At 36.4% G+C, this 576,716-nt stretch overlaps 1 long non-coding RNA gene across 1 annotated transcript; it reads right to left on the bottom strand.

Moving 5' to 3' along the window:
- Positions 1-266,908: 266,908 nt before the first annotated feature.
- On the bottom strand, positions 266,909-557,848 carry LOC118152231 (uncharacterized). The gene is made up of 7 exons (XR_004740753.3): positions 557,739-557,848; positions 554,040-554,101; positions 553,849-553,953; positions 513,084-513,148; positions 340,430-340,595; positions 267,640-267,797; positions 266,909-267,190 (listed from the first exon to the last, which is right to left on the bottom strand). It is a non-coding gene; the product is annotated as an uncharacterized LOC118152231 (long non-coding RNA).
- Between the last annotated feature and the right edge of the window lie 18,868 nt (positions 557,849-576,716).

Below are 576,716 nucleotides of genomic sequence, written 5' to 3'. Positions count from 1 at the left end.
TTTTTTCATATCCTTCACCCACTTTTTGATGGGGTTGTTTGTTTTATTCTTATAAATTTGTTTAAGTTCTTTGAAGATTCTTCATATTAGCTCTTTGTCAGATGGATAGATTGCAAATATTTTCTCCCATTTTGTAGGTTGCCTTTTCACTCTGATGATAATTAGTTTTGCTGTGTAGAAGCTCTTTAGTTTAATTAGATCCTATTTGTCAATTTTGGCTTTTGTTCCCATTGGTTTTGGTGTTTTAGTCACGAAGTCTTTGCCCATGCCTATGTCCTGAATAGTATTGCCTAGATTTTCTTCTAAGGTTTTAATGGTTATAGGTCATATGTTTAAGTCTTTATACATCTTTAGTTAATTTTTGTATAAGGTGTAGGGAAGGGGTCTGGTTTCAGTTTTCTGCATATGGCTAGCCAGTTTTTTCAACTCCATTTATTAAATAGGAAATTCTTTTTCTGTTGCTTGTTTTTGACAGGTTTGTCAAAGATCAGATGGTTGTAGATATAGATATATGGCATTATTTCTGAGGCCTCTGTTCTGTTCCATTGGTCTATATATCTGTTTGGTACCAGTACCCTGCTGTTTTGGTCACTGGAGCTTTGTAGTATAGTTTGAAGTAGCATGATGCTTCCAGCTTTGCTTTTTTGCTTAGAATTGTCTTGGCTATATAGGCTTTTTTGTTATTGTTGTTCCCTATGAAATTTAAAGTAGTTTTTTCTAATTATGTGAAAAAAAGTCAATGGTAGCTTGATGGGGATAGCACTTGATGGGGATAGCACTGAATCTGTAAATTACTTTGTGCCGTATGGCCATTTTTACAATATTGTTCTTCCTATCCATGAGCATGGAATGGTTTTCCATTTGTTTGTGTTCTCTCTTATTTCCTTGAGCAGTGATTTGCAGTTCTCCTTGAAGAGGTCCTTCACATACCTTGTAAGTTGTATTCCTAGTTATTTTATTTTATTTGTGGCAATTGTGAATGGGAGTTCACTCATGATTTGGCTCTCTGTTAGTAGGAATGCTTGTGATGTTTGCACACTGATTTTTGTATCCTGAGACTTTGTTGAAGTTGCTTATCAGCTTACGGAGTTTTTGGGCTAAAATGATGGGCTTTCTACATACAGAATCATGTCTTCTACAAACAGAAACAATTTGACTTTCTCTCTTCCTATTTGAATACCATTTATTTCTTTCTCTTGCCTGATTGCCCTGGCTAGAACTTTCAATACTGTGTTGAATAGGAGTGGTGAGAGAGGGTATCCTTGTCTTGTGCCAGTTTTCAAAGGAAATGCTTCCAGCTTTTGCCCATTCAGTACGATGCTGGTTGTGGGTTTGTCATAAATAGCTCTAAGTATTTTTTAATATGTTCCATCAATGCCCAGTTCATTGAGTATTTTTAGCATGAGGGGCTGTAGAATTTTATCAAAGGCCTTTCCTGCATCTATTAAGATAAGTATGTGGTTTTTGTCATTGGTTCTGTTTATATGATGGATTTTTTTTAATTTGCATGTGTTGAACCAGCCTTGCATCCCAGGGATGAAGCTGACTTGATTACGGTGGATAAGCTTTTTGATGTGGAGCTGGATTCGGTTTTCCAGCACAAAAAGGCTGACAATTCCCAAAACCAGAATGCCTCTTCTCCAAAGGATCACAATTCCTTGCCAGCAGGGGCACAAAACTGGATGGAGAATGAGTTTGATGAATTGACATATGTAGGCTTCAGAAGGTGGCTAATAACAAACTTTGTTCTAACCCAATGAAAGGAAGCTAAGAAACTTGATAAAAGGTCACAGGAACTGCTAACTAGAATAACCAGTTTAGAGAAGAACAAAAATGACCTGATGGAGCTGAAAAACACAGCACAAGAATTTCATGAAGCACACACAAGTATCAATAGCTGAATCAATCAAACAGAAAAATGGATATCAGAGATTGAAGATCAACTTAATGAAATAAAGTGTGAAGACAAGATTAGAGAAAAAAGACTGAAAAGGAATGAACAAAGCCTCCAGGAAATATCGGAATATGTGAAAAGACTAAACCTACATTTGACTGGTGTACCTGAAAGTGACAGAGATAATGGAACCAAGCTGTAAAACACTCTTTAGGATATTCAGGAGAAATTCCCCAACCTAGCAGGACAGGCCAACATTCAAATTCAGGAAATACAGAGAACACCACAAAGATACTCTTTGAGAAGAACAACCCGAGACACATAATCATCAGATTACCAAGAAAAAAATGTCAAGGAAAGCTAGAGAGAAATGTTGGGTTTCCCACAAAGGGAAGCCCATTGGATTAACAGCAGAACTCTCTGCAGAAACCCTACAAGCCAGAAGAGAGTGGGAGCCAATATTCAACACTCTTAAAGAAAATAATTTTCAACACCAGAATTTCATATCCATTCGAACTAAGCTGCATAAGTGAAGGGAAATAAAATCCTTTACAGACAAGTCAATGCTGAGAGATTTTGTCACCACCAGACCTGCCTTAAAAGAGTTCCTGAGGAAGCACTAAATATGGAAAGGAAAAACCAGTGCAAGTCACTGCAAAATAGAACAAATTGTAAAGACCATGGACACTATGAAGAAACTGCATCAACTAATGGGCAAAATAAACAGCTAGAATTATAATGACAGGATCAAATTCACACATAATAATATTAACCTTAAATGCAAATGGGCTAAATGTCCCAATTAAAAGACAGACTGGCAAATTAGATAAAGTCAAGATCCCATTGGTGTGCTATATTCAGGAGACCCATTTCACATGCAAAGACACACAAAGACTCAAAATAAAGGGATGGAGAATGTTTACCAAAAAAAAAAAAAAAAAAAAAAGCAAGGGTTTGCTATTCTAGTCTCTGATAGAAGGGACTTTAAACCAACAAAGATAAAAAAAGATGAAGAAGGGCATTACATAATGGTAAAGGAATCAATTCAATAAGAAGAGTGCATATATCCTAAATATATATGCACTCGATTGTTATCTTTTAACATTACTGCTAAAATTATACCTCTTCAACATCCAGCCAAAGAAAGGATTCAAAATTCTATTTGTTGTGAAATAGATATTTATTTATAGAAATTTACATATTTTTATAAAAAATTTTTCAATATCTGGGTAATGTGATCCCAGGTTTTTTAAATCACTTGATACTTTGAAACGTCTCACACTGTGTTTAATTAAGGTATATAATTTATATTTTGTTATAATCATATTCTTTAATCCTTGGACCTTTTATAAGAGATATTTCTTTTTTGTCATGTACATTTCAATGTATAGATTTTTTTTTTAGAATTAGGAATTTGATCAATTGTTTGTTCACTTAAGTCAGAATATGATTTTCACAGTAGAATGTCAACCCAACTCCACTTACCCAACCAACTGGTAATCAAGATTCCATTCCTCCAAAACACATTAAATAATGCTGTCACACATCCAATATTCTCAGCTGGCTGGGCACCCTGCTATAATTTTGAGCATGCCTGCACTCACTGGTTAAATTATAGGTTTACCAAGAAAGAGTTGGATTTGCCCTCAAAGTTGTTTTATTCACTTTCACTTGTCATTTTTAATTTAAGTAAATATTTTGTAAATTATTTAAGTGTGTATGAAAGAAACAAAAAAAATACAATTTGTTTTTAAGAAAATTGAATTGAATGCCTTGAAAAGTCTTGATAAAATTAAATCATAAATTGAAGTTGAATTTGGTGCAGGAAAAAAAGCTGTAAAAATTTAAGAGAGGTTTTTGTCTTCTAAGGGCTTTAAATATTAACTTCACTTTTACAGAATTCACTACAGAAAATTGTAATTGGTGTACTGTGAATGTAATGTATTAAAAATGATAGCAAATAACTAAGCAAAAGTCTTTGCCTATGTAATTTTGATGAATAAATGTGACTTTATATGCTTTCAGTTAAAATAACCTTTAAAAATAGGTTATACTTTATGATTCCCCTTTACATTTATATTTTAGATTAACAGATTAGCAAAAGTTTGTAGTATTGGATAGAATGGCATTGCTGTATGTTGAAAGGCTTATTCATCTGACTCCAAACCTTTGCTTTTTACCACTATGGTAACGTTATTCAATTCTTGCCTAATTTTTCATATCTTAAAACAAAGAAAGAAAGAACAACAAAAACCTTTAGTTTTATATTAGCCTCTAGCCAAACTCTAATTTTTCTTCTTTTCAAAGTTAACCTCTTCAAAATAATGTATTATGATTTCTTCCTTCATGCAGTCTTGAATTTGCAGCAGCCAAAGTTCTGACAAATAAGTAACTCTGGCCAAGGCCTGGAACTGCTGCTGAAAAGTCCACCCGTGAGCCTTCCAGTTAGACTTTTCTAATGGGTTCTATTCATCCCCATCTTGTGTGATTTCAGTAGTGTTGTAGATGCTTGGCTGTTTTCTTCCTCTTCAAAATGTCTCCTTTCTTGGTAATTCCCTCTATAGCACTATGCTTTTTTTGTGTGTTTTTGTTTTCCTCAGTCTCTTGCAGGTCTTCCTTTCTTATTTATTTTTCTCAGGATTTGTCAATGGCTCTTTTATGTCCCTTTATTTCATTCATTTTCTTAGTTATAAAAGTACAATATGGCCATTGTAGAATATTAGAAATTAAAAATTATTTTGAAATCAACACAAAACTTAAAGTTATGTATAACCATGCCACCTCTCAATTACTACTGTCAACATACTGATTATTTTCTCTGCCTTTTTATGCCTACCAGTGCTTAACAGAAATGAAATGGTATTCATATTTAGTTTTGTTTTCTAAGTATTATTTTATAAAATTTCCAATATTATTAAATATTCCTTGAAAATGTGATTTTTATAGCTGGATAACATTTTATAGATTTGTGATGATTTGTTTAAGCATTCTGCTTTCCTTACTGACATTTAGCTTGCTTCCATATATGTTTTTAACTGAAAATAAAAATTTTACTTTTTTAACAGTAGAGTTTAATTCACATTTATTGTCATAACCAATGTAACTTCCTTCTCTTTTCAACAAAGGTAAGAGAGTGTTTTTTTTTTCCCAAGCACACATTAGAGAATTTATTTCTGTTTTTCTTCTCACGAATAGTTAACATGGGTTGGCACAGAATTCTTAAGTCATATTTTTGTCCTATAAAAACTTAATGTTTCTGGTTATGTTCTGAAATTTAGTATTGTGAGGGAGAAATATCTAGTCACCATGTTTTTATTTTTACAGGAATATTTTTTTCTTCCCACCTGTTTGCACATAAAAACTTTTATTCATCTATGAGCTTGACAGTATTTACCAGGCCATGTCTGGATTGACTAACCAAAATTAATCCTGGAAGAGTAATTTCATCAAGAATCAACAGTGAAGAGTCATCAGCATTGACATCTTCTCATAAAGTCATAAAATCAGGATTTTCTTAATGCAGAACTGGCTGACTACCCAATAACAGTATTAAATATACAGATTCTGACAAGCATTCTTTAGACTTACATAGTAATCCATACTTACAGATACCTTGACAAATATAAAGACACATACATAATTCAATTCTGACATAAGAATTATTTGCTCATTTTTTATTTTTCCTAGTTTAAATATGTTTGTATATAACTTAATGATTCACAGGTACCTGTACGCACATCATTTAATTTGATTCTCATCACAACTATGAGAGGGAAGTTTAGTTATTGCTTCCCTATTTTATGGATAAGGAAAATGATCCTCAAAGCAATTCAGATACTTTCCCAACTTTGTCCAACTACTAAGTCTTGGAGTAAGATTTGCAGCCAGGTATTTTCTTTCCAAACAGTTTGTTATTTCCATTATTTTGAAATTTTTATATAATTTTGAGCCTAAAAGACAGAAAAGGAGCCCTTGTTATCTGTAGCAATAATGAGTGTGATTCTCAGTATGTGCTGATAGGTTTCATGCTACCCACCTGGAATTTCACCATTCTGGCTTGATTATACAGGCCCTTAAATAATTTATTTTTCCTCAGAAAATCCATGTAAAACACCGGTTTTCAAAAAAGATTACACTTTGTTTTTTTAAGACAACATGTGTTAGCAGAAGAAAAGAATAACAACTAGTGCAAAAAGGATGTTGACCAAAACAATAAAAATAAATTAAGAAGATAAGGAGGTAATTAGGCCTACATATTTTTCTATTTCATTAGATAACAATTGTATCACTTCTACTTGAAGATTCTGAATACTCTAAATATCTTATAATTTATATGTTTTGAATTGTCACATGATATATAGTTTCTTCATAATTTAAATATAAAATATTTTAAATTTGATAGGTACTACACTATAAATCCCCCAAACATATATATATGCAGATTTTCATATTAAATACTTTATAAAATGGCTAAAAATTAGAACATTTTCTATATAGAGTGTACTCATGTTTTAAGGTATTAAAAATTAGGACACATTATATTGTAACAAATGTGTAAGTTTTGTACCTGAAAGTTGATACACTTGCTATTTGATTACTGCAATACACCCATTATGATTAAATAGTATCACAGTAAAAGCTTTCCATACTTTCAGGATATCTTACTTGCAGTTTTTGCATTTACTTCTGCTGTTTTTTAAGCCCCGTTTTCCACAGATTCATGGTAAAGGGGACAGGTGACAACTTCACACTCAATGAATTACACTGCAGAAGAACTATGTGATGCCTGCCCTTTGCTCTGGAGGTAAATACTACTATCTCTGTCTCCCAGGGATGTTTGCTATACAATAATCTTTAAAAGATGGCTCAGAACAAAAGACAGTTAGTACTTCACTCTTAAGATTTGCAGAAGTACAAGGCACCCATGAAGAACTGTCTCCCCCAAACCATTTGAAACAGTTAGAACTTAGTGATAATTTCTGACTATATAAAATAAATACTGAACTACAAATTCATATTAGCGTTATTGACATATATGTCTTTTCCTTTTCTTTCCAGCTTTATGTCTGGTAACAATGTGTGGTTCAAGATGAGGAATCTATTCTTCAGTTTCTCAAATATACAAAGTAAATAGCTATATGATACATGGATTAGTTTTGACCATTTTTAAAGCTAATTTATGTCTTTTTTTATCCTGCCACTGATTGTCATTTATCTCAATAAAAATGAAAAAAAAAAAAAAGAAGACAGAAGAAAACGTTGCTTGGGAAAATTAGTAAGTATTATGTTCACTAAATGTATATTTAAACATTTATTGAAATTCACTTATTTTTATTATATGAAAACTTACACAACATTATGATATAATAACATGAAAATCATGGAGAATATTGTTTGTTAAGCAAAATACAAATTCACATGTATTAAAATATTTTATATGTATATATGTGCAACTGACATGCACATATATACATATATCTATATACTAGATATTATTATTGAGAATATTTACATCTTCCAAAAAGAGAAATCACTCCAGTGTTCCACTAAAACTAATGTGGCTCATCAATATATTTTTATAGAGAGTATATATTAGAAAATATTTATTATATATGTACATGTATAGTGTACACATGTATACTATGCACATACATGCATAGTATATATGTACATATGTATAATATATACAGTATATATTACATGTGTACATTGGACCTGCATATATGTACATGCATACACATGTAATATATACTTTATGTAATAAGTACTTTTGAATATATGCCATATATATTATACATATACACTATGTTTACATATATAATATATAGAGTATATGATCATATATTAATATATACACTACTTAGAAAATACAGATTTTATATATATATTTTAATATGGATAACTTATTTTTAATATTATCTTAGAGTCTCATATTTTGGTAATACATATGATTATCTACCATATTGTTAATTAAATTCCTGCTTCTTATTCTAGTTTTAGAAATTCTTAAATATGTTCCTGCTCCTTTAAAATGAAAACAATTGGGAAGGGTTGGGGAAAAATAGAAGTGAAAGAGGCTGGAAAATACTTCTTCAAAAATAAATAAATCTATCCACTATTCAAGAATGAGTCAAACATTCATTATCACTCAAATAACTGCCAAGCAATTGAAGTCCTCCTAAACGTACTTTATTGCCTTTCTTTCTATTTTCCTGACTTCTCTGGGTCGTTTCATTCACACTTCTCTTTTAAGCCATCTGGGATCCTCTGTACAGCCGAGCTTTAGTGCCGGACACCTGGCCTGACAGTGTTTGCTTCTCTCTTTCACCTGCCAGCCCTTTGTTCCTCCCCACGATTGAATGAGCACTACGAGTCCTGTCAAGCATGCACACATAGCAGCTTTTCTTGCATTCCATCTTAGACTAGTCCTTAAGTCTGGTAAATCCTTTCATTATTTTGCCTTACCCTTTTAGCTCTTCCATCTACTTTGTGATCTCTAGAATCTTACAATCCACATGAGAGTTATATCTAGATAAATGTGATACTTCTAGAACACCAGAATGGAAGGAGGAAAAGGCATAAATGAAAATAAAAATCATGTAAAAATTCCCTGCTCTTGCTAGAAAATAGTTATAAATCATTGGGGTTTGTGCTCAAATTTAAAAATGCAAAAGATACAGAATTTGATATGTGTAATCAGTACTTAGGGAAATATCAGAGAGCTCTTTCACAAAGCAGGTAAGCCCTATTTACCACTCAAGATATAACTTTTCATTCTTTGTCTAGTACCTCCCAGGATTTGTATCCCAGCTCTTTAGCTCCTCCTACACACAAAGCTCCTTTTACACTTCCAAAAATAATTTCTGATCTGACATCCCAGTGATATTGAGTCTATACCTCAACTTCCATCTGTTTCCCACTCTCAATTTCTATAGAGTGTACAAGTAAGAATATGGTACTTGGCTTAGCATTCATTCCTCTTAATTATTCAGAAGTCTTTCCAAACTTTAGCCTTTTTCAAGTTCCTTCTTTCAGTCAATACAGACAACTTTCCTAGTTTAACTCAAACACAATTATACTTCTCAGAGGCTTCTGTTAAAATGATGTCACTCCAGTGTTCAATAAAACAAATCCAGAAAAGTATTTGTCATTCTAATTGAATAAAAAAGGAAAATAAAAGATAATTATAACAAAAATTCTGGAAGCATTACTTAGCTAAAAATAGAAGCAAATAAACTGGTAGGTCAAGGAATATTGTGGCAATTCTTCAGTCAAATTAGATATTTCAATAGAAAACTATGAAGAAGCCAGCTTTGGGAATGAGATAAGTGGAGTAATTGTAAACTTTATTGAAATAATGAGGATAAGAGTCCTGTTATTGATGGCCCCAGAACTGATAAGTTTCGGCTAGGTTTTGATAACGTGCACTTGATAAGCCAGTTCCAGAGAAATATTTTCTCAGTGACTACAGGGCCCAAGAGAACACAGACTTAATCAGGTAACCATGGTGAAATTTTAAGCACTGATTCTCTCCTACCTCCTCCTGCTCTGTAGAACTGATCCCAGGTTCTTGCCTGCGGTTCTTCCTACTGTTCCATGTCCCATTGCCTGTGAGAAATATCACCAATTTTCACAATTCAGTAAATCAGAATATAATATATTAATGATACAGTGTGAGAAGTAAAGTAATATTTTAAAAAGTCATGAGAGAGAAGAGAAAAATTCTAATCTGAGAAAAAAAGAGAGAGAAAATTCCAAATATACTATCTACATATACTGTCATTTGCTGCGGCAAAGAGTAAGGACTATCCGTAGTGAAGGTGAATTCTAATTTACAGGAAAATATACTGGGAATGATATGGCAAGCAAAACTTGCAGCCTCATCTATAACTGTCTGGTTTATCAAGTAAACTTAGTTAACTTGAGATTTTAAACTAAGAAACTAAATGAGCCCTCCCAACAGAACTGAACTTTTGTGAGGCCATATGTGAAAAGTGGAAGTAAAATGATTCTTGGTTTAAAAGATAAAGATAGGGGGGGAAAAAAAAGCATAGTAGCACAGAATGCCATGGAGCTCCATAACTGTGGAGAAGCCCACGGGGAGGGGGAATTTAAATGAAGGACAAAGGAGACATAGATATAAATGTACTATAGGTCACCCAGTTAGACTGAGAAAATTTCAGAGAGCAAAAAAAAAAAAAAAAAAGTGTCGAAATAAGACATGCAAAGATGTTTAACTAGTGATAGGGAACCTCTGGGAAGAGGATTTCAGTGGCATGTTTCAAGAATCCTTTTATTGTCATTATTTTGAAGGACATTTTTACCAGTGACTTGGATGAGGTCATAGATACAAGTTGATATAGCTGCACTAAGAACAAGTTAGACAGGAAACCTAATAACTGGTTTAGAATTTCCAGTTCTTCAACTGGTCCCTCATTTTTCTTTCACTATTGCCCTTGATCTTTCCTACACTGAGTCTTCCTTTCCCTTCCCATACAATCATTCCTAACAACGTTGCTATATCCATGACTATATTTCCAAAATCATATTCACATTTTGGACCTCTTAAAATTGGGGGCCCACCCCCACCATCCAACCAGGACTATCATTGCTAATGTCCCTAGTTAGCAAGGTGTCCTAGCTGTCAAATTTGATGGACTTCTTGTCTCATACCTCATCCTATTAGCCTCTCCGGTATTTGCCCCCTTTGATAAATTCATCCTTATTACATTCTCTATGATCTCCTTTGTGTCCTTTCTCTTTGATTCCTTTAAGTCACTGGAATTCCTTATAGTGCCTTCTGTCTTCTTACTCTTCTGCCTTTTAGAGCAATCTCACATGCTTCCATGACTAAAACAAACATCTGATACAGTCCTCTATTCCTGCATCCCAGACCAAATACCTCCTCTGTATGACCTTAAGCAAAATGAATTTGACAAAACTACCATTCCTTTCTACCCCTAATCTAACCTTGTCCTTCAGAAGTCATGAGCTAAAAAAATAAAAACAGAAAACATGTAGTCATCTATGCTAGATTATAAATTCCTTTTCAACTTCGTGCTCTATGTTCAGTGATGTGTTGGGAATCAGTTGAGTATAGTTAACCAGCTATAGTGTTTGTAGCAACAAGGAATGCAGTTTGATTGCAGGTTACTTGTATTCTTATAAAATCTTCATTAAAATACCATCTTTAAAAAAATTAAGAGGCCATTTCAAATTCTGTGTTCATTTTTTTACTGAATTACTATCTTTATATTGCATCAGTATGTTCATATGTCAAAACATTTACATACTTAATTTTCTTTCTTGTATCATTCATATATTAAGTATAGAAACTTTGTAGTCTGTAAAGGCCAACTTCTTACGTTAGGAAATTACTGATTATTTCTATGTATAAAATTTCAGGTTCAACCTTTCAAGGAAAACAATGCTTCTTAATTTTAAATAGATGCTCTTTAAAAGGATATATTTTATTTTTGTACTGATATTTGAATGATAGAAACATTCACATATTCTTATTTGATAATTATTTGAGGGGTACCATAAAGGATTCATCTACAACTATACAAAACTTCCTTCTCCCTCTTATGTGCAACCTTTCTAAAGTAGGAAGAGAAAAGCTGGGTTGCCAGATTCCAAACACACATGAAAACCATTGCACCTAAATTTAGAATTTTAAAAAATCTTTTCCATATTCCAATTTGGCTTTGATAAAATTTGAATTCTGAGCTACACTTTAAAAGTTATTCTTTTTTTTCTCTCTATCTAGGCTTAGGAGTAGGGTAATGCTGTTCTTGAAGCACTTTTTGTCATTATGTGTGTTAAGTCTAATTCTACAGAGGAAGTGAGCTGTTATAAAATCAAAATATGTTCGTTGGATTTGATATAAGAATTAGAATGGTAGAGAGAGAAGGAGAATGATTATTTTATTCCATTCATGAATGACAGAGAAAATAGTTTCTCCTGCATGTCCTCTTGGCCTATATACCATGAGCTTAGAAGCATCGATATGAGAAAATTGAAAACAACTGGTTGACCACAAGTAAACAATGATTCTTATATCCAACATTCCAACCATAGCTTTTTTCACTCAAAATATGCATAAATTCCATTACCTGGAAGATCTTTCTCCCCTTGTATCATTCAGCTATTGTTATGTTAATCCTCCCCATCCAGTCCCCTTCCCCCAAGAAAAATCTCAGTGGTTTAAAACAGTAAGCATTTATTATTTTTCATGAGTCTGTATCTGAGCATTTTTTTGTGGAGGGGGGTTCTTAATCATACACCTGTGGTCAGCTGTAGTTCAAGAAGGCACCTCCGGTAACCCAGGCAGATCCCTTTCACATGATTAATTAGCTGTAAGCATGTCTAGGTCAATAATTCTCCATCAGCCTAGCCTAAGCTCAAGGAGGAGGCAACAGCAGAAGTGTGCAAGTCCTCTTCAGGCCTAGGCTCAGAACAGGCACACCTTCACTTCTGTCTCATTCTTGGCCTATATTTAAGAGATGCAAGATGGATTCCACTTATTTTTAGAAGGAGCTGAAAAATATATTACAAGGAGATTTGTTCCAGTTGCTATTATGAATAATAATGTATTCCAAAACATAACGGCTAAAAACAATGTATGTGTCTCACAGATTTTGGGGGTCAGAAATTTAGACAAGGATGCAGTGACTGTCTTTTACTGTTTTCAGGAAGACTTAAAGCTTAGGAGTAGCTTGGTGGCTGGAGGCTAGAATTATCTGAAGGCTCATTTATTCACATGTCTGGGACCTGAGCTGTGGAGATTCAAAGATGAGTAGTGCAGAACGGATAGCCTCTGTGTGGCCTCTCCATGTAGTTTGGCTCCCACATAGTATAGTGGCCACAAGGCACTCAGACTTCTTATCTGGTAGTTCAGCGTTCCAAGCCCAAGACTCCAAGACAGAAGCTGGATTGCCTTTTATAACATATTTTTAGAAGTCAAACAGCATCAATTCCATCAAACTTAATTAATCAAGGCAATACAAGTCCCCCTAGATTGAAAAGGAGAAGAACCAGCCTCGTTTCAACAGAATGCCAAAACCATGTTGAAGAAAATTATGTAGGGCAGGAGATATTGTTGCCATCATCTTAAGAAAATACAATCTACTGTAATCCACATTTTAGCCTCACCAATTTACATTCCTTCTGCATGGAAAATACACTCACTCCTCCCCTCAAAACCTCTATTATGACATCGGCTTAAAGACCAACAGTTCATTATTTAAATCAGGTGCAGGTGTGGATGACGCTCCTTACATATGATTCATTGAGTTAGACTCCTAAAGTTTCTCTGGTTTTCTCTAATTCTGAGGATCTGTGAACTAAAAGGGTCCCCTGACAGGCTGCTATGGAACAACACCCTCAAGAGTCTGAGGAGGCCTAATATTTAACAGAAAAGTTTTGGGAAGCATGACTTTGAGTACTTAGAAAGACCTTCATCTGTGTGAAAAGGGTTATGAAGTGCCATTGTTAATCTTTCTGAGGTGTTAACAAAGGGTTATATTGTCCAGTCATTGGTTTTTATCTTGACCCTATTAGCTGAAATAGTTATGAGCCCACTCTACCTCTTGATGGGGAAGTCACAAGATTATTTGTAAAAGGACAAGTGATTCAGGAGGTACTGTTGCTATCATCTTTGGAAAACATAACCTGCCATAGAGTGAAACCATGAGGTTAACTGAGTGGGATATAAACCTGATTAATCTACCATATCCTCTTAAAAAGTTATTGACTCACTTTTGGACAAATATTTATAGTGTTTCCTATGTTCCAGGTACAGATCTAGGTACCAGATTTAAAAGTAAAAAACAATGAATAAGACATTCTACTCTCATAGTGATTTATATTCTCATCATGGGGTCAGAATAAGAAATAAGCAAAATCTATAGTGTATTCGATAGGGGTATGTGAAAAGAAGGGTAAAAAAGCATAAGGAAGAAGATAGAAAGTGTATATGGTGGATTACAAGTTCAGATACCATTACTAGGAAGGTCTCACTGAGAAGATATTTTAATAAAGACCCAAACAAAGTGAGCGAGTGAGCCATATAGATTTTAGGGGAAGAGAACTCCAGGTGGAAGATACCTAGACAACTTTACAGCAGGTACAAAGTTGTATTGAAAGTATAGGAATGGAGTGAGCAATGGTAAGAAATAAAGTTGCAGTGGTAATGAGCGGCAGGTCATGTAGAAATCCATTGGTCATTGTAAGTAATTAGACATTCACTATGAATGAAATAGGAAGCAATTAATGGGTTTTTAGTTTATGAATGAAATGAACTAATTTCCCTTTAGACAACATGACTTTGGCTCCTTTGTTGAGAATAGAATAGAGAGGAAAGGACAGAGCAGGGAAAGTGGTTAAGAAATGATTGATTTAATACAGATTAAATCGGCTAAAGTGGGAGCAGCAGTGGTGACAAGAAGTAGTCCTATCCTGCATACATTTTGAAGGTAGGGACAGTAGGACCCATTGAGGTGCTGGATGTAGACTATAAGAAAAAAAAATCAAGAATAATGCCAACATTTATGGCTTGAACTAATTGACAGATTTACTGGAAAGACGAATTTGAGAAGGTATGAATACAGGAAGAACACTTGGTGCCTAAATATTTGCTGTGTTTTAAGAGGAGCATCTGGTATACAAATTGATTCTTCTTTGCAAAACCAAAACCAACCGTGGGTTGTTTGTTTATATTTTTGTGGCATTGACAAATGAATTATACCCAGTGAGAAGTGAGGGAACCCAGGGAAAGCATTTAAGAACTCCCAGATCTTTGTTTAATAAACTAACTTTTGTTTTGCAAGGATCACAGTCTAAAATCAGTCAGGCAAACAATCTTTAACACTTTGTGTCCAAAAATATCAGAATAATGGTCCTGGAAGTTCTTAAAGCTAAAGATAAAAGCACATTTTCTTGCTTTTTTGGGGGGCTGGGGTGATGGTTTCATAGTCCATCTAATGGATAACTTACAGGTTTTCCAAATGGCAGCCCTAGGTACACCCACATTTGCTCTTGATGAACCTTCAGGGTGAGCGTCATTCCCTTTGCACTTTACTTAAATTCTCTCTATGCATGAAGACTCATCTCAAGATCTTTCTCTTCCATAAAGAGTTATCTTACCACTCTAGATAACATTTACTTTTTATTCTCTCATTTTTTATGTGTTAGGTTTCCCTTTCTGTTTCAATTATAAACCCATTTTTGGGAGGCAACATATCCCATGCTGAGAAAGAATCCATCACATGCACTGATGCATTTGTGATTTGATAACAATAGAACAGGACTTTTGGTCAAAAATCATGATTTAAAATAAGTCTTCACTTAAACACTACTGGCTATTGATCAAGTAATGTGAAGCAATTGTACTCAAGTTTTCCAAGTCTTAGTTTGCTCCTTTATACTAAGGGGAAAATTTGTTTAATTTCCCAGCATCATGGGGAGGATTGGATGAAGTGCTATGTCAACATTAGGCATATTCTACTGCACATGTATTTATGTTATATGCTAGACCAGAGTCTCCATTATGGCAGCACTGTTCACCCAGCACCATATCAAGCTGGGCTGGTCAGGAGATATTCAGGCTGCTTTACTCTTTTCTACACTTCAGCAGTTCTCTCCTTAATGGCTTCCACACAGCTAAAATTTTCATGTAGCTTCGCATTCATTTTACCTTGAATATTTTAATATGTCAAAAAGCTCTCTGGCTGCGTTTAGCATTGCCATAAATGGGGCACTTTGAAATATAAATGATGAGGGGGACAGCTTCCCTTTAATTCCATTGATTACTATCAGCTGCCAACCAGGCAGTACTTACCCTACCTGCTAACTAATCCAAAAGCACACTTAGCCTAGACAAAAGCAAAGGTAATATGCAAAAAAAAAAAAAAAGACAGTTTCAGCTGTTAACAATATCACTAACTAACCATTTTGCAGACATTTTTAATTATTCATTAACATTTTATTGTTATTAACAATACATTTATTGAGCATCTATCAAGTTCTAAGATTGCAAAAACAGTATAAAACACAGAAACTTGCTCTTGCATCATTTGAAATTATAAAATGCATACTTTTTTTAGGTGTGTACATGTGCTCAATGTTCTGGTGCACACTTAACTGTACTAAGAAGAGATTGAGAAATCCAAAGGCAGGAGAGGATAAACATAAAAAATGTCTGTTCCCTAGGTTTATCTGAAGAATGTGTTTACCTAAAGGCTTCTAAGTGGCATTTTGATAAAAACAGTTTATGAGATCCTCTTCTACCAATGAGAACTTTCTTTCCTCAAAATCTGCTGCTGCTTACATCTCTCTAAAAGGACTACCTTTTATATGCAGAAGTACATTAATCCATTTTCTAATAACAGAAGCAGAAACTTAGGGTGACATAAGAAAACAGCAGAAGGAAGTAGAATTAAAGTACCATGAAGATACAGTACAGACTATGACTATTTTGCAAATTCCCAGGACTCAGGAGGGAGACTTAAACACAGCAGGTACTCTACAATAAATATTTTTCATAGGAGTGGATGGACGGATGAATGGATGGAGATGTGAATTAACTGAACGAAGCCCTTCAAATTGCAATTGTTAAATCTAGGACAAAAATCTGCATTTCAGATATGGGAATGGGAACTTTATTAGTGACAAAATTCTGACTCTTGCTTTCTGGTTCACAATTTCCTCAAGTCTTAAAGAAAATAATTGGATATTTAAGGTATTTCTAAGTCTAAAATAAAATACTTTGATAATATGATGACAATGTTTTCAGTCTTATGTTCAGCTATGATTCATCTCTGAACCAGTAATTTGGAATATATTTTTAATAATAACAGTATTAATTATTGACTTCATGCATTAGTTAGCTAAATAATCAAAATAACATTTCTGCATGGTAAGAATGATTATGTGCCTCTTTATCCAAATGAGGAAACTGAGGTTTATTCAGGTAAGTAACTTGCCCAAGGGCACAGAGGTGGGCATGATAGAGTTGAGGCTCTGGATCAGGTCTGGCTCACTCTGATTCCCATGCCTGGAACTGTTATCTGTTATTTAACACAGCTTCTTTTATAAGACTTTTTGTGTGTAACAGGTCCATAATTTGAGAAGAGGTACGATGTTGTTTCCTTACAGCTATGCCAGTCACCAGTGTTACTGTGCTGGAAATAGGCTTAGGATTAGGAAATTCCATCAAGCATGAAACAAGACAAAGATGAGTATCTTCTGTCAATATGTTTGGGAGACAGCCACAAAGCAAGAGAGCAGACAAGAGGGCAGAAGGAACTAAAAGTACGGGGCAGTTTGGAGGGACTGAGGGTAAAAGCAGTATGAAATTTTGGACGGTAGTCAGAAATCAGGGAATGTGGAAGAACAAAAAAGATCAGAACAATAGCAAGCAAGAGAGCAGAGCACATGATAGTGTCCATTGACCTTAATCACTGGAGCAGATCCCTTTTGGTGGGACTTATTCATCATTAAATATAGCAGAAGCCAATTTTCCATTGCAGGTCTGGGCACAGCATGAAGAAGCAGAATTGGCGGCTCCAAGCTAACGGGGGCAGGGGATCAGTGGCAGCTCCTGGTGAGCAACTCCTGACGCCTTAGCATGCCTTCTTAGTGCTTGCGAGTTTCACTATCTGTTCAGTCCGTTTTGCAAGGGAAAATTGGTTCTGCAGCATATATTGTAGCTTCCCAGCCTGAAGAGTGCAATTATGGATTGTTGGAGTCCACCATGGCTGATGTGTTCTTTCTTTTTCCCCTGTCAGGAAAAAGTGGCTCATGACAATCATATATTGGTGTCACATATATAACTCTTCCTCCCTGCCCTTCTGCACCACCCCTCAACATACTAACTCACCATTGGCATGAATTTACTTTTGTAATTCTGTGTTGCAAGTTGCTAGTATTCCCAAGACACTGTTCTAGGTGGAAGAAATGTAAAGATGAATGAGATATGATTCCTGCCTTTGAGGAGTTCACGGTCTAGATGAGAGAGAAAGATACATAAACCAATAATCATGGCTAACAGATATGGAGCACTTAGAGCAAGGCAGGTACTATTATACTCATTATAGATCCTAGCTTAAAGAATCCTCAAAGCTACCCTATAAGATATGAGTCTTACCCTCATTTTATAGATGAAGAAACTCATGCACAGAGGGGCAAAATAAATCACTCAGGATCACTCAACTAATAGGAGTTGGAACCCAGAATTCCAAACCAAACAATATGACCCCAGAGCCTGGCTTGTGAAGATGACATACTGCCTTCTCATAAATAAAAAATATTGAGTATAACCATCAGGGCAAGAATTGAGACATACAGAAAAGGAAAATGACCACATGAAAAGAGTAAAGATTCGCAGTGAGTAGAGTAAGTGGAATTATGTCTAGTGTCATATGACTTTCAACAAACTTTTCAAGTTTTCTGGGTCTCAAGTTATTCATGGGGAGAACAGTACATATGTTCAGGCGTTATTGTAAAGATAAGACTGTATAGAAAATACCTGCCACAGTGCCTCACTTATTAACTATTTAATAAATGATGCTTCTAACTGAAGTAGTGGTAGTTGTTGTTGCTGGTGTTATCATTGTCATGTTGAACATGAGTACTGTAGAGACACAAAGGAATAGTGACTGATTCTGTCTGAAGAGGGAAAGTAGGTGAGGAAACATCCTGTGATTCTTGGCATAAGAGGTGGCATTTGAACTGCACCTTGAAGGATCATCATTTTCTAGACAGATGAAGGAAAGAGATGCATTCTAAATACCGAAAACATGTGGTTAACATATTCGGAAAATATTAAGTTTTTGTTGGTTTGGATAAACCATGGTGTGTGTGTCTGCATGTGTGTGTTTGTGTGTATGTTAAGAGTGGCTAGAGATGACACTATAAAGATGTGAAGGGCACAAATCATGAAAGCCTTATAAGTCATTGAATTTAGCCCTAAACACATAAAATATGAAAGGTTATATGGTAACTAACTTGGCAGTTTTTTGGATCCCTCTAAACTAGTTTTTCTTAATGGAATGTTTCCTTTTCTTCCTTCTAAATATTTTAAACACAGTAATGCTGCTTTGTAACACAAGTATATGGCGTTCCACAGCTGGCCAACTTTCAGTTTCATTTCGCTCTTGAGTTACTGTGTGCATTTCTCTATCTATCTACAGTTCATGAGCAAATCAGCTAGTGTTAAGAAAAAATGATGAAGAATAAATGTGGCAGAAATATTCCATTTAATGACTTATTGGAACTGTTGACTTTACTGGTCACCCAACTTTTGACCCAGACATAAAATGCCAAAGCCCCATTGCTCAACATTTAGATAAGAACCCATTTTTTAAAATTTCAACTATTGATTTAGGCACAGGGGATACACGTGCAGATTTGTTACCCGGGAATATTGCATAATGTTGAGGTTTGGAGTATGGATCCTGTCACCCTAGTAGTGAGCATGGTAACTGATAGGTAGCATTTTAACCCAACCACTTCCACCCCCAGGTAGGCCTCAGCGTCTGCTGTTCTCATATGTATGCCCATGTGTGCTCAGTGCTTAGTTCCCGCTTATTAGTGAGAACATGTAGTATTTGATTTTCTATTCCTATGTTAATCTTCTTAGGATTATGGCCTGCAGCCATATATATGTTGCTGTAAGACATTATTTCATTTATTTTTAGGCTGCACAATATTTCATGGTGTATATGTCCACATTTGCTTTATCCAATCTACTGTTGATCATCACCTGGGATGATTTCATGTCTTTGCTAATATAAATAGTGTGGCTATGAGCATGCACATGCATGTGTCTTTTTGGTAGAATTATATATCTATATACACACATATATAATATATATAATATATACATATAGATATATATACACACATATATAATATATATGTATATAGATAAATATAGATATATAATGTGTATATATTATATATATACACATGTGTATATTAATATATGTAATTCTATATATAATTATATGCACATATATATATGCACATATATTATATATACACATATGTGTATATATTATATACATTATATATTATATATATTAGATATTTTTTCAAAATAAAATGACATTTTTAGACTTACTCCTAATTTATAGTTATATCGATTTTGTTTTCTAATAGTATGAGAATGTTCAATGCAACTTAATTTTAATTTTTAAAAGTCCATCTCAGATTACTAAAATCAAATATGTTCTGCCTTCTGTATTTTTCATATTAATTAAAGCTAACTCTGTAAAAATTGTGGACAACCAAATTGACCTGTAAAATTAATTTATAAATTTATCTCTGAAACATGATGCAATTATATTGGGGAGATTTAAATGTCTACAGAGTTTTTCTAGGGCTTTATAATATTACTGGTCTCCTGCTGAGAAATTCCATTTATATTTCATTTGCAATTGTTAATTTCTATACAACTAAGTGTTTTTTTTTAATAGAGTGAATATGAACATACCTCATTAGACTTCAGTTGGGTATTATTTACTCCATTCTAATTTTACTTGCCTTCTAATGTAAGTGATTATATGAAGTATTTCCTCCGGTTGATGTGTATGGAAAAGGCAAAATGTGTATTAGTTACTTACAGAACTTTTGTTTTAAGTTGGCCTTTATTTTTATTGGTTACCTATAAATAGGCAATTGATAAATACCTTTTTCTATCTCCTCTACAATCCAGAGATTAAAATAATCTAATCACAGGTCACATCCAAATGATAATTTAAATGGGACTGTCTCCTACATAGCTGCCAAGAAGTTTTCAGCACATAACTTGAATCACATAATTATGAAGTAATCCCCATGACAACAAAATATATTTTATGTAACAAAGACTCTAGTTTCCTGAGAAGTTTTTACCATTACAAATGAAGAAGTTTGGCACTGCATATTTTTCTGTGTCTCATTCCTTCTCCCCAGACAGATTTGGCTGACGAATTATGTTACTGTCTTCCCTTGTTAGGGATGAGGAAGTTTGAGACAATGTGAGCCAATGAGAGAGCAGGAGAGATTTGCTGGGCATTCTGTAAAAGGAGCTGCTTTTCAAGAATCCCATATCATTTTCCTCTTTTCTCTTTGACCTCTTCTCACCACCTTCTGACATGGCCTACCAATGCCACATGCATAACCACAAAGCCCAGAGTACCACTGGCAGCAAACCTGCCACCAAGAGGGGAACTGCCTAAGAATGAAGCCTGAGTGTGGGCAGCTAAGTAGATGCAAAATGCCTGTCTTCAAGACCTCACTGAGCCATCAGAAAAACCTGGGACCCACCCTGTATCTCTGTGCCTGCTCATTAACAAACACACAAATGCCCTTCTCTATAAGTGGATCCAAAGAGGATTTGTTCCATGGAGCCGAAAGCATCCTAACTCGTCATTGAGCATACACTTTGTAAGCTAAAGTTAATCAAATATGAACATGAACATGTTTGTATTGTTTTAATAATTATACAGATTCTTGTTCAAATTAGATATCAAAATTAAACTTTTAAAACTTAATGTATATTCTGTATCACAATGTCTATTAAAAGAAGATTTTGAAAACCGCCAAAGGTCACAGAGCTAGTCAGTTGAAGTGTCAGAATTTATATTTAGGCAGTCTGGCTCCAGAGCCTGTGATTTTAACCAGCAAATGAGAGAGAACACTGCAGGGATTTTGACAAGCATGCTCAAGATGGAGCAGAACCAAAACCTGGTAGTGTCCAAAAGAAACAGAGAGAGAGAGAGAGACAGACAGACAGAGACAGAGAGGACAGAGTGTCACAAAGGAAACAGAGTGGTCAGCAATGTGAAACACAGCAGAAAATTCAAACATGAGAAGATCTTAAATTAAGGCTTCTTATGGATTGAATTTTGCTGCTGGACTTTGAAAAGCCTGGTACTCTAGTACTTGCTGGGCTGCCAATCAGGGGGTAGTGATTTAAATAATAAATAAAGAGAGAAGAAAGATAAGTGCATCACATATTTAATTTTTGAGGTTACTAAAACTGGTATTACTATTATTATTATTATTTTATCTATACCACAAACCCAATATGGAGTCTTTTCATCCCTAAATCTTCTCCATGTGTCTCTGAAAATATGCGTTCCCTTGAAACCTTTTTGCATCTTTTAGTATCTATTATGTTAGTGCAAAAGTAATTGCAGTTTTTGCCATTAAAAGTAATGGCATTTTAAAGGCAAAAACTGCAATTACTTTTGCACCAACTTAAATCATTTAATCTATCTATCTATCTGTTATCTACCTATCTATCTATATAGTTATCTATCTATCTATTTATTTGGTAAGAATACACATGTTGGAAGGAATCTCTTGATAGGTCTTGTACTGGAAGCCACATTTTTTAAAACAAAATGTTCCAGCCAAACTTTTCGTACATACAGGTGTGTGTAGCCTTATTAGAGAAGATTCCTAGCCCAAACCATTTATTTATTATTCCACATACAGCCAAGAAGTTGTGTTGTGAAATCATTTCACTCTGACATCTAAACAATAAGGCAGATGGTTTTCAAGCACTTAGGACAAGAATACCTAGAATGCCACAGGGAAAAATAAAATAAAATTACAGTGAGAGACAGAATGAATAATGGAAATAATTAAACAGTGTCTGAAGTAGTCTAGCTGGCCTGGGTTGGAATTCTGTTCTGCCATTTGTCAGCCATGCAACCTTGGAAATTTCCTTAACCTACCTTGGATTCTAGTTTCTCTTTAGTAAATTGAGGAGTAACACTGACTTCAAAGAATTATTGTTATAATCTCCACACAATGCAGGACCTGACACATAGGGGGTGTTCAGAGAACAACAGCCATTATCATATGTCTTATTGAGTTCGCCCTGATGTAACTCCTAAGGTTAGGCAAAGTATTTTCATGATATATAAAAAGGCAGCTTAAAACAAGAAACCAAATAAAGTAGTTTCTCAATCCTAGTGCATTTAAATAAGAAAGTAAAAGAAGTGAGATAGTTGCTACTCCTCTGAAAAGAAACTTTATAGGACTTCTTGCCCTATGACAAACTGAAATATTGACAGGGATCAAGCAGACAATACAAATGGTAAAGCAGCTAAGTATTCAGATTCTAGGCTTGTTTGCCTTATATCTATCCCCTCCTTGCCTTGCTTTGTTCTGTATTGTAGGACTTACCCATGCAAGATGCATTCCTCAGGCTTCTGAGTCAGCTGCCTCCAGCAGGGTGAAGACAATGGCAAGCAGTGGCAGGAGACTTGAGGGTAGGGGACTAGTAGGAGACTTTACCAAGTTAGTTCTGTTCTCCCATCCCTTCTCATTCACTGTGTCCGACTCCAGCAATGGCTACATCTCTATGTCCAGTGTACCTTCAAGTAACCGTGGCCCTGGGCTCCTACAACACCAGTTCCTCCTTTTTCTCTCCAGCCACGTGTGTTCAGAGTATCTTCTTGCTGTGTCAATCTCTGGTTTATATTATTGTGAATGTGAGAATCCCTTGTGATTCTTATATTTCCTGTCTCACTTGTATAAATAGTTATCTATGTTACAGTATTGGTTTCTGTATTCCTGATTAGAACCTGACTGATAGAAATTGTAAACGTAGATACAAATAACATTGACAGGATTTTACAAAATGATGGTCATCTGGTACTCACCTGAGACTAACTGATGCATTTTAGGAATATGGGCACCGTATGGTCAAATCTTCCAAATTTTCAAGAATGCTGAACTATGAAGTCAACTGCAACCAGCAATTATCACAATTTTCTAGGAAGATATGCAGAGAGCTGTGACTGACTTAGTGGTTTAGTGCTTTTGAACATGCTGATTTGTACTGTAGAATTAGTCAACATTGAGAATGAAACACTACCAACTTTATGAATTTATATAATTATTATTTCAAGAAACATTTTCAAGTGTCTACCTTGTATTACTCACCAAGGTAAATGCTAAGAATACAAGAAAGATTAGCTAATAGATAACTACTATTAGTTATCTAGCTTGATACAAGTACTTTTTTTTTTGAGATGGAATCTTGCTCTGTCACCAGGCTGGAGTGCAATGGTGCAATCTTGGCTCACTGCAACCTACACCTCCTGGGTTCAAGTGATTCTCCTGCCTCAGCCTCCCAGGTAGCTAGGATTACAGGCGCAAATCACCATGCCCAGCTAATTTTTGTATTTTTAGTAGAGATGGGGTTTCACCATGTTGACCAGGATGGTCTCAATCTCTTGACCTCATGATCCTCCCACTTCAGCCTCCCAAAGTGCTGAGATTAAGGCGTGAGCCACCATGCCCAGCCGATACAAGTACTTTTAAGTGCATAATAAAACATCATCTTTACCATGACACTTCATGGTCCTTACCCACAGGTTTTGTTTTATTTTCACTTTTTGAAAGCTGAGACTCAGAGATACCAACGAAGTTTCCAAGTTCACATAGCTGGTTTGAAGGAGAGAGCTCACTGAAATCTATAGTTGGACTCAAAATTATGCTCCTTCTGCAGTGACATGCATAGTCTTCCTGGATTACACAAAACATAAAATGCTCATGTTCCAGTAAATTACATGTTAGCAGGGAGGAGGGATAAGTAAGTAGCTGTTAAGCAATGAACGGAATGTTATGTTGATGGGTATATTTTAATGCTCCATTCATTATATTGACACAGGAGGTCATTCTGTCGTTCACAACTTTACACACAGTTTTCTTTCTTGGTCATATCTCAAGCCACTTTCTATGTCATTCACAACTTTACACACAGTTTTCTTTCTTGGTCATATCTCAAGCCACTTTCTATGATTTGTAGAAAGCATGTGTTCAGAAAAGCTGTTTAACAAAGTAGTTGTGTACCATAGGTGAAGGAAGGATAAGGAGATCATTCTTGATACTTGCAGCTAATGTAAATTTGAAGGAGATATAAGCATTTATAACTCTCTTTAAATGTGCGGCAATAGTTAGCATATAGTTATTTGGAACAAAGAACCCACGATTAATTGAATACTATAGTTTATATTTCAGGTATTAACTTTGTAATAATTGGAAATAAAAATATTTGTGTTTTAGTAAAGCATTTTATGCTATCTTATCATTCAGTTTCTGTTTTCATTTTAAATGTTCAATTGTTCCACTGTGAAAAATTACAAAATTTAGTATCAGTAACTAACACTTATGTAGTTCTTACTACATAGGATCTTATTTAATACAACAGCCCTAGGAGGAGGCTAATATTATTATACCCATTTTACAGAGTGTATTAGTCAGGGTTTCTCTAGAGGGACAGAACTATTAATAATAGGATATATGTATCTATAAAAGGAAGTTTTCTAAGGAGAATTGACTCACAGGATCGGAAGGTGAAGTCTCATGATAGGCCATCTGCAAGCTGAGGAGCAAGGAAACTAGTAGTGGATCAATCTGAGTCCCCAAACCTCAAAAGTAGGGAAGCTGGCAGTGCAGCCTTCAGTCTGTGGCCAAAGGCTGGAGAGCCCCTATCCAACCAGTGGTATAAGTCCGGGAGTCCGAAAACTGAAGAACCTGGAGTCTGATGTTGGAGGGCAGGAAGCATCCAGCATGGGAGAAACATGAAGGTCAGAAGACTTCGAAAGTTCACTCCTTCCACCTTCTTCTGCTTTATTCTAGCCATGCTGGAAGCTGATTGGATGGTGCCCACCCAGATGAAGGGTGGGTCTGCCTCTCCCAGTCCACTGACTCAAGTGTTAAACTCCTTTGACAACACCCTTGCAGACACACCAAGGAACAATATTTTGCATCCCTTAATCCAATCAAGTAGATAGTCAGTATTAACCATCATACAGAAGTAACTGAGGAAGAAAGAGGCTAAATAATTTGTGTGAGGCCACACAGATTCTAAGTTGCAGAGCTGTGATTCAAACTAAGGTATTGGGCACCATGTCTCAGCAATTAACCCTGATACCCTACTGCTTCTTCACAAAGCAATAGAAGTGCTTACTGTATGCTAAGCATTGTAGGGGCTATGCTATCTCTCCTGAGTGGCTTGGAATCTAATTGGAGAGTTGTAACATACCACTACTTAAGTTTATATTGGTATTAAATAAATTTTAAGAAATAACTATACAAGAGGTACTGAATTATTATTGTTGATTGAATAAGTAAGAAAGATCAGAGAATGGGAAAGTGAACCAATGAATTTTTATTGCAGTATATACCAAGTATAGAATATATTTCAATCCTTATAAATTGCATGACAGTCCAGTGAAATAGATACTGCAAGCCTTCCTACTTTACAGATAGATACTAAATAACATGCCCAAACCCATGTAGCTAGAAAGTTGTACTCAAAGTGGGCTCCATGGACAGGCAGCATGAAAATCACCTGAGAGTTTGTCAGAAACGCAAATTTAAGGTCCAACCCAGACCTGTTGAATTAGATCTCTGGGACTGATGCACAGAAATTTGTGCTCCAATCAGTTTTCTGTGTGACTGTTGTGCAAATTGAAGTTTGAGATGTACCTGTTTAAGGTATGAATTTGTACTAATTGTGAGATCTGTGTAATGTCAAACCTCATATTCTTGCAACTGCACCATGCTGTGACCTGGGCTAGCTGGAGACATTTGGAAGGAATTAAATATAAGAGCTGTTCTTTGAAGGGTTGGTTAAGTATAGGTCAGAAGAAAAAATAATGGAAACGTAATAGGAGAGGCCACTTACTGAACATGTCACGCATGATGGTTGCCGTGTTCATCTTCCCATTCTAGCTGTAATCATTTCACCCAATACCCTTGATTAGGTTTACTTATCAGACTAAGGCTGGGCACTTGATAAAAAGGTAGGCCATCTGCAGTCTATCGAGCAATTCAAAGAGAGGCTTTGTATGAAGCGTCTGTCAATGATTAATACTGGTAATGAAGCCAATTCTTTAGATTCGCACAATGAACTATGGAGGAAAAATTATCAGTGAGTATCAGCAAAAGGATAATGGATCAGACATATAGGAAAAGGCAAATACAATATAAGGAAAACAAAAAGAAAAGCTTTTTTCTATACCCCTTATTCATATTTTTTGGCTAGTTCTTATTTCTGAGTATCCTTCTCTAGGAGTCCAGAGTAAGACTTTAATCTAAGACTAACCAGAATCCTTTTGTAACATAACAAAGAGACTTAAAGTACAAGTAATTTAGAGGGGTCAGCTACGGGGCTCAATCTAAATGGTCAGGGGTCTTTTTTGTCAAGAGGTAACAGAGACAGGGCTGGTGATAAGAAAGTTCGGAAGAGTAGAAACAAGTTCTTAATCTGAAAGTTACTTTGCTACTTTCTCACCCTAACTCCCATTTCTCTTTCCGTAATTTGTAACTCCTACTATGTACCAGAGCAACAAACTATAAACATTAAAACCTTACAGTGCCACCTTCTTTCTGGTAGATTTAATTGTCCCTGGTAGCAAAGGTACTTGTCCTCTGAAGGGGCCAACTTGTCCTAAGAAATGCAAGCACTTGCTTCCCTTGAGTTTCCAAGATGCCAAGAAGTTGGCTCCTCTGTCCACACAGACCAGCCCTGCCTTAGACCTCAGGCTAGTTTGCAAAGCTTGTCTTTGCCTTCTTCTTATCTCGGTCACATTCCTTTTGCACTTTCTTCCCTAAATCCAGCATTATTAAACATGGCAATAATTATATTCATAGTAAATATCACCTTTCTACAAGATTGTTTAGAGATGATATTAAGACTGTGTATATAAATACAATTCATAAGCTGTTAAGTAGACCTAAATTTTAGTTATTGTAATGATATTATTTTTACGCATGTTTCTATTAAAGTTGTACTGAATTTGAATGCTTAGTAAAAATGACTGGGTTTTACTTTTTAACATCGTTAAACATTTAGAGCAAGGTAGTGAAAGTTTGAAAGATAGGGTTTATTAATAATTAATCTAATAATAATGTAGGGAATGGAGACTGGAAATACTAGGATTACGATTAATTTAGAAGTTTATTTCCAACTACCCAGGCACTTGCCAAAAGGTTGAGTAGTGGTCATTTCATGGTCACATCCATGGACACGGAAAGGAAGGGACATTTCAATGATACATTTAAGGAGCTAAAAACGTTAGTTCTCGATGACTGACTGAATATGGCAACAAAGAGTCAGAGGTAACTCTAGGGCTTGGAATCTGTGTTGACTCTTGGGAAAACTAAATTATTCTGAATTACACCCTCATGTCTAAGCTAAACTGGTAGGTTTACTTGGCCAAAGGGCAAGCTTTTGCATGATCTTTAAAACATTCCTTTGTCATCTTTAATGCATACTTTAGGCTCTTGGGGTACTTTTTATTATAGCATGGGCCTTACTTTCAATGATCTGAATCTAAATCTCTTTTCCAGGATAAAGATGTGATCCCGAGATATAAGAACCTGATTTTGCCCAATATGAGGTCTGGTTGGAGTAGTGTCCTCTCTAAGTCAGACTCTGTGAGAGAGTAGAGGAAAGGAAATAAAAACCTGTCCTGTACTTTCCAGTGTTTCATTGCTACCATTCCCATCTGTCTTAGCTTCCTGGAATTAGTGTCTTACTTGCCCCCAGACATATGATGCCCAGTTGTAGAGCTAGAACTCTTGTCCAGGCCTCTTAAATAAATTTAACCAAATATTTCTATGAGAAAAACAGAATAATTTATGTCTTGTGAAGCTATAACTACCATGCTTTAATGTGTGTATGTGTCTATCGGTGTGTGTGTGTGAGACTATAGTTTATTCAACAACAACAACAAAAATTGGCTTCTTCCCTACCCCCCCAAAAAGTATAAAAGTTTGTCTAATGCTTAAGGGCAGCTATCATCAATTGATCTTAAAAGAACATCATATTCTCTATAAGTATTTCTTTCTAAAGTTGTCAGTTTGGTTTCATCCAGCTTTATCTTTTTGTTAGGAAAGGATAGTGTTAAAGTGCCATCAAGTAAAATATGGGATTTTATGCTGAGCTCTCTACATCAGTGAATTTACATTTTGTAAGAATGCCCTAAGGAGATTTCAACTTCCTCCCTTAAAAAGTTAGGTGGATCCATTTCAGCTGTGTGCATCCAGCTTCATGCTCTAACATGGCCAGATTGCCATGGCTTCAATTTAAGTCACAGGTTTCTGGTGATAACGTATATCTACATTTTTCTAGTATTGCCTGAGAATGGGACTCTATAAAGAATCTGACTTGAATTATTAATATTTAAAACTTAAATGTTTGACCCCACACGGGGGATAAATTCTGCTAATGTTTTAATGCATTCACTACTTCCTAAACTTATATACATTTCCAAGATAATATGACTAATTTTATATATAAAAAAAATTTAGTTCTTTGATAAAAAGAAAAATTCCTTTTGAAGGTCAAAAGTCAAAGCATACTATCATATATAAAAATATTGGTTCTCTAAAATATGTAACTTGGTATCTTTTGTATGGTTTAAAATGTGTGTTGAAAATTAAATATGCCTGATTTTTTATAAAACTGTCATTAATATTAGAGTATACTGGAGTTTTATATATCATAAATTAGAAGTTGAGACAGTGAATATATCTAATTAATAGTTATGTCCTGTCAGTATGTATGTAAATGCCGAGTAGTCACAATTTGTAAAAATGTGTTTTCTTTATATATCATTTTCTGATTATTTCAGACTGAATAGCCATCATTTATATTCTGTGGCTCTGGTTATTTGAGTCTCCAACAAGATTCCAAAGTAATAAATTGGGATGACTGTAAAGGAAAAGATGTAGGAACATCACAATTGAAAGGGTGGTCCCCTGAGGCTAATAGTGGAGATTTTACAACCCAGGACCTGAGAAGAGGTGGCCCTTACCTTAACCCAGCAAAAAAAAAAAAAAAATGGTTCTGTAAAGCATGTTATCTAGAGAGAAGCAGTGATTCATTTAGGGAAATAACTGTCCTATGGTGACCTGAAAGGGAAGAATCCAGGAGATGCAGGAGAATAAATACCATGACATCAGTTTTTTATCCATCTCTGATCCATTTCTGATCTCTTGCCAGAGATCTTTATTGGCAGAGCACCAACAGCTGCCAGAGTTAGGAATCCCATAGGCCAGTTCTTACGAGTCAGCCTCCTGGGGACAGAGAGCAAGGTGGGAAAGGATGGAGAGTAGAGCTGGATGGCCAAACAAAAGATATATTCACAGTGTGGCCAAAATAAATAAATTCTACCTACTTAATGCCTCATTTTAAAATAATTTTCAAATAGCAATTAAGAAAATCTGTCATTGCCATTCAATGAGAATACTTTCTGGAAGATAAGCAGTGTCTTCTTATCTGGGAGACATTGTTGGTCTGCCTTATCCTAGACCTCTGTAGCACCTAACACTGCTAACTACAGTCATCTGAATATGAAAAAGGATTTAGCAGGGTTAGAATGATCTAGATCAAGGGTCAGTATCTAAAATGGGCAGTCTACTTGGCCAAGTGGGTGGCTGAACCGGCAGATCTATTCTTTACTGCTGATGTTACCCTTTGCTTCTTCTCCTTTGTGAGTATTGATACATTACCTATTAGTTACATATTGCCACAATAACTCTGTTTAACAAACCAAACCACTCCAAAACTGAGTGGCTTAAAACAACAGTAGTCTGGGGCCAGGTGCTGTGGCTCATGACTGTCTCGTGTCTATAATCCCAGTATTTTGGGAGGCTGAGGAGAATGGATCACCTGAGGTCAGGAGTTCGAGACCAGCCTGGCCAACATTGCAAAACCCCATCTCTGTTAAAAATACAAAAATTAGCAAGATGTGGTAGTGTGCACCTATAATCCCAGCTACCCAGGAGGCTGAGACAGGAGAATCCCTGGAACCCGGTGGCAGAGGCTGCAGTGAGCCTAGATTGCATCACTGTACTCTAGCCTGGGTGACAGAGTCAGACTCTGTCTCAAAAAAAAAAGAAAAAAAAAAAAGGCAAACCAAACAAACAAACAAACAAAAAAAAACAAATTAAAAAAAGTTCTCATAGATCTGCAGATCAGCTAGGGGTTAATTAATCTAGATTGGACTTAAATCGGTGGCTCTGCTTCAAGCTCTGGGTCTGGTTGGACATGATTCATTCAGTCCATTTTGGCTGTACAGTCAGCAGGGAAGCTTTCCTTATGGAGATGGTACAGATATAAAAAGGGCAAGTAGAAAAATAATAATGCCACTTAAGGTCTAGGCTAAGAACTGGCACACTACACTTTGGTCTACATGCAATAGGGCAATGCAAGACACAGGGGTAAGGTCAAAATCAAGACATAGGAATAAATGTTATGCTCTGGGTGAGATCATGACAAGGATATAGATGCAGAAAGGAATGAAAACTGGGGACAAGATTTCAGTCAACTCTGATCCATACTCTTGGCCACAGTCACTCATTTGCAAGATCACCCCATGTAAAACCAAACCAAAACAAACACCCTCAACCCAGAGTCTTTAAGTCTCATGTCACATGACATTAAGCTCAAGGTTCAGGATTGAGTAATCAGTGTTAGTCCCGATGAGGCTCTTTTTGATCTGATAACCTATAAACTAAAATGGCAAGTGATTTTGCTCAAGCACAATACACTGCTGGAACAGAGACAGAAAAATAGCAACAAGCTCTTCCATTTGGAAAGCCAAAGAGAGTAGAATGGGATTCAGGCATACAGCAAGCCTTGGTAGACAGTAATTTTGAAGACCCATTTGGAAACTGTTACTAAGTCTCCCTTCTCTAGGGTAAGAGAGTGGTTCTTGGTAAAATCCCCAATTCTGCTTCCAGGGAGTGTTCCCCAGGTTTTTATTCTCCTGCATTATCTACTCATTTGGATGTTCCTTTCCCCAGTCATCTTTCTTGGCCATTTTTGCAGATGACTTTGTCTAAAATGTTCTTTCCAGAGGCTGAGCAACGCCCTTAGACTGCTTTCTATTTGGAGAAAGTTGGAAAGCCTTATATTTTCAGCAGGCCCAGTCCATCTTACTCCTGGCTTTCATTGCTTTGTGCCAATTGAATCTTTCAAAATATTGTGGAACTTCTATATATTTTTTTGTAGAACATTTCATGTGCGAAAAACCATACCTACAATTTTCTCTGCTGCATGGCTTCTCTTTCTATACTTAATCTTAATACATATTAGGCTTCTGTGAGATTATGCCAATAAACCTTCCTAATATGATTACAGTGTTATATAGGAAATACTTTATTTTCAAAATAAAAGTTGCTCCTGAGAGCCAGAAAACAAAATATTCTACCAAAATAAAATGTTAACTTCCTAAAATATATAATATGGGTTTTTTTTTTTTTTGAGACGAAGTTTCGCTGTTATTACCCAGGCTGGAGTGCAATGGCGTGATCTTGGCTCACGGCAACCTCCGCCTCCTGGGTTCAGGCAATTCTCCTGCCTCAGTCTCCTGAGTAGCTGGGATTACAGGCACGTGCCACTATGCCCAGCTAATTTTTTTTTTTTTTTTCTGTATTTTAGTAGAGACGGGGTTTCACCATGTTGACCAGGATGGTCTCGATCTCTTGACCACGTAATCCACCCGCCTCAGCCTCCCAAAGTGCTGGGATTACAGGCGAGAGCCACAGCGCCCGGCATAATCTGGTTGTTTTATATAATTCAAGATGAATATGTTTAAAATTAAACTTGCCTGGTTTGTATAAAACTGTTACAATGTTAGAATTTTCTATATCACATACAGTTAAATCAAAACTATAGGTTATTTTATTTTGAAAGCCCTTCTTTAGATCTCTCTTTTTTTTTTTTAACGGAGTTTCGCTCTTGTTACCCAGGCTGGAGTGCAAAGGAATCTACTGGAAACTACCTTAATTCTTTCAGAGATCATAATAAATGGTGTGAGGGCTGAACCCTGATTTGTTCTATGCCCCAATGCTGTATACTAATATTGATTTCATCTTTGTTCTCAGCTTGTATCTTAATCTGAGAATCTTTTTCTGGATATAGAAGCTAAAGATGAGGAATAATTTAATTTCCCAAGCCAGCAATTTCTGGATTCATAACATTCTGCTTACAAACTTAAAAATTATTTTCTGATCTAATTTCTTTCTGTATATCTCTTTCTGTATATTATTGTTGAAATACATTATATGTTTTTCATAAAAAGTGTCTAAAAGAGAGCAGCTTACACTCTTTTCATATGGCCTAGAAACCACCCTGTCCAAGTCTACAAGTTTGTGAGATGCAACTTTTATTTTTCTAGCTAAAGCAGACAAAAGTTTTACTAAATATTTTGCTTCTATACAATACGTTATTATTTTTCTAGATGTATTAGCTTTCTTCCCAATTTCTCAATCTTCATCCATTGCTCGGTCTCAAATCTAATTGCATATATTTTATGTGTTTCCCACTTCCAGTACCAAGTTCGGTATCAGCTAATTATTGTCACAATGAGGCTGACTGATAAACAACCCCAAAATTAATCATTTGTTTTCAGAGATCTGAGGTTGATGGTGAAGGTGAGGCTTGGCTGGGTTGCTCTGTGTTAAGCTGTAGGTTCAGCTATCCCTGGTTCATCACATAGTTTGGCTTCACAGTTTTTCTTATAAGCATGGCAGAGCTACAAAGCGATTTACTAGAAATGCTTGAGGTCCTTCACACATAGGTTTGGAATTGGCTCTTTGATTCTTCTTCCCCTAAATGTTTTTTATCAGGCAAATTCCATAACTAAGCTCAAATTCCCCAGTTGGAGAAAAGTATACACCACCATTGATGGGGTCATAGCAAATATCTATGCAGAGAAGGAGAACCAACAATTTAATCTACCACCTTTTTAGAGTCCCAGATAACTTTGGCTGCCACCTGGTAGATAGTTTTAAGAATTTATAAATGAGGTCAATGCTTTTTTTTTTTGTTAAATCCTGAATACTAGAATCATAATCAGCCAATGCATTCACTCATCATTCTTCTATATTTTATAGTGTGGCTCTAGTGAACAATTATATGTTACTGCCTATATGCTCATAAAAATACCTTCAATTTTCATGTAGAAATTATAATTTTAATAAACAGAAAATTAAGGCTCATGGTGAAAGTTCCCGCTTACTTTGTTCTCATCGTCTTAAGATTGGAACTGCACCTAGATTATCAAAATGCTCATCTTGTCTGCAATTACTTCAATAGAAGCTTGTAAGTATCAGGTCATCCATAAATCCCCCAAATTTTGAGAATAAAAAGCACTGTATCTTCCTATTGTCACAGAACTTCCTCCAGCCTTGATCTGAGAACCCCAGTTAGGCCATTCAGTAGGTTGGTTATATTGGCAATTTTAGGGAAAGACAATTGAAATCATAAGAATAAAATATTCAAGAACAAATTTGTTAAAAGTGGTTACAAGCTTCTGTACTTAAAATAACACAAATTTGTTGAAAGAAAGAAAGACAATTGAAACAAATGGAGAAATACACCAGATTTATGGGCTGAAAGGCAATATTTTTAAGATGTCAATTCTCAAGTGTATCAATATATTCGATACAATTCCAACCAAAATTCCAGAAGATTTACATGATATGACAAGGTGATACAAACAGTACAGTGCTAAAATGTGATGTAGTGTAGAGTATTGGGTAATATTCAGATTCTAGACTCAGTTGCTTGACTCCACCATTTTCTGTCTCTATATGTGACCTTAATCCAAATAAGGTTTTACTAGACACTGATCTTCCTAACTACTGACATTTGCTTCTTCTGTATTTCGATGCCTCCATACTTTGTAAATAACACATTTGGCTCTCCAGTAACTGATGTGTTGCTAGTTTTTCAAATGGGCCACCAACTGTAATCCAATATCATAGAGCCAATATCAAAACTTGGCCATCTCTGAAATTTTCTTTTCCCATTTCTAAAGAGTATACCAGTAGCCTACTCATCAAGGTTAAAAGAGATGATACAAGCTACTTCACATAGTCCTTGGCACATACTATGGACTCAACAAATAAAACTTTCTAAAGGAAAAAAGAGGGATGACAGATGTGAATATGATGCAAACAGTGTTTTTGTAGCTAACACAATTTCATACCATCCGAAATAATTAAACATGATCAGTTACTGGATCTCAGATATAGAAAAGGTCATCTATGCAAATACATAAAAATGACTATATTTGGAGAAAATAAGCTACTTAACCTATAACATATAAGATATGATTCAATCAGGCTAAAGGAATCACTATAACAAATAAGAAACAAGGGATTTCTTATAGAAGTAATGCATTTGTGGGAGCTGATAATGACATCTCTAAAAAGCTGTTTTCTCTGTGTCTGGTGGCGGATCTCAATTTATGAAATGTAAGCAGGGCATACATTAGAGATAAAAAAAAAGTGGGCATGAAATGAGTGAAAGCAAAGGCAAATTGTAATCCACAAAAATAAACAGAAACCCACAAAGACAAACTGGAAACTGCTGGCAGTTATCTCTCAGTCCATCTAAACCTGACAACATGGGTGACCTGCATTTAAAGCTGGTGCATTTGACCTAAAAGCTGTATTTGTGCCTGGCCCATGACTCAGAGAAGCTGAAGGAGAACATACAACAAGAGTTCTGGAGCTTCAGACACAGCTGTTGCCCACTGTCAATAAAGTGAGTCTGTAAACCAGCAACAATGCAGAAAAATCAATAGAGTTCTTTTCAATATTTTTCCGTAAGACCAATCTGAACACCTGTGTTAATTTATCATCTTATTTATACTTTTAACATTAAATCTTGTGGTAAATATATAAGAATAAATGCTTTGCATGAGTTTGAGACATTAAGCACTATGTTAATAAATAAATGCACAAAAGAAATTTATTAAATGCTTATTAGAGATCGGAGATATTTCTTGACACATTCACCTTATTATAATAATTCTCCCAACTGCATTGTAATTTTTTCTCTAATTTGATAGTATTTTTATTTAAAAATTAGGTTCAGAGTTTAAATTATCTCCAAAGGATCCAGAATACATTGCAAAGCTTAGATCTAAATATTGGGGTTTCTGACTGAGTACTTACTTTCTACGGTAGTACATGAGAAACAAGAAACATCATTGTTCAAAATATTTAAAAATACATAGACTGAAAACTTTCTACAAGCTTGAACATATTAGTGGCTAATATGCAGGAGCATTGATAATTAGATGGCTTGAAAATAACTTATTTTTAAAAGGCATTCCATCCAAAGAAGGGAAAGTTGAAAGGTAGAATGGTTTTCTCATATCCAAAAGTTTCTTACTTGTAGAATTGCATGGTTGTCGAAAAGATGTTGATTATGTGATTGAAAGAAAGATACCAATATGCACAGACAAATGATACATTTTCCCTTAGTGCAGTAAAAGATGCATAATTTACCACTCACAGACAGCTATACAAGCCAGGAAACACCTCAGTATACCCAGTCAGAGAGGCAAGCCAAGTCCCTTAAACCCTTCAAGTCCTCATGAAACCCCCTTGATGCTACCTAATCTGAGGATTGTGTCACATCCTTCAAACAACCTTGGTTTGTTACTCTCAAATATTTTGTAACCTCTGGCTATTTCTAGCTCTTCTTGAAACTTAGGCTAAGTGTTTGACTCCTTAGTAGGTTCAAGACATTTGTAAAAAAACACAGCACATGGCTGACTTGAATTTTTCCAGGCTCATCATATTCCTAGCTTACCCAGACTTTAGGTTTGCCCATAATCCATTCTACAAAGAGAGCTTCCATTTCATAAAATGGATGGGTAAAAAAGAGAAAATATTCATAAACTCTGAAACAGAAGGTTTAATTTATATATAACAAGACATATGATAGTGAGACTTTTAAGAGACAGAATGAGAGATATAGAATCTATATGACATAAGTCTTTTTAAACAGAATAGGTCTTTTCAGGTTTACTTTAATCATGATTTTAGACTCCAAAATTTTATTCATTTACTTATTTAATCATTCATTTAGAAGATGTTTATTGAATATCCATCATATACTAAACTGGGCTAGATGTAAAAAAAAAAAATGGGAAATTTAACCACCTAGATTTCAGGAAGAAAGTGTAACAACCTTTCCTGATTTACATTAGTAAACTTATCATACATCTACAACTGATTTTTTTCTATCAGAACAATTCTGTAAAATCTGTAATCTGATACTTTCACATTGTGACACCTGGTTTCTAGATATAATTTTCATAAATTCATGCCTAAGTTCTTCGTATATTGGCTGCAAATATGGATTCCATTTGGATCAAGTTTTGTCCCGCATAATACTGAGTTAGCAGCAAATCATTCACAGAAAGAACACTTTCAGAATTATAGAAAAATTCCCATAATTTTTGTTAATAATAGCTCAAACATTCTGATTTGCCATCAACTACTAATAATTTTTTAATTGTTTTATTTTCTGGTTGAGCAAAATGTAGCAATGAGATTTTGTGAAATAATTATGATGCTTGTGCAGCCATAAAGGCATTTGTGAGTACTTTATATCATTTTTTACCTCTTTAATCATTTTGTTTCACTTTACAGTGTAGGTATAACTATTAAACTAAGTACCTGCCATATGCTGCCCACTTTATAGATGCTGATGAACATTGCTCTCCTTTTTTAATAGCTTTCTAGGAATTTTCCTAAGTCTATATTAAGGGTTAACCAGACCTACATGTATCCATCATTCATATGATTTCCTCTCTTCATTCTAGTAGTATGTAAATTTCCTGCTTCCATTTTTTTCCCATCAAACTATAAAGACAAAAAGACAAATCGTTGCACAAGGTTTATAACAACAAAAACAACAACAAAAAAAGCACTCTCCCAGTTCCCTAAGGGCAACTGATTTCAATTATTTTAACACTTTTGTTATAACATTTTCTTCCATATGCCTAAATATACATTCAGAGACCTCTTGAGTTTACAGTTTTAGCTATTACCAGTTGACTTGTCACTTTGGACGAAGAAAATGTATGTCTTTTATATTTCCTCCAACTCCTTTCTGTGTGTGTCTGACACACACACACACACACACCCATGTTGCTTCATATCAACCTAACAATAGCCATATAATAATTTTTGGTAAGGTTAATATTCACTTTTAACATTATAAAAACTGTAAATAGCATCATAGTTTAGTTGTATAATATTCTATAATCACATTTACTGTCTCATCGGTTTTAGTTGTTGTTGTTTTTCACATTTCTCTCTATTTACCACTCTCCTGTTAAGGATTTCTGGTTTCCTGGACCCCAGATCTGCCTTCTCCTCAGTTAACACCCTCCTTTTGGTAAACACAGACCAAGGATACCTTTTAGACTAAAAGGCACTATCAATAGAATAGTGCCTTTCAATCTGAAAACAAACTCCTTAAATTCTGAAAAAATGTTTGTAAATAATTTATTTAATCACTTTCTGTGCTTCAATTTTTTCTATGATCTCATCAAAATCTCTGATTTTTAAAAATGTTAACCTCCTATAGTAACTTAATATTATTAACTTTCTTCCTATTTTCTGTATCTTTGCCTACTGTGAGGTAAATTTCCTCAAGCTTGCAATTTAATCTTTCGGATAAATTCCTCATCCCTCCTTTATTTCTGAAAGCACTTATAAGTTCTTCTTTCTTTTTTATGGTCTTCTTTTTTGAAGGTTTTAATAGCTTCCCTATTTTTATAAAGATATGAACTATAAAAGCTTTTTTTAAAAAAATATTCTGCTCTCTGAATTTTTAAGACACTTCTGCAAAGGTCTGTTATGCTTTGTTGATTTGTGCTCTACTTTCCATGTACTGATTTTTTTTGTCTTCTTCATATATCTGGGGTCCTTGGTTGTCCATTCATCTTTAAATTGGGTGCTAAGATGCTGCTTGGATGCTCTGTGATCATGGGCTGTTTCTTTGCAGTCTGAGGTTATCAGGCTGAACAATTTTGAGAGAATCCCAAAAGCTCAATACTTCTGGGACATTTTCTACCAAACTAACTTTCTACTCTCCTACCTGGGAGATGTAGTCCTGGCTGATGCTGTTCTTAAATTCGAGTAGGGAAGGGGGCCAGCAGTCTCATCATTCAGAATGTAGATTTTTTTACTGAATCTCAGTTTTTGGCAAAGCACTCTCCACCATCAGCTGTGTGTTTCTTTTGTACAAATTCATGAGCGATTAAACCTTTGGTTTTCAACCAGTCTAGGGAATATTATGTGGTTTGGCTTCTAGAGATGAGAACGTAAAGTGTGTTATAACCCTTGTAAGAGAAATACTGTCCACATAGGAGCAAGGTATTTTCAAGCAGAATTACAATTGACTCAATCTACCAACTATGAAGATAATTTTCATGAAGAGTTCAGCATTGTTTACTTTCAAGTATTTATATAACAACATGCTAGAAAAGTTGATAAATTAACATAAAATAATATCAGGAAATTTGGGGGACTATAAATTGCAGTGAAGATCAAGTCACAAAAATGTCAGATTCTTGAAAAATCATCCTACATAATTAGGATTATGCCCTCCTAATTCTGTTTTTATGATCTCTGTGTATCTGCTTCATCTAGGTATCAATTCCTATAACTTCAATGGCTTTAGAGGTTCACACTTGGTTCCTTGATGCTAAATCCTTTTATATCCCTTCCAGATATTGCTTTTTCTTAATCTCCCAGGCAATATCAACTCTTCTTCTCTCTCATTACTTCCATCTTAATGAGGAAACATTTCTGTGCTCTCTTTTGGTATTAGATATACTAATATGCTTAAAGCAGAAAAATCCACCAGTACTCAGAACCAGACAACAAAAATCTCTCTCATCTTCGAGAGAGGACAATACTTAGCCCAGGCCCATCGCAGTGTCCTTTCCTGGTGAGGTGAGGTATGTTTTATTATCATCTAAATTTTATTTCTTGGAAGGTCTTCAAACAGTGGGTGGGCAAATCTTAGCTCATCTTTCTTCCTGAAGTCTCTCCTCTAGGATTAGGTTTCTGATGCAGTTAAACAATATATATTATGGCTTCCTTTATTCTTTCAGGCAATTTAAAGTGTTCTTTAAGTAAGGAATTCAAATGCTGCACGGAGATAAACAACTCATGAATATATTAAAGGAAACTGACTGGGAAATAAAATAAGAAGAGTGCCCTCTCTCTCTCTCTCTTTCACACACACACACACACACACACCTGTCTTTAGCAGTTAAATTATGACAAAATGTACTTTAGTAGCTCCCAGTTGCTATGAGAGTGTAAAAGAAGACAAATGATCTCTAAGGTAAAAGGGTCCAAGTCAAATAAAATCTTACAGATTAAAGTCAACACATTTACATTCAAATGAAACAGTATCCAGGACTGGCTCTGAAAGTACAGGTGTTCCATACTCTCTATGACCAGCCTTAACCAAACAAACTGTCTTCAGAGCATCACAGTCCAATACCTCAGGCCAAACTCTCATTTGGTTCTGCCAGCAAAAGCTTTTGCTTGCAATTGGGTAAGTAAATGTTTGAAATATCAAAGAAATTCAAATAGAAAAGACAAAGAGTCTTTGAGAAAGGGACTTCTGTTTGTATCTAGGCTGGTGGGTGAGGACCAGGAGTCAGAATTTATGCCTTTCCATGGAGTGTCTTGAAAGAGAACTGAGGCCCTGGTGCTAGATGCTTCATCATAGACGTTAGAGTCTATGGTGGTTTCCATCAGCAGCACAAATAAAAATAACTTATTATTCTGCATACTTATTCTCTTCTCTCTATCTCACCTCTCATTCATTGTTCCCATCTTTTCCATCTATCTCCACTCAGTGACCCACCCCCTTGGTAGAAACACAAGCACATAGTGAGAAAAGAACGATTTTAAATCAGAAGACAAATGAATCCTCAGCTCCACCACTTAATAGGTAGGAAAATCAGAAGAAGTATTTAACCCCAGTGAGTCTAATTTCTACTGCATAAAATGAGGATAACCACCATATTATTTTAAGGTCTAGGTTGAGGATGAAATGTGATTATATTCACTGACTCATCTTGTACTAAACAGATGTTAGTTATTAATATTCTTTTGAGACTCTGAAAGAAACAAGGATTCACAGACATATGAATTGCAGTTACCAACCTGACCTCATTAAGGAACATAGATGTCTACATGTAAACACATTTTTTTAGAATAATTTTAAGTTAGATTCACGTCTAATTTATTAATAGAATTTGGCAAGTGTTTGAGCCAATAATATTAAATATTAACCAAATTTTGTTGGTGATAGTAACATGATAGGAAATAGCATGAAGATGAATTTTAATTACCAATTCTTTCCTTTAATTCATTAAAAAGATATTAATTATAACAGCTACCATTTCTCAAGTGCTTACTATGTTCCAAACTATGTTCTGATTTAAAAGTATTATCTCGTTAAATCATTATAATAGCTCTATGAGGTATCATCTCCACTTTACTGATAAACTGAAGAAAAGCAACAGAGAGCCAGGGTTAGAACAAAGCATCAGATCTTAGAGTCTGGATTCATGATAAATAGACTATAAGACCTCTCCATTTGACTGTGCATGATACACTGAGGTCATTGTTAATCAGAGAAAGTTGAAGTAAAAGGACTTTAAGAGAGGACATGGATGAACCTGGAAACCATCATTCTCAGCAAACTGACACAAGAACAGAAAATCAACCACCACATGTTCTCACTCATAAGTGGGTGTTGAACAAAGAACACGTGGACACAGGGAGGGGAGCCTCACACAATGGGGTCTGTTGGGGGGAAATAGGAGAGGGACAGCTGGGGGTGGGGAGTTGGGGAGAGATAACATGGGGAGAAATGCCAGATATAGGTGATGGGGAGGAAGGCAGCAAATCACACTGCCATGTGTGTACCTATGCAACAATCTTCCATGTTCTTCACATGTACCCCCAAACCTAACATGCAATAAAAAAAGAGAGGAGCTAGTCTATCTTCTCCTCAAGTGGAGAAATTAAGGCCTTCTAAAATGTCCCTACATACTGTCACTCAGCCTTTGCTGGGATGACAGGTTGGAAATTCAGCTGCTATTCTACTTGGTCAGCCTGAGCCAGCTCTGGGTGGTAACAGAACAAAATATAAGAGGTTTCCTGGCAACCGAAACAGTAACCTTGGTCTAACAACCCCAGTCCCCAAATTTTATTTCTTTCAATACCCGTATACATATCTTTCCTTCCTTTTGCAAATACCTTCCTCTTGTCTTTTACAAGATAAAAGAAAAATTAAAGCTGTTTCCTAACGCCAAAAATAAATTAGCTTTAGAATTTGATATTCTTTTATCATTTTTATTTTCTTAAATTTTGACCTCCTCCATTTCTTAAACAGATGAAGGTTGCATGTGTTTTTAGAACGTAAATGAAAATCATGGTCCTTTCTGTTTATCTTTTTGGAAAATGTGAGCATCCTCTTTGAGAAAGACTATTTATGAAGCCAGGGTCAAAGGTATCTACTCTAAGTTCAACTCTCAGCTGGAGAACTGCGATCCCACCTCTCTGGGCTTTGCCAAGGCAGCAGAAGGTGAGTGGCAATGAAGTCAAGCATCAAGGACAAGAGAGGCACCTTATTCCACATGCTGTTTTTCTCACAGGTAAAGTGAGAAATCAAATCCTCTTCTCTCCCTGCAGCACTGTCCTCTCTGAACATGACATTAACTTCCACAAAAGAGCCTTGTGGTAAAGGGGGTGATTAGCTAGATAGGCCTTAACAGCTGGGCTCCAGGAGATTGAAGCGAGGTGGAGGAGGGGCACTCTGAGGCACCGGGTCTTGTAGTTCTATCAACAGCAGCAGCAGCAGCAGATGAAAAGCTCCTAGAGGTGGGGGCAGGGGAGAGCCCAGATTGTAAACATCTCTTGCCTGTTGCCTAGAAGCAGTGGCAGCAAACAATCCAAAGACTGCTCCTAGATTTTCAAAATTTCCTTTATATGCAGGGTCTGCTTCTTTTTAAAATATGCGGCCATTTTATAAGGTCATCAGCACACATGCGACATATGCATATATCATAATAATTTTCTAGCCACCATGTGTAATTTCATATATAAAGTGGTCAATTATTGCTTAACAAAACCTTGTTAATGTCAGTACATTAATTCTGAGGCTTTTATAAACCTTTTAATGACTACCTTGTATTTGGTACTCATATTTGTGAGAATCGACAAAAACAAAAATAGATGCTTCTTCGTTTATGGGGAAAACTTGATAATTCCTGAGGGATAGGTTTCTGAAATAAGCTATGATGAAGGACAGGAGTTATGTATTATAAATTGTTTGAAAATGTGATAAGAGTAATGTTATAGGCTGTCTTGGCATAAATGAACTACAAAATATCACACACACACACACACACACACACACACGGAGCAAGAAAAGGGCAGGGTGGTAATAGTGGAAGAGTTTAATTATCCAGCCATAGGACAGGATTACATCAAGTGGAGGAAGTGAGGCTGGTTCTGGTGCAAAGCTGATTTCTAATTTAATGTGTACATCACCCGAAAAGGGAGGAAAGAATGCCAGCTTAGAATTAAATAATATTTAGGATTCAAAGGAGAGTATAGGAAGCCATGATTAAATCTCATTAAGCATATGATTTAATCCCAAATAGAAGCTAGAGGTGTTTAGAGACAGCAAAGAAGTATAGGATGACAGAAAATAAAATACAGCATATAATCATTAATTCAGAGAAAGACAAGCCACTGAATTAAGGTCAGGGTAAATAGCAGGGAAGTGGTTTTTAAAAACACAGCGTCACCCAAAATGCCAGTTCCACTAATAAGTGATAAATTTGTTTAGCATTTTACAAGACCAAAGTAGAAAAATAAAGCTTCTAGAAAGATGCAGCACAGAAAAGGCTCCCCATTCCTTTATCGGGATCCACAATTTTTAAAGGAATAGAAAATCAAATCCTCAATACTTGAAAGGGAACTCTAAAAAGGACCCAGGGGAGAAAAAGAGGTACGGAAATTACCAAATCAGAGGGGAAACTTCTTTTATGATTGTAAAAGCATACAACCTAGCCAGGCATCCATAGGGCCATTAAGGCGATGAGTGGGAAGTCAGTGACGGATGAGGCTGCAGTAGTTGAGAGCCTGAAAAAATTCTCTGCCCACGTATTTACCAAAGAAGCTGAAGGTCACATCCCGGAAACTGGATATATTTTCTTGAGGGGAAAAGTGGAATGTTAAAAGGATTTTATGATCACACAAGAGCAGATAGTTGAGCAATTAGAACTGCTAAAAGTTGACAGGGCACAAGACCCAGATTAAGTATGTCATAGAAATCTGAAAGAAGCACAAAGGAAACAGGAAATGCCTTCAGCAGCATTTCTTGATAGCAAGCTCAGAAGGAGACTGAAGAATCAGGGCTGGCAGCTGTCCTAGGACTGGTTGTTTAAAAGAAATCTTTAAGATCTTTAGAAATCTAGCCACCAATAATCTGAGTCATGGTTGAAAAGCAGAGAGTGCCGACCATCAGACCATTATTATGCTTTTATAGAAATATATAATTTGGTGAACAGTTAACATAAGCTTGATAATTCGAAAATAATTGACGTTTTCATAGAAATAGAGCATTTATGAGCTACTCCACACAGGTGAAAATAGAATCCACTTACTGCTTCTAAATTTATTAAGTTATTTATCAGAGACAGTTCCTCTGTAATTTATCTGCATTAAGTAAAATAGTGAAAGAGTAAACAAAAATAAAGTGAAACTGCCCCTAAACTCAAGGGAATGTGTATTGTGAAATGGAAAGGAAAGATTTTTGGAAATTATCATCCTGATGATTACTTTTATTATCACGGCCATCATCAAGCTGCAATTATTAAACATATACTGCATCCAACATGCTAGCAAGATGGTAGGATGATAGAAAAGTCACTCTCTCCTGTCTCGAGGTCTGGATTTCACACTGATTCAACCCATGCCTTTTCAACACTGTCTTACCAGCTGTTGTGTCACAGTATCATTTTTAAAAACAAAAATTAAAAACACTCCACTTTCTGAGATGTGCTTAGAATAAGCAACTGCTCCTTTCACCAACGTCCAGTTACGTTTCTGTGAACTGATAAAAATAATGTACAAAATTGTGGAGTTAAAATCTAAGGGGCCAACATTATTACTTAATGTCTTTTAACCACTTAAAAAACGACATTTTCTTTTCCTTTTGCAATTCCTCTCTCTCTCTGCCTTCCTTCTTTGCTTCCTATATTTATTGAATTTCCTAGATTAGAGTATAATATTTAACAATAAAAACATGCAAACATATTTTTACTGCCCTGAAGTAACCCCCGATCTAATGGCAATTACAACAGTGTGATCAAGGCTAAAATAGCATGAAGCCCAAGGTGTCCAGAACTACTGAAAGAAGTACATAACACAGCCATGGTCAAGTCAAGGAGTGATTGCGGCATAGAAGAAAACAGATGTTAATCAACTGAAGAGGTGAGGACAGATATTTCAAATATAAGGAGTATACTTACAAGAGTTTAGAGGTAGAAAAATAAAGTGAACTTCAAAATGACTTGACCAGATTATTTCTCTAATTTTTAATTTTTATAATTCTTTTCTACCGAACCCTACTACACTAACTGAACTACGTTTAATTTCTTATTTTTTCTTGAAAACAAACAAAAGCAGGAAATGAAACAGTCAATAAGAGCTAGGTGATTTAGAAAAAAGATATAGTAAAAGTGTTTATAAATTTCAGAAATATATGCCTTTTTGTTTAACCTTTTAATTAATGACCTGGGATTGGGGGGAGTCATATAATGCAAAAGTGAAATTTCTGTTGCTTACAAAAATAAAAATAAAATAAATAAGGGTGGTGAAGAAAGGTGGCAGAACTACATGACTGAATATATTAGGCTCTGCAGACCTGGAAAAACATGTGTAGCTCATGCAGGAAAGTGAGAAATCATATTGCTAAGGGCTAGCCATAATCATATTTGATAAAGAGCACAGTATATAATTTGAACCAGAGTGCAAACATGGAGATAATTACATGAAGATTCTCATAAAAATAATATTAATTTTTTTCTTATCAAGCCATGTCATTAGAAACCAGTGAAATTATTCTTGCAGATGTTCTAAAAATCAGTCAAATCACCTCTTTTTCTAAGGCTATACTGCAATTCAAGACTTGAATATGCATCCTTTGTTCCTCTTCCTATACCTACTACAGAGCCCTATCTGGGAAGCTGGCTCTGCATTGATTAGCTTTCACTTTCTTCTTTACTTACCTTCTTCACCTGAATCCACGAGCCACTGTACTAACTCAGGTTCCTCAGTCTCAGTGAACATCACCAAGCAGTACCCTCAGAAAATGGAAAACATATCTTTAATATCCCCAGGTCTTCTTTTTTCACCTCTTCCACATTTTTGCTTATTATTTCTCTGTTTTCCCTCCTACAGTGCATCAAACCCTGCTATTTGAGGAAAATACCTCTAACAGTCATTTATTCATAGTACGTGATGTGGCAGCTTTACCTGGGTTGTTTTCTATTATGCTGTCACTAATCATAGGAGAAAAATCTTTAATCCTCAGAGAGAGGAATTTTAGAAACACCTGGTCAGAGGAGACACATTTGCCTAAAGAAAAGATGGAAAGAAGGAAGGGGATGCTGTGAAGTCTATAGGGACTCTGAAAATACATAAGAAATACTGAACATCTGGTACCTGATTGGCCACAGTGCTAGATTACACGCTGCAGCATGTTGGCCAGTGTTTACATTTTAGTTGCTGGATCACAGGATGTCCATATTTGTAAATAATAATACATAAACGTGACTTACTTCATCCACCTGACTCTGCAAGTAGGCTCTCTACTACAAGGAGAAGTTCTTTTTGTATCCCACCTACAATTATTTCTATACTTACCTGTGTAATTGCACAACCAGAAGTTGGTTATACCAAAGTACTAAATTTTATTAAATAATATTTATTGAATGATTAATTGGCGATTCACAAGTAAAACAAAGTCTAAGTGTTGCTTAAATTCTCAGAGGTAAAAGAAGAATTAAATTATCAGTTGATCAATACATATATGTAATTAATAACAGCTGATTTCAGCAAATTAGAGTTCTGGGCCAAGAACTGCCTTTGACTTGCTTTCAGACCTTTGGCAAATCAATTAAGGTCATCTCTATTCACTTTCCACACCTCTAAAAATAGAAATAAAAATTTCTCCTTCTCCAAACAGTTGCTTAAATGTAAGAGATAAACATTAAAAACAACTTTGAGATAAGTACCATATAAGTAATTTCATTTTAAATTAGTGATATATACCAGAGCCCTATAAATTCTTGTGAGACACATGAAAATTTGTGGAAACAATATGGTAGTCTCTCCTTACCCACAGTTTCACTCTCTACAGTTTCAGTTACCTGTGGTCAACCTTGGTCTGAAAAGAGTACAACATATTTTGAGAGAGACCATATTCACATAACTTTTATTACCCTATGTCGTTATAATTGTTCTAGCTTATTAGTTATTATTGTTAATCTCTTACTGTGCCTAATTTATAAATTAAACTTTATCACAGGTATGTATGCATAGGAAAAACATACAGTTAGATACTGTCTTCAGTTTTAGGGGTCACCTGGGGGACTGGAAACATGTCCCCTGGAGATGGGGAAGGGTACTACTGTACTTTAATAAATTAATTTTAAAAGAGGTTTTTTTTGGAATGAATAAAGTCTAAATTCAAACTACTAAAGTAAAAATATTTGAGATATTGATACAAATTTTGGCATGGTTTCTGAAAGAAAAGATCCTATTTTGAGAGAAAAGTTTTCACTTACTGTTAGCATCTCTTATATCTCTCCCTCATTGGGAACCCCGGTTTACTGCTACTGCTAAGGCCAAATCCAGAGTGATGACTCACTAAATGTGTGTTGATTTCTTCAAAATATGGTTTTCCACCAAGCATATAATCATTCCATGATCTCATGTACACTTTTTCATGTACATTCCCAATTTCATGTACACTTTCTTTCTATATAGAGATACTGGATATTTAACTATAATTTTATTAAGCAACAATAATTTATTTTTAGAAATTGAACAGTATTTGTACATCACAAAAAGAAGTGATTTGTTCAAAAGTTAAATCTAAGTAGATAAAAATGTTTTATATATAGTTCAAAAATATTTTTTTTAATTTTCAAAATATTGTTTTGAAACAATTTTTTAAATTATTAATTGTTCATAATTTTACATCTGGCTATATACACACACACACACACACACACACACACACACACATATATATATGGAGAGAGAGAGAGAGAGATAGGTAGGTAGGTAGGTAGGTAGATAGATAGAGTCCATCTTCAACTTACAGTTCCAAATGTCAGTTGTTTATGAAAATTCTGAGATTGAGGAAGAATAAGCTCTAAGTGTTGCTTTAATTTCTAGTAGAAAAATAAATAACTCATATTCTAAAAAAATTGCTAGGACTAGTCTAGGAGAGATGAAAAAAATGGTCTAGAGTTGAGATTAAGCCCTTTACTGTAAAAGAAAATTGATTTTAAGTCCATTCACACACACACACATACAGAGATAATTTGAGTTATGTGTTATACTATGTTAAACCTGATTTTAATTTGTATGCAATATTGTTGTTAGAAGAGCTTTGGAATTAAATACATGCTACTAATATAGTACAGTTAAATATGTACAGAATATATACTTAGTCAACTGCATTTAGATATAGTATCTATGAGTACTTTGAGCAAGACTCCATAGGACTCATTTTGTAAATTCTAAATCTAAAAAGTTACATCACATTTTTCAGACTATGTATCACTTTTGTCTTTTTAGATGTCCCAAGTCTTTAAAAATATACCTCCACATGAGAAGTTTAATTTTTACATATATCCAGTCTCAGAAAGACCCTAGATTAAGGAAGTTGACAGAAGGGGCTAAGAGGTAATGTTTTAGTCCCTTCAGCTGCTGTAACAAAATACCTTATGGGAGGCCTAGGCAGGAGTATTGCTTGACACTAGGAGTTTGAGATCAGCCTGGGCAACATAAGGAGATCCTGTCTTTACAAAAAAAAAAAAAAATTTTTTTAATTAAAACAATTAGCCAGGTGTGTTGGTGCATGCCTGTAGTCCTAACTACTCAGGAGGCTGAGGTAGGAGGACTACTTGAGCCCTGGAGTTTCAGATTATGGTGAGTTTATCCCATTAATTTTACAGACTAAAATGCTGAAGCTTAAGGAGGCTAATAAATTACCCAAGGCCATTCATTTAGTCCCTAGCACTCAGTATTATGACAAAGTCCATTTAAGGTCATAGTTTACGCAAAAGAGCCACATAATGTTTACTTCTTCTTCTGAAATTCTTTGCTTTACATCATTTGAAATTTTAAAGGTAACTTTAATTTTAAAGGACTTGATTTATTCCTTTAAAACTTAAAGAAAAATATGATAAATGTAGTTTCCTTTAAAGTAATTTAAGACACTTTTGGTTGTAAAAATATATATTATATATAAAGCTTTGTCTGTAAAAAGGTTTTGATCTTGTGGACTCATTCCATTTTGTTGATTTGTTGAATTTTCAGGGACAATTTAAGATTTCATGCCTTAGCATGCCTGTGTGTAAATTCATATGTCTGACAATTATATGTATAAATGGTTCAAAAATATCTTAGTTTTACACATAGACATACACATACAGTTATAATGGTACATTTAGCTTGTTTTGTTAAGAAATGACATTATGATAATCTACTTTAGTTTATGTTTTATATGAGCAATAATTTAAAACATTTATTATATTTAGGAAGCAATGTTACAAAGTAAGAGGAAAGAACTTTGGAGTCTTAAACACATGGAGAATCAATCCCCCATCAGCATCTGACTGACAAATTGTTCAGCCTTCCTGAGCCTCAATTTTCTCATCTGAAAGTAGAATTTAAACCTACCTAGAATTTTTTTTAATGGTTAGAAATCTTATGTAAAGCACCCATATTATTGAAGGTGAAGCTTATTTTTTAATACAAAGCTTATTTTTAAATTTAAAATATTTTACTGACAAATGAAAATTGTATATATTCAAGGTATATAACATTATGATTTTATACAGATATATATAATGTAATGATTACCACAGTCGAATGAACACATCCATCACTACCCATCATTATTTGGTGATAAGGTTTGGCTCTGTGTCCCCACTCAAACCTCATCTTGCATGGTAATCCCCATGTGTTGAGAGAGGGACCCGTAATCCCTGTGTCAAGGGAGGTAGGCGTAGTATCCCTCATGCTGTTCTCTTGATAGTGAGTGAGTCTCAGGAGAGCTGACGGATTTATAAGTGTTTAACTATTCCTCCTTCACACACTTACAATCTCTTCTGCTGCCTAGTGAAGATAGTGTCTGCTTCCCCTTCTGCCATGATTGCAAGTTTCCTGAGGCCTCCCAGCCGTGTAGAACTGTGAGTAAATTAAACCTTCTTTGTTTATAAGTTCTGAACTCTTGGGTACTATCTTTATAATAGTGTCAGAAGAGACTAAAATATTTGGTTGTGTGTGTGTGTGTGTGCGTGCGTGTAGTAAGGATACCTAAAATCTGCTTTTTTCTAAAATTTCAAGTCAACATATTACAGTATTACTAACTCTGGTTACCATTCTGTACATTAGATCCCCAGAACTTACACATATTATAACTGAAAGGTTGTAGTATTTGACCAGCATCTCCCCATTACCCCACTTCTGACTCCGGGCGCTGGAAACCACCACTTTACTTTCTGTCTCTATGAGTTTGACTTTTTAAGATTCTACATATGAGTGATATAATAACAGCATTTGTCTTTCTGCATCTAGATTATTTCACTTAGGGTAGTGTCTTACAGTTTCATCAGTTTTGTTGCAAATAGCAAGCTTTCCTTCTTTTTATGATTGAATAATATTTCAAGACATGTGTATACCACTTTTTCTTTACACATCCATCCATTGTTAGACACTTAGGTTGTTTCTATATCTTGGCTACTGTGAATAGTGCTGCAATAAATATGGGGGTGAAGATAACTTTCCAGATATCAATTTCATATCCTATGGTTATACAGTATACACAGAAGTGGGAATGATGAATCATACTATAGTTCTATGTTGAGTTTTTTTAAGGAAACTCTATACTGTTTTACACCAATTTGCATTCCCACCAACAGTATACTAGAATTTTCCTTTCTCTACATCCTCACCAGTACTGATCTCTTATCTTTTTGGTAATGGCTATCTTAACAGATAAGAGATGATACTTGACTGTTGTTTCAATGTGCGTGTCCTGATTATCAGTGATGTTGAGTTCCTTTCCATATAGCCACTGCCATTTTTATGTCTTTCAAGAAATATCTATTCAGATCCTTTGCCCATTTTGTTTGTTTTTCCAGATGCGTCTTGCTCTGTCACCCAGGGTGAAATTCAGTGGTGCTATCTTGGCTCACTCTAACCTCCACCTCCCAAGGTCATGCAATTCTCCTGCCTCAGGAGAATTAACCTGGCTAATTTATGTATTTTTAGTAGAGACGAGGTTTCACCATGTTTGCCAGGCTGGTATTGAACTCCTGACCTTAAGCAATCCACCACCTCGCCCTCCGGAAGTGCTAGGATTACAGGTGTGAGCCACTGTACCAGCCCCTAGACCATTTTTAAGTTGGGTTATTATTATTTGCTATTGTGTTGTGTAGTTCTTTAAATAGTTTGGATATTAACCTTTACCTATATACAGTTCGTAAATATTTTCTTCCATTCTGTAAGTTGTCTCTTTACTCTGTTGATTATTTCCGTTGGTGAGCAGTAGCTTTTTAGTTTGATGTAGTCACACTTGTCTCTTTTCTTTTTGCTTTTGTTGCCAGTGCTTTTGGGATGATAGCCAAAAAGAAAAAAATGCCAAAACTAATATCAAAATGCTTTAACTCTATGTCTTCTTTTAGAATTTTTATGATTTCAAATTTTCCACTTAATCATTTAACTTATTTTGAGTAAATTTTTCTGTATGGTACAAGACAGATATTTTATTCTTTTGCATATTCAGTAGCAATGAATATTCAGTTTTCCCAGTACCATTTATTAAAGACAAAGTCACTTCTCCATTTTGTATTCTTGGAACTCTTGTCAAAGATTAGTTGACCATATATACATGGATTTATTTATGGGATCTCTTTTCTGTTTCATTGGTCTATGTGTCAGTTTTTATGCCATTATCATACTGTTTTGATTACTACTATTGTATAATATAATTTAATATCAGGGAGTGTGAGGTTTTAAGTGTTCTTTTTTCTCAAGATTATTTTGGCTATTTGGGATCTTTTGTGATATTATATAAATTTAGAATTTACTTTGGTATTTATATCAAAATTTTGATAAGAATTGCACTTAATCAGTAGATCACTTTTGGTGGCATAAACTGTTTAATAATAGCAATGATTTTAGTTCATGAACACAGATTTATTTCCATTTGTTTATAGCTTCTTCACTTTGTTTCATCAATACTCTATAGATTTTAACGTGCAGATCTTTAACTTCTTTGGTTAGCTTAATTCCTAAGTAATTTATTTTTTGATGCTATTATAAACATGATGGTTTTCTTACTTCTTTTTTGGATAGTTCATTGTTAGTATGTAGAAATGCTGCAGATTTTTGTATCTTGATTTAAGATTCTGTAACGTTACTGAATTTGTTCATTAGTTTTAACCATTTCAGTCTTTAGGGTTCTCTGCATATAAGATTATGTCATCTGCAAACAGAAATAATTTAATCTCTTCCTTTACTATTTGATACCTTTGATTTTTTTTCCCCCTTAACGAATTGCTCTGGGTAGGACTTCCTGTACTATGTTGAAAAGAAATGTCAATAGTTGGTACTCTTTTCCTTCTTTCTTTTTTCCTTTCCTTTCTTTCTTTCTTCTTCCTTTCTTTTTCTTTCTTTCCTTTTTTTCGTTCTCTCTTTCTCCTCTCTTCCTCCCTCCCTCCATCCATCCCTTCCCTCCTTTCTCCTTTCCCTCCCTCCCTCCCTCCTTCCCTTCCTTCCCTCCATTTTTTATAGGCAGGGTCTCACCCAGGCTGGAGTGCAGTGACACAATCATAGCTCTCTACCACCTTAACCTTCTGGGCGTATGTGACCTTCCTACCTCAGCATTCCAAGTAACTGAGACTATGGGCATGTGCCACCACACCCAGCTAATTTTTTTTATTTTTTTATTTTTGTAGAGATATGTCTCACTGTGTTGCCCAGACTGGGCTCAAACTGCCAGCCTCAAGCAATCCTTTTGCCCTGGCTTCCCAGAGTTCTGGGATTACAGGCAGGAGCCAATGTGCACTGCCAAAAATGGACACTTTTGTCTTTTTCCCAATCTTAGAGGAAAAGCTTTCAACTATTCACTGTTGAGTATTTTAGCTGTCGGCCTGTGTTATAGGGACTTTATTGTGCTGAGATACACTCCCTCTATACCTAATTTGTTGAGAAGCTTTTTTTTAATCTTGAAAAGATATTGAATTTTGCCAAACACTTTTTCTTTTACTGAGATAATCATAAGGACTTGGCCTTTCATTCTGTTAATGTGATGAACGGCATTTTTAGATTTGCATATGTTGAACCATGCTTGCATCTCAGGAATAAATTCCACTTGATTATGGGGCATATAATCCTTTTAATCTGTGACTGGATTAGATTTGCTAGTATTTTGTTGAGGATTTTTGCATCAGTGTTCATCAGGAATATTGGTCTGCAATTTTTTTTTCTTCTTGTGCTGTCCTTATCTGTCTTTGGTGTAAGGGTAATGCTGGTCTCATGAAAGCAGTTTGAAAGTGTTACCTCCTCTTCAAATTTTTGAAAGAGTTTGAAAAGAATTGACACATTCATTCTTAAATCTTTAGTAGAATTCTCCCATAAAACCTTCTGGTTCTGAGGTTTTCATTGATGAAAGCCTTTTTATTATTGATTCAACTTCCTGATTAATCTGTTATTTATATTCTCATATTTTCTATTTCATTGTGATTCAACCTAGGTAAATTGCATGTTTCTGGGAATTTATCTCTTTTATCTAGGTTATTCACTTTTTCAGCATAGAATTCTTCATAGTAATCTCATTATCATTTTTATTTCTTTGATATCAGTTGTAATGTCTGCTTTAGTTTATAATTTTATTTATTTGAGTCCCCTCTCTATTTTTAGTTAGTATAGTTAAAGATTTGTCTATTTTGATAATTTTTCCAAAAACTAAACTTCAATTTATTGATCTTTCTACTGCCTTTTTATTCTCTGTAAAATGTATTACTACTAAAATTTTTATTTTCTTCCTCCTGCTGACTTTGGGCTTAGTTTGTTCTTCTTTTTCTAATTCCTTGAAGTGTGAAGTTAGATTATTTGAGATGTTTTTCTTTCTTTTTTTCTTTCTTTCTTTTTGTTTTTTGTGTCCAAGTTGATCATTTAATATGTATTTTTTTAATTTTAAATTTTTTAGGGGGGAACAGGTGGTATTTGGTAGGATCTATCTTTTTCTTAATGAAAGCATTTATTACCATAAACTGATTCTTTAGAACTATTTTTTGCTGTATCCCATAAGTTTTGGTATGTTGCATTTTCATTTTGATTTGCCTCAACATACTGGTTAAATTTTCCTTTTGATATCTTGTTTGACTCATTGATTGTTTATAAGTGTGTTTGTACCTTTCCATTTATTTGTGAATTTTCCAAAATTCCTCCTGGTATTGATTTCTGGTTTTATACCAAGGTGTTCAGAAAAGACACTTGATATGACTTTTGTCTTATGACATTTGTTAGGACTTGTTTTGTGGCATGATATATAATCTATCCTGGAGAATGTTCTATGTGCACTTGAGAGGAATGTGTATTCTGCTACTGTGGAATGAAATTTTTCATGTGTCTGTTAGGTCAAATTGGTCTATATTATTTGTTAACAACACTGCTTCTTTATTGATTTTCTTTCTGGATGATCTATCCATTGTTGAAAGTAACATATTAAAGTCCCCTATTGTTACTGTATTATGGTCTATTTCTCCCTTCAAGGCTATTAATATTTGCTTTATATATTTAAGGTGTTCCAATGTTGGGTGCATTTACACACACACACACACACACACACACACACACATATAGTAGCATATCTTGTAAGTTAGGTCTCATCAAAATAAATTCCTCAGCTTTTATTTGTCTGAGAATGTGTTTATTTCTTCTTCATTTCTGAAGGACATTTTTGCCAAGTATAGTATTCTTGGTTGGTAGAGTTTTTTCTGTTAGCCTTTTGAATATGTCATCCCACTATACTCTCAGCTTGCTGTTTCTTTTGGGAATTCCGCTAATGCCTTATGGGAGTTTCATTATATGTGATTAATCTATTTTTTCCTTAATTCTTTCAAGAGTCTCTCTTTGTCTTTTTTTGACAATTTGATTATAATGTGTCTGTGATTATTTTTCTTTGGGTTGATCTTGCTTGGGGAAATTAATGAATCTGGATTTCTATATACCTTTAGAAGGTTTTAAATTTTTTCATCCAGGATTTAATTTTTTACCATTTTTTCTCTCTTTTTCCTGGAACTTCCATAATCTATATGTTAATGTGCTTTATATTGTCCCATAGGATCCTTATGCTCTCTTCACTCTTTTAATTATATATTTTTATTCCTTTACCCTATCTTCAACTTTGTTAATTTTTTTTTTCTTCTGCATGACCAAGTCTGCTATTGGAGCTCTCTATTGAATTTTTCAATTTTACCATTGTATTCTTCTGTTTTAAGACTTCTATTTGGTTTTTAATGGTTTTCCTTTTTTTTTTATTAAACTTCTCATTTTCCTCATTTGCTATTTTCCCAATTTTGTTTAGCTATTTATGTTGTTGTTGTGCCCCATTAAGCTTCTTTAAGATAATAATTTTGAGTTACAGGCAATTAGTAAATAATCATTTCTTTGGGGCCACTAACTTAAGCTTTATTCATTTCCTTTATTAGTGTCATGTTTGCCTAATTCTTCATTATACACGTATACTGTTTGTTGTCTATGCATTGAAATGAGCAAACATCTCTTGTGGACTTTACAGACTAGTTTCAGTATGTAACACCTTCTTCTTCTGGGTCCCTGGGCTTAGGATTGCCTCTAGAATTGTGGTCACATGGTGTTTGAGCCAGGTCATCTGGCTGCTGTTCTATCTGTGATGAAGACTACAGTTTGCAAGCCTGTTAACAAGGGCTCACGAAGACATGGATCCTACCTGGTTGGTGCCCAGGTAGACTGGACTGACTCCAGAACCTTGGTCAGTAGCACGACCACTAGGAGGAGTATTCATTTCATGGTCCAAAGATGGCATGCCTGTTACCAGGTTCAGATAGATAGATGTGGATTCCTCTAGGTCCATGGGAAGGCTCCCACTAGGTCAATGGTGGGTCCTAGGTCAGGCAGCACTGACCCTGGACCATGGCTGAGACAGGCTAGAACTGAGTCACAGAGCTGCTTCAAGGTTCACAGCCAATATGTATGTTGGCTTGCCTTCTTGTGAGGGCATGGATGGGCATGTCTCCTGGTGGGTCCCTGGACAGGCAAAACTGCTCTCAGATAACAGATACAAAGGGCTGGAGCAAAGTTGCAGAGAAATTTTAGGGTTGGTAGCAGAAACTAAGTTTTCTGGGTCTGTCATCTGAGGCACATGTTGGCATGTCTCATCATACATAATTTGACAGCAAGACAAAGGCCAAATGGGATGGTAACTGAACCCAAAGGAGTCGATTCCATTTATAGGTATGGAACTGAGGCCCGGTTCAGCAAGCCTGCCACATGGGCATAAGCCTGTTCTCTCAAACAACCCTCCTAGGACTTGGGCCCTACCAGGGTTTTATAACCTCCTATGTGAATCCCAAAGCTCCCACAAGGAAACTTTTGCCTGTAAATGGCTATGATAATACTGTTACTGTGAAGGAAAAGGAGTGAGGGAGTCTCTTATTCTGCCATCTTGTTCTGAGATAATTTATTGTAGCAAATTTTAAATTAAAATTTATATAGAGAATTTATAAGCAATGTTTTTTCTTAATTTCAGAGAACTCCAATTAGCCTATAATTTTCCATTCTTACTCCCCTAATTGCTAACTGTTAGGGTAATACTCTTTGTATCATCTTATTCATAGCTCCATACTCCATGAAAGAATAATTCTCAGTGAAACTGCTGTCCTTTGAGAAAAGTAGGAACTTTCAGAAAGAGGATACACTATGTCTTAGTCTATTTTGTGCTGATATAACAATATAATACAGACTGTGTAACTTAGAAGAACAGAAATTTATTTCTTACAGTTCTAGAGGCTGGGAAGTCCAAGATCAATGCCTTGGCAGGTTTTGTGGCTGGTAAGGGGCTAGTCTTTGTTTCCAAGATAGTGCCTTGTACACTGCATCCTTCAGAGAACACTGTGCCTCACATGGCATAAGTGTAGAAGAGACTGAACTTACTCCCTCAGGTTTTTCTATAGTAGCATTAATTTATTCATTAGGATACGGCATTCATGAATTAAACCCTCATGAATTAATCATAGTAGGTCCCAACTCTCAACACTGTTGCATTGGGGATTAACTTTCAACATGTATTTTGGAGGAGAAAAAACATTCAAACCATAGCATAGTATATATTCTATATTTAAAGTTAATCAACTCCTTTCATGTGCACACACAACCAGATTGCAAATAATTCCCAAACTCTCAAATTTATAGTTTCTTAAAAATATAGTCATTCAAACTTTAATGTCAATGCAAACAGTACATGTTACTGAGAATACAGGTATTAACTATTTAAATTTCTGGAAAAGAGTGAATGATTGACTAAGGAAGACACTGTAGCTATCTCCAACTATCTGAATAGTCTTCATGCTGCATCAGCCAAGGTTGCTACTTGAAAGCAATAGAAATTGACTTTGAATAATTTAAACAGAAAAGCAAATTATGAAAAAGGTTTTGGATAGCTCACAAAAATCACTGGTAAGGATGCAGAATCAGGCTTGGAAAGATTTAGTAGTAGCCAGGATTGTATCCCAAATCATCCCACAAAACCAGTCCAATGAGCACACACTATACCACCCCAGTGGACATCTGAGCTTTCAGCTCCTGCTGTCCTTACACTGAATACTATCACTGCTCTATTGCACTGCTATCTCTAGAAACACAACCCTACAACCTTTCTCCACTGTTTCTTGATACAGTGCATAGTCTGTGGTGTGTCTTTTCCTGGGTGACCAGCACTAGATTTAAAGTTCAGAGCCACTGCATCTGTTTGGTTGATCTATGAAAGACAGAATAAATATTTCTGTCTGTGCCTCTCCCCAACCCCCTGAAAGACTCACAGTTCAGGGAATTCTCTAAACACAGGAAGAGTTCAAATATTGAACAGCCAAAAAATTATACAAAATATCCACTACAAAAGTGGAAGAGAAAGCAGAGTTTATCTGAGTTGTTATAATAGAAAAAAACTAAAAATTTAAATGTAGGAGGGTTGCAGATTTGAAAATAAGAAGTCTTTCACAGAATACACTTATTAAATAATAAAATGTTGCTCTAGAAAGTTGCAAACTCCCAGCTCCCACTTAACTTTAAGTCAATGCTCTATGACCATTAGAAGAGTACTATAGAAAAAAAAGCTGCAGTTTAACTCAAAATTTCTATTATTTTGTCTTTGTGTTAAGATAATGATTTTGCCTCAGATTATGTTTTCTGTGGGTCTGCACCATACTCTAGATTATGGTCAGGTTGCAAACATATCTGGGTGCCCAGAATAGCCAGAACTCCTTGCCTTCTTGTGCATACTCAATCAGCTTAGCAAAATGCCCAGCTGATCCCAGACAGCTGAACAAATCAGTCTCTTAATTCTGCTATGATAAAGGAATGATTAGGAAGCTGATTCTATGGATGTGAAGGTCATTATTTTTGCAAACATCATATATATTTATGTGGTATATATACATATGTCTCCATCTCTATATATAATACACATACATAAAACGACATATGTATGACATGTGAGATATATATGTACATATAATATTTCCTAGTTAATAGCTAAAGTGATTGTAAGGTAGATCTACAAGGTGGTAATATACATTAAAAATAAGACTAAAAAAGGAAGTTGAAACATTGAATAGACCAATAACAAGGGCTGAAGTTGAGGCAGCAATTAATAGCCTACCAAACAAAAAAAATCCCAGGTCCAGATGGGTTCACAGCCGAATTCTATCAGACATACAAAGAGGAGCTGGTACCACTCCTTCTGAAACTATTCCAAACAATCCAAAAAGAGGGAATCCTTCTCAAATCATTTTATGAGACCAACATCATCCTGATACCAAAACCTGGCAGAGACTCAACAAAAAAGAAAACTTCAGAACAATATTCATGATGACATAGATGCAAAATCTTCAATAAAATACTGGCAAATCAATTGCAACAGCTTATCCATCATGATCAAGTAGGCTTCATCCTGGGGATGCAAGGCTGGTTCAACATAGGCAAGTCTATAAATGTAATGCACCATATAAACAGAACCAAAGACAAAAACCATATGATTATCTCAATAGATTCAGAGAAGGCCTTTGACAAAATTCAACAGACCTTTATGCTAAAAACTCTAATAAACTAGATATTGATGGAACAGATTTCAAAATAATAAAAGCTATTTATGTATCTAAAATAATAAAAGCTATTTACAACAAACTTGCAGCCAAAGTCATACTGAACGGGCAAAAACTGGAAGCATTCCCTTTAAAATCTGGCACTAGACGAGGATGCCCTCTCTCACCACTCCTATTCAATATGGTATTGGAAGTTCTAGCCAGAGCAATCGGACAAGAAAAGGAAATAAAGGGTATTCAATTAGGAAAAGAGGAAGTTAAATTGTCTCTATTTGCAGACAACGTGATTGTATATTTATATGACCCCACAGCTTCAGCCCAAAATCTCATGAAACTGGTAAGCAGCTTCAGCAAAGTCTCAGCATACAAAGTCAATGTGCAAAAATCACAAGCATTCCTATACACCAATAACAGACTAACAGAGAGCCAAATCAAGAGTGAACTCCCATTTACAATTGCTACAAAGAGAATAAAATACCTAGGAATAAAACTAACAAAGGATGCAAAGGACCTCTTCAAGGAGAACTACAGACCACTGCTCAAGGAAATAAGAGAGGACACAAACAGATAGAGAAACATTCCATGCTCATGCTTAGGAAGAATCAATATTGTGAAAATGGCCATACTGCCCAAAGTAATTTATAGATTCAATGCTATCCCCATCAAGCTACCAATGACCCTCTTCACAGAACTGGAAAGAAGCCACTGTAAAGATCATATGGAACCAAAAGAGAGCCCGCATAGCCAAGTCAATCCTAAGCAAAAATAACAAAGCTGGAGGCATCATGCTGCCTGACTTCAAACTATAATACAAGGCTACAGTAATCAAAACAGCATGGTACTGGTACCAAAACAGAAATGTAGACCAACGGAACAGAACAGAGGCATCAGAGGCAGTACAACATATCTACAACCATACAATCTTTGATAAACCTGACAAAAACAATTAATGGGGAAAGGATTCCCTGTTTAATAAACGGTGTTGGGAAAACTGGCTAGCCATGTGCAGAAAGCAGAAACTGGACCCCTTCCTGACAACTTACACTAAAATTAACTCCAGATGGATTAAAGACATAAGACCTAACACCATAAAAACTTTAGAAGAAAGCCTAGGCAAAACTCTTCAGGATGTAGGCATAGGCAAGGACTTCATGACTAAAACACCAAACGCATTGGCAACAAAAGCCAAAATAGACAAATGGGATCTAATCAAACTCCAGTGCTTCTGTACAGTAAAAGAAACAATCATTAGAGTGAACCAGCAACCAATAGAATGGGAAAATTTTTTTGCAGTCTACTATATGACAAAGGGCTAATATCCAGAATCTACAAAGAACTAAAACAGATTTACAAGAAAAAACAAACATCCCCATTCAAAAGTGGACGACAGATATAAACAAACACTTTTCAAAATAAGACAAATATGAGGCCAACAAACATATGAAAAATGCTTAACCTCATTGGTCATTAGAGAAACACAAATCAAAACCACATTGAGATACCATCTCACGCCAGTTAGAATGGCGATCATTAAAAAATCTGGAGACAACAGATGCTGGAGAGGATGTGGAGAAATAGGAACACTTTTACACTATTAGGAGTGTAAATTAGTTCAATCATTGTGGAAGACAGTGTGGTGATTCCTCAAGGACCTAGAAATAGAAATTCCATTTGACCCAGCAATCCCATTACTGGGTATATATCCAAAGGATTATAAATCATTCTATTATAAAGACACAGGCTCACATATATTCATAGTGGCACTGTTTACAATAGCAAAGACCTGGAACCAACCCAAATGTCCATCGATGATAGATAGGACAAAAAAAATGTGACACATATAGACCACGGCATACTATGCAGCCATAAAAAATGATGAGTTTGTGTCTTTTGTAGGGACATGGATGAATCTGGAAACCATCATTCTCAGCAAACTGACACAAGAACAGAAAATCAAATACCACATGTTCTCACTCAAAGGTGGATGTTGAACAATGAGAATACATGGACACTGGAGTCTGTTGGAGGGGATTATGAGAGGGACAGCCAGGGGGTTGGGAGGTTGGGGAGGGATAACATGGGGAGAAATGGCAGATATACGTGATTGGGGGATGGAGGCACCAAACCACATTGCCATGTATATACCTATGCAATAATCCTGCATGATCTGCAAATGTATCCCAGAACCTAAACTGCAATAATATATATATATATGTAAATAATAACAATGCAACAGATAGATCCCCTATTGACATATATACCAAAAAATGCAATCAGATCCCTGACTGCAATCAGGATCCCTGACAGATCCCTGTAAGATGTCACTGACATTTGCTAGCATTTGCAATTACTTACACTTCTGAAATTTATTAACAATAATAATGGCACTTTTGTTGTTAATAATATAGTTCTACTATTGTCTGGTATTCTGTCAAGTGCTTAAATACATACATACTTTGAGGATATTGTGATTTAGTTCCACACTCTCACAATAAAGTTAATATTGCAAGAAAATGAATTGCATGAATATTTTGGTTACCTAATGCATATAAAAGTTTTGTTTATACTATATTAGTATAATAAATATGCAATAGCTTATATCTTAAATAATATTGCATATACCTTAATTTTAAAACACTATTTCTTTAAAAATCTTACGACCATCTGAGCCTTCACCGTGTCATAATATTTTTGCTGTTGGAACATCTTGCCACCCTGTTGATGGCTGCAGACTGATCAGAGTGGTGGTTGCTTAAGACTGGGGTGGCTGTGGCAATTTTATAAAATAAGACCACACTGAAATTTGTTGCATTGATTACTTCTTCCTTTCATGAAAGATTTTGCTGTAGCTTGCAAAGCTGTTTGATAGTATTTTACCCACAGTAGATCTGCTTTCCAATTTAGAGTCAGTCCTTTCAAACACTGCATTGCTTTCCTAGCTAACTTTATGTAATATTCTAAATCCTTTTCTGTAATTTCAATAATGTTCACAGCATCTTAACCATGAGAATATTCCTTCCCAATAAACCATTTCTTTTTTGTTCAAAACAGGCAACCCCTCATCCATTGAAGTTTTATAAGCTTGTAGAGATCCAGTCACAGATTTAGGCTCTACGTATAATTTTAGTTATCCTGCTATTTTCGTCCCATCTGCAGTTACTTCTTCCACTAAAGTCTTGAACCCCTAAAGTTAATCCATGAGAATAGAAATTGCTTCTTCCAAAATCTTGTTAATGTTGATAATTTCAATTCATAAAATCAATCACAAATGTTCTTTATTTACATTTAAAATTTTTTTTGAAGGTATATACTAGGTATACATATTCATGAGCACATGAGATATTTTAATACAGCCCTACAATGTGTAATAATGACATCAGCGTAAATGGGGCATCAATCACCTCAAACATTTATCCTTTGTGTTACAAACAATTAAATTATACTTTCTATTTTTGAAATGTACAATTAAATTGTTAATGGCTACAGTTGCCCTATTGTACTATCAAATAGATCTTATCCATACATTATAACTATTTTTTGTACTCATTAATAATCCCGACTTCCTCCCTATAACCCCCACCGTTTCTAGTTTGGATGATTTTCTCTCTTCTTATCTCATTACTTCAGCTAAGACGTCAAGTTCTATGTTGAATAACAGTAGTGAGAGTGGGCATCCTCGTCATGTTCCTTATCTAAGAGGAAAACCTTTCTTTGTTCCCCTCCCATTCAGTACGATTCTAGCTATGGGCCTGTAATATAGGTTTAAGTAGGTTCTTTCTATACCACGTATTTACAGAGGTTTTATCATAAAGGGATGTTGAATTTTATCAAATGCTTTTAAGCATCAAGTAAAATGATTAAACAGTTTGTGTCTTTTGTTCTGTTGCTATAATGTATCATATTAATTGGTTTGTTTATGTTGAATCTTCTTGCACTACTGGGATAAATCCCACTTGATGAATAAAGTTTTTAATGTGTTGTCGAACTTGGTTTTCTAGTGTTTTGTTGACAATTTCTATATTGATATTTATCAAGGATATTGGCCAATAGCTTTTTTTATTTGATGTATATTTTTCTGGTTTTTGTATCTGGCTAATACTGACCTCAGAAAAAGTTTGGAAGTATTCCTCCTTCCTCTATTCTCTGGAATAGTTTGAGTAGGACTGGTATTAGTTCCTCCTCCATTTTTGGTAGAAATTAGCAATGAAGCCATCAGGTCCTGAGCTTTTCATTGCTGGGAGACTTTTTGTTATGGCTTTGATCTGGTTCCTTGTTTGTATGTTTGGGTTATGAATTTCTTCACAATTCAGTCGTAGTAAGTTAATTGTGTCTAGAAATTTGTCTATTTTCTCTAGATTTTCCAACATATTGGCATATAGTTGCTCATAGTAGCCAGTAATGATCCTTGGATTTTATGTGGTATTAGCTTTAATGTCTCCTTTTTTATCTCTGATTTTATTTATTGAGTCTTCTCTCTTTTTTCATTATTCTGGCTAAATGTTTGTCAATTTATTTATCTTAAAAAAACAACTTTTTGTTTCACTGATCTTTTGCATTGTTTTCTTCATTTCAATTTTATTTATTTCTGCTCTCATCTTTTTTTTATCATCTATTAATTTTGAGTTTGTGTATGCCTCCACTTTTCTAGTTTTTTTAAGATGTATTATTAGTTTATTTGAAGCTTTTTTTTTTAATGTAGGCACTCATAGCTATAAAGTTTTCCATTATTACTGTCTTGCTGTGACCCATAAGTTTTGGCATTTTTTTTCATTATCATTTGTTTCAAGAAATATTTCAATTTCCTTCTTAATTTCTTCACTTACCACTGTTCATTCAGGAGCATATTGCTTAATTTTCATGTGTTTGTATGGTTTCCAAAATTTCTTTTGTTCTTGATTTCTAGTTTTATTCTTTTGTGGTTGGAGAAGACGCTTGATAGTATTTCAGGTTTTTAAAAATATTTTAAGACTTGTTTTGAGACCAAAAATATGATCTATCCTTGAGTATAATCCATATGCTGAGAAAAAGAATTTGTATTCTGCAGCTGTTGTATGAAATGTTCTGTAAATATCTATTAGGTCTATTACGTCTATCTACAGTGCAGATTAAGTACAATTTTAATTGATTTTCTGTCTACAAGACCTGTCTAGTTCTGGAAATGGGGTGTTGAAATCTTCAGCTATAATTATATTGTTGTCTGTTTCTCTCTTTGGCACTAATAATATTTGATTTATATATCTGGGTGCTCCAGGGTTGGGTGCATATATATTTACAAGTGTTCCATCTTGTTGCTGAATTGATTCTTTATCATTACATAATGACCTTTTTGTCTCTTCTTATAGTTTTGGACTTGAAATCTATTTTGTCTATTCTTTTTTGGTCTCCATTGGCATAGAATATCTTTTTTCATCTCTTTAATTCCATGTGTGCTTCATTGGTGGAGCATGCTTCTTGTATCCAACAGATCATTTTGTCTTGCTTTTTTATTCAATCAGCCACTCTATGTCTTTTTATTGAGGATTTTAGCTCCTTTACATTCAATGTTATTATTGATTAATATGAACTTACTTCTGCCAATTTGCAACTTGTTTTCTGGTTATTTTGTGGCCTTCTCTTCCTTCTTTTCTTCCTGCCTATTATCCTTTTTGTGAAAGTAATTTTCTCTACTGGTATGATTTAATTTCTTGGTTTTTCTTTTTTGTGTATTGGTCAAATGTTTTTGATTTGAGAATACAATGTGTTTTGCAAATATAATTCATTATTTTAAGGTTGTAACAAATTTACACTGCCTGCATAAACAGACTAACAAACAAAAAGGAAACTAATAAAAATTCTACACTTCCACTTTGTCACCCTGATTTTTAACTTTTTGTTTGTATTTATATATCATCATACTGTCTATGTCTTGAAAAGTTGGCATAGTTCTTATTTTTGGTTGGTTTATCTTTTAATCTTTCTACTTAAAATATGAGTAGTTTATATACCACAATTACAGCATTATAATAGTCTGCTTTCCTGTGTATCTGCTATTTATTATGAATTAATTTTGTACCTTCAAATAATTTCTTTTTTTCTGATTAAAGTACTCCCTTCAGCATTTCTTGTATGACACATATAGTGTGGATGAAATTCCTCAGCTTTTGTTTGTCTGGGAAATTCTTCATTTCTCTTTTCTCATGTTTGAAGGATATTTTCATCAGATATATTATTCTAGAATAAAAGATTTTTTTTTCATCATTTTAAGTATGTCATGCCACTCTTTTCTGGCCTGTAAGGTTTCCACTGAATAGTCTGCTACCAGACACATTGGAGCTCCATTGTGTTATTTGTTTCTTTTCTCTTGCTGCTTTTATAATCCTTTATGCTTGATCTTTGGGAGTTTGAGTACTAAATGCCTTGTGGTAAACTTCTTTATGTTAAGTTTGTTTGGTGTTCTATAATATACTTGTTTTTGAATTTTCATATTTTTCTCTAGGGTTGGGAAGCTCTGTGATATTATCTTTTTGAATAAACTTTATAACCCTATCTCTTTCTCCTTTAAGGTCAATAACTCTTACATTTGCCCTTTTGAAGCTATATTCTAGATCTTGTGTGCCTCACTGTTTTTTATTCTTTCTAATTTTATCTCCTCTAAGTTTGTATTTTCAAATAGTCTCTCTTCAAACTCACTAATTATTTCTTCAGCTTGATCAATTCTGCTATTAAGAGATTCCAATGCATTTTATAGTATGTCAACTGCATATTTCAGCTCCAGAATTTTTGTTTGATTCTTTTTAATTATTTCAATATCTATATTAAATGTATTTGATAGAATTCTGATTTTCTTCTCTGTGTTATCTTGAATTTCTTTACATTTTCTCAAAACAGCTATTTTTGATTCTCTGTCTGAAAGGTCACATATTTCTCTTTCTCCAGGATTGGTTCCTTGTGTCTTATTTAGTTTGATTGGTGAGGTGATGGTTTCCTGGATGGTCTTGATGCTTACTCACCAATGTCTGGGAATTGAAGAGTTAGGTATTTATTTCAGTCTTTGCCATCAGGGCATGTTTGTACCAGTCCTTCTTGGGAAGGCTTTCTCAGTATTCTAAAGAACCTGGGCATTGTGATGCAAGCTGTATCTACATTAGGGACACCCCAAGCCCAGAAACACTGTGATTCTTGCATACTTGTAGAAGTACTACCTTGGTGGTCCTGGATAAAATCTGGATGAATCCTGTGAATTACCAGAGTCTTGTTCTCCTTTTTTCTCCCAAACAAATGAAGTCTCTCTCTGTGTGCTGAGCCATGCAGAGCTGGGGAGGGGTGACATGAACATCCTATGGCCATCACCACTGGGGCTGTGCTGGATCACATCTGAAGCCCAGCCCCAGTGGTCACCAAAGGCCCACTGTAACCACTATCTGGCTATTGTTTATGGTCACGTAAGGCCCTAGGGCTTCACAATCAGCAGGTGGCAAAGCCAACCAAGTTTGTGTCCTGCCCTTCAGGGTGGCAAGTTCCTTCAGGCCCTGGGCAGGTCCAGAGTTACTGTCCAGGAGCCAGGGACTGGAGTCAAAATACTTAGTAATCTACCTGATATTCTATTTTACTGTAGCTGAGCTGGCACTCAAGCCACATGACACAGCTCTGGCCACTCTTCTCTTCTTTTTCCAGAGGCAGAGGAGCTTCTCCCCATGGCCACCATCACCAGTGGTCCATAAGGAGTACTGCCACTCTTGTGCCAAATTTCTCTTTACTTTTCCCTCTTCTCTCCTCAAGCAGGAGCAAAGAGTCAGTTTTGTCGATGTGACCTGTGCTGCCTGAAGTTGGGGAAGAGGTGGTGCAACCACTTCCTCAACCTCTATGGCTGGTATCTCACCATGTCACATGCCCGCCAAGTATACTGGCTCTGAGCCCAGAACAACCTTTGGACTTGCCTAGGAATTGCAGTCATACAGCCTACACTGCCTTTCAAGTTTGTGTGTACTCCAGCCCATTGTAACAAGGCTTGCTGAAACTCAGGTTTTGACTGCTACGATTTGCTAGGATTGGCAATTCCCCTCTGGTAAGGGCTGGTCTAAATACTCCCTCTGTGGGCAGGCATTGGTTGAATTCAGCCCAGTTTTGCTTTCCACTCTGACAGGGCAGTGGTGAGTTGAATGCAAGGTCTCAAATTCACTACACTCTCTCTCACCACAAGCACACAAATCCTTTTCCTGTGCTATGCAGTTGCTGCCAGAGAATGGGGATTAGGAGGTGTTAGACATTTAAGACTGTTTTTTTCTACTGTTGTCAGTGCAACGACATGAAGTTAAAATCAGATACTGTGAGCGCTCACCTGATTTCTGGTTTTAATGAAGGTGCTTTTCCTGTATAGATAGTTGTGAAATTTGTTGTTCCTGTGCTGGGTAGTGTTGGGGATGATTGGTGGAGGCTTCTATTTGACCATCCTGCTTTGTCTCACTCCCACAAACGGCATTTAGAATGGTGAATCTTGTCCATAAGGTTTCCAATTTACCCACATTCATCACAAGAATCATTATGGCAGCTATCACCTTATAAAGTATATTTCTTAAATAAAATATATGAAAGTCTAAAGTGTTCCTTGAATCCATGGGCTACAAAATGGATATTGTGTTAGAAGCCATGAAAACAACATTAATCTACTCTGATATCTCAATCACAGCTCTTGGGTGACTAGGCATATTAACAATCACTAGTAAATATTGTGAATCTTTGTTTTCTGAGCAGTAGGTCTCAATAGTTAGCTTAAATATTTAGTAAACTCTGCTGTAATCAGATGTGCTATTATTCAGGCTTTGTTGTTCTATTTATAGAGTACAAGGAGAGTAGATTTAGCATAATTTTTAAGAGTCCTAGAAGTTTTCAGAGTGATAAACACTGGCTTCAACATAGTTACCAACTGCATGAACGCCTAACTAGAGAGTCAGCCTGTCCTTGAAGCTCTGAAGCCAGCCTTGACTTTTCCTCTCTAGCTATGAAAGTTCTAGATTGGCATTTTCCTCCACTAAAACAGTATTTTGTCTACATAAAAAATTCTGCTGTTTAGCATGTCCACCTTCATCGATGATCTTAGCTGGATCTTCTGGATAACTTGCTGCAGCTTCTACAGCAGCACTTGCTGCTCCACTTTGTACTTTTATGCAGATGGCTTCTTTCCTTAATCTTCATGAACCAACTTTTTTTAGCCTCAAACTTTTCTTCTACAGCTTTCTTACCTCTCTCTGCCTTCACAGAATTGAAGAGAGTTAGGGCCTTGCTTTGGATAAGGCTTTGGTTTAAGGGAATGTTTTGGATGGTTTGATTGTCTATCCAGATCACTCAAACTTTCTTTATATCAGCAATAAGGCTGTTTCACTTTCTTGCCATTTATGTGTTCCCTGAGTATCACTTTTAATTTCTTTCAAGAACTTTTACTTTTAATGCACAATTGGGCCATTTGGTGCAAGAGGCCTAGCTTTAAGCCTATCCTGACTTTTTACAAGCCTTCTTCACTAAACTTAATCATGTATAGCTTTTGATTTAAGAAGGAACAGATGTGTTACTCTTCCTTTCACTTGAACACTTAGAAACCATTGCAGGATTATTAATAGGCCTAACTTCAATATTGTTGTGTCTTAGGGAATAGGAAGCCCAAGTAGAGGGAGAGATATGGAGAAACAGCTACTTGGTGAAGAGGCAGAACACATAAAACATCTGTCAACTAAATTTGCAATCTTATGTGAGCATAGTCCATGCTGCTCCAAATAATTACAATAGTCACATCAACTATCAGTGATCGCAGATTACCATATCAGACATAACAATAATGAAAAGTTTTGAAATGTTACAAGAATTACCGAAATGTGACAGAGACGTGCTTTTGAAAAAACTGATACCAATAGATTTGCCTAATGCAGCGTTGCCACAAACTTTCAATTTGTAATATATACAGGATCTATGAAGTATAATAAAGTGAGGCACAGTAAGATGAGGCATGCCTCTATCGTCTAATTTAGTTATCGCCAGAACAAAACGAGTGTGTTGTCCTCACTAACATGAAGATACTGAGCTTTGAAGGTGTTACATATGTTGACCAACCCTGCAGTGCTGGCTGTGCTAGAACCAGGGATGGAACCAAGGTCTATCTAACTCTAACGTCTCTGCTTTTATAAAGTGACTTTCTCCCTGCTTACTGACATTTTTGCACCTTCCCCAAAAACTATGTCCTAACGTTTCTGCTATTGTTCCTGGGCAACCATTAGCTGCTCTATTTCTTGGTGTCTAATTTTAATGTATTGAAAGCATTCACACTGTCCACCTGCTTATACCCACATAGTAAGTAAAGATTCAATCTTAGAGCTATCATTTACCTTTTTGCACAAATTTCTTCCAATGGAAAACAGCAGAGCACACCTCCCTATCATGCTGGGAAGGCAGAGGGGCTCCAGACACTCATAGTCAGATGTAGATACAATGTAGATGCAACATTTAGGAGGCTTCTGGAGTCAAAGTTGAGCCTTAGGAATTCCTCAGAGAAGGCTTCAGATTTGGAATGTTTGGCAACAGAAGACAGAACATTTAGAAGTAGTGCACAATTTTGGAAATACTACTTCTGATTATGGTTAAAATTAATCCTGTCAGATGCCATAGGCTTCACAGTGTACAGCAAACACTATTCATAAGGCCTCATCTCCTTCCACCCAGTGTAAAAGGTCCTATCACACCCTTGAAATACAGATTTGCACCTTGTTTGAACACTTTACAGAGTAAAGAGCTCAGTTTGGTCTCAATTCAATACAGTAGCTTTTGGTTGCTGTTGCCCTAGGTTTTTTAGGACCAGACATCTGAATTTATCCTCTATAACTATTGGACTTCAAAACAGAAAGTGACATATTTGTATTCTGGGCAATATTTTTCATATTCAGATTTCAGAAAGCTGAATGAATAATCAGAAGGATAATTTCTAAACTTAGAATAATAGAAAACAAAATTATAGATTATTATAAAATGTTTTCCCTCAAGTCATGGAAAACGCCTCATGAATTATCCCTGTCCAATTACAGAGAGAACATTTTTAATAATTGAAATGGACAGAGTCTTTCTCTTCTTTTCTATGAAAATGCTGAATAAATTCAATCCAGTTTCTCAAATAACCAGTATTTATCAGCCACCAAAACCATCACCTCATGCCAGACAAAATTTTACCAAGGTGACAAAGAATGTGTTAGTGAGGAGGGGTATTATTAACACACTGGAAACTCAGTAATGGTTGTCTTTTGCAGACTGGGACTAATAGAGGGAAATACTGCGAAAAAATTGGGCAGTCTATTAGTAATAGGCATGATAGGACCTAAAGTATCAGAGACTAGGCAGCAGCATGCAGCTTCAGAAGTAAAGGAAATGGAATTACTTTAAATAGCTGTAAGTTCAAAAGAGCAGAACTGAGGGTGGGAGCAGGGGGTTGGTGTATGGTGCTGCCCCTTAAGAATCTACTGAGGTGCATCTAAAACATGATGTTTCTAGAACAAGATGAACCACCAACAAGAGTACTGCTTAATATATATTCAAAAGAGATTAAGAATGAATGAGAAGAAGCTCCTATCAGCTGTTCTAATGGAAAATCATCACCTCTCACTTAGTTTCCAGCCTTATACTAGCTCTAAGACCCTGACTATATCAACTAAAGGAGAAACAAGATCTTCATGAAGAAGGATCCTGAAACGCTAAATGTATTAGTCTTATTTTATTTTCAAGGTGGAGGGGAAAATCGTCTGTTTCCTAAATCCTGTGCAGGATCTGATAGTCTATGCCTTTGTCTCCGAGTACTGCAGAACTGACATTTTGTCTACGAGTGGTGGCTGGTATTGGTCAGGCGCACCTGTGTGCACTGGGGGAGGGATGGTTTGGGCAGGTGCAGATCCAAGGGCTGTGGTAAATGGGAGAGCTTGTGTTTTTGAAGTGGGAAAAACCAAGAGTTTGTACAGACATCCTGTCTTCCAGAGAAGGAGGACGCTCTTGGGCTCATTTCAACTGCTGATGAAAACATACCAGGACTGGGAAGAAAAAGAGGTTTTAATGGATTCACAGTTCCACATGGCTGGGGAGGCTTCACAATCATGGTAGAAGGTGAAAGACATGTCTCACATGGTGGCAGACAAGAGAAATTCCCCTTTACAAAGCCATCAGATCTCATGAGACTTAACCACCATCATGAGACCAGCAGCGGAAAAACCTGCCCCTGTGATTCAATTACCTCCCGCTAGGTCCTCTCACAACATATGAAAATTCAAGATGAGAGTGGGGACACAGCCAAACCATATCATTCCACCCCTGGTCCCTCACAAATCTCATGTTTCAAAACCAATCATGCCTTCCCAACAGTCCCTCAGTCTTAACTCATTTCCACATTCACTCAATGTCCACAGTGCAAAGTCTCATCTGAGACAAGGCAAGTACCTTCTGCCTATGAGCCTGAAAAATCAAAAGTAGTTACTTCTTAGATTCAGTGGGCGTACATGTATTGGGTAAATAAAGCCATTCCAAATGGGAGAAACTGGCTGAAACAAAGGCACTACAATCCCCATGCAAGTCCAAAATCCAGCAGGGCAGTCACATGTTAAAGCTCAAAAATGATCTCCTTTGATTCCATGTCTCACACCAAGGTCACACTGATGCAAGAGGTGGGCTCCCATGGTCTTGAGCAGTTCCACCTCTGTGGCTTTGCAGGGCATTGCCCCCCTCCCGGCTGCTTTCACAGGCTGGTATTGTCTATGGCTTTTCCAGGTGCATAATACAAGCTGTCAGCGGCTCACCATTCTGGGGTCTGGAGGACAGGGGCCCTGTTCTCACAGCTCCACTAGGCAGTGCCCTAATAGGAACTCTGTATGGGGGCTCTGACCCCACATTTTCCTTCTGTGCTGCCCTAGTAGAGGTTCTCCATTAGAGTCCTGCCCCTGAGCAAGTTCAGCCTGGGCATCCAGGTGGTTCCATATATCCTCTGAAATTTAGGTGGAGGTTCACAAACCTCAATTCTTAACTTCCATACACCCACAGGCTCAACATCACATAGAAGCTGCCAAGGCCTGGGGATTTTATTCTCTGAAACCATGGCTGGAGCGGTATCTTGGCCCCTTTTAGACATAATTGGAGCAGCTGGGATGCAGGGCACCAAGTCCCTATGCTGCACACAGCAGAGGGGCCCTGGCAGTGTGCACATGGCTATACGTTTATGGCTTCTATCATATCCCACATCACCTAGAACAGGAGTGTCCAATCTTTTGGCTTCCCTAGGCCACATTGGAAGAGGAAGAATTGTCTTTGGCCACCCAAAAAATATACTAACATTAATGATAGCAGATGGGCTTAAAAAAAAAATTACACAGAACTGGAAAAATCCACCTTAAACTTCATATGGAACCAAAAGAGAGCCCACATAGCCAAGTCAATTCTAAGCAAAAAGAACACAGTGGGAGGCATCACACTACAGAACTTCAAACTATACTACAAGGCTACAATAATGAAAACAGCATGATACTGGTACCAAAACAGAGATATAGACCAATGGAACAAAACAGAGGCCTCAGAGGCAACACAACATATCTACAACCATACAATCTTTGATAAACCCAACAAAAACAAGCAATGGGGAAAGGATTCCCTGTTTAATAAATGGTGTTGAGAAAAATGGCTAGCTATGTGCAGAAAGCAGAAACTGGACCCCTTCCTGACACCTTACACTAAAATTAACTCCAGATGGATTAAAGACTTAAACATAAGACCTAACACCATAAAAACCCTAGAAGAAAATCTAGGCAAAACCATTCAGGACATAGGAGTAGGCAAGGACTTCATGACCAAAACACCAAAAGCATTGGCAACAAAAGCCAAAATAGACAAATGGGACCTAATCAAACTCCACAGCTTCTGCACAGCAAAAGAAACAGTCATTGGAGTGAATCGACAACCAACAGAATGGGAAAAAATTTTTTCAGTTTACCCATCTGACAAAGGGCTGATATCCAGAATCTACAAAGAACTAAAACAGATTTACAAGAAAAAACCAAACAAGCCCATTCAAAAGTGGGCAAAAGATATGAACAGACACTTTACAAAAGAAGACATACATGAGGCCAACAAACATATGAGAAAATGCTCATCATCACTCATCATTAGAGAAATGCAAATCAAAACTACATTGAGATACCATCTCACACCAGTTAGAATGGCAATCATTAAAAAATCTGGAGACAACAGATGCTGGAGAGGATGTGGAGAAATAGGAACACTTTTACACTGCTGGTGGGAGTGTAAATTAGTTCAATCATTGTAGAAGACAGTGTGATGATTCCTCAAGGTCTTTGAAATAGAAATTCCATTTGACCAAGCAATCCCATTACTGTGTATATATCCAAAGGATTTTAAATTGTTCTACTATAGGGACACATGCACACAAATGTTCATTGCAGTACTGTTTACAATAGCAAAGACCTGGAACCAACCCAAATGCCCATCAATGATAGACTGGACTGGGAAAATGTGGCACATATACACCATGGAATATTATATAGCAATCAAAAACGATGAGTTCGTGTCCTTTGTAGGGACATGGATGAACCTGGAGACCATCATTCTCAGCAAACTGATGCAAGAACAGAAAATGAAATACCGCATGTTCTCACTCATAGGTGGGTGTTGAATGATAAGCACACATGGACACAGGGAGGGCAGCAGTACACACTGGGGTCTGTTGGGGGGAATAGGGGAGGGACAGCAGGGGGTGGGGAGTTGGGGAGAGAAAGCAGGGGGAGAAATGCCACATATAGGTGAAGGGGAGGAAGGCAGCAAATCACACTGCCACATGTGTACCTATGCAACTATCTTGCATGTTATTCACATGTACCCCAAAACCTAAAATGCAATTTAAAAAATTACAAAATTCTCTAATGTTTTAAGAAAGTTGATGAATTTGTGTTGGGCCACATTCAAAGCCATCCTAGGCCACATGCAGCCCATGGGCTGCAGGTCAGACAAGCTTGATCTAGAAGCTGCCAACCTGATAGTGTTTAGAATGGTCTCCTGAAGGCCTAGCAGAGGCACAGGGTGGGGTAGTACTCTTTGAGCTGTGGTATATACCTTGAACCAAGCCATTATATTGTGTCATTTACCCAATACGTAGAATGTGTGGGTCCAGGAAACAAGGAGCTGAAGTAGAAGGGGTCCTGCTTACTATCCATTGCACTTACTCACTTGGGGGAAGTTGTGCTTCCTTTCTCTTCAGCTTTGGGCTCTGTAGCTCTAGAGTTCTTGTGTCCAAGAGGGGAAATGCTTCCACTAAAGGACTCTTACTGAGCATCACTGAACTTTAACTGTAGTTACCATCTTAATAATTTGGGCTTCTCCTGCCAGTAAACTTTTTTTTTTTTTAAAGAAAAAATTAATACCTCTGCTAGAAAGAATTGATCCTGATCATCATGAGGAAATAGGCCTGATATTACATAATAATAACAGGAAGGAATATATTTGATGCTCAGGTCACCCACTGCAACTGGTTTTAGTAAACTTAATTAAGAAGCAAGTGGATCTGAGTGTTTCAAGCGGTAGGTTATGTAAATGTTCTTGGTGACCCACTTCAGTAGCCACTGCTCGCATTCCATAGCTGCTGTGAGTGTTGGCTAATAACAACTCACAGCTCTCAGGGAATACTCTATTCAGGGAAGAGTATTTGGTAAAACAGGAGCTAAGACATCCTAGATGTATGTTCCACATGGGTGAGGGCAGATCTTGGCTGATGATTGACTGACAATGATTTAATAAATTAGCTTTGCCAATTTGTACAAGTCAGGCCAAGGTCTTGCATAGCAATATCATTCATCAGGACTATGGTCCATAAAACCTGCAGGAGCCTTGTAGTTTGCTTCTGTTAGTGCTGTTCTCCTCAAGTTCATCTTGTATACTATGTAAAATAGATCTCGCTAAGCTGCATTTTTACCAAGTCACTTTTCTCTTTAAAAGTCTATAATAGTGTTTTTGGTTATCTGAATTATGCACACCCAAACTTTATATGTTGAAGTCCTAACCTCACAGTATCTCCGAATGTAACTGTATTTGGAGATATGGGCATTAAAGAGATAATGAAGGTTAAACAAGGCCATATGAGTGGGCCCTGATCCAATATGACTAGTGCCCTTTTATGGGATGAGCCTGTACAGAAGGAAGCCATCTGAAAGCCATAGAAAGGAAAAACCAAACCTGCCAACACCTTCATCTTCGGCTTTTGGCTTTTATAACTGTGAGAATAAATTACTATTGCTTAAGCCACTCATACTGTGGTATTTTATTATGGCAGCCCAAGCAAAATAATGCAATTTTTTTTTTTTGAGATGGAGTCTTATTGTATTGCCAGGCTGGAATACAGTGGCATGATCTCGGCTCACTGCAACCTCTACCTCCCAGGTTCAAGTGATTGTCCTGCCTCAGCCTCCTGAGCAGCTGGGACTACAGGAACACACCACCATGTCCAGCTAATTTTTTTGTATGTTTAGTAGAGATGGGGTTTCACCATGTCGGCCAGGATGGTCTCAATCTCTTGATCTTTTGATCCTCCTGCCTAGGCCTCCCGAAGTGCTGCTATTACAGGCATGACCACTGCACCCAGCCAATAATGCAGTTATTTAAGGCCCACCACATTAAGACTGCTTATTAGTTTATTACAGGTCAGTTTAATAAATATTAATTGAGTATAACCACTGTGTCAAAGGCTGAAGACACAGAAATCAATAAGAAATGGTACTTACCTTCAAATTTTCAGTTTGCTAGGTGAACAAATGAACTGATTATGTCTTAGAAGAGAACCACACTTTGCCAATATTTATATTACCTCAGCTCACAGGAGACCTGAATACCTGAAGAAATTAGGAAGGGCTTCAAAAGAAAGATGACAATTGAACCTGGTGTGAAATAATTTAAGAATAAAAATTTATCCTAAGTAGTGGATAGTATTCAGAGATCTTTTCGTAAAAGAATTATTGTGAACCTGGGTACAAATGAAAGGGGATGCATGGAGTTTCCTGAATGACTGGAGCAATCGTGTGTTCTTTTTTTATATAGGCAACCTGATTATGATGGATGAACATTATTCGTGAGGTGTGATATGAGTAATTCTTACTAATAATATTAGCATGCTGAGGTTTGTGAATGATTCACTCATTGAAATAAAAAGGATTCAAAGTGCTCTCTCTAATAATGTCAGTGCCTAACAGAGTTCTGATAATGTGCAGTAGATTTTGGTCTTGCCAACATGAAGTCGAGCCTTTGTCCCTGGTTCTTAAAGGATAACCTCCAAACCCTTGGAATTTCCTGAGTAACAGGAATACCTTTTTTTTTTTTTTTTTTTGAGACGGAGTTTCGCTCTTGTTACCCAGGCTGGAGTGCAATTGCACAATCTTGGCTCACCGCAACCTCCGCTTCCTGGTTCAGGCAATTCTCCTGCCTCAGCCTCTGGAGTAGCTGGGATTACAGGCACACGCCACCATGTCCAGATAATTTTTTGTATCTTTAGTAGAGACGGGGTTTCACCATGTTGACTTGGATGGTCTCAATCTCTTAACCTCGTGATCCACCCACCTCGGCCTCCCAAAGTGCTGGGATTACAGGCTTGAGCCACCACGCCCGGCCCAGGAATATCTTTATTATTCATGATGGGCCCCTTAGACACACTTGGTAGATTATGCTAATGAGGTAACTCATAGTAGTCTCCTTGGATCACATGGTATCAGTCCAACCCCAGAGAAGGAAGAGTGAAGACTGAGTTCAACCATGTGGCAGCTTATTCAATCACTCATTCCTAAATTATGAAACCCCAATAAAATTTCTGAACATAGAATCAGGTGTTTTCCAGGTTGGTAATGCTCTCTGTATATTATCACAGACTAATGCTGGGAGAGTAGCACATTCTGTACAATAAAGACTGCATTTGAAATCCTCCTAGACTCTGCCCTATTTGTCTTTTCCTTTGGCAGGCTCTAGTTTGTATCCTGTCCTTATAATAAGCCATAACTGTGAATGTAATAAGTTCAAATGAATTCTGTGAGTCTTTAAGGCAAATTTTCAAATTTGAGTGTGTTTTGAGGAAACCCCTGAACATCCGTTGGTGTCAGAATTAAGGGTGTTCTTGTGTGGAATATTGCCTCTAATTTTGTAACTGAACTCTAATTCTTGCAGTTGGTGTCAGAAGTTGTGGGCAGACTCGGCCATCTGGAGGCTTGTACCTTTCACTTCACAGTATGGCTAACTGTGTGCACTTTCTTTTTGGGAATAGAAAAGAGTAAATCAGGGTGTGTTAACTGATAATCTTGTGTAACTCTGGGTCACGCATGAAAATGTCATCCATCCTGATTGTCCTGCTGAAGTAGGATGTGTCTGGGTAAATATGGTAGAAGATGGGGTTACCAAATGAGGCATTGTCTAAATCAGTAATTTTTTTATATATATTATAGTATCCAAAAGGGACAGTCACATACTCTAGTTACAATCTATAATCTAGAAAAACTTTTGATTTACTGCAAATACAGTATTTGAAAGAGTCCTATGGTTCTTTCTAGCTATTAGATTTTAGCTTATTATTTAGTAACTGACTTTTTTTTTAAATGTATGGAATCAGAATAAAATAAAGCATAATTCAGACAATTATGAAGTTTACCTGAAAGATGCACAACATAGGAAAGTGATTTGTGAATCTTAAAATATTACTGATGTTAGGAAATAAGAGAGGTTTTATTCTTTTTTCCCTATCAAACAGTTATCAGTCAGGGTTCTCCAGAGAAACAGAACCAATAGCATATATACAGATATATGGAAAGACATTTGTTATGACAGATTGGCTTGCACAATTTTGGAGACTGAGAAGTCCCACGAAGTTCCATCTGCAAGCTGAAGGCCCACGAAAGCCAAGGGTATATTTGCAAGTCCAAGCCTGAAGGCTTGAAAGCCAGAGAGCCAATGGTGTAAGTCTTCGTCTGAGTCCGAAGGCCCAGGAATGCCTATGACTAAGGGTTGGAAAAAATATCTGTTCCAACTCAAGCACAGAGCAGATTCACCCTGCCTCCACTCTTTTGTTCAATTCAGGTCCTCAATGGATTGAATGATGACCACCTGTACTGGTGAAGGCAGAACTTCCTTGCTCAGTCAACTGGTTCAAATGCTAAAGTCTCTCTGGAAACCATCACAGACAGAGTCAGAAATAGTGAATTATTATCTTAGCCCAGTCAAGCTGACGTAAAATTAACCATCACAAATCATCTGACTCAAAAAGCTATTTAACCTCTTATACTTAGTTTTCTTGTCTGTAAAACTATGAGACTACTTTCACAGCTCAGAGTTCATCTTAAAAGAGATACTTTCATTATAATCTTTCACTTAGATTTTAAAATTCTGATTTAAAAAAAGATAACTTTTTTCAAAGACCAATATTCCTAATAGAAAGGAACAATGATGACACAAGAATTGATCATGAGGTTTATAGCTGTCTTATTTGTCAAAACAAGCCTAATTCTGGCCAAAAGTATGCTCAATAGAGGGAGATATATGTTGCCTAAAGGAAGGAAAAGTAATATTAAACATTTGACAAGCAAGAACGTTCCAATTGACTATTAGTGAAAACATTAATTAACAAATTATATTTATATAATTTCACACATCATTGGTTGTATTTTAAGCAAATAGAAGTTATGACATTAATACAACTGCAGTTCTGTTTCCTTAGTTTCTTCATGGGAGCCAAATGGTTGCATTTTCAGGGGAATACATGCTGTGTGTAGAGTCTGCAACTGATGATCAGTGATTCTTAGAACAAGATAAATTCATATTTTCACTTAACAATTCTTACATTTATTGTAGCTGATTCTTTTTTTGAGAGTCTTTTGCTAGCCTCTACCAAGATACCTATTCTCTATGCATGGTTCAGAGCAGCTGAAGTTGGAACTCAATGGACTACGTCAGTGTGATAAACTCTAAGAACAGATACCACATTGGAAGGCTGCCTCTCCAAACCTCCAAACCTTGTCACTGCATATGATTCTGGAAGTTTGATAAAAACATAATGAAGCCCCAGTTTTACTCTACTAAGGATTAAGTACCCCACCAGACCAGAAGGATTGGGATTTTATGAAATACCTGAAAAAGCAGGAGATGCGGTATTTCTAGTGTCCAACTTTAATAATTTCAGAACTAAATGACTGAAATATATGTCTACATTATAGCTATTACAGGAAAGATTATGAAACTGTGGATATCGTATATTAATCAGTGAATTTAAAACCCTCAATATTTGTCCAGACTAAATTCATTTTTTAAAAACCTCATTGACTACTTTCAATAATTTCTGGTTTTTTTCTTTCTAGTATTATTTATCTTCTGATATATACTAAATTGTAAAACTTTCAAAATGTGGGCAGCAGAAGGAGAAAGGTGAGAAAGTCAAAGACCCAGAGAATGATCTAGATTGCTCCTGAGCAAATGAAGATTATATTATTTTTGTGCTTTCATTTTTTATATGTAGATAAACATTGATATATATCTTACAAATTTATATTTTTATCATTCACTTAATTTAAAAAATTATATTTTTATGACTTTTCTTAATGTTTTTACAAATACATACTTGCCAGCTATTTTCGAGAAAACATCAGGCAGTTACAGCCAGTCTGCCAATCCTATGACCTAGAAAATTTCTGCTTTTTTAGCTTCAAGTTTCAAAGAAAAAGAGATTAAAATAGAAAGTGAATTTTCAAACTGGTATGAATACTAATTTGAGATGACCTGTCTCTCCTGATTTTCTTTCTAGACTATTAATGCCTCACCAAAAAAAAAAAAAAAAACAAAAAACTTTTAGTCCCTTGTTTTGTATTAAATCTCAGCTAGCTTCCAGACACTATACTATGCTCCAGGAATAAAAAGTCGAAATAAACAGCATGTCATACCTCAAAGAACTCAAGTCTAGGGAGTAAGCAAAACCATATAAACATCTGATTGTAGGGACCTAGAACAATCTGGTAAGTGATAAAGTAGAAACATGTTCAAAGTGCTGGGGGATCCCAGAAGAGGGCAAATTTGGGTGGCAAGGAGGCATCGGGAATTGATTCACAAAGAGGTTGTTGTCAGGATTGGTCCTTGGAGAACATATTGTGAACATTCAGTTGTGGGTGGGAGGGAAAGACATTCCAGGTGTAAGAACTTGCATAAGCAAAAGGTAAAGACATGGATATAAAGACATGTATGTCTCGGGATGTTGAGGAAACAGGACGTTTATGTGGGACAGGGAAAGCAGGTGGAAAGAGGCAAGATGAGTCTGGGAAGTCAAGAGATTGGTTACACAATTAGCTTAATTTTTAATATTATTTCTTACCACATGTCTCCACATTTTGGAGCAGCTGAAAAATTCTAAGAGGAATACCTAGTTTAAAATTGTTTAAACTAACCCTCACTTGTTTAATGGTATTTTAAGAAGTATAGAAAGGCAGATGCTAAATTTTCCTTAGATCTTTAGTATTGATGTGGAAAAGCATCATATAATTGAAGCCTGGCTACTGCTAAACACGACTTAGTCATTTATAAACTCTTATTAATGTTTGTTTTGATATGGCTTCTCTATTTCCAATGTAACCTAACACGCATTTCCATCTTCATAATCAAAGCCATTTTTGCTTCAAATGCTGTAACTAAAATCGCTTTGTAAAGAATTTCCAGATACATAAATCTCTTCCATTTCTAACTACAGATACTATAATGGTTAAAAAAAAAAAACATACAACAAATTTCCTCATGTGTATCTTATATCAGAAACTTGCTTACACACACACACACACACACACACACTGAGTTGCAAGCTTTGGGAAGACTTGGGTCACTTCTTACACTGAAGTCTGCTCCATGGTACCTAGAACACTACTGAACAGACATGGCATTCAGAATGTACACTGACTGACTCTTGCATCCTTACTCACTTCTCCTGGCCTTTCTTTTTTCCTTCTTTTAACAAATAAATACAGATAAAGATAAGTAGATATAATATAAAACTTTGTTCAGGGACCTTTGCTTTTTGCTTTGTTGTTGTTGTTTTTTGTTTCATCTATGAGTAAACATACTTAAAAATAGAGGCTGGAAGAGATGTGCAGTTACGAGCATAAAAACTGTAAAATTCTGAGTTTCTATTCCACTGTCTGGATAAAGACAAATAACATTACTTTACTTATTTATGTACATACTAACTTGAAGTTCACATAAAGGAGCCAAGTACCAGTTTTTCACAGTCTCACAAGGGCTTGAAAACTCAAAGGAATTCCCAAGAACACTCAGCAAATTCGTCGTGCTTGGCCTGGTTTGGAATGTTATTAAGTGCTTTACCCTTTCCAAGTGCTTTGTAATAATTTATAAATCACTTTTCAAAAAATCCTGAGGGGGAGGGAAGAAGGATTATGGTTATTTTTTTAAAACAATAGCAAAATATAAAAGAAAAAAGAGAGGCAGGAAGAAAGAGAAGGAAACTCATATTCTGAGTGCTCACTACCTTCTTTCATTTTTGCTTCTCTGCCTTTATTTTCCCCACTTGGTTCATGATTTTCCAGAATACCAGGGTATATTGACATATGAACCATGAACAAGGAAGAAAAAATTACAAACTTGGCTTTCATTGCTCAGAGTAGCACAAGCTTTAAAGTGGCACACCCATCATAGGCTTCTCTCGTATGTTTCTTCCTCCTAAATCACAAGAGCTTAGAGCCCTGGGTACCCAGAACTATGGAGTCTGGTAATCTGGTCTCTTTCTACTCTCCAAATCAAGACCTCTCACCTCTTTTTTATTTTCTGAAAAATAGCACTGTTCTGTTGTGTTTGTTTTGCTATAACAAAATACTTGAGACTGAACAATTTAGTAAGAGCAAAAATTTATTTCTTAAAGTCTGGAGGCTAAATTCAAGACAAAGGAGTTGGCAGTTGCTATCTGACGAGGGCCTTCTTGCTTCTTCCTTTCATGGTGGAAGGCAGAAGAGAGTGAACCCACTTTTTCAAACTCATTTATAAAGGCCTTCATCCCACCCATGAGGGCTCTGCCCTCAGGAATTAATCACTTCCTAAAATCCCCATCTTTTAATACTACCACATTGGCAATTGTTTCAACATGTAAATTTTGGGGGACACATTCAGTTTATAGCAGTTTTCTTTCCTAGGTGAACCTCCTTTGGCTTCTGGCTGAAGCTGTGGGTGCTGTCACCTGCTTCCCCACACTAACTTGGGAGAATGGTGGGGAACACTTCATGCAGTTTTGTATTCTCCCCTAGTATCACTCTTCTGCCTTCTATTTAGATTGGTAGCTGATTTCCTAGCCTGCTTTCTCCTGATGAACTCTTCAAGGATTCTCACATCTGTTTGCTTCTCTGCTCTTGTTCTTATGGAACACTGGTTTTCTGAAAAGCTCACATAGGACTTCACTCCAGGCCTCACATATCCATGAAATGAATTTTTGTGTGGGAGGTTCTTATGGTCTATGAACATATAAAATATAAAAACCCTATATGGCCATTTTTTTTATTAACTTGTTTGTCTTTATCTGAGGTTATCTCTCCATCTCAACTCATGGTTTACTTACTGACCCAATGTCTTTACTCTCATTTTAGCATGAAAATAATTATAGGTTTAAGACAGGTATCAGGTTTTTCTTGAATAAAGAGAAGAATCACTTCTTGCTAACTAATCCCAATGAGAATTTGAGGGGAGAGGAAAGAAAAGCTTCTCAGGAAACTAAAGAGCCTAGTGAAATTAGAAAGGAATCACTTCCTACCCTTAGTGTCAGGGATTTAACAGGAATTATCTTTTCTTTCCTTTTCTTCCTTATAGACAATTGCTGTGAGGATATAAAAAAAGGCTGCTTTTATGCATGAGCTTAAGTCTGGATTAAGGAATGAATCACAACAGACATTGCTATTTTCTAGAGCCTCTTGTCACTGGGCATGGCGGGTCATACCATTTGGCTTCTATTTTATTAATCAATGAACAGCTTCAGAAAGTAGCATGACTTGCAGCTCAGATGAGCACTTGGTCTTGATTTTTTCCCCACTTATTAGACAATATATGTTGAATCACCTGTAATTTTAGAATTTACTCATGTATATGTACTCATTCAACAACATTCAACAGCAAACATGTTGTCGAGTACTATGGTGATGGAATCCATGAATTAGTGGTCTTAATTCTTCACTCCCCTGTAGTATAATATACATTCTCATTCTTTTCATGGCTTCATGGCCAGATGAATGTACTTTTATGCCCCTTGTCTTTAGACATGTCCATGTATCTTTTTTTGAATGATGGAATATAGTGTACGTCTCTCAAGTAAGAGCTTGAATTGTCCTTGTCCTTTTGTCATTGTCATGACAAGAATAGCTGCTATACCATTATCCAGTGGGCCTCAGTATATGGTACATAGTACAGAGATGTCCCAGCCAATTCGCACGCCTGCAGACCAAAGCAGTGCTCTCCCAGCTGATCCACAGATGTGTGAATAAAAACTACTTATTATTAAAACCTTTGAGTTGGGTTTTTTTATTATGCACTGTAGACAGCATTTTTACAAAGCTGAGTAATATGGGCACTTAGATAAGGGCATGAGATCTAAAACCAAATACAGAGTTTTTAACTTTTCAAATAGACTGACTATTTAGACTCACAGTTTATTAATAAAATATATATATAAACAAATAAATTATTGTAATAAAATAAATTTTACAAAGAAATATGAAGAAGCTTATGAGAGTATATAGTTGAAAATGCCTCATTCTGTTTTGAGAGGTCAAGAGAAAGATGTCCATAGAAGTAACAAGGTTGAAACATTTGGATTTGGGGGAGTGGGACAGTGAGACCATTTCAGGCAGGAGAATACAAACAGGAAACAGCAAAGCTGGTTAAATCAGACATTAACATTATATCATGAAAATGATAGAGAATCAAAGGGGCCATATCACAGATAGAGTAAGGAGCACTTTTGAGCACTTATCTGTACAGGGTGCTGAAACATGGCAGGAGTTCAGAAGAAACAGAGTTAATAACAGTTAACACAAGGAAGAGAGTCTTTGCATGACTAGCAAAATATGAACTGATCTCATTGCTGCTAATGTGGTTGGGGATCAATGTTGGGGGGGGTGGGCGGATCCTTGAAGAATTGACCTTATTGACCTTGGCTGTATTAAATACATGGCGAACAACTGTTTGAAGATTATCAGTTTGAAGGACTGCCAAATTGTTTGACAACCAGGAACTCCAAGTCTTGCCCCTTAGAGATTACCTAATGGAAACTTTTCATCTTGTGAATGAGAAAACTAAGATTCTGAAGACCAAACTATACTTCAATTCAAAAACCTAAAACCCAGGTCTAATTTATCACTTCTGACCTCTATTATACAATACTTCTTCCTGCCTTAAATTTACCAAAGCCTACAGAGAATGAGAAGATCTGCACAGGTAAAAGAGTCAGAATGGAAGCTTAAGAATATAGATCACTATAATAATAAAGAATTAAGAGAGGAAAACAGAAGTTCTCTATGTATAGAAACATCCATGATATCATGTCATCTTCCACAAGAATGTGAACATTCAGAGTTTTCTAGAATGCCATCACACAAGGTAAGCTTTAGTTTTGGAAAAGACGTTTATGTTAAAGGTAGAAATGGATGGGGTAGAAATTAATAAGAGCAGCTCCTCAAAAACACACCTAGAAGAAGCTACAAGTGGCCTAACATCTTGCTTAGTACCAACAGAGCAGTTGGCAGTAAAATACCTTCTAGCCAGCAAACAATGAAGAAAACTGAACAAAATAAACTGACACAATTCAGCAATATTATCCTCTGGGAAAATCAGGAAGATGTAAAGGCACTACTCTATGTTTTTCTCCTCTTAAAAACATCTAATATCTTCTATAAGATTAAATATTTTGGTGAAAGAACCAGAATCCTTTTTTACAGCTTGATAGAATTGTATCTATTCTTACAGAGGATTTCAGATCCCTTCAAAGATCCCTTGGAAGTACAGAAAATTTTTTCTAAGCCATAAAATTCCCAGTAGTATATATTATAGCAAGGTACACTGAATGAGCAACCAATTAGCATTAACTTAGTACAAGTGTGCCCAAGATGGAGCACATGCTCTTCACTTTACATTGTCCTGAGGCAGATCTATGTCTTTCTCACACCTCTTCAGTGGGACTGGTGCAGATTCTGAGCTCTCATCTCTAATGGAAGTTGAACCATCAATAAGTGCAGGCTTGACAAAAAACGGGGCTAGTTCAGTCTAAAGGAAAGGACCTGAGCTTTGAGTGAATTTAATGAAAATGTAAAATTACGAAGAATTATTATTTAGAATACTGAAAAAAAAGTGGCCTCTTAAGAGAAGATAAGGGTTGAATGAAACCATTTATTGATGAAAAAATAAAGTGGAGAAGAGCAGGAGCACTTAAATAACATATATTGATCCACTGATCCAGGAATATCTCTGAGACTAAACACCTGCCATGGTGAGACAGGTGAACTGTAGCTGGCACAGTGGTCCGCACCTATAATCTCAGCACATTGGGAGGCCACAGCAGCAGCATCATTTGAGCCCAGGAGTTTGAGAACAGCCTGGGCAACATAGTGAGACCTAGTCTCAACAACAACAAAAAGCCATTAAAATTAGTTGCACATGATGGTGAACACCTGTAGTCCCAGCTACTTGGTAACTGAGGCAGGATGATCGCTTGAGCCCAAGAGTTCAAGGTTACAATGAGCTTTGATTGCACCACTGCACTCCAGCCTGGGTGATATAGACCAAGTACTTCTCTCAAAAACAAAACAAAACTAGTGAATATCAATAGGCAGTTTTTTCTCCATATTTCTAATTATCTGCTAAATACGACTACTTGGCTATATCCAAGCTGCTGAATAAATCTATTTTCCCGGAAACAACCACAGAATAGATGTACTCATATTCTTCCTTTTGTCCTTAAGTTCAGGCCTCACTGTTCTGCTTTAATTAGTTTAACTCCCCTCAACTCCCTGTTTCCTCCAGCTTTGGCCAATCCTTCTGGTAACAAGACTCACGTTTACCTCTACAGTGCCAACTCTGTTTTGATGCTGTGCGTCACTCTCTAATCATTCCACTCTCAAGTAAAGCTCAGTTTATTCTACAAATACCAAAATCGGTGAACTCTCCTGTCCCCACAGCAGCCCCCAAATCATTTTCTTAGAAAGTGCTAATGTTTCTTCTCCATGTACACAGCACTACTTCTTTTGGCTTTCCTTCTACTTTCCTATTTCTTTTCTGCCTCCTTGACCTCATTTTTCTCCTTCAAGATTTATTATTCTCCACCTCTGTTCTTAAATTTATTTTTCTTCTTTATATATTTTCTTCCTTAACAGTCTAATTAATTCAATTTTATGCAATTGATACTTAGGTTAATATTTTCAGATTTGACCTCTCTTTTAAGTTTTTACTCTATATTTCTAATTGTTTTCTAAATACAACTATGTGGCTATTCCACTTATACCTAAAACCCAAGAAGCCAAAATGGAAACTATTGTTTTTTCATGCACATCTGGTCACCACTGTTTCTGTCCAAGGCGTGAACATTTTTTCTGGATTTGAAACTTTAGCACTCTCAATGATTGTATTATTTCTCTTGCTCCATGTCCTCCACATGCTGATCCAGCCACTTTCTTAGTATTTTTGAATCTACATTTCTTTTATTTATTTTTTTAATTTTTTAATTTTTCTTTTATTGCATTTTAGGTTTTGGGGTACATGTGAAGAACATGCAAGATAGTTGCATAGGTACACACGTGGCAGTCTGATTTGCTGCCTTCCTCCCCCTCAGCTATATATGGCATTTCTCCCCATGCTATCTCTCCTCAACTCCCCACCCCCTACTGTCCCTTCCCTATTCCCCCCAACAGACCCCAGTGTGTAGTGCTACCCTCCCTGTGTCCCTGTGTTATTGTTCAACACCTGCCTCTGAGTGATAACATGTGGTATTTCATTTTCTGTACTTGTGTCAGTTTGCTGAGAATGATGTACTCCAGTTTCATCCATGTCCCTACAAAGGACACGAACACATCGTTTTTGATTGCTGCATAATATTCCATGGTGTATATGTGCCACATTTTCCCAGTCCAGTCTATCATTGGCGGGCATTTGGGTTGATTCCAAGTCTTTGCTATTGTAAACAGTGCTGCAATGAACATTCATGTGCATGTGTTCTTATAGTAGAACGATTTATAGTCCTTTGGATATATACCCAGTAATGGGATTGCTGGGTCAAATGGAATTTCTATTTCTAGGTCCTTGAGGAATCACCACACTGTCTTCCACAATGGTTGAACTAATTTACACTCCCACCAGCAGTGTAAAAGTGTTCCTATTTCTCCACATCCTCTCCAGTATCTGTTGTCTCCAGATTTTTTAATGATCGCATTCTAACTGGCATGAGATGGTATCTTAATGTAGTTTTCATTTGCATTTCTCTAATGACCAATGATGATGAGCATTTTTTTCATATGTTTGTTGGCCTCATGTATGTCTTCTTTTGTGAAGTGTCTCTTCACATCCTTTGCCCATTTTTGAATGGGCTTGTTTATTTTTTTCTTGTAAATCTGTTTGAGTTCTTTGTAAATTCTGGATATCAGCCCTTTGTCAGATGGGTAAACTGCAAACATTTTTTCCCATTCTGTTGGTTGCCAATTTACTCTAATGACTGTTTCTTTTGCTATGCAGAAGCTGTGGAGTTTGATTAGGTCCTGTTTGTCTATTTTGGCTTTTGTTGCCAATGCTTTTTGTGTTTTGGTCATGAAGTCCTTGCCTATTCCTATGCCTGAATGGTTTTGCCTAGATTTTCTTCTAGGGTTTTTATGGTGTTAGGTCTTATGTTTAAGTCTTTAATCTATCTGGAGTTAATTTTAGTGTGAGGTGTCAGGAAGGGGTCCAGTTTTTGCTTTCTGCACATAGGTAGCCAGTTTTCCCAACACTATTTATTAAACAGGCAATCCTTTCCCGATTGCTTGTTTTTGTCAGGTTTATCAAAGATTGTATGGTTGTAGATATGTTGTGTTGCCGCCAATGCCTGTATTCTGTTCCATTGGTTTATGCCTCTGTTTTGGTACCAGTACCAATCTACTTTTCTAACATTTCCTTCATTCACCTTCTTATCTACAATCTCATTGCCTATGCCCCAGTTCAGGTTGTCATTACTTTTCTCTTGAGTTATTATGAGAGCATCTTAACGGAAGTCTTTATTTGCACCAATTCATTTAAGATATGGTAAAAATATTTAGAAACGAAGAACTGCTCTGCTAATTTCATTCATTCCTCCTCTTCCCTCATATATGTCAATGTGGCTGTTTTACATTCCTCAGCCTAATATTTAAAGCATCCCAAGCTCTGTGACCTCACTCCCAAGCTTATTTCAAATGAATTCTTTTTATAGAACCATAAATTAAGCTAAACTTAACTACTGGATTATTATTTTCTAGGATAGAAGTTAGAAGTTAGATCCTATTATGTTGTTTCTGTTATTATTACATGGATCCTTCTGGTAAATATATTTATATTTATCATCTTTATATATTCAAATTTAGTAATTTGGCATGCTCCAGCTCATTTTCTTTCTTCTTTATGAATGCCTCCCACAACTGGAAATAATTCCCACCCCAAAATTCAATAGTGTCTTTCTATGCCTCTGTGCCTTGTATATTTTGACTAAGAACATCTCTCCTAGTAGATCGTAAACTCCTAAGGGTAAACCTATTTCTAATTAACATTGCATACATATGAGAAAATACTCCAGTGCCAATAACATACAATTATGCAAATTTGTATACTTAATGTACAAATTAATAATCATAGCTAACTTTTTGGAAGGGTATATTCTCTGTGTCACATGGAAGTATGTGCTATTTCATTCTTTGTGTTTTTAATTAGGGAAAAAACACTGGAATTCAAAGTGGTTAAGTAAGTTGTCTAAAGTTAGAGTAAATGTCAAGACCAGACTCTCAAATTTATACTTCTAACATAGACCACTCCCTGAGTTTCACTTCTATATATCCAATTGCTTTCTGTACATTTCCATTTGAGTGTTTCATACTCTTCATTTGTGACAGCTTTCACACCTATCCCTTATACTCCATTATCTTTAATTTGGGTCTAGATTACCATGCCTTCATGTTATATCAAGACTATTGAATTTGTTTAATGATTTGTTCCTTTAACCTATACACTTTTAAGAATTCAATTTGTCCGACATTTATCTTTCTAAATCACTTTCTCTAATTCTGTCACTATCCTGCTCTAAAATTTTAAATGGCTTCCTACTGACTATAAAAATAAGCCCATCTTCTTTGTCTGGCAACCAATAAAATCCACTAATTGGCCTCAATATATGTCTTCATTAAATTGCTGTTGTTACTTCCTGACATGTAGCCTCTACACCCAAACAAATTAATCTCTTCATTGCATTTGAATATTACCAAGTGTAACTGTTCCTTTTTTCAGAAATTATATTTAATGTTTGGCTTCAATGGAACACATTCCTTATTCTTATCCACTTATTAAAGTCTAAAGTATCAATACCATTTATCTTTCAAACTAGTACTCTTTTTGAGGGGGAGAAAGATGAGGGGAAGGATGATTACTCAGAGACTTCCCATAGTAAACTGGCATGTATAATTAACCTACTTAATACCCATCTATTTTCAACATCTATATCAAATCTCATCTCTCCTAAAAAGTTTTCCGACTCATGACCTTTAGTTTTAGTAATCCTTTTTTCTTTTAGAGTATCATTGTGTCATAGCAAATCATACAAAAGTCAACATCCTAAGACGAAGAGCTGAATCCTGTCCCCTCTACTTAAAAACTATGTGATCATGCAAAGGCTTCTTAAATTCTTGGGAATTTTTGTTTTTATTCATAAGGGGAATTATTTCTCTAATTTCCTTTTATTCCTCTAGTAAGAGGATACATCTACATCCTTTTCCTTGTAACTTTGCAGTACCTGCCACTGTGGATGAAATATAATTTCACTTCTTATAAATGTTGGCCTCAGCTATGTGACTTGGTTTAGTTCATAAGAGGTTAAGAAACATGACATGATCAGAGGCTTTAAATGTGCATCCATAATTTAGTTTCCCTTTTTGTGCTTCTTTAAGTCACTCTGAGGATGACAAACCTGAGGAAGCCACTGCTTCTTTATCCTGTGCCTCAGAATAAAGACATATGGACTAAAACCACATCCAACGCTAAGCCTGGAGTCAAGTACGATCCATTCAAAGTCAGTCAGACAGACAAGATTAAAAAACCAAAGCAAAACTACAGGCCAAAAACTAGAAGAAAAAAGGTTAGCAGTAGTTACAAGCCACTAATATTTGAGGTTCTTACATAGCCCTTTTCCATAACAAGGCGACTCACATATTTTTGTAAGACAAATGATATATGTAAGTGAAGATGATTTCAGAAATTGCAAAATGCAATACAAATATTTGATTATTGCTACTCAGCATTATGAATTTGTACCCATTTCTTGTTTCCTTATCTAAATTGTAAATATTAAAGAGATAAACTACAGGAGGAATAGAATAATTAGATAATTATATAAGAAATAATTATGTTTCTTACATTTGCCAAAGTGCCCTGCATGGCGTCTTATCCAAAGTGGGTACTGAAGAAGTATTAGTGTTACTACTGTTAACACACTGCCCAAGTATATTTTGTTTATGTCTTTGTTTTTGTTCTTTTAATCTTCAGTTTTTGATTTTTCATGAGATTGTATAAGATACTATTAAGAGAGTGGATTATCAAATTAAAGTGCTGGTTTCAGAAACTGCCTCAAACTCCTAAATCTATTGAGTCTTGGGCAAACTTGCTTAAATCCTCAAAGCAGTTAACTTATTTATTTATAAGCATAATTGTATTGCTAATAATACATCCATCAATTAAAACTGATTACAATAATCATTTAGCAGTGACTGTCACATCATAAAATACCCAGTAAATAGCAGCGTTTATTTTATATTTTATATTTTAGATGCTCCTTTCTTCTCTCCAGAAATTTCTAAACAAGCCATTCAAACCATCTTATCCTTCTCTAGACAAATATAATTCTTCTGGACAGACAGAAACAGGCACAGATGTGTGCACATACACACACACTGCACAAACACACATTGCAGGGCTTTCCATAATTAGGTGGGAATGAGGTAGCAGGAAAAAGTGATTTTAAAATTTTTAAAAATTCTGTGTTTTCCATTCTATTATAAAAACACATGCACATGTATGTTTATTTCAGCATTGTTTACAATACCAAAGACTTGGAACCAACCTAGAGGCCCATCAATGATAGACTGGATAAAGAAAATGTGGCACATATACACCATGGAATATTATGCAGCCATAAAAAAGGATGAGTTTATTTCCTTTGCAGGGACATGGATGAAGCTGGAAAACATTATTTTCAGCAAACTAACACAAGAACAAAAAACCAAACACTGCATGCTCTCACTCATAAGTAGGTGTTGAACAATGAGAATACATGGACACAAGGAGGGGAACATCACACACTGGGCCTTGTGGGGGTTGGGGGGGCTAGGGGAGGGATAGCAGGGGGTGGGGGGATTGGGGAGAGATAACATTAGGAGAAATACCTAATGGAGATTACAGGGGAAATGGACGCAGCAAACCACCATGGCAATGACACGTGTAAATCTATGTAACAAACCTGCCCAATCTGCACATGTACCCCAGAACATAAAGTTTAAAAAAAAAATCTGTGTTTTCAAGAGCAGAAACCAAACACCACATGTTCTCACTCATAAATGGGAGTTGAACAATGAGAACACTTGGACACAGGGAGGGGAACATCACACAGTGGGGCCTATTGGGGATGGGGGACTAGGGGAGGGATAGTATTAGGAGAAACTCCTAATGTAGGTGACAGGTTGATGGGTGCAGCCAACCACCATGGCACATGTATACCTATGTAACAAATCTGCATGTTCTGCACATGTACCCCAGAACTTAAAGTATAATTTTAAAATACAATTCTATGTTTTCTCTCTCCTTTGTGGTCATCTTCTTGATGTTTACAATGCCACCCAAATGACCTCTATTCCTATTTACCTAACTAATGCTGAACCAATCTTCAAATGTCTACTTAGAGGACACTCACCCAGGAGAAGCTTTACCAGATTCCCCAAGACTAAGCTGAACATCCCTCTTATAAACAGCTTTCATAAATTCATGATTGTGGGCACTTAAAACTGCTTTTCAACTTGTCCATTTTTTCAACTATACCATAAGCTATTTGCAGGCATAGGCTGTGTTCATCACTTTCACCAGAACCTGGCATTGTCATGGCACATATTAAACATTTAAAGGTATAAGATAAAAGAATAAAAAAGAAGAAAGGAAGGAAGAGAATAAGGGGAGAGAGAGAATGAGAGCATAGACGGTGTTCATCACTTTCACCACCACCCAGCCAAGCCTTGGCAGATATTAAGCACTTAGAGATATAAGATAAAAGAATAAAGCATAAGAAAAAAAAGGGGATAAGGGGAAAAAGAGTGAGAGAGAAGGAAAGAAAGAAAAAGGTTCCTTTTGGTTCTTTTGCTTTTCAGAAGAGAATGTTAAAAGAACAAGAGAATGACTATAACATCATCAAAACTCATTTTCCATCTAAATCTACATTTTGTTTGAAATAACATGTCAGAGTGTTCTCTTCCACTCATCAGAGTAATAGGCTATTTAAAAATACCAACTCATCATAAAACCTATTTGAGGCAAAATGGAATGAACAGAGTAAGGTGAATTTCTATTCTTTTCCTCCTTATTCTTCTTCTTGTTGCTCATTTTAGGAAAAGCTCTGATTCACTAAAAACCCTTTAGCAAGAAACAAGTATAAAATTTTTATCTTATCTACTTTTGAAAATTAAAAACAAGAAATTTAAATGATCATCTATTTAAAATATTTGTGCTTTATATTTCTGGATAGAAATTAGAGATAACAAGTCTAGATAGGGTTAATAATGGGAAAAAAGAAGATAAAAATGGAGAAATTGATTAAAAGGTGGACAATACAAAGGAAAGAAGGAATAGAAGAAGCCGTAGAGTAAAGTGTCTGAACAGCACTTTTGTTTTCATCCTAAATTATAAATATCCCCCTAAGGGCATGAGGAGAAGAAAGGTCTACCTGATTCTGAAGTATTCATTAATACTGAGGAACAGGACTGGAACGATATCCCTCTGGAGTTTGACAAAATCTAACTAAAATTAAAATATGGTTATTAAACCAGCAATTCACCATCTTTGGCTAAAGGAATAATAAATCAAGTGTTAATAACAAAAAGTAACAGTTTCCATTGTTCTTAAGTAGACAAGTATTAGATACAGCTTTTCTGTGCTACCTTTTATTTTTAAATAACTACCTTCAAAAATTAGTCAAAGAGTTCAAAGAAGAAAAAGTGGCAAAAAGCATTGGATAAATAGACCAAAAAGAAAAAAAACAGAGAAGAACCAGTCAACTCATCAATTTTAATTATCCATGTGGATTATAACAGTGGACTTGTTTAAGTTAGAACTACCCAGTTCACTGGCTATAAAATACACAGGAAATTACTAGGGTTGTTATGTTTTTGTATATTAATTTCTGCTATATAAATAGACTCAGTTCTCTTCCCATACTCCTCTGGTATATGCCTGACAAACAGAAGTCTCTCAAGAAATGTTAGTAAATGAATAAAAACAAGTTTGTATGAATAATCTCCTTATTTGTCATTAGGGCCAGGGCTATTGCTGAGTCCCCAATTTATACCCAAAGTTGATTCCTCTGAAACAATGACACTTAATGTAGATAGCCTCCCAGAGAAGGGGAGACCGTTCTTGTCTGTTATGTGACTGTAAGCCGCTTGTCCAAACCAATTCTGCAGCAACAAGTGCCAAGTAGATAGGGAAGATGTACAGATGGCTGCCTGCATGCACCATGGGATTGGGGCTGCCACTACAGCCCATTGTTATATTTAATGCTGACAAAGTAATTAACTGGCAGACTCCTTTTTATATTGGTCATCCTCAATGGACAGCTGCACTGGGGGGTTGTACTAATCATGCCTTTGACAGGAGTGAGCTCCACAGCCCCATAGCAGTGAGAGCCTTTGTGAGGTCACTCTTTTGCTGCTGTACAGAAACTCACGCTTCACTCTCCCCAGCGTCTTTTAATAGGCTTCCTTGCTCCCAGAAAATATATAGCATTTTTTTGAGTGCTGCTTTTTCTGAAGTATAATACAATGGAAAAAAGTCATTTTTTGGTTTGTTTTCCAAGTGATAATTTCTTTTTGTTTTTCAAGTGATAACTTCTTAAATACAAACAGAAAAATTGCCTTTAATAATAATTATAGAAGAAGATTGCAATAATGTCTGTAGATATTACCAAATTATAAGGAAGCTAGAGGTCATGTGAAGGCATCAAAAGCTTTTTCAACTCATTTCTCTGTCCAGCAATGAAGTATTTATTTTTATTTCTATACCATAAAGAATGACCTTTATTTTTTCTACAGTATAATGAGTATTAGATGCTTGCAGAATATTTTACATTACAGAATGCTAAAGATATTTTTATAGTGAGAATGTCGAGTATATGAAGCACAGGCTCATCAGTTAGTAATACAATACCAGATTCCCGGCATAGACAATGTTCTTCCCAGGGGTGTCATGCTCGTCTTTTCCTTCCTGTGAAATGAAAGTCATTGTTCTTTCCTGCCCATACTTCTACTTGACCTAAGTAACTTCAACTCTATTCTTTAGGATTTAATGTATACATAGTAGATTAAATGAACATAGAGGATCTCTAACAATCTGTGACTATCTGGATATTGAGGCAAATAAAAATTATAATGTATTACTCAAATTAATAAAAAATGTGAATATACAATGTAAGAGGCATGCATTAACTACAAATACAAGTAAATCTTGACTTGTTTTTATTATCACAAATAGTGTCCGTGATTTGACAGTTTACTTATTTAAAAAGTCCCTTGCATATTCCTTTCTGCGCTTTGCTAATTTTCCATTCTGTATTCCAAGGCAAGCCAACAGATTGCAACAAAATCGGGTTAAACATTGATCTTCCGCCCTGACATTGCATTAACTTTTGTAATAAACATCTTCACTGTGTCAACCAGCACTGTGTTTACATATCGAACCCAGCAGCCAATTGTCTTGCTTCTTTTAGATGCTTTTGAATTCCAGAAGGAATCTTATCTGGAAGACTAGAATCATGCATCTGTCATGCCTTTCAATTTTGTATTTCAGATTAACTGCTCCTTTTCCTCCACATTCTTAAGGCCTTCTCGGAAATTTCCTTCCCAATTCACTTGGTAAGTGCCTGCTCAGGCTGTTATTATATAATGAATTCATGCCTTCTCTCCTATTTTTCCCGTGCCGCCCTTGTTATCTGGAGTCAGGATTCTGAGCTTTGACCTCCTTCCTTGTCCTATTGCCTGAGGAGAATTGAGGACAGACCCTCAGACCTTAAATATTCTAGATTTTTAAGGTCCAGCTTTGGTTGAAATGAGGCCAACACTGGAGTAGAAGTAAGCACACTCGTGCGCGCGTGCGCGCGCGCGCACACACACACACACATATTTTCAACCTACAGTCTCTGAAAATTAACTGCTTCTGTTCAGGGTCAGGGACTGACTGAAAGTATGAGCCAGTAGGTGTGCCTATACATTATTGATCAGATATTCTCTATATTTGAATGTTATGAAAAATACACATTTAGAAATTAGTTTTCATATCTGCAGATAGGGTCCATGCTGCTTGCTTCACTGAAGCTACAGAAACTGCTCCATGAGATAAGGCAAGAGATTTATCCTATCCCTGAATGATTCTCTCTGAAAGCACAGAGTCATGTCAGAAAGTGTGGGACTAGGGTCTCTAAAGGACATGTAATACCTCATTCCTGGAGATATGGTCTAAAATGAAAGGGTCATAATTAATGATCAGGTCACAAAATTTATTCCCCAAATCTTATTTTAGTAAATAAGGAGAGATCTGCAAAAATTGTATGCCTGGGGAAAAATCCCATTCAGACCAACTGACCCAGATCAATCAATGAAAATTCACAGCAGTAATATTAAAAAATTCATTTGATGAACTCCCATAATTTGCTAAGAAGGTATTTACACAAGGCACTGTACTAAGTATATAACACAGTATCTCATTGTGTAATCCTTATAATAGCTCTGAGGTACATGTCATTATTCCTATTTTGTAGATAGAAAAGAAAAGTCTCTGACAGAGTAAAAAAGTTGTCCAAAGTCAGGCATTTACCACATTTACCAGAGTTATAACCCAAATTGGTCTGACTCTAAAAGCTCTTACCCATTCAGTCCCACTGCAGAATAAGGACACCAGCTGAGAGCAACAGAGAATGAGAATGCAGTCACAAGGGGAACCTATCATTGGATCTCATGTATGCAGAGGTTCCTCCTTCCAGGAGAGCTTTGCCCTTGTCCTCATAAACTTTTATGTCAACACATTCAATGCATTGTATTGGGTTTATAGATTGGGAGCTAAAAAAGAATAGATTTCTAAATATCAGCTATTTTATTTTACCAGCTTGTCTTAAACTAGTTACAGAATCTCTCTCCTTATAACTTTTTACTTAAAAATAGGAATAAAACTACTCTTCAATAAGTGAATTTTAAAATGGATAATAAAATCAAAGGAATTTAGAATCATTCTTGCACATAGTGGGCACTTAGAAAATGCTGCTTCCTTATTGACTCCTTTCTCCTTACATTTCCATCTTGTTCCATGTCTCATGGCCTCTCCAGAGCAGAGGCTGTGTAGTATTCATATCTTCAGACAAAATGCTTAGCACACAGTTGGTGGTCAATTACCAGAAATGATTTAAAGACATTGAGAATTACTTCATTTGCAATTTTAAGAGGTATGGTAAAGCTTTGGCTTCAGAATATATATTTGTGGATTTTTAAAAATATGTATTTTTCTTATATATTATGGTCAAACTCTTGGACTCTTTAGAAAAAAAAAAAACATTTTCCAGTTTTCTTTGAATCTCAGGCCAAGAGAATTAGAACATTCCGTAAAATTACATAGGTATATCTGATAAAGGCCATACTTTCTCTTTCCATAAAAGTATAACATTTTTTGTGAAAAATTATCTTGTAGCCAAGCGTGGTGGCTCCTACCTGTAATTGCAGCACTTCGGGAGGCAAGGGCAGGCAGATTACTTGAGGGCAGGAATTCAAGACTAGCCTGGCCAACATGGTGAAACCCCAAGTCTACTAAAAACACAAAAATTAGCCGGGCCTGGTGGCACGCGCCTGTAATCCCAGCTATTCAGGAGGTTGAGGTAGGAGAATTGCTTGAACCCAGGAGGCAGAGTTTGCAGTGAGCTGAGATCATGTCACTGCACTTCAGCCTAGGCAAGAGAGCAGGACTCTGTCTCAAATAAATAAATAAATCACCTTGTAAAATGTTATTCTCTTCACTCAAATATATAAAGTAAAAGATGTCTAATATTTAACTAGCAAAAATATGTTAGTCAGTTATTTATCTTAAATTTTCTTTTTCCTCCTCAGCCTAACAGTTTATTTTTATACTGGACTTTGGTCTATCAGTTTCACATATGGACCAACTATTTCCTACATATATAGTTCAGTTATCTGTTGCTGCATAACAACCTAATCCCAAAATGGTATTTTAATATTTCCTTGCCATCTCTGAGTTGTTTGAGCTCAGCCCAATAGTTTTTCTGCTTCCTATGATGTCAGCTAGGGCTATAGTCATCTGAGGTCACTGGTGATCTACAACATCCAAGATGGCTGCCTCTCATAACTCGCTACTGATGTAAGCTGTTGTTTTAGAAATGCTAGTAAGCAGGTCTCCTAAGTTTTCCTCCACATGACCTCTCCATGTGGCTGGTTTCTGAGAGGAAGTACCCAAAGGGTGAACGTTTCAAGGGAAAGAAGCAGAAGCTGAAGGTCTCTTAAGGCCTCCTTTCTGCTACATTCAGTTGCCAGCCCAGATTCAAAGGAGGGGATATAAACACTCCTGTTAATCTGATATGTGTTTTATATAAAGAAGAAATTGGTCAGTCATTTTTGAAGACTGATTATTAAGTATAAATAGTTAACCTATAATATTTTTTATAAATGGTTTCCCTCTCCATTCTACCCCTATAAAGTTTTCTTCTATCCCTCCAAGTTTTCTTCTATATGTGAGAATTTAAACTGTGATTTCTGTCAATGAACTAATCTGCACATAGTTAGTTGTGTTTATCATTTGTCTTTGATGAATATATTATGATACTGAAAACCTGATATCCTATTAAACATTTAAATAAATATTTGACATTTTAGAATTCTAACTCCTTCTTTATCCTCTGCATTAGAATTAGAAAAAAGCACTCAGACTTAAAACACACCAAATGAAGCAATGGGGATGTAGGTGGTAAAGTTTTTTTGTTAGTCTTGTTTTTCTCTTTTTGTTCATATATTTTGAGCTCTCAAAAATAGCTGTAAAAAGTTTTACATTGCTAATACATGCATCATTAAAGAAAATCAAAACTCTAATTTAGCTAAATGAAAAAATTATATGCAATATTGGTGTGTAAGGGGTAGGCGAAGGAGCACATTATAAGCTTCTTTGCTCCTTTCTAAATTTGTCTGTGAGACAGCACTAATTGAGAGTCTGAATTTCTAACACTAGTGTGGACTTCAATGGAGTAACTATTAAACAAGATACATAACAAGTGTTACCATGATAATCAGGTGAAGTTATTAAATAGAAAAGAACACACGTCTGTCTTTTATAAGATGAAAGGCATCATTTCCACAGAGAAATAAAGAAGCTCTCTGAAGCCTGGAAACCTCTGGGAAGGGAGCACATGTATTATTTCAGATCAGAACTCAAGATTCCAGCATGGAGGATGACGTCATGTGTCCTCCCTGTCGAAAGGTATGTAAAAACAAATGTTACAACTATGAATTTGACATTAACCATGGGAAAACTTAAGACAAGTGAAAGTTACACATTATTGATGAATCTCTTTGGAAAACTTGTTGATGTTATATGGCATTTTTTTTCATTCATTAATCAGACGGCAAGTTTATTAAGCCATGAATGGTAGGTATACTTAGCAAATAATATTCCTATTGTGTAAGTTCTTTTGTGCCCTTTCTTATCAGGAAAATTATACCTGGATATTATTTAAATGGGAAATTAACTGTTCTTGTAATTGAAGCAATATTACATCTCTTAATAGAGAGTAGAAGGTATAATCAGAATTTTTTATAAATGAAAAAGGGGAAATTAATATTCTTTTTGTTTTTAGACATGCAACCTATGTAATAAGTAAGACATTGTTGATGGTAAGTACATACTGCTCGGCATTGATTTCTTACTTGCTGCAAGAAGGAGGACCCAAGGGGAACTCATAGATGGAACCCAGGAAGTAAGAAGTCAATATAGTGAAAGGCAAGAACTTGATTTGATGAAGCTCATCATTAAATGATGAGATTGATCACTCAACCTAAGCCATTACTAGAACATTTTTGTAGAAATATGATGCTATTGGCATAAGCCAATATAAAATAACATTGAAATAAAGAGCACTGGATCTGAAATGAGATTGGCAAATTACTTACTATATCAATGTTTCTTTGAATATTTATAAGATGGGGTAAAAATGAAGATTATGCAAAGTACATGAGAAAAAATTGTCATGATATTCAGAAGTTTTAGTAACAATTATATAAACATTAATATCTCTGGGTAAATAAGTTTCACAAAAAAGAAAATCTGGTAAGAAGCTAGAAGAGGTAAGAAAACCTTTCCTATAAAGGAACAAGGATTAGAACTATAGCAAAATCTCATAAGAAATCATGCAGGCTGGGCACAATGGCTCACGCCTGTAGTCCCAGCACTTTGGGAGGCCGAAGTGGGTGAATCATGAGGTCAAGAGATCAAGACCATCCTGGTCAACATGGTGAAACCCCGTCTCTACTAAAAATACAAAAAATTAGCTGGGCACGGTGGCACATGCCTGTAATCCCAGCTACTCAGGAGGCTGAGGCAGGAGAATTGCCTGAACCCAGGAGGTGGAGGTTGCGGTGAGCTGAGATCACGCCATTGCACTCCAGCCTGGGTAACAGAAGCAAAACTCCATCTCAAAAAAAAAAGAAAAAAAAAAAAAAAAGAAATTATGCAAGCAAGAAGAAAGTTAAATATTTGAAGTGTTGAAAAAAAGTCACCAACCTAAATTTCTATATCCAGTAAAATTACCTTCCCAAAGTGAAAAAGAAATAACTTTCTCAGACAAACAAAAACTGAGGGAATCCATCTTAGTAGACTTGCACTACAAGGTGTTAAAAGATGTTCTTTAGAAACAGTCATTAGAGTGAATTGGCAACCAACAGAATGGGAAAATATTTTGCAGTTTACCCATCTGACAAAGGGCTGATATCCAGAATTTACAAAGAACTCAAACAGATTTACAAGAAAAAAACAAACAAGCCCATTCAAAAATGGGCAAAGGATATGAACAGATGCTTTACAAAAGAAGACATACACGAGGACAACAAACATATGAAAAAATGCTCATCATCACTGGTCATCAGAGAAATGCAAATCAAAACTACATTGAGATACCATCTCACGCCAGTTAGAATGGTGATCATTAAAAAATCTGGAGACAGCAGATGCTGGAGAGGATGTGGAGAAATAGGAACACTTTCACACTGCTGGTGGGAGTGTAAATTAGTTCAACCATTGTGGAAGACAATGTGGCAATTCCTCAAGGACCTAGAAATAGAAATTTTATTTGACCCAGCAATCCCATTACTGGGTATATATCCAAAGGACTATAAGTCGTTCTACTATAAGGACACATGCACACGAATGTTCATTGCAGCACTGTTTACAATAGCAAAGACTTGGAATCAACCCAAATGCCCATTGATGATAGACTGGACTGGGAAAATGTGGCACATATACACCATGGAATATTATGCAGCAGTCAAAAACGATGAGTTCGTGTCCTTTGTAGGGACATGGATGAATCTGGAGAACATCATTCTCAGCTAACTGACACAAGGACAAAAAATGAAATACTGCATGTTCTCACTCATAGGCGGGTGATGAACAATGAGAACACATGGACACAGGGAAGGGAGCAGTACACACTGGGGTCTATTGGGGAGAATAGGGAAGGGACAGCTGGGGGGGGAGTTGGGGAGAGATAGCCTGGGGAGAAATGCCAGATATGGGTGAAGGGGAGGAAGGCAGAACATCACACTGCCACGTATGTACCTATGCAACTATCTTGCATGTTCTGCACATGTACCCCAAAACGTAAAATGCAATTAAAAAAAAAAAGATGTTCTTTAGGAGAAAGAAAATGATATAACATAGAATCTCAAATTTCCATAAAGAAAGTAAAAAAAATTGATCGATCCAAGATGGCCGACCACCAACAGCTCAGGATTGTAGCTCCCAGTGAAAGCTCAGAGAACAAGACGATGCCACATCATTAGACGAATTTTCGTCACTCACCGATTAGCCGATTCCCAGTGGAGGAGCCCCACAGGTCGCCAGCGCGACTCTTGTGGCCGCTGCAGCGGTTTTGCCGGTCTTGGCACAGCAGCTCTTCATGCAGAGCCAACGGGACTGCTTCCCCTACTGACCGGAGTTTGGAGCTCCGGGAAGTCAGAGCCGCTTGTTGCAGACTCAAGAGGGAAACCAGACCAGAGATTCCCAGGCAGAAGAGCACCATCAGTCTTATCGCTGCTATTTAGGCTGCCACAGTAGGTTGCTTGGATCCCAGCACTGGGAATCAATAAGTTGGACGTCGACTCAGAAAACTAATTAGAAAGGCGGTTCATCTACAATGAAGGGAAAAAGACAGCCTAAGAAGGCCGAGTATACTCAAAATCAGAACCCATCAGCAACAGAACAAGCCCTGATGGAAAAGGACTCATCAGCAACCGAACAAGCCCTGATGGAAGAGGACTCATCAGTAACGGAACAAGCCCTGATGGAAAAGGACTGTGTTCCATTATCTGAAGTAGGCTTTAAAAGGTGGATGATAAGAAACTTCTGCGAGTTAAAGGAACTTGTTCTAACCCAATGTAAAGAAACTAAGAACTTGGAAAAAAGGTTAGATGAAATGTTGAAAAGAATAGACAATATAGAGAGGAATACAAATGAACTTATGGAGTTGAAAAATACAACACGAGAACTTAGTGAAATATGTACAAGCTTAAACAGCCGAATGGATCAAGCAGAAGAAAGGGTATCAGAGGTAGAAGACCAACTTAATGAAACAAAACGACAAGACAAGAATAGAGAAAAAAGGATAAAAAGGAATGAGCAAAGTCTCCAAGCAATATGGGACTATGTGAAAAGACCTAATATATGCTTCATTGGTGTACCTGAATGTGACGGAGAGAATGAAGTCAAGCTGGAAAATACTCTCCAGGACATTATCCAGGAAAATTTTCCTAATTTAGCAAAGCAGGACACTATTCAACCCCAGGCAATACAGAGAACACCACAAAGATATTCCTCAAGAAGACCAACCCCAAGGCACATAATCATTAGATTCACCAAGATTGAAACGAAGGAGAAAATATTAAGGGCAGCCAGAGAGAAAGATCAAGTCACCCATAAAGGTAAGCCTATTAGGCTTACAGCAGATCTCTCAACAGAAACCCTACAAGCTAGAAGAGAGTGGGGGCCAATATTCAATATACTTAATCAACAGAACTTTCAGCCCAGAATTTCATATCCTGCCAATTTAAGCTTTACATTTGAAGGAAAAATAAAATCTTTTAGGAACAAGCAAGTACTCAGAGATTTTATTACCACCAGGCCTGCTTTACAAGAACTTCTAAAAGAAGCATTATACACAGAAAGGAACAACCAGTATGACCCTTTCTAAAAATACACCAAAAAGTAAAGAGCATTAACATAAAGAAGAATTTTTATCAACGAAAGAACAAAATAGCCAGTTAATAACAAATGGCAGCAACCCTAAATTTAAATCGACCAAATCTCCCAATCAAAAGATACAGACAAAATCTAACGGTATATCCAAAGATATACATACACTCAAAATAAAGGGTTGGAAAAAAAAAAAAAAAAAAAAACGTACCAACCAAATGGAGAGCAAAAATAAATAAATAAGAAGCAGGAGTTGCAATTTTCACATTTGACAAAATAGATTTCAAAGCTACAAGGATACAAGGGTAAAAGGATTAATGTAATAATAAGAGATCTTAACACCCAGATACATAAGACCCATAATGAGATTTAGATTCAACGAGACAACAAATTGATAACGATATCCAGGACTTGAACTCAGAGCCAGAACAAATAAACACAATAGAGGTCTCCATTTTAAACATACAAAATATACATTATCCACAAAATCTAACGATATATCTGAAGATATACAAAGACTCAAAACAAGGGGATGGAAAACAACTCACTAACCAAATGGAGAGCAAAAATAAATAAATAAAAAGCAGGAGTTGCAATTCTCACACTTAATAAAATAGATTTCAAAGCTACAAGGATGCAAGGGTAAAAGGATTAATGTAACAATAAGAGATCTTAACACCCAGATACATAAGACACATAATGAGATTTAGATTCAACAAGACAACAAATTGATAACGATATCCAGGACTTGAACTCAGAGCCAGAACAAATAAACACAATAGAGGTCTCCATTTTAAACATACAAAATATACATTATCCACAAAATCTAACGATATATCTGAAGATATACAAAGACTCAAAACAAGGGGATGGAAAACAACTCACCAACCAAATGGAGAGCAAAAATAAATAAATAAAAAGCAGGAGTTGCAATTCTCACACTTAATAAAATAGATTTCAAAGCTACAAGGATGCAAGGGTAAAAGGATTAATGTAACAATAAGAGATCTTAACACCCAGATACATAAGACACATAATGAGATTTAGATTCAACGAGACAACAAATTGATAACGATATCCAGGACTTGAACTCAGAGCCAGAACAAATAAACACAATAGAGGTCTCCATTTTAAACACATAAAATAAAAAAAAATTATGTTAGGCCATAAAACAAGTCTTAACAAGTTTAAGGCAATAGGGATTATATCAAGTATGTTTTCTGAGCAAAATGCTATAAAACTAGAAATTAACAACCAAAAAAAAAAACCTCAGAAACTTTACAAATACATGATAATTAAACAACATGGTTCTACACAATCAATTGGTCAATAAAATTGTTAAAAGCAAAATTAAAATTTTTCTTGAGACAAAGAAGAATGGAAGCACATCATACCAAAACCTACGGGACACAGCAAAAGCAGTTCTAAAATAGAAGTTTATAGCAAAAAAAAAACCAACATCAGAAAACAATAAAGACTTCTAATACACAACTTAACAATGCACCTCAAGGAATTAGAAAAATGAGAACAAACAAAACCCCAAGTTCAAAGAAGGAGGGAAAGAATAAAACTCAGAGCACAAATAAATGAAATAGAGTCTTAAAAGATGAATGAAATAAAGAGTAGGTGTTTTAAAAAGATAAAATGGACAAACCTTTAGTTATATTAACTTAGAAAAAAAGAAAGGAGACTCAAATAAAAGAATTAAAACAAAGACATTACAACTGATACCACAGAAAAACAAGAATTATGAAATTATTATGAATGACAATATGTCAACAAATATGATAACATATAAGAAATGGATAAAATCCTGTACACATACAAACTACTGAGATTAAATTATAAAGTAGAATGTCTGAATGATTAATAATCAATGAGGAAACTGAATGAGTAATAAAAAATCTCCATTAAAGAAAACCCTAGGACATGGTGGCTTCACTGCCAAATTCTATCAAACTTTTAAAGAACTAATACTAATTCTTCCCAAACTATTCCAAGAGACAGAAAGGAGAGAGAGAATACTTCAAAACTCAATTTATGAGCTCAACATTATGCTTATTCCAAAATTGAGGTAGGATACAACAGAAAAAGAATACCACAGACTAATACTCCTAATGAACAAAGGTACAAAAATTTCCATTAAAAAGATCATTTACTATGATGGAGTGGGATTCATCCCAGGGATGCAAGTCAGTAAGTGTAATCCACCACATTCACAGAAAAAAACACAAAGAACATATAATAATTACAAAAGAAAAAACATTTGACAAAATTCAATATCCCTTCATATTAAAAACTCTCAACAAATTAGGTATAGAAAGCATGTATTAAATACCTCAACAAAATAAAGGCTATATGCGACAAAGTTCATATAATACTGAATGAGGAAGAGCTGAAAAAGTTTTCCTCTATAATCAGACGTATATTTTTTTGTGTATGATAAGCTAAAATTTCTAACATTTAGTTAGTTCTTCTCATGCATTTTACTCAGTCCAGTCCAGTGATGAGAATGCTCATTCTACATGGCTTGAAACATCTGGATAGCTACATACATGAATTAAAGTCACAGAGCGCCAGGCGCAGTGGCTCACGCCTATAATTCCAGCACTTTGGGAGGCTGAAGCGGGTGGATCACAAGGTCAAGAGATCGAGACCATCCTGGTCAACATGATGAAACCCTGTCTCTACTAAAAATACAAAAATTAGCTGGGCATGGTGGCGCGCACCTGTAGTCCCAGCTACTCGGGAGGCTGAGGCAGGAGAATTGCTTGAACCCAGGAGGCGGAGGTTGCGGTGAGCTGAGATCATGCCATTGCACTCCAGCCTGGGTAACAAGAGCAAAAAAAACTCTGTCTCAAAAAAAAATTAATAAATAAAAATAAAGTCACAGAGCACTTAATAAAAATTTTCTACAAAAATAAGACATTTCATTTATCAAAATTTTACAGAGAGGCATACAAGACTACAACAAATCACTGAAGTAAAGGTCTATAGTTTTTAAGAAGTCAGATTGGCTGGGCACATTGGCTCATGCCTATAATCCCAGCACTTCAGAAGGCTGAGGTGAGTGGATCCCTTGAGCTCAGAAGTTTGAGACGAGCATGAGTAAATAGTGAAACCCTGTCTTTACCAAAAATACAAAAACAATTAGTTGGGCTTGGTGGTATGCCTGTGGTCCCAGCTTCTCAGGATGCTGAGGTCCTGGGATAGCTGGGGACGCTGGGTCCCCCTCCCTGGGATCATTTGAGCCCAGGGAGGCAGAGGTTGCAATAAGCCAAGATCATGCCACAGCACTCAAGCCCAGGTGACAGAGTGAGACCACATCTCAAAAAAAAAAAAAAAAAGTCAAATGGTTGTCTAACTCCAGACTTTGCATATTCTGGTCCAGGGGGTATGGAGGAACACAGCCAATGTGAGAAACAACAGCAACAGTAAGTCCTTGGCAACACACTGAGAACAGGATTCTCCTTAAGACTGAGTCCATGGAAATAGAAGCTGGAGCCAGCATACTTCATTTCTGTTACAATCATACTCTATGTAATTGACCTGGAATCTATTGGCAGGTAGGATAATTGTGGAGGAATTTTAATGAACTGGATTTATGTACTGATAGGAAAAAGGTTAGCCTTATCCTCACAAGTATGCCCACACACACTGGTACTGCCAGTTAACTGAGGAGAATCTTGTCTCTATGCCAAGTATCCCCTGCTGAGTAATTCCTTCCACTCAACCAGCATCTGAAATAAGGATGTGGATATTCAGCTGAGCAGGGCAAGGATGCCCACTTTGACTACTGGTATTCAGCATAATACTGTAAGTCTTAGCCAGAGCAACTAGATAATAGAAACAAAAAGAAGGCATCCAAATTACAAAGGAGGGTTCAAATTGTTCTTGTAAAGTTCATATGTAATCACAAAGACCCTGAAAACCAAAACAGTCCTAAGCAAAAAGAACAAAGCTGAGTGCATTATACTACCTGATTTCAAAATACATTACAAAGCTATAGTAAACAAAAAAGCATGGTACTGTCATAAAAACAGACACATAGACTAGACTAATGGAACCAAATAGCCTGCCCAGAAATAAATTAACACACCCACAGCCAACTAATTTTCAACAAATGTACCAATAACATACATTGGGGAAAGACGGTCTCTTCAATAAATGGTGCTGGGAAAATTGAATATCTACATGCAGAAGACTATGACTAGACTACTATCTCTCAACATATACAAAATTAACTAAATATGAATTAGACTTAAATGTAAAACTCAAAACTATGAAACAACTAGAAGAAAACATAGAGGAGAAGTTTTATGAAATTGGGATGGGAAAAAGTTTTTTTTTTAATAAGGCTGCAAAGTCACCGGCAACAAAATAAAAATAGGCAAATGGAATTAAATCAAACTCAAAAGCTTTTGTACAGCAATGAAAATATAAACATAGTAAAGAAACAACCTACAGAATGAAATAAAATAGACAAAAACTTTACGTCTGACAAGAGGTTAATATACAGAATGTATGAGACTTAAATAACTCAACAGATAAAGAAAAAATAACCCAATTTAAAAAATGGGCAAAGAACTTTAATAGATATTTTTCAAAAGATGACATGCAAATAGCCAACAGGTTTACAAAAAAATGATCAGTACCACTTACCAGCAGCAAAATGCAAAGCAAAACCACAATGAGATACCACCTTACTCCAGTTGGAATGGCTATTACCAAAAATATGAAAGAAATCAAGTACTGGCTAAAATATGGGGAAAATGGGACACTTACACACTGTTGGTGGGATTGGAAACGAGTACAGCCATAATGGAAAACAGTATGTAGGTTCCTCAATAAATTAAACATTGAAATACCATATGATTCAGGAATGCCACTACTGCATATATATCTAAAGGAAAGGAAATCAGTATGTCAAAAATATATCTGCACTCTCATGTTTATTGAAGCACTATTTACAACAGCCAACATATGGAATCAACCCAAATATTTAAAAACAGATGAATGGATAAGGGAATTGTGATACACACACACACACATTCATTACATTGTGTGTGTGTGTGTGTGTGTGAATAGTAAAATTCTGTCATTTATGACAACAGGGATGAACCTGGAGGATATCATGTTGAATGAAATAAGCCAGAGACTAAATGACAGATACTATACAATCCCACTCACATGTGGAATCTTTTTTAAAAAGTTGATATGAAAGCAGAGAGTAGAACAGTGGTTACTAGAGACTGGGAAGAGGAGAAGGAATAATAGAATAGCAAGAAGTTGATCAATTAGTACAAAGTTTTAAATAAATAGGAAAAATGAATTGGGTTGTTCTATTGTAAAATAGGATAGGATGACTATGGTTAACCTTAAAATATTCTATATTACAAAATACTTAGAAAAGAGGCTTTTAAATGTTCTCATCACAAAAAATGCATGAGATGATGGTTAAACTAATTTCCCTGATTAAATCATTATACAACGTAGATATATATCAAAAACTCAAGTTGTATCCTGTAAATATATACAATTACAATGTCAAAATAAAAAATAAACAAATTTTTAAAACATTTAAAAAGTAAATAATAGAAACACTGTATAATTATATCATGAACAAGTGAAAGTCATGACAGCAATATTGTTATAAGAAATAGATTTTAAACATAAGCATTCAAATAAATTAAAAGTAAAAGGAAGAGGAATTATTTATCATGCTAATGCTAAAAGAAAGTTGGAGTAGCTATACTAATTTCAGACAAAAGCAGATTTTAAAAAAGGGAAAATTATCCGGGATAAACAGGAGCAGTAAATACTGATAGAAAGGTCAATACTCTATGAAGACATAACAATCTTTAACGTGTATGCACCTAACAACGGAGCATCAAAATACGAGATAAAAACTGTTAAAACTGTAACAAGAAATGGACAAGTCCACTATTATAGCTGGAGCCTTCAAAAGCCCTCTTTCAGGAGTTGATACATTCAGCAGGCAGAAAATCAATAAGGATATAGTTTTTCTGAACAGCACTATCAATCAGTTTTAACTAATTGATATTTATAGAACACTTCCTCAAACAAAAGCAGAACACACATTCCCTTCAAACACATGGAACATTCATTAAGATAGACCACGTTCTTGGCCATGAAATATATCTTAAATTTAAAGGGATATGAATCATACAAAGTATGTCCTCAGATGACAATGAAATTAAAATATAAATGAATAACAAGCAAGTTATCAAATATCTGAAGATTAAGGTATCACACTTCTAAATAACACGAGTCAGAGATGTCTCAAAATGAATAAAATACTTTTTGAACTAAGTGAAATTAAAAATACAAATCACAATTTGTGGGATGCAATGAGAATACTTAGAGAAAAGTATTTAGTTACAGCACTAAATACATATATCAGAAAAGAAAAACTATCTAAAATCAATAATATAAGCCTCCATTACAAAAAGCTACAAAAAGAATAGAAATTTAGCTTAAGGCAAGCAGAACAAAAGAAACCAATAAAAATTAAAACAGAAATGATTAAAATTTAAAATTAGAAACAATAATTCAACACATTTAACAGTTGATTCTTTAAAAATATTAATAAAATTATAAAATTCTAGCCATATTAATTAAGAGAAAATGAAAGAACATTCAATTTATTAGAAATAAAAGAGAAGGCATCCTTGGTCATCACATGGACAATAATAGGATGACAAAGGAATACTATGAACAATGCTATGCCCATGAATTTCCTTGAAAGACACAAACTATCAAAACTCACACAAAGGAAAACAATGTAAATATTTCTGTATTTTTTTAAAAAATTAAATAAATAATAACCTTTCAAAAAAAGGAAACACCAGTTCCAGTTCACTGGTAAATTTTACTAAACATTTAAGAAAGAAATAATGCCAATTTGTTACAATATTTTCAATAAAATAGAGAAAAGCACTAACATTTTCTAAATTATGCTATGAAGTCAACACTATCATATTTCCAAAACCAGATAAAGACATTACAAGAAAAGAAAACCATAGATCAATATCTGTCATGAACTTAGGTGCAAAAATTTTCAACAAAGCAAATTAAATCCAGCAATGTATAAAAAGAAATATACACCATAGCTGTTCCAGTCTATTTTGTGCTGCTACAATAGAATACAAAAGACTCTATAATTTATAATAAATAGATATTTGTTGGCACACAGTCTAGAAAATTTAATACCAAGCTGCTGGCTTTTGGTAAGGACCTTCTTGCTGCATTATTACATGCCAAAAGACAAGATTGTGTGAGAGAGAGCTCACTCCTGAAGACTTTTTATTTAAGGCACCCTATGAGGGTGGATCTGTTGCCTAATAACATTTTAAAGACTCTACCTCCCAATACCATTACATTGGCAATTAAATATCAACATGAGTTTTAGAAGAGACAAATATTCAAACCATAGGAACAGCTAAGTGGGATTTACTCAAGGTATGCAAGGCCTGTTCAACATTTAAGAACAATCAGTACAACCCACCACATCAACAGGTTGAAGAAGAAATATTATATGATCCTGTTAATTGTTTCAGAGAAAGCATTTGACAAAATCTGTCACCCAATCAGGATAAAAACTCTCAGGAAACTGGAAATAGAGGGAACTTGCTCAACTTTATAGAGAATAGCTACAGAAAAACTAACGTCATACTTACTGGTAAGAAACTGAATGCCTTTATCCTGAGATCAGGAACAAGACAAGATGTCCTTTATTGCCACTTCTATTCAAAATTGTAGTAAAAGTCATAGCTAGTGCGATAAGACAAGAAAATGAAATACATGTAAGTTCAGAAGAAAAATATAAAACTGTCTTTATTCATAGATGACATGATTGCCTGTGGAAAAGCATTCTAAAGATTCCTGAAATTAATATGTGAGCATTGAAATTTTACAAGATACAAGTTCAATATACAAAAGTCAACTGAAACCCTACATATCAAAAATAAGCAATTGAAATTATATATGAAAGAAGGTACTAATTACTAACATTAGGAACAAACATGTAGATTTATTTTATAGATTTTATTATGAAATATAAAAATACTATAAACAGCTTTGTGTCAATAAATGAAAATATTTAGAAAAAATTAACTAGAAAACTTAATTTCCAAAACAGAAATAGAAAATCTGAATAGCCCTGCATCTATACAACAAATTGAAACTGGATGTAAACATTTCCAACAATATCTAATAAATATAAGAACCAAACAATGGAACATTTATTTCTCAAAGCAGTTTAAGAAAATATCATCCATACAAGCTCATCTAAAAAACATAAGTAAAAGTCCTGTAATTCTTTTTAAGGATAATGAAAGCTCAATACTAAAACTCAACTAGTTGATTATAAGAAAGGAAAATTACAAGTCAACATATTTTATAAATATAATGCAATGTTTGTAAAACTATGCACAAAATTCAAATGTATATACTTTTAAAACTATATTACAACAAACTTGAATTTATTCCTGAAAGCAAAGTTGCTTTAATATTACAAAATTAAAGTAATTCATTGTATTAACAAAATAAAAAGGAAAATTCTATGATGACCTCAAAAGATGAGGGAAAAACATTGGAAATGATTAAGGGCCATAATTAAATTATCTTAGAAAATTGTAATTAGAAGAAAAGTTTCTTATCTGATTAAAGGTATGTATAAAATAATATCTACAACAAGCATTATATTTAATACTATAGTATTAAAAGTTTTCATCAGGGGATTGGGAATAAGATAAGAATGCTCTCTACTACCACTTTATTCATTAACATTTTGAAGGTTCCTACCAGTACAATATGGCAAAAAAAAAAAAAAAAAAATTGAAAAAGAAGGAAGAGACCAGGAGAGAGATACAGCGAGAGAATAAAAGAGAGCAATAGAAGAGAAAGAACAAGGAGGAGATGGAAACGTGACAGGAGGAGGAGAAGAACGAAGGAAGGCAAAAGGAAGGAAGAAAGTACAATAATAAATAAAGAAATAAAACTCTTCTTTATGGTTTACATGTTTATACATTAAAAAGCCAAAAATAAATACAGATAAATTATTCAGAGCAATACAACTTAAGTAATGTCTTTGTACAGATGAACAATATTTAAAAAGCAAAGGTATTTATATGTGCCACCAATTAGAAATAAAACTAAAAACTCACATTTAAAAAGCATAATAAATCAAATATGTAAGAAATGACAAAATATGTAAAACTTACTTCTAAATATTCAAGTCAATAAATTATTGTGAGAAGCATTAAAGAGACCTAAAAAATGTACACCAATATACCGAGTTTTTAGATGGAAAGACTCAGTATTCAATAGATTTCAATTTTCTGCAAATTTACTTAACTGTTTAATGCAATTCCTGTAAAAATTATAGCATGTATTTTATTTTGTTTATATTTTTGGAAAAATGGGTAATCAAATTTTAAGACTAATGAACCGCAGAGTTACAATTAGCCAAGCTATTCTAAAAAGAACAAAATTTGAAGACATTACATAAATTAAGAGAGTATGGCATTTGCACTTGGATAGACAATTAAAACAAAATAGAGTCCAGCAACAGATTGTCACTAGTACTAACAGAGGACTTAGAACTTTCTCCACAATGCTGTGGGGAAAGAAGGGATTTTCGGAAAAATGATAGGCCAGCGCAGCGGCTCATGTCTGTAATCCCAACACTTTTGGAGGCTGAGGCCGACGAATCACGAGGTCACAAGTTCCGGATCAGGCTGGCCAACATGGTGAAACCCTGTCACTACTAAAAATACTCATCCCAGCTACTCATGAGGCTGAGGCAGGAGAATTGCTTGAACCTGGGAGGCGGAGGTTGCAACCAGCTGAGACTGCGCCACTGCCCTCCAGCCAGGGGACAGAGTGAGACTCCAGCTCAAAAAAAAGAAAAGATAATGAGTTAATTGCATATTCAGAAGAAAAAAAATGATTCTTAACACACTATTCACTCCACACACAGAAATCACTTCCAGATGGATTATAGATCAAAATTTACATGAGATAAAACATAGATTCCGGAAGATAACATAAGAGAATACCTTCATAATTTTCTAGCAGTCAAAGATTGCTTCAATAGACCGCAAAATGCACGAAAAAAATTGATAAATTGGATTACATTAAAATTTTGTGGGTTATAGAAAACTTTAAAAAAACATAAAATTATGTAAAATTATATTAAAATTTTAAAAATCCTATTTTCATCAAAGACAATACTCTTCAAAGGCAAACAGATAAGGGAAGGAAACTGTTTGTGATACATATAACATATATATGTTATATGTGTGTATTTATTTATCACCCTTACAAGTTAATAAATAAAAGACAGGCAATGCAATTTTTAAAATGGGCAAGACTTGAAAAGACAGCTTACTAAATAAAATATTCAAATAACTATTAAATATCCGAAGTGTTGCACCTTATTAGTCACCACGAAAATGCAATTTAAATTCACAACGTGTTGATAATGTTCTCTTTGTTGATGTCAGTGGTGATTATAAATGTATTCATTTTGTAAACTGAATTCATTTATGATTTGTACACTTTGTATTATATTTCAAAAGAAATCTTTATTTATATAAGGGATAAGTGAGTTTGGGAGTTAGAGGAATTTGGCTGGTAGAGGTGGAAGAAAATGCTGATGGTATTTACCCTCATATTTTCCACCTGATTTCCTTTTCTCATCTATCTCTTTTCTTTACATCACATAATCACACTGGAAGTGTTTCAGTGGAAGTGTTGGTGATGGTGTTAGATTAGGAAAGAAAAAAGTAAAATGAAGGTTGTTCCCTTCTCCATTGTAGTAGTCTGTTCTCCCACTGCTATGAAGAAATATCCGAGACTGGGTAATTAATAAAGAAAAGAGGTTTAATTGACTCACAGTTCCACATGGCTGAGGAGGCCACAGGAAACTCACAATCATGGTGGAAGGCATCTCTTCACAGGGTGGCAGGAGAGAGAATGAGTGCTGAGTGAAGGGGGAAGCCCCTTATAAAACTGCCAGATCTTGTGAGAACTCCCTCACTATCACAAGAACAGCATGGGGGAATCCTCCTCCATGATTCAATTATCTCCACCTTGCCCTGCCTTTGACATGTGGAGATGATTACAATTCAAGGTGAGATATGGGTGGGAACACAGAACCAAGGCATATCACCTACCCATTTCCTCCTGTTTCAATTCTGTGTTCCATTCTGCATAATGAATACTTTAGCAGAAGGAAATGGAGGATTGAGAGTAGGAGTTTAAAGTGAGAAGATCAAACTTTCCTCTTATTCTCCCCAGTTTTGATAAATTAGTCCTTCTGCTAGATTAACAATGGGAGAGGATGCCTGAGGAGTCAGTCAGTTGTAGAATCCAATGTTGTGAAGGCGAAGAGTCAGAAAATGACTGGTGGTGGCAATAAGTAGGGAAATGAAACACTGATGAATACATCTAGCCAATGTATTAATCACCAATTAATATATCTAACAGAAACAGAATAGCTGAACAGTGAAGATCATGGGCATTAGAGACAGACCAGCATTTGAATTCTATTACTCACTGTGACTTTGAGCAACTTACTTATTTCCCCTAATCTGCAGGTTTCTCATCTGCAGTAAGTATGAAATACCAATGCCTATTTCAATTAAGTCATAATGATTAAATAAAAATAATGTATATAAAATGCTTATAGATACCTGATATGGCTTGGCTCTGTGTCCCCACCCCAATTTCATGTCCAATTGTAATCCCCATGTGTCAGGGGAGCGACTGGGTAGGAGGTGATTAGATCATGGGGGCACATTTATCCCTTACTGTTTAATAAATAGTGAGTTCTCATAAGATCTGATGGTTTTAAATTGTGTGGCATTTTCCCTTTACTCTCTCTCTCTTTTCACCATGTGAAGAAGGTCCTTACTTACGTTTCACCTTCAGCCATGATTGTAAATTACCTAAGGCCTCCCCAGCCTGTGGAACTGTGAGTCAATTAAACCGCTCTTCTTCATAAATTACCCAGTCTCAAGCAGTTCTTTATAGCAATGTGTAAATGGACTAATACAATACCTAATGCAGTATAGGCACTAAATATATGATAGCGATAGAGTGTTTCAGAATCTTACAATAACGGTCTTTTATTTTATGACCTTTTTAGATTGACTTAGCCTTCAGACCAACAATGTCATTGATTGGTTGAAGAGGGCTGTCCATCTCATCTGATAGAGGGCTCTTTTAGGAGACTTATACACTCATTAGATTCATAAAAATATGAACTGTTCCAGATGACTAGTAATAAGACATTTTCACTGATGGCAATTGACATTTCTCCTTCCTAATATATCAGTCTATCAAAAACTGAATCCCTTCCATTCTGACATCACTGTATATGCTGCAAAATTTCTTCTACTAACTTTAATTTTTTTACACACCTAGTATTGAGCACCTATTATCTACCTGGCACTGCTTACACTGATAAAGTTAAAATATTTTCGTATTCTCTGTTAAAGCAGAAAAACAAAGAGATGAACACAATATTGGAGGATAAGTTTTATGGCAGACAAACGCCTAGAAGGCTATGGAAACACAGAAAAATAATATCCAAATCAGAATAAATGACATGGGCAGAAGGATGATAAGAAAGGATGCCTGGAGAATGTGATAGCTGAGCTGAGTTTGAATAGACCAGCAGGAATTAGCCAAATTAGGAAGAGGGAAGAGGTCATTCTAGGGAACTTGCATAGAGGTAAAGTGGTAATGAAAGAATATGCTGGATTTAGGAAAATACAAATGGTTCAACGAGGCCACCTACTTGCATTTTAAATGACTCATGCTTATGTTTGTTAAGTTTAATATTTTACATGCAAAATGTTATCCGTCCAATTGTGGAGTTAAAACTGAATATACTTGTATTGACCCATTATCAATAAGAAAGAGAATTGATAGCAGATACATGATTTATCAGACCAACTAAATTACACTGTGAACAGGAGGTGGAACATTTTTAAAACTTACTTTTGCATTTGCTGACAACCATAATCTGATCACCTAAGATATCCTAAAAGGCTTGATAAGAAATATTTATATTGCTAGGAAACTTAACAATTAGTTCTCAATCTCTGTCTTCTCAAGTGATAATATATACAACTTTTAATTTTATCCTCCAAAAAAATAATAAACAGTAGGAAGGGCCAATGAGCAGACCTGTGAACACCTTCTTTCTTTTATTTATTTATTAATTTACTTATTTTTGAGATGGAGTCTCACTCTGTCACTAAGGCTGGAGAGAACTGGCTCCATCTCAGCTCACTGCAACCTCTGCCTCCCGGGTTCAAGCAATTCTGCCTCAGCCTCCCAAGTAGCTGGGACTTCAGGCACGTGCCACCATGCCCAGCTAATTTTTTGTATTTTTAGTATATCCTGGGTTTTGCCATGTTAGCCAGGATGGTTTTGGTCTCCTGACCTCATGATTGACTCACCTCGGTCTCCCAAAGTGCTGGAATTACAGGAATAACCCACCGCGCCTGGACTCTTCTTTCTGATATTATCTTGTTCTGTGACTCTGTATTTAATGCATGTTCATCAAGAATGAAAAAGCAACTTCATTATGCTAAAGTTTGAATGATTTTAGGTGCAAAAACTGTAGGCTACAGCCTATCTTATCATGTGCATTGCAGGATTAGGTAAAACCCACCAGAAAATCACAAGCCTTAGTCTATTTAAACACCATTCAGCTGGAGTAATTTTTGCCTGATTTTCAAATCTGAGCACTCGAATCTTCACTAAAATTTTAGGGAGTTCACCAATCAAATAACTCTCTTTATAAATACATGCTTTTTGAGATCCTTTTCTTCAGGACTTTTTTTTTTTTTATTAAACTCAAAAGTATGTGAGAGGAATAATTCCACAATATGAAATAAGAACTATGCACAATTTATTAGGAGTGGTAATATGTCTGGCTAGATTTTCAAAACCACAAATAATATCCAGAGTAATTCTGGTATTAACTTTCAGGCCATTCACATTAGATAACTGGTATCTCAAAACTAGCCTTGTCTGAATGTTCATATTCTGAGTCTGTAGTCTGTATGTGTCTGCGATGCCGATTTGTACTAAATGGTGCCTAATTTCAGTCTCTCTACCAGAAAGGCTCAAACTTTAGATTTCACCAACAGTCTTTCTATGGTTCTATAGTTTTATGCTAATATTCATGTGATACTGGAATTTAAGGTGTACTTTTTTCAATATGCTCTGCAAAATGCCAACGATGGTTGCTTATTTCCTGGGGATGACATTCCTTGCACATTCTCCGATCTGTACTTCGGTGTTGTGTATGTGTTCACATAAGCACCTAAATTTTGGCAGAGAGAAGGCACCAGATTGGCAATATAGCACCTGAAAATAGCTTTTCACTATGAAAAATGTTGGACTCTATGATGCTTCTTATGTAACACTATTAAAGATACTCATTCACTACCATTTTCTCTTAGTCCAAACCCTACCATATAATAGTTCAAGATTTTAATGTTTCAATTTTTTTTGCCCCCTATAAACAGAATTCATTACACGTTTATGAGTTCTGTACTTAGTAACTGAAGATAAAGTAGTTAAATACCGTGTCTTACAAGAAAAGTATACAAATCAATACCAATTTATAATTTGCATTGCAGCTCAGTGAATCTAATATGTGATTTTGGACACTTTTACTTGGGCAACTTTGAGAACAATAAGTATGCCTGGAATGTTCATTGAAGACTTTGCTTTTTAAAAATTCCATTAGTAAAATCTATGAACCATATGTTTCTTGCCCCAGCTGATATTTTGACTATCAAAATCTCTTTCCTATCTGATCATATGTATTTCTGTAAGTCTCTAGACAGAGAAAGGAAGGATTTCTTTGTTTTAATGAAAAGAAAGGAAGAGATACGTTTTAACATTTCAAATCCCATCATCAGCTTGGTCAAAGATAATTTAAATTGTTTATTTTTATTGCCCCCATCAATAGATCCAATTGTATTTCTGTTCAGCCCCATTTTTTGAATTCGCTTTTACCTTTCTGACCTCATCTTTACTTACTTCATTCAGGTTTTTAAGAATTACTTTACCACTCTGTGCTTATAAAACTTCTAAGGACTTCTACCTGACAATTGCATAATATCAAAGCCAATCGTCTTTAGACAATTTAAAATATGTATAATGATAGCTGTTATCCATAACAAAAATTTAAGATTAATTATATTAAGGTCTGTTAAAAAATCCAAATATACTAATAATTTAGTTATATGCTCTCTTTTTTTCTATGATTCTTTTTTTGGGGGTACATATTTTATATAGCTTAAATTTCTTACTTATGAGCATAAACCAGAATAAAATAAGGGAGTGTATATAAGTCTAGATAGCTTATCTTTTAGTTCAGGGTAAAAGGCTGCTTTCATGTCTCCTCAGGCAGGGAGCAATAGCTACTCCATGAAAATTGATCCACAGCCATCCTTCTACCCTGGACATTAACACTAAGCTGGATTCAGGGAAGGATCAGAACATGTCTATATTTTGCTTTCAAGTCACAAACTTTGCCATTTTATAGCTACAGAGGCAATCGGTACAACTGCGCAGAACTTCTGGAAGATGGGCACAAAGTATTTTAAAAATCACTTTCTAGTCTATATTAAATTCTTTGAGAATACTTATGAAGAAACAGGAAGTAACTTTCTTTATCTTCCCAAGAATTGGTTCATGAGAAAAGGTAAAATATAAAACTCGTAGTGTTTTAAAAATGTTCATAGTCTACCAAAAAAAACCTTAATAAATAAATTTTCCTGGTAATATAATTTTTACTTTAAAGCCTTTTTTTTAACCCTTAAGAGCTTCTTTATTAACAGCATATTTCCTTCATTGTTTTCTTACCTTAATTTTCTATGATTAGTCTTCTTTCTTATTCCAACTCCAAGCTTGTAGAACAACTCAGCAAATGTCTTGGGATGAATGCCTGAGGTCAAGACCTCTTTATTCTTGGGGCCAAGTCTGTCTGACAGATTCTGAAAATACTGATTGTCAGGCTGATTTATCTTCCCAACTCTACACTTGATCTGTTCTGCCTTGCACAGAGGCATGTAGACACCCTAATCTCCTTGTCCAGACTCTGCTCACACTTACGGTAATAGCTACTCCTCAAGCCAATGAGTGTGGTACATACTGGACCCAGTCTTGTAAAAAGAGGTCCTGTGGGATCTAGAAGCAGACTTAGTGCGATTCTAGAGTTCTGTGTGTCATGGCATGTGGTCATAAAATGAGTGAGCAGGTCCTGGGCGAGTGCATCCTCTTGGCCCCATGGACTCCTGACCTCATTGAAGAGGTGAGGTCCTGGAGAGTCAGGGTAGGCCCTCTAAGTTCAGGACTCAAAGCTGGGTCTCAGTTTTCTAGGCTAAAAGTCATTATTATGGAGAAGCCTGCTAGATACATGTGTGAAAATAATAAATATTATATGAACAGGATTATTCCCAGCCATGAACAACACTGGCAGCCCATGTTTAGTTAAAAATGTAGAACTGAAAGGTAAATATGTGTTTTATAATCAACCTCAAGCTAAAGAAAACAAAACTATAATAATGAGAGATGGTTATATTAGTTAGCTCAGGATGCCATAATATAAAACCATAGATTGGGTGGTTTAACCAGAAATCTGTTTTATCATATTCGGAAAGCTTGGAATTCTGAGATCAGGGTGTCAACATGATCAGATTCTGATGAGGAGGACTCTCTCCCAGGCTTCAGATGGCCATCCCTTCACTCTCAGTGTTTTTGCTTGGCAGATATGAGACAAAGAAAGAGAGAGCACAAGATTGCTTTGGTGTGTTTTCTTATAAAAATACTAATATCATCATGAAGGCTCTACCTTTATGACTTCATTTAATTATAATTAGCTCCCAAAGTCTCCATCTCCAAATACCATCCTACTGGGAATGAGGGCTTCAACGTATGAATGGGGAGACATACACATTCAGTCCATACCGATCACTGGTTGCTGTATGAAGAGAGGTAGCAGTGGAAGGAAGGAGACCAGAGAGAAGGCTGCTGTGTTCCAAGAGTAATGACAGTAATGAATGTTATCACACAGCACAACAATTTACTCAACAGTCTGACTAAAACAACATAAAATGCTTTTGGATATTTCCATTTGATAGCCATATTTTAAAAATCACCTTGAGCATTTTGCAATGCTTAAGCATTATGTTTATGTACTATTTGTACAGGTAAAAAGTGGATGTGGGAGGAAAAGGCCAAGAGCAGGTCAGTCTTCCTTTTCAGTCCCTGCCAGTATTACTTGTCAGGAAGCATGACAATATAAAATGGGTGGGAATAAAAGAGAGGAGTGGATTTAAATCCAGGCTCTATAGAAAGATTTTTGGGGATTCTAATCTCAACCCCACCTAAAATGTTTGCTTCAGGACACAGAGTTCAGCCAAATAAACAGATCAAGCTAGGATGAAAAAAATAGGACATTAAGTCAAATGTGCAAGTTGTTGCAGGTCTGATGGATCCTAATGTTCCTTACTCTTTTGCTGCCACCCACCTATGTTTGCTATCTTTTTTCTCCACCTTCCTGTATTTGCCCTGAATCTGTGTTGTTGCCCTCTTCTTGCTCAGCTAACTGATTTAACTTCACTGGATCCCAGCTATTTGCAAAGCACTATTGCCTTTCCATGAAATTCTTCCTAGGTTCTCAGACACTTGTTTAAATTGTTAAATTGGGTATTAATTCAACTGGGGATAAGGAGGAGGGGAAAAGACCACAAGCTGCCTCGTTTCAGCAGTCTCCTGATAGCTTTCCCAACTCTAAAAAGTTGTCAGCTTCAACCAAGAGTGCAACTCCATATGCAAAAATGCAATGCTACAGCAGCTATCTGAGAGAATGACAGTGAAAAAATATATACTATTTCCAGTCACTGAGTAAAATCATTATTAATGTGTACAACATCGCTGCTGTGGACAGTTATATACTATGGGGAATGCAACAATAAATGAACTGGTGTCTGCATTTATGCCCCTATGCCCTGACAACGCGGCCTCATTAATTCCAGGAGGCCATATTAAAAGGGTGGCAAGTGGTCTGCAACCTTGTTTTCTCACCCATTAACCACAGCGCCTGACCACAAGATGGCCTTTTTTATGTGTTATTACATAATGCCAGTCTGATTTTCCCAAACATAGCTCACAGAGTATAACAAGAAACCACTTGGTTTTGGCCAAAAAAGGCTCAGCTCCCTGCAGCCCAAGTGATACTCCCTCCCATCACTAGCGAGTTTACAATCTAGTTGAGGAACAAAAAATAAAATAACCACTTAGCAATTCCAGACAATGTAAAAAATAATCTCTATCTATTGAATTCAACTGTGAAAAGGACATTGGAAGTGAACTCTCTTATTCATACTAGCTTAGGCCTACTCTGCTACTCAAGTTTCAACATTTCGGACTGATTCATTCCTCAGGCCAAGTCTCCATTCTTTCTCCCTAGTAAAGTCAATAAAGATGCTGGAAGTAAAGCCTGCAGGACAGCTGTGGAGCTGAATTTCATTCCTCCCTTGGCTGCTCTTCCAAAAGCAGCCTTCATTAACCATGGATAAATAACATGGATGCAATGGGCTTAGAAAGCAAACCTTTGAAATTAGACATGATCATTGCCAATAAATCTATTTGGCAATTTAACTCCTAATAAAACCCACACTAAAAGACAGATGATATAGATGTAAATAGAGATATAGATATATATGCATTAGTATAGTGACTACTACATGTAAAGTTCTGACGCTTTATCAGAGAATAGGTGGGGGGAAAATAGTCATTCAATAAATATACAATTAATTATATGATCACTATTATGATATGTGCTCTGAAGAAGAAATTGGGTGCTTTGAAAACTTATAATAAGGTTTTGACCTATTCTTGGGGACCTGAATTAGCTGTTAGGATTCCGCTTCAGCACTAATAAATAAACTTTTCCCCTTTTACTTGGAAGTATTGTGGCCTCCCTGCTAGGTAATGACTTCTCTAGATTCCACACAGGCCTCAGAAAAAGTTTGTTTATCTTTTGCAAATCTTCCACAGTCCATCTTCTGAAAAACTACATGACACTAGTCTCAGGAAAAAGGATAATCAGGATCAAGATCCTCATACCTCATCTCTAGTTTACCTGACTCAACAGGACCAACACTGCCCTCCCAGTTATTCATTAGGATGAGGACATTTATCTCTACATAGTTCTATATATGACTTTAAGTCTTACCCAGTTCTCCTCCACACCACTCTAAGTTCTTGTTTTGTGACTTCTGAAACTCATAGTCTTCTTGCAGCTAACTTTTATATCTTTGTCCTTTCTCTGGTCATTCTTGTTACCTTTGGGCTCTCACTGAAACTTGGCCCTCCCCAATGTTACAGCTTCCCTTGAAGCCTTCTCAAGTGGTGGCTCTTTTCTCACCCACACCTTATGTCTTGCTGGTTCTTGCTCTGTATTGCTAATTTCTACATTCTCCCTGATAAATACATACTCATGCACACACATACACACATTGAAAATATCCCCTGTCCGATTACACTACCAGTTGACAGTAACTAACATTTACATAGGTCGAATATCTCTTTTTTTTTTTTTTTTTTTTTTTTTTTTGAGAAGGAGTTTTGCTCTTGTTACCCAGGCTGGAGTGCAATGGCACGATCTCGGTTCACCGCAACCTCCGCCTCCTGGGTTTGGGCAATTCTCCTGCCTCAGCCTCCCAAGTAGCTGGGATTACAGGCACACGCCACCATGCCCAGCTAATTTTTTGTATTTTTAGTAGAGATGGGGTTTCACCACGTTGACCAGGATGGTCTCAATCTTTTGACCTTGTGATCATCCTCGACCTTCCAAAGTGCTGGGATTACAGTGAATATCTCCTATCTGAAATGCTAGGGACCAGAAGTGTTTCCTATTTCAGAATCTTTTGGATTTTTGAATGTTTGTATATACATACCTGTTGTTTATTCTTAATCTGAATACTCAACCATGTTAGGGCTCAAAATGATTACCCCGTTCCAGGCACTGATCTGACTTAATCTTCACAAAAACACTCCAAGTTACATATGTTACTTTCCTTATTCTACTGATGCACTTGAGGTACTGAGATGTTGGGTGCAATGTTCACAGTCAAACAGGTAAGAGGTGTTAGAGTGGGGATTTATACCCTGGAAGTATGGACTCCAGAGTTCATCCTTTTAAAGACTATGTCATATTGCTTCCCATCACTTGCTGGCTTGTCATGCAGTGATGATCTTAGCTCTGCCTGTTAGTTTGTTTTTATGCTGCTGATAAAGACATACCCAAGACATGGAAATTTACAAAAGAAAAAGGTTTACTGGACTTACAGTTCCATGTGGCTCAAGAGGCCTCACAATCATGGTGGAAGGTGAAAGGCACATTTCATATGGTGAAAGACAAGAGAAAAGAGCTTGTGCATGGAAACTCCCCTTTTCAAAAACCATCAGATCTCATAATACTCCCTCACCATCATGAGAACAGCACAAGAAAGACCTGCCTTTATTATTCAGTTACCTTTCACCAGGTCCCTCCCACAACATGTGGAAATTCAAGATGAGATCTGGGTAGGGACACAGCCAAACCATATTATTCTACTCCTGGTCCCTCCCAAATCTCATATCTTCACATTTCAAAACTAGCCATGCCTTCCCAAAAGTCTGTAGTCTTAACTCATTTCATCATTAACTCAAAAGTCTACAGTCCAAAGTATCATCTAAGATAAGGCAAGTTCCATCCACCTACGAGCCTGTAAAATCAAAAGCAAGTTAGTTACTTCCTAGATACAATAGGAGTACAGGCATTGAGTAAATATAGCCATTTCAAACAGAATAAATTGGAACTGTCCAAAACAAAAGGGCTACAGGCTCCAGGAATATCCAAAATCCAGCAGGACAGTCAAATCTTCAGTTCCAAAATGATTCCTTTGGTTGCATGTCTCACATCCAGGTCCCACAGATGCAAGAGGTGGGATCCCATAGTCTTGGGCAGCTCCACCCCTGTGGTTTTTCAGGGTACAGCCTCCTTCCTGGCTTCTTTCACAGGCTGGCATTGAGTGTTTGCAGCTTTTCTGGGCACACAATCCAAACTGTCAGTGGATCTACAATTCTGGGTTCTGGAGGACAATGGCCCTCTTCTCACAGCCTACTACGCAGTACCCCACTAGGGACTCTGTGTGGGGGATCCAACTCCACATTTCCCTTTCACACTGTTCTAGCAGAGGTTCTCTGAGAACCCTGCCCCTGTAGCAAACTTCTGCCTAGACATCCAGGCATTTCCATACATCCTCTGAAATCTAGGCAGAGGTTCCAAAACCCCAATTTTTCACTTCTGTGTACTGGCAGGCTCAACACCATATGGAAGCTGCCAAGGCTTGAAGCTTGGACCCTCTGAAGCCACACCCTGAACCCTACATTGGCCCCTTTTAGCTATGGCTGGAGTGGCTGGCTCACAGGGCACAAAGTCCTTAGGCTTCACAAGGCACAAGGACCCTGGGCCCAGCCCATGAAACCACTTTTACCTCCTAGGCCCCCAGGCTTGTGATGGGAGGGGCTATCTTGAAGACCTCTGACATGCCCTGGAGACATTTTCCCCACTGTTTTGGGGATTAACATTCAGCTCCTCATTACTTATGAAAATTTCTGCAGCCAGCATAGATTTCTCTTCAGAAAATATGATTTTCTTTTCTATTGAATTGTCAGGCTGCAAATTTTCCAAACTTTCATGCTCGGTTTCCCAAGCAAAAAACTGAATGCCTTTAACAGCATCCAAGTTACCTCTTGAATGCTTTGCTGTTTAGAAATTTCTTCTGCCAGATATACTAAATCATCTCTCTCAAGTTCAAAGTTCCACAAATCTCTAGGGCAGGGGAAAAATGCTGCCAGTCTCTTTGCTGAAACATAACAAAAGTCACCTTTACTTCAATTCCCAACCATTCCCTCATTTCCATCTGAGACCACCTCAGCCTGGATTTCATTGTCCATGTCATTGGCATTTTGGTCAAAGTCATTCAACAAGTCTCTAAGGAGTTCCACACTTTCCTACATTTTCCTGTCTTCTTCTGAGACCTCCAACTGTTCCAAACTCTGTCTGTTACCCAGTTCCAAGGTTGTTTCCATGGATGTCTTTTCAGTGGTGCCTCACTTTACTGGTACCAGTTTATCACTTTAGTCTGTTTTCATGCTGCTGATAAAGACATACCTAAGACTGGGCAATTTATACAAGAAGAAAAGAAGTTTGCTGGAGTTCCACATGGCTGGGGAGTTCTCACAATCATGGTGGAAGGTGAAAAGCACAACTCACATGGTGGCAGACAAGAGAAAAGATCTTGTGCAGGGAAATTCCTCTTTTAAAAACCATCCAATCTCATGATGCTTATGCACTATCACAAGAACACTGCACAAAATACCTTCTCCGATGATTCATTTACCTCTCACCAGGTCCCTCCCACAACACGTGGAAATTCAAGATATTTGGGTAGGAACACAGCCAAATCATATCACTCTGAGATCACTGTTTTTCCCTCTGTTACTAGTCCTGTAATCATCTTTGCTGACTTCAATAGATGGGGAGAAAATTAACACTTAGGCCTCATGGTTCCTTAATGCCATTCCCTTCATCATGCACTTTCCTGGGTGTCCTCTAGATCTTGTCATTGCCAACAACTATTCCATATCCCAAATATCACTCTCAAATATCTCAAATAACACCTCTCATCTTCCCATTTATAGGCTCTAGCACCTCCACTCCTACGACTGTTCTATCACACCATGATTTGCTTCCTCCACATTTACTTGCATTCCATGCCTGATTACAATCATGTCCTTGCACACTCTCTTTCCTTGCCCTTTTCTTTCTCAATCCTTCTTTCTTGACATGATTCTAATCCAGGTTGAATTTAGCTCTTCACCTACACTCATAATTCTGTGCAGCTGAACCTGAAATAAAAATAAAGTCATAATAATTTTAAATTTATGAAAGCAAACTTCAGCACCACCTAGAAATTCTACATTTTACTAATCAATTCTTTCCCAGCCTACAAGAAAACTAAATTTTACTTACTCTTCTTTCTCCACAAACCTGAAACATCACATATTTAATCTTGTACAAGTGATAATTTTGCCTCTTATTTGTCTGAGCAAATACGAATCATAAAGATACCATCCTCCTCCTTCCACCCTCAAACTTCCAACCTACCTGCATTCATGCACTTGTACTGTCTCTCCTCCCTTCAAAGGGAATAGTACTCCTAACCCATTTCCAAAAACCTTTTTTTTGTACTTCACATTATATTTAACTTTACTATTTAGAAATCAAGTAATATATTATGAAAATGTAAACAAAAGAAAACCAAAAAAAAAATGAACCTGTATGCAATGTTTTTGAGGCTTTTTTCTAGCTTCAGTACTGTTTTTCTCTCAGTACATATCCCTATAGTTTTACTTTACTTTTCCTCAAAGTAATTGCATACCTATCAACACGACTGATTGTGGAAATAAGTAATAGATGTAGCATCATCACTTTCTTATTGGATTTTCATAATGAATTCAGCATTTCTCAGCAAATTGAGCTTTTAAATTATTAATCTTATACATAGTCCAAAAACACATTAATAACATAGAACATATAGAGAGAGCAAACTATACTCTGGTGTCCAGTGTTTCTTGCGACAACACCAGCCAGAGAGGAAAACTGTTTGCATCTCACCAAGGTAAAAAGATAAAAAATCATTTAAAAAGCAACTTAACTTTATCTGCTTACCTTCTAGATAGCTTGATATAAACAACATCAAATAATTTACTTCAATTTCCTCTCTAATTCTTCTTTTCTGTTTATTTTACATTTGGTTTTATTTATTATTTCAATAGGTTTTTGTGGCCAGGTGGTGTTTGGTTACATGAATAAGGTTTTTAGTGGTGATTTAGTGTACACCACACGCAGTGTACAGTCTTTTATCCCCCACACCTTTCCCACTTTTTTCCCCAAGCCTCCAAAGTCCATTGTATGATTCTTATATATTTGCATCCTCATAGCTTAGCTCCCATTTATGAGAATATATGATGTTTGTTATTTATTTTTTTTATTACATTTTAGGTTTTGGGGTACATGTGCAGAACATGCAAGACAGTGTCATAGGTACACACATGGCAGTGTGTTTTGCTGCCTTCCTCCCCTTCACCCACATTTGGCATTTCTCCCCAGGCTATTCCTCCCTAGCTCACCCCCACCATTGTCCCTCCCCTATTCCCCCTAATAGACCCCAGTGTTTAGTACTCCCTTCCCTGTGTTCATGTGTTCTCATTTTTCATCATCCGCCTATGAGTGAGAATATGCAGTATTTCATTTTCTGTTCTTGTGTCAGTTTGCTGAGAATGATGTTCTCCAGATTCATTCATGTCCCTACAAAAGACACAAACTCATCATTTTTTATTGCTGCATAATATTCCATGGTGTATATGTGCCACTTTTTCCCAATCCAGTCTATCATCGATGGGCATTTGGGTTGGTTCCAGGTCTTTGCTATTGTAAACAGTGCTGCAATGAACATTCATGTGCATGTGTCCTTATAGTAGAACAATTTATAGTCCTTTGGATATATACCCAGTAATGGGATTGCTGGGTCAAATGGAATTTCTATTTCTAAGGCCTTGAAGAATCGCCACACTGTCTTCCACAATGGTTGAACTAATTTACACTCCCACCAACAGTGTAAAAGTGTTTCTATTTCCCCGCATCCTCTCCAGCATCTGTTGTCTCCAGATTTTTTAATGATCACCATTCTAACTGCCGTGAGATGGTATCTCAATGAGGTTTTGATTTGCATCTCTCTGATGACCAGTGATGATGAGCATTTTTTCATATGATTGTTGGCCTCATATATGTCTTCTTTCATAAAGTGTCTGTTCATATCCTTTGCCCATTTTTGAATGGGCTTATTTGTTTTTTTCCTGTAAATCTGTTTGAGTTCTTTGTAAATTCTGGATTTCAGCCCTTTGTCAGATGGGGAAACTGCAAAAATGTTTTCCCATTCTGTTGGTTACCGATTCACTCTAGTGACTGTTTCATTTGCTGTGCAGAAGCTGTGGAGTTTCATTAGGTCCCATTTGTCTATTTTGGCTTTTGTTGCCAATGCTTTTGGTGTTTTGGTCATGAAATCCTTGCCTACTCCTAAGTCCTGAATGGTTTTGCCTAGATTTTCTTCTAGGGTTTTTATGGTGCCAGGTCTTATGTTTAAGTCTTTAATCCATCTGGAGTTAACTTTAGTGTAAGGTGTCAGGAAGGGGTCCAGTTTCTGCTTTCTGCACATGGCTAGCCAGTTTTCCCAACACCATTTATTAAACAGGGAATCCTTTCCCCATTGCTGGTTTTCGTCAGGTTTATCAAAGATTGTATGGTTGTAGATAGGTTGTGTTGCCTCTGATGCCTCTGTTTTGTTCCATTGGTCTCTATCTCTGTTTTGATACTAGTGCCATGCTGTTTTGATTACTGTAGCCTTGTAGTATAGTTTGAAATCCGGTACTGTGATGACCCACGCTGTATTCTTTTTGCTTAGAATTGACTTGGCTATGTGGGCTCTCTTTTGGTTCCATATGAAGTTCATGGTGGTTTTTTCCAGTTCTGTGAAGAAAGTCAATGATAGCTTAATGGGGATAGCATTGATTCTGTAAATTACTCTGAACAGTATAGCCATTTTTATGATATTAACTCTTCCTAACCATGAACATGGAATGTTTCTCCATCTGTTTATGTCCTCTCTTAATTCATTGAGCAGTGGTTTGTAGTTTTCCTTGAAGAGGTCCCTTGCGTTCCTTGTGAGTTGTATTCCTAGGTATTTTATTCTTTTTGTAGCAATTGTGAATGGCAGTTCGTTCTTGATTTGGCTTTCTTTAAGTCTGTTATTGGTGCAGAGGAATGCTTGTGATTTATGCACATTGATTTTATATCCTGAGACTTTGGTCAAGTTGCTTATCAGTTTCAGAAGTTTTTGGGCTGAGGCGATGTGGTCTTCTGGATATACTGTCATGTCGTCTGCAAATAGAGATAATTTGGCTCCCACCTTTCCTATTTGAATATCCTTTATTTTTTTTTCTTGTCTGATTGTTCTGGGTAGAACTTCCAGTATGATATTGAATAGGAGTGGTGAAAGAGGGCATCCTTGTCTAGTGCTGGATTTCAAAGGGAATGCTTCCAGTTTTTGCCCATTCAGTATGATATTGGCTGTTGGTTTGTTGTAAACAGCTTTTTTACTTTGATATACGTTCCATTTATACCGAGTTTATTGAGGGTTTCTAGCATAAAGGGCTGTTGAATTTTGTCGAATGCCTTCTCTGCATCAATTGAGATAATCATGTGGGGGTTTTTTTGTTCTGTTTTTGTGGTGAATTACATTTATATACTTGCGTATGTTGAACCAGCCTTGCATCCCCAGGATGAATCCTACTTGATCATCATGGATAAGTTTTTTGATGTGCTGTTGCAGTCGGCTTGCCGTATTTTATTGGAGAATTTTGCATCTATGTTCATCATGGATATTGGCCTGAAGTTTTCTTTTCTTGTTGGGTCTCTGCTGCGTTTTGGTAACAGGATGATGTTGGTCTCATAAAATGACTTGGGAAGGATTCCCTCTTTTTGGATTATTTGGAGTAGTTTCAGAAGGAATGGTACCAGCTGCTCTTTGTGTGTCTGGTAGAATTTGGCTGTAAACCCATCTGGACCAGGGCTTTTTTTGTGTGGTAGCCTCTTAATTGCTGCCTCGACTTCAGACCTTGTTATTGGTCTATTCATAGTTACAGTTTCCTCCTGGTTTAGGCTTGGGAGGACACAGGTGTCCAGGAATTTATCCATTTCTTCCAGGTTTACTAGTTTATGTGTTTAGAGTTGTTTGAAATATTCTCTGATGATGGTTTGAATTTCTGTGGAATCTGTGGTGATTTCCCCTTTATCATTTTTTATTGCATCTATTTGGTTGTTCTCTCTTTTCTTTTTTATCAGTCTGGCTAGTGGTCTGTCTATTTTGTTGATCTTTTCAAAAAACCAGCTCTTGGACCTATTGATTTTTTGAAGGGTTTTTCGTGTCTCTATCTTCTTCAGTTCTGCTCTGATCTTAGTTATTTCTTGTCTTCTGCTAGGTTTTGAGTTTTTTGATCTTGCTTTTCTAGCTCTTTCAATTTTGATGATAGGGTGTCAATTCTGGATCTCCCCACTCTTCTCATATGGGCACTTATTGCTATGTAATTTCCTCTGGAGACTGTTTTAAATGTGTCCCAAAGATTCTGTTATGTGGTGTCTTCGTTCTCATTGGTTTTGAAGAACTTCTTTATTTCTGCCTTCATTTCATTGTTTATCCGGTCAACATTCAAGAGCCAGTTGTTCACTTTCCATGAAGCTGTGTGGTTCTGGGTGAGTTTCTGAATTCTGAGTTCTAACTTGATTGCACTATGGTCTGAGAGACTGTTGTTATGATTTCAGTTGTTTTGCATTTGCTGAGGAGTGCTTTACTTCCAATTATGTGGTCAATTTTAGAGTAGGTGTGATGTGGTGCTGAGAAGAATGTATATTCAGTTGATTTGGGATGGAGAGTTCTGTAAATGTCTATCAGGTTTGCTTGTTCCAGGTCTGAGTTCAAGCCCTGGATATCCTTGTTAATTTTCTGTCTGGTTGATCTGTCTCATATTGACAGTGGAGTGTTAAAGTCTCCCACTATTACTGTGTGAGAGTCTAAGTCTCTTTGTAAGTCATTAAGAACTTGCTTTATATGTCTGGGTGCTCCTGTATTGGGTCCATATATATTTAGGATCATTAGCTCTTCTTCTTGTATCGATCCTTTTACCATTATGTAATGACCTTCTTTGTCTCTTTTGATCTTTGTTGCTTTAAAGTCTATTTTATCAGAGATGAGAATTGCAACTCCTGCTTTTTTTGCTCTCCATTAGCTTGGTAAATCTTCCTCCATCCCTTTATTTTGAGCCTTTGTGTGTCCTTGCATGTGAGATGGGTTTCCCGGATACAGCATACTGATGGGTTTTGGTTTTTTATCCAATTTGCCAGTCTGTGTCTTTTGATTGGTGCATTTAGCCCATTTACATTTAGGGTTAATATTGTTATGTGTGAATTAGATACTGCCATTTTGATGCTAGCTGGCTGTTTTCCTCGTTAGTTGATGTAGATTCTTCATTTTGTTGATGCTCTTTAGCTTTTAGTGTGTTTTTGGAATGGCTGGTACTGGTTGTTCCTTTCTATGTGTAGTGCCTCTTTCAGGAACTCCTGTAAAGCAGGACTGGTGGTGACAAAATCTCTGAATACTTGCTTGTTTGCGAAGGATTTAATTTTTCCTTCACTTATGAAGCTCTGTTTGGCTGGATATGTGATTTTGGGTTGAAAGTTCTTTTCTTTAAGGATGTTGAATATTGGCCCCCGCTCTCTTCTGGCTTGTAGAGTTTCTGCTGAGAGATCTGCTGTTAGTCTGATGGGCTTCCCTTTGTGGGTGACCCAACCTTTCTCTCTGGCTGCCCTTAGTATTTTCTCCTTCATTGTAACCCTGGTGAATCTGACGATTATGTGCCTTGGGGTTGCTCTTCTTGCGGAGTATCTTTGTGGTGTTCTCTGTATTTCTTGGATTTGAGTGTTGGCCTGCCTAGCTAGGTTGGGGAAATTTTCCTGGATAACATCCTGAAGAGTATTTTCCAGCTTGGATTCATTCTCTTCATCACCTTCTGGTACACCTATATGTTAGGTCTCTTCACATAGTCCCACATTTCTTGGAGACTTTGTTCATTCCTTTTTGCATTTTTTTTCTCTAATCTTGGTTTCTTGTTTTATTTCATTGAGTTGATCTTTGACTTCTGATATTCTTTCTTCTGCTTGGTCAATTTGGCTGTTGAAACTTGTGCATCTTCGCGAAGTTCTCATGTTGTGTTTTTCAGCTCCTTCAATTCATTCATATTCCTCTCTAAGTTATCCATTCTTGTTATCATTTCCTTGAATCTTTTTTCAAATCTTTTTTCAGGGTTCTTAGTTTTTTTGCATTGATTTAGAACATGTTCTTTTAGCTCACAAAAGTTTCTCATTACCCACCTTCTGAAGTCTAATTCCGTCATTTCATCACAGTCATTCTCTGTCCAGCTTTGCTCCCTTGCTGGTGAGGAGTTTTGGTTCTTTGTAGGAGGCGAGGTGTTCTGGTTTCAGGTTTTTTCCTCCTTTTTGTGCTGGTTTCTTCCCATCTTTGTGGATTTATCCACCTGTCATCTGAGTAGTTGCTGACTTTTCGATTGGGTCTTTGAGTGGATGCCCAGATTGTTGATGATGAGGTATTTCTGTTACTTGGGGCTAGACTTCTACCAGTCTAGCCCCTTTGCTGTACAACTGCTGAGAGTCACTCCAGGCCCTGCTTGTCTGGGGTACACCTGTAGCAGCTGTGGAACAGTGAGGGATGCTACCAGTTTCTTCTTCTGCTATCTTTGTCCCAGAATGGTGCCCACCAAATGTCAATCTGTTCAGTCCTTTTTGAGGTGACTCTTTGGATATACAGTTGTTAGGGAGCTGCTTGAGGAGACAGTCTGTACTTTATAGGAGCTTAAGTGCTGAGCTGTGACCTCTGTTGTTCATTCAAGGCTGTTAGGCTGCTGCGTTTAAGTCTGCTGCAGCAGAATTCATAAAACCCCTTTTTTCCTCTGATGATCTGTCTCAGGAAGTTGGGGCTTTCTTTGTGAGTGCCCGTTGCACTATCCTGCCCAGCTAGGAGGCAGTCTAGTCACTATTTGCCTGCCAAGGCTCCGCCCTGCTTCCATGGGGTCCACCCTGTTGGTGCCGGCTCTGCCTTGCAGCTGTGGTCTCCACCTTGCTGCCACATGCTCCGCCCTGTGGTGGAGTCTCTCTGTTATGGCGGGTTGCCTCAGCAACAACAGGCTGCATCAGCAATGGGAGTGTACCTCAGTAGAGGTGGATTGCCTTAGTAATCCCGGATGCCCTCTCCCACTGAGCTGCACCATCCTGGGTTCAGCTGTGCCCACAGTGAAACTCTCCACCTGAATCGTCGTTTTGTTTGTCCCTGTAAGGGTGAAACCCACCAAGCCTGCTCACCTGTCTCCCTGCCTCAGAGCACCTTTTATTTTTTTAAGTTGAACGGTTGGCTCTCTCCCAGGTGTTTCAGTCATTGCTGTTAGGGCACTAGAATCTGTGTGATTTTCCATGCAGGGACCCACTGTGCTGGCTCAAATGCCACTTCCCAGGAAACTCCTGGTCTGGCTCACTGTCCAAGTCCCATTTAATCAGATGGATATGCTAGTCTGCCCTCCCAAATCTCATATTGCTGGTTTAACAGGGCACCCGGGCCAGTGTGTTTTGTGCGGAGTGTTACAGAGTGCCGCTGTGCTGCGGCACCAGCTGAAGCGTCTGCACCAGCCAAAACAGCTGCGCTGGCATCCTGTGTCTGTCCTACACCTGGGAATTTCCCCGTTCTGTGGGCAACAAAGATCCTTCTGGAAATGCGGCTTTGACTCACCTTCTGTGCATTTACTGAGAGCTGCAATCCTGAGTTGTTCTTACCATGCCATCTTGTTGTCTCTTGATGTTTGTTATTTTATTCCAAAAACCAAATATCATATATTCTCACTCACAAGTGAAGTTAATTCACTTAGAATAATGGTCTCCAGCTCCATCCAGGTTGCTGTGAATGCCATTGTTTTGTTCCTTTTTACAGCTAAGTAGTATTCCATGGTGTGTGTGTGTGTGTATATATATATACTCAGCTATATATATCTATATATACCTATATAGATATATACCACATTTTCTTTAGCCACTCACCAATGAAGGGGCATTTGGGCTTGTTCCACATTTTTGCACTTGCAAATTGTGCTGCTATAAAACTGTGTATGCAAGTGTGTTTTTTATATAATGACTTATTTTATTCTGGGTAGATACCCAGGAGTGGGATTGCTAGATCAAATGGTAGACCTACTATTAGTTCTTTAAGAATCACCATACTCTTTTCCACAGTGGTTGTACTAGTTTATGTTCCCACCAGCAGTGTAATAGTTTACATACATACCACATCTGTTAATTTTTTATTTTTTGATTATTGACATTTTGGCAGGTGTGAGGTGGTATCACATTGTTGTTCGGATTTGCATTTCCCTGATAATTAGTGATGTTGAGCATTTTTCATATGTTTGTTGGTCGTTTGTATATCTTCTTTTGAGTTTTGAGAATTGTCTATTCATGTCCTTAGTCCACTTTTTGATAGGATTTTTTTTCTTGATGATTTGTTTGACTTCCTTGTAGATTCTGGACATTAGTCATTTGTCAGATGAATAGTTTGCTAAGATTTTCTCCCACTCTTGAGTTGTTTGTCGTTTACTCTCCTGATTATTTCTTTTGTTGTGCAGCAGCCTTTTAGTTTAATCAAGTGCCATCTATTTATCTTTGCTTTGGGTACTTGGTAATGATGTCTTTGCCTAAACCAATGTCTAGAAGGGTTTTACTGATGTTATCTTCTAGAATTTTTAGGCTTTCAGATCTTGGATTTAACTTTTTCATCCATCTTGAGTTGATTTGTATAAGGTGGAAGATGAGGATCCAGTTTAATTCTTCTTCATGTGACTTACCAATTATCCCAGTACCATTTGTTGATAGGGTGTCCATTCTTCACTTTATGTTTTTGTTTGCTTTCTCAAAGATTAGTTGACTGTTAAGTATTTGGGTTTATTTCTGTGTTCTTTATTCTGTTCCATTGGTCTATGTGCCTATTTTTATACAAATACCATGCTGTTTCAGTGACTGTAGCCTTATAGTATAGTTTGAAATCAGGTAATGTGATGTATCCAGATCTGTTCTTTTTGCTTAGTCTTGCTTTGGCTATGTAGGCTCCTTTTTAGTTCTACATGAATTTTAGAATAGTTTTTTCTAGTTCTGTGAAGAATGATTGTGGTATTTTGATGGGAATTGCATTGAATTTGTAGGTTGCTTTTGGCAATATGGTCATTTTCACAATATTGATTCTACCCATCCACTATGTGTTTTCATTTGTTTGTGTTATCTATGATTTATTTCAACAGTGTTTTGTAGTATTTCTTGTAGAGTTCTATCACCACCTTGGTGGGTATATTTCTAAGTACTGTATTTGTATTTTTTACACCTATTGTAAAGGGACTGAGTTCTTGATTTGATTCTCAGCTTAGTCACTATTGGTATATAGCATTGCTACTGATTTTTCTACATGAATTTTGTATCCTGAAACTTTACTGAATTCATTTATTAGTTATAGGAGCTTTATGGATGAGCCTTTAGGGTTTTCTAGGTATACAGTCATATCACTGGCAAACAGTGACAGTTTGGCTTCCTTGTTACTTATTTGGATGCCCTTTCTTTCTTTCTCTTGTCTGATTGCTCTGCCTATAATTTCCAGTACTATGTTGACTAGAAGTGGTGAAAGTGAGCATCCTTTCCAGTGTTCCAGCTCTCAGGAGGAATGCTTTCAACTTTTCCCATCCAGTATCATGTTGGCTGTGGGTTTTTTATAAATGGCTTTCATTACCTTAAAGTATGCTTAAAGTACATCCCTTCTGTGCCAATTTTGCTGAGGGTCTGAATCATAAAGAGATGCTGGACTTTGTCAAATGCTATGTTATGAACTTTCCTTGTAGCACCACTTTTGCTGTATCCAAGAGGTTTTGATAGGTTATATCACTATTATTATTCAGTTCAAAAAATTTTCCAATTTCCATCGGATTTTATTTTTGACCAAATGATCACTCTGGAGCAGGTTATTTAATTTCCATGTATTTGCATAATTTTGTGGATTCCTTTTAAAGTCGATTTTCACTGTGGTCTGGGAGAGTATTTAATATAATTTTTGTTCTCTTAAATTTATGGAGACTTATTTTGTGGCCTATCATATGGTCTATTTTGGAGAATGTTCCATGTGTTAATAAAAAGAATGTATATTCTGCAGTTGTTAGGCAGAATGTTCTGTAAATACCTGCTAAGTCCATTTGTTGTAGAGTAGAGTGTAAGTTCATGGTTTCTTTGTTGACTTTCTGTATTCATGACCTATCTAGTGCTGTTAGTGGAATAGTCCCTCGTGTCTATTTTCCCCATCCTTATATCTATAGGTACTCCATGTTTAGCTTCCACTTATAAGTTAGAACATGTTGTATTTGATGTTCTGTTGCTGCATTAATCTGGTTAGGATAATGCCCTCCAACTGCATCCACATTGCTGCAAAGAACACAGTTTCATTCTTTTTTTGACTGTCTAGTATTCCATGGTGTATATGTACCACATTTTCTTTATCCAATCCACCATTGATAGGCACCTTGGTTGTTGTTATGTCTTTGCTATTGTGAATAATGCTGCAACGAACATACAAATATATGGGTTTCAATGGTAGAATGATTTATTTTCCTTTGGGTATATGCCTAGTAATGGAATTGCTGGGTAAAATGGTAGTTCTATTTAAAATTCTTGAGAAATCTTCAAACTTCTTTCCACAGTGCCTGAACGAATTTATTTTTCCACCAATAGTGTAAGTGCATTTCCTTTTCTTTGTAGCTTTACCAACATCTGTCATGTTTTGACCTTTCAATAATGGTGATTCTGACTGTTGTGAGGTGGTATACCATCATGGTTTTGATTTGCATTTCTCTGATGATTAGTGATGCTGAACATTTTTAAATGTTTATTGGCTGTTTTTATGTCTTCTTTTGGAAACTGTCTGTTCATGTTCTTTGCTCTCCTTTTAAAGGGGATATCAGTTTTTGCTTGTTGCTTTGTTTAAGTTCTGTATAGATTCTGGTTATTAGACGTTTGTTGAACTCATAGTTTGTGAATATTTTCTCCCATTCTGTAGGTTGTCTGTTCACTCTGTTGATGAGAGCTTCTTTTGCTGTGTAGAAACACTTTGGTTTAATTAAGTCCCATATGTCAATTTTTCTTTTTGTTGTGATTGCTCTTTTTAAAATAACTTCAACTTTTATTTTAGGTTCTGGGGTACATATGCTGGTTTGTTACATGGAACTACCCATGTCTCGACATCATCACTCACACAGGGATTACTTTAATCACTTCTTAGCAAGCCTCTTTATCCTCCAAATTATGCTTTAGTTACTGCCAATATACATTTTCCTAAACATTGCTTATGTTAGCCTCTGCTCAAAAACAATCTAGATCTCCCTACTTAAAACTTCGTACAATGTAAATTTCTTTGCTTGATTTTTAAGACATGTCAGAATGCCTATCCATATTTCCCACAAAGCCCTAACTCCTTTGTCTAATAAGGTCAGTATCCTCATGGCTATATAAAAATCTTTGCTTCTGAACACTTACAACTATTTTTCCTCACCTAAGCAGCAGTCTTCATCTCTGCTGCCATTTAAGTTTCAGCCTATCCTTCAAGGCTAAGACCTACTCTCCCCCTAGTAACTTCCCAGTCTGCATTTTTTATTCTCTCCTCTGTGCTCCTGTAGCACTCATGGCATGTACCGCACTGTATTTTATACAGACTCCACAGCATCTGCACAGTAGTGAACACATAATGGGAATTTATCAGATAGACACTCAGGTTTATGAATCCTCTTTTGAGGGATTTATATTTTCTAAAAAATAAATATACAATTAATATAAAATATTTATCTTTTATTTATTTAAATATTACATGCATGTATATGTATAGTATAAAATGAGTTTATAACCTCTTTAACAGATCTTTCTGGAACTCTCAAAACAATCTGATAAGCGCTTAAAATGATACTTTTATTTCTTCTCACTTTCTCTTCTTTTCTATACAGAGAACTTTGCTTATAATATCATGAATTTACTACTAAAAGCAAAGAGTAAGGAAGGTGATATGTGGCCGTTGTATAACAGAGAATGTTCTGTACTGAAAACTTATGATACACTTTCCATTTTAGACAAAGCCAGACAGGTAAGATTTTCTCTATCACAGTGTCTAGCACAAGTCTGGGAATATAACTCAATAAATTCTTGTTAAGTAATTGAATTTTTGGTAGTTCACTCAATGGAAGCTTCCATTTCTGAAATTTGCACATGATACCTTCAGGAATTATATCTGAGTAGCATTCCCCAATGGAAAACCTTATTCCAGTTTTGAGAAGGAATGTGATTAATTTGAAGCTGCTATTCTAATTTTTCATTTTTAGTTTTTTACTATTATCTTGAGAAATAGCAGGTCAAGAGCTTTGTTTCCTTACTACCAGCAATTTCTTTTGGGTGGCAAATCAATTTGGAGCTATTGAAACAGTATTAGAAACCATGTATTTCAACCGATTCACTCTTCAGATGAGCAAAACACCCCAGGTTAGATGGAGAAGCCAAGATAGAAATCAAGCTCTTTTAAACAAGTAACTACCTTACCTACATTTAAATAATGAAGGATAGCAAAATGCCATGAAATCCTGGGCCTGAAGAGAACTTACAGATGGTTCATTATTCTTTGTTTTAGCACTTCCAGTAATTGGCTAACAGCTCCTTCTACAATGGAATGCCTCTAAAAATTAGAAATGTTCTCAAAAGACTATTTCTCAGTGACTTATGTTGAATCAAAATTTGTCTTCCCAGAACTTTGTAGCAACAGCCCTAGTTTTGAATTCTCAAACAATAATAAGAATCCACTCCCTCTTCCACCGGACTAAACTAAACAATTTATATAACCTTTAAGATTTTCTCTTCCCAAGTTCCTCTAAACTTCTTTTTCATTGACATGGCTTCCCTCTGTTTTGACAATAATGTTATTAGAATTTTGTTCTTGAATCTTAGAATGCTTTCAATTAATGGTAACAAAAAAAAATCAAACTCAAGTTGGCTTAAAGAATAACTAAAAACTCCAGGGTAATTAGGCATAGTTCCATCAGAGCTCTGGGTCCATTTTCTTGTGGTTTGCTCTTCTCCACTTTTATCCATGTTAACTTCCCCCTAGACTGACTTCCCTCCTAGTTGTTGGATGCCTGCCAGCAATAATTAGGCTGCATGATGTCTCATTCAGCAAGAAAGTCAGGTTGCTTCCCATTAACTACTGAAAAAAAGAAAACACTGTGATTTACATCAATTGGCCACCCAGAACCAATCCGTAAAACCAGGGGAATGCCATACACTGATAAGCTTAGGCCTGGATTAATTAAACCAATTACAGTGCAAAGGAAGATGGAATCTTCCTGATTGGCCTTAGCTGAGCATAGCTTACTGTTGAAGCTGAGGTGAGCTCAAGTTCACTCTAACCTTATTGCTAGTATCAACAGAGCAGGTGGAATGGACGTTGAGGAAATAACCGTATCTTCTGTTCACCATGCGTTTATACTTGTATGTAATAGGATGAATCTAACAAATGTCCATGTTCAGTGAAATGTTAGAAATCAGCCTTATGGCTATTTCTCTTATTTTGGAAATGTTCTTCTATTAACATAGTTTCACCTTGAATTCACTTTTTTTTAATCAGGTATAATTGTCGAGTTTGTTGTTATTGAAGTACGTAAAGTGGCTTTTTAAATTTCATTTTATACTGAGTTTGAGATGAACTTTAAAAACCTCCCCACAAGTACATTCTTATGTAACTGATTGCAAAAACCAAAACAATACATTAATTTGGTTCCTAAATCTCAGTGTTCTGGTTTGTATGCATTGTTCTATCTACTAAAACACTTCAAATTATATTTCTGTAAGTCAGTACATTAGCTTATTACCCTTTGCAGATGTCTCTTCACCCAGATTGGGTTTTTTAATGTGACCAAGACAAAGCCAAAGAGAAAGTCACGAGACATACTATGAAAAACCTTTCTGCAAGCCAATACAAAGTGAATAATTACATACAGTTGTTCAACCAGCTTTACACATCTGCTTACACCTGCTATTATTAGTCATATTTCTACCCCGTTCACAAGGACATATGAGTGATTTCATCAAAATCCCTACCTAAACACAAATTACTGCAACCTCCCACCCTCTAAAATCTCTCCAGGCTGCTCAACCTACATAAAATTAAATCAGACTAATTTGGCAGAAATGCTTTTAGGGCACTCGGACTGGATCTTAGACGTTGTGTCATTATTTTCTAAGTGATTTCAATTCCTTGTTAAAGTAATCCATTCTAAAATGCTATTAAAGATCAACATTGCTGATCTAATAGTTTCCAGAATCTACCTTTTAACCCTTTGAGAGAATTGGGGTGATAGTTGCTTAGATCTCATCTTCTAGCAGCACTCCCTTTCTCTGTGATTTCCGTGGATTACTGCCAATCATTCTGTGATTACATCTGTAAATCCTTTCAACACCTTGGAATGTAATTTGTCTGTGACTGCAAACTTGAATTCATTTAGAATGTCTGGGTGGCTTCCTATAATCTCATCTTTTTACTTTTTCTGGGGCTTCAATTCATTGTTAATGGTGTTTTTCTAGCTGTTCTATTTTGATGATAACTTCTTCATAGTGGCAAGGACAGATTCAAAATAGAAACGGAGTAATTCTGCCTCCTGCCTGTATTTGTTTGCCTCTCATCATCTTTTCTAAACAGTGGGCTGATGCACTATAGTCTCATAATTATGATTCCTAGCTTTCGCAGAAGTACTTTTCTCTTTTGGGAACAGTCTTCCTGTTCTGAAACTTTTTGTAATCTAACTTTTATTCATCCTCCAAGTCTTAGTAATAATCTCTCTGACGAGCCTTCATTGATCTTGCAAAGCTAAATTAGACACCCCTCTTATATCTTATGATATCTTATGATAGACCTTTGGTGAAATTTAGTAGACTATATTGTAAATGCCTGTTAGCATGTCTGCTTTCCCCATTTGGCTGTAAGTAGTTAGAAGACAGGGATCTTTCCTTATTCTTTTCTGCAGAGATTTTCACAGTTCTTGGCAACAAATTGGTGCTTAATATTAATAATTGTTCAATGAATTAAACCTGTAAAAGTCCTTTTGGTTAACTTTGAGCATTGTTTTTTTTTTATTTCTTATATTTTCTTCCAAGATTTATTTTACTACCACATCAAGTTTCCTTAATGGTTGAAAGTAAATCTAGAATAACAATTTCTCGTAAGTTTTTTTTTCAATAAAAAGCTTTGTTGCCAAATCTCTGAGGTATTAATTTTTAGGAAAATTTAAAATAATGTTTCTTATAAAGAAAGGGAAAAAAAATTCTAATATACATGAATACTCGATTAGAAAACATGCTCATCATAAATTTTTGAAGCACATGGAGTATATACCACAAATGGGAACATGAAAATAAAAGTGAGATGGCTATTTTTGTAGAAAAAAAAAATGAAACAAATTTCCTGGTTTAGGATTTTTAAAAAACAGATTTCAATCATTAAGACTACTTTAATATTTCAAAAGCTTGAAAAATATACTTTTTATCCAATGCATTCAGTAAATTTTACAATCTTTAGTTTTTCTGTTTACCAATGATATTTCCTACTGATACACTTTTCTTACAACAATAAATCTCTTTAACTTACTCAATTTGTCACGTGTTCAGTAGTTTATAAAATTTTAAAGCTAATGGTATAACAAACTCAAATGATGAGATTTCATATTTATAAGTGCATCCTGGGATGAATAAGTAATGAAGACACAGTCTGCTCCTACAAAAAGTGAGGGACTTAAGAAGTTTAGCTACATAGAGATGGAACGCACTTGATTTCATCTGATTTTAAAATTTAAGTAGATTTGATCCAGGCTGGTTCTTAAGGACGTCATCAGCAGAAAATATCCTATTTCGGTACTTTATTTTTTCTTCTCTTCAGCACTAGATATGCAGCAATTTTCCTGATCTATTTCCACAGATTGAATTCATTGTTGATTTTTTTCAAATTATCTTGTGTTATATAACATGCTTGGTGACAGACTTGGCCGATGAGTTTTCAATTAAACTTATCAGTCAAATGTCATTTATAAGCCACTGCAGTTAACTGAGACACAGAAGTATTAGTTTCATTGATTGGGGTTTAAAGAGAAAAATTGTTGCCAATTGGTACAATTGAAAGTTATAGTACAAATAATCTGTAGCTACTTTTTAGCCAAGTGTAATGCCAGATTCCAAGAGAGAGGACTTAAAAATGTCATCTTTAATTTTTTTTACAGAAAAATATTATTAATATAGTTATAATTCATTTGTATGCAGCCACCAAAAGAGAGAATATTTACAATATAATGCAACAATATCATGCCGAAAACAATGTAACACTAACATGTAATGTTTTATACCTCATGTGAATTGTCATAGTAAATATGAACTGTCATGTTTATAATAGATTATATTTATGTAATAAATATGAGTCATATTTATTATCTACTTTCAGTAGAATTAAGAAGATCTGCCTTCTAGTGCTGAGACAACCATTAATTATATACACAATCTAGGACAAATCATTTAAACTCTCTAGGTCTCAATTTTTTTTATACATAAGTATTAACCCCTCAAAAAATTATAATCTACAACGTTTGTAGTAGGGGGCTCTTGAGTTACTTTTAATATTTCATAAAGCTCTTGGGAACTTTGTACTTAACCACAATAAAACTCATAAGCCCCATATAGTTTCTGATACATAAAAACTAGTTAACATTTAATAAATTATGAAGTGAATAGAATAAATGAAAAAGTGAATGAATGAATGAATAAATAAATAAAAATTAGAAAACTAGGCTGAGCTGTACTTTATATCAACCTTATTGTCTACTGGTTATTTCTTGTTGATCTGATTTCCAATTATATATGCTTGTGACTATTTAAAACTGAATTAACAGTTACTTTTTCAATGCAATTTGAGGAGTAAAATATTTTTTAATACCCAGAGTAAGTGATGGGTATTAATGATAAAGGGCTAATATCCAGACTCTACAAAAAATTCAAACAGATTTACAAGAGAAAAACAAACAAGCCCATTCAAAAGTGGGCAAAGAATATGAACAGACACTTTTCAAAAGAAGATATACATGAAGCCAACAAACACATGAAAAAATGCTCATCATCACTGGTCATTAGAGAAATGCAAATCAAAACCACATTGAGATACCATCTCACACCAGTTAGAATGGTGATCATTAAAAAATCTGGAGACAACAGATGCTGGAGAGGATGTGGAGAAATAGGAACACTTTTACACGGTTGTTGGGAGTGTAAATTAGTTCAACCATTGTGGAAGACAGTGTGGTGATTCCTCAAGGACCTAGTAATAGAAATTCCATTTGACCCAGCAATCCCATTACTGGGTATATATCCAAAGGATTATAAATCGTTCTACTATAAGGACAAACACACATGAATATTCACTGCAGCACTGTTTACAATAGCAAAGACCTGGAATCAACCCAAATGCCCATCAATGATAGACTGGACAGGGAAAATGTGGCACATATACACCAGGGAATATTATGAAGCCATCAAAAACAATGAGTTTGTGTCCTTTGTAGGGACATGGATGAACTTGGAAACCATTATTCTCAGCAAACTGACACAAGAACAGAAAATCAAACACCACATATTCTCACTCATAGGCGGGTGTTGAACAATGAGAGCACACGGACACAGGGAGGGGAGCATCACACACTGGGGTCTGTGGGTGGGGGGAACTAGAGGAGGGACAGTGGGGAGTGGGGAGTTGGGGAGGGATAACATGGGGAGAAATGCCAGATATAGGTGATGGGGAGGAAGGCAGCAAATCACACTGCCATGTATGTACCTATGCAACAATCTTGCATGTTCTTCACATGTACCCTACAACCTAAAACACAATAAAATATATATTAAAAAATAAAGTATTAAGTTATAGATGGCCACCATGGTCCCTGGGAGGAGAGCTCTGTCCTGACAATAGACAATTAAAGCTGATAAATTTAAAAAAAAAAAAAAAAAAAAAAGAAAAAAATGAAGCTTGGTAGCAATAATATTAGAAAATATTAGGAAAATGGAAATGCTTCCACCTTTACAAGTACCATAAATCCTTTTCCAGTGACTCTATTGCAGCTATGAGGAATTCTCAGGCTTTTTCACAGGGATTGTTGTCTATTACTTTAAGCATTTTATGTGATATGATCCCATCTGTGACAATCCCTTAGCCTAAAATCTCAACTAACACTTGAGGAAATCAATAAAAATTTTCTTACTTATATACCAGTTATTACTAATTTCATATAAGCTTAATTTTATTTCATTTAAAGCAACTTTGCCTCAACAACTCATCCATTCACAATGATTGATTCCAAGGGTGAGGTGTATTTATTCCCTCTAGAACAAGAGGCCCTAATCAGAGAAAAAAAGACAGGATTTTCCCCCTTATACTTAGGGAAAATTGTTAGTCTTTCTAACTAACTAAAAAAGTGAAATGCTCTATTTTTTTCATACATTAACTTTATTTTTGAAGCTATTTCCTCTAACTTTTTCATATGTTCTTTATTCCATAACAACTGTACTCATTCTTTATTTTTCTTATAGCTGAGTTGATAGTAGACTCCAATATTATTGTTATTATTGGTATTCACTGGCATTCTGTTTTACAGCCTTCACTAAAGAGTCATTAATATAATTTATTGTTGTAAACTATACAAATACTTGTTCACAAAGCAAGAGTATCAACTGACATATGTCTTTCCTCTTCTGTTAAATCTGTTCATTGATGTTGATGATCAATTAATTATTGTTTAATAAATATAACTTTTATCAGATTTAAATGCACTAGACTGAATTATGCTGCTTTATGGCTAATAGAATTGTAAGTCAGCAGCATGTTTAATATGCATAGATAACCCCACATAAAAAACAAATGAATGTGTGGCATAACAGCAAACACTGGCCTTTACTTGACTCTGGCAGAAACACACATGTGTTTTCCCAATGTCATGTGTTAAATATATTTAACTATGTGTTAATACATTTAACGTATGTGTTAATACACATATTTAAATAAATATAAAATAAATTAAATACATATAAAATATATTTAACAAATATATTTTAACTTATAAATATAATAAAATATTTAACTCATAAATATATTTAAATTATAAATATAATAAAAATATATTCTAACTTAAATATATTTCATATTAAGTAAAAATATATTTTTTAAATCTAATAATTATATCCTTGTTCTTTCAAAAAAGAAAGAGCTTTTCAAGGTCAAAAATTAAATTAACAGTATTATTTAGAAAGTTAAGAAAACATGAAATCATTTTGACCTTAGCCTACATAGTTAATCTTATCAAATCTTAGTTTCCATTATTTTTCTGCCTCACAAGACAGAAGGCACAGAAGACAAAGCCTATGGCTCACCGAAGTGATAAATCTAGTAGGGCATACCTTCATAATGCTGGGACCCTAAATGGCTATACCCTGTGTATGGGGTGTACCAGAAATAAATCTATCCCATAGCACAAGACAAAGAAAAAAATCTTTGCTGTGATTTTTGTGCTAAATTCAGAAAGAATACCTCACTTGAGCATTCACAGCCAAAAAAACACTCCTCATGCTGATTTGTACACTGAATCCACATTGACTTAGTGACCTAACAAATCTAAATACAAAAATCTATTTAAAGTGGTCCCAAATAGTAGTTTCTCAAGGGATCTCAGATAAGCCTAGGCAAATTATCTTTGAGGGAATTCTCATTCTATCCAGGGTTCAAAAGATTTCTACAGATAAAGTTCCAAGAAATATGAATTTACAGTCAAAATTTATAAAATAATAACCACAATAAATCACTTGATAGAGTCCAACAGAATCAATAGATGACGGAAAGACTTTAGATGTAGAATATAAAATTATTTTTCATTTTGTCTAAATAAAAGGTTATAGATATATAGCATTAAAAAACAGTAAAACTATATAAATGCAAATCATATTGCAAAAGAGCCTAATGGAACTTCTGGAAATAAGTTATGTGGAACTGAAGTAAAAAATTGCAATGGATGGGTAAAGACCAAATTAGATACAGTTAATGGGAAATTTAATGACTGGACTCCAGAGCTGAAAAAATTGTCTATAATGTAACACGTAAATACAAGTAGCTGGAAAACATTAAAGAGAAGTTAAAAGACATGGAGAATAACAAAATTTTTTTTTAAATTTTTTATTGGATTATAGGTTTTGGGGTACATGAGCAGAGCATGCAAGACAGTTGCGTAGGTACACACATGGCAGTGTGCTTTGCTTTTCTTCTCCCCTTCACCCACATTTGGCATTTCTCCCCAGGCTATCCCTCCCCACCTCCCCCTCCCACTGGCCCTCCCCTTTTCCCCCCAATAGACCCCAGTGTTTAGTACTCCCCTTTCTGTGTCCATGTGTTCTCATTTTTAATACACATGTAATTGGAGTAATAATTTTTTTTTAATAAAAACTAGAAAGAATAAGGAAGGTACAATATTAGAGATGGTATCTCAGGTTAGTTTTCCCAGAAGCAGACCCTAGGCTAGGATTCATGAACAGGTAATTTAGAAAGGCAATACTCTCTGTAGAGATCAGCAAGGTAGCATGGAAAGTAGAAGGGGGAAGAGAAGAAAGCCAAGCTTGGGTGCAGTCTCAGATAAAGTCCTGCAAATATAGCTTTGGCCTGATCTTGCAGGAGAATGCTGGAGTAAGCTACACCTCAGAGTTTCCAAGGCAAAGAGCTAACTTGCTATACTCCTACCTCTGTGAGCCATCACAGTCAAGGGCTGTGTGGAAGAAGCCCAGCCCACGGTCAAGGGCTGTGTGGAAGAAGTATATTTTTAGGGACTTGTAGATTTCTGTATATGGATAAAAGACCTCTAGAGAAAATGGACAGTTCTCAAAGAAGAAGCATAGTTCCAATTTGCCATATAGTAATTAAAATTGCTCTTATATTTGTTTATTTTTCTTGCTTCCCTTTAATTTTGGCCTGATCTCAACTCTTCCATGTACATAAAAATAATGTTAAAATTTTGCCCTTATAGTTGTCCTCAGTGAGACACTTGTAGTAAACTAATCCAACATTATCTATAGCTGTTTTACCTTTATTCTCAACTTTATCATCTTTTGTTTGAAGCTTTATTTTGTATTTTATATTTTGTTTGATGTTTCTTCTAAACCATTCTGAAGGTCTCTGTCTTTTGTCAGTAAGCTTAATACATTTATATTTATTGCAATTGTTACTAAGCCTCGTTTCTTTTTTTTTTTTTCGCTTGGTTTTTTTTTTGTAATTTAAGTTCTGGTGTACGTGCAGATCTTGCAGGATTGTTACACAGGTATACACATGCCATGATGGTTTGCTACCTCCATCTCCCAGTCACCTAAATTAGATATTTATTCTAATGTTATCCCTCCCCAATCTCCCCACCCCCTGCTATCCCTCCCCTAAACCCCACCCCCCAACAGACCCCAGTGTGTGATGTTCCCCTCCCTGTATCCATGTGTTCTCATTGTTTAACATCCACTTATGAGTGAGAACATGAGGTGTTTGGTTTTCTGTTGTTGTGTCGGGTTGCTGAGAATGGTGAATCTGGAAACGACCATTTCTTTCTTTATATTTAATTGATTTTTTTTCTACTGCATATTTTCTGTGTATTACTTTAATTTGCCTTTCATGCTTTCCATTCAACTTAATACAACAAGGTTTCTTCTTCTTGCATGAAAGTTAATATTGTGTTTTATTTATTGTATAGTTATCAGTAAAACGATGACGAATATCTACATTACTTTTTTCTTCTATACATTTCTTATGCTTATACATATCCATATCATCTCTCTCTCTCATCTCTCATTTTCTTCTGCCCTGACACCACATTTGTATTTTCCACATTTTAAGCTCTGAGCTTTATGAATCTTTTACCAATTTTAGGTTTGTTTTATCAACAAGAAAATTTACTGAGCTGTTTCCTTACCAGTACCTTATATATATTTCATGGATTTTTCTAGGTTTGACAATTTTCTGTTGTACTTCCTGAAAGTATTTTCAAAAGACTCATTTACTCGATAAAACTTTTGAGTTCTTGTTTGTCTAAGAATATATAAGTATATTTCCTTTGCATGTAAATTATTGTTAGTTGCATATAATATTTCAGATTTAAAGTACTTTTACATCACATTAACAAGAATTTTGTTAGTGATTTATTTCATGGTTTTTAAGGATTTTTTGTAAATACTCGGTTTTTTTGTTAGAAAACTTTAATAATATCTTCTTTGTCTTTGATTTTTAAAAAATTTTTTATTGCATTTTAGGTTTTGGGGTACATGTGCAGAACATGCAAGACAGTTGCATAGGTACACACATGGCAGTGTGTTTTGCTTCCTTTCTCCCCTTCACCCACATTTGGCATTTCTCCCAAGGCCATCCCTCCCCAGCTCCCCCTCCCGCTGACCCTCCCCTTTTCCATGCAATAGACCCCAGGGTTTAGAACTCCCCTCCCAGTGTCCATGTGTTCTCATTTTTCATCACCCACCTATGAGTGAGAATATGCGGTATTTCATTTTCTGTTCGTGTGTCAGTTTGCTAAGAATGATGTTCTCCAGATTCATCCATGTCCCTACAAATGACACAAACTCATCATTTCTGATTGCTGCATAATATTCCATGGTGTATATGTGCCACTTTTTCCCAATCCAGTCTATCATCAATGGGCATTTGGGTTGATTCCAGTCTTTGCTATTGTTAATAGTGCTACAGTGAACATTCATGTGCATGTGTCCTTATAGTAGAACAATTTATAGTCCTTTGGATATATACCTAGTAATGGGATTGCTGGGTCAAATGGAATTTCTGTTTCTAAGGCCTTGAGGAATCGCCACACTGTCTTCCACAACGGTTGAACTAATTTACACTCCCACCAACAGTGTAAAAGTGTTCCTTTTTCTCCACATCCTCTCCAGCATCTGTTGTCTCCAGATTTTTTAATGATCATCATTCTAATTGCCGTGAGATGGTATCTCAATGTGGTTTTGATTTGCATCTCTCTGATGACCAGTGATGATGAGCATTTTTTCATATGATTGTAGGCCTGCTATATGTCTTCTTTCATAAAGTGTCTGTTCATATCCTTTGCCCAAGATTGAATGGGCTTATTTGTTTTTTTCCTGTAAATCTGTTTGAGTTCTTTGTAAATTCTGGATATCAGCCCTTTGTCAGATGGGTAAACTGCAAAAATTTTTTCCCATTCTGTTGGTTGCCGATTCACTCTATTGACTGTTTCTTTTGCCGTGCAGAAGCTGTGGAGTTTCATTAGGTCCCATTTGTCTATTTTGGCTTTTGTTGCCAATGTTTTTGGTGTTTTGGTCATGAAGTCCTTGCCTACTCCTATGTCCTGAATGGTTTTGCCTAGATTTCCTTCTAGGGTTTTTATGGTGCCAGGTCTTATGTTTAAGTCTTTAATCTGGAGTTAATTTTAGTGTAAGGTGTCAGGAAGGGGTCCAGTTTCTGCTTTCTGCACATGGCTAGCCAGTTTTCCCAACACCATTTGTTAAAAAGGGAATCCTTTCCCCATTGCTTGTTTTTGTCAGGTTTATCAAAGATTTTATGGTTGTAGATATGTTGCATTGCCTCTGATGCCTCTGTTGTGTTCCATTGGTCTATATCTCTGTTTTGGTACCAGTACCATGCTGTTTTGATTACTGTAGCCTTGTAGTATAGTTTGAAATCCGGTAGTGTGATGCCCCCCGCTGTGTTCTTTTTGCTTAGAATTGACTTGGCTATGCGGGCTCTCTTTTGGTTCCATATGAAGTTCATGGTGGTTTTTTCCAGTTCTGTGAAGAAAGTCAATGGTAGCTTGATGGGGATAGCGTTGATTCTGTAAATTACTTTGGGCACTATAGCCATTTTCATGATATTAATTCTTCCTAACCATGAACATGGAATGTTTCTCCTTCTGTTTGTGTCCTCTCTGATTTCGTGAGCAGTGGTTTGTAGTTTTCCTTGAAGAGGTCCCTTACGTTCCCTGTGAGTTGTATTCCTAGGTATTTTATTCCTTTTGTAGCAATTGTGAATGGCAGTTTGTTCTTGATTTGGCTTTCTTTAAGTCTGTTATTGGTGTAGAGGGATGCTTCTGATTTTTGCACATTGATTTTATATCCTGAGACTTTGCTGAAGTTGCTTATCAGTTTCAGAAGTTTTTGGGCTGAGGTGATGGGGTCTTCTAGGTATACTGTCATGTCGTCTGCAAATAGAGACAATTTGGCTTCCACCTTTCCTATTTGAATACCCTTTATTTCTTTTTCTTGCCTGATTGCTCTGGCTAGAACTTCCAGTACTATATTGAATAGGAGTGGTGAAAGAGGGCATCCTTGTCTAGTGCCGGATTTCAAAGGGAATGCTTCCTGTTTAGCCCATGCAGTATAATATTGGCTGTTGGTTTGTCATAAATAGCTTTTATTGCTTTGAGATACGTTCCATCGATACTGAGTTTATTGAGGGTTTTTAGCATAAAGGGCTGTTGAATTTTGTCAAATGCCTTCTCTGCATCAATTGAGATAATCATGTGGTTTTTGTTTTTGGTTCTGTTTATGTGGTGAATTACGTTTATAGACTTGCGCATGTTGAACCAGCCTTGCATCCCCGGGATGAATCCTACTTGATCATGATGGATAAGTTTTTTGATTTGCTGTTGCAATCAGCTTGCCAATATTTTATTGAATATTTTTGCATCTATGTTCATCATGGATATTGGCCTGAAGTTTTCTTTTCTTGTTGGGTCTCTGCCGGGTTTTGGTATCAGGATAATATTGGTCTCATAAAATGATTTGTGAAGGATTCCCTCTTTTTGAATTATTTGGAATAGTTTCAGAAGGAATGGTACCAGCTCCTCTTTCTGTGTCTGGTAGAATACGCTGTGAACCCATCTGGACCTGGACTTTTTTTGTGCGACCTGCCTCGACTTCTGACCTTATTATTGGTCTATTCATAGTTTCAGCTTCCTCCTGGTTTAGGCTTGGACACAGAAGTCCAGGAATTTATCTATTTCTTCCAGGTTTACTAGTTTATGTGCATAGAGTTGTTTGTAATATTCTCTGATGATGGTTTGAATTTCTGTGGAATCTGTGGTGTTTTTTTCTTTATCATTTTTTATTGCATCTCTTTGATTGTTCCCTCTTTTCTTTTTAATCAATGTGGCTAGTGGTCTATTTTGTTGATCTTTTCAAAAAACCACCTCTTGGATTTATTGATTTTTTGAAGTGTTTTTGGTGTCTCTATCTCCTTCAGTTCAGCTCTGAACTTAGCTATTTCTTGTCTTCTGCTGGGTTTTGAGTTTTTTTTATCTTCCTCCTCTAGCTCTTTCAATTTTGATGATAGGGTGTCAAATTTGGATCTCTCCATTTTCCTCATATGGGCACTTATTGCTATATATTTTCCTCTAGAGACTGCTTTAAATGTGTCCCAGAGATTCTGGCATGTTGTGTCTTCGTTCTCATTGGTTTCGAAGAACTTCTTTATTTCTGCCCTCATTTCGTTGTTTATCCAGTCAACATTCAAGAGCCAGTTGTTCAGTTTCCATGAAGCTGTGCGGTTCTGGGTCGGTTTGTGAATTCTGAGTTCTAACTTGATTGCACTAGGGTTGAGAGGCTGTTTGTTATGATTTCAGTTGTTTTGCATTTGTTGAGCAGTGCTTTACTTCCAATTATGTGGTCAATTTTAGAGTAGGTGTGATGTGGTGCTGAGAAGAATGTATATTCTGTGGATTTGGGATGGAGAGTTCTGTAAATGTCTATCAGGTTTGCTTGCTCTATGTCTGAGTTCAAGCCCTGAATATCCTTGTTGATTTTCTGTCTGGTTTATCTGTCTAATATTGACAGTGGAGTGTTAAAGTTTCCCACTATTATTGTGTGGGAGTCTAAGTCTCTTTGTAAGTCATTAAGAACTTGCCTTATGTATCTGGGTGCTCCTGTATTGGGTACATATATGTTTCAGATCGTTAGCTCTTCTTGTTGTATTGATACTTTTACCATTATGTAATGGCCTTCTTTGTCTCTTTTGATCTTTGTTGCTTTAAAGTCTATTTCATCAGAGACGAGAATTGCAACTCCTGCTTTTTTTTTGCTCTCCATTTGCTTGGTAAATCTTCCTCCATCCCTTTATTTTGAGCCTTTTTGTATACCTGCATGTTAGATGGGTTTCCTGGATACAGCACACTGATGGGTTTTGGATTTTTATCCAATTTGCCAGTCTGTGACTTTTGATTGGTGCATTTAGTCCATTTACATTTAGGGTTAATATTGTTATGTTTGAATTTGATACTGCCATTTTGATGCTAGATGGCTGTTTTGCTCGATAGTTGTAGATTCTTCATTATGTTGATGCTCTTTAGCATTTAGTGTGATTTTGGAATGGCTGGTACTGGTTGTTCCTTTCTATGTGTAGTGCCTCTTTCAGGAGCTCTTGTAAAGCAGGCCTGGCGGTGAAAAAATCTCTGAGTACTTGCTTGTTCACAAAGGATTTTATTTTTCCTTCACTTATGAAGCTCAGTTTGGCTAGATATGAAATTCTGGGTTGAAAGTTCTTTTGTTTAAGGATGTTGAATATTGGCCCCCCTTTCTTCTGGCTTGTAGTGTTTCTGCCGAGAGATCTGCTTTGAATCTGATGGGCTTCCCTTTGTGGGTGACCCGATCTTTCTCTCTGGCTGCCCTTAGTATTTTCTCCTTTATTTCAACCTTGTTGAATCTGACAATTGTGTGCCTTGGGGTTGCTCTTCTTGCAGAATATCTTTGTGGTGTTCTCTGTATTTCCTGCATTTGAGTGTTGGCCTGTCTTGCTAGGTGGAGGAAATTTTTCTGAATAACATCCTAAAGAGTATTTTTCTGCTTGGATTCATTCTCTTCATCACATTCTTGTACACCTATCAAATGTAGGTTAGGTCTCTTCACATAGTCCCACATTTCTTGGAGACTTTGTTCATTCCTTTTTGCACTTTTTTCTCTGATCTTGCTTTCTCATTTCATTTCATTGAGTTGGTCTTCGACTTCTGACATTCTTTCTTCTGCTTGGTCAATTTGGCTGTTGAAACTTGTGCATGCTTCACGAAGTTCTCTTATTGTGTTTTTCAGCTCCTTTAATTCATTCATATTCCTCTCTAAGGTATCCAGTTTTGTTATCATTTCCTCGAATCTTTTTTCAAATCTTTTTTTAAGGTTCTTAGTTTTTTTGCATTGATTTAAAACATGTTCTTTTAGTTCACAAAAAGTCTCTCATTATCCACCTTCTGAAGTCTAATTCCGTCATTTTGTCACAGTTATTCTTTGTCCAGCTTTGCTCCCTTGCTGGTGAGGAGTTTTGGTTCTTTGTAGGAGGCAAGGTGTTCTGGTTTCAGGTGTTTTCCTCCTTTTTGCACTGGTTTCTTCCCATCTTTGTGGATTTATTCACCTGTCGTCTATGTAGTTGCTGACTTTTTGATTGGGTCTCTGAATGGATGCCCAGATTGTTGATGATGAAGTATTTCTGTTATTTGGTTTTCCTTCTACCAGTCTTGCCCCTCCACTGTACAACTGCTGAGGTCCACTCCAGGCCCTGCTTGTCTGGTGTGCACCTATAGCAGCTGCGGAACAGTAAGGGATGCTACCAGTATCTTTTTCTGCTTTCTTTGTCCCAGAATGATGCCTGCCAAATGTCAGTCTTCTGGATATAGAGGGGTCAGGGAGCTGCTTGAGGAGATAGTCTGTTTTTTATAGGCGCTCAAGTGCTGAGCTGTGAGCTCTGTTTTTCATTCAGGGCTGTTAGGCTGCTATGTTTAATTCTGCTGCAACAGAACTCACAACAAAACCCTTTTTCCTCAGATGCTCTGTCTCAGGGGGGTTCAGGCTTTCTTTGTGAGTGTCTGTTTGCTGTCCTGCCCAGCTAGGAGGCAGTCTAGTCATTATTTGCCTGCCAAAGCTCCGCCTTGCTGGTGTGAGGTTCGCCCTGTTGCTGCAGGCTCTGCCCTGCTGCTGTGGTCTCCGCCCTGCTGCCTCGAGCTACACCCTGCAGCGGAGTCTCTCTGTTGTAGCGGGTTGCCTCGGCAATGGTAGGCTGCGTCAGCAATGGGCATGTACCTCAGTAGGGGTGGATTGCCTCGGTAATGGTGGATGACCCTCCCCCATGGAGCTGCACCGTACTGGGTTCAGCTGTGCCCTAAGGGAACCTCTCCACTGGGAGTGTTTGGAATCTCCGTTTTTTTTTGTCCCTCTGTGCTACCCCAAACACTGTTTTCCTGGAATCTCCTGGGCTGCCTCACTGTCCAAGTCCCATTCAGTCTCACGTTCAGCCCTCTCAAGTCTCAGATTGCCAGTTCAACAGGGCACCCAGACCAGTGTGCTTTGTGCGGAGTGCTGTGTAGCGCCACTGTGCTACAGCGCCAGCTGCCGGCCGCACCGGCTGTTAGCTGCACCAGCCAAAACCTCTGTCTGGCATCTCACATCTCTTTTATACCTTGGAATTTCCCTGTTCTGTGGGCAACAAAGATCCGTGTGGAAATGCAGCCCTGACTCACCCTCTCCGTGCGTTCACTGAGAGCTTCAATCCTGGGTTGTTCTCACTGTGCCATCTTGAGTCCTCCCCCTGTCTTCGATGTTTTAAAATTTACTTTAATATGTTTGTATTGTCTTTTTAAATATCTATAAGGTTTGGCACTGTGAAATTTTGCAATTTTTTTCTTCTTTAAATCTTACAACTGGTAGGCCACTATTTCTCCAAATATTTCCTCTCTTTCACTTTTTAAAAATATAATTTGATGGAAAACCTTCCATGTAAAGGTTAACAATTACATACCCATCTGCCCTATCTCCAAATTTTGAGGTTTTTCTTCTCTTTTTCTGTATCTCTTTCCAATGACATTTTAAAAAATTTTCTCTACCTCCAAACTCATTAGTGGGTAACCCAATTGTATTTATTCTATTTTCATTTAATCTATTGAATTCTTTCTACGTTTTTCAAAATATATTATTTTGCCATCTTTTCCATTATTCTTCCTTATATCTTTGAGAATATTTAATTCTTATATTTATTTTTTGAGTTTCTGTTCCATAATTCTCTTTTATCCAGTATAAGGTGAAGGAATTCACCTCAAGTCTGAGATTTTCTAACTTTGCAATTGTGCAGAATCACTCTCCGTGTTCATCTTCTTACAGTAAGCAGTTAGATATTTTGAGGACTCTCCTTTTCTCCTACCTGGTTCTAGTAGGGAGAACAAAGAAGAGAAAATCATCAGGATCCAGCCAAAATGTCTGGGAAAGGCATAACGTACAACTTAAAAGTTCTTCTCCAAGCTTCTGCTGTTTTTGCACCCAGTTCTTTTTGTATCTAAATTGTTTTTTCCTCCATTTATATGTTGAATCAGCTTATGTCTTTCTAAGAGTTCTCAGTATTTGTTTTTTTTTTTTTGTTTCTCAGAATCAACCTGACTAGCATTTATGTCAGATCTACAGAATTATACTAAGAGGAAGAAGCCAGCTATAGTCATTCATTTGCCAAAAACAAGAGAGGTTTTTCCAGTGATTTTATTTTACCCTTATAACTAAGATAAACACTATTGCTGCATCTCCTTCAACACTCCGTTTTTGGCTATTACAAACTAATTCATTTCCACAGGATTCTATGTACCTAGCTCAGTGCCTTGGGCAAAAGAGTTTGCAATAATTCCTACCTTCAATTTTGCTGGGGAGGTCAATTTATTTTCAAAAATCTATTACTAAATTTGCACACATTTACTACTCTGGGGAATAATTTACTTGTCAAAGTTGCAAATAAAAAAATCTTAAATTTAATAATAAAATTCTTTAATATGAATTATATAGGCAGTAAGTAGATAAGAAATAATTAAGGAGCCCAACTAATAATGCATTCTATGAATAAATAGGGGTAGATAAGTAAGACAGAGCATCATGAGACTTTCAGTGCCTTTATTTCACACAAATGCTGTGAAGTAGTTCACAGTTTGACAGTGTCTTCTTTGAGAATGAAGGACAACCCTAACACTTACCTTGAACTGCTTCCTAGTTTTCCATAGTCCATTTATAAAATATACTTAAATAGATTTAATATTACTTTTCTCTCTCAGGTAGGTTTTTAATTCCAGATGAAGTATTCCTATGGAAAAAATAAAAATTTATGTCAGGTTTATTTTTATATGTTTACAAATACCCATTTTTAAATTTATCCTGAAACTTTTATCTTGATCTTTCCAATATGACAGCACAGTTGTAACTATCAACAGGTATTAAACTGAAGAACTGCATAAATTACCTCTCCATTCAGATCTGTATGTCTAAAATGCAATTTTTCTCCTCGAACATGCAACATTATTTCTTTTAGCTCCTCAATATTTTGAAACCATCTATTTGTCCATGAAAAAAAATTCTTCAAGGATTAATTGAAAAATTTGGTGAAGATTTCTGCGAAATTACCACCACAGATAGATCATAATAGGTGGTTGTAACAAGCAGAAAAGCTCCTAAGAAAAGGCTTTCAGGGGACTCTCAGGGTCAGAATCTCCCATGGGCTTTGCAAATAGTGGCAGTTCAAATCAAGGACCTCGCTTTAGGTACACAAAGCTCAACTCAGATTGCCACTGGCACAAAGGTCACCTCTAAATGTAATTCTAAGTAAGTGAATTCCATTGGTAATTCCAGTGCACACAGTGGTATTTTTCTCCTTTACCTCTCTCCCCTTGAATTCTCCCTTAGACATTCAGGGTTTAAAGCTTCCCCCTTCACTGCCAACACAAACTCATTTTATCACATATTCATTCAATGAACAATTTTAAGACCAAATGCCAGTTGCAACAGTTATCAGGACACATAAGGCAGAAGATATATCCGTAATAACTCACAGTCTAATGGCAAGAAAGGTACAAAATAAATGTAACTTAATGTGATGAACACAATAATTAGGGTTAAATACTCTGCATTAACACAATCAAAGAAGTAAGTTATCAACTTCATTTAGATAGCTCAGGGAAGGTTTTGAATTGAAAAAGACATTTGAACCTGGTCTAGAAACATTAAGTGCAGGAGACAGGAGTAAGGGGTAGGGCGCTTCATGAGAATTAACTGGATGTGCAACAGCAGAAAAATATGACAGCAAATTGACTTACAGTGAGGTGTGAAATTGCTAGGATAAAAGACAGAATATTAGGTCTGAGGAATAAATCCCTAAAACATAAATTTTTAGAACCTGAAAAATTAGGAATATCATTTGATTTTGCAGGAAGAGCCTCTTGCAAACCCAGAGAAATGATAGTTATTCTGTTTACTATTAAAAATCAAAAATCTTTTTAACTTAAAAATATTTAATGGTTATGGATATGTAATAGTTATACATATTTATGGGGCACAGGTAGTACTTCAATATAAGCATACAATGTGTAATGATCAAATCAGGGTAATTGATATAACCATCACTTCAAGCATTTATCATTTCTTTGTGTTAAAAACATTCCAAGTCCACTAGTCTAGTTATCCTAAAATATGTAATACATTATTGTTGAATATAGTTGCCCTCTTGGGCTACTGAACACTAGATCACCAGAGGGTTCCCTGACTTGCCAGCATTCATTATGTTCTGTCTTCTAATAAAAGCCATTTTAACCAGTATGAGATAATATTTCATTATGGTTTTGATTTTTATTACTCTGATGACTAATGATATTGAACATTTTTTCATAAACTAGTTGACCACTTTCAGAAGTGTTTAACATGAAAAAATGTTCAACTAGAAAAAGGAGACCATTTGTGTTTCTTTTTGAGAAATGTCTTTTCAGATCTTTTGCTCATTTTTTAGTTATATTATTCATTTCTCCCTATTGATTTGTTTGAGTTCCTTATATATTCTAGTTATTAATTTCTTGTCAGATGGGCAGTTTGTAAATATTTTCTCCCACTTTACAAGTTGTCTCTTTGCTTATTGATCATTTCCTTTGCTGTGCAGAAGCTTTTTAGCTTGATGTGGTCCCATTTGTCCATTTTTGCCTGAATTGCCTGTACTTTTGAGGTCTAACTCAAGAAATCTTTGCCCAGACCAATGTCCTGGAGTGCTTCCTCAATGTTTTCAACTTTACAGCCTGATTTTTAAATTTATTTATCTATTGATCTATTTATTCATCTAACTATACATCAATCTACATAATCTTACAATATACATACACACTTAGGTACACATAGTAAGCATCACCTAAAATGGACAATATAGAATATATCAATTGTACAATGCTAAAAAGAATGTTTGGTAAGAACATTTCTTTGCTGTCATACTGATAGCAAAATGTCTAATCAGATTGCTTCTCTATGTTGATCCTGAGCCAAATGTTTGAAAGTTAGATAAAGGCAAGAAGAAGTTAAAGGATGCTAAGAATTTGGGTCTGCAAATTCTTCTAATCTGGGGATCTATTATGTAACCACACACTCTGCACACCTAATTATTCATAAATGTTTTCTCATACCAGGTCTGTGCTACTAATAAATGTTTACCAACTACCATTATATGTTCCAGTTTATTTTTTGTAGTAACTTTTTTCTTTGCTTTTTTTCTGCAGGAAACACAGGGCTTTAGGTGTGTAATTTGGGAAGTCTTTTTCTTTCTACTTGCAACCATATATTACTATCCCTTCTGAAGACTATAACCTCTATAAAGTTCATATTGAAACACCATTATTGGCTGGTTCACTGTAGGCCTTAAAAAACATAGAGGAAAAATTCCAATTACAAAGAGTTTAGTTCAAAAGCAAGTGAGTCACTTCTTACTCACACTGCAACACTTAAAATTTATATTGATCCTCATATACTTTGACAGAAATTTTATCAACTTGTATATTAGGCAGAAAATCTAAAAGACCACCCATTTTTATTGGGAAATTAAATTGATTATGCATCTACATGAAAAGGGTAAATTCAGGTCATATCACCGGGAGAAACAACAAAATATTGTAAAAGTGTTTCCATATCAAAACAATTAAAATTTTTTAAATTACCAGGTAAATAAAATCCATTTTATTGAATCACTGAATGTAAAAATCATAGATGTCATAGCCTTGTCTTTGGGTAAGCTAGCATCCCAGGTGTATGAGCTAATATTCTTTTCAAGTCAGCCATTTAAAAATCTTGAATCACTTTAATTGATGTTGTCATTGCCATATTTAAAACCTTCACCATAGAAGGCATGCAGAAGTCTATTTTTAGGCAGGAACAGAAGTTTCTAGTTCCTCAGGAAAGATTCAAAATTACAATTTTACACAAATCCTTACCCTCTGGATAGTGAATTAGAATAATAGGGGATGAGTTTATATATTCCCTTTTATTCATTGAAAACTAATTTTGTTTTTAAAACTTAGAAATTCCAAGTTAATATTCTACTATTGCACCAAAAGAATACAATTGACAGTCCTTCATTCATATTCCCAGCCTTCCAGTGGCCATGAAGGAAGGAACCTTCATCTGTTCTACATCACCACAAAGAGATAACAGTGACAGCTAACCCTGCTCCAGCCTCTACCACCTTCTCGACATGGCACAGCCATAGAACACAGGAAGTCCTCTTCACTTCTAATACAATTGGAAACATGGGAATATGTTCTATAATGTTCTAACATGTTCTAACAATGTTCTATAATAAGCAGTCTATATCCAAGAGGATACACTATATTAAAGGGTAAGAGAAATTCAACATTTATAAACTATAATCTTCCATCATTTAAAACAAGTGTTTGAAATAGTACCAGTTCCCAGCCTCATTTTCTTCTTCAAGTATTATTTTTATGAAACAGAAAAATGGGTTTTCTATTAGTCTAATCATTTTTTAAACTCTTGAATTGAGTATTTTTTTTAGCTCTAATAGTTTTCAGATGCTTCTTTGATGTCATTTACAGAGAGTTGAGGTTTTTTATGTGTATTATGACCTTTCAGGCTTTCTGGTTTCATAAGAACCTGGCATCTGGAATACCAACCAAAATAATCTGTCCTTCTTTGAACTGCCTTAACACTTTAGCTACAAATCAACAGCCTTCTTGAGGGTAGGGATAATGCATCCCTAGCACTTAACCTAAAGTCTCTGAAACAGTATACTTTAATAGATCTGTAGCTGTTTAAAAGTATTATACTTATTTATATTTATACCATCTCTGTGACTAGGTATGTTTTCCAACTACATTTATCATTTTCTGTAATTATAAACGTGAAATGCTTAAAACAGAAATAATGAAAATACAGTAAACCACAAAGAAATAATTACCTATAATTACTGCCTATATTATAGATATACATTATATATTTCCCACATTAGGGAGCCAATTTACCAATTATTATTTATAATTGTAGCATTCCATCATATGGCTGTCCATACTTATTTATACACACTATTCATAACAATATGGTAGTGATATGTGGATTACTGCTTGTGATCTTATAGGCAAGATAAACCATGCTTCATATTAGTAGCTGTTCATTTAGCATAGGTCCTTTGTAAAAATCTTTACATTACTGATTTTAAATTAGAGGATAAGCCAGTGGATTTATTTATTGGTATCAGAAAACTTTGTCATTGTTATACAGATATTCTCTTTCACCAAAAGTTCCATTTAAATCTGAGAGTGGTGGCTCATGCCTGTAATCTCTTTGGGAGGCTGAAGCACTTTGGGAGGCTGAAGCAGGCAGATCACCTGAGATCAGGAGTTCAAGGACAGCCTGGCCAAAATGGCGAAACCCCATGTGTACTAAAAATACAAAAAAGTTAGCTGGGCATGGTGGCATGTATCTGTAGTCCCAGCTACTCGGGAAGCTGAGGCAGGAAAATCACTTGAACCCAGGCAGCAGAGGTTGGCAGTAAGCTGAGATCTTGCCATTGCACTCCAGCCTGAGTGACAGAGCTAGACTCCATCTAAAAAAAAAAAAAATCAATTCAAAATTATCCAGAATTGTACAACTCATACTGAAATAAAAATTTTATGATATTTTTCCCAAATAGAGTCTTAATAGGGTTAAAGGTTGATAATATCACAATAATACACCACTCCACAATGAAGGGCACTTAGCAGTATCCATAACAACCATTATTATTTTAAAAATATTTTAATTGTAACATTCTTTGAAATTACTGATGATTTATTGTGACACAAAGAAGAGAACTTAAGCAAGACTATTTATCAATAAATGAATTTCTAACCATGCTGACGGAAAAGCAGCTTCATATTTTACTTTGAAACATGGAGATGGTTGTATCTGAAAGAAAAAAGAGATAAAAGATACTATTTCTAGGCTATCCAGTTAAAGAAAAAGTCTATGTCAAGCATTTGAAGTAAAAAGAATGTTGCCTTCAAAACGCAAACAGCTGTATCTCAGAAAACAAAGGAATTTCAGTACATATAGTGGTCTATCAGTCCAAAACCACAACACTGTAAACAAGCAAAATCATTTCAAATTAGTAGAATTTTAGTCATCCTTTTTGTTGTTGGTGGTTAACATGGAAGAACATGACATAACGGAGCATGTTTAGAATGTACTCTTGTATACAAGCAACAATATTTTCTGTGCATGAAAGAATGTGTATAGGTCATCTAGTTAACACTAATTAAAGTTCTAGTTTTTTATATACTCTGAATTATTGGGTACGTATAACTGATAGTAAAGTCGCAACAGTACTAGGAACAGAGATATCACTGAAGGAAAGGATGTTACTGAGTTTACTTAAAGTCTTTCAAAAAACCACAAAGGCAGAAGAGGAAAACAGAAACAAGGAAGAATAGTTTATATTGCAGAGTGAATAGAAGATTAGTGTAAAGAGAAGAAAGGGGGTAAATCAGTCACAATTCATTTAGTGTCGTCCTTTCAATGAAGCTAGAAGATGAAAAGAAATTGTTTATTGTTAGGTTTATTATGTGAAACTGAGAAAAAATCTTTGAAAATGTGATTGACATCTGTGTCCAAAAGTAATAGTATGTAAAAATCTTTAGTGTTCTACTGAGCCATTTGTTACCTTAATTTGCCTGAAAACTAAAATTCAGTTGTAAAGAATGTCTAAAAAAATTTACTTTGGGAAAAATAACACCAAAACCTGCTGCTAAATGTAATTATTTGGTCCAAATTTTATTGACTTTTTATGATTAATAAGACTTACTCAAAACTATTTTTTTTCTTTCTGTATGAAAGTCTGTTGAATGAGAAAATAAAGAAGGAAGATATTTAGGATAGTATTATTCAAAATAATGCACTGTTAGAAAAAATCCTATGACTGTTAAATAAATTATAGTAGGCAAATATAATTGGATATAATATATAAGCATTAAAAATATATTGTGAGACTTTTAATGATGTGAGAACTTGTTTAAAAGTAAAGCGTAGTCAAAAAAGTAGGATATAGCCCTCTATGTATAATAGGCTCTTGACTATAATAAAATGTGCTAAAATATTCATGAGGACTAAAAGAGATATACTAATACATATATATTGATAAAAGTTGGTTAAATATTTTATACAAATTGATTACTCCTAATCCAAAATTTGAAATCCAAAATGCTCCAATATTCAAAACTTTGAGTGCTGACCTGATGCCACAAGTGAAAATTCCACACCTAACATCATATAATTATTCACAGTCAAAAACACATGTGCTACACCACACAGTTGACTCAGTGTCCAAAAGGACAAAATCCCCTTCCAGTCCTTATCAGCTGTGATATATCCTTTCAGCATACACTCATATTTGTCCATGCAAGCATGCCCACAGAGGGTTCTTACACCATTAAAAGTCTCAAAACATAATTTTAATGCTTATATATTATATCCAATTATATTTGTCCACTATAATTTATTTAACAGTCATAGGATTTTTTTCTAACACTGCATTATTTTGAATAATATTATCCTAAATATCTTCCTTCTTTTATTTTCTCATTCAACAGACTTTCATATGGAAATAAAAAAATTAGAATAGTTTTGGGTAAGTCTTATTAATCATAAAAAAGTCAGTAAAGTTTGCACCAAATAATTACATTTAGCAGCAGGTTTTGGTGTTAATTTTCCAAAAATAGATCATTTTTTTACATATTCTTTACAACTGAATTTTAGGTTTCAGGCAAATGAAGGTAACAAATGGCTCAGTAGAGCACTAAGGATTTTTACATGATATTACTTTTGTATACAGATGTCAGTCACAATTTCAAAGATTTTTTTCTTAGTTTCACATAACAAACTGAATGATAAACTATTTCGTTTAATCTTCTAGCTTCACTGAAAGGACCACACCATGTGTGCAAGCTGGACATACTGAGGGCAGGTTCCCCACAATGTCCCCATGGGACCAAGACCTATGTGCATTACTCAGTATAATTTTTTAATATATTTTTTTGCTTATTCTCTGCTCTGTGATGTAAAGATGCTGGAAATGTCAAAAATCTGCAGGTATCTCTATGATAATAATGATAAGAAAAAAAGCAGCATTTATGTTTATTGCAGAGCAAGTCAAACTGTTGGAGAAACTGGATAGTAGTGTAAGTATGAAAAGTCTTACAGAAGAGTATGGAGTTGGAACTACCTCCACATTATACCTGAAGAAACAGAGGATAAACTGTTAAGTTCTATACTGAAAGTGATGAACAGAATTTAATAAGAAATTGATAAAAACACTACATAACGCCAAACATAAAGATAACGATCATGTATTGAAAGGGTGCATTTGTCAACCTTGTAGTGAACACTGGCCACTTGATAGTATACTGATCATAAATTTTTCAATAGACAATTATAATCTCTATTTGGATAGGCTACGTTATGAAGAAAATAAGTCTTATTTCTTTACAATGCATTAGAGGAATAGGAAATCTTGATTAATGACTCAGATGTCCCAAATATCCAACATATCAGTGGTATCTGATCACATCTCTGTCTATTTACCTGATTTAAAGCATGTACCTGGGACCAGATATATTGTTTCATAGTTCTAAGTTGCATTGCATCTCCTATCTGAAATTTAGAGCATAGCTAGGGATGATGGGCAAATGAACAGACCCATACCACTGCAAACCATTTCCCAAAGGGAAAGAAGGTATTGGAACTAGCAGATACAAGGGTAAATCTGGGAAATGTGCTGAATCAGTCCCATAAGTTGTGAAAGGTAATTCAAGGGTGGATTTTTCTGCTACAGTAGTAAATGACAATTTTTTAAATCAATATCGTAAACAAAATCAAATAGTTCAATATTATTCATCCTGGTGACATTGTCATCATGCCATCTCTACTTATTCCCATGTTTACCTGCCTGTCCCCATGAATTTGACTGTTCATGTTGGTGCTTGAATATCTTTGCATTGTTCTGTATACTAATATCTTTCCCACAAAATTTCAGCCATAAATTTGCATTCTTGGTTAATAGTAAACGTTATTATTTATTTATTTATTTATTTGAGATGGAGTTTCACTCTTGTTACAATCACTGCAATGGCAGCGATCTCGGCTCACCACAACCTCTGCCTCCTGGGTTCAAGCAATTCTGCCTCAGCCTCCCGAGTAGCTGGGACTACAGGCAAATGCCACCATGCCCAGTTAATTTTTGTATTTTTAGTAGAAACAGGGTTTCACCATGTTTACCAGGATAGTATTGATCTCTTGACCTCGTGATCCACCCATCTCGGCCTCCCAAAGTGCTGGAATTATAGGCATGATCCACCATGCCAGCCAAAAATTATTATTTTAAATTATAATAAAAGACTAAAAGTCTCTTGTCAAGGTTTTACATCCACCATAGCTTATATCCTTTTATTTCTCTTTCTGGGTTTACTCCATTGTCTTCCATTCCCATATCTCCTGTTACCTAGCTGGAGTAGAAATTAAACTGATGTCACTAAGAAACTAGGGTTAGAAGAAATGCCAGTGCCTTGTTGCATACATCCATATTAGTATGAGAGACCAGGATATGTATGCTCCTGTGGGCCCTCCTCTCCAACTCGCAGTACATCTTAATTCTTTATCCCTAATCCTACAACCACAGTTGATCATGTCCCAAATGCTTGCCACTGTTAAAAATAAAGGTACCCTGAAGGGAGATAACAGCCAATGATACAATGCCCATGCAGCCAGGAAGAAGGGAGGGGACACTGTTCTTGCAACTATATGATCCAAAGTTGCCTGTCTATCAAGTACTAGGTGTCATTGTAGAAAGCCTCATATACCTAAGAAACTTCCAGATGTGGTTGGATCAGCATAAATGTAACATCTCCTGCTAGAAAATAATTCCCTGGCAGGGTACCAGTGGGATAGGTTAGTAGTGTTGTTTTGTGTGTAACTCATGGTTCATGAGTATCTTCAGCATAAAACTCTTACTTATTTGAAGCTTAAATAACCCATGCATAGGCATATTCTGCTCCCTTGGCAGCATTTCTCAGGTATTGTTACAACTCCTCAAGTATGAGAAGAATTGATTCCCTTAGGTTGAGTTCTGGAGGGTTAAGTACCTATCCAGTGATTTGTTATGGGTTTTATCAGAAAATAGGACTTTCAGTAGATAATATTCAAATAGTGACTGACTGCTGAAAATTTAACAGCCAAGCAATTGAATTGTCTGTGGTCAAGGCCTTAGAAAAGTGAGTGGTGGCCTTGTAGTGATGCAAGCCACTTAACCAACAAATAAAGCTTTAGAAAACCAAACAAGACAACTGGCACCATGACACTCTGTTTTGATGGGGATTTCATTAAATTTTGAAAAATGCATACTTAAACTTTAGTTTCTGAGAGTTCAATGAAAGAGGCTGACACTATATTTGTTCAGTGCTAAATAAGTATGTTTGACGAAACACCTGATTTCTGTAACAATAACCACTATATATACCATAAACATGAGTAGCTACATTTATAGATTAATTAATGATAAATATGCCCAGAGAAGTTAGGAGCTTAGCTAGACACTCGGCCTTCAAATAACTTTTATTTAACTAACAGGGCACTTGTTGAAATTCCTACAAGCACATTTCCTTGAGCTTTCATTGAAATAATTTGGTTCATTTTTCAATTTACTTTTCTCACAAGTCAGAGATTTGCCATGCTAAGAAAATCAGACTTATTATGCCAAAGACATACAACATTTAGGGTAGACTGTTTGAGTAATCACGTATTCTTTTTTTTTTTGATATATATACTTTATTGCACTTTAGGTTTGGGGGTACATATGAAGAACATACAGGATTGTTGCATAGGTACATATGTGGCAATGTGGTTTGCTGCTTTCCTCCTCATCACCTATATCTGGCATTTCTCCCCATGTTATCCCTCCCCAACTCCCCACCCCCTGCTGTCCCTCCCCTAGTTCCCCTCTACAGATCCCAGTATGTGATGTTACCCTCCCTGTGTCCATGTGTTCTCATTGCTCAGCACCAACCTATGAGTGAGAACATGTGGTGTCAGATTTTCTGTTCTTGTATCAGTTTGCTGAGAATGATGGTTTCCAGGTTCATCCATGTCCCTACAAAGGACATAAACTCGTTTTTTATGGCTGCGTATTCTTAAAAGAAGAAATCTTTTCTAAATAAAAATCAGACCAATGAATCTAACAACAAAGGATTGCATAGATAATTACTAAGATTATAAATATGCATGAAAACTAGAAGTACCAAAGATTGTCCACAGCTACTTATATGTTTTGACAGGACTACAATTATGCTATATTTCAACAAGAGTTAAGGCTAGTCATGAAGTACAAACTGCAGGTTTGCCTGTTTTCTATGTGGCACAAAGAAAAATAGAAAAAGAATTTCATTGAATGAGGATCAAAAGCATATATCAAGGACATTTAGTCCTTAGAAATAAGCTGGTTCTCAAAAATACTTTTAAAAACTTAAATAAAGCAAATTTTAATTATTCATATGAATGAAGAATTAATACTTAAGGTGAATTTTAATGTTCAGTAGATATGTATAATTATGAATCTATTGTATTGACTTTATATACCCTTATGTAAACAGATAAGAGCATGTAAAGTTTGTTTCTTCTGCCAAGTAATGTTCATTACATTATTACTGGTATTTTAAAAATAAGCATTTCACTTGATATTGAACATCAATGTAATTTTTTTCCTTTTTCTATCTCCAAAACAATACATACAAGTAAAACAACTTAGAATATATATAATATGGGTACAGTTGTTTGCCATCACTGTGAATTCTAATTATTAGATTAGGATCTTTTAGAATAAGAAAATTCCTGAGTTATATAAGGGTTCAAAGATAAAAATGCACTTTTATTGAATCCATGTTCTTTTCCCCTCTCTTTCTCTGAAGTTATTAGAAAACCTATCACTTGTCAGTAAAAACACATAAGGTTAGGAGAAATCGCATGAAAATGGTATACATTTATTTTTCTAGGCTAAACAACATTAAAGATGTATGTAAATTTTTGGCCATTACTTAGTTCACCTTGCTATTGACTTATTTTCATGTAACACTACTGGCTTGACAGTTGCACAATTGTGTAAAAACATAAAATACTACTACTATTACTATTAGCTAACATTTGAGGATTTAGCATATGCCAGGCACTGTATTAAGTACTATACATATCTCTTCTGATTTTCTCAGCCAAACACACTATAGGAAAGGGGCAATGCTAATATCCACAACTTGCACATAAAAGTATTTTAAAATACTAAGTGCAAAGAGTCTGTATAACCACCATGTTATGCAACAGAACCTGGTTAGAAATCCACACAATCTGAGGGACTTCAGAACCATACTTTAAACTACTATGCTATCATGTGGTAGATAAAATATGCTGTTGATACAATATTTAAATGCAAATAAGCATTCACTTAAAAAATAACCCACACTGCAATTGTTTATGGACATGATGAATTAAAGAATGATGAGACCTACAATTATAAAATCTTAGAATATTATGTGTTATAGACTCATCCAAGTATAACGCATTTTTACTGACTCTTATCATAGAGCCAACATCGTCCTTGGCATTGTAGATACAACAGTTAAACAAAGTTCTGCTTTTATGAATCAAACATTGCAATTAGAAAGCAGACAAGAAGAATGGATGTTTTTAAAGAATGATAAGGACCATGGGGTCCTTATATAATTTTGTTTTAAAATTAAAACAAAAAGCTTTAACAATAAAAAGAAAGAATTCCTTCAGCACAATTAGCTGGATAAGGCCTTTATAAGGAGGAAGCCTTTGAGTAAATGCTGAATGACAAGAAGAAGTCAGCAGTGGAGGACTGTGTGGGCCAAGTATTCCATCAGAGGCAACAGCACATGCACAGATCTGAATTTGACAAGGAGTTTAGTTTTCTTTCTGAAAAAGAACGATGGACAGTATGGCTAGAACATATGGAGCAAGAAAGAAAAGAACAGAAACAAAGAAGGCAGAGTGGATCATTTAGGACCTTATAGGCAATGCAAAGGAATTTAGATTTTATACTTTTCTATCAAGTGAGAGAATGCTAGAATGGATTTAGATGCAGAAAGCGCATACTCATTTAGGTTTTAAAAATCTCGGTCCCAGGCAAGATGGCTGAATAGGAGCAGCTCCAGACTGCAGAAAACGAATGACTTCTGCATTTCCAACTGAGGTAGCCAGCTCATCTCATTGGAACTGGTTAGACAGTAGGTGCAGCCCACGGAGGACAAGCCAAAGCAGGGTGGGGCATGGCCTCACCCAGAAGCACAAGGGGTCAGGAAACTTGCTCCCCTAGCCAAGGGAAGCCATGAGTGAGGGAGAGTGCTGTCCTGCCCAGATACCATGTTTTTCCGACCGTCTTCACAACCCATAGACTTTCTCGGGTGCCTATACCACCAGATTCCTGGGTTTCAAGCACAAAACTGGGTTGCCATTTGGGCACACACTAAGCTAGCTGTAGGAGTGTTTTTTCTGTAACCCAGTAGAGTCTGAAACACAAGTGAAACAGAATTGTTCACTCCCCTGGAAAGGGAGCCCAAGCCAGAAAGTCAAGTGGTCTTGCTCAGTGGATCCCATCCCCATGGAGCCCAGCAAATTAAGATCCACTGGCTTGAAATTCTCACTGACAGCACAACATCCGGAAGTCAGCCTGAGACTCTCGAGCTTGGTTGGGGGAGGGGCATCTGCCACTACTGAGGCTTGAGTAGGTGATTTTTTTTTCCTCAAAGTGTAAACAAATCCACCAAGATGTTAGAACTGAACAGAGCCCAATGCAGCACCATAAAGCTGCTGTAGCCAGACTGCCCCTCTAGATTCCTCCACCCTGGGCAGGACATCTCTGAAAGAAAGGCAGCAGCCCCAGTCAGGAGCTTATAGATAAAACTCTCATCTCCCTGGGACAGAGCACCTGGGGAAAGGGGCAGCCGTGCTAACAACTTCAGCAGACTTAAACAGAATATACATTCTTCTCAGTAGCACATAGCACTTATTCTAAAATAGACCACAGAATTGGAAGTAAAACCCTCCTCAGCAAATCCAAAAGAGCAAAAATCACAACAAACAGTCTCTCAGGCCATAGTGCAATCAAATTAGAATTCAGGATTAAGAAACTCACTCCAAACTGCACAACTGTGTGGAAACTGAACAACCTGCTCTTGAATGACTACTGGGTAAATAATGAAATTAAGGCAAAAATAAATAAATTCTTTGAAACCAATGAGAACTAATACACAACATACCAGAATCTCTGGGACACAGCTAAAGGGGTATTTAGAGGGAAATTTATAGACCTAATGCCCACAGGAGTCAGTGGGAAATATCTAAAATCAACAACATAACATAACAATTAAAACAACTAGAGAAGCAAAAGCAAACAAATTCAAAAGCGAGCAGAAGAAAAGAAATAAATAAGATGAGATTGGAACTGAAGGAGATAGAGACACAAAAAAGCCTTTAAAAAAAATCAATGAATCCAGGAGCTGATTTTTTGAAAACATCAACAAAATACATAGGCCACTAGCCAGACTAATAAAGAAGAGAGAAGAATCAAATAGACACAATAAAAAATGATAAAGGGATATCACCACTGATCCTACAGAAATACAAACTACCATCAGAGAATACTATGAACATCTCTATGTAAATATACTGGAAAATCTAGAAGAAATGGATAAATTTGGCTGGGCGTGGTGGCTTACGCCTGTAATCCCAGCACTTTGGGAGGTCGAGGCAGGTGGATCATGAGGTCAAGAGATCGAGATCATCCTGGTCAACATGGTGAAACCCTGTCTTTACTAAAAATACAAAAAATTGGCTGGGCATGGTGGCGCATGCCTGTAATCCCAGCTACTCAGGAGGCTGAGGCAGGAGAATTGCCTGAACCCAGGAGGCAGAGGTTGCAGTGAGCCAAGATCGAGCCATTGCACTCCAGCCTGGGTAAGAAGAGCGAAACTCCGTCTCAAAAAAAAAAAAAAAAGAAAAAGAAATGAATAAATTCCTGGACACATACACCCTCCTAAGACTAAACCAGGAAGAAGTCAAATCTCTGAATAGACCAATAACAAGTTCTGAAATTGAGGCAGTAATTAATAGCCTATCAAACAAGAAGATCCCACGACTAGGCAAATTCACAGCCAAATTCTACCAGAAGTACAAAGAGATGTTGGTACCATTCCTTCTGAATCTATTCCAAACAATAGGAAAAGAAGGACTCCTCCCTAACTCATTTTATGAGGCCAGCATCATCCTGATACCAAAAACCTGGCAGAGACCTAACAAAAAAAGAAAATTTCAGGCCAATATCCCTGATGAACATAGGTGTGAAAATTCTCAATAAAATACTGGAAAACGGAAAGCAGTAGCACATCAAAAAGCTTATCCACCATGATCAAGTCTGCTTCATCCCTGGAATGCAAGGCTGGTTCAACATACACAAATCCATAAACCTAACACATCACATAAACAGAGCCAATGAGAAAAATCACATGATTATCTCAATAGATTCAGAAAGGCCATTGATAAAATTCAACACCCCTGCATGCTAAAAACACTCAGTAAACCAGGTATTGATAAAAGCTATCTAAAATAATAAGAGATATTTTTGACAAACCCACAGCCAATATCATACTGAATTGGCAAAAGCTGGAAGCATTCCCTTTGAAAACTGACACAAGACAAGGATGCCCTCTCTCACTACTTTTATTCAACATAGTATTGGAAGTTCTAACCAGGGCAATCAGGTAAGAGAGAGAAATAAAGTATATTCAAATAGGAAGAGAGGAAATAAAATTATCTACATTTGCAGATGACATGACTGTATATTTAGAAAACCCCATTGTCTCAGCCCCAAATCTCCTTAAGCTGTTAATCAATTTCAGCAAAGTCTCAGGATACAAAATTAATGTGCAAAAATCACAAGCATTCCTGTACACCAATAACAGACTAAAAGAGAGAGCCAAATCATGAGTGAACTCCCACTCACAATTCCTAAAAAGAGAATACAGTACCTAGAAATACAACTTACAATGGATGTGAAGGACTGTTTCAAGGAGAACTGCAAATCACTGCTTAAGGAAATAAGAGAAGACACAAACAAATGGAAACTCATTCCATGCTTATCGATAGGAAGAATCAATATCATGAAAATGGCCATATAGCCCAAAGTAATTTACAGATTCAATGCTATCCCTAACAAGCTACTTTATTTACAGAATTAGAAAAAAAGCTAAAATAAAAACTTTATTTACAGACTTAGAAAAAACTACTTTAAATTTCATATGGACCCAAAAAAGAGTCCGTATAGCCAAGACAATCCTAAGCAAAAAGAAGAAAGCTGAAGGCATTACACTATCTGACTTTAAACCATACTACAAGGCTATAGTAGCCAAAACAGCATGTAACTGTTTATATATATAAAACAGATATATAGACCAATGGAACAGAACAGAGGCCTCAGAAAAAAACACCACACATCTACAACCATCTGATCTTTGACAAACCTGACAACAACAAGCAATGGGATAAGAATTCTCTGTTTAATAAATGGTGTTGGGAAAACTGGCTCTCTATGTGCGGAAAAGTAAAACTGGACCTCTTCCTTATATCTTATACAAAAATTAACTCAAGATGGATTAAATGTTTAAATGTAAGACCTAAAACCATAATAACCATAGAAGAAAACTGAGGCAAAACCATGTAGGACATAGGCATGGACAAAGACTTTATGACTAAAAGAGCAAAAGCAACTGCAACAAAAGCCAAAATTAACAAATGGGATCTAATTAAACTAAAGAGCTTCTGCACGCAAAAGAAATTATCATGAGTGAACAGGCAATCTACAGAATGGGAAAAAAGTTTGCAATCTATCCATCTGATGAAGGACCAATATCCAGAATCTACAAGGGACTTAACTAAATTTACAAGAAAAAAGAACATCATCAAAAAGTGGGCAAAGGATAAGAATAGACAGTTTTCAAAAGAAGATAATTATGTGGCCAACAAACATATGAAAAAAAAGCTCCTGACTGGTCATTAAAGAAATGCAAATCAAAACAACAATGAGATACCATCTCACGTCAGTTAGAATGGCAATCATTAACAATTCAGGAAATAACAGATGTTGGAGAGGGTGTAAAGAAATAACACTTATGCACTGTTGATGAGAGTGTAAATTAGTTCAACCATTGTGCAAGACAGTATGGCAATTCCTCAAGGATCTAGAACCAGAAATACCATTTGACCCAGCAATCCTATTACTGGGTATATACCCAAAAGAGTATAAATCACTCTACTATAAAGACACTTGCACACGTATTTTTATTATTATTTTTACTACAGCATTATTCACAATAACAAAGACTTGGAACTAACCCAAATACCCATCAATGACAGACTGAATAAAGAAAATGTGGCACATATGCACCATGGAATACTATGCAACCATAAAAAGAATGAGTTCATGTCCTTTGCAGGGACATGGATGAATTTGGAAATCATCATTCTCAGCAAACTCACACATGAATAGAAAACCAAACACCACATGTCCTCACTCATAAGTGGAAGTTAAGCAATAAGAACATATAGGCACAGGGATGGAAACATCACACACTGGGGAATGGGGGGCAAGGGGAAGGATAGCATTAGGAGAAATACCTAATGTAGATGATGGGTTGATGGGTGCAGTAAACCACCATGGCACATGTATACCAATGTAACAAACCTATACATTCTGCACATGTATTCCAGAACTTAAAGGATAATAATAATTTTTTAAAAGTACTCTCTGGCTTTCTCTTTGAAGGATGCATTGAGAAGCAAAAAGAGTGGGAATAGTAAGACCAGATCAAAAGTTATCAATGCAGTTGACATAAGTGATGATTGTATCTTGGACTGGAGTTTACATGAAGGGAAATGGAAAGATAACATACATCATAGAAGTGAAGTCAACAGGGTTTGCTTCCTTATATTGACCTACAATGTTCTCCTCATAATCTTTACCCACTGACCTCATTTGGTTCTTGGAGGAAATACAGAACAGATTTAATTCCTTCAGATTTTAAAGAGCAGGACACATGACCTCTCTTCAATATCCCTATTTCCAGACTAACTAGCTCTACTTCCCTCAACTATCTTTTGATATCTTTTTAATATTGCTGAACATCCTGGATACCTCCCATTGATTATCTTCTTTTTTGCAATGTCTCTTTCAAAATGTAGTGTCCAGAACTGAATGAAGCACTTCAGGCATTCCCTGACAATGACAGAGTACAGTGGGGCAATTTCCTCCCAAAGTGTACTGCATTTCTTTTAATGCAGCCTAGTGTACATGCATTGCAGGCTTAGCAAAGGAAGGTAGTGGTAGGACAATATAATTTGAAGGGTCATAACCAGGATTACCACCTATTACTGGATAACATTTATGAAAATAGGTATTATTATTATTTTTATTTTTTTTTATTTTTTTGGGTAAAGGGAAGTAGAGCTATGGAGGGGATAGTTTTCTTGGCAGATGACAATCTTAAGAGAAAGTGCTAAATTAATAATTAAATAAAGGTGCTGCTAAAAAGATCTGCTGGGGTTGGAGTTGAGGTAAGGAAAGCAGATGGGGAAGCAGGACAGGAGAGAGAGCAAGCAAAGCAAGGTTAATAATGAGAGATGTTTCTGAGGAATGAGGTGAGTGAAGTGGAAAATTCAGGTGAACATACAACAATTAATTCAAGTTGAAAACAACGGTAGACATGATTTTTGCAGCCAAGTTCTCTGGGTTCTTTAAGGACCTTAATTGGTTTGACTCCGTGTTTTGCATCAGTCACAAATAATACTTGGTGAACCAAATTTTAATCAATCACTACAAATGAGATGTCTTAACTATAGTTTTAGCTTATTTGTTTCCTTATCAGTTATTTCTATTCCATGGGTCCACAGGACATACAATAAGTCTATTAATTCTGCAGCAGTCTAAGGATGTGAGAATTTGTAGCATATTAAAACTGCCTCCTAAATGCCAGATCTGATTTTTATCTTTGTTATATTTTGTTTTTATTACTCCATGCAGAATATTGCCTTATTGTGTGAATGAGCATCTGAAATTAGGGGAAGACCATGAGATGGTGAAGAGGGACATTTTGAGAGGAAATTAACTCAATCCCTAAGAGGAAATGTGCCATATTCAATGAAAGAAAATATATCATTCCATTTATCCTCTTCATTCAGGAAAGGGGGCATTATACACACAGTACTTTTCTCAATAAAGAAATGAAATAATAAAAGTTAATATTTAACTCTTCACCTTTCCTAAAATTTGTGCTGAAAATATTGAGTTGGGGTGACATAAATAGGAAGGTCCCAAATAAAGATTACAAAACAATGTTTTTGAGACAAAATAATTCTTCAACATTCATAATGTAGAATACAGTAGCATACAATCCAGAAACCAAAAGAAGTATACCATTTAATAAGAACCAAAACAGCCACAATATCTCATTTCTAGTTTTCTAGAACTTGTGAGAATTTTATAGAAATAAATGCACTCATCTTTACAGCTTTCTGAAAAGTTGAAATAAAAAGGAAGAATTTACGAAAACTGGCATCTACTAAAATTTACTATGTGCTAGCCTTTATTCTTAGTGAATTATCCTGATGCTTTAGAAAACACCTATATCTATCCTTACCAACTGAGATAGACAGTATTTCAAAACATTGATATAACAAAATCATTATCTAAATTCCTTAATGAGGTACCCAAGTACTACACTTCATTGTACTTTCTGAGTAAACTATAACATCTGTATGTTAAAATCTGGAGCTTCATCATGCTATGTCAACTCAATGTCTATAAGAAGATTTTAGTTTTGACTAATATCACAAATATGTTTGAGAAAAAATTATTATTAATATATAAAAAAGAAACATTAGATTCAGTATAGTTAAATATTAAAACTACTTTTGGCAAAACTTTACCCCAAGGTTAAGGCCACCGCTTTGTAAATTGGAAACCAGGTGAGATTTACAAAACAAAGGATAAGAGTCAATTTATTAAGAACTATTATTTTTTATCCTGGACTGGTACAATTTTTACTGAACCTTTTATAAACTAACTGGAGGTGGTTTATAAGTTGTAGACAACATTAAGCTCTTCCAGTTAGTGAAGAAGCAAACTTATGAGAGTACAACATAGCAAGATAACCTAAGACTATGAGTTGGCATAAAAGTGGTAGCCAGGCTCCTCAGGGAGAAAGTGCAAAGCAATGCATTTACCTATCAGTTACATTCCTTAAAAAGACTAGACCTGGGTATCTTTGGGGAGTATTTATTCAAGACATTGGAGCAATTGTTTCCATAGCCAAGAAGAATAAAAACACAAAGTCAAAGTGCAAACATTACCTATTTATAAGTAAGACCTGCCCTTTGCTGACAGAGTATATAAAAGGGCAATACCTGATTAATATTCTACCAAAAACAGAGTCAGTGTGTTACTGAGAAACAGAATGTGTTGTTTCTACTCCTGGCTCAAGTGCTTATTATTTTATTCAATAAATCATTCATTTAGTCATTCATTCAAAACAAGATGTATTAAGTATTTATTATGTATCAGACACTTTGCTGGGTATAGCTAAGTATGTGTAGATGATAAAATTACATTCTCTATCTTGAAAATGCTAATGTCCTAATAGGGGAGATATACAAAATAGCAAAAATGACAATATAATATATTGTCATTAAATACAAGTCGACGGAACAAACATAATACATAAGAGACAAAACTATTTCAGATGAGGTTAGAAGATGTTTTGCAAGTAGTTCATTCAGTGTGGCCACAGTGTGATGTACAAGAAGAATGGAAGAATGGCAATAAACTGAGACATAAAAGGAAGGAGCTGTTTTATCAACAATCTACTATGCTAGGCTAAGGTGCTTGTTCTAATATAGCCAAGGCAATGGAAACTCATAGTAAACTTTAAGGAGAGATGGGCAATGGCAACTATTAAATGCATATTTCCAAAAGGATAGTTCAATATGGTTGTGAAAACTAAATTGGATTGTATTCAAGTTTGGAGACAAAGGAAAAATTAGAATATACTACTAAAGAAGTTTGGCTAAGAAATAAGAAGGACTTTTTAGGAAGATAAAGAGAAAAATATCAGGACGTGATGACCTATTCAAATGGGAGATATGTAAGGGAGGAATTAGGGATAATCCCTAGGTTTTTGGTTTGGGACACTGGGTATATTACAAAAATAATACTGACCAAGGTAGGAAGAGTAGCTTTGTGTTAAAATTTGAGATCCATTGATTTTGCAGAAACTTAATGTCCTCCAAGAAAGGAAAAGTGCACAAAATATTTGCACAAAACAAAATCTTAGACATAAAAGTAGATATTTATGTTTCAGACGATGATTTAGAAATTGTCAAATTAAATAGTTGAAGCCAAAAGTTTGAGTGACATTAAGAAATGTTGTCTAGTTATGGAACCTTGAGAGTCTTCAACACCATACCAGCAATAGCACTATATTATATACACAAATGTGTGTATATATTTATATTTTAAAATTAATATTTAATAAATATAAATTTATTTTATATTTAATAAAAATAAATTTTAATAAATTTATATTTTAAATTCCACATTGAACATTTATTCAAAATATGTCCTTGGATTATAATGAAATTAAAGAAGTAATAACAAAAAAAATCTAGAAATTATCAAGTATTTGGAATTTAAACGATACACTTCTAGCAACCATAGTTCAAAGATAAAATCTCAAGGGAAATTAGGAGATATTTTGAAAATAAAAATACAACATAGCAAAATTTGCAGGAGGCAGCTAAAGAAATACAGGAAAACATACAGTATGAAACACTATATTAGAAAAGTATAAAAGTCTCAAATCAATAATCTGTTTCCATATTAAGAAACTAGAAAAAGAAGAACATACTGAACACAAATGAAGCAGAAAAAATTAGTAATAAAGGTCATAAATCAATAAGTCAAAAATAGAAAAAAATCAATGGAAACAAAAAACAGTGTTTTGAAAAAATCAACAAAATTGATAAATTCTAACCAGTCTGACAAAGAAAAAAGGAGCAGATAAATGTAAATTACAAACATCAGGAATAAAATGGATGATATCACTACATACCCCAGAAACTATGAAATAAAATTATATACTAGAAATAACTGTATATCTTAAATTCAAAAGATAGATTACATGGGCCAAATTCTTGAGACACAAACTATCAGAACTGACTCAAGAAGAAATAATCTATACCTATTAAACTGAGTGTGTGGTTTAAAAGCTTTCAAAAAAATGAAGACCCAGAGGATGGTTTTACTGAAGCATTCTACTATATATTTAAGAAGGAAAAAAGTATTCTGCATAATGTCTTTCAGAAAATATAAAGTAACGACTCACAAGCATTCTATGAAGCCAGTATTACCCTACTTTCAAAACCATAGAGAGACTTGCAGGCAAAGAAAACTATAGTCTGACCAACATCTCTCATGAACATAGACTCAAAAATTATCAACAAAATATCAGCAAATTTAATCTAGCAATATATAAAAAGAATAACATATCACAATAAAGTGGGCTCTTCTTTTCCAGGGATGCAAGCCTGGTTCAATATTGAAAAATTAAACAACATAATTCTCCACATTAAGAGACTAAACAGGGAAAACTATACAATCACCTTAATACATTCAGAAAAATCTTTTGATAAATCTCAATATACATACATGATTTTAAAAATCCTCAGCAATCTAGGAATAGAGAGAACTTTCTTAATCTGTAAAAGGCCATCTTTAAAAAACAAAAACAAAAAACAATTAACATCATACACAATTATGAAAAACTTAATGTATTCGCCTAAAGATCTGGGACAAGTCCTTTCTCATAATTTCTTTTCTATATCCTACTAGAAGTCAAGGATATCCTACTATCCAATAAGTCAAGGATAATAAACAAAAGACATACAGCTGAGAGTAGATAAAATAAAATTTTCTCTATTTATAGATAACTTTTTTTTATTTTTTTGAGATGGAGTCTTACTCTGTTGCTCAAGCTGGAGTGCAGTGGAGGGGTCTTGACTCACTGCAACCTCTGCCTCACATGTTCACGTGATTCTCTTACCTTCGACTCCCAGGTTGCTTGGACTACAGGCATGTGCCACCACACATGGGCTAATTTTTGTATTTTTAGTAGAGAGAGGGTTTCACTATGCTGACCAGGCTGGTCTAAAACTTCTGTCCTGAAGTGATCTGCCTAACTCAGCCCCTGCTAAGTGCTGGAATTACAGGTGTTAGCCAGCACTCATTATTTTCTATATGCTTGCAATTAATTCAAAAATTGTCAAAACATCATTAACAATAGTACCTGAAATGAAATATTTTGATATAAAAGCATAATATCAAGGTCTATGTGCTAAAAATTACAAAACACTGATGAAAGAAATGGCAAATCTATATAAATGGGGAGATATACTGTGTTCATGTGTTAGAAGAGTGACTACTAACATGTTAATTTTTTCAAATGTAATCCATAGATTAACATAAAGCAACTGAACATTCCCATAAACCTTTTGTAGATACCAACAAATTGATTCTAAAGAAACTAGAATAGCCAAACAATTCTGAACAATAAGAACAAAACTGGAGAAATCATACTACATGATTTTAGGACTTACTACAAAACTACATTAATCAAGACAGTGTGGTATTGATGAAAGATAGATATTTAGATGGATGAAACAAAGTAGAACCTAGAAATAAGCCCTCATAAACAGTCAATTGATTTGTAACAAAAATATAAAAACAATTTAATGGGAAAGGTTAGTCTTTTCAACAATGGTGTTAAAATAATTGGATATATGTAGGCAATCTAATGTGAAATGCACCTAATGCAAAAATTAACACAGAATACATCATTGACCTCAAAACTATAACATTTCTAGAAGAAAATATAGGAGAAAGTCTTCATGACCCTGTGTTTGGTGAGATTTTAGAGATGTCACCAAAAACACAATATGTAAAAGAAAATTTAAATAAATTGAACTCTATCAAAATTAAAATATTCTGCTAAATACACTGATCCAAGAATAAAAAGACTGGAGGTAAATATTTGAAAATCACATTTCTGACAAAAATCTCGTATCTAGATTATAAAAAAATTCTCTAAACACAACAGAAATAAAAGAAACAACTGAATAAAACAAATTGCCAAAAGATTTGAAAAGGCACTTTACCAAACAGGGTATATAAATGGCTTATAAATACATGAAGAGATAGTTAATAAATGTACTAAATTAAAACTATGTGCTACCATCCACATCTATTAGAAGGACTAGGGTTGGAGGAAAATGGCACTATCAAGGCATGACAAAGATGCAGAATAACTGAAACTCTGATACATTGCTGGTGGGAATTGAAAACGGTACAATCACTTTGAAAGACAGTTTAGATATTTTATAAAGTGAAACATACATATATACAATATGAGTCAGCAATCTCACTTCTGTTTATTGACAAAAAGAATTGGAAATTCATGTATAAATCTCTACATAGATATTTACAGCAGCTTTCTCATAATCATATACATGCCCTTTAAATTATGAGTTAATACGCAAAATGTGGTACAGACACACAATTTAAAAAGAAACAAGGTTGAGCACAGTGGCTCATCCCTGTAATGCCAGCACTTTGGGAGGCTGAACTGGGCAGATCACCTGAGGTCAGGAGATAGATACTGGCTTGGTCAACCTGGTGAAACCCTATCTCTACTAAAAATACAAAATTAGCCAGTTGTGGTGGCACGCACCTATAGTCCCAGCTACTCAGGAAGCTGAGGCAGGAGAATTGCTTGAACCCAGGGGGCAGAGGTTGCAGTGAGCTGAGATTGTACCACTGCACTCCAAGCCTGGGCGGCAAAGCAAGACTCCATCAAATAAATAAACAAACAAACAAATAAATAAATACAACATTCAACATGGATGAATCTTAAATGTATTTTACTAAGTGAAAGAAACCAGACCTCAAAGGCTACACATAGCTTGAGTACATTTATATAGTACTCTGGAGAAAGCAACAATAGGCACATAGAAAATAGATAAATTGGAAAGATCAGTATTGCATTTTGATTATAAAGGGACAGCACAAGAAAATTTTGGGGGTGATGGAACTATTCTATAAGAAAATGTGGTGACAGATATCTGAGTCTTTGCCAAAAACTTGTAAAACTATACACCAAAAAGAGTGAGATTTGCCATATGTAAATATAAGAAATGAACAAAAATGTTGAAGAAACTCAAGAAGGAATACAAACTATAAGGATGAATATAAGTTACAGAATCACAGTGAAGGAAGTCAGGAAGAAAGTAGTTGACCTCAGTAACCTTGGGCAAAATACTTTTATTAATACTCTAAGGCTGAAAAGGAAAGATCTGTACAAAAACTAAACTGTGGTTGATAGCTATATCTTTCATAGGCATCTGGTTTAGCATTTATAAAATTACATGTATATTGGACTTGAATACATGAGCAAATATATTATAGATTATGAGAACTAAATTGCTCATTGTCAAAAAATAAGTCACAAAGAAAGAAAGAAGGCTAGTATGAACCCTGGGGTTGCTAGAGTCAAAGTTATCAGCATGGTCTCATGGATTTTATTTTAGATAGATTAGATAGATAGATATTACAGAGATGATAGATAGAAAACAGAGACTTGTGTTCATGCCTGGGTATATATACACATATATTTTCCCTAGGTCGATTCACCAAAAGGAATTCAACATAGGGATATCTCTACACAATGAGCAAAATTGATGTCTAATATCTCTTGGCTTCTAAATATCATTATCCAGTGAAAGCAATCAGTGTTCTTTGAAGAAGTAGTTGATTTCAAGGTGGGAAAAATACAGGAACAACCTGAAGCATCTTGTGGTACTAGAAAGTAAAGAGGCATGCAATAAAACAAGTTGTTTAAGAATGAGGGACAAGAGAACACTGCTTCAGATCCAGCAATCACTTATGAACTTGCCCATAGGGGCGGTAGAAAAAAAATGGCATATTGGAGAACTTTTAAATCTGCTTCATGAGAGACTTTTATTTTCCTATTGAGTTCTTATCACTAAGAACTAAAATCAGAAAAACTTGAGCAACAAAATAAATGATAGTATTACACTATAACTGAGAAAATAAATATCCATGAGTTGATACCACTATAAAAATAAGTGAATAAATAAAGAGGTAAAAGGAATGATACCTCCTTATCAAAAAATTTCAATTAATAAAAGAAAGGAATGAGGAAAATAGAAAATCACAATTGGGACAGCATGATAACAATTGATACAAGCAAGATCCTCCTATGGATGTTAAAATTAAAAGTGAAAATTTAAACAAAGGTAGGATGCAGATTCTCAAAGTCTCTTCCTACAAATATTTATTAATTTCAAAGGGTAAAACAATTAGTTTACAATGTAGAAAAGGGCATATAACACTTTAGCCAACTGATCAAAATGATCATAATATGTATCCATATAATATCATTTACTCCCTTATTTGACACCCTTAGAAGGCATGTAGCTACAGTAACATTCTTCCCCAAAATGCATAACCTTGGTCTAAGTATGAAAACACATCAGACCTTGGATCCAACTCAAATGCCCATCAATGATAGACTGGATAAAGAAAATGTGGCATATATACACCATGGAATACTATGCAGCAATAAAAGGGATAGTTTATATCCTTTGCAGGGACATGGATGAAGCTGGAAATAATCACACTTAGCAAACTACCACAGGAACAGAACGCCAAACACGTTCCCACTCATAAGTGGGAGTTGAACAATGGGAACACATGGACATAGGACGGGGAACATCACACAATGGGGCTTGTTGTGGGGGTGGGGGAAAGGGGAGGGAGAGCATTAGGACAAATACCTAATGCACGTGGGGCTTAAAATCTAGATGACGTGTTGATAGGTGCAGCAAACCATCATGGCACATGTATACTTATGTAGCAAACCTACAAGTTCAGCACGTGCACCCCAGAACTTAAAGTAAGATTTAAAAAAAGAAAAGAAAATATATCAGACAAATACAAATAAGAACATGCTGCACAGAATCCTACAGGTGCCTTTTAAATATGACTAGATTATGAATGACAATGTCACCAAATAGAAGAGACTCAGGAGACGTAATAGCAAAGTGCCAAATGGAATCCTGAATTGGATTCTGGAACAAAAGAAGCACAGTGAAATCACAATAAAATCTTTAGTTCAGTTTATAGTATGGTACTAATGTTTATGTCTTAGTTTTGATGTATACTGTGATACTGTAAGATGTTAACTAAAGGGTAATCTAGGTGATTGAATATAGAAATTCTCTGTCATGCTTTCACAACTCTTGTGCAAGTCTAAAATTAAGATTAAAAGTTGAAAAGGAAGTATGGTTCAGGCTATGGAGCAACAGGTCCTCATGCACTGATGTCCATCATCAGTATAAATTGCAAATAGTTAAACCATTTTGGAAAATCATTTAGCCTCTTGTTATAGTGATACTAAATATTCCCTATTATGTATTAGTAACAATTAGACTTGTAGGAATATAACACAGATTTTCATACTCAGGTGCTTCCAAAGATATGTACAAGAATGTGTATGGCAGCATTATTTAAAACAACAAAAAGCTAGAAAAAAGCCCAATATCCATCAATAGAAGAATGATACATTTTGGCACTTTCATACAGTGAAATTCCATGCTGCAATAGAAATGAATCAACTACTGCTATATAAAACAACATGCATGGTTTCCATAAGTGTTACATTGACTGCAAGAAGCTAAACGCAAAAGAATATGCAGTGGGAAATGTAATTTACATGAAATTCAAAATAGGCAAACTAATGTTGGGTTTAGAGGTCAGACAAGAGTGGCCATCATAGCAGAGGAGGAAGGATTTCATAAAAGATGCTCTGGGATACTGGTAAGCTTCCAGTTCTTGAGCTGTTAGTTGTATGAATGTATTCACTTTTCTGAAAATTCATCAAGCTGTACACATTAAGATCTGTGTCTTTCTGTATGCATATTATAAATTTTAATAAAAGTAAAGTTTGTTTTTATGTGTGAAGACAAAGGATTCTTTGGTTGCTTTGTTGAGACTATACCTTAGAGATACCAAATGGAAGCAGAATGATCAGTTACAAGACAATTTCACATTACAAAAATTTAAACTATTTTATTTATGAGGTTTTAGGATAGGGGAAAGATAGAATACTGGATTGCAATAGCATGTAATTGATAAGAGATGATTGAAAATTGTTCTGAAGTCCTAATATTCCTCAGGAGTATTGATTAACATTTGTTAATCATGAATGTTAAAATGTCAGAAATGACCACTAAAGGCATAAAAATAGATTTTAAAACAGATTTTCTTCCTCTAAAGAAATAGAGAGAAAAATAGAATAATGAGAAAACAACCAAAAAAAAGGCAAGCAGAAAAATCTTAGAAAAGTGAGAATTAGAAACCACAAAGTAAGATGGTAGAAACAAGTTTAAATATCAGCAATAAAAATGAATAAATGAACTGATTTTCTTTCAAAGAAGAGAATAATTCTCAGCTCAGGGAATAAATCCAGTCTTATGCTGCTTTCAAAGTGGCAAACCTAAAAGACGAGCTGTTAAAGGGCTAAAAGTAAAAAGATGCAGAGTTATACTGAGCACTATTAATCAAAATAAAGCTAGGGTATCTGTTTAGCTTTATGCCAAAGAACTCATGGAAATAAAAAGGGAGTGGGGATCATAACTTAATGATAAAGTTTCGGCACCAAAGATCTACATAATCAAAACTTGTAGCAACTTGTAAAGTAGCTTAAAATAAAAAAAAAATAATAATAAAGCCACAGTAGAGCTACAGAGAGAAATAGACACCCCACCATTGTCTCAACACATGTTTTTGAATTATTCTTACATAAACCAGACCAAAAAGAAAAGGATGATAATTTTTTAAAAAGTGGTGAGATACTCGCTTAATTTAGAGGAAATACATAGACCCTTGGATCTGACAAATAGAAAATTCCCATTCTTTTCAGGCACACCTGACCCATCTTCAAAATAGGTGAGGGGCAAATACTAGGTAATTCTCTACTAATTTCAAAGAATAGGTATCATCCAGATTATATACTCTGACCACAATGAAATTTCTACAAAATAAAATATATATTTTAAGTCATATAAATTTTTTTTAAAAAAAGCATTACTCAAAACTCATACTGAAATAAAAATTTTGAGCTAAACAATAATAAAGTTCCTTCCTATTAAAACTTTGCAACCCGGTACAAGTAAATTTTTGAGGGAAATTTTTGTCTTAAATGTTTTACATGCAAGAAGCTGAGGGAAATTTTTGTCTTAAATGTTTTACATGCAAGAAGCTATAAACAAATTGCAAACCAAAAAAAAAAAAAAACTATTTTTAAAAATAAGTAAGAACAACAGACTACATCCAGATCAGTGATGAGGAGACACAGGTAACAAGAGAGAAAAAAGAAGTCTCAAAAACAAGATTTGGCCATTATTTTAATTTTTTGAAAAAAAAATGTTGAGTATAGAATTGTAGAAGCAGAGATTTGTAAACAAAAGCTGCAGACAGCTCAATTGTGGAGATGGGGACTTCTGAGAGAGGGGAGACCTCACTTGTAGCTCTTCAGGACAGAAAATTACTGCCACCATGGAAGGGTACAAGAGAAAGGTACATGGTCTTAAGGGAGATTCAGGCCTCAGCTTGGTAAGAAGGTGAAAGGACCTTTCTGTGAAGACACTGAAGTGTGGGAAGTTTTGTTTATTGTAACACAGAGGTCCCAGAGAAAAGAAAGAAAAGAGTTGGAAGGGGTAAAGAAGTGGGAAAGTGAGTCTGGGAAAAACTGCATAATATTAGTAGTATTAATAGAACCATAATGAGCGCACATGAGAGGAACAGATCTGAGGATTTCTTATGAACTTTGGTTAAGAAAAAAGAAAATCTGAGGCACAAGGTGTTTTATGACCCTAAGGCTTTAAAGGAAACTCAGGAGGAATGGTGTATTAATGCTCCCGCAGCTTAAAGCTCCTGACATGCTGTAAGTTTGTTGATTCTGGCAAAATGTAGCCCTTGGCCAAGGTTCCAACAGAACACCATTACAAAATAATTAAGAACTTTCTGAAGTCTTCTGGCAAAAAGCAGCTAATCACAGGACTCCAGTGACTCTTAGAATCAACTAAGAACTGATTTGGTCACATGTCAGTGGAAACCCACCCCTGCCCAGGTGGTAGTTTTACTGGTTTCCAGGACATCTTCTGCGTGTGAATCTCTAGCAAGAGTGGATTTTGGCCTCAACTGATGGAAGCAACTCAACTTGTTTCAAAACTTAACAGTGTGACCTAGTTTGAAATATTTAAAATTTCTTAGATTTTTCCCCCCTTTGTATTTAAAATTATAAAAATTGATACAGAGTCCTTAATCTGACTGCTGATAACACAAAATAGTGCCTAGCCTTGTAGGCACCTGCCACATAAGAAGTAGTTAATAAATTGTTAACTCATCATTATTAACACTTGTTGCAGATTATCACTTATCTAAAGTTACAAGCACACTTAAGTGCTTTAAAGATCACCAGTCCTTTAGCACACAAGCATATGACAATCACTATCCCTTAGCCAGAGTCTACCACATCAATGATTTTACTTGTTTTACTACATTCTGTTGACCAGGTCCGGCTTCCACTTCAAAGTTGCCTCACGTCCACAATGATACTGCCACCATCTCCCCCAGGGGATGTGGGGAGGGACAGTGGAACAGTCAGTAGTAGCCTCTTATGTTGCCCTTTCTATGCTTGCTTTAATTTTTTTATGCCACGCTCTGCTTGCCTCTCTTTAATCCCACTCTTGATTCACTCATTAATTGATGGCCCAGGTACTAGGTTGTACACTAGGGATACAAAGTTGACAAAGGCATAGTTATGACCTTAAGAATATTGCAGTCCAGTAGGAGAAGGAGATGTGAGCAGATAACTGCAGTGCAATTAGGTAAGTGCTAATGGAAGGTTTCCATGGTACTTTTGGGAGCAACTAATACTTCCGGGGAAGACAGAGAAAGTTTAACAGACGTATCTAAACAACTTTTAAAAAGGTAGGTAAGGGGATTACCAGTCCTGGAGATGGAGGTGAGGATGGGGAAGGAAAAGAGAATTTCCAGAGACTGAAGCATCGAGCAGAGAGAGGGTGCATGGGCATTTAGCTTAGCTGCAGGATTTTAGGGGGAGGCTTAAGAAAAAAGAAAATGAAATTCAGGAAAAAAATGAAACAATATTTCCCAAGCCTATTTTGCTTGAATTGGTAGGAAAAAAATCCACAAGATTGCCCAAGACAAGAACATACGTGTTTATTATAATTCCCACTGGAAAATTGAAATCTTTTAGATTCATGCCATACTTTATACAAATGCAGTAGTGAACAAAAATTAGGCATCTTTAGGCATCATCTGGGAAAGGCTTAGTTCAGCTTGCATAAAACGTACTTTCATTCTTTTCCTGCCTTCTCTGGTGCAATATGTAGACCTAACTGGACTCTCTTATCAGTGTCATTGTAATGTAAAGAAAAAAGATGTCCATGGCAACCCAATGTCTCCATTTACATCTCAAATGCCTTTAAATTTCTTTTACCTTCTGAAAAAATAAAATAAAATAAAAGTTTTAAAGGCTTTTACCACCTCTTTTGCCCCTATCAAAAAGAAGCATTTAGCAAAGTAGGTCCAACCTAATGAGATCCAGCAAAAATACAACTTTTTCACTTTCACTTTCACTTACAAGGCCAGTGGGTTACACAGGAGTTGCTGAGAAAAGCTTCTCTCAAGAGTTCTTGAGCAGAAACTCTAGGCCCTGAAATGTAACCATACTATAGAATAAAACAGAGGGAAAATGTCCTCGGACAGATACCGGGCAGAAGGAATATGTTAACTGTAATAAAAAAATGACCTAAAGCCTAATTTTTGACTACTTTGTCAGTTTTCTTCCTTGTACCTAGGTCCTCTCCCCAGCTCTTACAACAAATACCTAGTTCCTGTGGGTTTGTCTCATCTCAATATTCCCGAAGAAACAGATCTGGAAGAAGGCAGACTTCCATAAACCCAAAAATTCTTCACGGTTCCTGGTCGGTTGATATTATATTCCAGACCACAGAAATAAGAGAAGAAAGGGAGGATAAATTTTGTGTTATTTTCTCACAGATATTTACAGGTCAAACACCCTAATCCTTAGCTACTGCTTAGGGCTGTCATGTGTCAGCAGGGTTAGCTTGGATTTGTTTCATTTTGGTTAGATACCTGGTGTCAGCAATTCTACTGAATATTAGAAATGTGTTTGTTTCCTAGACATATAGACCATGCACACATCACATCTGTTTTTCCTGTGGAGTTTTATTCTAACATTTATGTTGAGACAAAGATGGCCCTACTTAGATTCTAAAACATTAGTACAAGAAGACATTTTAGAGATCATCTAATGAATGAAACCACTCATTTTTATGTGGAAATCGAAACACCTTAACTTGGTATCTAATATTGCAGAATAGCAAACAGTTTAATTTTAATGTTGTGTGAGCTACAAGAGTTTCAGTACCTTTAAGAAGAGGAGGGGATATTTTAATTACTGTAAAGCAACTCATGATCATAAAACAAATATTTTCATACTATTTTGTAAATGACACTAAATTCTTTTTATCTCCATCAGCCTCAACCATGTGGTACCATTTTGCATGCAGACCACTCAGGCTGAGGAGCATTAAATTTAATTTGTGCTAAAGTTGAAGGTGGAAAAGCGTGAAATTAACTTGATGCATTTTTATGGCATTTTCTGTCTTCTAGCTTCTCTGAGCCTTTCCAATCCAGAATGATTTGATTGGCTGTGTCAGAATGCCCATCCCTGGAACTTCTCTCCTGTTCAGTGAAACTTTGAGTTCTGTGTATGTATAGCCCATTCTTCCTTAGCCCACTGGCTACCCAGCTGAAGAAAATGCCGATTTATTTGGCTGTTATTTACTTTGGCTGAGCTTCAGTCTGTACTCAAGTTTCGCTCTTCTTGGTGATTCATCCCTTTCAGAAATATGTGTGTATGAACAGCAAAAGATGAGTCAACTCATTCAAGAAATCATTCAGCATGGTCCAGATAGCTTGCAAAGATTTCTTGAGAAAGCTAAACCTTTTATAAGGCTGTCCAGCAAACATTAACATTCCAGCAATCAGTTGCTAGTAAAACACCTATAAACTTTCAAGGTTATTACAGACATGCCTCAATCTCTGAGGATAAAGCTGAGATATTCCATATTGTATTCATCAAGGAAGCACTCTACACAATTTAAAAAACTCATAGAGCAAGAGCTGATTGAAAGCAATTATGTTTAGAAAGAAAGAGACAGATGGAAATGAGACTGTGGGTTGCCTACTATAGATTTCATTTAGTGACCATTTGTTGAGTGTTATAAAAAAAGGCCTAAAGCAGGAAATATAAGCACTCTTATCTTATTATTAAAAGTCTACAAAGACATTGCTATTAATTCTGTTCATCTTCTGGTATGATCATTCAAATAGTATTATTCAAATAGCATGGTTGTACAGAGATTTTGGAGTTTTGTGAAGATAGTTTTGCAATGGGTTATATTTCCAACATTGAAGAAGATAATAAAAACAAAAATGAAATGTATAAATACCCCAAATTGAGTATTTTTACATTATTACATTTGTATTTAAAAGATAATGGTGAATGAATATTTTGTGCGTGTTTACAGAAATAATCATCTAGTAATTTTGTAAAGATGCCTATTTAAAATTTCTTGTGCTCATGACCATGTGTCTGTTCAAGTACGGGCCAGTTTTCCTTTAAAGAAACTCTTTTACTACACTAAATAATTTATTCTTTTTTCAAGAGAACATGTTTCTTACCCTAAATAGGACTTATACTCCAATTGCCAATACCTAATACAAACCAAATCTTCTGCATTAATTGATTCTGTCTGCTATACAGGGACATCTCTGCAGGTGGTGGGCTCTAGTGGTGCAGATGTTATGCGACATCATGCATTCAGATCTGTTACATATAAACAAATAAGCTTACATTGGCTCATGCCTGGATTCTACCAAACTTATAAATAAAGACCTTCCTGTTTCCAAAAGGAATGTAGAGAAAAACCAGTCTCATGGCAAGGCCTTTCAAAGAAAGATTAAAGGGCTTCATAATAAACCTATAATTTGGGGAAATAAGACTGGTGCCTTTCCATTAATATTGAAAATATTAACAACACCAACAAGATGGAGATAAAAATTAGAAATAAGAGAATATTTATGTGTTGAGAAAGAAGTAGATTTATTTTTCCTTTAAAAAATAGTTTAATAAGAAACTCATATGACAGGGAATTTTTTTTATCCTCATTGGACAAATGAGAAAACTGAGGATCCACTGAAGTGTTCCTTGCCAATAGTAATACAAACAGAATATAGCGAAACTAAGATGGAACCCAGTTCTAACAATCTTCAGAACTTAATCCTTGTAAACTTAAGGGAAGTGTCTCAGAGAAGGTCATGTCTATGCAAAAGTTTGAAGAAAGAATTAAAACCTGACTTATGATCACCTAGTTAAACACTGGAGAAAGAGTATTCTAGACAGAAGGTAAGTAATTACATTATAGCTATGGTTTATAGCATCTGAGTGTGTTATCACCTAATATGCAAGGTGCATAACTATTAAATAAACATACATTGAACCTCCTAACAATCGAACAAAGTAGGTAACATTAAATTCCTCTTAAATAAGACAAAATGAAGGCCAGGTAAGGTTTGAGCAATCCATTATAGTTATAATATGTCACAGCCTGACTTGAAGCCAAGTCTGAAGGATCTCCGAAGTCTGTGCCCTTTCTAAATTGTTAGGCTCACTAGCATAATTGGATCAGAGGTGATGGGAGGAAAAATGATAGGATTGAGACTGTTGAGTAGAACAGAAGCCAGGTCACAAAAAGCTGTGATGACAAAGTTAAGAGTATTTACAACTTATTACTGGCTAATGAGAGGTCTTTGAAAGATATTAAATGAAGATATGACTTGATCATATTTGTGTTTTAAGGTCATTCTGGATAAGGGATAAATTGGAGAGGCTCACTCAAACTACAAGGCAAAGAGGCCTGTTAGTAGACTATTTAACCCAAAGCAATAATGCTATTTAGTTAAGTAGCCATGGAATTGGCATAGAGAAGCAGGCTTCTAAATATATCGAAGAGGTAAAATGACAAGGTATAGAGACCAACAGATTTTCTTGGCAAGAAAGGACTCTACAGTGATTCTAGGTCTCTGTTTGGTTAATGGAAATATCAAAAAATGTAACAGAGATTAAAGATATACAGTAGTCACTAGGAAGTAAATTAATAGCATCTAACAAAGATTCAATTATCAGCCTAGGTTCAAAATTTATGGAAAAGTTTTGGTGTAGTGAAGGTTGGTTAGAAAATGATGTTATTAGGATAAATTTGGAGAACACATGAGAAAGCAATTGCATTAAAATTACAATATAGGGCTGGGAATGATGGCTGATGGCTGTAATCCCAGCACTTTGGAAGGCTGAGGCAGGCAGATCACTGGAGGTCAGGAGTTCAAGACCAGCCTGGCCAACACAGAGAAATACTGTCTCTACTAAAAACACAAAAATTAGCCAGGCATGGTGGCAGGCACCTGTAATCCCAGCTACTTAGGAGGCTGAGAGGGAGGATTGCTTGAACCTGGGAGGTGGAGGTCGTAGTGAGCCAAGATCGTGCCACTGCATTTCAGCCTGGGTGACAGAGCAAGACTACATCTTAAAAAAGAAAGGAAAAGGAAAGGTGATTAATGTATTTACAAACATTTTCATTGTTTTTATGTTAAATTTTGTCTACTTCACATCTCTAAAGCATACATTTCTTGATGGAAAGGATTTTATATTCTTGTTACCACTCAAAACTCAGCATACAGAATAGTCCCCAGCATAGACTAAGAACTCAGTAAATATGTGTGGGATGGATGACTGTGCATTGCATATGCTTGAGATCCTGACTAGAGGAATCCTCATAGTTTATGCAGCATCTTCAGCCAAGTGTTAATGTGCTGTTTATTTCCTGTCCTGATGAATGAAATTGGGGTTATTTTTGGCATTCTGAGGAGACACAAATAAGAAATGTGATGACAAAACTCTCTGAACTCTGGCGCTACCTTTTTCCTCCAAATAATGAATACCAAATAAATTTTCACATTAGACTCTCTTCAGGCTCCTTAGAAAAATCAATAATACAAAGTGATGAGACTAAGGTTAGATTATTGATTGGTCAATTAATATTCTTTTAACTTTTCTGACCAGAGATGGTCTCTTCAAGGCCACTAATAGCCACCTAATCTCTGCCTCATTTTCCTAATCTTTATTCTCCTTGTTTCATTGAAGACCACCCAACACTGCCAGAGAAAGGTCTCAAACCCTCCAGTTCAATCTGCTCTAATGGAGTCAAGCTGCAGGTAAAGACAAGATCAGAAACAGCGAGTCTAATCTGCCTATGTGGGAGCAAAGTCAGCAAACAGGAACCAGCTCAGAGACCCAGAAAGCCAAACAAGGCTATTAACTCACATCAGAACACCAGAGGGAGAACAAGACGTTGACTGCAAGATGAGAAAAACAAGAGAGAAGCGGATTGTGGAAGGCAAGAGAGAGGATGTTCCATGTTCATATTCACCTGATTGTACTTAGAGCCTCAATCTTCCATTTACTCAGTTCCATCACAGCAGGGACCTTCTGGAAAAGCTTTTCTTTCTGTGCACTTTCCCTCTCTGGCTTTCTTTGTCTCTGGATTTCCTTTGTTCTGTGCCTGATCTGTCATAATCCTCTGAGGTTTTATTTTCATTCCTCTGCCTTCTCCCCTGAAAAAAAAAAAATCTTATTTTCTTACAATTTCAGATATCCCCATAATACTAATTATGGCTAAGTGCCTCTTTGTTCCTATGTGGATCTTTTCTTGAATCATCGTTTCATATCTATAACTGCATACAAAATATCTCTACTTAGAAACAGTAATGCAATTTCAAACTCAACTGTATGAAAGTATTTTTATTGGTATTTTTAAAAATACATTTCCATTGATACTACCAATATTTGAGTATTCCTCACCTTGTGTTCAGATTACTGCAATGCATTCCCATCAGGTAGTACTTTCTTCAATCTTTTGCACCTCAAATCCAACTTATTAATAACTTCAAATTTAAAATAATTAAAATTCAATTTTTAGCATATTATTCCTCTAATTGAAAGGAAAAAAATTCACCACAGCACATTTGTACCTATGTAACAAACCTGCATGATATGCACATACTACAGAACTTAAAGTATAATGAATTTTTTTAAAAAGGAAAAAATTTAATTTTTTTTTACAATAAAATTTCTTAACCTAAACTCAGTTGAGAACTCTTGCTGTGTTTAAGGTTATAAAAGTTCTTAACTAGAGACTGTAACAACACTGTTCAGCCAACAATGTGGGGTTATTTTTAGAATCCTACTTATCATAAGAATTCTAAATTTGAGCCTGGACTTGAAGGTTACTATGAGGACATATTTGTCAATGTTGGAGGATGCAACATCTTATATTTAACAGTTTGCTTTCCCAGTTTGTTATTTCAAGTATGTAGGTATAATACGCAATTGTGTTCCTGCTTCACCACTGAAAATCTAGCGGATGAGCCTATAAAGAAAGGTGAGGAATCTGATAAAACTTGAATAGAGACAGAAGCTTCAGCAACTGTAAGCAATTGTGGTGGCAACAGCCACAATAGAGTCTATGAAGTAAAGTCTGAAGATCTACTAATACATTAAAGTCAGAAGTTTGAGGAACAAAGTCTATATTCCTTAACCTTAATCATTATTAAGCCTGCATACAGTTCATCAAACATTCTTTGCTCATCCTTTTAAGATGGAATTCCTGTAATCCCAGCACTTTGGGAGGCCAAGGCGGGTGGATCATGAGGTCAACAGATCAAGACCATCCTGGTCAACATGGTGAAACCCTGTCTCTACTAAAAATACAAAAAAATTACCTGGGCATGGTGGTGCATGCCTGTAATCCCAGCCACTCAGGAGGTTGAGGCAGGAGAATTGCCTGAACCCAGGAGGCAGAGGTTGCGGTGAGCCAAGATCGCCCCATTGCACTCCAGCCTGGGTAACAAGAGCGAAACTCCATCTCAAAAAAAAAAAAAAGATGGTATTCCATGCTCTGCCTTCCCCTTTCCCACTTCACTTCACCTGCACCTCACATACCATGACTGCTTTGAATCTTTCTGCATATCTCGAGTATTCAACCCTCTCTATAAACTCCTAGTCCTTATACTACATTTTTCTCTTAACTCCTAAGGCACATTTTTGTCTGTCTTGGTCATTTGGAAATTAGCATTCCCAATTTTATTCAGCCTTTTAAACTTCTTAATGTTATAAACACCATAAAACATCTCTTGTAGATTGTGATCTTTTTGAGTTAAAGTACATGGCTTACCAATCTCTCTTAGAAAAGAAGGAATGTACCCAATATGTTAAATACAGAGATGACGTGCATTAAGGTTATTTCTGTGTTGTTTTTTTATGGATGCTACCTGAAAAAGGATTTCATGTTAAAATAGGTTTGGGCAGTTTTTACAAAGCTAAGCATGTTACTTTACTTGAAGACTTATCAGAGCTTTTAATATACTATTAAATATGGTTAATATCTAAAACTGAATAATATTAAAAAGTTGACCATATTTATTGAGCTTTTATTTCAAGAATGTCTTGTACAGCTAATGTTACATAATAGATACTTTTGGAAAAGCCAGGCTTAAAAGCTGGTCCTCAATCAACTATCTACTTGTATATTATTTATATACAGTATATAATTCCAAATATTCATATGTATTTAAAAGGCTAGTTTTACCTTGACATCCCCACTCCAACTCAGGTAAATTGTTCAGATACTATAAAACTCCTCTCTAATACGTACATTGCCAGCTCACTCCATCTTTAGAGAGAAAAATTCAGGTCTCTCATATAAAGTATGGTGATAGACTGATCTCCACGTCCATTGAGAAAAGATCCAGAGTGAACAGTTTTATGTCTCAATGTAAAATACTAAGATTCCAGTTCTTAACTGGAATGTGTGAAGGAGGAAGCTGAGAGATAGAATCCCTGGCTCTGAAGAGCATCTGATTTTTCACTGTTAAAAATGGTTTTGACATCTGTGAGATTGAACTTATCAGGCTTTCTTAGGTTGTAAGCATCCTGTGGACAGACACAACAGCTTTCTTAGTTTTATGAAGTATCTTAAGAGAACATCATCTAAAAATATTGATAGTAACAATGAACAGAATGTTTTTGCTCTGTCCGTCAAAGAGATGCTATGAAAGTTAATGACAAGCAGCCTGATAAGCTTCTTGAGCTCTTTTGGGTAAAATCATATAAAATATAAAGTACTTTCATATAATAATGTTTTCATCTAAGTCTGTAAGCATTTGTAAATTATAAGATATTAAAATACATAGTGAAGCATTAACTTCTTTGAGAGGCAGACAAAGTTTATGACTGGAATGTGTCTCTGAACATTAAGAAGCTACTTATACTGGGTATAGTGGGTCGTTGACTTAGTAGTTCTGCTTTTCATTGTTTTCAGATATCAAATTAATCTAAATTTCAGGTTATCACCTTCAGGGTCAGCAACAAGGAGGACGGATGGCCAGTCCGAGAAACACTCCCACTATTATTTTAGCTGACCTGCAAGCAACTATGCTGAGAAAAAGTATATCTAATTTGTGATAATACCATGGAGTTAAGGTTTCCATTAGTACTCTCAGACATTGTGGAGTATTTTACGCAAATACTGTCACCTTCATTTTTTCTAATTGAATTTCTCACTTTTGAAGCCAGAGTTTCTTTTATCAATACTGTTATTAGCATTTGCATTTCTATTTTTAACTCCCATTTCAAGGCATGCCTTGAAAACATTTTGTTGAAAGCAGTTATTTGCCATGTTTAGTGTGTTGCAGTTCGTCAAAATTGAAAAAAATGCCTCTACTGCATTAGTAACATAAGAACAAAAATGTATTTTATCACTTTGAGTATGTAAACACTCAGAGAACAGAAAATCAAATAATAGAAAGAAGAGGAGACATAGTCTAATGGACTCAGCAGAGAATTAGGAGCCAAAAATATCTCCGTTCTAACCTTGGCTCCGATACAGGGTTCTATGTCCTTGGGTCTGTTCTTTTCTCTTCATGGAAAAGAGCTGAAAAGAAAGGGTACTTCATTGTGATAGAAATGGGGAACAGTAGATGGAAAAATCACAGACATTTCAGCATGATTTAAAGCAAGATTTTCACCATAGCTGTAACGCTGTTATATTTCTATCAATTTCTGTCACAAATTTGACACTGTCTCTGTTCATGCTGCCATAATTCTAATTGTTTTGTCTCTATATCCTTTGAACTTGAATGCTTTCCAGGTACAAATAAGTTACTTGAAAGACCTAAGTTAAACAGCTTTAACCTTTATTCTTGTTATGACAATGGTATGCAGTTATATATTCCTTAAGGAGAGACAACCAGTTCAGGAAATGGAGTATGCATGCCTTGTGGTATCAAGTTTCTCTTAGGGTTTGACCAGGTTGACTATATTCTATTACACACAATCACCATCTGTGATGTTTGGACAGAAAATAGAACACATGGTACCTCACCAGCATCTTGTATAAACTTGTCATTTTAATTAGTTAGAGACCATTTGTGTGAGGGCTTACACATCACCTCATGAAAAGAAATTATCTCCTCACATCAGCAAAACATTCCAAAACACAACTTGAACACAGGAACCATGTGCTGCTCCTCTGTATTTCCAGCATCTAACAAAGTGTTAATAGAAAGAGTGGGCCAAATAAGTGTTTATTAAATTAGCCTGAATAAGATTAAGTTTCTCTGCCTAACTGTAGAAATAATAACACTTATCAGAGCACCAGTAAAGGGAAAACTAATGGGTAAAGACAAGAATGAAGCTCCTTTGCTGTTCACTTTCACAGAAGCACCTGCTGCTACCTTAGCCACCACCCCCTCCTCCCTCTCATCACATGCAGGCACAGAGTGGACCGCAGTTAGTACCCTGCTCTGGACCCTGCTCTAAGGGAACCCTCCTCCAGATGCAGCATCTTGGTGTTCTTGAAAAAGTGCAGGGCAGTGCATGTCGCCTCCTCTTCTGTCTCCACTCCTCCTATGGGCCTAACTAACATAGGAAGTATCTCCTCTTCCCACAGCAATGGGCTTCTCAGAATTTCTCTGTGCAGTAGTGGAAAATGTCCCTCAACTACTTCAATCTTTCTCTACCTTGGAAGTTCACACTAACAACCCTCTACTGTCCCCCAAGCTAAATGGACAGATTGCCACCTCCCCCAGAGTCTTCCTGTAACCAGCTAGACCCTTTCTGTTGGAAGCCTTCCTCTGCAATGGAAAAGATACAATTTGAGTAAAATACAGCTACTGCCCTAAAAGTATCCTTTTATTTGGGTTTTTGCATAAAGACACCACCATATCTTTGGAAGATAAAATATGTACATACTTCCAAATTAAATTCCTTTTAAAATTCATGAGGTTCTTGGGGTTCTATATATAAACTGGAACTATTAGGGAATAGACTTTCTTCCCAGAATATTCCTTTGTTGGACCTCTTTCTTTCTCTGTCTCACTCAAATGAGACAAAGGCAAAATGTTACTGTCTCCCAAGGAGTTTGGTTTTACCAAATGTGCAAGTGGAAAGCCCCACATAAAGCTTCCTTTCCCAGACAGAAGACGAAGTACAACATTATTAATACTTTTAACAGGAAGTAAATCTGTTTGGGGACTTAACTGCTGTATATCAGCAATGAAAATATGGGGGTTCTAGAACAGGCCAGGGCAATTTCTTAGTCTTTTGCCAAGTCAAAAGTCTCTCAATGTGCAGTAAGTTTAGTGGGACATGGGAATAAAATAAATCAGAGACCCTTAACTATGCCAGATGGTAATAGATGGTAGATGGTAATCTGGTGAAGCTAGAGGTTTTCCCCAACTAGTTATGCAGCTTGGTGTTGACTTTAGTGTTAGTAAATTGAGGGTGCAAGAAACAAGAATAGACAAGAGCTCTAAGCTTACTGGGTAAAGGGGAACAGATTAAAAGAGACAGCATTTCCCTTTGAAAACTCTTGATATAATGGAATCCAACCATATATTCTTTGGAAGAGCTTTGACATTTCCCCTTTCTCCTCATACTTTGACAAGAGAATTCTTTTATTTTCTGCCTGAGATCTTAGAGAGATGGTTATATACGAAAGCGGCAAATGGAATAGATATGGCATACACTTTTCACTTAGCCTGGGACAAGTGACTGATGAAGCGTTCTAAAATGAGAATATGGGTGCTTTAGGTATGATTCCAGCCTACTAATAGAGATAGAGAAGTAAATATATATAATAGCAACAGAGAGTAGAACCTAAAATGCTCACACACCATTAAGCATATGTGGACCAAAAGAGAGAGAGATCAAGAGCCCAAAGGAAGCAGAAATTTGAAACCATTGTTTTTGTGTCATCTACAATATTCAAAATAGAAGTTTACATAAGACTAGAGATATGACAAAAATTAGCAAAGGACACTAATCACAGCATGATAGGCCACTGAAATGATGTGAAAAGTTTCAAGCATCTTATTACAGGAAAAATATCAAAGAGTTGAAAGGTACAGAAATGACAAAATGATAAATGTTATCAATGTTTATAACTGTGAAAAAACATAGAAAAAATAGTTTGTTTTTTTTCATTAGAAAGAAAGGGATTAGAAGAGATAATTATGGAGGTGTCTAAAACTCTGATGACTATTGAGAACGGAGAGACAGGAAATGGCTCAAAAGCAAAAGAGAACATGAGCAGAAAGGAACAAAAGACTGCATTAAAGGGAATTCAGAAGCAATGTATTTGCAGAGTAATTACTATGGTCTACAGAAAAGGCTACTGCTATCAGATGGGCAAAATCCAAACCATGAGTGTGTTTTTACAAAAAGTCAGATGAGGATTTTGTTTGTTTTTGTTTTTTTGTTTTTTGTTTTGTTTTTGACTGTGAGAGGTGGGTGTAAGAGGGACTCGGTGGGGAGGGTAGTGGGTCAGAGTCGGGAGAGAGGATCCTCTATAAGGCACAGAACCTGCATACAGGGATTGATTCATCAGGACGACGTGGCTGCTTTCCTTCCTGAAATGCGAGCTGCTCTCGCTCATTAAGTTAACACACTGTTCTGGCAGAGCCACATCCTGGAATCCTAAAAACATCAGCTTCCATCTAAACTTTTCATTTCTTATATGCTTAATTTGGCTTAGTCAGCTTGATGGCAAGTTTGCAATATTATAAATATACATATGGCCTGGTATCTGCCACCCATCTGATCCTGACTTAGTTGCCTATAGGAAAAAGCATAAGCCAGATAGGATGTGCAGCTGGGCAAAGCTCCAGGTTTGGAGTTCAGGTTCAGTCTTGAGAAATATCAGATAATACTGACTGCTTATCTCAACTGGTCTGTTTCATAAAGCCTGTGACCTTTCTTCAATATCCTGACTAGCCCTTGTTTGCTCAGGATAGAGTAGAAATTTTAAACACAAGCCACGTCAGCCACCGTTTTATAACAATTTTGCCTACTACTGTTATAAAATATTTTGACATGCAAATGTCTCATAGTTCGGGGCAAACCAATACTTATTATTTTCTATGAAGATGTATGCCCCTATGTTACATTCTCCCCAGACATTAACGGTGTAAGAATTCAGAAAATAGCCTTACTACAGTGGGTGCTTGTGTCACATCAGTGCCTCCGTAGGTTGGTAGTAGTGCAACAAAGTCTTCTTTCTCCCTTCAAATTAATTCAGCCCTCCTGCATCCACAAGGCATTGCTTTGCTAATTTTCTTCTAAAATGTTAATCTCATTTTTCCTTCAACCAGTAAATGTCCTAAAATACCTCCCCAAAAAAACCTCCTCCTGTAGTAACAACTATATTCCATTCCTCTAAAATAAAAAAAAAAAAGAAATCTGCTTGTGGCAAAATAAATAAATAAATCAAAAAATAAATAAAAGGAACGAACTCACAGACTCTGCTTCTTCAAAGCCCCAGCGCTCATTTAATCTCCAGCCTCTACTTCAAGATTTAGTTTGAACATCTTTTGTGGCGCACCTTCTTAAGCCAGTCCTTTCCATCCAACACCAGTCATGGGTAAGCGTATTTTGGAATACATGCCCAAAGCATCTTGTAAATGTTTCCATTATAGTTTATATCACATGTGATTTCTGCATGGTTTGTGAGACTGTCTTCCCATTTCAATTCTGAACTCCATAAGGTCAGAAATGATGTCTTACCATTTTGGCCTCCCCTAATAGAATTATTGGTACATAATAGGTATTCAATAAATGTTTATCAAAATCAATAAAGTTTTGTTAACTGTTTCCAATAAGGGTGACTGCTGATAGTTGGGAAAGAGAGTCTGCTATTGCTAAGGTCTCAATATTTGTATTCCCCTAAATTCATACGTGGAACAGTTTCAATGTGAAGATACTTGGATGTGGGGCCTTTGGAAGATGTTCATGTCATGAGAGCAGAGTCCTCATGAATAGGATTACTGATTGGGTAAGAGGTCCCAAGAAGTTCTTTCCCCTTCTACCACACGAGGACATAGCAAGGTGCTGTCTGTGAAACCAGAAGAGAGTCCTCACCAGACACCAAATCTGCTGGCAGCTTCAGCTTGGACTTCCCCACCTCCAGAACTGTGAAAAATATATCTCTGTTGTTTATAAGCTACCCAGTCTACAGCATCTTGTTATAGCATCCTGAAAGGACTAAGAGACCAGGCGATTACTTTTACCATGAAAATCAAGAAGAAAGTGAGATTGGACAACTTTCTCTAAGGTAGTTAGGAAAATTACCATGAATTTAAGCCACTAGAAAAAAGTTTTAATCCTTACTCACCCTCCCCCACCAAAAAAAGTGCAAAAATTCAAGTTTTTGAGCAAATGCTTACTAACCAACCCCAGAAGGTATTTTAGAGGTGTCTAGATCTGAATTTTCTTAGAGAAGTTTAATAGTAGCAACACATGTGGTATATGGAGCATTTTTTCCTAAGTGTTTCCATCTTTATCTTGGCATATATTTTCACAAATCTAGCCAGCAGATATGAGAATATACTGAGATTTCATTTAGCAGATGAAGAAACCAAAGACTCAAGATGTTAGGCAATTTTCTCAGAATTATACAATGTGTCAACAACTGATTGGTATCCAGTCTCCTAAATCCACGCTGCACGTTCTAGCAACCTAAACTTGTCTTCTTTCTAAAGGATTCTCCTTTCTCGTTTAATTTTTTCTTTTATTAATGCATACTTTCATTCATTATACAAATATTTTATTAAGAGCTATGATAAAATAAAAAGAATCATCAATTTAGAGCTCAGAGGTTTGACCCTGAGTTCTTCTAAAACGTATATAAACATTCAAATGCAGTGGAATATAATGAAAAGAATAGTAGGAATATCTGGGTTCAATTCCACTCCAGTGTTTTCTAGCTAAGTGATTCTGAGCAAGTCATTTCACTTCTCTGAATGTCAATCCCCTTGTCTACAAAATAGAAATAGTATTTATGTGACTTACTTCATAAGAAGCTTTTGAGATGGAAAACCTGAAACAATGTCATCTAAACGTAAAAGCTATATAGTGACATTGATAACATTTATTGAATGTTTACTATGTGCACAGTAATGCCGTAGATATTGTATAGACATAGACTAATTTGAATCCTCACAATGATTCTGTGAGGTAGACACTATTATTATTCACATTTACAGATGAGAAATTCAAGGAATGAAGGAGTTAGGTAACTTTTAGAAAATCAAACAAGTAAGAAATTGAGCAAGGATTGAATCCGGGCATGGAAATGGTTAAGACCACCTCATAACCACTTAATTATGTTGGCCTCCAAACAAAGTCACTGAGCATTTTTATGTTCTAGGGTCTTAGGATGTATTAACTCATGCAATAACTCTGTGAGTATTATCTCACTCAGTCCCCTCTGCAGCGCTCTAGGTGTGTCCAGAGGCAGTTAATAAAGATAACTAAGTTCTATGCTTCCTCCTCTGTTCTGTCTGAACACAGCAGCCGAAGTGAGCCTTTGCTCAAAACCCACTAATGCTTCTCATTTTATTCAAAGTAGAATACACTGTCTTTGCCATGGCTTTGCTAAGGTCCTGTACAGTCTAACCCCTTGTTGCTTGCCCTACCAGTCACCTTATTTCTCTTTTCAAGTCATACTGACCTTCTTGCTGTTTCTGAAAAATGTCAGAAACATGTTTCTTCTCAAATAATAACCTATCAGAGTTTCCTTCTTCTACTATTCAATATAAAATAGAAACTACCCACCCCAACCCCAGCCAATTTCTAGATCCTTCTGGTTTGGTTTTCTTATGAAACTCATCAGTATTGGCATTTATTTTTGCCACCTTATATATTTTATATGTGTCTTTTTATTACCTGTGTCCCTCCTGCCACGCAAACATAAACACTCTCACCACGTGTGTGCACATGCACACATGTGCGCGTGCGTGCGTGCACACACACACACACACACGAATATAAGCTACTTAAACCAAAATCTGTTTTTTCTTCTTGCACTCAATACCTAGAACAGTGCCTGACATGCAATAAAAGCCTCAAAACTTGCAAGTTGTGTGAAAAATAGATTCTGTGCCCTCGTAGAGTTTAAAATCTGATAAAAAGGCAAGGGAAGCTTCCTAAAGTTTCCTGAGAAACAGCTTACAGAGAAAACTCAGGGGTTGGTATGTTTTTACTCCATTTCTTTAGACCCTTTCAGGAGCCCCCAATACAGTCTTCTATTGTGAAATAAGGTAAAGTAAATCCGACTAAATCAATATCCACCTACACCTCCCTCCTACAGGAGTCCCTACCTTTGCTTCCACCCAGATAGTAGCTAACTTTGTTTTCAGTGGCAAATAAAGGATTAAAATTTATCTGACTCAGGCCAGGTGTAGAAAAAGGATTAGAGCTGGGGCATGTGTAGAATGTGATTCTTTTTATCTCTGATCTACTTCATAGGAAAGTTTGTTTCACTAGAAGTTGCAATGAACTTGTATCACAAAAATATCTCACACATCATTTTTAATCCAAAAGGAGGTAGGTCCTAACTAACTTACTATTTTTCTCTTGCTTTTTCTCTAAAAACATTTATTTGTCTCTCTGTTTCATAGCACTATGCAGCAAATGAGGTGAAGAGGCCAGTGTCTCAGTAAGAAAATGCTAACACGGAGCAAAGCATGGTGGAGCTCTCCTGAGAGGAAGTGTTCACAGAGGTTTCAGGAGGATGTGAGCAGAAAGGAGGAGGAGGTGCTAAGTTGTGTATTGATCTCATGTATTCGGCAACCCTGAAATGTAATGTGGTATTATCATCATTTCCTGGAAAAATTGCTCAGAAACCAGGGAACTGGAATATAAATGTCACTGTTCCCTGTCTAGGTCAAGTACTTCAATCTCTCCTTTCTATGAGGCATTAGTAGCCAATGGAAAAAGCATGAACTTTAGAATCAGACGAAATTGATTTTAAATTTCGGATCTACTATTTATTAGCTGTGTGATTTGAATATATCACCTAACCTTCCTGATTCTGTTTCTGCCCATCTAAAATTGCATTTATAATATCTGCTCCCTAGGCTTTTGTGAGGATGCAATTAAGTTATGTGGTAAAGCACCTTCTTTATTGCCTTCTTCTCCCCTAATAAAAATGAAAACAAAAACATAAACGTACTTTCAGCTAACTCTAGGTAAAGGCTGCAACTATTAAAATTACGTTCTGTCATTTGTTTTTGAAGTAAAGATTTCAAATGATTCTCCATAAATGTCTAAGGATTTGGGAATTCAGGAACTCTAATAAAAAGGCCTAGGTGTCAAGTAATATGGTTAGGGATTAATGAAAACTTCTGCATTACTTTCTATACATTGAGTAAAGTATTGAAGATCCAATGGTCCATACATGTCCTTGCAGCATTCATCCCTTAAATTTGGTAAGAAAAGAACTGCTCAAATCTTAGCTTGTAGAAGGAGACATAAGATAAAATGCAAGAAAAACTTTGGTATAAAGAGGAACCGAAAACGCGATTTGCCCCTGGGGAACGTCAGCTCTCCTCTGTCTGACTCTCTTTTCACTCACACACAAAAAAATACTGAGAAATTTCAAAGTCACTTGGTTAAAAGAAAACTTTAAAACAGCCAGAGTGTCTACAAAGCAATCCCTATTCTGCCCTGAGTTATGTAGAGAGCAGCTTGGATCTTCACATATCTAATACAGTGTCAGAGCCAAGCCAGTCCCAGGATTATCATGAATCTTGTATGAAGGCTAAGTGTGGCTTCAGCCTGCCACCATTTGAGGGGTAGGAATTGGAACCCCAAATTTAGCCCTGCGTCCTGTTCATGTCTCAAGGGGCGGGAGCCTTGAATAAGCTTATTTGATTGCCCAGTTTGATATTCCCAGTGTTTAGTAGTAAAATCTGTACCACAAGCTAGCAAAAATAGAAACTCTGATTCTAAGAGGAAAAAATAAAATGGATGCAATTATACAAGGAAGGAGAACAACAACAACTCTGAAGCTGCATGAAATAAATATTTTCTTAAAATCATACTATGGCCCTTTTGTAAGGGAAGGAGAGCTAAATATTAATAAGCCATATAGCTTTGACTGAATTTATTTCATTTAAAATATGTCTAAAGGCATCAAAATAACTTTAGGCTCTAATTTTCAGGAAATTTATTTTAAATTCTCTATTTTGAAAATGTATTTATGCACATGCTTATCTGTTGAAATTTAAAGGTTTGATTTGTGATAATCACTTACTCTATAAGCACCCAAAAGTGTTAATGACATCGTGGAGGTGTCCTAAAAATGAATCTAGCAGGATGAATAGTAATGCATTCTGAAAGATTTCTCAAAAGCTTAGTATATTTCTATATTTCAAATGTATCTGTGCAATTTTTATATTCCTAAAAAACAAAGGATTAGAAGTCACATTGGGAAAGAATGAGAAATGAACAATAATTATAATATTTTACTGTTGTATAGTATCTGATAGTTCATTCAAATATTTTTTCACAGTATAGTTTCCTATTTTTACAAAACAACACACCTATTTAAAAAATTTCCTTTTTTAACAGATGATCAAATTGAGGCCCATAGACCTGAAGGTTCTTTACCAAGTAAAAAACAAGGCTAGAAGATAGTAAAGCCAGGGCCAGGTGCAATTCCTCTGGCCCTTTGAGTTATGGTCTAGGCCAGCAGGCCATGAGGATGAGCCACGTACCTAAGCTAAATGATTTTTTTAAAGTTATTTGTGTCCCACACCTATTATCCTCCAATAGCAGTATTTTCCTTTTTTGCTTTATTCAGTAAGAATAACATACTTTTCAAATTTCTGATTTTATGATTCAGGGACAAAAGTGAAAAGCTTTACTGGAAGGGAATTCGATAAGGTTGTTTTCAAATCATTATGTAAACATCTTACAGTTTGCAATTTGTTTAGTTTTATTAGGCTTTTATATTTGAAATGACAACTGATTTAGATAGTATTTTAAAATATACGTTAGGTATATTTCTTCACAAAAGGTGGTTTCTGTTTTTCTGAAAGTTACATCTATATTTAGAATGGAAAACTCTATATATTTTTTCCCAAAGACATTTACTATGCTAAAAAGGATCCAGATTTTTAAATTTAATTGGACTAAGCAGAGTAATAAAATATAGGAAACTCCATTGTTCGGTTTGTTTCAATTGGAGAAGAGCCTCTGCTTGTAAAAAGTAGTCTTGTCCTTTAGAAATAGAAATTATATATCTGAAGTTTTTTTCAGAATTTATACATTTATTTTATGTTTATCAAAAGCCTACTTATATACAGAAAAACAAAATCAGATATTGTATAGCTGGAAAACCAGTATTTTATAAAGGATTTAGAAAATATACAAAGCAAAGGATCCAGGCCTGCCATTATGTTTTCCTTTTTAAATTTTTGTTAACTAGGACATAGAGGTTGAAGAAATGGCATTTTTTTTTTTCTGCTATTTAATTTGGCAAGGGATGGAGGGGGACCTACAGCTGGCCCCGATCACCTGCACCCAAAATTCACACTAGGTGATTTGTATAAATGTTAACCTCCCTTTCCCTAGCCTCTCCTTCCCAGGAATTAGATATGATCAGGAGTTCCAAGTCAGAGTTCTGGGGCTGTTAACCATAAGAAAACCCTGAGAAATTAAGATACCGAAAAATCTCCAGAGAACTATATAAGGACCTATTTCAAAATATTGTACATGATAATATTCAAAATTCAAAATATGAAAGAGGTATTCCCAATATAGCCACTCCAGAAATTTCTAATAAATATTATGTTGGCCCTCTCGATAACTGGTGAACTCCCCGGGTTTCTACCCCACTGTTCACGTGCCTACTAGGAGTCAAGCACTATGCCGGGTGCTGATCACACAAACATAAAGATGCTTCCTTGTCTTTCTTCAAGAAGCTTACAGCCCGTAATGCAATATTGTGAGATAAGTGCTGTGCTAGAGATTGGCAAGAGGAAGAGCTCTTAATCCAACCTCAGGGGAGAGGGAAGATTTATAACTGGATTACTTGCTCCATATAAACAAAGCCCATGTCTCCATAACGTTTACAATCTCAGCACCAGGCACTATACCTGTTTCTTAATAGTCTCAACGAAGTTGATAACAACTGAACTGAGTCTTACAGAATAAGCAGAATTTATACAGGTGATGAGCGGAGGGAATGGTTTTTCAGGTATGCCCAGGAGTAGAAACGGTAGAGAAGTTGAGTTTTTGAAAAGGTAAGGCAGGTTTTAGACATAGCTAAAATGCTGAGTGTCAGTGGAAAACACTGAGCAATAAGGCTAGAAATATATGTGGGAGTATATCTTGAAGATTTTTTAGACCAGGCTGAGAAATATAAATATTTTATAGAAAAATATCAAAGTTCTTACTTTCCGAGATTGAATAAATGAATAATTACAGTATAGTATACACACAGGTTACTGCTACAAGAGTACAGAAGAGACACAATACAATCAAACTGGCCAAGAGGCCTTACCAAAAAAGTGACCCTTGAGCTCCACTAAGTTTGTTGAACTTCACCCTGAAAGAAATGGGGAAACATGGAAAGACTTTAAGCAGAGGAATCATGTGGACATACTTCCATTTTAGAAAGGTCTGAATATGATGCAGCAAAGAAAATCAGTGAAGGTGGTTTTCTAAAGGGCAATAAATACCACACCAGGAAGCATTTTGAAAAACTTTTGTTGTCACAATGAAAAGAAGGCATTGTGAGAATTTAAGATGCAGGTGTCTGGGAATGCTGGAGCTCTTGCATTTCCTGCAGTCCCCAGAACAAAGAAGAGATTATTCTTGCATCCAATGTTGCTTTCTAATGTTCCATTGCACATTCAAGTATAGAAAAACCTCTTTTTAATGATCTGGATTAGAATTTAATAATGTTTTACTTATTAAAACAAAGTATTTTCCACTGTTTTAATATATACTGAATTTTACACAACTGCAGGTACCCTAAGATTTAAGATAAAATCTTTATTTGTTTTTTTTCAAACTATGTCAACAATTGTACTCTATTTCAGAAAAAAAGAAATGCATCAAGGAAACACTGTTTATTAGCAATACAGCACACCTGTATCAGCTCTTGTAGCTATTGTATTCACAGTGCTTCCATAAGCACAGGCTTCCAGAATTGGTTTAGATATCTTTTCTTCCCCAACAGCCTTTCCTATGACCCAGCCCCAGTTCCAGCCACAAGACCAGCTAAGGGCATCTCAGCAGGCCTCAATCTGGCTCTCTGTGATGAGGGGTCTTAAATAGAGATCTAGAGTTCATGAGAGACAACATAGTAGGCAATTTGAATTGGGAAGAAAAGTGGATGTAAACGGTGGCTTTCAAACTGGAGTGTGCATTGGGATCAGAATTATTCAGGTTGAATTACAAAGACAGGTTCTCAAGTTCTACTCTCTGAGAATCTGGGTCAGCTAGTCTGGGGTGAGGCCAGAGAGTTTAAATTTGTAACAAGTTCCCCAGGGAACTCTGTTGCAAGATGTTTAAATCTTGGAATACTTGGGAGAACCACAACACTATCTAAGGTCTCCTTGAACCTAACATTCTATGATTCCTTGAAGACTATGGCAGTGGGAGTGAGAGGTTTCCCTCTGTTCCCTGATTCGGCCCACCCAAACTCTGAGCACCAGCATCCTGACCTGGACTCCAGATATGTGACCAGATGAGTCACATATGTGTTAGTGATCACACAGCCATGCTCTAAGCAACTCATGAAACAACTACATTTTTCTATTTGTTGTTAGGTACACAAAGTGCCACCCTTAGCATTCATAGACATTTATGAAAGAGTAAATGGTCAAAAATGACTCAAAATATATAATGTACATCATAGCAGGTGTATAAGAAAAAGTTTGCCAAACTGTACTGAAATTTACTCCATGACAAGAGCAGTGCATTTTCTCCATGGCTGTCATAGATTTCATGGATCCTGAGAAATCCAGCCATTTTTAGAAATCCCATGAAATTTACCTTTTCACTCGAATCCACATGAAATCAAAATTTTTCCCTATGAGTCCCCATAAAATTGTCACATTTCCTCAGAAGACCCCATGAAATTATAAAGAATATTGCAGATTCTTTGCTTCTAGCCCTTGTTGCACATCTTAAAGAGACAGGTTAGAGATTGCAGAATTATTTCATTTTTCTGATGATATTTTCCTAAAATCACTATGAAAAGCAACAAGGCACCTTAACTGCTGTTAAATAGATAATTTCCAGGTGAAATAGAACTTGAACCTACTCTGCATAAACTGAAAAGATAAGGAATAATTTTTTCAGATGAAAACAATAGTAATATTCCAGACATGTAATAAAAATTTTTCTTAAATAAAAGGGTTATTATTACTCATTTGCTAATTGCTCTTAAATTTATCTACACTTTGATATCATAAAAATTTCTGGGAAGCCAACTGAAGTTGGGATGTTAGGAATAAAGAGAATATTCCAGCTTTCACATTAGCAAACTATGTGATAATCAAATCAAAATAAAATATTCCCCAAAGCAAAAAGTCATATTCTCATATATGGGTTTGCAATGGCAAACAATGTCTTTCTTAAGTTCTACTTTACAGGATGTTGTAAGAATAAAATGAGATAATGAATGTGCAAATGCAGATTGTAAAGTGCTTTAAAAATATACAATAGTAATTTGGTGCAGTTTTCAGATTTAATGAGAAAAAAATTGATTATCATAATAAATGAAAAATATAGATATTTCTGCTAAAAGTAGCATATATATTCCAAGTAATATGAAATGAATACTCAGCCTTTTCTCTTCTCAAAGAAAAATTGAATAAGAAAAAAATTTTTAAAAGGCATCACTGCAAAACAAAACAAAATTGCAATACATCAATGGTTTTAAACTATTACTATTTATTCATTAGGAAAATAAAAGGAACACACATATTTCATATTCCTATAGTAATAAAATTTCATCCTCCCGGTTTTACCTATATCTTGATTCCCTCAGGATTGTTAAGCAAAACAAGCTCTCAGTTCAAGTCAGTAAGGCCACACCTCAATGTCATTTCCTGAGTGTGAACCGATATTCCACTAGAAGGAGGAAGTTTTGTTGCAGATGGAGAGCCCTTGAATGGTGATTGACCTACAGAAATTCTAAGCTCCCTTCACGTTTGCCTTAGCACTTTCATTTTGAATCATGGGAATACTGAACCCTTTATAAGATTCATCACATCCAATCACAAATCCAAAAAGGTGCTAAGGATGACCACATAAATCAGTATAATGAGAAGAGTTACTCCACGTGCACAGCCAGAAATTTTAGGAGAATATTTACTACTATTTAACTGTAAATAAACAGATGCAACTACAGAAAGGAAAGGATTTAGCTTGTTCTGATATTTGGAATTCCGATTCTGATCCAGATCGGAGATACTGTTCTCTCCTGGTAAAAACATCACGCTAGAAGGAGAAGTGCTTCTCCCAGCTCTCTACCCACATTGATTGGATTCCCCTTTAGGTTAATCAATCTGCAGCTGAATTAACTTTCTTTCTGTTGTGATACCCTTTCAGGGTGTTCAACAACACCCAGCAGATAGAACATACCACTGAAAATCAGGAGAATGGAGTTCTATCCTAACTTTGCTGTGAAATACTCACGTGACCTTGCGCACCTCGGTTAACCTCTTTGAGCTTCATTTTCCTTATCTGTAAAATGGGGACAATAATCCCTTGTGCGACAACTTCTCCGTTTTAATAAAGCTCATATAACATGTTTTCAACTGAAATGTACTGGACACCTTTCCAGGCTTTCCTCAGAAGGAAACCGAGTAAACAGGAGACCCCTAGGAGTATATGCTTCTGAAGCCAGAACCAGTGGGTGACCCTCAAGTACTTTCCAGGGTCCCAATCCTTCGACTTTGCAGAAGGATCATATATATCTATAAGCAAACCATTCTTTATGCTTCAGATTTCTAAAAAAATTAAGCAGTTGAAATGCAGCGTGGACTGAGGAAGTGGCTGCCCATAAAAGTGGTACTTAGCCCATCACCAGAGACAATCTGTATTTTTCCCAAGCTACAGAACTACTCATATCTGACTTGAGACATTTAAATGAAGTGATGGTGTGATTGAGGTATCCCAAAGTCTGTTTGTGACACTGATTTCAGTACTCACAACCTGACCCAAATTGTGATAAGTGTTTTAAAAGAGCATAAATAATGCCTAATTCATCTGAGGTGTCATAGGATTTCATATTTGGAATTTAAAAAGTATTAAATAACAAAAAGTAGTTGGTTAATATACAACTAAACGAATGTATTTCATATATTTTCTTTACAACATCATGTATATCCTGGCATTTTTCTTCATTGTAAAAGGGCATTTGTTAATTTATCTACTTACTAATTTGACAACTATTTAATGAACTGGTACTCTGTACCAGGCACTAATCTAGGTTATGGAAATTCAGACATGACCACACTCTCTTTTGTCCTTTAGGTCTGTTCAAGTGGTTCAAGGTAGTAAGGTGTATATAACTTACCAAAGAGGTTCATTAATTAGAGGCAAGGACTAAGCCATTTCATTGACAGGTAAGAAGCTATGGATTATTGACATTTTACCAAAGGTGTTCGTTGGTTTGGTTTAGGCACTTGGTGTTCAAAACCTTTTATAAGCTGTTCAAAATAGTAAGGTGGAAATCAGCCATCAGGCAATTGAAATGGATGCATAATTAGAATGGTGCGTGGTGCTACACTAGCTTCCTCAGGATTGGATTAACAAGGATTAGTACCTTTCCTATGTTCTGAACAGTAGCAGGGCTCTAATCAGCAGGCTCATGCTTGTTGGCCTTATAAGAAGGCTAGCAGCTAAGCATAGATACCCAAGCAGCTAGAGGCAGTGGGTGGGGATTCATCAAGAAGGAGCTGAGAAAAGGCCACAGAAAGTTGATCCAGAGCAGATCCCTGTAACAGGAAACTGTGTGTGAGGAGACTCTTGATGGATCCACACACACACACCCCAAAAGAGCTCAAACATTTGAATGGTTTGCCACACAGTGTCTATGGCCAACTGAAGATTTCCAGGGACAGACAATGACTATCAACAGTCTACAGAGGTATCAATTAAAGAAACAGGACTAGTAACCTATTTGTATGATCCTTCATGCCTGTGTCAACACAAAACCAAATGATGAGAAAATAGGAGTTAAGTAGCAGGAAAGCTCCTTAACCCCTGCCCCCAATCTGAGCTGGAGAGAAGAGAATGTTACACTGCATAGAAAGCTGTAATTTTAAATCTGACTGATCTTTTTTTTTTCAATACCTGAACATGATCATGCAGTCATGGGATTCACCTGAGATGCTAATGAATGAGAAAACCATGTTTAAAGATGGTCCTTTAAGACATAATAAAACTCTGTCTCCTTTGTAGTCCCTGTGGAGTTTGGCCTGTTCAAAACCTTAGCTATAAGCATTATAAATAAGGTCTAGGAGTCACCAAGACTGTCGTGAGGACACTTAGCAGAGAGGACGAACATACTGTTGAGGTATCAAAGAAGTCTCAGAAATGTTTATAGCTATGAGAAACCCATTACCTCAGTTAACCTCACTAAGCCTCTAGTTTACTTCTGTAAAGCTACTTGCTAAAGTCATTGACCCATGTTTATTTTGGTCTTGACTCTAGATTGCTGACTTTAAAAATAGCAAATGCCTTGCTTTACATAATGCATAGTCTAGTCCATTATTATTAAACTTTTACATAAGTGAGTTTCACTTTGGACAAAGGCAATTTCATTCCTTTTAGTCTGACTTGCCTTAAAGTATTTTGAGGATTGAGAGGTTTGTTCCTGAGTTGTAAAAAGAAACATGAGGTCTAGGGCAAGTACAGACTTCAAAAACTGTATCATTTGGGTTACTCATATTTCTCAAGGAGGCAAAGGATAGTGAGCTGAACAAAAGAACAAATGCAAGACATTCTGAGGAACACCAGAGCAGGACTCCAACGGATTTATTGTGGTTTTATCCACATTAGGATGGAAGCTGCCACTGAGGAGAGAGAGGCTCATCCTAGCCTCGTTGTTCACGACCAGGTATGTGACCTAGCAGCTCACACCTCCAATCTTACCTCTCCTCTGGCTATTGTGGGTGTGCTTTAAGGTCCAGCAGCAGAATCAAGTTTTTTTTTTCCTCTTTCCTTTTTTCTTAAAGTTTCTTATGTCTGATTTTTATATTCCGTCCCTTTTGTCTCCTTCCTTGTGAACTCTGCCTACCAGAAATGAAATAAACCCTCTGTAATGAGAGTGACTCAAGAGAATAAATTCACAAATCAAAAGTAGCCACTTTATTCAGAACAATTTTAACATATCTTGGTCTGGCAATGCTTTTACTTTCATTTCATTAAGAGATTTCAAAACCTGGAAAATATTAATGGTTTCTGCTCATATTTTGCCCATATATACCCACATATATGCAGTGTTCTCAACAAATTATGAATTATTTTGTTCTGCTAATCAAACAGTATTCCTTTGCAGTGTTGGGGTTTTTTGTTATAATTTTTTATTTTTAATTTTTGTGGGTACATAATAGGTGTATATATTCATGGAATACATGAGATGTTTTGATACAGGCATGCAATGGGAAATAATGACATCATGAAAAATGGAGTGTCCATCTTCTTAATCATTTTTCCTTTGTGTTACAAATAATCCAATTACCCTCTTTTAGTTATTGTAAAAGGTACAATTAAATTATTATTGACTCTAGTCATCCTATTATAATATCAAATACTAGGCCTTATTCATTCATTCAATTTTCTGTACCCATTAACCATCCCCAACTACCCCCACTCTACTCCATTACCCTTCCCAGCCTCTGGTAATCAACTTTCTACTCACTATCTGCATGGGTTCAATTGTTTTGATTTTTAAATCCCACAAATAATTGAAAACATGAAATATTATTCTTTCTGTGCCTGGCTTATTTCACTGATCGTAATAGTCTTCAGTTCCATCCATGTTGTTGCAAATGACTGAATCCCATTCTTTTCACAGCTGAATGGTACTCCACTGTGTATATGTACCACATTTTCTTTATCCATTCACCTGTTGATGGATACTTAGATTGCTTCCAAGTCCTGGCTATTGTGAACAGTGCTGCAACAAACATGAGTGCAGAAATTACTGTTCTAATTTCTTTTCTTTTGGGTATATACCTAGCAGAGGGATTGCTGATTGGATGGTAGCTCTATTTTTAGTTTTTTGAGGAACTTCCAAACTGTTCTCCATAATGGTTGTATCCTTTATAGATTAGGATTGATGGTTTTCATCAATGAATCCTAAAGAGAGACTCTTTGAATGAAATGACAAAATCCTCTAGTTTCAGAAACAGGAATTTTTTATCAATAAAATTCTGTTGTACTTTTTTTCACCTTTTATTTATAGTAGTATAAATTACTACTTGTAACTTGTGAAGCTGTATCCTTTAGCATTAACCAAATGCTATGGTTATATGGACCAGTAGTAATAATTTTCTTCATAACAGATGATTAAACTTTAATGTAAGTTAGGTGATATCATGATTTGGCTCCTTTATCTAAAATTAGTTTAAATACAAATATGAGTTATGGAAAAATATTTTAAATGCAATTTTTAAAAAGTATACACAAAGTACAAAGTGCATTTTCATATCATAAGACAGTTTTCAGATTTATTCAATGAAAATAGACTCCGGTTTTACAGTTTGCACACTTATAGCTATATAAACCTTTTTACACTTTTGCACTGTATTTTCTTTTTAGTGTGCTTTCTTTGATTAGGGAAAAAGAACTCAATCTCTAACTCTCAAACCTCTATTTGCAAGTTTTTTTCTAAAAAGCGATTGTATTGATTCTAGTTGTTAAGTTTAATTACTTAGCCAATACATATTAAGATAAGATAGCGTTAATATGGTTCTTCTAATAATAATAATGATCAACTATCCTCAACTGCCTGTTCCTATATCAGTTTTGGGGGAAAAATTCCATAAACCTCACTTTACATGTAGTTTTGCAATTTGGAAAGCAGTTTTGAGTTTCCTAAAAAGTATCTGTTTCCCCCCGACTCCAAATAAAATGGAAATATATGTCTACACAAAGGCCTATACCCAAAAATTCACAGAAGCATTATTGACAATTAATAAACACTGGAAACAATACAAATGACTATCAAAAGGTGAATTGTAAAACCTAATGTGGTATATCTATGTGTTAGAATACTAGTCAACAACAAAAATGAAATGAGTCACTGATAACATGCAACAATATGAAACCTCAGAAACATTAAAGTAAGTGAAAGAAGCTATACACAAAAGGCTACATATGGTATGATTATATGAAATTTCTATAAAAGGTACCACTACAGAGGCAGAGAACAAACAGATAGGTGTTTGCCTGGGACTTGTGATAGGAGTGAGGATTGGCTGAAATGGGCATGAGGTAACTTTTTGAAGTGATAAAAATGTTCTCAAACTAGATTGTGTTCCTGATTGAACAACTCTAAATTTAATAAAACTCTATTGAAATGTGCTCTCAAAAGTGGTAAGTTTTATGGCAAGTTACATATACATAAACCTTTGAAAAAATCTAGGCTTATTCTATTCTCCTTTTCTAATATTTCATATATTTCTCTGCCTTTTATTCATGATCAGAGTAGAACATTTTTCATTCTGTAATCTTCTTCTACTGAAAACTTACCCAAATATAGCAGCTCTTTATATCTCCCTCCTTCTGTCTGCCTGGCTTGTTCATTCACTCAGTCATTCAATTATTCAACAAAACTATATTGAGCATCTACCGAGTATCAAGTCCTGTTCTAGGTGCTGAAAATGCAAGATGAATAAGTCATCTCCTAAAGCTCCTCTCTTCCTTTTATTATGAACTTTGTCTTCATTTTACAGGCACAATTACCCATCTTTCCTACTTCTACTAACTACTCTATTTGGGTCAGCAATTATCCATTTGGTTCAGTGCTTTGCAAAGAGTACTACCTTGAAGTGTCAATCTTTTATACTATAATTAATATATCTTTAAAATACTTAACCAACTCAAAATTAAGTAATCAGTTAAATGTTTTATTTATTGGGTTTTTTTCCCCTCAAAAGAAACACCAGACAACACCAATGGTTTGGGGAAAAGGACTTTTGCTTTACTCAACAACACCAACTTTACTGTCCCTATCAGTAACATCTGAGGCAGATCTGGATTTGTGTAAAAGTTTCTCTCTACTCTGATTTAGAGACTTCCTTCTCTGGAGATGTCCCTAAAACCAAAACTGATCTTTGGATTGGGACCTATTTTCTAGATTAAATGTGATATACTTAATTATTTCCAGAAATTACTTTTGACTTAATTACATTTTCTGGATTCGTTTATGTACTCTTCCTGCAAAAATGTTCATCTTGTAACTCTTGTGCACCAGACATCAAGCTAAACAAGAAGTCTACAAGATGAGGCCTCGGGTTTGCCCTGTGCATACAGTGTGAGAAACAGGCAAGCAAAATGACAAGACAGAAAAGGGAAAAACAACAAAAGCCTATACAGAGAACAGAAACTATATATACAGTATTATATAAATCTAACTTTTTCTGAAGGTAATATTGAGCTAATTTTCAAAAATTAATTAAGGGTGTCATAGGTATACAAAGAGTAAAATGGTAAGGTATCCAAGCTAAGGTAACAACACATCAAAAGTCGTAGTCTGGGGAATTATATACAACACAGACAGTTGTACTGTGTGGTACAAATGGGGAAGTGTCTGGATAAAACTGAACATTTATTTCCTCAAGGGGTGAATAATGAAATACTATATAAACTAATCAAGAACTTGTATTTTATATTATAGATAATGGCCACCCATTGAAGGGTCTTAAGTAGGCAAGTAACATGAAAAAGACCTGTTTGATGCTAGTATAGGGGATATATAATGGCTGGATTGAAATTGTTTAGATGATGAAAGAGATCAAGAGATCTGGGCTGATTTCTCCTTTTCACGGGCTTTTCTACAACTGATCATGACTTGGGTAAACAGTAAACCTCTTCTTTACTAAAAATACAAAAACTAGCCAGGCATGGTGGCAGGTGCCTCTAATCACAGCTACTTGGGAGGCTGAGGCAGGAGAATCGCTTGAACTTGGGAGGTGGAGGTTGCAGTGAGCGAAGATCACACCACTGCACTCCAGCCTGGGTGACAGAGTGAGACTCTGTCTCAAAAGAAAAAAAGAAAAAAAAAAGTAAACCTCTTAACCTTAGAAAGTAGGTTTCCCTCAGATTTTTCCTTAGATAATACCAGAAAATCCTGTTAAATTATTGGTATGTTAGCCTTCAGGGGCTAGATCAGCAATTAAAGTCTGTTTCTTCTATGCATATATATTTTTATGTGTCTGATTTTACTCATATTTAACAAAGCCATTACTGTCTTTGGTCTTCTTTCATGATTTTCTTTGCTGGAGAAATCATTTTAGTGGCCAATCCTGCTAAAAGTAAAACCATAAGGATTATATGAATGCTACTATTAAAAACTGGTCTCTCCCCAATGTTTAATCAATTTTTAATGATCCTTTTTCATAAAATAGACATTTTTAATGCAATACAAAGTCTTTAAAATACACCTTTTAACATTTTGTTTATGCATATACTTTGTGGACTCTTCTTTCTCTTCATCAACCCCAACATTCTGAAGAATGAGAAAGAATTCTATGAAAAAAAATGTGCATTCCAAGAAATGACACATGAACAGGTGCCTTAAGAAAAAGCTGAGTATCCCAGAGAATTTCTAGAGAAGGGCAACTCAAACTTTGTAGCTCTATAGGTAAGAGATGCCCCCAATGATCACCATGAGTTGTCCCAGGGGAAGAGCAATGTTAGGTAAAGGGTTGTCTCAAATGATCAGGATCTATGGAACCAAGCATACATGTGGCCCAAAGGAAGAAGCCACTGACCCTCGGCACTCTAGCTGTTGGGAGGTCCATAAAGCAAGAGGTGGCATTAAACTTGTGTAAAAGAGCCAGAGGAGAAATAAAAGTCACCCAGTGGACCCCAGCATTCCCTTCATGATTGCCTCCTTGGCCCCTAATGTGTTTGGGGAACTAAAAGGAGTTCCTCCTTCTTTGAAACCTCAAGGTATGGACAAGTTTGTATCAGTCCCTTTTAAAGAATTGAGGCTTCCTGGCCGGGCTCGGTGGCTCAAGCCTGTAAACCCAGCACTTTGAAAGGCCGAGGCGGGTGGATCATGAGGTCAAGAGATCGAGACCATCCTGGTCAACAAGGTGAAACCCCGTCTCTACTGAAAATACAAAAAATTAGCTGGGCATGGTGGCGCGTGCCTGTAATCCCAGCTACTCAGGAGGCTGAGGAGGGAGAATTGCCTGAACCCAGGAGGCAGAGGTTGTGGTGAGCCAAGATCATGCCATTGCACTCCAGCCTGGGTAAAAAAAGTGAAACTCCGTCTCAAAAAAAAAAAAAAGAATTGAGGCTTCCTAAACTCTGAGTTTCTCAGCTATGATACAAACTTTGTAGCTCTATGGGTAAGAACTACATCCACCTGAGACTCTCTGAATCTACCTAAGCCTCAACATCTACCTGAGCCTCTCTGCATGGCCACTAGTAGTGCTTTGGTGGGGTCAGAAGAACCAACAACAGAAAGCTTATGTTGCCTGTTGTGCCATGAGTAAAAAGGTCATTTGTCTCTTACCAAGGAGACTTGTATCTTTGCAGCATCCAGAAATTATGATAGGCTAACTTGTTACCTTGTAATTATGCAATAGGAACATCTTAGATTCTTCACAGTTCTTGAGCGTAACCACAAAAGAGGTTTTTGTTTGTTTGTTTGTTTAATAGGACAGAAAAAGCAGAAGTTCCTGATGTATCACCTTTTCTTCCATTTAAACATTACAGTTTATCTGTCCAGGTTTCACACTTGCCTTTAATCCGTTACTCATTTATAAAAATGGAAATTATGTTGACATGAGAAATAGTACGGCATCCCAAAGAATTATCTTGGAGTTACTTATAATAAATCTTTTACCCATTTATTTTCCGAGCCTTTGTTTTTCCCTCGAAACAGCTCCCATCTCATCTCATAATGTTATTCCTTTGTCGTGGGCAGACTGGCTTCTGATAGAGCACACACATTGTAAAACTATCATCTGCATATACTGATGTTTTCATTTCACACAGTGACCCTTGACCCTATCTTCAAACCTGGTCAGAAGCAAGGATGTCAAGTGCTAGAAGGATTCTTATTCACAGTCATGAATCAAAATAGAACCCTTATATAAATCAATCACATTCAAGTTTAAAAAAAAAGAAAAAGAAAGAAAAGAAACAAAACTGTAAAATTTGGTGTCATCTGTGAAAATTGTCTGTTTGGTTTGATTTCGTATGGAAATGTTTTAAATTCAGGTTCTACAATGATGTTTTGCTTCTATCAGTTTTAAGGCATCTGAAGGTGTGGGCCCTAGGAAAGATTTACATTAATAGAAAGACTTCAGTATTCATTACTGTGACCAAACATTTCATTTAAAAACAGTTTTGACATGTTATGTTCAAAATATGTCTAAATGTAAGAAGAAAAAGTTTATTCTTCCAAAGAACTCAGATTTAAAACTAGTAGTTGGGTGAATCAAACCAGACTCCCAAAAAGCACACAGAAAATGTAATAATTGGAATTGTATTTTCTAAGAAATGCAAATTACTAGTCATTCGCAAGGAAAAAAAATAAGTGAGAGGAGTAGTATAAAAAAGAAGATTAATACTAGGAAAACTTCTCCTCATCAGCAATAATGCTGTGAAGGTAGCCATCTTTTACATGGAGGTAAGTTATCATGGGGTCTTTGCTAACTGGGAGACACATAACTGAAAGATGGTACTTTGTGTGTACATTTCTATTCTGAGATAGAAAAGAAAAAGATAAGAATATAAGGTGATTTAGAAACACAGCAGGTATACCAAAGCCTTGAGATGGGTTGCCCTTTCACAAGTACTAAGTAGATAAGGAGACCTAGGTAAGAGGTCAGGGTCTTTTTTCTTTTCAGTAAGAAGCTGAAAAGAATAACAAGGTGATGTCTGAAGCCAAAGCTGCAGGAACCAGGCTCTGTATTTCACAGAAATATTAGCATGTGTGAGCAGAGCTGCAAATAGGTTCAATACAATGCAAAGAAGAACAGTACATCAACGTTTCAAATTTGACTAAAACAGAAATTCAAAATAGATTACAAACACACTATATACAGATATTAGTATTTTCTTCAGTCTTGCCTCCCAAATCTAAGAAATAATCTTTTAAATGTAATTTGTGAAGTTTAAATTATATTCTTATCTTCTAAATCAAAATTAACATAGTGAGAGTAACATCAAAATACACATTTCCTGTGTGTGTGTGTATTAATTTTAAAGAATTCATATTCCAGTATGGAAGTATAATTTTTTTTCATTTATCTCAAGTAACCCTACTAGAAAAAAATAATTCATTCAGTCTGAGTTCCACAATCTGTGGCTAATCCTATCTGCTTAGGATTGGCTACCTACATTGCAAGAATTATGCCTGAAAGGAAATGATCAGCCTGCACTGAAAATTCACTCTATTTTTGTGATGGCATTTACAAAATTACTGTCATTTTTGAAACTTGGTTTTGAAATTTTTAACATTTGTACACAGAGATTTAAAAAGAGAGAACATATTATGATGAGTTGGTGGGGAGCACCTCTTTAACAAGGAAAAGCAGCCATTCAGATGTTTTTAACATTAGTTGTCAGTTTGGAAGTGACCTTCAGCCATGCAATATTCAGTCAGAGGCATTCGAGCCCACATCATCCCAGTGTCCTATGCTAACTAAATCTGTTCAGGGGATTGCATTCCCTCCAGTCTGTCTTAATCTACAACTGCACTGCAGGGACTAAATCTGACCTAGAAACATTTGAAACACATATGGTTAGTAAATTAATATACCATTCACTGTACGTGCTCCTTCCTGTCCATAATAGCTTTCAGCATGACAAAATTTTGGCTAAAAAAATCATTTCTAAAACTCCTCAGGCTACTTCCTTTTTCTCAGAAGATTCTCTTTTCCATATGCATTGGGCTATACCATGTTCCCTATTCTCTTTCTGAAATCAAGATATATAGTATGGCTGCATTATGCATGTGCTGGCAACACAACCTGGAAGGTTGGGGGAGTTAATACCCTATGGGGCACAACTCAAGCAGTAAACAGAAGAATCCAGAAGATAAATTCCTCTTCCTCTCTTCCCTTTGCAGAATGTACAACGAACCATGATGCCTTATGATTCTCCAGAGCTGTCCCCAAAGACTGAGTAAACATCTATTTTTTTGAAGCTGTGGCCATCTCAATAACATATCACATTACATTTGCTTTCCCTTTAGTCCTTCCTCACTTCTCATTTGCCTTCATTCCTGCTGATCCTGAATTGCATTCTACAATAAAGCACTAGTGCATAAATTTCACTTCATGTTCTGTTTCCTATTGCTGAAAAGGGATGCCAATGAGTTTAATTAATTTGATCATTAATTTGATCTAATGCTATAATAAGCAGAAATTATCAACTAATAATTTCTAAAGTCGTTAACCGATTTAGAAAACTATGGAGCAAGTTTATCCCTATTCTTTTATAGAAATATAAAGAAAAAGAAGCATGAACAAAATATTTTACATGGGGAATTTACAGATGTTACACTGACTATCTTTTAAAAGGAACACAAAAACTGGCACATCTTGATTTAGAAAAATAGTCATTGTTAATTAATCCCATATGTTTATATAAAATGGAAAAAAAGTATTGTGTCCCAAAACTATTAGGCCCCATAAGAGATTTTCCTGAATGTCTCCTTTAGGCTCCTACACATAAGTTCTAGGTATACCAAAGTTCTCCAGACCTAACAATGTAATGTTCTCAGACTTCCATATATTGGCACAGGCTATTTGCTGTACCTGAATGTCCTCCCTTCCCCTGCTCTCCCCAAAACACTTTCTGCCTCGAATACTCATGATTCAGATAAAAGATTTTCTTTTTCAGAGCTTCCTCAACCATCACTCCTCCCCATCACAGACTTAAGTGTTCCTGCCTCCACTTTCACAAACTCCTGTTTATACTTCTATTCTAGTACCTACCTCATAGACATTGCCTGTCTACACGTCTTTTCTAACTGTATGGGGCCTCTCTGAATACTCAGATGGTGTTGCTATTTATCTTTCTATCCCCCTGAAGTCTTATGTCTCCTGAGACATGATATGAATTTAATTAAAAGAAACAAATGGAAAGAAACAAAGAAGAAACAGGAGAAAATGAGTATGTGCCTGATAAAGTTTCCTTCCATTCTTCCTTTATCTCCAAAATTTGGGGCTTGAGGCAGAGAATCTAAAGCTAAATAATGCTACATATTTTTGAAAGTTTTAGAAAATATCCCAGACTTCAATGCCCTCCATGATAAAATATCCTAAGTCAATCCTCTAGAGATTTTTTTTCCTATTTGAGATACGATTTCAACAGTAGAGTATGAATTAGTTTAAAAAATATATATTTTCTTTCCATATTTGTATCCTGAAGTTTGAGAGCAGTATGGGGCATTATAAATTATAATGGATCATCTTATAACTGATAATAAGACTTATGCCAAAGAAGGGAGGAAAACTTGTAAATATAGGAATTCAGCTACAAATTTGATTGTGCACTAACAGACAAACCCCCTCCTGATCTTGAACCTTTAGAGAGATAAGCCTAGATGCATGGAAATCCTTCTGAAACAAAATAGCCAGTGGTGCCGTGTCCATGCTCTGAAACATCGTAAGATACAGTATTTCCAGAATGAGATTTGGTACCCTAACATAGTTTAAAGACTGAGGAGGCAACTGCTATTTCTGATTGTGCTAACCTGTGCATAACTATGTAATTACCTACTAAAATTTAGTCAAAGTGTTGCATATCTAAATCATTAACTTTAACAATTGACAAGCTGCTTTGATTAGTATTTTCATAGTGTAGGATAACATACTTTTGTCAGCTTTCTTATGATTAGTCATGACTGGGAATTTGTTTATGCAAAATGTTTTCATTGCCTGTTGGAAGAAAAAGAGAGGGGGTGGGGAGGGCAGGGGAGTCCTTTGCCTCACTTGGCAGACTCCCTCATGGTTTGATTCAGGAAATGTCAATGATGAGAAAATATGTAAGAGGTACACATTATCAATCCCCACACGGCAGAGAGTTACTTCAGTGTCAAGGAAGAAGAGAATCTAAAGAATTCAACTTGGAAGATTAGGCTCTCATTTGCAAATTAGAATAACAGGACATCAGGGTTGGTGACATCAATTCAGACTGTCACATGCAACCCCCAGCTTGGCCAGACAGCCCTTCTAACAGCATCGATCAGTACAGCTGCTCTTCTAAGGAAAAGGCATGTCAATATATTTGTTATTTATTTTCTAGCAGAAACACAGCAGCTGTGGCAATTTTTGAGAAAATTCTCTGACATATCTGATTTGCTACCAGTCCTAGGTGCTATTGACTGTAGACACACATTCCTAACAGGCTAACATCTCTGAATGCAGCTAGCTATTGAAATAGAAAATCCTTTAATTTCTTGGCTATGAAGGGGCTGTGTGATGCCAAATATCAACTCTCTGTGGAAGACAGAAAGTCCTCAGGACATGAAGCGTCTCTTGTCTCCTAGGGCAAATTGGCTGGGCTCATTTGTTTGAAGTAAGCAATTACAAAAAGTGGCTTAGATAAATTTTAAAGTATAATTAAAACAAAAATACTCCACTGGCTACTATGCATGTATTTCCTTTTCCTTTCAAGGGAATGTTTTTGGAGTGAATACAGGAGTAATCAGAACGGGTTAATATAGATAATACATTCTAACTTGGAATGAAAAATATGTGCGTGATCTGTCCCTGAGATCAGAAGGTGAGACCATCCTTCCAAAAGAATTTTTAGAGCAAAATGAACCCTCAGCTCTCATTCTTCTTTTCTTTCTTTCGGCATATTTAGGATCTTATATTCTAGTGAAAATGCCTAGAAAAGGATTGTTTCATAATATGATAGTCATTGTTGTCTCCCTACCTAAAAGAGAAATAATACTGAAATGCTGTCTTTCAAAAGGAGCCAAGAATGCTGTATCACATGGATGGGAGATTTTTTTTTGGTCATATTAGGAATGTCAAACTTCACAATCATAAAGTATTGATCTCTCAGAATCAGACATCTCTGTCTCCATGTCTCGCAGGCATGAACATCTGCTTCATCTCTCACAATGACTCTTCCCCATAATCAGACACACTACTGTCTTTGAGACCGCAAGCTTAATTATACTGTTTTTAAACCTTCGTGATTGAGCACACATGCAGAAACACGACTCCCTCACTGTGGCTTTAATCTTGTCTTTCCATGTCTCTAAGTATAATTTAAATGTAAAAGTCCTTCTTTACAATTTCAAATCACCATCCAGTCTTACAATTTTTCTTCTACTTTGTATTACTTCAACCCTTTGACCATAAGTCAATGAAAGATTCTAAAAATCATAAAAGTTTCTGTTATTTCCTAAACAGCATAAGTCTCTAATAGTTCTTGCCAATTTAAGACATAGTTGCCTTTCTGAAAATTGGGAGAAAAAAATTCTATTCTACTTCTCTTCTTTGATGACATTTTATTATCTATTCTGTTTTGCAAAATGTACTGTTATTTGATGATCTGCCATATTCTTTTGCATTTTAAGTAATCACTCATTTTTATGATTAATTACATTGGTATCTCCTTCTAATGCCCTACATATTACATCAATATTTGCAGCAAATTTGGTGCTGCAATAGGCATTTCCTCTGTCAGAAGATTGACTACCCCATAATGCCAAATTCTATGGTAAAAAAAGGAGTACAAGTCACTTGAGTATTATGGGTAAAATGCATTAATTCCTGCTCCTGCTTGGACATAACATCGCCTGGGTATATCATACTCTATGAAACCATCTATCATACAGTGGAAACTCAGATATGAGATGATGCTTAGGAAGGGGTCAGAAATGGGCTACCATTGGGGTGTGAAAAGGAGAGAGATGCAAGATGAGGTTAATCAAAGGAGAGAATTGAGTAAAATCTAAAATGATATAAAAAAGGAGTGTCTCTATACACATTACAATAAGCTATATATAGATTTATATATATTTTAACGTGGCTGTTTGGGGCATCAAACAAAAATAGCAAAGACAGAAGAAAAGAAAAGAAAACTCTAAACCAAGATTTCTTTGTTGTGGAGGGCTGCCCCGTCCATGTAGCCACACCTGTAGCTTCTCCCTACCAGATGCCAGTTTCCCCCTTTATGCAGTTGTAACAACTTAAGGCACTTTCAAATGTCCCTGAAAAATCAAAACTGCTTCCAGTTATGACCACTGTTTTAAAAATTGTCGTAAAATGTCTCACTTTACTCTTGACCTCATAAACATCCTTAATACCACCTGCCATATGATTTTTCAGGGCAAAGGCAAGGGTCCTAATAATGGTTCCCTAGAGTGTAGCCACATGATCAGCAAGGGAGGCTGATGACCCAGGCCTATAATAGATTTATGAAGATCTAGTCACAGCTCTGATCCCCACAAGAGAATCCCGACTGTAAGCAAGCAAACCATGGCTGAGTGTCCCTCCTTTCCCATTTGGATCACTCTTGCTACAGGCATGGATACTTTTTGTCTACAGGACCATTCTTTCCGAACTCAGTACTCTGTTAACAAAAATATTAGGAATGATTCAGGCTGGACCCCGGAAGAGGGAAATTGGTTTATTGAAATATTCTCATAGAGCCTGCTAGTTTTTCTCACTGAACAAGAGTCTCGTCTCTGGATAAAAATAATAGTATTTCCATATTAGCAAATTCAAAGGTCCATAATAAGGTTTTCTTTCATTTAAAAATCCCCACCATGATCGCCTTTATATTTCAATAAATCCTAAAAATATGTCCTTTGTTTAAAGGATCCAGACAGAATTGCATATAGTATGTACCTATCTAATAGAATTTTTATTTAGAGCTTTATTGGCAGTAGATTTGTTTTCAAATGGGAAAAATATATTACTACTTAGCTTATAGAAATAATGATTACACGTTTTACATAATTTAACATTTCGGCCTTTCTCTTTCTGATCTCATAAGCTTTTCTAAATTTCTTAGGAAATGAAAGATTCTAAAAATCATAAAAGTTTCTGTTATTTCCTAAACAGCATGCAAAGCTGTTGCATAATCTCAGAAAAAGATAGACAGGACAGACCTTACAAATATATTTAAATCTCTGAAATGTAGACAAGAATATGTAAATTGAAAGTAAATTTATTTTAGTGAACTGGCAAGAAGGGAAAAAATATAGGGCCATATGTTACCATCAGTTTTGCTATGCATATTTGCGGGGGGAGCTTCTTAAGCCAGACATTTTCAGGCCATAAAATGTCTTCCATAGGTAACCACAAGCTGGCAAAAGTAGTAGGCAAGTGTTGGAAGTTAGAAATGAGGACGATGCTTTTATTGGTGGCTGAGCAGAGTGGGGAACTTGGTGTAAGAGGAATGGAGATAAGGGTGTGATTTTACTTATGTGAAAATGGTAAGGAAACTCGGTGCTTGAAGCAGAAGTTCTTTGTTTCACCTGCTTTCCTCTTGTTGGTCTCCTTCCATCATGATGAGCAATTTTGAAAATAACCTACAATGCACAGAATGTGTACACGTTTACCGACCTGCTCTAGGCACCAAAGTCATTTCTTCTTTCATAGCTTGTCTCAGTGAAAAATATCACAGCACACAGGATGTCAGTTTGAGTTCTAGTCATGGATGAAAATAATAAATTGCATGAATTTTTAATATTAATTATGAGGTGCATGAAAGCAAGACTTTGTTCTGACTTTTGTCTACAGTGTTATGAATGATGCCAGGCATTCAATAAATACTCAACAATTTTTTAAATAAACGAAAAATTTGATATAATAAACAACAATTATGCTACAAATGGTGCTAGGAGCTTTACATATTTTAAATTATTATTATTTTTTGTGTGTATATGCATGTGTGTATGATTATATCTGGACACCACACATTTCATGAAAGATTAAAGATTTCTCAACAATGACGTAATTTTATATGTGTGTGCTCCTTTAGCATTTATAAAGCAGCTTCCCATAGCTTATAACAAATGAATTCACAAGACAGAATTTCAACTATTTCAGAAGAAAGAATTATATTTGCTAACTGAGATCATGAGCAGATAATGGACTCTCTAAACTTCTATTTCCTATGCTATGAAGTGACAATAGCACAACTCTCATAAGGTTCCTGTGGATTAAATGGACTGAAGTATAGACATTGCTTGACAAAATGTAAAGTACTGAATAAACATAAGTAGCATTACTGCAGCTATTCTCAAAGAAAAAAGACCACAAGTAAAGGTATAGATCATTTGCATATTAACAGTTACATGACTTCCTGAACTCTAAGATGTTGGAAGTCTCAAGGAACAAATGCAGGTAGCCAAGAATCCTGGGTTCCAAGTCTAATTTTAGCACTGATATGCTGTGGTATTTTTCAGAATTCATAAGCTTTTTTGTACCTCAGTATCATCATCTGTATAAAAGGGTCATTATAATTTCTTGGAGGTTCCTTTTGCTCCAATGTTTTATGATTCTATGACCAAAAAAACCATTAATGAGGCACCTGAAGCAGAATCTAAAAATGAATAACTCAACTTGGGGAAAGTTTTAATTTTAAAAAGGGAGTATAATTGCTCACTTCTTGTGCCCAGTTTACAGCCTTTTACCCATCTCACACCCCAGTCATGCTGCAGCAGTGTCCCTCTGTCATAATCCTGTTCCACAATGTGAGACTCCTTGAAGAACACATCAGACACACATGTGCAAACTAGAAGTACAAGGAAATTAAAGCCCAATGGGGAAAATCCATCTATGGAAGATAGGATCCAATGGACAAAACTCCCCTCTTTTTTCCACAGGTGAACAATTCTGAGGCAATTCTGTAAGGCTCCTCACAGGGTCCTGGTGGAATCAAGCCCATTTCCCAAAGTAGTGACCAACTTAATAAGGCACTTTTACTGCCTTTTATTCTTCCCTATTTCACGCTTCCTAATCCACCACTTTGGTTCTTTGGGGTCAATTCCCAAAATAAATTACATGAACAGAAGCCCTTGCCTTGAGCTATATCTCATTGGTTGATCATATGCTAAGAAACAAGTGGCCCTGGAAAGCAGACCATCAGGATGAGATTTTGGACCTGGATCGTTCACCAAACACGCAGAGATACAGATACCAACACTGTGGTAGTAACGGAGCTGCTGATAACACCTGGCATGCTATCCCACCACATGCTATGCTGCCAATACTAAGGTTGTCACCAGGGTTTAGTTGGAACATTATAACAGCCATAAGAATGTAAGGAAATATTTAGAGAGGACTTTGTCACCTGCAACCACAAAGCAAAGTGTGCTGAAAATTAGGCCCTGAGTTCAATTGTTAAGAGTGGAGTTTCAAAACAGACAGAATGTACGGGTTAAATAACTTTTATATGCCATGTCAAAGTCCTGATTAAAAAAAAATCAATGGCATTTCAAGATCTGAGATGGGAGCATTTTGTATCATGATTTTTAAATTACTAGGCTGCATGAGAAAGAATGTATTGACATCAAAGCATTCATCTTTTAGGACTTAATATTTTAGCAAAGAAGCCTAGAACCAGTCTCAATATGCTTCCAGGATGACACCTTGAAGCTTGGTCTCCAAAAATAATATAGACGTGTCAGAGGTGCCTTGGCAGAGGATTGAGGAAGAAGTCAGAAGCCTCATAAAGTAGAAATAAAGGGATGGATTTTTTAAAAAATATGTGAGACCAGACAATCTATCACTTATGAGTCTGCTATCTCAATGAAATTTTAGAAGTCAAAAGGTCTAGATCAAACCAGGACATCCTCAAGCCTTAAGCTAACCCTCGAAGATAAATATACACCATGGAATATTATGCAGCAATCAGAAATAATGAGTTTGTGTCGTTTGTAGGGACATGGATGAATCTGGAGAACATCATCCTCAGCAAACTGACACAAGAACAGAAAATGAAACACCGCATATTCTCACTCATAGGCGGGTGATGAAAAATGAGAACACATGGACACAGAAAGGGGAGTACTAAACACTGGGGTCTATTGGGGGGAAAAGGGGAGGGCCAGTGGAAGGGGGAGGTGGGGAGGGATAGCCTGGGGAGAAATGCCAAACGTGGGTGAAGGGGAAAAGGAAAGCAAAGCACACTGCCATGTGTGTACCTACGCAACTGTCTTACATGCTCTGCTCATGTACCCCAAAACCTAAAATCCAATAAAAAAAATAAAAAAAAAGAAAGAAAAGAAGTTGTTGCACCTTGTATTTTTACTACCAAATAGTGGCACAGTATATAGTAAGCCTCTGAATTTCAGAGACAGTGCACACTGCACTTTGGAATACTTCTAAAATACTTGCAGATGACTACAGAAGGTTGCCACTTTTGAGCAGGTTTCAGAGCAAGAGAAGGCCTTATAGAAGTTCCCCCTCCAGTACAAGCTGCCTTGGCACATGGGTCATAGGACACAGCCAATCCAATGGTATCTGTATTGGATTCTGATTCTGAAAGAGGGTCTCACAAGTTCCAATAAGAGAGTCAAGATTCAAACCACTATTTTCACTTTGAAAATCAGTTCCTGGTTTGCTACTAACCCTTAGTGAGGAAAACACCTTAACTATGCGACATAGGAGAAAACACCACCAACGCAGCCTTTTCTGAACTGAATATTATCCCAACCATGGAGTTATAAGTTTGGGTGAATAAGGCAGTGATCCATTTTATAACGGGTTGTGTGCAAGCAGATCCAGAGGGTGCAAGGGAACTTTAACTTGTGGCCCAGAATCCCATTTTTCCTACCTCTGCTGCACCAAAGATGTTCCTCAGTTATTACATAAGGCCTCATGGAGTGTTGCCTTACCCAAGTGGCAGAAAATGTACAAATGTGGACTTGATTCACCAACAGAATGTCTTAATATGTTGATACTCGTCAAATATGTACCACTGAGACAGTGGCAAAGCAAAAGTCTCCAAAGTTCTTTTCTGCTCTGATATTCTATGGTTCTGTAACAGAACAGGTGTACTGGAGCACACGTGGCAGCATCCAAAATAAGGCTATATTTACGAATAGCTAGAAAGAAAGATATATTGGGCTTCACTTGTACCCCTCCCTTGGCCTGTCTTTTACTCTAATTGTCACTGCAGTTAACAGCAACACAAGGAGGAACCCTGATAGCACCTTGTCTCAGCTACTCCAAATATTACTTGCTTTATGCTCTGGGGCTTTCCTACTCCACAGCATGAAACACTTTTAGGATCCACCAGGCTCTCACACAAGAGCAACCTGAAAGTCAAAGAGAGATAATGTCCTATTAGTAATCCTTTGCTAACTTCTTAAGAACTTTGAAAAAAGAAAAAGCAACCGTATAATTGATAAGGCCAATTCAAGCATGCTGTGAAGGTCAGAGGGCCTCTAAGGTAGTGTTTAAAGAAAGGGACCCTCTAGGTATTAATGCAAGCACAATTTGGAAGGGCAAGAAAGTTAATGCCCCATGAAATCACTTTCCAAAACAAACTACCTGCATGTAATCCCCTGTCTCAAGTTCTTTTACTAAAGAGAAAGCTAGAATAGGCCAGAGAGGTAAGAATAGAAAGTGTAGTTCCTTAATTGGAGATGTGGCTCTGGTATTCAGTAATTCATAAATGTATGGAATCAACATAAGAAATGGCATTAAACCCAAAAGATCATCCCTGCTTGCTGATCTCTTGCACCTTAACCAAGAGATTTTGTATAGGAGAAGAAACTTGCCCACAGATTTAAAGGACAGACTTTACTTAAAAATGAAGTTTCCATGTAGGGCTGTACTTTGCTGTTTGCTCAATTATGATTCACTCATTAGTAAAGTCATTTAACAAGATATAATTGTTGATAATAGCCAACATTCATAGAGTGTGCCTTCCATGCCAGGAACTATACCAAGCAGAGAGAGAGAGACTCTGTGTGTGTGTTTGTGTGTGTGTGTGTGTGTGTGTGTGTGTGTGTGTGTTTAATCACTCCTAAATTTTACAGCCACCCTCTGAGGCAAGTGTCGTTACCCCTTTTCTGCAGATGGGAAAAGTGAGCATCAGAATATTCAACCTGACAAAACACACATAGTAGGTGACAGAGCTAGGATATGAAACTAAATAAATCATTAAACCATACAGCTTCCTTGGGAGACATTTCTGTGAAATTAGACATTGAACCAAAGCATGAGAAGCACAAAGACAAGAATGGAAGAAAGATAATAACTACTCAGTTTTTTACTGAAGGATCTAACTCTACTGGGTCCACCAAAAATTGTATTTTAGTAGGAGGCCAGGGTGTCATTAATCATGTATTCATTCAATCAGTAATATTTATTTAATATTCAACTGTGTGTAAAGTACTTCTTTAGATATTGGAGATAAAACATACATTCATGAATCTTAGAGCATTTTCTCTAACTAAAATGTAAATGCCACAAGAGGGGAACTTTATCCCCAGCACACAGAATTTGCCAGGCCTATAGTAGGTGCTAAGTACATATTTGCTGAAAAGGTTCATCTTTCAGGAGCAGTGTGCTCCCAAGCAAAAATTTAGCCTTCTCCTATATTTTATTGTATTTTGACATGAGCATTTGATTTTTAAGTACACTCCACATTTTGTGGAAAGAGGATATGATCTCATGAAGCAGTTAAGTGATTCACAGAGACTCTGTTTCATAGCATCATGTCTTGCTCTTATAATTCATGCAGAATTTCCCTCTGTGAGTTTTTACTTTTCAATTGGTGTTCCTGTCATCCTTCTGTTGACATTTATTGCATATTTTAGATATTAATCTTTTGCGGAATTTTTATACATTGTAAATATTTTCTTCCATTTGTCACTCTCAAGTTAACTTTATCCTTTCTTGAGCAGAAATCTTCAGTTGTGATGTAGTTAAATCTCTCAATTTACTGATTAATGTTGAGCCCTTGTTTTTGAAGCCCTTGTTATCTTCAGTGGTATAGTCATGTCTCATTATTTTTTCTTTTGGCTTTCAAGTTTACTCTTCACATTTAGGCCTAGCTAATCTTCATTTATTTGAGGCATTGCTCCAGTTATAAACCAAATTCCAGTATACACAGATCTGTTCCTGACCTTTGATTTGGGTCTCCACTGGGCTTTTATACCAGAACTCTGTAGTATATGTGAGAACTGGGGAGAATGAAGCCTTTCTTTATTTAAAAAAAAAAAAATTCCAGAATTTTTGAAATCCTATTTTTTCAAACACATAAAAATCACTTTTTCAATATCTTATTTAAAAATGTTTGTACTTTTAATTGCAGTTGCACTGAATTTATACGCCACTTTAGTAAAATCAACACACTTACATTATTAATCATTCTATCCATGAACATGGCTCGGTATTTTGACCATTTACTTGGGCATTCCTTAATATCATTTAATAGGCTTTTTTTTCCTTCATAAATATGTTGTACATCCTTTATTAGATTAAGTCCTACAATTCTATAGTTTCAATTTTACTGTGATTGGTCTCTTACTTTCTATTTTATATTCTAGTTAGTCATAATACAGATGAATAAACTTCATTTCTGTAAAGGGATCTTATATCCAGCAACTTTGTTTTCTATGTTTAGGAGTCTTTGTAATAAATCTGAGTTGATCTTTACTAAACAGTTTTTCTTTCTTTATTCTGATAATCAAAAATTATTTCTCCTTTGGTTCATAAATGTAGTAAATTGTACTGCTAGATTTTTCTGATGTTCACCTCTCCTTACTTTTTTGAGATGGACCCACCTTGATCATTTTTTAAAATACACATTTGAATCCAGTTAGTTAATGAATGGCTTATTTGTACTTTTGCATCAATGTAAAGGATTGATCAACTTCCTCTAGAATTTTCTCTTTCTCTTACTTATCCAATTTGTTAATCAAATTTATACTAACCTCATAACATGAGTTAATAAGATTTGTCCTTTTTTCTGTTTTATGTAAAACTTTAAAAACAATGAATAATTTTTTTTTAAAGTTTGGTACAGTCCACCTATAGAATCCTTTGTGGATGGGAGGAGGGGCTTGACTGAATTTGAATTTAATTATTAGTTTTAATGGTATTCAATTTTTTTCCTTTTTGCACCTGCAAAAGCCTGCAGGACAGGCTTTAGCTTTTCTAGAAATTTATTCAAGTCATCTAGATTTTCAAATATAATTGGATATAGATTTCTCTTTATTATTTCATGTTAAAATTATGATGTTTTTACTTTTTTATTTGTTTTCATTTGCATCTTTTCTTTCTTTTTTGAGATCAGTGTTTTCAGAGGATGGTCATTCATTAATTTTTTCAAAGAACAAATTTTACCATTATCAATCTTCTCTTTTTCTTATCATGATTTATTCTCATATTTATTATTATTTTCCATATATACCATCAGCATACTATGCTGCCCTTTTCCTAAGTTATTTGTTGGTCTCTGCTCTTTCAAGCATCTTTTGGACGTGTTTGGTAATCTTTGCTTTCCACAAAGCCTCATTTGAAATCATCGTTTTTACCCTATTGCTGCATATGTGATGTTATCTGTTTGACATGTGAACCAAATTTATTTTCGGTCTTCATTATAAGTATATTTAATGCTATTATTGTTCCTCAAAACATACCTACTTTAGTTCAATACTTTGGATAGTTTGTATTGTCAAGGGCTTTAGGTCTAAGTGTTTTCCCTTTATAATACTGTTCAACCTAAAGATTTTTAGTAGTATGTTTATTAACTTTCATAGAGAAAGTTTTAAGTTATTCCTTTACTCTTGATTTCTAATTTTATTAAATCATAACACGTCAATATAATCTGAATAATGTGGATTTTTTTTTTTTTTTTTTTTTTTTTTTTTGAGACGGAGTTTCGCTCTTGTTACCCAGGCTGGAGTGCAATGGCGCAATCTCGACTCACCACCACCTCCGCCTCCTGGGTTCAGGCAATTCTTCTGCCTCAGCCTCCTGAGTAGCTGGGACTACAGGCATGCACCACCATGCCCAGCTAATTTTTAGTAGAGACAGGGTTTCACCATGTTGACCAGGATGGTCTCTATCTCTTGACCTCATGATCCACCCACCTCAGCCTCCCAAAGTGCTGGGATTACAGGCTTGAGATGTGGATTCTTTTTAAACATACAGACTTTCTTTGAGACCATGTTTGTGGTTAATTTCTGTAAATATTATATGTTTGTTTGAAAAGAATGTGATTTTTTCTTGATTATAAAATTTTCTTCATTACTGTGAGGACCTTCCACCCCATACATATACCACAAATTTAGTTCAGATGTTAAACTAATGACATCACACATGTACCAATGGGTATAAAAGGTTTATCACATAATGAGGTTTTGTGTCGAGGACAGATTCCTAAGCAGGTCCAAAATTGGCTTGAGAAAGCAGAGAAAGGAGACAGGTATGACTTTTACTATGGTGAGGGGGTGGGGCTGAATTGAGAGTTTCCATACATACTGCCCAAGGCTTATGTGGTTTAACTTTAGTGGCTGGCACTAAAGAAGGGGACATCTGAACTTTCTCATCAGCTTGACTAGATGTGGAGCAGAAAAGGAAAGGAAAAGTGTGGTTATAAAAAGCTGTCAGCAATCAAACATCAAAAATGGAGTCAAACACTTCATTACAGTCTCCTTCTCTCCATCTTTCTCTCTTTCTACATATATGTATTTTAGCTTATTAGTTTATTTTTGAATCTTCTAAATATTAAATATTTTTGGTTTGTATGATCTATCAATTCCTCTGAACCTAATATAAAATCTCTAGTTAAAATGTCTAATATGTATATTTCTGCCAGGTATGTTATAGTTATATTAGGATTTTGCAAATTTCAAGTGCTTTTCTATACTAAAGTTCATGGTCTGCAGTTCTTAATTTTATGTTATTTTCTTTGTACTTTTTAAAATTTGTATCTTTTCTTTTTTTCCAAAATAACTTCTTCTAGAAGTTATAATAATTCTTCTAGAATTATATAATAATTCTTATTAATTTCATCTCTCTGAGCTTCAATTTCACTATATAACAGTTCTATTCTGCCCAAATTACTAGCCTATTAACTAACTTTACTTTTCATTCAAATGTATGCTTCATTCTTTATTGATAAATTTCAGTCATCAGTTCTCAAGTCAAAGTTTGACCAGAAGGGCAGGCAAGCTCTAGGTTCAGCTCACCTCTTTTGACACTTTACAGTCCTCACCTGGATGCTAACATATATTCTCCTGGTGAAATGTTGTTTGTTCATGCACCAATACCATACTGTGATTTTTAAAACAATTACCATGGCCTTGTAAATATGTATTTATATCTGCTAGGGTAAGAATTTCTCTTTAAAATGATCCTCAAAATTGACTTAGCAATTAGATCTTCATTTTTTCATAGACATTTTAGAATGAATTTGTCTAGATCTCCCCAAAAATGTTTTTAAATTAATATTTTATTAATATGTAATAATCACATATATTTCTGGGATAAATGTGATATTTTGATACATGCATATAATGTGTAAAATCAGGGTATTTCAGATATCCGTCATCTCAAATATTTATCATTTCTTTGTATTGAGAACATTTCAAATTTTTTCTTGTAGTTATTTTTACATATACAATACATTTTGTTAATTATTGTCACCCTACTGTTCTGTTGAAAACTAGAGCTTTTTTCTTCCATCTAACTGTATGTTTGTACTAATTGAACAACTTCCCATCCACCCTGTCGTCCACACTTTTACCCTCTGGTAATCATCACTGAACTCTCTGCTTCCACGAGATCAGCTTTTTTAGCTTCCACACATAAGTGAGAATATGTATTTGTTTTTCTGTGCCTGGGTTACTTCCCTTAACATAATGATCTTCAGTTCCCTCTCTGTTGCTGCAAATGACAACATTTTGGGGTTTTGTGTGTGTGTGTGTGGCTGAAAAGCATTCAATTTTGTATATATACCACATACACTTTATCTATCCCTCTGCTGATGGTTACTTAGGTTGATTCCATATCTTGGCTATTGTGAGTAGTGCTGAAGTAGACAAGAAAGTTCAGGTATCACTACCCAGTAGTGAGACTGCTAAATCATATGGTGGTGTTATTTTTAGTTTTTTGAGAAACCTCCATAATGTTTTCCATAATAGCTATAATAATGTACATTCCCACCAACAGTGTGTAACAGTTTTCCTTTCTCTACATCTTACCAGCAGTTGTTATTTTTTGTCTTTAATAATAGCCATTTTAACTGGAGTGAGATGGTATCTCATGGTACTTTTCATTTGCATTTCACTGATAGTGATGTTTAGCATTTCTTCATATATCTGTTAGTGATTTGTCTTCTTTTGAAAAATGGCTATTCAGATTATTTGTCTACATTTTAATGAGATTATTTGTGGTGTTTGGTAGGGGGTTGTTTGTTCATTTGTTCATTTTTCTGTTGTTTGTGTTCTAGGTACAAGAGCTTCTTGGTGAAGTGGGTAGATTTATACCCACGCACTCGCACATGCGCGCGTGCACACACACACACACACACACACACACGTATGTATGTAAGATTATGTTGTCTGCCAAGAGGGATCATTTGACTTACTGTTTGCTAATTTGGATTCCTTTTTTTTTTATTTATTTCCCTTCCTGACTGTTGTAGCTAAGACTTCTAGTCCTTGTAATATTCCAATTCTTAGAGGTAAAACTTTCTGCTTTTGCCCATTCAGTATAATATTATCAGTGGATTTGTCACATACGAACTTTATTGTGAATAATTAGTTTTTTCCTTCACTTATTGAGATGATCATATGGTTTTTGTCCTTCATTTCTTTGATGTGATGTATCACATTAAATGATTTATGCATGTTGAAAACATCTTTGTATCCTGGGAAAAATCCCACTTTATCATAGTGTATTATCTTTTTGATGTGTTGTTAGATTTAGTTTGTTGGTATTTTTTAAGGATTTTTCCAACTATTTTCATCAGAAATATTGACCTGTAGTTTTATTTCTTTGTTGTGTTCTCGTCTGGTTATAGTATTAGTGTAATCCTGTTCTTGAAAAATGAATTAAAAAGTGTTTGCTCCTTTTTAATTTTTTGGAAGGGGTGAAAAGAATTGGTGTTAGTTACTTCATTTTTTTAAGATTGCTAAGAATTCAGCAGTAAAGCCATTCAATTCTGGAATTCTTAGTCCTGGTTAGAAGACTTTTGATTACTGATTCAATCATATTACTTGTTATCGGTCTGTTCATAGTTTTTGTTTCTTCCTGGTTCAATCTTGGTAGATAGTATGTGCCAGGGAATATATCCATTTCCTCTAGGTTTTCCAATTTATTAGAGTATAGTTGTTCCCAAATAATCTGTAATGACACTTTATATTTTTTGTGGAATTTCCTCTAATGCCTCTTTTCAATTCTGATTTTATATGGGTCTTCTCTCTTTTTGTTCTTATTAGACTAGCTGCTAGTTGATTAATTTCACCTTTTTAAAAAAGAAATGTTTCATTATATTGATTTTTCATAATTTTTACATCATGATTTCATTTAGTTTTGCTCTGATCTTTATTATTCCTTTACTAATGGGGGTTTTGTTTCTTCTTGCATTTCTAGTTCCTTGAGGTGCATTATTAGGTTGTTTACTTTAAATCTTTCTACTTTTTTGATGTAGACATGTTTTAATATTACATTCTCTCTTAACCCTGCTTTGTCTTTATCTCATAGGTGTTGGTATGGCATGTTTCCATTTTCAATCATTTCAATAAATGTTTTTATTTCTTTCTTCACTTCTTCTTTGAACCAATAGTTATTTAGAATCATGTTGTTTAATTTGCCTATATTTGTACAGTGTCCAAAGTTCCTGTTAACTGGTTTTGTTCCATTGTGGTCTGAGAATATACTTGGTAAGATTTCAAATTTTTAAATTTGTTGAAACCCGTTTTGTGGCCCAGCATATGGTCTATCCCTGTGAATGGTCCATATGCTGGTGAGAAGAACAGGTATTCTGTAGCTGTTGGATGAAATGTTTAAATGTCTGTTAGGTCCATTTGGCCTAAAGTGCAGTTTAAATCCAGTATTTCTGTATTCATGTTATTTCTACACAATCTGTATAATGCTGAGAGTGGGGTGTTGAAGTCTTCAACTATTATCATACTGGAGGCTATCTTTCCCTTTAGATCTATTATTAGCTTTATATAACTGGGTGCTTCCATAGCAGGCACAAAAATATTTAAAATTGTTATATCCTCTTTCAAACTGACTTATCATTATATGATGACATTCTTTGTGCATTTTATTGATTTTGACTTTAAGTCTGTTTTACTTATGTAACTATAGCTAGATACTCCTGATTTTTGGTTCCCATTTCTATGGAATATCTTTTTTTATCCCTTCACTTTTGGTCTACATGTGTCTTTATAGGTAAAATAAGTTTCTTGTAGGAAGCAGATAATTGAGTTATAGCTGTTTTTATTCATTCAGCTGGTTTATATTTTTAAGTAGGAAATTTAAACAGGATTATCATTACAGGTGAGGACTTACTCCTGTCATTTTGTTATATATATTTTTCTGGTTGATTTTCATATCCTTTCTCCCATTTTTTTCCTCTTTTATTTTTCATTATTGTAGGCTGTCATATTTTAGGAGTGGTAATGTTTGACTCCTTTCTTTCTCGTTTGTCTGCTCTCCCAGTGAGTATTATGCTTCCATCTGTTTTCATGATTGTTGTGATGATCCTTTCACTTGTAGATATATGACTCCCTTAAGCATTTTTGATAGGAATGCTTTTCACCACTAGACCACCAAAGGTCTACTGGAAATAAGTTTCGCCAGTTTTTGCTTGTTTGGGAAAGACTTGATTTTTGTCTCATTTTTTGAAGGATTTCTTTGTTGTGTATCAAAATCTTGCCTTACAATTTGAAATTTGTTGTTATTTGTACTTTGTTCATTTGTTTTTCTTTTCAGCACTTTTATTATCTCACCCCATTCTCTTCCTGCCTACAAGGTTTCTGTTAAGAAATTAGCTGTTAGTCTGAAGGTGATGCCCTTATATATGACTTGATGCTTTTCTCTGGCTGTTTTCAGGATTTCTCTGTCTTTGACTTCTAATATTTTGACTATAATGTGGTTTGAGAAGACCATTTTGAGTTGAATCTACTAGGGAGATGAAGCTTTCTGTATTTGGTTATCTATATCTTTTATCAGAATTGGGTAATTTTAAGCTATTATTTCATTAAATAGCTTTCACATATCTTTAATTTTCTCTTTGCCTTATGGGACATCACAAATTCAAATATTTGGTTGCTATATAATATCTCATATGTCATATAGGCTTTTCTATTTTTATTGCCTGACTGGGTTATTTCAGAAGACCTATCTTCAAGTACAAAAGATATTTCTTCTGCTTGATCTAGCCTATTGCTAAATTTATTTGTTTTATTTTTATTTCATTCATTGAGTGTTCAGTTCTAGAATTTGTTTAGTTATATTTTATTATATCTGTTAAATGTCTCATTCATATCCTGAAATGTTTCCTGATATATTTTTATTTTTATCTGAATTCCTTTGTATCTCATTGAGTTTTTTTAATATTGTTCCTTTCAATACTTTTCACACATTTAACAGATTTTATTTTCATTGGGGTGTGTTACTGAATAATTATTGTGTTCCTTTGGAGGTACCATGTTTTCTTGCTTTTTCATGTTTCTTGTGTCCTTACATTGATACCTGTGTATCTGTGGAACAGATACTTCTTCCAAACTTATAATTTGGCTCTTGTAGGAAAAGCCTTTCCCTATAGATACATCTATAGCATTGGTCGGAGAGAGTACTTTTGTTCTGCTGCTCGGTGGATACAGTAGTGTAGTCTTTATATAGTTTCTTTGGCTATAATCAGTATCAGTGGTATCTGTGAGTTCCTCAGTGGCTTAAACTGTGGTTGTTAATGGAGACCATGGTGAGGCTTTGGTGGATAAAGAGACAAGAGGCCGGTCAGTCTTCAGGCACCAGTGATAGTGGCAGCAAGCTAGTCATGCTTGTTACCAGGATCCTGGGTGATGTACAAAAATGTCAATGGGATGGGGGTTTGGGTAGACCAGTCCCTGGGTCCCCCAGCAACTTGCTTAGGTGCCAGCAATGGTATTGGTGAGCCTAGCAGGCAAATGAGTCCTCTGTTCCCTGGGGAGCATGCAAGACATCAGTAGCAGCAGTAGCAGTGACAGGCCAACCCACAGGCACCCAGGCAGTGCATGCAGGTACTTCTTAAAAAACAAACGAACATATTTTAGCTTCATGTTTTTAAATTTTTCTTTCCTTTTATTATAATTTATCCTTATAGTTATTATTTTTGTAAGTCCTATGGACTTTTATTGGTCTTTTCCTAGATTTATTTTTTTTATCACAATGTAACTTTTTATTGTTATGTTTGCCTTGAATTATCTTTGGCCTAATATTAAATTTTCTGTATTTTTCCTAATCTCTTCACAATTTTCTACTTCAAGAATATTTATTTGTATTATAACTTTTTAAAAATTTTATCTGAGTATTTATCTTTTGATTTTAATAAAATACATTTAAATAAATGTAAATAAAATAAAATACATTTAAAATTTATTGCAATTACTGTTAAATTAAAATTATACTATATTATTTAATAATTTCTATTTGTCATAATTTATTTTTCTTCTCATATTGGTAAGGTATTTTTATTGATTATAAATTTATATGATCAAATTTTATTCTTCTACTGGTTATTCCAAATTGTTTAACTCATTTTTATGTTTATTTGACATTTATTTTTCTTTTTATTTCAATTTATTAAGCTAATTATAGATTATTTATAATTTCTTCCAATCCTTAGCTGTATTGCTTCAAACACTTTTTCCATTATTTCTTTTTCCTCCTTCTTGTATTTCTACATGTTTTGGTATTTCCTCCCTTTAACCTTATTTTAACTTCTACATAAATTTTATCTTTATTTTATACTTTTTTCCCACTTTTCCTATTTTCTTCTCTAATAGCTGCTTGACTTCCATTTTACAATTCCTTTCTCAGTTATACCCACTTCTTCCATCATTAAGCCCATTTATAGAGTTATTTCAGCAATTATATTTTTAAATTACAGTATCTACGCTTAATTTCTTCTCTAATTACTTGTTCTTGCTTAGTATTTTTAGAAATCTCTTTTATATATTTAAGAATATATATTGAGCTTAGTTGAAATTCATATTCTCTCTGGCCCATTGATTGTTTTATTTTATTTTATTTTTTTTAATTTTTTATTGGATTTTAGGTTTTGGGGTACATGAGCAGAGCATGCAAGACAGTTGTGTAGGTACACACATGGCAGTGTGCTTTGCTTTTCTTCTCCCCTTCACCCACATTTGGCATTTCTCCCCAGGCTATCCCTCCCCACCTCCCCCTCCTGCTGGCCCTCCCCTTTTCCCCTCAATAGACCCCAGTGTTTAGTACTCCCCTTTCTGTGTCCATGTGTTCTCATTTTTCATCACCCACCTATGAGTGAGGATATGCGGTGTTTCATTTTCTGTTCTTGTGTCAGTTTGCTGAGGATGATGTTCTCCAGATTCATCCATGTCCCTACAAACGACACAAACTCATCATTTCTGATTGCTGCATAATATTCCATGGTGTATATGTGCCACATTTTTCCAATCCAGTCTATTATCAATGGGCATTTGGGTTGATTCCAGGTCTTTGCTATTGTAAACAGTGCTGCAATGAACATTCGTGTACATGTGTCCTTATAGTAGAATGATTTATAGTCTTTTGGATATATACCCAGTAATGGGATTGCTGGGTCAAATGGAATTTCTATTTCTAAGGCCTTGAGGAATCGCCACACTGTCTTCCACAATGATTGAACTAATTTACACTCCCACCAACAGTGTAAAAGTGTTCCTTTTTCTCCACATCCTCTCCAGCATCTGTTGTCTCCAGATTTTTTAATGATCGCCATTCTAACTGGCGTGAGATGGTATCTCAATGTGGTTTTGATTTGCATCTCTCTGATGACCAGTGACGATGAGCATTTTTTCATATGATTGTTGGCCTCATATATGTCTTCTTTCGTAAAGTATCTGTTCATATCCTTTGCCCACTTTTGAATGGGCTTGTTTGTTTTTTTCCTATAAATCTGTTTGAGTTCTTTGTAAATTCTGCATATCAGCCCTTTGTCAGATGGGTAGAGTGCGAAAATTTTTTCCCATTCTGTTGGTTGCCGATCCACTCTAGTGACTGTTTCTTTAGCCGTGCAGAAGCTGTGAAGTTTGATTAGGTCCATTTGTCTATTTTGGCTTTTGTTGCCAATGCTTTTGGTGTTTTGTTCATGAAGTCCTTGCCTACTCCTATGTCCTGGATGGTTTTGCCTAGATTTCCTTCTAGGGTTTTTATGGTGCCAGGTCTTATGTTTAAGTCTTTAATCCATCTGGAGTTAATTTTAGTGTAAGGTGTCAGGAAGGGTTCCAGTTTCTGCTTTCTGCACATGGCTAGCCAGTTTTCCCAACACCATTTGTTAAACATGGAATCCTTTCCCCATTGCTTGTTTTTGTCAGGTTTATCAAAGATTGTATAGTTGTATGTGTGTTGTGTTGCCTCCGGTGCCTCTGTTTTGTTCCATTGGTCTATATCTCTGTTTTGGTACCAGTACCATGCTGTTTTGATTACTGTAGCCTTGTAGTATAGTTTGAAATTCGGTAGTGTGATGCCCCCCGCTGTGTTCCTTTTGCTTAGAATTGACTTGGCTATGCGGGCTCTCTTTTGGTTCCATATGAAGTTCATGGTGGTTTTTTCCAGTTCTGTGAAGAAAGTCAATGGTAGCTTGATGGGGATAGCGTTGATTCTGTAAATTACTTTGGGCAGTATAGCCATTTTCACGATATTAATTCTTCCTAACCATGAACATGGAATGTTTCTCCATCTGTTTGTGTCCTCTCTGATTTCGTTGAGCAGTGATTTGTAGTTCTCCTTGAAGAGGTCTCTTACGTTCCTTGTGAGTTGTATTCCAAGGTATTTTATTCTTTTTGTAGCAATTGCGAATGGCAGTTCGCTCTTGATTTGGCTTTCTTTAAGTCTGTTATTGGTGTAGACGAATGCTTGTGATTTTTGTGCATTGATTTTATATCCTGAGACTTTGCTGAAGTTGTTTATCAGTTTCAGGAGTTTTTGGGCTGAGGCGATGGGGTCTTCTAGGAATACTATCATGTCGTCTGCAAATAGAGACAATTTGGCTTCCACCTTTCCTATTTGAATACCCTTTATTTCTTTTTCTTGCCTGATTGCTCTGGCTAGAACTTCCAGTACTATATTGAATAGGAGTGGTGAGAGAGGGCATCCTTGTCTAGTGCCAGATTTCAAAGGGAATGCTTCCAGTTTTTGCCCATTCAGTATGATATTGGCTGTTGGTTTGTCATAAATAGCTTTTATTACTTTGAGATACGTTCCATCGATACCGAGTTTATTGAGGGTTTTTAGCATAAAGGGCTGTTGAATTTTGTCAAATGCCTTCTCTGCGTCAATTGAGATAATCATGTGGCTTTTGTTTTTGGTTCTGTTTATGTGGTGAATTACGTTGATAGACTTGCGTATGTTGAACCAGCCTTGCATCCCTGGAATGAATCCTACTTGATCATGATGAATAAGTTTTTTGATTTGCTGTTGCAATCTGCTTGCCAATATTTTATTGAAGATTTTTGCATCTATGTTCATCATGGATATTGGCCTGAAGTTTTCTTTTCTCGTTGGGTCTCTGCCGAGTTTTGGTATCAGGATGATTTTGGTCTCATAAAATGATTTGGGAAGGATTCCCTCTTTTTGGATTGTTTGAAATAGTTTTAGAAGGAATGGTACCAGCTCCTCCTTGTGTGTCTGGTAGAATTCAGCTGTGAACCCGTCTGGACCTGGGCTTTTTTTGTGTGGTAGGCTCTTAATTGCTGCCTCAACTTCAGACCTTGTTATTGGTTTATTCATAGTTTCAGCTTCCTCCTGGTTTAGGCTTGGGAGGACACAGGAGTCCAGGAATTTATCCATTTCTTCCAGGTTTACTAGTTTATGCGCATAGAGTTGTTTGTAATATTCTCTGATGATGGTTTGAATTTCTGTGGAATCTGTGGTGATTTCCCCTTTATCATTTTTTATTGAATCTATTTGGTTGTTCTCTCTTTTATTTTTAATCAATCTGGCTAGTGGTCTGTCTATTTTGTTGATCTTTTCAAAAAACCAGCTCTTGGATTTATTGATTTTTTGAAGGGTTTTTCGTGTCTCAATCTCCTTCAGCTCAGCTCTGATCTTAGTTATTTCTTGTCTTCTGCTGGGTTTTGAGTTTTTTGATCTTGCTCCTCTAGCTCCTTCAATTTTGATGATAGGGTGTCAATTTTGGATCTCTCCATTCTCCTCATATGGGCACTTACTGCTATATACTTTCCTCTAGAGACTGCTTTAAATGTGTCCCAGAGGTTCTGGCACGTTGTGTCTTCGTTCTCATTGGTTTTGAAGAACTTCTTTATTTCTGCCTTCATTTCGTTGTTTACCCAGTCAACATTCAAGAGCCAGTTGTTCAGTTTCCATGAAGCTGTGCGGTTCTGGGTCGGTTTCTGAATTCTGAGTTCTAACTTGATTGCACTATGGTCTGAGAGGCTTGTTATGATTTCAGTTGTTTTGCATTTGTTGAGCAGTGCTTTACTTCCAATTATGTGGTCAATTTTAGAGTAGGTGTGATGTGGTGCTGAGAAGAATGTGTATTCTGTGGATTTGGGGAGGAGAGTTCTTTAAATGTCTATCAGGTTTGCTTGCTCCAGGTCTGAGTTCAAGCCCTGGATATTCTTGTTGATTTTCTGTCTGGTTGATCTGTCTAATATTGACAGTGGAGTGTTAAAGTCTCCCACTATTATTGTGTGGGAGTCTAAGTCCTTTTGTAAGTCATTAAGAACTTGCCTTATGTATCTGGGTGCTCCTGCATTGGGTCCATATATGTTTAGGATCGTTAGCTCTTCTTGTTGTATCGATCCTTTTACCATTATGTAATGGCCTTCTTTGTCTCTTTTGATCTTTGTTGCTTTAAAGTCTATTTTATCAGAGATGAGAATTGCAACTCCTGCTTTTTTTTGCTTTCCATTAGCTTGGTAAATCTTCCTCCATCCCTTTATTTTGAGCCTTTGTGTATCCTTGCATGTGAGATGGGTTTCCTGGATACAGCACACTGATGGGTTTTGGATTTTTATCCAATTTGCCAGTCTGTGTCTTTTGATTGGTGCATTTAGTCCATTTACATTTAGGGTTAATATTTTTATGTGTGAATTTGATACTGCCATTTTGATGCTAAGTGGCTGTTTTGCCTGTTAGTTGTTGTAGATTCTTCATTATGTTGAAGCTCTTTAGCATTCAGTGTGATTTTGGAATGGCTGGTACTGGTTGTTCCTTTCTATGTGTAGTGCCTCTTTTAGGAGCTCTTGTAAAGCAGGCCTCGTGGTGACAAAATCTCTGAGTACTTGCTTGTTCACAAAGGATTTTATTTTTCCTTCACTTCTGAAGCTCAGTTTGGCTGGATATGAAATTCTGGGTTGAAAGTTCTTTTCTTTAAGAATGTTGAATATTGGCCCCCACTCTCTTCTGGCTTGTAGTGTTTCTGCCGAGAGATCTGCTGTGAGTCTGATTGGCTTCCCTTTGTGGGTGACCCGACCTTTCTCTCTGGCTGCCCTTAGTATTCTCTCCTTTATTTCAACCCTGTTGAATCTGACGATTATGTGCCTTGGGGTTGCTCTTCTTGCGGAATATCTTTGTGGTGTTCTCTGTATTTCCTGCAATTGAGTGTTGGCCTGTCTTGCTAGGTGGGGGAAATTTTCCTGGATGATGTCCTGAAGAGTATTTTCCAGCTTGGATTCATTCTCTTCGTCCCCTTCTGGTACACCTATCAAACGTAGGTTAGGTCTTTTCACATAATCCCACATTTCTTGGAGACTTTGTTCATTCCTTTTTGCGTTTTTTTCTCTGATCTTGGTTTCTCGTTTTATTTCATTGAGTTGGTCTTCAACTTCAGATATTCTTTCCTCTGCTTGGTCAATTCGGCTATTGAAACTTGTGTTTGCTTCGCGAAGTTCTCGTATTGTGTTTTTCAGCTCCTTTAATTCATTCATATTCCTCTCTAAGTTATCCATTCTTGTTATCATTTCCTCGAATCTTATTTCAAATCTTTTTTCAAGGTTCTTAGTTTCTTTGCATTGATTTAATACATGATCTTTTAGCTCACAAAGTTTCTCATTATCCATCTTCTGAAGTCTAATTCCGTCATTTCGTTACAGTCATTCTCCGTCCAGCTTTGTTCCCTTGCTGGTGAGGAGTTTTGGTCCTTTCTAGGAGGCGAGGTGTTCTAGTTTCGGGTGTTTCCTCCTTTTTGCGCTGGTTTCTTCCCATCTTTGTGGATTTGTCCGCTGGTCGTCTGCGTAGTTGCTGACTTTTCGATTGGGTCTCTGAGTGGACACCCAGAATGTTGATAATGAAGTATTTCTGTTGCTTGATTTTCCTTCTACCAGTCTAGCCCCTTTGCTGTATGACTGCTGAGGTCCGCTCCAGACCCTGCTTGTCTGGGGTGCACCTCTAGCAGCTGTGGCACAGTGAGGGATACTACCAGTTTCTTTTTCTGCTATCTTTGTCCCAGGATGATGCCTGCCTAATGTCAGTCTTTTGGATATAGAGGGGTCAGGGAGCTGCTTGAGGAGACAGTTTGTACTTTATAGGGGTTTAATTGCTGAGCTGTGTGCTCTGTTGTTCCTTCAGGGCTGTTAGGCTGCTATGTTTGATTCTGCTGCAACAGAGCTCATTAAAAAAACCCCTTTTTTTTCCCTCAAATGCTCTGTGTTGAGGGGTTTGGGCTTTATTTTTGGATGTTCGATGAGGTGTCCTGCTCAGCTAGAAGGCAGACTAGCCACTGTTTGGCTGCCGAGGCTCCGCCCTGCTGTTGTGTGATTCGCCCTGTTCCTACAGGCTCTGCTGTGGTCTCCGCCACGCCCTGCGGCGGAGTCTCTTCGTTGTAGCGTGTTGCCTCAGCAATGGCTGGCTGCATCAGCAGTGGGCGTGTATCTCAGTTGGGGTGGGTTGCCTCGGCAATGGCTGGCTGCGTCAGCTGTGGGCGTGTATCTCAGTTGGGGCGGGTTGCCTCGGTAGTGGTGGATGCCCCTCCCCCACAGAGCATCTAGGGCCGTCTACTCGGGATAGTTTGAAAATGCGGTTTTGTTCGTCCCACTGGGTATCCCAAATGATCTGTCCCTACAATCCCCTGGGCTGGGCTTCTGTCCAAGTCTCGTTCAGTCTCAAGTCCAGCCCTTTCAAGTCTCAGGTTGCCGGTTCAACAAGGCACCCGGACAAGCGCGCCTTGTGGGGATTGCTGGGTAGGGCCGGCCGCCGCCGCCCCAGCTGCCGGCTTCGCCAGGCAGACCTACTGCCTGGCATCCTGTGTCTTTTTTATACTTGGGAGTTTCCCCATTCTGTGGGCAACAAAGATCAGTCTGGAAATGCAGCTCAGACTCACCGTTTGTGGATTCAATGCGAACTCCAATCCTGGGTTGTTCTCACAGCGCCATCTTGAGTCCTCCCTGATTGTTTTATTAGGTCATTGCATTTTTAAAATATCTTCACATTTCTCTCTCATGAATTAAAATTTATTTGGAGGTACCAGCAATTTTGGCTTATTTATTATTTATTTATAGGGATTCTTTGAAGGCCCAAGCCACAGGTTTTGCCCTGTTAGTGAGGTTAACAGTGGATAAACTTACATCAAAAGAAATGTGCCTCAGGGTAGAGAACCTCTAGTGTTCTAATCTGGATTCTAATGTTTCTATTTCTGCACCATCACATCCGTGATCCTGCTTCTCCATATACATCTTTGTACCTCTTCCCCAAGTGCTACTTTTCAACATGTGTTTTGCAGTCCTCTAATCTACTGAGTGTGTGTGGTGGGGCTCCTTGTGAGGAAGGGAAAACCAGGGAATAATGGTATCCACCTCCGGTTTTGTTTTTCTTCCAACTTCAGCTGAACTCCAATGCTAGCCCAATGCAATTCATCTCTCCTAGCTGACATTGCACTTGTCTGCCTTGTCTGCTTTGCAGTGATGATAGGAAGGGGAAATTCCTCAAAGAAATACAGGGGAGAGAATAAAACACCTATCTAGAAAGCACTCCTTTAGTCTATCTTAATCTATGATACCTGACCTTCTTCCATTCTAGACTGCTTTTAAATCCCTCAGTTGTGTGAAACCACACTCCATCTTCTCCAGATTTCCTGATGGTTTTTCTGTTAGTATTAAGAATTCCAAACTCCTCTTATCATCTTAGTCTCTCCTAAACTAGGCTTAAAGAGAAAGCCAGCAGCCTGGATTACTTAGCCTTCTTATCCAAAAGACACTTTAGTTTTCAAGTCAAAAACAAAATTCAACAACATACTCTATAATTAGGGGTGACTTACTCACTTCAGTGTCCTCATCTGTAAAATAAAGGGTTGTATAAGGATTACATGATACATGTTAAGTACCTAGAGCTGTATCTGATACAGTCATGCATAATAATAAATAATAGTTTTTATTTTTAATATATTCAAGTTAAAATCATTAGATGACAAATAAATTCAGTTGATCTATAAGAGATAAAAATACTTCCTGGTTTCTGGATCTACCCCAAAATTGAAAACCTCCCATGACAGTCCTACCATTGACTCTACAAGATGTAGAAACTTGAAGAGAACAGTGGCACATCAAATGCTTTAAGAATTGCTTCAATAGAATACACATTCCCTAGAGATTTCTCCATACAGTGTAAAATAAAGTTAAATATATCACATAACTTGTAAAAGGAGTAGGAAGGTAAACAAGTCCAATAAATACCTTTGAAGTTTTAGAATTAATTTATCGTATAATTAGAAACTAGGACTTTAGAAACATCAGTAATTTTTACTTTCGTATTTTCTGGAATTTTTCTTGCATTTACTGGTTGAAAGTTTTGTCTGTTTTGTGAAACTTTGAAGAAAAGTGTGCCATCATTTGAGCTGAAGCATAAACAAGAAAGTAACGTATCCCCAAGAGCCAGTCATGGTGGAAGCAGCTTATCAAGGTAAAGAACCTCCAAAAAGAAAGGTTGGTTTCAGGGTAGACAGTGAAGATGTATGGTTCAGCAAAATGTCTCTTGTAAGGTCACACAGAGAACACTCCCAGAGAAATCTAAATCCCAGGATGTTTCTGTGAGAGTTTATATAAAGAAGACCAACCTCTTGAAATGGCATCATAAAGAGACATCTATCTTGACTTCCATTTTTACAACCAACACCAAATTCGAGTCAATATTTCCAATGTACACCCAGAAATGCAAGGCTCTGTGGCAATACTATATTATTTCAAAATAGCACAATATGTTGTATAAAGGTCATTTCTAATACTCGCCTGTTCACTCATTTGTGTTTGACTACTGGACTTAGTGTTAGCCTATGTCAGGGATGCTGATAAACAACAAAGAAAAATTTAAAAATTAAGTCAGCCTTAGATTTTCCTCTGCAATTATCACCAGTTTTTTCATGCAGTTGCTTGCTCTACATATGTTGATTAACTTCATAGGAGGCTTCTGCCTCAGGATCTCTTTACTTCTTCCTTAGTACCCCCCTCACTTCCTTACCTCATTTTCTATTCATTTAACTTTGTAGTTCATCATTGACACCCCTCTATTTATCAATTTCTTCAAGTCTCTCTTATCCATTTTGCTTCCAAGACAGTAGCAGCTAACAAAACACTGGACTCAGACAAATCCAGCTATCCATTTTTTCCAGTTCTATAGCAGGACTGCTAAATGCCATAGGTGTGTCACACATTTGTGCAAGCATCTGTTATTACACACCTGACATTTCAACCTCTGTTGAATCTTGAACACTGACTGACTACCATTTATAATCAGGGGTTCTCAACCGTGGTTTACACATCAGAATCCTGGGATGCTTTTTAATATTCCTAATAACTGAGCCTCATACAAAAGCAATCAAATCAGATCATCTCATGATAGGATCCAGGCATCACTAACTTTAAAAGCTCTCCCAGATGATTCTAATGAGCAGCCAGGGTTTAAGGTGGTGTTTGCAGCCCTTATAGCATGTAATTATGACCTGGGAATTACTAAAAGTACTTATGTCTGTGTCCTACCCTCAGAGATTTTGATTATTTTGTCTGAAGTACAAAAATATTTTTGAACCTGATATTTTTGACAGCTCTCCAGGTGATTCCAAAATGCAGACAAAGGTAAGACCCACTGGTTAGAGCCACTTTTCCTCAGGCCTCCCACCTTTTCCTTTCCAGTTCACAGCAGACAACATTGCTTTCTTCACAGAGAAAATAAAATCTATCCAAAAGGATTCTCTTATCCACCCTTTCTGCCACCAAAGTTATAAACAGTCCTCCTCCTGTCATTACTCTCTCCATTTCTTTTCTGTTTTTTTTTTCTTTGTATTAAAACAACACGAATTTATTTTCCTACAGTTCTGGAGGTTAAAAGTCCAAAATGAGTTTATGAGGATAAAACGAAGGTATCAATTGTCAAGGTGGATGGAAGGCAGGACTAGACTGCATCTCCGACTTGGAAAGACAGAGCAGGGTGCAGAGGCTCGCAATGTGAATTTTAGCCCCAGAATGACTTCAGGAATACAGTAGGAATCCCAAAAGGACCCACAGACCCTCTGAAGGAAGCAGACTGCTCCTGCAGGACCCAGGAGACACCGAGTGCGCAAACCATGGAATTGGGAAAGGAACTTTCTCCACCCTCAAACACACACCCCGCACTGGGGAAACTGAAGGTCTAGTTTGCCCAAGAAGATTCTGATCTTACCTGGAGCTGAGTCAATTTAGAGAGCTGAGTGGAACCCAGCAAGCTCCCAGGGCCTTTCCCGCTGCTTCTTCTACCCCTGTATTTCACTCAGCTTTCTTTTCTAGTTCTGTCTCTTCCCACAGTCTCTGTGCTTTCATTCCATTAATTATTCCCATCCTTTCCCTGAATCCGCCTCACTTCGGTGGGTATTTACCATGCTCTGCTGTCACTCATTCTAAGGGAAACCCTTCCTCCAACATTTGTTTCTAATTATCATCCAATTTTTGTTTCCTGTTCAGAACCAAACACCTTGAAACTATTGTGCACCCTAGCTATCTCCTCTTCCTCATTTAGTTGTCAGGGATTTTTTTACATATTATCATCCATTTATTCCCAACAACAAAGAAACCAGTGGTGTGACCTCACTATCACAAAGTTTAGCATGTACTTCTCAACCTTTAAGTTCACTAAACTCTCAGCAATATTCGACCCTGCTAACTGTACCCAATCGTCTTGAAGTCTTTCATCTCCCTGTGGCATTTATAAATTCCTATTCTTCAGTTTCGTTTTGCTTTTTCCTTAACTCCATGGTTGTTTTTTCTGCTGCAGTTGCAGGTTGTGCTTCCTCTGTTCTTCTGCATGCTGGTGTCCCTCAGGCTTCTGTCACTGGAACTGTCTACCTCTGATGTTACATGTTCATTTTTTTCTGTGGCTTCAATTTCATATTTTATGATAATATATACTCCTCTATGTATATAAAACTCACAGACACAAATAAGAATTATGACTCACTTTAACTTCTGTCTCAGAAATGTTATTCTGTGGGCTGATAGAAGAAAACTTTAGTCCTTCTAAAGGTAGCTCGAAGTAATGCTAAAGTTCTGGGGTTGTTGACATTGGGCTTGGGTATGGGGAGCTAAGTAGAACACCCCATACCGAGAACCTCAAAGGTTGAAACTATTTCCCCCAGCTTAGCCTGCATTATGGATTCAGGGTCCACGGATTTACCTGTTGTTTCAGTATTAAACCCAGGATTCCAGTAACCTATTGTCTTCCTACTTGCAGGGTATAACTTTCCCTTATAACCACCCCCCAACACCCCACACACCCCACAGCCTCACCTGTTCCTCTGCCAACTTCAATTGCATTTCTTGCCCAGCTGACTTCCCATCATATTCCCCTAAAAACTTTCCTGACCACCCCCTCTAAGTTTTTCTGCAAATTAAATTCTTATATTACAAATCGTAATACAATTAGGGAAATGTTCTCCCCAAGAATAAACTTTGACTCTAAATTTACTAAAACCACAGATCAAATTAGTTGATAATATATAGAGAACATAGGCAACACAACACATGATAGCTATGCATAGTTCATTGAAAAATAATTCAAACAAATATTAAAATATAAATGCCAAGTAATGGGTATTGTTATTTAATGCTTCTAATAAGGATCATGCCTAATGACCGCTTAAATGGACAAAAGAAAAAGCCAAACAGAAGACTCGTTCAGTTTCTATCATTGTTTTGTAATAGAAAAAAACACTAGCAAGAGACTTGGATGATTTTGTGTGACCATATGTAAAAAATTTAGAAATTCTGAGCCCTGTTTGTTCGTTAATAAAACAAAAATGCAAGCTTATTTATTTCAAAGGTCCTTTCAGCTCTAAAATTATTTAATGCTGCAAAAATAATTGCAAATAGTCACCATTCAGCTTAAGACAAAGAATGTTGCTCTGAACGCCGAATCTCTGACATGTGCCCTCAAAAATGGCATTTCCCTCTCTTTCTTACAGAGATGTCACGATTCTAAATGTTTTCATTCATAAATATATAGACTTCCAAGCAAAATGTTGTTTGCTTTTGTGCTTTGAACATTCAAAAACTATATTTATAAATGAGATAGCTCTGTATTTTCCTACACTGATCCTTGCCTGGTTTGGGTCTAAAGTTTATACTGTGTTTGGTTGGCCCTCCCTGCTGTAGGTTCCATATGCATAGGATTCAACCAACCGCAAATTATAATATTTCAAAAAATAAAAATTACATCTGTACTGAACATATACATATTATTTTTCTTTTCATAATTCCCTGAACAATACAGTGCAACAATTGTTTGTACAGCATTTATACTGTATTCAGAATTATAAGTAATCTAGACATAGATTTAAAGTATATGAAAAGATGTGCATAAGTAATATGCAAATACTATACCGTTTTATATCATGGACTTAAGCGTTTGTGGATTTTGGTGTCTGCAGGAGGTACTGGAACCAAACCCCATGAATAATGAGGTACTACTGTATGTATATATATATACATATATGTGTGATATATTTTAATACATGTATCATATATGTTGTATATAACATTTATAATTTACCTACAGATATGTTTATATAAAATGAGGTAGAAAGTGTTTTGTCATTTTATATTTTCTAGAAGAATTTTTATGTATTTGGTTATATCCCTAAGTGTTTGGTAGAACTCACCTAAAAATCAATCAATTGTGGTAGAAAAATTCTTTTGGTAGGAAAATTTTTAATACTGATTTACTTTCTATACTAATTAGAGTTATTGGATATACTCATTTTTCTTGAGTCATTTTTTGGTGTACTATATTTTTCTAGTAATTTTATTCATTCAGTCAAGTTTTCGTATTTATTATTCAAATTGTTCATCTTATTTTTTATGATACTTCCAACTACAGATTGAGATGCCAATGTCTTTGTTCAGGTACCACTTTATTTTCTTAGATGTTTCCCTTATGTGGTTTCATTCTAAAACAAGCACCTGTACCCTTTAAGGAGAGTAAAAAAAAACAGTAAACTACAGTTCAATTCATAAGCCTGATAACTTCCATGTACATAGCTCTCACTCTTCTCATTGTGTCTGGCAGGAAGATGGTGGAATATTGATGGGAGTCTGGTCAGTATTCAGTGAGACAGCTAGGAGGTGGCTTTTCCCATAGGCTGATTTATACATTTTTGGAAAAAGTAGATCTTTTATTCTCAGGCTAAGGCCTTAGACAATTCAGGAATAATAATAAAAATTAGATTGGGCATCCAATAGTTGCCTCAAAAAAGGGGCTAGTAACTGAACAATATTACTAATTTCTAGCCTTTCCAATTCATCAAAGCACAAATTTGTTCTTTCTAAAATAAGGTTCTTCTATAGCTTTAATACAAAACTTTCACTATGCAGCCATAAAAAATGGATGAGTTCATGTCCTTTGCAGGGACATGGATGAAGCTGGAAACCACCACTCTCAGCAAACTGACACAAGAACAGAAAACCAAACACCGCATGTTCCCACTCATAAGTGGGTGTTTGAACAATGAGAATACATGGACATAGGGAGGGAACATCACACACTGGGGTCTGTTGGAAGGTATGGAGCTAGGGGAGGGATAACAGGGAGTGGGGGGATAGGGGAGGGAGAGCATTAGGAGAAATACCTAATGTAGATGACAGGGTGATGGATGCAGCTAACCACCAGGGCGTCATCCTTTCGTGATTAGTTTTTGTCCCTTATCTCCCAATGCATTCTGAGATCCTTGTGACAGAAATTATGCCATATTCACCCATAATTCCTCAAAAAAGAATAAAACGGTATGATTTACATAGTAAATGTTAAACACGATGTCCAATAAGTTAGATTGAAAACTAGAGAAGAAACATGAGACAGTGAGACAGCCACTGATATTATAATGATATTAGTAATTTCTCGTCTTGCCTCTACTTGCATTGGCAAGTGAAAATAGTACTCAGGACCTTTCTGGGAAAAACAGAAACAAAAACCAAAGTTATGGGAACATTTCTGATGGCACTCTCAGGATCATTCCTGCATGCTTAGAATAATCTTCCAGTTCGTAAGGACATTGCTATAACCTCAAGGTGGGTTATTTTCTCTCCCCAGAGACAAGACACAAAACTCAGGTGTACTTGGTTGCCACTTGCATTTCTCTCTTCTGACTAGGTGACAGTGTGAATTTGGTTTAGGTCTGGGAATCTGGTGGGTGACAATTAGAAACTAGGCCTTTCAATCTTTCAATCATATTTCTGACCTTTCAAATTTGGAAATGTGCTTTCTTCCCACCCCCTAAATGGCCCCATTTTTGACTGATTTATATTGGATCTACTTCCATTCAAATTGAATTTTTATTTTTAATTGAGCACATGACCTAAAGTAGACTATCAATATAGGCTGTAGGAATTAAATGTTGGCTGAATGAATTTATGTTTTCATTATTTGTATTCTACCTATCTTTTTATATGCTGCCTTAAAACTGTATATTTTTTTAAATTCTTTCAAGTTTTTATTTTCTTCTCATTTATCTTTAATGTTGAGTTCCTCTTTTATTTCAGAATGTGATGATTTCTTATACATATATGAAATACATTTGATGATACATGATAAAAAGAAGATAGGAAGTATGTAAGGAAGAAAAAAGAAACAAAAAAGAAAGAGGAAATCTAATGGGGATTCAAAGACAATTATATCTGGGGAACTGGTGTGATCAGTTCAACAGAAATCTGTTTTTACAAGAACAAATCAGCATCCTGAGAGAGAAAGCATCTTGAGATGAAAAAGAACCACCCAGACATGATGACTTTGACCTGGTAAGAAAGCAACAATGTGGAAGAAATGTACACTTTTCCTCAATGTAAAGAGGAACAAAGCATGATATATGTTACCCAATTTTGTCTTCTAGCCTGGATTTCAAAGATTATAATTGAGTTCTACGAAAAGCAAAGAGACTATAAATAAAACTTGAAATAATTTCTTAACTAACAACACTATGCAACATTAGGAGTAAAAACAGAGCTATTGTAGGAGCCTTCAGGTGGTGTATCATAAACAGATTCACATTGCACCTTGCTGTCAATCATGGAGTAGCTTTAGCATTAAGAAGATCCTTTAAAGCAGTGACAATAATCAGAAAACATGGAAAATACCCATCAGAAGATGGCAGTGTACCAGCAGGGAGGCAGTAGTGGCCAAAAGACTAGAAAGGAGCCCAGCAATTTCTGGTTGAAAGGCATTACCATCCATTGGAGCCCTTAGAAAGTGTGTTCCAGGAATTAATTGCAGTGGCCAGGAATAAATGAGTGCCAGCATTATTGGCATAATGCCCAACATGATTGGACTTATTCCTCAGTACATTTGATTCACCCCAGGATTTCCAGAGTACTTGACATGGCATTTAGTATGAAATCCTATGTGAACAAATGAAAACTCCAATTTGAATCAATGAGACTCATCTGTATTCTGAAACAGATGAAGCCAAAGGAAATTTAACTTACCCACCACAAGCCATCCAGGAGCAAAACTGCTAGAGATCAAATCTTGGTGCTTTCCTTTCACTTAATAAGTATGAAGTTATAAATATCAGTAGATAAAATAAAAACTGTTCAAAAATTTTAGATAATTTCTTTCGAAATCTATATTTTATTATGTTGGTGCAAATGTAATTGTGCTTTTTGTACTTACTTTTAATGGCAAAACCTACAATTACTTTTGCACAAACGAATAGATGCATTGTATTTCTTTTCTTTTCTTCCTTTCTTCTTTTTTTTACAGCCAGTGTCTCACTCTGTCACCCAGGCTGAAGTACAGTGGCACAATCACAGCTCAATATAGCCTCAACCTCCTGGGCTCAAGTGTCCCTCCCTCCCCACTCTCCTGAGTAGCAGAAACCACAGGCATGTACCACCATGTCTGAATAATTTTTAATTTTTTGTAGAGACGGGTTCTTCCTGTGTTGCCCAGGCTCATTGTATTTCTTAAAACTGCAAAAGTCAATACTTTAATAAGACATAAGCTGAGTTTGAGGGGGTTTCTTTTTGTCATTTTAAATTTTTACTGTAACTATAATTATGTTCCTTTTTAAATTTTAATTTCTAATTTTGTGGGTACATAGTAGATACATATTTATGGGATATAGGAGCTGTTTTGATACAGGCATGCAATGCATAATAATTACATCATGGAGAATTGGATATTCATACCCTTGAGCATTTATCATTTTTGTTACAAACTAATCCAATTCTATTTTGTCAGATATTTTTAAATGTACAGTTAAGTTATCATTAACTGTTGTCACCCTGTTGTGCTATCAAAAACTAGGTCTTTTTCATTCTTTCCAACATTTTGGTACCCATTAATCATGTCCCCTGTCAACCAACTATCATTCCCAGCCTTTGGTAAGCATCCTTCTACTCTCCATTATGTTCCTTTTTTATGCTTAGTATTTATATCTTCTTTTTTCTTGATCCATTTTGCCAATGGTTTGCATATTTTACTAAAGTTTTTAACAAAGTTTTCATATTGTACATTTTATTTGTTTAATTTAGGCATTAATTTATGCTTTCATTTTCATCGTTTCCTTGTTTCTATTTTCTTTAGGTTTAATCTATTGACTTTTTTCTACAATCCTGAAGAACACAAAACTCATTAATGTAAGCCTTTATTCTAAGTACTTATTGCCATACTTAAAAATATCTTTTAACTCTATTCCAAAGTGTTGATATTTTGTATCATGGTAGCCATGGAGGCATGCTGCACAGAACATCATCAAAAGAATTTGCTGTGGGTACATAGTTAACCTGTAACCTCTCCACTCTCTAACCCAATGTGGCGTTCACCAAGGCCACACTTTCCCAGGCTGCTCTTGATAATGACTGAGCATAGCAAGAGTAGCAGGCCCATTTTGGCTAGATACAGGACACTGTTAGGACAGCCTTGACCTGGGGATTCCCATCAGCATGGCTCAGGCTTTCTCAGAACTGCACAATTGTCTGAATATCTTTTACCCCAATCCTCTTTCCATTTTACTTTTTCTTTTCACAGACATCAGTTCTACATCATAGTCTGAAGTTCCCCTCAACTTATTCCTGTTCTCTCCCTTTTTATCCTTCAAAGACATTTCTCCAGTGTATCCTCATACACTTAATTCTGTATTGGTATCTTCTAAGAGGACTTTAACTGACAAACAAACAAAAGTATTTTTGTCATTATCCAGTTATAAGTATCTCAAATTTCTATTAAGAATGTTTTCTTTGACTCCTGTGCTATTTTTCTCTTTCTCAGACATTCAAAAGACCTTTTAACTTCTAACTTAATTTGTCTTGTACCCATAGAATGTGTCCTTTGAAATCTCTCTACATATTTTTATGGTGCTTGATGAATAATGTGTATTCAACAATTGTTGAGTGCAGAGATTTTTCTAAGTTCACTAAAAAGCATGTTGTATTGCTCAGATGAAATATCACATAATGTAAGAGTTGTTTAGCTATCCCCTTATAATAGTCATCTGGAAATTTATCTTTATACTTCTATTGTTTTGTCTTATATATTTGAGACTATTTCATCAAGTTTGTAAAAGTTTAGACAAGTCTCTGGAAAACAGCTATTGCTAGATGTTGACATTTTATGCATTCTGGAAATGCCTGTATTTTAATTGGTGAGTTCAGTATTTCGTTTATTTACATTTATTGTGATTATTCATACATTTGGATTTTTCTTTCTTATTTTGTGTTTTCTGGCTATCCTGTCTTTTTATTCTACCTTTTTCTCATTTCTTCTTTCTTTTGTATTGACTGCATTGATTTTTATATTACATTAAAATTAGTAATAATATGTTTTGGGGGGTATTTTTGAAAATTTAGCTTATATGTATAATGTAAAAACAGCCCCTTGATTATCTCTCCTGTCAAATAAATCCAAAACTTTAGAATATTTTAACTTTAATTGCTATTCTAGATGACTTTACCTTATTGTCTAATATCTTTGTTCTCTCTTGCTTTCTTGTAATTTTAATCTCACATGTTGGAAATCATCATTACTTTTTATATAATATTTGTCTATATTTATTACATACCAAAATCTTTGCATGTTATTATTTTTCACTTCAGATTTTTTTTGGGTCATTATCCTTTTTATGACATACATACCTTAGAAGAAGTTCTTTTAATAAGAGTAGGTTTGCAATAAACTCTCTCTGGAATTAATGAAAAAATATATATTTTTATTGTCCACATTCTCTAAATATTTTTCCTAGATTTAAACTTATTGGTGGGGTGAGATTCTTAGAGATTTATTTTCCAATGCATTTAAAAGTATGTTCATTTAGAGTTGAAATTGATTAGTAGTGAAAAACTTTAGAATACCTTAGTCTGCTATAATTCTAGGAACAGTAGTTATTTCTAGTATTTTACATATAAGCATAATTAAGCTTATCAGTTTGATATGTAGATTGATGAATATATTATTATTCAAGAGTTGTAAGGTCACAGGTTATCTATATACTATGAGGCCCTGAGGAAAAAGAAGAATCTGCCACCTCAGAGTTGTGAGAGATACCTCTATGCATGAATTTTTTTGTGTAACATTGATATACCATCTACATATGTCAATTAAGGCACTCTGTGATTTATATTATCTAGTTTCAATGAAACAAAACTTAAAAGCGAATCAGAGCCTGGAAAAGATAACTGTAGGAAAATCACAGATTGACAATAACACTAACAATACAAGCATATAAAACAATTAAAAGTAGGAGAGCTGACAGTTCTATTCCAAGCACGGGGCTTTTTTGGCCACTGTACAAGATAAAAATAATGACAGTTTAAACAGATCCGACAAGAAGTCAGCCAAGAACTTTAAAATTATCAAGAAGATGATTTTCCATAAAGAGTAACAATTATCATTGTTAAATATAAAACTGGCCTAATTGATTATTGCAGCTTTAAATAATAAGCTAATATTAGATAAAGGCACCACCATTAGCAAATTGTTTTTAAAATAAAATTTATTTCAAGGAGTGAAAAAAGATATTCTGTGTAAATAAAACCCAAAAATGATCAGGAGTAGCTGCACTTATAAAATAGATTTCAAGACAAAAACTATGACAAGAGACAAAGAAAGTCATTATATAATGATAAAGAGGTCAATTCAGTGACAGTCTATAATAATTATAAACATATATGTACTGGATGATGGAGCATCCAGATATATAAAGCAAATATCATTAGAGTTAAAGAGATAGAGCCCAATACAATAGCAGTTGGGAACTTTAACACCCCACTTTCAGTATTGGACAGATTATCTAGACAGAAAATAAAAAGAAACATCAGCCTTAACATTTACTTTAGACCAAATTGACCTAACAGATGTTTACAGAACATTCTATCCAACAGCTGGAGAATACACATTATTCTCTTCAACACGTGGAACATTCTCCAGAACAGACCATATGTTCAGCCATAAAACAAGTCTCACCAAATTCAAAAATATAGTAATAATATCAAGTACTTCTGACCACAATTTCTGACCACCATTATGGTAAGAAATTCTTGATATCATTAGAAATGAATAACAAGAGGAGCCTTAAACTATACAAATGCATGGAGAGTAAGCAATATACTTATGAATGACCATTGGATCAGTGAAGAAATTAGGAAGAAAATCTAAAATATTATTGAAACAAATTAAACTAGAAACAATATATCAAAACTTACAGGATACTGCAAAAGTAGTGCTGAGAGGAAAGTTTATAGAAATAATCACCTACATCAAAAAACGTATAAAGACATCAAATAAAATACCTAAAAATGCATCGTAAAGAACTAGAAAAGTAAGAGCAAATCAAACACTAAATTAGTAGAATAAAAGAAATAATAAGTCTCAGAGTATAAATAAATGAAATTGAGACTAAACCAATATAAAAGATAAAAATTTTTTGAAAAGATAAACAAAAGTAACAAACCCTCAGCCAGACAAACTAAGAAAAAAAGAGAGAAGATACAAATAAATATCAGAGATGAAAAAGGAGACATTATGACCGATACCACATAATTTCAAAAGATAATTACAGATTATTATGAATAACTACATGTCAAATACCTAGAAAAAATGGATAAAATCCTAGACACGTACAAGCTACCAAGATTAAACCATAAAGAAATAGAAAACTCGGATAAATCAATAACAAGTAATGACATAGAAGGAATAATAAAAAGTCTCCTATCAAAGAAAACCCCAAGACCTGATGGCTCTACTGCTGAATTCTACCAAACGTTTAAAGAAGAACTAATACCAATCCTACTCAAATCATTCAAAAATAAATAAATAAATAAATAAATAAGAAGGCAGTACTTCCAAACTCATTCAATGAGATAAGCATTACTCTGATAACCAAAACCAGAAAAGGACATGACAAACATGGAAAACTACAGATCAATATCTCTGACTAACATAGATGCAAAAATCCTCAACAAAATACACTGCATTCAACAACACATTAAAAAGATCTTTCACTGTGACCAAGTGGGATTTTTCCTTGGGATGCAAGAATGACTCAACACATGGAAATCAATAAAAGTGATATATCACATCAACAGAATGAAAGACAAAGCACATAATCATTTCAATAGATGCTCTAAAAGCATTTGATAAAATTCAGCATCCTTCATGATAAAAATTCTCAACATGTTGAGTACTAAAGAAACATACCTCAACACAGTAAAGGCTGTATCCAATAAAATTAGTATCATAGTGAATGAGGAAAAACTGAAAGCCTTTCCTCTAAGATCTAGAGTAAAGCAAAGATGCCCACTTTACAACTTTTATTCAACACAGCACTGGATATCCTAGCTAGAACAATTAAACAAGAGAAAGAAAGAAATGTCATCCGAATTGGAAAAGAAGAATTCAAATTACTCGTTTGCAGGAAATGTAATCTTACATTTAGAAAAATTGAAGAGGCTACTGAAAAACTATTAGAAAACAAATTTATTAAAGCCACAGGATACAAAATCAACATACAAAAACCAGTAGCATTTCTTCATGCCAACAGCAAACAATCTGAAAATGAAAGCAAGAAAGTAATTCCATTAATGATAGCTACAAATGAAATAAAATACCTAAAAATAAACTTACCAAAGAAGCAAAAGAACTTTATAATGAAAATATTCATTAAAAAAGTGAAGAGAGCACACAAAAATTTAAAAATATTCTATGTTCATGGATCAAAAGAATCAATGTTTTTTAAATGTTCATACTTCCCAAAGTGATTTACATATTCAATGCAATCCCCATCGAAATACCAACAAAATTCTTCACAGAAATAGAAAAAATAATATGAAAATTCATATGGATCCAAAAAAAGAGCCTGAATAGGCAAAACAATCCTGGGGGAGTGGGGAGGGAAGCTGGAGACATTATATTACCTGACTTCAAATTATGCTAAGAATCTCATGCTAAATGAAAGCAAAATAGCATGGTACTGGCATACAAGCACACACAGAGACCAAAAGAAGAAGCTAGAGAACCCAGAAATGAGTTCACACATTTACAATCAACTCGTTTTCAGCAAAGGCATGAAGGACATAGATTGGGGAAAGAGTCTCTTCAATAAATGGTTCTGGGAAAACTGGATATTCATATGCAGAAAAAAGAAAATGAGACACTCATCTCTTACTATATAAAAAATCAAATAAAAATGGATTAAAGATTAAAATCTAAGACCTGAAACTATAAAACTACTAGAACAAAACATTGGGGAAATGTTCCAGAACGTTAGTCTAGCCACAGATTTCTTGAGTGAGACCTCAAATGCACAGGCAACCAAAGCAAAAGTATAAAAATGGGATAACAACAAAACTTCTACACAGGAAAAGAAAATCAACACAGTAAAGAAAAAACTCATGGAAGAAAATATTTGCAAACTACCCATGTGACAAGGGTTAATAATCAGAAGGGGCTTAAACAATTCATTAGGAAAAAAACATATAATTTTATTTTTGTTGTTGTTTTGTTTCGTGTTTTTCCAAGATGCAGTTTTGTTCTTATGCCCGGGCTGGAGTAAAGTGGCACAATCTTAGCTCACTGAAACCTCCACTCCCAGGATTCAAGCACTCCTCCCTCAGCCTCTGTAGTAGCTGGGATTACAGGTGCCCGCCATCATGCTAGGCTGATTTTTGTATTTTTAGTACATACGAGGTTTCACCATGTTGGCCAGGCCAGTCTTGAACTCCTGACCTCAAGTGATCCACCTGGCTTGGCCTCCCAAAGTGCTAGAATTACAGACATGAGCCACTGCACCAGGCCTTAATTTGATTTTTAAAATGGACAAAAGGCTGAGATAATTGGCAAGTCACATGTGGAAGAATGAAACTGGATCTCATCTCTCACCTTATATAAAAATCAATTCCAGATGAATCAAAGTCTTAAATCTAAGACCCAAAACCATAAAAACTGTGGAAGATAACATAGAACAAACCCCTTCTAGATATTGGCTTAAGCAAAGACTTCCTGACCAAGAACCCAAAAGTAAATGCAACAAAAACAGAGATAAATAAATGAGAATTTATTAAACTATAAAAGCTTCTGCATAGCAAAATAAATAATCAGCAAACAGACAACCCACAGAGTGGGAGGAAATCTTTGTAAACTATGCCTCCAACAAAGGACTAATATCCAGAATTTACAAGAAATACAAATCAGCAAGAACAAAACAATCCCATCAAAAAGTGGGCTAAGGACATGCATACAGATTCTCAAAAGAAGATACACAGATGGCCAAGAAACACATGAAAAAACACTCCATATCACTAATTTTCAGAGAAATGCAAGTCAAAGCCACAATGCAATATCACCTTATTTCTGCAAAAAAGGTCATAATTTAAAAATCAAGAAATAATAGATGTTGGTGTGGATGTGATGAAAAGGGAACACTTTTACAATACTGGTAGGAATGTAAAGTAGCATAACCACTATGGAAAACAATATGGAGATTTCCTAAAGAACTAAAAGTGAATCTATCATTTGATCCACCAATCCCACTACTGGGTATCTACCTAGAAGAAAGGAAGTCATTATATGAAAAAGACACTTGTACATGCATGTTTATAGCAGAACAATTTGTAATTGTGAAAATATAGATCTAGCCCAAATGTCCATCAATCAATGAGTGGATAAAGAAAATGTGATATATATAATATATACACCATAGAATACTACTCAGGCATAAAAAAGAATAAAATAATGTCATTCACAGCAGCCCAGATGGAGTTGGAGATCATTATTCTAAGTGAAGTAACTCAGGAATGAAAAATCAATCAAACTTTATATGTTCTCATTCATAAGTGGAAGTTAAGCTATGAAGACACAAAAATATAAGAATGATGCAATGAACTTTGATAATTCACGGGGAAGGTGGGAGTGGGTGAGGGATGAAAGAGTACACCTGGGTACAGTGTACACTGCTCAAGTGATGGGTGGACGAAAATCTCAGAAATCAACACTGAAGAACCTATCCATATAACAAAAAACCACCTGTTCTCCAAAAATCTATTAAAATAAAGAAAAAACTCCTTCCCAATAAGATTATTATATTGTATAGTATATATAATTGTTTTATAAATTATGTATTACATTATTACATATTATATACTCTATAACAATACAATGCATAACTTTATATAATTATTACTTTAATAACTAAATTATATATAATTATGCTATTAATATATAATAATTTTATTACATTATTATTCCCACCCAAAAAAAAGAGGCTAAACATTGATTATTGTGGAAACTGGTGATGGGTGCATAAAGCTTTACTACACTATTCTCACTTCTTTTGAATATGTTCTCTAATAAAAAGAAATGAAAACAAAAAAAATGGGCAAAAGGTCTGAACTTAAAATTTAAAAATATTTCAAATGAAAAAATTTGAACTTCTCAAAAGAAGACATACAAGTGGCCAATGGGAATATGAAAAATGCTCAACATCATTAATCATCAGAGGAATGTGAATGAAAACAATGAGATATAATTTCACTTCAGTTTAAATGGTTTTTATCAAAAGGACAGGCGATAACAGATGCCAGCAAGGATATGGAGAAAGGGGAACTCTCATATACTGTTTGTGGGAATGTAAATTAGTATAACCACAATGGAGAACAGTATGGAGGTTTCTCACAAAACTAAAAATAGAGCATCCATATGATCCAGCAATCCCACCACTTGGGATATATCCAAAAGAATAGAAATCAGTATATGGAAGAGATGTTTGTACTCTCATGTTTATTGCAGCACTATTCACAATAGCCAAGATATGGAGTCAACATAAGTGTTCATCAAAAGATAAATGGATAAAGAAAATGTGGTACATATACACAATAAAACATTATTCAGCCATAAAAAAAGAATAAAGTCCTGTCATTTGTAACAGTATGGATAGAACTGGAGGGCATCATGTTAAGTGAAATGAACCAGGCAGAGAACGATACATATTGCATATACTAATTCATATATAGGACATTAAGAAATTAACTCATGGAAAGAGAGTAAAATGATGCTCATCAGAGGCTGGGAAGGGTGGTGGGGAGAAGAGGGATAAAAAGCACAATAGGGAGACCATAGTTAATAATACTTTATTTTATATTTTAAATAAATAAGTCAAATTGGAATCTTCCTAACACAAAGAAATGATAAATGCTTGAGGTGACGGATATCCCAAGTATTCTGATTTGATCATTACATACTGTATGCTTGTATCACAATATCCCATGTACCCATATGTATGTATAAGCTTTAAGTATCCATAAAAATAAAAAAAATTTTAATTAAAGATTTAGCTTATCTCATCTTTTAAAATTTATATCACATTAACGTTATAATATACATAATACATTTTACATTTTATGAATAAACAAATGTACTTTTCTTAGGATTGAGTGCTCAAAATATTTTTAGTAATCACAATATGTAATAAAATAGAAACTGGAGCACAACTTTGCTAGCAAATAAGTGACTTGAGGTCTTGAGTCATTTAGAATGTATTTTCATTTCCTCCAGAGAGACTAAGTTTGAGTTTTGTATATGGTAGAAAACTAACAACTCTTTGTAGAATTGATATTTTTTTCCTCCTATATATTTTAAAAGCTAATCTTTTTCAGAGTCTATTTTTTAGAACATTGTGAGGATTTTGAGAAGTATTCCCTCTTAAATCATTTAATCTACTCCCAGAATGTTGGTAAAATTGGTTTTATTATTTCTAACTTATCCCTAATGGATGAGTATCAAGTGCTACTTTGAATATGATTAGTAAGGGTGAATTTATTATTTGTACCTTTGCTTAATTGTTCTGATGGTTTAAAAGTTTTTTTATATTTCACTTAAATTTTCATGCTATAGTTAAAGTTCATTACTTCCTTTTCTGTTCTCATTGACTAAGGAGAATTGGTCCCTGTCCTCCTGATAACATTCCTTAACATTTTCAGAAGCTGTCATATCTCCCTATAGCTTTTTTGTCTCCATATTGGGAAATTCTCAGCTCTACTATACTTTCAACATATAACCTATCCTTCCTGAATTTCTCATATTTTGAGGTTTTTCTTTGAACTTAGATTGGTTTGTTCATAAACAGAAAAATTACTTTGAAAATTTTACAATTGCCCAAAAATTTTTAAAAAAGATAGTTCCATATACAATTTATCTAATTTGTTAGAAAGTAAGCATGCAATTCTATTGGGGAAATGGGTTTGCTTAAAGTTAATTCTTATTACCAGTTTCATAAGAAACTATGTCAAATTATCCTTTCATTCTGCATTTATTAAAGAGGGAAACTTCAAGGGTCTGACATTTCTTGCAAACCTGTGTATGTGCAGCCATCTCTGCAGAGTTCATGTGGAAAGTGTATTTTTCTGAGAAAATGTATTTATACCTTTCATGATAAAGAACTGCCTCCACCAGAAAGAAAAAAGATCTGCCTTGATTCTAGTCCTGGGATAAAATTTAAGTAAGTACACACGAACTTATTTGTTTATATTTTCTGTTATACATTTTTTTCTTTTTACAAATGAAATAACTCATATAGCAGTGTATTTTAAGTAGAGTAATATTTATGACTGCAGTCTGAGAATTTTTCAAGAAATTTGAAATAAGTACTGTCTTGTGAGCAAAGGCTTCTTTCTTAACATTATTTTCAATGTGTTTTTATCCCCCTCAGAGAATTCTGCACATCCTCACTAGGGCATTGATTCAGAGCATCCTCTTTCTGTCAGTTGTAATGTTGGCAGCTATATGGCCAGCTGTTCTTAGCCACTCTCAAGTGTGTAATACACAGCCCTCACATATGTGAGATCTCCTTGTAACGAGGCAGAAATTCTCCTTAAAGAGTACTCCTAAGAAAGCAGTCAAAGGAGAGAAGAACTGTGTTTCCAAGAATGTTCTTACACTCTTCCCTCTACAGACATGGCCCATAAGGCTCTTCACCCATCTTAGAACGTTCCCCATGCATCGTCATTTGGCAGCAGAAATTTCACCAGCAATCTACAATAGGGAAATAATCTCAATAAGAAAAAAGACATCTGCAGTGCAGAGACTAAGCCCATGAGGTATTAGGATATATTTAGATCATGCTGGCAGAAAGAAATAAAGACCTTTGCATCCAACACAAATTATCCTGTTTTTCAGGCCATTTTAACATCTCTCTTCCAGGTTTCCATGTGTTCAGACCAAATTCACACAGATGTAACTGGATGTTGCTTCATCTTCAGTCCCTTTTCTTCCCCTCTGGCTTCCCGCCCAAGGGCTGCCTTGCTGGTGATACCACAGGGCTCTCTTCAGCTCCTATGCCCAGCATGCACAACCTGGTGGTATGGGGGATTATTACATCATAGGGTAAAATTTACCAATTGCTTAGAATGCCCAGTAGATCAATTACTTCTGCTTTTTTGCCTCCTGTATTAGTCTGTTCTCATGCTGCCAATAAAGGCATAAATGAGACTAGGTAATTTATAAAGAATAAAGGTTTAATGGACTCTCAATTCTGCATGGCTGGGGAGACCTCACAATCATGGCAGAGGGTGAAGGGGGAGCAAGATATGTCTTATATGACAACAGGCAAGAGAGCTTAGGCAAGGGAACTCCCATTTATGAAACTATCAGATCTCATGAGACTTATTCACCACCATAAGAACAATAGGGGAGAAACTACTCCCGTAACTCAATTATCTCCACCTGGCCCCACCCTTGACATGTGGGGATTATTACAGTTCAAGATGAGATTGGTTAGGGACACAAAGCCAAAACATATTACCTTTCCTCTCCGGGATGGTCCAGAGATACAGTTACAGGCATTTTCGTAGTGTAACACTAGAGTCAGCTCAATACCACAGCCCTATTTGGGCTCCACCTCTTCACTTGAATTATTTTGTTGTTGTTTTTCTTCACTTTAACTCCCTGGAATTGTCTTTCCTATAAAATAAGAGCACATTAGTCTGTTTGGGCTCTTCTTTCTGGGAAAATCAGGCTAAGAAATTCTCTTAGCACTTTTGACCAGGGATACATAACAGAAAAGCCCAAGTATTTATTGTATTTTTTTGTATATTATGACTTTTTGATACGAACTTCCCAGATTATTACAGACAGAGTATCTCCTACTCTGACCAGTAAAGATAACATGTTGAACATGGTGAAAATATCTAATGACAAGTCAACAAATATTACTAAGCTCCTAAAATATCTCAGATATCCTGCTATAGTCTGGATTTATATGCACAAATTGAGGATTGAAAAATTTATATATCATAATACAAAATGTTAGCTAACTAATCTTTAGAACTTTCCCTCTCAACTTCTGAAAATGTGATTTATCTAGTTGGAATGAACTTTACTAATCTGATATAATAGAACTAAGAGGAATAAAGTGTAATTCAATATCAACTCTAAACCCCAAAAATCTTCCTAAGGAGGTAGTTCCCTTGGAGAGTCTTCAGAGACCCCATATGACAATAAAACTGAAACTAAGACAAACAAAAATTCTAAAAACAAATCCTGCAAAATTAGGTGCCATAATTTGAATGTTTATGTCTGTTCCAAAATTTATATGTTGAAACCTATGATGAAAATGGTCATATTGACCAAAGTGATTTATAAATTCAATGCTATCCCCATCAACCTACTATTGACTTTCTTTACAGAACTGGAAAAATCTACTTTAAAATTCATATGGGGCTGGGCGTGGTGGCTCAAGCCTGTAATCCCAGCACTTTTGGAGGCCGAGGCGGGTGGATCACGAGGTCAACAGATCGAGACCATCCTGGTCAACATGGTGAAACCTTGTCTCTACTAAAAATAAAAAAAATTAGCTGGGCATGGTGGCGCATGCCTGTAATCCCAGCTACTCAGGAGGCTGAGGCAGGAGAATTGCCTGAACCCAGGAGGCAGAGGTTGCAATGAGCCGAGATTGTGCCATTTCACTCCAGCCTGGCCAACAAGAGCGAAACTCTGTCTCAAAAAAATAAAATAAAATAAAATAAAATAAAGTAAAATTCATATGGGAGAGGGGACAATCCAAGATGGCCAAATAGGAACAGTTCTGGATTGCAGTTCCCAGCAAAAGCACAGAGGGTGACTGATCACCACATTTCCAAATGAATATTTACTTCCTACAGGCCAGGAGATTCCCAAGTGAAAAAGTACCATGAGTCTCCAGCATGGCTGTTTCAGCTGGCACAGCAGGTCTCTGCACAAAAACGCACACAAATCTGTGCGCCATTTCAACTGGTAACTGGAATGCCTGGGAGACAGATCACCTGTTCAACTGAAAAAAAACGGGGACAGAAACAGGAACCCAGGTGATCTGGCTCAGCTGGTCCCACCCCAACAAAGACCAGCAATCTGAAATGCTCGGTACTAAGTTTCACAGCAAGCACAGCTGGACCTGGGATAGTCTAGCTCTGTAGGGGGAAGGGTGTCCGACATTACTGAGGCAGTCCACCATTACAAAAACAGTCCACCATTACTAAGGCAGACTGCCATTAATGAGGAAGTTCTAACTATACTCCTATAAACAAAACTCTTAGGAAGTTCACATAGTAGCTAGGCAGAGCCCACAGCAGCTCAGCAACACCTCTGCTGACAGACTGTGAATAGGCTACCTCCTCACTGGACAGGGCAGCTCTGGAAAAAGGCAGAAGCATGACAGGAACTTATAAATAAAGCCCCGCCTTCCTGGCACAGAGCACCTGGGAAAAAAAGGTGGTTATGAGTTCCGCTGCAGCAGACTTAAATGTACCTGCCCAGCAGCTCTGATTGGAGCAACAGAGCTCACAGCTCAGCACTTCAGCTCCTTTAAAGGAAAGACTGTCTAATCAAGCAGCTCCCTGACCCCTATATGTCCAGAGACACCACATAAAGGAGAGCTCAGGCTGACATCTGGCAGGTATCCTTCTGGGATAAAGTTAACAGAAGAAGAAACTGGCAGCTACTCTTACTGTTCTGCAGCCACTGCAGGTGATCCCCAGGCAAGCAGGACTTTGAGTGGACCTCAGCAGTCCTACAGCAGAGGGGTCTGACTGTAAAAAGGAAAACTAAGAAATGGAAAGAAATAATTTCATCTTCAACAACAAGGACGTCCAGACACGCCATCTGAAAGCCACCAACTACAAAGACAACAGATAGATAAATCCGCAAATATGGAAAGAAACCAGCACAAAAAGGATGAAAACACCCAAACCAGAATGCCTCTCTTCCTTCCTCCAAGGGATCACAGCAAGGGATCCCTCCTTACCAGCAAGGGAACAAGGCTGGATGGAGAATAAGTCTGATGAATTGACAGAAACAGGCTTCAGAAGGTGGGTAATAACAAACTTCTCTGAGCTAAAAGAACATGTTCTAACCCAATGCAAAGAAACTAAGAACCTTCAAAAAAGGTTTGACAAAATGCTAATGAGAATAAACATCTTAGAGAGGAATATAAATTAATTGATGGAGCTGAAAAATACAACATGAGAACTTCATGAAGCATACACGAGTTTTAATAGCTGAATTGACCAAGCAGAAGAAAGAATATCAGAGATGAAGATAAACTCAATGAAATAAAACGAGAAGCCAAGATTAGACAAAAAAGAGTAAAAAAAAAAAAGAAATTAACAAAACCTCCAAGAAATATGGGATTATGGGATAAGACCTAATCTACATTTGATAGGTGTACCTGAATGTGATGGAGAGAATGAATCCAAGCTAGAAAACACTCTTCAGGATATTATCCAGGAGAACTTCCCCAACCTAGCAAGGCAGGCCAATATTCAAGTCCTGGAAATACAGAGAACACTACAAAGATATTCCTCAAGAGCAACTCCAAGGCACATAATTATCAGATTCACCAGGGTTGACATGAAGGAAAAAATGCAAAGGGCAGCCAGAAAGAAAGGTTGGGTTACCCACAAAGGAAAGCCCATCAGACCCACAGCAGATCTATAGAAATAAAATCCTTTACAAACAAGCAATTGCTCAGAGATTTCATCTCCACCAGGCCTGCTTTACAAGAGCTCCTAAAAGAAGCACTAAACATAGAAAGGAACAACCAGTACCAGCCACTCCAAAAACATACCAAGTGGTAAGTAACATCAACACAATGAAGAAACTGTGTCAACTAATGGGCAAAACAACCAGCTAGCATCAAAATGGCAGGATCAAATTTCCACATAACAATACTAACCTTAAATATAAATGGGCTAAATGCCTCAATCAAAAGACACAGATTGGCAAAGTAGATAAAAAGTCAAAACCCATTGGTGTGCTGTATTCAGAAAACCTATCTCACATGCAAGGATAAACATAAGCTCAAAATATAGGGATAGAGGAAGATTTACCAAGCAAATGAAGAGCAAAAAATAGCAGGAGTTACAATCCTAGTCTCTGATAAAATAGACTTTAAACCAACAATGACAAAAGAGATAAAGAAGGGCATTATATAATAGTAAAATGATCAATGCAACAAGAAGAGCTAATGATCCTAAATTTATATGCACCCAATATAGGAATACCCAGATACATAAAGCAAGTTCTTAATGACCTACAAAGAGACTTAGACTCCCACACAATAATAGTGGGAGATGTTAACATTCCACTGTCAATATTAGACAGATCAGCAAGACAGAAAATCAACAAGGATATCCAGGACTTGAACTGAGACCTGGACCAAGCAAACCTAATAGACATTTACAGAACTCTTCACCCCAAATCCACAGAATATACATCCTTTTCAGCACCACATCACACCTACTCTAAAATTGACCACATAATTGGAAATAAATCACTCCTCAGCAAATGCAAAAGAATGGAAATCATAACAAACCGTCTCTCAGACCATAGTGCAATCAAGTTAGAACTCAGAATTCAGAAACTAACTTAGAACCACACAACTTCACGAAATCTGAACAAGTGGCTCTTGAATGTTGACTGGATAAATAATGAAATGAAGACACAAAAAAGATGTTCTTTGAAACCAAATGAGAACGAAGACACAATGTACCAGAATCTCTGAGACACATTTAAATCGGTGTCTAGTGGAAAATTTTTAGCAATAAATGCCCATATGAGAAGCAAGGAAAATCTAAAATTGACATCCTATCATCAAAATTGAAAGAGCTAGAGGAGCAAGATCAAAAAAACTCAAAACCTAGCAGAAGACAAGAAATAACTAAGATCAAAGCAGAACTGAAGGAGATAGAGACACAAAAAAACTTCAAAAAATCAGTAAATCCAGGAACTGGTTTTTTTGAAAATATCAACAAAATAGACAGACCACTAGCCAGATTAATAAAAAAAGAAAAGAAAGAAGAATCAAACAGATACAATAAAAAAACTATAAAGGGAATATCCCCACAGATTCCACAGAAATACAAACCACCATCAGTGATTACTACAAACAACTCTATGCACATAAACCAGTAAGCCTGGAAGAAATGGGTAAATTCCTGGACACTTGCACCCTCCCAAGCCTAAACCTGGAAGAAGTTGAAACCCTAAATATACCAATAAGAAGGGCTGAAGTGGAGGCAGGAATTAATAGCCTACCAACCAAAAGAAGCCCAAGTACAGAAGGGTTCACAGCTGAATTCTACCAGACATACAAAGAGGAGCTGGTACCACTCCTTCTGAAACTATTCCAAACAATCCAAAAAGAGAGAATCATTTTATGAAACCAACATCATCCTGACACCAAAACCCGGCAGAGACTCAGCAAGAAAAGAAAACTTCAGGCCAATATCCATGATGAACATAGATGCAAAAATTTTCAATAAAATACTGACAAACCAATCTCAACAGCATATCAAAAAGCTTATCCATCACAATCAAGTAGGCTTCATCCTCAGGATGCAAGTCTGGTTCAACATATGCAACTCTATAAATGTAATTCACCACATAAACAGAAACCAAGACAAAGACCATGATTACCTCAATAGATGCAGAGAAAGCCTTTGACAAAGTTCAACAGCCCTTTATGCTAAAATTCTAAATAAACTAGGTATTGATGGAATGTATCTCAAAACAATAAAAGCTATTTATGACAAATCCACAGTCAATATCACACTGAATGGGTAAAAACTGGAAGCATTTCCTTTGAAATCTGGCACTAGACAAGGATGCCCTCTCTTACCATTCCTATTCAATATAGTATTGGACGTTTTAGCCAGAGCAATCAGGCAAGAAAAAGAAATAAAGGGTATTCACTTAGGAAAGGAGGAAGTCAAATTGTCTCTAATTGTAGATGACATGATTATATATTTAGAAGACCACATCGTCTCACCTCAAAATCTCCTGAAACTCATAAGCAACTTCAGCAAAGCCTCAGGATACAAAATGGATGTGCAGAAATCATTCCTATACATCAATAACAGACTTGAAGAGAGCCAAACCAAGAACGAACTGCCATTCACAATTGCTACAAAGAGAATAAAATACGTAGGAATACAACTAAAAAAGGATGTAAAGGACCTCTTCAAGGAGAACTACAAACCACTGCACAACGAAATAAGAGATGACACAAACAGATGGAGAAACATTCCATGTTCGTGGTTAGGAAGAATCAAATTCATGGAAATGGCCATACTGCCCAAAATAATTTACAGATTCAATGCTATCCCCATCAAGCTACCAATGACCTTCACAGAACTGGAAAAAACACCTTAAACTTTATATGGAACCAAAAGAGAGCCCACATAGCGAAGTCAATTCTAATCAAAAAGAACAAAGCTGGAGGCATCACACTATCTGACTTCAAACTATACTACAAGGCTACAGTAATCAAAAGAGCATGGTACTGGTACCAAAACAGACATATAGATAAATGGAACAGAACAGAGGCCTTGGAGGCAATGTCACACATCTACAACCATCTGATCTTTGACAAACTTGACAAAAACAAGCAATGGGGAAAGGATTCCCTGTTTAATAAATGGTGTTGGGAAAACTGGCTAGCCGTGTGCAGAAAGCAGAAACTGGACCCCTTCTTGACACTTTAAACTAAATTTAATTCCAGATGGATTAAAGACTTAAACATAAGACCTAACACCATAAAAGCCCTACAAGAAACCTAGGCAAAACCATTCAGGACATAGGCATAGGCAAGGACTTTATGACTAAAACACCAAAAGCATTGGCAACAAAAGCCAAAATAGACAAATGGAATCTAATTAAACTCCAGAGCTTCTGCACAGCAAAAGAAACAATCATTAGAGTGAACCAGCAACAAACGGAATGGGAAAAAGTTTTGCAATCTACCCATCTGACAAATGGCTAATATCCAGAATCTACAAGGAATTAAAACAGATTTACAAGAAAAAACAAACAAACCCATTCAAAAGTGGGTAAAGGATATAAAGATACTTTTCAAAAGAAGACATATATGAGACCAACAAACATATGAAAAAATGCTCATCATCACTGGTCATTAGACAAATGCAAATCAAAACTACACTGAGATACCATCTCATGCCAGCTAGAATGGCAATCATTAAAAAATCTGGAGACAACAGATGCTGGAGAGGATGTGGAGAAATAGAAACACTTTTACATTGTTGGTGGGAGTCTAAATTAGTTCAACCATTGTGGAAGACAGTGTGGTGATTCCTCAAGAACCTAGAAATAGAAATTCCATTTGACCCAGCAATCCCATTACTGGGTATATATCCAAAGGATTATAAATCATTCTGTTATAAAGACATATGCACATGAATGTTCATTGCAACACTGTTTACAATAAAAAAGACTTGGAACCAACCCAAATGCCTGTTGATGATAGACTGAACAGGGAAAATGTGGCACATATACACCACAGAATACTATGCAGCCATCAAAAATGATGAGTTCATGTCCTTTGTAGGGACATGGACGAACTTGGAAAACATCGTTCTCAGCAAACTGACACAAGAACAGAAAATCAAACATTGGATGTTCTCACTCATAGGCAGGTGTTGAACAATGAGAACATATGGACACAAGGAAGGGAGCATCACACACTGAGGTCTGGTGGGGTGGGGAGGACTAGAGGAGGGACAGTTGGGGGTAGGGAGTTGGGGAGGGATAACATGGGGAGTAATGCCAGATATAGGTGATGGGGATTGAGGCAGCAAACCACATTGCCACATATGCATCTATGCAACAATTCTGCATGTTGTTCACATGTACCCCAGAACCTAAAGTGCAATTATATATATATATGTGTGTGTGTGTGTATAATTGCACTTTATGTGTGCATATATATAATTGCACTTTATGTGTATATATACACACATATGTGTGTGTGTGTGTATATATATACATACATACATATATAATTCATATGGAACCAAAAAAGAACCTGTATAGCCAAGAGAATTTTAAGCAAAAAGAACAAAGCTGGAGTCATCAAGCTCCCTGACCTCAAACTATACTACAAGCCTACGGTAACAAAAACATCATGATACTGATACTAAAACAGACACATAGACCAGTGGAACAGAACAGAGGCTTTAAAAATAACACCACACATCTACAACCATATGATCTTTGAAAAACCTGACAAAAGCAAGCAATGGGGAAAGGATTCCCTATTTAATAAATAGTGCTAGGAAAACTGGCTAGCCATATGGAGAAAACTGAAACTGGACGCTTCCTTATATCTTATACAAAAATTAAGTCAAGATGGATTACAGACTTCACCATAAAACCTAAAACCATAAAAAAACCTAGAAGAAAACCTAGGCAATATCATTCAGGACATAGGCATGAACAAAGACTTTATGACTAAAACACAAAAGCAATTGCAGCAAAAGCCAAAATTAACTAATGGGACCTATTGAACTTTTCTGCACAGCAAAATAAATTATCATCAGAGTGAAAAGACAACCTACAGAATGGAAGAAAATGCAATCTATCTATCTGACAAAGGGCTAATATCTAGAATCTACAAGGAACTTAAAAAAATTTACAAGAAAAAAGCAAACAACTTCATCAAAAAGTAGGTGAAGGATATAAACAGATACTTCTAAAAAAAAATTTATGTAGCCAACAAAACATATGCAAAAAAGCTCATCATCACTGGTTATTAGATAAATGCAAATCAAAACTACAATGAGATACTACCTCACACCAGTTTGAATGCTGATCATTAAAAAGTCAAGAAACAACACAGGATGGAGAGGATGTGGAGAAATAGGCATGCTTTTCCATTTCTGATGAGAGTGTAAATTGGTTCAATCATTGTGGAAGACATGTGGTAATTCCTAGAGGATTTAGAACAAGAAATACCATGTGCCCTAGCAATCCCATTATTAGGTATATACCTAAAGGATTATAAATTATTCTACTATAAATACACATGCACACATATGTTCATTGCAGCACTGTTCACAATAGCAAAGACTTGGAACTAACCCAAATGCCCATCAAAGGTAGACTGGATAAAGAAAAAGTGGCACAAAGACACCATGGAATACTATGCAGCCATAAAAAAAGGATGAGGTCATGTCCTTTGCAGGGACATAGATGAAGCTGGAAATAATCATTCTCAGCAAACTAACGCAGGTGCAGAAAACCAAACACCACCTGCTCTAACTCTTAAGTGGGGTTGAACAATGAGAACACATGGAGACAGGGAGGACAACATCACACACCAGGGCCTGTTGGGGCAGTGGGTGGAAAGGGAAGGGATAGTATTAGGACAAATACCTAATAATGCATGGGGGACTTAAAACCTAGATGACAGGTTGATGGGTACAGCAAACCACCATAGCATATGTGTAACAAACCTGCATGTTCTGAACATGTATCCCAGAACTTTAAAGTATAATAATAATAATATAAGAAACTTAGTCACCAAGGTGATATATTAAAAGGTGAGGACTTCAGGAGATGATTGGATCATGTGGGCTCTGTTGTTATGCATGTGAGTAATGCCTTATACAAGAGGTATCATCTGACATTCACTCCTTTTGCCCTTCAACCTTCTTTCATGTAAGTATTCAGAAACAGTGCCATCTTGAAGCAGAGAGGGAAGCCCTCACCAGACACAAAACCTGTCAGCACTTTGATCTTGGACATCTCAGCCTCCAGAGAGTGAGAAACAAATCTCTATTCTTTATAAATCACCCAGAGTCAGATATTCTGTGATAGCAGCACAAATTTACTAAGAAAATAGGGAACACATGCAAAATAACAGTTCCTCAGAAAGTAATGATATGAACAAGAAAAGTCAGCTGTCTTCAAAAGATATGAAAAAATAGAATTGACAACTAACTCTTTTTCTGATATCCTTATAGTATAAGTAGAAAGAGAATGGCATTAAGACAAGAACAGCTGATTCCAAATGCCTTTAGCTACAGCTAGTGTGTTGAGTGTCGTAAGGAGAAACTGCTTCGACATTCAATGATTTGCTTATTTAGAGCCAATGAATATATAGTCTATAAAAAGTGAGAATTATAGTCACTGTATAAATATGAGTAACTGAAGCTTTCAAGGAATAATCAAGTTTGTTTCCCAGGAAACCGGATTACATGGGTGCATGTCAGAAAATTTGCAAGAGCAGTGAGGTGAGGTTGAGGACAAGGAGTACCTCAGAAACAAGATTGATGAGGTCTACTTTGGAACTTCAAAGGAACAGAAGGTATGAAAAAGTAGCTGGGGGCAGGGCACAAGAAAAGGGGAAGCAATGAGTAGAGAGAACAGAGGTCTGAAATGGTTCTTAGATTTTTTCATTCTGCATTTTCACCTGCTTAATATATGGAGAAGAGTCGTGCATACTAGGCAAGTAAGAATTGGTACTAGAAAAAAAATGGGGCTTACAGAAAATACCCAGAGATAGGTCTCTGAAAATACCTTGCATGATCATGGGAGATCTTCTTCCACATGAGTTATCTTTCAGACATTAAGAAACTATGTAATAAAAAGTGGGAGAAAGTTGTTAGTATAAGTAGGAAGAGGTGATGCTTCTTTGACTGATATGACACCTAGATAGGATGGCCATGCATTCCGGTATAAAGAAAATAAAGATGGGAAGAGCAAAGATGAGAAGGAGAGTGATTCCTGAGAAGTTAAAGTTCTCAGGTGGCATCAAAGTAGGCTAACCATCTAAATTGGCTTATTGGTAGGACTTGAAGCCCTATGACAGAGATACAGGCTCTAAAACCAACATTCAAAGGTGTTACATCACCAGCAGACATCCACAGAAACTTATTTATTGCCCTTACATTAACTCCTATATCAAAACACCAGCTGCACCCACAGCCTCCTATGCAAAGTACCCTGCTCACCTCTTCACTGCTCCTGATAAAACACATTATCTTCACATGTGTTCATTATTTATTAAAATTAAACTTCTATTATGATGAACATTAACAAACTTTGCCTGTTCACACATTTTTAAGTGCATATATATACACACATATATATATACTTTGATACATACACACATTTGTACATACAAATGAAGACAAATTTTTGAATATCTCATAGGAATAAATCATATGTACCATTGCCGGGGTCCATACCCAATCATATTAGGCAAATGCCATTATGCGTTACTAGAATGGAAAAGAGAAGACAGCTCTGACAATTTCATCTAACACTGTTATTTGAATTTCTTATATTAGGTTTGTAAGAGTTTTATTAAAAAACAACATTTTTAGGTATAGTTTAAATAAAATAAAATAAAGTCATTTTAAATGTACATGGGATAAATTATAACAAATATATACACTGAAATAGCAACCCAGACAACCGATAAAAATACTATTATTGCCCCCCAAATTAATCTAATACTCTTTGCAGTCAGGTTCCCATTTCTGCTCTGGCTACAGACAACTGTGATACTGATTTCCTTTCTGTAACAATGGGCTATATTTGTCTTTCTATTGCATAAAATGAAATCATAAAGTGTGTTCTATTTCAGACTGGCTCTGTGACTCAGCACAATGTCTTTGCTTCATCCGTGTTATTCAGTATATTAGTAGTTCACTTCTTATAGCCATAGTATAAACAATATTGCATAATATTGATACCAGTAGTATTCCACTGTATCGATATAACACAATTTATCCTTTAACCTGCTGATATATATTTGGAGTTGACCAAATCTGTGGCTACTATAAATAAAGCTTCTGTGAACATAAGTGTACAAGTCTTTGTGTGGACTTATATTTTCCTTTATCTTGAGAAAATTTCTACTGTTTGTCAAAGTAATTGTAACATTTGGATTGTGTAGAGTCTCAGTTACATTACATCCTCAAAAAAACTTGAAACTGTCAGTCTTGTTAATTTTCATAATTATATTTATAGTATAACTTATACTTTATAGTAGAATGATTTATAATCCTTTGGGCATATATATTTTTTTTCAAATACCAAGTTTTCACTTGTTAGTGGGAGCTAACTAATGTTTACACATGAACAAAGAAGGGAATGACAAACATTGGAAACTTGGAAGCAGGGGAGGGGTAAGGGGGAAATTGAGAAATTACATAGTTGGTACAATGTACGCTACTCAGATGGTAGATACACTAAAAGCTAAGACTTCACCACTACACAACATATGTATGTAACAAAATTGCACTTTCACTCCCTTAAATTTATACAAATTAAAAAAAAAAACTGATGGAGAAGGCAAGGAGTCATCAATCACTTAGCCACCATGGGTAAGCCAAACTTTGGAATTTGATGAGACAACTACAGAATTTTGAGATAATTCATTCCATTCTAGCACAAAGTAAAACTGAAAAGTCATAGAGAAACAGTCCCCTGTCTTCATAAGCTTTGTTAAAGCCAAGGTATCTAAAACAGTATAGGCAAATGTAGTAATTTCTGTGATTTTTTCTAAGATATTTCTAAAAAATCATAATGTGGTAACATTTTGCATTTGTACTCATTTTTTAAGATAATTTATGACAGAGAATTCATAATTCAAAGACCTAAAAGAGACATCTATCTGTGATTCTCTCTTAGCACATATGCTTTCTCGTTTTTTATTATTATACTTTAAGTTCTGATATACATGTGCAGAACATGCAGGTTTGTTACATAGGTATACACGTGCCATAGTGGTTTGCTGCATGCATCAACCCATCCTCTACATTAGGAATTTCTCCTAATGCTACCCCACCCCTAGCCCCTCAACCCCCAACAGGCCCAGATGTGTGATGTTCCTCTCCCTGTGTCCATGTATTCTCATTGTTCAACTCACGCTTATAAGTTAGAACATGTGGTGTTCTGCTGGGTTCAGTGGCTCGTTCCTGTAATCCCAGCACTTGGGAGGCCAAGGCAGGTGGATCATGAGGTCACGAGTTTGAGACCAGCCTGACCAACATGGTGAATCCCTGTCTCATCAAAAATACAAAAATTAGCTGTGTGTGGTGGTGCGGGCCTGTAATCCCAGCTACTCAGGAGGCTGAGGCAGAAGAATTGCTTGAACCCAGGAGGTGGAGGTTTAAGTGAGCCAAGATTGTCCCACTACATTCCAGCCTGGGTGACAGAGTGAGACTCCATCTCAAAAAAAAGAAAAAAGAAAAAAGAAAAAAAAGAACATGCGGTGTTTAGTTTTCTGTTCCTGTGTTAGTTTGCTGAGAATGATGATTTCAAGTTTCATCCAAGTCCCTGCAAAGGACATAAACTCATTTTTTATGGGTCCATAGTATTCTGTGGTATATATGTACCACATTTTCTTTATCCAGTCTATCATTGATGGGCATTTGGGTTTGTTCCAAGATTTTACTATTGTAAATAGTGCTGCAATAAACATACGTGTGCATGTGTGTTTATAATAGAATGATTTATAATCCTTTGGGTATATTTCCAGTGATGGGATTGCTGAGTCAAATAACATTTCTTATTCTGGGTCCCTGAGAAATCACTACACTGTCTTCCACAATGGTTGAACTAATGTACACTCCCACCAACAGTGTAAAAGCATTCCTATTTCTCCACATCCTCTCCAGAATCTGTGGTTTCCTGACTTTTAATGATCTCCATTCTAACTGGTGTGAGATGGTATCTCATTGCAGTTTTGATTTGCATTTCTCTAACCAGTGATGATTAACTTTTTTGCATATGTTCGTTGGCTGCATAAATGTCTTCTTTTAAGATGTATCTGTTCATATCCTTCATCCACTTTTTGATGGGGTTGTTTTTTTCTTGTAAATTTGTTTAAGTTTTTTGAAGATTCTGGATATTAGCCCTTTGTCAGGTGGATAGATTGCAAAAATTTTCTTCCATTCTGTAGGCTGCCTGTTCATTCTGAAGATAGTTTCTTTTGCTGTGCAGCTCTTTAGTTTAATTAGATCCCATTTATCATTACCATACCACCCTGAATTCGCCCAATCTTGTCAGATCCCATTTATCAAAACTTGGCTATTGTTGCCATTTTTTTTTTTTTTTGGTATTTTAGTCTTACATTGAAGTCTTTAATCCATGTTGAGTTAATTTTTGTATAAGGCTTAAGGAAAGGGTCCAGTTTCAGTGTTCTCCATATGGGCAGCCAGTTTCCCCAACACCATTTATTAAGTAGGGAATCCTTTCCCCACTGCCTGTTTCTGTCAGCTTTGTCAAAGATCAGCTGTTTGTAGATGTGTGAGAACAGTGGTAACATCCCCTTTATCATTTTCTACTTTGTCTGTTTGGTTCTTCTCTCTTTTCTTCTTTATTAGTATGGTTAGTGGTCTAATCTTTTCAAAAAACCACCTCCTGGATTCATTTATTTTTTGAAGAGTTTTTCGTGTCTCTATCTCCTTCAGTTCTGCTCTGATCTTAGTTATTTCTTGCCTTCTGCTAGCTTTTGAATTTGTTTGCTCTTTCTTCTCTATTTTAATTATGATGTTAGGGTATCAATTTTAGATCTCTCCCTCTTTCTCCTGTGGGCATTTAGAGCTATGAATTTCCCTCTAAACACTATTTTAGCTGTGTCCCAGAGATTCTGGTATGTTGTGTTTTTGTTCTCATTGGTTTCAACAAACGTAGTTATTTCTCCTTTAATTTTGTTAAGTACGCAGTAGTCATTCAGGAGCAGGTTGTTCAGTTTCCACATTGTTTTTCAGTTTTGAGTGAGTTTCTTAATCCTGAATTCTGATTTGATTACATTGTGATTTGAAAGACTGCTATGATTTCATTCTTTTCCTTTTGCTGAGGAGTGTTTTACTTCCAATTGAGTAGTCAATTTTAGAATAAGTGTGATGTGATTCTGAGAAGAATGTATACCCTGCTGACTTGGGGTGGAGAGTTCTGTAGATGTCTATTAGATCTGCTTGATACAGAGCTAAGTTCAAATCCTGAATATCCTTGCTAATTTTTTGACTCATTGCTCTATCTAATATTGACACCTGAGTGTTAAATTCTCCCACTACTATAGTGTGGGAGTCTAAGTCTCTTTGTAAGTCTCTAAGAACTTACTTTATGAATTTGGGTGTTCCTGTATTGGGTGCATATATATTTAGGATAGTTAGCTCTTCTTGTTGCATTGATCTCTTTACTGTTATGATATGCCCTTCTTTGTCTTATTTGATATATGTTGGTATAAAGTCTGTTTTATTAGAGACTAAAGTTGCAACCCCTGCTCTTTTTTGCTTTCCACTTGCTTGGTAAATATTCCTCCATCCCTTTATTTTCAGCCTATGTGTCTTTGTATGTGATATGGTTCTCCTGAATACAGCACACCAATGGGCCTTGACTGTTTATCCAATTTGCCAGTCCGTGTCTTTTAATTGGGGCATTTAGCCAATTTGCATTTAAGATTAATATTGTTATGTGTGAATTTGATCCTGTCATTATGATGCTAGCTGGTTATTTTGCCTGCGAGTTGATGCAATTTCTTCATGGTGTCGATGGGCTTTACAATTTGGCATGTTTTTGCAGTGGCTGGTATCAGTTTTTCCTTTTCATATTTAACACTTCCTTCAGGAGCTCTTGTATGGCAGGGACGGTGGTGACAAAATCTCTCAGAATATTCTTGTCTGTAAAGGATTTTATGTCTCCTTCACTTATGAAGTTTAGTTTGATTGGATATGAAATTCTGGGTTGAAAATTCTTTTAAGAATGTTGAATATTAGACTCCACTTTCTTCTGGCTTGTAGGGTTTCTGCAAAGACATCTGCTGTTAGTCTGATGGGCTTCCTTTGTGGGTAACCCTAACTTTCTCTCTGGTTGCCCTTAATATTTTTTCTTTAATTTCAGCCTTGGTGAATCTGATGATTATGTGTCTTGGGGTTGCTGTTCTCAAGGAGTATCTTTGTGTTGTTCTCTGTATTTTCTGAATTTGAATGTTGGTTTTTCTTGCTATGTAGGGGAAGTTCTCCTGGTTAATATCCTGGAGAGTGTTTTCCAACTTGGCTCCATTCTCATTGCCACATTCAAGTACACCAATCAAATGTATGTTTGGTCTTTTCACGTAGTCCCATATTTCATGGAGGCTTTGCTTGTTCCTTTTCATCCTTTCTTCCACTTGATCAGTTAGGCTATTGATACTTGTGTATGCTTCATGAAGTTTTCATGCTTTGTTTTTCAGCTTCATCAGGTCATTCATGTTCTTCTCTAAACTGGTTATTCTACTTAGCAGTTCTTGTAACCTTTTATCAAGGTTGTTAGCTTCCTTGCATTGGGTTAGAACATGCTCCTTTAGCTTGGAGGAGTTTATTACCCACTTTCTGAAGCCCACTTCTGTCAATTTGTCAAACTCATTCTCCATCCAATTTCATTCCCTTGCAGGAGAGGAGCTGTGATTTTTTAGAAGAGAAAATGTGTTTTGATTTTTGAAATTTTCAGCATTTTTGCACTGGTTTTTCCTTATCTTAGTAGATTTATCTACCTTTGGTCTTTGCTGTTGGTTACCTCTGGATGGGGTTTTTGCTTGGATGTACTTTTTGTTGATGTTGAGTGCTATTTCTTTCTGGGTTTGTTAGTTTTCCTTCTAAGAGTCAGGCCTCTCTGCTGCAGGTTTGCTAAAGTTTGCAACAGGTCTACTCCAGGCCTGGTTGGTCAGGGTATCACTAGCAGAGACTGCAGAACAGCAAAGATTGCTGTCTGTTCCTTCCTCTTGAAGCTTCATACCAGAGGAGCACCTGCAAGATGCCAGCTGTGTGAGGTGTCTCCTGTATGAGGTGTCTGTTGACTTCTGCTGGGAGGTATCTCCCAATCAGGGGACATGGGGATCATGAACCCACTTGATAGGCAGTCTGTCCCATAGCAGAGCTTGAGCACTGTGCTGGGAGATCTACTGTGGTCTTCAGAGCTAGCAGGCAGGAACATTTAAGTCTGTTGAAGCTGTGCCACAGCCATCCCTTCCCCCAGTTGTTCTGCCCCAGCCAGATGAAAGTTTTATCTATAATCCCCTGACTGGAGCTGCTGCCATTCTTCCAGAGATTCCCTGCCCGGAGAGGAGGAATCGAGAGAGGAAGTCTGGCTACAGGAATGTTGTGGTGCTACAGTGGGCTCTGCCCAGTTCGAACTTTCCAATGGCTTTGATTACACAATGAGGGGGAAACCTCCTACTCAAGCCTCAGTAATGTGGACACCTCACCCCTCACCAAGCTCAAGGGTCCCAGGTTGACTTCAGATTGCTGTGCTGGCAGCAAGAATTTCCAGCCAGTGGATCTTAGCTTGTTGGTCTCTGTGGGTGTGGGATCCACTGAGCTAGACCCCTTGGGTCCTTGGCTTCAGCCCCCTTTCTAGGGGAGTAAACAATTCTATCTCACTCGCATTCCAGGCATCACCAGGGTATGAAAAAGAAACTCCGGCAGTTCTGCCCAAATGGCCACCCAATTTTGTGCTGAAAACCAGTGCCCTGGTGGTGTAGGCACCCAAGAGAATCTCCTGGTCTGTAGGTTGTGAAGACAGTGGGAAAAGCATAGTATTTGGGCCAGAATGCACCATTCCTCAAGGCACAGTCCCTCAGGGATTCTCTTGGCTAGGGTAGGGAGTTCCCCAACCCCTTGTGCTTCCCTGGTGAGGTGATGCCTCACCCTGCTTCAGCTCACCTTCCATGTCTCTTCTTGCATCCACTGTCTAACCAGTCCCAATGAGATGAACTGGGTACCTCAGTTGGAAATGCAGAAATCACCCATCTTCTGCATTGATCTCCCTGGGAGGTGCAGACCAGAGCTGTTCCTATTTGGCCATCTTGCCAGCCACCTCACACATTATTTTTAATTTGTATTCCTTGATACTACCTTTTAATGAACTTCCTGGATATTTGCTTAACCTCTATTTTAAAGTGACTGTTCAAATATATTTTCCATCACTATTGGACTGTGTTATTATAATTGAATTACAAGCCCTCTTTATATATTGTGGACATGAGAACTTTGTAGCAATATTTGTTGCAAATGTTTCCCTCCCATGTATAACTAGCATTTTCAGAAGTTTTTAATTTTCTGAAGTCCAATTTATTATTTTTATGATTCATTCTTTCCATTTAATGCCTAACAAATCTTTACTTTCATTAAGTTTGTGAAAAATTTTCCTACATTTTTTTCATAAAAGTTTTTACTTTTATATTTTATGTTTAGATACATCATCCATTTCGAGTTAATTTTTACATGGTTTGAGGCAACAGTCATGGTTAATATCTTTGTACAAATCTAGAAATATCTAGTTATTCCAGCATAATTTATCTGAAAGACCATTAATGCCTTACTGAATTACTTTGCTGCATTTGTTGAAAGTCAGTTGACATGTATATTTGAGTTAGTCTCTGCACTATATTTCATTCCAATGATTTATATGTCTATCTTTGTGCCAATACCATATTGTTTTGATTGCTGTAGCTTTATATAAATTTGAAATCAAGTAGTATAATATTGCAGATTTATTATTTTCTTCAAAATTATCTTGGTTACCTTAGATTCTCTGCACCTTCATATAACATTTTAGAATTAACTTGTCTGTTATTTTTTGTTTTATTTTAGGTTCTGGGTATATGTGAAGGTTTGTTATTAGGTAAACTCATGTGAAGGGGGTTTGTTGCCCAGATTAGTCTATCACCCAGGTACTAAGCTTAGTACCTAATAGTGATTTTTTTCTGATACTCTCCCTCCTGCTACCCTCACCTTCAAGTGGGCCACAGTGGCTGTTGTTGCCCTCTTTCTGTACATGATTTCTCATCACTTAGCTCCCACTTATAAGTTATAACATGTGATATTTGGTTTTCTGTTTTTCTATTAGTTTTAAAAGGATAATGACCTCAACTCCCTCCATGTTCCCCAAAGATATGATCTCATTCTTCTTAATGGTTGCAGAGTATTCCATGGCATATAAGTACTACATTTTCTTTATCCAATCTGTCATTGATGCATGTTTAGGTTGAGTCTATGTCTTTGGTATTATGAATAGTGCTGCAATGAACATTTGTGTGCATGTGTCTTTATGGTAGAATGGTTTATATTCCTCTGGTTATACACCTAGTAATGAGATTGCTGTGTCAAACGTTAGTTCTGTTTTTAGCTCTTTGAGGAATTGCCACACTGCTGTCCACTATGGTTGGACTAGTTTATACTCCCATCAACAGTGTATAAGTGTTCCCTTTTCTCCACATTCTCTTCGGCATCTGTTATTATTCGACTTTTAATAATAACCATTCTGACTGGTATGGGATGGTATCTCATGGTGGTTTCAATTTACATTTCTCTAATGATCAGTAGCATTGGGCTTTTTGTTATATGCTTCTTGGCTGCATGTATGTTTTCTTTTAAAGTGCCTGTTCATGTCCTTTGCCCACTTTCAAATGGGGCTTTTTTTTTTAAGAAAGTTCTTTAAGTTCCTTGTGAACGCTGAATATTAGAACTTTGTCAGATGTGTAGTTTGCATATATTTTCTCCCATTCTGTAGATTGTCTGTTTACTCTTGATAGTTTCTATTGCTGTGCAGAAATTCTTAAGTTTAATTCAATCCCATTTGTCAATTTTTGCTTTTGTTGAGATTGCTTTTGAAATCTTTATAAAATCTTTGCCAGTTCATATCTCCAGAAGGATATTGCTAGGTTGTCTTCCAGGCGTTTTATAGTTTTGGGATTTACTTTTTAGTCTTTAATCCATCATGAGTTTATTTTTGTATGTGGTATAAGAAATGGGGAAAACCTGTTGAAATTTGTTTGAAGGTACATTTAATTGAGAGATAAATTTGGGTAGAATTGACATGTTAAATTTTTCAATATGTGAATTACTATTTTTATGTAGTTAGGCCTTTGACTTCTCTCATTGCAATGTTTTGTGCTTTTTAATATAGATCTTATGTATATATATTTATATTTAGGCCTAAGTAGTTCATTTTTGAAGGCGTTGAAATGCTTATTTCCATTTCTACTTACCTATTGTTTATATATAAAAATAAAATTAATTGTGTATATTGACTTTGTATCTGACAACCTTGATGAACTCACCTATTCATTTTACTAGGGGTTTTTAATATATTGCTTAATATTCTCAATGTACATAATCATGTCTTCTGCAAATAAAGATAGTTTTATGTCTACTACATAATCAGCAGGCTTTTAAATTTTTCTTGCCTTATTGCAAAAGCCAATATTTCTAGTTTAAAGTTAAATAGAAGTGGCATAAATATTATTTTTTTACTCTAGAAATATAGGACATAATATTTAGTCTTTCACCACAAAGTTTAATCTTCACTAGATGTTCCCAAATATTTCTGGTCTACTGAGAGTTTTTATCAAAAATGAATGTAAAATTTTGTCAAATTATTTTTTTACACCTTTTGAGATAATCAAATAACATTTCTCTTTAATTCAATTAATACGGTGAATTACCCTGATTGCTTTTCACATGTTAAAACAAACTTGCTATGTTGGAATACATACTACTTGGTCATGATTTATTAACATTTTAATATCATTTTAAATTTTATTCACGAATGTCTTATAAATGTGTTTGCTTCTCTGATAATAATACTTATTTACATGTAGTTTTCTTTTGTAGTGATGTCTGATATGGGTTGAATTGTGTAACCCCCAGTAATAGTGAATGTGGCCCTATTTAAAAATAGGGGCTTTGCAGATATAGTCAAGTTAAGATGAAATTTTTAGGAAAGGTCCTAATCCAGTATGACTGGTGTCCTTATAAGAAAAAGACAATGTTGACACAGACACAGAGTGAAAATGCCGTGTAATGATGGAGACAGCAATTGAAGTACTGCAGTTGCAAGCCAAGGAATGCCTGGAGCTGCTAGGAGCTGTAAGAGTAAAGAAAGGATCCTTCCCTACAGATTTCAGAGGGTACATAACCTTCCAACACTTTTATTTTATACATATTCTCCAGGAGTGAGAGATAATACATTTCTGTTAGTTTTAAACCACAAAGTTTGTGGTACACTGTTATGGCTGCCCTAGAAAATCAATACTATACCTTTGTATTTTTGGAGCCAACGCAATGCTTACCTCATAAAATGATTAGGAAAGTATGTTCTTCTCTGTAGAAATGTCATTACTTCTTCATAAATATCTTCTACATCTTATGACTGCTAGTAAAGCCATCTAGACCTGAGGTTTTTATGTGAACAGATAATTATAAATTAAATTTCTTTAAGTAACATAGGACTATTTGGAATTTTAATTTCTTTCTGAGTTATTTTGATAATTTGTTTTTCATTTAATTTGTTCATTTCATCTAGATTTTCAGTTTCATTGTCATTAGACTGCTTGTAATGATCACTAATTACATTCTTAATATCTGTAGGATATTTGGGATGCCCATAAAACCCAAAGAAGCCTACCAAGTGCTTTGGAGAGGATACAAGATGAAGCAATTTGTACCTTATTTTGGAATGAATATCATTGTAACTTGACTATGAGACCCTTAAAAAATGTTCCCTGAAGTAGCAGGTCTCTGAAACTATGTAGGATTCATTTCCCAATCTCTAGTGCATATGTGTCATGTTAAGGTCTTTGGTTTTCAAGCCATTTCTTATTTATCTCATTTCATTAGTATGATGTTACAAATTTAATGAACCAGTATAAAGATTGGTGACATCTTCAACTAATTTACAGTTTAGATCTCTGCAGACTATACCATAATGGACAAGAGAGTGTTAAGATTGTCCTGAAAAAAATGTACATGAAAATTGTCCATCCTGCATTAACACAAATTATTTCAAATCCATTTTTTAACTTGGAATAAAAATGGCTATATATCATGTACACAAAACCTTGTTTTCCTTAGCAAAAAAAAAAAGTGCCACGTGTGGAAGAATAGATGTTAAATTGTGCAATTACAGTCATGTTTCAGAATCATCCTGTTTCTGCAGATGCAAGAGACACTATGGGGATACCTACTCCTTTGGCCATTTAAAATTTTTTTTTTTTTAATTTTTAGTAGAGATGGGGTTTCATCATGTTTGTCGGGCTGGTCTCAAGGTCCTGGCCTCAAGTGATCCACCTGCTTCGGCCTCCCAAAGTACCAGGATTATAGGCATGAGCCATTGTGCTCAGACTGCCTTTTGTCTTTAATGGTGTCCCTAATCTCGTCCATCCCTGAAAGACATCATATCATATATTAATTTACTTCAAACTGGGAAGATTCAGAGGGGAGCAGCAAAGAAGTTTCAGAAATGTTAGGTGTTCTCCACCATGATAGCTCTTACCCCATAGGCGATGAGAGGTTTGCAGCGATCATTAAGTGGTAAACAAAATGGCCTCCCATAGATACCCATACCATAATCCCTAGAACCTGTATGTTTCATTACTTGGCAAATGGAATTTTGCAGATGTAATTAAGGTTATAAACTTGAAGATAGGGAGATTAGCCTAGTTTATACAGGTGTGCTCAATCTAATTACATGAGCTCTTAGAAGCAGAGACCTTTCTGATAGAGTCACAGAGATGCATGGGAAGAAAAGAGATTTTAAGTATAAGAAGAATTTAGCACTCAGTCTGCTGCTTATTTAAAGATAGGGAGGGCAAGGTAACAAGGAGGAATAAACATAGAAGAACAGAGAAGCTCTTAAAGAACAGAGAAGCTCTTGTCTCACAACCATCAAGGAAACAGGACCTCTGTAACAACCACAAAAAACTGAATTCTGCCAACAGCCTTGGTGATATAGAAGCATATTCTTTCCCAGAAAGGAATATGGCCTGCCAACCCCTTAATTTTCGCCTTGTGGGACCTAAACAGAATCAACTGAGCTGTGCTGTACTTGACTTCCTACCTATAGAAATATAAATAACAAATTGGTGTTGTTTTAAGCTGTTAAGTTTGTGCTAGTGTGCTATGCCAGCAAAAGAAAACAAATACATCATTTTTCCCTAATTATAGCCATCCAAGTAAATGATCATAGGTCCCTTTGTAAAAGGAATGTGAGCATGGTATTTATTCCTATGGACACAGCCCCCTTTCTAATTAGGCGGGTTCTGGATCTGAAAGTTAGCTTGTGTTCAGAAATAAAACAAGAGGTAGTCATTTTTATTGGGTTGACTGTCCTCAAACTACTGCTCTGATCTTGCAATATTTTGGTTTTAGATGTTAGGTAGCATGCCCTGTTGGTTGTGAAACTTTTTGTCCCAAAGGACCCATGTTCTATTAAATATCTCCATAATTTCCTAAGGGACAGGAAATTGGATGCCCCTCTAATCATCTTGTTGGTAATTTTTGTATTTGCAGCTTCCTAGTTTCTGGTAATTAATTGCCACCTCCCGGCCTCCATTAATTCAGGAATCCAGCATTCCAATGGATAGTAGCAAGCCAAGATCTGTAACTACCTTTCCTGGCTTCAGTTCTGATCTGCAAAAGAAAACCACTGAGAGTTTCTTGTGCCTCTCTCAGTGCATTTCTAATGGCCTTAGTGAGTGTTCTGCACTCTGAACCCTCCTGTGGAACTAATCATTTGATGTGTCTTCTGGTTTCATATATTCAATCTAGCATACTCACTTCCTCAGCATCTTTATTGCTTCCTTTAAGGATACTGGGACAATTCAAGCATTTTCATTTCATTACATGTTGGTCACTGCTTACTTAGCAACTCTGTGAGTTTGCCATTCCCCTTCGGCTCCTTGTCAGAGTGACAAGTCCTGTTTGCTAAGAAAGTGCTTCCAATTAATTTTTTTCTTTTGCTTATTCAATATTTTATTCCAGTAGTCTTTTCTCTTCTTTCCAACTTTTATTTTTGGTTCGGGGTATATGTGCAGGCTTGTTACTTAGGTGAGTTGTGTTACAGGAATTTGGTGTACAGATTATTTCATCACCCAGGTTAAAAGCATAGTATCTGACAGGTAGTTTGTTTGTTTGTTTGTTTGTTTTTTTGTCCTCACCCTCCTTCCACTCTCCATTCTCAAGTAGGTCCCAGTGTCTATTGTGCCCTTCTTTGTGTCCATATGTACTCAATGTTCAGCTTCTGCTTATAAGTGAGAATGTGCAGTATTCGACTTTCTGTTCCTGCATTAATTTGCCTAGGATAATGACCTCCACCTGCATTCATGCTGCTGCACCGAACATGATTTTATTCTTCTTATGGCTGTGTAGTGTTCCAAGGTGTATATGTGCCACATTTTCCTTATTCAGTCCACAGTTAATGGATACCTAAGTTGATTCCATGTCTTTGCTATTGTTAATAGTGCTGTACTGAACATACAAGTGCATGTGTGGTTTTGGTAGAATGATTTATTTTTCTTTGGATATATACCCAGTAATGGGATTACTGGGTTGAATGGTAGTTCTATTTGAAGTGCTTTGAGAAATCTCCAAACTATTTTCCACAGTGGTTGAACTAATTTACATTTTCAGCAGCTGTGAGTAAGTGTTTCATTTCCAGTCCTCTTGATCAAGTACTCATGATGGCAAGCAAGAAAGCAGCTCAGGTCAGCTTCTTATGGTGACATCTACTGCCTTATAGGAGAGAAACCTCTGCAGCATTGTTCAGCTCAGGAGAAAAAGTAGCTCCTAGTAGAAAAGAAGAGTAGGCCATGTCTGAAAGTTCTGAGTTTGAGAGAAGTGTATTCATGCACAGACAATATATCCTCAAGGGTTCTGAACCCACTAGTCTCTATCCCATGTGTCAGGGTCGTAGGCTTTCCCAACCTAGGCCCTGATATGAGCAAAAGAAATCTGCTTTGAATGAACATTCAAACAACTCGGAGCCTCTACAACTCTTAAGTGTCAGATCCATAGGCTGCTACTCAGCTATGTTTGCTCAACCACTGAAAAGGAATCTTGTTGAAAGGTACAAATGAGCTCTTCTGCTTTCAAATTTAGCATTGAACTATTTATTAACAATCCTCAGTTTTTCATGATCTCTCTATGCAGCATAACTATAGCTTAGCAGTGACTAGTCAAATTCTCTATCTTTGTAGGAATTTTTCCATATCTTTAGAATGAGTCCCTGAAACTACAGGGGTATTTCCCTCCACTGATACATTTTCTTAGTTCAATAAGTGTGAAAGCTTAATCAATTATGCCACTACCTTGTGCCAGGAACTACCCATGCCTACCTTTTATTCAGGATGGATTATACTTTGCCTGCCATTAAGTTACTAAGCCAGTCTAAATCCCTAACTTACCACCTATCTATTGTGATAATTGTTGGTACCACTTGTGTTAGTGTCTAATGAAAAGCAAAGGCCATAGTCAGATTTTGATATGCAAGAGATGTAATAATGAAGGGAGCAATAGAAGGTGGGAAGATCCATTAGACCATATGCACATGTAGGAGGAGATACGAGGAAAAGGTAAAACAATATCTGACTGCAGCATATTTTGGAAAGAGATTTCACAAGACCAATGGGGAGTTTTCAAACCCAAATAATCCATTAAAGGGCTCGCAGCTTTAGAGCCTTCACTATGTTCAGGCATTGCTGGGAACAGGTTGAGGGCATTGTGCCTCCCATAGAAAAGCAATAATGGATTCAGAATGACAGCAGCTTTGAAGGTCATTCAATCATGCTCTCTGCAGCAAGATATTTGAACAATACACTTTCATATCCTCCACAATTAACCTTTCCCCTGAATATGGTTCTCATTTTCTGCTCATTTGTGTGTCTAGTAAATTTACTTGGATATTAAACATTATAATTGTTAGGTTTTTAGAGACTGGATTTGGTTTTATTCCTCTAAAGGCTATTGACTTTTTAATGGTAATTAGTTAAGCCCCTTTTAACTTCGTTTTCTGGGCAGCTTCGTAATCTTAAGTTCTCTTTGCTACAAATTCGAACCAACTAAGTTTCCCTAAATTCCACTCCTATCTTCACAACCTATTTGATTACTATGCCATGCTTTGGTTACTCCTCCTTGCAACACAGCCTAGAAATTGCTTTAAGTTATAAAATCTGAGTAGTAAGTCTTTACTTCATATCTTTCCCTTTTCTCAGTCCTGTGCTTTCTGTTGTCCAATGCCTGATATACTTGTTTGTTATACTTTGCCCAGTTTTTAAGTTGTTTATCATGGAAGATTCTATAACAGTGTACTTAGAATTTTTAAAGCAGCATTATATGTTTTTATTTTCTGCAAATGTGTACTCAGTTTTATCAAATTATTTTATCCGATGGCACTTAATTTTTTCCCTAGCATAATAACCACTCCCCACCTCTTCCTTGCCTCCCCTCCTAATACTTTCTTTCTTTTTATATTTTACTTCAAGTTCTAGATACAAGTGCAGAATGTGCAGGTTTGTTACGTAGGTATACATGTGCCATGGTAGTTTGCTGCACCTCTCAGCCCATCATCTAGGTTTTAAGCCCTGCATGCATTAGGTATTTGTCCTAATGCTCTCCTTCCCTGGCCTCCCATCCCCCAACAGGCCCCGGGTGTGATGCTCATACTTTCTTTGTATTTTTTGCCTCTCATATTGTTGGGATTTCAGAGCAGATATCTATTACACAAGAGTGCCTGCTGAGGAAAGGGAGCCCCAAATATAGGTTGGAAAATTTACAGAATAAATTAAGATCTGTTTATTGAAGTGTCACTTTAGGCCCTCTAAACTTTTTCGGGATTCCTTACATAGTAAAATTGTAATGTGCACATAAGAAAACATGAAAGAGTTACACAGTCAAATCACAGTGAAACAGAAAATGCATAGTGTTTAACCTTAACTACTGAAAGCAGTGCAGAAATTGATAATATCACACAGGAAGTAAACATCATGTAAATATCTCTGAAAAATGCAAGAAAAGATTCCTGATAGCATCTGTCTTAGAGGCATGTTGTTTCCTACCAAAAGCAATGGGCTTTTAAAAACTCTCTCTTTACAACACAGAGAAGTCATTTACAAGTTTTTGCAGCAGACATATTGCAGAATTCAAAGATAGTAAAACCATTGTCAACTACAAAAATATGTATGTATAAAAGCAAAGTAAAAATTTTTTTTTGACATCAGCAAACATTTTATTTATTTATCTCAAATATGCACAAATTGGAAACCTAATAAATATTGATTGAATTAAATTGTGCCAACAATCTGGGAGTTTTTAAATTAATAAATGCTTCATATTTAGGTCAAATATCTGAAAAGTTAATGAAAATAAATATTGGACTATAAATGTTCATGGACAGGACAGAAATTAATGGATAAATAATAGACACTATTAGCTTGTCACAATGACTGGCTTTATTTATTTTTCTATTAACAGATAGAAGAAGTTGCCATGAAATTTCCTAAAGGAGATATTGTATTCCTATAATTTTTTGCATACATTTATATGGTATATGTGCAGTTTTTTAAATGTATAGGTTGTGTCAGGTCAGGGCTTCTAGGGTCTCCATCAGTCAAATAAATACATCATACTTTTTATTTAGTTTCTTATTATCCTTGCCCCTCACAGCCCCACAATCTCCCAAGTCTCCACTTATCTATCACCAAGAATTTTAAAAGATATTGAAGAGTTTCCTTTCTTTAATGTCAGTTAGAAAAATGTAACTGGGAAAGAATATTCCCTATAGGGAATATCACAAAACATCACAGTAGAATATATCAACATATTAAAAATAAAAGCTAATATTTTAATTATGCTATTTTCATTTTAGAATATTTGTCCATTTTAAGACTTATTATTCAATATTAAATTAGGAAAAGGATGTTGAGTAAGATAAAACCAATAGGAGTGTTTTTTGTGGATTAGGTGGGTAAAAGAATGAACAGCCAATCAATACTATTTATCTACTGATGGTAGTAGGGCATGAGTACTCCCAGTTATCCTTACGATGAGTTCTCTCTCATTCTGTCTCCAAAGTGCTTATGTAACATTCCTCTAAAATATGAGCTAATAAATTGGGAGAAAACTACTCCAAATGCACTTATTACAGTAATATAATACTTCTATAACAACTCATTGGTTTGCTGAAGTTTTCTTTGTTTATGGACATCACTACCACTTGTAAATGAGTTAGTGTCCTTGAAGTTTTTACTACCCATATTAATGAATTGCTCAGTAGCAAGGTTCCACTCATCGATAGTTACTTAAGAAAAGACAATGGTTATCAAGGCAACAGTTTCATTAATCTAACAAAAGTTTCTACTTTCCAATGGAAACAAAAAGAGAACCTTACTGGTTAATTTTAGTGGCTACTCCCTGTTCTATATAAATTATTCTGTTGGAACATTTACTCTTTATTATACATTTGTATAAACATACCCACCATTTGTTAATTTCTATTTTTTTCTCTTTTTTATTTGTATGTTTTCAAGAAAAGTAAAGTCTATAAAATTAACATATTCACATTAAGTGAAGCTAAGCAGATGTAGTCTTAAAGGCTTTATATAAGAAACAAATATGGAATTTGGCATTCAAGGTCAAACAACATTCAAACCACCTGAAGAGCATATGTGAAAGTTTACATGAAAAATTACTTTGCATTTGTTTAGTTTTTGTTTTTTGGGGGGCATTTTTTTGACAGTATACATATAATCAATGTGTGGGAAAGAAAAGATAGGTAATTATCACAAAAGAATATAGGGAGGGTTAGATTAGTACAGATTCTGAAAGTTTACAATTAGAACATAATGTAAGTCTGAGGAACATCACAAGTGTTTAGAATTATAAAATAAAAATTAAAACATCATAGATCTTGATCAACCAAAATTAACATACTTGAATATCAGTTAATGTAAAATGAGGTGATGGAGAAAGAACTATGTACATTAATGTATGTATGACATGTGTGGTTGAATGATCTGTAAATTGAATGCCTCCTATCCCTAAATAACAACAAAGATAGAATTATCATTCTTAGCAGTAAGAAATTACAGTTTCTATTTAATACCTAAAGTTTCCTTTCAGAGTTATTAATAGTGGTTTTCACTTGCATTGGGTTGGTTTTTGGCCTTATTGTATCAGTGTGTTATTTTTCTTCCACGTCATCTCAGATCCTTACTGGAATAACATAAGACCGAAATCTAAGCACACACATGCACATAGACACACAGAATGGGTTAATGGTTTTTCTTTTTTTAATTGTACTTTAGGTTCTTGGGTACACGTGCAGATCATGCAGGATTGTTGTATACGTGCACACATGGCAATGTGGTTTGCTGCCTCCATCCCCATCACCTACATTGGCATTTCTCCCAGTGTTATCCCTCCCTGACTTCCCCACCCTCCTGCTGTCCCTCCCTTGGCCCCCCACAACAGGCCCCAGTGTGTGATGCTCCCCTCCCTGTTAATTAACACATTCCCCATTTTAAAATGTAGTTTCTTGCTACATGCCTATTTAGAAACTCTGTGAGATGAAGTAACATACATCTACATCCGGTAAGCAAAGTCACATAGACAAATTTAACAAAGCATCTGCTCTGGTAGACTCATCCTACACATTCAAAAATGATGTACAATTCACAGTAAAACATGTATGTGAACATAAAACACCTGAATAGAAATAAATCCAGAGTTATCCTGCAGTTGTCAGGTTTCTTAATTTTCTTTAAAAAAAAAATGTCAAGCATATGTTAAAAGAAAAAAAAAACCCTCAAAAAAATGGAGAATGAGCTGAGTTAATGGTATTTTTTAAAAAGTATTCCACTTTTGGCCAGGCGCGGTGGCTCAAGCCTGTAATCCCAGCACTTTGGGAGGCCGAGGCGGGTGGATCACAAGGTCAAGAGATCGAGACCATCCTGGTCAACAAAAAAATTAGCTGGGCATGGGGGCGCATGCCTGTAATCCCAGCTACTCAGGAGGCTGAGGCAGGAGAATTGCCTGAACCCAGGAGGCGGAGATTGCCCTGAGCCGAGATCGCGCCATTGCACTCCAGTCTGGGTGACAAGCGCGAAACTCCATCTCAAAAAAAAAAAAAAAAAAAAAAAAAAAGCATTCCACTTTCTTGTTGAGAGGGTCAGTCTCTCTGCAGTTTTAGTAACCATCTGCTTTTGCTTCAGGCCTGTCCTGCATTCCCCATATCTTTCCTTTGTTCTTCCAGTTGCTTGGTAGATCCATTTGCAACCACTGCTGAGAGAATGTTGATTATGTTGCCTTTTCTCTCTGATTGCTTCTCAGATGTCTTTATGCAGGAATCATGATTTCACTAGGTTGTTCTTGTATGGACAACTGTGCTTCAGTCAGCTTAAAGACCAGGCATGCTCCTCACCATCTGAGGATTTATGTTTCACTGGATATTTTGAAGCCTTTGTCTTTTGACTTGGATCTTGTATCTTCTTTTCCCTTATCTCTCATTTTTGGGACTCATTAAGAATATGCTTTAACTATGAGAACACATGGAAACATAGAGGGGAACACCATGCACTGGGGCCTACTGAGGGTGAAGGGAGGGAGGAGGGAGAGGATCAGGAAAATAACTAATGAGTAAAAGGCTCAATACCTGGGTGGTGAAATAATCTGTACCACAAACCCCCATGACACACGTTTACCTACGTAATAAACTTGCACATGTACCACTAAACTTAAAAGTTAAAAAATAGTAATAAATAATTAAAATGAGTCAAAAACAAAAAAGTAACTAAAAATATGATTAGTTCAATAAATCAATGAATATTCATCTAATTCAGTTGCTGACATCTGTGTCAATGCAAGTAAAATCTAAATTTATCTTTAGATGTTACTCTTTGTTTAAATCTCTTATTTCCTTTTCAAACGTAGTATTCTGGTCTTTCATGATATTTTCTATCCTTTGTTTTATCACTTATACTCACTTTATAAACCCTTATTCTAGTTTCTTTCAGATTATTCTATTATCTATAGATCTATCCTGCTTTTTATTTTATGGCAACTCATCTTAGAGTAAATCATTTCTTTGTGTAGTCTGTAATTTATGTTTTGGAGCTCATTTTATTTTTTTCTTTGACCTGTTATTTAGAATTGTGTTGTTTAATTGTCAAGCATTTACATTTTCCTCCTCTCTTTCTGCTATTTATTTCCAGTTCGATTCACTGTATTCAGAGTGCATGCACTCTCTGGTTTCAATACTTTCAGATTTGTTAAGCTTTGTTTAATGGATCTGTATACAGTTTATTTTGGTGTACATAAAATTGCTTGAAAAGAAAGTATATTCTTCTGTTTGGTGGAATGTTTGGAGTGTTCCATAAATGACTAGATACTAGATGTTGTTGAGCTTTCCTATCACCCTGCTGATTTTCTGTCTATTTCTTCCATCAATTATTGATAGAGTTGTTGAAGTCTCCAATTAGAATGGTGGATTTGTCAATTTTTTCTTTGAGTTCTATTAGTTTTTTTCTTTACATATTTTAAAGCTCTGTTGTTCGTTGCATATACATTTAGGATTGCTATGACTTCTTGGGTAGATTGACCCTTTTATATTATGTAACTTCTGTTTTTGTCCCCAGTGGCTTTAGTTGCTCTTAAGTCTATGTTATCTTGATATAAAATATAAATAGAACAACTCTGCTTTCCTTAGATTAGTGTTTATAGGATACATATTTTTCTATCCATTTACTTTCAACTTACCTGTATTGTTATATTTGCAGTGAGTTTCTTATAGACAGCATGTAGTGCATATTTCTAGTCTGTTCAATTAATCTCAGTCTTTTGTCCGTATATTTAGCTGTCTGCATTTAATAAAATATTTAATAAAATATTGATTTTTTTGCTTTCTCTTCACTTTTTTTGACTTTTATTTTAGGTTCAGGGTACATGTGAAGGTTTGTTACATATGTAAACTCATATTATGAGGGTTTGTTGTATATCAGACCTGGGTGATGATTATTATACTACCCAGGTGTTAAGCTTAGTGCCCAATAATCATATTTTCTGCTCCTCTCTGTCCTCCAACCCTCCAACCTCAAGTAGACCCTACTTGGTGTCTGTTCTATCCTTCTTTGTGTTTATAAGTTCTTTTCCTGCTTATTTTCAATGAGGATTATTTCTCCACATGCAAGGGTATTCTGTGGGAATCCAGTCTGTAACTGGTATTTTTGGTAATTTGTCAACTTGTGATCTTTACTATGTGTAACCCAAGTTTCTTATGGGAGATTTTTTTTTAATACTCAGAGACCTAATCAGATTTTTTGGTCATTTATTTGGACTGGCAATCAAATCTATTTACAGCTCCCTTTTCATATGGGGCAGTCACTTTAGCTTCTAGGCTTTACACAGGATCTCCTTCTTTTCTCATGCACACTCAAGGCCATAACTTCTGTTCCTACGTGAACATTAAAACCCCAGTTTTAATGGGGTTTTAAATAGTATCTAAGATCTAAATAATATATAAAATTTACATTTTAGGTACTATTTATGTGCTATTTTCCAAGTCCAACCTGATAGAAATGCCTGATGAGTGATGAGTGATAAGCTTACTATTCTTCCCATAATTGCCCCTAACGTTAGGGATTTCCTTTTATTTCTTTGATCTCAGCTAGATATTTTAAAAATCATGGTTCATATTCTCTTATCTCTTTTTTTATGCTTTTTATGTGTTGGTAGTGGGAAAAAAGTCCAATAGTCCCCCATGTGACTAAAACTGGAAATTGTTATTTTTTTTAATATAGATATTCTTCCAGGTGCTGCTTCTATTCTTAGATATCATTTCTCAGAAGTTTTCTGTTCCTCATAATCAAAGTATTCTTAGTCTCTAATTTCCTGATTCAGATACAAGCCAGCTTTCTTCTGAGAGAGTCAAACAAATCTGAGTTGTTCTCTTCCTTCTAATGTATCTGAGCCAGCATTATTATTGTGTTTAGAATGTTTATGTGTTGTAATAGGTGTGTGAGTCATGGATGAGAGGGAATTCTCTCTTCTTTTCTTTTTTCACTATGATGGATTCATTTAAAGTTGCAGCATCCAATCATATTCATATAGCACTCATAATTATGTCATACCGGGTATTTTTACTTCAGAAAGTGTTATTGTGGAAATCTATTTCCTGGAAAATTTCACTGTACCTTAGTCTATGTCAAAATGTCAAAAGCTGCTAAAGAAACGCAGGCCAGATTTTATAATCTCAAATCAGAAAGCATGCATGTTTCGTGTGCTACTGAATGATGATTTTAGCAGAAACTGACAAGTTGTCCCTCAAACCCATTTTTCTTTCTTTCTGATATCCAGCTACATTTCTTGGTCTTCTTGCTCATGTGACTATGCTCTGGCCTACAAAAGTGAATAGCTGATAAAAATCTCATGTGTAACTGTCCCTCAACTCTGCCATCAGTAGTCAATAAGACAATGTCTAGGTCAGCCTTGGAAGACATACATTGAAAATAATAAAGATTCCTGAAATTCCTGCACCTATGTGATTGCCTACTTCACTCCTACATAACTCCTCACCCCTCACCATCAACAGGATTGTAGAGAAGCTAAAAATAAATTTCTGTGGTTTTAGTCACTGAGCTATCAAAGTTTAATTCTTATAGCAGCTAATCCATAGCTAATTCAAGGGCAGATATTTTAAAAACCCTTTCTTCTTTTCTGCCATGCATCCTGTTTCCTCTAATAATATTGCTTTTACCTGGGTAACTAGTTCACTGCTTCTGAGAGTTACCACCAACAAAAATCTTTTAAAAATGTACCTCTTACATAAGGATATTACAGGAATTATTACAGCATTTTTATAAATCTTTCAAGAGTCCTTAGAGCAAAGTCTTCACATAAAGTAAAATAATGATACTAATTTTACTATATACTATAATTTTAATGAATACTGTGTAATATAAATGCAAAACAATAATTTGTAGAAACCATTGTTTCCCTGATGGAAACACTATGAATGTATCAGAATAATATAATAAAACAAGAAAGCACTTGGTACAGTCTATGCATGTTTTCTTCCTTTTTTATATTTATAAGGCTAAAACACGTAGAAAATACTAATGATTTTCTCTAGTCACAAGGAAAACTAACTTTTTAAATCCAATTTACTTTTGTCTTAATCTAATCCTTACTTTTTATAATAGCAGCAGAGAATTTCTGGCTCTGATTTGTATCTTCTGTTCATCCATCAAAAGTAAATACCTTCCTACTCTGATTTGCTCTTCTAGGTCCAAAATTGTTTCCCTTTGCTGGAATATATTTTCCAAGGGCCAATGGACCTCCATGTTCAGGATTTCTATTCTCTTCATACTACCAGGGCCGCTATCATGAAACATCATGGTAAAGTCTATCCTCTAAAAAGCTCTGAAAAGTACAAAACGTATTGTTTATACAACCAACGCAGTCTTTTGTTTTTAGTCTTTGTTATTGTTGATCTCTCATTTATAAAGCATTTAGTTTTTTTCTGTCCATGGAAAGGTTTCTCATATCTAAAATACCACTACTATGCTAGAAAACCTCTCAAACGGATTTCATTTACCTTTCTGCTCTCTCCAAAGAACATCAAATCATAGGCACCTATCTTCCCACTTATGTAACTATAAGGATCATATGGAAATAGTTGCCATGGTAGTGTGTGAACACAAGGTCCACATGAGTAACACCATGGATGGCCACACTAGTTGTGCAATGCAGACCTTTGGGGGAACAATTTTTATAGATTCTAATGTAGATTGGAGTGGTATAGTCATGGCTCTGCCCAGCACCATATTGCTTGGTTCTTTGATATTCTGAGTTTCATTGTCCTTCACTGATTCCATGGTTACTATTGGTACCTTTTTTCCCTGTTATCTAGAAGTACTACATCTCTGAAAATATCTCGAATATCCACTCTGACTACAATTTCTGTTGGTCTTTTTCTAGTTTTCTCACCCCTTTATTTCTACAAAATCTGTTCTTAAACCTTTCAAGACATTTTATTCTCTTTCCCCTTCATTTTTACCCCTTTATTAGCCTTCATTCCAGGCCTCCTTTCTTTCCTACACAGCCTCAACTCTTTATTCAATCATTGCAGGAACATTGTCACAGATACTCCCCTAAACTACTCCCTAGTTCTCTAGGTTTTTACATTACATACTCTGCAACCCACTGAATCTGGGTCAAGTCTCTCTAAGCCAGCCTTGGAAATGTAGCAAGATCCACCTCAAAATAAATAAATAAAGACACAAATAGACAAAATAGGCAATTTTTGCTGTCCAGGTGAATGTCAAAGAGGAAGACAAGCATAGGGCACTCATTAATGTCGCAGGAAAGAGGAACCCAAGTGAGCTATAAATTCATCAGAGATGATCATCTCAGGCAAGAGAAATCCAGCAGCTATGCAGATTGATGCCATTGCCCATGTATAGGCTCTGGACTTCTCTGGGCTTTCAGTGAACCCAGCAATCTTTTCTTTGTTCATGGATAACTCTTGTTCCCATTCCCGTCAGCATTACTTCAGACAGGTCCACTCTTCTCAAAATTAACCCCTGCCAGACCTCCTCTCAGCAGGCATCCTTACTTCATACTCACAGAGAAAATAGAGGTCATCCACCCATACATTCCCTCAACTCATCACTCTGAATCCAATGAATTAATCTATTTTTGCACCATGCTGTCTCATTTTCAGTTTTATAGAAAGCTTTGTCCTGCCTCATATTCAAAACTAAACTCTCCAATCATGCTTTGCTCTCAACCTCTCCCACCTCCTTCAGAAACCTTGCCTCATTAACAATCATCTCGTTTGATCTTACTATAATCTGTCCTTCTCTATTAGCTTCTTCCCTTCTGCATAAAAATCTAGTCGGGCATTACTACTCCTTAAGATCAAAAAGAAATTCTAAATCATTTACTGATCTCTAATATGCCCTATTATCCCTCATTCTTACTCTATCAGTTTTAAGGGGAAAAAAGTCTATTTTCTCATCTCCCTCTTTTCTTTTTTATTATTATTACACTTTAAGTTCTGGGGTACATGTACAGATCATGCAGGATTCTTACATAGGTATACACATATCATTGTGGTTTGCTGCATCCACCTACATTTCTTTGCTTAAGTCATGGTAACCAATCTTGCTCATACTCTGGACCTGGACTGTTTGTTAACAATTCCGTACTATTATCATTCCCATCAAAGCCTGTGAAATACATTTCTCAAAACCTGGTCCTAGGTTAAAACTATCAATGTGAGATGTTCAGGTAAGAATTTGCCTGAAGTGAAGCAGAAGCTATACTCCCTAGAAGCAATGGACACATGAGAGAGACACAGAGAGATGACAGAGTCACTGTGACTTTCAGAAAAGCTCTTGAGACCCATTTTCTTCACAAACTAGACCGTTGCTGAGAGCTTCCCACAGACTGTTGAGACATCTACCAGTTTCTAGCAACTTTTGAAAATGATTTGCTTTAGTTTTGTTGACTGTGATCTTCAGGGTCAATTTCTCTGACTTTTGGGCAACAGCTTCCCTTATCCTCAGTGGCGACTTCCCTGAGCTTCATTCCATCAGTCTTTCAACAAGTTATGTAAACCCCTAATTTTACATTAAACTCTCTATGCATAGAGGACACGGAATGATGTATTTATCCCGAGTGCTGAAGAAATATACCCAATACCTCCTGAATTCATTCTAACAAATATCACCTGTAATATTTAAATTTCTCAAACCCAGTGCATTTTCATCCCTATTCAATCTCCCTGAAACTGTTGCCAATGTTGATAACTGCTTTCTTGCATCTTATGATTTTGGAACTTTGAAACTTGTAGAAGAGATATTTACAGATATAATAATATTACACATATGATGTGCTACTAAATGAGCAATCTTCAGAAAAAGCAACTAGATCTATCTTGGGAAATTATTATAAAGCATTCCTGCTAAATTATAGCTCTGTAAATGCCCTGACCATTTTGAACTTTTCTAGGGCCTTACCTGGGACATCTTGGACAGTATTAACATATATAATGGCTTCCTTTCCTTTCTCTTATCCCCTAGGACATAACTACACTTTCCCCACAAACCAATACTCTGGATATATTATCCTGCATGTCTTTATGTTTCTGACTGAGGCCATAAGTGAGAAACAAGTAAAAAATAAGCAAAAGAACAATGATTTTATATGAGTAAAAAAGAGCCACTTTTGAAATTTTCTGTTCAGAGTTTGCAGGCTCAAAAGGCAAGACTTACGCATACAGCTATCTAAAATCCCAACTCAAATGCAAAGATCTTGATGTTTTTCACCATTACAGTACAGAGCTTTAGAGAAATGTCAATTATATACCAGTATATAGGATAGTTATTCACAACTACTCCTTGAAGAAAAAACAATTAAATCAAAAATTGGTATTTTATATGTATATGTGTGTGTGTGTGTGTGTGTGTGTGTATATGCCAAAAATAGTCTTATTAGATTGTGTACTTTAGAAAGTCAAGGACAAGATATTCAACTACCTTATAATATAAGATGTTAATAAGTCAAATAGTTAACCATCAATTCAGTGTGTAAGATTCACTCTTCCATAATATTTTGAGTACAATGACATTCCACACTCTGTCAGCATGGGTAGAAAATTTCCATAATTTTGTAAAACTAGGTCAACATCATATAGTTAGACTCTACATAATCCAGCCCATTCTGTCGATATCATAACTCTAGCAAAAATGTGAATTCTAAAATACTGTGAAATCAAACACAAATTTCTAAAATAGAAACAATGAGAACATATCCTATATCTCCAAATTAAATTCGGATGCAAAAATCTGTGTTTGATGCAATAGATTTAAATTTTAAAAACTGCAGATGAAATAAACAAGAATTTAGGTATGATAGTCATTTTAGTTGATTACATCATAGCCTGAATTTAGATAGTCTATGATGTTACCATGGAAACTGTTTTGCCTAAATGTGGTTTTAGATATTCTTTAGGTACAAATTAAATTAATGGAAGGCAGAGATACAATATTGGAAACATTTAGAAGCCTAAAGAAAAGTTTATCCCACTTACCTAGAAGAATTAAGAATAATACTGAAAAAGGAAACACTGCATAAACTAGTCCCCTAAAATGAACCATACATACAGAATGTTTTCAAACTAAACTGTACACACTTTGAAATTCATTTAGAATTATATGAACTCCAATACTAGCCAACCCAAGTTCACCATGAAGTTTATATTCTAGTGGAAATAGAACCATAATCTCTCTAATGCCCATTTCTAGTTTTTAAAGCTCAAGTGGAATTATTCATCTTCCTTGAGATTATCTGGCAAATAGTAGACACAATAAGTATCTGTTGCCTAAATGAATAAATAGATGAAATAAGCTTAGAATGCAGTAAGGCTATCATGACAATGTTGGGATGCTGTGAGACCCAGTAAATAACATTCTTTTTTTTTCTGAACCAGTAATAAATGAAAAAAGGAAATAGAAAACTTAATACAAATATTGCTCTTAATGCTAAACAATCTGATAGGAGAAAATGAGACCTATCTGTAGCAAGCAGGATTTCTGTTTGTGAACCTAGATTTTATCATACACTGACCTGGGCACAGGCAGTACTAAGCCACCAGAGACCTCATATGAGATCCTGCTTTTGTTGACCTTACACATAGAAAAGCAGAGCAGACTGCATGCTCTCTAAAAATAGGTTTGGACCCAAAGAGAAAGGAAAAAAAAAAAAAAAGAAATGACTGAGTTAGCATACTCGACTTATTCTTCTAAAATATAGCAGTCACATAGTCCACTCACTCCCTCCAGAAAAAAGCATGTTATGCTGGGGCGATAGGCCATGATTGTTATGTGTCAGGAATTGTTCACATGGCCAAGAATCATTAGGATTGTGAAAAAGTGTCCTCTTCATAGCAATTATGAGAAGACTTTTGTTATCTGATAATGAATTAAGCATATACTATCATGAAATTTAAGATGTTAAATCAGAACACTTCCAATCATTCATTTATTTAATAACCATCTTTTGAAACCTACTAGGTACAGAAATTCTTATAGATGTTGGAGTTAAGTGTATGAAAAAAGTAGACATGGTTGCCATCCTCAAAACATTTATAAACTATAAGGCAAATGTCAATTTAATAAAAAAAATTTAGTTTAAAATCATAACAGAGTAGTCTAGAAGTTCCTAGGTGAAACATTTAACCCTATAAAATTGGAGAATTCTACACAAATTAATCAACTTTGAAGCAGAAGGCCAAAGCATTGGTAAGGATTAACCAGACAAAGAAGCTAACAATATGTTTCTCAGATAAACAGGCCGTAAATGACCAAGCCTAGGGCAAAGTGTGAGACCACGGTGTAGTTAGCAAAACAAAAGAATATCAGGAAAGCTAAAATGTGTGAGGATGAGAAAAGATAGAGATTCTGTTAAAGAGTATGGAATTAAGAGAAATGACCAGGTTTACATCTTAGAAAAATCACTCTGGCTTCAGAGGAAAAAAAAAAATTACAAAATGAGGTTAGGGACATTACCTGCAGTATTTAAGTTAAAATAATTGCAGTATTTAAAATGAAAGAAATTGGTGGCTTAAGTACCACACATAAAAATGAATAGAAAACTTGTATTTAAGAAGTATTTTTCAGGTTGAAAAACCAAGATTTGGTTATTTGGGAGACATATCCAATATGAGGATGAAAGAAAGGAAGAGAGTAAATCTCTGCTTTGAATAGCTAAGTAGATGCCTGTGTCATTCAATAAAATAGGAACCCAGGCAAATGAGATGGCAAAGTGACAAAGATATGTTAGTGCATTCTTTATTCAGTTACTTATAGAATATCCAAATGGAAATGTCCAGTAGGCACTTTATTATATGGGCCTGAAGTTTAGAAAAATGAGTTTGATTTAAAATAGATATTGGAAACCAATAGCATAGAAATGGTGCCTGAAGCTATAACCATTTTTAAGTGGATTAAACTTGGTAGTATGCAATCAGCAACAGCATTATTACTTAAGAATCACTTTTGGCCAGGCTCAGTGGCTCATGCCTATAATCCCAGCACTTTGGGAGGCCGAGGTGGGTGGATCATGAGGCCAAGAGCTTGAGACCATCCTGGTTAACAAGGTGAAACCCCGTCTCTACTAAAAAAAAAAAAAATACAAAAATTAGCTGGGCATGGTGGTGCTGCACGCCTGTAGTCCCAGCTACTTGGGAGGCTGAGGGAGGAGAATTGCTTGAACCCAGGAGGCGGAGGTTGCGGTGAGCCGAGATTGTGTCATTGCACTCCAGTCTGGGTAACAACAGCAAAACTCCATCTCAAAAAAAAAAAACAAAAACAAAAACAAACAAACAAAAAAGAATCACTTTCTTCACCCTAAGTCTGTAAGATTTATCTTCATAGAGACCAACTCAAGATGGCACAGTGAGAACAACCCAGAATTGAAGCTCTCAGTGAACGCACGGAGGGTGAGTCAGGGCTGCATTTCCAGACGGATCTTTGCTGCCCACAGAACGGGGAAATTCCCAGGTATAAAAGAGACGCACGACACCAGCGCAGCGGTTTTGGGCAGTGCAGCCTGCGACCGGTGCAGCTGGTGGCTGGCGCTGCAGTGCAGTGGTGCTCCACAGCACTCTGCACAAAGCACATGGGTCAGGGTGCCCTGTTGAACCAGCAATCTGAGACTTCAAAGGGCAGATTGGCATATCCATCTGATTGAACAGGACTTGGACAGTGAGCCAGGCCAGGAGATTCCAGGAAAACAGCATTTACGCCAGCGCAGTGGGACAAACAAAACGGCGATTCCAAACGCTCCGGGTGCAGAGATTCACTGCAGGCATAGCTGAACCCAGTGCAGCTCGGTGGGGAGGGGCATCTGCCATTACCAAGGCAATCCACCCCTACTGAGGTACGCTCCCATTGCTGACGCAGCCTGCCATTGCCGAGGCAACCCGCCACAACAGAGAGATTCCGCCGCAGGGCGTAGCCCATGGCAGCAGAGCGGAGACCACAGCAGCAGGGCAGAGCCTGCAGCAACAGGGTGGACCTCACACCAGCAGGGCGGAGCCTCGGCAGGCAAATAGTGACTAGACTGCCTCCTAGCTGGGCAGGACAGCACAACGGACACTCATAAAGAAAGCCCCAACCCCCCGAGACAGAGCATCTAAGAAAAGAAAGGGGTTTTTTTAGGAGTTCTGCTGAAGCAGAATTAAACGTAGCAGCCTAACAGCCCTGAATGAACAACAGAGCTCACAGCTCAGCACTTGAGCTCCTATAAAGTACAGACTGTCTCCTCAAGCAGCTCCCTGACCCCTCTATATCCAGAAGACTGACATTTGGCAGGCATCATTCTGGGACAAAGATAGCAAAAAAACAAACTGGTAGCATCCCTCACTGTTCCGCAGCTGCTATAGGTGCACCCCAGAGTAGCAGGGCCTGGAGTGGACCTCAGCAGTTGTACAGTGGAGGGGCTAGACTGGTAGAAGGAAAACCAAGTAACAGAAATACTTCATCATCAACAATCTGGGCATCCACTCAGAGAACCAATAGAAAAGTCAGCAACTATACAGACGACAGGTGGATAAATCCACAAAGATGGGAAGAAACCAGCGCAAAAAGGAGGAAAATACCCAAAACCAGAACACCTCGCCTCCTACAAAGGACCAAAACTCCTCAGCAGCAAAGGAACAAAGCTGGCCAGAGAATGACTGTGACAAAAGGATGGAATTAGACTTCAGAAGGTGGATAATGAGAAACTTTTGTGAGCTAAAAGAACATGTTTTAAATCAAGGCAAAGAAACTAAGAACCTTGAAAAAAGATTTGAAAAAAGATTCAAGGAAATGATAACAAGAATGGATAACTTAGAGAGACATATGAATGAATTGAAGGAGCTGAAAAACACAATAAGAGAACTTCGCGAAGCATGCACAAGTTTCAACAGCCGAATTGACCAAGCAGAAAAAAAGAATATCAGAAGTCGAAGATCACATCAATGAAATAAAATGAGAAACCACGATCAGAAAAAAAAGCACAAAAAGTAATGAACAAAGTCTCCAACAAATGTGGGACTATGTGAAGAGACCTAACCTACATTTGATAGGTATACCAGAAGGTGACGAAGAGAAGGAATCCAAGCTGGAAAATACTCTTCACAATATTATCCAGGAAAATTTCCCCCACCTAGCAAGGCAGGCCAACACTCAAATGCAGGAAATACAGAGAACACCACAAAGATATTCCACAAGAAGAGCAACCTCAAGGCACATAATCGCCAGATTCACCAGGGTTGAAATAAAGGAGAAAATACTAAGGGCAGCCAGAGAGAAAGGTCGGGTCTCCCACAAAGGGAAGCCCATCAGACTCACATCAGGTCTCTCAGCAGAAACTCTACAAGCCAGAAGAGAGTGGGGGCCAATATTCAACATTCTTAAAGAAAAGAACTTTCAACCCAGAATTTCATATGCAGCCAAACTGAGCTTCATAAGTGAAGGAAAAATATCCTTTGTGAACAAGCAAGTATTCAGAGATTTTGTCACCACCAGGTCTGCTTTACAAGAGCTCCTAAAAGAGGCACTACACATAGAAAGGAACAACCAGTACCAGCCATTCCAAAATCACACTAAATGCTAAAGAACATCAACATAATGAAGAATCTACATCAACTAACGGGCAAAACAGCCAGCTAGCATCAAAATGGCAGTATCAAATTCATACATAACAATATTAACCCTAAATGTAAATGGACTAAATGAACCAATCAAAAGACATAGACTAGCATATTGGATAAAAAACCAAAACCCATCAGTGTGCTGTATCCAGGAAACCCATCTCACACGCAATGATACACAAAGGCTCAAAATAAAGGGATGGAGGAAGATTTACCAAGCAAATGGAGAGCCAAAAAAAAGCAGGAGTTGCAATTCTCATCTCTGATAAAATAGATTTTAAAGCAACAAAGATCAAAAGAGAGAAAGAAGGGCATTACATAATGGTAAAAAGATCGATACAACAAGAAGAGTTAATGATCCTAAACATATATGGACCCAATACAAGAGCACACAGATACACAAGGCAAGTTCTTAATGACTTACAAAGAGACTTAGACTCCCACATAATAATAGTGGGAGACTTTAACACTCCACTGTCAATATTAAACAGATCAACCAGACAGAAAATAAAGAAGAATATCCAGGGCTTGAACTCAGACCTGGAACAAGCAAACCTGATAGACATTTACAGAACACTCCACCCCAAATCCACAGAATATACATTCTTCTCAGCACCACATCACACTTACTCTAAAATTGACCACATAATTGGAAGTAAAGCACTCCTCAGCAAATGCAAAACAACTAAAATCATAACAAACAGTCTCTTAGACCATAGTGCAATCAAATCAGAACTCAGAATTCAGAAACCAACCAAGAACCGCACAGCTTCATGGAAACTGAAAAACTGGCTCTTGAATGTTGACTGGATAAACAACAAAATGAAGGCAGAAATAAAGAAGTTCTTCAAAACCAATGAGAACAAAAACACAACATGCCAGAATCTATGGGACACATTTAAAGCAATCTCTAGAGGAAAATATATAGCAATAAGTGCCCATATGAAGAGAAAGGAGAGATCCAAAATTGACACCCTATCGTCAAAATTGAAAGAGCTAGAGGAGCAAGATCAATAAAACTCAAAACCTAGCAGAAGACAAGAAATAACTAAGATCAGAGCTGAACTGAAGGAGATAGAGACATGAAAAACCCTTCAAAAAATCAATAAATCCAAGAGCTGGTTTTTTGAAAAGATCAACAAAACAGACAAACCACTAGCCAGACTGATAAAAAAGAAAAAAGAAAACAACCAAATAGATGCAATAAAAAACGATAAAGGGTAAATCACCACAGATTCCACAGAAATTCATACCATCATCAGAGAATATTACAAACAACTCTATGCACATAAACTAGTAAACCTGGAAAAAATGGATAAATTCCTGGACTCCTGTGTCCTCCCAAGCCTAAACCAGGAGGAAGCTGAAACTATGAATAGACCAATAACAAGGTCAGAAGTCGAGGCAGTAATTAAGAGCCTACCAAACAAAAAATGCCCAGGTCCAGATGGGTTCACAGCCGAATTCTACCAGACACACAAAGAGGAGCTGATACCATGCCTTCTGAAACTATTCCAAATAATCCAAAAAGAGGGAATCCTTCCCAAATCATTTTATGAGACCAACATCATCCTGATACCAAAACCCAGCAGAGACCCAACAAGAAAAGAAAACTTCAGGCCAATATCCATGACAAACATAAATGCAAAAATCTTCAATAAAATATTGGCAAGCCAATTGCAACAGCAAATCAAAAAACTTATCCATCATGATCAAGGAGGATTCATCCCGGGGATACAAGGCTGGTTCAACATACACAAGTCTATAAATGTAATTCACCACATAAACAGAACCAAAAACAAAAACCACATGATTATCTCAATTGATGCAGAGAAGGCATTCGACAAAATTCAACAGCCCTTTATGCTAAAAACCCTCAATAAACTCGGTATTGATGAAACGTATCTCAAAGTAATAAAAGCTATTTACAACAAACCAACAGCCAATATTATACTGAATGGGAAAAAACTGGAGGCATTCCCTTTGAAATCCGGCACTAGACAAGGATGCCCTCTTTCACCACTCCTATTCAATATAGTACTGGAAGTTCTAGCCAGAGCAATCAGGCAAGAAAAAGAAATAAAGGGTATTCAAATAGGAAAGGTGGAAGCCAAATTGTCTCTATTTGCAGACGACATGATAGTATACCTAGAAGACCCCATCACCTCAGCCCAAAAACTCCTGAAACTGATAAGCAACTTCAGCAAAGTCTCAGGATATAAAATCAATGTGCAAAAATCACAAGCATTCGTCTACACCAATAACAGACTGAAAGAGAGCCAAATCAAGAACGAACTGCCATTCACAATTGCTACAAAAAGAATAAAATACCTAGGAATACAACTCACGAGGAACGTAAGAGACCTCTTCAATGAAATAAGAGAGGACACAAACAGATGGAGAAACATTCCATGTTCATGGTTAGGAAGAATTAATATCGTGAAAATGGCTATACTGCCCAAAGTAATTTACAGAATCAATGCTATCCCCATCAAGCTACCATTGACTTTCTTCAGAGAACTGGAAAAAACCACCATGAACTTCATATGGAACCAAAAGAGAGCCCGCATAGCCAAGTCAATTCTAAGCAAAAAGAACACAGCGGGGGGCATCACACTACCGGATTTCAAACTATACTACAAGGCTACAGTAATCAAAACAGCATGGTACTGGTACCAAAAGAGAGATATAGACCAATGGAACAAAACAGAGACATCGGAGGCAACATCACATATCTACAGCCATACAATCTTTGATAAACCTGACAAAAACAAGCAATGGGGAAAGGACTACCTGTTTAATAAATGGTGTTGGAAAAACTGGCTAGCCATGTGCAGAAAGCAGAAACTGGACCCCTTCCTGACACCTTACACTAAAATTAACTCCAGATGGATTAAAGACTTAAACATAAGACCTGGCACCATAAAAACCCTAGAAGAAAATCTAGGCAAAACCATCCAGGATATAGGAGTAGGCAAGGACTTCATGACCAAAACACCAAAAGCATTGGCAACAAAAGCCAAAATAGACAAATGGGACCTAATCAAACTCCACAGCTTCTGTACAGCAAATGAAACAGTCACTAGAGTGAATCGGCAACCAACAGAATGGGAAAAAAATGTTTGCAGTTTACCCATCTGACAAAGGGCTGATATCCGGAATTTACAAAGAACTCAAACAGATTTACAGGAAAAAAACAAACAAGCCCATTCAAAATTGGGCAAAGGATATGAACAGACACTTTTCAAAAGAAGATATATATGAGGCCAACAGTTATATGAAAAAATGCTCATGATCACTGGTCATTAGAGAGATGCAAATCAAAACCACATTGAGATACCATCTCATGCCAGTTAGAATGGCGATCATTAAAAAATCTGGAGACAACAGATGCTGGAGAGGATGTGGAGAAAAAGGAACACTTTTACACTGTTGGTGGGAGTGTAAATTAGTTCAACCATTGTGGAAGACAGTGTGGCGATTCCTCAAGGCCTTAGAAATAGAAATTCCATTTGACCCAGCAATCCCATTCATGGGTATATATCCAGAGGACTATTAATCGTTCTACTATAAGGACACATGCACATGAATGTTCATTGCAGCACTGTTTACAATAGCAAAGACCTGGAACCAACCCAAATGAACATTGATGATAGACTGGATTGGGAAAATGTGGCACATATACACCATGGAATATTATGCAGCAATCAGAAATGATGAGTTCGTGTCGTTTGTAGGGACATGGATGAATCTGGAGAACATTATTCTCAGCAAACTGACACAAGAACAGAAAATGAAATACCGCATATTCTCACTCATAGATGGGTGATGAAAAATGAGGACATATGGACACAGGGAGGGGAGTACTAAACACTGGGGTCTATTGGGGGGAAAAGGGGAGGGCCAGCGTGGGGTGGGGGAGCTGGGGAGGGATGGCCTGGGGAGAAATGCCAAATGTGGGTGAAGGGGAGAAAGGGAGCAAAACACACTGCCATGTGTGTACCTATGCAACTGTCTTGCATGTTCTGCACATGTACCCCAAAACCTAAAATGCAATAAAATATATATTTTTAAAAAAGATTTATCTTCATTATTTACAACATCCAAAATTTTTGCTAGTGACTGTGAGCTCTGAATCACTTTCATTTACATAAAGAATTACATTCTTGAAGTCACAAATATAAAATCTGCATATATGGACTTTTTTCTATAACACCTTATATATACTATATTATAGACCTGAACCCAACCCAAACAATATCTATCCTTCTTGTGCTAAATTGAGAATGAGAAAGAGAGATTACTGAATAACTATTAAGGTCTATCATAAAAGAATTTTGTTCCAGATGTTGGAAAAAGAAGGAAAAGGAATGATTTAGCATATTTTTTAAATAACTATGGAAAGAAATCTTAAAATTTTCAGAGAAAAATAGCACACCAATATCTTGGTTGCTTGTGCATTTTCAAATAACAATAACTTTGAAAAATATTACTTTATTGCAAAGAAAAAACTAAAAATACTTTAAATGAGGTTCAGATGTTTAAATATCAGGATGTTTTCATAGACATTAAATTTAGAGTTCTAGAAACTTATGTGGAATATTTATTAAAACAAGTATTGTAAGCAAAGCTTGAGAACACTAACAGGAAAAGAGAAAAAAAATCCAGCATGTGAAATAGCTCCAGCTGTTAAAACACTTGTTCAATATTGATAGAATGTCCATCGAATATAAGGTGTTAAATTTAACACACCCATAGCAGTTACTGATCTCCAGGATTTTCATTTTACTATGTATATAAGCAAATGCAACATCTATATAATTTGACTTTTAAACCTAATATTGTATTTTCCAACTCAATTTTGTTCTATAGACCAGCAATGCCTAAAGAACTGTAATCTTAATTTTGCCCATTATATTTTCTGATTTTGCTATTTTTTTTTCAGAATGCTGGCCACCATAACACTAAATGTAGCCTATGTGTCACATTTAGGAGGTCATATTTTGAACAAAAGGATCCCCATCTCACCTCCCAACCCTCTTCTCCAGCTACAGTTGAGACTATTAAATGTGGAATCCTAACCTATTCAAAAGTAGCTATTTCATAAAACAGCCAGGAATCCATAATCTAGACCCATACACACACACACACACACACACACACATACACACACACACACACACACACACATGCATACACACATACACACACATACAAGCAATAAATGAAGAGGGACAGTTATGCTTACTCCAGAAACAAAACTGCAAAATAAAAAGAGAATGAGGTAGTGAGAACTAAGGCTGAAAAATCTATACATAAAGAGAAATCCCAAGTAAAGGCCAGGAGGATCTTCAAAGTCAGAGTTAGGATAAATCACAAAATTTATTTAGAAGAAGCTGTGAGATCATGATTTTTTGCCCTGCTTTTTGTTTTTAATACCTACAGATTAGAAGGAGCCTATTGGTAATAGGAGTAGAAGAAAACAGACACAGTGAGAAAGACTGCATGGGGAGAGCTACAGGAAGGATACCCAGTACTTTCTATGAGGTTCCCAGTACCACAGTGGCTCCAAACTTACCTTCCGGACATCTAATTGTTCTGGGGTCCCTACGAAATGTAATGTCTCTTGTCTGAAAGTTTGTAAGGGTTGTGCTTCTACAGAAGTGTCAGGACCAGGCTGGGAGACAGCAGTGATACACAGCCTACATTTAGTGTTACGGTGGCCTGGATAAATCACCTTTCAGGATTCATACATTTGGTCCAGGTGCCTTCTAATTTGCACACTGTGGCCCCACCCTTCTCACCACAACCAATATGTGAGAATAAACTTTTCTTTGGCTGATTGAATCTGTTTCATGAAGTCTAAAGAAACTAACATAGATAGCAACTTACATGTATGAAAAGTGGGATCTACTTCAAGTGCTATTATCTACTATTTTATTTGAATTTTGTGTCATTTTTTCAGGCCTTAGACCTTGTGGTTTCATTGTTTTTATATATAATGACTTTATCCTGTTTTGATCTGCTCATTCCGGGAAGCATGAGATTTCTAGATTTGTATTTTAAACTTATATTAATTGCAAGACAGTCATTCTCTGAATCATAAATAGTAAATACAAAGATAATAATCTAGTCAATACCTTAAATTGCATATAATCTAAGAAAGAGACAAAAAAATAATTATAATAAAGTGGAGGTTATGACAGAGATAAAACACACAGTATAATGGAAGCATATAAGACTGGTCTCAAGCCCAAATTTGGGGTTTAGGGATCAGAAAAAGCTTTCTGGAGAAGATAATATGTAAGTTGAGCTTCAAACAAGAGGAGATAGCCAGATAATAAAAAGGTCAGGAAGGCATTCTAGGCAAGAGAATAGTTGTAAAAAAGAATCAGTTATTGAGAGAAAGCAGAGCTTTACATGAGTGGTGATCAAGCATTTTATAATTTATAGGCCACTTGGGTGGAGTCCAAGACCTACAGCCCTTCTAAAACAACTATTTCCTCACTTTAACAGGAAAAAACGAACTAAAAAATTAAAGAAACATGAAATAAATTTCAATAAACTTTTAATATTAACATGTATTAATTACTTTTATCAATATGATAATATTATTACATATATCTATAGGTTTAAATAATAATCTATACATTTAACATTAACCCTGCAAATCATTCTTATTTTAGCAGTATAATGCCAGTTTTTAAAATTGTGCTTTTTTGTATAGCTAATACATGCACATCATTAGAAAGAAAAAAGAAAAAAAATTAAGTTTTACACCTTGTCTCCCAATATCCCCACAGAGGTTACATATATTTAGCTTCCTGTGTGTCCTTCCAAGGGTATTATATGCATTCACAAACAGATATATTTTCACACATATATACAGTTGGTGAACTTTTCTTTCCCAAAATTAAAATATATTTTGGAGAGCTTTCCAGACTACTTTAATGAATGTTATGCTTTTTTAATTTACTATTTTTAACTTTTTACTTGAATTAATTTTAGACATGGAAAAGTTGTGAAACTACAAGAGTTTTCTTGTATCTCTCACCACATTTTCCACAATGTTAACATCTTACATAACTATAATGTCATTATGAAAAACAGGAAATAAAGACTGTTATATTATCATTAAACCATAGATATTATTTTAATTCCAGCAAATTTTCCACTAATGTCTCCATTTCAGGATCTTACCCAGAATCTTACACTGCACTGAGTGGTTACTTCCCCTTCAGTTTTGGAGTCTAACAATTCTTCAGTCTTTCCTTTTTATTCACTTCATAGTCAAAGAGTACTAATCAGTTATTTTGTAGAATTTCCTCAATATGGCTTTGTCTAATGTTTTCTCATGCTTATAATAATATTTCACATTTCTTACATGATTGGCACAAAATATGATGCCTCTAGGGATGTTTTAAAAAGTAGTTCATTCCTGGGCAGAGACAGAGAAAATCCTAGGTGCCACTGGAATATCTGGTGGTGTGGGAAAGTAAGAAAACGCTCAGAAGAAGATGGGAGCATTTTGAAAGAACACAGGAGGAGCCAATCGGACCTATGACCTAATGACCTAATGATCTCAATGACCAAAGCTGAATTCATTTGAGCAGCAAATAATGATGGTATTGAATTTTAACCTATAAAATAAAATCACAAGTATATATTTATATAAATAATTGAGTAAGAAGATAAGTGGGAAAAAGAATAGCTCTTGCAATAAAATTCAACTTAATGAATTAGAAAGGGCAAATAAAGAATCAACAATAATTAATCACCATACAATTTTCTGTACCAAACTGTTGCAGACAAGATCTACTAATCTGACAAAAATTTGTGGGCAAAATCTGTGGGCAAAATTTTGAGGAGAAATAGAATTTACCTACTCATAGACTATCTCCTACTGGTAACTATTAACTACAAAAGAAAAAATAACTTTACAGTGAAGAAAGTTGACACATGCTAACTTAATCATGTGATAATGAAAAACATCATGTAAGAAAACATGTGAGCTGCTTGATATAATGCATAGAAAAGAATACACTATTATAAATTAATTTTAATAAATAACTAATAAGATTTATACATTTTAATGCAAATCTATACAGTGAAAGTCTCCATGTATATATTAATGGCCTTATCCATACATTATTTCCAATATATGTAAGTATATCTAGAATAGTTTTCCAAGTGAATTGCTAGATCAATATGTATAAGTGCTGTTATGTTAATATTTATAACCAGGTTACCTTAAATACAGGTTATACAATTTTACATTCAACACAATGTATATACCAAGGTCTCAAAAGCAGAAGGTATTACCCAGCATTAGAACCTTTACTAATTTTATGGTTGATACATAATGTTTCAGTATAGTTTTAGTTTATATATATCTTAATATATGTTTATGAGTCACTTGTACTTCCTTAACCATATATATTTGTTCACATCTACTGTCCATTTTTTAATTCAATAATTGGTCTTTTTTTATCAATTTCTGGGAGTTATTTACATATTAATAAGATGAGGCTTTTTTCTGCAATATGGCTTGCAGACATTGTACCACTTAAAAAATCATTTAAATAGCACATATTCACAGGCAGTGCATTCTGATGAAGAATTATTACACAAATAAATTTAGATCATATAAACTATACACATATACTAGCTCTAGGAATAAAATATAAATCTTTCACACATGAATTATAGTCTAAACTCTCTTAGAAATTGGTGTTTACAAAACCATAGGCCATATAGATTTGTTCTGGTACACCTTTGATATAGTTTGGATGTTGTGTCTAAATCTCATGTTAAGTTATAATCCCCAGTGTTGAAGGTGGGGCCTGGTGGGAGGTGACTGGATCAAAGGGGCAGATTTCTCATGAATACTTTAGTGATGCCCCCTTTGTGCTGTCCTTGTGATAGTGAGTTCTTGTGAGATCTAGCTGGGTAAGTGTGTGGCATCTTCCCAGTCTCACTCTCTTGCTCCTATTCTCACCATAGAAGAGAAGTGCCTCCTTCGTTTCACCTTCCACCATGAGCAGAAGTTCCCTGAGGCCTCCCCAAAAGCTGAGACAATGCCAGCGCCATGCTTGTAAGCCTATAGGAAATGAGTCAATGAAATTTCTTTTCTTTATAAATTACCCTGTCTCTGGTATTTATAGATGCAAGAATAGCCTAATACAGCCCTGTAGGTTAAGTAAAATAATCCACAGAAATACTAAAACTTACAGTAAAGATAATCCAAGACAGAATCACAGCAATTGAAAAACCACTACTAACTCATGACAATGATGACCCACTAATAGAGCCTACTTCCCAAAATGTGGACATTCTATGTGAATGTGCACATATGTAGTGGTGACAAGACTTTGCCATAAAATACTAAATTTGAGTCTTTAATAAACCCTAGAGTATATTAATTTTATTTCATAAATATATTTAATATCTATAGATGTCAAAGTAAATATTGTTTCAAATAAAATTTATGAAATTAAATGTTATTTGAAAATAGCAAATGAAGAAAGAACTAACATTTTTAGAACAAGACCTAAAAAAACGGACCATCTCTTGCAGCTCATCACTGCACAGAGTTCAGGATTAGAGAATGGGGAAGAATGGAGATATATACAGGGCCCAGGACATGAAATGCTTTATGGTCATGCTAAGGAGTTTTAATTTCATCCTAGAGGCAAAGAGAGCCATTGACACATTTTAAGCAGATGGAAATATGCTTAAGAGTTTGGGATTATAACTCCTTTTATATCTGCTTCAGTGCAAATAAAAAGAATATGTATGGGAGCATACTTGAAAATGCAGACATTGGTCAGAAGGCTCTGGTAGACTCAGGGAGAGATATAACAAGCGTCTGAACTAAGGCTATGTTAATGGTAGTGGAACATAGAAAAAAAGAAGGGCATATAATAGAGGCAGAATTGAAAGGTATTCATTACAAACCAGATGGGAGAAGGTCAAAGATGACTTGAAGAATTGTGTAGTAGGTAACCAAAACCAAGATGGACTATACAATATGAAGAGTATATTATGCAGTGTGATATTAAATTTGCCTTTGGGACAGCCAAGTGGATAATTCCAACAGATCTTTGCTCTGTGGTTCAGGAATCAAGCCTGAGCTAGTAATTAGATGTTTATATCATTGATATGGAAGATAAAGTGATTCAACTAGACTCTCCAGAAACTTGATAGTGAAGATGTTAGGGGATAGGGCAGCAATTCTGGGAGGCCAGATAGCAACTTAGGTTTTAGAAAAAGTGGTTTTGAAAGGAGGATAAAAAGATGTCAACTCACTCATAGCTCTCACATCACCTCCTAAATGAAATGAACCCTTTTGTATTGGTTTCTTTTCAAGCTACTGATAAAGACATACCAAAGACTGGGAAGAAAAAGAGATTTAGTTGGACTTACAGTTCCACATGTCTTGCGGGTGGGGGGTTCAGAATCCTGGCAGGAGGTGAAAGGAATTTCTTGCATGGTGGCAGCAAGAGAAAATGAGGAGGAAGCAAAAGCAGAAACCCCTTATAAACCCATCAGATCTCATGAGACTTATTCACTATCACGAGAATAGCATGGGAAAGACTGGCCACCATGATTCAAGTACCTCACCCTGGATCCTTCCCACAAGACATAGGAATTCTGGGAGATAAAATTTGAGTTTTCAGTGGGAACACAGCCAAACCATATCACTCTGCCCTTGGGTCCTCTATTTCAAAACCAATTATGCCTCCCCAACAGTCCTCCAGTCTTGACTCATTTCAGCATTAACCCAAAAGTCCACAGCCCAAAGTCTCATCTGAGACAAGGCAAGTCTCTTCTGCCTATGAGCCTGTAAAATCAAAAGCAAGCTAGTTACTTCCTAGATACAATGGGGGTACAGGTATTGGTTAAATACAGCTGTTCCCAAATGGGAGAAACTGGCCAAAACAAAGAGGTTACAGGGTCCATGCAAATCTGAAATCCAGTGGGGCAGTCAAATTTTAAAGCTCCAAAATGATTTCCTTTGACTCCAGGTCTCACATCCAGGTCACACTGATGCAAATGGTAGATTCTCATGGTCTTGGGAAGCTCTGACCTTGTGGTTTTGCAGGGTATAGCATCCCTCCTGACTGCTTTCATAGGCTGGTGTTGAGTGTCTATGACTTCTCTGGGCACAAGGTGCAAGCTATCAGTGGATCTACCATTCTGGAGTCTGGAGGATGGTGGCCCTCTTCTTACAGCTCCACTAACTGCTGCCCAGGAGGGACTTTGTGTGGGGTCTCTGACCCCACATTTTCCTTCCACACTGCCCTCGCAGAGGTTCTCCATGAGGGCCCTGCCCTGCAGCAAACTTTTGCCTGGGAATCCAGGCATTTCCATACATCTTCTGAAATCTAGGCAGAGGTTCCCAAACCTCAACTCTTGATTTCTGTGCACCCCCAGGCTTAATAACATGTAGAAACTGCCAAGGCCTGGGGCTTTCAACCTCTGAAGCCACAGCCCAAGCTGTATGTTGCCCACTTTCAGCCATAGCTAGAGGGGCTGGAACATAAGGCAGCAAGTCCCTAGGCTGCACACAGGATGGGGACCCTTGGCCCAGCTCACAAAACCACTTTTTCCTCCTAGGCCACCAGTTCTGTAATGGGAGGGGCTGATGTGAAGATCTCTGACATAGCCTAAGACATTTTCCCCACAGTTTTGGGGATTAACCTTAGGCTCCTTGCTACTTATGCAAATTTCTGCAGCTGGCTTGAATTCTTACCCAGAAAATAGGTTATTCTCTTCTATTACATAGTCAGACTGCAAATTTTCCAAACATTTTTGCTCTGCTTTCCTTATAAAACTGAATGCCCTTAACAGCACCCAATTCACATCTGGAATGCTTTGCTGCTTAGAAATGTTTTCTGCCAGATACCCTAAATCCTCTCTCTCAAGTTCAAAGTTCCATAAATCTCTAGGACAGAAGCAAAATGCTGCCAGTCTCTTTGCTAAAACATAACAAGAGTCATCTTTGCCTCCAGTTCTCAACAAGTTCCTCATCTCCATATGATACCACCCCAGCCTGGATTTTATTGTCCATATCACTATCAGCATTTTTGGCCTGGATTTTATTGTCCATATCACTATCAGCATTTTTGGCAAAGCCATTCAATAAATCTCTAGAAAGTTCCAAATTTTCCCACATTTTCCTGTCTTCTTCTGAGCCCTTCAAACAGTTCCAATCTCTTCTTGTTACCCAGTTCCAAAGTATCTTCCACATTTTCCAGTATCTTTTCAGCAACACCCCACTCTACTGGTATCATTTACTGTATTCATTCATTTTCACACTGCTGATAAAGACATACCCAAGACTGGGAAGAAAAAGAGGTTTTAATTGGACGTACAGTTCCACATGGCTGGGGAGGCCTCCGAACCATGGCAGGAAGCGAAAGGCACTTCTTACATGGCAGTGGCAAGAGAAAGTGAGGAGGAAGCAAAAGCAGAAACCCCTGATAAACCCATCAGATCTCATGAGATGCATTCACTCTCACAAGAATAGCATAAGAAAGACAGGCCCCCATGATTCAACTGCCTCCTCTTGCATCAGTCCCACAACATGTGGAAATGTGGAAAGTCTGAGAGAGAAAATTCAAGTTGAGATTTGGGTGGGGGGCACAGCCAAACCATATCACCTTCCCATCCATCTTATTTGAAGAAGCTCCCAGCCATCCTCCAATATTGCCTGTTCTGTTGTCTTCAGTGGGACTTATCATTGTCTAAAATACCTTGTTTATTTACTCTTTCTTTACTTGTGTCCCCTCACTAGAATGTGTGCTCCCTAAATTTGGAGAACATTCTTATTCTTCACTCTATCCTCAGCTCCTAGATGAAATCTTTTACATAGTTACCATTCACGTATTTAAATATTTTTATACAAGTTAATTTTCCTCTTTACTCATCAAAACTATTTGTTCCTTATGCTCTCTCCTACTATATTCATTGTATCTCTGTTATTACTCCTTTCAGAGTTTCTTAATGTAATTATTTTTGACTCTAATAACAGAAGATAAAGTACTATAAGATCACAATCATATATTATTTATCTGTATATATTCCCATTCTATTCCCACATTCTACCCAGTACAAACATACATACGCCACACACAGCAAGTATACAACTTATCATACAGATCAATAAACACTTGAAATTTTTTTTCTCTAGGCTTCTTCTCAGGAAGAGAAAAAATATTTTAATAGCACAAAAAGATAGAAAAAGAGACAAATTCTGCAACGGAAATGGGAATAGGTGGGGTTGACTGAAGCAGAAAGGGTTTCCAAGGAAGTGTGAGGTTCTCAAAGTACATGAATGAAACGAAGAGAGTTAATGATGACTTTAGCTCTGGTTAATTATTGAGTATTTTACTTTAATAAGCAAAAACTTACTAAGGTTTTTAAAAGAAAAACATGAAAGGAGTATTTTAAAGCTGGAAAATGAGGTAATAAAACATATCCAAAATATAGCAATTATTACACGGTTCCTGATAGAGTTTCTGTTTGACAAATATTTGTTGAATTAACAAATTCATCAAATAATTATGGTTTCAGAGTACAGATAACACTACAGTATGAACTGAAATCAGAAATACACTAGTTTGGCTTCTGTGATCATTGGGGTCACATTTGCCACTGCTAATTATTTTTGAAAGACAGAATGACCCAGCAAATAACAGAATTTGTCCTGTAGGTGCAAGAGAATCCAAAATTTTAAGTACCTGAGCACTTTCCACAATTACCAATAAAGTGCAGTAGTTTTCATAGAAATAAAGTCCTACCTCTAAAATTACAAAAACAGAAAAACAAAAAAACCTCCTAAATTTCCAAAAACTTGCTGTCTTCATTAAGTTGACAATGACATTTTATGGCAATGATACTTTCATTCACCCATTTTAAAGCTGTATGTATACTTTATGATTATAGTCAGGCACCTCATAGCAATGTTTCAATTAATGATGGGTACATACTCAACTATCCCATAAGATTATAATAGAGCTGAAAAAATTCCTGTGTAGTGGTAGGCATGGTAACATTGTATTACAACACATTACTCCCATGTTTATGGTGGAGCTGGTATAAACAAACCTATTGTGCTGCCAGTCTTATAAGAGTGTATCTGGTACAATTACATCTAGTACCTAATAATAAAGACAAAAAATGACCATGTTCTATGCTATACTTTTAATCATTACTTTAGAGTTACTTCTACTTATTAAAAAACAAACAAACAAACAAACAAAGTTAACTGTAAAACAACCTCAGGCAGGTTCTTCAGGAAGTATTCCAGAAGGATGTATTCTTATAGGAAACAACAGCTTCATGCATGTTACCACCCTTGAAAACCTTCCAATAGGACAAGATGTGGAGGTGGACAACGATATTGATGATTCTGATCTTATGTAGACTTAGGCTAATGCATGTGTTTGTGTCTTAGTTCTTAACAAAAAAAGTTTAGAAAGTTAAAAATAACAATAATTTTAAATTAGAAAATAGCTTATAAAATAAGGATACAAAGAAAATAGTTTGTATAGCTGTATAAATGTGTTTGTGTTTTACACTATTACAAAAAAAGCTAAAAAGTGAAAAAAATAAAGTTTGTAAAGTAGAAAAGATAGAGTAAGCTAAGATTATTAAAGAAATTGTTAAATAAATCTAATGTAGTCTAACTGCACAGTATTTATAAAGTCTACAGTAGTGTACAGTAATATCCTAGGCAGTTCACTCACCACTCACTCATTGACTCACCCAGAGAAACTTCTAGTCCTGCAAGCTCCATTCAAGTTAAATGCCCTATAGAGGAGTGTCATTGTTTATACCATATTTTTACCATAACTTTTCTATGTTTAGATACACAAATACTTGCCATTGTGTTCTAATTGCCTATTGAGTACAAAAACAGGTATAAAGGTTTGTAGTCTAGGAGCAATAGGGTATACCATATAGCCTAGGTGTATAGAAGGCAATACCATCTAGGTTCATATAAGTACACTTCATGAGGTTCACATGATGACAAAAATCACCAAACGCATTTCTCAGAATATATCCCTGTCATGAAGTGACACATGACTGCACAGTCATGTGTATACATATATTTTTGTGTATGTGGATATGTGTATATGATTATAAACATATATATACACACATACACAAAAAATAAATATTAACAGATGAGTTGGAGCCCTAATTTCAAGACTATAAAAACAAATGGGGAAAAAATTGTCAGCTATAATTAAAATATTAACTTTGAAAGAAAGCTAATAATACTTTTGAACTTTTTTCCTTGAGATATAGCAGCTATTTTACAAAATTTCATAAAAAATCATTGCTTTGCAACTGCTCTTAAACACAGTTTTTAATTGTCAGTTACCTGAATCAAACATGTAAGATATTTAAACTTGGATTAAGCAGAGCTAAACTTCAGTGAATAGTGTCACTTAGCATATTTTTAAAAGGGATGGCAGAAGTCCTGTCTTGTTGGGGATGGGGAGGATGCAGGTGTGTGTGTGTGTGTGTGTGTGTGTGTGTGTGCGCGCGCGCGCGTGCACGCATAGAGGTGTTACTTTGAATGATAAAAAAATGTAGGGCATTGACAGAAATTGTAGAAGATGACTGTAGGGTTGTAAATGACATTCTTTTTTTTTTTTTTTGAGGACATTCTTATCATATCACATCAAGGGTATATACTATCAATATGACTTACTACTATTGATTACTTTATTACCTGGCCAAACTAGAGCTTGCTGTAACTTTTTTTCTTTTTTCATACTAAATTATTTGGGAAGAAAAATCTCTGTGTCAAGCCCACACTTAAGGAATGAGAGGTAATATTCTACTTCTTTGAGGATGAAGTACGTTTATAAATTATCTGAAATTGAGATTTGTCTATTTGTGCCATTTATTTATTATTTATGTGTATCAGTATGAACTTATAGATATTTTGTATTTTCAGTTATAATCCAGTAGTACTACATATATTTTTAAATTTTAAGTTCTGGAGTACGTGTACAGAATGTGCAGGTTTGTTACATTGTAAACGTGTGCCATGGTGATTTGCTGCACCTATCAACCCATCATTTAGGTATTAAGACCCACATGTATTAGCTTTTTATCCTGATACTCTCTTTTCCCCAATCCCCTACAGAGGCCACAGTGTATGTTGTTCCCTTCCCTGTGTCCATGTTCAGCTCCCACTTATGAGTAAGAACATGCAGTGTTTGGTTTTCTGTTGCTGTGTTAGTTTGCTGAGGATGATGGCTTCCAGCTTCATCCATGTCCCTGCAAAGGACAAGATCTCATTCTTTCTTATAGCTGCATAACTACTATATTTTGTTGTTCAAATTGTTCCAGGTTTGGCCATTGACGGCTCTTTCAGTTGGCTCTGAATTTAATTTTTTTCAGCTTTTTTCTAATCTTTATTATTTCTTTCATTATTCTTGTTTGGCTTTAATTTACTCTTCCTAGATTCCAAAGGTGATATTTAGTTTGATATTAATTATAGACCTTTCTTCTTTTGTAATATATGTATTTCATGCTATAACATTATATAGTATTTTTACATTTAGTTCAAAATATTTTTAATATCTAATTTTTCTTGAACCCATATGTTACTTAAATGTTTATGGCTTAATCTCCAAATAGTTTAAAATTTGGAATGGTAGTAGGGGAGGGGACAAAGAAAAAATTTCTATTCAAATTAAATGAATAGAAAACAGTTACAAATATGGGACATATTAATTCAACTACATTTGTAATCAATTTATATATGAATAGTTCACATATATTGATTAAACAAGATTGACCGGACACAGTGACTAATGCCTGTAATCCCAGCACTTTGGGAGGCTGAGGCAGGTGGATCACTTGAGATCAGAAGTTCTAGAGCAGCCTGGCTAACATGGTGAAATTCCATCTCTACTAAAATACAAAAATTGGCATGGTGGTGGGCACCTGTAATCTCAGCTACTCAGGAGGCTGAGGCAGGATAATCACTTCCACCCAAGAGACAGAGGCTGCAGTGAGCCAAGACAGCTCCACTGTACTCCAGCCTGGGTGACAGAGTGGGAATCCATCAAAAAAAAAAAAAAGATCATCACAGTGTCACAGTGGATTAAAAAACAAAACCCAACTATATCTTTCTGAAATAATTTTTAGTTTCATTCCATCTGGTTGGAAAAAAATGTATTGTATATGATTTTTATTATTTTAAATTTGTTAAGGTTTAATTTCATGTTCAGAATATGATCTGTCTTGATGAATGCTCCAGGTGGACTTCAGAAAATGTGTACTCTGCTCTTGTTATATGAATTATTCTATATACGTTGGATAGATTAAGTTGATTGACAGTCCTATTTTGGTTATTTATATCTTTACTGATTTTCTGCCTGTTTAATCGATCAACTATAGACAGAGTTTCCAACTGTAAGAGTGAATATATGTATGATTTATCTATGTCTCCTCTCATTGCCTCTTGTATTTCAAAGCTTTGTTGTTAGGTCCACATATAGTTAGGATTGTTAGATTATCTTGGAAAATTGACTCCTTCATGATTATATAACCTCCCTTCTTATTCTTCACAAACCCCTTGTTCTTTAGTCTCATTTGTCTAAAATTGGTATAGCTATTCCAGCTTTATTTTTTCTTTTTAGAACTTTCTTTTGAGTAGTGTTAACATGGTATACCTTTATCCCTTTACTTTTAACTTAGTTGAAACTTTATATTTAAAGTGGGTTTCTGGTAGACAAAATGTAATTGGGCTTTGTTTTTTAATCCATTGTGTCCATCTCTCTTTTTTAACTCATGTATGTAGACTATTCACATAAGTGATTACAAATGTATTTGGATTAGTATGCACCATGTTTGTAACTGTTTTCTATTCATTTACAGTGGTATGGTAGTAAGTTCAGAAACTATTACTTTCTGGGTACCACTCCCTACCATTTCTATCTTCTCTGGTTTTAATTGAACACTTTATCTAGTCTCTTAGAATATATCAGCTGTACATTTTTAAAATCTGGTTGTTGCCCCAACAGACTTTACTATGTTCAATATGTATTTTAAACTTATCTAAATCCATATTTAAATAGCACAATAGCACTTCACATATAAGTATAACAGAGTATTTCTAATTTCTCTCCCTTGTGTCTTATGATATTGCTGTTATTTGTTTCAGTTACCCACATGCTATATGTACTTAATACATTGTTATAAGAAATCCACTATAATTTTATCCTGTTTCTCTATAGGTAAGGTTATTTTTATCCTGTGGTTTCCTTCAATATTATCTCTTTGTATTTGATTTTCTGCCGTAGACTACAATATGCTGGAGTATGTTTGAGGGTTTTGTGGATTCTGTTTATATTGTGGGAATTATTCTATTTGGTGTTCTCTGAGCTTCTTGGATCTGTAGTTTGGTGTTTGTCATTATTTTTGAAAAGTTCTCAGCCATTGTTATATCAACTACTTTTGTCTACTTTATCCTTTCTTTCTTCTCCTTCTGGTATTCTAATCACACATAAGATATACATTTTAAGATTGTCCCTCAGTGTTTGAATGTTCTTTTATTTTTGTCAAATTGCATCACAGTTTGGGAAGTTTTCATTGACTTACTTTTATCATTATTGATTCTTTCCTCATCCATGCCAAGTCTGCCAATATATATATCAGAGGCATTCTTCATTTCTGTTCATGTGTTTTCTATTTCTAGGTTTTGCCTATTCAATATGATGTTGGCTGTGGGTTTGCCATAGTTTACTCTAATTATTTTGACATGTGTTCCTTCAATGCCTGTCTTTTTCATTATTTTTCGCTGACAAATCATAATTGTATTACATTTATGAAGCATGAAAATCAATTAAAAATGTATTAAAGACTTAAACGTAAGATTGATACCAAAAACCACTAGAAGAAAACGTAGGAGAAAAGCTCCATATCACTGATCTGGGCAAGGATCTAGAGTCCTTGTTTTGGTCTCCCCTTTAATTTTGAGCTTCCTTATGTTCTCTTGCTCAGAAAAACACTGTGTCCTGCAACTCTTTAATTGTAATACACAGTTAAACTCCATTTGCCACTTAGTAAAAAGTCAATTGACCATTAAAGTGTGGGTCCATTTCTGGACTTCTATTCTGTTATTTTAAACAGTTTATTTGCTCTTATGTTAATACCACACTGTCTTAATCACTATAACTTTATAGTATATATTGAGGTCAGGTTACATAAATCCTTCAACTTTCTTCAAAATCTTTTGGCTGTTCTAGCTTCTTTGCCTTGCCACAAAAATTGTAGAATCTACTTATGAATTTATTTTTTTAAATATTATATAGTTATTTGAAATTTATTAAGTGTACAACTAAACTGAGAGAAAATTGGTCTCTTAAACATACTGATTCTTCCAACATACCAGTTTATGTACTGCATTTTCTTTAGGCTTTCTTTAACTTCTCTTAGCAATGATTTGTAATTTTTAATGCAAATCTTAGGCATATTTTGTTATTTGTCCCTACTAGTTCATAATTGTGATGCTATTATGCATAGTGTTTTTATTTTAATTTCCAGTTATTTGCTGCAAGAATGTAGACAACTGATTTGTGTGTATTGAAATTGTATCTCAAAAAAGTGTTAATTTTATTTATGGGTTTGAGTAGTTGCTTTGCAGTTACCTTAGGATTTTCTACATAGGCAACAATATCATCTCTAAATAGAAGTTTTACTTCATTTTCAATCTTTGCGATTCTTTCCCTTTTTTCACTAGCTAGAAATTCCAGTACACTGTTGTAGAGACCCGACGAGAGTGAATATCCTTAATTAATAATCTAGAAAAAAATTCAGTATTTCACTATTAAGTATAAAGTTGTCTGAAGGTATATACTTGCCCTCCATCAGACTGAAAATACTCTCTCAACATCCAGTTTGATATGCTAGTGAATATCAAAAATGGATATTAAATGTTAACATATGATTTATTTGCATAGTTGGAAATAATCATAAGATACTTTTCTTTATTCTGTTACTATAGTAAGTTGCTATAGAAAGTGTCATCTGGAATAAATGCCAATTAGTTATATTATCCATTTTATATATTGAATTCCATTTGCTTATGGTCTTTCCAAGGATTTTTTTCCAACTATGTTCATGATGGATATTGATTTATGATTTTACCTTTTATGATATTTTTGACAGGTTTGGGACTAAGGTTTATCTTCACCTCACAAAGTAAGTTGAGAAGTATTACCCACTTTCTTATTTTCTGAGGGAGTTTATATAAAAGTTCTATATTATTCTTTTCTTAAACATTTGATAAGTTCCACAATACGACCACCTGAGATTCAAGTTTCCTTTGTGGGAATGTTTTTGGTAATGAACTTAATTACTTTGTAGATATGAGACTGTTCATATTTTCTTCTTCTTCTTGAGTTAGTATTGGCAAATGGTGTTCATCCAGAGATCTTTTTAATTTCATCTGAGTTGAATATTGCCATAAATGTGTTAATATTTACTTACATTTTTAATGTCTGTGGGATCTATAGTTGTATTCTGTTTTACATTTCTAACACTAGCATTTGTGTCCTCCTTTTTACACTGTTCCTGAAAAATATTATTAATTTTATTAATACACACAAAGAACAGTCTTTTGGCTTTGCACATTTCCTCTCAGTTTCTTGCTGTCATTTTCTATTTAATTGATTTCTAACTTTAATTTTATTTTTACTTCTTTATATTTACTTTCTGTTTAATGAGTTTACCTTTACCTAACTCCTTTGATTGAATCAGTGATTAATTTTAGTTATTTCTCCTTTCCTAATAAAAGCATTTGAGATTATCAACTTTTTCCTAAGCATTGTCTTAGCTGCATCCCACAAATTTTACATATTTTTATTTTTATTCAGTCCAAGTATTGCCGTATTTTTTTATTTCTTTTTCATTCATACATTCTAAAAGGGCTTCTTGCTTAATTTCCACATAATAGGGACTTTCTATATTTTCTGTTTTTTGATTTTAAATTTAACGTTTTCATAGTCAGAAAGCATATTCTTTAGAAAACCTATTATTCAGTCTTTTGAAATTTATTAAGATATATTGTATGGACCAGCATACACTTTATTCTGGTGAATTCCATGTGCACATGAAAAAGATGTGCATTCTGTAGTCATTGGATATAGAGATACATAAATATCAAAAAGTCAAACTGTGTGACAGTGCTGTTCAGATATTCTCCATCCTTATTTTTATCTAGTTGTTTCATAATTTATTGAGAGGTCAGAAATCCAGGCAAATATATCACTCAGATCTGCTTCAGAGAGCATAATTGGTTGATGACCCTATGGCTGCCTGTCTGGTCTATACCCATATCCACACAAGGCCATGCTTCTATAGGTTGCTCACAGCTGATTACTAAGCACATTGAAAGGACTGAGGAAGGCCCTTTCTGGCAAGACATACAACTGTTCCAAAGAGCAACTATGGCTGAAGAACTCTCCGTTTGTCTGGCAAATCTTTGTTGAACTCTATTGTATGACTCTTCTATGCAGTCCTCTTTCCTGCCTCTCTCTTTCCACAGGTGTTAGATTTACATTCTCTCCTCTTGTACCCTCCTTGTTTTGCTCTCTTTCTCAATAAATCTCATGCATACCTAATCCCACCTTGGAGTCTGTTTCTCCAAGACCCAAACTAATGCCAAAGTGTGTTAAAATCTCTAAAAATAATAAGTTTGTCTTTATTTCCCTTTGTTTCATCAGCTTTGCTTTATGTATTCTGAGTCTTTGTTAGAAAAACACACATTTATATCATTCTGGAATTAAGTGATAAAATATATTTTATATTTAGCATTTAATGTTCTCCATTCCTTCCTATAGATATGAATTTTCATCTAGTGTAATTTTCCTTCAGCCTCAAGAAGTTTCTTTAGCATTCACGGCAAGACAGATCTACTAGTGACGAATTTCCTGTTTTCCTTTATCTGAAAATATTTTTACTCCACCTTCTTTTGTTAAGAATATTTTCACTGGTAATAAAATTTTATGTTGACTCTTCCTTTTTACTTTTTCTCTTAACATTTTAAACATGTTTCTCTATTGTCTTTTGGTGTCATGATTTCTGTTGAGAAGTCAGTCAACATTCATATTACCAGCCTCTATATAAAATTTGTCATTTTTCTTTGGTTGCTTTCAGCATGGGTCTCTGGCAGTTGAACCATGTGAGGTTTTAATTTGCATATAGGTTAGTGCTTGCTTAACTTTTTGACTCTATAAGACATTTTCCTCCAAATTTGGAAATTTTTCAGTTATTACATATTCAAATATTTTACTCCTATCTTTTTTTCTTTCTCTCTCTGTGTTCAGTTTTTAGTACTCTAATTGTACGTATATTAGAATACCTCCTATTGTTCCATAGGTGATAAGGCTCTGTTCTTTATTTTCAATTTTTGTTTCTCAGATTGGACAATTTCTTTTAAATTATCTCAAAGATAACTGAATCTTCTGCTATTTCCAATATACTCATAAGCCTTCCATTAAAATTTGTAATTTCAGTTACTGAACTTTTTGGTTTGGAAATTTCCATTTGGTTCTTATTTGTAGTCTTCATTCTTGGCTGTGATGTTCTGTTTGTTAAATATAATTTTTATTATTGAATATATTAAAGGTATACCACACACTGTTTTAATATACATCTACTAGTGAAATGATTACCAGAGTTAAACAAATTAATAACCTCATTAAAGTCTTTGTTTTCTAATTTTACCCTTTGTGACATCTTGGGGTTGATTTATATGAACTGCTTTTAATCAGTAAATCTAGCTAGACCTGAACTAAAACAGGGCTCTACTGCTCTACTATGCTAGGCAGTAGCTGAAATCTGTGCTTAATCATTTTATCCTTCAATCTATTCTTTCTCACCAAGCTCTTTAGAACCCCTCCCACCCCACACTTTCTTGTGTAGTTCAGAGTTATGCAAAAATGTAAGTGACATTATTTGCATATTTTGAAGCTCCCCTCTATGCTATTCCTTTCTAGGGTTTTCTTCTCGACTTGGCATCCTGGACTCCATCCTCTGACTGTTCAAGCCTTTAGTACTGTGGCTTACTGCTTAAGCTTTAGTATGTCTATCTATGTCTTGCAGATTTGAGAGTTTTTTCAGACCAAAAGCTGTATGAATTCATATCGCACCCAATGTGCAATCTTATCTTCAAAGGTTGGCTTTCTTCTAGTTTGTCTTCAAATACTTGTTGTTACTAGTGTTTTAAGGTTTACCCTGAATTTATGATTGTTATCTATGCCAGGGCTAGTTCAGTACAAGTTGCTCTGCAACTATCAAAAGCTGAATTACCTCAATATATTTTGGACTTGATTATGTGTGTTAATTTTAGTAGATATCAAGCAAGACCAGAATTGATCTTGAGATGTCTAGTTTTGTTAGTGCTAATATAATATCAGTATGCATTTATGTATATTATTTTTAAAATTATGTATTTTGGGATACACAGTGTAGCACATTGGCTAAAAATACCTGGAGATTAATCCTGCACTCAAGGTTAATATTCTGTATATACTCACTAGTAAGATTCTACCAATTATTTATAGCCAGTGTGTCCATTCTAATTTCTTAGTGTTTGTGCTGTAGCAGTTGTTATATATTTTTAAATGTATCCTTTTCCATATCCACTGTCAAATCACTTCCCTTTTGCTAGCATCTAAGAAGTTCTAAGGGGGACTGTGTGGCACATTTCTAGCCATGAAATGTAAGCAGAAGCTAGCTGAGAATTTCAGGAGAAATTTTGCTTCCCGATAAAAGCAACATGCATGACTTTTCTAACCTTTCCGCCTTATTCTTTTTGTTAAATACTGGCATAATGTTCTGAGCTACTGAAACCATCTAAGTACATGAAGAAAAGAATAAATGAATCTCAGTGATGCTAGTTCTGACGCCAATAAGCTTTCAAATCAATGTCAACTGTTACTTTTCTTTAGACTTCTTGTTATGTTAAAAGATAAATACTCCCTTCTTTATTTAGGTTACTATTCACAGATATTCAGCTACTTGCAAATAAATGCATTTCTAACTGATATAGTACCTGACGGGGTTGTTATGTATATCATGTGTGGTCATGTGTATAAAATGCTTAACTGAAAATCTAACACGTAGCAAGAAATCAATAAATGTAACTATAATTTTTATCTACTTACTTATAACCTAATTTCCTTCTAACATTATCTGAGATGGTGTAGGTGAACACCATCTCAATTCAACAGGAAAAAATAAAATCACAAAAAAAGAGAAAAGGTTAAAAAGTAAAACAGAGTTATAAAACATAAGCCACAAAATGCATTCCTAATGCATATAATGGCTACAGATAGCTCCCGATTTGTTTTGAATTTCCCAGTAAATAAGAAAAAAAAAAAGAAACAGTTCACCTGTTTTTTTTCAGGATCAAATAACAATGTAAAAGAGGAATTAGAACTTAAAGATATTATATTTTTAAGATTTAGCCTAAGGTCTGAGCTACTGCTCACTGCCTCAGGTTAATGGGCCTCAATAGAATACATAGATTTTACACGACACTCGTATCTTACACCTAGTAGAGAAGAAAATAATTCAAAATAATAAAAACAAGTTTTCTTATAGTGAAAAAAATTTCCACTCCAAACCAAAAATTTTCTTAAAGTTGTCTACTAGAATAATTTTCTGCATTATTTCCTTAGAAATTTACCTTAGCATCATGAGAAAATCACAGCATGGGCCATTTCTGAAAAACTCTATCATAACCCACTCCTTTTATTTCAAAATCTATTTATAACTTTTAATAATTGTAAAATAATCAAGAAAATCAACAATCATGTAAGAAATAGAGAAATACTCACACATAATAAATGCGCAAGCATTAAGGTAATCATTTAGAGACAGAATGATGGGAGCATGGGGGAAGTGGGGGAGAGAAGGAGGAGAGGAATGGGGGAAAGGAAAGAGAACTGGGGAGAGAGAGAACTCTTAACACAGGCAATAATATTTTCTCTGTTGGTAAGCTCTCTAGTTATTATAATAAATACATTGTCTAACAAGGAGTTGTAATAAGTCTTGAAACAGAAAATGTGCTTTAGGAAAACAATAACCACTTTTCCTAAAAGAGTCTGAAAGGAAAGGGAGGATCTGGATTTTTTTTAACACCTTCCAAAAGAAAATTTTAACATTACTCATAAATTTTTTGACTGATTTATTGTAGTCAAGAAGTCTTGAAAGCAAGGAGAGCCAAAAGTTTGTGAGTATTTATTAATTCAAGGTAACTATAAACAAGAAAATGTTGGCTATCACATCTTTTGAGAAGAAAAGCAAAGGGGAATGAAAGTTAGAACAAATGTCACAGGAAAAAGAAAAGACTGGGTCTGATCTTTGGTCCTGGAGCTTTACGTCCTGAAGTGAGTGGATTGTAAAGATTCAAAGTTCAGCTTGTAAAAATCAGCATACCCGTTACACAGAGGCTAGATGCCCAAGACCTCGCTTCCCAGACAACTTGAAAAATTTGCCAAGATATAGATAGCATAGCTTAAACTATGGGTTTAAGTTTTCAAAAATATTTTCTCAAAAATTATTCTATTAGGAGATTCTTTTTGAGTACTGGGGTATATTTGAATAAATAAATGAAACAGACAACGATTTATTCTGTTTCAAGGTTGCTTCAGTGTTTAATGGTAAGTTCTACAGATAGAATTTAAAGTCTCACAAGTTCTAAAACATGATTTGGAAGCCATCTTCTCCCTCGTTTTCTAATTCATGAGGTCGGGACTCTGAGGGCAGAGACCATTTGGTTTTCCTGAAGCCATGCTGTGAGAACAAGAAATGGTCATGTTTAGTTATCACGACCTCCTGCAGAGGACATGGTCAACCTTGAACTCTGGTGTCGGCTGCTCCAGACACACTTTGCTCGGTTTTATGAATGGACGCAGTAACTAAAAAGCATCCTAATCTGCTAATTATTTGTAAGCCATTTTACATCCACTCTGTTCCCAATTTAGGTTCTGAAGCACTTCTGTAGTCACTGAAATTCTGTAGTTCACCCTGCAGTGATATTTTTTTTCACCTTCAAAGAATATAAGGAGTGTTTCAGCCTACATTTTAAATACGAAGAAGCAAATGTGTGAAATGAGGAAATAAAAATGCACTGAGGATTTTTTTTAGAACATATACTTATATACTTTCAAAGCATGTGTGTTTTAACAAGCAGAATGTAAGCCCCATGAGAATACAACCCTTGCCTATCTTATTCACCAATATAGTCCCAATAGTTCTATCAGTGTCTGTCATATAGCAGGCACTTGATAAATATGCCTTGACTAAATAAATATATGCTTCTTTTAAGAGATGCATTATTAGGCAGCCAACCCATTTTTCCATTCATGCTAACGATAACCTTTAAAAAAATAAATTAATCTGCTGCGGCAACAGCCAAGAATGAGCTCAAAATTCCTCCCCGCTTCTATCTGTCAGAGACATAGAGTATCACCTGTCAGATGGCTGTCAGAACCAAGCTGAAATAACTGCTGTCCTCTCCATCAACTTACAGCATCTATGCCTCATACCTTGAGGAAGGTATGTAAGTTTTGTTTTTAAAGTCAACATAGAATTAAAGTAAAAGAGAAAAAGAGTAGTCCCACCAAAGAATTTTATCACTTGTTTTGCTTAAATATGACAATATGAACTTTAAAGCAAGATTTGCAAAGAACAGGGATAACTGGATTTGTTTTTATTATTGATTTGTTAAAGGGTACTGGTAATCTCTGAAAGCAAAAGAAATCTCCACAATTTTAGAGAGAATATTTAAAATGTACCTACATGCACAAATGAATATATTCCCTTCTATCTGACTGAAATCTATGATAGAATATTTATTTTTAGGAGCCTCTCAATCTCTGTATAAGTAGAAAATAATCTCAGTCCCTGTGAATCCAGCTCAAGATAAATAACTGCTGCTTATGCCATGCTAACTCTGGCCTTACCTTTATAACCCATGTTCTACCTTGCAAAAGACATCCCCTGCTACCTACAGAGATATACGAAGGTACCACTTTAAAACCCCACTTTGGCTAAGCTGAGTGGAGCTAGAGCTCTACTGCAACTGCGGTCCCTCCCTTCTCTCTCTCCTGCAGGCAGCAGCACTCAAGCAGTTAACAACCTTCTAAGTGTCCCGGTAATACATTCCTGCCGCAACACTCCTCAGCTCTCCAGAATTGGATTTCTGAAAATGTCTCTACACGGAGACATTCGCTTCCCTGCTCAGCAGAAAGGGCTGTACTCAGGGCCAAGGAGAGTAAAATATGAGCTTACAAATGTGGGGCAGGACATACATTGTTTTTTTTCCCCCTTTGACTCAGAGAACTCAAGCTTCTGCATGACAGTGTGACACTCTGGCAAACGCCAGGCTTTAAAATGCACATAAAGGACGACAATTTGTTCCCTGAATATCACTGGCTGGCAGAGCCCCTGAACAAATTATTAGAAAGTGTGTGGGTGGGGGAGGATTTAGTCCCAATTATTAACCTACTGGAAGCTATATATATGCACTCTAATCATATATACTTATTATCATATCTCCAGTTGCCTCCAAATGCTGGCATTGAATGAGTTAAAGTCAATGACTATGGCAATTAAGGTTATAAGTAAAAGACTCCTCAGATATTTGACCGCAAGTATATGCTTGCTCTTTGTAGGAAGAGCACAGGGAGGCTGGAGAGGAAGGGAATTGGTTTTGGAGAGCACATTAAGCCAAAATAACACACTTGTTCTGACCATCTTGGGTACTGTGACAATAATTAGGAGGAGGAATACCCTTCTGTGGTTTGGAAAAGCCAGTAAGAAGAGACAAGTTAAGCTAGCATACATCAAAAATAATTGACAATGGTTAGGCTTCATTGTAGAGAAGCCTGCACTGGCATTGCAGCCACCAGCCCACCACCCACCTAAGAATTATTATTTGAAAAGGATGTCAGAGGATTATAGAAGATCCTCTTGTCTGCTCCAATTAGGATCAACAGTTCTGTTGCTTGCTCACTGAGCATTCAGTAATGATGAAAACATATTGACCCCTGCTGGAAATGTGTAGAACTGCAGTCTTTTTCTCGGGCCAAGTATGATTTAAAAGGAAGGCATCTTTTTAACCACCATTTACATGTATCAAGCCTAAGGGCTATATGTTTGTTTGCTTATTTGTTTTAAAGAAGGCTTTGTATCACAATGACAATATGAAACTAGTTTACTCATTGCAAAAGTTATTTCAAAACATTTCACAAACCCAAGACAAAGCTTCTAATGATGCATTTTTATATTTTCTGTAAGGAGCTCAATCACTATCTTGTTTAAAATTGTAGGCAACAGCCATTGAACATCAAACTTGGGTCCTCTTTATTATTTCTTAGAAGTTTGGACTTACTGACCTCAAAATGTATTATTTTCAAAGAAATGCAAAATCTGGAAAACAACACTCTAGGTAATTATTCTGTTTCTACTCTAAATACTATCCCGAAGGTTAAATCTTGGTGACAGTTTTCTTCTAAGGTATTTTCCACACAAATAAGGCTCTAAATATGTATTTCTATGCTGACTATTAATCAGACACTCTACCCTTTACGAATTCTTACAGAAAAGTTCAGGGAAAAAAATCTTTTCCAGCATATTTGGGGTCACCAAGTTTCTAGCTAAGTGCTTAGAGGACATGAAACAGTTAACTCATACATACAGTACATGACTTGCTGTTTTGTGGGATGTACTAAAATGACATAGATATTATAATTCTTGCTCCAGGTTACAGGTTTTAGAGAGGAAGTATTCCTTGATATAAGTTAACAGAATAATGATCAATGTCAGCCATCAATATAAGCTCTCCAGCAGCACCTAGACTAAAGATTCTGGAGGTGTTCTATTAGCTGGCCCACTCATGAGGCCAAGCTTGGCCAAGACTGGGAGGCCATTCTGTGTACAGATCTGTAGCCTGGCTCCACATAATGGTTGCCACAGTACCCCTCAACTCAAAAATCTGTTCTGGAAACGCTATCAGTTAAATGCTATCAGTTAACAGTCAGTTAAATACAAAAAAAATATTGCAAGCTCTATTCTTAGTCCATGTAGACAAATATGAAGAACATATTGTATTTGTAAGAGTTCAGTGGTCATATTAATATGATATTCCTTTCTTTTAAAAGAAATAAAATGAAAAGCAGCTCCATGTTTGGGATAAATTAAGGACAGGCATACCTCAGAAATCTTGTGGATTCTGTTCCAGAAAGCTGCAATAAAGCCAATGTCACAATAAAGCAAGTCACATATTTTTTTGGTTTCCCGTACATATAAAATTTATGTTTATACTATATGGTAGTCTATTAAATGTGCAATAGCATTATGTCTAAAGAAACCATATCTTGATTTAAAAATATTTGCTGAAAATGCTAACAATCATCCTAGCCTTCAGTTTAAGTCTTAACCATTTTGTCCACGGAGGGTATTGCCTCATTGCTGACCCCTGCTGACTGATCAGGGTAGTGGTTGCTGAAAGCTAGGGTAGCTGTAGCAATTTCTTAAAGTAAGACAACAGTGAAGATTGCTGAATAGATGAATAGAATAGAATAGAATAGAATAGAATAGAATAGAATAGAATAGAATAGAATAGAATAGAATAGAATAGGATAGAATAGAAATCTTCCTTTCACAAGAGATTTCTCTGTAGAATGTGATGCTATTTGATTGCATTTTACCCACATAATGACTCTTTCAAAACTGGAGTCAGTCTCCTAAACTCTCCAGCTACTTTATCAACTCAGTTTAGGTAATATTCCATATTCTTTGCTGTTATTTTGACAGTTTTCACAGCATCTCCCTCAGATGTAGACTCCATCTCAAGAGACTACTTTCTTTTCTCATTCATAAGAAGCAACTCCTAGACCATTCAAAATTGCAGCAATTCAGTCACATTTTCAGGCTTTACTTCTCATTCTCATTTTCGTGCTAGTTCTACCACATCTGTAATTACTTCCTCTGCTGAGGTCTTGTGCCCCTTAAAGTCATTCATAAGGGTTTGAATCAACCACTCCCAAATGCCTGTTAATGTTGCTATTTTTGCCTCTCACCATGAATTACAAATGTTCTTAATGGTACATAGAATTGTGAATCCTTACCAGAGGGTTTTCAATTTACTCTGCCTAGATCCATCAGATAAATCACTCAAGATATCTATAGCTTTGTGAAATTTCTTAAATAATAAGACTTAAAAACTGATATTATTATTTGATCCATAGGCTGCAAAATAAAGCTTGTGTCTCAGATAGGAAAATAACCTTAATCTCCTTGTACATCTCCATCAGAGTTCTTGGATGACCAGCTGCATTGTCAGTGAGTCATAATATATTGAAAGGAATCTTTTTTCTGAGCAGTAGATCTCAACAGTGGGCTTAAAATATTCAGTGAACCATCCTGCAAATAATTATGCTGTCATCCAACCTTTGTTGTTTTATTTACAGACCGCTGGCAGAGTAAATATAGCTTGATTCTTAAGGGCCTAAATGAGCATTAGCTTCAATTTAAAGTTAGCAGCTGCTTTAGCCCCTAATAGGAGAGTCAACCTTTGAAACTTAGAAGCCAAACATTAACTTCTACTTCGATCTATGAAAGTTCTAGATGGCATCTTTTTTCAAAATTTTTCATCTCTCGAGGCTTTTTTATCTACATTGAAAATCTGTTGTTTAGTGTAGCCATCTTCATCAATGACCTTAGGTAGCTAAATCTTCTGGATAACTTACTATAACTTCTCCATCAGCATTTGCAGCTTTATCTTGCACTTTCGTGTTGCAGAAATGGCTTCTTTCCTTAAAACCTCACAAACCAACTTTTGTTTGTGAGGTTTTCTTCTTCCAACTTTCAGCTAGCTTCCAATTTTTCTTCTGCAGTCATTTCATCTCTGTCTACCTGCATAGAATTGAAGAGAGTTAGGGCCTTTCTCTGGATTAGATTTTGGTTTAAGGGAATGTTGTGGCTGGTTTGATCCTCTCTCCAGACAAAACTTTTTCCATATCAGCAATAATCTGTTTTGTTTTCTTATCATTCGGTTGTTCACTAGAATAGCACTTTTCCTTTAGAAACTTTTCCTTTGCTTCCACAACTTGGCTACCATTTGACACAAGATGCCTAGGTATCAGCCTATTTCAGCTTTGGGCATGCCTTTCTCATTAAGCTTAATCATTTCTAACTTTCACCTAAATTGAAAGATATGTGACTCTTCCTTTCATTTGAACACTTAGAAATCATTGTGGGGTTATTAATTGGTCTAAAATCAATATCATTGTGTCTTAGGGAATAGGAAGGCCTGAAGAGAGGGAAAGAAATAGGGGAATGGCTGGTCAGTGAAGCAGTCAGAACACATGCAACATTTATGGATTAAGTTTACTATCTTATTTGGTCATGGTTCATGGCACCCTAAAACAATTGCAAGAATAACATCAAAGGTCACTGATCACATCACCCTAACAGATAATAAGAAAAGTTTTTAAATATTGTGAGCATTACTAAAATGTGACACAGAGACACAAAGTAAGCATATACTTTGGAAAAATGACACCAATAGACTTGTTCAAGGAGGACTTCCAGGAACCTTCAAAACACCATTTCTGTAAATCACAATGCAGTCAAGCATAATAAAATGAGGCATGCCTGTAACTCCTGATAAACTAATTACATAAGCAATGTTATCTGGGTTTTGTATTTACAATGAAACAAATTGAGTCAAAATACCCAATTGTGGAATGAGACGTACCCCATCCCCAATGCCAACAGTATTGCTTCACATGTGTGATTTACTAAATATTAGGCTATACTTTAAAAAGTATACTTAAAAAAGTAATAATATTGCCTAGCTTATGTCCTGAGTTTGTCATTTTTCAAAAATATTACCATGGGTAAGTCATTTACTTAATTTCTCTAAGCCCTGATTTTTTCAACTATAGAATAAGGACAATTACCTCAACCATAGTAAGAAAATGAGATTGAGTCTGTAAAAACCATTTAAAATTAACATAAATTGTATTATAAGTAATACTGTATACATATAAAATCTTGAAGTAATTTATCTTCTTAGAGTTAAAGAATATTCCAAGGTGAAGAATTGAAAAAAAAAAAAAAAAGGATACAAAAAAGTGGTAGAATCTGGACCAAAAATCAATATATGGAGTTAAATGGAGAAAAAAGCTAATAGCATTCATTAAAGAAGAAACAATTTCAAATGAGTCACATGGATTATTATTATTGATCAAGGACACATGAGGAGTAAGAGAGAGGATATGAGTAATCCTTTCAACAGGGAATGAAAAATGGAAATTAGCTTAATTTCCCAGAAATAATATTGTCAAAAGGCAGAAAGAAACATTGCTGATATGAAGGTATTACAAATAGGAAGCCTAAGCTAAAATGACTGTGAGTCATAGAAGAATCCATTTAAAAATTCCCTGTCCATGACATTTCCATTTCCTATATGTTTCAGAAACAAACAAAAAATAATAATGGTAATATAGAAAGACATTTCAAGCCAAATTAATCATTCAGGATAGAACATATCAGCTGAAAATTACTATTTGTATTACAAGGAAAACAGACTTAAAGTCAAAGCTCAATATTTCCCAGAACTACTCTAGGTTGCCATGTGATTTCTTATAGTTCATTTTTAATAATGGACAGAAGATGAAAGACTGAATGAGAGAGCACCTGTAATGTGATTTAAAATGTTCCTTCTGCTGTGAGCAGGCTGAGGTAATACAGTAATACACAGTATACTGCTTCATTTAGAGTCTTGGAACTGTAGTGATACAATTTAGTAAACATACCCCAGCAAAACATCCCCAACACTTACCAGGGATGCTGACAAGACCTGTTCATCTTAGTCAACCAAAGCCCTACCTGAGAAAATCATTCCATAAAATCTTACCATATCTTAGTGTTTTGTGTCAACGTAATTCATCCTTTAAAATGCATGCCGTTTCCCATTGCTCATTATTTTCAAAAGGAAATTTCATTTATATCCAAATGTTACACAAAAGATCTAAATGTTCATGTTTTATAAATGCTGGCTATCTCCTATAGCTAGATATAACCCATCTCCAATTATTCAATAAACAATGAGCCATGTACAAGAGAAATATAAATTCATCCCCCAAAAAATTGTTAGATAAAACATCCAATGGCAGAAAACAGACAGGCAAGAGTATTAAAGTTATATTTATAAGGTAATCACTTAACTGCTAGCTGAATACAACTTGGTATGAGAAGCACATGGAAACTTTAATTATAATTTACACTTTTTTAAAACCATGCCACAAATCAGAATTATAAAAGTTGTAAACTTCCTTTAAAAATAATGGTATGATCATGACAGGGAAACATCAATACGACAAAAAAAATTTGTAACTTTAAGCCTCAATTCCAGAACCCAGTGACTTTTCCAATATCATTCTTCAGGCTGACCCAAAATCATTTGTGCTTTACCCAGATAATGGCAATTAAGCATCATTCAGCATTCTTTAAATTCTTCTCTACTGTCACTTTAACTGTAATACATTATCTTAACTTAGTCATTATTTAAATGACTTCTTTAATTAGTGGTTTTGAGAAGCTTGGCATAATTTAGTTCAAAAAGTAGAATGTGTGTGCCGTAATTACCTTAAACTGGTCAAAATCATTTCAATAAAGAGAAAATGTATCCTTCTATTTTTCACTCAATTATCTTATATTCTCTGTTTATGTAAAATTCCTGACTATTATGCATAGTAGGGAAAAATAAGAGAAAGAGTGAAGATCTGCTATAAAAGAGAATTAACCATGAAGTATTGCTCTATTTGAGCATCCTTTATTAGGCACTACTCTGAAATACACACACACACACACACGTGTATATATATATGTATACGTACATGCCTACACATATGTTTACATTTCTCTACATATATTCATATTATATAACTATATATATATATAAATATCAATGGAGAACATGGATAATATGTAATATGTAAATTCATTACTTATACATAAAGAGAGAGAGAGCCCATGACCACACTGTCATTTAGCCACGGCAACATATCTCTTACAGATCATTTGAATCACTTCACTTTTTCCATACCCACTACCACCAACCTGACACAGTAAGTATCACGTGCCTAATAATTGCCTGATGGACTACCTAGCTCTAACCAATCCACCACAAAGCAATTGCTTCTTTCAAAGCTAGAGTGCTTCTTTCAAAATGCAAGGTGGGAAGTTCGATTAAGTCGCCTACCTTAGAATAAAGATGCATTCTTCACATGGCCTAAACTGGCCTGTAGGATGTATTTTCTACTTAGGTCCACCAACCCTGCTTCCCATTTGTCCCAGTTTTGTTGATTCCAATTCACTGTTCCGTCACTCCTGTTTTCACTCTTGGGGACACACCTTGTCACCTATCTGCTTACTCAACTTGCATATCTCAGTTAAGAATCTTCTTCCAGGAAACCTATGACACTCCAGCTGTTTAAAATCCCCTCATTACAGCACTGCTTCCCCCTTGGAGTACTTCTCACAGCAGCGTTTTTACATGTTTTCTTCCTTTCTAAACTGTTAGCTACAAGAGAGCAGGGTGGGTCTATCTTTGTTCGCCATATGCACATCTCTAGGACTTAGCAAACAGGTGTGGAGCATAGAAAATGTTCATTAAATATTTTTAATGAATAAATTTAGATTATCTAATTTCATTCATTTCAAAAAAATTCAATGAACATTTTTATGGCCTTAACCCCTACCCATCCACTGCCAACCTGTCCTAAATTTGTAAATCCTTACTATAAATTTCTGTGGCAATTAAGAATAAATAGGCCTTGCTTTAAAATACATAGAAGTCTTGTTCTCAGGTTCTAAATCTTCCCAAATATAAATATAATATTTTAAGGTTTTGGTTAAGAAACATTGGCACCCTTACTTTTTGTTTACTGCTTTTAGGAAAAACATAAATGTTTGACACAAATATGACTGAAAACTTTAGGCTATTGATTTTAGTTTAATTTTGAGGGAGAATAAGTATATATTTAATATTCATTTTCTGTTATTGTTTCTGTTACTCAATTTCAATATTTATTAAAATAACTAAACATTAATACAATGAAAAGGGCCACCTTGCTATGTAGGTTCAAATTTAAAGATTATATTAAGGCATGTAATAGCTCTAAAATTTAAGTTTACTTTGCCATGTATGTGAGGTAAAAAAAATGCATCTAGAATTAGAAATGAATTTTGGGTCTTTACTTTTTATTATTCTTTGAATACCAGTAGGCATGTAAGATCAAGAATAAAATGTTACTGGGGAATACATGACTCAGAAGTGACTTCTAATCTCTCTGTTCATTTTCATTCCCTACCCATGTGGGACCACACACTAGTAAATGTGTAAATACACTTATTTTTAGCATTTATGAAGGACACTAAAATGCATTACATGTGGGTATTAAATTAATCTAGATTACTAGGAGAGGTGTTAACCCAAAGGTATGATTTTTCACATCAAAACAAATAATTTTTTCCTGGTATAAATCCAGTCTATTCCTTAAATTGGTTTTCTCATTCTCCTCCTGACTTAAAGCTACTCTTTTGTTTCTTGTCACCTCTGTCTATTGATGATTTGCTTTGTGCTATGACACAAGGCTCTTATTCATTATGTCTTGTAAAAGGAGTAGACAGACAATTGCTTTTAAATTTTTTTTATTATTTTGTAAATTCAGGGAATGGTCTTTAAAAACATCTGTTTTCTCCTATATGATGTAAAATATACAAAAATGCTAAAACTTACTATGAATTAATACAGAAATATCTGACATGTGGTTTATATTGTCACTCAAATCCACTAATGCCTTGATATTATTATTGAAGGTTTGGTAACATTTTACATCATTGTAAAGGCACATCTCTGCTGCCCTTACATTCCTACCTATATCCTATCAGTATGCTTTAAAAAAAAAAAAAAAAAGACCCTGGGAAACATAGTGAGACCTCACCCCCTACAAATAATAATAATAATGAAAAAATATCCAGGCATGGTGGTGTACACCTGTAGTACCATCTACTCAGAAGGCTGAAGCAAGAGAATCACTTGAGCCTAGGAAATGCTTACAGTTTTCCTACGTTTTGAATACCAAAGTCTGCTTTAAAGAATGACAAAACCATGTTGATTTGATCAGGAGCAAACAAAAATTGCTATGTCTCTAGGTTGTATTGAAAACTTGGACCCATGTGCCTATTTTCTATTAATAGTCTTAATACAGATGGAAAAAAAAACACAAACCTTTCAGATACTCATATGGGTGTGGAAGAAGCCTCCTGAAATGAGGAATCAGGAGGGAAGGCTTTAGGAGAACAGGTTTCTCACAAACATTTCCTGCTCAGACTTGTTTTAGACAGACTGAAAATTTTACAGGAACAGGTTTCTTATTATATCCCTTTTAGCCTCCTGAACAGAAATCAGCTGGCTTTGGATTATTAGAAAAGTATCAAGCCTTTTCAAACCTCAAGCAAAAAGAAGAGTTTCATTGAAAGCTTTTTCCTTTAATTCCACCCATATATCTGTAAGTATGTTTCTACATAACAGTTTCTGCATATTTCAGATGCTTTCTTAATTTGCAGTCTCCCAAAATATGGTTAAGTCAAATCAAATGTCAAATTCAAACACCTGCTACAAATAAACAAGCTTAACAAAAGCTTCTCTGGCTTCTCTGGACATGCTGATGGCAAGATTTAACCCACTGCCGCGAGTTAATGAAACATTTTAAGGAGCAATAAATTTTAGAGAAAAATCTCCATAGATATTCCTGGGGAGTCAGAGAATTTCATTAGGCAATGAAGTCAAATCCTGCTGTATTAACTTTTTCTTAGTATTTCCAAAGACTTTGTTTAGGAAAAATTTCAAGGAAGAAAAAATGAGTATAGCCTGTTCAAAATTAAGACAATATGACAATATTCTGGTTCAAAAACATATCCATGATTTCACACAGTTCAGAATCAGGCTACATTTGCCGCAGAGTTCATAACCACAGCAAGTTCCTAAGAAGAAACTAGAAATCACTGGCAATTAGAATGCATTTTTACCATTCTTAGAACACATCAGCAAAGCTTCTAGGCCTTTGTACTTGCTGTTCCTGCACCTAGGATGATCTTTCCCCATTTCACACGTAGCTTATTTCTTCATTTAATTCAGTCTTAACCCATAAGCTTTCAAGCCCTCCCAATTTATAGCACCCCATTTCTTCAATAAGATGCCTCATCCCTGAGTCATTCCTCCTTCACTAAATCCTAATTATGCTTACCACACAGTTTTCTTCCTGACCCATATGCCATTACTTAAATCTTCTAAGCAATATGTTATCCTTTAATTCATACCATCAATTTCATACCTGTCTAGCTTTCCAGCCACCTGTGGGAAGGCAGGGACAAAATCACGTTGGAGGCAGTAGTGAGGTGATGTGCTGTCTATCTTTTCATCACAATAGTTGGTTCTGATAGGATTCAAGGAATATATTCCAAATGAGATGTAGGATTATGCTTCTCTATTAAAATAAGCCTTTGGTATTCTTACATTTGACATGCGAGATGTTTTAAATTTTGCACATATCCCAAAGGTCTATGACAAATATATCTTAAAACAAGGTAAAATTAACTTTACCATGAAGAAACATGATAAACATTACCTCAGCAAACTGATCAAAGTTAATATCAACATAAGTCAGATTAATAGTGTATACTGTATTAATAATAAGCTGTGATGAGAAGGGCACATATAACTCCAGTCTTGTCATGAAAAAACGATCATGACAAGCACAAAACAAAGAGCATTCTCCAAAATATCCAACCAATAGTCCTCAAAACTGACAGTCAATAAAAACAAGGAAAATCTGAGAAATTGTCATAGCCAGAGGGGACCTAAGGAAGCATAATGACTGAGCATATTAGAGTGTCATACATGGGAGCCCAGGATGGAGACATGAGAGAAAAACCAGTGAAGTCCAGTGAAGTATGGAGTTAAGAGTAGTATATCAATGTTAGTTTCTTAGTGGTAACAAGGTTTCCATAGTAAAGTCAGGTGTTAACAACAGGAGAAACTGGGTGTGTGGTATATGGGAATGCTCGATACTAACTTTGCAACTTTTCTGTAACTCTACAACTGTTCTCAAATGAAAAGGTTTTTTTAATGACTCTACAATATTCCAATTATATAAAAATACATATTAGGCACACTTATAAATAATATCATTTTGTCTCTTGGGGACTATGTAATACTATGAATAAGAACAATGATAGCTATCATTTATTGAACACTTACAAAGTGCTGGCAGCATACTAAGCACAATACATGTTATTAATTCATTTTATCCATGCAGCAAGCCTAAGTGCTGGGTACTACTATGACTCTCCTTCTACATATGAGGAAACTGAGACAGAAATAAGTACATCAGGGGTGGGTGGCTAAGTTGCTGATTAATGTTGCTAATCAAGGAAAGGGTTGTTTCACTATATGACATTTCTCAGATTAGACAGCCATACTCAAATATTAGAGGGATTATTTCCCATACAGAGTGCTTGTTAGAAGATTATAATAGAATAAACTATTTCTGTCAGGGAAAGTAGAAGGAGAATATAATCAGATTTTCTACCCTAACCTTCGGGTGGATTGCAACTGCAAACAGAAGAACAGTATACAATTCTGGAATGGGCATATGGCGAGATATTCAGTCCTAGGGATCTGAAGAGTCAGTAATTAAAGATGAACCAGGATTGATATAAGCCAGCTTTTACTTATGAATGTCAATTATGTGCCAAAGATATGGAAATGGCTTGCAATAAGAGGACTAGTGAGCCAAGAGCTGCACTCCATTCTGAAGCACTGGTTCAAGACCAACCTTGTTTAAAAAAGCCTGAAAATCAGGAAAATTTCCAGAGTCACTTTGGATCATGTCTGTTAAAGAGATTTTCTGTTGGGAAGAAAAGGGAGGCTAACAGAGCTAAGAACCAGAAGAAACAGAGAGAGAGAGAAGACACCCAGTCCTGCAGCAATCCACGCTCAGAAAACTGAGCAGGGGAGTCTGAACGATGCGTCCCACAAAGTTGAGGTCATCCGGGAACAAATAACAGGGACCTGACAGAGAACAGCACACTTCAGTTGTTCCCTTTTCACTCTGGTCAAACGTTGTCCCTGAAGGCTTAATGAGAAGGAAACAGAGCAGATTCCAGGCCTTTGTGGCCCCTGTCATTTACTCTGCTTAGAAATATGCAGAAAATTGTGTCTGCTTCCAGTTACAAAGAATGCAACATTGCAGCTCCAGTACCTACAAGAATGCCCTACATGTATCAGTCCCTTGATAAATATTTATTTACTGAACAAAGAATTCTCAATGAATTAATTATATTAAATTTCCACATTCGATAACACCACCTAATTATATATCCATGCATTCTATCTAAGTCAAAATTCTAATTCACAGAAAGAAGGGGAAAAGAAAGAAGGAAAGTAGTACCATAATTTTTAAAATCCTTTCACCATAAGGCTTGTTTCTGGATTGGTCTTCCATACAGTAACTATGTTCTGACAGTCAGAGAATAGTTTATATATATTCATTGCTCAACAAATATGTATTGATTGTCTGCTATATATCAAAATTGTGCCTGATTATGAAGATACAAAGGTGAATTACAAATAGTATTTTCCTTCAGAAAATTCACCTTCTGGAATAATAATGACTATCACGTATTAGGCACATGTGCCCAGTACTGATTAAGCATGCTACCAATACATTTACAAAATTAGACTATTATTACCCCCATTTTTTGACAAAAGTGAGACTGAGAGAGCTTAAGTAACTCACTCAAGTTTACACAGCTGAAAAAGTAAGAGTTAACATTTGAGCCCAGAAAAGCTGACACAAGAGCCGACAGAGTATTAAAAAAAATAAGAAGAACATATATAATTTATTAAAATATACTTACTTATAATATATGATGCCTAGTACAATAAAATGATGAATATTAAATATCAAATAGTATAATCTGAAATTCAGTGAGTCTCACAAACCTGAAAGACCCAAGCAGACTGTGTATGTCTGTGGGAGCTGGGAAGAGAAAAGGAATGGTTTAAAAAGTCACAACACTGCCAGGCATGGTGGCTCAGGCCTGTAATCCCAGAACTTTGGGAGGCTATTGCCGGTGGACAATTTGAAATCAGGAGTTTGAGACCAACCTGGCCAACACGGTGAAATGCCGTCTCTACTAGAAATTCACAAAATTAGCCAGGTGTGGTGGTGCACACCTATAATCCCACTACTAGGGAGGCTGAGGCAGAGGATCACTTGAACCCCAGAAGGCAGAGGTGGTGGTAAACCAAGATATCACCACTGCACTCCAGCCTGGCCAATAGAGCAAGATATTATCTCAAAAAACAAATTTTTAAAAGTCACAATATCAGTAATAATGCAATGATCTGATTGAATTTTTTTTTAATTTTTCATTGCATTTTAGGTTTTGGGGTACATGTGCAGAACATGCAAGACATTTGCATAGGTACACACATGGCAGTGTGTTTTGCTTCCTTTCTCCCCTTCACCCACATTTGTCATTCTGAATTTAAATCTAAATCTTTCTTTTAGAATTAAGAAATATCCAAAGTATCTCTTATACGTGTTCAGAGTCTCAGTCACTCTTCCTATTATTCCTGACATCGAAGGCCACAAAGAAGGAAGTAGTTAACTGTGTGTAGAGATTTCCATGAAATTATGGGGGAAAAAATGTACTCAATATAGAGAAGAGGTATTTCTTCAGATATTCAAAGAAGGTAAGATATGAAGCATGAACAAATATTCCAGAATCTCTGGAACATGGTCTATGTAGTGTAGAGAAGAATATGAGGAAAAGATGTGGTAATATGTTACAGCAGCAATAGAAAACAAGTAGAGAGAGAAAGGGCGTCATCACTGATCAGGCACGTGGATGATGAGTGGTGATGTCATTTACGTCAGAGGAAATAAAAAGAAGTCAGTTACTTGTTATTGAGGATGGGTATTGAGAAAAAATCGTGAGTTTAAATCTGAAATTCTCATGTGTGAGACACCAGTAAAAACAACTAGAAGGAAATGTTTAGGATATAGTTGGAAGAAATGTCTGAAAAAATAGGACACGAGATTGGGAAGTTTTGCATTATTTTTAACCAGTTTGCATGTGTTTGTAGAAGCCATAAGCAAGGATGTGATTGCCCAAGGAGTGTTTGTGGTATCATGATAAGTGGGAATTCCTGGGGCTGAGACCTTAGCAATAGTCACAGTAAAGAGAAGTTGTAGAAACAGTAACCAGCAGAGGAGACTCATCTACATCTATCAAGGTATATCTAATGCCACACCAGATCTCACTCATGAGTGCAGACCCACAATTACAACAGCTGTGGGACAGCTTTCCCATATGTGACCTAGAAGTCACATATGTCATTTATTATAGACTGAATGTCTGTCTTCCCCTCAAATGTATATGTTGAAACCTTAACCTCCAATGTCATGGTATCTGGAGACGGCATCGTTGAGAGGTACTTAGGGTTAAATGATGGTGATGTCTTCATGATGAGATTAATGCCCTTGTAACAAAAAAAAAAAAAAAAGAGAGAGAGAGAAAGACAGAGAGAGAGAGAGAGACCAGAGAGCTTGGTATCTTTCTTTTTCTCCACATGTACTCAATGAGGAAAGGCCATGTGAGGATACACAGAGAAGGCAGCCATCAGAAAGTGAAGAAAAAGGCCCTCATCAGACACTGATCAGGGACTTCTGGCCTTCAGAACTGTAAGAAAATAAATCTCTGTTGTTTAAGCTGCCAACTCTATGGTATTTGGTTATGACAGCCTAAGCTGACTAACACACCCATCAAATGTACTGTGTTCAATTAGAGCAAATATCAGCCAGGCATACCTAAGTATGTCACCTTAGCTCTGGTCCCTTCCATGCTACACATGTCAGAGGCATTGGGCTTTATTTTTTAATTAGGACCTGAGTTTCTCCATTTGCAAAAGGGACAGAGATCTCAAAGACAGACCTTAGCTGAGAAGCCGACCATGGAGTATGCCTATCCTACAGCAGAGCAGTCACAGACAGGCCTCTCTCAGTTGAATCTGCTGGAAAGATCACTTGAAAACATCTTAATGAGAGACACACTTCGCCATGCAGACTCATAGTCTGAAATCTAAAATTCATCATACAGAACATCTGTGTTTTCTGCAACTGGGATACTTGGTGTGTGGAGAGCACATGGGACTTCAGGGCTCTCATTCTTCTGCTACCAAATCCATTAACATTTTTAACTCTCGCCTATTGATGGATATTTAAAGAAGCAGACATGGATACAGTTAAACGTCCCATTGACAGAAAGAGATGCTTTCGTTTTTAAGGGGCAGCACCTACCAACAGTAGAGAAACTATTAGAGAAAGAAAATGTTTGTGTCCTGGTTTTTCTGCCAACTGGCAATGTTACCTTGAGCAAAACATTTAACTCTTCAAGTTCCTAATTTCTCTAATATGTATAGTAATATCAGTGATGAGAATGCAATAAGATAGCTAGTTTATATAAAAATAATTCAGAAAAGAAAAAAGCAGAATAGGTAAGTGCTTTGAAAAATTCACTGTTTCATTCCGAAACTGTAATTACCACCTGATAATAATGCTGCTTTCAGATTCGGACACTAGAGAAGAGTTCCATGTCTTCCAACTTAGTCGGATGCAGCTATTTTCCAGCTGTGCCAAACTAGTGATTTGCCCTAGTTTTGTAAACTTTTCAGTCAGTGAATGTTTTGATTATTATTTTCCCAAAAAATAAGAAAATAAAAACTTTGAAAATTTCACTGAGTTAGGTAACAACTTTTATCAGATTTTATTTCTATTACTGTTTAGCTATCAAAACATGAGCTTTAAGAAATCTGGACACTTTCTGAGCCAAGCTACATAAATATAAACATTAACTGTTCTTGTGTATAGATACCAACATACACATGAATCTAAAAATTTATTATGAATTTATTATGGAGAAATTTTTGAAGTTCAATAAGTGCCTTGGAAATCAGTTGGAAGTCCACAAATGGTAATAGTATTTAGCTCATTTCAGTAGAAATTATCTCATTAACATGCCAGCTGCTAAAAATGTATGAGCCCAGGCATGTCCTTTGCCTGCCTCAAGGAAAGAAACCCTACTTGCACAGTTTTGCTTCAAAAAATAATCCTTGTTTAAATTGTTAACAGTTGCTCCAGTGGTGGCCCATGGCAAGAAATTTAACCTTCTCTCCCTCCCTCCTATATGAGTATTTCCATACCCTTCAGCTAGCTTTTATGTCAACGAAAAACAAATTTTCTGACTGCATGTTAAACTATTTAAACCAGCTTTAGCAATAGCACCCTCCTCAGTGTAGTGTCATAATTTTAAACCTAAACCTCTGAACATAGACGACCCAAGTCTTCTAAAAAATGATCTCAAATGTCTTAAAAGTAATGAGCAATATGAGTGACAAGATCAGAATAGATTTTCACTAAAAGGATCACCTAGCATTAACTAAGCAACTCTTTTAGATTATCTGCTCTATAAATATTTAATTAAGTTAAATTGAAGCTTTTCAAATTATTTTCTTCTCACAGTTATAAGGTTTGCTTTATACTGCATGTCTTAAGGGAGAGGCTTTATTTCTATATTTGGTGACTTAGAACCCTGGGATGTTTTGAAAAATATTGTATAGAGGCTGCCTTGAATTAAAGCAATTTCAACAAATGTAGTTCATACCAGAATTATAATTAATGACAAATATTTCCAAACAATGTGACCAAATGGAATACTGAGATCTGTATTATTATAACCTAAGTGTATTAAATTTTAAGTTTTAGAACTGCTCATTCAGTACAAACATTGTTTATTTTGAGTCATTATCTAAGCTCATATTCCAAAAATATAGTATCTAAATTAGAAAACAAAGTGAAAGAAAGAATATTTTAATTACACTTAAAAAATTAAAATGCCAAGAAAGTTCTTCCCATTTCCCAGCTTTCTAAATAATAAATGCCACTGGTTAACATTTCAAAATACTGTATAAAACTGCTTTTGCTTTTGCTTTTGCTTGGAAAAACTGACTGTGAGTACATCTGAAACCTTCTTGACAAGTTCTCTGAAAGCAATTAGTGGCTTTCTTTTCTTAGTTAGAATGTGAGGTTTCACAGAAAGTTTTCAAGTCTCCTGCTCCTTTTTTCTAATGCTTCAAATCCAAATGGCAAGTAGCCAGACTGCACAGAGCTATTGAATGCGGAGAACAAGAATCTCTTCACATCCACAAACCAGCTCTGCCACTTCTGCTCCAGGCACCAAGAAATGAAAAGAGAGAAAAACAGGAAATGTAGAAGGTGATCTTAGGTTAAACTAACAGTCCTTGAGTACTGCACCAGAAGCAAGATCCATCAAAAAAAAAAATTGATAAATTGGACTTAATCAAAATTAAAAACCTCCTCTATTAGAAGTGCTATTAAGAGAGTGAATTGTGAGGCCAAGGCAGGCAAATCACGATGTCAGGAGATTGAGACCATCCTGACTAATATGGCAAAACCCCGTCTCTACTAAAAATGCAAAAATTAGCTGGGTGTGGTGGCACATGCCTGTAGTCCCAACTGTTCAGGAGGCTGAGGCAAGAGAATCACCTGAACGAGTGAGTCAGAGGTTGCAGTGAACTGAGATCACACCACTGCACTCCAGCCTGGAGACAGAGCGAAACTCCATCTCAAAAAAAAAAAAATGCCGCAGACTAGGAAGACAAGATTTGCAAATCATATAAGTGATAAAGGACGAACTTAAAGAATACAGAGAGAAATCTCAAAACTCAATCATAAGAAATTTTAATGGGCAAAATATTTGAACCGACACCTCCCCCAAAGAATTCATGCTGATTGCAAATAAGCAGATGAAAAGATGTTCAACATCATTACTCATTAAGGAAATGAAATTAAAACTGAATGAGGTATCATAATACACCTATTAAAATAAGTAAAATTTTTTTTTTTTTAATTTTTTATTGGATTATAGGTTTTGGGGTACATGAGCAGAGCATGCAAGACAGTTGCGTAGGTACACACATGGCAGTGTGCTTTGCTTTTCTTCTCCCCTTCACCCACATTTGGCATTTCTCCCCAGGCTATCCCTCCCCACCTCCCCCTCCCACTGGCCCTCCCCTTTTCCCCCCAATAGACCCCAGTGTTTAGTACTCCCCTCCCTGTGTCCATGTGTTCTCATTTTTCATCACCGACCTATGAGTGAGAATATGCGGTGTTTCATTTTCTGTTCTTGTGTCAGTTTGCTGAGGATGATGTTTTCCAGATTCATCGATGTCCCTACAAACGACACGAACTCATCATTTCTGATTGCTGCATAATATTCCATGGTGTATATGTGCCACATTTTTCCAATCCAGTCTATTATCAATGTGCATTTGGGTTGATTCCAGGTCTTTGCTATTGTAAACAGTGCTGCAATGAACATTCGTGTACATGTGTCCTTATAGTAGAACGATTTATAGTCTTTTGGATATATACCCAGTAATGGGATTGCTGGGTCAAATGGAATTTCTATTTCTAAGGCCTTGAGGAATCGCCACACTGTCTTCCACAATGGTTGAACTAATTTACACTCCCACCAACAGTGTAAAAGTGTTCCTTTTTCTCCACATCCTCTCCAGCATCTGTTGTCTCCAGATTTTTTAATGATCGCCATTCTAACTGGCGTGAGATGGTATCTCAGTGTGGTTTTGATTTGCATCTCTCTGATGACCAGTGACGACGAGCATTTTTTCATATGATTGTTGGCCTCATATATGTCTTCTTTCGTAAAGTATCTGTTCATATCCTTTGCCCACTTTTGAATGGGCTTGTTTGTTTTTTTCCTGTAAATCTGCTTGAGTTGTTTGTAAATTCTGGATATCAGCCCTTTGTCAGATGGGTAGACTGCGAAAATTTTTTCCCATTCTGTTGGTTGCCGATCCACTCTAGTGACTGTTTCTTTTGCCGTCAGAAACCGACCCAGAACCGCACAGCTTCATGGAAACTGAACAACTGGCTCTTGAATGTTGACTGGGTAAACAACGAAATGAAGGCAGAAATAAAGAAGTTCTTCGAAACCAATGAGAACGAAGACACAACGTGCCAGAACCTCTGGGACACATTTAAAGCAGTCTCTAGAGGAAAGTATATAGCAATAAGTGCCCATATGAGGAGAATGGAGAGATCCAAAATTGACACCCTATCGTCAAAATTGAAAGAGCTAGAGGAGCAAGATCAAAAAAACTCAAAACCCAGCAGAAGACAAGAAATTACTAAGATCAGAGCTGAGCTGAAGGAGATTGAGACATGAAAAACCCTTCAAAAAATCAATAAATCCAAGAGCTGGTTTTTTGAAAATAAGTAAAATTTTAAAGCTCACCATATCCAATGTCTGTAAGGATGCAGAAGAACCAGAACCCTCATACGCTGCTGATAGAAATGTAACACAGCACAACTGCTTTGGAAAACAGGTGGGCAGTTTCTTAAATAAATGATAAGATACAGCCATTTAATTTCTAGATATATACCCAAGAGAAATGAAAGCAACTGTCCACGCAAAGTATCATAGTCAAATGTTCATAGAAGCTTTATTTATAACAGTCAAATAACGGAAAAAATCCAAACACCATCAACATGTGAATGAATAAACAAATGGTCCTTTATCCATACAACAGGCTACTGCTCTACAATACAAAAGACTGAACTATGGGCACATGATAATGTGGATGAATCTCAAAATAAGTGTAATGAGTGAAATAAACTAGACAAAAAGAATACATTTTTTTTATTCTATTTATATAAAATTCTAGAAAATGCAAAGTACTCTATAGTAACGAGAAAGAGCTGAGTGAGTGGGTGCCTGGGAAAAGGGAAAGAGTGAAGACAGGGTGGAATGGGAAGAAAGGATTACAAGGCATAAGAAAATTCCTGGGAGTGATGAACATGCTAATTATCTTACTTGTGATGTTTCATGGATATATACTTATATAACCTTATCAATTTTACACTTTCCATATATGCAGTATAATGCATATCACTTATATTTCAATAAAGTTGGACTTTAAAAAAGAAATGGAAAGAAAGGGAAAGGAAAACACTCCCCCCGTTCTTGCCACACACTGAATTTCCTTTTCCTTCTCATATTATCTGCAAATTTATGAACTATCAATGAAACTATGTAGTCTTCATCAATAATATACATGCAAAAGGCAGCAAAACAATTAGCCACTCTTCTCCCTACTTGCCCAGAGAATAACATATCTAATGAATAGCAAATCATACAGATTTGATTTCCAGTGTTTCCCTTCTCTGATAGCATGGGCAGGTAAAACATGCTTAGACATTGGAAAATGCTTGTTGAGTAGGCTTGACTAGGGGACAGATGCACAATCTTTTTTTTTTTTTTTTGCCCCCAACTTCTGCACCAGTTATCTGTTGTCATGAAGCAGATGGAACAGTTCTATCCTATTTCTAGTTAGATTTGATGCTTACTGATAAAATAAACATTTCCTCCTTGCTGAGCATTCTTGTTCACATGTGTTCATTTGGCATTGTACCTGCTCACAAGATGTTCTAGCAACATTGGTGCCAAGCCATAACAGTTCCACTCCAGGAGCCTAGGAGTCTTCTGGATATTATTTAAGTCTGCCCCTGATTCCCCTCAAGGGATGATGATGAGGATAAAGCTTAGTCTTCCAGCAACAAATATTTGATATTCTAAGTTCAGCTTAAGATATTTTAATGAAGATATCAGTTTTGACACCCTCAGTGTATAGTGAAGACCAGCTCTTTCCCCTTTTTATTTCTCCCTTATCGAAGGTGCCAATGGCTTTAATTAAAAAGAAGGGGCTGCTTGCCAACTGGAGCTGCCTCATGTGCCCTGTGAAGCTGCCCACCATAGCTGGTGGGCCAAAGACCCAGGCTCCATCCTGGAGCTTGGCTTTTGGCTCCTGCCAGAATTCACACCACCTGAAAAGCAGCAGAAGTGAGCCAAGATGTCTGTAGCATGTGGAGCTATTTTCTTGGCACAAGTGCAGTTCAGTTTATACCAGTTAATGTTGTCTACACAGAGTATTTCCACATATATAAACAGGCAGTTCATACAACCTTGTTAGACATGGTAAGAGCGTTTGTACTGAAAATTGACCCAGAGCTGAATTCTGCCAGTTATCTCATGATTAATTCACCATACTGGCAGAGAAAACACAGCCCTGGCTGTACCCTTGGCTTCAGACTGAGAATCAGTCTACCAGGAGCTCTACCAGTATGGTCCATCTAGTTAATAGAAAGTGAATCTGGAAGTTTTGAATACCTTTAAGACATTCCTAACACATGTGAAATGGGAATACAGCACAGTACAAGCAATGATTCTTTCTAAAATACCATCTGCAGCAGAGTTGTGGGTTACTCTTTTGCCATCCTTAAAAGGTTTAGGATACATTACCAATCCATGTTCCCTGCATCCTTTGGGTTTCTTGTGTACAAATACACTCCAAGGACCACAATGCCAATCATGGGCAAATTCCCTGGGATTCTTACCAGCCAAAGGAAGGAACCAATGTGTCTTTAGAAATATCATGAGTATAGCGCTACTCAAAAAATGAGCTATGGTTCCCTGTACTTCTTGCCTTTCCAACACTGGCAGTAAGAGCTTGCTAAATGTTTCTCTTCAGCCTGAAGGTAAAATGATTCTTAGAAACTTCCCAGACCAATTTAACATGTCTCCAACCTAAATTGTAGATACAACATCACATTTTTAATATTTCAAAAAACTGCCCGGTTCATATATAACTTAAATTTCAGCTGATTTTAGACTAAATTGAAATAGTGGATATTTGGTTACTCTTTTCTCCTATAATTCTTTTAAATTAAATATTTGCCAAGGTAAAAGTTGTCAGGTATTTTTTTTAAATTTTTGGTGCACATACTGAGAAAATAACAATTACTATGCTACTACTATCAGGTGCAAGATTAAAACTCTCATTTTTTTTCCACTTGTTAAGGAATTGGAAACTTTCCTTGTTGACAAAAGCAATTTGTGAAAGTGAAAACCAAGCAAAAGTGTATGCATTCAGAGTATATGTCTCCAAGCAGCTCACATAAGAGTAATAAAGTCATATAGTTACCGTCACATTCCTTCTTGTTCAAGCATTTCCTAATATATCAAAACAGCCATTTAGTTAGTGAAAAGGTCCACATTGGCATAGTCTAAGAATTTGTTCTGACTGTTCTTGGCAAGAAGTGAGGAGTGATATAGGCTAGCAGTTGGAATGTGCAATACAGGTGCCTCTGCTATTCAGTTATCAAGTATTTTTAACTCAGATTATAAACTGTAATTGGTAATAAATTAGTAGCACTTTTTCTTCCACCATGACACCATGTTATACACAGCCACCACAGCCACCTTAGAGGATGCTTGTCATGAGCTAGATTGTGAAGGAGAGAAAAAGACAAAATCCTCCCTTGAAAACAGGAAACAGGAACTTGACAAGGTCATAAATTGATTTACTGTGGCATTATTACATTAATCCATTTCTTAATTTTTTGTCTCTTTCAGCTTTGAGACCTTGAGGCATTCATTGCATTTCTTCATCACAATATGGGAAAGTCACTATCTCGCCTGGTAATAGTAGCAGCTACCAGGAGCTGAACACCTGCTGTGCCAGGTCCTGCATTAGCATTTTGCCCATAAGTCCATACAACCCATAATCTTCACAACAATCCTCCAAGATAAGTATTATTATCCCTATTTTATGCACAAGGAACCTGATGTTCACAAAGGGTAAATTATTTACCAACAGACATACAGAACTAAGTGGCAGAGCAGAGCTTCAAACACAGGACTTTTTTCCTCCAAAGCCAGTGTTGGTTCTATTACACATTACGGTGTTCCTTCTAGAAAAGTCATAAGGGCTATTGAGCTTTCCCTGAGAGTCAGCATGTTCCCTCCATTTCTTCCACAGCTTGCTTTATGAAGCAAATAGCCATTCCCCGCCGTTGAGGGTGAATCCTAGTTATTTTCACACAGTTATGTTGGCTAATATAATAATAAAACCCCCATGCGTGGCTAATCAAGATGTGGTTTGTTTCTTACCAGAAAAAGAAAATAGCTCTGGGATTCAGGATCTAGTGAATTCTTATAATTTTATATTTCCTCAGAATTCATTTTAAATGTAAGTTGGACTTTCTTATACCAGAAGCAGGGCTTAGTCACTCGTGACACCATTTCTAGTTCTCTGCCTCCTACCAGTTCCTCAGTGTGATTTATTCAGATGTCTGCCTTATGCAACAACTTCCTGGTGACCCCTTCCACATGGGACAGCTAGGTACAACCTACTTGACTGTCCCCACAAACTTCCCACTCTGTTCAGATATGTCACAGCGACCACTTCTCAGTCATGGCATGACATCCTGGAACTCAAGGCTGCTTGCTTTAAACCCACCAATTAGAACTTGCTCTAAGAAACCTGTTTGGGTAGCACCCTGGACCCCGATAAAGGCTTTGGCCCTTTGGTACCCCCTCTTTCTCTTGCTCCCCACCTGCTAGTTGAGCATGTGTGTCCCAGACCCCACTGGTCCTACAGGACCTATTGCTCTCTTCTCTCTAAAATCAGTAGGTGGTAAAAATTTATTCTGTTATGTTAATGTGTTTGTCGTGCTACCTCCTCCATGTCTCACCCGACTAACACATCTGAACCTAACTCTCCTGATCAGTGCTGTTCTGGAAGGTGGCTGTCTTAATAGGGGTAAACTGGGCACAGATCAGATAAGAACCACAGTGCATCCGACGGCATAAATAAGTTTCCTAGGACAGGGACACCTGGTCACAGGTCAGATACTTAAGTTTTAGACCATCTGCCAGTATAAAGAGGAATCCTATGAAAGCCAAGTTGTAAATATCCACAATGACCACCCCTAAAGCCCCATCAGAGCAAGGCTAGAGCTTATAGCCACTGTCCAGAGAAGACCTCAAGACCAAATTAGAAGTAAATACAAGAGAGAATATAGTCTGGAACAGACCAGACATAGTTGAAAGAGAAAGAAAGTTTGATGAAGATAAAGGAGCTAATTTGAAAAATTACTATTATAAAGATGGAGACATTTCTCAGATTATTGTAGAGTTTGTTTTGCTTAAATAAAGTGATGATATAAATTTCTTAGGAAGTCAGACAAAAAGCCTCTGGATTTAGGGCAGGGAGATAGATTCAGGGCAGGGATACTTCAGCAAAAACTCTTGTAGCTGAATTCTCTGTTCTCTATTATTCAGACTAATTTATAGCTAATATAGTAATATAATTTTTGCCATACTCAAAAGTGTTATTTTTCAAACTTGAAAAAGTTATTCTTCCTTATAAAAGAAAACAATACCACAAAGGGAAGTCCATCAGACTCACAGCAGATCTCTCGGCAGAAACTCTACAAGCCAGGAGAGAGTGCAGGCCAATATTCAACATTCTTAAAGAAAAGAACTTTCAACCCAGAATTTCATATCCAGCCAAACTGAGCTTCATAAGTGAAGGAAAAATAAAATCCTTTGCAAACAAGCAAGTACTCAGAGATTTTGTTAACACCAGGCCTGCTTTACAAGAGCTCCTGAAAGAGGCACTACACATAGAAAGGAACAACCAGTACCAGCCATTCCAAAAACATACCAAATTCTAAACAGCATCAAAAAAAAAAAGAATAGTCTGCACCAACTAACGGGCAAAACAGCCAGCTAGCATCAAAATGTCAGTATCAAATTCACACATAACAATATTAACCCTAAATGTAAATGGGCAAAATGCACCAATCAAAAGACACAGACTGGCAAATTGGATAAAAAGCCAAAACCCATCAGTGTGCTGTATCCAGGAAACCCATCTCACACACAAGGATACACAAAGGCTCAAAATAAAGGGATGGAGGAAGATTTACCAAGCAAATGGAGAGCAAAGAAAAGGAGGAGTTGCAATTTTCGTCTCTGATAAAACAGACTTTAAAGCAACAAAGATCAAAAGAGACAAAGAAGGTCATTACATAATGGTAAAAGGATCGATACAACAAGAAGAGCTAATGATCCTAAATATATATGGACCCAATACAGGAGCACCTAGATATATAAGGCAAGTTCTTAACGATCTACAAAGAGACTTATACTCCTACACAATAAAGGTGGGAGACTTTAACATTCCACTGTCAATATTAGACAGATCAACCAGACAGAAAATTAACAAGGAAATCCAGGACTTGAACTCAGACCTGGAACAAGCAAACCTGATAGACATTTACAGAACTCTCCACCCCAAATCCACAGAATATACATACTTCTCAGCACCACATCACACCACTCTAAAATTGACCACATAATTGGAAGTAAAGCACTCCTCAGCAAACGCAAAGCAACTGACATAATAACAAACAGTCTCTCAGACCATAGTGCAATCAAGTTAGAACTAAGAATTCAGAAACTAACTCAGAACTGCACAGCTTTATGGAAACTGAACAACTGGCTCTTAAATGTTGAATGGACAACGAATGAAATGAAGGCAGAAATAAAGAAGTTCTTCGAAACCAAAGAGAACGAAGACTCAACATACCAGAATCTCTGGGACTCATTTAAAGCAGTCTCCAGAGGAGAAAATATAGCAATAAGTGCCCATATGAGAAGAGTGGAGAGATCCAGAATTGACACCCTATCATCAAAATTGAAAGAGCTAGAGGAGCAAGATCAATAAAACTCAAAACCTAGCAGAAGACAAGAAATAACTAAGATCAGAGCAGAACTGAAGGAGATAGAGACACGAAAAACCCGTCAAAAAATCAATAAATCCAAGAGCTGGTTTTTTGAAAAGATCAACAAAATAGACAGACCACTAGCCAGACTGATAAAAAAGAAAAGAGAGAACAACCAAATAGATGCAATAAAAAATGATAAAGGGGAAATCACCACAGATTCCACAGAAATTCAAACCATCATCAGAGAATATTACAAACAACTCTATGCACATAAACTAGTAAACCTGGAAGAAATGGATAAATTCCTGGACTCCTGTGTCCTCCCGAGCCTAAACCAGGAGGAAGCTGAAACTATGAATAGACCAATAACAAGGTCAGAAGTCGAGGCAGTAATTAAGAGCCTACCACATAGAAAAAGCCCAGGTCCAGATGGGTTCACAGCCAAATTCTACAAGACACACAAAGAGGAGCTGGTACCATTCCTTCTGAAACTATTCCAAATAATCCAAAAAGAGGGAATCCTTCCCAAATCATTTTATGAGACCAACATCATCCTGATACCAAAACCCGGCAGAGACCCAACAAGAAAAGAAAACTTCAGGCCAATATCCATGATGAACATAGATGCAAAAATCTTCAATAAAATATTGGCAAGCCGATTGCAACAGCACATCAAAAAACTTATCCATCATGATCAAGTAGGATTCATCCCAGGGATGCAAGGCTGGTTCAACATATGCAAGTCTATAAACGTAATTCACCACATAAACAGAACCAAAACCAAAACCACATAATTATCTCAATTGATGCAGAGAAGGCCTTTGACAAAATTCAACAGCTCTTTATGTTAAAAACCCTCAATAAACTCGGTATTGATGGAACATATCTCAAAGTGATAAAAGCTATTTACGACAAACCAACAGCCAATATCATACTGAATGGGCAAAAACTGGCAGCATTCCCTTTGAAATCTGGCACTAGACAAGGATGCCCTCTCTTTCACCACTCCTATTCAATATAGTACTGGAAGTTCTAGCCAGAGCAATCAGGCAAGAAAAAGAAATAAAGAGTATTCAAATAGGAAAGGAGGAAGCCAAATTGTCTCTATTTGCAGACGACATGATAGTATACCTAGAAGACACCATCGCCTCAGCCCAAAAACTCCTGAAACTGATAAGCAACTTCAGCAAAGTCTCAGGATATAAAATCAATGTGCAAAAATCACAAGCATTCCTATACACCAATAACAGACTGAAAGAGAGCCAAATCAAGAACGAACAGCCATTCACAATTGCTACAAAAGGAATAAAATACCTAGGAATACAACTTACAAGGAACCTAAGAGATCTCTTCAAGGAAAACTACAAACCACTGCTCAACGAAATAAGAGAGGACACAAACAGATGGAGAAACATTCCATGTTCATGGTTAGGAAGAATCAATATCATGAAAATGGCTATACTGCCCAAAGTAATTTACAGAATCAATGCTATCCCCATCAAGCTACCATTGACTTTCTTCAGAGAACTGGAAAAAACCACCATGAACTTCATATGGAACCAAAAGAGAGCCTGCATAGCCAAGTCAATTCTAAGGAAAAAGAACACAGTGGGAGGCATCACACTACCGGATTTCAAACTATACTACAAGGCTACAGTAATCAAAACAGCATGGTACTGGTACCAAAACAGAGATATAGACCAATGGAACAGAACAGAGGCATCAGAGGAAACACAGCATATCTACAACCATACAATATTTGATAAACCTGACAAAAACAAGCAATGGGGAAAGGACTCCCTGTTTAATAAATGGTGTTGGGATAACTGGCTAACCATATGCAGAAAGCAGAAACTGGACCCCTTCCTGACACCTTACACTAAAATTAACTCCAGATGGATTAAAGACTTAAATACAAGACCTGGCACCATAAAAACCCTAGAGGAAAATCTAGGCAAAACCATTCAGAACATAGGAGTAGGCAAGGACTTCATGACCAAAACACCAAAAGCATTGGCAACAAAAGCCAAAATAGACAAATGGGACCTAATCAAACTCCACAGCTTCTGCATGGCAAAAGAAACAGTCACTAGAGTGAATCGGCAACCAACAGAATGGGAAACAATTTTTGCAGTGTACCCATCTGACAAAGGGCAGATTACCAGAATTTACAAAGAACTCAAACAGATTTACAGGAAAAAAACAAACAAGCCCATTCAAAAATGGGCAAAGGATATCAAGAGATACTTTTCAAAAGAAGACATACATGAGGCCAACAAACATATGAAAAAATGCTCATGATCACTCGTCATTAGAGAGATGCAAATCAAAACCACACTGAGATACCATCTCACGCCAGTTAGAATGGCAATCATTAAAAAATCTGGAGACAACAGATGCTGGAGAGGATGTGGAGAAATAGGAACACTTTTACACTGTTGGTGGGAGTGTAAATTAGTTCAACCATTGTGGAAGACAGTATGGCGATTCCTCAAGGTCTTAAAAATAGAAATTCCATTTGACCCAGCAATCTCATTACTGGGTATATATCCAAAAAACTATAAATTATTCTACTATAAGGACACATTCACACAAATGTTCATTGCAGCACTGTTTACAATAGCAAAGACCTGGAACCAACCCAAATGCCCATCCATGATAGACTGGACTGGGAAAATGTGGCACATATACATCATGGAATATTATGCAGCAATTAAAAAGGATGAGTTTGTGTCCTTTGTAGGGACATGGATGAATTTGGAGAACATCATTCTCAGCAAACTGACACAAGAACAGAAAATGAAATACCGCATATTCTCACTCATAGGCGGGTGATGAAAAAAGAGAACACATGGACACAGGGAAGGGAGTACTACACACTGGGGTCTACTGGGGGGAATAGGGGAGGGACAGCCGGAGGGGGAAGTGGGGAGGGATAGCCTGGGGAGAAATGCCTAATGTGGGTGAAGGGGAAGACGGCAGCAAAACACACTGCCATGTGTGTACCTATGCAACTATCTTGCATGATCTGCACATGTATCCCAAAACCTAAAATGCAATAAAAATAAATAAATAAAAGAAAACAATAATCATGGAACCTCTTTTTTTACATTACTTAAATAAAAACTTCTTATGCTTAGAGATAAACAACTTTGATAACAAAATAGATCTATATAATAAATGTACTCAAAATTATGGGTATAATAAAGTTATCAAGTTAATTTAACACAATGTTATTTTACTGAAACCAAAGTGTTGGTGTGATAAATAGATACTACAGCTTCAGCTCTGATTCTATATATAAATTTTCTGTATGTTAAATTCAGTAATATAATGCAGAAAATGCCTTTATAACTTAAGTACATTAATAACGTCAGGATTTCTTTTGCTACTTCAGGATCAGCAGACCTTAGATTTAATCAAAGCTCAATAACAATTTTCCCAGACTGATGTATACTCAATAACCATATAAAAATTTTTACTTAGTTTAATTGAAGAAATATGGCATGTAAGTTAAGACTGATTTGGTAATTGAGATTTAAAAAATCAGTTATTTAAATGTCTTTAGTTTTTTCCTTTCTTTTAATATTCTTATCATAAAGGAAATATTGAAACAGCCTATAACTGATACAAGGAAGCCATAATATCATCAATAATTCCTGCCGCTATATTTCTGCTCCATTTTTATAAATCTTATCTTCTTTTTTTTTTTTTTTTTTTGAGACAGAGTTTCACTCTTGTTACCCAGGCTGGAGTGCAATGGCGCGATCTCGGCTCACCGCAACCTCCACCTCCTGGGTTCAGGCAATTCTCCTGCCTCAGCCTCCTGAGTAGCTGGGATTACAGGCACGTGCCACTGTGCCCAGCTGAGTTTTGGTATTTTTAGTAGAGACGGGGTTTCACCATGTTGACCAGGATGGTCTCGATCTCTTGACCTCGTGATCCACCCGCCTCGGCCTCCCAATGTGCTGGGATTACAGGCTTGAGCCACCGCACCCGGCCCTACAAATCTTGTCTTCTACTTTTTAAAAAATGTACCGGTTATTTAATTGGGTTCTTAGTAAGAAACTTAGAGCACCTATTTTTGAGGATAAACTCTATTCATTGAGGCAAACACAGGTCACAGGTAACCCTAGAGCTAACAACTCACTTTGATTTTTGGTAAAGTTTATGAATCCATGGCTTTCTGATCAACATTGAACTGCTCCATAATCTTGTATTTTTCATTTTATTTCTCAGAAATCTCACCTTTCTAGTGTCTGTGTTTCCACAGCTGCTTTTTCTTAAAGTGAGACATTTTGGGATTTTCACATTGCTGATAGCAATTTTTGTGAAAGTGGCAATGACAAATTTTTGGTGTGTTCTTCATAAGTTGCAAGCCACAAGTTGCAAGCCACTGCCCAGCTGCTAAAGAAAAGCCACCTGCTTGCCTCTGTGGCATCCAGTGAGGACGATCAAAATAGTCCCAGGAAAGATGCTAGCCTGCAGTTTTCTCCCACATGCCAATTGAAGGGTTTCTAGCTGTGGCTCAATGGCTTTCAAGGCACAACTTCAATGGGATCATATCTATATATTATGCAAAGTTTAACCACCCAGCACTGCCATTCTTGTCACCACCAACTGGTTTTGTAACAGTTGCGAAAACCTTTTTTTTTTCAATTCTGTATTTAGCAGTTGAGTACTTCTTGCTCGTGGCCTCTTTGGAACATATGACAGATCAAAAATATCGGCCAATTCTTCTGACAAGGACAGGATTTCGGCTAAGTAGGGCTTCCTCTTCTTGGACTTTTTAGCCTGGAAGTTTGCCTTTTTAACGTTGCCACAGGCATCAGCCTTCTTGGCATCAAGTTTTTTTCTCCTTAGTATCTCGCTTCTCAACATTTTCTCTGCCATCTTGCAAGGTAGAAAAGGAAGCTATCTTCCACTTTTGTTTCATAGTCCATGAAGCTCATGCTGGAGTTCCAAACAACGTATCCACAGTTATGGCAAAGAGGAAGTAAATATAAAGGGATAAAAAGGAATATTCCCTACAGATTTGGTTCCCTTTAAACAATCTTCCCATAATTCCAACAAAATATTTCCATTTATGTTTTCCAAAATTTAGTCACATAGGCATACCTAGTTGCAAAGAAAGAAGAGATACCTAGTTGCAAAGAAATGTAGTTTGTCTGTGTATTTTTAGTTTCCAGGCCACAATGTTCCAGGTATGTTACTAAGGCAAGACAGGAAAATGGATACTGAAGTAGGCAACTATCAATCTCAGTCACGTTTTATTATTTAAGTCTGCATTGTAAAAATCTAATGCCTCTGTTAATATAATCAATAGCACATTCGCTGCTAATAAACTATTGCCATTTGGTCCATAGAAGGATGACACACATTGGGCATGCCTACTTAGAATGCAGAAACCTCTACAGTGCAGGTTCCTGTGAGTTCCACTTGCCTTAACTGTTATATGCAAAGTGGTGACTCTACAATTATTGTTCTCTGCTAAAACTCTAGCAAAACCTTTGTTGATACAGCACATGACAGTTGTCACTTTTTAATATCACCTCCTAGCAGCTTGAGGGATCAGAATTATCTGCTTTTTTTAGTAGAGAAAGTCAATCAGAGTTTTAGAGAGATTAGACAACTTGCCCAAAATCATGGAACTAAATCCAGAGCTGGACCCCACTGCAGGTGCTGTGCTCTCATGGGGCTCCTCATAATGATCTAGACATCTGTGCAAACCTCCTTTGACACAGAATTATTTCTTCAGATCTAGGAATCTAAAACACACTGCATAGCCATGTAACCCTATACAGCTTTCCCAGTGGCTGAAAATAATCTGCTTTCCTTGGCACCTCAACTTCAAGGCATCACATAGATACTAGGTAGTTCCATGACTAGTTATTATAGTAGGAATATATTGCTTTACTCTTACTCTATACTGATGATGGTAAACACACAAGTTTTAGCGATTATTATAGAAAAAATAGCATGTTAATGTGGCAAATAACATTAATTCTGGACCCACGCTGGTTGCTTTTGAATTTCAGTTCCAAGCTTACTGGCTGTGTTGTCTTTGTTCAGCTAATCAACTGCTCTGTGCCTCAGTTTCCTAATTTGTAAAGTGTAGACAGTCATAGTACTTACACTCCAGTATTATTACAGTATAAATGGGTTAATAATCAGTATTTACCACAGTGCCTAATGCATCGTAATACTATAGTGTTTGCAATCATTAAGGAAACTAGTGTGTTAACACAATTATTAAAAACATTGGTGGGTGATGAAAAATGAGAACACATGGACACAGAAAGGGGAGTACTAAACACTGGGGTCTATTGGGGGGAAAAGGGGAGGGCCAGTGGGAGGGGGAGGTGGGGAGGGATAGCCTGGGGAGAAATACCAAATGTGGGTGAAGGGGAGAAGAAAAGCAAAGCACACTGCCATGTGTGTACCTACGCAACTGTCTTGCATGCTCTGCTCATGTACCCCAAAACCTATAATCCAATAAAAAATTAAAAAAAAAAACAAAACATTCTTCGGAGGTGCATGAGGGAAAAATTCTCATAAATTACTTTAATGTGAGGGTCCTAAAGAAGGAAGAATTCAGAGAAACATGGATACTGAAACATATTTGACAATCATGTAAAGCTAAATCAAATAACATCTTAGATTCATTACTCATTTGGGATAGTTTGTCCTGAGCCGGTGATACAGAAAAGGATATGTGGTTATTTAGTAGCCAATAATTGTAGACTTTAAAAGAAGGTAACCTTGTTTTTATTCAAACCACCAGGTTTACATTATAAATAATAACTGGCTATTTGAGAAAAGTAGGAAATAAGCCTTTGGTTTGGGTGGGAAGGGAACGTTCACACAATTGAGAAAAGTGGGAACTGTCCCTGTGAAGCAATACTGGCAACCAAAGATTAAACATAGAACTAAAGTTGGATTTTCATGAGCATTTTCATACTTCTGCTTAACCTTCTGTCATCCTTCTGAATTAGAATTTCTCTTACCTGATTTTCTTTTCAATTTGATGTCATATGTATCATATTTATAATACATCATAAATAAATAATTAAACAAATGTGCTTAGAATGTATTCCTGCTCTGTGCATCAGAGGCAGTTAAGGACAGCCCTAGTCTTGATTTTATAAAATGAAGTAAAATATTTATGCAAAAATAATTACCAGAAAAAAATACAATGTATTTCTGAGTGTTATTATAAAAGGGTTTTATTTTCACACCAATGAACTCAGTCATTAGGCTTCTGAGAAGGAAACATCAGAGTTCACTTCCTCCCCCTCCTCAAAGGAAAGAAAATGGGTTAAAAAATTTGGAATCAAAGGCAAGAAATTTCAGAGAAAATAAAGCAGTTATGCATGAAGAACTCTAATACAGTTTTATGTATTTGACAAAATATTAAGACTGGTATATGTAGGACTGATGCCTGTAACTTTGCTTTAAATCTTGTTCTTCATATGGTTAAACTGTTTCCCATGAAATTCAGAAGTGAACTTCAACTCCTTTTCCTCTTGTTCATGTGCTTATCAAATCTTTAAACACACCACATCATACATGCAAACAAGTGGATGTGATTCCTTGAACACAGTAATTAATAGAGTTTAACAAGGGAGTCTTCCTTTTCTCTTAAAGTGTACAAGTATGTGTTGCTGAAAGGAGCCATGGCTCTCAGGCAGGATGAGACACAGATGATAAGTCTTGGAAGACGAAGAAATAGGTCCAAAGCAACATAATACAATAGCTGAGAGTCCCAAGCCCGTGTGCTGTCTTAGGCTGTACAAGAAAATCTCTGTGCCTTCCCTAACAGGATCCCAACAGCCTCTCAATCTTGGCATATGTGGAGACATCTGAGACCACATTATGTCCTGGTGTGGTTAATACAATTATCCACACTCTTCCTCTTACAGCCTCTCCTCCTTTCCATCTGACCATTTTCTAATGCAGTATCACCCCCACTAGAGGGCAGGAAACGGCATGAAGAACCAACAGAACTCTTAATTGAGGTCAAAGTTTTGATGGTGAAGAATGAGAATTAGAAAAGAATCTCTTTTGTCCAAGATTCTGTGGCCCTAATTAATATATATAATGGAGAAATGGATCCTACTTAAGTCCCAAAGCTATTAAAAATAATTCTAAATTATACTTTTTTGACCCAAACCTTTCCAAGCAGTTATTTGGTAAATCAACTCTTTCTCCAGGACTCTAGTACCTTTGGGTAGGCTCTCTTACGCATATATGCACGACCACTTACATTTGTGATAAAACTGTTGCTTGTATTTATTATAGCATCCATCCATCTCAGGAAAAACAGAAAGGCAAAGCCAAAGTTGAAATTTACAAATGGCTTGTGCTCTTTTTTTATTTTTTTTTACTACTTCTAAGATTTTAAAAGAGTGAACAAGGTTACTCTGCAAGTATATGTTTATCCAAGCTCACCATAAAATGTAGTACATAATGTCCAGGTAGGACAGGAATAAACGAAAAAGAAGAATCAGCTATGACTGCACATTTTAGAATTGACTCCAACTTAATCTAAAATCTTTGTGAAGCCTTGACCATTTACAAACAAATTGTGTCCTAATTTAGGCAGGGCTTGATTATTTTTTTAAATCTATATTACGGGAGTCCTTTGAGTATACGAATTAGTTGTCCTTTCTTTATAACATGGAACTACTGATTATATTCTGTCCATTCCATTCCTCAAGAGTTAACAACCATACTTTCACATATGGTTGCCTCTCCACCTACTCCTGTACAGGATAAAGTATCTACTGATTTCTGTGACTGGGGTTTGGGGCATTTTAAGATCAAATGTATTTAATCTGAGAGGTCAGAGTGTGGCAATAGTCTGGGCATTCCCAGCAGGAGGAAGGTAACATCAACACATCTTCTCTACAGAGCCAAGCATGAAGAAAAACTACAATTAGCTTTTGCTGCTTTTCTGCAGAATCTGCATTTGCATTTTAAATTACATTTTGGTGTATTCATTTTCATCTTTCTTTTGGCTTTTAAAGCTTGAACAGAGACTCCTGAAAAAAACACTGCCTAAGATTGGCATTTATTAGGGGGAAAAAATACATCCACATAATTTTTTTTCTAAAATCTTCCTTTGAGATTAGTTATTTCAGAAAGTCACGTTGACAGGCAGATGGAGAGAGAGATGCAAGATGGTTTCAGAGATTCTAGGAATCTCAACGCCTGGATTTTCATTTTAACATTTCAATTTCTTACTAGTCAGTAGTTTCTCTGGCTGACTATATTAAAATGTGTACTACTGTAATATATATATATTAAACTTGCTTTCCTGGTACATCCTGACAATTACACAGTTTATCACACCAATAAGTTTATTGAAACAGAATCAAATAAAATTTTTTGTCTCTTAAATCATTGTAGAGATGCTCTGTCTACAAATACGTTAGGCTCTCTCTGTTATCTCTCCTCTTGAGTAGCCTAAATACTATTGACTGGTGATAGACTTCTCCTTAAGTGGTCACTGGGTGTTAAAATGTTAAGCAAAACAAAAATTCACATAAATTGGACTGTGAGTTTATTCTTCCTTCTTTGAAAGGGGCTGGTGACTCCTCGTTAAATGATTAACACACTTGATATTCTCACAGACTCTTCGTTCTGTGACTTTATGCATGGCTAAACCCCAAAACACCTTACTTTTAATTTTTCTACTAAAGGACAGATGTTAAAAGAAAAAAATTGAAGACTGAGCCACATGCCAAGCAAGAAGAGAAAAATAGTAAAACCAAACTCTCAGTTTCCTGAAGGAGATCGTCACATGGAAATGCACTGTTATGGTTGACCGAAGTGGACTTAAAGTTTGATACTGCTGGATAATTCTAATTGTCTGTGTCTTATTGGTATCTCTTATTGGTACATGTTTGAGCAGATTCTAGTGTACATTTCTCTAGCTCTCAATGGTTTCTTGTAATAGTTTCTTGTGGTGCAATAATAATAAAACTGCCTAGGTTTGAAGCACTTTCACATACATGCATTTAAAAATATTGAATATAAATAGCACTGAATATAAATAGCATTGTGAAAAACACAGATAAGACCCTTGTCTCAAAAACTTTGCATTCCATTCAACAAAAATGTTGGTAAGAAATAAATAAATAAATAAAAGCAATTCGGGGCAGGATAAGTGCTATGAAAAAGAAAGTACAATGAGAAGTTGAATGACGTGAGGATGCTGAGACTAATTCAGATGGTGTGATCGGAACGTCCCACTGATACTGTAACACTTTGGCTCCATGACAAGGAGACATATATAAAGATGTCTGGGTTCAGGATTTGGGTGATTTGAGTAGAGATTGTGACACGTGTCAAGGTGCTGGCAAAGGAACAAGCTTGGCATTTTCTGAGAAACCACAGCAGCTCAGGGGCAGCAAGCAAAAGGGAAAATGGAAGGAGAGGAACTCCAAGATAGGGGAAATATTACACATTTATGGCATGAGAGGCTATGGGGCTATATATTTCTGTGACATAACTATCTCCAAACTTAGTGGCTTAAAACAAACATCTGATTTTGCTCACAATTTGGAGCTCAGAAATATGGGAAAATTCTTCTGGACATGTATCTCTGATGCAGGTTGTATTAGTGGGGTAGCTGAAGCTGCAAAACGAGGTGACTTCATTCACTGTCTGTTTCCTTCGTGCAATCTCTTTCTTCATATGGCATCTCCCGTTCTAGGGCATCTTCACATGTGTGCTCTTCTCAAAAGCTGGCATCATGGCTGTCTCACGGTAGTTAGACTTTTGTGACAACTGGTTTCCCCCAGAGCAGGCCTTAACCCAAGCTTCAAGCCTTCTTATGACCTCTCCTGGAAGTCTCAGAACATCACTTCTGCCATTTGGCTATTTTTGGATAATTATACAAGACATTAAGGCCAGACAAGATTCAAAGGAAAGAAAGTCAGACACTTCTTTTCTATGGGAATGTCAAATAATCTGTGGCCATCTTGAACCTGCCTCAGAGGCCATGGTAGATAATCTTCATTTTATTCTGAGTGTTATGGGAAGTGGCTGGAGACTTTTCAACAAGGAAATTTCATGATTCAATTTTTGTTTTTAAAATACCATTTTGGCTGCTAGATAGAGAATAAAGTGAATGAGGACAAGATAAGAAGCAGGGTAACCAGTTAGAGGTGATTATAGTTTTCCGAATGGCCTGTAACAGAATGGTAGCAGTGGAGGAGAGAGCAAATATGGGATCTTAATGGACTTGCAGTTGCATAGGTTTCAGGGAGAAGGAAAAAAAACGGGATGATTCCAAAGGTTTTAATGAGGACATGGAAAGATTGTGGTACTACCTACTGAGACAGGAAGAAGGGGTAAAGTTATTTACATGTCTCATATAATTGTCCCAACAGCTCTCTAATGTGGAGGTTCAGTTAGTTATGTGGTAGCCCTTACTATCCTCAGTATTTTCTCAGGGAAGTACAGTGGGGTTCTTAAAGAACTAGAAGGAAAGGAGGGAAGGGAGAGGGAAGGAGAGGTGTGGGAGGGAGAGAGGGAATAAAGCCTAACTAAACACTTAACTAGATAATGGAAGAACTGGTCTAGAATAACTTCTGTTATCCAGCCAACACATCTTCCCATTATACAATGGAGTTAACTGCCAATCATTAGTATAACAAGTTGAGTTTTAAATTATTTGTTTATTCTTATCATAAATTTACTCAAAGAACTCAAAGAATGTTTCCCTCTGCGTAAAGTAAGAACAATGAAGATGAACACCAGCAAAAGATATGTTCTTAGTCACTGTAGAACTTCAACAGTAGATGACTAAACCTTTTCAAGATTCCCAACATTTAGATCTAAATGATTTGGATTTTATGTCTGATAAAGATCGCTTTCTAAAGATGAAATTTTAAATTGAGAACAAAAGTGAACAGAACAGGGGAAGTTCTAGTTCTTATTTTTTCTGCCTTTGGTCTAATTAAGTTTATCAAATTTTCTTAAACTCTGTGCTTTAATTTTCTCATCATCAAAACATTACTTTTATTAAGTGTACACTCAATTCCTTCAGCTGTCTGATAGCCACCATAAGGACAGCTGCATTTGTCTCCCACCCATTCTCATGCCTGTGATCAGTCCTTTCACACCCATTAACTCATCTTACACATGTAATAAGGAAAACACTGGGGAGAAACTTTTTATAAACTTTAAAAAAAACAACTTATCATTGTTATTACAAATTCTTCAAAAAATTAATTTAAAATTTTAATTTTATTACAATATTAGCCCATTACATTTTTTTAATTCCAAAATAACCCAGTATGATTCTCTGATTGTATGTAGACTCCTTTTACTGCCATTCCTGTGAGCCACATTAATCAATATGTGGTACTTTAAATTTTGCCAAAGTAATCATGATGTATGAAAACTCGCCAACATGGGAAAAACAACAAACAGTCTATGAAAATCTTAGTCACCAAGACTGTTTGGGACCTTTATTATAATAACATAAGTATTAGTCAAATTTTCATAACCACTGATAATTATTTTTATCTCTCACGTACATGCGTAATATTAGACTACCTGTCACTCCAGATACTTTCTATCCGGTGAGGGCCTGAGACACTGTGCTAAACACACACACACACACACACACACAGACACGCACGCACATACACGAACACATACCCCTCAAAACACCTTTCTTCCACCCTTAGCAATGCTCCTTTACTCATGCATTAATATTCACTGGGCCTGTTTCCATTCTGGGGCAGTATGGAAGTAAAGGAGTGTTACTAAATAATCATTTGGTGATCTGTTTCAAATTGTATTTTCCTCAGCACAAATAACTCGAATCTGATGGTCACTTTTTTACCAAGAGTCTTCTGTTAGATCTCAAATATTTACTATGTATAGAAAAGGATGAAGGCAGCTCTTAACAGAGAAAACCAAACCATTTCTCTCCTACTTGTTTTAGGAACTAATTTAACTAATTTGAAAATGCTTAGATAAATGCAGGTCTGCTGAATGTCTAAAGACACTTTCTAATGACTCTAAGGTTTAATTATAGTTTGTGAGCAATCACAGCAAAAGACCTTTGGATTTCAGTGTAACCAAAATTTTGTCAGACATTCCACCATTGTCATTATTCTCAGCATTAAAATGCAATGTTCTAAAATATAAAATTCCAAATGTATTTTCTTTCCCCTCAGAAAACCACCTTTATTTTTCAGACATCATGAATTCTGTTAAAGACATGAGCATTCTCATTTCCTGCCAGGTTTGGACGCTCGGTTCCTTCACTTATCTGTCAGTCAGCCTCATGAGGACCGCTGCATTCGTCTCCTGTCCATTCTTATGCCTGTGATCACTTCTTTCACATCCACTAACTCATCTTACACAGCCTCTCTGTGGAGTACAATTCTGTAATAAAATTTGGTTGTGTTACATGATCTAAATATTCTTTCAGTGTTTACTTAATAATTAACAAACAGTTCAAAGTCCCTAATCTGGCTTTCCAGACCAGGGGCACCTCTGGGGTATGTGAAGTCCTGAGCAGCAAATCTTTTTGTGTAGAATCCCTGTCTATACAATTATTTTGATCAAAAATGCATTAAGAATATGTAGTCCCACGTGTGGTAATGTACCGATGGAGATTTAAAACAATGGGCAGAGGAGAGGGACTTACATAATTATTTATTATTCATTTGGGGCAGGTGAAGATTCTTCATAGTGTCCTGGCACCATCTCTTCCAGTTCAGATCCAGAAGATATCTTGTCATGCTCTTTTAATGGTGACAACTCCTCATTTTGTGCTAGCAGAATTAATTCCCCATTTTTTATTTTTACTTTTGACATTCCAGAAATTGCTGCCAGTTTCTGACCTAATTAGAGTTCAAAAATACTCATGTTTTTCTTATTTTTTCCACTGAGAGAAGAAAGTAGCAATGCTGTAATGACTCACAATACCAAGGCTCTTTGGAGTATGTATTGATACAATTTAATTCTTCCTCCCTCTGCAGTTTCCTAAATTTGTTATTTATATAATTATGGTTACAACATCACTTACAATGCTTCCTCAACCATCAAGCCACCTGTGAACGCTGTTCCAATAACTTCTCAAGGTTCTAATGTGCTTCATGATGATGACCACAATGCAAGTCTTACCCAGAATTTTCAGGAAAATGTTAATAACAATTTATTTTCTGGGCATGTTAAATTTACTGTTCAGGCTTTTATTGCATAAATGTGCATAATACATCTTTTATTCATGACTTCTTTTAAATTCTTGAGATCCATTCCTGGAGTGTGCTATGTTTCAATGTTGACCCTATCTCTGCCTTCCATACACCACTACTACCATGGGGAGAACAGGAGAAGGCCCAACGGGAAAAAATGAAAACACACACACACACACACACACAAACCTGTGCTATTTATGTAACAACGTCCATCCCTCATTCAGCATGGCATATGACCAACTGAAAGAACATGATGTTACTGAATCAATTGGAGGCAAAAGGAGTCATGATTCAGAAGGACTCAACAGCTTTTACTAAGGTGCACATTCTGATGAATGCAACTTTAGATCTCAGTCCTGCATTTGGGATAATTTAATCCCTGAATAAAACACCACACCTTGGTGAACGCATGTGGAGTATTTAAACAAACATAAAAGAGGGGGTTGGAATTCAATCCTTCACTCTTAATAGTATAAACTCCTCAAAAACCATCTAGTCTGGTGTTTTTTCAAAGACACATCTACTAATACATCATAGTAATGAATTATAGTAAAACCATTTTTTCATCTATCTGGATTGCTTATAATCTGACTCCTGTACCCTTGTTTTTTCCCATGACTACACAGATCTTCATTTGAATGAAAACCAGTTATCTGGTTTCACCTTCTGGATTAACTGACTCATTAATGATGATGACAGCAGCTGCTGATGTTCTGGGTCAGGCTGACCTGTTTAACTATCTGTAAATCTATTACCATAATGTTGTTATCTTTCAGGATAGCATGAAGCATGGTTACAAAAGGTGTCTGGAAAAATGTCAGATGGAGTCTGAGTTTTCAAGGAAGCTGGTTGTTTTCCCTCAGTTTCTAACACCATTCTGAACTATGAGAGGAGGAATACTGTATATTTAAATGCATCTGTTGTACAACTGCTGAGTTCAGAGTACTCTAGCAAGGGGTGGGTAATCACACAGATGGTGTGCTTCACGACCAAAACCACTTGCTGTAGATGCCACATTCAGAGAGAACATGTAAATACTTGGCACAGTTGTGAGAGTTTTCGGAGGTGTTATATTCATTTAGAGAGTTGCAGCTTTGATGGTGACAGCTTCTCATTTTGGGCTAGCAGGATTAATTCTTCCTTCCTTATTTTTACTCTTGACATTCCAGAAATTGCCTCAATTTCCTGATCTAACTTGAGTTCAAAGAGTTGTGTTTCTTTTATTTCCCCTTATTTAAAGAGGATTACTGTATCAACAAGAATGGTGGCACAGAAGGACTGGGTGACCAGGAGTGCACTGGCCACGTGCCACCATGGCGTTTTTCAGGCCTATATCATGTGCCTCCCCACATTCCAATAAATACCACCAACAGTCAATGGCATTGTTTTGTTTTTCATTTCCTTTCACCCCCAAACTTACTATAAAAAGCATCAAGGTTTTAAATGTTCGTTTTCTCTGAACATTCACTTGCCCACTCACCTATTTAATGAATAGACTAACAATTGAGAGCTTGCTAAGTATAAAATATAATCGGTCTCCAGATCTCTCTCCAGGATCTGAACCTCCCAGCCAAACTGTGTCAAAGTAATAAAGCTGCGGATGGGGCACAATTGAGAAAGTCTGGAAGAGACAATGGATGAGTATACCTGAAAGAAGGGAGAAGATAAATGACAACAAGAAGTAGCACTGGGACCTGAGAGAAGTGACTGACAACCAAGATATGGTGTGACAAAATACAGGTCAGGTTCAAGACACTATTCAGAGAAAGCTTGTTTCTGAGCATGCAATTTATGTGGCTTTTGGTTTTTACTACAGATATTGATGTGGCTGCCTAAAGGAGCAACACAGGGCTGGACACTGGGCAAAGATTAATATGACACAGTAGCCCTCCTAAATAAACCCACAGTCTAGGCAAGAACATACACCCAAAAACACATACATTATCAAAAACCATCAAATAAGAAAATAAAGAGAGCTAGAAACAATAGTGTAATAGAAATGTAGAGGAGTGGGTGAAAAGTTCATTGAGTTGACAACGTCAGGTTCTATGAAGGAAATTGCATTTATACTGGGTGTAACAGAATGAGATGTATGTCAGCCCAAATGAAAGAGGAGAAAGAGAGAAGAGCACGAAGTTTCCAATGTTCATTCCTCCTAATTCTATAGCACATAGTACAGTGGCTGCCACCAACAACATTTATTAAATGAATGAAGATGATGGTTTGATGAAAATTAGTAACAGAGGCTCAAACTTAAGTACAAACTTGAAGTTTGCAACATCATACTACAGACTGCATTCAAATGAAAACAGAAGGTGTAGAAAGTATATAGGCCAAGTGTGGTGGCTCATGCCTGTAATCCCAGTACTTTAGAAGGCCAAGGCAGGAGGATCACCTGAGCCCAGGAGTTCAAGACTAGCCTGGGCAACATGGCAAGAACCTGTCTGTACTAAAAATACAAAAATTAGCCAAGTGTCATGGTGAGCACATGTAGTTCTAGCTACTTGGGAGGCTTAAGTGGAAGAATGGCTTGAGTTCAAGACGTCAAGGCTATGGTAAGTAGTGTTCACACAACTGCACTCCAGACTGACTGACAAAGCAGTAACTTGTTGAGAGAGAGAGAGAGAAAGAAACAAAAAGAAGAAAGGAAAGAAAGAAAGAAAGAAAGAAAGAGAGAGAGAGAGAGAGAGAGAGAGAGAGAGAGAGAAAGAAAGAAAGAAAGAAAGAAAGAAAGAAAGAAAGAAAGAAAGAAAGAAAGAAAGAAAGAAAGAAGAGGAGGAGGAAGGAAGGAAGGAAGGAAGGAAGGAAGGAAGGGAGGGAGGGTGGGAGGGAGGGAGGGAGGAGGTGGGAGGGAGGGAGGAAGGAAGGAAGGAATATTAGTCCATTTTCATGCTGCCAATAAAAACATGCCCAAGATTGGGCAATTTACAAAAGAAAGAGGTTTAATTGGACTTACATACAGTTAGTTCCATGTGGCTGAGGAAGCCTCAAAATCATGGCAGAAGGCAAGGAGGAGTAAAGGCATGTCTTAAATGGCAACAGGCAAAAAGAGAGAGAACTTGTGCAGGGGAACTCTTTTTAAAACCATTAGATCTCATGAGACTCGCTATCACAAGAGCAGTGCAGGAAAGACCCATCCCCATAATTCAATCAGCTCCCACCAGGTTCCTCTCATGACACATGGGGATTGTGGGAGTTACAATTCAAAATGAGATTTGAGTGACGATACAGCCAACCCAGATCAGAAGGGAAGGAGGGAGGGAGGAAAGGAAAGGAAAGGCGGGCAGGCAGGCAGTCATAGTACACAACTAATGAGCAAAAAAACAGTATAGGAAACAAAACTAAAAAGAAGTGAGCTTAGCCAAAGGAAAAACTATATTAGGGAAATAATGTAAGTCAAAAAAGTAACTTGCATTAAAAATAAAATTAGTTTGATTTTTTTAGTGCAATTTTAATTTTTTTCATTTATAACTTTTTATTTTTTCTATAAAAAAGTTAGAAAAACAAAGCAAAACAAAAAATGCACTCCTAATTCCAACAGCTAGTGTCAATTACCCAGACACAGCCACTATTAACCTGTTGTTCTTACTTTAAGACATTTATGATAATATTTAAATGAAACAAAGGCTATATTTATCTCTAATGTACTTTTTTCTCCTTAGTATTATATTGTGAAGAAAGAGATTACTAAGAAAGTGAAAGGAATTACAAACAATTCTCATTTAATTTAGTACAATTTTCTGAAATATCTAAGATGATGGGAAATTTCTAGAAATAAGTAATTTCCAGTTAACTTTTCCACAATATTTTTAAAGACACATTTGTTATTCAACTAACAATGACTTAAATCAATCTAAAAATTTTAGTAAACTCTTAAAATTAGAAGGCTGGAGGGTGGCAGCAGCACCCATGTAGTAGCTCCCTGATGTCGTCAGAGGCCCAGGCTCTTTTTCTCTGTCCTCATTCTCTATCTATAACATGTTGACTTGCTCCCTCAAGGCCCCAAGACGTCTGCTCCAGCTCATGTTCATGTTTAAACTTGTGGCAACAAAATATGAGGGAGGTGTGACATTAACTTGTCTGTTCCTTTCATCAGACAAGCAAAAGGCTTCCCAACAGTCCCTCCCAACTTTACCCAGCTGGCAAACCTACTTCTAATTGTTCAGAACCAGGCCACATGACCACCTCCAACTGCAAAAGAAGCAGGGAAACTGAGAACACAATTATGGAGACACTGTTAGCAACTATGAGCCATTGCTTGCGGCTGAACCTGTAGTGGCTTGCACCAAACAAAACCAGGGTTCTGTTAACAAGGAAAGAGAGGAAAATGGACATTAGTTAACCAGCTTGCCTGACACACATAGTAATAAAATCTATGGCAGTTAGTGAAACTCACCTAACAACCTCACAAGTGTATATCAAATACTTCCCGTTCTTGAGGGAAGAACGCACAAGCTTCCGGTTAGTGAGGGAAGAACGCACAAGAACACACCGGCAGTGATGCGCAAGCTCCCTTCTCACCGCACTGTCAGAGTTTATTGTCCAGTATGTTTCTTCGGGCTTCTTCTATCCTCCAGAGCAGGCAGCCTGTGGACCAAATATGGTCTGGTACTAATTTTTTGTAAAGTTTTATCAGAATAGACGTACTAATTCATTTGGATAATATTTGCAGCTGCTTCACGATTATTGGGACAGAGACCACGTGACCTCCAAAGCCAAAAGTATTTTGTATCTGGCCCTTTGGAGAGAAAAGTTTATCAACTACATGCACGTACTTAAATTTTCTGATGGCAAGGTCCCACCCTGCATTCTCTTGTACCTACATGAGCATATTCCTGGAGAGATAGGAAGTACTCAACAAACAGCTCCTCACCAATAGAAACAGAAGGATTGCTGGGCTAAGAAATTCTGGCATAATAAGTTATATATAGCTGGTGCTTCATTAAAGTTTGTTGAATTAATTCAGGAATTAACTAAGTATTTGCCTAAGTAAGGCAAAATGCTCCAGTACTCAGAACGTGGGTTGTGAATCCAAACTTCCAATATTCAAATGCTGTGTGTCCTAGGCAATAAACCTAACCTCTCTGTGCCTCAGATTCCTCCTGAATTAAAAACACACACACATGACATGCTTTAACAGACTGTGGATTACTTAGAACAATGCCTGGCACAGAATAAGCACTCAAAAAATACTAGCGATGAAGAAAATTATGAAGAAGAGTTTATTTTTATATGGTATTATTTTTATTTTTCCTTTCTTTGTAGCATATTTTGAACCCATTCTGTAAAAAGGTATGGACAGAATCAAGAGAAATTTTTCCCTTTTCCTGGCGACAATCAAGTTTGAACCAAAGAAGATTTGAGGTAGATGTTGCAGGGACACCCAAGGACGTAATTGCTAGTAACAGGGTCAGAGAATAAACCAGCACACACCCGCGGAGGGGAACCGAAAAGTCACAAGCATGTCAACACAACACGACTGAACTCTGCCTCTACTGATAAGAAGTGTCAGTGCCACAGACGAGGTGAATGGCAGGGGAGCTCTTTCATTGAACCGTCAACTAATGAAGTGATGAGAAATTAGCAGGCCCTGTAATTTACACGCTAATTCTCCCTAATGCCACCTGGGGGCTTCCTGCAGGCAGAGGAGCAGAGTGGAAAATGGTGTCATCCAGCCAGCAGCAAGCCTGTGCTGCTATTCTATCTTTGCCAAGCAACACAGCAGACCAGCTTGTTTCCATTCACCATTCAGGGAGCAATTGGCAGACTTCCTCCAGAATGTGGGCAAGCCTCAGCTATAAGAGCAAAATGAAGACAAAGAAAAGAATTTTAAGTCTTACACCTTTTTGCATTTTTTGTGTGCGCGCTCTCTCTCTCTCTAAAAGTTGACTCGGCGGGCAACCCTCTACCATTTCCTCAACCTTGAAATCTCCCTCTCACCACAAGCATAAGTCATATAAAATTGGTTACTAAATTCAATGCTCTCCCTGAAACAAAACTCAGAAATAAAATGGGTAATGCATTGCTATCACTGCACTTACAATCATTATTTAAAGGAGCTTTATTTTTCTTTTAAAGCTTTAACATATATTTCTCTAATAGTAATGTGGCTCTGACCACCACCCTCCTCCCTGGACTCTCTTGCTACAAATTCAGCAACAGCTCTCACCCCAAAAAGACACATGCCAAGGGAAAACACGAAAGGACCATCATAGTGTGCTGGCCTCTTTCAGGCAAGAGGCCAAGTCCACGCTGAGGAGACAGTGTATGATTGTATATAGAACTGCCTCCCATACTATAAACATGTATTTCCTTCGACATCCTCTGGACTGCCAAATGAATAATGCTGCATTTTAGTTATCCCTGGTAAGCTAGGGCTAATTTTAAGACCATTAGGGAAGGTGAGAATGTTACCGTCTTCTTGGTTTCTCTAGGGTCACAGTGTAATTGTGTGGTGGGAGAAAGGGGCCCTGGGGATGGCGTTACAGTCACTTCTCATTACCTCCCACTTGCTTCATTACGTCTGTAGACAGCGATTTCCCATGTATGGATACTTCCATTACACAGAAGGATGTAATGTACTGAAGACCTTGCACGGTTTTCAGAAAGGGAAAAGGCCGTTTATTCCAGGCACATACCTATCTTGTTTCCATAGGCCATGCCACAGCAATGGAAAGTGACATAAGGAATAGATTAATGGTAATCAATACAGAAAACCAGGCCCCACGTGTGCTTATAGCCAGTGGGATATTTACATGTGTATATCACTAACATATACCACTTTACATAAAAGGCAAAACCCTCACTTACAAATCCACCAAATTTTACTTTAACAAGCAGGTTCCCTTATTTAAGTGCACTATATACAGGCTTCTTTGTGTCACCTTTCTGGACTGGCATTTAGCTAATTCTCATTCACAATCTCTGTGTGTGGGGGGGGTGTGCACGCACGCGTGCATATCTCATACACACAAAGACCTTATTTTCAAGGATGAGTCCTAGAAACCATGAAATATAGAAATACTATTTTATTTTTTTCTTAGGTATAAAAAGCTGCAACTAGATTATAAACTAAGGAGAATTGACAAGATAGAGAATTATAGAGTGTTAAAATCAGGAATAAATATTAGAGATTATATGTATAATGGAAGAGCCCAAACTTTTTCTTTAAAGAGAAGAAAACCCACCTCTCCCCAAAAGCTAATGAGTTGCCTAAAAAGAGATGTCCCTGATGGAATAAATCTGCGATGCTACAGACTTTAGCCTCCTCTTGGGAATACAGAATGATGTCAGCTTATTAAAGGTTCATTTAATTCAGTATTACCTTATTTTATTATTGCAAGGAACACTTTTTTCCTAACTGCAATCTTATCAACATCCTATGGAACAATTATACCACAGGAGGGGAAATCCTATTTTATTAAAGTCTCATCGCTTTTGGCAGATTTTTATATACTGATAATTCTCAAATTGTAGCATGCATTTGAGCCACCTGGAGATCTAATTCTTAGCAATCACTCAGTAAACTGGATAGGGCTGAGGAATTGGAAAACAGTACCTAACAAGTGTTCCTAATGTAGGGGCCTCATAAGTCTACTTTGAGAAATACTGATCCACACATATGCTCATTGTCTGAATTCATCAGGAATTGAACCACAGATTCTTACTGAGAGAACTTCACAGTTAACAGGTTGGAAGTCGTAGGGAGGTTTACAAAGTGTATCCTGAATTACAAGGGCTTTTGAATATGAACGTGAGTATACACCTTTATAAATTTAACAAAACTGATGGTCCCTTTAACCTTTACACCTGGCTGTAAGAGGGCATCTCCTTCACTATGAGACACATCCACTCACTTCACTAATCCAACCTTGTTCATTTATTCATACAGCATTTACAAATCATCCCCTATATGTCCAACACTGGCTGAAACACTGGGAATGCCAGTGAAAAGAAGTGAGAAAAATCCTTGCCCTTGTTGGGAGGAGAAAGACAATCAAACATAAACATAATAATGGTAAATGTTACGGTAAGTTAGAGTTAGAAAGTGGTAAATGTTATGAATGATGGAGCCGGCTAAGCAGGATGGCCAGTGTGAATGGCCCGGGGGTGTAAGAGAGCTGCAGTTGTTGTAAAGGACAGTAGAACTATTACTAAATGAAAAGTGACTTTTGAACAAAGTCTTAAAGAAAATAAGCGAGGCAGCCTTTACGTATGTAGAGTAGGAGTCCATAAAGAATAGCCAGTGCAAAGGTAGCTGCCTCCTGTGGACAAGGAGCCACTGGAGGGTGGGTGGGGGCCAGAATCTGGAAGGGAGAGGAAGAGATACCAACCACAGAGGCAGAAAGGACCAGATCCGTCCAAGCTTTGACTTTTACCTCGAGTGAAACAAGAAGCGATTGCAGCATTTTGAGTAGAGAAATGAGGTTATCTAACAACATTTTTAAAAGATATGAATTTATTCAGAATTTCTTAAATGTTGAATGGATTTCTAGTCCTATGCCAGCCACTGGGCTTGGGGCCAGGTATACAAAGGTGAACTCTACCGTGTCCTTGCCCTCAGAGCGCTCAAAGTTTCTGGGCCTCTGGTACAGATCATCGCAGGTCAATGTGTGAACATTTAAAAATCTATTGTCCTTGCCCCTTAGATAACCAGACCTCTGCCCGGTGTTTACTTCAGATATTCAGCATCTACACACCTCCTTGTTGTGGGACTAGAGCAGAAAGTCCTCTGGTCAGATCAGGAAGGATGTTCAGGTGTTCAGCTCTGCCCTAAACATATTATGTGGCCCTTGATGAGACATTAGTTCCTTATTTTTCTCGGCTTTTCCATCTGTTTACACAGTTTTCCGCCAAAGTATGTTTTTTTAGTTCTGATGAGATAACCAGCACTGAGAGCTTGAGAATGTAATGGAAAACTGACAATTTTAATTTTCCCTCAAATTATCATACTCTAAAATAAATAGAGTTGAGTAACTTCTCCAGTTATTCATTCTGGCAGCACTGCTTCAGCTGAAGACAGTCTACAAGTTGGCAGGCCAGAAGTGATGAGAAAATGATCTTAGTTCCTAGAGATAAAACCTGCTAGTTATCAACAACTGAAATTCTGAGAGAGGGTCTACTGGGGAAAAGCCATTTACAGCAATAATCTCCTTTTAGAATTTTAACATGCTTGCCTCCTGCTAAATCCTTTGTGTTGAGGAAGAATTGCCCCAAATGCAATTCTAAATGATCACACTTGGCTTGCTCACCTCACCTGTCAGTCATCAAAAGAAATATAAGAGATGAAACCTCTGTTCTGAAGAAACAAAATAAAAGGACAGAGCTTAAGGAATGTCATTCAGTAATCCGGCATTACTATCAGGCTGTGTTTGCCTTCAGTGTGCATACGCAGTCTTTATGAAGAGCAACACTATTTTTATCAAATGCTTATGATGTAACCTCACAGAAATGGGGAAGTTGGGAGATTTGGCAGGCAACTGGAAAAAGAGAAATGCAACACAATGCTATTTCAGCCTGAGGTCTACTTTGGAGCTAAGCTACTCCAGATGTTTTTCTTTTGTCTTCATTTAATGGCTCTCCTAAATGCAATGACTTAGTATCAGCCAAGGCAGCAAAATTTACAACATACTAATTAATAGCAAGATGCTTAGCTAAGCGATTCTGTCTCTGAGTATGTAATTATATTTTTAGGGTTTCAATTTTTTTCTCTTACCTTCCTTCTGCCAGATTTTACCAGAGGAATAAGGGAGTATTAGGAACATAGAAAAAACTCCTGTGGCTGAAGCATGATTAATTTTCCCTAAGCAATAAGAAATAAGCTATGCTACTTATCCTTAGCGACAGTTACAGTAGTTACATCAGTTATGAACTCCAAAGACAAGTTGTACAAGGAGCAAGAAGGGCCACTCACCAAGGATAACTACAGGTTATAGCTACATATATAGCTTGTTCTCACCATTATTTACCAACTTATTTTTTTTAATTAGAGGCAAAATTAGTTCTTTTTGCCTGTTAGACTCTTGAACTTCAAATTATCAGTAAAACATGTTGTTGCACCTGCCCTGCCAATCCCCAGCCCTGTATCAATCCAACCATTAACTTTCTCAGCTTCTGCTTCCAGGCAGCTGAGCATGGACAAAGAAAAATCGCATAACTCCATTTACTGGCACTCTGACAAATCTATGTTCTCCAGCATCAGCTGGATCCTCTGTGCTACTGGCGGTCTTTTTATTTGTCCCTAGTCAGCTCAGGTTCAGATTTCCCTTACAGCTGTTCCAAACTATTAACATGCTCTACAATCCCCTCATTCTAAGCAGATGACCTTACTCATATATCACAGACAAAATAGAGCTCCTCTTCTTCCCCTCCGTCAGCAAACTAACCCATGGGGCCACCTAGCTTCTCCCTCCCTTTCTTCTAAGTCAAAGAAGAGTAATCCCTGAAGTTATAGAATATTGGACACCATCTCCTCAGGCATCTTCAGGGACCTCATTACATCAGGCATGTCCCCTCACGCTTTGGTGTCTTTAATCCATCACTCTCTGAATGCTGCTTTCTACATTTTGGTCTACACATTTACTCAACTTTTTCCTTGTCACCACGTGTGAGCATGCGTGTGTGTGGGCACATACACACAAACACACACAGAGAAGCTCAATTCTTTAATCATTTCAGTCTCTCACTCATGCTGCAAATTGCCTTGTATAGCAATTATCTGTTTACATGACAGTTTTCAACTGGTCCAGTGGTTTTTAATCGTTGTCGTGTCACAGATCCCTTGAAAATCTGATTAAAGAAATGGACCTTCTCCCCAGAGACATGCACATACCTACACACACACACACACACACACACACGTACATACAATTTCAGGTTGCTCACGGACCCCCTCTAGGAGATGTTACTGTCGTTCATCCATATTTCAGTTCTACTCCTCTTCCGGGCACACTGGAGAACTACACTTCTTTGCTGACTTAAGTCACAGCTTTGGCCAATGAAGTGCGAGTGGAAGTGTTCGGAACCTTTAAAAGCCTGTATGCAATTAGCCATGCTTTCTCTTTTTGCTTTGTCACCAAAACCACTGTGTTCCAATTAGTGACTACTCTGTCCACTTGGGTCCTGAAGAGAAGAGGATGCAGAGCAGAGCCCTTAGCAACCTGCAGTGGCCGTGGAGAGTGAGTAAGAAATGAACCTAGTGGCTTAGAGCATCTGGAATTGGGGGATGGTCAGTTACTGCTGCAGGACCGAGTCTGTCCTGCTGCATAGCAGAGCACTCTCCACGCGATATGAAACTATCTATGTTGGAAAAATCCTATTCAGGGGAGTTTAAGCTATCCTCCTTCCTTTTCTTAATGAAGTTCCTTTCACCTCCTATTGCTACATTTTGTTCTCTTTACCTAGTCGAATCTTTCCCTGTTCTTCCCAGGACTCAAATCTCAGCTCTTACGTTACTTCCTCACAGAGGTCCTCCTTGGCCTCTTTCCTGCCCCTACCCCGAGCCCCAGCCTCTATGATTCACATCAACCATTTCGGTTTTTTGCAAACCGCATCACAACTTATAACAATCTTATTTATTTTCTCTTACTCTTCAGTTCTGAATTTACAATAGAGAATTTCTGCTATCAAAAATGATTCATAGATAACTAGTGTCATGCTACGTTCATATGTGAACTTAAGAAAATGGAATGCATTCAAAATATGGACCTTTTTTATGTGTATAATATGATAAAAATAGAACCATGAATGCTCTATAGAAAGTCATGTATTTTACATTTTTCAAAACTACATTAGTAAAAGAAAAGACTCTAGCTAAAAATATTGGACAGATGTCCACACGTTTGGATGTGCATCAAGAACAAACCACTGAACCTTGGTATTTACCCAGTCACCATGAAGAGGTCAGCTTGACATTTGGGTTTCTTTTCAGATAGTTGTGGCCAACAGCTCTTACAACCTTTGATCCCAACCCAGTTAAATAGTAGTTTTTGTTAGTCACTGATATACAGTTTTTGTTTTATTTGCTTCTTAAATTTTATTCAGTATATGCACCAAATGGTCTTTCTTTATAACACTAGCAATAATTAATTCCAAAGTTTTAGAAACTGTTGAGTAGCTAACCCTTTGTTCTGCATCCAGGGATATAGGTATAATATCTTATCACAGTAAATAATCAATTCATACCTGTTAAATTAATGAATGAAATCAGTATTGTAAAATTACCAAATAGTTCTTTTGTTTGATTTTAATATATATAGCTAATGACAATAAAAAATAGTAACTGTTCTAATTTTAAAAACCAAAGTTTTCATCTTATTAGTTTTACCTGTCTGCAAACACATTTATTCCTTAAGAATTTCAGGTCTGTAGGACTTAAAATCAGCATGTAAGTTTTCTATTTTCATTGCCTTTGTAAATGTGTTAAACAATACTGACATTTGAGAAGAAATTCAGAAGCTATGATAACTGTTCTTCCAGCATATAATAGATTTGGAAAATATTCTCTAAAAATCTATCTCTTCTTATATTTAATTACAAAAACAGAAAGCTTTAGGATCCTCTTAACTGTTAGAATAGGATAGAAAGTCTTGATGAGAACAACCAAACAAAATGTTTTAAAATTGCTATAGAAGTAAGCTTGATTTGGTAACAAACTTGATCTTATTTTTGTTTTTTTTCTTAAACTTTTTTGTTTTCTTTATATTCTCCATGTGGTAGGGTGTATTGCCAAATAGTGTCTCTTAAAATGTTTCCTTATATCTTATGTTAAATCTGAAGTGGCAGGTAATAGGTATATTTTTCAACCTATCTTTTACAAAAATTCTCATGTGCAATTTAAAAATAACATGAACCTTCAGGATGGGGTTAGGTGTCTCTTCTCTCTTTTTAGATTGTCTTCTTTCAATTTACTAATTTTTAAAAAGTGATTACCTATGATCTGCTATTCTGTTTCAAGAGAATATGAATAATCAGATGGTACTGAATATCTATAACATTAGACATGCAGATGTGTGTGCACACACGTGTGTATTTGTAGGGTAGAGGGCTTTTTTTTTTTCTTTTTGAGAGGGAGTTTCTCTCTTGTTACCCAGGCTGGAGTGCAATGGTACGATCTCAGCTCACCACAACCGGGTAGAGGGCTTTTAAAAATAATTTTGCATACAATGCAGGACATCTCTCAATTCCTCATCACTGCATCACGACCTTCAAATAAAAATTACAAATGATTTTTTTCTGTTCTGCTAGAAAATTTCAACCAAACACATTGTTTCATAGAAATAGTTACCATAGAAATGCAAAGGGGACAAATAACACTGAATTATGCTATCAAAAAATTGCAACTAAAGTAGGGCAGTATCCAGGTTTATGTTTAATAATGCTGACAGTATGTATTCTTGACTTTATGTATATTCTAAATTGGGACTCTGAATGTTCTGAGTCCCAAATTGGAAGGTACTTCACTACCAAAAATAACATATCTAAATGAAAATATTTTAGCAAGCATTCCAAATGAGGAAGTCAGTGCATGCCAAGAAAGTTTCATTTGTACAAAAATGGTAAAATTTAATAAAGGATTCAAATAATTTCAATTACTTTGCTTCATTTCATACAAAATTTCATCTTTTAACGATATACCAAGGTAATAAATGCTGTTTATGACTTACTTAAATTTACATAGTACTGCAGCATATTAATGCCCTGTGAACTGCAAAAAAAAAAAAAAAGAAAACATTTGCAATAGTATTGGTCATGAAAATAATGGGGAAACTTTACAATTGCGAGAATGTGCAAATGTTCTCAGTAAGGCAGTACTGACCCAAGCAACCACTGCGTATGTGTCCCTCAAATGCCTCAAAATTCTGGAATGCTCATGTGAAACATGTGAGTGCACAGTATTTCCAAATTTCAGCACATACAAAATGTCATTGTATGAAATGAAGGAAAGGTATATTTCCTGCACAAGGTTTGCAGACACCTTGACTCATAAGAGTAAATGCTGCTTCAGGTTTTGACATGTTTTTCATTTAATTTGCTAATGCACTTATTTTGAAATAGTGTTCTATGACAACGTTTAGGGTAACATAAACTTTTATGTTTATTAATGAAAAGAAGATCATAGGATAAATCACCTAAAAATGTTTGGCTCTGTTTTTCACTTGTTTGGAGATTATACTTTAAATACTGAATTGCCACCAAAGCCTCTGGTAAACGTGAAGGTAGCACTCAAGCTCTTGCAGGCTTTGATCTTGTCAATTAGTTTTATATGAGAGAAAAAGTTTTATCAGTCAACTGCAACCTTATAATTTTAGGAAGAAGTTACTTTAGAAGATGAATACATCCTGTGTTCTAAAACCAAAGTAACCCTATTTTTAAAAATAAGACACTGATATAGATCAGATAGTTGTGGCCAACAGTTCTTACTACCTTTGGCCCCAAGCCAGTTAAATAGTCATAAATCATCAATTTTTATATGCATAATATAACATTTCACTTATGTTACAATTTAACATTTAACTCATGTTACAAAATTTAACTCCTGGTTACCAATATTATCAACAGAATCTGATGAAGAGAATAAAAAGAGGGAGGAGAGAGAGAAAAATAAAGAATCCTCTCAGAAATATGATAGAATGTTAGTCACCTCTCTACACCTTCCTCTCTGAAAATATCAATCCTATGATTTCAATAGCCTTTATTTTACCCAGTTTTAGCAAAATTATAATCAAAATTTTATCTGAATTCATATATTTCCTAAGTGAGCTTTCAGATTTAGTTTGGAAGAACAGAAGTGCATGGGTTGTTGTGTTGAATAGGCAAGATTCAAAGCCAACCTCCAACATGTGCTAACAACCTTGGTCAAGATGTAACACTTCTGTTTTTTCATCTATAAAATCAAAAGACACTTATTATACAATGATCTAAATTTTGTGTCATATCTTCATGAAATTATCTTCATGAAGATCACCTATACCTTTTAATTCTAAAATTTCATAAATATCTAGCTCTGATTATATTTCACCTCTTTGTAATATTTGATTCTTTATCATTTCACAATTCTTAAAAGTGTTATTTTAATTTAGAGTGTTTAAAGTGTTTTTAAAGTGTTAATTCTAATTTGGTTTCTGTGATCTATCCTTTTCTGCCATTTTTTTTTTCTTTTCTGGGTGTCCATTTTCACTCTTTTGCAGACTCTACTAACTCTGTTGTTCATTAAATGACCTCTGTGTTCTTCTCCCTCTAAACTATCTTCCCAAAATATTTTATCCAATATTCCTCCTGCCCCATGGCCTCAGCCATAACCTATAAGCTGATGATTGATTGCCCTATATGTGCCTGCTCTCCATATCTCTGTCCCAAATTTCTGCCAATGGACTAATTCACTGGGTGTTCTGAGTGCCATCCAAAACTCCGCCCACTTCAACCCAAGATAGAAAACTGGGACATACCCCAGACTCTTTACCCTACCTCATTCTGCTCTCATATCCTACTAGTGACAGCTTCTTGATCCTACCTCTGAAATATGTATTTCTTCTTATTTCTGCCACTGCCATAGTTCAGGACCTCTGGCCCTATCAGTGGAATAGCCCCTGTATTATTCAGAATAGTCTAAGTGTTGTAATAAAGAATGTTTGTGACAAATGCTGTAACTAAAATCTCAGTGGTTTAGCACAATAAACATATATACCTTGTTCATGTCACAATCCAGCACAGGTTTATTGGATAGGATCTGCTTCATTCAGGTGGCTAGCCTTCTTCCATCTAGTGGCTACATCACCTCCTAGTAGCTTGGAATTCCTGCCAAACCCTGGTATCTGGCAGGCAGGTAAGGGTGGAGTTTGGTTATGGGCTTCCTCTATATAAAGTTGTGGAGCAGAGACAGCATAACTGTAATTAAAACTCCCATTCAAAAAATGGGGATCTGGGGATGTCATGTTCACTAGGCCACTGCAATCCTACAGTCCTGTTTGGCAGATCTCATGGTGTCCCCTAGCCTAAAGAGAGGATAAATTTGTGGATTAAACTTTAATTCTGATCTTTGGAAATAATTTTTTTGTCTTTTTCTTGCTTGACCCTCAGCCTTCCCTTTAGAAGTTCTTATTGTTTATTTATTCCTTTTGGCCACAGCTGAAATGAGTATAACCAAAGCAAAAAGGTGATTTTACAGGTCAACCAATCAAAGGTGTTTTAATTGGATATTTTGGATTTCTTGACAATACACATTATTCAAAATCTTGGTAGGCTTCTGTGGTATTTGCTTCCACGTACAATTCTCAGGTCTTTTGTCTTTTCTGTCCATCTCTCTTCATCCATTAATCTGGTCTGTACCTAAGTCATATTGTTCAGCTAAAACTTCTTTCTGGGCCTTGTGGTTCTGTGTGGGATCTAGAAGCAGGTGGATTTCCACGATTGTTTGCTCAAGTCTGGATACTTTCTATTGTTTTCCATCTGGCTTGGAAAATAGCTATTTCTTTCATCTCTTTCTTGAAACAGCTTACCAAGGGAAGACAATAAGAGCTATGACACAGTAACACGGTGGTTCTTTTAAAACACATCCCCTCGAGAAGCAGTTTTCAAAGTGTAATCTGCACAATTCTGGAAATCCCAAAGACACTTTTAGTGGATCCATGAGGTCAAAATTATTTTCATAATAATATTAAGAGAGATTTGCTTTTTCCACTGTATTGACATTTGCACTAATGGTATCAAAGCAATGGTAAGTAAGAACTGTTGACTTGTTTTAGCCTGTTCTCATGATGCTAATAAAGACATACCCAAGACCAGGTAATTTACAAAGGAAAAAGGTTTAATAGACTCACAGTTCCACATGACTGGGGAGGCCTCACAATTATGGCAGAAGACAAGGAGGAGCAAGTCACATCTTACATGGATGGCAGCAGGCAAGAAAATGAGAGTTTCTGCAGGGGAACTCCTCTTTATAAAACCATCAGATCTTGTAAGACTTATTCACTGTCACAAGAAAGACCCACCCCCCATGATTCAATTACCTCTCACTAGGTCCTTCCCATGACACTAGGAATTATGGGAGCTACAATTCAAGATGAGATTTGCATGAAGACACAGTCAAACCATATTAGTTCTTCAGGATAAATCAAGGCAAAATTACCAAATTGTGTAATATCATTTTATTATATCATTGCATCGCTTTCATCACCGTGATCTTACAAGTTTTAAAAGTTTTGTTTAAGAATACCCTGATGAAACAGTTAAAAATTATGCATTTTATTAAAGCTCAGCACTTGATTTACAAATCTTGTAAGTATTCTGTGGGACCACAAGAAAGAACACATAAAGCACTTCTGCTGCATACCTAAGTGTAATGGTTGTCTTGAAGAAAAGCAACGTGTGATTGTTTGAGTTACAAACTGAACTTGTCTCTTTTTCGTGGAATACCATTTTTGCTTGAGAGAACAAGTGATAAACAAAATATGGTTATTCATACTTAGATATTTGGCAGTCTTTTTCTTGAAAATAAATGAAGTGAGCCTGTCACTTGAAGGCAAACAACCTGACAGTATTTGTTGCCAATGATAAAATCTGAGCTTTCAAGTGAAAATTACAATTTTGGAAAACTTGTATCTACTACCATGAGCTTGACAGCTTCTGAATACTCAAAGAATTTTTATGAGATTCATGGTGATATTAACAAATGTTATTTTTAAAACTATTACATAATGAAATGTGCCTATTACATAACTCAGTGAAATAATATTTTCCAAATAATCAATACAAGATATTATAAAATCACACATAGGTAAAGGATCCATTTAAAGTGAACTTAACATACTGGAGTGTGTAAAGTTTATTGTTATGGTTTCAGATTCAGATTCTACATTACAATATACTTTTATGAAATTGTCACCTTTGAATTATGATATAATATAAAAGAATGTCAACAATTATCCAAAAAGACTATGAAATATTCCTTCAAAAGAAGGAGTATTGTTCTTCCAACAAGAAACACCTACACATCTATATGGGGCTAGGTTTTTTTTCACTTATCAACTAAGACAACATATCACAACAGAGTGTGATAAGAATCTAATCACAAATAAGAAGCAAATAAGAATCTAAATGTCTTCTGTTAAGCTAGAAAAATATAGAGTTTTGCAGAAAATGTAAAACAATGCCATTCTTTTTGCTATTTATTTTGCAAATACAATTATCCTAAAAATATGTTATTTGCAGAGCGAAGAAAATTCTTATATTCTGTGGTGGGAATGTGAACTAGTACAACCGCTACAAAGAAAAGTATGGAGTATCCTCAAAAAACTGAAATAGAACTACCATATGATCCAGAATCCCACTATTGGGCATTTATCCAAAGGAAAGGAAGTCACTGTATCAAAAAGGCATCTGTACCTCCATGTTTATTACAACGCTATTTACAAGAGCCAAGATATAATCAATCAGCCTAGGTGTCCAACAACAGATGAACGGAGAAAGAAAATGTGTTATGTATATGTATGTGTAAATACATATATATACACACAATGGAATACTATTCAGCCATGAAAGAGAATGAAATCCAATGGAACTGGAAGTCATTATGTTACATAAAATACACCAGCACCAGAAAGTTGAACACCGCATGTTCTCATTTATATGTTGACAGTAAATTATAAGTTGATCTCATAGAAGTAAAACATAAAACAGAGTATAACAGTGGCTGGAAGAGGAGGGGAAAGGGGATAGAGAGAGATTTGTTAAAGGATATAACATTATAGCTAGATAGGATAAGTATGTTACATGTGTTCTATACCACTGTAGAATGACTATAGTCACAATAACATGTAGTTTCAAATAACTAGAAGGAGGATATTGAATGTTTCCAACACAAATAAATGATGAATGTTGGAGATGATGGATATCCCAGTTACCCTGATCTGACCACTTTACAGGTAGCAAAACGTCGCTATGTATACCACAAATATGTACAATTATTTTATGATGATTTTAATTTTATTTAATGTTATTTATGTTAACATGATGCTATTTTTCATTACTTTTTTAAATGTTTATTTCCATTTTAAAAGATAATTCTTGCTAGATATAACCTATAAACAAAAGATTTTTGCAGTCCTCTATAGTTTGTAAAAGGTAACACAGCCCTGAGGATAAAAATTTTGAGAATCACTATCCTAGAGATAAGATCAGCAAAATATGGCCTGCATATAAAAACCAGCTCACTGACTGTTTTATAAATAAAGTTTTGTTAGAACATAGCTACAACCATTTGCTTACCTGTTGTCATGGTTGCTTTCAGGCTGTAATAGCTGAGTTGAACAACTGCAACAGAGCATATTACTCCCAAGGCCAACTCCTTTGGCCTTTTACAGAGTTTGCTGATTGTTGCCCTTGAGCCTTGGTTCTCAATCCTAGCTGCACATTAGAATCGTACAGAAAACTGTTAAGTAATACTAATGCCCCCTTCCCCTCAACACAAACACAGAAAGCAGTTAATTGAATCAGAATCTCTGGGAGTGTTCTCTGAGTAGGAATAAGTTTTTTAAATTCCTCAGGAATTTTCAAATGCAGCCAAGGTTAAGAATCACTATCTTAAACTGTAGAGATCCTCAGGCATAATTCCTGCCTTCCAAGTTATTCCAGATAACAAAACAATTTATCCAAAAGTGTTCCCCTTTATAACATACTATATTTCCAGCTCCTAATAGGAGGATCCTTCCTGCCCATGGGCCAAACACTAAGTCAATGCCACCTGTACTAATTTGTATTTTCGTTATGTCATCAACACCCTACCACTACCTTCAAATTCCTGGGTCAAAATAAAGTGTTTGCTCTGGCAAATACTTTGTAAATTTCAGCGGCTTAACACAAGAAATGCATTATTTCTCATGCAAATCAGGTGCAATGTGCTTCGTAGGGATCTCTGCTCCTCTTAGGGTTCTATCTGCTTCTAGCTAGAGACCCTGCCATCACTCAGTGCCTTCAAGAACTCTGCCAGATCCTCTACATTCAACCAGCAGATGAGGGAAAAGAAAAAGCATGGAAGATTGCATGAGAAGTGTTTTAGGGGCCTGGATAAGGCACACATTAACTCCTTTTGCAAAGAGCTTGGTCACAACTAATACAAACAAGGGGCCCGGTGCAGTGCTGATGCCTGTAATTCCAGCACTTTAGGAGGTTGAGGCAGGCATATTGCCTGAGGTCAGGAGTTCAAAACCAGCCTGCCTAACATGGTGAAACCCTGTCTCCACTAAAAATACAAAAAAAAAATTGTATTTTTAGCAAGACAGGATTTTTGCTGGATTTCCTCCTGTATTTCTCTAGATTCACTCCCACATTCCCTCCTGTATTTCTCATTGAAGAGTTTATATATCCAATTTTGCATTTATTTTACTGAACGACAATTGTACTTTTCCCCACCCTTATTACAGCTTTTAACAGATTTAGAGAAAAGTTCCTAGTAAATTTTCTTTTAAATAAAGGTTGAGAGTTCTCTTTGACTTATTCATTCATTCTCTCAAAATAAATTTATTAACACACATACTTTACCAGAACTTAATCTGCAGGAAGATAGAATCATTAAAAAAATCTCAAAATAGAAAAACATGAATAAGCTTCTAACCAACCCCTTTTTATTTCCAGTAGGTTTTCCAACATGTATCTATCAGCCATTTCAAAGAGCATGCTTTCTAAGAAAAAAACAAACAAACAAACAAAATGGTGAGGAACTCTGAGAAGCCTACGTAATAATAATCACACTCAATATGGCTATAAAACTAGGATTCTGCATATTCCTCATTTACCAAACCCCTGAAATGTACTAAAATCATGTGAAGGTGTATAGTACCTTTAATTTCAACATATACCTACATCAAATAACCCACCAGTGGATTAAGTTTATATGGATCACATCATTTAGACAGATTTATTCCATATACCTACAAGAACTGGTGGGGAAAGCAGGCTTTTTGTAAACATTTGAAGTGTAAGACATAAAAATTATGTTGTGAAACAATTTTGTTGTAATTTACTATTAAGTTTTTCTTGAGAAATAGATGCTGGTCTGTCTCAAACAGTGACACATTTTCACAGTACAGTCAAGCACTCCATGCAAAATTCACATCCTAGTTAGTTAAGTGGACAAGAATCATCACCATAAATCATTAAATTCCCCCACATCTGGATATTTTATGTTAACCACAGTGAACATTAATATATTTTATTTAGTAATATAGCTGATAGATATAAATGGTGATCTGCTAAATAATTTACTGTTTATAGAGAACATTTTGATAAATTTTTACTGGCACTATTGCAGAGGTTAAGCCATTCGTTAGAGCCCAATTTTCAAACATTTTCAAGAATTCCTTGAACAGTAATTATTTTGCACCTATTAAGTATAAGGTGCAGAAGGAGATTTTTTTTTGAAAAAAAATCACTTGTAAAATAATTACCAGTTGGTGGGTAGAGAAAAAATTTATTTTGACCAGAGTAAAATTTATTCTGACCACAGGCACAGAATTTTTAATGTACAAATATCAGTTGTCAATATACAACATTTCCCTGAATCTTTTCATTTCTCTTTTGTTAAGAACTCTCATCCAGCATCTAGCAGGCATTGAATTCCTACCAGCCCTACAGTTTAGTGTTCTTATACATTGAATATTAATAGTAATTAGCTATTGTCCTCATCGTCACCTTCCAACATCCTATTAGTTTTCCATTGATTCTGTACTATGGAGTCTAACCTTAACCACTGTGGCACAGAATAACCAGGGAATTATCCCCCAGGAAAACAGGGGTTCTTTTTACCTCTAAGTCAATGATCATTAAAACCAACCAATACATTGTGAAGCTTGACAAATCACAGTGGGAATAGGGACCCAACAAATTGCAATGTGAAGTCACAATTATCCAACAATTAGGTTTACAGCTGTATCCACCCTTTTAATAATCAAGTCTACAAATGTGCCCACACTTGTTTCTGCTGAACTTAATCTGGAAGGTTTCTAAAGCTATCTTAGTCAGGTTTCTGAGAGCAATTGCATCTGAGTGAAGTAATGACAAACTTTATGAAGCAGAAAGAACAGTAATTCATTCACTTCACATAACCCTAATTTTTAAAAGGGGGGAATAATTGCCAAGCTCTATTTCCAAATGGAATATGCTCTGAGCTGTCATAAAAATTTGGCTGCCAGAAGAGTGTCTAGTTTAATAAATAATGAAGGCAAATACTCAATGTTTTTGGAATGCTTTCAGCAACAGGTAACAAACAGAAAGCCTGACTACAGTGGCTTGAAAAAAAATTAGAAGTATTTTTCTCCCATAATGAGAAATCCAGAGTTTAGCAGTGCTAGGCTGGTTCAGCAGATCAATGATGCCAAAGACGCTGAGATAACTTCACTTTGTCCTCACAATTTCAAAAAAGGCTGTTGTAGCTTCTACAATTATAACCCCTTTCCAACAAGAAGAAAGGATGTAGCAAAGAGAACGGGTGGTATCAATATTTGAAAGTAAAAGTTTTATTAAGAAGCTCCCAGAAAACTTTTGTTTGTGTTTCTTTGGCTATAATTTTCCCCCAGAGCCAGCGGTTGTAGAAAGGTGACTGCAGAGAAAAGAGATGCAGAGAGAAAAAGAAGAGCAGCTTTTGACATTCAGAAACTGCAGCTATCTAGCTAGGCCCTGATGTTGTGAAAAGCTATGTTGTCAAATAGGTCTTGATGGTACCCTGGTGAACATAAACAGCTTCCAAATCACCAACATCAGAGACCATGATGAACTGAAAAAAAGGACCACTTCATAACCTTGTCTAAGCACATAAACAAGGTCATTGTGCAAACCACAAAAATACCCAGCACCTTCATAGCCTGGCTGATATGAGTAGCTGCTGCTTCTTTCCCAGTTTGTTTATTTAGCCTCACTTTATTTTTACCATCTTATGGATAAGATTTTTTTAATTAAGCAATCATATATGTACCCCAGATTCCTAATAGCATTCAATTCTGAGCAAAGTCACTTTCTTAAACATTTCCCTAAAATCACCTGAGTCCAGATCCAATAATAATCCTTCCAAACACCCTCTTACTGAAATGCCCCATATTTCCCATGGTATGTGGTCTCCTTTCTTGCTTCTATTAGTCAATAAGACTTACTCAATTACAGATATATTCCTGGTAGTCTTCAGCAGGATGAAATTAACAACAGAACAGATCAACATAACAACAGTATTTGTCAGACCTTTGTTTCATTCTAGTCTATTTATAATTAAAATGATGTGCCTTAATATGACATGCTTCACAATCCTTAGCTAGAAATGTAGCCATGATACAGTGAACAGAGCATATGATGAACAATTAGGGGATAAAGTCTCTAGTACACTCTGTCCAATTAGCTAGTTAAATGACCCTGGACAGTCATTTAAATGAAGAGGAACTGGCCTCACAATAGTCCAAAGAACCAACTAAAACATGTCATAGTTTTAGAAATGGCAAAACTCACTTCATACTTTTAGAAATGGCAAAACTAAAAGCTCCAAGAAATTAAGTACGTTTTCCTTCTATTTACATTTTGTAAATGGCAGAAGCAGGATTTGAACCCAGGTGGAGTCTAAAAGCTTCCCATTGTACAATGTTGCCTCCCTCACCAGCCACCAGCTTCCTCTATGAACTGACTAGGTTGGTGGACCAGAACTGTAATGGCTCTTTTCATTCACCAAAGATTCTGAATGACAAATAATAATATTTATATTAACTCTTTTCTAGTCCCATCAGATGTGTAGATAAAAGGTGCAAGACTAATTTGAGGTGATATGCATTTATGGAGTTTTGATTTTCAGCAAGCCCTTTTCTACGTAGCATAAATCATGGATTTGATCTATCATTTGAACCTCCAAGTAAAATCAGTTTTCAGTTACTTGTAATTTGAATTATGACGACTTTGCTTAAGGAATTGTATAAGATGCTATACCGAGAAGGGCTGAGGAAATAAAGCCTTGACTTCAGTAGGAAAAGCAAGTGACATATTCTTTATCTATATTCAGTGCTAAACTTTAATCCTTTATCTACATTCAATGCTAAATTTTAATACTTTTGCACACATATCTGGGATCATTTACAAATAATAGACAAATGAATACAAGAAATGCATTTATCCAATCTCTGAAATAATAAGGACAAATCTAAAACTGTATGCATTCTACTAACAATTTAATAAATATTTTTTAAAGAAATAAGCAATGTAAAGGATTTGTGGAAATATGCACTGAAGGACGAGATAAAGAAATGTTATCCTTTAACTTTCTTTTGGAAGGCTATATACAACATGTATGAAACATTAAGATTTTTGCATATCGTATTTGACCCACAAATTCATCCCAAACAAAATCATAGCTATGTACAGACTGAGCCTCAAAATTGTTTGTAGAAATATGTATAGAGGATAAAAATTAGCAAAAAGCTAAAAGGTTAGAAATTTATTTTGACCAGAGTAAAATTTATTTACTACCCATAATTACTTATTATTCTAAGAAGAATGGTTTAATAAACTAGGTGTATTCATACAATGAAAATTGGTGCAAGTATTAAAAATGAAAAAGCATTAAGCAACATGAGCAAATGTTCAAAATATATTACTAGGTTAAAAAAATATAAATTACAAATGTGCCACTGTGTTTTTGTTTTATACATGTGTATGTAGGGGTGTAAATGAATTTTCAAAAAGAGAAATATTCTGAGTAGTGATCTTTGGCTGGTCAGATTATATGTGGTTTTATTTTCTTCTTATTATTTATCTACATTTTTCAAATTTTCTACCAGGAATATATATTACCTTTATAATAATAAAAAATGCATCAAGTGAATTTTTAAAACAAATGTTAATATATCTCAGTCAATGAAAAATATATTATTCAGTATTTCAATACTAATTTTACTTGTCCTTTAAAATAAACAAATAAACAACTCTGAATAGAAGGCAAACATTCTTCATGAAGTAAACCTAACTCAGAGATGCCAAGCCAAGGGCCTTCTTTGTTCTGTCAACCATGAATGTCCCTTTTTCTATAATTTGTTTTTCAAATAATTGTTTAAATTATCTTCTCTACTTAATAATTTGGAAATCTAGCTTAAAAGGAATAGTGTCTGCATAAACTTAAATTCTAAAAACAAAATGATCAAAATAAGTCTTGTTTATGTTGTAAACATTTTTCTTGTGGTATTACTTGCAGGAATTTCTGAATGCTGTAAAGGCAGTTTGTTTTCTTATTTACTTTAAAATGCCGTACTTTTTTTTTTTTTTTTTTTTTTTTGAGACAGAGTTTCGCTCTTGTTACCCAGGCTGGAGTGCAACGGCGTGATCTCGGCTCAGCGCAACCTCCGCCTCCTGGGTTCAGGCAATTCTCCTGCCTCAGCCTCCTGAGTAGCTGGGATTACAGGCACGCGCCACCGTGCCCAGCTAAGTTTTTGTATTTTTAATAGAGACAGGGTTTCACCATTTGACCAGGATGGTCTCGATCTGTTGACCTCACGATCCACCTGCCTCGGCCTCCCAAAGTGCTGGAATTACAGGCGTGAGCCACCGCGCCCAGCCCAACATGCTGTACTTTTATAGTGTTCTTTTTTGTAAGGAAATGCAGGGTTGCCAATCAGCAATTGTGCAAAGGATATTTGGAGAAAGACAATGTCAAAGGAGGAGGTTGTTTTTATGTCTTCTCTTTTCTTTAGCGATTTTTCTCTTAAACATAGGAAGGATTTTCAAAAATTATCATCAAAAAAAACTGTGCCTTATTTAACTGCCACATTAATGATAGAAATTTAAACATTGCTGAAAAGAGAAGTTGAATAATTAATTTACCAGCACTGAAAAATTACAATAGCTACCTTGTATTGGTTATCTATTATTCCTTATGTTCTTTAATGTTTATTACTTTATTTAATCCCTACAGGCAACCTGCAAAGCAGTATAATTACCACTGTTTTACAGATGAAAAAATTGAAGCTCAAAAAGTTTGAATAATTTGAAAACTTTGAAAATTTAAATAATTTGAATAAAATAGCCAGAAAAACAATCAGGATTTGAACACAGGTCTCTGACTCCAGTTCTATGTTCCGTTCATTATGTACACTATGGGACTAGATTCCAGATGTGTCTGTTTTTCTCATTTGTTGCATATTGAACACCTTAGAAAATGTGTCTTTTCACATCTATAAGATGAACTATTGTGAGGTTATTCAAATGCATGATTCTGAAAAACCTTGAATGATTTAGGAAATCACCCACAATATAGTTTTGTATGTGACCCATGGGTATCAGCATGTCACTGGCATCTTCTTTCACAGCATGAGATACAGTGTTACTCTGCAGAAAAATTTCAAAGTACAACTCCAAGTTTTCCAGTATATTTTTGCATTCTTTGCCCCAGTATATCCAATTATTCCCACAGCGTTTCTTCTTTACAAAGAATCAACACTGTTTGCTCTCATCTTGATAACAGATCCAAAAGAAAATGCCCCCTCTTGGGCTGGAGGTCTACATGACTGCTCTCAATTCTGGTTGTTCGAAATCGTCCAGTGTTGCTGTTTGTGTTCAATGCTGAAGACCTGGTGTCCATGCCTGATAAAACCTGAAGGTACCTCTTGAATGGATCACATTTGGCTTTCCTTTATGTCCTTGCTCACTATCATGGCTACCACTAAAGCCAAGGCAACCCACAGAGATATGGACTTGAAGTGAGAAATCTACTCTGATCTTTGCCAGAACTTCCAGCTCAGATTATGGCCTGGCTAAGGAGTTCTTAACTGTGTCAAATCTGGCCTCAACTCCCAAAGTTGCAACTCCTTGCATTCACTGATACACCCACTTCTATGAGGTAAACTGGTTATCAAAATAATAGGATTTATATAGATTCCAAGTAAAGCTATTTGTAGAACCAGAACCAAATTTTCCCTGATGCACTTTTCCGTTCACTAAATGCACTTAGTCACATCCTCTTAATGTATTCTTTATCATGTCAGCATTTTTTTGCACTTCACTGACATGTCGACTAGGTCAGTATTACCCAATCTATCCTGCAGGTTTCAATTATTTACAAACTGAAAAGAAAACGTATCTTAAAGTTGGGGTTTCTTTCTTCAAAGTCTTTCCTATATAACATCTCCTATGCAACATCCACGTAAATAGGCTGCCCATCTTTCCTCTGACAAAAATTTAACCTCTATGTCCAAAGATAGGCCAGGTGGTGTCATTGGGTTGCCTCTGTCTTGGATGCCTGAGGCCAGGGCACTTGCATAATAATATCCTGTTCCAAAGTTATATTGTCTTAGTCAATTTGAGCCACTTTTTAAACAAAAATATCTTATACTGAGTGGCTTAAGCAACAGAACACACAAAACCCAGTTCATGCCCATAAACATAAGTTCCTCCACAACTTTCCTTGAGGAAAAAATTAACATTGTCTTAATAAGTACTAATATAATAAATTATATTAGGTAGATATTAACTTATAAATAAACTGGTTTAAGAATAAAATAAAATAAACTATTGGTTTAAAGGAAGGGTGTCCAATCTTTTGGCTTTCCTGAGTCATATTGGAAGAAGAATTATCTTGGGCCACACATAAAATATACTAGCATTAACAATAACTGATGAGCTAAAAAAAGAAAAAATCTCATAATGTTTTAAGAAAATTTTTACAGATTTGTGTTGGGCTGTATTCAAAGCCATCCTGGGCCACATGTGACCTGTGGGCTGAGGGTTGGATAAGCAAGCTTGGTTTAAAGAAAGGAAGCACATTAATACTTCCAGGCTAAAAAGATATCATACAGAAAATTTTACTTACGCTGAAGAGATGAGAAGCTACAAGAGCATATGGAAAAAATGATAGGAAGAAACTGCCCAAAACAAAGATCGCATGAGGACCTACTGGCCTGGATACTGTAACACACTTCCTCATCTTCTACAGGAAAGATTAAGGCAGAAAGACTGTAAATATTATATTTCTGTTTTATTAAAAAACTGCTCCTGTCTGAAGTATTTCTGAAGATTTCTTCCTGAAAAAAAAATCAATAACAACAACAACAATAACAACAAACCCTCTCTTCTTTTCTTGAGTCAATTTGGAAATATATTTTATTTATATTTGTGCCAAAAAAAAAGGTTCTTCTTCCTTTTTCTTTTGTTTTAATTAGGAGAAAATATAGTCTTATCAACTTTACATTATATCATTTCATCTTAGTTGGCCAGAATCCAGGTGAAACCTATAGAGGTTTTAAATTTATTTACATTTTCTCCCTGTAGAGAAGCCATATTTTGCTCCATCAAAAAAAATGTATTGCCAAAGATCGATTACTCCTTACATCGGAAATTTAAATGCACACAATGTCAGCACTTTTAGACTGTTTCAAATAGTGTATTTAATTTTATACTACTTCCCTAAAATCATCTAATGACTTATTTTAACCTCTTTTATGCCAAAGACATTCTGATAACAAAATATGTGAATTATTCAAGAGAAGGAAAACATAATGTTACTATCATTAAAGAAATATCTTATTTCTAAACAAAGCATGATTAAAATTTAGCCTTGCTTCTTTACTTATATTTTGCTTTTAAAAAACCTTTTGTTTATAAACTAACACACTGTAGGAAAATATAGAAAAATAGCCTAGACCTTATATTACAATATTTTTTTTTGAGACAGATTCTTGCTCTGTCACCAGGCTGGAGTGCAGCAGCACGATCTCAGCTCACTGCAATCTTCCCCTTTCAAGTTCAAGTGATTCTCCTGCCTCAGTCTCTCAAGTAGCTGGGATTACAGGTACACGCCACCATGCCCACAGCTAATTTATGTATTTTTAGTAGAAATGGGGTTTCACTATGTTGGCCAGGATTGTCTTGATCTCTCGACCTCATGATCTGCCCGCCTCGCTTCCCAAAGAGCTGAGATTACAGGCGTGAGCCACTGCGCCTAGCATACAATTTATATTTTTTAAGACCTGCGGTAAACTGCTAGTCATTCCTGAATCCCAGTGGTGGGAGGGCAAGGTGGTGGTAGAGGGACTTAAAAACAACAAAAACAAACATTGCAGCGACACTAAAATCAGAATTGCCTGAAGGAGCTTCATTTCTTTTAAGTTTATGCTCTTCTACCCCATCTGTTCCCACTGTGGTGATAGAAATAATAAAGCTTTAATTTAAAGTCAAAAATTAATATATTACAACACATTTGAGAGCAAAGTGCTGGAACTAGTCAGACAACTTTCTGTGATCAAAACCCACAACAAAGAGAAATTAAACTTCCTATAATTTTATAAAGTACAACAGGAATACCTGTAATTACCCACATAAATGATGACAAAAATATTTGCCCTTAAGGAATTGGAATACATTTGAAGGGAGGCTGCTTTGTTTGCCATGCCGAAAAAAGAAGGCATGTTGACACACAGGAAAATAATAGTACATTTTAGACAGCACTGAGAAAATGGATTTTAAAGAAACTTAATTAAACATGGACTTTTTCTATAAGGAGATTCAACAAGCCCAACTAAACAAGAAGCTATCCGTGACAAGCAAAACTACCTCTACACACACACACACACACACACACACACCCTCTACCTTTCCAACCAGCTCCTCAAGCTCATTAGCTAGCAGATAATCACCTTTAGCAAACCAGATGTAAAGTCTGTTTTCATGTAAATCAAGCTTGAATCATCCCACCCCTCCTCCCACCCCCAATAGAAGACAGTCTACAGGCTCTGCAAACCACGGAATGCCAGCATCTAGACAACTGACAGAGTTGCCAAATGTTAATCCCATCATAAAAAATGAAATCGTTTCAGTCCAGCTAAATTAGACATATAAGATGATGGAAATGGCATGCATTACTCCTGTAACCAGTCATCCAAAATAAATGGGCTCATTTATATATAGCTCTGCTATTTAAGAGATATTTGAAGGCAGGCAAGCTTAAAGTATAAGTTAGAACATGTCATGTCAAGCAACTTAGAGAATCTCATAACTAATGTTATTTTTACCCTGAATGTACAGTTTACATTCATTATTTCAGGTAGAAGCTTCATCAGCATCCCCTAGCACATTATGAAATCCTAATCTGAGACTCTTCCATCTATAAGCAACGTGTTCCTCCTTTTTGCTGTAAATAATGTATGGACTCCAGAGGGCAAAGTTTCTGTATAACACATTATTCCTAAAAGGCTATTCCCACCTTTTCCCCCAGTAGTAAGCAGATTCTTTGCAGAATTTCCATTTACCTTATTGAATACAAAGGTGATTTTAAAATCTTTATGTTTATTATACAATCATAACGGATCAACACCCTTCATAAAGAATCCTGTGCTCTTCAAAACAGAAGTAACTTACCTGGTGCAGCTACAAATACCTTAGTATCTTTTTTGTTTTTTGAGACGGAGTTTCGCTCTTGTTACCCAGGCCGGAGTGCAATGGCACGATCTCGGCTCACCGCAACCTCCGCTTCCTGGGTTCAGGCAAATTCTCCTACCTCAGCCTTCTGAGTAGCTGGGATTACAGGCACGCACCACCATGCCCAGCTAATTTTTTGTATTTTTAATAGAGACGGGTTTCACCATGTTGAACAGAATGGTCTCGATCTCTTGACCTCGTGATCCACCTGCCTCGGCCTCCCAAAGTGCTGGGGTTACAGGCGTGAGCCACCGCACCCGCCCCCAGTATCTTTTTAAGGGAAAGTAGCATCAAATACAACTATTCTCAGGGTATATCCATTAAACTAGTCACAAGATAAAGAGCACAGGTAAATGCGATTCTTAATTGCCTGGACTACATTCTGTAACACAATTGAATATTTTCTGATGAAAATACTTATGTCAGTAAAATAATGTATCATTTTATTTTGTCACCTAGTACTTAAAGCAGTGTTAGATAGTTCATTGAGTCAAAAGTGAGCAATTTAAACTGTAGAGCTATGAGCCTCTCCATCTTTGTTTTTTTTCCTTTTATCAAATATTGTACGATTCTAGAGGCTAAAGCAGTTCCTACAAATGTCTACCCAAAAAGGAGAAGCAAGCAAAGGAAAGAAGGGAAGAAAGAAGGAAATATGAAAGGAGGGAGAAAGACACTTGGTCCTGCTCTGTAATACTTGAAGGTTCTTGAAGGTTCTCCCTGTGATTTTATTCTGTCTTTGGATCTCTAACAACCCAACAGCCACCATTAGTCACAAAAACACATCTGGGTTTAAAATTTTAAACTATCCACAGAAAATTGAAGTGAGAGATCTATACATCACAGAAATTATATATAATAGTAGAGAAAAACCTCAATATAAGAAACGAGGTTATTATACACAAAACTTAGATATGCTGCCAGGCTTGGTAGCTCGTGCCTGAAATCCCAGCATCTTAGGAGGCTGAGGCTGGATGATCACTTGAGGCCAGGAGTTCAAGACCATCCTGGATCACACAGTAAGATCTTACCTCTATAAAAAATACAAAAATTAGCTGAGCATGGTGGCACATACCTGTAGTTCTAGTTACTCAGCAAGCCAAGGCAGGAAGACCTCTTGATCTTAGGAGTTTGAAGCTGCAGCAAGCTATGATCATGCCACTATACTCCAGCCTCGGTGACAGAGTGAGACTCTGTGGAAAGAAAAGAAATAAAGTTAGATATGCAGAGATTTTGAGATGACCTACAGAATTTCTCTGGAGCCACAGTCCTTATAGCTAGATCCTTATATGATTGTTCCAAAAATGTACATTCTGGATCTAGCACATTAGCTAACCCCTACAACTATAATAATTCTTAATTTCTAGTGGATATGGAAGAACAGTGCTCCATGCAGTGTTGGCATCACCCATGTGAGAATAACAACATAGAATCCTAATAAAATGATTGTATCTGGTCTTTGAGCTCAGTTAAAAATCACCAGATATTTTTAATAGCAATATCTCTAGTACTTCTACCTCTATTTATCTGTCATTACCTCGTCTTAGTTCCTATTGATTAAATCTATTTTAGGAGAAGTTATACAATGTTGCTTCTAGATGTGAAATGGCCATAGGAACTCTACTTCCTGGTTAACTGTCTTAATGACTCACCACATTTTCATGCTTTCCCACAGAAAAGAAACATGGTGTAATAGAAACAGGTGAAGACATAATGGTTTCCCCCTTTCCTGAATCTCTGAATCTCTCTGTGTATACCTCTGCATTCTTTCATTTGCATATAAGGAAATGACTATGGCCTATAGCTTTTAAAAACTGATGCCAAGAGTGGTCAAATTTTTTACAAATATCTAGAATTTATTACAAAGTAATTAAAATCAACAACAAGGAAACAAACTTCCAAAAGATCAAAACTTTAACCAATCTACATAAGCACTAAAATTTAGCAACAAGTGTTAGAAACAAAGAGATAAAAGCAATCCTGTGATGAATTGCCATACACATAAATATTCACTAAGTAGGAAAATACCTGATTAAACTGTCAAATAAATTTTCTTTGTAACACTTTCCTTAAAGGGATTTTTCTTTTCCAAAAAAGTATAAATTATTATATTTTAGGCCTCCTACTATCTGCCTTATTGATCTAAAGATTATTTGTATTTTAATGATAAACTAAAATGTATTTAACAGAAAGATAATTAAATGAACACTTGAAGTATTAACATAATTACACATAGGCAAATTTTGTGTATGAGATCAGATGTCATTCCAAAGGCATCTCATTGCTATTTTTGTGTAACATTTAGACATGAGACACTGAGCATATACTTATCGGCTGAGTGTTTACAAATCCTACTAAGAGCATGGGTTGGGGGACTTGGCACTGCCAGGTTGTAGAGGATACTTCCATCTCCCTCCTTCAAATTTAGATGAAAATCCTGAAACGATATAGGCTGCTCCAGAATAGATCTGTCTTCTGGTGGGTGAATAGGTCCATAATTTCTGGTTATTTTGCTAAATAAGTTGCAAAGAAGTCTCCCTCTGTAAGGCCTATTTGATAAGCATGCTTTCTAGTACATAAAACTAGAATACAATAAAAAAATTTTATAAGCATAACTCAACCTAAAACTCTTGAAATCTTATGGTTTATGAAAACCCACACATTCAATTACTGGAGACAATATTGAACACTATGTATTTGCTGATAAAGCCTCAACTCCTAAACCTACCAAAAGGCCTTCAAGACTGCCACCAATTCTGTTTTCTTCCTCCTCAGTGGAGGACTAAAAACTGCCAATCAATGACTAATCACCCGTTTCTGCTATTAGAACTTGTCTGTATACGACAACAGAGTACTCATCTCCGGGAGGTGATGAACAATCATTCTAAGGTGATAATCACAATATTCTTTCCCTTTGCCATATAGTCGTTTGTTCACTCTTTGCAACTAGGATGGATACTTTCTAATATCCATCAGTTAGTGTAGCTGAATCTCCACTTCCCTCTTCCTTCTTCTTCCTGCATGGATGTGATGCCTGATGTTGTGGTACCCATATTAAAAACTATGGAATGTTCAGCCAAAGAGGAAAAAGCCAGCAAATGAAGAAAAGAGAATGCAAGGTAGAAAGAGCCTATAACCTTGACAGCATCATGAACAATGGGAGTAATGCCAGCAATTTTCTATCTACTTGCTTCTTGCTCTGTGGGGATAAATACATCCCTATTTATTAAAGCCACTGTTGAATTGTGGCTGGGAAGATGGCTGAATAGGAACAACTCCAGTCTTCAGCTCCGAGTGAGATCAATGCAGAAGGCGGGTGATTTCTGCATTTTTGACTGAGGTACGTGACATCTCATTGGGACTGGTTAGACAGTGGGAGCAGCCCATGGAGAGCAAGCCAAAGCAGAGTGGGGCATCACCTCACCCAAGAAGTGCAAGGGGTCAGGAAACCCCCTCCCCTAGACAAGGGAAGCTGTGAGGGACTGTGCCTTGAGAAACAGTGCACTCCAACCCAGATACTATGCTTTTCCTATAGTCTTCACAACCCACAGACCAGGAGATTCCATCTGGTTCCTACACTGGGCCCTGGGTTTCGAGCACAAAACTGAGTGACCATTTGCTCAGACACCAAGCTAGATACAGTCCTTTTTTCATAACCCAGTGGTGCCTGGAATGCCAGTGAGATAGAACCATTCACTCCCCTGGAAAAGGGGCTGAAGCAAGAGAATCAAGTGGTCTAGATCACTGGATCCCATCCCCACAGAGCCTAGCAAGCTAGGATCCACTAACTTGAAATTCTGACTTCCAACACAGCAATCTAAAGTCAACCTGGGATGCTCAAGGTTTGTCGGGGGAGGGGTGTCCATCATTACTGGGGCTTGAGTAGGTGGTTTTCCCTTCACAGTGTAAATAAAGCTCCTGAGAAGATCTAACTGGGCAGAGCTGACAGCAGCACCACAAAGCTGCTATAACCAGAATACCTCTCTAGATTCCTCCTTTCTGGGCAGGGCAACTCTGGAAGAAAGGCAGCAGCCCCAGTCAGGGTTGATAGATAAAACTGTCTCTCTGTGACAGAGAACCTGGAGGAAGGGGCGGTTGTGGGCACAACTTCAGCAGACTTAAATGTTTCCGCTTGCTGGCTCTGAAGAGAGCAGCAGATTTCCCAGCACAGCATTCGAGCTCTGCTAAGGGACAGACTGCCTCCCCAAGCAGGTCCCTGACTCCCCATGCCTCCTGACTGGGAGACACCTCAAACAGGAGAGCTCCAGCTAGCATCTGGTGGGTGCCCCTCTAGGATGAAGCTTCCAGAGGAAGGAGCAGGCTGCAATCTTTGCTGTTCTGAAGCCTCCACTGATAATACCCAGGCAAAAAGGTATTTTTTTGACCTCCAGCAAAGTCTAGCAGACCTGCAGAAGAGGGACCTGACTCTTAGAAGGAAAACTAACCAACAGAAAACAGTAACATCAATATCAACAAAAAAGTATGACTACACAAAATCCCCATGCAAAGGTCACCAACATTAAAGACCAAAGGTAGATAAATTCACAAAGATAAGTTAAAACCAGGGCAAAAAAAAGGCTGAAAAATCCAAAAGCCGAAACACCTTTTCTCCTCCAAAAAGTCACAACTCTTCGCCAGCAAGGGAACAAAACTGGATGGAGAATGAGTTTGACAAACTGACAGAAGTAGACTTCAGAAGGTGGGTAATAACAAACTCCTCTGAGTGAAAGGAGAATGTTCTAACCTAATGCAAGGAAGCTAAGAACCTTGACAAAAGGTTAGAGGAATTGCTAACTAGAATAAGCAGTTTAGAGAAGAACATAAATGACTTGATGGAGCTAAAAAACACAACATGAGAACTTCATGAAGCATACACAAGTATCAATAGCCAAATCGATCAAGTAGAAGGAAGGACATTAGAGACTGAAGATCAACTTAATGAAATAAAGTAATAAAACAAGATTAGGCAAAAAACAATGAAATGGAATGAACAAAGCCTCCAAGAAATATGGGACTGTGTGAAAATACCAAACCTATGTTTCATTGGTATATCTGAAAGTGACAGGGAGAATGGAATCAAGTTGGAAAGCACTCTTCAGGATATTATCCAGGAGAACTTCCCCTACCTAGCAAGACAAACCAACATTCAAATTCAGGAAATACAAAGAACATCACAAAGATATTCCTCCAGAAGAGAAACCCCAAGACACATAATTGTCCGATTCACCAAGGTTGAAATTCAGGAAACAATGTTAAGAGTAGCCAGAGAGAAAGGTGAGGTTACCCACAAAGGGAAGCCCATCAGACTAACAGCAGAATTCTCAGCAAAAACCCTACAAGCCAGAAGAGAGTAGGAGCCAATAGTCAACATTCATAAAAAAAAAAAAAAAAAAAAAAAATTCAACCCAGAATTTCATAACCAGCAAAACTAAGCTTCATAAGTGAAGGAGAAATAAAATCATTTACAGACAAGCAAATGCTGAAAGTTTTTGTCACCATTGCCTTCCAAGTTTTCCTGAAGGAAGCAATGAACATGGAAAGGAACAACCAGTACTAGTCACTGCAAAAATATACCAAACTCTAAAGACCACTGATACTATGAAGAAACTTCATCAACTAACAGTCAAACCAGATAGTATCGTAGTGACAGGATCAAATTCACACATAATAATATTAGCCTTAAATAAAAATGGGCTAAATGCCCCAATTAAAAGACACAGATTAACAAATTGGAAAAATATTCAAGACCCATCGGTGTGCTTTTTTATTCAGGAGACCCATCTCACATGCAAAGACACACATAGGCTTGAAATAAAAAGATGGAGGAATATTTTCCAAGCAAATGGAAAGCAAAAAGAAGAAGGGGTTGCAATCCTTTTCTCTGATAAAAGAGAATTTAAACCAACAAACATTAAAAAAGACAAAGAAGGGTATTACATAATGGTAAAAGTATCAATTCAACAAGAAGAGCTAACTATCCTAAATATATTGTACCTAATATGGGAGAACCGAGATTCACAAAGCAAGTTCTTAGAGATCTACAAAGAGACTTAGACTCCCACACAGTAATAGTGGGAGACTTTAACACTCCACTGTCAATATTAGACAGATCAATGAGACAGAAAATTAATAAGGATATCCATGACTTGAATTCAGCTCTGGACCAAGCGGGTCTAATAAACATCTCCAGAACTCTCCATGCCAAATCAACAGAATAAACATTCTCCTCAGCACCACACTGCACTTATTCTAAAATTGACCACAAAATTGGAAGTGAAATACTCCTCAGCAAGTGCAAAAGAGGGGAAAGCATAACAAACAGTCTCTCAGAACACAGCACAATCAAACTAGAAATCAGGATTAAGAAAGTCACTGAAAACAGCACAACTACATGGCAATTGAACAACCTGCTCCTGAATGACTAATGGGTACATAGCGAAATTAAGGCAAAAATAAGTAAGTTCTTAGACACCAATGAGAACAGATACAACATACCAAAATCTCTGGGATGCAGCTAAAGCAGTGTTTAGAGGGAAATTTATAGCACTAAATGCCCACAGGAGAAAGCAGGAAAGATCTAAAATCAACATGGTAACATCACAATTAAAAGAACTAGAGAAGCAAGAGCAAGAGCAAACAAATTCAAAAGCCAGCAGAAGACAAGAAATAACTAAGATCAGAGCTGAACTGGAGGACATAGAGACACAAAAAATCCCTTTAAAAAAATCAATGAATCCAAGACGTGGTTTTTTTTTTTTTTTTTTGAAAAGATTGACAAAATAGATAGGCTGCTGTCCAGACTAATAAAGAAGAAAAGAGAGAGGAATCAAATCAACACAATAAAAAAAGATAAAGGGGATATCACCACTGATCTTATAGAAATACAAACTACCATCAGAGAATACTATAACAACCTCTACCCAAACAAACTAGAAAATATAGAAGAAATGGATAAATTCCTGGACACATACACTCTCCCAAGACTAAACAAGGAAGAAGTCAAATCCCTGAATAGACAAATAACAAGTTCTGAAATTGAAGCAATAATTAATAGCCTACCAACCAAAAAAAGCCCAGGATCAGATGGATTCACAGCCGAATTCTACCAGAGGTACAAAGAGGAACTGGTACTATTCCTTATAAAACTGTTCCAAACAAAAGAAAAAGAGGAAGTCCCCTCTAACTCATTTTATGAGGCCTTCATCATCATGATACTGAAACCTGGCAGAAACACCCACACACAAAAAATTTCATGAATATGAATGTGAAAATCCTCAATAAATACTGGCAAAACAAATCCAGCACTACATCAAAGTCTTATTCACCACCATCAAGTCACCTTTATCCCTGGAATGCAAGGCTGGTCAACATACACAAATAAATAATCATAATCTATCACATAAACAGAACCAATGACAAAAACCACATGATTATCTCAATACATGCAGAAAATGCCTTTAATAAAATTCAACACCCCTTTATGCTAAAAGTTCTCAATAAACTAGGTATTGATGGAACATATCTCAAAATAATAAGAGCTATTTATCACAAACCAACAGCCAATATTATCCTGAATAGGCAAAAACTGGAAGTATTCCCTTTGAAAACTGGCACAAGACAAGGATGTCCTCTCTCACCACTCCTATTCAACATAGTATTGGAAGGTCTGGCCAGGGGAATCAGACAAAAGAAATAAATAAAGGGTATTCAAAATAGGAAGAGAGGTAGCCAAACTGTCTGTTTGCAGATGAGATAATTGTATATTTAGAAATCCCATAGTCTTGGCTGAAATTCTCCTTAAGCTGATACAAAACTTCAACAAAGTCTCAGGATACAAAATCAATGTGCAAAAATTACAAGCATTCTGAAAAAATCCAACATGGCAGAATAAGAACAGCTCTGGAGTGCAGTTCCCAGTGAGAACTATGCAGAGGGTGAGTGAACACTGCATTTCCAAATGATTTATTACTGCCCACAGACCAAGAGATTCCCAGGCTGAAAAGAACCATGAGTTTCCAGCATGACTGTTTCAGCTGGCACAGCAGATCTCCACAAAAAAACTCACACAAATCTGGGTGGCCATTTCAACTGGCACCTGGAATACCTGAGAGACAGAGCAGCCCATTCAACTGAAAAAAGGGGGGCTGAAAGAGGGAGCCAGGTAATCTGGCTCAGTGGGTCCCAGCCCCACAAAGAACAGCAATCTGAAATGCTCTGGATTGAGAATTTCGCAGCAAGTGCAGCTGGACCCGGGACTGTCCAGCTCTGTCGTGGGGAAGGCGTCCCCATTACCGAGGCAGTCCACCACTACCAAGGCAGTCTGCCATTACAAAAGCAGTCTGCATTCATGAGGCAGACTTCCATTACTAAGGCAATTCTAACTATACCTCTATAAACAAAACCTCAAGGATGTTCACACAGCAGCTGGGCAGAGTCCACAGCAGCTCAGCAATGCCTCTGCTGGCAGACCGTGACTAGGCTACCTCCTTGCTGGGCAGGGAAGCTCTGAAAAAAGGCTGAAGCACATAAGGAACTTATAAATAAAGCCCCACCTTCCCAGGACATAGCACCTGGGAAAAAAGGCAGTTATGAGTTCCATTGCAGCAGACTTAAACATAATTGCCCAGCAGCTCTGAACAGAACAATGGAGCTCACAGCTTAGCACAAGAGCTCCTATAAGGGACAGACTATCTCTGCAAGCAGCTTGCTGACCCCCATGTATCCAAAGAGTCACCTCGTAAAGGAGAGCTCAGCCTGACATCTGGTGGGTATCCTTCTGGAATGAAGATAAGAGAAGAAGAAACTGGCAGCAACTCCTACTCTGCTGCAGCCACTGCAGGTGATCCACAGGCAAGTAGGGTCTGGAGTGGACCACCAGCAGTCCTACAGCAGAGGGGGCTAACTGTTAGAAGGAAAACTAAAAAACAGAAAGAAATTACTTCATCAACAAAAAGACATCCACTCAGAGACCCCATCCAAAAGTCACAAATACAAAGACCACAGGTAGATAAATCCACAAAGACGGGAAGAAATCAGTGCAAAAAGGATTAAAACACCCAAAACCAGCTGTGGTCTTCCAAGGGACCACAACTCATCACCAGAAAAGGAACAAAGCTGGATGGAGAATGACTCTGATGAATTCAAATAAACAGTCTTCAGAAAGTGGGCAATAAGAAAATTCTCTGAGCTAAAAGAACATGTTCTAACCCAATGCAAAGAAACTAGGAACGTTGAAAAAAGGTTTGACAAAATGTTAATGAGATAGAGAAGAATATAAATGATTTAATGGAGCTGAAAAAACACAAAAACAGGAACCTCACAAAGCATACACAAGTTTCAATATCCGAATCGACCAAGCAGAAGAAAGGATATCAGATATTGAAGATCAACTCAATGAAATAAAATGAGAAGGCAGTATTAGAGAAAAAATAGTAAAAAGAAATGAACAAATCCTCCAAGAAATACGGGATTATGGGAAAAGACCTAATCTATGTTTGATAGGTGTACCTGAATGTGATGGAGAGAATGAATCCAAGCTGGAAAACACTCTTCAGAATATTTTCCAGGAGAACTTCCCTAACCTAGCAAGGCAGGCCAATATTCAAGTCCAGGAAATACAGAGAAAAGCACAAAGATATTCCTCAAGAAGAACAACCCTAAGACAAATAATCATCAGATTCACAAGGGTTGAAATAAAGGAAAAAATGCAAAGGGCAGCCAGACGAAAGGTTGGGTTACCCTCAAAGGGAAGCCCATCAGACTCACAGCAGCTATCTTCACAGAAACCCTAAGCCAGAAGAGAGTGGAAGGCAATATTCAACATCCTTAAAGAAAAGAACTTTCAACCTAGAATTTCATATCCAGCCACACTAAGTGTCACAAGCAAAGGAGAAATAAAATCCTTTACAAACAAGCAATTGCTCAGAGATTTCGTCACCACCAGGCCAGCCTTACAAGAACTTCTAAAAGAAGCACTAAACACAGAAAGAAAGATCCAATGCCAGCCACTCCAAAAACATGCCAAATGGTAAAAAGCATCAACACAATGAAGAAACTGAGTCAACTAATGGGCAAAACAACCAGCTAGCATCAAAATGGCAGGATCAAATTCACACTTAATAATATTAACCTTAAATGTAAATGGGCTAAATGCCCAATCAAGACACAGACTGGCAAATTGGATAAAAAGTCAAAAACCTTCGGTGTGCTGTATCCAGGAATCCCATCTCACATGCAACGACACACATACACTCAAAATAAAGGGATGGAGGAAGATTTACCAAGCAAATAGATATTTAAAAAGGTAGGCATTGCAATTCCAGTCTCTGATAAAATAGACTTTAAACCAACAAAGATTAAAAGAGACAAAGAAGGACATTACATAATGGTAAAGGATCAATGCAACAAGAAGAACTCACTATCCTAAATATATATGCACCCAATACAGGAGCACCCAGATACATAAAACAAGTTCTTAATGACTTACAAAGAGACTGAGATTACCACACAATAATAGTGAGAGACTTTAACACTACACTGTCAATATTAGACAGATCAGCGAGACAGAAAATTAGCAATGATATCCAGGACATGAACTCAGATCTGGACCAAGCAAACCTAATAGACATTTCAGAACTCTTCACTCCAAATCCATAGGATATACATTCTTCTCAGCACCACATTGCACCTACTCTAAAATTGATCACATAATTGGAAGTAAATCACTCCTCAGCAAATGCAAAAGAACAGAAATCACAACAAACAGTCTCTCAGACTACAATGCAATCAAATTAGAATTCAAGATTAAGAAGCTAACTAAGAACAACACAGCTTCATGGAAACTGAACAACTGGCTCTTGAATGTCAACTGGATAAACAAGGAAATAAAGGTAGAAATAAAGATGTTCTTCAAAACCAACGAGAACAAAGACACAACGTACCAGAATCTCTGAGACACATTTAAAGTAGTGTCTAGAGGAAAATACATAGCAATAAATGCCCATATGAGAAGCAAGGAAAAATCTAAAATCGACACCCTATCATCAAAATTGAAAGAGCTAGAGGAGCAAGATCAAAAAAACTCAAAACCTAGCAGAAGACAAGAAATAACTAAGATCAGAGCAGAACTGAAGGAGATAGAGACACACAAAAAAAAATCAAAAAATCAATAAATCTATGAGCTGGTTTTTGAAAAGATCAACAAAATAGACAGACCACTAGCCAGATTAATAAAAAAGAAAAGAGAGAATAACCAAATAGATAAAAGGGATATCACCACAGATTCCACAGAAATACAAACTACCATCAGAGATTACTACAAAAACTCTATGCACACAAACCAGTAAACCGGGAATAAATGGATACATTCCTGGACACTTGCACCCTCCCAAGCCTAAACCAGGAAGAAGTTGAAACCCTGAATAGACCAAAACAAGGGCTGAAGTTGAGGTCGCAATTAACAGCCTACTAACCAAAAAAAGCCCAGGTCCAGATGGGTTCACAGCTGAATTCTACCAGACATACAAAGAGGAGCTGGTACAAGTCCCTCTGAAACTATTCAAAACAATCCAAAAGAGGGAATCCTTCCCAAATCATTTTATGAGACCAAAATCATCCTGATACCAAAACCCAGCAGAGGCTCAACAAGAAAAGAAAACTTCAGGCCAATATCCGTGATGAACATAGATGCAAAAATCTTCAATAAATTTCTGGCAAACCAAATGCAACAGTACATCAAAAAGCTTATCCATCATGATCAAGTAGCCTTCATCCCAGGGATACAAGGCTGGTTCAACATACACAAGTCTATAAACGTAATTCAGCACATAAACAGAACCAAAGACAAAAACCACATGATTATCTCAATACATGCAGAGAAGGCCTTTGACAAAATTCAACAGCTGTTTATGCTAAAAACTTTCAATAAACTAAGTATTGATGGAACATATCTCAAAATAATAAAAGCTACTTACAACAAACCCACAGCCAATATCATACTGAATGGGCAAAAACTGGAAGCATTGCCTTTGAAATCTGGCACTAGACAGGGATGCTCTCTCACCACTCATATTCAATATAGTATTGAAAGTTCTAGCCAGAGCAATCAGGCAAGAAAACAGAAATAAAGGGTATTCAATTAGGAAAGGAGGAAGTCAAATTGTCTCTAGTTGCAGACTACATAATTGTATATTTAGAAAACCCCATTGTTTCAGCCCCAAATCTCCTGAAACTGTTAAGCAACTTCAGCAAACTCTCAGGATACAAAATCAATGTGCAAAAATCACAAGCATTCCTATACACCAATAACAGACTTAAAGAGAGCCAAATCAAGAACAAACTGCCACTCACAATTTCTACAAAGAGAATAAAATACCTAGGAATACAACTAACAGAGGATGTGAAGGACCTCTTCAAGGACAACTACAAACCAGTGCTCAAGGAAACAACAGGGGACATAAACAGATGGAAAAACATTCCATGCTCATGGTTAGGAAGAATCAATATTGTGAAAATGGCCATACTGCCTAAAGTAATCTATAGATTCAATGCTATACCCATCAAGTTACCCATGACCCTCTTCACAAATGGAAAAAACCACCTTAAACTTCATATGGAACCAAAAGACAGCCCGCATAGCCAAGACAATTCTAAGCAAAAGGAAGAAAGCTGGAGGCATCACACTGACTGACATCAAACTATACTAGAAGGCTGCAGTAATCAAAACAGCATGATACTGGTACCAAAACAGAAATATAGACCAATGGAACAGAACAGAGGCCTTGGAGGCAATGCCACACATTCACAACCATCTGATCTTTGACAAACCTGACAAAAGCAAGCAAGTCCCTGTTTAATAAATGGTGTTGGGAAAACTGGCTAGCCATGTGCAGAAAGCAGAAACTGGACCCCCTTCTGACACCTTATACTAAAATTAACTCCAGATGGATTAAAGACTCAAATGTAAGGCCTAACACCATAAAAACCCTAGAAGAAAACCTAGGCAAAACCATTCAGGACATGGGCATAGGCCAGGACATCATGACTAAAACACTAAAAGCATTGGCAACAAAAGCCAAAATGGACAAATGGGACCTAATTAAACTCCACAGCTTCTGTACAGCAAAAGAAACAATCATTAGAGTGAACCGGCAACCAACAGAATGGGAAAAAATTTTTGCAGTCTACCCATCTGACAAAGGGCTAATATCTAGAATCTGCAAAGAACTAAAACAGATTTATAAGAAAAAAAAAAAAATACCCATTCAAAAGTTGGGAAGGACATGAACAGACACTTTTCAAAAGAAGATTTTTATGAGACCAACAAACACATGAAAAAATGCTCATCATCACTGGTCGTTAGAGAAATTCAAATCAAAACTACATTGAGATACTATCTCACACTAGTTAGAATGGCAATCATTAAAAAATCTGGAGACAACAGATGCTGGAGAGCATGTGGAGAAATAGGAACACTTTTACACTGTTGATGGGAGTATAAATTATTTCAATCACTGTGGAAGACAGTGTGGTGATTCCTCAATGACCTAGAAACAGAAATTCCATTTGACCCAGCAATCCCATTACTGGGATTCAAAGGACTATAAGTCATTCTATTATAAAGACACCTGCACAAGTTTGCTCATTGAGACACTGTCTACAGTAGCAAAGACCTGGGACCAACCCAACTGCCAATCAATGATAAACTGGACAGGAACAATGTGGCACATATACACCATAGAATACTATGCAGCCATAAAACAAGATGAGTTCATGTCCTTTGTAGGGAAATGGATGAATCTGGAAACCATCATTCTCAGCAAACTGACAAAAAAACAGAAAAACAAACACCACATGTTCTCACTCATAGGTGGGTGTTGAACAATGAGAACACATGGACACAGGGAGGGTAGCATCACACACTGGGGTCTGTTGGGAGGGAATAGGGGAGGACAGGAGGGGGTAATGAGGTTGGAGAGGGATAACATGGAAAAAAATGCCAGATATAGGTGATGGGGATGGAGGCAGCAAACCACATTGCCCTGTATGTGCCTGTGAAACAATCTCGCATGTTTTGCACATGTATCCTAGAATCTAAAGTGCAATAAAATGTATATTAAATAAATAAATAAATAAAAATAAAATGAGGAGGTGGGGTTAGGCTCATGATTTTAGAAATAAAGGCCAGGCCCAGCATGGTGGCTCACACCCGTGATCCCAGCACTTTGGTAGGCCAAGATGGGAGGATCATGAGGTCAAGACATTGAGATCATCCTGGCCAACATGGTGAAACCCCATCTCTACTAAAAATCCAAAAATTAGCTGGACATGGTGGCACCTGCCTGTAGTCCCAGCTACTCAGGAGGCTGAGGCAGAAGAATCGCTTGAACCCAGGAGGCAGACGTTGCAGTGAGCAGAGATCCTGCCACTGCGCTCTAGCAACAGAGTGAGAATCTGTCCCAAAACAAAAAGAAAGAAAAAAAGAAAGAAATGTCAAAAACAGCAAAGAAAGAAGGCTGGAAAAGAAGGCTGAAGTAAGCATAAGAAGGCTGAAATAAGCATAAGAAGAAGGCTGGCACCGGCCTGGCAGTCTGCAAAAAGACAATATATATACCACTGTGGAGCTGAGCACCCACTTGTCACCACACACCGTGTGGATTAGATGCTGCTGCTCCTCCTCACATGGGATTGCTGGAAATTCCCCAAACTGTGATGGGAGCCCACTTTAGGCAAGGCTCGTTCTCCTTTTGAAAAGAACACTGGAACTGAGTCACCCTGGACTCTGCTTTCCCATCTTTCTCCTCCTTTGCGTGGAACATTTCTCCTTGGTGATTTTTTTATGTACTTAAAAAAATATTGAAAATAGATGTTTTATTTTGTTTATACAAGGTACAATGTCAAAATGCAAATCACATATAATGTGTAGATATAACAAAGAAGCATAAATATAAATGCATATATATGTAAAAATAAACAAATATTCCTTCCTTGAAAAAAAAATACAAGCATTCCTATATCAATAACAGACAAACAAAAGCCAAGTCATAATTTCTATTCACAACTGCTACAAAGAGAATAAAATACCTAGGAACACAACTAATAAGGGATGTGAAGGAACTCTTCAAAGAGAACTACAAACCACTGCTCAAGGAAATAAGAGAGTACATGAACAAATGGAAACCCATTCCATGCTGATGGATAAGAAGAATCAATATTGTAAAAATGTCCATACTGCCCAAAGTAATTTATAAATTCAATGCTAGTTCCATCAAGCTACCATTGACTTTCTTCACAGAATTAGGAAAAACTACTATAAATTCCATTTGGAACCAAAAAAGACCAAGACAATCTTAAGCAAATAGAACAAAGGTGGGGGTGTCGTGCTACCTGACTTCAAACTATACTACAAAGGTACAGTAACCAAACAGCATGGTACTGGTACCAAAACAGATATATAGACCAATGGAATAGAACAGAGATCTCAGAAAGAACACCACACATCTACAACCATCTTTGACAAACCTGACAAAAACAAGCAGTGGGGAAAGGATTCCCTATTTAATAAATGGTGTTGGGAAAACTGACTAGCCGTATGCAAAATACAGAAACTGGACCCCTTTCTTAGACCTTATACAAAAATTAACTCAAGATGGATTGAAGATTTAAACCTAAGACCTAAAACCATAAAAACCCTGGAAGAAAACCTAGGCAATACTACTTCATGACTAAAACACCAAAAGTAATGGCAACAAAAGCCAAAATTGACAAATGGGATATAATGAAAGTAAAGAGCTTCTGCATAGCAAAAGAAGCTCATCAGAGTAAACAGGTAGCCTAAAAAATGGGAGAAAATTTTTGCAATCTACCCATCTAACAAAGGGCTAATATTCAGAATCTACAAAAAACTTAAACAAATTTACAAGAAAAAAACAACCCCATCAAAAAGTGGGCTAAGGATATGAACAGACACTTCTCAAAAAAAGACATTTATGCAGCCAACAAACATATGAAAAAAGCTCATCATCACTGGTCATTAGAGAAATGCAAATTAAAACCACATTGAGATACCATCTCATGCCAGTTAGAATGGTGATCATTAAAAAGTCAGGAAACAACAGATGATGGAGAAGATGTGGAGAAATAGGAATGCTTTTACACTGTTAGTGGGAGTGTAAATTAGTTCAACCATTGTGGAGGACAGTATGGCAATTCCTTAAGGATCTTGAGTTAGAAATACCATTTGACCTAGCAATCTCATTACTGGTTACATATCCAAAAGATTATAAATCATTCTACTATAAAGGCTTGTAGACATGTATGTTTATTGCAGCACTGTTCACAATAGCAAAGACTTGGAACCAACCCAAATGCCCATCAGTGATAGACAGGATAAAGAAAATGTGGCACATATATACCATGGAATGCCATGTAGCCATAAAAATGACCAGTTCATGTCCTTTGCAGGAGCATGGATGAAGCTGGAAACCATCATTCTCAGCAAAGTAACACAAGAACAGAAAACCAAACACTGCATGTTCTCACTAACAAGTGGAAGTTGAACAATGAGAACACATGGACACAGGGAGGCGAACATCACACACTGGCGTCTGTCATGGGTTGGGAGGCTGGGGGAAGAATACTGTAGGAGAAATACCTAATGTAGATGATGGGTTGATGGGTGCAGCAAACCACCATGGCACATATATACCTATGTGACAAACCTGCACATTCTGCACAAGTATCCCAAAACTTAAAGTATAATAAAAAAAAAAAAAGTTGATTGCATTAGATAGTAATCTTTTTAAAGCCACTGTTAGTTGTGTTCTCTATTACCTGCAGCCAACACAGCCTATTGAGTCGCTTCTGCTTCATGCCTGCAGTGCAGTCCCATTGGACTCATTGCCCCAAACATCACACACTTTCCTATTTCATATCTTTTTTTCTACGTAGCTTTGCATATTTATTACTTTTTATAAAATGAAAGATATGAATTGGTTGATAAAATGTTAAGTTTAAATAAGTGGTCCATAATCAGATCAATCAGTCAAAATTATTCACTTTCTACCTATACATAAGGCACAATGCTACAGTTGATTTAAATACTGAGTTTTCACTTAATCATCCTATATGTTCCCAAATGACCATATCTTGTGCCTTGTTTTTATAAATAAACAAAAGATTCAATACTAGTTTGATATACAAGATGGCTGTCTAAAGGACAGGAACCAGCTCTCCTAATATGTTTTATAAAATGCCTGCTTACTGCTGATGCTCAACCAATATTAAATTATAATAATACTGCTGCGGGTATCATTTGGGTTTCCTGACATTGTTACAACTTTCTATGCTGTTTTTGAAGCGTATGAAATCCTATAATAAAACTGTTTTATGGAAGTGGATGCACATTACATACAGTTTATCAGTCAGCTTACCCAGGTCTCTTTAGGAATGTGTTCTGCTCAAATAAATATGTGTTTTTAAATTCTATATTGGTATAAATCAACTGAAGAAGGGTAAGTCTCATAATTTACTATAATAAATTACTTCTCAAAAACATCATCAGACTGCAATGATTCTCAGTCCTAATTAAAAAACAATCGTTCTTTCCTACAGGAAAAGCTAAGAAGGGCAAAATGATTTTTAAAATATAAAACTAAGTTTAAATCATAGCTTTACTAAAAAGTATTCCTGGGAGATTTTGTTTTAATCATTTTTGAAACTATTACACTTAGGAAAGCATGTAATAAAGAGAATGTTCAAACTTATTCACATAGCTATTACTTTAAAGGGTATCATCAAAAGTTCTGAGATGGTCCAGCTGGCATTTGTCATACCTCAAAGCTTCTAAAGAGGTCTTTGTGCTTCATGGAATTTTGCTTGAAATTGCCTTAGCATATCAACTTGAGGAATTATTAAGGGAACTAAAGCACAGGGATTATCCATTCAACTGTTTGTCCATCCACACTATTTCAGAAACTCTACAGACACTTTTCCTTTGGTAGTTTAACTCTGTCTTTGTAATTATCCCTTCAGCTGAAGTCAAAGGGAAATTATCTTTTTTGAAGAACTCTAATATTTTTGGAGAAGTTATTCATGATGGAATAAACTTCTTTTAAATCCACCTTTATTTTACTCTTCAACATTGATCCCAGAGAAATGAAATTTTATGTTCATACAGAAAACAGTATATTAATATTTATAGCACCTTTATGAGTAACAGCCAAAAAATGGAAGCAACCCAGATGTCTTGCAATAGGTAAATAGTTAAACAAACTGCAGTATATCTATACCATAGAATACTACTCAACAATAAAAAGAACTGTTAGTATACTCAACAACCTAGATGACTCTCCAAAGAATCATACTGATTGAAAAAAAAGCTATTCTCAAAGGTTAGAAACTGTGCAATTCTAAATTCTATTTATATAATAATACTTTGTAATGACAAAATTATGAAACTGTAGAACAGATAAGTATTTTTCAGAGGTTTAGGATGGTGTGAGGACAAAAGGGAAGTGAATGTGGCTTAAATATGGCAACATAAGTAATCTTATGATCAGGGAATTGTATCTTGACTGTATCAGTGTCAATATCCTGGTTGTGATATGGTACTATCATTTTGTAAGATTTTACTATTGGGGGGAAACTGGGTAAAAGAATCTCTCTATGTTATTTCTTATAACTGCATATGAGTCTATAATTACCTAAAAGTCAAAAACCTGCTCAGCATTGATTTCTTCTTTTTATAACATCACCCTGTTTCTTGGGACCACTTTTCCTTATTTCCAGTCTATGTGGTTCAGATGTTCAAAGCCAACCTTGGCCTTAGTAGGTTAACCTGTAATTCAGACCTGATCAATGAGCATAGTCTATCTTTCTGACCATAGCAATTCGTTCATAAATGGTTATATGATTCAAGCTGGTGCAGTATACTCAACCTATGGCTTTTACTAAACTAAGAAAGGAGAAGTTCTTTTTGCTGAAGTTGCTAAGTATTGTTAGGTAGGAACTCCAACCAACAGGCCCACCACATCAAATGTGCCCTTCAGAGAATGAAGTTAGTGCAAAGGAAAGCAAAACCAAAAGATGCAAAGACTTGAATCTTGATAATAAAGTTGGTGACCCTGGATTCAACTGTGTCTGAAGGTAGTATAGTCCCTGGACTTTTCAGCTATATGAACTAAAAATGTCCTCTTTGTGAGTTAAAAAAGTTTAATTATTTTTTATTATTTAAAACTCTTTTTCCTTTTTTTTATTTTTTTATTTTTTATTGGCACAATCTTGGACTTTTTAATCTCCAAAAAAAGCTTATTTTTTTTTTTTTTTTTTTTCTTGAGATGGAGTTTTGCTCTTGTTACCCAGGCTGGAGTGCAATGGCACAATCTTGGCTCACTGCAACCTCCACCTCCTGGGTTCAGGCAATTCTCCTGCCTCAGCCTCCTGAGTAGCTGGGATTACAGGCACGCACACCATGCCCAGCTAATTTTTTGTATTTTTAGTAGAGACGAGGTTTCACCCTGTTGACCAGGATAGTCTCGATCTTTTGACCTCGTGATCCGCCCACCTCGGCCTTCCAAGGTGCTGGGATTACAGGCATGAGCCACCGCACCCAGCCCAAAAAGTTTAATCTTAAAAGATCTTCAGTAAAGATTAGAATCACATTCAGTATCTAATGCAGATATTTCTGTAAACCATGTAGCAAAGTTTAAGACACTTTATACCATAACAAAAGTATTTCATTATTCCATCAGCAAGAATTCTGTTTTATATTTTCTCTCTTAAGTAAAATATCAGTTCCCCTCCTTGTCAGATGCTGATGTGTCATTAATTACTTTGAACAAAGTATTTTTGTTGTATGCTGTATTTTTGTTGTTGTACATTTTATTTATTTATTGTTTTTTGAGACGGAGTTTCATTCGTTACCCAGGCTGGAGTGCAATGGCACGATCTTGGCTCACCGCAGCATCCACCTCCTGGGTTCAGACAATTCTCCTGCCTCAGCCTCCTAAGTAGCTGGGATTACAGGCAATAGCCACCATGCCCAGCTGATTTTTTGTATTTTTAGTAGAGACGGGGTTTCACCATGTTGACCAGGATGGTCTCGATCTCTTGACCTTGTGATCCACCTGCCTTGGCCTCCCAAAGTGCTGGTGTTGTACATTTTTTATTGGGAGGTACACTCATTGATTTGTAAGAGGTTTTTGTATATTAAGGATAATAGGCCTCTTTCTGTCACATACATGAAAAATGCTTTTTCCTACTGGTCATTTGTCTTTCAACCTCACTTAGACTGTTTATTCTATATAGATGTAATTTTTTATAGTTACATTTGTCAATCTTGTTTTTTATTGTTTCAGGTTTTTTTATGTTATGCTTACAAAGGCCTTCCTACCCTAATATTACATTTAACATCTAATTATATTTCTTTTGTTAGTTTTACAGGCTTTTAAAACAAGTATAAAGAACACTGTAGGAATGATATATTTCCCCAAAATATTACATATTGGACAAACATTTATTCATTAATACATTTTCCCTACTGATTCAAAATGCTAACTTTATTATACACTAAATATCTCCATACATAGTTGGATCTGAGGTTAGATGTTTTGTTTCTCAACTATCTATTTCTCAGCCAGTTCCACATTCTTTTAATTTCAGTATTTTTATAGTACATCTTAACACCTGACAAGACAAACTCCTTCTTCATTTTTTTGTTTTTCAGAATTCTTCTAGCTGTTCTTGCATATTTAGTCTTCAAAGTAACATTTAAAATCACTTTATCAAGTTTCTCACCACCTTCCCCATAACGAAAGAGAATTTTGATTGATACTACAATGCGAATAGAATACATCCAAACAGAATTGACTTCTTTTAAAAATAAAGCCTACTTTCTCTAAATTGTGTCTCCCCATTTAATCAAATGTTTTATAATATTCTCAAATCTTTTTGTCTTATTCTCATATAGAATAATTTTACATATCCAGTGCATGAATATTTCTTGATAAAACTATTTCTAGATATTACATGTTACTTAGTTATAAATGAAAATGGGATAATTTCCCCTTGTGTTTTCTATTCAAGAACATGTTAGAAATCTTCTGATTTTATTTTATAAACGTCTACCTTAATAAATACCCTTATTTTCTTAAAATTTTCATAAGTCTGCAAGATATATATATATATATATATATTTTAATATTTTCAAAGAAAACTAGTTGATTTAAAATAGTCCAGGAAACAACTGAGTGATTAGTATAACTTAAAATCAAAAAAATGACTTCTGGTTTAAAATATGCATACACACACACCCTAACACAAATATATCACAAGAATCCTTGGATTGGGACATGTTTTCTTTTAAAATTTAAATATTAGCAAAGGCAAGGAATTCAGTAGCTCTACAAAGCAAGCAATCACTGTTTCCAGAGCGCTTCCACTGGAGCACCATTTTGTTTCCTTACAAAAAGAATAAACTTCCCTTAGAGTGTCTGCTCCAAGCAATCCCTCTTTTTTAATGATTCTCAAAAATAAAATATTACCATTTAAAAATTACCAAAGAAAAACATCTCATCTGACACTTCTGTTACATTTTGTTTTCCAGATTCACAGCATATGATTAACAATGCACATAAACTTGGCTCTGTGATTTTATGTTTAGATAATGATTGAAATCCATTAACTATCCTTTTATGGTTGATGTTCTGTCAGCTGAACATCCAGCAGATTCTTTTTATAGAAATATGATTTGATCTGCAATGTCCCAGAACATGTTTTTCCAGCTATTTGGCTTCAAGCTTATGGTAATTACCAGGCATTATCCCACAATTTCTATTGTGCATGGGAACATTAAAATCCCACCACCCCTAGAAGCTTTTCTTGAGGATGAACCAGTGGAAATCCTATGGCATTCCCTGCAGGTTCTATTCAAGTGATAGGATTTGTTTTTGTTTTCTTTTAACTCTTTCTTGAATTAAGCCTTATTTTTTGTATGTCTTCCCCCCATGCCACTTGAAATTTCCTCAGGAGGAATGAGGAAGAATTAATACTTTGAGGCTCTAAGTACCAGCCTGGTCTGATTGCTTTGAACACATTTTCTCATGGGAAATATTAGTTATCATTGACATTTTATCTCCTAAGATACCTACTTTAGTGCCCAAAAAATAACAGATGCTTGTTAGTCATATAACTGAACAGTCACCAGAGTATTTTTTTCTTAAATAATTTCCATCTAAGTGAAACAATAGTTCTTTTATTCTTAATTTAAGTTGCCAATTTAACAATAAAAGTTCATTGTTAATCAAGATATGTAAGGAATTTGGTGGCATTTTTTTTAGAATTACAGAAAGTCAACAGGTTTTTATTAGTGCTATATTTTTCTCAATGAGACATTTTGAACTATAGTAGAGCCTTGCTGAAGATATAGAAGATGCATTTGTCCTTTTATAGCAGTACTTGACCAATAGTTTCTGCTTAATATTAGTCACTCCTCTATTCTTTTCTCACTGATTCTGCTGAGTCATAGATTGTTTTGCATCTAAATCTCAGAAGTATAGATCAAAGTCCTTCATGTGTACATGAAACGAAACTAATAACAGCAACCATTTATTGAGTGATTATTATGTGTCAGGAACTGAGAGTCCTACTTGTGTAATTGCATCTAATTATCATAACTACCCATTAGGTTGATGCTATTATCATTACCATTTTAAGAATGAGAAAACTAAGTCTTAGAAAAATAAAGTCAGACAGCATGCAAAGCCTGAACTTTTATCCATTTACCTACATATTGAAACAATCTAAGAATTTCAAGAGTTATATCTCTACCTTCATAGTAAGTTTTATAAGAAATCTGAGATACCCATGGGGCAGCCATTGTGACAGAAACAGAACTAGGAGAGTGGAAATGAGTTCTCTCTGGAAATACTTTATAAACATCTCCTGAAACCCCACTACCAGCTTGGCAAATGATTGCTGTTCCCATCTTACATAGGGAATGGCTTGAAGTCATATAGCTAGGAAGTGGCAAAAACAGAGCCACACTCAGGTCTTGTAGATTTCAGACCAAAACCCATCCATCCCCCTCCCCAACCACCTTTTAACCCAGGTTTACAGGCATGGTGGCAGGGATGGCAAAACTTGTCCCTCACAGTGTCACATCCATGGCTTCCTAAAGGCTCACATTGCCCTCAGTACAGACAGCATAGCTGCCTCCAACACGTGTCAACCAAAGTAACTACTGATCTCTATCGTGATGTAAAAGCATCTCTTACTAGTGCATTTTCTTTTGTGTCCTGTTTTTCATTCTGGATATCAACAAAAGGCCAATCAAACCAGTCAAAATGATTAAAATTCTGTAAATAACTTTTAGTTCACTTGATGCTCTATATACTTGCAAGCACATTTTATAAAATTAGCTGCTTGAAAATCATGTAGATATATATATTGTTTCAACTTAATTATTCCATGCAATCTACCACTCACCACAGCCAATTGTTTAAAGTTCCCCAGTGGGTTTCCAAACTCTCCTATATGCCGTCAAAGCATAGTTGTTTTGAGTCCCATCTGCATGGCAGAGACAGCTGTGTTCCTCAAGTATTCTATATACTCCTCTCTATGCCCCATCCTCTCATGCAGTTAGACTGGGGACACCTGATCAGTCTGGGCCATTAAACTGTGTATGTATTAAATCATTAGACCTTGCAATAAGGTAGCTATGCTGTGATTTCTTGGATTCTGTATTCATCTGTGTGGCATCCATTTAATATGGGGCAACTATGTTAAACTGTATTTTCTTACTTTCTGTATTTCTTGATGCTCCAGAATTTGATGGCCTTAAAGACCCAGAAAGAGACTATGTTTCCTAGAGTGAGCTAATTCTGAGAGTCAGCAAAGGGCTCAGCTGAGAGTACAGTTCTCACATACAAACCAACCAATCCTGAGTCTACAGTCCCAAACTCCTTATCTAACTCTCACACACCAAACCGATATTTCCCTTGCCCTAAATCATCCCAGTTACCAAGCAACTAGAAATCACCCTTATAGCCCAAAGTCCTCTGGAATTATTCAAATTGGCCAATCATAAACTGTTTACTCTGCCCTGCCTTCCTTTTCGCACAGAAACCTCAAGAAAAGCTCTGGCCTAGACATTCCCCTTGTTTCTGTCTTCTGACTCTTGACTGACACTGGTGCTTTCCCCCTGTGGTCCTACATGGTGTGTGGTAACTACCTCTTTGGGCCCTGTAAGTAAAATAAACTCCTTTCTAAGCCTCGTTCTTGTTTTCTCCTGCAGCTACACTAATTTTACCATACCCCAGCCAACATATACATTCCTAGAAGAGTAGGTACCATTTTTAACTTCATTTTAGAGATGACGAAATGAAGACACAGATATAATACTTTAAACAATTTATTCAAGATAACATGACAAGCCAAGATGCTAAGCCAGTCAAGCCAGCTCCAGACAGTAATAAAAGCCAGCTTCAGACAGGGCTTTGTCTTCTCCATCCCTATCACACCTGCAATAGCATTTAGCTTCATGGTTTTCCCTTGCATTTAATTGATGCATTGCAAGGCTACTTGCGTATTTTTTCAGTGTTGTCAAAAAAGCAATAGCCATAGATTTTGGTAATTGAATTGGTGGTCTGTTCTGCTTTGCTGGCACAAATCCTAGTTTTATTTAGATTTTACCTAGTTTTTTTATTTCTAGCCTTTAGATTCCTAGATACCTTTCTATTTCATTGTCTTCCTGGTCTTCTAGTCACCAACATCCCTTAGTATTTCTGCCATGCTCTGACACAATTCTTATGCCATTGTTTCTGATGTATATAGAGGGAGGAGGAGGAAAATTATAAAGTATATTCATAAAGACAGATAAAGGGACATTTGGGAGTATAAGAGATATTCTTTTTCTTTAGGCTACACCACATTTAGGCAACCTCTACATCAAGACAGCAGTATTTCCGCTATCATCATCAAAACTTCCAGGATTTCTTCTACAGGCAAGCCAGCTAATCTAGCATGATCTGATATAAAAGCAAATATGAGGCCAGGTGCAGTGGCTCACGCCGGTAATCACAGCACTTTGGGAGGTGAGGCAGCTGCATCAGGAGGTCAGGAGATCGAGACAATTTTGGTTAACATGGTGAAACCCTGTCTTTACTAAAAATTCAAAAAATTAGCCAGGCATGGTGGCACGCACCCGTAGTCCCAGCTACTTGAGAGGCTGAGGCAGGAGAATCGCTTGAACCCAGGAGGCAGAGGTTACAGTGAGCCAAGATCGTGTCACTGCACTCTAGCCTCAATGACAGAGCAAGACTCCACCTCAAAAAATAAATAAACAAATCCAAATATGATAGTTCCAAAATTTGGTAAAGAAGAAACTAGGGCAAAAGTGATTAGCAGATTATTAGGTTTGTTCCCCCAGAGAAATAAATCTCACCATGATCTGAAGATTTCTAAACAGCCCTTTGAGCTTCATGAGCAAACTTTATACTATCTCATTCTTACAAGGACCTTTTAGAAGACCAGGACACTACTATGGAATTCTTAGACAAGAATTAATATGTTTTCCCTAGATTAAGACCCAGGAGTCAGAAAAAAGGTTTCTGTCTTACTGATGCATAATTGTTTATGGACGCCAGTTTGCCTTGAGTATATTCAGCTTCGATGTTAACAGGAAAAAGTGTATTTCTAATAAATATTTGCTGCCACAAGCAGAAAGATAAGAAAGTCTGTTAGGGAAAACTGCCAATGTCCTAGTATCATGTTTCCAAGAAGGGGCTTCTAGAATAACACTTCTTCTAACATCCTCACATATCTTCTGTGTTTTCTAAATGAGGAGAGACACAGATAATTGGGGAGGTTAAAACAAGAAACTGGAAGTGTGGCTCAGCTCCTCTGTAGTCACTCTTTCAGACCTTCAGAGAATAAGGGTTTTTATGAGGGCAATAGGCCCTGTTGACAAATATTTGGGGGCCTCTAAGAAAAGGTAGACTAACAATATCTTCACAGAGCTCTGTATTCAGATCCATACCTTTTCCAGACCACAAACCCCAGTTGCAGTGAATTCCCCTCTTCTCTCACTGCCACTGGCCTTCCCTTCTAGATCCTAAACTTCATGTAGTAAATATACATGGCTCAAGGCTCAGACTTCCCTCTTGGAGCAACTTATCCCTCTGTCTCCCCCACTAGAGTTTAGCAAAGATCTAATTTGGCCTTCTTTATGTTGTTCTGAAGGATTCTCCCAAAGCATAAGCTTAGGGGAAAACAAAAACAATTCAATTTTCCACTACTTAGAAAGCATGTAAGGTCACACTCAAATCCAATGTTAATAGCTGATCATTTAATCCTGACCTGACTCTAACGATTTCTCAACCAGTTCCAAACTCAGAGAGGATTTATGCGGTCAGAGTAATGATCCTACACCTCTTCAAACTTCAACAAAGTCATGTTAAAGGTAGTCTTGAAAGCCGTGTATATAGTTTTCAACACCTACCTAATAAGGTAGTTACTAAAGAAAAAAATCAAATCATCAAACCCACGTTTCCCTGTGTCTAACTATGTCCAAACTTTATTTCCTAATAATATCAAGTAGAGTTATATGCCTTTATGCTAACTTTTACTTCATTGTTGAGCCCACAAAATCTTAGAACTGAAAATAACTTTATGGAAGACTGAGTAGGTCACAAAGCTAAATATTGACAGAGCTAAAACTGGAACTCTAGTCTTCACATTCCCAGTTGGGTTATCTTTCCATTATAGGAGACTTCCTGCTAATGCTTTTTAGTAAGCTAACTCTCTTTTTAACATACAAAAGGAACGTTTTGTGGTGAAAAGAAACACTTTGATAACTATAAAGTATAAAAACTTGAAAGAAATTTAGAGAAAACATATCAGCCCTTCTTTCATTTTACTGATGAGGCAGTGGAGGGTCATAGATAACTCAGCTAGACGACAATACTCCTGGATCTTAGCTCATTGCACTTTCCTTCACAAAAGAAAAAATATCCATTCTAATCACTGCAAGCCAAAATGAAAGTTGTATTTCTTTCTGATTGACAAGTTGATATTTAACCTTTAAATAAAAGCATAAGCAGATTTCCACAAGTATCATGCAACTCTCTACAGAGACCATTTTATTGATTGATTCAAGTTAGCTTCTTCCTAAAACTTACCATCTACCTTTTTGGTAACATAATTGACCATTCTAACAAAGACAACATTTAAAACACTAATCCAATTTCTTAGGTGGAAAACAATTCAATGATGAATGCTAATGAAAACCATTAGTCGTGCAAAACCGTACTGAGTTGTTTCAGTAACGAGACAGAGACTGTTTAATGCAGCATGTCTCAACAATAAATAACAATGATAAAGAGGAATTCACTGCTTTGGGCTATATTGGACATTCATCATACATCCCAGAGCATTGGGCACTGGAAATTAAAATTGAAAAGATCTGCTAATGTATAAGTAAAAAGATAGAAAATATTTAAACAAGGTCAAACTAGGTTATAATTTTTTAGAGAGGCTTAATTATAATACAAATATGTAAACTGAATAACAGCTACATTTATTATACATCCGTTTGGTATTTCTGCTGAATAACAATGTGAATACTGAGACTCCTACATAGTTGTAATGCTTAGGAAGGATTTACTCCAGAGACTATGGTTTATTATTTTCACAGAAAACACTGGGATGCATGAAGTACTGAACTGCCTAAGAACTCCAATAGCGTGTCTGTTCCAGACTTGAGGGTTCTGATATGGTCTGAATGTTTGTCTCCCCACAAAATTTGTATGGGGAAATCCTAATCCCCAAGGTGATGACATTAGGAGGTAGGGGCTTTGGGAGGTAATTAGGTCATGGGGGCAAAGTCCTCATGAATGGGATGAATGCCCTGATTGATAGGGCCTCAGAAAGCTAGCTAACCCCTTTTCCACCACGTGAGGCTACAGTGAGATGGTGCCTTCTATGAACCTGGAAACTGGCACTCACCAGACACCAACCCACCAATACTTTGATCTTGCACTTCCCAGGCTCTGGGACATGAGAAATAAATTTGTGTTATTTATAATCTACACAATTTATGACATGTTTGTAATAGCAGCTCTAATAGACTAAGGCTCCATCTTTAGAAGAAAACACTGTAAGAACTCATAATTCACAGAGAGATTGCCACAGATTGCTTTTCTGGCTCCCATAAATGGGTAAGGTCTAACCCCTGTAATAAGTCCATGAGTCTATACCACTCTGATTCTCCTTCACTGATCTAACCTAAATGATACCCTTTCCAAATGTCAATTTCTAAGAGATGACTCCCAGATGGAACCAATCATTAACACTCCTTTTTCCCCACTAAAGTATAAACCTAGACAGAAAGCTCCTTGTGAGAAAGCATGGCATAGTGTTAACCATCATGCACCCAGTACAACCCAGACAAAGCTGTTCCTTTATAGCTGCACTTTCTCTCCCCGCCCTCTGCTCTTTATTTCTCTGATCAGCTTCGCTGCTGACCCCCTTTTTCTACCTCTTCTATCCTCTAGCTCTTCCAAATTTTCTCTTAAAATAAGCTTGGGAAAGCAAGGGGCCATGTCTTTTTGCTTTTTGTATTATCCATAGCATCCAACACTAAAAAATTCTCAAATATTTGCTGAATGAATTATTATTGAATATATTCTCTTGACATGCAAAGTAAAACGCAATAAGGCCCCTTGAACTGTGGTTACTGATATCTGGGACTTTGGTATTAAGGAGAACTGGGTGTGAATCCTGACCCTAAGCCTTTTTTTTTTTTTTGTCTTTTTTGTTTATGATTTTATTTCTGATTTTTATTGCAGTGCCTGACACAGCAGTTTTTCAGTGTATTTAGTTAAGAAATGAATAAATGATTTCACTTTGTGCAATTAATAAACAGGAGTTCATGTATTTTGGCACAGCTGTTTCTGGCACATTCCTCACTTCCATCTGAGATGTGTGATACCACACTTTTGGAATCCTTGTAGTATATCCCAGAAATTCAGTTGCAAGCCCCAAACAACCCATAATCAGAACATCAGGACATTTGATGTTTCCATTCATCCCATGTATACAACCTGACTATGCACTGCACTGGCCCTATTGCGTATTAAATGTGGGATCTAGCTAAGTTGCTTAACCTTTCTGTGGAAATATAGGGCATCAATTTAGCTAAACTGAAACTGAAAATATATTTCCAAGTATCATTCCCCTTGTATGATCTTCGATTAATGTTAGGTAAGGAGAAATTTTTACAAGATTTAGAAGGCAGAATCAAAGCAGTGGTCATTTTTATGCTGTAAACTTTGATACAGGGCAAATACTGTTGCCACCCATGAGCTTTGTTACTGACCTTCTAGTTCATCTTTGGGTGCAGGACAGCAGCCTGGTCTTCAAGTCATCGGGCTCCTACTTCAGCAAGTCAAACCTGCAGCTGTGTAGTGAAGGGTCCCTGCTTCCACTGCAGATTACCTGCGCCACTGAGATTCCGGGAAGACAGATATTGATTCCAGTCTGTCCCCATGGCCTCCAGTGTGTCTTCAACATCAAGTCTGTCCTTGCTAATCCCCACTTTATGTCCATCTTTCCTATCTTATTGCCTTCTCTGCTGACAGAAGGCCCAACATCAGATACAAAAGCAACAGCCTGGCTGTTTTTCTAGCTCCCATAAATGGGTAAGGTCTAACCCCTGTAATAAGTACATGAGTCCATATCACTCTGATTCTCCTTCTCTGATCTAACCTAAATGATACCCTTTCCAAATGTCAATTTTATCATATAATATATATTTTAAAATACTACGAACCATTACTTTCTCAAAGTTTTAATGATAAAATGAGTTAATTCATGCACATCATTTGTCTGATGCCTGGCACATAAGTTTTCAGTAGATAATAATTTATTATATAAAATTTATAGAAACTGTCTCCTGGGATCAATCAGTTCAGTTGATGTATGTATACCTAATAGGAAATGTCCATATAATCATCATTAAGAGTTTACCTCATCATTTCTATTTTGTTGTCCAAAGTGCATAATGAGAAGATTATTTTATTTATAACATGTTCACTATTCAAAGAAAACCTGGATTTAGCTTTCCTATGTATGTTGTATGAGTATTTGCTTTGTTGTGTGTGTGTGTGTGTGCGCGCGCACGTGTGTGTGTGTTTAAGGAGTACATAGCTAAAATTAAACAATATCTAAAGAACTATATGTTCCGATGAAATGAGCATTAACAAATTCCATATCCAAAATTCTCTAAGGATAATGTCCTACAAATGCCACCTATAGAATATTTTCTGCTATTTGCAGCATTCCAATTGGACTGATATGATAGCTATCAATCCAAATGTTTAATAAAAACAGTATAAGAGGAGTAGAAACAATAAGGGTAATTAATATCTTGATGCTTCAAACAGGATAAAGTACTTAAATAAGGAATGCACCTTCCTAGAAAAACACAATACTTTAGTCAACTAGATGGGCCTAAAATAAAGACAGTACATTCTGGCTAAGCTGTAACTTTTGTGAACTCAGTACACAAATACAGCATAATAATGGCTGGTGGATACTGTTGTGAAATATAAAAAACATAAAAGACTTATAGTCTCCAGAGATGACAGTCATGTCTTCTCTTGTCCTTTGCTGCAAGGTGGTAGGCATAATATGAATATTTATTTACAATGCTAATAAGAATCCAAGAAATAAACATGAACATCCACAGATAAGATTTATAAAGCTGCCTAAATGGCCCTTTGGTTATGATGCTGGAAAATGGCTAGCATATTTAATCCAGCTTTATAAAATTGCATTTTTAAGATATATTCAAGTGTCTGTCTGTTTCCACCTAGGACTTAGATTAGTTGTCTTTAGAATTACCATGGAGTTTTGGTTGTAGTATTGTTTAAGAGATTGTAGTCTTGCAGTCATACTTAATTGAAATATGCATTCTACCCTTAGTTTGATAGAAACTTCAAATATTTTTTGATAAAATTTTGTTACAAAAGTCAAATGTAAAAATACATCAAATAATGACATAATAGAATAGAAAAAGGAACTTAATATTTTATTGTTTTTTTCTAAGAACCCCACAAATTTATAAATACTGCCTGACTTTCATAAATATTTTATACTTTCAGATATCACATTTTACGATAAAACCCCAATGAAACCTATTATTTTGTTATTAATTTAGTAGAATTATCAGCTGTGACCTATGTGGTAAAAAAAAAAAATTGTATTTGGACACAGAAACTGATGCATATATATTTCATCTCCTCTGAGACTATATATTCTCCTTAATATGAAGCATTCTGTCTTATTTTATTCTATTATATTGACCTACGGTATCAAGCTCTTTACCTTATTCAGTAAATGTCTATGTGTTTATTATTTCATGACCATATTTATTCATTAGTTACCAGAAGCAGGAAAATGTCTTCAAGTACTCAAAAACTTAGTCTCACTGCTTAGTAATAGGTTCCAAAACATCGAATCAGAAGGCACAGAATTTAGAAAGGTGAAGAATGTATAATGAAAGATTGTGTCTTTTTCAACAAGACACAAAATTAATTTCCCTGCCTAACACACCACCTTCCCCTCTCCAACTTTTCTCAATTAGCAGATTCAGGCTTGTCTGACAGAGAAGAAAAATGAGGCCACAGCCATCCATTTTGTTTTCCAATTTCTTTATCTTTCTAGCATCTCCCTGAGTATTCTGTCCTCCAGTATATTTGGGGGGCAGTTTAACACTTATGCTCCAGTTTTAGGTCAAACTTGGTAACTTCTTTCCATCAAGTCCCCTCAAGACAGCTTCGTACTATTCTGAGTATTGCCATCCTCATTATATAGACGTCTTTCAAAGCCAATCAGAAATTGAATGGGTAAAAATTAAACTAAGGAAATGCTTCAAAATTTCAAAAGAAATACTTGGTTAACACTTGTTCTAAAAATAACAAAAGAGATCCTGTTTGGATAGTCACTTCTTTATAAAGTTTGTTGATTTGCTATCCATCCAGCAGATACGTGTGGCTATATAGTATCAGAATTTTATGAGTATCTTTTGAATCAACCTGTTCTTTAATCACTCTCAAATGTGATAAGAGGCTGGTATCATTTCACAGGTAGCCAGTGAAATAAAGTCTTGTGGGTTTAAAGAAAGAATACAAATGTCCTTCTGCTTGCACTTCATTACTGGCCCTTTTCTGATTTTTAAAGAGAGACTCTTTAAAAAAAAAGCTTATTCTCACAAATGCCTTGGGATATGAAAACATTTGAAAGAACTTCAAATCTCATATTATACTATGATGAATATGTAGTAAAAGCTCACAACAGAAGAAAATAAGTTTGTTATCAACTTGTTTTGTTTTCAACTTCTTACTGAAAGTATGGTCTAGATAGTTTCCTGAATAATGCACAACTGAAAGTCCTCTTTAGCCTGAACTCTTAGATAATTTAGGAGATATAATGGGACAAGGAATAAGAAAGAGGTTTGATTATTCTGACTAGCTATATGTTTTGAACACTACAAATTAATTGCATATATACAATAAATAACCGCTAGCTATGTCAGCTGGGACAGCTGCTTATCCTACTGCTTCACAGAGGTTCCACTGCTTCACAAAACTTTGGTACATATTGGGAAAAAATTGATATTATTTAGAAAGTTATATATATAGCTATATATAGCACAGTAAGATTTTATATAGTGTAAATACAGAAACCATTTTATTGCTTTGTTTTGGTTTTGAGACAGAGCCTCCCTCTGTCGCCCAGGCTGAAGTTTAGTGGTATGATCTCAGTTCACTGCATCCTCTGCCTCCCAGGTTTAAGCAATTCTCTGCCTCAGCCTCCCTAGTAGCTGGGACTACAGGCACATGCCATCATGCCCAGCTAACTTTTGTATTTTTAATAGAGACAGGTTTCACCATGCTGACAAGGCTAGTCTCGAACTCCTGACCTTATGACGATCTATCCACCTCGGCCTCCCAAAGTGCTGGGATTACAGGAATGAGCCACTACACCCAGCTCAGAAACCATTTTTTAATTTTTTTAAAAAACTCATATTCCTTTAAAAAACACTCGATATTCTTACTTTCATAGATTCTAAGGTCTATTTATCCAAACCTCTAAATCTAATCTTTTCTATAATATTATTTGCAATTATTCTGATGTCTATTTAAACCCTTTTAGAGAAAAAGTTGTCTTCGATGATCCTATCCATCCATCTTATGACAATTCTAATTAATTAATCCTTCTTCAGAAAACGTATATGTTGGCATCTTATGGATGGGCTGAAGATGAGGATGGAATTCTGCTTCCTAAAAGCATATTTTCTCCATATCATTACATGTAAGCAAAACTGCACTCACCTATTTTGACTTTTTAATAAGAGTCATTCTGATTGGCATAGATATCTCATTGTGGATTTGATTTGCATTTCTCTGAGATTAATGATGTTCAGTATGTTTTCATAAACCTATTGACCATTTGTGTGCCTTCTTTTGAGAAATTTGTATTCATGACTTTTGCCTTTTTAATGAGATTATTTGTTTTAAATCCTGTGGAGTTGTTTGAGCTCCTTCTACATTCTGGTATTAGTTGTCTATCAAATGAATAATTTGGAAATATTTTCTCCCATTCAACAGGTTGGCTCTTCACTCTGCTAATTATTTTCCTTTGCTAGGCAGAAGAGTTTAATGTAGTCACATTTGTCTATTTTTGGTGTTATCATTTGTGTTTTGAGGACTTAGCCTTAAATTTTTTGCCTAGACCAATGTCCAGGAGTATTTTCCCCAGGGAATCTTCTAGTATTTTTTAGTTTTGGTTCTTATATTTAAGTCTTTAATCCATTTGGAGTTGTACTTTTGTGTATGGGGAGAGACAGTTATACAGTTTCAGCTTTTGGCAAGTAAGTATTAACTTTTCCCAACACCACTTATTGAAGAGCGTGCTTTTCCCCAGTATAAGTTCTTATAGACTTTATCAAAGACCAATTAGCTGTAAATATGTGTGTTTATTTCTGGGGTTTCTATTCTGTTCCATTGGTCTATATGTCTATTTTTATACCAGTAGCATATCATTTTCGGTTACTACAGTTTTGCAACATATTTTAGAGTCAGGTAATGTGATACCTCCAGCTTCATTCTTATTGCTTAGGATTGCTTTGGCAATGTGGGCTTTATTGTGATTCCATGAGAATTTTAGGATTGTTTTTTCAATTTTGTGAAGAATAACATTGCTAGTTTGATTGGAATAGCATTGAATCAGTAGATTGCTTTTGACAATATGGTTATTTTGACCATATTGATTCCTCATATCCACAAACATAAGATGTTTTCCCATTTGTTGGTGTAAATTTCAACTTCTTTTAACAGTGATTTTTGTAGTTTTTCTTGTAGAAAGCTTTCACCTCCTTGGTTACATTTATACTAGGTATTTTATTTTTTGTAGCTGTCTTAAATGAAATTGCTTTCTTGATTTCTTTCTTAACTAGATCACCACTTTTGCATAGAAATTCTACTGCTTTTTATACATTGATTTTTGTATCTTGGACATTCACTAAATTCATCTATCAATTCTAAAAGTTTTTTGGTGGTGTCTTTAGATTTTTCTAGATATACGATCATATTATCAGCAGAAAGGGACAATTTGACTTCCGCTTTTTCCATTTTGATACCTTTCATTTCTTTTTGTTGACTGATTGCTCAGGCTAGAATTTCCAATACTTTGTTGAATAGAAGTGGTAAAGTGGGCATCCTTATTTTGTTCTAGTTCTAAGAGAAAAGACTTTCACCATTTTCCCATTCAGTATTATGTTAGTGGAAGATGTATAGTATGCGGCCTTCTTGAGTAATGCTCCTTCCAGTTTGTTGAGAGGTTTGACATGAAAAGATGTTAAATTTTACCAAATGCTCTTCCTCTGTTGAGATGAACATACAGTATTTGTTTCATTCTGTTGTGATGTATCACATTTTTGTTTGCATATGTTGAACCATCCCTGCATCCCTGGTGTAAATTCCACTTGATCATGGCATACTATATTTTTTATATGCTGTTTGATTTTGTTTGATAGCATTTTAATGAAGATTTTTGCATCCATGTTCATTAGGAATATTGGTAGGTGGTGGGCATTTTTTGTTTTGGGGGTTTTTTTGTTTTTGTATTTCTTTATTTCTGAGTGTCCCTGTCTGGCTTTGGTATCAGATGATGCTAGTCTTATAGAATGAGTTATAAAGAATTCCCTCATCCTCAATATTTCTGGAATAATTTCAGGATTGGCATTCGTTATTCTGTGTAAATTCGGTAGAATTGAACTGGAATCCATCTCGTCCTGGGCTTTTTTTTGTTGGTAGACTCTTAATTACTAATTCAATATTGCCACTCATTATTGGTCTGTTCACGTTTTCCATTTCTTTCTGATTCAATCATGGTAGATTCTATGTTTCCAAGAATTTATCTATTTCCTCTGGGTTTTCTAGTTTGTCAGCATGTAATTGTTCATAATTACCTCTGTTGAATTTATTTAATTTCTATAATATTTGTTATAATGTCTCCTTTTTCTTCTCTAATTTTTTGGGTCTCATCTCTTCTTGGTTAGTCTAGGTAATGGTTTATCAATTTTATTTATCTTTTTAAAAAACTAACTTTTTATTTTGTTGGTCCTTTGTATTTTTTTAGCCCATTTCATTTAGAACTCAACTGATCTTTATTACTTCTTCTGCTAATTTGGAGTTCGGTTTGTTCTTGATTTTCTAGTACTTTGAGGTGTATTGTTAGATTGCTAATTTGTAATCTTTTTGATGTAGGCCTTTATTGCTATAAATTTCCTTCTTGGCACTGTTTTTGCTGTATCCCATTGGTTTTTGATATGTTGTGTTTCCACTTTCATTTGTTGTAAGAAATTTTTTTATTTCCATCTTAGTTTCTTTATTGACCCAAGTTCACTTAAAAGCATGTTTGCTAATCTCCGTGTATTTGTATAATTTTCAAAGTTCCTCTTGGTATGGATTTCTAATTTTATTCCATTGTGGCCTGAGAAGATACTTGATATAACTTAAATGTTTGTGTTTATATGATCTATCTTATACAACCTATCCTGAAGAATGTTCCAATTGCTGATGTGAAGAATGTATTTCTATAGTGGTTGGATAGAATATTTGTTATATGTTTGTTAGATCCATTTGGTTTGAAGTTCAATTTAAATCGAATGTTTCTTGATTTCCTGTTTCAATGATCTGTCTAGTGCTGACACAGGGGTGTTGAAGTCTCCTACTATTGTATTACAATCTAACTCCCTCTTTAAATATAGTAATATTTGCCTTATGAATCTGCTTTTTCCAGGGTTGGGTCCATATATATTTAGGATTACTATATCCTCTTGATGAATTGATCCCTTTATTATTATATAACAATTATAACATTTTTATTGTTCCTGACTTAAAGTATGTTTATCTGATGTAAGTATAGCCACTCCTGCTCATTTTTGGTTTCCTTTTATATTAAATACCTTTTCCCATCCCTTTACTCTCCAAATATATATGCCTTTGCTAGTGAATTTTTTACAAGTACATAAAATTGGAATTTTTTAATTCATTCAGCCATTCTATATCTTAAGTGAATAATTTATGTTCAAAGTTATCATTGCTATGTGAGGGTTTGGTCATATCATATTGTTAATGATTTCTGGTTGTTTTATATATTGTTTGTTCTTTTCTTTTTCTCTTATTGTTATTGTCATTTGATGGCATTCTGCAGTGGTATTATTTGAGTGCTTTCTCTTCCTCCTCTGTGTAATTGCTTTACTAGTGAGTTTTACACTTTTGCAGTTTTCATCCCTTTGATGAATTTCTCATTCACATCCTGATTTTTTTCCTGTTTTTGTTTTTTTTTTTTTGTATTGGTTTTCAGAATTCTCTTCTTCAAAATCAGTCATTTGTATTCTTTGTCTTGATTTCATTTGTGAGCTTTAAAATTAATCATTTGAATTCTTTGTCTGGATTTCAGCAACTACTTTTTGATTAAGATCTATTGCTGGGGAATTATTGTTCCTTTGGGGGCATCATATTATCTTGTTTTTTTTTTTTTTCATGTTGTCTGTGTCCTTACATTGATTTCTACACACTAGGATAACTGTTACTTTTTCCTATTTTTCAATATCCTTTTTTAGGGGAGGGCTTTGTTTCTGAAGATGAGTCATAGTGTTGATTGGCTAGGATATTCTGGCTTTGATTCTGGTGCATTTAGTAGTCTCTATATGATTTCTTTAGCTGGAAACAGCATTATTGATATATGTTATTTACTTGGTAGGTTAGGTATGGTTATTAATGGAGGCCGTGGTGAAGTTGTGCTGAGAACTAAGATGTCGGGTAATTCAGTCTTCAGCCCCCACTGGTGGTAGCAATAGGCTGAGCATGCCCATCTTTGTGCCCCTGGGCTGCATATGCTGGCAGTTACTGGCAAGCTGATTCTTAGGCTCCTAATGGCTTGTACCATTAGGTAATAGTTACTGGTAATAGCAGCAGTGGATGGGGTGGGTGGGTTTGTATGCCCCTGGGAGGCTGGCATGGCATGGGCAATGACAGTTGCAGTGGTGAGACAATTCTCTAAGTCCCAAGTGGTATGTGTTGACATTGGTAGTGGCTGCGATGGGCTGCGTGGGCCAGTCTCCAAGCCCCCAGTTAGCAATTGCAGGTGAGTGCCAGCTGAGATGTTAGCAATCAGGAGGTTAGGCCCAAATTCAGTCTCCAGGGGGAATGCTCAGGTGCCTACAGTGGTGAATTGGTTTAAACACATTGTGCTCTATCTTTGAGGGGGAACAAAGCTGGGTCAGGTGGCCATGTGCTTAGGTCCTTCAATTGTGAGAACAGCTACCAGCTGCAGTTGGTGAAGACAGGGCAACCCTCAGATCACAGGCAGAGTCCTTGGGTAAGGGGCCACAGCAGCTGTGCTGAGGTCTTATTTTTAGAGAGAATGAAGCCATCCTCAATGCCCACAGACTGGGCTGGCAAGTAGAGAATGCAGGTTACTTTTACACCCAGCAGGACTTGTATCCCATTCCTTGGTGGCAGTATTTGGCACAGCTAGCTCGCATTCCACCTTGGCTGCAAGAGTACCCGCCCAGCTTGTGACCAAGTTCTAGCAGCAGCTTGTACCCCACTTGCATCTCCATCTTAGATCCCAGCATCACTTGCTTCCTAAAATTGGCCACTGCAGCTCATGCCTCACTTACTTCTCTTAACCTGAATAGCTACAGGGACTGCTCCCAGCTTGCTCCCCTATCCTAGAAATAACAGCCCAAGTTTCCATAATTCCTGGTACCACTGAGCCCCAGGACAGCATGCAGTTTGCTAGGTTTGAAAATGGAGGCTTAACTGTAGCAGCTTGGGTCTCAGAAAGGGTATGGGACAAAGTGCGAGGCCTCTTCCTGAAGCAGTTCTGTCCCATCATCTCCCAGAAGTTAGTCTCAGGGTTTGGATGGATCAAGGGTTCTCCTATAGGCAGAATTCATGATTCCATGGTGGAGATGTGGGCCACAGAAAAATCTCTCACCTACTCATTCCCTGGGTTGGGAAGTCACTTCTGGCTACCAGCCAACTCTAGCCAAAGCAGGCTGCCTCTTTTCCTCCTCTTTTCTCTTCTTCATGTTTCGTGTCCTTTCCCTGTTGAACTCCAGCATTCTCTCTTGGATAGTATATTCAAATTATGACAGTTTATGCACTATTCTGGATCTTCTAAATGGAGGAGACAGCCACAAAATCCTGCTAGTCAGCCATTTTAAGCCCCCTCCCCTATTTTTAAACTTCGAGGAACCTCCATACTGTTTTCCATAATGGCTATATTAATTTACATTCCCACCAACAGTGTACAAAGTTTTCTTTCTCTCCATATCCTCACCAACAACTATCTTTTGTCTTTTTGGTAATGGCTCTTCTAGCAGGTGTGAATCTCACTGTGGTTTTAATTTGCATTTCCCTGATGATTAGTGATACTGAACATTTTCATATACATGTCTTCTTTTGAGAACTATTTAGGTCCTCTACTTAATTATAAATTAGGTTATTTGTTTTTATGCTATGTTTTTATGCTTTTTGAATTAAATTCCTTACATATTCTGGATATTAATCCCTTATAAAATGTATTACTTGCAAATATTTTCTCCCATTTCATTGATTGTCTCTTCCCTTTGATTGTTTCCTTGCTATGAAGAAGCTTTTTAGTTTGATATAATCCAATTTATCTATTATTGCTTTTCTTGCTTATGCTTTTGGGTCATATTTAAAGAATCATTACCCATGCCAATGTCATAGAGCTTTCCCATATGTTTTCTTCTGGTATTATTACATGTTCAGATCTTACAACTAAATCTTTAATCCATTTTGAGTTTATTTTTGTATACGGTGTGAGATAAGGGACCATTTTTATTCTGCATGTAGATACACAGTTTTGTCAACACTGTCTATTGAAGAGACTGGCCTTTTCCCCTAGTGTTTTCTTGGCAGCTTTGTCAAAAATCAAATGGCCATATATATGTGGATTTATTTCTGGGCTCTCTACTGTGTTCTATCGGTTTATGTGTCTGTTTTTATGCTAGTACCATGCTGTTTCGATTACTATACTATTTTGAAGGCAAGTAGTGCAATGCCTCCAGCTTTGTTCTTTTTGCTGCCAAAGTGTTTTTCATTAAAAATTTTCCTTGCAAGTAGAAAACATGATATAGGAAAATGCTTATTTCAGCCAGAATGTTAGACAGTGTTACTTATTCTTGAAATGAATTCTTCTGAGTCATGTTCCTCAGAAAATGATATGCGATCTTAGCATCAACACAGAAATAGCCTCATGGTAGAGAAGTCTACTATGAATGATTATTTTAGAGCTCTTGAAACTTCTAGGCTTCTGGAGACAAGTGTTTATTATAAAAGGGTTCAAGGTTGAAAATATGGGAAATATTAGTAGTAACATTGTCATCTCACAGTCTATTTCTAACCTGTCAGATGCACAAGTAGAATGACCACCCAGAGTATCCTTTAATTGAATGTTAATCCTCCTCTAAAAAAAGAAAATGGAGTGACTAGCTTTTCCCATTATACATACATGAATATTATATACAATCAGGGTGCTTTTCAACTCTCTGGAAAACACAGTACACGTGTAAAGTATATCAACACTGGAAACAAAACAGTTGAACTCATAATATTGTGATCTCTCTAAAACTAGAAGCATTAAGCAGGAGCTAAAGTTTCAAATGCTAAAATAAAAATATAAAATCTTCCTGAGACAGAAGGATAAACCTTCAGTTTTCTTCAAATCTCGGCTTGAAATTTTCATTTGTTATGTTTAGATTTTTTCAAAGCCACTCTGTGATTACTATTATTTGATAACTAAAGGTTGATGTCCTTGCTTAGGCAAACAGCAGCTCACCATTATTTTTTAAGAAATATCCTTTCTTTCTTCTAGTCCCAACTCCTCACAACACTGACTACTACTTACTGAAACCAGGGGCTGATATAACCAGTTAACTTCCCCCTCATTACCCAGAATGCTGTAAACAGTTGGATTAAAAACTACCTGTCTCATAAGTAAAACTTTTAAATCTATTTATGCACTTCCTCCCAGTGTATCAGACAGTGGATTCACAGAATTTTAAAGAAAAACCGGGAAACACTAATAAAACGTAAGAAGAAAGCATTATTTGCTTTCATTGAGCTGGGAGGAAACTAGAAGTGTTCTAGTCCCACCCCTCCCTGCTAGTAATAAGGAAACTAAGTTGCACACCACCACCCAGCTTGTAGAAGGCAGAGTAGAAACAAGAACCTGATATCCAACCCCTAGTTCAGTTTTCACTAACACATGCACCTTGACTTCGCTTGAATTTCCTCCTTTTGATTGATAAAGAGAGAAAGTACTGGTGGCCAAATTTTATAAGAAACCACTGAAAATTCTTGTGAAACACTGGTTTACTGGTTCACAATTGACAGATTTAATTATAGGGGGAGAAAAAAAGATGCTTCAAAGGGATGGCAATTCCTAGACTAACACTAGGCTGGGCACGTTCACGGGGACATAGGAGTACAGGAGATCACTGAAGGAAAAAGTACAGGAAAAAAAAAGTAATAAACAGCCTCTGCTTAACCATGGGAAAGCCTATATTTACAGAGTGGGAGGAGGGTGAATAACTTTAATTGCCACTCTGGGCTTCTTCCCCAAAGTACACGAGGACTGGTTTTTCAAGTGTAAAGAAGGGGACTAGACAAGCTAAAACTGCCTGCAGCACATTTTCTTGTCATATAGATATAAACACACACATGATTTGTGCCTTGGCCGTACACTCTGCTCACTGGAAACTACTTCCTGGTCCCTGGTCTCCATTCAAAGAATACAGATCATGCAGGATGTCAGTAGAAGAGGAAACCTTGTACACTGTTGGTGGGAATGTAAATTAGCATAGCCATTATGATAAGCAGTACAGAGGTTCCTTCATAGTTAAAAAGTACAAGTTTACCTAAGTAACAAAAAACCTGCACATGTACCCCTGAACTTAAAATTAAAAAAATTAAAAATAGGCCAGGTGAGGTTGCTCCAACCTATAATCCTAGCACTTTTGGAGGCCGAGGCAGGTGGATCACCTGAGTTCTGGAGTTTGAGACCAGCCTGGGCAACATGGCAAAACCCCATCTCTACCAAAAATACAAATATTAGCTGGGTGTGGTGGCGAGCACCTGTAAATCCAGCTACTCAGGAGGCTGAGGCAGGAGAATCACTTGAACCCGAGGGGCAGAGGTGCAGCGAGCCAAGATCCCGCCACTGCATTCTAGCCTGGGGGACAAGAGTGAGACTCTGTCTCAAAAAAAAAAAAAAATTAAAATTTAAAAATATTTACCCATTTGGAAAGTTTTAAAAATCAAATATATGTTAAAAAAGAAAGCTGAAACAATTTTTTTAGATTTTTTAAAGCTTCAGTCTAATTAATTCACACTGCATAGAAAACGAATAAACTTCCAAGAGAAGGGGCCTCCTTAAATTCATTTGTTTCCATCGAGAGGAATAACTGTGCTTCTGTCTCTCCAATTGCCCTGAATAATATCTGATATTAATCTGAAATAGTTTCTCAGCTGTGAATTTGGATAAACACAATCCATTAAAACTATATGTATAGATAAAGTTATGATATTGGAAAATCAATGAACCTAGTCATTCTCCCGCCTTCCCTAAACAACTTACCTTAGTTAAAAAAATCATTCTTTTTTCCCCCATTAAACTAGTACATGTAAACTATCAATGCTTTTTTTTTTGTTTTGTTTTTGGCTTTGCTGGACAATGATTACATTTACATAGGAATACTATGTAATAAGATTAGGAAACTAAGTCCAAGAAAAGTTCGGTAATTTAAGATTATAGAATTTATTCTATAGAATAAACTAGGGCAACTTATTAAGTTGTTAATTAAATGGAAGAGACTACCCACTAAGAAATCAACATTTAGGGAAGTGTTATAAATCCTAGAATATCAGAAATAAGTTTTCTCAAAAATGAAAAATTTTACATCATGAATTGGGAGTTTCTGCATCTCTATAAACATATCCTGTGTCACAATCCTTTCCCCTATTAGTATCTACAGAACAAGTTGTGTGCACCTTCCACATAAGAGCTTCTCAAATATTCAAAAATGGTGGCTAGATGCTCCAGCTAGTTCACTCTCTTGCAGGCCAATGCCTCATTCATTTAACTACTTCTCATGCAGATCTTCTTACCCTCCTGGTTTCTCCCCACTGAATTCCTGAGATGTCTAGGTATTTTACTTAACTCATGCTCTACAGAAGTAAAACTGATACTTTCAATGAAGCTCAACCAACACTAAGAACCAAAAGAAATATTGCCCACTTCGTTTTCAATATTACATCTTTATTAATGCTAATTTTCTATTGTCTTTTTTTTTTAATCCAAGTCCTATTCTTCACTGATTGCTGATATCCTCTATTAATAACCTCCATACTTTCTCACAGGTACTATAGCTAAGCCAATGGCCCAGCCCTATGCTTATAAATAGATTTTGTTTGCTTTTACAAGAGGTTAGTCTCTTTCAACTCATTGTCAGAGTAGTCTAGACATGCAACAGAAAAGCCCATAGAACTAAACCCTACACAAAATTCACTGAAGAAAATATAATACTGTTGTTAAGTACTTAAACTTTAATATTCATCCAACATGAAGCTTTCAGAAAATTTATACAATTATTTAAATACCTAAGGAATATTTACAAAATGACTCTTGTCTTCACCGAAAATTTCTAAAATCATCATGAGATATCACTGAAAAGTTTTCAAAACAAAGCCATAATCTCTAGAAATGTGTCCTTGATGGGTTGGTCTTCATTTAATTAAGGGCGAGTAACTGGTGTTTTTAACATGCCAAAAATTCAGGATCCATGGGTACCTTTTTCTACTTTTCATCAGGAGGCAAAATTCTCACTGCATTTTACATGTAGACAGGAATTTAGTCAGATGAATAGAAGAACTGAAGTTTCTCCAAACAGGAGCCAAGCTTTCATAATCTCAGACAGCATCTCAAATTGTTTGAATGAATAGGCAGAACCAGGGAGGGAATAGGGTTGCTTAACCAATAATCCAAGTAGAAAGAGGGGCCAAGGCCGGGTGCAGTAGCTCATGCCTGTAATCACAGCACTTTGGGAGGCCAAGGCAGGAGGATAACCTGAGGTCACGAGTTCGAGACCAGCCTGGTCAACATGGCGAACCCCTACCTCTATTAAAAATACAAAAATTAGCCAGGTATGGTGGCAGTTGCCTGTAATCCCAGCTATTGGAGAGGCTGAAACAGGAAAATTGCTTAAACCTGGGAGGTGGAGTTTGCAGTGAGCTAAGATCATGCCACTGTACTCCAGCCTAGGTGACAGAGTGAGACTCTGTCTCGAAAAAAAAAAAAAAAAAAAAAAAGAGGTCAAAAGAAAAGTATGGTAATAAAAAGGAGAGGTAGCAATTTCAGGTGAGAAAAATAATAGCTGTCAAAATGATAAAGTTACAGAGTCCAGAGGTTTAGGAAGAGATGGTAGCAGGAAGAATAGAGAATGATTTACAAAAAGGGTGGGGTAAATCACAAAAAAATTGCTAGAGAAGACTAGAACAATCAAGGTTGTAGTACTAAGAATACCTGTTTCCTAGGTGAAGAATTTTTAACTCAGAGATATTGCCCCATATGTACTATTGACTTAATATGAAATTAAGAAATGTTTTACTTTCAGAAATTCAGGCTAAATGAGCCAAGGAAAAGGTCATCTATCAAGAACAAAGCAGGATTTCTCAACCACGGCAGGACATTAAGATCATCTGTAGAACTTTGAAAGGTTGCCTAATTTTTTTTATTTGGTTTCTTTTATAGCTGATTTTGTTTAACTTTGCCAGCGAAATTAAGAAAGAAAAAAAGCAATGCTTTTTTTTTTTTTTTTTTTTTTTAGTTAAAAGCTCAACTCAGAGTCATTACTGGACCTGCTAATTTTAGTAAATTTTTCTGGGGTGTTTGAACTTCAAGGCATCTTTTTTCTTTTGCAACCTTTTTATAATTTTCATTTTGAAATGTTTATGTCATCACATAGCAAAATGTTGCTTCAGTATTTCTATACTGAATCAACACTAATTTCCAATTCAAATGATCTCCCCATTTGAGAGACACATACTAATTTCAAGATCTACATAGCTAAACAGCAATTCAAGTTCAAATTTCCCACCACTATCAACAGACTATAGAAAATAGAAAAATACTGACTTAAAATATTGAAAGAAAATTAATGGTTTCTGGGAAAATCATGACATTCAGAAAAAAAGATGCTTTGCATGCAAATATTCTTGCTAAAAAATATAATTTTTCAGAAAATTTGTACCTCTGCTGTCACATATCTGATGATGTAGAATTCATATTAAGCATTAAAAAAAAAACACTTAAATTTAAATATCAAGGTTTTCCATTTGCAATTCTAAGGTATATGTAAAACTGATTTTAGAACAGTCCCATTCGCAAAAGAAAGAACCCAAAACAGCCAAACATTTTCTTATATCAAACTTTTTAAAATTTCTTCTTTTATACTTGTGAAACATACCCTTCATGTATAAAACTGAAGAAATTCCTGATTAGTTGATACTGAATTTTAACCTAGAGGTAAAAAATTAGTACATTTCAACATTGTAACGCAGTGAGAAGTGGAACTGGTATAGAGTTTGAATATAAAAATAGAACAAAAAAATTTAACCAAATGAATAAATGTGAAAAATATCATTGTTTTTGGAATTACTAAATTTTGCTATCCTTCACAAGCTAACCTGGCCATCCTTCACTTTACACTACGTAGATTGTGTATCCCCAGTGACTTCTAAATAAAGAGCAAGTTAGATTAATTTAGTTGAGCAGCTTCTTGTACTGAGAATGAACTCCCTCCCTCACGGGAGTCTCATCATGATACAGCTCAACTTTTGTTCTTGCTTCTCTATTTGACCTGATTATTTTCTCATTTCACTAAACCTAGCTATATTTCTTTCAAGTATCCCATCTTTCATGAAGCTCTTCCAAACTGCCAAACTCTCTTTTCTGCTCTCTTGATCTTAGTAGAATCACAAAGCCACACCCAATGGAAAAGGAAGGTGGAAAGCAGCTCCGCTGGGGAGTTAGATATGTTTGTTGTTTTATGATCATCCTGGCAATCATACCTGATGACAACACGAACACTGTCTGGTGCCTCAAAGCTAGTCTCTTGCAGAGAAAATAAAGAGAAATATTTCCTATTGCTGACTATATACAGGTACTTCCTACGTGTCATAGTTAATGCACACAAGACCTGTCAGCTAGGGGCCATCCCTTAGAGGATGTCTTTGTGTTGTATCTTACTAAGTGCTCCATTACAAATCTGAAGGAGAATCAAGATATCTCAATCTCTTGCAGAAAAGAAAGGGTCAACATATATGCTAAAGTCATTGTCATTGGCAAACTTTCTCAAAATCCAATTGGTCACCATAAGATCATACCATATCACAAACCGGTTCTGTGAGAATGCATATTATGGCATAGGCATGTCCAGACAATGCGAAACTTAGAATCAGACTTTCCCAGTTGCCCTACAGAGATTTGTTTTTCTATGTCAAGAAAGAATAAAACACATCTGCTTTAAAATTCTTCCAGACCAAAATACTGCTAGTGTGGCACCTATCAAGTCTGAGAAAAATAAGACACCAGACAGTTAATAGACATGTTAACCATTTATGCTCTAGGAATCTATTAATTCATGTTTCTGACTCTTGAACTCTAGAAAAGCAGTATACTCAGTCCTTACAGTCTCTAACATTAAATTTACACTTTATTGTTTGGTCCTGAACTTCTCAAAACACACTCCTAAGAAATCACCTTTGAAGTCAACTATCACAACTGCTGTAAATTAGTAAGCTGGTTTACCCACTGCTCCAACAGCAACTCTGAGGTAAGAAACTGTAACAACACTCGTTTTTGCAAACATTTTTTCTTTGGTCCTGATTTCCTATTTACATTTAGCTTCGTTGTTTAAAGTTACTTGTAATTATAAGTTCCCTTATAGCTTATATTATGATAGTCATTATATGCATAAATGTAATAAATAACTGCTAAGCATTACTGTTTATGTAACTGAAGTAATTTTTCATTTATTCTCTGCAGTTCTATAAAAGGAAACATTCCAACATGCAAATCTTACTGTATTGCTCCCTGGCTAAAAATCCTCCCATGACTGCTAGTAGATCAAGAATTAAGTCCAACTTTCTAAGTGTACTTGGCCGCTGTGTTTACAAAAGTACACAGAGCTCCTGTCTGTCTTTTTTTCCTACTCTCTCAAGAAAGTTCCACCTCTAGGCCTATTCTGGTTCTTTTAGAATGAGTTATCAGGAGGTTAGACAAAGAAAAGATCAGAGAATGAAAAAGATTTGGAGACAGTAAGTAAACTTAATACTGAAGGATTAAGAGTTTACAAAGATAGTTTTTAGATGTTAGAAAATATGAGGAATAGAAAATAGAAATTAAATAGGGGGAAGTGAGGATTTTTGTATCTTTTGAGAGGTACAAGTAAAGATTAGAGTTGCTTGAGGATTTTTTTATTACTAGACTGGGCTTTTTTAGAGGACCCCTCCATAAAAAAAAGTGGGCCCCTGAAGAATACCAGACTGTGGGATCTAGTAGGATTATAAAAGTGAAATGCCCCGATCTTTTTTTCATTTGTCCACCATGAACACACTAATCCTTTCTCATTGAGCCTCCTTAGCCCACCATACTCACTCTGGCTTCAATAGTTGCTGGCACTTTGCAGAGGCCATCATGTTTATTCTCACATCCAAGTCACTGCACTTGTCAAACATTGCTCTATCTCCCTAGAGCACTTAAACAGTCACTCCCTCTTTTAACACTAAAGTCTACAGTTTCTTCAATAATCAGCTTAAATAGTGATTCTACAGGAAGCTTTTACTCCCTCCTCTCTTACAGTCTCAGTTAAGATCTGATAGATACAAACACAGGGAACACAGAGAAAGCACATGTCAGCTTTATCAGTCTGTTTTCTTCTGTCTCTCTCATTATCCTGAGCTTCATGAGGGCAAGATGATAAACAGCAATAAAACAAACAATGTTAAACATGAAACTAGGAGAAGGAAATTAAAAAACAAAGAAACACATACACGGTACCAAGGGCTTGAAAGGGATATAAAATTAAACCTCCCATTGCAAAAAAAAACCACCACCAGAAAATGATTCATAAAGAAGCTAGTACCAGGTTTACAGTAAAATGACTGGAGTTTATATTACTAACAAGTCTTTGAAAATGGTAGAGTGTATATAAAATCTCCAAGAAACCAACCTTCCTGAAAGCAAACTCCCAAAAAAATAATGCAAAGAAAACAAAGCTTGGATTATACAAATATCTGAAATTTTGTTACTTGAAAATTTACTATAAACAGACTTCCAAAAAAGGTGGTGGTATAGTAGCAGATATCCAAAATCCTTCCTAGAAACTAAGCCAAATCTCGGAGAAAAAATAAGAATAGAGAAAATCCTGAAAGGTTCACACTGGTTGAAGTCCAGTGGTAAATAATGTATCTACTCTAGTTAAGTGGAAACATTTTTTTTTACATTAGATAACTACCAGAGTCATTAGGAAGCTGAATAAACAAATGCCAAGTTAAGTTTTCAGATTTGACTAAAAACCACACTGAGTTATGAATAAAATCACTGCTGTTTAATCAGAAACTTAACTGCAAAACTTGACAGCCACCACCCCATGATCAGAACACAACCAAAAAATTGAATATTCAGGATAGCATTTGCCAGCAGAACCAGAAGACTGGCCTGTACCTCACTTCTTTCTTTTAAATCTTTTGCAAGTGCATTTGAATGGTGAACCTGAATCACATTTGGACCCCTATCTTAGAGAGTCAAGGAATGAGTGTTTTGTTTTCCAGCTCTTCCATGCAGAAAGACACACTAGAAATAAATAAAAACAGATGTTGAATATCAGTCCACCAGATCATTCACACCATGTGGATGCCTCCTCAATAAGGCATAGCAAAAGCCTGAGGGGATTTTCAAGTAGGAATAATGCAGATCAGATTAGTTTGAAGGGCTCATCAGGAACATACCCATAATACTCCTTCCCCAAGAGTAGTAAAGGAATACAGGAAAGAACATGGGTCAGAACAACAACAAAACTCACACACACCTCTAAAGTAGAGGAAAGAGGGCTAGAGATGAGGTTTGTTCCACTCAACCTGGTATTCTATCACCAGAACATACAAGGGCCATGCTACCTTGTTAAGAATCCTAGCCACACCAAATAGAAAATCTGCATTCAAATATTTTCTGATCTGGCTTCCAATTTATGTAGTAAACTTGTCTCTACTGGATGTACACTCTTCCTAGAGTATAAGCACATTCTACATTCCTGCCAACAATGTAGGGCTGGCCCTAGTAACATTATATATCTGGTGGATAATAAATATGAGTGCTAATACTTATTAGTGTAGCACATACACTAAAATTGAAATGACACAGATTAACATGGCTCCTTTGCCAGGATGACAGCCAAATTTGTAATGTGTTCTATGAAGAGGGTAGGAGAGAGATTCTTGAGTCCCTGAGGTCATACATGTCTCATTTCCCATCAGCAGTTGTATAGTATGGAGAGAGAATTTTTGCGCTTTGAGGGGGGAGAGTGTAGCAACAGGGTGACTTTACATTTAACTCAATGCTGTACTATCACAGCAGAGAGTAAAGCTGTGCTGGGCTCAGCCAGTGCCTGTGCATGGAGGGAGCACATGGACCAGACCCAGCCAGAGGGGAATTGCCTATATCAACATCAAAACTTGAGTTACTTGGCAAGCCACACCACTGTGGGCCAAAGTACTCTGGGGTTTTATGTAAACTTGCAAGGCAGTCTAAGACCCAAGGACTGCAATTCCTAGGCAATTCTTGGTGCTGGGCTGGGATCAGAATTATTGTATTAGTGTGACACATGACTTAGGGAAACACCAGCCAGGGGTGCTAAGGAGTACTTGCATTACCCTTCCCTCAGCTCCAAACTGTGTAGCTTGTGGCAATGAAAGTGACACCTTCCTTCTGCTTAATGGAAGAGTAAAGAGTAAAAAGGACTTTGTTTTACATCTTGTACACCAGCTCAACCACAGTAGGATAGGGCACTGGGCAGAGTGGTGAGACCCCATTCCAGGCTCTAGCCCCAGGACAACATTTCTAGACACACCCTCAGCCAGAAGGGAGCCCACTGCCTTCAAGGGAAGGAACCAGTCCCAGAAGGATTCATCATCTGTTGGATAAAGTGCCCTTGGGCCCTGAATAGCCAGCAGCAATACCCAGGTAGTGTGCCATGGGACTTGGGCTCTGAGATATCCTGACTTCAGGTGCACCCAAGCATTTTACCAGGTGTGGTAGCTACAGTGAGAGACTCCTTCTGCTTGAGAAAAGCAGAGGGAAAGGCAAAGAGGACTTTGTCTTACATCTTAGGTACCAGCTTGATCATAGTTGGGTAGAGCACCAAATGAACCGTTGGGGTCACCTATTCCAGGCTTTGGCTCTTAGATGGTATTTCTGAACATCCTCAGAGGGGAGAAAGATAGAAAAGAAGGAAGGGAATATCACAAAACAACTAGAAAACAAATGACCTAATGGCAAAAATAAGTTCTTACTTAAAAACTGTGAATGTAAATGGACTAAACTCTCCAATAAAAAGATACAGAGTGACTGAATGCATTAAAAAATGAGACTGAATGATCTGTTGCCTACAGGAATCACACCTTCACTTATAAATTCACACATAGACTGAAAATAAAAGGATGGAAAAATGATATTCCATGTCAATTGAAACCAAAAAGAGCCGAAATCACTATACATAAATCAGACAAAGTAGATTTCAAGACAAAATCTATAAGAGACAAAGAAAGTCACTATATAATGATAAAGGGTCAATTGAGCAAGAGGATGTAATAATCATAAATATATATACAGCCAACACTGGAACACTCAGATATATAAAGCAAATATTATTACAGCTAAAGAGAGAAATAGATCCTTATACAGTAGTAGCTAGAGTATTCAACATCATACTTTCAGCATTGACCTGATATTTCAGACAGAAACTCAACAAAGAAACATCAGATTTATCTGCATTATAGACCAAATGGACGTAATAGACATTTATAGAACATTTCATCCAAGTACTGCAGAACCCACATTTTTTCTCCCTCAGTACGTGGACCACTCTCAAAGATAGACCATACGTTAGGCCACAAAACAAGTCTTTAAAGCATTTTTAAAAACTGATATAATATCAGCATCTTCTTTGACTACGCAACAAAATAGAAGTTAATAACATGAGGAATTTTGGAAACTCTAGAAACACATGGAAATGAAACACTATGCTCCTCAATAACCAGTGGGTCAATAAAGAAATTAGGAAAATTTATAAATTTTTAAAACAAATAATAATGGAAACACAACATTCCAAAACCCATGGGATACTGCAAAAGCAATATGAAGAGGGAATTTTATAGCTACTACATCAGAAGCAAAGAAAAACCCTCAAATAAACAACCTAACAATACATCTCAAAGAACTAGGAAAACAAAAGCAAACTAAACCCAAAATCAGCAAAAGAAAATAATAAAGGTCAACGTCCTTAGCTGGGACATGGATGAAGCTGGAAGCCATTATCCTCAGCAAAGTAACCACAGGAACAGAAAACCAAATACTGTACATTCTCACTTATAATCAGGAGCTGAACAATGAAAACACAAGACACAAAGAGGGGAACAACACACTGAGGCCTGTGGTGAGAAGGTGTGGGTCAGGGGAAGAAGAACATCAGGATAAATAGCTAATGCATATGAGGCTTAACACCTAGGTGATGTGCGAATAGGTACAGCAAACCATGATGGCACATGTTTACCTATGTAACAAACCTGCATGTCCCGCACTTGTATCCAGAACTTAAAATGAAAATCAAATTAAACTAAAAAAGAAGAAATGTAAATGGCTTCTAGGGGCTGGAGGGGTAGGTAGAAAGGAGGAGTGACAACTAATGGGAATGGAGTTTCTTTTGAGGGTGATGACAATGTCTTTGAACTAGACGGTAATGATTGTTGTACAACATAAATATGCTAAAAATCACTGAATTATACCATTTAAATGGATGAATTTTATATGATCTCAATAACAGTGTTATAAAAATTTAAAAAATCAAAACAGAAATTGAAAAAAGAAAATATAAAAGATCAATGAAACAAAAAAAATTTTTAAGATAAAATTGACAAACCCTTAGCCACACTAAGAAAAGAAAAAGATGGCCGGGTGCAGTGGCTCAAGCCTGTAATCCCAGCACTTTGGGAGGCCGAGGCAGATGGATCACGAGGTCAACAGATCGAGACCATCCTGGTCAACATGGTGAAACCCCGTCTCTACTAAAAATTACAAAAAAATTAGCTGGGCATGGTGGCACGTGCCTGTAATCCCAGCTACTCAGGAGGCTGAGGCAGGAGAATTGCCTGAACCCAGGGGGCGGAGGTTGTGGTGAGCCAAGGTTGCGCCATTGCACTCCAGCCTGGGTAACAAGAGCGAAACTCCGTCTCAAAAAAAAAAAAAAAAGAAAAGAAAAGAAAAAAAGATGGGGTGACGATCCAAGATAACCAAATAGGAACAATTCCAGAGTGCAGTTCCCAGCGAGAATACAGAGGGTAAGTGATCACCACATTTCCAAGTGAGTTTTTACTGCCCACAGACCAGGAGATTCCCAGGTGGAGAAGCCCCATGAGTCTCCAGCACAGCTGTTTCAGCCAGCGAAGCAGGTCTCTGCACAAAAACTGACACAAATCTGGGTGACCATTTCAACTGACACCTGGAACACCTGGGAGTCAGAGTTGCCCATTCAACTGAAAAAAAGGGGACTGAAACAGGGAGCCAGTCGATCTGGGTCGGTGAGTACCAACCCCACAAAGACCAGCAATCTGAAACACTCTGGACTGAGAGTTTCACAGTAAGCACAGCTGAAGCCAGGATGGTCCAGATCTTTGAGGGTAGGGCATCCCCCATTACTGAGACAGTCCACCACTACTGAGGCAGTCCACCATTAATGAGGCAGTCTGCCATTAAGGGCACAGTCTGCCATTAACGAGGCAATCCACCATTACTGAGGCAGTCCACCATTACAAGGACAGTCTGCCATTACTGAGGCAGCCCACCATTACTGAGGCAGCCCACCATTACTGAGGCAGCCACCATTACTGAGGCAGCCCACCATTACTGAGGCAGCCCACCATTACTGAGGCAGCCCACCATTACTGAGGCAGCCCACCATTACCGAGGCAGTTCTAATTATACCTCTATAAACAAAACTGCAAGGAAATTCACACAGCAGCTGGGCAGATCCCACAACAGCTCAGCAATGCCTCTGCTGGCAGACTATGACTAGGCTACCTACTCACTGGGCAGGGCATCTCTGACAAAAGGCAGCAGCATGTCAGGAACTTATAAATAAAGCCACATCTTCTCAGGACAGAGCACCTAGGAAAAAAAAGGTGGTTATGAATTCCACTACAACAGACTTAAACGGACATTCCCAGCAGCTCTGAAGGGAACATGGGAGCTCACAGTTCAGCACATGAGCTCCTATAAGGGATACACTATCTCCTCAAGCAGCTCCCTGACCCTCATATATTCAAAGAGTCACCTCATAAATGAGAGCTCAAGCTGACATACAGCAGGAATATTTCTGGGACAAAGATAACAAAAGAAGAAACTAGCAGCAACCCTTACTATTCTGCAGTTGCTGCAGGTGATTCCGAGACAAGCTCGTCCTAGAGTGCAGTTCTACAGCAGAGAGACCAGACTGTTAGAAGGAAAACTAAAAAACAGAAAGAAATTACTTCATCATCAACAAAAAGGACGTCCACTCAGAGACCTCATCTGAAAGTCACCAATTACAAGACCACAGGTAGATAAATCTACAAAGATGGGAAGAAACCAGTGCAAAAAGGATGAAAACATCCAAAACCCAAACACCTCTCCTCCTCCAAGGGATCACAAACTCCTCACCAGCAAGGGAACAAGGCTGGATGGTGAATGAGTCTGATGAATTGACAGAAACAGGCTTCAGAAAGTGGATATTAACAAACTTCTTTGAGCTTAAAGAACATGTTCTAACCCAATGCAAAGAAATTAAGAACTTTGAAAAAAGGTTTGATGAAATGCTAACAAGAATAAACAGCTTAGAGAAGAATATAAATGAATTGATGGAGCTGAAAAACACAAGAGAACTTGGTGAAGCATACACAAGTTTCAATAGATGAATCAACCAAGCCAAAAAAAAGGATATCAGAGATTGAAGATCAATTCAATGAAATAAAACCAGAAGGCAAGATTAGAGAAAAAAAGAGTAAAAATAAATGAATAAGGCCTCCAAGAAATATGGGATTATGTGAAAAGACCTAATCTACATTTGATAGGTATACCTGAATGTGATGGAGAGAATCAACCCAAGCTGGAAAACACTCTTCAGGATACCATCCAGGAGAACTTCCCCAACCTATTAAGGCAGGCCATGTTAAAGTCCAGGAATTATAGAGAACACCACAAAGATATTCCTCAAGAAGAGCAACCCCAAGGCACATAATCATCAGATTCACCAGGGTTGAAATGAAGGAGAAAATGCTAAGGGCAGCCAGAGAAAAAGGTCGAGTTACCCACAAAGAGAAGCCCATCAGACTCACAGTGGATCTCTCAGCAGAAACCCTACAACCCAGAAGAGAATGGGGGCCAATATTCAACATTCTTAAACAAAAGAACTTTCAACCCAGAATTTCATATCCAGCCAAACTAAGCTTCATAAGCAAAGGAGAAATAAAATTCTTTACAAACAAGCAACTGCTTAGAAATTTCATCACCACCACGCCTGCCTTACAAGAGCTGCTAAAAGAAGCACTAAACATTGAAAGGAACAACCAGTACCAGCCACTCCAAAAACATACCAAACGGTAGAGAGCATTGACAAAATGAAGAAACAGCATCAATGAATGGGCAAAACAACCAGCTAGCATCCAAATGGCAGGATCAAATTCACACATAACAATATTAACCTTGAATGTAAATGGGCTAAATGCCCAATCAAAAGACTCAGACTGGCAAATTAGATAAAAAGTCAAAACACATTGTTGTGCTATATCCAGGACACCCATCCCATGTGCAAGGATACACAGAGGCTCAAAAAAAAAAGGGATGGAGGAAGATTTACCAGGCAAAAGGAGAGCAAAAAAAAGTAGGAGTTGCAATCCTAGTCTCTGATAAAGTAGACCTTAAACCAACAAAGATCAAAAGAGACAAAGAAGGACATTACATAATGGTAAAAGGATCAATGCAACAAGAAGAGCTAATGATCCTAAATATATACTCACCCAATACAGGAGAACCCAGGTACATAAAGCAAGTTCTTAATGACCTACAAAGAGACTTAGACTCCTACACAATGATAGTGGGAGACTTTAACACTCCACTGTCAATATTAGATAGATCAATGAGACAGAAAACTAACAAGCATATCCAGAACTTGAACTCAGATTTGGACCAAGAAAACCGAATAGACACATACAGAACTCTTTACCCCAAATCCATAGAATATACATTCATCTCAGCACCACATCATACCTACTCTAAAATTGACCACACAATTGGAAGTAAATCACTCCTCAGTAAATGCAAAACAATAGAAATCATTAAAAAAACAGTCTCTCAGACCATAGTGCAATCAAATTAGAACTAAGGATTGAAAAACTCAGAACCACACAACTTCATGGAAATGGAAAAACTGGCTCTTGAATGTTGAACAGACAAACAATGAAATGAAGGCAGAAATAAAGATGCTCTTTGAAACCAACAAGAATGAAGACCCAACATACCAGAATCTCTGGGACACATTTAAAGTGGTGTCTAGAGGAAAATTTTTAGCAATAAATGCCCACATGAGAGGCAAGGAAAGATCTAAAATCAACACTCTGTCATCAAAATTGAAAGAGCTAGAGGAGCAAGATCAAAAAAACTCAAAACCTGGCAGAAGACAAAAAGTAACTAAGATCAGAGCAGAACTGAAGGAGATAGAGACACAATACATCCTTCAAAAAAATCAATAAATCCAGGAGCTGGTTTTTTGAAAAGATCAACAAAATAGACCACTAGCCAGATTCATAAAAAAGAAAAGAGAGAAGAATAAAATAGATGGAATAAAAAACAATAAAGTGGTTATCACCACATATTCCACAGAAATACAAACTACCATTCAGAGATTACTTCAAACAACTCTATGCACACAAATCAGTAAACTTGGAAGAAATGGATACATTCCTGGACACTTGCACCCTCTGAAGCCTAAACCAGGAAGAAGTTGAAACCCTGAATAGACCAATAACAAGGACTGAATTTGAGGCAGCAATTAACAGCCTACCAACCAAAAAAAGCTCAGGTCCCGATCGGTTCACAGCTGAATTCTATGAGACATACAAAGAGGAGCTGGTACCACTCCTTCTGAAACTATTCCAAACAATCCAAAAAGAGGGAATCCTTCCCAAATCATTTTATGAGACAAACATCATCCTGATACCAAAACCCGGCAGAGATTCAACAAGAAAAGAAAATTTCAGGCTAATATTCATGATGAATATGGATGCAAACATCTTCAGTAGAATACAGGCAAACCGATTGTAACAGCGTATCGAAAGGCTTATCCATTATCATCAAGTAGGCTTCAACCTGGGGATGCAAGGCTGGTTCAGCATACACAAGTCTATAAATGTAATCCACCACATAAACAGAACCAAAGACAAAAACCACATGATTATCTCAATTGACGCAGAGAAGGCCTTCAACAAAATTCAACAGCCCTCTATGCTAAAAACTCTCAATAAACTAGGTATTGACAGAACAGATCTCAAAAATTAATAAAAGCTATTTATGACAAACCCACAGCCAATATCACACTGAATGGGCAAAAACTGGAAGCATTCCCTTTGAAAACTGGCACTAGACAAAGATGCTCTCTCTCACCACTCCTATTCAATATAGTATTGGAAGTTCTAGCCAGAGCAATCAGACAAGAAAAAGAAATAAAGGGTTTTCAATTAGGAAAGGAGGAAGTCAAATTGTCTCCATTTGCAGACAACATGATTGCATATTTAGAAGATCCCATTGCCTCAGCCCAAAATATCCTGAAACTGATAAGCAACTTCAGCAAAGTCTCAGCATACAAAATAAATGTGCAAAAATCACACGCATTCCTATACACCAATAACAGACTGAAAGACAGCCAAATCAAGAACAAACTGCCATTCATAATTGCTACAAAAAGAATAAAATACCTAGGAATACAACTAACAAAGGATGTAAAGGGCCTCTTCAAGGAGAACTACAAACCACTGCTCAAGGAAATAAGAGAGGACACAAACAGATGGAAAAACATTCCGTGCTCATGGTTAGGAAGAATCAGTATCATGAAAATACCCATACTGCCCAAAGTAATTTACAGATTCAATGCAATCCCCATCAAGCTACCTATGACCCTCTTCACAGAACTAGAAAAAGCCACCTTAGACTTTATATGGAAGCAAAAGAGAGCCTGCATAGCAAAGTCAATTCTAAGCAAAAAGAACAAACCTGGAGTCATCACGCTACCTAACTTCAAACTGTACTACAAGGATATAGTAATCAAAACACCATGGTACTGGTACCAAACAGAGATATAGACCAAAGGAACAGAACAGAGGTCTCGGAGGCAATGACACACATCTACAATCATCTGATCTTTGATAAACCTCACAAAAGCAAGCAATGGGGAAAGGATTTTCTGTTTAATAAATGGTCTTGGGAAAACTGGCCAGCCATGTGCAGAAAGCAGAAACTAGACCTCTTCCTGACACCTTACACTAAAATTAATTACAGATGGATTAAAGACTTAAACATAAGGCCTAACACCATAAAAACCCTAGAAGAAAACCTTGTCAAAACCATTCAGGGCAGTGGCATAGGCAAGGACTTCATGACTAAAACACCAAAAGCATTGGCAACAAAAGCCAAAATAGACAAATGGGATCTAATTAAACTCCAGAGCTTCTGTAGAGCATAAGAAGCAATCATTAGAGTGAATCAGCAACCAACAGAATTGAAACATTTTTTTGCAATCTACCCGTCTGACAAAGGGCTAATATCCAGAATCTATAAAGAACTAAAACAGATTTACAAGAAAAAAACAAACAAGCCCATTCAAAAGTAGGTGAAGGATATGAACAGACGCTTTTCAAAAGAAGACATATATGAGGCCAATAAACATATGAAAAAATGCTCATCATCACTGGTCATAAGAGAAATGCAAATCAAACCACATTGAGATACCATCTCACGCCAGTTAGAATGGCAATCATTAAAAAATCTGGAGACAACAGATGCTGGAGAGGATGTGGAGAAAAAGGAACACTTTTACACTGTTGGTGGGAGTGTAAATTAGTTCAACCATTGTGGAAGACAGTGTGGCGATTCCTCAAGGCCTTAGGAATAGAAATTCCATTTGACCCAGCAATCCCATTACTGGGTATATATCCAAAGGATTATAAATTGTTCTACTATAAGGACACATGAACACGTTTGTTCATCACAGCACTGTTTACAATAGCAAAGGCCTAGAACCAACCCAAATGCCCATCAACGATAGGCTGGACAAGGAAAATGTGGCACATATACACCATGGAATACTATGCAGCCATAAAACCCAATGAGTTCGTGTCCTTTGTAGGGGCATGGATGAATCTGGAAAACATCATTCTCAGCAAACTGACATAAGAACGGAAAATCAAACACCACATGTTCTCACTCATAGGCAGATGCTGAACAATGACAACACATGGACCCAGGGAATGAAGCACCACACACTGGAGTCTCTTGAGGGGGAATAGGGGTGGGACAGCAGGGGATAGGGAGGTTGGGGATGGATAACATAGGGAGAAATGCCAGATATAGGTGATGGTGATGGAGGCAGTAAACCGCATTGCCATTTATGTACCTATGCAACAATCCTGCACATTCTGCACATGTACCCCAGAACCTAAAGTGCAATAAAATGTTTAAAAAAGAAAAGAAAAGATAATTCAAATAAATTAAATCAGAGATAAAAAAGGAGACATTTCAGTCAATACCACAGAAATTCCAAGGATTGTCAATGGCTACTATGAATAACTATATGCCAATAAATTGGAAAATCTAGAAGAAACGTATAAATTTTTAGACACATATCACCTACCAATATTTAACCATGAAGAAATCATAAAAAGAAATGAACCAATAACGAGTAAGGAGATTGAAGCCTTAAATATAAATTTCCTTCCAAAAATTTGAAAATTATTAACTAAAAAAAAAAAAAGACTAAGAAAAATAATTCTCTAAGCAAAGAAAAACCTGGGACCCAATGCCTTCACTGCTGAATTCTACCAAACATTTAAAGAAAAACTAATACCAATCCTACTCAAACTCTACTGAAAAGTAGATGAGAAGGGAATACTTGCAGACTAATTCTACAAGGCCAGTATTACCAGGATGCAAAACCAGACAAACACACATTGGGAAAAATAAGAAAACTACAGGTCAATATCCCTGATGAAAGCTGATGTAAAAATCCTCAACAAAATATTTGCAACGATACAATGAAAAGATTATTCATTATGACCAAGTGGGATTTATCCCAGGGATGCAAGGATAATTCAGTATACACTAATAAATCAATGTGATACATCACACCAACAGAATAAAAGACAAAATCCATATGAGCATTTCAACTAATGCTGAAAAGACATTGATAAAATTCAATAACTCTTCATGCTAAAAACTCTCAAAACATGGAGTTTAGAAGGAACATAATTCAACATAATAAAAATCATATATGACAGACCCACTTATACTGAATGGAGAAAAATTGAAAGCCTTTCCTCTAAGATCTGTAACATGACACTGTTATTCAACATAGCAATGGAAGTCCTAGCTAGAGTGACCAGACAAGAGAAAAAAATAAAGTGCATCCAAATTGAAAAGAAAGAATTTAAATCATCCTTGTTTGCAGATGATACTATTTTATATTTGGAAAAAGCTAAAGATTTCACCAAAAAACTATAACTGTTAAACAAATTCAGTAAAATTGCAAAATATGAAATCAACATACAAATAACAGTAGCATTTTTATATGCCAGCAATGAAGAATCTGAAAAAGAAATCGTAAAGGTAATTCCATTTACAATAGCCACCAATAAAATTAAATACCTAGAAATTAGCCAAATAAGTAAAAAGTCTCTCTAATGACAACTATAAAACACCCATGAAGGAAACTGAAGAGGACACAACAAAATGGAAAGGTATTCCATGTTCATGGATTTGAAGAATCAATACAGTCAAAATGTCTTGACTACCCAAAGAATTCTACAGATTTAATGCAATCCCTCTCAAAATACCAGTGACATTATTCACAAAAATGGAAAAAAATCCTAAAGTTTATATGGAGCCAGAAAACCACAGCTATTCTAAGCAAAAAGAACAAAACTGGAGGAATCACATTACCTGACTTCGAATTATACTTGTAACCAAAATGGCATGGTACTGGCATAAAAACAGAAACATATAACAATGGAACAGTATAGAGTACCTAAAAACAAATCCACATGCCCACAGTTAACTCATTTTTGACAAAGGTACCACAACTGTACACTAAGGAAAAGACAGTCTCTTCAATAAATGATGCTGGAAAAACTGGCTATCCATATGCACAAGAATGAAACCCCTGTCTCTTTCCACATGCAAAATATCAAATCAAAATGGATGAGAGACTTGACACTAAAACCTCCAACTATTAAACTACTACAGGAAACATTTGGGAAGCTCTCTAGGACATGACTCTGGGAAAAAATTTGAGTATACATCACAAGTACAGGCAATTAAAGCAAAAATGGACAAATGGGATTATGTCAAGTTAAAAAGTTTCTGCACAATAAAGAATGCAATCAAAGTAAACAGACAACTCATATAATGGGAGAAAATATTTGCAAACTATGCATCTGACAAGGGATTAATAACAAGGAGCTCAAACGACTCCATAGAAAAAATCTAATAACCTGATTAAAAATGGGCAAAAGATTTGAATAGACACATCTCAAAAGAAGACATAGAAATGATAAACAGACATATGAAAAAGTGCCAAAATGGATAACCATTGAAAAATGCAAATCAGAACTACAATGATATATCATCTTACCCCGGTTAAAATGGCTTTTATCTAAAAGATAAGCAATAACTCTGGCAAGGATATGAAGAAAAGGGAACCCTCCTGTACTGTTGATGGGAATGTAAATTAGTATAACCACTCTGAAGTACAATGTGGAGGTTTCTCAAAAACCTAAAAATAGAGCTATGATTCAGCAATCCCACTCCTATGTTTATACCTCAAAGAAAGGAAATCAGTATATTAAAGAGAAATCTGCATTCCCATGCTTGTTGCAGCCCTGTTCATAATAGCTAAGATTTGGAAGCAACCTAAGTGTTCATCAGCAGATGAATGGATAAAGAAAACATAGTACTTATTTACAATGGAGTACTATTCAGTCATAAAAAAGGATGAGATCCTGTCATTTGCAATAATGTGGATGGAACTAGAGATAATTACGTTATGTGAAATAAGCCAGACACAGAAAGATAAACATTGCATGTTCTCACTCATTTGTGGCTAAAAATCAAAGCATTTGAACTAATGGAGATAGAAAGTAGAAAGATGGTTACCAAAAGATTGAAAGGGTAGTAAGGCAGAGTAGGAAGGTGGGATTTGGTTAATGGGTACAGAAAAGGAGTTAAAACAATTAATGAGACCTAGTATTTGATTGTACAACATGGCAACTATAGTCAATAATGAATAAATTGTACAGTTTAAAATGATTAAAAGAATATAATTGGATTGTAACACAAAGGATAAATGCTTGAAAGGATACACTATTTTCCACGATGTGATTATCATGCACTGAATGCCTGCATCAAAATGTCTTCTGCACCCCATAAATATATACACATAATATGTACTCACAAAGTTAAAAGTTTTTAAAAATATATGGTTCTAAGAAAGCAATTTCAAAAACCAAACCAACTGTTAAAACCAAGTTCTCTAGTGGGTATATTTATCTTCCTCTCTCCATTCCCCCGAGGCTGGTGTATGACTGGCAATTGAACTGAATGACTGGCACCATAACTGAATTCATTCAGTTCAACATCTTAAGTTCTAATAGGAAAAGTCCAACAGTAGCCCTCCAAGTAGTCACTACTTAGAGGAATTGGTAGGCAAGTACAGATCTGCTCTACTCAGTAATGAACACACAGGGAGAAGCCTACAAACTAGCATAAGGAACTTGGCTATCATCTGTATCACCCACAGGGAAATTAAAACAACCTAATGAGATAAGAGATTATGACAATATATAAGATCAGAGATGAAAAGAGCATTAATAACAATAAAGAAAAAAAGAAAACAAACGAGGCAATAATAGCATTTTCAATGGCACCAGAAACAGCAAAGATCAATTCCACCACAGAAAACAAACTACAGATTATCTTTCAGAATTAGATAGGACAAACATGAATAAGTAGATAAGATAAAACATTTGAGAAACAAACACAGCTAGAAGAGAGAATTTTTTTTACCACATAAAAGAGGTGATGGATAAACTAATTACCCTGAATTAATCATTACACATCATATACATGTATTGAAATACCACGTCATTGGCTGGGTGCAGTGGCTTATGCCTATAATCCTAGCACTTTGGGAGGCTGAGGCAGGTGGATCATGAGGTCAGGAGACAGAAACATGGTGAAACCCCATCCCTACTAAAAATACAAAAAATTAGCCAGACATGGTGGCACGTGTGTGTAGTCCCAGATATCCCAGAGACTGAGGCAGGGGAATCTCTTGAACCCAGGAGGCAGAGGTTGCAGTGAGCTGATATCATGCCACTGTATTCCAGCCTGGGTGACAGAGGCAGACTCTGTCTCAAAAAAAAAGAAAAGAAATGTAACTTCATAACTGAATATCATGCCCACCATCATGTAAACATTTAATTAACTATAAAGTTATTTTATAGTTCTGTAAAACATTTGCATGTTTATTTAAATATATATATTATCTTTAAAAAATATATGCTAGACCCTGAACCAAACTCAGGATATAAAAACAAAAATAAAAGAGCTGGGCAGAAATGGGAAGGAAAGTATAGAGGTCACAATGACTGCTAAATACGTAATATGTGCATAATATGTACCATAATGTGTCAATTAAAAATAAATTTTAAAACATCTGAATTACAGATGAATAATTGGCACTCATCTATTCTGGTTGTAGATCAAAAACTGGTATTTACTGAATAAATGTTTTGAACATATTTGTTTGGCTTAAAACAAAATAGAGAATGTACAAAGATATTAAAAGAAATTTGACCTAAACTGAGAAAAGATTTAAGCAGATAAAAAAGCTCATGATATACTAAGAAAAATAAGGAAAAGTAGCCAACATTGTTACTTCATAGTAAAATATTGGGGCAGGGGGGAAAAAGACAGAAAATGAAGCTAGTTTTGAGTTTTTCAATGAGCATGTTAGATGACAGAATATAATGAGACAATTTTTATGGAAATCTTAGAGAACACATGAGTCAAGATGTCCATACTGAAACAACTAATTCATATGTAAAGGCAAAACAGTCTCAGATATATGTTCTCAAATTCTTGATACCACTCTTGCAACCGTCCTGAAAAAAGTACTTGAAATATTTCAGTCAACCAACCAACAATCCAAACACAGAGTTGGAAAATAGGCAAGCTGTGATATAAAAGACCACCACGTGGTAAGTCACAGAAGGCTCATCCAAAACCAGCTGTGAAAATGGGAGCTTTTATATAGTTTCATACAAGGACAAGGATACGTGATTATCAATTTGGTTCAGTTGACTGCTACAACACTTTCTGTAAGACGAAGGTAATTTCCAGCCATCCTTGCATGTAATTAGTCAGATCTAGGCTACATAGCGCTCTCTAACTGCAGGGCAAGCTAGAAAAGTATTTGTCACTTTTAAGCTCTGTTATGGACAGATGGTCCCTGAGAGTAGGAAAGAAGAGAAATGAATGATTATTAAATAGTCAAACAAGATGTTACTGTAAAATATTTGTGTGTTAGTTTTTAAAAGAAGAAAAGATTATTTTAAATATACACACACACACACACACACACACACACACACACACATACTATATGTATGCTGACAAAACTCAGGATACACCAAAAAAAAAATAAATAAGCTGGGCAGGGTTGGGAAGGAGAATATAGAGGTCATGGTGACTGCTAAAATGATTGTGAGTAAAACAGTCTTTTCTCCTTCATTTTTTTTTTTCTTGCTGATAGGGAAAACTAGATAGACCTAAATACTGATCTTCACATTTGGAAATGGTTCACAGACAGGAACAGTTATCTAGATGACATCCAAGAACGACCCTGTGAGCTCAGGGTGTCCCTAACTCGCACCCCCACTCTTCTTCAGACTGCACCAAAACTAAACAATCACTACTTTAAGTAATTCCAACATTGAGCTTACATTGTTTGTCAGTGTTATTCACAAAGACTATAAGCAAGGGAGGAAGTTAAGTCTAGGGCTTATCCACCCTGCGCTGACTCCAAGGAGAGAAAGTACCGGGAAGAACAGCAGGCCAAGAACAAGGCCAACCCAGCAAAACTCCCGTGCGGAGAGAAAGTGTCCTTCAATTTAAAGAAAAAACCTACCGATAGTACAAAAACGCCTGATTTGCAGATTCTGACTGAACCAGAAGAAGAGGAAGCTGCTTGAACTGGAATGAATGTTGCAGTTCCAATTGCAGATCCCATCCCATGGGAAAACAAAAAGATAGCTGGTTGTACTGACAGAGAACAACTGAAAACTCTTCTCTGGTACTCACTCCCCACTCCCACCCTCTACCTACCTCTGTTTTCAAGTGTGAAAACTTACAGATGCTATTGGAGACTCTTAAATTCATGCTCCGAACTCAGCTCTCTGGGTCCTTCCTCCTGCCTCACCGCTCCATTTCCACAAGGGCGTCTTTCTACTGTGGAGTATCAGTTCTCTCCTCTAAACCTCCATTAAGATAAGGAGTTAACAAAGGAAGGGAAGAAGGGTACGGTTTTAATGGAGTCATGAAGACAGTTCATGAATTTTATCCTTTATTTTTTTTGTTTTTGCCCAATATAGGAGATTTAACTTATTCTTTGAAGGGAAAAAGACTTCAAATCACCTTTTAATCTAAACTTCCCACATATTTTCTTCCATGACTCATTCTCCCTTAAAAACCAACAAACCCACCTTTAATAACTATGTCAGTAAAGGGTTTCTTTGCTTTAATAAGGCTCAGAACAATTCAAAGCCTAGGTCTTTCCCCAACATTGAAAACTAAATAAAAGCTAACCCTTTTCTCTCCATCTCTTTTACCTCTGAAGTGCTAGAGGAAAAGCAGGAAGAGACTTAGAGGAAATGTCCAGGAAGCAATCTAGCCAGTCAGATGGCAAGCTGAGATTGTTCCCTTTGAGTCTGCAGCAGCTCCAGTGTACTTGGGTGGAAAGGAGGCGTGCGTGTGCACACGTGCGCGCGCGCACACACACACACACACACAGCTACTGCCTACTTCCAACCACCAAGCCCATTCCCAAACCCTTCTCAGAGCTGTCCTCATTCTTACCTTCCACCTGAAGAAGTGCGTACATCCCTCCAGCATGGTAAAATCTGGGACAAAAGGGCACCTGCCTGAGCTTTGGCTGACCCAGAGATGAGAGGAAACAGAGCATGAAAAAATCAGGGTCCCTTTCTAGAACTTTTGAGAGATATTGATGGATCAAGACAGACATCAAAAGGGGCTTCAGTCAAAAGGACTAAGCCAAAGATAAAATACTCAACGTATGGAGATGTTTTCCAGGGTAGAAAGTGGGAAGGGGTCTAACAATACTCACTTAGGACCCTAGAGCATCAAGACAGGGACTTGAGACCTTTGGGAAGAACTGTGGAAAGAGAATCACAGTAGCTGCTCCCTTCAGAGAGATCCCACTCCAGCTCAGTGTGGACACTGAAGAGACATCAAAAGAGCCACAGAGGAATTTGAAGCATTTGTAGTCCAGAGACTACATTGTGAGTCCCTCTATGCTTGTTTCCCGGCCCAGAAGGATGGTAGCTGAAATGAAGTGCTCTCTCTGCTTTACAGTGTGTGTGCCCCCAGGCAAAAGGGGTTGGGGCCTCCTGCAGCCTCTGCTTTACTTCCAGGAACTAGGAACATTGGATGGGGGTTGGCAGCATCCCTCCAGAGCTAAGCTGCTTCTGCATAAAGCAGTCCCCAGTGACGCAGTCCCTGCCTTACAGCCTGGGTATAGAGAGGCCCCTTCGTATCTCTCACCTGGAAGTACCACCACAGTTACCAAGCAACGAAGTCCCAACCTCTGTATCTCCTGCTGCAGCTCAACCAGCTCCTTGTCGTGGTCTTTGAAGCTGATGGTGGTGTCTGCAGCCTGGCCTGGAACAGACTAGTGGGGATCCATGTGAGGATGTATTGTTCATGTAAACAGGCTTTCAAGCTTCCAGGCCCCAGGGCTGTCCGTTTTGTAAGAAAAGCACTGGTCTCAGCTCTTAACAACACAGGGACCATCTGAGTCTCCTAGTACTCATATTTCCCCTTGAAGCAACTCTAGTGCTTTCACAAGACACCACTGTCCACAGATTGGCCCCCTAGGCTCTCTGGTTGGTAAAAGAGGAGGAAAAATTGGGCCTGCCCTCAATGAAGAAAATTCATCAAGCCTGCAGTTTTGGAGGAGCCAAGTGGACTGCCTTCAGAACGTAGATTGTCACCCAGCTGTCTCCTGCTAAACAGGGTAGGTTTCTGGAGAAAAGAAAACATCATCACCAGCTACTCTCATGAACACTTGAAAAAGACCTGCTTGTGTGGCAGGAGCCTGGCCTGAGGTTTAATCCTTTCTGCTTCTAACACATAAAAATTCACAGTAGGCCTGTTGAAGGGCAGAAGAGTTTGGCTACATCCCTGTTTAGCACGGTCAGCAACTTCTTGAGTTTCTCATTTTCCTTGGAAACATGCTATCTGCTTCTCAAAGTTTCTCACCACTGTCTGGAACAACTCACTTCTTTTCTGTTAAATGGAACAGACAGGTGAGAGAAGAGAATAGCTACAAAACTAACCCAAGCATGCTGGCTCCATTTTCCATGCTTTCACTCTCTGGCCTTCCTCCTTCCTACACACAGGCATCTTCATCTTACCTGCTTTTAACTTTGTCAATTTTACCTGTGGGCTGGCTCCTATCTGACACTCAAGGTTGTTGAGAATGTCAGCCAGTGGGTGGGGAAAGAAAAGAGGGAAGATGAAGGGTAAGGAGTTTGCTCCTGGAAACACCTCCTTCAGCCCTCCTGATACTGACTTCCATGGCAACTCCTGCATCATCTGCTGTCTGCTGCATTTGCTGCTCCCACTCCTTGAGCTTCTGCAGCTCCCTGTCCTTCCTCTTCTGCTCACAGTCACACTGCACCTCTGGCTGCTTAACTACTCTTGCAAACACTTCACCTGGTAGAGTAGCAGGGGCCATTAAACAAGAAAGGCACATGCAGAACTCACAGAGCCTACAGCGAAGGGAAATCAGACCTATGCATGGAGAAAAAAAATGAGACCTTCCACAAACAAAGTGAGGCAGTCACAGCCATAGGAGGCATGCCATCCATCCCTGCCCTTTAAAGCCAAGACCTGCTACTCTAACTCTTGCCAAGCTGGGCCCAGGCCATACCACAGCCCCTTGGTCTATTCCTGGGCCTGTACAGCAGCAATCATTGCTCACATATTTGCATCTGGGCCTAGAGTAGGGCAGGAAAGTCATTCTCCCAACACAGTGGTTCTTAAACATTACTGGGCATCAGTATCACCTGGAAGGCTTGTTAAACCGCAGATTGCAAAGCTCACTCTCAGAGTTTCTGATTCAGCAGGTCAGAAGCAGGCCCTGGAATCTGTAGTTCTATCAAGTTCCCAGGTGATGATGATGTGCTGATGCAGAGACCATATTTTGAAAATTGGTGCTCTAAGCCTTACCCTGGCTACTTTTAGCCTTCCCATTCTCACTCTTCCAGAGTGTGAGTAGCCTGTATTGGCAGGAAATGACTCTGGGCACTTACTTTCTTTACATGCCCATTTTATCTTATCCTAAACCTTCATGGAGTGATAAGACAGATGCCCAGTACCCACAGAGACCACTTGTAGCACAGTTAAGAATGCATAGGATCTGTAACAGAGAGAGCTGGGTTCAAGTCTTATCTCTGCTACTTATAGGTTACCACCACAGCAAGTTACTACCTGCTAAACCTCTGCTACCTCAAACGTGAGATGGGGATAAAACCCTGCCTCTTAGGTAATACATGCCAAGTGCTTTAACTTGTGCCTAGCATCAGTATATGCCTGATCATTGTGAGTTTATTGTTGGAAGAATCTTTTCAGACGGATCCATTTGCCTCAGTCTTCATCTATCCAACAGTCCCATCATGTGCAGCTCAGCCCTGAAGCCCTATCTTTAAACCTGTTGACTCTGCTTTCATTGCTCAAACTATAATCTGTATAATCTCTCTCCTAAACTATTGCGAGTCTCCTAAATTGTTTCCTTACCAAAAACAAAAAACAAACAAAAAATCTCTTTGTCAAATTCACTTTCCACTCTAGCATCCCAGGCCTCTTCCTAAAGCACAGCCAGCATCATGACACAACCCTGCTCTGAAAACCTGCAAGGACTTCTCAATATGGTCAGTCTTTCCTTAGTATGAGGAAAGGAGTGGGGAAACACTGTTTAGAGGAAGTGTCTCTGCTCTCTCCAGCCAGATCTGCTGATATCCAGTTTTCCTTTAGGAGCAGATGTTAAAAGGCCCTTTCCTCCTTCTGATGCCCTAATAGGCATTTTTTCTTTTTCCCTAAATTGTCATAGTACTTTGTATTCTATCAGTATTGTAATAGTGTTCATTAACTTAGAGATAGAGCTGCATGTCACTCTTTAGTCTGGGAGGTCTCTAAAGCCAGAAACGTGGTTGCATTCCTTTTTTATATCCCCTGGAACTCAAACACCATGCTATCAATTAATTTATTTAATAAACAGTGATTCTACAACTACTTCAGAAAGTATTTTAACCTTTTTGAGATTCAAAGGCATTTTCTCCTTATCATAAAAACCATCCTCCAGCTTGTTCTTTATGCTCCCTTGTTTTCATTTGGTACTTTTCATGTTCTGCAGTCACCTTCTAGAAGTCTGAATGAGAACACAAAGAAGAGGCATTTTGGTTCCTGTACAACTCTCAAAATAGAGTTCATTTTACCAGCCCTGGACCAGAGAGGAGTCCACCTCCCTGAAAGGTGAGCCTCAGGCCTAGCAACATTCACCACAAGCTGACCGAAGAGGCTTTGGGGCTTAAGTGAATATTGGTGGTAGGCTGGCAGTATTTCCCACGAACCTGTGGTATTGGTGGCCACAGGGTAAGGCTTCTCTGCCCGTGGAAAGGAAAGAAAAGAGTGGGAAGGACTCTGTCTTGTGGTTTGAGAACTAGCTCAACCACAGTAGAACAGAACACTGGGAAGATTTCTAAGGTTTTTTTACTCCAGTCCTTGACTACCACATGGCATCTCTAGATCTACCTGGACCCTGGGCAAACTCACCACCCTGAAGAGAAGGGCACAAACCTGGCTAGCTTTGCCCCTGCTCATTAGTGCTCTAGGGCCTTGAGTGAACATAGGAAGTAGCCAGGGAGTATTTACAGTGGGCCTTGGGCGAGTCCCAGCACAGTCCCAGTGGTAGTGGCCATAGGGGTACTTGCGTCACCCCACCTGCAGCTCCTGGTGGCTCAACACAAAGAGATTCTATTTGGGAGAAAATAAGGGAAAAAAACAAAAGTCTCAGTCTGGTACTCAGAGAATTCTTTTAGATCTTATCCAAGACCATCAAGGTGGTATCTCCTTGAGTCTGCAGAAACTACAGTGTTACTGGGCCCACTAATGCAGATCTGGCTTAGATCACCACACTCAAGACTTTTTAAATACCTGGAAATCTTTCCCAATATGGGTAAGCGCAAACAATCCCAGTCTGTGAAGACTACAATAAACATCTCATTTTCCAATACCCAGACACAGAAAAACATCCCCAAGTATCAAGACTATCCAACAAAACATGACTTCACCAAATGAACCAAATAAGGCACTAGGGAGCAATCCTGGAGAAACAGAGATATATGACCTTTAAAACAGAGAATTCAAAATAGCTGTCTTGAGGAAACTCAGAGAAATTCAAGATAACACAGAGAAGGAATTCAGAATTGAATCAGATAAATTTAATAAAGAGTTTGAAATAATTTAAAAGAAGCAGAAAGTCTGGAGCTGAAAAATTTAAGTGGCATATTGGAGAATACATCAGAGTCTTTTAATTGCAGAATTGATCAAACAAAAGAAAGAATCAGAGAGCTTAAAGACAGGCTACCTGAAAATACACAGTTCTGGGAGACAAATGAATTAAAAAAACAATGATATATACCTACAGGATCTAAAAATAGCCTTAAAAGGACAAAAATCTAAGAGTTACTGGCCTTAAAGAGGAGCTAGAGAAAGAGACAGGAATAGAATATTTATTCAAAAGTATAATCATATAGAACCACCAAAACCTAAAGATACCAATATCCAAGTACAAGAAGATCATAGAACACCAAGCAGATTTAACTCGAAGACTAATTTAAAGCATTTAATAATCAAACACCCAAAGGTCAAGGATAAAGAAATAATCCTAATAGAAACAAGAGAAAATAAATGAATAATATAAAATGAAGCTCCAATACTTCCAGCAGCAGACTTTTCCATGGAAATCTTACAGGCCAGCAGAAAGTGGTGTGTCATATTTAAAATGATAAAGAAAAAATATTTTATCCTAGAATAGTATATATGGTGAAAATATCCTTCAAACATGAAGAATAAATAGAACCTTTCCCAGACAAACAAAAGTTGAGGAATTTCATGACCATCACACCTGTTCTACAAGAAATGCTAAAGGGAGTTTTTCAATCAGAAAGAAAAGGATGTTAATGAACAACAGGAAATCAACTGAAGGTACAAAATTCACTGTTAATAGTAAATGCACAGAAAAATACAGAATATTATAACACAGTAACTGTAGCGTATAAAGTACTTTTACCTTAAGTAGAAAGACTAAATGATGAGCCAAAAAATAATAATAATAACCACAACAACTTTTCAGGACATAGATAACATAAAAAGATTAAATAGAAACAAGAAAAAGTTAAAACATGTAAGGATGAAGTTAAAGCATAGCGTTATTAGTTGTCTTTTCATTAAACACTCCCTGGCTACTTCCTATGTTCACTCAAGGTCCTAGTGCTCTAGGGTCTTGTCAGTTTGTTTATACAAGCAGTCTTGGGTTGTAAGACTGTATTTGCAAGCCTCATGGTGACCTCAAATCTAAAAACATACCACAGATTCACAAAAAATAAAGAGCAAGAAATTAAATCATACCACCAAATAAAATCACCTTGACTAAAAGGACTACAGGAGAGAAGAAGAAAGGAAGAGAAGAAGACAAAAAAACAAATGACGAATTGGCAAGAGTAAGTCAGTCCTTACTTAGCAATCATAACAATGAATGTAAATTAACTAAACTCTCAAATCAAACTACACAGAATGGTTGAATAGATAGAGAAACAGGAACCATTGATCTGTTGCCTACAAGAATCACAGCTTCACCTATAAAGACACACATAAGCTGAAAATAAAGCAACAGGAAAAGCTATTTCATGCCAATGGAAACCAGAAAAAGAGCAGGAATTGCTATACTTATATCAGAAAAATAGATTTCAAGACAAAATTATAAGGACAATCAATTCATTGCATAATGATTAAGAAGTCAATTCAGCAAGAGGATATTGTAAATATATATGCACCCAACACTGCAGCATCCAGATTTATAAAGTATATTAGAGCTAATGGGAGAGATAGACCTCAATGTAACAATAGCTGGAGACTTCAATACCACGCCTCGAAAATTGAACAGATCTTCCAGACAGAAAATCAACAAAGAAACATTGGACTGACTCTGCACTATAGACCAAATGGACCTAATAGAGATTTACAAAATATTTCATGCAATGGCTACAGAATACACATTCTTTTCCTCAGCACAAGGACCATTCTCAAGGACAAGTTACATGTTAGGTCACAAAACAAGTCTCAAAACATTCAAAAAGCTGAAATTATATCAAGCATCTTCTCTGGCCACAGTGGACTAAAACTAGAAGTCACTAACAAAAAGAATTTGGGAAACTACAAAAACATATGGAAATTAAACAATACGATCCTGAATAACCCAGGGGTCAATGAAGAAAATTGAAAAATTTCTTTAAACTAATAACAACAGGAACACAACATACCAAAACATATGGGATAGAGCAAAAGCAGTACTAAGCAGGAATTTTATAATTATAAGCACCTACATCAAAAACAAAGAAAAACTTCAAATAAAAAACCTAAGAATGTGTCTTAAAAAACTAGAAAAGCAAGAGCAAACCAAACTCAAAATTAGTACAAAAGAAATAAAGATCAGAACATAAATAAAATTGAAATGAGGAAAACAATACAAAAGATTAACAAAACAAAAAGTTGGTTTTTGAAAAGTTTAAAAAAATTGACAAACCTTTAGCTAGACTAAGCAAAAAAAGAGAAAATGTCCAAATAAAATCAGACAGGAAAAAGGCAACATTGCAACCGATACCATAGGCATTTAAAGGATCATTAGTGGCTACTAGAAGCAACTATAGGTGAATAAATTGGAAAATAGAAAAGAAATGGATAAATTCCTAAACACATAAAATCTATGAGGATTAAACAATGAGGAACTCCAAAACTGGAATGAACCAATAACAAGTACTGAGATTAAAGCCATACTAAAATTTCTCCCAACAATGAAAAACCTGGAAATCAATGGTTTAACTGCTAAATTCTACCAGTCATTTAAAGAAAAATGAATACCAATCCTACTCAAACTATTCTGAAAAAGAGGAAGAAAGAATACTTCCAAACTTATTTGGATCAGCATTACCCTAATTGATACCAAAACCAGACAAAGATACATCCAAAAAGGAAAACCACAGGCTAATATCCCCAATTAACATTGATGTAGAAATCTTCAACAAAATACTAGCAAATGAAATTCAACAATGCACTAAAAAGACCATGCATCATGATGAAGTGGAATTTATCCCAGGGAAGCAAGGATGGCTTAACATAGGCAAATCAATGAGATAAATTATATCAACAGAACAAAAGGTAAAAAAATAAATGATCCTTTGAATTGATGCTGTAAAAGCATTTGATAAAATTTAACATCTCTTAATGATAAAAACTCTAAACAAATTGGGTATAGAAGGAACACAACTCAATATAATAAAAGCCTCCAATAGAGTCTGTCAGCCTCTGATAGACTCCATTGCTAGTATCATACAAAATGGGGAAAAACCATAAACTTTTCTTCAAAGTTGTGAAACATGACAAGGATGCTCTCTCTCACCACTATTATTCAACATAATACAAGAAGTCCTAGCTGATGCAATCAGATAAGAGAAAGAAATAAAGAATCTCCAAATTGGAAAGGAAAAAATTAAATTATCTTTCTTTGTGGATGATATGATCTTATATTTAGAAAATCCGAAAGACTTCACAGGAGAATTATTAGAACTGATAACCAAATTCAGTAAGGTTGCAGGAGGAAAAAAATTAACATACAAAAATTTGTATCATTTCCCCAACAGCAAACAGTCTGAAAAATAAATCAAGAAGAATTTATGATAGTCACAAATAAAATTAAATACCTAAAATTAACCAAAGAAATGAAAGAACTCTACAATGAAAACTACAAAACATTGCTGCAAGAAACTGAAGAGAACACACACACACAAAGAGCTATTTCATGTTCATGGATTAGAAAAATCAATCTTGTAAAAATGTCCATACTACCCAAAGAAATACATTCCTTATCTAAACACCAATAACATTCTTACAGAAATAGAAAAAAACAATCCTGAAGTTTATATGGAACCACAAAAGACACAGAGTAGCCACAGCTATCCTGAGAAAAAGAAAAAAATTAAACAAATTTACAAGGAAAAAACAATCCCATTAAAAAGTAGACAAAAGACATGAACAGATCCTTCTCAAAAGAAGACATTCATGCAGCCAACAAACATAAAAAGAAGCTCAACATCACTGATTATTAGAGCAATCCCAGTCAAAACCACAATGCCAGTCAGAATAGCAATTAAAAAGTCAAGAAACAACAGATGCTGGTGGGGTTCTGGAGAAAAGGGAACGCTTTTACACTGATGGTGGTAATGGTAAATCAGTTCAACTATTGTGGGAGAGAATGTGGCAATTCTTCAAAGATCTAGAAGCAGAAATACCATTTGACCCAGCAATCCCATTACTGGCTATATACCCAAAGGAATACAAATCATTCTATTATAAAGGTGCATGCACATGTATATTCATTGCAGCATTATTCATAATAGCAAAGACATGGAAACAACCCAAATGTCCACCAAAGATAGACTGGATAAATAAAATGTGGTATATATACACACCATGAAATGCTGTGCAGTCATAAAAAGGCATGAGATCATGTCCTTTGCAGGAACAAGGATGGAGCTGGAAGCTGTTATCCTCAGCAAACTAACACAGAAACAGCATATTCTCTCTCACAATGGAAGCTAAGCAATGAGACTATATGGACACATGGTTAGGGGGAGCAACACTCACTGGGACCTATAGAGGGAGGAAGGGCATCTAGAAAAATAGCAAATGGATGCTTGGCTTAATAGCTAGGTGATGGGTTGATCTGTGCATCAGATCACATGGCCCACGTTTACCTATGTAAGAAACCTGCATATCCTGTACATGTACCTCAAAATATAAAATAAAAGTTGAAGAAAAAAATAGAGAATCCAACTCAAAAAAAATGCTGGCAAGGATGTGAAGAAAAGGGAACCCTCACACAGAGTTGATGCAATGTAAATGGCGTACCACCATGGACAACAATTTGGAAGTTCCTCCAAACACTAAGAATTAACCTCTCATATCATCCAGCAATCCCACTGACTGGTATTCTATTAGTCCCTTCTTACACTGCTATAAAGAATTTCCTGAGACTGACTAATTTATAAAGAAAAGAGGTTTAGTTAGCTCACAGATCCATATGGCTAGGAGACGTCAGGAAACGTAAAATCATCATGGAAAATGAAGGGGAGGCAGAAACTTCTTCACAAAGTGGCAGGAAAGAATGTATGCAGAAGGAACTACCAAACACTGAGAAAACCATCAGATTTCATGAGAATGGCTCAGAGTAGCATATTACATTTCTATAATATATGCTATAATATATGCTACAAATCACAGATCACTTCTTCCTAAAGTTTGCTCACATTTGGACCACCTTGAGAGCTTTTGAACCTCCCTATCACCATCACCAATACCATGTTCCTGTTGCCTCCCCACCTTAATCAAATCAGGGTGTGTTGAGGGTTCAGGAGTCAGGCAACTGTGGTTTATAGAGATTCCCAGGTGATTCCAACACAAAACAGGTTTCAGAAACACTAGGTAGATTGTAGTCATTTCCCAACTCCACGCAGTGAAGAGAATCGTTGCCCTTCTCTCTCTAAGTCTCTGAAATGCTTCTACTGTTCTTATGCTGCACTGTGATTCCAGAGTTCAAAGTGGAGTCGGTACCCCAGAGCAACCCTCTCCCAATCGAGAGCAGAAAACCTAAAAACAAGGGGCTTCATTATTTAAGAAGGGGATTCATGGGGTCACCTAATGCCCCATCAGAGATAAGGTCACTAAATCTTATAGCACCACTGCCCTCTCAAACGCAATGCATCCCTCTCACCTCAAAAGGGCAAAACTCTCTATTTTTTTGATTCAGGCAAAGCATCCCAGTGAGATCAACTGGACCTAGCTAGAACCAGAAATGGTTGAGCAGGAAAATATAGATGTCCAGAAATGGGAATGAAAATAGAGAAAAGCCAAGTGGACACAAGGAAAGGGATTCTGTGAGTGGACAGTTTGTCGCAGAGGTAAAGCAATCATACCCACAGAGCAGACAAGTCATGAGCCCGGACAAACTCAGAGTCAAGGAAATGTAAACGAAGTAAAGGAAAAGCCCCAGTTACCACCTGGGATCAGACACCTTTCCTCATGTGGTTCCATGGTGCCTACTAAAGCTAGAAAAGTGTTTGGAGAAGCAAGATTTCCCCCAGCTTTTTGCTAACCAACCTTAAGTCCAAGAAGGAGTGGAGCTTACCTCGGCCTTGCTTACTTCAACCTCAATTACATTTCCCATCTCTCCTAATAATAAAGTTAAGAAAAAAAACTGGAAAATGCTTCAGAGACCAAATAGTCAAATTTTATTGTTCTACTCTTAATAGGAGACACTCCATCACACAGCAAATGGCAAAGCCAGAAACAAATCCTAGTATTTTGATTCCAAATTAAATTTTCCACTGTGCCATGTTTCCTCACTAATTCATCTTTCACCATCTCTTATCTACTCATTTCCCAGCCAGCCAAGTCACAGAATGAATTGTTACCCAGTTTATCCAGTCTCAGAAAGCCCATTTTCGTAAAACAATTCTTTTTAGAGGCCACCTTGCTTTCTCATTGGATGGTCTCTAAAAAGAGAGAGAAGAAAGAAAGAAAAAGAAAAACTGAAGAAATGATGTAAGATGAAAACGACAGGAGTGGCTGTTCAATGTCATTTCACCTTACGAATTCTGAAGATTTTCAACGTGGAAACCAGGCTCCCAGGGCCGTCGTAGTTGTTGCCATTTCTCAACCTTGGTTACATGTTAGAAATGCTTGGGGAGGTTTTAAAATTCCCCACGCCGAGACCAATTTAATCAGAATCTCTGAATAGGAAACCCAGACAGCAGAATGTTTTTAAGGCTTCCCAGGTGATTCCAATGTGTAGAATCGCTGCTCTAACAAGACATGTTAGTTCCTCCCTCAGACCCTAAGGCTGATCAGCTGGGGTATGAGCTTTTCTGAGTAGGGAACAGCTGAGTATGAACAAGGGCATTTATCGGGGGGGCACCAATTTACAGAGTAAGGTTAAGCAGCCACCCAGAAGGGAATAAAGTTACACTTTAATTTTAAAATAAAACCTCTAATTTTATTGAGTCACACTTCATTTGATCTTTTATTTCCCTTTTTCTATCCAGTAAAATTATAGTGATAAAACAGTAGTGTTAATGGGATCAAAACTGTTTATTATTGAAGATGGATATTGTACTTTTTCTTGACAGTTCTCAATGAACAACTACATCTGAAATGAACTATGCTTGGCCTACTACCTATCTGCTAAGCTGACTGATGTTTCTTTCTTTTCACTCTTCAAGACCAACATTTCCACCTATCAGGCTTATCTAAGGAGTCACCTGCATGGATTAAATCTGGGAAGGCTTTATAAGAGAAGCATTCATCTGGTTAGCATCTATCTACTACCATCTCAAAGAAGTACAGCTTCAGTGTTATTAGTTGGCTAGGACTTGAATAGTGAAAAAAAATTAGGAAGGCAGTTCACAGAGTGGAGAAAACAGAGGGAGAAAAGCATGTATATTTGGAAGCCCAGAATATTACCCCTGAAACCCCTTAAATTCATGGCTGAGCATTTCTCTTTGATTCCAGGTAAGTACACTGGACTATATTTCAGATGTGTCTTTATAAATGAGTTTGGAGAGGCAGTGTGGTGTCATGAAAGACAACAGGATTTGAACGAAGATTCAGATATGACCTCTGACACTAACTAGTCCTATGTCCATGGGGCAAGCTTTTTAACCTCCCTTAGCTGCTTGCTCACCTGTAAAACAGGGATAATAGTATCTACCTTTCAGGGCTGTTTTAAAGGTTAGCGTTCTTGTCTGCAAATACCTAGCATGGTAAATGGAAATAATGGACGCTGAACAAATAATTGACAAAATGAATAATAATCGCATTTGTATTCACAGAAGCAGTTGTTTTTGGAGAAGACAGAAATAGCTTGTTCCCAAACTTAAAAATTCCACTTTATTCAGTTAGCAGTTACTGTTTTTGAGAGCTTGACATGAGCAATATTCATAGGTATGCAACTGAAGTTATTATAAAGTCCTTTTCATTTTTAGTTTTAAGATAACTGAAATGAAATGAGAAGGCTTATATCAGTGAGATCAATTTAATCAAATGGTCTGATTTCTACAGCAATGAGAAAAAGATTCTATAATGAATATGATAGGCAGAATTAGAGAAATGAGTATGAAAAGAACACATTTGATATGATACTGAGAGATTTCTTGCTAAATATGTGGATAAATAACTCACTAACTCGTTGCAGTGTGTTTAGTAAGAAAATAATCCAACATGACCTAGAAAAAAGGTGTATAAAAACTTATTTCTGCTCGTTGTGTTTCAGACAAGTTACCAACAAATGCATAAAGTGTTTTATTGATCAAAGAAATAATAGCTGCGTGGCCTTAGGATGTTTCTTAACTTCTCTGGGCATCCAGTTTCTCATCAGTAAAGTTGGAATAATAGTTGTGATAGGTTTCTGTTAGGTGTGTGGAATTAATGAGTTGGTGGTGCACGTAAAACACTATAGTGTCTATTGCTTTCAGTTGTTGGCTATCATTTTATCTATGTTTCTAGGATTAAAATAATTTAATAGAAAGATTTAAAGGTATGTTAGAGAACAACGACGTGCTAAGTTTCAATCCCTGATTCTGCTACAGGATTAAAGGTTTAGGTATGGTACAGGCTCTTGGTGTCCTTGCTTATTTCATTTGTCAAGTAGGAACCACTAAACTTATGAAAGCACTGACAGGAGTTTTGTGTTTCAATCAAACAGATTAGTTTCGCTAAGAGCTAACACTTCTGTTAACCCCTTCTATGACTTTTCTACAAAGTTTGCATCGGAAAGTTTTGTTATAAAGAGTTTTTAATTTCTAACAATGTGAGATCTTTAAAGTCGTAACAAGCCTTGTTATAACTCTGAACAATACTTGAGGAATATGCACGAAGTTAAGGGGAAGAAACAAAGACACGAATCTGCTGGCATGGTGTCTTCTATCAGGGCATTCATCCTTAAGCAATGATCCCAGTGGACCTTGCAAAAGACATGACAAATCTCTCTACTTTGTTTGCTTATTATCAAATATTTTATGTGCACTTTGGGTTGGGCAACTTGCTATGACAAGCAGTCCCCAAGTTTCTTTGGTTTCATACCACAAGATTTAGTTCTTACACAGAAAGATATTCCTAATCAGCAACTTTGGTCCAACTGATGACTAAATTTGAGATACTTCCATTAGCAGCTCCACTATGTCCTAGGATCTCTTCAGAGCCCTCTACTAGATGCTCTGCACTCACCCAGACAGCAGGCAAAACAAAGATAATTTCAGAAAATTGAGTGCCTAATACTTAACCCCCTTATCTCAAAATAAATACACACCACTTCTGCCCCCAGTGCATTGGCAAGAACCAGTTATGTAGTCCCACCTAGATGCAAGAAAGCCTGGGAAAAGTAGTCAGATAACAACTTTCCAGAAGGAACCCTACACTATGGAAGAGGAGTGTGATTCTATGTCTCTTTGCTAGCCATCCCTGCCATAAGCACCTGGTGATGGAGGTAGATCAAGTTTTAAAATAGAAACAAAAAGTCTCCTCTTTATGGTATCTACAGACTAGTTTATTCTTATTCTAATAAAGATCCCCCTCCTAATGGCTCCATGTGCTGAATTTCCTTTTATCATCTTGTCATTAGCTTTGTCCCTATCCATACTGTAGAACTACATTTTCCAGAATTCCTTTCCCGTATCATTTAAGGTTAGATTCTGCCAATGAGGCATTCACAAAGAAAATAAGCCATTTTTTTCTCAGCAGCAGCTGTTTGCAGGCAGATGAGATCATTGTTGGCAGTGCTCCTTGGCTTTCAATGCTTCTCCCAGGAATCACCTGCTATAAGCAGTCAGCTGAGATCATCAGCAGAGGATTCCAGTGGCTCCAGCCTTCCTCCAGAGATTACCCCTTCAGTGTTCCATGCAACAAAGACCTTTGATAGTGCCTTGCCTGCAATCCTGAACTTTAAAATTTGCTGAAAATTAATCTGCCAGACCTTGCTCCCACAGCCATTCCAATGTTCTGAACTAACTTCTTTCCACCCCAAATACTAGAATGAGTTCTGTTTTCTGACAAAACCTGAACATACTCAGTATGAAAAAGTTCAACAGATTGATTATGTAATTCAAAAAATTATTTTCTGGTACCTGATGTATGCCAGGTTCTATGCAAGATGCTAGGGAACACAGTAGCAGCCAAAGAGATTAAACTGCCTTTACCATGCCTGTGTATAAACTACTCAGTGAGAAGCACAGTATAAAACATAATAAATCAATAAGCATACACTCTGACAAGGGCTTTGAAGCAAAATTGTAGAATGCTATGAGAGAGAACAATTCTCAGAGCATAGTCATAGTGATGACTTTTTTCAAATATATGAGTTGGAATGCATAGACCCCTGCTGTCACCATCAAGTTAAAAAATAAGAAAATCAACAGTAATTCAATGCTACATTACTAGTCAAAAGAAATTGGACAAAATCCTTGGAAATAAATGGTCTTAATGTCTCTGATTGTAAAGACATGATGACATGTCACAATGTAATATTACATGTGATGGCACATCTTATGTAATAGGACAAAAATTATCTGGCTCAAAGATTTGCGTTATCAGGAAAATGAAAAAATAGTTGGCTACAACTACAGTTTTTATGCATTGAAATATTAGAATTTCCACATAAAATACATTGGAGAGGAGGGACCAAGTCAAGCAGGGTAGGTAAGTTCTCTGGGTAAATCTGGTCAAGAAAAGATAGCATAGATATTGTTCATCTACATTAATTCCATTTATCAGTCAATAGCTAAAATGCTTATTCATACTATGTTTTATAAACTAACCTAGATTGCAGAAAGATAATCAATATTTATTATTTTAATGTGAGCATAGTTAATATTCTATTAGTAATATGGAAAAAGAAAAAAACTCAATCGGCAACTTTCAGGCTCTATCTGCATGACAGCTAGAACATACAAAATGTTTACTAAAATCTATATGGCTCTTTATTCCCTATCTCTTTAACCTTCGAAGCTGAGCCTCTTAATTCACCTGTTCCTAATCTCTGAATATAATCAAGCAGATACCTTGTTCACTTCTGACCAGAGTTCAAAGCTTAGCATCTGGCCAGTATAGCTGCTTGTCCTATATTGTCATTGCCCAGCACCTGAGACTAAACTTGTTCTTTATGGCCAAGCTTCCCTTATACATTTACTCTTCAATAAATATTTATCGAACATTTTGTGTATGTTAGGCTCTGGAAGGTATAACTGAGGAAGATATATATGGTCCCTATCCTAAAAGAGTTTGCTTGTGGTTTGGGATGGAGGGAGGATGGGAGCATGTCAAGGGGAAAGTGAGAAGTACCTGAGAGGAGCTAATCCCCTGGGAGGAACTAGTACAGAGGCTATTAATGAAAACTCAGCAGATTTAAAAGGATTTCCCAGAAACGTGCCTTCTAACAAAGACGTGAAGGATGCTAAAGAAGTAGAGGTTATCCTGGCAGAGAAAAGAAGTGAAATAATCCAGCAGAAGGAATAGTCTTGAGAAATCATAGGTTAGAGGGACCACAGCAGATGTCCTGTTGAAGGAACTAGAAAGTATGGATGGGCTATAAAGTACAATGCTGAGCAATGTAATGGATGAGGACAGGTAATTAAGTAGTAGTAGATTTTACAGGACCTCATAGAGAATATTAGGGAGTTTGAACTTTAAAAGCAATTTGAAGCCATTGAAGGTTATAAATTATAACAGAATAAAAATTGTATTTTGGAAATTTCAATCTGGGAGCCAAATGGAGAATGAAAAGTACAGGTAGAAAGACTGGAGGAAAAGCCATATAGAAGATTATTGCCATAATTCAAGCAAGAAATTGTGGTAGTTAAATCTATGACAGTGAGCCTTTCTCTGGATTTTACTGACTACTGTTACATTTCATATATTTTTATTTATTTATTTATTTATTTATTTATTTATTTATTTATTTTTGATTCAGGAGTCTCACTGTGTTTCCGAAACTAGAGTATAGCAGTATAATGACAGCTCACGGCAGCCATGACCTCCAGGCTTAGGTGATCCACCCAGCCTGTTGCATTGCATTTAGAATTGGGCTTCTGACAGCCCTTAAAGTACTTTCTGGACGTTAACATCTTACTCCAATTTAGTTTCAGTTTCTCCTATATGATACCAAATGTACCTTAATTGATTGCTAGGTTGTCCCTCTGCTGTGTACATTAACCCTGTCTTGTCTTTTCCTTCCTTCCTCTCTCCTCTCTCTCTCTCTCTCTCTCTCTCTCTCTCTCTCTCTCTCTCTCTCTCTCTCTCTCCCCTCTCTCTCTCTCTCTCTCTCTCCCCTCTCTCTCTCTCTCTCTCCTCTCTCTCTTTTTCTTTCTGGAGAGTTTTGCTCTTGTTGCCCAGGCTGGAGTGCAATGGCACAGTCTTGGCTCGCTGCAACCTCCGCCTTCCAGGTTCAAGCGATTCTCCTGCCTCAGCCTCCAGAGTAGCTGGATCATGGTGCCCACAACCACACCCAGCTAATTTGGTGTTTTTAGTAGAGATGGGGTTTCTCCATGTTGTTTGGGCTGGTGTCAAACCCCTGGCCTCAGGTGATCTGCCCACCTCAGCCTCCCAAAGTGCTGGGGTTATGGGCATGAGTCCCCGTGCCCAGCTTAACCATGTGTTTTCTAACCATGCCATACTCTATTCAGCTACTGGGATAAGTATTTCTTGCTTACCAGACATTTTATTAAATAACTCCTATGTAATTATTTCTTGTTTTCTCATGGCAGGAACTCTCAATTTACTGACATTCCTATGTGAAACTGTCTGCTCTTCATGTTTTTACCATGTTTTCCTCTTCTCATAACTAAGTTCCAATTAGAACAATAGCAATAGCATAGACTCTAAGATACATAAATATATGACTTAGAATTTTGGACTACCCTAACTTTATAGTTATCTTTTTAATTTCAACTTTTATTTTAGATACAAGGGGTACATGTGTAGGTTTGTTTCATGGGTATGTTGCACCCAGGTAGGGGGAATAGTATCTGATAAGTAGTTTTTCAACCCATAGGCTTCTTCCTTTCTTTCATCTTTTGGAGTTGGCAGTGTCTATTGTTCCCATTTTTATGGTCATGTATGCTCAGTGATTAGCTCCCATTTATAAGTTAGAATATGTGGTATTTAATTTTATCTTCCAGAATTAGTTCACTTAGGATAATGGTCTCCAGCTCCGTCCGTGTTGCTGCAAAGGACATGGTTTTATTCATTTATGCAGCTGCATAGATTTCCAGGGTATATATGTGCCACATTTTCTTTATCCAATCCAACATTGATGGGCACCTAGGTTGGTTCTGTGTCTTTGCTATTGTGAATACTACAGTGGTGAATGTAAGAGAACATACATCTTTATGGTATAATAATCCATTTTCTTTTGGGTATATATCCAGTAATGGGATTGCTGAGCCAAATGGTTTCTGTTTTTAAGTTCTTTGAGAAATTGGCAAACTACTTTCACTGTGGCTGAACTAATTTGCATTCTCCCCAACAGTGTATAAGTGTTCCCTTCTCTCCTCAGCTTCACCAACATCTGTTGTTTTTTGTCTTTTTTGTAACAGCTATTCTGAATGGTGTGAGATGGTATGTCACGTGGTTTTGATTTGCACTTCTTTGATTAGTAATGATGAGTGCTTTTTTCATGTTTTTTTGGCCATTTGTATGTTTTCTTTTGAGAAGTGTCTGTTCATGTCCTTTGCCCATTTTTTTCACATTATAAACCAGTCAGTTTATTATTTTCTAGTAAGATGTAGAACTTTTACCAAACAGACTAAAATATCTACATCAGCAGGAACAGTATGTTCTCTTCCTAGAGGCAGTTACATGGAAAACCAGGTTATTATCAGGTTAGTGAGTGTGGAATTCAAACAAGAGGAGACTAATCTTAAGACCTATAACACATCCATGAAGGCTTGGGGCATACTATCCCACCACTGGAACGCCTCGGCTTCCAGAAATCCTGTTGACTCTTCCCTCCCTGTCTTGGTCTAGCTGAGCACTGCCACTGGTCAGTCACTTCCTGCAGCCATACAGTCAAGCCAGCTTAACCTAAGAGCTGTATCTCTGCTCACTGATTTGTATCATTACCACCACTGTTATTAAGTTAAGGTTCTAAAAGGGGCATGTCAATTGCTCCCATGTACCCACTACAAGACACAGTAATCCTGTTAGGTTGTTCTCTCAAACCCGCTCCACTCACGTTTTTCAGGTAGTATGCTCTGTAAGGTACTTTCCAACCTCATTAGCACATACATAGATTACCTATAAAGTCACCTAATATAACCCACTTTCTGCTGAGGATTGAGGGTTTAAAGCTTTTTTTTCCCCCTACCCTCTTGATCAGTGATTCTCAACCATGTAGGCATTAATGAAATCAATTCTGTATCACCACTGTAACCAATACAGAGAGACAAAGTGATACTTATTTTTCAAATTAATATTTTAAATTGAATTTCCATTTCAATAGGTCTTTGGGGAACAGATGCTATTTGGTTACATGAATAAGTTCTTTAGTGATTTCTGAGATTTTTGTGCACCCGTCACCCAAGCAGTGTACACTGTACCCAATGTGTAGTCTTTTATTTTTTACCCCTCTCTCATCCTTTCCCACAAGTCCCCAAAGTCCATTGTATTATTCTTATGCCTTTACATCCTCATAGCTTAGCTCCTAATTATGAGTGAGAACACATGATGTTTGCTGTTCCATTCCTGGGTTCCTTTACTTAGAATGGTAGTTTCCAATTCCATCCAAGTTGCTTTGAATGCCATTGTTGCATTCCTTTTTATGGCTGAGTAGCATTCTACAATGTATATATACCACATTTTCTTTATTCACTTGTTGATGGATAGGCATTTGGGCTAATTCTATATTTTTGCAATTGCAAATTGTGCTGGTATAAACATGTATGTGCAAGTATCTTTTTCATATAATGACTTCTTTCCCTCTGGGTAGATACTTAGTATTGGGATTGCTGGATCAAACAGTAGACCTACTTTTAGTTTTTTAAGGAATCTCCACACTGTTTTCCACAGTAGTTGTACTAATTTACATTACCATCAGCAGTGTAAAAGTGTTCACTTTCACCATATCCATGCCAAGATCTATTATTAGATATTTTTAGTATGGCCATTCTTACAGGAGCGAGGTGGTATCATACTGTGGTTCTGATTTGCATTTTCCTGATCATTAGTAATGTTGAGGATTTTTTTCCATATGCTTGTTGGTCATTTGTATCTCTTTTTTGAGAATTGTCTATTCATATCCTTAGCCCACTTTTTGATGGTATTATTTGTTTTTTTTTTTTTCTTGCTAATTCGTTTGAGTTCTTTGTAGATTCTGGATGTTAGTCCTTTATCAGATGTACAGATTGTGAAGATTTTTTCCCGTTTTGTGGGTTGTCTGTTTACTCTGCTGATTATTTTGCTGTGCAGAAGCTTTTTAGTTTAATTAAGTCCCATCTATTTATCTTTGTTCTTGCTGCATTTGCTTTTGGATTCTTGGTCATGAAATCATTGCCTCAGCCAATGTCTAGAAGGGTTTTTCTGATGTTATCTTCTAGAATATTTACAGTTTCAGGTCTTAGATTTAAGTTTTGTATAAGGCGACAGATGAAGATCCAGTTTTATTCTTCTACATGTGGCTTGCCAATTATCCCAGCACTATTTGTCAAATAGGGTGTCCTTTTCCTATTTTATGTTTTTGTTTGCTTTGTCAAAGATCAGTTGTCTGTAAGTATTTGGCTTTATTTCTGGGCATTCTATTCTGTTACATTGGTCTGTGTGCCTATTTTTATACAACTACCATGCTGTTTTGGTGACTATGACCTCATAGCATAGTTTGAAGTCAAGTAATGTGATGCCTCCATTTTCGTTCTTTTTGCTTAGTATTCCTCTGGCTATATGGACTCTCTTTTGGTTCCATGTGTATTTTTGGATTTTTTTTCTAGTTATATGAAGAATGATGGTGATATTTTGATGAGAATTGCATTGAATTGTAGACTGTGTTTGGCAGTAAGGTTATTTTCACAATACTGATTCTACTCATCCATGAGCATGGGATGTGTTTCCATTCATTTGGGTCATCTGTGATTTCTTTCAGTAGTGCTTGGTAGTTTTCCTTGTAGAGGTCTTTCACCTTCTTGGTTAGGCATATTCCTAAGCTACTTTTTTTTTTCTTTTACTTTTTTTTTTTTGCAGCTATTTATTAAAATGGTTAGGTTCTTGACTGGATTCTCGGATGGTTGTTGTTGTGTAGCAGAGCTATTGATTTGTGTATATTAATTTTATATCCTGAAACTTTGCTGAATTCATTTACCAGTTCTAGGAGCTTCTCTGATTAGTCTTTAGAATTTTCTAGGTATACAATCATATCATTGGCAAACAGTGACAGTTTGACTTCCTCTTTACCGATTAGGATGCCGCTGATTTCCTTCTCTTCTCTCAGTGCTCTGACTAGGACTCAAATTAATGTTATTTGGTTCTCTATGTAAAAATGTAAAAAAACAAGATGATGTAGTCCTCAACTTAGTACTTAATAATAGTTAAGGGTTAAGTTGTCAAAAATGTCTTTCAACAATAGAAAAGTTTGCTTTCTTTTTAAATTTTACTGTAAGTTCTAGGATACATGTGCAGAATGTGCAGGTTTCTTACATAGGTATACATGCACCATGGTGGTTTGATGCACCTCTCAACCCTTCATCTAGGTTTTAAGCCCTGCATGAATTAAATATTTGTCCTGATGCTGTCTGTCCCCAGAGTTTGCTTTAAAATTTATTTTAAAAAGCATGCATTTAAACATCATGTAATAATGATAAAATTACAGAAAAACATATATTCACACTGACTCATGGCATTCACATCACACTAGAATGTTGACTGTAACAAAACAGTAAATTCTATCCCAAAAAGTAGGTTAGGTTCATGCTGCCTAAAAACTTTAGTCCCAGATTCAATAAATGAGGATGAAATATATAGTGCATGTTTAACACACATTGCATATACAACAATCATTTTTAACATCCCTCACTAGGATTTTGAGGGAAGGAGGCCTGAAACATGGACACATGAACTCGCAAAGGCAGAATATTATTTTATATATATATATATATATATGTGTGTGTGTGTGTGTGTGTGTGTGTGTATACATATATATATATATACACACATATATATACATATAAAATTGTGTTTTAGGTTTGGGGGTACATGTGAAAACATGCAAGATTGTTGCATAGGTACATAAATGGCAATGTGGTTTGCTGCCTTCCTTCCCATCACCTATATCTGACATTTCTCCATGTCATCCCTCCCCAACTCCCCACCCCTCACTGTCCCTCCCCTAGTTCCCCCCTACACAGACCTCAGTGTGTGATGCTCCCCTCCCTGTGTCCATGTGTTCTCATTGTTCAACACCCACCTATGAGTGAGAACATGTGGTGTTTGATTTTCTGTTCTTGTGTCAGTTGGCTGAGAATGATGGTCTCCAGGTTCATCCATGTCCCTGCAAAGGACATGAACTCATCGTTTTTTGATGGTTGTATAGTATTCCATGGTGTATATGTGCTACATTTTCCCTGTGCACTCTATCATTGATAGGCATTTACCAACCCAAATATAATTTTATTACATTGCAGCTATTGTAAACAGTGCTGCAATGAATATTTATGTGCATGTATGCTTAAAATAGAATGATTTATAATCATTTGGATATATACCAAGTAATGGGATTACTGGGTCAAATAGAATTTCTACTTCTAGGTCCTTGAGGAATCACCACACTATCTTCCACAATGGTTGAACTAATTTACACTCCCACCAACAGTGTAAAAGTGTTCCTAATTCTCCACATCCTTCCCAGCATCTGTTGTCTCCAGATTTTTTAATAATTGCCATTCTAACTGGCATGAGATGGTATCTCAATGTAGTTTTGATTTGTATTTCTCTAATGACCAGTGATGATGAGCATTTTTTCATATGTTTGTTGGCCTCATATATGTCTTCTTTTGAAAAGTGTCTGTTCATATCCTTTACCCACTTTTGAGTGGGCTTGTTTGTTTTTTCTTGTAAATCTGTTTTTCTAGATTCTGGATATTAACCCTTTGTCAGATGGGTAGATTGCAAAAATTTTTCCCATTCTGTTGGTTGCTGGTTCATTCTAATGACTGTTTCTTTTGCTGTGCAGAAGCTCTCGAATTTAATTAGGTCCAATTTGTCTATTTTGGCTTTTGTTGCCAATGCATTTGGTGTTTTAGTCATAAAGTCTTTGCCTATGGATGGTTTTGCCTAGGTTTTCTTCTAGGGTTTTTATGCTGCTAGGTCTTATGTTTAAGTCTTTAATCCATCTGGAGTTAATTTTAGTGTAAGGTGTCAGGAAAGGGTCCAGTTTCTGCTTTCTGCACATGACTAGCCAGTTTTCCCAACACGATTTATTAAACAGGGAATCCTTTCTGCATTGCTTGTTTTTGTGAGGTTTGTCAAAGATCACATGGTTGTAGATGTGTGGCATTGCCTCCATGGCCTCTGTTCTGTTCCATTGGTGTATATCTCTGTTTTGGTACCAGTACCATGCTGTTTTGATTACTGTAGCCTTGTAGTACAGTTTCAAGTCAGGTAGTGTGATGCCTCCAGCTTTGTTCTTTTTGCTTAGAATTGACTTGGCTATGCGGGCTCTCTTTTGGTTCCATACGTAGTTTAAGGTGTTTTTTTTCAGATCTGCGAAGAAGGTCATTGGTAGCTTGATAGGGATAGCATTCAGTCCCCTTTTTTCAGTTGAATGGGCGACTCTGTCTTCCAGGCATTCCAGTTGCCAGTGGAAAAGGTGCCCAGATTTGTGTGAGATTTTCTGTGGAGACCCACTGCACCAGCTGTGCTGGAGGTGTTTTTCTGCCCAGGAATCTCCTGGCCTGGCTCCCTGTTTCATTCCCTTTTTATCAGTTGAACAGTCGACTGTGTCTCCCAGGCACTCCAGTCACCTGATGAAAAGGTGCCCAGATTTGTGTGAGATTTTGTGTGGAGACCCACTGTGCCAGCTGAAATAGCTGCACTGGAGACTCGTGGCACTTTTTCACCTGGGAATCTCCTGGCCTGGCTCCCTATTTCTGTGCCCTTTTTATCAGTTGAATGGGCAACTCTGTCTCCCAGGTGCTCCAGTCACCAGCCAAAATGGTGCCCGGACCCATGTGAATTTTTTGAGTGAAGAGCCACCCCACCAGCTGAAACAGCCCTGCTGGAGACCCGTGATGCTCCTCCGCCCAGGAATCTCCTGGTCTGCAGGCAATAAAAATCCATCTGGAAATGCAGCATCTATTCACCCTCTGTGTGCTCACTGGGAGCTGCAATCCAGAGCTGCTCCTACTTGGTCATCTTGGATCCCCTTCCTAGAATATTCTTTTAATTATAAGAAGTCACACATGTGAGACTTTACTATGTCTTGGGCAATAATTAAGATTTTATCTGTAGTAATCCACCTTTGAAAATCACAACAAAAATCAACAGGAAATGATTTTTATATAAAATATTCAAATTTCTCAGTATAGAACTTTCACAGAAAACAAAGAAGGGGACAACAATGAAAATGCGTTTTCTTAAAAAATAACATTTTCTTTATTTTGTCTCTGCTACTCAACACTCAAAAACAAATCTGTACAAAACTAGGAACAATGAAAAAAAACAAAGAGGATGTGATATTGTAAAGTCTTAGTACTAAACTTTTATCCTCATCAAGACCCTCACCTACAGAGGTGAGAATTCCCAGGTTCATTGGAAAAGGTGAGCAGTTTCTGATCATCACCCCCTGCTTCACCAAAGATGACCCAGGTCACTTATTGTCAAACTTAACAGAATTGACCTGGACAGATACTGATCTTCCCCATTAGCTGCCCCATTTCTTGGTTGTCTCATTCCAGAAGGATTTGCCTTTGGTAAACTTCAAAACCTGATTGGCTCATTCTCTCCAGTCTCCAGCTGCACCTCACTTCTTTGCCCATTTTTTAATAGGGTTGTTGTGTATTTTTTGTTTTTGCTTGTTGATTTGTTTAATTTCCTTTTATATTCTGGATATTAGAACTTTGTCAGATGCATAGTTTGCAAATATTTTCTCCCATTCTGTAGGTTGCCTGTTTACTCTGTTGATTGTTTCTTTTGCTGTGCAGAAGCTCTTTAGTTTAATTAGGTCCTATTTGTCAATTTTTGTTTTTGTTACAATTGCTTTTGGGGCCTTAGCCAAAATTTCTTTGTGAGAGCTGATGTTGAGAAGAGTGTTTTCTAGGTTTTCCCCTAGGATTTTTAGAGTTTGAGGTCTTACTCTTTATTAAATCTTTAACACAACTTGGATTTATTTTTGTATAGGGTAAAAGTTAAGGGTCCAGTTTCACTCTTCTACATATGGCTAGCCAATTTTCTCAATAGCATTTATTGAATAGAGAGTCCTTTCTCCATTGCTTGTTTTTTGTCAGCTTTGAGGAAGACCAGATGGTTGTAGGTGCATGGCTTTATTTATGAATTTTCTGTTCTGTTCCATCAGTCTCTGTATCTGTTTCTGAACCAGTACCATCCTGTTTTGTTTACTGTAGCCTTGTAGTATATGGCTTGAATTTGGGTAGTAGATGTCTCTGGCTTTGTTCTTTTAGATTAGGATTGTCTTGGCTATTCAGGCTCTTTTTTGGCTTATATGAATTTTAGAATCAATTTTTCTAAATCTGTGAAGAGTGACATTGATAGTTTGATAGGAATAGTGTTGAATCTATAAATTCCTCTGGACAGTATGGCCATTTTAATGATATTGATTCTTACTATGCACAAGCATGGAATGTTTCTCCATTTATTTGTGTCATCTCTGATTTCTTTCAGCAGTGTTTTGTAGCACTCCTTTTAGAGATCCTTTACCTCCTTGTTTAACTGTATTCCCAGGTACTTCATTTTTGTGGCTATTTTAATTGGTATTGTGTTCTTAACTTGATTCTCAGCCTGGACATTATTGGTGTATAGAAATTCAGATACTTTACGAAAGAAGACATATATGAGGCCAACAATCATATGAAAAAATGCTCATCGTCACTGGTCATCAGAGAGATGCAAATCAAAACCACATTGAGATACCATCTCACGCCAGTTAGAATGGCGATCATTAAAAAATCTGGAGACAACAAATGCTGGAGAGGATGTGGAGAAAAAGGAACACTTTTACACTGTTGGTGGGAGTGTAAATTAGTTCAACCATTGTGGAAGACAGTGTGGCGATTCCTCAAGGCCTTAGAAATAGAAATTCCATTTGACCCAGCAATCCCATTACTGGGTATATATCCAAAAGACTATAAATCGTTCTACTATAAGGACACATGTACACGAATGTTCATTGCAGCACTGTTTACAATAGCAAAGACCTGGAATCAACCCAAATGCCCATTGATAATAGACTGGATTGGAAAAATGTGGCACATATACACCATGGAATATTATGCAGCAATCAGAAATGATGAGTTCGTGTCGTTTGTAGGGACATGGATGAATCTGGAAAACATCATCCTCAGCAAACTGACACAAGAACAGAAAATGAAACACCGCATATTCTCACTCATAGGTGGATGATGAAAAATGAGAACACATGGACAGAGAAAGGGGAGTACTAAACACTGGGGTCTATTGGGGGGAAAAGGGGAGGGCCAGTGGGAGGGGGAGGTGGGGAGGGATAGCCTGGGGAGAAATGCCAAATGTGGGTGAAGGGGAGAAGAAAAGCAAAGCACACTGCCATGTGTGTACCTATGCAACTGTCTTGCATGCTCTACTCATGTACCCCAAAACCTATAATCCAATAAAAAATTAAAAAAATAATAATAATAAATAAATAAATGAAAATCACCCAAAAAAAAAAAAAAAAGAAATTCTACTGATTTTTGTACATGAATTTTTGTATCCTGAAACCTTGTGAAAATTATCATTCTAATAGCATTTTGGTAGAGACTAGGGTTTTGTAAATATAGAATCCTCGGCAAAGAGAGAGTTTGACTTCTTCTTTTCTTATTTGGAAGATTTATTTCTTTCCCCTGCCTGTTTACTCTGGCTGGGACTTCAAGTACTGTGTTGAGTAGGCATGGCGAGAGTAGGCATCCTTGTCTTGTTCCAGTTCTCAAGAGTATTGCTACTAGCTTTTGCCCATTCAGTATGATGTTGGCTGTGGGTTTGTCATAGATGGCTGTTATTATTTTGAAGTATGTTCCTTTGATGCCTAGTCTGTTGAGGATTTTTATCATGAAGGAATTCTGGATTTTATTGAAAGCTGGTTTTGCATCTACTGAAATAATCATACTGTTTTTGAACCAGCCTTGCATCTCAGGAATAAAGCCTACTTGTTCTTGGCTGATTAACTTTTGATGATGTGCTATTGGATTCAGTTTGCTGCTATTTTGTTGAGGATTTTTATGTCTATGTTCATTAGGGATATTGGCCTGAAGTTTTATTTTCTTGTGTCTCTGCCAGATTTTGGTATTAGGCTGATGCTGGCTTCATATAATGAGTTAGGGAGGAATCCCTCCTCTTTTATTTTTTTTGGCAGAGGGGGGAAAGTTTCAGTAGAATTGGTACCAGTACCTCTTCACATGTCTAGTAGAATTCAGCTGTGAATCCATTTGATTCAGGGTACTTTTCTTAATTGGTAGGGGTTTTTTAAATTACCGATTCCATTTAAAAGCTTAATATTCTGACCTTATAGTTCTTAGCAGAGGTCTGGCTTCATAGAAATGTGTTCAGCCTGTATTTAATAGCTATTTTAATCAAGATAGGCAAATTTATCTTTTAAATAGTATTATGAGAGTAATTATAAGGCTACAGGTGCATTGATTCATTCAGTAGTCATTAAAGGTCACTCCTATGGTAGAATTTTACTAACCTCGAGAAAGGATTTTAAAATGTTAAATGGCATGTAATTCTTTCTTCCAAAAAGTTAACAAGCTAGTTGGGCACCCAAAGAATATATATATACTGAACAGAGAGCTAATAATATATTTAATTATCTCAAGATGATAAATACTGATTTAATTTAAATGCTTTCTCCATGCCCATTCTGTGCCAAATGCAGGTATGTCCTATATTTTTTAATTATAATAATCCTGTAGAGCATGTGTTATCATTTCAATTTTTAAAATGAGGAAATGAGACTCAGGGAAGTTAAGTGACTTGCCCAAGATCATATAGATGGTAAGTGGCAAAAGCAGATTCAATCACAAGTCTGTTCTTCCACAGAAGATGTGCTTTTTACTCCTTGCTGTAGGTGTTATCTCTTGATACCCACAAATCACTTTTATGTCCCAGCGTAAATCCCACTGTGTTCACTCAAAATACGTTCTGAGAAAGAATATGGTGATATGAAAAAAGACAAAGATAGCAGATTGCTTTCAATTTTCATGGTAACTTCAATTAATTTACTATAACCAGCTGAACACTATCTTATGAGGAATTACATTACTTGGAACAACTATAAATGTATTCTGATGCTGCATTTGGGGTCAGTGGGAAAGAACAGAAACTCAGCTTGGTTATTGGAAATATTTAAATATGTTTAGGATAACTTGGGTATGTGAGTCTACTGCTTAACTAAATTTTATAGAATTTAACAGATTAAGAAAACTCAATGAAAATTAGAATTCACATTGAAATATATTCAAAGTATACAATACTCAATTGATTTTGAAGATTAGCACATAAAAAATAATATATCTCATTAATAATTATGTTGATTACATGTTGAATATCTTGGACTTTCAGTTGAGTCAAATATATTATTCAGATCAATTTCAACTGTTTCTTTTTACATTTTATTAATGCAGTTACTAGAAAATTTTAGATTGCATGTAAGTCTATATTTCCATTCCTTTACCGATCAGACTAAACACTGCAGAAAATCACAGAGACAGAGGTATCTAGGGTAGGAGTGAAGTCAGTATTGATACAATTGCACATTCATATGCTTATTCTTCTAGATGTTTGTTAGTCTTTTTTATCATTACCCTTAAAATGACATTTTAGACATTTTTTTCTCTAATCACTCCAACCATGAAATTTTAACACCCAAGGTACACTGTGTACCTACTTGTACATTTATTCTAACGTCTAAGATGTTTTTACTCATCTGAGTATTTAACAGCTTGTCCCTTTGGAAGTGACATTGTTACCACTGGGAATTCAAGTTTTAGGTGAATTGGGAAGGGTTACGTGACGAGGCCTACCTTACCCATAGTGAGGTAAGAATGTACCTTCAGACACTGTAAGACAATGGCAAATAAGGGGTTCTGAATTAAGAGAAAGAGAAGTAAGTTGAAGAATAAAGTAGAGAGAGAATTTGATTCAGAGCATGAATCTATGATTAGCACCTATAATTATCCAACATATTTTATCTATACCTTTGGACTATGCATTTTTGTAGACAGATATTGGGTTGGGGCACCACTTAATTTACATTAATATCAATTATAGAATGACTACATATCATAATGCAAGAGATGTTGTATATATCACTATTCTCTCATAGCAATATATGCTAATGATATATTTGAGATAAAATGAGGAAGTGAACGAATAAAGCCTCAATCCTCCTGGACCGCTCTGATTTTTCCTTCCTCTTCTTTCTACTACTCATGTACTATATTAAATGGCAAAAGGATAATTGACTCCAGAGAAAGATGTATAGCAAGTAAAAAGTGAATCAGTATTTTCTATAAATGCACATTTATGTAAATACAGTATATTTCCAGTAATCCATTTCATAATGTAATTTAATATAATCTATTTTATGGGACAAAAATGCCACCCCTTAGATATTATCAGATAGTAACTTTCTTAAAACTTATAGAGTATAAGTTTGGGACTTGAAACATGTAATGAGAGAATGAAATGATAAGAAAGGAAAATCTGCATTGAGTCTTAGAGACAAGGAGGGATAATAATTAATTTTCAAGTTTTTGCTAATACTGTCCAAGGGAACAGGTACTCCAACCAGCAGACAAAATAGTCAAGTTTTCTTGACAGATCTATCTTTCTAGTGTAGACGAGTATCACAGCTTTATAACAATTAACTAGCAGCATTTAAACTTATCTTATTCTGACTCTAGCAAACTTCTGATTTAAATTTAGCTTCACAAATAGGCCCTTCTAACAAGCAAGACTCACTAGCTGGTCAGCTAGTGAGTTTTTAGTTTTCCTATTAGTTGGTCATGATTATTTTTTACTGAAGACTTATTAGCTGGCATACTAGATTTTAAATAAGTCCATTACATGCACTTATATATGTTATAAATCTAAACCTAAAATTTCTCTCACTCTCCACTTGCTTCTTTATTTCCTATCTACACGAACAGCCTCACTATCCTACTATATAACCTAAATCCAAAGCTGGGAAGTTATCTCAAATTCTTGCTCCTCTTGGTTCTTCCATTAAATCAATCAGTATAGCCTGTCAGTTCTTCTATGTAACATTTTTTTCATCACCATTGCTAGTATCTTAGTCCTTATAAATTCTCTCCAACTTATAAAAAATTCTCTCTCCTACTCATTATTCTTTCAAATCAATTATTGCCTTAAATAGGACTGTTTCTGTTTTGACTGACATAGCTAAAATAGCAAAACCAAAAAAGGAAATGTATTGGCTCAAAAACAAAGAATGGTAAGAGCTGTTCTAGCCTTAGATGCAACTAGATCTACAGACTCAAAGTCATGATTAGGTTTCTTTTTCCATTCCTCACTTCTGGTTTTGTCAGTGTAATTGGTCCCATTCTCACAGAATTTTTATATGCTATACTGGATGTGATCGATAAAGAGATATACTGGAAAATTCCCCTTCTAGATAAGACTTACTGCCCGGGAGAGGGGAATTCAGCCAGCCAATAGCCTCCAGCTGTGAGCTAATTTGGAGTCTGGCTCAGCTGCAGGGACTCCACCCACCACCACTACCACCACCAGCACCACCACCATTACCATCATCACCACCACCACCACTACTCGAGGTCACACTTTTCCCAGATTAGCATGCATACAGTGACTAACTGCAGTGGCCCAGCCACTTTAGGTACATGCAGAACACACAGGGGTGGTGGGATCTATTAATTCCAGAACTCCCTGCCAGGTTGGCTGAGGCTTTGCTACACTGGCATCACAATGCAGCTTCCTCCTCTGCCCAATCATGTATGTTTATTCATTTTGTAGGGGTTGATCCCTAATAAGTATCTGTACCCCAAACTCCATCTCAGTGTCTGCTTCCAGGAAACCCAGCGAGTTATATGTTCAAAATGGCTAGGGCTTCAGAGAACCTCAGCTCCACAACCTCAAAATCAACAGTCAGCCTTCTTCCTCTAGCTCTGACTAGAACATGGACTCTGATTGACCCTATTTGGCTCACATTTAATTCCCTGAACTAATTACTAGGGTCATGAAGTCAGGGGCTGTGTTTGATAGGCCCACCAGGACCACATGGAGTGAAGGAAAAAATTTTTCCAAAGGAGAGAAAAGGTGGTCCTCTATAATCTTCCATGCAGCCAACTGAGTGCTCTTTCTAAAATATAAATCTGAATATGTAATGTTTGCTTAAACATCAACTTTCCCCATTGCCTATGACAAAATTTTACTGTAAAACATTTGTCATGACATAAAACATTTTAAAAGGCACAGATTCAGCACAACATCTGTCATTTTTGTGGAATGTACTAGGAAGGCTTTTTGGCTCAAATAAGGGATGATATTTGCCTAAAAAGATATCAGAGGAATGCAGTTGTTGCCTCTGGGTCACCTGCCTCCGTGTGGTAGGGCCAGTGAACATGTTGTCATGGCTTTTCATTCATGGTTGCCACATTGCTGCCAGGGCTCTAGCCGTCATGACCTCATCCAAGGTAGGACCAAGCAGGTGGGTAGGGGGCAAACCAAAGCTTTTCCAAAATCACCCCCACCAGATTTCCACTAACAGTTTAAAAACTGGAAATTAGTCCCATGAAAATTCTTAGCTACAAGGGAATTGAGAAAGTAAGACTGTTGTAGGGGTCATCAAGGGAGAAGTGGTTGGAATTTAATCTAGATAAGAGACAACATGATGATATGAGAGTATTAAGGACAATGAAAAGAACTGTAGAATTGTAGTTTCTTAGAGGCTAAGGATTCTCTGGAGTCAGGTATCAGATGGAGGAAAGCAGAATGATAGGAGTTGGTGAGCAGAGTGGAAAGCTTAAAATTGTGACTGACTGGAGTTAGTTGAAGTCATTAATAATGACAGGTGTCTCATCTCAACATGCTCAAAGTCAAATCACAGTCCCTCAGTGTTGAGCACCTCATCAGTTTCTATTGTCAAGATTTTTTTAGACAAATGCATGGATGGTTAAAATAGCAATCCAAAATGTATCCCTAAAATAAGAGCTAAAATTTTAGGGATATTTTGCATGTGAACCTATGCAACAATCTTGCACCCCAAAACCTAAAATGCAATAAAATTTTTAAAAAATAAAAATAAATTTAAAAAAACCTAAACATGTACTTAACATACAATCCAGTAATTGCACTGTTGGGCATCTATTCCAGAGAAATGTAGACTTATGTTCACATTTATAAAATGAAAACAGGCCAGGTGCAGTGGCTCACACTTCTAATTTCAGCACTTTGGGAGGCTGAGGCAGGTGGATCACAAGTTCAGGAGTTTGAGACCAGCCTGACCAAAATGGTGAAACCCTGCTCAACTAAAAATACAAAAATTAGCCCAGTATGGTGGTGCACACCTGTAATCCCAGTTACTCAGGAGGCTGGGACAGGAGAATTGCTTGAACCTGGGAGCAGAGGTTGCAGTGAGCCAAGATCGGGTCACTGCACTCTGACCTGGGTTGACAGAGCAAGACTTAATCTCAAACAAACAAACTAAAAACCTGTGTGCATAGAAGCTTCGTTCACAATAGCCAAAAACTGCAACGAATCCCAACATTTATTGGGCAAGTGAGCAGCAGTTCAGATGAACCTCAAGGGTATTATGCTGAATGAAAACAGTCAATCATAAAAGATTCCATACATACATTCCATATATAATCATATGCTGATGATTATATATCAAAAGAAATATCAAAACATCCCATATATATTCTAGACATATATTCCATATAATAAAAAACGAGCTAAAATTTATTGATAATGTACTATGGGCCAGTACTATGAGAACATCCCATGCGCTTGCATGGATTATCTCTTTTACTAATCAGAGCATATGAAGTAGGTACTATTACTAGGCCCAGTTTACGTTTGAAAAGATTAAAGCTAACAGAAATTAAGTCATTTACCCAAGGATTATGGCTACTAAGTGAAGAACCCAGGACTTTAATTGTGTCTGTCTAACTCCATACTCTTACTGATTGTGGGTCTAACAAATTAATTGCCTTTTTCAAAGTTTTGGGGGTTGGGTGTGGTAGCTTATGCCTATAATCCCCGCACTTTGGGAGGCTGAGGTGGGTAAATGCTTGAGCCCAGGAATTCAAGACCAGCCTGGGCAACATAGCAAAGCCCTGTCTCTAAAACAAATTCAAAAATTAGCCAGGCATGGTGTCAAAACTGTAGTCCCAGCTACTTAGGAGGCTGAAATGGAAGGACTGCTTGAGCCCAGGAGACCAAGGCTGCAGTGAGTCAAGATCAAGCCACTTCATTCCAGGTGACAGAGTGAGACCCTATCTCCAAAAAAAAAAAAGAAAAAAGTTTGAGCCTATTTCAAAATTTCCCTGAAATATACATTACATTCTTATTCCCTTACAAATTATTAGATATTCTTTAATAAGGAATTTTAATTAATAAAGGAGTGGAGTAATAGAAGGCAGTTTAGTATTTCTCATTCCTGGAGGCTCTGTTCTCTGCCATGGCCTATGTGGCCTTTACTACAGGCCTTTAGTGGTAAACTCATAATAGTTATGTAAATTAATCATATGAATTATCTATGTTGAGACAGAGTTTTAAATAATTGGACAATTTTTAAAATCTTGTCAACAGATCAAGCAAATAGTGTTAGTAGTTTTTTGTGTAGTAAACATTATTTTCAAGAACGAGTTTTTTCCTTGTGAAATATGTTTCACTCTAAGGATGAAGTAACTGTGACAGGGTACATAAAAGGTTTCTTAAATATTATACAAAGGAAAATCAAACACCACATGTTCTCACTCATAGGTAGGTATTGAACAATGAGAACACATGGACACAGGGAGGGGAGCATCACACACTGGGGTCTGTAGGGGGGAAATAGGGGAGGGACAGCAGGGGGTGGGGAGTTGGGGAGAAATAGCATGGGGAGAAATGCCAGATATAGGTGAGGAAGGCAGCAAATTACTCTGCCATGTGTGTACCTATGCAACAATCTTGCATGTTCTTCACATGTACTCCAAAACCTAAAATGCATTTAAAAAACTATTTAAATATATATATATGATACAAAGGAAAACCCTTCTTTTGTTCCTATGTGAAATACACGGAGGATAGTTTGTTTTCTTGGCAGTTGGGAATAAGGGGTAGAAGGCGCTGAACTTCTTGGCAACATTCCTTATAAACAATCAAAGGTCCCTGAACTGCTTTCTAAAGAAATGGGTATGCTGAACTGTGTAGTGCTGGACTCTTCAGACTTTTTTTGTTTGTTTGTTTTGAAAAAATAAAAAAGATGAGACACAAGGAAATTGGGCAAAGGATTAAGAATTTTAAAAACAAAGATTGTATGTTCCTATGTGATGTATTATATAAATTTCCCCTGCACAAAAGAGTTAATATAACAGGCCTGGCTTCCATCCTTTAAAAGCACTGCTTACAAGATTGGTCCTTGGTTGTTGTCTGGGAACTTGGATTTCAGGAGGACTCCCACCATTCCCAAAACTGTTAAAATTGTCTCCCTGTGACTAACCTGTGCAAACAGTATGGTTTATCCTTAAAACCCTCTTTCATTCCAGGATTCCAGAATTCAGGTGCCAGGCAGAGGGCACCTGCATGATCAGCCCCAATAAAAAGTTCTGGGCAGTGAGTTTCTAATGAGCTGCCTTGGTTGGCAATAGCCAGAAATGTGTCCTTAGACCTTGCTGAAGGAATTTAGTGCATCCTGACTCCTCTAAGAGAGGATTCTTGGAAGCTTATGCCTAATTTTCCCAAGACCACTCAATATGCCTAGTCCCTAGTGGAGTGGTTCTCATTCAAGGCTGAATTTTAGGGACAACTGTCAGTGTCTGGAGACATTTTTGATTGTCACCACCAGGGCAAAACTACTAACATCAAGTGGGTAGAAGTCTGGGATGTTACTAAACGTTCTACCCTATAAACTCTCTCTCCTCTTTATTGGGAGAGAGTTTTGAGAACACCTCTCTCCCAATAAAGTATTATTTAGTCTAAAAGTTAATAGTGCTGAGATTGAGAAACCGTGATCTAGTGGAAGAAACTCAGATATAAACAAATAATTATGATAAAATGTAAAAACTATTTATTGTCTACTTCCCCATCTGTCCTATCTTTACCACACACACCCCAAAACTAGGTCGCCCCTACCTGTGCCTTTTCACTTGCCTTCATCATCATGGCTGAGGTTAAATTGCATAGTCAATTACTATAATCATTGCATCATGCAGGGATTCAAGAATATTTCAACATATGCAAATCAATCAATGTGATTTATTATATCAACATTATGAAGGACAGAAAGCACATTGTGATTTCAATTGATGCTGAAAAACCATTTGATAAAATTTAATATCCTTCAAGATAAAAGCCATTAAAAAATGGTTATAGAATAAATATGCTTCAACATAATAAATGTCATTTTTGACAGACCCATAGCTAGTATCATATGAAATGGGGAAAAGCTGAAAGCCTTTCCTCTAAGATCTGAAACACAACAAGGATGCCCACTGCCATCACCATTAGTCAACAGAGTAATAACAGTGATCAACAGTGTTGATTAACATTGCTAATCAACAAGTTAATCAACACACCAAAATCAGTAGCATTTCTGTATGTCAACAATGAAAATCTGTATAAGAAATCAAAAAGATAATCCTATTTATAATAGACACGCATAAAATTAAATACCTAGGAATTAACCAAAGATGTGAAAGATGTCTATAATGAAACTACAAAACATCCATGAATAAAATTAAAGAGGACACCACAAAATGAAAAGGTATTCTATGTTCATGGATTGGAAGAATCAATATTGATTGATTTGCATTTCTCTAACCATCAGTAATACTGAGCTTTCTTGCATGTTTGTTGGGTACTTGTATGTATTCTTCTGAGAAGTATCTGTTCATATCCTTTGCCAACTTTTAAATGGGGTTTTTGTTTTTTTCTTGTGAATCTGTTTAAGTTCCTTGTAGACTCTGGATATTGAACCTTTGTCAAATGGTTAGATTGCAAAAATTTTCTCCCATTCTGCAGGTTGTTCACTCTGATGATCATTTCTTTTACTGTATAAAAGCTCTTTAGTTTAATTAGATCCCATTTGTCAATTTTTGCTCTTGTTGCAATTGCTTTTGGCATTTGCATCATGAAATCTTTGCCTGTGCCTGCATCCTAAATGGTATTGCCTAGATTTTCTTACAGAGTTTTTATAGTTTTGAATTTTATGTTTAAGTCTTTAATTCATCTTGAATTGATTTTTGTAAGGAAGGGTCCAATTTCAATTTTCTGCATATGGCTAGCCAGCACTCTCAGCACCATTTATTAAATATAGAGTCATTTCCCCATTGCTTGTTTTTGTCAAGTTCATTAAAGATCAGATGATTGTAGGTGTGCAGCCTTATTTCTGAGTTCTCTATTCTGTGCCATTGGTCTATGTATCTGTTCTAATACCAGTACCATGTTCTTTTGGTTACTGTAAACTTGTAGTATAGTTAGAAGTCAGGTAGCATGATGTTTCCAGCTTCGTTTTCTTTGCTTAGGATTCTCTTGGCTATTCAGGCTCTTTTTAAGTTCCATATGGAGTTTTAAATAGTTATGTTTTGTTTTAATTCTGTGAAGAATGTCAATGGTAGTTTAATGGGAATAGCATTGAATGTATAAATTGCTCTATCTTCACAATGTTTTCTTCCTATCAATGAGCATGGAACATTCCTGTTTGTTTGTGTCTGTTCTAATTTATTTGAGCAGTGGTTTGTAGTTCTCCTTGAAGAGGTCCTTCACATCCCTTGTTAGCTATATTCCTAGGGTTTGTTGTTGTTGTTGCTTTATTTTGTTGTCTTTTTTGTGACAATTGAGAATGATAATTCATTCATAATTTGGCTCCTGGCTTGCCAAATGTTGATGTATAGGAATGATAGCTATCTTTGCATGTCGATTTTATATTCTGAAACTTTGCTGAAGTTGCTTATCAGGTTAAGAAGCTTCTGGGCAGAGACAATGGGGTTTTCTAGATATAGGATCATGTCATCTCCAAATAAAGATAATTTGACTTCTCCTCTTCCTATCTGAATATGCTTTATTTATTTCTCTTGCCTGATTGCCCTGGCCAGAATTTCCAATACTGTGTTTAATAGGAGTGGTGAGAAAAGTTGACCTTATCTTATGCAAGTTTTCAAGGAGAATGCTTCCAACTTTTGCCCATTTGGTATAATATTGGCTGTTGGTTTGTGGTAGATGACTCTTACTATTTTGAGGTGTGTTCCTTCAAAACCTAGTTTATTGAGAGTATTTAACATGAAGGATGCTGAATATTTTACTGAAGGCCTTTTCTGCCTGTATTGAGATAATCATATGATTTTTGTCTTTAGTTCTGTTTATGTGATGAATCACATTTATTACTTTTCATATGTTGAATCAACTTTGCATCCCAGGGATGAAGCCAACTTGATCATGGTGGATAAGCTTTTTGATGTGCTGCTGGATTTGGTTTGCCAGTATTTTATTACAAATTTTTGTATCAAAGTTCATCCAGGATAATGGCCTGAAGTTTTCTTTTTTTGTTTTATCTTTGCTCAGTTTTGGTATCAGGATGATGCTGGCCTCGTATAATGAGTTTGGAAGGAGTCACTCCTTTTTACTTTTTGGAATAGTTTCAGTAGAAATGGTACCAACTTTGTACCTCTGGTAGAATTCAGCTGTGAATTTTTCTGTTCCTGGGCTTTGTTTGGTTGGGAGGCTATTTATTACTACCTCAATTTCAGAACTCATTATTGGTCTATTCAGAAAATCGGTTTCTTCCTAGTCCACTCTTGGGAAGGTGTACGTGATCAGGAATTTATTTCTTCTAGATTTTCTAGTTTATGTTCATAGAGATGTTTACAGTATTCTCTGATGGTTGTATTTCTATGAGGTCAGTATTAATATCCCCTTTATCATTTCTTATTGTGTTTATATGATTCTTCTCTTTTCTTCTTTATTAATCTAGCTAGTGGACTATCTATTTTATTAATTTCTTCAAAAGCCAGCACCTGAATTCATTGATTTTCTTTTCAGAAGGATTTTTTGTGTCTCTGTCTCTTTCAATTCAGCTCTGATCTTGGTTACTTCTTGTCTTCTGCTAGTTTTGGTATTTGTTTGCTCTCGGTTCTCTAGTGTTTTTAGTTGTGATGTTAGGCTGTTAACTCGAATTTTGTTTTGGCTTTCTGATGTGGGCATTTAGTACTATAAATTTCCCTCTTAACACTGCTTTAGCTGTATCCAAGAGATTCTTGTATGTTCCATCCTTGTTGTCATTCGTTTCAGAGAACTTCTTGATAACTCCCATAATTTCATTCTTTGCTGAAGTGTCATGCAGGAGCAGGTTGTTCAATTTCCATATAGTTTCGTGGTTTTGAGTGAATTTCTTAATCTTCAGTTCTAATTTGATTGTGCTGTGGTCTGAGAGACGATTGGTTAAGATTTCGGTTCTTTCACATTTGCTGAGGAGTGTTTTACTTCTGATTATGTGATCAATTTTCGAGTAAGTGCTGTGTGATGTTGAGAAGAATGTATATTCTGTTGAATTTCAGTTGAGAGTTCTGTAGCTAGCTATCAGGTCCACTTGACCCAGAGCTTTTTTTCTTTTTTTTTTTTTTTTAGTTTATTTACATGAACATCTTGCCCCAGAGCTGAGTTTAAGTCCTATAAAACTCACATTTATTAACTGATTTGTTTCCCAACAACTCCACTCATTTAAAAAAAAAAAAAAGATGACAAGGGAAAAACTGGTAAAAGGGGTAAGAAGCTAAAAGCATTGCTTAGAAATGAAGTGTGGGAACTGACCAATGGACTGCTCTTAATAGAAATATCCCTTTTTCCATCAAAATGAATCATTGGAAGCCAGCCACAGTATTCCCTATATGGTAAACTATTATATTGGTGAAGGGAAGCACAAACCATTATATTAGCTAAGGGGAGCACAGACACTCATTCATCTGTGTAAGATGGTCTGGACTTGGGGCAGTGAGTAGAAGGGTGGTAGTAAGGAAAATGTGGTGAAAATGAGCCAGAAGAGTGAATTACACACATATTTGAGTTGAAACACTCCCAGTAAGCTATAAATTATCAGAGTCATTTAAAAGAGAAACCATAATTGCTAGAGGAATTTCGGTGTTAATTATTAGGAGACAGATCTGATAAGAAAAAACAAAACAGCTCCAGGTTAAGAAATGGTCTCCCTCCCTTTCCAAATCAATTATTGGCTAATCTATTATGATTAAAGAATCATAGAAACTTAATTAGCTATTTTTCCATTTAAGAAAATCATATTGCTTTGATTTAAGCATGCCTATACAAGCTATCCAGAATGTCTGTGGCTACAATGCGGACTTTAAATAATCCTAAAGCTGGTCCCTGTGGTTTAAATAGAATGACAATATAAAACATAATTTTAGCTTATTTAAGAACTTCAATTCTGCCTTAATACAAAGTATCTCTTTTGCTCCACAGTTGCTATATTAAACAGTTTCATAGAAGTATCAGTGAAGATCGTTGTATTTACAAGAAGCATGTGCTTACCTGAATCATACCAATACAAAGAAAGACAAATATCATCCAGATGGAGAAATGAATCTTAAATTCTAAAATGCAATCAGTTGTTAGACTTGTTGATTTTCTCTTCTTCCTAGTGCAGTGAACTATTTTGTTTCTCAGTCTTTTGTGCTGTAACTTGAAATTTTAAAATATTTGTTTCAAAAACTTTTGCCTATCGAATAGTCCCTCAAAGAGCAGAGCAAACCATAGTAAATCTTAATAGTCTGAGATGATATTTATTTTGAATATTCACACAGCAAAAGTAACCCTGAGTTTGGGCTTTCTTTTTTTCCTGTTCGCTATCCATTGCAATTGAATTGCCTAGGTTAGTTACGAGCCTATCAATAATTTTATTGCCCTCCTTTATTATTCTTAACCTTTCTATTTTCCTGAGTTTGAATTTCAAATTTCTATATTTCTCTTCAATCTAGCTTAATTCTGTTTTTACATATTCAGGTCAGTAACTCCATTTCAGTAAATACCCTGGGGAAATTCTAAGTTTATTTAGATGAGCATCTTACCCCAGTAATTTTATATTCTAAAAGAAATAAGTCATGGCTACTTAAATAACTAGAAAGCAAAGATAGGCATAGATGCTTGTGGGGAGGAGTGGTATACATAAACAGTCATGAGAATTTAGAAGTAGGCATCACAGAGAAAGTAGCGTTTGAGCTGAGTCTTGAAGGATAGGTAAGGTTTGTATATGCTGGGATAGCAAAATTGGCAGATATAATTGTATGAGATGATCAGGTTAAATAATTGAGAGAAATTAATATTTTTCCTCTGTTTCAAGCTACAGCTATCTCCTACACATGATGTGGTTTATTCAGTATTGAGTTTTATATCTAGGAATGCCTAATGGTGATGGCACATGCAGAAATGAATACCAGGAGCTGTTACAGCAATATTTACATAGATATATATCTTCATCTCGGTTGACCTATCAGATGGGGCAAATGAATATATGATAATACATGACCTGCACAGCTTGACTTCTCCAAAAACAAAAGGGACATCCCTTGTATTTTATCTACAAAAGATATTGAAAAATGAGGACTTACTTGCTTTTAGTCATAAAAATATCTTCTAACCTTTTCTTAGCCTTCTCAGTAGAATGCAGTAGTTGCTGGAAACAGCATGTTGGAAAGATAGAAAGGGAATGATAAACAGAAAGAAAAGATAACATAGGTTTTTTTGATGATGTTAATGTAGTAAACAGGTTATGTCAACCCATAGATATGTAAAATAGTTCTATGACTCTTAGATTCTCAGTTTTTTTGTTCCCACGATTCACTAATAAGATGTAGATGAAAACATTTCTTTAATTCTTCCTAACCATGATATGACATCTAGAAGCCCTAGAAAAAGATTAACACATTTGATTATATGAAACTATATAACTTTATATAAGAAGAGGTTATGAATAACGTTAAGAGACACTGTGAATTGGCAGAAAATGCTTTCAGTATATATGAGAGAGGTAAGTATCACTTTACGTAGAAAGCTCTTAAAAATTAATTTTAAAAACCATCATAAGAATATGAAATATTTCTAACCTCTCTAACAACTTGAATTTAAACAAAAAGAAATTAATTTTACTTATAGGACAGGCTAAGATTAAGAATAATAATAATATCCAGAGTTAGTGAGTGTAAGGATATCGGCAAAGTCATGCATTCTTATAAATATGTAAATTGTTACATTTCAGTAAGCTATTTAGCAATATTTCTCAAAATAAATGTGCATATTACAATAGAGGGACTATAGTTAATAATAATCTATTGTATATTTTTAAATAAAAGAGTGGAATTGGAATGTTTCTAACACAAATGAATGTTAAATACTTAAGGTGATAGATACCCTTTTATTCATAGATTATGCATTAATTATGTTAGTTATGCATATATGCAACTATTATGTACCCATAGTTAAAAATAAAAATTAATAATGGGTACACATTCACTTTTTTTTTTCTTGGTTTTACTTTTATTTTCTTTTTTTTTTTAATTTTTTATTGGATTTTAGGTTTTGGGGTACATGAGCAGAGCATGCAAGACAGTTGCATAGGTACACACATGGCAGTGTGCTTTGCTTTCCTTCTCCCCTTCACCCACATTTGGCATTTCTCCCCAGGCTATCCCTCCCCACCTCCCCCTCCCACTGGCCCTCCCCTTTACCCCCAATAGACCCCAGTGTTTAGTACTCCCCTTTCTGTGTCCATGTGTTCTCATTTTTCATCACCCGCCTATGAGTGAGAATATGCGGTGTTTCAATTTCTGTTCTTGTGTCAGTTTGCTGAGGATGATGTTCTCCAGATTCATCCATGTCCCTACAAATGTCACAAACTCATCATTTCTGATTGCTGCATAATATTCCACGGTGTATATGTGCCACATTTTTCCAATCCAGTCTATTATCAATGGGCATTTGGGTTGATTCCAGGTCTTTGCTATTGTAAACAGTGCTGCAATGAACATTCGTGTACATGTGTCCTTATAATAGAACAATTTATAGACCTTTGGATATATACCCAGTAATGGGATTGCTGGGTCAAATGGAATTTCTATTTCTAAGGCCTTGAGGAATCGCCACAGTCTTCCACAATGGTTGAACTAATTTACACTCCCACCAATAGTGTAAAAGTGTTCCTTTTTCTCCACAACCTCTCCAGCATCTGCTGTCTCCAGATTGTTTAATGATCACCATCCTAACTGGAGTGAGATGGTATCTCAATGTGGTTTTGATTTGCATCTCTCTGATGACCAGTGACAATGAGCATTTTTTCATATGATTGTTGGCCTCATATATGTCTTCTTTCGTAAAGTGTCTGTTCATATCCTTTGCCCACTTTTGAATGGGCTTGTTTGTTTTTTTCCTGTAAATCTGTTTGAGTTCTTTGTAAATTCTGGATATCAGCCCTTTGTCAGATGGGTAAACTGCAAAAATTTTTTCCCATTCTGTTGGTTGCCGATCCACTCTAGTGACTGTTTCTTTTGCCGTGCAGAAGCTGTGGAGTTTCATTAGGTCCCATTTGTCTATTTTGGCTTTTGTTGCCAATGCTTTTGGTGTTTTGTTCATGAAGTCCTTGCCTACTCCTATGTCCTGGATGGTTTTGCCTAGATTTCCTTCTAAGGTTTTTATCGTGCCAGGTCTTATGTTTAAGTCTTTAATTCATCTGGAGTTAATTTTAGTGTAAAGGTGTCAGGAAGGGGTCCAGTTTCTGCTTTCTGCACATGGCTAGCCAATTTTCCCAACACCATTTGTTAAACAGGGAATCCTTTCCCCATTGCTTGTTTTTGTCAGGTTTATCAAAGATTGTATAGTTGTAGATATGTTGTGTTGCCTCCAGTGCCTCTGTTTTGTTCCATTGGTCTATATCTCTGTTTTGGTACCAGTACCATGCTGTTTTGATTACTGTAGCCTTGTAGTATAGTTTGAAATCCGGTAGTGTGATGCCCCCCGCTGTGTTCTTTTTGCTTAGAATTGACTTGGCTATGCGGGCTCTCTTTTGGTTCCATGTGAAGTTCATGGTGGTTTTTTCCAGTTCTGTGAAGAAAGTCAATGGTAGCTTGATGGGGATAGCGTTGATTCTGTAAATTACTTTGGGCAGTATAGCCATTTTCACGATATTAATTCTTCCTAACCATGAACATGGAATGTTTCTCCATCTGTTTGTGTCCTCTCTGATTTCATTGAGCAGTGGTTTGTAGTTCTCCTTGAAGAGGTCCCTTACATTCCTTGTGAGTTGTATTCCAAGGTATTTTATTCTTTTTGTAGCAATTGCGAATGTCAGTTCATTCTTGATTTGGCTTTCTTTAAGTCTGTTATTGGTGTAGACGAATGCTTGTGATTTTTGCACATTGATTTTATATCCTGAGACTTTGCTGAAGTTGCTTATCAGTTTCAGGAGTTTTTGGGCTGAGGCAATGGGGTCTTCTAGGTATACTATCATGTCGTCTGCAAATAGAGACAATTTGGCTTCCACCTTTCCTATTTGAATACCCTTTATTTCTTTTTCTTGCCTGATTGCTCTGGCTAGAACTTCCAGTACTATATTGAATAGGAGTGGTGAAAGAGGGCATCCTTGTCTAGTGCCAGATTTCAAATGGAATGCTTCCAGTTTTTGCCCATTCAGTATAATATTGGCTGTTGGTTTGTTGTAAATAGCTTTTATTACTTTGAGATACGTTCCATCGATACCGAGTTTATTGAGGGTTTTTAGCATAAAGGGCTGTTGAAATTTGTCAAATGCCTTCTCTTCATCAATTGAGATAATCATGTGGTTTTTGTCCTTGGTTCTGTTTATGTGGTGAATTACGTTGATAGACTTGCCTATGTTGAACCAGCCTTGCATCCCCAGGATGAATCCTACTTGATCATGATGAATAAGTTTTTTGATTTGCTGTTGCAATCGGCTTGCCAATATTTTATTGAAGATTTTTGCATCTATGTTCATCATGGATATTGGCCTGAAGTTTTCTTTTCTTGTTGGGTCTCTGCCGGGTTTTGGTATCAGAATGATGTTGGTCTCGTAAACTGATTTGGGAAGGCTTCCCTCTTTTTGGATTGTTTGAAATAATTTTAGAAGAAATGGTACCAGCTCCTCTTTGTGCGTCTGGTAGAATTCGGCTGTGAATCCGTCTGGACCTGGGTTTTTTTTGAGTGGTAGGCTCTTAATTGCTGCCTCGACTTCTGACCTTGTTATTGGTCTATTCATAGTTTCAGCTTCCTCCTGGTTTCAGCTTGGGAGGACACAGGAGTCCAGGAATTTGTCCATTTCTTCCAGGTTTACTAGTTTATGTGCATAGAGTTGTTTGTAATATTCTCTGATGATGGTTTGAGTTTCTGTGGAATCTGTGGTGATTTCCCCTTTATCGTTTTTTATTGCATCTATTTGGTTGTTCTCTCTTTTCTTGTTTATCAATCTGGCTAGTGGTCTGTGTATTTTGTTGATCTTTTCAAAAAAACAGCTCTTGGATTTATTGATTTTTTGAAGGGTTTTTCGTGTCTCAGTCTCCTTCAGTTCAGCTCTGATCTTAGTTATTTCTTGTCTTCTGCTGGGTTTTGAGTTTTTTTTATCTTGCTTCTCTAGCTCTTTCAATTTTGATGATAGGGTGTCAAATTTGGATCTCTCCATTCTCCTCATATGGGCACTTATTGCTATATATTTTCCTCTAGAGACTGCTTTAAATGTGTCCCAGAGATTCTGGCATGTTGTGTCTTCATTCTCATTGGTTTCGAAGAACTTCTTTATTTCTGTCTTCATTTCATTGTTTACCCAATCAACATTCAAGAGTCAGTTGTTCAGTTTCCATGAAGCTGTGCGGTTCTGGGTTGGTTTCTGTATTCTGAGTTCTAACTTGATTGCACTATGGTCTGAGAGGCTGTTTGTTATGATTTCAGTTGTTTTGCATTTGTTGAGCAGTGCTTTACTTCCAATTATGTGGTCAATTTTAGAGTAGGTGTGATGTGGTGCTGAGAAGAATGTGTATTCTGTGGATTTGGGGTGGAGAGTTCTGTAAATGTCTATCAGGTTTGCTTGCTCCAGGTCTGAGTTCAAGCCCTGGATATCCTTGTTAATTTTCTGTCTGGTTGATCTGTCTAGTATTGACAGTGGAGTGTTAAAGTCTCCCACTATTATTGTGTGGGAGTCTAAGTCCTTTTGTAAGTCATTAAGAACTTGCCTTATGTATCTGGGTGCTCCTGTGTTGGGTCCATATATGTTTAGGATCGTTAGCTCTTCTTGTTGTATCGATCCTTTTACCATTATGTAATGGCCTTCTTTGTCTCTTTTGATCTTTGTTGCTTTAAAGTCTATTTTATCAGAGATGAGAATTGCAACTCCTGCTTTTTTTTGCTCTCCATTTGCTTGGTAAATCTTTCTCCATCCCTTTATTTTGAGCCTTTGTGTATCCTTGCATGTGAGATGGGTTTCCTGGATACAGCACACTGATGGGTTTTGGAATTTTATCCAATTTGCCAGTCTGTGTCTTTTGATTGGTGCATTTAGTCCATTTACATTTAGGGTTAATATTGTTATGTGTGAATTTGATACTGCCATTTTGATGCTAAGTGGCTGTTTTGCCTGTTAGTTGTTGTAGATTCTTCATTATGTTGAAGCTCTTTAGCATTCAGTGTGATTTTGGAATGGCTGGTACTGATTGATCCTTTCTATGTGTAGTGCCTCTTTTAGGAGCTCTTGTAAAGCAGGCCTGGTGGTGACAAAATCTCTGAGTACTTGCTTGTTCGCAAAGGATTTTATTCTTCCTTCACTTCTGAAGCTCAGTTTGGCTGGATATGAAATTCTGGGTTGAAAGTTCTTTTCTTTAAGAATGTTGAATATTGGCCCCCACTCTCTTCTGGCTTGTAGTGTTTCTGCTAAGAGATCTGCTGTGAGTCTGATGGGCTTCCCTTTGTGGGTGACCTGACCTTTCTCTCTGGCTGCCCTTAGTATGTTCTGCTTTATTTCAACCTTGTTGAATCTGACGATTATGTGGCTTGGGGTTGCTCTTCTTGCAGAATATCTTTGTGGTGTTCTCTGTATTTCCTGCATTTGAGTGTTGGCCTGTCTTGCTAGGTGGGGGAAATTTTCTTGATGTCCTGAAGAGTATTTTGCAGCTTGGATTCATTCTCTTCATCCCCTTCTGGTACACCTATCAAACGTAGGTTAGGTCTTTTCACATAGTCCCACATTTCTTGGAGACTTTGTTCATTCCTTTTTGCGCTTTTTTCTCTAATCTTGGTTTCTCATTTTATTTCATTGAGTTGGTCTTCGACTTCAGATATTCTTTCTTCTGCTTGGTCAATTCGGCTATTAAAACTTGTGCATGCTTCGTGAAGTTTTCGTATTGTGTTTTTCAGCTACTTTAATTCATTCATATTCCTCTCTAAGTTATCCATTCTTGTTATCATTTCCTCATATCTTTTTTCAAGTTCCTTAGTTCCTTTGCATTGATTTATACATGTTCTTTTAGCTCACAAAAGTTTCTCATTATCCACCTTCTGAAGTCTAATTCCGTCATTTTGTCACAGTCATTCTCCGTCCAGCTTTTTTCCCTTGCTGGTGAGGAGTTTTGGTCCTTTCTAGGAGGTGAGGTGTTCTGGTTTCGGGTGTTTTCCTCCTTTTTTCGCTGTTTTCTTCCCATCTTTGTGGATTTATCCGCTTGTCGTCTGCGTAGTTGCTGACTTTTCGATTGGGTCTCTCTCCGCGGATTCAAGGAGAGCTCCAATCCTCGGTTGTTCTCACAGGACCATCTTGAGTCCTCCCACATTCACTTTTAACCAGTTATTCTACTTCTATGAATTTATTATATGTTGATGCAGAAACATATGAAACATACATGCATGATCACCTTAATAGTGTTTGTCATTGCAAAAAAAAATAGAAACAACCCAAAAGTTTGTCCATAGGAATAAATTAAGTAAACTGCCACACATTTTTATAAGCATGTATTCATTTTGTAGTCTCTGAAAAAAACTTCAAGTGGAGGGAAGCAAAGAAAGAAGAGAATTGGAGAATTGGTTTAAAATACACAGCAGAAGAAACAGTCATTAGAGTGAATCAGCAACCAACAGAATGGGAAAAAATTTTTGCAGTTTACCCATCTGACAAAGGGTTGATATCCAGAATTTACAAAGAACTCAAACAGATTTACAAGAAAAAAAACAAGCCCATTAAAAAATGGGCAAAGGATATGAACAGACACTTTACAAAACAAGACATACATGAGGCCAACAAACATATCAAAAAATGCTCATCATCACTGGTCATTAGAGAGATGCAAATCAAAACCACATTGAGATACCATCTCACGCCAGTTAGAATGGAGATCATTAAAAAATCTGGAGACAGCAGATGCTGGAGAGGATGTGGAGAAATAGAAACCCTTTTACACTGCTGGTGGGAGTGTAAATTAGTTCAACCATTGTTGAAGACAGTGTGGCGATTCCTCAAGGACCTAGGAATAGAAATTCCATTTGACCCAGCAATCCTATTACTGGGTATATATCCAAAGGACTATAAATCGTTCTACTATAAGGACACATGCACACGAATGTTCATTGCAGCACTGTTTACAATAGCAAAGACCTGAAACCAACCCAAATGCCCATCGATGATAGACTGGACTGGGAAAATGTGGCACATATACACTATGGAATATTATGCAGCAATCAAAAACAATGAGCTCGTGTCATTTGTGGGGACATGGATGAATCTGGAGAACATCATTCTTAGGAAACTGACACAAGAACAGAAAATGAAATACCACATGATCTCACTCATAGGCGGGTGATGAACAATGAGAACTCATGAAAACAGGGAGGGTAGCACTACACACTGGGGTCTATTCGGGGGAATAGGGGAGGGACAGTGGGGAGGGGAGTTGGGGAGGGATAGCATGGGGAGAAATGCCAGATGTGGGTGAAGGGGAGGAAGGCAGCAAATCACACTGCCACGTGTGTACCTATGCAACTATCTTGCATGTTCTGCACATGTACCTCAAAACATAAAATGCAATTTAAAAAATAATAATAACAATAATAAAACTTTAAAAATTTATCTTTACCATAAACTACAAAAACTTGTGAAGTAAAAGTTTAAAACATTGTTTATTCCCAACCCAAACTGACTCCCAGATTGGCACTGTTAACAATTGGTATGTATCCTTTTAGAAATGTATCTGTGTGTATTTTTTAAGCATGGCCAGCTCTGCTCTTACTAAACCAAGATACAGTTAAATATTAGTTTTTAAATCTTACATAGGATACAAAAGTAAGTAGTTGGCAAATAATGGCATACCCCAAATCTACAGTATCCAAAATATACTCCTAAAAAGAAGAGTTTAATTTCTGTGCTGCTGTGTCATAGTGAATGTCACAGACATCACAGAGTGCAGCTTCTCAGTCTTAGCATTTACCTTCCATACTTCCTGGTTTTCACTTCACTTATTACAAATAATTTGCTTCCTTGTTTTAGACCAATAATGTATTATCATTTCCATCATATCTTCTTACAGCAGCTCTTGTTTATTCTCCACAGCCCTACCCTTCCTCTCTTTGTAACCCAAAAGTTGAAGCTGTTTTAATTCAACAAACATTTAATAATGATTGAAGCGATTGTTATAAGGAGTGGTTAGACTCCTGGCTTCCCCACAATTACCTCTTAAACTGATCAGTAACTGGAATGAATTTAATTTATTCTTTTCCTTTGAGTTGATTTACTTTCACTGCCTTATAAGATTCTCCTTGCTTCCCTCTACCCCTTTTTGTTCATTGCTGCCCCTGGCCTTTCCCTTGCTTCCTCCCCGCTTCTCTCCCTTGCTACTGCTCCTGCCTCTCCTACCATTATCAGCAAACCTATTTCCTCTTCCCGCAATGTTTCAGCTAAACTATATGTTAAAACACAACTTGAAGATTGCTCTGGAACCAAAGCACAATGTATGTATCGTGGTTTCTAGAAAATGTGTTTAGACTTCAGCAAGAAAAGATCATAAATGTAATTATACCTTATTATCTTGGCTACAGCCTGGCACAGAAGAGGGAAGAACAGTTACTGGAGGGAAAAAAGAAAAACACTCACTTGCAGAGTTTAGACCTGTGGATGTTCCGTTCTGAATATGAGGGCTTCTTTGCTTTGATCATTATCTTTCATTAAATTATTTGAGACATCCTGTTGCTTTCCATTATACCCTTGCTATCTTATTATCTGCCACTCCTTGTCCATATGCACATTTCATCTCTTTAGTAATTCGCATTTAATTGTTACCCTGGCCTCACATCTTCCTCAGGCCTCTCCTTTGGCAATGCAATAGCAATAATCACAGTCGAGATACTAACTCTTCAATTTGTTGAGAGAAAACAATGCTTCAACATTGTTTTCTCCATGTCTACTCATGAGATAATTTTTTCTTGCTTTCCAATAACATGTGAAGGGGTGAGATAAAATTAAAATGTCACAACAAATATACTTCAGATGATAAAAGATTTTAAAAGTTATTTGTTGGCTCTTAATATTTGAAAGTGGAAAAACACAGGTTTTCAATGCTATCAAAATTAGGACGATATGAAAAGAGATAATTATAGCCCTTAAAAAATATGAAATTAACTAAGAAACAGCACATTCTAACTAGTTTCTTTGATCCTCGCCTCATTTTCCTCCATCCTCTCCTCTCCAGAAAAAACTTTCTAGTAATATTCTAATATCTTCTTCAAATCCTAAATCCCTTAGTGTGGTATCTATCTACATACTCAAAATGCCCTCCTGCCATTTTCCCTCCATATATCTATCCCATAAACTTAGTGACTTCTCAGTATTCCCTGATATGGGAAAAATAGCCCTTGCTTCCCCTCTGTATAGAATCCCTCCCGACTCATTTGCATGGCTGTTTTCTTCTGCCAGCTATCTCTCAGCACCAATCATCACCCTATAAACTGTACCTTACTGCCTAGGCAAGCATAGGCACTCCTTTCTGTGTATCTCTTTTCCTTATACACCTCCACAACAGCTCTTTTACAAATTTTATACATTCATATATACTATTGTAAACTGTTATGTGTATCTAGCTCCTCGCTGTATCATACTTTTCTGTAATCAGAAGCCATATGTTTTAATCTCTATGCCCTCATCATACAGAATGGTACCTGGCATTTAGAAGTGCCCACATCAGTAAAAGTTTTAGCTTTTGGGCCACTAAAGCCAGTTATAGCTACATTAATCAGAAAGAAATATATTATTAAAAATATTGGCAAGATGATATAATGAAGTGGAAGTCTGGATAGAGAAAGAGGCTCAGAAAATAGGTAAAAACCTGTGGATTTAGGGAAAAAAATCAAGATGAAAGCTATGCCACAGAAATAGTCCAGTTACTTTGCTACTACTGTGCCTTCATCCCTGCAAGGCATCCCTTTTGTGAACAATTAGGCAAGAGAAAGAAACAACAGGCAGTCAAATTGGAAAGGGAGAAGTTAAGTTGTGCCTCTTTACAGACAACATAATCTTGTATATAAAATAAACTCTAAAGTCTCCATTAAAAAATTGTTAAAACTAATAAACATATTCAGTACTTTAAATTATTTCTAGTTTCTTGTTGCATTGCTTCAACATTTAAAATTCTAAAGAGGGAAGCTTCCTGATGGCTAAAACTAGTTTATGAGCCTAAAATTTGATTTAATGGTAGTGATGATAGACAAGATTAAAGAGAAGATGTAAAATCTCACCTGTCTATACAATGGATGGTCCTCTCAAATCGGTTGGGAAATTACACATGAAGCAGCCAAAAACTTCACTGCTTGTGAGAATTACCCAAATATTATCATTTTGTCACCACAATCTACAATAATAAACAGAATATTTAAGTATACTTAATAGTTTTGAGTCTAGCTCTAAGGCTAATGGAATCATTTTTACTACCTTTGTCTACTACAAAGAAATGTGAGAGGAAAAGTTTCATCAAAGAAATTGCTTTACATAGTTTTTGAAATGAACTATCAAAGTTTTCTCAAAAGTGAGAAAGAAAATATAAATCTAATTTGTGTAACAGGCAAAGACTATTAAGTACTGATCAAGTCAAAAAGATCACACTGTTTGCCTGCAACAGAAATGACCACATTCTTTACGGGAGTAAATATTAACTGCTTACATGTCTATTGCTGTTTTATACAAAATGTCTGACATACATAAAAAATTATGAGACATGAAATAAGCAAGAAAGTAACACATAACCAAGAAAAAAAAAGACAAAGAGGCATCCTCAAAAAGAACAAAAATATCTCTCAACCTAGAATTGTATATCTGACTCCCAGATAGTACGTCTGGACCCAACAGGACCCTGGGGGAAGTCACTACCCTGAAGGGAAGGACACAGGTGAGGCTGGCTTAACCACCTGATAGCAGAGCTCAGGACATTGAGTGAACATAGGCGATAGCTGGGGAGTGGTTACAGCAAGCCTTGGGTAAGACCCAGTGCTGTACTGGTTGCAGGTCTGACACAGCACAATCCTAGTGATGGTGGCTATAGGGGTGCTTGTCTCATTCTCCTCCCAGCCAGGTGGCTCAGAGCAGCGATAAACTCCATTTGTTAGGGAGAAAGTAAGGGAGGAGAACAAGAGTCTTTTCCAGAGAATTCTTACAGATATTGTCCAAAACCATCAAGGTGGTACCTCTACAAGTCTGCAAGAACCAAAGTGTTACTAGCTTGTGGTGACCGCAAATGTAGATACAACTTAGATCACCACATTCAAGTGCTTTCAAAAATCTTTTTAAGCCATCCCAAGAAGGACATGTCTAAATAAGCCAAGACTATGAAGACTACAATAAATGCCTAACTTTTCAATATCCAGACACAGATGAACATTCACAAATACCAAAGCCTTTGAGAAAAACAGAAATTAACAAAATGAATTAAATAAGGCACAAGGGACCAATCCCAAAGAAACAGAGGACCATGACCTTTTAGACAGAGAATTCAAAGTAGCTGTTTTGAGGAAACTCAGATATTGATAACACAGAGAAGGAATTCAGAATTTTATCATATAAATTTAACAAAGAAATTGAAATCATTAGAAAGAAGCAGAAATTCTGTCATTGAAAAATGCAATTGACATACTAAAGAATGCATTCATCTTCCAACAGCAGAATTGATCAAGCAGAAGAAAGAATAATGAGCTTGAAGACAAACTACTTAAAAATACACAGAGGAGACAAAAAAAGAAAGAAAACAATGAAGCACACCTACAGGATCTAGAAAATAGCTTAAAAAGGGCAAATCTAAGAGTTATTGCCAATAAAGGGAGGGCAGAGAAAGAGACAGGAGTAGAAAGTGTATTTAAAGGGAAAATATCAGAGAACATTCCAAACCTAGAGAAAGATAATGATACGCAAGTACAAGAAGATTATAAAACAGCAAGCACATTTAACCAAAAGAAGATTACTTCAAGGCTTTTAGTAATCAAACTCCTAAAGGTAAAAGATAAAGAAAGGATCCTAAAAACAGCAAGAGAAAAGAAACAAACCACATACAATGGAGCGCCAGTACATCTGGCAACAGACTTTTCAGTGGAAACCTTACATGCCAAGAGAAATTGGTGCGACATATTTAGAGTGCTGAAGGATAAAAACTTCTACCCTAAAGTAGTCTATATAGTGAAACTATCCTTCATACATGAAAGAGAAATAGATTTTCCCACACAAAAAAGCTGAGGTATTTCATCAAGATGAACCTGTCCTACAAGAAATGCTAAAGGGAATATTTCAATCAGAAAGAAAATGAGCAATAAATAATCACCCAGAGGTACAAAATTCACTGGCAATAAAAGTACACAAGAAAACACAGAATATTATAACATTGTCACTATGGTGTGTAAACTATTCTTAAGAAGAAAGACTAAATAATAAACCGGTCAAAAATAATAACCACAGAGAGATGGAGTGAAGTGGTAGAATAGAAAGCTCTATCAATTGTGCACACATTCCCTAACCTCCTACAAGGACACCAAGTTAACCACCATCTATGCAGAGAAAACACCTTCATTAGAACCAAAAATCAAGTAAGCACTAATAGCACCTGGTTTTAACTTTATATTGCTGAAAGATGCACTGAAGAGAGAGAAAAAAAACAGCATGGAATTGCCAACACTGACACTCCCTGACCAGGGCAGCCATGGTGTGGTGTGGGCAGTCTCTGGACCCTGGGAAAGGGAAAACACAGCAATTGTGAGACACTGAACTCAGTGCTGTTCTGCTATAGCAAAAAGGAAAACCAGAACAAACACAGCTGTCACCTGCCCACAGTGGAAGCATTTAAATCAGCCCTAGCCAGAGTGGAACCCCCAATCCAAACTTCAGTGCCTGCAAACTTTGCCATTAAGGGCTAAAATGTTCTCAGTCTCCAAGAAAATTTGAAAGGCAGTCTAGGCCATAAGGACTGCAACTCTGAACTAGACCCAGAGATAATAAACTAAGGGGTCATACAACATAGTGAGACACCAGCTGGTGCAGCCAAGGGAGTACTGGCATCACCCCTTTTCTAACACCAGGCTGCATAGCTCATGGCTCCAAAAAAGACCCCTTTTTCTGCTTGATGAGAGGAGCATAAAGAGTGGAGAGAATTTTATCTTACATCTTGGTATACCAGTTCAAACATAGCAAGGTAATGTGCCAATCAGAGTCATGAGGCCCCCGTTCCAAGCCCTAGCTCTCAGATTATATTTCTGGACACATCCTGGACCAGAATGGAACCCACTTCCTTGAAAAAAAGAAACCAGTTCTGCCAGTATTCATCACCTGCTAACTGAAGAGCCCCTGGGCTCTGAATATCCAAGAGCAATATCCAGCTACCATATGATGGGGGCCTTAGTGGGCCTCTGAGACTTACTGGCTTAAGCTGAAACTCATTGGCTTAAGGTGAGACTCAAGCACATTACCAGCTGGTGCTGGTGGTTGCAGGGTAAAACTCTTTCTGCTTGGGAAAGTAAAGGGGACTTTGTCTTGCACCTCAGGTACCAAAACTGCCGCAGGGAAATAGAGCACCAGTGGAATCTTGGGGTTCTCAATTCCAGGACTTGACTCTTGGGTGACATTTCTGCACCTGCCCTGGGCCAAGGGAGAGACCACTGTCCTGAAGGGGTGTCCCAAACCAGGCAACATTCACCACAGTCTGACTTAAGAGACCTTGGGCCTTAAGGGCACATTGGTAGTTATCTGGCAGTACTCTTTATGGCCAGGGATAGCAGTTACTATGGTATGAGGCTCCTCTGCTTTTTGAAAAGGAAAGGAAGAGTGGAAAGGACTGCATCTTGTGGTTTGAGTGCAAGCTCAGCCTTAATACAATAGAATATCAGGAAGACTTCTAAGGTTTTTGACTCTAGTCCCTGAGTCCCATAAACCACTCTAGACTCACTTGAGGCCTGAGGGACCTCACAGCCCTAAGGGAAGGAAGCAGGCCTGGCTGGTTTTGCCATCTGATGATTATAGAGCACCACAGCCTTGAGTGAATATAGGTAGCAGTCAAAGAGTGGTTACAACAGGCCATGGGTGAGACCCAGCAATGTGCTGGCTTCAGGTCTGATACAGTACAGTAATAGTGGTGAAGGCCACAGGGGTGCTTGTGTCACTCCACCCTCAGCTTTAGGTGGCCCCAAATAAAAAGTGAGATGCTATGTGTTTGGGAGAAAGTAAGGGAAGAGAACAAGAGTCTCTGCCTGGTAATTCAAAGCATTCTCCTAGATCTTGTCCAAGACCATCAAGGCAGTATCTTTCTGAGCCTTCAATAACCACAGCATTACTATGATTTGGAAAACGCCTTAAAACAGAAATAGCTTAGAATACAACACCCAACTTCTTTCAAATATCTGAAGAAGGATGGCTACAGATAAGCCCAGAGAGTGGAAACCACAATAAACATCTAACTCCTCAAAGCCCAGACACCAAAGAACACCTACCAGCATCAACACTATTCAGGAAAACATGACCTCACCAAATGGACTAAATAAGGTATGAATAGAGATATGTGACCTTTCAGACAGAGAATTCAAAATTACTGTTGAGGAAACTCAAAGATATTCAAGATGACACAGAGAAGGAATTCAGAATTCTATCACATAAATTTAACAAACATTGTAATAATTTAAAAGAACCAAGCAGACATTCTAGAGCTGAAAAATGCAATTTGTATAATGAAGAATGCATCAGAGTCCTTTAATAGCAGAATGGCTCAAGCAGAGGAAAGATTAGTGAGCTTAAAAACAGGTAATTTGAAAATACAGTCAGAGGAGACAAAAAATAATATAAAATGATAAAGCATACCTACATGATTTAAAAAATGGCTTCAAAAGGGAAAATCTAGGTGTTATTGTTATTAAGCAGGAGGTAGAAAGATAGGGGTAGAAAGTGTATTCAAAGGGATAATAACAGAGAATGTCCCAAACTTAAAGAAAGATGTTAATATCCAAGTACAAGAAGGTTATAGAACAATTCTCGCCTCTGATAAAATAGATTTCAAAGTAACAAAGATATAGTGGTAAAAGGATCAATGCAACAAGAAGAGCTAACGATCCTAACACCCAGATACATAAGACCTATAAAGAGATTTAGACTTCCTAGACTCCCACACAATAATAGTGGGAGACTTCAACATCAATATTAGATAGATCAACGAGACAGAAAATTAATAAGATATCCAGGACTTGAACTCAGATTCAGAACAAGTAAACTTAATAAACATTTATAGAGCTCTCTACTTTAAATACATAAAATATACATTCTTGTGAGTATCACATTGCACCTACACATAGGTTTAAATGAAATATTGATCGGCCATTATTAAGAAAAATTATTGGCATAAAAGAGATGTTCAATACCCATTTTTAGAATAAAGCAACATTCCCATTCTCTCTCCCTCTTTTTCTTCCTCTTTCTTCCTCTCCTTCACTCCTTTTTTTTCTTTCCTTCTCTCTTTTCTTTTTTTCAAGGAAAAAAATTTACATTAAAAAAAGAAGGTTATAGAACACCAAGCAACCCAAAGAGACTACCTCAAGGCATTTAATAATCAAACTCCCAAATGTCAACCATAAAGAATGAATCCTGAAAGCAGCAAGAGAAAACAAATTACATACAACGAGCTCCAGTCCATCCAGTCTCAGTCTTTTCAGTGGAAATCCTACATGCCAGGAAGGAGAAGCATAACATATTTAAAGTGCTGAAGGAGAAAAACCTTCATCCTAAAATAGTATATTTAATAAAAATAATTTTCAAATATGAAGGAGAAAAAAAGGCTTTCTCACACAAACAAAAGCTGAGGGATTTTATCAGTATCAGAGCTGTCCTATAAGAAATACTAAAAGGAATACTTCAATCAGAAAAAAAAAACATTGAGAAGTAATCACCTGAAGGTATAAAACTTTGTGGTAATAATAAGTATACAGAAAAAATGCAGAATGTTTATACTACTACTTGTGGTGTGCAAACTACTTTTATCCTAACTAGAAAGACTAAATGAGTCAATCAAAAATAGCTACAACTTTTCAAGATGTAGTACAATTAAATATAAACAGAAACAACAAAATTTTTAAAGGCAGGAAGAAAAAGTTAAGACACACTTTCATTCGTTTTTTTTCTATTTTTGGTTGTTTGTTTAGGCAATAGTGTTAAAGTGTTAGCGGGTTAAAATAATGGGTTGTAATATACTATTTAAAAGCCTCATGGTATATCAACAAAGAAATATCAAACTTAATTTGCACTACAGACCAAATAGACTTAATAATTATTTACAGAACATTTCATTCAAGAGCTGCAGAATACAAATTCCTTTGTCAGCATATTAATTATTCTCAAGAATAGATCATATGTTAGGTCATGAAACAAGTCTTAAAACATTCAAATAAATTAAAATAATATCCAACGTCAGAAAACCTGAACACATTGAAATAAAACTGAAAATCGACCAGGCATGGTGGCTCAGGCCTGTAATCCCAGCACTTTGGGAGGCCAAGGCGGGTGAATCACCTGAAGTCAGGAGTTTGAGACCAGCCTGGCAAGCATGGTGAAACCCCATCTCTACTAAAAATAACAAAAACTAGCTGGGCATGGTGATGGGCACCTGTAATCGCAGAGAATTGGGAGGATGAGGCAGAAGAATGACTTGAACCCAGGAGGCAAAAGTTGCAGTGAGCCAAGATCATGCCATTGCACTCTAGCCTGTGCAACGAAAATGAAACGCTATCTCAAAAAAAAAATTGAAAATCAGTAACAAGAGGAATATTTTAAACTATACAAATACATGGAAATTAGACAATATGCTCCCGAATGACCTGTGAGTCAATGAAGAAAGAAGGAAATTGACAATTTTCTTTGATAATGACAACACAACATACCAAAGTGTATGGGATACAGCAAAAGCAGTACTAAGAGCAAGTGTATAGCTAAAATAGTCTACATCAAAAAAGAAGAAAAACTTCAAATAAACAACCTAGTGATGCGTCTTAAATAATTAGAAAAGCAAGAGCAAATCAAACCCCAAAATTAGTAGAAGGAAAGAAATAATAAAGATCAAATAAATAAAATTGAAATTAAAAAATACAAAAAAAAATCAATGAACTAAGAGTTGACTTTTTGAAAATTTAAACAAAATTGCAATGTTTAGCCAGATGAACAAAGAAAAAAGGGAGAAGATGCAAATAAGTAAAATCAGAGATGAAAAAGGAGACATTATAACTAATACCACAGAATTTCAAAGGATCATTAGTTGCCACAATGAGCAACTACATGCCAATAAATTAGCAAATCTAGAAGAAATGATCAAATTTCTAGACACATACCACCTCCCAAGATTGAACCATGAAGAAATCCAAAGTCTGAACAGACCAATAACAAAGAAGAAGAGCAAACCATACTAAAGAGTCTCTCAGCAAAGAAAAAAGCCTGGAACTCATTGGATTCATTGCTGAATTGTACTGAACATTTAAAGAAGAACTAATACCAATCCCACTCAAATTCTTCTTACAAATAGTTGAGGAGGGAATACTTCCAATCTAATCTACAAAGTCAGTATTACTCTGACATCAAAACCAGACAAAGACACATCAAAAAAGAAAACTACAGGCCAATATCCCTGAAGAACATTGGTTCAAAATTATCAAGAAAATATTCACGAACTGCATTCACCAATATGTTAAAAAAAAAAAAAAAAAAGATCATGCTTCATGACTGGGTGGGATTTATCCCAGGGATCCAAGGATAATTCAACATTTGTGAATCATTAATGTGATATATCAACAGAATGAAGGACAAAAACCATATGGTCATTTAAATTGATGCTGAAAAACTGTCTGACAAAATTCAATATCCCTTCATGATTTAAAAAAAAAACCCAAAAAGTGGGTATAGAAAAAAATATACCTCAACATAATGAAAGCCATAAAAATGACAAACTCCATAGCCAGTATCATACTGAATGGGGAGAAACTGTAAGCTTTTCCTCTAAGATCTGGAACATGACAAGGATACTCACTCTTCACCACTGTTATTCAGCCTAGTACTGGAAGTCCTAGCTAGGGCAGTCAGACAAGAGAAAAACATAAAGGGCATCCAAATTGGAAAGGAAGAAGTCTAATTATTCTTCTTGGCAGATGATATAATCTTATATTTGGAGAAACCTAAGACTCCACCAAAAACTATTAGAACTGATAACCAAACTCAGTAAAGTTGCAGGATACAAAATCAACACATGAAAATCTGTAGCATTTTTATATGCCAACAGCAAACTGAAGAAAAAGTTAAAAAAATATAATCCATTTACAATAGCCACACATAAAATTAAATATCTAGGAATTAACCAAAGAAGTGAATGATTTCTACAATGAAAACCATAAAACATTGATGCAAGAAACAGAAGTGTGAAATGAGCACCAAAAATGAAAAAACATTTCATATTTATGGATTGAAAAAAATCAATGTTGTAAAAATGTTTGTACTAACCAAATGAATCTACAGATTCAATGCAATCCTCAAAATGCCAACAACATTCTTCACAGAAATAAAAAAAAAAATTCTAAAATTTTTATAGGAGCACAAAAGACCCAAAATAGCCAAAGCTGTCCTTAGCAAAAAGAACAATCCTGGAGGAATCACATTAAGTGACTTCAAGTTATTCTACGGAACTAGAGCAACCAAACAGCATGGTACTGGAATAAAAATAGGCATATAGACCAGTGAAGCAGAATAGAGAATCCAGAAATAAATCCATGCATCTATAGTAAACTCAATTTTTTTTTGAGATGGAGTCTTACTCTGTCTCCCAAGCTGGAATACAGTGGCACGATCTTGGTTCACTGCAACCTCCATCCCCTGGGTTCAAGCAATTCTCCTGCCTCAACCTCCTGAGTCGCTGGAACTACAGGCATGTGCCACCATGCCCAGCTAATTTTTTGTTATTTTTAGTACAGACAGGGTTTCACTGTGTTAGCCAGGATGGTCTCCATCTCCTGACCTCGTAATCCGCCCACCTCGGCCTCCCAAAGTGCTGGGATTATAGGCGTGAGCCACCGTACCTGGCTACAAACTCATTTTTGACAAAGTTTTCAAGAACATACATTGGAGAAAAGACAGTCTCCTTAATAAACAGTGCTGGGAAAACTGAATATCCATATGCAGAAGAGTGAAACTAGACCCCTGTCTCTTGTCATTTAGAAAGATCAAATCAAAATGGATTAAAGGCTTAAATCTAAGATCTCAAATTGTGAAACTACTACAAGAAAACATTGGGGATAATATCCAAGACATGGGACTGGGCAAAGATTTCTTAAGCAAAACCCCAAAGGCACAGGCAACCAAAGTACAAATGGACAAATGGCATCACATCAAGCTAAAAAACTTCTGCAAAGCAAAGGAAATAGTCAACAAAATGGAGAGAAGACACACAGAATGGAAGAAAATATTTGCAAATTCCCCATATGACAAGGAATTTGTAACTAGAATATATAATTCAAGCAACTCTGTAGGAAAACATCTAATCAACCAATTGAAACATGGGCAAAGGATTTGAATACACATGTCTCAAAAGAGGACATACAAATGGCAAACAGGCAAATTAAAAAGCTAAACACATAGACATACATGTATGTTTGACTTTTTATGTTTATTATTCTTCCTATATTTTGACCTATTTTTTATATTTTCCACTTCTCTGCTTCTCTCGGAGGCTTCTTAAGTAATATTTTCAGTTGTTTATTTTCTAATTTACTGATTCTTTTTTCAGATATGCATAATATGCTGCTTTCTGTCTTTTCAAATTTGTTCAGATTTTATTTATTGAAATAAGTTAATGTATATTTATATGGTGTCCCATAATTTCAAAATGTGAGGTTTGAGGATCTGTTTTCTTTCTCATATAGGATAGTTTACTTCCTTTTGTTTAGTGATTTTTTAAACCATAAATTGCTCTCTTACCTTGGAACTTTATATGTGCAAATGTGTTGATGCCTGGTTTGAAAGTAGGTTATTCCAGAAATAATTTGTCTTTGTCCTATTTAGTCATCTAGCGGCACTTTATATTGGATCCTCTACTTGGACTTTTGGCCATCCATATAGCACCAATTTAAGGATTTTTTTTTCTGCTAAACACCAAAGTATGAAACTGGCTAATTTTTTTACAGTTTCCCAGAGAGAAAGGGGAGGCACATTTACTTATAGTCAATACTGCACATACTCTGAGTGTGGGGTCCTTTGTGACCCCTGCTTTATATGAGGGATTTTTTTAAATTAGATTCTCACTTAGGGCGGCTTATGCTTTTTTCTCTTCATTTAACTTCATAAACTCACTGAAACCAATGCTCAAGTTCCCATGGTATGGATTTACACCTTCAAGGGGAAAAAGCCTGTTTTGAGTATTCTCCACACACTTATTTGGGCACCCAGATTTACCACAGTGTCTGGCCTGCATATTCCTTACTATTGACCAACCAATGAATGAAATTAAGGAGTATTTTTCTGTATCTTGTTCAGCATTTGGTTATCAAAAGGAAAATTGATGTAGACATATAGTCAGCCCTTTCTCCAGAAATTTTTTTTGGCCTTTTCCCACTCAACTTCTCAGTTTCTCTTTGAGACAACCACTCAAAGTCTATGTCAGGTATGAATTACATATTCCATATTCTGACTGAATAAAACAAAGACAAATTATTTCTGTAATAACCTACCTTCAAACGAGCTATCAACACATTTGCACATGCAAAGTTCCAAGGTATAAGAGCAGTTCTTTCCTGAACCATTTAGAAAAACATTCTTCAAATAACAAAGATTAAATTGTTGCTACACATAGTTTTTTTCCTCACAAAATAAAAGGTCTGGAGTTAGGCATTCCAGGCTGGCACAGCTGCTCAATGACAATGACAAGATCCAAGGTTCTTTCTACCTCTTTGCTAAGCAAAGTTTAATGGCTTTTATTGCTTGTCATAATGGTTTCAAGTTAATGAGTGCTCTTTTAAAAATAAGTCCATTTTATCAGCAAAACAAAGGGGAAAGGCCAAAAGGAAAAAGGCTGGGCCAACCAAGTTTGCTTCATTTTCCTAAGAAATAATATAAACTTTCTGTTAGTTCTTACTGGCAGAAATAAATTACATGGCTACCCATGGAACAATCAAAGGCAAACGTGCATTAAAAAAACACTTCTGATTTAGACCAATCATAACTCATTTCTGTCCTTCTCCACTTCAGATATCCACTGCTACCTGAATAAATGTGAATTCTGTGAGCAGAAAATAAGGGGTTGGAGAACTGATATTGGGTAGTTATGAGATTGTATCTGCGGTAACACCTAACACATTCTCATCATCCAGCACTTCCTACTTGGAGGGCCTTCCCTTCTCCCTTCATCTATTTACCCCTTTAACTTCAAGCTTATGGCTGCCTTTTGTTAAAGACTTTGACAGCATCATCTGTCCATGGGGCTTGCTCTCTTTCCATGTATCAACAGCAATAGCTATCGCTAACAGCTATTACAGTGTGTACCTTTCTTCTGAGTATAATGACTTGGTAATTTGTCATTCTTCTCATCTCCCAACCCAGAAAAGAAACTCCTCTAAAGCAAGCATCATGTCTTAGGTTACCTAGTATAGTGCCTTGAACATGTATCATATGCTAAATCAGTCAATGTTAATTCTTTACTAGCAAACTAATTGACTGTCCCATTATTTATGCTCTTCATAACTCCCTTTGCTTAATGACAACATATTGACGTTTATCCTAGACCTTAATTCCATGACCCTATTTTATGCCCATATCTTGTTGATCTCTCTGTTTTTAGACTCTGTTAACCACTCTCACATAGAAACCCTGTTGCTCCTCACCCCTTGCTACTGTGATTATTTGTTACAGGTTACCGTAATCTCTACTGTTGGTTTATGTGATTCTATAATGTTCTAGTTATCCTCCTAGGTTTCCAATTATCTATGTTTTGCCTCTTTTGCTAGTTTTTCATTCTATCTGATTCCTCCTGGGATTTTTGTTGTTGCCACTGTGGCTATCTCTCATGCACCCCCTCGCAAACTTCAGTTATGTGGTTTGTGAAACAAGATGAAAAGAGTTGGCTTGAAACCACTTAGCCAACGGGGGATTTGTTCATCTTCACATGATTCTAGTTTTATCTTCAAAAGAGAGCTCTTCTGTCTGAATATTGGCCTTTGGGGGAACCTTTATGCAGATGGCAGACCACTTAACATGGTGAAAATTTTCTCTTAGTCATGTTCGAGTTGAATGCCTCCTACAAAGTAAATAATCTGGACGAATTTTATCATTCTAAAGGAGTATTCATACTATGTTTTTTCTTTCTTTTGATAACCCTTTGCAGAAAAAAAAATAGATTTTGTCTTAAAGAATCAGATTTATTTGATCTTAATTTATTTTCTCTCCCTACAGAGCAGAGATATTTTGAATGTTTCACTTTAATTTTTTTATTTAGGCTAATCCCTTGTTAAAGGCGCATGCTAAAACAAATGTGCATCAGAATGCACAATTAACCAGTTTTCAAATAATTAAGTTTTTAGATTTTGCATGTGCATTTATTTCTCATTTGACCATATAATAATTAATTAGTCTTAATTATAATGGATTACACCTTCAAATCCTGCATGCATATTATAATAGAATGACAGCATTTTACGTCACTTTTCATATTTTAGTCAAACAGCAAAGGAAGTGAATTTTTAAGATGGGGGACATTTTATATCTGTAGAAGTTGACATTTTGATTAATGAAGTGTTACAGTTGTTTTTAATTTATTTATTTGATGGTGCACTAAGCAAAATTAATTCTGATAGATGAAATATGTTTAAAGCATTGCTTACAAAATGAATGGTGTCTCTCAGCTAATAGAGTTACAAATGCACGGAAGAAAAAATGAAGACTTTATAAATGAGTCAAGTGAAAATAAATGCCAGATTAAAAAACAATTTACTGTGTGTGTCTAGAGAGCCAAAGGGAACTCAACTGCAAAGAATCTGACTTATATACAAAGTGAGCATCTGAAATATTTAAATTTCACCATAATGGTAAAAGGCTACATAGTTAGGCTTCTTTTCTTTCCTGAACTTGTGATATGTAGAGCTGAAAGGCAAAAACCAAAATCACTTCCTAGAAGATATATTGGGTCAAGGAGTGCATCCTTGCCACTCATTAGTGGTTACTAGGAGCTGTGGTGTAGCTTGAGAATCAGGAAAAACAGGACAGAGAAACTGTTAGTTGGCTCAGGCGTCTAATAAGCAATGGGGATGAGTACTGCAACCTGAGGCCAACTCCTCTGCAGGAACTTTTACCCATCTCACCTTTCGGTTTTTTGTTCGTTTGTTTGTTTTTTGAAATGGAGATTCACTCTTGTTGCACAGGCTGGTACTCAGTGGCACTATCTCAGCCCACTGCAACCTCCACCTTGTGGATTCAAGCAATTCTCCTGCCTCAGCCTCCTGAGTAGCTGGGGATTACAGGCATGCGCCACCACACCCAGCTAACTTTTGTGTTTTTTCAGTAGAGAACTCCTGACCTCAGATGATCTTCCTGCCTCACCCTGCCAAAGACCTGGGATTATAGGCGTAAGCCACCACGCCCAGCCCTCAGCAGAACAGGTCCATTTAAAGTGGCCATCACAGAATAAACATTAGTCTAAAAGATTCTTTATAAATGAGGGCCCCAATTTCATGTATAATATATTGAGTCTATATTAAAAGTTCTCCCAATATTTTCAATATATATAAATAGCCAAGTTTTCACTCTTGGGAAAGGTGAAATCAATATAAATATTTTTCATACAGTAAAGTGCATACCTTCAGAGAGAGCTACATGAGTATAAACTCTGATTACATTACTCACTACCTATTTGGCCCGCCTATTTGGATACATTAAAAAAAAAAACAACTCTCTCTGTGTCTGTTTTCTCATCTGTAAATGAAAATAATTTGTTTTATCTTTAATCTTACCAGAATTTAAGATCTATGTGGCAACCATTTTGATGTTGTTCATTGATATAGCTTATGTACTCAAAAAGGGCATAACGAACATATGGAACACTTTGATATGTTCTAAATGACATACCAGTAGAATCTCATAAGAAGGAAGAGAGAAAGAATATGATAGAAGCAATATTTTAAGAGGCACTGGTCAAGAATTTTCTAAAACTAATGAAAGAAATCAATCCATAGATATAGAAAGTTTTATGAACTAAACAGGATAAACATAAGTTTAAAAATTTCTCTCCATATTAGGTAAAAAAATGCTAAAAGCAAAAGATAATGAAGGATCAGGTGTGGTGGCTAACACCTGTAATTTCAACACTTTGGGAGATCAATGCGGGAGGATCACTTGAACTCAGGAATTCGAGACTAGACTGGGCAATGACGAAACCCTGCCTCTACAAAAAAATTAGCTGGGTGTGGTGGTGCCTGCTTGTAGTCCTAGCTACTTGGGAGGCTGGGGCAGGAGGATCAATTGAGCCTGTGAGGCAGAGGTTGCAGTGAGCTATGATCTCACCACTGTACTCCAGACTGCGTGACAGAGACCCTGACTCAAGTGAAAACAAAACAAAAAGTTAATGAGAAACATCTTAAAAACAGCCAAATGAAAACAAACAAATAAACAAAAACCTTTTTTTAAAAGAAGGAATAATGAGAATGATACCCAAATTCTCAATAAAAGCTGTGGAATCCCAGAAGCAGTGACATATTTTCAAAGTACTAAAAGAAAATAACTGCCAAACTAAAATTCTATGCACTGTGAAAATATACGTCAAAGGTGAAATACATTTCAGTTGAGAAAAGTAACAAACAAAATCCAAAAAGTTTGTTCCCAGGAGACTCACAGTGTAATAAGTATTGAAGAAAATTTTCAGGCAGGGACAAAAAAAAAAAGAACATAGAAATGCAGCAGGGATGAATGAAAAGCAATAGAAAGGTGGAAATGTGTATAAGTCTAAATGAATGTGGACATACAAACTCGAATATTAATAGTGTCTTGGGCTTTAAATACTTATAAAATGATAACAATGAGAACAATTACACAAAAGGAACCAGGTGCAGTGGCTCACACCTATAATCCTAGCACTTTGGGAGGCCAAGGCATGCAGATCACTTGTGCTCAAGAGTTCAAGACCAGCATGGGCAACATGACAAAACCTTGTCTCTTAAAAAAAAAAAAAATACACACACACACACACACAGGGCAGGATATAATACAAGATGGTCAATTAGAGGTAACTATGATGCATGCTACTACCAGAGGAATGAAAGGGGTGAGTAAATATAGCACATTCAACTGAAATATCTAGGTACTCACCTTAGGACTGATCAAGGGAACAGTGCAACCCATTGAAAACGAAGAAAAGCAGGGCAGGGTGACAGCACAGAGCCTAGAGAACCCCCTCCCCTGACTAAGGGAAGCAGTGAGTGAATGTATGACTCCAGGAAACCATGCTTCTCCCACAGATCTGTGAAACCATTGGATCAGGAGATCCCCTCATGAGCCCACTCCACCAGGGCATTGGGTCCAAAGCATGGAGTTGTATGGAGTCAGCAGAGCAGCTGCTCAGGCACACACAAAGACTCAGAAGCTCAGTCCCCAGATCCCTGACAAAGGTGAATGCAACTCAGGCAAAGTGAGAAGTCTATATATACCCTTGGGAAGGCAGATAGTTGACTAGTATAACTTTTCCTTTCTACAGACATAAAAACTGGATTTCCAGGTTTCATGCTGTTCCTCATATAATAAATCAGGTCAATCTATGCATTCTTTTGTTCACTATTTCACAATACCTATTAGATATCTACTGTGTGTATAGCTATGTCTCAAGTATACAAAAATAAATGTGACCCAGAGGAACTTACTGGCACATTATAGTTGGAAAGTCAGGTACTTTCCTTTTGTTTTCCCAGCCTCTGTCTTAAGAAATCAGTAAAGGTCTCACAAACAGATGTAATTCATTTGTTTCTGACTTTCCCAAGCCACATAGAACACAATAAATAGAGTAAATAATGCCTGAGATATACTTAGAGTCTTCACCCAAGAAGGCTTTGGTTGGTTTTTAAATAATTACGTTAACAATAAATGCAACAATCTTTTGCCAATCAATAGAAGTACAATATTACAAAAACAGAACTTCTCTTTATTCTTCTCACTGGATTGGCTCAACAGCATAACTATTAACACTCTTAAGACCTAAAAGAAGACACTCAAAACTGGTTAGGGCAGAGAAAGCATCGATTCTAATTCACCACCTGAAGTCATATGACTCATCTGAAGCAGATGTGGTTTAAAAAAAAAAAAATCTAGGCCAGGAATCTCAAATTATCATGGGCAGCAAAGAAAGTCATAATGATTGTGCTGATGAGTCATCTTCCATCTGCTTCTCTTCCAGAAAATATAAGTCAAGGTACAGATAAGCAGGAGTAAAGCAATATCAAGAAAATGTAAAACACAGTGTTCTTCTGGAATGACAGAAGGAAATATGAAGGTATTAAAAGCTATCACAAGAAGATTAGATTGACTCAGAACCTCACTGAGAAGGCTGGGAAGATAGAGGTTTTATGAGACCCAATATCTTCAGTAAATAACATAGGAAAGGGAAGGCGGCCTATACTGTGGCCAAAAAGAGAACTGAAAGCCAAGAGACTCAATAGGTGAATTCTAGTTTACCAACTTATTCTTCCCACTCCATTTGCTGCCTCAAGTTGCAATACAGAAGACAGGAAATCTCACCTTCCTAATGAGAAGACTCCATTCTAATGCAGAAAATAAGCTGCGAGGGCACTTGAAATCTCTTCTAGATACTTCCACATCCATCATCCATCTCTTATGAACCAGTTTGGCTACCTTACTAGAACAGAGAATTGTTCTGTGAAACTATTCATTCCATTGCTCTTGTTTTATATTGCTAGTTTAGCATTCATCATTCTGTATTATAGGGCATTGCTTGTACTTTGTCTCTTTAATTTATACAAACTCCTTGAGGGTAGAAGCAATAACTAATTCATATATGATAGCAATAGCTAATTAATATTCATTCTTTTATTCTACAGTCTTTATCGAGCATCTATTATGAGCCAAACACTGTTCTTGGGGCTTAGGATATATTAACAAACTATGATTTCTGCCTCTGTGAATCTTACATTCAAGTGGGAGGCGGGAATAGAAAATAGACATCATAAATAGATATGCTAGTATGTTTGAAGATGATAAACATCATTGAAAAGTAAAACAGTAGAGTAAGAAAGATCAGAAGAACCAGAAGGTAGTGCTGAGGAAAGGGGAGTTTGCAGCACTAAACAGAACAATCAAAGCAGGCTTTATTGAGAAGGTGAGATTTGACTAGACTTGAAGAAGGTGGTGGAGTTAGTCAAGTGGATATTTGAGAACAGATGTATTACACTTTCTTCTGCCAGCTCCATCAGACATTTTGAGCCAGTGCTACCTTGGGACTCAGGAGATTTGGTAAGTTCACCAAGCTGCCAGAATACTTGTTTTTGGCTCACATAATACATTCAATGAGTAAAGTTTAGTCATTTTCTTACTATTGCGTGACGTGGGACACTGAGAACAGGAACAGAGAAAGGAGAAGCAGCACAGCACTCAAGAATGGGGTGGGAATGAGGAAGAGAGGGACTTCCACCGTCATCTGAATCAAGAAACATTCTGGAGATCTTGTGGGTAGAATGAAGTCAGCCCTTCCTATTTCCTAAATGTTCTGCTCTGTAATGAGTTTTAATTATCTAAAGCCAACATAAAACTCTGCGGAGCCTCTTTGCTGCCTTTAAAGGCTTCTTTTTGCTAGCTCTTTTTCTTTATTCTTTATTTCTGTGGTGACCAAAAGGAGCAATCTCAGCTATAATTTCTGGACAGGTCCAGGCAAGACAATTCCAGTTTTATTTTTCAGTTTTAGCCCTGTAATAGTTTTATACAATTATATCTTTCTATTGTGGGGGGCTCTTTCAAAGAAAGAATAACTAATCAAAATATATTTGAAAATATACTTATTCAATTAAAAATGTTTGTTAAGTGATTGACAGGTTGCAGGTACTGACTGTGTATCAAGCATACAAAGATAAGGAAGATACCATTATACTAGAAGTAAAAAGCTATCTTTAATATTTTGGGACATTGCATACCACAGCCCAGAACAAAACAACCCCAAGTTAGAGGAAAATGATAAAATGGATTTGTCATACTCTAGAAATCCAGTCAAAAGTACTAAACATTTTTTCAATGAAACAAAAAAAGTCATGTTCTGATGACTGTGTTACTGCTGTGATTGTCTTATGTAAAACTTTTAAACCCTCACAACGTCAACATTTAGCCATTAGTCCTGGTTCCTGTTAATAAGTCTGTGCTTCACTGAACATCCTAATCACCCACATTTACCATATTATCACTATACCATGAAAGAGGAAGAGAATGGAGACTTCACAAATGTCAGTAAAGAACTGGAAACAGTGAAGTGAGGAGAAGCCTCAAGGCAGCAACTAAGAACAACCTATAAGCACAGAGAATAATAGTGCTCAGGTTTTTGAAGACTACAGGACCTCTGGGAGTGACTCATTTGGAGACCATACTATTTCTGCCTTTGACTCCACAGTGAGGTCTGCCCAATTGTTGTTGGTATTATTATTTTATGTAAGATGTAGCTCAGTTGCCAAAGAAGTACACATTTTCCTCAGCCCTATATGTCACTTAAAGATTCTTCTAAAACTCAAATTAACACATAACATGTAAATCACATATACACAGTCTTTACTGTCATAGACTGTTCATAGACTTTTTGCATCAATGAGCAGGTTGTTATCGCTTCTGTGGCAACATCTTCTGCAGAGGCAACTGCAGATATGTGAGTATAGAAGGAGAAAATAAACATATCCCTCACAGTATGCTTTCTTTGTTTAATTCATTCACTAGACTCGTCATTCTAAGGAGGATTCTGTGCTGCTTTTGTTTTATTGCTGGGCCTATCCTGTTTCCATTCCCAAATCAAGTATTCCTGGAATTTAAGGTATCATTTTACTGGCCTGACCACAAGTTTCCCATTGTTTCCTCTGCTCACGCCCTCCAATAATGCTTCTCCCTAGATACTAAATTTACTGACCCTGCCTAGGACCCAGAGAAGAATGCTGAGTCCTCAGCCCCTGTATATCTTCAAAAAGGTAAGACAGACCAGCAAAGCAGTAAAATGACAGGCCCATTGTTTCAGCCCAACGCCGGGACTTCCCCTTTTGTATAAGCTGAGTCACATTTTTCCTGTTGTCAACTTGAAGCCTGTTCGTTGATGTACGATAGGGCTATCTTGCTGATATTTAAGCCAGACAGACAGGTTTCCTTGCATTTGTTTGCCTTACCTTGGACCCTTACCAATTAGAAACTGTCCACTGGCCAAAAGAGATAAGACTTGGTTTATTAAAGCTCAGATACTACATTGAATGAACTAATTTCTGACAATTTTCTTCTGTTAAAGTGCTATCCGAGGTTCCTGCCTTGTGCAATCTTACTGATTTTGACAGAGGTCTTTTGGGATGTATACGTGCATTTTATTCTTGATATCTGTTCAGTTGACACATGTTTTAAAACCACAGATATATTTGATTGGTTGGCAAATTGTGAAAACAGGAAGTCAAATAATGGAATCAACTGTGAAACAACCATAACAAGTGAAGCTTTTCTGCTTAAGTGCCAAGATGGGAATACTGCTATGAGTAACAAATAAAATGAAATGATAATGTCAATATCATTCCAGCAGGAAGAGTGAGCATCTGGACTGCCCTAATTATCATATTTTCAGTGCTTTATAACCAATGAAATGGTTTTTACATTTTAATCCAATACTGTTACTAGGCAGGATAAAAATCTCCAAAATTGAGAGAGGGATGTGGTGACATTTGCTAGCTAGGAAATATTTGAGTTTTCTTTTTTTTTTTGTCTGACAATTACTACCTGCATGGGGCTTAAAAAAATACCTTGCTGTTCTAAGTTAGCCTCTTTAGCAAATACTAGTGATTGCTTACTCTACAACAGGCACTGCTGTAAGCAGTAGAGTTATGAAGGCCGTGTCAAATTACCTTCTTGCTTATAAGCATTTGCATATTACACCAAGATTTTTCATGTAATGTCTCAAGGTTTCCAAGTACCAGTTCTCCTGTGACAGTCATCCTTTCATAGTGAATTTTCAAAAAGTTATCACCCAGTATAAAGAGTAAAAAAATCCTCAAATCAATACATATGTGGGACACAGACAAATATTAGAATAAAATGAAAGAGGCAATTTTTAGACAAAGACCAGGAAATACTATTTCACTAGTATGTATTAAGTTTATAAAACGTATTACTTCAAAAATTTCAGAAACATAGATGAATTTTAAAAACATTTGAATAAACTCTAGGTAGGACGATTGCTGACTGTAGAATGGGGGAAAGGGTGAAGCAAGTACCATGCCACATATGGGAAATCCTGTTCTTCCATCTTTCGTCTTCTGAGAATTTCTATGTGAAGTATGTTATGGAAATAATGGTATATGCCATCTATTCAGACAATTGTGTTTTTAAAGTATGATCAATATCTCTCAAGGTCTGCCTATGCCAGAAAATAATTTAAAATATTACAATGGGACATCTTAATGTCATCTTGTTGGAGGGAGAATTAATGAGGACTTGGTATAATTGATTGTTAGAAGATTATGTCACAATGCATATATTAATCTATTTAAACTTCACTGTTTTAGGAGGAAGCACTTTTGGGCCCTTTGTATATTTATTTCAGTCAGCCTTAATTATATTAAGAAATCTAACCCTAGAAATTTAAATGTAAAGGTGGAAGAACAGAAAGACAACCTATTCAAAGCTCACGTGTTACAGCTGAGGAAACTGAGGCACAAACAAATGAAATCCAGAGGTTACAGTATTTATACAGGGAAGAAGCTAAGCCAAACCTAGGTCACCAAGGCTTATCTCAGATCTCTGCATAGACAGGGAGATGAAATAATAAAACTGTATCCAGAATTATTCAATTATCTTATATCCCTTATTGTGAATTGATTCCATTTGGAGACCGAATCAGTCACTAATTGAAAAAACATTGCATTGACTTTCAACTCATGAATCTGCCCTAAGAGGTATTATGCTTATCATACCCATAGAGCATTACAGCACTGCTGGCCAACCCTGTACTAACCAAACGATCATTTTTATTGTTTCATAAAGGTGAAAAGTACAGAAAAATTCTTAGTAAAAAAGCCCTCCCAAAGAGAAATCCAGGGAAAATAGCAATAATAATGCAAAATATTCAACTATATAATTTCCAAGACTTTCATTTCACTGTACAGTCAAATAACACTATTATTCATTTCACAGCTATAGATCAATTTGCTCATGTGTGAAACCTATGAAATACAACCATTTTCTCTTCAGATGAGTAATCCTGGTTTGAATTACCCATACAATTTCATAAAAATACATTATTCCAGATGGACTCCAGTTGCGGGGCAGATGGAAATGTTTAAGTAAGAGACTAAAAACTTCATTATCCTAAATTAGGTAGTCAGAGAGAAAAAGTATGAATATAACTATAATCCAAATAATTTCTAAGTGTTCTGAATATTTTTAAAAATTCTACTTTCATGAGGAAAAAAACTTGAAAAATAATAACACATTTAAGTATTTTAAAAGTATATACTTTTACAGTCAAGTTTTTATCAAGTTGTAGCTACCATAATTACATTTCTCATAGTCACTTTCCATTTGTACATACTGAGCCAACCTGTCCATAAGCCAAGCTCAGGTTTATCCCATTCCTTCAGTTGATTGGACAGGATGTTCCCACAGGTATAGGTGCAATTTCTGTGAGCATCACTGCTGTGACTGTAGTGATCAACATGGGAATCTCGTCTACCTGCCCACAAAGCTTACCTGTACTCATTGTCATTGCATATGGCATTTCTGGATGTACATTTCTATCTAATGAAAGACTGCTGCTATGCCAATTCATATTTATGCCTTGGCCAGTCTGACAGAAGTTAGCTCATAATGGGCAGGTCCATTGGTACCCCATGGTCAAGAGTTCCATGGATCTCTTGTCAAGAGTTTGCAGGATCTTTGCTCCAGGAGCTGCTATGGACCTCTAAAAACTTCACTGAAATGTCAGGTCCCTAAAACTTCATGAAGTTTATCTCCCACACTCAGGCATTACCAGCTCTTACTGTAAAGGAATGAGTCACCTCTGTAAACTTTGAACATTCAGGGATGTCTACAGAGCAAAAATCCTCTGAGGGAATCTATCTTTATGTCTTCATCCCGTGTTTTAAGATCGTAGGTTTTTCATCCATGATCTGCCTTGGCTGAGCATCTCAGTGTCTCTGATGCTCTGGAATTCTACTTGTCAAATCCTGGAGTCTGTTTTTCAGCCATTCATTATTTCACTGTAGGAGAAAAGAGCCCCTTCTTAAGCCACCAAAGAGGTCCTAAGACTCTTACCCTTAGCATTTGTTTGTTAATTGTTCTCTGTTTCTCATTATCCCATTATAGAGCATCAATATAACAGTAATAACCAGCCAACTCTCTGTCCTTGTGCTCCCCACTCCATATCTCTTTCAAATCCCTGAATCATTATGACTGTAAGGGCATTTTCCATTGGGATGTTTCCTCAAGTCACTCCCAATGAAATGTTCAGCAATTGGATTGTCACTTTGTGCCAGGGACTATCTAGGCCCTGCATTACTCTCATGATGCAGTCCTCCTTGCCTGCTGAGAAATGAGTGAGCCAGGCCCCAAGCTCCATCTTGACACTTGACTTATCAGAATACATTTGGTATCTGCCATGTCAATTCAGGTCCACCCAGGAGGAGATAACAAAACAGGATTATACATGTTAGGTATTTCTTGGGGGAAAATCCTGCAAAAGATTAAGAGGGAGGTAGCAGAAGCAGAGAGGTCCTTCAGACCAAAGTGAAGAACTGGCATCTGTAAAAAGTGAAACAGAATGTTTATAATCTTGATTCAGACCATCTCTAACTCTGTAACTCCATATATTTTAACCACAAGTTGTTAGAAGAACTGGAAGTCGATGTACATGGAAAGGCCCAGCTCAGGCTCTGTGCAGAGTGGGTCCTCAGCAATGGTTAGTTATGTGTTCACTGCACATAACAGAGGAGTAATAATCAGAGCCCTGGGTGTCCTTCAAAGAAATGCAGTGACCATTATTTTATGTGTAGACAAGTAAATATGTCCTGTAAATGCCCCTCTCTGAATTTACAACAACCCCTGTTTCTCATTAAAGTTCATGGTTAAACACAATGTTTTAAATAACACAAGGAAGAAAACAGGATGCGCTTATCTCCTGTAGTTGTGACCTCAAAATGTATTCTGCTTTATAACTGTTATTACTAACTAAAATACATCTTTCCTATTCTTTCTTTAGAAAGAAGAAAAAAAAGGCTTGTAATGGAAACTAGGATAAAGCCAGCATATATTGAGTGCTGGTATGTACCAGGTACTGCTCTAAGTACTTTATGAATATCTTCTTTCCTCATCCTTACAACTCTTTGGAGTTAGAATTACCCACACCTTATATAAGAAAACACTCAAGGTTATAGAATTTAAATAACTTGTCCATAGTAGCACAGTTAATTATCAGAAATGACTAGTTATTGACTCTGAAACTTTATATGTTTCAGTTTTGCAAAACTCTTATCTGTAAGGTAGATTTTAATTCAAGAATTACAGAAATGTTTTGTGTTAAAATAATTTTTTATAAAAAATAATTTTTCCTATGTTATATATTTAAAATCTATAATAAATTTTGTCCCTATCCCTATTGAAACTATATTGTTTTAAATAGTTGTTCATAGATGTATTTCTCCTCATTATAAACCCTTGAGGGAGACTATTTATTATATCTAATTCATCTCATGCTAACCAGCTAGAATTAGGCCTAAATGTTATATTCACTTAATTTATGTATGCTGAGCCAAATAGGATAATTCCAACAACTCAGTTTATTATTCTGCTAATTCTCCACTTATTCTGATATAGCAAATAAGAATCCTGGAGAGGAAAACACATCCTCTTCTTTATTCCATGGGACCCATCATAGGACAGGCTATCTCAAAAGAGCCTTAAAAATCAGAGAGGACACAAACAGATGGAGAAACATTCCATGTTCATGGTTAGGAAGAATTAATATCGTGAAAATGGCTATACTGCCCAAAGTAATTTACAGAATCAATGCTATCCCCATCAAGCTACCATTGACTTTCTTCACAGAACTGGAAAAAACCACCATGAACTTCATATGGAACCAAAAGAGAGCCCGCATAGCCAAGTCAATTCTAAGCAAAAAGAACACAGCGGGGGGCATCACACTACCGGATTTCAAACTATACTACAAGGCTACAGTAATCAAAACAGCATGGTACTGGTACCAAAACAGAGATATAGACCAATGGAACAAAACAGAGGCACCGGAGGCAACACAACATACATACAACTATACAATCTTTGATAAACCTGACAAAAACAAGCAATGGGGCAAGGATTCCATGTTTAACAAATGGTGTTGGGAAAACTGGCTAGCCATGTGCAGAAAGCAGAAACTGGACCCCTTCCTGACACCTTACACTAAAATTAACTCCAGATGGATTAAAGACTTAAACATAAGACCTGGCACCATAAAAACCCTAGAAGGAAATCTAGGCAAAACTATCCAGGACATAGGAGTAGGCAAGGACTTCATGAACAAAACACCAAGAGCATTGGCAACAAAAGCCAAAATAGACAAATGGGACCTAATGAAACTCCACAGCTTCTGCACGGCAAAAGAAACAGTCACTAGAGTGGATCGGCAACCAACAGAATGGGAAAAAATGTTCGCAGTCTACCCATCTGACAAAGGGCTGATATCCAGAATTTACAAACAACTCAAGCAGATTTACAGGAAAAAAACAAACAAGCCCATTCAAAAGTGGGCAAAGGATATGAACAGATACTTTACGAAAGAAGACATATATGAGGCCAACAATCATATGAAAAAATGCTCATCGTCACTGGTCATCAGAGAGATGCAAATCAAAACCACATTGAGATACCATCTCACGCCAGTTAGAATGGCGATCATTAAAAAATCTGGAGACAACAGATGCTGGAGAGGATGTGGAGAAAAAGGAACACTTTTACACTGTTGGTGGGAGTGTAAATTAGTTCAACCATTGTGGAAGACAGTGTGGCGATTCCTCAAGGCCTTAGAAATAGAAATTCCATTTGACCCAGCAATCCCATTACTGGGTATATATCCAAAAGACTATAAATCGTTCTACTATAAGGACACATGTACACGAATGTTCATTGCAGCACTGTTTACAATAGCAAAGACCTGGAATCAACCCAAATGCCCATTGATAATAGACTGGATTGGAAAAATGTGGCACATATACACCATGGAATATTATGCAGCAATCAGAAAGGATGAGTTCGTGTCGTTTGTAGGGACATGGATGAATCTGGAAAACATCATCCTCAGCAAACTGACACAAGAACAGAAAATGAAACACCGCATATTCTCACTCATAGGTGGGTGATGAAAAATGAGAACACATGGACACAGAAAGGGGAGTACTAAACACTGGGGTCTATTGGGGGGAAAAGGGGAGGGCCAGTGGGAGGGGGAGGTGGGGAGGGATAGCCTGGGGAGAAATGCCAAATGTGGGTGAAGGGGAGAAGAAAAGCAAAGCACACTGCCATGTGTGTACCTATGCAACTGTCTTGCATGCTCTGCTCATGTACCCCAAAACCTATAATCCAATAAAAAATAAAAAAAATAAAAAAAAAAAAAAAACTTTTCTACTTCTTGAGAACCCACAGTTGTTTAACTAGCTTGTCCTGGCTAAAAGATAGGCATGAATTATAAGAATCAGCAGTCAGTCCTCATTGCAGGTATACATCTCCTAAATTTCCCCATGGTGCAGAGAGATGACCAATAATTATAGAAGCATAATTATTATACAATTAGTTGCTACCATAATTATGTTTCTTATAATCACTTTCCATTTTTACCTACTGAGCCAACCTGTCCTTAAGCCAAGCTCAGGTTTCTCCCATTTTTTCAGTTGATTGGACGGTATTTCCCCACAGCCATAGGTGCAATTTGTGTGAGCATCACTGGCCAACAGGGTGAAACCCAGTCTCCACTAGAAATGTAAAAATCAGCTGAGCATGGTGGTGTGTGCCTGTAATCACAGCTACTGGGGAGGCTAAGGCCGAAGAATTGCTTGAACCTGGGAGGTGGAGGTTGCAGTGAGCCAAGATTGTGCCACTGCACTCTAGCTTGGATGACAGAGTGGTGAGACTTCATCTCAAAATGATTGATAGATAGATAGATAGACAGACAGACAGAGAGACAGATAGATAGATAGATAGATAGATAGATAGATAGATAGATAGATAGATAGATAGGAAAAAAGATAAATGTAGCATACTTGTGATTTGAGGAAAAGATCATGAAAGATAACCTTACAAAATATGACCTTTACAGCAGCTTTCAAAGTTTACATTATGATGAAGAGCATAAGCATTAGAGACAGACCGGCCTTAGCTTGAATCCCCGTTTGTGACACTGAGCTGTGTGACCTCGGACAAGTTACTTAGCCTCTCTAGCCACACTTTCCTTGTATGTAAAATGGATAATAATAGTGCTGTTTGAGAACTAAAAGGAAGAGCAAATGTAAAGCACTTAGCACATGGCCGGCATATGATAAATACTCATTAAACAGGAACGAACTGTCATTATTATTTTACTATGTATGCAACTAGCTGCTTCATGTAACTGAAATGAATGATAACAACAGTGAAATTCACAATTCCAATTTAATAGATCTTTGCATTCCTACAGCATCTTTTATCTCAGAGGACCAAAGTTCTGGAAAATATTAATTCTTGTCTATTTTATTTGTACTAGTAAAGGCAGGAGCACATACAATGGCCTAGTTATTAAAAAGGACTATGACATAAAGAGCTAACTCCACATGCACGAAGTTATAGATAAATCCTTAACAGAATCTAGGTCTCTTATCTTGGATTTCTCATTAATTGTATCAGATTGTTTCCAGTGGATAAATATTATTTATTGGCAGTGTAAGTCAGTGCTGCTGATATATTACTCTTTTGGGGAGTGTTTGTTTTTTGAAAACTGCTCTCAAATTTTCTAAATGTGAATTTAAAAGTCTGTCAGTCTACGTGTGATAACACAAAACAGATTGTAAATGTAGTGGGATGCAATCAAGTCAAACAAATCCAGTGAGAGCGCCAGAAGCCTTTATTAGCACTGCTCCTGTTCACAGGCTTTGCTAATGATGGAACAATTGTTTGTGCTGATTTGTAGCTGGCATTGATATGCCGGCAGCAACACTTTCATCTAAAATCCAGCTCCAAATTTTTTTAATCCTGTCAATGAATTTGCTGTGTCTGCAAAGAGCAACTCCAAAGAACCTTTCTAAATAATAAGAAATAGGAATATTCAAGCAGTCTTTAATTCTAAATCCAGAGTGTTAGTTGAAATACACAATGATTTTTCTCTGTCATTGTTTTGTCATCTACTGGGATGCCTGCATCTCAACAACTTATGTGAATTAATAACTAAACACAGCTTTAAAATATTGAAATTGGCAGATGTTGAAGGAAAGTAAATGCTGAATTGCAGAAGGATATTCCAAGATTCCAAACTTATCTAACATTTTCTTCACAAAATAAAAAAATGCAAATGTGCTCTGGCTGCTGTTCACATTTACTGTGGGGACCAGTTTTTTTTTTTTTTTTTTTTTTAATCAAACAGCACCTGCCTCTCTATTCAGAGATGTCTGCGTGTGAGGATAAGTGCAAACAACAAAGGCTTCAACTGTGGCAGAGGCTGCATCATTTTCTTGGAACTTGCCATTATGTTTCAGGTCAGAGATTGAGGTTTGCTGCAGGGAATGGGGCTTTTAATATTAGGTGAATGGATTTTTATAAGAGGTTGGGAAGCTTTGCGTCTTAAAGAGAAAAATGGTGTTTTAAAAATAGCCACATTTCTTTTGTACTGTAATTATCGGTGCATGACGAATCATTTTTTATTCTGTCTATGTGAGCAAAAGGAAGTATCCTCTACCCATCTCTGTGGGCTGACCATTTAAATAAATCAAAATGTTCCCATATTTGATCAGTTTATTGGAAATATATAGTTTATCTAGAAAATTGATCCTGAAATGTCACTTTTAAAAGAGCATGAAAAATGGTACAAATTCATCAATTCGTTTAGGAAGTCATTGTCATATGTTTGCTGCTTAAACAAGTAACATTGAGTAAATCAGTGATTTTTTTTCATAATTTCTATTGAGAAAAGTTTCACATTGTGTAAGTGACCAAATGTCTGAAATAGGAATAATCAGCCTTTCTTAAAAAATAAAATAGTAAAAATATGAAGGAATAGAACAATAACTTGAGCTGATCCCAGTTCTAACATTGATGGAGAAAGTCTAGGCAAATCAGTTAATTCCTCTGAGTTTCCATTTCTGCATCTATAAAGTGGAAATGATAAAATGTTCCCTTCCATGACTGTTGTGGACAGGAAATGAGAAAATGTTTGTGACGTACTTTGCAAATGGTAAAACATTTTAAGAGCATCAGAAAGAAAAAGAGAAACAAATGGGATGGTAATAATAATTACAATATGTAACAGTTTTAATGACAGTTATAATATTAAGTATAATAATTCTTATTATTGAAAATACTAAATCCTGCCCAGAAGTGCTAGAAATTGGTAAATCCTCAGACCATGTCTTCATTATGTTCTTAACTGGAGGAAAAGGAGACATACATACCCTGTAATCCCACATTAAAAAGTGAAATCTATTATAACTGAAGTGGACTCCAGACCACATTAACACATGTTCTTTGAAACAAACTCTGCAGACCTTAAATTAAATGCATCTTTCTGCTTTTTTCAAAAGCAAAGTGTAGGCTGATAGAGGATCGTATTCTTGAAATGGCTTGCTAGGGTTTCAAACGACCTTTGCCCACCGAGCAGGGGAGTCGCATTAACTTGCTAAGGTTGTTTGTCTCTCTCATTAGATCAATCACTCACATGTTATGCAGTGTTACATGAAGTCACCAGTCAGTGACAAGCATTCATTATCGTATCTTTGCTCTAAAATGCAAAGCTTTACATTGTTCCAGGAATAAAATTTTTTAAATAGCATCCTTTAAAAGTTTCAGGGATTTTAGATGGAAAACTATTATACATTTCTACTTCTGAAACCAACATTCCAGGAAAATATATACACTTTTAATAGTAGATGCTGTAAATATACAACTTCCCACACTCCCTCTCTGGGTAATAAGTTGTGTGCTGAGAAGGTAAGGCAGTAGGTGGTTGCCTATGAAGAATTTATAGCACCACAGTTCATCTAGTTAAAGATGAGACACAGATGCAACTAGCATATATAGGTTGCCAATTCTTCCTCCTCCTCTAGTAGTTGTACATTATCTGCCTAGATAAGCTAGAAATACATTTCCCAAAATTTCTTTTCCTATATAGTCCTGGGTTAGTGATGGCCACAAGAGAAGTTTGGATGAGATTTGGGGAGTGGAAATGTACCAACAGCCATTACGCTCAAAAGATCATGGTTGCTCAAGGCAGGGAGGAACAGACAAAACTAGAAAATGGCAGTTTTGGTTTGTCCTGCTCATCCTGACCTATGTCCCTAGCTGAATGCCTGTCCAGCCAAACAGTAGCAACATTAGGCTACCAGCAAACCCTTTGCAGGTGAACTTGGAGGCACCAGCCACAAAGATCCAGCAACCTTCATCAGACTTCTATCCCAGTACTATTTATTATGTTTTATGTTTTATTTTGTGGGTACATGGTAGATATATACACACACACACACACACACACACACACATATATATATATACCCCATTTTCCATGATATTACATGCCTATATCAAAACATCTCATGTACTACATATATATATGTATCATGTACCCACAAAATTAAAAATAACATATATTATTTATATTATATATTATAATATATATCTACCACGTAGATATGTATGTATATGTGTGTATGTATATGTGTTTATGTGTATGTGTATATGTGGTATATATATATATATACCAAATGCCTTCAAATGATTTATACCATATATATATATATATATATGGTACATACATGATACATGAGATGTTTTGAAACAGGCATGTAATATGAAATAAGCATATTGTGGAAAATGGGTTATCAATCCCCCTCAAGCATTTATCCTTTGAGTTACAAACAATCCAATTACATCTTTTATGTTATTTAAAACTATACACTTACTATTGACTGTAGTCACCCTGTTGTGCTATCAAATAGCGTTTTCATTATTTCTATTTTTTAAAATCTATTAACCATTCCCACTTCCTCCCCTCACTCCTTGAACCCCCGCCCACCCCTCACAAACCATCCTTCCCATTCTCTGGGAACCATCCTTCTACTCTCTATGTCCATAAGTTCAATTGTTTTGATTTTTAGATCCCACAAATAAGTGAGAACATGGGATGTTTGTCTTTCTGTGCCTTGCTCACTTAACGTAATGATCTCCAGTTCCATCCATGTTTTTGCAAATGACTGGATCCTAGTACTCTTTCTGATTCTATTCTAGCAGTTGGACATGCATGGCTTCCCACAAGCTCTAACTCTTTAATTTGCTTACTCACTGTAGACCTGGTTGAAATCAGGTCCACTTATCAACGCAAGTCATTTGAAGGCATTTGGTATAAGGCGAAAACATGGGCTTCAAAGTCTTACAAATCTATGCATTCATCCTCTTTCCTCTTCTATCTGTATGACTTTAACCTCCTTAAGCCTCCATATCCACTTTCAAAATAAATGGCAATAAATCTTGCCTTGGTCCTAAGGGAAAAAACAAAAATTCCTTTGATGAGAATCTTAATCCTAAATTAGTCTTCATGTAGATTTGAAGCTAGAACACACTCTACCTGTGTAAGCCATAAAAATCTCAAGTTCAGGACTTAAAGTGACCCATGGTGGTTAGTTCATCCTAGGCAAAGGAAAAGAGAAAATACAGAAACTTTTCAAAGGAGAGCTCCTCAAACCCAGGACACGAAGCATCCAAATAAATTTCTAAGAAACATGAGCTCACAACAAACATTTTTTTAATTACTCAATGAAACTAAACACTGTTAACAATAGTAAGTAGAAACAACAAATAAGAGAATCTGACCTTCAGATCTGACAAATATTGAATTTGAAAACAAATATAGATTTCCTGTTTTGTGCCAGACACTATTCTAGGTGACTGGGATTAGGCATATCAGTGTGCAAAACTGCATTTCTGCAATTTTTGTGATATTATCTATATTTAAATGTTAAAGAATGTCTTTAAATTTCTTAAAGAAGTATAAGAGATTGTCAATATTTCAGCAGATTTGATAAAAAATAGAACATGAAGAAATGGAAATAATAATCATTGAAAACTCAATGGACAGGATAAGCTATAGGTTAAAAATCACCAAAGAGAGACCTCAAGCTTTGATCCAGAATGCAGCACAAAGAGACAGAAAATTTGGCAGGGGGGCGAATTCTACCCTGAGTGGTAAAAACCCTGTCTCTACTAAAAATACAAAAAATGTTCTGGGCATGGTGGCAGGCACCTATAATCCCAGCTACTCGGGAGGCTGAAGCAGGAGAAGCACAGCTGAAGCAGTGCTTTATTAGGAGAAAACTGAGGCAGACAGAGAGGTGATATTCCAAGTGATAATTGTCGAGATTCTTCCAGAAGTGAAAGGTAGCAATTCTCACACTCAAGAAGTCCAACAAATCACGAGTTTAAAATGAGAAAATAAAAGTTTTATATGGCAACAAATGTAATGGTAATATATTTCATAATATTTGGTTTAGGTAACAATGTACATTTTTAAATTTTATTTTATTATTGCTGTTATTTTTATTTTTTGAGATGGAGTTTCGCTCTTGTTTCCCATGTTGGAGTGCAATGGCATGATCTCGGCTCACTGTAACCTCTGCCACCCAGATTCAAACAATTCTCCTGCTTCAGTCTCCCAAGTAATTTCAAACAATTGCCACCATGCCTGGCAAATATTTTGTGTTTGTAGTAGAGATGGGGTTCACCATGCTGGGCAAGCTGGTCTCATACTCCTGACCTAAGATGATCAACCTGCCTTGGCCCCTTAAAGTGCTGGGATTACAGGCGTGAGCCACCTCGCCCTGTAGTAACAATGTATATTAAAAGATGGAATGAAATTTTGACTCCCTCTTAGAGACGTGCAAGTGCCTGCATGTCTCAGGAACCTGACAGTGAAGGCCTGCCTTAAATTCTGCAACTTGAGTCTCGCTTGCCTCACTCTTGTCCTGGTTCTTAGAGACAAAAATCTGTATCCGTGGTCTTATATTTAGAATTGTCTAATTAAATATATTTTTTAAATATACTGAGCTGTTTTTACAAAATTTATACCTATCTTTACTATGTTGTGATCCCATTTATATTTGGTATAATGCAACCACTGTAAATGTAGTTTGTTGAATTTAATGTAACCACCTCAACAACCAAGATACAGAACATCTCCATCAGCCAAAAAATTTCTCTTTTAATACTTTGCTGTTACCCACCTCCACCCCAATCCTTGGAAACCACTGACCTGCTTTCTGTCATTATAATTTGAATTTGACTTTTTGCAGTTTCATATAAATGGAATCATACAGTATTTACATGTTGTTTTTAAATAATAAGATATAAAAAATATCTAAAATAGCCTTTTGATTTGGGTAGAAAAAAGTAAAGAAAAAAAGGGGAAAAGTATCTAAAATAGCACTTCTCTAAAAATGTCAAATAACAGATATGGGTTATCTTTAGTAGCAGGAAGTAAAAATGGTATTGGATATATTTGTGGGGTTTTCCATTTACACTTTTCTTTTAAGTACTAGAGGGATTTTCAGGAGAAATACCTAATGTAGATGACTGGGTGATGGATGCAGCCAACCACTATGGCACGTGTATACCTATATAACAAATCTGCTTGTTCTGCACATGTGCCCAGAACTTAAAGTATAACAAATAAATAAACAAATTGCAATTCAGTTAATAAAACAATATTGCATAAGACAACCTGAAACAAATTAGCAGAATTATCATTTTTACACTCTTAGTTAACTTGCATTTAATATCAGCTTTTGTTTTTCTCAAAGTTCCATCATGGATGTAAGTTAAACCCTAAAGATGCTTAAAAATAAAAAGAATCTTTCACTCTACAGTAATTAAAATCAATGCCAGGGCTAGAGGTATTCAATTGAGTGGCCAAATCATAAATAAAATCATCTCATACCAAATAATTCATATGCATGGCCACTCAACACATTTAATAAGACTCAAAGTGTTCAGTTTTGAAAGAAAGAAATAATCCTACCATCACTAAATTTAAACTTTTTAAAACAAAAAATTAAATATTAAGTTAATTTTCTATGCATCTCTACTTTTTAATGGAGATGTATCATCTTTGAGCATGTTATAATATGTTTTTATAAACATGTCAAAATAAAGAATTTTTAAAGCATACTATAAATTAGAACAGATACCATTGCCATTTTTAATAATGAATCCCCTGTGACATATTCACAGATCTTTGATGATTTTCAAACCACAATTTGGGAAGGAAAAATTAATCTATGTTTACAAGCCTGAGAAGGAAAAATTAGTCTATGTTTACAGGCCACTCATGGGTCCCTAATTACTGTGCGTCACCAAATAAAATAGTCTCTTTTGTTAGTTGCCTTCTTTGAAGTCTCTGCATTATTTGATGCCATTTATCAGACGTCTCTTTCTTCCTTATAATCCTCTCATTTTTTATTTCAAGCCAACATTGTATTATTACTACTCCAACATGTATGGCTGATCTGTGTGTGCTTCTTCAGAAGCTTCTCTCCTTTCTCCATGGCTTTTCTTACCACTTTGTGCTTCCTTTCATTTGCTTAATCCTCTGTGCTGATCTTGGGCCTCTTCCCCGAGTCCTGCTTCATCTTGCAGGCTACATTTCCTGGGTACCCTATCAGCTAGCTTCGTTAACCAAAGGCAAGCACTAGAGGGAGAAAGGAGGCACGTGCAGGAGACACTGGGGAAAGGTGGGCAGATAAAGGATGGGAAAAGCCAGGATATTTCTCTCCCTCCCTCTTGCTGCCTTGGGTGCTATTTCTGATGTCTTGACTAGAACTGGATGCCTCAAGACAGCTTCACTCACTGGGCTCATGGCGCAGCCTGTAGTCCCAGCTCCTCGGGAGGCTGAGGCTGGAGGATTGCGTGAGTCCAGGAGTTCTGGGCTGTAGTGTGCTATGCGGATCAGGTGTCCGCACTAAGTTTAGCATCATTATGGTGACCTCCTGGGAGCTGGGGACCACCAGGTTGCCTAAGGAGGGTGAATTGGCCCAGGTCAGAAACAGAGCAGGTCAAAACTCCCATGCTGATGAGTAGTGGGATTGTGCCTGTGAATAGCCACTGCACTCCAGCCTGGGCAACACAGTGAGACCCCAACTCTGAAAAAGAAAGAAAGAGAGAGAGAGTAGGGGAGGGAGCGAGGGAGGGAGGGAGGAAGGAAGGAAGGAAGGAAGGAAGGAAGGAAGGAAGGAAGGAAGGAAGGAAAAGAAAGAAAGAAGATAACTTCACTCACATGTCTGACAGTTTTTTCTGGCTGTTGGCTTGATTTTCCTCCATAGGACCTTTTGTCTCTTAGTAGGCTAGACTGGGCTTCCTCACAGCATGGTGGTCTAAGGGTTTCATGAGGGAACACTAAAGCTGCAAGACCTCTTACCTAGAGGTTCTAGAATTTGCACAATGTCACATCCACCACATTCTGTTGGTCAAAGCAAGTCACAAGGCCAGGTCTTATTCAAAGAGTTACAGAAACAGACATTGTTTATTGATGAGAAGAACAGCAATATGACATTGCAAAAGACATGAAAACAAGGGGATGTGGTTCATTGGAAGCCATTATTTTAACAGTCTACCTCACTGAGTCCGAGTTCCAGAAACAGTACCTCTCTCCTAAACACAGTTTATGCTACCCCTAATCTCTGGGTTGTTCCCATTTGTCTCTTTTGCTCCCTTGTCACCTGTTTAACCAACTCCTTGCATTAGATTGCTTCTGGTTTCCCAGTTTGACCATAAATGTATGTCTGCTTTCCTACTTTAACAGTGATAACTCCTAAATCTGGATCTGAGTTTGATCTTTCATCCAAAATCCAATTCTAAATTTCCAAAGGCCTTAAGGGTATTTCCACGTTAATTTTTTCTTCTTCATCTCAAACCCAGCATATTCAAAACTGAATTCAGATTTCTCTCCCCTGGACAATGACCCTCCTCAATTTCTCTATACTCTAAACCAGGATTCAGATAACTATAGTAAGCAGCCAAGTCTATCATTGCCAGTGTTACTGGAACACAGCCAAGCTCAATCATTTTTGTATTGTCTATGTCTACTTTCACTCTACACGGCAGAACTGAGTAGTTGCAACAGAAACTGTATAACCTGCAAAGTTCAAAATACTTACCATCTTGCCCTTTACAGAAAAATTTCCCAACCCCTGTTTTAAACCTCTGATTCTTTTCCTTCTCTACGTATAATCAGGGACCCCAGGTTATCAATTCAGTTCATGTTCTTCATTTCTAAATAATTTCAATATTCTTTTATCTGTCTCTCCCTATCTCTGTCCTAATCTATCCTGCATATTTCAACTAAGTTGATGGTTGCAAAATACCATTTTAATTCTGCCGCTCATCTAACAATTCCACAGTGACTTGTTATAATAACAAAACTTGTTTTTTAACAAGTTTTGTTACTATAACAAACTCAGTCATCCTTCAATCAACTCACCTCAATTTAACCAACAAAATTTAATTTGCGCTTTCCCCAAACTGTCTTTTCCAATCAGGTTCACCTTCTTTTTCTTCTTTTACTTGATTTCAGAACCTCTGAATGTAGAAATTCTGTCCCATTGCTTATGGCTCCAGCACCAAGCACAGTGACTGGCATATGGTGAACAGGGAATACTACTGATTTTCTTTCTACTTCTGTCACTATTTATATACTGCCTCTACTTAATACACTCTTTCCCTGCTTTCCTATCTATCCAACCCTCTCTATTGTCACTGGTCTCATATTTTCTCCAAATTTAATTATCAGTTTTTTTCTTCAAATTCCTGACATTAAAAATTTATGTCATCCATCTCTTCACTGCCTCAATGCACAAAGAGATATAGAATTAGCCACAATTCTGTCTTGAGACAGTAAGAACATGCCATCTATTTATGCACAATTTGTACCATCCTTTCTCATACCTCACACTTTCCTGTGAGGTATTTCTTATTTGAGATCTGTCCAAAGTTATAAGGCTTTCTAACTATTAGAAGCCAAAATGACAATCCAGATTCTAAATTTATACATTCTAAATTCGAGATTCTAAATTTATAGGGCTTTCTAGGAAATTTCAGATGAATTGTATGAGATAAGGTTTTATTCTAGAATCTTTTTGTAAATTGAGATATATGATATTTCAGATGGGGAAAGAAGAAAGAGTTGGGATAATCATATAAAAACACTTATTCATAGGTTATTACTCTGAAGAGAAAAAGTTCACTTACACAGAATCTAAAACTTACAACCTGTATTTTCAGTGTTTGTGAACAAAAATCTGCAACAATACAGATATTCCTGGAAACCAACTCTTATGATAGTTATGTGCCGGAGCGGTTTCTTACCAGCTTAAGGGGACAGATTGTTAAATATTCAGAAATTTTACAAAGCAAGTGTCAAACCATTGGCAACTTGAAACCACCCATCGTATGGGTATTTTCATCGAAATTGGCAAATGCTGTAAATCAAGGGGTTTTTTTCTTAAGAGTTTTCCAGCATGTCACTGATATATCTATATCTATCTATATATATATATATATATCCATATCTAGATCTACAGATATATACAAAATATGGGGAAGAGAGAGACAGAGCACAGTTATAGTCACAAGAGGAATAATGGTTGAACAAGACGCACATTAGTGTAGAATTTACTGTTCCAGGCCATGTTCTAAGTCCTTAGCATATATTCAGTGGTGTGCTCCAGCCAGCCAGTACTAGCTTACAAAAGCAAATGGTGCACATCTTTCCCAACTCCACGTTCAGTGGCCTCACATTGGTAGCTTGAAATCAGCCATAATGGGAGCATTTACACCACAGAAATCAATAAATACTATAAATCAGGACTTTCTATGCAGAGAGCCAGTTGTTAAACATTCAGCAGCACATCACTGGTCTTAAGCCAAACTTTTATAAGACAGCATACTCGCTTTTGGCCTCCTAATACATTATTCGGTATAGTTTGATAAACAAGAAAACTGTGCCTGAGCAGAGGAAAGGGAAGAAAACATATGAGATTACAAAAAGTAATGGAAGACTTTGAATTTGGTACAACTAGTCTGTGATAATAGAAGGGCTAGGAGATAAACATATTATCTTCCCTTTACCATATAGCTTCTGGGAAAAGTTGGCACTGTGTTCTCTCCATCATGCTGGCTGTCTTAGTACATTTTGAGCTGCTGTAACAGAATACCTGAGACTGGATGATTTATCATGAACAGAAATTTATTGGCTCACAGTTCTGGAGGCTGAGAGTCCAAGATTGAGGGTCTGGCATCTTGCAAGGGCCTCTTTGCTGACTCATCCCATGGTGAAAGACAGAATAGCAAGAGAGGAAAAGAAAAGGGGAGGGAGAGGGGAGATAAAGGAAGAAAGAGAGAGAAAAATAATGGAGCTGAACTTGCCCTTTTATAATAAACCCACTTCCAAAACAATATTACTAATGTACTCATGAGGGTCAGAGACCTTAATGCCTAGTTACTTCTTAAAGGTGCTACCTCTTGACACTGCTACAATGGCAATTAAACTTCAACGTGAGTTTTAGAGGAGACAAACATTCAAGCCATGACACTGGAAAGCCCTCCCCATGAATACCAGAACTGTGAATGGTTCAATCATTTGACTTCTGTTTCTTGAGAAGCACTGACTCTTTTGATCAGATAACATTTGCCATGAATAAGTAGGTACTTCCTAAAGCCAGCACTTTGAATTTAGGCAAGTTCAAAGTGCTAATAAAGTAGGGGAAAAGGTGGGACAGAGATAAGGGGAGGAGAGAATGAGAGTAAAGAAAGAAATTAAGAATGGCATCTAGAATGGAACGAGTTTCTGAAAGTTAAGTTTTCACTATAACTAGGGCTTCCTTGATGTTTTGAAATCAAACGTGATGCCTGCATTTGCCACTCTTCCTCCCATCCCCAACAATTCTCAGTATGTATATGAGAGAAATACAGGCCATTGCTTGCAAGGAAAATTATGACAAGCTTCTTCTGTCATATTTTTGCAATTGTCTAGGGCTCAGAAACAAAAGTTGATTTTCAATTCAAGTTTATGCTTCCTTTATGGGAAGAGCTGTCCAGTGAATTAGATAATGTTGTAAATTTCCTAGCAGAAATAAAAATCCAAGAAGTTAAAGAAGGGTAATGAAAAAAGTTACAAATAGTAAGTTATCTGCCATGAACAATAATTGCTGGGTCTTGAGAGTAGGAGAGGGAGGTGTACGGCTTAATTAGGACATGTCCTCCCAGAACTTCGATGGTCTCCCAGCTGCTCTGCTTAGTTTGCCACAGACCATGGTCTTTCTTCGTACATCTAAATTAGCATCTGCAGCCACTCTCCTAGAAATATAAATTTTAGCTCAGTGCTTCATTTTGAACACCCACTGGTCTAGAACTAAATTTAAATCATGAATGGAGTATTATTTAAAGGTTGATGATCTTCACACAGCATCACTTCAGCAATGAAACTAAAACCTCCTGAACAGAAATTCTGCTTTATAGCCAAGAGTGTCATGGTTAGGTTTCAGTTTAATAAAATTGTCTTGCGTTTGTAACTTTAAATGCCTTATGCATTTTTTTTCAACATGCTATTGTAGTGTATACAACATTGAGCATGAAATGATTAAACAATAAAACCTTGAGCTAATTTGTAAGTGGGGGTGGATAATAGAGTCCCATGGAAGTGCCACGGTCTTTCCCAAATTGAGGGAGGAGGGGTAGAGTCTCTTTTCATCTCTAACTTCAGGCAAGACCAACTCTTTCGTCCCCAAGGGGATTTTAAACCTCCATTCCAAAGGAAATACTGATTCTACTGAGAAGATTCAGGATCCAGTGTGATCACAAAACTTAACTTCTTTGTTATGCTTGTGAAAGCTGGAAGCAAAGTGTTTTAGTTCATTCTCACACTGGTATAAAAAAAACAGACTGGATAATTTATAAGAAAAGAGGTTTAATGGCTCAAGGTTCTGCAGGCTGTATAGGAAGCGTGGCTAGTGAGGCCTCAGGAAACTTACAGTCATGGTGTAAGGCAAAGGAGAAGCAGGCATGTCTTCACATGGCCAGAGCAGGAGAAAGAGAGATGGGGGGAAGGTGCTACACACTTTTAAACAAACAGACCTCATGAGAACTCACTCAATATCATGAGAATAGCACCAAGGGGGATGGGGTTAAGCCATTAGAAACTGTCCCTATGATCCAATCACCTCTCACCAGGCCCCACTTCCAATTTGACATGAGATTTGGGCAGAGACGCAGACCCAAACCATAACACAGGAGTTATGCAGTGGAAGCATGTGGTTGGGAAAGGGCAGGTAATCTTATTATTAGACAATCACAAATCTGCAGAACCCAGAGATTTTTTTCTTTCCACTTGAAAACATAGACAACTCAAGTCCCATCAATGCACAAGTCAAAGGCAATGGTGCTGAAACAAGCAGCAAGCATCTCAGCTCAGGGTAGAATTTGAGCTAAGAACAATGGGGCAGACAAACAGAGTGTTGACCTGGCAAGTGTATGCCAACCTTCCACATGGTCTTGAGATGTGAGGAAACGTAAATGTCTACTTGAACAATTCCAGCATTTTCTATATTGGGTATTAACAAAATCAGCTTTTCCTTTAATATCTGCTAGTATCTAATATTCTAAAAGTACAGAATTCATCACTGGACAATGGGAATACATTCTGAAAAATGCATCACTGGGCAATTTTGTAATTGTGCAAACATCATAAAATATGTTTTTAGGAACCTAGATGGTTTAGCCTACTACACACATAGGCTATATGGAATAGCCTATTACTCCCAGGATACAAACCTCTGCAGCATGTTACTTTACTGGGTACTGTAGAAAATTTTAACACAATGGTAAGTATTTGTGCACCTAAACATAGAAAATGTACAGTAAAATTATAGTATAAAAAATAAAAGATAGTACACCTATATAAGACATTTTCTATGAATGGAGCTTGCAGGACTGCAAATTGATCTGGCTAAGTCAGTGAGTAAGTGGTGAGTGAATACAAAGTTCTAGGATATTAATTCTATACACTTCAGTAGACTTTATAAGCACTGTACACACAGGGTACACAAAATTTATTTCAAAATTTCTTCAATAATAATCTTAGCTTATTGTAACTTGTTTGCTGCATAAATATTTAAATTTTTCCAACTTTTTTTTTTAGATGGAGTTTCACTCTGCCACCCAGGCTGGAGTGCAGTGGCACAGGCTCAGCTCACTGCAACTTCTGCCTCTGGGTTCAAGTGATTCTCTTGCCTCAGCCTCACAAGTAGCTGAGACTACAGGCATGTGCCACTACTCCTGGCTACTTTTTGTACTTTTAGTAGAGACAGAGTTTCACTATGTTGGCCAGGCTGGTCTTGAACTCCTGACCTCATGATCTGCCCACCTCAGCCTCCAAAAGTGCTAGAGTTACAGGCATGAGCCACTGTGCCTGATCCCCAACTTTCTGACTCTTTGTTAATAATACGGCTTAAAACACATTGTATATCTATACAGAAATATTTTATATAACCTTGGAATTTTTTTTTTTACTTTCTGAAATTTTTGTGTTAAAAACTAGAACATAAACACCCATATTAGCCTACAGGTTAATTAATATCTCTGTTTTCTATCTCCCCATCTTATCCCACTGGAAAGTCTTCACAAGCAATAAACACACATAGAGCTCTCACTTTGTATGACAACAGTGTCTTCTGTGTAATGCCTCCTGAAGGACCTGCTGAAGCTCTTCTTGAGGAGGTGTCACTCTTTTCAGAAACTTGTTCACGATGGTTTGCTTGCCTTGTTTCTTGTTTTCGTTACAGATTTGCTTGGAAGCAGAGGCTGCACCATGAGCATTCCTTTCTATAAATGAAAATCTTTCAGTGTTAGGATCCATGTTTTCAAACTTTTTAAGGAGTTTTAAGCTCTGCAAAAGCTTCTGCTAAATCCTTTGCTGTGAATTTTCTTGGTAGTTCTTCTTTTTCTTCTCCTTCAGTTTTCTTTTCTCTTGCCTCTTCTTCAGCTCTGCATTTCTTTTCCAGTTCCAATTCCTCTTTAGTCAGTTCTTTAAGAAGCACCTGTACAAACTCCCCGATATCACCCTCATGCACATCCAGATTAAACTTGTTTGCCATCTCAACCACAGACTTGTTAATTTTTGCAACCTCATCCTTAACAAATTCTTTGAAATCACAGGCAAACCTCTTGAGTGTCTTCTCCCAGATATCTTGCACCTTTTTGGTAATATCACCTGAATCCCAAGCAAGGTTCCTGATGCAATCATATATGTTGTAACCCTTCCATCATTATTTTCTCAATATCTAGTTACAGCAGTAGCCTGGGCAAATGTCTTCCTTAAGTAGTAGACCTTAAAAGCTGTTATAACTCCTTGACTCCTTGGTCGAATAAAAAAAAAAATGGTGTTAAGAGGGGAAAAGACCACTTTGATATTATAATAAAGATCATCAATAAAAGGAAGCTGTGTGGGAGCATTATCAATAATAAGCAAAATCTTGAAAGGTATATTTTCCAAACAGTACTTCTCCATTTCACTGGCATGGCAATTCAGGAGGGCATCTTGGAAGGGGAGATGAGTCACCCATGAGTTCTTATTGCTATTATAGCACAGGGCAGTGTATGCTTACTGATATTCTTGAAGGCCCTGAGTTCCCATTGTGACAAATCACGAAGAGTTTCTATTTGTAACCTGCTACACTGCCCCCAAGAAAGATTGTTATCCTGTCCTTAAAAACCTTTAAACCTGGTATTGACTTGGCCTCTTCATAGGTTTAATTGATTTACAGTTCCACACGGCTGGGGAGGCCTCAAGGGACCTAGAATCGTGGCAGAAGGCAAAGGAGAAGCAAGGCACTTCTTACATGGCAGCAGGGGAGAGAGAGAAAGAGAGAGAGAGAGAGAGAGAGAGAGAGAGAGGTTTTGCCAAACATAACCATGAGCTGTTGTGAGAACTCCTTCACTATCATGAGAATAGCATGGGGGAAACACATGGCAGGCACACACACTTATTCATAATTACCGCAACTTGGAAGCAACTAAGATGTCCTTTAGTGGTGAGTGGATAAACTGTGGTACATTTAGACATTGAAATATTATTCAGCACCAAAGAGAAATGAGCTATCAAGCTATGAATAGACATGAGGGAAACTTAAAATGCGTATAATGAGGTAAAAGAAGCCAATCTTAAAAGGCTATATGCCATAGAATTTCAACTAGTATGACATTCTGAAAAAGTCAAAACTATGAAGACAGTAAAAAGATCACTGGTTGCTGGGGGTTATGGGGAGGAAGAGATGAATAGGTGGAGGAGCACAGAGGATTTTCAAAGCAGTGAATTAATTCTTTATGACACTATAATTGTAGACACATGTCATTATAAATTTGTCTAAACCTATAATAATATACATCAGCAGGAGTGAATCCTAGAGTAAACAGTGGGCCTTGGATGACAATGATGTTTCAATGCAGATTCATTGATTGTAACAAATATTCAACTGTGGGGCAGAATGTGAATAATGGGGGAGGATGTGCCTAAGTAAGGACGCGCAGTATATGGGAGCTTTCTGTATCTTCTGTTTCATTTCGATGTGAACCTAAAAGTGGTCTAAAAACTTAAATCTATTAAAAAAATTATTTGGCCATAGGTAGGTTGTCTGGCAAGTGATCTCACAAAACATGAGTGATCACACAGGGAAAGTGAGATAGGAAAGAAGGAAGAGCCAATGTAAGGATACTTTACTAAGGTCTGTTTTCTAGGCAACAAGGGACTTCTGAGAAAACAAAGAACCCCTCCAAAAATTACCCATCTCAAAGGTGGGAGTTTGAAACATTTATCTTCTGACTTTCCTCTTGTGAGTTGCTCGTGTTTAAGTGGGCAAAAATGCTTCTATGATATTATACAAGGCCTTGAGTCACAACAGGAAAAGACAAGAGAAGCAGACACTTGAGGTGAGATTTTTGGCAGCAGGAGGTGGTCTGGAATTGTTCACAATAGCACTGCTAGAATCAAAGTGTGCAGATCAAGATATAAGGGTTTAGGAAGGAAGTCTAGGCCAGACATGTAAATGGGAAAATTATATAGAAGTGATACTGAAAATATGAGAATGAATGAGATTATAAAAAGGTGGAGAACCCAAAATAATTCCTATTTTAAGAGGACAATAGAAAACAATTCAGTGAAAAAGACTAAAGATTGATGATCTGCAAAGTAGGAAAGGAATCAGGAGAGCATAATGTCATGAAAACAAAAAAAGACAAAATTCTCAAAAGAGAGAGTGGCCTACATCTTCAAATACAACAGAGAAATCCAAGGAAATGGTATGAAGAAACATTCACTGTATTGATCATAATGTATTACTTGTACAATAAGTAGATGATTGTTGACATCTGTCTTTGCATATTTCAGTAAGGTAGTAAGAATAGAAGCTGGAGTATAGTGGCTTAATACATCAGATAAGAGGGAGTAGAAACACTGAAGACGGCAACACTTTCAAGGTGATTCCAGAAGCAGAGTAGAGACACAATATTCAGGATTAACAGGAAAAGGAAAGATTCTTTCTTGGGTGGGTATTTAGGTTCCAAAGCTGTGAATTATTCACCTTAAAGGTTTTTTTTTTTTTAAACTAGTTCAGTTGTCTAATTCTTCATTGAGGAGTTAGTACTTTCGCCGGTTAGTAGGACTCTCAGCTACTTTAGGAAATGCCTTCTTTTATTTATCCCACCACTTCCTCTTACAAAAGGACAGGCTTAGGTTACGACTTGGTTGTGTTCTATTCTAACCACCAGAATTTGAGTAAGGGCTGGGGTTCTCTACAGCCTGAAAACAGGAGGAAAAAGTGATTAAAATAAACACAAAGCTTGTTTACATTTTCACAGGAAACTTCCCACGACTTATTAAAATGGAAACAAAGAGATCAGATTCAAGAAAAGGATGCAAATGTTAAAATTTTTTTTAATCAATGGAGGCCAATTTTCTTTACAGTAAAAAGCCCTAGAAAAGAAAATTAGCCAAATGAACTACTGTTTTGCGGGCTGCCAGCTTTTCGGCATCCGGACACATTGTCGCACTAATTTTCTTCTTCATTATAGGCAGGCAGGAGCTTGAAATTCCCTGCTGAAGCAGAAGGAATCCGTGCAGATGCATATCGTAGGCAATTGCAATGTGACTCACACACGGAGGTTGGGAATCTTGGGAGTTGAACTGAGGACAAAATGGGAGGGATTTTAGCTTCCTAAGCTGGTTTTGGAGAGGCATTCTCAGGCGAACTCACTCTACAATCCCGTTTTTAATGTAAGCTTACTACTTAGCTACACAGTGCATCAGGGAGAAAGATGATGAGGACTATAGAGAAAGCTAATGCTTGTTTCTTGTTTTTTTTTTAACCTCAACTTTGTGCTTTACTGTGCTCTGTTTATTCTGAAGCTTCCCCAACTTTATATTGGAGTTTATAAGAAAACTTTATAGCTAGGATTGGTAATGGTGATAATAATATTACTTAAAATTTGTAAAGCAATTATTACTGGGAAGCAAAAACAACTATGCGGATCTTAAACCTTGGAGAACCTATTAGGAGATATTAAGATTAAGATTCATATTATAACAAGGGATGGGTAGGCAGCTTTTTCTCTCCCTCCTTTTTTTCCTCCCCTCTTCACATTTGTCTCCTTCCTTTCTTTCTTTTTCATCATTTCTCTTTCTTCATAGGGCTGCTATTTCTGCTCTGGTAGCCTGTTTTTCTCACAGTGCTATTATGAGATTAAATAATACATAATGAATTATTTTAGATTTCATAGAACCCTATGGAATTATTTTGTGATTATAATCTTCACTTTGGTGCTATTTGGGGATGATGATCAAAGATGATATCATGGATAAAAACATGGCAATTGACTCATGAATATTTCTTTCTTTCTATACAGCACATAAAACTGAAGTACAAATAGTAATAGACTTTTCATACTGTTTTTATTAATTGATTGACAGCAGTAGTAATACTTTTGTCTTCATTCTACCTGTATCAGGGTTTCTGTAAACACACACACACACACAATAATGTATTGAGAAATATCACAGATATTTTGATAACAAGTCATATATTACATTGGGCTCCTCAAATTGCATATTGATTTGTTGATGCCAGAGATATTTGTAGAGTACGGCTATAACTCTTCTGGGTCTCATTCTTTATAGCAGTGTGAAATGAACTAATGCAAATATCAAGGATAATTGCTGGATCATATGTATGGTAAGAGTGTATGTAGTTTTTTTAATAAAATTGAGACAGGGTCTCACTATGTTGCCCAATCTGTTCTCAAATTCTTGGGTTCAAGCAATCCTCCCATCTTGGCCCCAAAGTGCTGAGATTACATGCATGAGCCACACTGCCTGGCCTATTTACTTTTATAAGAAACTGCCAAACTGTCTTCCAAAGTGGCTGTATCATTTTGCATTCCCACCAGCAATAAATGAGCATTCTTGTTGCTCCACATCCTCACAAGAATTTGTTGTTGTCAGTGTTTTTGATTTTTGGTTATTCTCATTGATATGTAGTGGCATCTCATTGTTGTTTTAATTTGCATTTCCTGAGTGAGGAGGAATATCTTTTTATTGTTTATTTTCCATGTATATGTCTTATTCGGTGAAGTGTCTGTTGAGGTTTTGGGCCCATGATTTTTAATGGTACCCAAGTTCTTATTTCAGGCATTGCTTTAAGAGAAACTGAAAGATAATTGGTACCAGCAATGATCCTGCAAAACAGAAGAATGAGATCCTATAACTAGATTGTTTGCATTCAGATGATACCAATAATCAAATGACTGTTGGTAAACAGGATGGTGATAAGACCTAACATGTAGTACCATTCAATTATTAAGACCAGCCTGGCCAGCATGGTGAAAACCTGTCTCTACTAAAATGCAAAAATTAGCCAGGCATGGTGGTCCACCCCTGTAATCCCAGCTACTTGGGATGCTGAGGTGGGAGAATTGCTTGAACCTGGGAGGCAGAGGCTGCAGTGAGCTGAGAACACACCACTGCACTACAGGCTGGGTAACATCGAGACCCCATCTCAAACAACAACAAGAAGAACAAAACTCTCCTCTGTAGTGGGTGTGATGAAATACAGAGGAAAAGAAAAGTATTGCATTCACTGATATTGGGCAATAGTAATTCTAAGGATTAAGGAATTCACCAGCTTTCATTAAATGTCTTTATGGTCTTGAAAAAATATGAGTATGAAATAAAAATAATATGCCGGGTTCAGCTGTCACCTTTGAAGCACACCCTGTGAAGATCAGAAGGCCTCTGTGGATGGGTTAAAAAAAAGACCTTCAACTCCTATAATCAAAGGGTAACCCATCAATGCTGAAAGTCAGGTCAAACATTTAAACCTTGTGAAGAGACTAAACTTGCAGCCTTGAGAAAATCTTCAAAGATAGGGGAGTAGTAGAATCCTAAAACCTGATTTGGGGATATTTGTAGATTTATTTAAGAAGATTGAACCCTAAGTTTTCCTGGATCCTCCAGACTGGTGTAAGCAGCCCCTGCCCCTGCCAGAGAGCAGCCCTTCTTACCTGAAGATCTTGTCCAGACCCGACCTGAAGCAGATGCCTAGCAAGATGATGTTTCTTCCTCAAGACCCACCATCACCTTTCCTTATAGTTTCCAAACCAATAATTAAGGTCACATTTCGGTACACACTATGTGGGGAAATACAATCCCTGCTCCAGAAAGAAATAGCTTATTCACAGAAATGTATTACTGACTTATATGTTCTGGCAGAAATTAGTAAAATATGTGTAGAAGTGGATTTTGCGGGTTAACTTGGGCAGACAGTATATAAATATGAATAAGGGAGAGGTTGTTGACATTGGAGTACTTTTTCATGACTCAGGATTTAATGTCTTGGCAAAAACACCTGGACCCAGGCCTAATACAGAACTGGGATCCCTCTTTGAAACTTAGTCATATTTATGGCCCATAGTAGTAATGGTAGAGATGCTAGAACTGTGTTGGCAGAGTACTGGACAAAGATTAAGAAGTGGGAGAAAAGCTCACCCTGGGTTCTTCAGAAGAGCCCAGAAGATACTGCCTTTACTAACAAAATAAAGAATAAACTTATATAAGAGAGTAGCCAGTTATATCTTTAAAAATTTCAATGGCAGCTCTTCTCTGTAGGACATGGTAGATAGAAGGAGATTATATCATGGTGGAACCAATTTCCTCCCCATCAATGGTAATGCTGAATTACAAAACATCGGCTACTAGGTTGCAACACTTAACGGTCAAGGCAAGGGGGAAATAATAACCATAGTAGGCAGCAAATCCAGAATGACAGTCAGGGTGCCTTAATCATGGTATTCCTAGGAGCAAGACAGATGGGCAGCTGACTACAGACAAAAATCAATGGCTAGTGAGCAGAAGGCTAACCTCAGCTTCCACAGTGGAAAATCACAATTATTCATCAAGCTTTAAGATCTGATCCAATTCTCAAAAAAAGAGTCAATCATTAAAGAGGACAATGCTCCCTGCAAGAAAAGATCCCTAAAGGTACCCTTAAGGAAAGTATATTGTATGTATTGCTACAGCAAATATATACAATAAACATGCTCCAAATTCATTACCTGAAGAAACTGTGACCACTTACCAGACTAAGTTATGCACTGATGAAACAGCGAGACTCTGACCTTTCAAAGACTATTAGAATTCTAAGCTAACACAAGTACAAGGAGACATGTTATGTCTTCATACCCCATTACCTCAATTAGAGTGGGGCTTTTGAAAGTCATATGAATCCTCTGCAAAGATTATCTCAGTGAGTTTATAGACCCATTCTGTTGTTATTTCCCCTGTCCCTGAGTGTATAATTAGGATGAATGTGCTTAGCAGCTAACACTCACATGGTTCCTTGAACTGTGCAATAAGAGCAATTATTATATGAAAGGCCAAAGATAAGGCTTTGAAGTTACCCTTACCCACTTAAGATAGTAAATCAGTGGCCAGGCATGATGGCTCATGCCTGTAATCCCAGCACTTTGCAAGGCGAGTGGATTATGAGGTCAGGAGTTCGAGGCCAGCCTGGCCAACATGGTGAAACCCCATCTCTACTAAAGATACAAAAAATTAGCCAGGCATGGTGGGGCATGCCTGTAATTCCAACTACTTGGGAGGCTAAGGCAGGAGAATTTCTTGAACCCAGGAGGCAGAGAATGTTGCAGTGAGCTGAGATCAGGCCATTGCACTCTAACCTGGGTGATAGGGTGACACTCTGTCTCAAAAAATAAAAAACAAAATAAGAAAGTAAATCAGAATACCAGCTCCATGAAAACTCGGGCTTAATGCTTAAGATACAAAAGCACAGGTATTGTGGTCATCATCATATCATTGTCTGGTTGACATCATGGCTGATTAACATGAAATTACCAAATGAGAGCCACAATTGCATGTCTGTATCAGACGTGGTATGTTGACTAGAACTGATCGGCACCACTTGTTGATCAGGCAGTGGCAGTTGGCAGTAGCTATGAATCTGATTAATATGTTCTTTTCAATCCTCATCAATAACAAAGATGAAAGAAATTTACATCCATGTGGAAAGGACTGCAATGCGCATTCACTTGTCCTTGGGCTATGTGACTTTTCTTGTTCTCTGTCAAAATGTAGTAGAAAGGAAACTAGATCATCTTGACATTCTAGAGAAAATGGTGCTGGTTGACTGTATTGATATTATGATGAACAGGAAATTATGAGTAGCTCTGCTGCCATTGTCAAATCATATATTCCAATGAGTCAGAGAGAAAAGCTACAGAGATTGAGGGGCTGCCACATACTTTGCAGTTTCTAGGGAGGCAATGGTCTGGCACACATTGGAACATGTTGTCATGTATTCCAAGATAAAAGACAAGCTATTGCCCCTTGCAACGTTGCCACTAAGAAAGTGTCACATTTAGTCATGCAACAGATGTTTTGCACAGACCATCTATCATTTTTCATTTCTGTGCTCATAGGTCTGAATTCTAATTGCTAGCTCTGCAATTTTTTGCTTGAAGGCTCCCTTTCTGACCACCAGACTATGGAGAAGGCCAGAAAAGCCCAGTTAATGCCTCCCAAGATTAATCCTCAATCAGTGACTAATAACAGTTAGTGGATACTCCCTCAGCCCTTAGGTGGGATAAGTTGTTAAGTACTGCGATTCCCAAAGTGTACAAGAGTTCCTAAGAAGAATTAAGCTCTAGTTGCCATCAGTGATGACTTGCTTGAACATTTTGTCTTTATGAGATGCAACTCACACAGTGCTTATAGAGGACTTTACAGTTGTAAATACATATACCTAATAAAGAAGAAAAATCTCAGATGAATAATCTGAACTTCTATCATATGAAACTAAAAATAAAAAGCAAATTACACTCAAAACAAGAAAACGGAAGGAAATAACAATTAGAAGATAAATAAATAAAATAGAGAATAGATAAACAACACAATCAACAAAACCAAGGTTGGTTCTTTGAAAAGATCAATAAAATTGAAAAATCTTTAAAAAAGAAAACGGGATGAACTACTAAAATAGGGAATGAAAGAGGAAACATAACTACTGACTAGAGAGAAATGTATTTCTAAGGAAATACAATGAACAAATGTATGCCAACAAATTAGATAACTTAAATAAAATCTACAACTTCTTAGAAGAATACAAGGCCAGTTGCATGCCTGCAACTTCAGTACTTTGGAAGGCAAAGATGGAGGAATCACTTGAGCCCAAGAGCCTGGACAACATGGTTGTCTGTCTCTACACAAAATACAAAAATTAGCCAGGTGCAGTGGTGCATCTCTGTAGTCCCAACTACTCAGGAGGCTGAGGTGAGAGGATCACTTGGGCCTGGGGAGGTCAAGGCTTCAGTGAGCCAAGATTGCACCACGTACTCCAGCTTAGGGGACAGAATGAGATCCTGTCTAAAAAAAGAGAAAGAGAGAGAGAGAGATAAATGACTGAAATTGCATCAAGACATAGATTAAACAGTACAAAAAATTGATTAGAAAATTGGAAACATCCCTCCATGAGCAGCCCAGATACAATCCTGGGCAATGTTGCAAAACCTCATCTCTACAAAAAAAAAAAAAAAAAAAAAAAAATCAGCAGGATGCGGTAGCATGTGCTTGTAGTCTCAGCTGCTTGGGAGACTGAGGTGGGAGGATCACCTGGACCAGGGGAGGTCAAAGCTGTGTGATCAGGCCACTGTACTCCAGCCTGGGTGACTGATATCCTGTTTCAAAACAAAAGCCTAGATTCTGATGGTTTCACTGGTGAATTCTACCAAATATTTAAGGAAAAATTAACACCAATCCTTTACAAATATTCTAGTAATGTAAAAGAAAGGAACATTTTTCCATCTTATTCTATTTTACCCTAATAGCAAAATTAGACAAAGAATAAATCTATAAATAGACATAAAAATTCTCTATAAAATACTAGCACACCAACACTAGAAACATTAAAAGAGATTATAGACCATGAACAAATAAGATTTATCCCAGGAATACAAGGTTGTTTTGATATCCAAAAAAATCAAGTAATATAATATCCAATATCAATAGAACGAAAGGCAAAATCATATGATCATTTCAATTGATGCAGAAAATGCATTTGACAAAATCTAGTACTTTTTCATGATGAAAAAAATATTCAACAAATTAGTACTAGAAGGCAATTTCCTCAATCTGGTAGAGGGCATCTGTGAAAAACTACATCTAACATTATACTTCATGTTAAAACACTAAACATTTTCCCCTTAAGATTAGAAACAAGACACCGATGCTGACTTTGGCTCTTCTACTCAACATTGTACTGGAGGTTCCAACCAAGGCAATTAGGCCAGAAAGAGAAATAAATGTATAAAAATTGGAAAAAAATAAGTAAAACTATCTCTATTTTGGGATATAATTTTGCATATAGAAAATTATAAGGAATTTTAAAACTAGCAGAAATAATAAAGTTGAAGATTATATGGTATAAGGTGAGTGTGCAAAATCAATTGTAATTCTGTATACTTGCAATAAACAATATGAAAATACAATTAAGAAAATAATTCCACTTATAATAGCGTTAAAAAGAATAAAATAATTAGAACTAAATCTAACAGAAGTGCAAGATATGTATACTGAAAACTAGAAAACAGTGTTGAAATAAATTGAAGATTAAATAAATATCAAGACATCACATGTTCATATATCAAAAGACTTAATACTGTTAAAATTGAGATATTCCCCAAATGTGTCTGTATACTCAGCAAAATAGCTATTAAAATCCCAGACAACTCTTCTGCAAAAATTAGAGATGATTCCAAAATTAATATGAAAATGGAAGCGATCCAGAATAGACAAAATAATCTGAAAACAAAACAACAAAATTGAAGAACTCATACTTCTCGTTTTCATATATAATCATAAAGCTACAGTAACCAAGTCAGTGTATTCCTGACATAAAACTAGCAATATAAATAGATAAAATTAAATAGACATTCCCAAAATAAACTCTCACCTATAAACTCAATTGATTTTCATCAAGAGTGTCAAGCAACAGTAATGGGAAAAGAACAATATTTTCAACAAATGGTGCTGGGACAACTGAATAACCAAAAAAAATCCAAAAAAAGAATTTGAACTCACATTTTTTACCATATATAAAAATCAAGTCAAAATGAATTATAGACATAAATATGATAGTTAAAACTGTAAAACTTTTAGAGGAAAATTCATATGAGTAGATCCTCATAACCTTGAGTTAGGCAATGATTTCTTTGACCCAAACCAAAAATGACAAAAAATAATAATAAAAATTGGATTCTATCAAATAAGTAAACTTTTGCTGTTCAAGAGCTACTATCACACAAATAAAAAGACAGCTCTGATGGTTAATTCTACATGACATTTTTCTAGATCATGGTACTCGGTTGTTTGGTCAAACATCAGTCTGGATGCTGTTGGAAAAGTATTTTTTAGATATGATTGATATTTAAATCAGTAGGCTTAGGGGAAAGCAGATTTACCCTTCATAAAGTGGATGAGCTTTAACCAATCAACAGAAAGACTTAAGAGAAAAGGGTCCTGGGAAAATGAAGAAATTTTGTCTCTAGACTACTTCCTATTCAAGACCGCAACATTAACTCCTGAGAGAATTTTCAACCTGTCAGCATGCCCTACAGATTTCAGACTTACCAGCCCACACAATCATATGAATCATTTTGTAAAAAATCTCCCACTCAGCAGGGCACGGTGGCTTACACTTGTAATCCCAACACTTTAGGAGGCAGAGGCGGGCAGATCACGAGGTCAGGAGATCAAGACCGTCCTGGCTAACTGGTGAAACCCCGTCTCTACTAAAAATACAAAAAAAAAAAAAAAGTTAACTGGGCGCCTGTAGTCTGTAGTCCCAGCTACTTGGGAGGCTTAGGCAGGTTGAACCTCCACTTGAACCTGGGAGGCAGAGGTTGAAGTGAACCGAGATGGCACCACTGTACACCAGCCTGGCTAAAGAGTGATACTCTGTCTAAAAAAAAACAACAACAAGAAAAAACTCCTCTGTTTCATGTACACATGAATATATATATATATATTCGTATATACATCTGTATATATATATATACATATATATGCTAGAAGATATTGCAAGTTGGGTTCTAGACTACAGCAGGAGATCAAATATTACAATAAAGCAAGTCACATGAATATTGTGGCAGGTGTATTCCCCAGTATATATAGAAGTTATGTTTACATTCTACTTTAGTCTATTAATGAGCAGTAACATTACATATTAAAAATGTACATACTTTAAGTTTAAAATATTGCTTAAAAATGCAAACAATCGTCTGAGCCCTCAGGAAGTGATCAACTTTTTGCCAGGGAAGGGTCTTGCTCCATGTTGATCACTGCTGATTGATTCGGGTGGTGGTTGCCAAAGGTTGGGGAGGTGGTGGCAATTTCTTAAAATAAGATAACAATGAAGTTTACTGCATTAATTGACTCTTCCTTACACAAAAGCTTTCTCTGTAGCATGTAATGCTGTTTGATAGCATTTCCCTGTAATAAAGTCTCTTTCAGAATTGGAGTCAATTCTCTCAAGTCCTCCTGCTGCTTTATCAACTAAGTTAATGTAAAATTCTAAGTCCTTTGTTGTCATTTCAACAATTTACAGTTTCTCCACCAGAAGTATATTCCATGTCAAGCAACCAC

Source organism: Callithrix jacchus, chromosome 3 (assembly GCF_049354715.1).
Source record: "Callithrix jacchus isolate 240 chromosome 3, calJac240_pri, whole genome shotgun sequence".
Classification (NCBI taxonomy): domain Eukaryota; kingdom Metazoa; phylum Chordata; class Mammalia; order Primates; family Cebidae; genus Callithrix; species Callithrix jacchus.
Note: the sequence above shows the minus strand (reverse complement) of the source record. Positions and strands in the feature narration are given on the sequence as shown.